This window comes from Somniosus microcephalus, chromosome 6 (genome assembly GCF_052327205.1).
Source record: "Somniosus microcephalus isolate GS21.2 chromosome 6, FLI_Smic_1.0, whole genome shotgun sequence".
In the NCBI taxonomy this organism is placed as follows: Eukaryota; Metazoa; Chordata; class Chondrichthyes; order Squaliformes; family Somniosidae; genus Somniosus; species Somniosus microcephalus.
The window spans coordinates 51,602,272-52,178,987 of NC_140992.1; the positions used below are offsets into that span (position 1 = coordinate 51,602,272).

The 576,716-nt window shown below is 44.7% G+C and overlaps 3 protein-coding genes across 7 annotated transcripts; all 3 read left to right on the plus strand.

Annotated features, from left to right (window-relative positions):
* The first annotated feature begins 6,692 nt into the window (after positions 1–6,692).
* On the plus strand, positions 6,693–39,482 carry LOC147115719 (protein phosphatase inhibitor 2-like). Its single transcript, XM_085990210.1, has 6 exons — positions 6,693–6,930; positions 9,008–9,115; positions 12,328–12,417; positions 15,801–15,898; positions 34,367–34,525; positions 36,424–39,482. Exons 1-6 carry the CDS (start codon positions 6,824–6,826, stop codon positions 36,465–36,467), a joined length of 606 nt encoding a protein of 201 aa, XP_085846336.1. The 5' UTR covers positions 6,693–6,823; the 3' UTR covers positions 36,468–39,482.
* Positions 39,483–67,356: 27,874 nt separating this feature from the next.
* On the plus strand, positions 67,357–213,514 carry LOC147115720 (arf-GAP with coiled-coil, ANK repeat and PH domain-containing protein 2-like). Of its 5 annotated transcripts, XM_085990211.1 has the most exons (25): positions 67,357–67,546; positions 106,330–106,387; positions 110,500–110,619; positions 112,032–112,085; positions 126,516–126,574; positions 129,096–129,279; positions 153,256–153,300; positions 158,740–158,835; positions 162,895–162,969; positions 184,314–184,426; positions 188,624–188,644; positions 190,919–190,970; positions 191,376–191,476; positions 192,186–192,297; positions 194,204–194,412; positions 194,846–194,915; positions 195,409–195,503; positions 196,105–196,283; positions 196,638–196,739; positions 197,562–197,657; positions 197,979–198,190; positions 199,196–199,305; positions 201,465–201,575; positions 204,953–205,011; positions 211,548–213,514. In XM_085990211.1, exons 1-25 carry the CDS (start codon positions 67,494–67,496, stop codon positions 211,646–211,648), a joined length of 2,487 nt encoding a protein of 828 aa, XP_085846337.1. In that variant the 5' UTR covers positions 67,357–67,493; the 3' UTR covers positions 211,649–213,514. The 5 variants fall into 5 exon arrangements, with proteins under 5 accessions (XP_085846337.1, XP_085846340.1, XP_085846339.1 ...); XM_085990214.1 differs by lacking the exon at positions 196,638–196,739; XM_085990213.1 differs by lacking the exon at positions 188,624–188,644.
* Positions 213,515–224,333: 10,819 nt separating this feature from the next.
* On the plus strand, positions 224,334–406,068 carry xxylt1 (xyloside xylosyltransferase 1). Its single transcript, XM_085990216.1, has 4 exons — positions 224,334–225,007; positions 273,737–273,884; positions 336,190–336,322; positions 404,670–406,068. Exons 1-4 carry the CDS (start codon positions 224,501–224,503, stop codon positions 405,064–405,066), a joined length of 1,185 nt encoding a protein of 394 aa, XP_085846342.1. The 5' UTR covers positions 224,334–224,500; the 3' UTR covers positions 405,067–406,068.
* The last annotated feature ends 170,648 nt before the right edge of the window (positions 406,069–576,716 follow it).

The window sequence follows — 576,716 nt, forward strand, 5'->3', positions numbered from 1 at the left end:
CCACTCTCTGGGTGAAGAAATTCCTCCTCATCTCTGTCCTAAATGGCCTACCCCTTATCCTTAGGCCGTGACCCCTGGTTCTGGACTCCCTGGCCATCGGGAACATCCTTCCTGCATCCAGTCTGTCCAGTCCTGTTAGAATTTTATAAGTTTCAATGAGATCCCCTCTCATTCTTCTAAACTCCAGCGAGTATAAGCCCAATCGACCCAATCTCTCCTCATACGTCATTCCTGCCATCCCAGGTATCAGTCTGGTGAATCTTCACTGCACTCCCTCCATGGCAAGAACATCCTTCCTCAGATAAGGCGACCAAAACTGCACACAATACTCAAGATGTGGTCTCACCAAGGCCCTGTACAACTGCAGCAAGACATCGTTGTTCCTGTACTCAAACCCTCTAGCTACGAAGGCCAACATACCATTTGCCTTCTTAACCACCTGCTGCACCTGCATGCTTACTTTCAGCGACTGGTGCACAAGGACACCCAGGTCTCGTTGCACTTCCCCTTCTCCCAATCTATTGCCATTCAGATAATAATCTGCCTTCCTGTTTTTGCCACCAAAGTGGATAACCTCGCATTTATCCACATTATACTGCATCTGCCATGCTTCTGCCCAATCATCCAACCTGTCCAAATTATATTGGCGTTTCTCGGCATCCTCCTCACAGCACACACGCCCACCCAGCTTTGTGTCGTCTGCAAACTTGGAGATATTACATCTAGTTCCCTTGTCTAGATCATTTATATATATTGTGAATAGCTGGGGTCCTCGGACCGATCCCTGCGGTACCCCACTAGTCACTGCCTGCCACTCGGAAAAAGAGCCGTTTATTCCAACTCTTTGCTTCCTGTCTGCCAACCAGTTCTTTATCCAAGTCAGTACCTTGCCACCAATCCCATGTGCCTTAACTTCACGCTAATCTCTTATGAGGGACCTTATCGAAAGCCTTCTGAAAGTCCAAATACACCACATCCACTGGTTCTCCCTTATCTATTCTACCAGTTACATCCTCAAAAAATTCCAATAGATTAGTCAAGCACGAATTTCCTTTTGTAAATCCATGTTGACTTTGTCCGATCCTGTCACTGTTTTCCAAGTGCTCTGCTATTACATCTTTTATAATGGACTCTAGCATTTTCCCCACTACCAATGTCAGGCTGATAATTCCCCGTTTTCTCTCTACCACCTTTTTTGAATAGTGGGGTAACATTAGCTACCCTCCAATCCATGGGAACTGTTCCAGAGTCTATCGAATTTTGGAAGATGCCTTTACTGCCTTTTAAAAAAAATTAACATTAAAAAGTCCCATTTGTGAATATTCAGCTCTTCAAGCTGAATTCCCTTCCGCACCTCAAAAAATGGGAAAAGTTCTTCAGCGCTAACATAAATGGCTTAACAAGCCAGGGAAGGGGCACCCAGGGTCTTGCACGCAGCACTCCAGCTTTGTGCAGGGGGGTCAACGCAAGAGAGATCCTCTGCCCACAGGGGCCAGGAAGCCCTCCAGAAAGAATGATGTGGGACTACATCATCGAGGTGGTCACTGCCAGCAGTGTCGCCCCCATCACCTGGCTGCAGTACCCAAAGAAGCTGCATGACCTCAGACCACTGGTCAAGGTCAGTGATGCATCTTCAAAAACCGTCTCCAACCAACTAAATTACTAACCTCACACACTTCTCAATGCATGACTCCGCCCCACCTCCCCCCATCACTCACCTACCAACAATCTGTACCAATCACAAGGCACATCTCCCATTCCTAGCCTCACCTTACTCTCTTGGAGGAGACGGTGCAGCCATTCTTGGCAAGGGCATAGCTGAGTCTTTGGCCAGCGGTGGGACAGAAAGGATACAAGATGTTGGTATCCTCATATGTTAACCTCCTTCTCACATGCACCTCTTGCTTTCCCACTTTCCCCTCACCACAACTCCACCCTTGTGCCTTCCTCATTTCACACACCCAAGAAATGCAGCATGCCCAGCCAGTGGTTGACCAGTAAGAGGGAGAGGAGAGTGAAGAAGAAGAAACACCGTCACTGAATTTCGCACTCCCAGCCACCAGCTCAAGTGCCCCTGCCGAAAGTCAGCAGTCTTCCACCAGCCATGCTGCAGCCACTGAGGTAGCACTGCATGACATCAGTAGGATAGGCAAAGGCACACACAAGACAGGCACTAAGAGAATGCATAAAGATTTCTTGATGTCATTTTGGATGGATAGATGTATAACGTTGGATTGGAAAGTTTGCTTTGTGCTGGCTTTTATTTCAGCACTGTGGCCAAGAGGACGCTGTGATGGTCAGTAACAGAGGGAAGGGAAGGTGTGGGATAAATGTTGAAAGGGGAATCGGGCTTGTGTTCACTGGTACTGCAAGTGGATGATTCCATCCCAGATATCCCGACCAGAAAGGGCTGTCTGAGTTGTATCCTTCCTTCTGCTTCCTCCTCTTCTGTTTCTTCTTCTTCTGCATCTTCCTTTTCTGTTTCTTCCTCTTCTGCGTCTTCCTTTTCCCTCTGCGAGCGGATGCTGTAAATCTGAAATTACAGCATAAAATGTTGGAAATACTCAGCAGGTCAGGCAGCATCTCGACCTGAGACGTGAACTCTGTTTCTCTCTCCACTGATGTTGCCTGACCTGCTGAGTATTTGCAGCATTTTCTGTCTTCTCAGAGGCCTTCATTTACCATCCGAGGCCTTGAAAGCATCCAGAAGCACTCCCTACACACTTAAAAAACTTTTAACATGTATTGCAGCAAGCCACTACTTCAATAAAAATCAAAAAAATCCGGTCCAAAAGCTTAAATGCAAACTTACCTGAAAGATGTGTGTGTCTCTTTAAGAGGTGCTGAAAGCGCCTCTGAGAGTCTTCTGAATGCTGATGTAAGCCCCCAAAGTGCAGACCAAGTGATATACAAGGTCGATGTCACCGGCTTGTTGCAAGAAAGACAGACCCAATAATTGAAGTCAAAACGGTTTATTCAGGCCTGGGGAGAACTTCTTGCGTCCCTACGCAAGACCAAAACTCCAACGAGCCTCTCAAAGTCCACACAGTTATACAAAAATTAAGGCCCTGCCCTAGGGGCCGGGGTAAGCTTATCAGCATATACAGAGTTATAGCTAAATTGCAATTATAAAACCGTGACATTTCTTCTTCCTGCCGCCCCCAAATCCCACATTCCAGTTATCAATTGGTCCCATCACGTCCTGTGACTATGGGCCTCATTTTAATTGCTTTACAACCATCTAATTGCCCATAGCCAGGTGGTGTTGCTCGTTACATGTTTCCTTAAGATAACAGTCCTCATTAAGGCATGCAAAGCACAGATTTTGGCCTCGTCTCGGGTTACTCCTGCAAAGCAAGCACATCCTAATTAGTCCCACTATACTTTGAGGAATGCAACCCTGTTGTAATTTATAACAAACGACTTCTTCCTGTGTTATCTTGTATATATGCTGCCTCGCCTAGCTGACCAGACATCCTCTCTAATCTTTCCACGAGTTGCTCTGCAGTTTAATCTCTCAGCAGTTGAAGTCACCTAATCATGTTTTTAAAACTTAGCTGGGTAAATGCAATATACAGACCTCTATATCGTTTAACTCAGAGTATGAATTAACTCATTACCTCCACCTTGTACACTGGTGTTGCAATTGAATCCTGGTTGTCTTGCCCTGTTATGTCCAATTTTAATATCTTACTTCAATGCTCTATTTTCATGGCAAGCTTGTGACCCAGCGCTGACCTCAGCACTAAGGTTCAAGTTCGCCGAGGTGACATTAAGTCCGCGTTGCATGCCAACTGACATCACCTCTCCCTAATTGAAATTTGCAGGGCCGTTGCTCTTACTAGCAGCGCTGCAGGGCCTCGGAGAATGGTGGACGGCCCTCTTTTCACTATGTTTTGCCAGTAATGGGTGGCGTAAAGCCCCCCAAATTTTAGCCCAAGGTTTTTACACCTGGGATTTGCTTTAACTTTATTTGAATGATGGTAGTTTTGGGTTAGTTTCTGCATTTTTTCCTAATTCCCCTTCTTTGTCTGCTTGGTTTGATGCATCTCCAGCCAAAAAGGTGGGCACATGTTGTACCGCCCATGCCTCTATCAAAGGCCACTGCAGCCAGCGGCCAAGAACTGCTCAGATCTTACTTTCCTTCTGATTTTCCTTCATGCTTGCTAGGAAATGCCAGTCTTCACCAGGCACCTTACCACTTATCTTGGTTCAGATTGGGAACTGAATGGAATATAGTAAGTCTCCATCCATCTCCAGTCTCTGACAACGAGTGGTAATGCCAGACACATACGGGAGATTGAGATCTTTCACTCTCCTGCCTAAAGATCACAGGTCCTTTCTCATTAAAGAGTCAGAGAAAACAAGAGACATCTGTGGTTCAGTTGATAGCACACTCGGCTCTGAGTCAGAAGGTTGTGGGTTCAAGACACATAAAGCTAGGTTGACACTCCAGTGCAGTGCTGAGGGAGTGCTGCACTGTTGGAGGTGCTGTCTTTTGGATGAGACGTTAAACCGAGACCCCGTCTGCTCTCTCAGGTGGACGTAAAAGATCCAATGACACTATTTTGAAGAAGAGCAGGGGAGTTATCCCTGTTGTTCTGGCCAATACTTATCCCTCAATCAACATAACAAAAACAGATTATCTGGTCATTATCACATTGCTGTTTGTGGGAGCTTGCTGTGTGCAAATTGGCTGTTGCAATTACAACACTTCAAAAGTACTGCTTTGAGATGTCCGGTGGTCGTGAAAGGTGCTATATAAATGCAAGTCTTTCTTTCTATCTATAGTGATGATGAAAGGCCCTACAGTTTAAATAGAAGAGGCAGAGAGAAAGGTGACAAGGCAGAGATGCTGAGGGAGAGTCCCAGAGTGTGAGGTCACGTGGTTGAAAGAGCGGCCACCAACAACAACAACTTTTAATATAGTAAAATGCCCCAAGGCACAGGAGCAAATTATTAGGAGAAACTTGACATTGAGCCACTTAAGTAGAAATTAGGACAGGTGACCAAAAACTTGGTCAAAGAGGTAGGTTTTAAGGAGCATCTTAAAGGAGGAGAGGCAAGAGAAGCACAGAGGTTTAGGGAGGGAATTTCAGTGCTTATGGCTTAGGTAACTGAAGGCATGGTCGCCAATAGTCGAACGAAGAAAATTGGGGATGCACAAGAAGCCAGAATCAGAGGAGTGCAGAGATCTTGCAGCATTGTAGGGGTGGAGGAGGTTATAGAGATAACGAGGAGCAAGGCCATGGAGGGAATTGAATTTTAAAATCGCGTTGTTGCCGGACCGGGAGCCAATGTAGGTCAGCGAGCACAGGGGTGATGTGTGAACAGGACTTGGTGCGAGTTAGGATATGGGCAGCAGAGTTTTGGATGAGCTCAAGTTTAAGGAGGATGCAAGGTGGGAGACTGGCCAGGAGAGCATTGGATTAGTCGCATCTAGAGGTAACAAAGGCATGGATGAGGGTTTCAGCAGCAGATGAGCTGAGGCAGGGAGGGAGATGATGATGTTACAGTGGTGGAAGTAGGTCTTGGTGATGAAGAGGATATGGGATTGGAAGCTGAACTCAGGGTCAAATAGGATGCCAACGCTGCAAACAGACTGGTCCAGCCTCAGACAGTGGCCAGGAAAAAGGTAAATGAGGAGGAGCAGGCTGGTGTTGGAGGAGCAGAGGGTGTATGCAGAGGCATGCTGTGAGGAAAAGTATGAAGGCAGGGAGAGGTGAGGCCATAAAGGGATTTGGTGAGGATGACCATCTTAAAGTCGGTGGGGTAGATTTTGATTTTTGGTTCGGGGAGGAGCAGGATGGGGAACTAGGAGCTATGAATGCTCGGGAGGGGAAAAGTGAGAACAAAGACAGCGGGACAGATTACCTCAATATTGGGTACCATGAGTTCGTCACATTAGATGCCCAAGATGAGTATTGGAGAGGGAGGTCAGAGTAGGCAGTTTGTGGTAAAAAGAGTTTGCAGTTGTTTTTCCTTTGCAGGATTATCTTGGTATAGTAGGCAGATTTTACCAATGGGAAAGAGAGCGACATTACAACTTGAGGTGGTTAAGGCGTATCTGGCGGTGTTCATCCAGTCGAGTCTTGTGTCATCTGCATCCAAACATGTGGCCTATGTATCTGAGGGCATGGTTGGTGGCTGTTGTACAAGGTGGAGAGGTTGGGGACTGGGACTTTCAAGAAATCAATAATGTCAATGTTGCAGCCAAAACAGTTAAGGAGCAGATTGAGACAGATGTTAACTTGAAACTTGAAAGAAGGGGTACTTGAAGTTTTGAGCTGGTACCTGTGAGGTTTCTGGGGTAGCTTTTTCCAACACCAAAAAAGGTGTGAAGGGATTATTACCAGTAGGGAAAAGAAGCAAGTGGTTGGAGAGAACCATGGAAGATAGAGACCTCGGAGGCGTGCGATGAATGAGCAATTCGTGCCCCAACCTGTACAAAGTTTCCTAACTAGCAATGGCCTCCCTTCCCGCCAAGTTCAGCACCCTCCCCCCGGGAGACGTGGCCAGGCTCTCAGCACGTGCCGTGCCTCACTTCCGGTGTCTCACAATGCACGTGACCACCTCCCTCCCCGCGGATCCCGGGAGACCCTGTCTGACCCGTCACTGGGCGCGGCGGGGCACGTCATGGCCCGCTCTCGCGAGATTTGCCGCGACTGCCCAGGGTGGCCGGCGGAGGCTGCGCGGTGGGTGGGGGGCGGGGCAAGGGGAGACTGACTGATCGTTGTTGAAGGAACAACTTCTCGCAGCCGCTGCCCGCACTCGACGGCCGCAGCCTGCCCGCCCCTTCCGCGCTCCCGGGCACCGCTCCGCCATGGCAGCTCCTGCACCCATCAAAGGGATTTTAAAAAACAGTAAACCGGCGCGATCTCCGCAGACCTCGGCGCTGGATCTGTCTGTCGAGGAAGAGGAGGAGTACAAGTAAGTTAGTGCGTGCTGGGCCTGGCCGAGTGAGCCGTGTTCGGTGCCAGTACTCCCTCCGCACTCACTATATACTTAACGAGCCCAGGCTTTCGGCGATTCCACTGCCACCGCAGCCCAAACACCACCCACCCCAAACCGGGGGATAGAGTTACTGACGAGGGCCGGTTTGTCAATAACTCTTTGCCGCCCCCTCCCCCCGGGCCGCTTTATACAGGATAGGGTTACTGATCAACCGGCCGTTTGGGCTCTTGTGTTTTAGTCGGCCGGCGATCGATTCGAGCAGACCCTAGCAGTTACTGCCCACTGTCTTCCTGCCCATCCCGCTTTCTCAGCTTTGACCTTGCCCCACGGTCTTTTTCCCAGCTCTGGCGTTTTCCATCACTTTCTAAACCGTACAGTGCACATTCCGACTCGTCATATTCTTCTCTACTCAGCACTCCCTGTTATTGCTACACAGGCTGCTGCTTCTTGTCACTTTGTCACGTAGCCAGTTTTGCACAACATTCCACAGAAGCACCCATTTAAGATTTTGTAGGTAAACCTGAAGTAAATTTAAGAGTATATCACCACTGCAAAAAATGAAACTCTTGCAAACCTTTTTTGTATCATCGCTATTCACTTCTGGTATGTTTTTGTCACGCAACTATATGACACTATGGCCATCGTTTTCTGGCACCTAACTGCAAATTACTTTTGATTGACTTGTATCGTAATATCACACTAAATCTTTGTGTGGATTTCAAGTACAGTGTCAGTCGTGGCTAGCACTCTTGCCTCTTGAGTCAGAAGGTCATGGGTTCAAGCCCTACTCCAGAGACTTGAGCAGAGGTTGGCACTTCAGTGCAGTACTGAGGAAGGGCTGCACTTGTGGCAGTGCCATCTTTTGGATGACATATTAAACTGAGGCCCCATCTCTTCTGTCGGGTGGATGTAAAAGGTCCCATGATACTATTCAAAGAAGAGCAGGGGCGTCCTGGTCAACCCTTATCCCTCAACCAACATTCTGGTCATTTATCTCATTGCTGTTTGTTGGACTTTACTGTGTGTACATTGGCGGCTGAATACTACAGTGACTGCCCTTTTATCTATATATAAAAAGTAAGTTATTGGTTGTGAAATGCTTTGGAATGTCCTGAGATCATGAAAGGTAAATAGTAGTTTGTTATTTCTTATCTTTCAATGGCATAGTCACAGCTGTCAGAACAAAAGACCCCAAATTGAAAATCAATAATGTAAAAACAACTATAAAAAATTAAGAATCCTGATTACTTCCCCCTCCCACTCTTAAGATAGTAATTGAGGTGTTCAGGTGACTGCTGTAAACTGCTTGAGGCTTAAAAGTTGGATTATGGCAGTTGTTTTGGGTGATGTAGAGGAGTCATCAGTGCTTTACTGCAGGTTCCCACTTTATCAGGCAAGTGGAGCTTTTCAAAGTTCCTCTTACAGTGGCTGATTGCAGCTTTGGTTTCACAGAATGTGAGCCTGTCGTTCAGTGGTCTGACACCACTTGTCACAAACTGTCAGATAAAGGGATGTTAGATTGCTGGTTTGCATGTCTGTATATGTAATTTATTGTCCTATGGCTTGATATGAAATGAAGTTTAACATCTCAATAGTTTGGATGACCTATCTATTGCAGAGACCTGTTTGTTTTCAAATTGAACAGCTATCTCTATCTCTTGCCATTGATGTTTTAATTTGAAGTTGGTCCCAGGACTCAATTTTCTGTGACTTGTGTGAAGAAGTACTTGTAGGTTTTTTTCCAATTTCTTTATGACCCCTTAATGGCAAAATAACATCATAGCTTCAGCTGATTTTAACTACACAAGTACTTATTTAAAATCAATTTTACATTTGAAAATATGTAGTGTGTGTTTTTGAGGGTGAATAGGCTTTTGGGAAAGACACACTTCTGTCAATAGCAACATAAGAGTATTTAAAAAGTAGCTGAATAACGGAATGTGACATGGAAAGGTGTCTTTGCCCGTGGCTAATTTTTCCTGCCTAAGATTTGAGGTGTATACTGGTGGCCTGGCGGATTTTAATCACACACTTGAACATGCATGTTTTGCAGTAAAAAGTCACAAAAATGGGATGAAATGAACATTCTTGCCACTTATCATCCAGAAGGAAAGGACTATGGGCTAATGAAAATCGATGAGCCCAGTACACCATACAACAGGTAAATAAACAAATTATTTATCTTAGTGTCTAATGAACTTACAACATGTCCCCATGCTTACCCAAGTGACTCAAAAGGTTAGAAAATATTGTAATTTAAAACTTGTATTTTTATTTCCTTGTGCGATGAGGTGCTGGATTACTGAGTATTGCAATTTGTTGAGATTTGTTTATATTTTTGAAGATCAGGCAGGCTAGACAAATGCCTTAAAGGTCCAACACAGCCAAAATGTTTTATACACTTAAAAATAGAACACAATGTGAATTTAACCAGGAACCGTTGTATTACATCGGTTTTATTTTTGGCATTAGGCAGCTTTGCTGATAATTGATTCAAATTTAAAGTAAGAACTTCAATGTTGTAGAATTATGAAAGGTAAGGACAGAACCTCACTGGAGAAGACAAAAGCTCTGATACAGCTCTGGTCCAACTGTATTTAAAGTGTAAGGATGGTGGTACATATTAGTAGGTAGTCATTCAATTGTTGTTGGGACATTACAGCCCAGTCTAATCTTTCCTCACTTGACTTTCACATAAGTACATACAGACTTCCAGCAGCGGGTCACTGGCTGATTCTGTTTACTTTTCCTTACCCAAGGATGCTTAGATAGTTGCACTCCTGCCTGTGTGCTGGGCTGAGATCAGCTAGTTGAACACAAGTCAATGTGATTCATTTACTCACCAAATAAACTCACTGAGCCATTGGATGAGCCTGGTTCTCATTCATTTCAACTGGAAAAGAAAGTACTGACACAAACCATAGTGCTGCCACATCCTTTTTTGCACTCAATATATTTTGTTTATATATGACGTGTTACTTTTCTGTAAATGCCATCATGGTCTTCAAAAGAAACAGAAAAGGCAGCTTTTATTTTTTTTAAATCACTATTATAATGGGAATCTCATTGAGTCTTGGAAATGAGCTTGATGCTCTCCATATAATAAAGTGTAATTTCTGTACTTGGACATAAACAAAATATGGTGTTTTAAAAGATCGTGTTCTGATTGTCTGATTCCTCCTGCCACATTTGATGGAGGACAGCTCACCTGATGGAGAGCATCATATGAGGGACAATTTCCCCATCAACATATTTATGACAAGAGTTATTGCTAATGTGGGAGCGTGAAATAATTTTCAAAACCTTCAGTGGGTGAAAGAAACATTTGAATGATAAACAGGTATTGTCATCGTACCTTTGATGACCTCTGTAGCCACACGTCCTTAGCACAATATAAGTGGAAGTACTAAATCTTTAAGTTTTCTTTGTTCTCGCATCTATAATACAGTTCTCTTGTATTGCTAACAAGCAGTAAGGTTGCACAGTGTTACATAGAAACATAGAAGATAGGAGCAGGAGTAGGCCATTCGGCCCCTCGAGCCTGCTCCGCCATTCAATGAGATCATGGCTGATCATCCAAATTCAGTACCCTGTCCCTGCCTTCTCCCCATATCCCTTTAGCCTTAAGAAATATATCCAACTCCTTCTTGAATATATTTACTGAACTGGCCTTCACCGCCCTCTGTGGCAGAGAATTCCACAGGTTCACCACTCTCTGGGTGAAGAAATTCCTCCTCATCTCAGTCCTAAATGGCCTACCCCTTATCTTTAGACTGTGTCCCCTGGTTCTGGACTCCTCTGCCATCGGGAACATCCTTCCTGCATCTAGTCTGTCTAGTCCTGTTAGAATTTTATAAGTTTCAATGAAATCCCCTCTCATTCTTCTAAACTCCAGCGAGTATAAGCCCAATCAACCCAATCTCTCCTCATACGTCATTCCTGCCAGGTATCAGTCTGGTGAATCTTCGCTGCACTCCCTCCATGGCAAGAACATCCTTCCTCAGATAAGGCGATCAAAACTGCACACAATACTCAAGGTGTGGTCTCACCAAGGCCCTGTACAACTGCAGCAAGACATCCTTGTTCCTGTACTCATACAACATACCATTTGCCTTCTTAACTGCCTGCTGCACCTGCATGCTTACCTTCAGCGACTGGTGCACAAGGACACCCAGGTCTCGTTGCACTTCCCCTTCTCCCAACCTATTGCCGTTCAGATAATCTGCCTTCCGGTTTTTGCCACCAAAGTGGATAACCTCGCATCGTGTTCTGTGCATAATGCTTCAAAGTATATTGTTTTGCATATGGAGCAGAAGAGTATTGCACAATTAGAGTAAAATATTTCCACAATCTTTGAATAAGAATTATGGAACTACAGGTCGCCCAACAGCTGAATTTCGCAGGAGGTGTTAGCGTCACCGCGCACAGGGCTTGGGGCTTTGCCCAGGGACGCTAACGGGAGGCACAAAGCAACCCGATTTTTTCCCCCCTTTACTTTTACATCTGGGCAGATAGCAATTTCTGACAGTGGTTTAAAAGAATTGTGAAAACCTAAAAGATGTTTTGATGCACGCAAGTTTATTTTGTCAAGTATTAAATTACAGTGATCAAAATAAGTGAGGAGAGTCTTGAGTATTTTTGCTACAGTTTTCTTTTAATTTTCCCATTAGCACCTCTTCATATTTAAAAATCAAAGTTACAAAGAATTATGATTCAACCCCTGTATATAAATAGCCTATTCATATTGTACTGGAGGAATATCAAATAGACACAGTGTCCCTTTAAGAAGTTGTCCTGCCCTTTGCTAGGCGTGCCACACCCTTGGATATACTTAAAATCTTTGATCTTGCTGATGTAGCTCTTAATGCTTTTTCTCGTGGTAGCAACATAGAAGGGAAAAATCATGTCCAAAGGATACTTGTGGAAGTACATGAAGGGGATAATTGATGTAATCACAGAACCCATAAATTCATTAATAGAATGTTTATTTGGCACCTGCATTTGGGTCCCCAATTAAATTGCATTTGTGTACTGCATTCATTAAAGTGGATTTGTGCTGTGTAAGTACTAAGTGAATCCTAAGTTGTATGGTGGTCAAAGCTCTGTCCAATGGAGGTGGGATGCTGTACGTTCTCGCCACTGATGAAGGCTTTTGTGTTCATGGTTTACCTCCATTAGCACAGGATTAGAAAAGATACCTGGGAACTGATGTATAGTACTTTGAATTTGAATAGGCTACAGAAAAGATGTGCATTGTAATGGAATGAAATGGAATGCAAAAATGTTTTTAATATTACAAGTTTTAAGTGGTTAGGTCCAGTCATTGGGAACAAAATATAATGTTTAATTTTTAATGATTCCTTTGTTGCACAGGATGGTAGGAGATGATGATGATGATGATGACGCTGCAATGAGTGACTCTGAATCAAACATAAATATTACTGCAGAAATACTAGCGCAAAAGTGAGTACATATCTGCTCAAACTTTGAACTTCCTTGCAGTTATATTGGTGACATATTTATATTTTTATGATATTGAAAATGGCTCTCTTTGGTTTCAGTGAAGTTTGTTGTCCTCCTGTGGTTTTGTATATTTCAGATTCAAGATGTGAACTAGCCAAAAGAGGAAGGGAACAGGTTGAGGGGGGGGGGGGGGGAATGGGGGGGGGGGAATGGTGGGGGTGAAAGAGATTTATGAGTAAGGTATTGCACAGGAATTCTTCAGTAAGTATCCCTCTGGAGTTTTATACCTTGTATATGTAACAGTAACTCCAATGATTTAAAACTAATGGGCTGGGATTGATGTAATAACAATTTTTCACATTTTGATATTACATTACTTTATGGCAAGTTTGTATTGTGCAGAACTAGATCAGATCAAAGTGGTACTGTGTCTGCTTTTGGTGCTCTCGCATTGACCTTGTTTCCATTTCAGGCTGTATTCCAGAGCACTGGTGGCAACACAAAGAATTGCAGCTGTTTAAAAGATGTGATGGTGACTTTTAATTTTTGGTTCCTGGGCTTTTCTATGATTTTGGGAGATTTGAGCAACTGGGGAGGAGGTCCATGGAAAAATTATATGAAGAACATCCGGTGCAAATATTACAATAAAAACAGAAAATGCTTAAAGGCAGGTTAATGTTTTTGGGTGTAGACTCATTGTCATAACTGGTTTATCTCCGATTTACAGTTTATTTCTTAATGCACAATCTGCAATGCTGGCCTGTTCCAAGTGGGTTGAACGTTTACCCTACCTGTGGCATCCTACTTTCAGCACTGATGACGCTGTGCAGAGAAAAAAACATCTCGAGGCCTCATTTATATTACTTCGGTGTTGCTGAAGTTGGAGTTCCCACCAGCAAGAGGGCTGTAATATAAATGCAGCATTACACTTGTCCAGACTAACTGCTCTTGCCCAGTATTTAGCCTGGATGTTAAACTCTACTGGTCCTCCTGAACATTTATTGGCGTTACTACATGTTGCTTTCTCGTGTAAGCTAGCATCTAATGCAAACTTGTTCCTATTTATAATGCTCTCTAGATCATTACTGGTGTTGGGGTGTACAGGACTGTGTGATACCGCAATATAGATGATAACTAGGTTGCTGCTACTCTTTGTTGCCCCATTTGACAGTATTGGGAAAAGACAAAGAACCAGCAGGGGTCATCACCAGCACCCCATCTGCCAATGCTGTCCCTCCTGCAGACTTAACCCACTATTGCTGAAGATGGGTTGACTGGGCAATGATCAGGGTATGGGTCTTCCCTGAAATGTACTACTGTGTAAACTGTTGTTGCAAATCCAGGTGTTAAATTGTTCAAGGAATTTCCAAGTTATATCCTACATCCAAGATAGTATTTGATGGCCTAGGATGCAAAAGGATCAGAAAAGACAAACAGTAGCCACATGGAAAGGTACAGAGCTGGGTTTTAGCCAGAGGTTGCATATACTTGGGAAGTGTTTATTAGACAAAGGCATAACACCAGTGATAATTGACACACTATTGGCTTCCAGAAAAATATCTACCAATCAGGCTTATAACCTAAAGTGGGAAAAGTTTTTATACAGTGGAGTGTTGGTTCTCTCTGCTATTGTATACAATTTATTCTCAAGTACAGGAAACTTTGTTATATCCGGCACCGACGGGACCGAGCTGTTGCCGATCTATCAAAACTGCTGGACATACAAAGTTAATGTTGAAGCATACGGAGATTTTCATCTCCGTATCTGACAACAAACACTGTTGCTTAGCAACAGCTTCAAACAGTCGGCCCGTACCTTGGAAGCGTCTCTGTAGCTTAGCAACAGCTTCAGAGAGACTTTCCAAAGCCTGACTGTTGGGGGAAAAAAAAGCCACGAGAGGAAAAAAAAGCCACGAGAAGAAAAACAACCTAACAGAACGGCTCCTGATTTCTGCCGGTAGATCGAGGTTTCCGGACATACAACCTCCGGATAAACCAAAGTCTCCTGTATATGCAACCTATGGTTAAAACCCAGCTCTGTAGCTTTCCATGTGGCTACTGTGTGTCTTTTCTGATCCCTTTGCATCAGGTTTGTGAGAATATCCTCTAATCTCTAGGTTTATGAAGATGGACTGGAAACTGAATCCAGATAGACCACCTCTTGTGCCAAAATTATCTTAACTTGACCTGATAAATTGATGTACGTTTCTTTTGAGTCTTGTAGAACTTGTGATTTGAAATGTTTGTTGTGGAAGAATATGCTTTTGGGTGGTTCTGGTTTTCACCCTTAGGGTTATTGGAATCTAGGCACTGCTCATGGATCAGCCTTGCTTGATATGGCATGCTGACTTGTTGTATTTTGAACACACCTGCCAAGTTTTGTGTTCCACTTCCATTTCCACCTGGATGTTGTTATCTTCTGCTTTTATCAACCTCTTTAAATGTGTGTAGATGCCCATAAGGCTCATGTATACTAAATTCACAGTGTCAAATACCTTTTGTCAGTCCCTTTATGCAATTCCAAGGTTCCATGATGAACCTATCTCCAAACCACAGGTTGTCGAATGGCATGTGAATATGTTCTTCACTCATTCTTCTTGCTTCATTGCAGGAAATCCTTATTCTGCTCTACAGCTACTCTTAATAGTTATGCAATAAGCAGGTGTCCATTGATATCTTATGCAAAGCAATTAGCGTACTCCAGATGCTACTGTTTGGATTTAGCAGCTGTAGATGATGCCTTATTTGGCAGCTGTAGTCTCTTCCCTGCAAGAGCCTCCCTCCTTATCCCAAGGTGCTTATTGATCGGATCTTGTAGGGACTTCATTTAATAACATCACTTTGTACTTGAGTTAAAATGAATTGACACAACGGGCAGAGCATGTCCTTTTTATACTGTTCAGAAGTAGGTTGATCACACGAACATGCATCAGACCAGACATTTCTTGGGGTGCATTCACAGTCGCACTGTAGCACAGGTGTGAAAAAGTTTGGCTTTGCACTGACCCTGCAATTACAGTGTAAATAGTGCCTCAATTCAGTATTGATGTCCGACCTGTCATCGGAAGGAAGCTGCGTGAGACTCTCTGGAGATTGAAGTCCCAGCCTGTTTCACGTTGGAGTCAAATTGCACCTTGGCAGAAAGTTTATACTCCAAGTTTAGCGTCGGTGTGAAGATTCCACTTCACAACGACACTAAACTTGTGTTACAGAAAAATAGTTCTCTCAAACAGAAGAGAAAAGGCACCTGTGCAAAATTGCTTGGATGTTTACCTAAACCTTAATGCGCATTTTGGTAGTCATAAAGCATATGAACAGTTATGCTTCCAGAGCAATGAATGTGAAATTACAGGATGTCTCCAAACTTTTTTTTACTCTTTTAGGCTGACAGCAGCTGAGGGAATTAATCCTAAAATCTTTCAGCCAAAGGAGGAAAGTAGTGAAGAAGAGGAAGAGGAAGAATTAACTCCAGAAGAACAAGGCAAGCCAATTATATTTACAGTATTTAGAGCATATGTTAAACTTCTGAAAATTGTTCATTTTTGAATGCCTGTTCGTTATTGTACTTTTAAGACTACTTCCAGTTTTATAGTTACATAATTGAACCCCATTTATGGTACTGAAACTTCACATATTTTTCATACTTGCAATAAAGGGGGGGGGGGACAAATATTTTGTAGCACAGTTGTACATTAATTGTGTTTAATTATGGTGGAACATATTTCCCAGTATCCTCTTAGAATTGTTTCTTTAAAGGTTCATTGAAAGTGAAGGTGGTTTTCCTTGTTCTTGGTTTGTAAATGTTTTGAAATTGCACCAGTGAGTGTTTAAGAAATTGAGTGTTAATGGAGTATATTTAGTTTACATTTTATGCTCGTCTTTTGTAAACTGGCCTCAATTCTGACAAAATTGGATGAATTTGTTTTAAATGGAAGGCTATCTTTAAAGTGCATTAGTATGTTGAACTTATTTTATTATTCATGATGCTACTATTGCACTAGCACTATAGTATTGATCTCAGGCCTTTAGACCCTGGTCTGGACATTCTTAAATCACCCCATCTGAGGGAGTAGAACTGGAAGAATGGTGGGTCATCAAAGATAGCAAAAAAAGAAAGTTTAAAATTTCCAGTGTGGCAGATACTGGATGTGGCCTGATGATGTCCATGTATTATACAAAGCTATAGGTCTTGCCAGGAAGTACCCTATCAGACTCCACTATTACACCCTAAACCATGTACAGTGATCCCCAGTAGGACAGCGGATATAGTGGGTTATAAGATTTCAATAATGCAACATTGATCAGGAAAAGTCACTACGTTATACATATCAGACACCGGCTCATTGGGATTAAAATTAAGAGATGATTCTCTTATAGTGCAGTAGATCAAAATAGCCAAGGCTTCTTTTGATGGAACAAACCAATGGCTTGCAATTTATGGATGGTAAATGAAACCTTGTTTGTGGTAATTGTTTTGTCTTTGTTAACCGTAACCTAAATGATCTTGGCTCTTGTAGCGTAGATCACTCTCACGGATGAGTCGCAATTCCCCAGATCTTTCAGTCGCTATCTTTTCTGTGAGGTCTAGTAAGTTCAAAAGGAGAAGAGCACAACAGATCTCATTTAAAATATGAAACCTGTATTATGCAAATAAATAAGCAAATAATCTAAGTGTACATCTAAATAGTAATATATTTAAAGTAGAATGTCTTTTATCTAACTCATTGACAAAATTAAAATATTGTTACTCTTAAGATTTAAACTAATCCTTTTATACCTGACTTTTAAATGCACATATTTCTCCTCTCTTTAACCACTTTCAAACTGTTGGTTCTCTCAAACTCCTGTGGTTCAATTTCTGAGATTTTTAGACTTATTTTTCCTCATAAGATTTTCCATTACTATCTATTGACAAGAATTGTTCCTTTTTTGTCACAGAAAGGAGTTACCAGGAGTTAATGGTTTTTGAGTAACTAGCCAACTAAATTGAACAAGGAACAGTCAGTCAAATATAAACTGAACCAATCATGAAGTCTGTATAAAATTGAAAATCATGTGTTGGATTCCTTTCAAGCCTGTTACCTGGCAGACTCTTAACGTTGTAACATTGCATCTGGATAGAATTAAAAAGGAAAATAAACCTTGCATTTGTACAACTTTTTTCACGACCTCCGAATGTCTTAAAGTGCTTTACAGCCAATTAAGTACTTTTGGTGTGTCGTCACTGTTGTAATGTAGGGAAATGCAACAACCAATTTGTCCCACAAACAGCAATGAGATAAATAATCAGATAATCTTTTGCTTGTGTTGGTTGAGGGATCAATATTGACCATGGCATCAGGAAGAACTCCCCTGCTCTTTGAACAGTGCCATGGGATCTTTTATGTCCACTTGAGAGGGCAGTTGGGGCCTCTGTTTAATGTCTCATCTAAAAGACATGATGACACTTCAATGCAGTACTGAAGGAGTACAAGTCTCTGGACTGAGACTTAAACCCACATTCTTTTGACTTAGAGAAGAGTGCTATCACTGAGCCAGGGCTGAGGATGGTACAAGACTCCGTCATTAGCTCGCAGTTGAACTCTCTAAGCACAATGAGTTTTAAAGAAACAGCCACTTAACCAAATACTAGACAAAAATTTATCTGGACCACACTCCCACCATAATTCCAGCTGAAGTCTGGTGGATGGAGTCGCAAAATAGGCCGCGACTCATAGGTCTGGGTCCCTGCCTTCTCCAGTAGTTTTTGGGCAGGGGCTGTGACTCTCAGCGAATGTGGGGTATAAGCCTGCGTTGTGGCCTGAACCCCCAAAGGTGTGTAATTATTTTTTTAAATGTTAGGTTACAAAGAACCAATAAGACACGAGCAGCTATTTTCAGGGCAGGGAGGGAGCAGCCTTCTCTGGCAGGCAGATAGCCGAGATGCATCCCCAGTGGTGTGGACACCTGTTGCCATTATTTAGATCAAGTAACCTCCCCCCGATCCTGCACACATTGGTACAGTCAGTGCCAGAGGTCACTGGTGAGTAGATCCCAGGAACTGCATCAGGATCAAAGGTTGGCAGGTTTTTGAGCACTTTTTGTCATGGTGACAGAAACTCAATTATATGCTTAATCATCTCTCAAAAACTCAAGCTAATATTTTTATATCTTCAAAGCATGGATCAATATCATGTAACTCATTCCAAACCCATCTTGAGTGAAAGAGCACTCTTGGAGAAGGGCAGAAGAGAGCATATAGATCAATCAAAATGGATCAATCTCATTTGTGGGGATTTGATTCCAGTGCTGGATTTAGCAGTCAAGGTTCACTCCATCCACTAATGGTACTGTTACTTTTGCTAAATATTGTACTACAGGAAACTTTGTGCTATCCGGAGGTGAGCTATCCGGCAATCTGGAGCCACCGGCAAAAATCAGCAGCCGTTTTTTATTCTTTTTGTTTGTTTTTTTTTTGCTTTGTTTGAACAGCCAAGCTGTGCAAGGTCTGTAGCTATAGCAACAGCTTCAGCTACAGAGCTTGCAGGCCACACCCGAGTGTTTAGAAGCTACAGTGTTGGGATCTACTCAACAGTGTTTGTTGTCAAATACGGAGATAAGAATCTCCATATCTCTCAACATTAACTCTGGAGAGTACGGCAGCTTTGAGGCAACGGCAGCAGCTCGGTCCCGTGGGTGCCGGATAGCACAAAGTTTCCTGTAGTAAAGGTTTAAGTGCATGGATGGGAAGTCCAATCACAGCAGAAATTTTGAATTCCTGACTCACGTTTACTCAAAGAAGGCTGTTGCGGCACTGGAATATGTATCTAGGGTTTTTATATTTGGATTGAGCGCAGCAGCAGATGAAGCTTTAATTTGGGATTTATGTTTGGAAGTTTATAATTTTGTCAGGAAAATATAATAGCTCACCTGTGCCTCAGTCATAGTACTTTTAATGTGTTAAGAATATGATGGAACTCTCTTGCATGTTAATAGGTCATTTGTTACGTTTTTTAGGATTAAAGAAAAAAATTCTTAAATAAGTATTTATCTAAATTTGATTACAATTGACAAGACTGTTTTCAGATGTTGTCAGAACTGCAGACAAATTAGTTTAACAATTATCATTTAGTCTACATGTAACGTGACTGTTCTTCCCAATAGCGCATCTTAAGTAAAATTTCCATAATATTTTTGATAAACTGGTTTCTTATACATGTGCAAAGAAATTTGAGATAACTAAGTTGGCAGGGGGGGTGGGCACCACAATGTAGCATTAGAAAGGTGAAACAAAGGGCACAAAGGATTGGGAGAGACAGATAGCACTATAGTAAGAATTAGGTGGAGTCAGACTAAGAGGGAACACAGGATGGTCTAAGGTAGATTGACTGTGTATGTATGTGAACCCACGAAGCATAGTAAACAAGGTTGGTGAGCTGCAGGCACAAGTAGCCACATGGGAATATGATGTCGTGGCAATAACAAAGACCTGGCTCAAAAAAGTGCAGGATTGGGTATTAAATATTCCTGGATATAAGGTGTTCAGGAAAGATGGGAGGTGGTGTGGCAGTATTGGTTAAGGAGAATGTTACAGTGGTGGAGAGAGAGGCTGTCCTGGAGGGGTCAAGGACAGAATCTATATGGTTAGAGTTAAAAATAATAGAGGTGCCATTACACTACTAGGTGTATTCTATAGGCCACCAACTAGTGGGAAAAATATGGAAGAGCAAATTTGCAGAGAAATTAGAGAGATGCAAGAACTATAGAGTAGTGATAATGGGTGACTTCAACTATCCTAATATAGACTGGGATCGTAATAGTGTTAAGGGCAGAGAGGGGGAAGAATATCTGAAGTGTGTGTGTTCAGGAGAACTTTCTTGATTTATGTTTCCAGCCCAACGAGGAAGGAGGCATTGCTGGATCTGGTTCTAGGGAATGAGGTGGGTCAAGTGGAGCAAGTGTCAGTAGGCGAACATTTAGGGAACAGTGATCATAGTATAAGGTTTAGATTAGCTATGGAAAAGGACAAAGAGCAATCTAGAATAAAAATACTTAATTGGAGGAAAGCCAATTTCAGTAGGATTAGAACGGATTTGGCTCTGGTAAATTGGAATCAACGATTGGCAGGCAAAACTGTAGTGGAACAAATCAAATCAAATCAACTTTTATTGTCATTGTTAGTGCACAAGTGCAGTACAATGAAATGTAGGCTTGCGGCTCCCCAGAGTGTACATTTTAGATTAAGACATTTAAACATTCAACATACATTTGGCTTGTAGTATATTAACATAACATAACCATAATAAAGTGCATTGGCAGATGTGCAGGCTTTAGAGTTTGTTTGTGGAGTTCAGTAGGATGACAGCCCTGGGAAAGAAGCTGTTCCTAAATCTGGTCGTACGGGTGCGAATGCATCTGTAGCGTCTCCCAGATGGCAGGAGGGCGAACAGACTGTGGCTGGGGTGGGTAGGGTCTTTGATGATGGACCGTGACCTCCGTAAACAGCGTTTCTGCTATATGTGCTCTATGGTCGGTAGCCGGGTGCCGGTAATGCGTTGGGCAGTTTTGACTACCCGCTGCAGGGCTTTCCGGTCATAGTAGCTACAGCTGCCATACCATACTGTGATACAGTTTGTCAGGATGCTCTCTATTGTGCAGCGGTAAAAGTTAGAGAGGATCAGGGGTGACAGGTTACATCCCTTCAGCCTCCTTAGGAAATATAGGCGCTGCTGGGCCGCCTTCACCAGAGAGGAGGTATTGAGGGACCAGAAGAGGTCTTCCGTGACGTGAACTCTGAGGAACTTAAAGCTGTCCACCCTTTCCACCACAGCCCCATTGATGTGGATGGGGGTGTGACTTCCGCCTTTAGACTTCCTGAAGTCCACAATGATTTCTTTGGTTTTCTTGATGTTAAGGGCCAGGTTGTTATCGGCGCACCACTTCACGAGATGCTGGACCTCCTCCCTGTAAGCTGACTCATCGTTGTTGGTGATCTGGCCTACTACCGTGGTATCATCCGCCAACTTGATGGTGTTGGAACCATGAATAGCCACACAGTCGTGGGTGAAGAGGGAGTAGAGGAGGGGGCTCAGCACACATCCTTGTGGGGCCCCCGTGTTCAGGGTCGGGGGGGGGGGGGGAGGTGTGGTTACCTAATTTGACAGACTGGGGTCTGTTTGTTAGGAAGTCCAGGGTCCAGTTGCAGAGGGAAGTGTTCAGGCCAAGAGTTTGGAGTTTGGTGGCCAGCTTGTTGGGGACGATAGTGTTGAATGCTGAGCTGTAGTCTATGAACAGCATTCTGATGTAGGTCTCCTTACCATCTAAGTGATTCAGTGCCGAGTGTAGAGCCGTTGTGATTGCATCCTCCGTTGATCTGTTTGCACGATAGGCAAACTGGTGTTGGTCAAGAGAGGCGGGAACACTGGCTTTGATGTGAGCCAGGACCAGTCTCTTGAAACACTTCATTATGATGGGTGTGAGTGTGACAGGTCGATAGTCGTTCAGGCACGTCACAGCCGTTTGTTTTGGCACAGGAATAATGGTAGCGGTCTTGAAGCATGTCGGGACTACTGCCTGGGCCAATGACAGATTGAAGATGGCGGTGAAGACATCAGCCAGCAGCACATTCCTTGAGTACCCGTCCAGGGATGCTATCCGGTCCAGCAGCCTTTCGTGTGTTCACTCTGCGTAGAACACCCCTTACGTCGGAGGTCGACAGAGTGAGCACCTGGTCTTCCGGGGGTGGCAAGGCTTTGGTAGCCGGCTCCCTGTTGTCCCTGCCGAAGCGAGCGTAGAAGTTGTTAAGTTCCTCCGGAAGGGAGGCATCGCTAACTGGGGGGCTGGTGTTTTTGCCCTTTTGGTCAGTGATCGACTGGATGCCTTGCCACATGCGCGGGGGTCCGAGTTGTTGTGGAAATGATCCTCTATCCGCAGTGTCTGTTTCCTTTTGGCGGTCCTGATACCCTTTTTTAGGTTGGTCCTAGCTGTACTGTAAGCCGCCGCGTCGCCAGATTTAAATGCTGCGTCGCGTGCTTTCAACAGTGAGCGGACCTCTCCATTCATCCAGGGTTTCTGGTTGGGGTATGTCCTGATATTTTTATGGGTCGTGACAACCTCGACGCAGCTGTTAATGTAGAATAGCACTGTGGATGCGTATTCCTCGATGTCATTATGGGCAAACATGCCCCAATCAGTGCATTCGAAGCAATCTTGAAGTTCCGATACTGCACCCTCTGGCCATACTTTCACTGCTCTCACTGATGTTCTCCCTCTTTTGATGAGTGGTTTGTATGCCGGGGCTAGAAACAGGGAGAGGTGGTCAGACTTCCCAAGGTGGGGGCAGGGAATGGCCTTATAAGCGTCTACAATGCTCGTGTAGACTTGATCCAGCGTGTTCTCCCCTCTTGTGGGGCAGGAAACATTCTGGTGGAATTTCGGTAGTACAGTTTTTAGGTTTATGTGGTTGAAGTCCCCCGCAACGATAAAAGCTCCGCCTGGGTGCGCAGTTTGTTGTTCGCTGATGGCCCTGTAGAGGTCCTTCAGTGCTAGTTTGGCATTAGCGTGTAGTGGGATGTAGACCGCAGTGATGATAACAGCCGTGAATTCCCGAGGCAGGTAGAAGGGTCTGCACCTTACCATGAGGAATTCCAAATCAGCCGAGCAGGATCTATCGATTATGTCCGTGTTAGTGCACCAGGCATTGTTAGTGTAAATGCACAAACCGCCTCCCTTGCTCTTAGCGGAGTCTGCAGTTCTGTCGGCGCGGAAGACCGTGCGTCCTTCTAGTTGGATGGTGGTGTCAGGGATGCCGTTGTTCAACCAGGTCTCTCTGAAGATCATGGCGCAGCATTCCTTTGTCCTTTTCTGTGAGGAGAGATCAAGTTTGATCTCATCCATTTTGTTTTCTAGTGACCTGACGTTGGCCAGAAAAATACTTGGGAGGGAGGGTTTGTGTGGGGCCCTCTTCAGCCTGTTTTGGATACTGGCCCTCTTACCCCGCTTCTGCTTGCGTTCCCTGCGCGGTCTGCGCTGACTTCCGGCTGCCTTTAAAGAGGAAATCGTTTGGGTACAGTCGAGGTACATTCCCACGAGGGGGAAAGGTAGGGCAACTAAAGTCAGAGCTCCTTGGATGACGAACGAGATCGAGAGTAAGATGAAGCAGAAAAAGGGGGTGTATGGCAGATGTCAGGTCAAGACTATATCTGAGAATCAGGCTAAATATAGAGGCCTAGAAATTCAGTGCCCTTAGCACCGATTTTGCGGCGCTAGAGGGCCTAGCGCTGCAATTGGCGCCGGTTCCTAAATTGCCTGGGGCCCTTCCGCGGCGGTAGACCGGTAGCGCTGCGCCGGCACCGATGACGTCATCGGTGTGCGCAGCGTCCCGGTTGCCGTGGTAACCCGGCCCCAAGCCGAAATTCAGTTGCGGCCGCCTCGCCAGTGGCAGCCGCAACTAAGACTCCGGCAAACGAGTGTTGCCGGAGTCTGCGCCGGCGCTTTAAGGAGGCGCGGCGGCCGGCCGCTTTCCCGCCGGCCGCCTGCCCGCAGCTCCCTCCCCGGACTTCTCCCCCCCCCCCCCCGGAACAGATGCAAGCCCGGCACTTGTCCGAGGTGCCGGGCTCAGTTTTGAAGAGATTTGCGCGGGCCGCGGCCGGGTGCAGGCAGCTCCTCCTTAACGGAAGGAGGAGGCCTGCACTTCCCGAGCCTGCCGCACCGCAGCGGGCGCCGCAATGCGGCGCGTTGCGCCAGTTTTCAGGCGCTAAAACCCTTCAGTAGCGCCGGCAGCCGTTTGGGCGCGGCGCTACTGAATTTTTGGCGCACGCAAAGGGACTTAGCGCCGGCGCTAACTTCCGGCGCTAAGGCCCTGGCGCAGCGCAAACTCAATTTCTAGGCCAGAAAGTTCAGAGAAGTATAAAAGAAACTAAGAGGGGCAAAGAGAGGGTATGAGAATAGAATGGCAGCTAACATAAAAGGTAATCCAAAAGTCTTCTATAGGGATACAAATAGTAAACGGGTAGTAAGAGGCGGGATGGGGCAGATTAGGGACCAAAAAGGAGACCTATGCATGGAGGCAGAGGGCATGGCTGAGGTACTAAATGAGTACCTTGTCTATGGCAGCATCTTCTTCCTTGGTGAAGACTGATGCATAGTGAAGGAGGAGGTAGAGGAGATACTGGATGGGATAACAATTGATAAAGACGAGGTACTAGAAAAGGCTGGCTGTACTTAAAGTAGATAAGTTACCAGGACCGGATGGGATGCACCCTAGGACGCTGAGGGAAGTGAAGGAAGAAATCGCAGAGGTACTGGCTATAATCTTCCAATCCTCCTTAGATACAGGGGTGTACCAGAGGACTGGAGAATTGCAAATGTTACACCATTGTTCAAAAAAGGGTGTAAAGATAAACCCAGCAACTATAGGCCAGTCAGTTTAACCTCAGTAATGGGGAAGCTTTTAGAAACAATAATCAGGGACTAAATTAACAGTCACTCGGACAAGTGTGGATTAATTAAGGAAAGCCAGCACAGGTTTGTTAAAGGCAAATCATGTTTAACCAACTTGATCGAGTTTTTTGATGAGGTAACAGAAGGTTGATGAGGGCAATGCGGTTGATGTGGTGTACATGAATTTCCAAAAGGTGTTCAACAAAGTGCCACATAATAGACTTGCCAGCAAAGTTGAAGCCCATGGAATAAAAGGGACGGTGGCAGCATGGATACGAAATTGGCTAAGTTACAGGAAACGGAGAGTAGTGGTGAACGGTTGTTTTTCGGACTGGAGGAAGGTACACAGTGGTGTTCCCCAGGGATCAGTACTAGGACCACTGCTTTTCTTGTTGATATATATTAATGACTTGGATGTGGGTTTACAATGCAGAAAAATGCGAAGTGATACATTTTGGTAGAAAGAATGAGGAGAGGAAATACAAACCAAAGAGTACAATCCTAAAGAGGGTGCATGAACAGAGAGACCTCTGGGTATATGTGCACAAATCGTTGAAGGTAGCAAGGAAGGTTGAGAAAGCAGTTAAAAAAGCTTATGGGATCCTGGGCTTCATGAGTAGAGGTATAGAGTACAAAAGCGTGGAAATTATGATCAACCCGTATAAAACACTGGTTCGGCCTCAACTGGAGTATTGTGTCCAATTCTGGGCACCGCACTTTAGGAAAGATGTGAAGGCCTTAGAGAGGGTGCAGAAAAGATTTACGAGAATGATTCCAGGGATGAGAGACTTCTGTTGCGTGGAGAAGCTGGGGTTGTACTCCTTGGAGCAGAGAAGATTGAGAGGAGGTTTGATAAAGGTGTTCAAAATCATGAGTAGATAGAAACTGTTCCCATTGGCAGAGGGGTCGAGAACCAGAGGACACAGATTTAAGGTGATTGGCAAAAGAACCAAAGGCGACATAAGAAAAAACTTTTATGCAGCGAGTGGATAGGATCTGGAATGCACTGCTTGAAAGGGCGGTGGAGGCAGACTCGATCACGGCTTTCAAAAGGGAGTTGGATAAGTACCTGAATTTGCAGGGCTGCGAGGAAAGAGCGGGGGCGGGGGAGTGGGACTAGCTGAGGTGCTCTTGCAAAGAGCCAGCACGGGCTCGAATGGCCGCATTCTATGATTCTATACTCAAGTTAGATCATTTGTTTGCATCTATAGTATTGGCTTTAGACTGCAGTGCTCTGTGTATAAAATCAGAAAGAAAATTATGTCGTTATATATAATCCATATTTAATTTAAAGTACAGTACTAACATCAATTCTGTACTTTAAAATGGCATCAGCTAATTATGATGTTGTAATCACGGTTTGCTGGATGTTTTTTTTTTAAAAAGGGTGAAATAATTAGGTGCTATGGAAGGAAATTACATTCACTAAAACACTGGCTTCCCCATAGCATTTTAAGAATGTTTCCTTTCATTCAGCAGCTGATGATTATGAAGAATAGACTTTTACAGCATAATTTCTTCGTATCTGTCAACAGAATGGCATTTAATGAGCAAATGTGTTCTTGAGAGATTACCATTGTGTCTCTCGGCCTGTGGTTGCATCAAGAATGATGGCGTTTGGCATCGTTTCATTTCTCTGCTGTTTGAAAGCTAGTTTCCCTTGTAAATCAGAGCTGCTAGACTCAAAACACATTTCTTTTGAAAATTGACCAACATAAGTGAATTTGGTTGAATTTCTAAATTTTTAACTTGTGTTATCATCACTCTTTTTCTATTTTCCACATTATTTCCTCCTAAGGGAGTGGGTAAACTGCCTGTGAACATGTGCAACTCACTGACTCACCATCTTGCCTTCCTTTTCCTAATGGTTTCTTATGTACACTTCTCTAAAATTTATGACTAGATTAAACATGAACTGATGAAATAGAAAGTAATTTTAAAATTCATTTGGTCAGCATACAGAATTTTTCACATTTACGATTAACACTTACATTTATTTTCTGAAATCTACATTTGATGCTGGATTGTTAGATGACAGGAAATATCAAGGGAAGGCATATTACTCCATTAACAGGATAACTGTAACATAGTGGAATGATGTGTAGTTGCCAGGGAAATGCTGCCATAAACTGTAACCGTCACTGAAGTTTTATGGTAACTTACTGTTGGAAATGAGATTTAGCATTAAGTATTGTGTGGGAGAGATTGAAGAATTGGAGAATTATTTTAATGTTATAATACCAATAAGCTGTAACTGCATAAAATTGAACCACCACTGCCCCCCCCCCCCCCCGTAGTGTAACCAGTACTTGTTCAGAAAAGTGTCAGCTTTTAGTTATTAGTATGTATTTATTCTGTAGATGTGGAGATTATTGCTTTACCTGATGCTGTTTTGATTTTTCTCCGTTCTAAGCCAACCTTTCACGCTTGTATTGAACTCGGCCCCCTCCTGTTTCTCATCTGCATGCTGCCGCTTGGCAACATAATCCGGAAACAAGATGACAGTTTCCACATGTACACTGACGACACCCAGCTCTACCAAACCACCACCACCTCTTGACACCTCCACTGCCTCTGATTTGTCACACTGCATGTCCAACATCCAATATTGAATGAGCAGAAATTTCATCCAATTAAATATTGGGAAGACTGAAGCCATTGTCTTCGGTCCCCGCCACAAACTCCGTTCCCTAGCCACCGACTCCATCCCTCATCCTAGCCACTTTGAGGCTGAATCAGACTGTTAATGACAGTGGCATCCTATTTGACTCTGAGCTGAGCTTCTGATCCCATCTCGTCTCCATCACCAAGACTGCCTACTTCCACCTCCGTAACATAAGAACATAAGAAATAGGAGCAAGAGTAGGCCAATCGGCCCCTCGAGCCTGCTCCACCATTCAATAAGATCATGGCTGATCTGATCCTAACCTCAAATCTTCTATCACTCTGCATCCACCCGAACCCATGTGATCTCCCGGGAGAGGCGAAAAACCAGATAAAGACCCAATGGCCAATTTGGGAGAAAAAAATCTGGGAAATTCCTCTCCGACCCATCTAGGCGATCGAAATTCTTCCAGGAGATCACTCTGTCCCTATATTTTCTACAGTACTTCTGTAAAGGCGATCTCCACCCCGCCTCAGCTCATCTGCTGAAACCCTCATCGATGCCTTTGTTACCTGTAGGCTCTGTGATGAAATATGTCATTCATCAGACTCTGTATTTAACTACATATATTGTATTGCCTGCTCCTGTGTTTGTATTGCCTACTCCTGTGTTTTACCTTGTATTGTATATAGTACACCGCCCCCTTTCTCCCCATTGGGCGTGTCGGCTCCGCCCATACCTGGCCCTACTTAAGACAAGCCCAGGCTTGTCTTGCAGCAGAACAGCAGAAAGCTAGGTGAAGACACAGGCATCTTTCTTTGCTAATAAAAGCCTTGTTTTATCCAGTTAACTTTGAGCCTTGAAGTTATTGAGGCGCATCAATTTTATTAGCAAACTTTCAACGATGGATCAACTTTTGAAACCGGAACGCTTGGATTTGGACCCGCATGCTTCGGATGCATCGGCACGATTTGGACACTGGTTCCAGTGCTTGGAATTTTTTATGGCCAACTCCGAAGCCGTCACAGCCTCTAAAGCCACCGGAGATGTGAAACTCGGGATCCTGCAGAATCGGGTAAGCCACCGGGTTTTTCCACTCATCCAAGACGCCGCCACCTACCTGGATGCCTGCAACATTCTAAAGGCCCACTATCAGCGGCCTACCAACGAGGTGTACGCCAGGCATCTGCTTGCTACCTGCACACAGCGACCCGGAGAGTTGCTAGAGGACTTTCTAGTCACCCTAAAAGTGCTTGGCAAAGACTGCAAATGCAAAGACGTGAAAGCCATGGTATACACAGACGAGCTTATTCGGGATGCCTTTATCGCAGGCCTTAGCTCTAATTACATCCGGCAGAGACTGCTAGAGAAAACGGGCCTAGATCTGACACAGGCTGTGGACACAGCGCGATCGCTGGATGTGGCTCAGAAGAACTCTGACTCCTACTCTTCAGGCTGCGTGGCCCACGCCGCCTCGTACGCACCAAGGGCGTCGCCATGTTGGAAGACATCTTCCCCGCCCGGTAGCCCAACACCGTCGGGGCCCTGCTCTCCCCCCCCAGAAGCCCTACGACCGCCGCGACGCATCGGGGCCCCAAATGCTACTTCTGCGGGCAGCCGAAGCACACCAGGAACCTGTGCCTGGCGAAAGGCACCACCTGCTGTAAGTGCGGTAAGAAGGGGCACTTTGGGAAGGTGTGCAGAGGGAACCCCGCAGGCAAACCCGTGCGCGCCGTGGGAGCGGCCATCTGGGACGCCATCTTGTCCGACCTCGTGGGGTCCGCCATCTCGCGAGCAGACATCGTGGACGCCATCTTACCCGGCCTCGTGTGGCCCACCATCTTGTCCCGATCAGGGCCCTACAGTGGCGTCGATCACAGTGGACCAGTCCAGACCGCACCCACTATCCAAATCGATGGTGGATATCGAGGTAAACGGGTGCAAGGTTAAATGTTTAATTGACAGCGGGAGCACGGAGAGCTTCATTCACCCTGGTCTGGCACAACGACTCTCTCTAACTATAGTCCCTACTCAGGGCACGATCTCTATGGCCGACAAAACCCAGATATCGACTATTGCGGGTTACTGCGCGGTACGATTGTTAAAGGCACTGTAATAATTTTAAACTGTTAATTATGAAGGATTTATGTGTGAGCGTGATCTTGGGCCTGGATTTTCAGTGCCACCACCAAAGCATCACGCTCAATTTCGGTGGGACCCAGCCGCCCCTCACAGTGTGCGGTCTGGCTACCCTGAAGGTAAAGCCGCCTTCGCTATTCGCGAACCTTACCCCTAACTGCCAGCCAATAGCGACCAAAAGCAGGAGGTACAGCTGGGAGGACAGGCGGTTTATCGCGACCGAGGTAGACAGGCTCCTGAGGGAGCGCATTATTGAACGCAGCAACAGCCCGTGGCGCGCCCAAGTGGTGGTGGTGAGGGGTAGCGAGAAGAAGCGGATGGTGATTGACTATAGTCAAACAGTCAACATCTATACCCAACTAGACGCCTACCCGCTACCCCGCATATCCGAGATGGTGAACGAAATCGCCCAATACCGGGTGTTCTCCACTATCGACCTCAAGTCAGCGTACCACCAGCTCCCTATCAGACCAGAGGACCGTTCGTACACTGCCTTCGAGGCAAACGGACGCCTCTACCAGTTCCTCAGAGTCCCCTTTGGGGTGACGAATGGGGTCTCGGTCTTTCAGAGGGAGATGGACCGCATGGTCGATGACCACCACTTGCAGGCAACCTTCCCCTATCTCGACGACGTCACCATCTGCGGCCACAACCAACAGGACCACGACTCAAACCTCGCGAGGTTTCTGAAAACCGCACAAAAACTAAACCTCACTTACAACGAGGACAAGTGCGTTTTCAACACCACGCACCTCTGCATACTAGGCAGCGTGGTGGAGAATGGGGAAATCGGACCAGACCCCGACCGATTGCGCCCCCTACGGGAGCTGCCCCTGCCCAACACTCCCAAAGCCCTGAAAAGGTGCCTGGGGTTATTCTCGTATTATGCCCAATGGGTCCCTAACTACTCCGATAAATCCCGCCCCATCTTGAAAGCATCCTCTTTCCCGCTCTCTGCTGAGGCCCATGCTGCCTTCAAAAGCATTAAGCAGGATATTGAGCGGGCCACGCTACAGGCAGTGGACGAGAACACTCCCTTTCAAGTGGAAAGTGATGCGTCTGACTTTGCCTTGGCGGCCACCCTCAACCAGGCGGGGCGGCCCGTAGCTTTCTTCTCGAGGACCCTCCAGGGGCCCGAGATCAGACACTCCTCCGTGGAAAAGGAGGCCCAAGCCATCGCGGAGGCAGTGCGCCACTGGCGGCACTACCTAGCCGGCAAACGCTTCACCCTACTTACCGACCAGCGGTCGGTAGCGTTTATGTTCAATAATAAACAGAGGGGGAAGATTAAAAATGATAAAATTCTTAGGTGGCGGATCGAGCTCTCCACCTTCGAGTACGACATCATATACCGGCCGGGGGCCCTTAACGAATCCCCCGACGCCCTCTCACGAGGGATGTGTGCCAACGCCACCGGGGATCGGCTACAGACCCTCCACAACGACCTCTGCCACCCAGGGGTCACACGGCTGTTCCACTTCATAAAGTCCCGCAACTTACCCTACTCGATTGAGGAAGTCCGGTCTCTGACCAGGAACTGCCGCACTTGCGCTGAGTGCAAGCCTCGGTTCTACCGCCCTGATAGAGCCCACCTAATCAAAGCTACACGGCCCTTTGAGCGGCTTAGCTTAGATTTCAAGGGCCCCCTCCCGTCCGTCGACCGCAGTGTTTACTTCCTGAACATTGTGGACGAATACTCCCATTTCCCATTCGCCTTCCCCTGCCCAGACATGACCAGCGCCATGGTCATTAAATGTCTCAACAGCCTGTTCTGCCTGTTCGGAATGCCAAGCTATATCCACACGTATAGGGGGGGGCGTCCTTCATGAGTGAAGAGCTACGCCAGTACATGCTGTCCAAGGGGATTGCCACGAGCCGTACCACCAGCTACAACCCCCGGGGTAACGGTCAGGTGGAGCGAGAGAACGGGACAGTATGGAGGGCAGTCACTCTAACTCTAAGGACCAAGGGCCTCCCTATCTCCCACTGGCAGGATGTCCTCCCAGATGTGCTCCACTCAATACGGTCACTATTGTGTACCGCCACTAATGCCACGCCTCATGAGCTAATGTTTGTGTTTCCCCGGAAATCCACCTCCGGTGTATCCATACCGTCATGGCTCTCCACCCCAGGTCCTGTACTTTTGCGGAAGCATGTGAGGGGCCACAAGACGGACCCTCTCGTGGAGCCAGTGCACCTGCTCCACGCCAACCCACAATATGCGTATGTCCGGCACGCCGACGGACGGGAGGACACTGTGTCCATAAAAGACCTCGCCCCAGCCGGTAACAACAGCAACAACGACAACGACTACAGCAACAACAACCACAACAACTATTACCCACCCACTCCACCCACTATTCTTTCATCACCCCCGGAAGAACACCAGCCAACGGTACCCCCACCACCTACTCCTTCAACAACCCCGGTGGCACCCCCGGCAGAGACCCAGGAGGTCACCTGGGACACCCGCGGCACCGCAACCGTTACGTCGGTCACAGAGGACTATCACACCCCCGGACAGACTAAATCTGTAGAAGGGGTGAATGTGATGAAATATGTCATTCATCAGACTCTGTATTTAACTACATATATTGTATTGCCTGCTCCTGTGTTTTACCTTGTATTGTATATAGTGCACCGCCCCCTTTCTCCCCATTGGGTGTGTCGGCTCCGCCCATACCTGGCCCTACTTAAGACAAGCCCAGGCTTGTCTTGCAGCAGAACAGCAGAATGCTAGGTGAAGACACAGGCATCTTTCTTTGCTAATAAAAGCCTTGTTTTATCCAGTTAACTTTGAGCCTTGAAGTTATTGAGGCGCATCAGGCTCGACGGTTCCAACGCTCTTCTGGCCAGCCTCCCATCTTGCACCCTCCGTATACTTGAGCTCATCCAAAACGCTGCTGCCTGAAACCTAACTCGCACCAAGTCCCGTTCACCCATCACTCCTGTGCTCACTGACCTACATTGGCTCCCGGTCCAGCAACGCCTCAATTAAAAAATTCTTATCCTTGTGTTCAAATCCCTCTATGGCCTCGCCCCTCCCTATCTCTGTAACCTTCTCCAGCCCTCCGAGATCTCTCCGCTCCTCCAGTTCTGGCTTCTTGCGCATCCCTGATTTTTAATCGCTCCACCACTGGCAGCCATGCCTTCAGCTGCCTAAGCCCTAAGCTCTGGAATTCCCTCCCTAAACCTCTCCATCTCTCTACCCCGCCCTCCTCCTTTAAGACGCTCCTTAAAACCTACCTCCTTGACCAAACTTTCTGTCCTAATATCTCCTTATGTGGCTCAGTGTCAAATTTTGTTCGATAACGCTCCCGCATTGGGACGTTTTACTGTGTTAAAGGCACTATATGTGTGATGATGTTTGTGTGTGACACTGGTCATAATTTAAGATTATCAGATATGTAGTAAATTAGTTGCAGTTGCTAAGTAATTTTCTGGGTTTTTTTTTAACCCCCCCCCCCCCCCCCCAACAACCCCTTATCCTACTCCCATTTGTCCAGGTGAGAATTAGTCACATCAGTCACATGGTCACATGCCGTTGTGGTCTCTCCATAGCCAATCAGTGGAGATATTGCATACCTTCAGGTTGTTTTTCAATGTGTCTTGGTACAATTTATACACTGTATTTCTGACCGCTGTTTGAACATTGTATAAATTTCTAATTCACACTTGAATGTATTCCATATGTGAATTTTTGTTTATCTTTACCAATGCCTGAAAGAGCTCTGTACTAAGTTGTCTTGTCATATGTCTGTGTCCCTGTAAATGTCATGGTTGTGTTATTTATAAATGATTTGCTGGTCAAGGAAAAGCAAAATGAGTTGTCTTTACTTTGACTATTCTCAATAGCTTCTAACAGTTTTTAGTTATGTGAAATTTCTTTTTGTGGAATTTGTCGTGTGCATTCTGATGCCTACCTTTGGGACATTTCCCAGTAAATTCAATGCTATGAATGAACATGCAAGATGCTATAGAAGTCTGTGAACAAATTTCATGGCTCCATATTTACTTGCAGTTTGATTCAAACTACGTGATTCTGAGCATTTAAATCCATGTTTTTGTTAAAATTGTCGCAAGAATTTACTTATGAAGTGTTCTGATAAAGAATATACATGTCCTAACCTGTCATTTCTCTTTACAGATGCTAAGCAGCTGTGTATTTGCAGCATTTTAATAATTTTAGATTTCCATCATTGCCAGTTTTTCCATTGTGTTGTAAGTTGTGATAAAGTGAAATGTGAACGTCTGTGACAAGTGGCTATCTGTTTATGTCTGGGACAAATGCAGAACCAATGAGTAAGTCCAGATAAGACATACATATCCTTAGTTTATAGAGAGAAGCTGCTGTGAGGTTTAGATTTTATATTAAAGGATTGAAACTTTCCTGGTAAGTGCCGTGCTCCTTTGTCTAAATTTCTGCAAAGTTTGTGGTGAATTCAGTTTGAGACATTATTTTTGTATTTTTTGTTAGGGTGTAAAATCTTCAAGGGCCAGTGATAAAGCTAATAAGATTGCTTCTCTATAGACATGGACTTCATTTGAAAAAGCATCTTTAATGTTTGAACCCCTAATCTAGGTTTCACGGTGCACTATTCAATGACTGACAAGACAGAAAGTGCCTCTTTAGTTTCTCTTGCATTGCTTTTAAGCTAACTGTTCTAGAGCAGGTCTGATGGACTCCCTTTCTCTGGGGAAGTGTAACAATCTTTCATATTTCCTGAAAAAACATAGCTTCTTATAATGATACATAATTCTAAACCTTTCTTTTTTTCTTTGAAGAAAACAAGAAGCAGTTTGAGATGAAGAGAAAAATGCATTACAATGAAGGCATGAATATCAAATTAGCAAGACAGTTAATAGCCAAGGAACTCGACGATGCTGAAGATGATGATGATGAGATGAAAGGAGCTCGAGACCTAGAAGAGGACTTTGAAGATGGTAACCAGTAATACACTGCATTTTTACATGAAATACATTGTATTGGCTTTGGAACTAAAGTGATTTGGGACAAATCTGATTATAGCTCAGTTTGTAGAATTCACAATAGTTTCACAGATCAGAAACTGAAAATTTACTCTGATCCCTTCCAATCTTGAAACCTATGGCAAATGTAGGTTGTTGAAATGGTACAGTGATGTAAAGTCATTACATTGTGGCATTCCAAAAAAATCTGCCAATTTTCTAAAGCATCTCTGGACTGTATTTCAGCAACACTTAGTTAAACTTTTCCATTCACCTGCACAAAAAGAACACTGGTGCCGAGCATGTAAAGGATCAGGAATGCAAGCATTTTAATTAAAACATGTTCAGGGTTGTCATCTGGATTTTGGTGAATTATAATGCTGGAGTTCAACCCTAAGTTTCAAACCTTGTCTGTTTCTATATTGCATAATGGCTACATCATTGCCTCCTTTTCCCACCACTCTGCATTATTGCTTACTCTAACTTGGAAATAGTGCCAAATATTGGACTATAATTCCTAGATCTGACAATTCTGACATCAAGTTGTGGACACGCCAGAATTTCCTCCATCTAACATTGACAAGGCTGAAGCCATTGTACCCAGCTCCCTCCAGAAGTTCCACACTCAAGCCTCCTGATGCTCTCCTCTCTCGCTGATTGCTCCAGCTCAGTCACGTGGGATCAACTTTAGCTTCTGTTTGGCCCTGAACCCCATGTCCTAACCATCACCAAGACCACCTCTTTCCATCTCTGAAAATTCTTTGCTTTTACCCTTTTTATCTCTCCATCGCAGCTGAAACCCTGATCACCTTTCTCCCCTCCAGGCTCACCTTCTCTAATGCTGCCCTCACTTGAGGTTTGCAGATAATCCAACTTGTCTAAATATCTGTTGCCTGCATCCTATCCTTTATTTAGTTCTGTTTGACTTTTGGCACCAACCTTCATTGGTTCCCTGTTCCCAGTGTATTGAATTGAAATGCCTTATCCTCATTTGTAGTCTTGCTCCAGCTTATCTCTGCAACTGCCTCCAGCCCTCTATACCAGTGTATTCCCTCCAAACTGCTGAGTGGTTTCCTGGCCATACTCGCCTCCTCCTACTCCTTCAGCCATCTTGGCCCTACACTGCAACTTCATTCCTAAATATTTCTTATCTAACATTATCCCCACCTTCTTCTCAATCACTCTCTTCTACCCTCACCTTCTGCTACTGCTTAGTGTCTATTTATCTTCTGTTGTGTACCTTGGAATGTTTATTATGGTGTTGGTAATGATCTGGCATAAGTCCTAGAGTTAGGTTGCAAAACCTTGAATAAAAATAGTATGTTGTAAATGGGAATATAGAGGAAAAGGTTAATGAAATGATGCACCTCTGAACCCTCTGACCAGGTCTTTGCTTCATTGCTACCAACTACATAATTTATAAATGGTGTACAACATCCAAGCCAGTTGAAACAAGGTTAAATGGATTATTAGTTTTAGCTGACTCCCCAACCCATGAAACGCTAGCACAAACTGCTAGTTTGTATGTTATCATTATTCATTTGTCAGTCTCTTAGTGAAAATTGTGAAATCTAACTTTGAAAAAAATCTGTTTGGTTGCTTAACGGAAACCAATAAGGTATAGTTCTTAAATGCACAACCCCATAGAAATGAACAACAATAAGTAAAAAATGACCAATGTGTAAAAACAAGGGACAAACAGTTACCTAATAACTATTGGACAAAACAAGGTTTCCAAAATAAATTACTCTAGTTTAATTTATTGGTGGTTTAATCGTGGGTTAGGGCGAGTTGCTAAAACAGAAATATACTTAGTACTGTTTTTCAAAAATATTAATTTTTCTGACTTGGTTTTTTGTTTTCTTTCCCACCAGATACAGATGAGGAACTTTCAGAAAATGAAGATCCAGAATCATAGAACAAAGCCATTTTTAAAATCTGGCACAAAATATCCCTGCTAACAGCATTTGCCATCAATGGGTTTTAACTTATTGAAATGCTGAGGTGTTTCATTGACAATCCAACTTGCATTTAGAAAAGTGTAGTTCCATCTGTGCACTCAGAATTTTGCAGTCGGTGTATTTCTACAGTAGTGTAAATAAAATCCTCTTGAGAGGTGGGCAGGACGTGCCTGTCTGCCTGTGTTTTTGTGCTTGCACCGGGGGTTGGATCACTGAAAAAACACTTGTTTCCTGGAAACCGTAGTAGCACAGAATTCATTGACTAGTACATAACAGAACATTTTCTAGCCGCTCTCTATCCACTGATATGCTTGTGGTACTTTCATATCTGTGTGATACTGTGTGCATGGTGCTTAGTTCACATCGATACACTTGAGCAGTTCATTTTTTAACAGTAGTACTCTTTTTCATATGGTGTTTGGCATCAGGTAACCAGTTTTAGTTCACATTTTTATTTTTGAATTCGAGGAGTGTTTGACCTCCTGTGGAGCTTGACTTTGGAAAGTGCTCAAAATGGAAGTCCCGATAGGTGATTTGCTGACACATAATGCAACCTTTTGTCCTTGAAATAATTTAATATTGCTGATGGTGTAAGTTAACACAATTTATACCCGTGTTGATGTTAACAAATGTCACTTAAAGATACTGGAATCCTAAAAATTGAATCAAATACCAAGTGTAAAAATATCTTTAACAAGTGCCATCATTGACAAGAACTTACCTGTAGTTTATTTTGGGCAAGGGAAAAAATCTCAATAAAGTTGCATGAATCAGTATTTGGTGTATTGTACAGCTTTACATAGGGCAATGAAAGGGATAATGTCTTTTCATATTTTTGATTTAAGTGGTAGTATAGTTCTCAGTGAAGATGTACCTCCACAAATTCGGATTTAAGAAACTCATCGTAACTGGCTAGTGGATTTCAGTGGCACATGGCTATAAAGCCCATCACTACCAGGTTGAGAAGCAAGCCATTTCTATAATTGAAACAAGACTGTATATTTTTTTCATTCCATGGTCCAAAGACTAATTTTCTCTGGAATATTTTGTCTGGTCATAGATGGAACATATCATTGAAATTAATTTATTTTACAGACTCCCTGAACATTAGTAAATGTCTCGTAATGTTTAACAAATCGCAGTTGTCTTGCAATATTTCATCTAATTATTATATCTGTGTTTACTGTTTCTAATTCCAGCCAAGACAGCATTGGCTTCTATGGCCTTAACACAGTATTGTGCTAATTTCAGTATAAGAAAACTATACCCGTTGTGTGAATGGAGAGAAAATAAAAGGTGTACAGTCACTTTATTGTGTACATGCACTGAAGGTTTTATTGTCTGGTTTACTTGAAAGTGAAGGGGCTATTATTCCTTTCCACATTGCACTCCCTGCAGTTCAGTGTACATGATTAAAAAACATTTTTTTAAATGTGAAGTAGTACACTATTTCAATGTGTGTTATAATGCATAAAACATATTGTATGTAAAGCTTAATTCTGAATTTAATGTTGGGTCAACAGAAATAAATAGCCTGTTACTAAATGGTAGATTACCAAATTGGGAAGCGAATCTAACTTTGATTAATACTTAAATCTTAATTCTCAAGTCAAAATTGTGTGCCAAAATGTTGACTATCTAGGAAAACTATTTAAGGAAGTTTGGTTAGTAAATTACCATAAAAGGATATGATTTTGTTCAAATAGTTTACAAAAGGTCCCAAATTTTATCCCCATGCTGATTATTGTCCATATAGGAATAGTTCTGCCTTTTGATGACTACTATGATTTCATTGTAAAAGGTGGCAGTATCATCAGAAATAACATTTTTTTAACATTTAGTTTCCACATATGATTTTAATAGCAGACCATAAGATCAAGTTCCTTATGCAGATTTGATTTTGATAAGGCAGTATAACAGGAAATAACATTGCTTGATTGACAATGAGGATAAATTGTTGATGTATTTTGACCTTGGATATTTTAATGCACTATCTACACTTTTTATACAAAGTGTACTGCATTGATCCATTCAAAGACACGGTCATAAAAGTATCTCGGACAAGTTGGGGTAGATTTGAACTTTGTGCGATAGTATAACGGGTGATGGCGAATCGCCAGCCCATAAGTCAATGGAATAAACAATCGGGAGAGCTGTAAAACAGGCTGCAGTTCGCTATCGCCCATTTTATACTGTCACACAAAGTCAAGATCTACCCTAACTTGTCTGAAAAGGGTACATGTTGACATTTAATATTTTCCATCATACTTTTTATGATTGGAAAAACTATATAAAGTGTGTCTTCTACATTTGGTTGTTTAATTGAAGCATACATAGTTATAATTTACATTAAAAAAAATTCTTCTTGCTCCTCTTTAGCCTTCACTTTCTCTTTCCCCCCTCTAAAATACACTGATTCCTTCTATATGTATCCAAACTATTGCTTATTTTGTATTTTTATCTGACAGTATATTTGCACAACATTCTGTTCAAGACCATGGATCTTTCTTTCTGTTGTTAGCACGGTGGAATTTAGTACAGCCAAAATTCTAGTATGAAATGGCCTTATTAAAACAAACCATTGAAAAAAATGGAACTAGAATAAAAATAATTGGAGAACTAGCTTAAATGTTAAACTAAGAAAGCGAACTCTGTATTAAGTCACCAATGAAATACATTGTCCCAAATTGTTTTGCAATTTTTATAGCAATCAAATAATGCAACTAGATTTCAGGCTTAGTACCCTTGGCTCTTAGGATCTATTGTCTATGTTTGAAAGAGGTTACTGATGGATATTGCATGGGGAGATCATTTATAATGATGGCTTCTTAGTTTTACTTAATGAAATTTAATCGTACGCTTGCAACAAAAGAGGCAATACCGCTGTGTAATTCTCCACAAGTACAACTTTTACTAATGTATTTGTGTTTGAATTGAATGTATTGAAATAAAGTTGCTGCTAATTTGTTAAATTATCTTACCTTTCACTACTCAAACATGGTTGAGTATTCAGCAATGAACAATAAATAGTTTTCTTCACTAGATAGTTTAAAATTAAATCAATACAACATTGACAACATACAGCGATTTTACTATGATCTGGGCCACTGGAACTACATAATTTTTCTATGCCTATAACTTGGCTTTGCATTCAACACTGGGGGAGCAGGATTGAGGTGAATGCAAATTCATTGAGTGCAATTTTGCTGACCGGGGTGGCTGGGGTCGGTGCCGTGGTCCTAGCCCGCTGCCTACTGCAACCAGCACACTCCAAGCGATTTTCTTTTGATTGGGCTTGTTAAGCCTGCCCTGCGAGGTTCCCAGCCAATTAATCGGAAGATGACTTCATTTAACATAAGAAATAGGAGCAGGAGTAGGCTATTTGGCCCTTCAAGCCTGTACTGCCATTTAATGAGATCATGGCTGATCTGATCTTGGGGTCAGCTCCATTTCCCTGCCCGCTCCCCATAACCCTTCACTCCCTATTGTTCAAAAATTAGTCTATCTCCACCTTTAAATATATTTGATGACGCGTCATCAGCCAGTTTCCTTAAAGGGGCCAAATTGATCTTGACAATTCTGTCGGTATTCTACAGTATTGAGGTGCTGCAAACACTTGGCGAGCACTGCACAAACGTGCACGGCTGCACCCAGGCTCTCCATGGCTCCCTCCATATGCTTATGGAGGAAGTCACAGCACGCAGGGAGGTTCTCTTCCCTTCCCATAGGCAGAAGAGATCAACGCAGCCTGGTTGCACATTGCACAGGAGGGCACAAACAGAGCTGTCAGGGGGACCAGGCTGCAGTGGCGCAAGCCTTTCAATGATTTGAGCAGATCACGAAACATTACTGCCAAGCCATACTCAACCTCATCCTGCTGTGCCACTCAACACATCCACATCACTGCCTTCCCTACCCTACTCCTGCAGATCTTTACTCACACCAACTCACCTTGCACCTCCAGCCATCCCTCTCTATCTACATTATCACTTCCCCATCTCACTAGCCATCCCTCACACTCACCTTCAACCTACTGCAAGCATACCAACTAACACACAAGGGTAGTGTGTTTTAGCCAATGTTCATGTGAAGTTTCTGTTCATGTGTTGTCAAACATTGAAATCTTTATTTTCAACACTTCACCTCATTGGACAGATCTGTGCTCAACTTTGGAAGTGTCTTGGTGAGTTCCAGTGAATGTTGTGACATGACTTCCCCCCCCCCCCCCCCACCAATTGTGATGAGTGTGAAAGGAATGGCTTGGACATTGTAGGGATGCTTTATGGTGCTGGTGTGGGGTGGTGTCAACCTGGTTCATCATGTGGCAGCCAGGGTGTACAGCGTCAAGTGAAGTAAATCTGGCCATGGTGATGCCATTGCTGGCCTCCCGGGCAGCGATGTGGTCAGGTGTTGATGCCCTGTGTCCTGTGCAGCATCAGGTGATTGCGGAGGAGGTAGATATTGTTGTTGGTGTGCCTGGTGATGTTGGTGCAGGGGCTGATCGTGAAGGGATTCAGAGGACTAAACGAGATTTTTTTCAAGGGCACCAATGTTGCTGGAATAGATGGCAGCTGAAGTTGAGATGACAGAAGCGATCTGTCAATGGTGAGAGAGCTTGCTGCAAGGAGGTGACAGTGGATAGAGAGTTTACTCCAAACACTTCCAAACTGCATACAGCTCAAAAGTGTCTTCCAAGTCCTGAAGGCTCAAGCTTCTGACATTCAAAAGTGAACAGCTGTGAAATGGTAGTTTCCATACCACATTTGCAGCTGTCACCTGTTCATGGCAATGGGGAGACATAGAGAACCCAATCTACTTACCTGACGTGATCTCTGAACGACGTGAACCTCGTTAAAAAAGTGGAAAAATAGAAATAGGCTGGAAAAATAGTAGTTAACAAACATTTAACTATCTTGAATGCCTCCCCCGCTGCTTGGTGTTGGGTCTGTTCTGAAATCGCAGACCCGACACTTTGGAAATTTACATGGATGTGGGTTCCCAACCTGCTGTCAATCATTTCAATTTTGACAGCGGACCCGCCTCCGAACCTGCACTCTGAGCACTGGCAAAATCAAGGCCAATGTCATTAATGAGCAGACCAAGGACCCTCTTGCACTACATCCTTGCTTAGACATATTGTTTCTTCATCTTTGTTGTATCCAAATCCTGGCATTCCCTCCTTGGTATCATCACCACAAGGACTAGCAAAAAAAAAAAAAAAAATTCCTCCCACCACCACCTTTTCCGAGAAGCTAGGAATGGGTGATAATGGGTGCAGCATTGCTACTGGTGCCCATATCCCGAGCACAAATGTTTTTAAAGGCCATTCATGCACCATGTTTGTGCTGGCTCTTTGCTCTCTCCATATCTGTAGTATCCTCTGCTTCAAATGTTTACACTTCAATTACAAGCTGAATTGGCTTCTGCCTCAACCACTTTCTGTGGCAAAGCATTCCATACTCTTAACACTGCACGAAGATTTTTTCCTAACCTCTGCTTGGTAATGATTTTAAATTGATAACCCCACATCCAAAAGAGACTGTCTTTCCCAATTCACACAATCCTTCACAATTTTAAACATCTCTACTAAATCTGGTGAATCTATACTGTATGTTCTCTGTGGCTTTAATGTTCTTTGTTTAATGAGGTACCCAAAAGTGCATATGGTACTTCCATCTGTGGCCTAACTGTTGCCGTGTACAAATTTATCATAAAATTGTTGTTCTTGTACTCTATGTCCCTATTTATAGAGCCTAGAAAGCTTTTGAACTTTTTATGGCTTTACCTGCATTTGCATTTTCAAGCAGTTTCTTTATTTGCATCCCTAGGTCTCTTTGTTCCTACACATACTTTGTCTTTCCTTTGAGTGTGTACTTTCATTCTTTTATTTCCTCCCTAAATGCATCAACTCACATTTCACCTTACATTGCATCTGCCACCTGTCTTCCCATTCTCCAAATGTGTCTACTTCCTTTTACAGTCCCCCTCACTGTTTTCCAACCCCCTTTAGTATTACCAGTACATTTTGGTACTGTATATGAAAAGAAAACCAAAAAAACTGAGTGAGGAGGAAACAGGAGTTGAGAGAAGGGTGTGTAAATGAAGTATGATGTTTACTTTGACAGTTTCCATTATAAATTACAGAGGAATTTATAATAGAAATTTATGACTCTAAAATGGGGATTGAATTATGTCTGTGTGCTCGTCCAATTAACTCTTGGTTTCTCACCCTGCTTTGTCAGAAGAGGACATTTGCTTTGAATCCTTGTGTGCCACATCATGAGAGATCAGTTAGTATTAAAAAAATATTTTGTGTGGTGCACAATTCCTGTCCACAAACCTTACTAATACTTAGCACGATTTTATGTCAACATTTAACACGGAAAATCGTATATAAACATTGTAATGGGAAAACCCTATTAAAAGATTTAAATATTTCCTAACTCTCTCATCATGTAGTTGCAGGCATCTGCCACTTTGTGACACTTGAGTTACTTGCAAGAGTCTCTTCCAGTTATGTCCATCTTGCCTTGTATCCAGATAAGTATTGAGGCTGGATTTTTCTCAGACAAACTGCTCATTTTTGGGCAGTATCAGAGCAATGCTGCAGGAAAAATGGGGCAAAGAAGCCCATTGACAACTCCCTATTCCTAAATTGGCACACAGTGATTTTCCTCCTCCCCTCCCACCTTGCTGCAAAATCTTATGCCTCATGTCCTGCTTCCCTCCGATAAAGAAGGAAAGACTTGTATTTACATAATGCCTTTCACGACCTCAGATGTCCCAAAGTGCTTTACAGCTGATTTGAAGTACATTTAAAGTGTAGTCACTGTTGTGATGTAGCAAATGTGGGAGAAGGCGATTGAGGAGAATTCTTGCGATGACTTTCCCTGTGGCAGACAGCAGGGAGACTCCTCTGTAATTACCGCAATCGGACTTGTCACCTTTCTTGAAGATGGTCACGATTACGGCATCTGAGATCCCCTGGTATGCTCTCCTCCTTCCAAATAAGAGAAATGAGTTCATGTATTCGTGCCAATAGTGCTTCTCCGCGGGGATTCCATCTGCTCTTGAGGCCTTGTTGTTCTTCAGTTGTCGGATGGCCTTTTCAACCTCATGCCGGATTGGAGTTGTGCTGAGGTGGTGGCGGGTAGTGAGTTGAGGACACTCGCATTGAAGACAGAGTCTCGGTTAAGGAGATCTTTGAAGTGCTCCTTCCAGCGGGCACTGATTGTGTCTCTGTCCTTGATGAGTACCTCTCTGTTCTTGGCCCGCAGTGGGGTGGGACCTTGGGTGCTTGGGCTGTAGGCGGTCTTGACTGCGCTAAAGAATCCACGCACACCGTGGTTGTTGGCTAGTTGCTGGATCTCCTGTGCTTTCTCCACCCACCATCTGTTCTTTAGGTCATGAGTTTTTTGTTGGACCTCGGCCTTCAGACGTCTGTAGAGCTGCTTTCTTGCTCTTGAGTTGTGTTGCTGTTTCCAGATCAGGAATGCCTTGCGCTTGCGGCTTATTAGCTCCTGGATCTCCTGGTCGTTCTCGTCGAACCAGTCTTGGTGTTTCCTGGTCGAGCGACCGAGCGTCTCTTCACAGGTGCTGATTATGGAGGCCTTGAGTGCAGACCAGGCGCTGCGGACACTCTGGGGGAAAAATTCAGTTGCTTGCACCTCCCGTTAGCGCCTTAAGAGGGCACCAATTGGGGCGCAAAGCAACTAGAGGCCGGGCGCGGCGATGTTTGTGCCGCTCGCGAAATTAACTAGACATTTTGCGGCGGCGCTAAACACTTCCGCCACGATCTCCTGCGCCGGCAGATTGTGACTTCATTCGAGTGCGCAACGCCCCGTTAGCGCCCCGGACCGGATATTGAGTGGCGCCCCCTGCCTTACCACCTGCCGCTAGCAACGATAGGTTGAGGGGAGCGTTATGCTGTCAGAAAGGGACTAGGGGAGTGCTATTTAAAGGCGACCGCTTCCTGCCTTTTTTTGTCGGTGACATTTTTGCACCACACATTCTGAGAGAGTGAGAGAGACTTCTGGAGAGATTCAATGCTGTGTGAAGGAGATTTGAGTGCTGAGCAGCACTTTGCAGGTTTATTTTGATTTGCCCTTCCTTGCTTCGCCAGCACTGAAGTAGTGCCTCACTCCTCGGCGTTTGTGCCTTAAGCTAGGTGTGAAGTGCCTGATTTAGTGCTCCAATCACCTCCAGGGGCGATAAAAGCCAAGTTTGCTGTCGGAGGCGATAATTAGCGCCAGGCGCTGAACTTTGCGAATGGCCGACAACGGCACCCCAAATGGGGCGATAACGAATTTTTCCCCCTCTGTGTCTCTGAATCACTGAGAGTCGTCAGGTTGGTGTTGAGGCGCAGGCTGAATAGAGCTTTCTTGTCGAAACGTCTGAGTTCCCGGGTAACGATAGAAGAGCTCCTCCAAGAGCCGCAATGTGGATTCTGCCCACTAAGGGGTACAATGGACATGATCTTCACCGTGCGTCAACTACAAGAGAAATGCAGGGAACAGCACCAACCGCTCTACAAGCCCTTCTTTGACCTCACAAAGGCCTTCGACACTGTCAACCGTGAGGGATTATGGAGTGTCCTCAAATTCGGCTGCCCTCAAAAGTTTGTCACCATCCTCTGCCTGCTTCACGACGACATGCAAGCCGTGATCCTGATCAACGGATCCACCACAGACCCAATTCACGTACGGACCCGGGTCAAGCAAGGCTGTGTCATCGCACCAACGCTCTTCTCGGTCTTCCTGACTGCAATGCTCCATCTCACCCTCAGTAAGCTCCCCGCTGGAGTGGAGCTAATCTACAGAACAAATGGGAAACTGTTCAACCACCGTCGCCTCCAGTTCAGATCCAAGGTCGTCCCATCCTCTGTCATCGAATTACAATATACAGACGACGCTTGTGTCTGTGCACACTCTGAGGCCGAACTCCAAACCATCGTCAACACCTTCACTGAAGCTGACGAGAGCATAGGCCTTACACTAAACATCCGTAAAACAAAGGTCCTCTACCAACCTGCCCCCGCCACACAGTACTGCCCCTTGATTATCAAAATCTACGACAAGGCCTTGGACAACGTGGACCATTTCCAATACCTCGGGAGTGTAGTGTATGTACCTTTAAGAGAGAACTACTTTTACAGCTCCTGTATATTGTAGTACCGGCAGTGACCACACCTGTATATAAGCCTTGAGCATGCCTCTGTACTGTTAGTTTTTAGACTACCCTCCTCCAGTAAACACCTGTTGATTGTTAATTTACAGCCTCCGTCTAGTTATTGGAAAACATCATACTTTAAGAATCAACGGATTCAACAGTGGCGACGAGGTCGATTCGAATCTACCTGCAACTCTGCATTTCCTTTCAAGGAAGCGCAGGAGACGCCATTGAGCCGCGGAGAAGAAGGGAGAGCACGGGAGAGGCCATTTTAGAAGCCGCAGCGGAGAAGAAGGGCGAGCGCGGGAAGAAAGGAAAGTGTGGGAGACGCCATTTTGTGCCAGCGGAGAAGAAGGGAGAGCGCGGGAGACGCCATTTTAGACAGTTTAATCACACCCAGGGATGTCGAAGAGTGGCAGTATCGCTGCGTTCGACAATGAAGTCGAAGATTGGGCGACATATGTGGAACGCATTGAGGTGTACTGCAAGGCGAATGAAGTGCCAGATGCTAGGAAAGCACTGGTTTTGTTAAATTCCATGGGTGCAAAAACTTATTGCTTACTGCGAAACCTAATAACCCCAGAGAAGCCAGTGGATAAGAATTTTGAAAGCATAGTGGAAATCCTACAGGATCACTTAAACCCCACACCGCTGCTGATAGCAGAAAGATTTAAGTTCCACAAAAGGAACCAGCATAAAGACGAAAGTAATGCTGAGTACTTAACGGAACTGCGCAAGCTATCGAAACACTGCCAGTTTGGATTGGGACTAGCAGATACGTTAAGGGACAAGTATGTGTGTGGGCTTCAAAGTGAAGGAACCCAGAAACGGCTTCTATCAGAAAAGGATCTTACGCTGGACAAGGCTTTCAGCATGCCAGTATCATACAAAGCAGCCGCACGGGGCGCTGCAGAGATACAACGGAGACCGCAACAATATGGCACCAATGAAATGTCATATGGAGCAGGGAAGTGTTATCGCTGCCGCAGAACAACACACGACCAGAAGGATTGTTGGTTCAAGGACCAAGTGTGCAGACAGTGTGGAAAAGCAGGACACATAGCAAGAGTCTGCAGGTCAGGGAAGAAAACCAGCAGCAAGAAATCTCCACAGGAGAAGTACAAAAAGGTACATAGGGTGATGGACAATAGTTCAAACGAACAGAAAAGTGATACAGACTCCGGAAGCAAGGAGCTGGGTTGTCTGAAACTACATAAGGTAACCAAAATGGAGGATCACCAGACTATCTGGGTCACGCTCAAGATAGATGGAGTCTAAGTGGAAATGGAATTGGACACAGGATCAGCCCGAACAGTCATAAACCAAAGGGACTACAAACGGCTATTCTCACATATACCCTTGAAAGCTACAGAGATTGTCCTGAAGACATACACGGGGCAAAAAGTCTACCCCAAAGGAAAAATAAGGGTGAACGTGATATACAAAGGCCAGGAAATACCCAAAATGGACCTATATGTATTGCCAGATGGAGGACCACCACTACTAGGACGTGAATGGATCCGGAAGATACAATTAGATTGGCATTCCATACAGGCACTGAAGGTTGAGGCCAAAAAGGATGACGACGTCACACCTGGACGACTGTCAAAAATGCTAACTGACGCACAAGAAGTGTTCCAGGAGGGACTCGGAACATTAAAAGGCATAACAGCGACGATTAAAATAGAGGAAAATGCAAGCCCAATGTTTTTTAAGGCCAGACCGGTGCCTTATGCGATCCGACCAGCCGTCGAAACAGAGCTGGAAGGGTTGGAACGTTCAGGAGTACTGTCCAAAGTGGACTGGAGCGAGTGGGCTACACCCATTGTTCCTGTAATGAAGAGGTCGTTGAATAATACGCCTGGGGAACCAAAGAAGGTCCGCATCTGTGGGGATTTTAAGGTGACAGTGAACCCAATCCTTCACACGGTACAATATCCACTTCCACGGATTGAGGATATTTTCGACTCGCTATCTGGAGGTAAACGCTTCACCAAGATTGATCTGGCCCAGGCGTACCTGCAAATGGAGGTGGAAGAAGCCTCGAAACAATACCTCACGATCAACACTCATAAAGGTCTCTACCAATGCAACCGTCTGGTGTTCGGGGTAGCATCGGCTCCGGCTATTTGGCAAAGGGCAATGGATCAAGTCCTGCAAGGGATTCCAGGGACCCAGTGTTATTTGGACGACATCCTGGTCACGGGCGAAAATGACAGTGATCACCTCGCCAACCTGGAGAAGGTGCTCACTAGATTAAAGGAATATGGGCTACGAGCTAATCGCCACAAATGCGAGTTTTTCCAGAAGCAGATCTCGTATTGTGGCCACGTTATTGATGAAGAGGGGTTACATAAGTCCCCTGAAAAGATTGAGGCAGTAGTCAAGGCTCCAGCACCGGAAAATGTGTCACAACTGAGGTTGTTCCTCGGGCTGGTGAACTACTACCATATGTTCTTACCAAATTTGTCTACAGTATTACACCCACTGAACACCCTACTGCAAACGGGGGTACCATGGAAGTGGAATGACGAATGTATACGAGCTTCCCAGAAGTGCAAAGAATTGATCACATCAAAAGAGGTGTTGGCCCATTTCAACCCAGCACTACCAATTCGGTTGGCGTGTGATGCATCACCCTATGGTATTGGAGCGGTGCTGTCGCACAAATTCCCAGACGGGTTGGAGAGGCCAGTAGCCTTTGTGTCTCGGTCACTAACCTCAGCCGAGCGCAACTACGCCCAGATTGACAGGGAGGCCCTCAGCCTAGTATGGGGAGTAAAAAAATTCAACCACTATCTGCATGGGCAGCAGTTCACCTTGCTGACTGACCACCAACCACTTGTTTCCATCTTTAATCCAAAGAAGAGCATTCCGGTGATGACTGCACAACGGCTACAAAGATGGTCCCTTTTTCTAGGGGCGAACCAATATGAAATAGAGTATAAGGGCACGAAACAGCATGGAAACGCTGATGGGCTATCACGCCTGCCACTGCCTACTGTGGAGGAAGCACCAGCAGTGGACCCTATCGAAATATTTTATTCGTCGATAATTGAACGATTGCCAGTAACTTACGCGGATATAGAGAAGGAGACCCACAATGATCCGACACTGTCTCGGGTATATGATTTGACGGTGAAGGGATGGCCAACACATGGCGACTCACTGTTGCCAGCATTCTCATCCAGAAGAGAACAGCTGTCAGTATGCCAGGGAACAGTGATGTGTGGATCCCGAGTGGTAATTCCACCCAAGTTAAGGGAGAGAGTGCTCAATGAGCTTCACGAAGGCCATCTGGGAGGGGTGAAAATGAAAAGCCTTGCCAGGGCTTGTGTGGTGGCCGGGGATCGATCAACAAATCGAGGACCTAACAAAGAGCTGCTCAGGATGCCAGAAGGTCCAAAATGCACCACCACATGCCCCTCTACACCCATGGGAGTGGCCCTCCTCTCCATGGCAATGGGTGCATATTGATTTTGCTGGTCCAGTCATGGACTCAATGGCCTAGAAATTCAGTATAGCCACTTTTGGGGCGGTAAAGTCGGGCGGCCGCTAAAGTTTGCGCCCGGCGCAAAGTCGCGCCCCGTTCGCCGATATTCAGTCGCATCGCCCCAAGAGGTTGCTGCTGTGCAAAAACAGGCGATGCACGACTATCTTTAGGCGCTAAGCCGGCGGTGCTGAGCGATACCCCCGAGGCCGGGCGCAGCGCAGGTGCGGCGAGTTCTTGATTGACGGCAGACACTTTGGCGCCGGTCATCTCTTAAAGGGGGAGGGTGGATTTGTTTGCCTGCCACGCCCTGCACACTGAAGCCCTCAACCTAGGCCTGACCACTTCAGCTTCACCTGTACAACGCCCAGGACTATGGAGAAGGCCAGGGAGAGAGCGCAGCGCTTCAGTGATGGTGACCTGAGGCTGCTGGTTGGCGCAGTGGAGCGCAGGCGCCATGTTTTGTACCCAGAAGGTGGCAAGAGGCTGCTGCCCAGCGCCTACTGGAAAGCCTGGAGGGAGGTGTCCAACAGGGTGTCTTCCAACAGCGTGGTTGCCAGGACTCCTGTACAATGCCGGAAGAAGTTCAACGACCTCACTCGGATTGTCAGGGTGAGTACCCTTTCCAGTGTCCTCCTCATCCTTGCATGTGCTCCTCACATTATGGGCAAAGGGACCTGAAAGCCCTAATGGCCAGCCCTCATCCAGCAGCTATGGGCCTGGCATGAAAATCAATTGCACATTCAGCACTTTACACACTGCCCAAGCTATTCGACCATGGGAGGCATTGCAGACAAGATCAGGGCTACACACTGTCCAAGCTATTCGACCATGGGAGGCATTGCAGACAAGATCAGAGCTACACACTGTCCAAGCTATTCGACCATGGGAGGCAGTGCAGACAAGATCAGGGCTACACACTGTACTTAGAGGCCGTCCTTTCTCTTGCAGGCCAAGGTTGCGCACAACCGGCGCAACCAAACTGAGACCGGGGGAGGCCGTCCTGACCTCAAAGAGCTCTCCGACCTCGACCAGCGTGTGGAGCGCATTATGGGAGGCCGGCTGATTGGCCCCGTCGCCACTGGAGATGCCGACCCTGTTCTGGGCACCAATGGTAAGGGCATCACCTTTTGGACCTCTCGTTCCACTTGTACATCAGATCAGCATCCTTTGCCACTGTCCGACCAATGCGGTGAATGGCACCACTCATGCCTCCCTCGCTGCCGCCCTGTCCTCACTCTAAAGCTACTCTTGTGCCTTCCTGCTTTCAGATGGTGAATCGCCAGGTGAGGAGGCGGGCCCTCAAGCTGCCACTGTCAGCCCTTCGGAAGACGAGGAGGAGGAAGAGGAAGCCGGCCCATCAGTGCCACCCTCAGCCGTGCCAGCCCATGGCGATGTAGGGGACACGCCTTCCCTGGAGGGGAGCCGGGGGGAAGGGTCGGAGGAGAGTGAAGCTCCGGGACCCAGCGGCCTGCAGCAACGCGGGAGGGGTGGGGAAGCTCGGCGGACTTCTCCCCAGAGGGTGATTGCGGCCTCCAGTCCTGCGACGGTCAGCGCAGAGGAGGTGCGCCTCCTAGAGGAAATGGCCGTCCAGGCTGAGCGCAGGCACACTGAGCTCATGGCTGCAGTGGGAAGGATGCCTGACTCCATAGAGTCACTGGCAAGGAGTGTCCAGGAATTCGTGCAGCACAGGCCAGGAGTCTGCAACAATTCAGTGCAGCACAGGCCAGGAGTCTGGAACAGTTCAATGCAGCACAGGCCAGGAGTCTGCAGGACATCAATGCAGCACAGGCCAGCAGTCTGCAGGACATCGCGGCAGCACAGGCCAGGAGTCTGCAGGACTTCGCGGCAGCACAGTCGGCTTCTAGCCAAGTGCTCAGTCGTGCCGTCCATTCACTGGTTGGTGTGATGCGGACACAGACCAGGGCCACACGGGCACTAACTGCTGCCACCCTCGCTGGATCAGCCAGGCATCGCAACAGCAGCCCAGCAGTCTGTCCTTCAGCTGTTTGCTGCGCATGCTGCAGTGCTGGCCCGTGCGAGTGCCAATGTGTCAGGCGACCAGCGAGCACCTGCGATCTGCCAGGTTGCCACCATTCCTGCAGCCGACACTGCCACTCCGCCATTGCAGCTGCCAGGAGCTGCTGGACACACTGCTGCCGCCCAGCCAGAGTTGGAGCAGTCAGCAGCCGGCCACTCCAAGGCCAGAGCTGGTGCAGGCCGACCCCCAAGGGCATCTGCCGTCTCGCCATCTGCCCCTCAGCAGCCTTCCCCCAGCCTTGCTGCAGCCGCTGGGGTCCCATTGAGGAGGAGCTGCAGGGCAGGAAGGGGCCACTCGCGGAAGCGAGGTGGATCACCCTCGCAGTAGAAAAAGTAGAAGGTGTGGCCATGTGTTTTTTTTATATATGAGGCCGAGAAGGTTTTTTGATATATGAAGGCCGAGACTGGTGTCTATCTTTTTTTGTGTAAGGCCGAGACTGGTGTCTTTCTTTATTTGTGTAAGGCCGAGACTGGTGTCCTTCTTTCTTTTTGTAAGGCCGAGACTGGTGTCCTTCTTTCTTTTTGTAAGGCCGAGACTGGTAGTTTTGTGTTTTTGGAGGGGGCTTCTCCACATGAGCATGTAATGTGGGAAGGGCAGAGGTGTTCAATAAATTTTTGTTGTTAAATTGCAGTGTGCATGGTTTTTTGGTTAAGTCCTGGTTGCCCTGCTCGGCTGAGGGCTTGTGGAGCGGCTACATTCATCTGCTGACATTGGCACAAGCCAGTCCCTGAGAGGGGGCCTAGAACCGACGTTCAATAAGCCGGCGACGGGCGGCCCTTGCACTTTGTGCCTCCCTCCTGTGCTGGTCCTCCTCCTCCTCCTCCTGCTCCTCCTCCTGAGGTGGTCCTCCAATCTGTGGTGGCAGTGGCTGAGTCCTGCAGATAGCCAGGTTGTGCAGCATGCAGCAAACGACCACGAAATGGGAGACTCGCTCCGGAGAATACTGCAGGACTCCACCGGAACGATCGAGACAGCGGAACCGTTGCTTCAGGACGCCGATTGTTTGTTCGATGATGTTCCTGGTCGCTTGATGGCTCTCGTTGTATCGCTCTTCAGCAGGGGTGCTGGGCGCACGGAGCGGGGTCATCAGCCAGGTACACAAAGGATAGCCTTTGTCCCCGATAAGCCATCCTCGTGGGCGAGGCTGTGCCTGGAACATGTCTGCCACAGAAGTCTGGCGCAGGATGAAGGCATCGTGGCTGCTGCCTGGAAAGCGGGCATTGACAGCTAGGATGAGCTGCCTGTGGTCACACACCAGCTGTACGTTCAGCAAATGGTAGCCCTTCCGGTTGCGGTAATCCTCGGCATTCTCCAGAGGTGCCCGCAAAGCCACATGCATGCAGTCAATGGCGCCCTGCACCATGGGGAAGCCTGCGAATGCTGCAAAGCCCATTGCACGCTGTTGCTGCTTGTCAAGGGCCATGGAGAAGGAGATGAACTGACGTCTCCTTTGGAAAAGGGCATTGGTCACCTGGCAGATGCAGCAATGCACGGCGAACTGGGAGATGTTGGCAATGTCCCCAGTAGCGGATTGGAAGGAGCCGGTGGCATAAAAGTTGAGAGCCACCGTCACCTTCACTGCCACCGACAGAGACGTCCTGCTCCTCAGCTGTGGCTGCAGATCAACGGCAAGCAGCTGGCAGATCTCTGTGACCACCTCCCTTCTGAATCGCAGCCTCCGAACACACTGCTCCTCAGACATCTGGAGATAGGAGAACTGCTGGCGGTGTACCCTGGGTGGGTAAGGCCTCCTTTGCCGATGCCTGTTGCCCCCTCTCCGTCTAACCAGGGCTGCCACTCTCTCACGGCGTCTGTGAGCCCTTTGGATGTAATTGAGAAAGCCAGCGTTGACACCCATTGCTGCCCCCATAATATGCTGGCAAACAATGAGATGTCAATGAAGGCAAAAACTTTTTGAAAGCTGTGGCCTGAAGCCTAGAAGTACCTGTCCGAGTGTTGGGCCAAAGCAGAAAGCTATCTACCTTGGTCTCTCTCCAAAGATCCGTTTCGCAAGAAGGTGTGCTGCAAAATGGCAGCCTTTTATATTGCAGGATGAGTGCCCTTTAATTTGCGCCCCCTGCCAGGAACGGCTTGCCAGAGCAGATTTACTCTGATAACGGACCACAGTTTGTGTCCGAAGTGTTTTGGAAATTTATGAGAAGGAATGGGGTAAGGCATTACACATCCGCCCCGTATCATCCAGCCACAAATGGATTGGCTGAGAGGTTCGTACAAACCTTTAAAAAGACGATAAGGGCCATGTGCGATGATGAAATTCCACTACAGCATAAGGTGGACAATTTCCTGTTAGCCTACAGAAATGCGACACATGCAGTTGCCAACCAGACCCCGGCCATGATGTTCTTTAACCGAAGGTTGAGATCTCGTCTGGATTTGCTCAGACCAAATGTGCGAAGGAATGTTGAGGATAAACAATTCCAGCACATTAATGAGAAGCCGACAAGGAGCTTCAATGTAGGACAACCAGTCTTGGCCCGCGACTACCGAACAGAGAAATGGCAACCCGGAACGCTATGCACATGGCAGGGGCCACTAATGTACACAGTGGATGTCGGGGAGAACATTGTGAGATGCCACGTCGACCAGATCCTAGCATCACAGGAACGAGTCAACCCATGTCTCGCGTACCTGGGGATGAACCCGACATACCGGTAGCATCTACCCCAGAAACAATAGCAGTGGAAACTGATGAACTAACCGACGAAAGGGAGCCAGAATTGCCTCCGCACCAAGAACAAGAACCTCAGGAAAGGCGCTATCCAGAAAGGATCAGGAAGCCGCCCCAAAGACTGAATCTATAAATGGACTATTTCAGTTTAATGTGCATGTTAAAGTGTTAACTGTTATTTGAATGTTATGGGTACTGTTAATCTAAAAGGGGAGGAATTGTAGTGTATGTACCTCTAAGAGAGAACTACTTTTACAGCTCCTGTATACTGTAGTACCGGCAGTGACCACACCTGTATATAAGCCTTGAGCATGCCTCTGTACTGTTAGTCTTTAGACTACCCTCCTCCAGTAAACACCTGTTGATTGTTAATTTACAGCCTCCGTCTAGTTATTGGAAAACATCATACTTTAAGAATCAATGGATTCTACAGGGAGCCGACTGTCAACAAGGGCAGACGTCGATGACGAAGTCCAACACCGTCTTCAGTGTGCCAGTGCAGCCTTTGGTCGCCTGAGGAAGAGAGTGTATGAAGACCAAGACCTCAAATCCGGCACCAAACTCATGGTCTACAGAGCAATAGTGATACCTGCCCTCCTGTATGCTTCAGAGACATGGACCATGTACAGCAGGCACCTCAAAGCACTAGAGAGGTACCACCAACGCTGCCTCCGCAAGATCCTGCAAATCCATTGGCAGGATAGGCGCACCAACGTCCATGTTCTTGTTCAGGCCAGCATCGAAGCTTTGACCACGCTTGATCAGCTCCGATGGATGGGCCACATCGTCCGCATGCCCAATATGAGACCCCAAAACAAGCGCTCTGCTCGGAGCTCTGACATGGCAAGAGAGCCCCAGGTGGGCAGAGGAAACACCAAGAACACTTTCAAAGCCTCCTTGAAAAAGTGCAACATCCCCACCAACACCTGGGAATCCCTGGCCCAAGACCGCACAAAGCGAAGGAGAAGCATCCGGGAAGGCACCGAACACCTCGAGTCTCTTCGCCGGGAGCAAGTGGAAGCCAAACGGAAGGAGCGCACGTCAACCCAAGCACCCCACCCACCTGCACCTTCAACCACCGTCTGCCCCACCTGTGACAGAGACTGTAGGTCCCACATTGGACTCATCAGCCACCTGAGAACTCATTTTTAGTGTGGAAGCAAGTCATCCTCGGTTCCGAGGGACTGCCTAAGAAGAAAAAGAAGTAGCAAATGTATATAGCCTGTGCCCTGTTCCCCACATTTTAGCCTCCAAAAAATAATTCTCTTGACTTGCATGCCTCCCATGTGTCTGTTCTCCTGCCTGCCTTCCTGGCTATGACTATTCCTCACTCTGCCTCCAAGGCATGATCAATGCAAATCTGCAGAATGATGGCAACATTAGATTGATAAAAGGTATGCTCCTGTTTCTCTGTTGATTCATTGGTGTGCCCTGTACCCACTGCAATATTAATTTCTTAATTTCCCCACTTCCCACTCTAAATATTTTGATTTAGTGGTGCTTAATATTCTCCAAATGTGTTAATTTACTGATGCCTGCTACTGTTACTGATTTGCTGCTGTTCACTGCTCCATTAATTTTTTTAATGCTTTTAACCCCCAAAATTGTTTTGAATACTTTGTGCATTCACATACATACCACTCAATTCTGATTTTTTTTGTGTCAATCTTATTCAATAATTCCTCTTCCTCTTGATCTATGTTTTTCTTATTTCTTTCCTGTTTTGAAAAATCTTTTCCTTTGTTCTGCTCATAGCCTCTTTTGCTTTGCTTTCCTTTCATTTTCCTTCTTGTTTTTCCCTCCTATTAATTAAAACCCTTCAATTGTTACTCTCCCAGCAACACTGTTGGTTTCAGCAGTGTGCAGGTGAACCTCACCTATTCTGCACAAGCCACTCCTGCCCCAAAACTGATCCCAAAGTCTCGGGAATCTGAACACCTTCCTCAAGCCATGTACTTACTTTGCTTACCTTACTATTCCTGTACTGACTATTACTTAGCATCAAGAGTAATCCGGAGATGACTTGCCTGAGGTCCTGCTTTTTATCTCCTAATACCTGAAACTCCCTTTACAGGACCTAAATTCTATTCTTTCCAATGCCATTGATTCAACATGAACCACAGCTTCTGCCTGTTCCCCTTTCCTCTCAAATATTTTGCATCTTCTCCATTATATATACCTTACCGTAGCACCTGGGAGGCATTATACCCTTTGGAACTCTAGGTTACGACTGTAAAATCTGCTTCCCCAAACTATAGAATCTCCTATTGTTCCATGGTGCTGTAGTTTTGATCGTGATTGCCCTCCCTCACATTGTGGTCATTGTCAGATATTCAGGACTCAATACTTGTTTATGAATTCCATACTTTTGGGGATCCCTGCATTGTTTCCTGTCTCCTCTTCCTAGTCCAATGGATGATCACCGATTTCCTTTCCCCACTAACTCGCTCTTTAATTTTCTCTTCTTTCAATTTATTAATGGTTGATGGTATTTGCTCTGGTTTGCATATTGGATCTTAATCATCATGTCAGGTTTGCTTCAGTTCCCTCCTAGGCTATTTTTTACTGCTTTTTGTATTTGTCAGGTACACAGAATTCCATATGTGCTAATTTTGTTTATTTGGAAGAAGATTACTTTCAAAATTGCCATGCTCCAGAAAGATTTAACATTTCATTTCAAATATAGCAACTTAGGAGGCTATTCAATTTTTTATATAGACCTAGATGATGGCCTAGAAATTTGTGTTCGCCACGAAAGTTGCTGGTGTTAATGGTCGCTGAAAATGGCTGCAACGCTAACGGGGCTAAATTTGTCTGGGGGTGGGGGTGGGGTGGGGGGCGCAGCGCTTAATTTCTGTGCAAAGGCGTCCTGGTGACATTACTGGAGGCATCCAACCTGAAGTTTCTGTCTAGGTGCGGCGTTCGAGTTTCGCACAGCCTTTGGAACCGAGGCTGTGGTGCTCGCAAGGAACTATGGGCAATGAAAAGGGCTGTGAATTAAAGGGGCCATGCACTCAGAACTAAAACAAATTAATATGCAGTGAAACAATGTAATTTTTAGCCCTTTCTGCCTTTCAAAAATGTTTAACATAAGAAATCACAAATGTGAATATTCAGCTCTTAAAGCTGAATTCCCCTCCTAAGCTCCAAAAATGGGAAATGAGCTTCAGCACTAACACAAATAGCTCAGTAAGCCAGGGACGGGGCACCCAGGGTCATGCATGCAGCACTCCAGCTTTGTGCAGGGATTCAACACTGCAAGGCAGGTCCTCTACACATAGAGGCCAGGAGGCTCTCCAGAATGAAGGATGTGGGACTACATCACCGAGGTGGTCACTGCCAGCAGTGTCATGTCCCACCACCTGGCTCCAGTGCCCAAAGAAGTTTCATGGCTCAGACCACTGGTCAAGGTCAGTGAATGAATCTTCAAAAGCTGTCTCCAACCAACTGCACCACTAGCCTCACACCCTGCTCAATTCATGACCCCCACCCCCAATCACTCACCTACCAACAGTCTGTACCTTGTCTTATGTTCATTAATAAATAGACATTCTTATTATGAACACAGCTAGCTTTTGCTAGTTACTTTATTGAGCACGTGGACTGGTACAGTATCTGTAGAGGCTTCCATCTTGACTGTTGCCTTGTGGGTAGCCTAGTGCCTCATGGGTAATGTAGTCTTAATATATATATACAGCTGGGTAGTGTAGTCTTATATACAGCTCTACGGCTCCACCTAGTGTCCACTATAGAATGACATGTTATTGATCATTACATCCCCCTTTCTTTGAGGTTTAACAAAATCAATATCAATCAACTTTCAAGAAAACAATAAAGATAATATCAGTAACACTTTTGTTAGTGCTCTATAAACATAAACATTTTCAAAACAGTCAACACATTTTCAAAGCTTTACATTGTACTCAAAGATTAAGTCTATCAGGCTCTTTTACTTCACGTGCGGATCTTCTCAACACGGGTAAGTCTGATGTGTCTTCATGAGATTGTTCTGGTGGTGAATGACACGATGCAGTTGCGGCATTGTCATCAATCTGGTCTTGAATAGTCTCTTGTGTTTTAGGAGGGAATGGCGGTTCCTCCTGAGAATCTGTCCTTCCTCAGTTCGAACAATGTATGACCTTGGTCCTACTTCCTCAAGAACTGTAGCTTTCCTGTTCCATGCATCTGGATCCTCAATCCTGACAACATCATCCCTTGTCAATGGTTTTAGAGTTTTGTATGACTTGTCATAGTATGATTTCTGTTTCAGCTTTAACAGTTGAAGTCTCTGTCTCAGTTCCTCACTTTGCTGTTCTTTTGCACAGCAGGGTAGCGTGGTGCGCAACTTGCGACCCATTAGTAGTTCAGCAGGTGAAGAACCACAGTCTAAAGGTGAGGCTCGGTAGCTCAGCAGGGCGAGATAAGGACCAGACTTGCTTTCTGTCGCTTTCTTCAGTAGCTGCTTGAGAACTTGAACACCTTTCTCTGCCTTACCATTTGATTGAGCATACAAAGGACTGGATGTGATGTGCTGAAAGTCATAATGTGCTGCAAACTGTTGCCACTCCTTACAGTTGAAGCATGGACCATTGTCGCTAACGACAATCCTGGGAATTCCATGTCTGGCGAAGATGGATTTCACATGCATTATGACACTGCTTGCTGTGGTGCTTGAGAGCAGCGCCATCTCAGGATAGTTAGAATAGTAGTCAATCACTATTAGATAGTCTTTACCATTTAAATGAAAAAGGTCCATACCAACCTTTTGCCATGCTGCTGTTGGTATGTCAGCTACTATCATTGGTTCCTTTGCTTGTTTGTTTTGGTGTTTCTGACATGTCTCACATTTGCCTATCATGTTCTCAATGTCCTTATTTATGCCAGGCCAATAAACAGTGTCTCTTGCTCTCCTTTTGCATTTTTCAATTCCGAGGTGTCCCTCATGAATCCTTTTGAGCATGTCTTGACGTAGAGCCTGTGGAATGACTATTCTGTTCTGTTTTAGTAATAGTCCACTTGCGACACTCAATTCTGACCTTATGTGAAAATATTTTGGACAGGAACCTTTTGGCCAACCATGATGAATGTTCTCTATTACTGTTTGTAATACTGTATCTTTTACTGTTTCTTCTGCTATTTGCTTTGATTTTGTGTCTGACACGGGCAGCGCAGCAGTGACCATACTCACATGAACATCCACGTCTTCTTCAGTAGAGCTCACATGACTCATTGTGGGTGCTCGGGATAGTGCATCTGCTAACACTATGTATTTGCCTGGTGTGTAGATCAGTTCAAGTCATATCTTTGCAGCTTCATCATGAGTCGTTGAATCCTTGGAGACATCTCATTCAGGTTCTTTTTTATGATGGCAACCAGAGGGCTGTGGTCTGTCTCAACTGTGAAGGTGGGAAGTCCATATATGTAGCCATGAAACTTTTCTAGTCCAACTACCAAGCCTAGACATTCCTTTTCAATCTGGGCGTATCGACACTCAGTATCAGTCATAGACCTGGAGGCATAGGCAACAGGCTTCCAATCTTCACCCTCTGCTTGTAGCAAGACTGCACCTAGGCCATCTTTTGATGCATCCGTTGACACTTTGATTCTTTCTTTTTGTTGGGTCAAAGAAGGTGAGTACAGGTGTGGTTGTCAGCACTGTTTTGAGGTTTATCCACTCTTGTTCATGTCTTTCTGTCCATGCGAACTCATTTGTTTTATGTAGCAGGTCTCGCAGACAGGCTGTCTTGGCTGACAAGTTAGGAATGAACTTTCCAATGAAGTTTATCATCCCCATGATGCGTAGCACTCCTTTTTTGTCAGTGGGTCGGGGCATTTTGAGTATGGCATTTACTTTTTCCATATCTGGCTCTATTCCTTTACCAGATAGATTATCTCCTAGGAAAGTGACTTCCTGGATGCCAAACTGACACTTGGCTTTGTTGAGCTTCAGTCCATTCCGGCGTATGCCCTGTAGCACGTTAGTCAGTCTCTCATTGTGTTCTTTCAGTGTGGAGCCCCAGATGATGATGTCATCAACATAGACCCGAACTCCTTCCAGACTTTCAATTATGTGTTCCATCGCTCTATGAAAGATTTCAGATGCAGATATTATCCCGAAAGGCATTCTGAGGAAACAATACCTGCCAAATGGTGTGTTGAAGGTACAGTATTTGGTGCTCTCTTCATCCAGTTTTAGTTGCCAAAATCCTTGTGAGGCATCGAGCTTTGTAAAGTATCTGGCACCTGACATTTCACTGGTGATTTCTTCTCGCTTGGGAATCTGGTAGTGTTCACGTTTTATGTTTGCATTTAAGTCCTTTGGATCCATGCATATTCTTAGATCATTGTTCTTTTTCTTTACACATACCATGGAGTTAACCCAGTCTGTTGGCTCTTCGACTTTCCTGATGACTCCTAGTGCGGTCATTCTGTCCAGTTCATTCTTGAGCCGGTCACGCAGGGGTGCTGGAACTCTTCGTGGAGCATGTACCACTGGCTGAGCATCCTGCTTTAGCTGGATCTTGTAAGTGAATGGTAGAACTCCAAATCCTTTGAACACATCCTGGAAATTATTCACTACAGAATCCACTGAGTCATCTGGTCTGCTTTTGGCACAGTTTATACGGTAGACTCTTTTGACCAGTTCTAAGTTCTCACAAGCTTTGTCACCCAGTAGTGAATCAAGCCTTTCAGCCACAACAGAAAACATGAGATGATGCACTTTGTCTTTGACTGTCACTTTAAGTCTGCATAAACCTAAGCTATATATTTTCTGTCCATTATAGTCCTTCAGTAGTACTGACTTTTTCTGTATTTTGGGCTTTTCTTTCATATTGTTAATGTCACTCATACTGATTAAGTTTGCTTTTGCCCCAGTGTCTAGTTTCAAGGTAACTAATGCTCCATTTACCTGCAGTGGGATCATCCATTTGTCCACTTTTACTGCATTGACTTTATGTTCAGCATTGTCCATTTCTGAGGGCTGCACATTTTCTGTATCCTTTTTGATATTGTCAAATATAGCGCCTATATTTCTTGAGGAGGCTGAAGGGATGTAATCTGTCACCCCCGATCCTCTCTAACTTCTACCGCTGCACTATAGAGAGCATCCTGACAAACTGTATCACGGTATGGTACGGCAGCTGTAGCTCCCATGACCGGAAAGCCCTGCAGCGGGTAGTCAAAACTGCCCAACGCATTACCGGCACCCGGCTACCGACCATAGAACATATATATCAGAAACGCTGCCTACGGAGGGCACGGTCCATCATCAAAGACCCTACCCACCCCAGCCACAGTCTGTTCGCCCTCCTACCATCTGGAAGACGCTACAGATGCATTCGCACCCGTACGACCAGATTTAGGAACAGCTTCTTTCCCAGGGCTGTCATCCTACTGAACTCCACAAATAAACACTAAAGCCTGCACATCTGCCGATGCACTTTATTATGATCATATTTATGCTAATATATATGTACAAATGTATGTTGAAATGTTTAAGTGTCCTAATCCAAATTGTACACTCTCGGGAGCCGCAAGCCTACATTTCGTTGTATTGCACTTGTGCACTAACAATGACAATAAAAGTTGATTTGATTTGATTTGATTTGATGACACCATTCCTACAAAAAATGTCTCACTTAAATCAGTGTCCTCAATCACATTAACTTATTGCCCTTTCGTCGTTTTTACTTTTGAAAAGCATTGTTTGGCAAAGTGATTCTTTCCATTACACTTTGTGCACATTTTTCCAAACGCTGGGCATTGTCTTAACTGGTGTTTGTAACCACAGCGTTTACAATAAAAGATTTCATCCTCCGATTGCTTTTCATTTCTGTTCTGCCCACGTTTCTTCCCCTTATAGGACACAGCACCGACAGCAGCATTATCACTTGTTACAATCGCATCATTATTGATTTCACTGAAAGTCTTCGCGTGCTTTCGAGCTAGCTCGCTGGCTTGGCATATTTTCACCGCATTTTCCAAATTTAGTTCGGTTTCTCTCAACAGACGTTCCCTGACACTTTTATCATGAATACCAAACACAATCTGGTCATGAATCATGGATGCTTTGAGCTCAGAGAAATTACATGTCTGTGCTTTCAGTTTCAGATCAGTTATAAAGCTATCAAAAGTCTAATTTTGCTTCTGTGTCCGAGAACGGAAGATGTATCTTTCATAGGTCTCATTCTTTTTGGGAGAGCAATGTGCATCAAATTTTTTTAGCACATCTTCTAATTTTGCTCTGTTCTCCTCTGGATTAAATACAAATGTATTAAATACCTCTATCGCCTGTGGGCCTGCAACCGTAAGCAGCAACGCTATTTTTCTTGCGTCTGGCTTCGTACCGAATCCGATGGCTGCAATGTAGAGTTCGAATTGTTGTTTAAAAATCCGCCAATTGTAGTCGACATTTCCCTTGAGATTCAAACGCTCTGGTGGCTTCAAATTCTCCATTTCGCTTTTCACAATTTTCAGCAGATCTTCACCACCATGGTACCATCTTATGTTCATTAATAAATAGACATTCTTATTATGAACACAGCTAGCTTTTGCTAGTTACTTTATTGAGCACATGTGGACTGGTACAGTATCTGTAGAGGCTTCCATCTTGACTGTTGCCTTGTGGGTAGCCTAGTGCCTCATGGGTAATGTAGTCTTAATATATATATACAGCTGGGTAGTGTAGTCTTATATACAGCTCTACACAGCTCTACGGCTCCACCTAGTGTCCACTATAGAATGACATGTTATTGATCAAATGTAAGAAGTCACACAACACCAGGTTATAGTCCAACAGCTTTATTTGAAATCACAAGCTTTCGGAGCGCTGCTCCTTCTTCAGGTGAACTCCGGCATCTCCACACCATGTTATTGATCATTACACCTTGGAGGAGATGGGCTGGCCATTCTTGGCAGGGGCATGGTTGATCCCTTGGCCAGCGGCGGGGCAGAAAGGATACAAGATGCTGGTATCCTCATACGTTATCCTCCTCCTGGCATGCACCTCATGCTTTCCTGCCCTCCCATCACCACAAATCAACCCTCATTTCACACACCCAAGAAATGTAGCCTGCCCAGCCAGTGCGCGATCAAAAAGAGGGAGAGGAGAGTGAAGAAGAACAAGAAGAAAATGATTGATTTGACACTCCCAGCCACCAGCTCCTCAAGGTCAACCAGCAAGGCCATTTGCAATGTCCCCCACTGAAAATCAGCAGCCTTTCTCCAGCCATGCTGCAGCCACTGAGGTAGCACTGCATGACATCAGTAGGATAGGCAAAGGCACACACAAGACAGTCGTTAAGAGAATGCATACAGATGATGAGTTGATTTTTTGATGTCATATTGGATGGATAGATATATAAAGTTGGATTGGAAAGTTTGCTTTGTGGTGGCTTTTATTTCAGCATCGTGCTCAAGAGGACACTGTGATGGTCAGTAACAGAGGGAAGGTAAGATGTGGGACCAATGTTGAAAGGGGGATTGTGGTCACTGGGACCGCAGACAGATGATTACATCCCGGATATCCTGGCCACAAAGAGGCTCTCTGGGTTACATCCTTCTGTCTGCTTCCTCCTCTTCTGCTTCCTCCTCTTCTGTGTCTTCCTCTTCCCTCTGCGAGCAGATGCTGTAATGTGAAATGACAGCATAAATGCTGGAAATATTCAGCTGGTCAGGCAGCATTTCGACCTGAGACATGAACTCTGTTTTTCTCTCTACAGATGTTGCCTGACCTGCTGAGTATTTGTAGCATTTTCTGTCTTCTCGAAGGCCTTCATTTACCATCTGAGCCCTTTCAAGCATCCAGCAGCACTCCCTAGACACTTAAAAAACTTTTAACATCTATTGCAGCAAGCCACTACTTCAATAAAATCAAAAAACCCAGTCCAAAAGCTTAAATACAAACCTACTTGAAAGATGTGTGTATCCCTTTAAGAGGTACCGACATTACTACTGTTAGCCTGCTTGCACACCAGGTTAGCCTGGCATGCTTGGGACCCAGCACTGAATTCCGCGCTAGGGTCAAAGTTCGCTTAGGTGACACTAAGTCTGCGTTGTACGCCGATTGACGTCGCCATGCTGCCATTTTTTTCAGCATGGTGCTGCCAGTTACCAGCAGTGCAAAGGTAAATACAAAAATGATGGCTGCCGCAGGACCCACCACCAGGTGGCAAAAAAGCGGTGGTTGGTGTTATAGCGCCATTTAATGGCAGTATGGAAATGGCGCTCAGTCCATGAATTTCTAGCCCATAGAGTTCAAAAAGATATCTTGGGGAAATATGAGTCTATTTTTAATGAAAGGAACCATAATCACATTGAAGGGGGATGGGCAAATAAACTCTGTTTTGTGCCGATGAAATGAACCCAACAATTGGAGAGGAACACAGTAAACACTGCAACACCAGAACACATTTGTTTCTACCAAAACGTTATCCATTTATTACTAACAGGTTTACAACAGTTATGTTTCTATTCCTGTTATACCAAATGGTAATACAGTAGTAGAGTAATAATTCATTGAATGTCTTTGCTTTGGACCTTTTATAGTGTTTGATTAACGTGTTTCTTTAACATCCATCATACAGAAAGAAGTCTGATCATTTTACACTATAGCAGGAGGCAAAAAGGAGATAATGGAAAGGTTAAGTAGATAAAGGCAGGATCAAAGCGAGGGCGGGGGTTTGAAAGCAGATAGTAAGGCAATGGGATATGGAGGAAGTGGGTGCAGGGTGGAGTTCCAGAGGGTAGAACATGGAGGCTAAAATAATAGGCAACGATGTAGCTAGGAGTCAGTAGCATACTGTTTAAAGAACAGTGTGTGTGCAGGAATGTATGTCTGGAGGAGATCATTGGGGTAAATTGGAACAAGTTCTGCAGGGAGTTGAAAGTAAAATCGAGGAGCTTAAAGTCCACTTAAAAGGGCATGGAGAGCCAGTAGAACTTGGCAAAGATAGTGGTTATGAGAGTGTGGGACATTGCAGAAGTGAGGACATGCACAATTGTGTTCTTAATTAGTTGTAGTTTGTGGAGGGTGGAAGCAGGAAGGCTGATTAGGGGAGTATTGGAGAAATTAAACCTTGAGGTAATGAAGGCATATGTTAGAAATTATTTAGCATAGGAGAAAGGTAGGGACGGAGCAAATAACGTTATTGAGATGGAATAAAAGCTTGATAGCAGAATGAATGTGGAGAAGGAAGCTCCACTCAACAGTGACTACACTTCAAAAGTACTTCATTGGCTGTAAGGTGCTTTGGGACGTCCTGAGGTTGTAAAAGATGCTATATAAATCCAAATCTTACTTTTCTTTCAATAATGAGCAGTAAGCCAAATTTCTGCACTGCAGACTTAGCCTGAGGCGGCAGCTGGGAAGGTTGGTGGAATTAAAGCTAAAAACACATAGGTTCTGGCAAAAGCTGAAGGGAAGAGCTTTGATTTTGCCAACATAAAGCTGGTTCACTGCAGTGCTACCTGGTGTGAGGAAATTTATTGGAAGACTGTAAAATCTGTTTTTTTTTGTTAGAACGACACAGATTAGGGGCAGTAAGATAGAAGTGGTTAAAATTATGGAATGATGGGTCAGGGTATATAGAAGCAGACTGTTTTCAGTATTTAACGGATCAAGAGCAAGGAGCCATAGAGATTTTAGAACTGAGTTCAGGCGAAACTTCTTTACACAGAGAGTTGTGAAACTGGAATTCACTTCCTGGGCTATTGGTTGAGGCAGAAACTATGTCAACATTCATAATTAGATTGGATAGGTGGATGCAGAAAAAGAGGTTGAAGGGAAATGGGAACAAGGTGAGTAAATATGATTACAACTATTTGATGGCATAGAGAGTAAATGTTGTGCCTAATGGCCTGTTTCTGTTTCTCCTGGCCGGCCTCCCTTATTCCACCCTCTGTAAATTTGAGCTCTGCTGCCTGTATCCTAACTCGCACCAAGTCCCATTCACCCATCACCCCTGTGCTCGCTGACCTACATTGGCTCTTGGTCCAGCAATGCCTCACATTAAAAAATTCTCATCCTTGTGTTCAAATCCCTCCATGGCCTAGCCCCGTGCTATCTCTGTAACCTCCTCCAGCCTCTGAGATGGGATTCAGGCTGTTTCTACTTGGCTGAACGAAGATGGGTCAAGTGGCCTTCCTCAACCGTAACTATCTGGTGATGTTGGATAGGCAATTGTACTGCAGCTGCATAGAATTTTGCAAGACGCACATGTTTGAAATAATGCAGGCATTGCAAGACCAACTTGTAACCCTGCCTGTGAAATGACTGCTTGACCATAAATCAGCAAAGTGGAAAGCCACTCTTTAGACCACAATACTTCTCCAGGTTTTCTCTTTGCTGCTACATACTATTTGTAATGCTGAATCTTGCAGTCATATGGAGCCACTCAAGGTAAGTTTGCCTCAAAGTTTGTTTTAAGAATCATTTTATCGTTGATCTGTACAGCTGGGTAAAGGTGGACAACAGCAACAAGCAACCGTAAATCTATTTGCTATGTTTGTTTTTTGTGGCTGCCACTGCAATTAAACTTTTTTGCATATTTAAGCAAATCTTTCAGTATTGGCAAGTGTTTCACTTTGCACTTTAAAGTGTCCAGAAGTTTCCTGGGCAGAAGACCGCAAACCTATTTGAAGTGCTGTATAAAGGCATTTCAGGCATATATATCCTAATATACAATAGCAAAATACTGCGGATGCTGGAAATCTGAAATGTAAAGATATTTAAGGTGATATAAAAACATATATCCTAACATCCTTTCAATTTTGTCTTCTTTCTGCACAAATAGAACGTACACTGGAAAGGCTTTTGTCACTTGTGAATGATTGGGTCGTTTTTACCTAATAATTCACAAATGACTAAAGCGAAAAGAATAAAGCGCCTCAGTTTACTGTGCCCTTGATCTATATGTACCTGTGCATCAAACTATCCTAAAGCAAAAGAAAATAAACTGGAGCCTGTAAATATCAAAGAAACTCTTGCAATGTAAAGATATTTAAGGCGATATAAAAGCAGACATGGCAATTTCCCAGCAGATGGCGATATCGTCACCTTTTACTGAATTTTGCTCCGAATTCTGTCACTTCTCCCAAGTTATAGGACCCCTTTTTGTTAATATTAAATCATCTGCACGAAGTTACATTTTCTCTTCCCATTATTTTGTTTTGGTTGTGAAGAGATGGGTGTTTCCTCTTGACGGATAAATCCCCGGCCGTTCGACTTTATTTCCAAATGTTAATCCTTTATCAAAACAAACCCGAATTAAACCAGGACTCTGGCTGGCTGGCCGCCCGCCCGCGATCTCTCCCCCACTGGACCGAGGGATCTCGTGCAACCGAACGTCGGATCGGCACAGGGCCCGCCTCCTCCCGCCAGCCCATTGGTCCCCCGGTGGGAGGAGCGGCGCTGATTGGTTAAGGCGGCTGTCAATCAGAGGGTTGGTGGTTGGGACGGGCGGGGCTGGAGGTGGCGAAGCGTCGGCAGCGGAGGAGCTTCCGAGCGTGTGGCAGCCGCGCCTTAAACACACACTGTATCATCGAAGCGGGACGACGGCGACAAGGCAAGGGGCTCAGTCCGGGAGAGACGCACCATGAAGTTGACGGTGGATTTCGAGGAGTGTCTGAAGGACTCCCCGCGCTTCAGGTAGGCCGTTGTCCCGGGCAGTTGTGTTTCCAGGGCTCGGAGAATTATCCTCGGTCTCTCCGGGCAGGAGCCTCCAGCCGCTCGGCGGCACCCTGCTTTCCATGCTCCTCCTGTCAGACCGGTTGTGTGTGGAGCTTTTTTTTAAAATATGGAGCTGGCGAGGAGGATAAATGGCTTTAATCTGCCTTTGTTTTCAGATTATTTGTTATGCATCACCTCCAACTTGAATTTCAGTAAACTGCAATAGAAGTTACTGTTGGCCAGCAATAATCTGCTGAACTATTATTGCAGACTCCGATTAAAAAAAAAGTTAGCCCTGAATTTTTTCCCATTTAGAGTTTTTTTTGCCGAGTTTAGCTTAAGTGTTTGTAGTGTAAATGCCACTGGGTCCCATCGTCTGTCTTTTTGAAGGATGATTCTGCAACAAATCGCATTATCCCTGATCTGAATTTTTATGCTAAACAGCTCTAATCTGGGATGAGCATCAGTCTGTACACGTGCCTTTTTAATACATTCATTGTGAGGAGTTTCAAATGGCAGAAATTATACATTAAAATGATTGTAAGTTTACTGTGTGAAGTTTTAAAAGCTGCGAGTACTATTAATATCACTGGCATTAGTATTAAGTTCCATTTTAAGATTATTTCTTCACTGGAATAATATTTGTCTTGAATTTACAGTAAATCTAAAACACAAATCCAGTGGCGATCTTCTAAATGTTAAGCAGTGAATGTAAAACACTTGTAGTTTTATTTAATACTCCTGTAGATAAATTGAAGTCTCTCAATACCATTCAGTATGAAGGTAATATTAGTCATGTGTTTCTGTTCAGATTTTGCCTGTTCTTTCACATCTGGGTACATGATGCTCAACTCTGACTTAACAAAAAATTAATGGGAGTTTGCTGTGAATTTGACTACTTGTGAAAGTGGGGAAAGAAAGACTTGCACTTATCATAGTTCTGAGCCTTTCACATAGTGAATTATTTTTGAAGTTGTTTCAACATGGAAACATGCCATTTGACCTAACCCATCTGTGTTGGCATTTACCCATCACACAGGCAAATAGTTCCAATCACATTCCCATCCTATTCCCACATCCCTACAACTACTTTTCCTTCAATCACATATCCAATCTAATTTTGAATGTTGACAAGCTGTCATGTAGGCAGATTTGGTAGCCATTTTTTGCACAGCAAGCTCTCAAAAAGCAATATGATGGCTGAGCTGTTAATCTATTTTTGGCAGTGTTGATTGAGGGTAATTATTGGCCAGAGCATTGGGAGTAACATACTGGGAGTACCCTAGATTTTGTACTCCACTTCGAGAGTGGGATTTGAACCTAATAATCTCCTGATTCTGCATGTCCGCCTCGCTCAGTTGGTAGCAAACCTTTTTTCAAACAGTGTCTGCATCAAGCACTTCCAGGCCAGTTGTACACTGGTCAGATACCTTAACCCCGACCTCTGGAAAACTTTGGAATTCCCCCAGTGGCAGTATACATTTTGCCACGTCTGACACCAGCCATCCTTAGATGGTCTGTCTGGCACCAAACTATAATCAATTTTCTGCTGTACGGCTATGTGCACTAGGGGCTGAAAATGTGCAAATGTTCTCCGTTTAGGTTGTATTTAAACTCTGGTTTTAGAGATGGAAGGGCACTGTTAACACTGGGTCGTCGAGCGTACACCGCTTGCCCCAGAACTCTCTGATTTGTTGAATCTTAGACAGTTTTCACATTTGAAACATAAGCACGTAAACCAACAGCTTGAAGTGTTATTACAGGGGAATAAGTCATCAAAGATTTCAGATGACATTGCTCACTGTCATCTGAACCCCATGATGGATTCCTGCTTTTTAATAGTCTATTTGTTAGATTCTGTTTTTTAAAGGATGCTGTGTGATTAGGAAATTATCAGCTTGTTGCAATGAAAAAATTAAGTATATGAAAATAATTTTTCATTCAGAGATTAGTCATAATGTATGATTAATAGGCGAGAAAAAGAAGTAGCTGTTAAATATCACTTCTGTTCTACATTACTTTCAAAGCTAATGGAGAAAATTAATTCCTTATTTTGACAGTTTGAGTTAACACAATTTATGAATGAGGAACTAAATGATGAGGATGTATCCTGTTTGGTAGTGAAACAGGAGTAAAATTATTTAGCTCCACAAGTGAGTCTGACTTGATAAGTTGCAAGCAACGACATTGAGCAAGTTACGGGAGTGTCATATTTAAATGCTGGTTGTAATATTTTCCTAATGATTTTAGCCCAGCATCATCAGTGAAAATTACTGTGCGGTTATAGAGTAACATAAGTAAGATTTCTTTTAAACTGGTCACTTTATCAAAGTACATGTGACTGTTCTATTGCACATTGCTGACCATGAATCACTGGAGGCAATTTGAGCATATGTCATGATTCCCAGAATGAGAGTCAGCAAATAACCCGAGGAGATTTTTATGTCATGGTGGGCAATGATCTATTCCATTTGTGAACACTTGGAATAGGTTTTCAGTTTGTGTGGTGGGATTGGATATACTGTACTTTTATTTATTATGTCCGAATGAAGTCTGGCTTAAACAAGAAAAACTTTCAGGATCTCGACCTCCCTTTTTCCCATGGAACACCGCATATTAAAAGCAATTAAGTGAAATCATTTTGTCTAGTTTTAATGCTGTTGTTTCCTCCTGTTTATAACAGTCTCTCAAACTGTAGCAAGGAATGCAAAAAAAAGTGAGGGATGTGACATTTTGCTAAATCAGTCAGAGCTCCTTTTTAGATCAATGTCCTGTTAGACAAGGTGGCACAGTGGCATTGAACGCTGCACTGATGTCACATAATCTGCGAGGAAATTGCAGATATTTTTTGAAGATTGTTTCAAAATACTTGTTTGGACCCTTGCAAGGGATTTAATGAATCCTGCAATTTTCCAGAATGCCTTTTTGTTTTAGTGCATGTTGTCACCTTGTTAGAGGTGTCCTAAAGCCGTTGTGTTAATTTACATAATGTAGCAAGCTTATTATCATGGGCGTGATATGTATAATTTATCCCCATATTGTACTGTACATGGCATTCTTAATTACCTCGTTGTGACACTTTTTATATTTACTTGATTGGAAGATACGTGTGTTTACATACTATGCTTTCTTGCATACCACTGCTTTTGTGATATTCCCAAGTTTAATTTTTTTGTAAGAAAATCCCAACTATTTTATTCAAGTAGTGCATTGGAGCAATTCACGCATTTTATTTGTTTGTGATATGCTAGTTCTCTGAAAGTAAAGACATTGCGTGAATGGCCAAATAAGCAATCCTAATTTAGTGCTGAATGAATTAGTGTAGATGCAAATATTGTTGAATTACAGTTCAAAAGTCACTGCAATTGTAAGAATAAAAATAAAATTCTTAATTAGCTGTTAGACATTTTATACATTTTTTTTTGCTAAAGCTGTTTCACTGTCCTGAACAAATTTCCTCAAAGATGCTTTGCAGGGTGAAGTGGTATTTGTGAGAAATTGATGCAATCTTAGAGTTGTTAAAATGAAAATTAGAAGCACAGGAACTTGTACGTTGACACAAAAGACCGTAAAACAATAATTTTATGTTTAAACTATGACTCCAAAAATTGGCTTAACACTGCTATTAAATATCAAAGATAGTCTGACTTGATTTTGATTTTTAATGTTATCCTCATGGCTGAAGATCACTCAAGATAGTTTATAATAAGCATTCAGCTTATTTTCATGAAATCTAGTTTTCTCAGACGTTTCATTCCACCTACACAAATCATAGAATGTATTGCACTTGCTCTTATAAATCTTGTTTCTCTAAGTTAGATTAGTTTGGATTTTCTGAGTACTGCAGTAACATCATAACTGGTAGACCCAAGTATGAATAGTGCGACATATAATGTAACTTTTAAATTCCACTTGGGAATGTAGGTTTGGATCATATTTTCTTGTTTAGCACTATTGGTTCTTCGGATCACAACCATTGTGGAACAATGTAGTTTCAAAGCTCCAGTTTTGGGAATCTTTTTGCGTCACAGTGACAACATTACTGTTGAAAAAATTTATGTCTCATTGATGCACTTGCGTAAAAGGGGAACTAAAAACTATATTTTCTTCCTACTGTGCATCTTCTGTTTCTTGCTGGGAGACAACTTGATTTGGTTGCTGGGATATGTAAAGGCTTATTCCCATTTTCCCTTCTCGCTGAGTGAAAGTTCATCGCCTCCCCCAACAGGATGGGATGGCCAAGATCAGCAACACTGAGAAGTTGTCATTGTGCCTCATTTCTCTGGGCAAGTACTTTTATCTCCAGTGGTGTAAAATAATTTGGTGAAAAGGTCTTCTAATAAAAGTATATTTAAAAATTAAGGGTCATTCATTCCTCATGAACTTTTGACTCTTCCCCTCCCAAAAGTGTGATTGTCATTTTTATATCTGTTGAACATTGAACTTACTGTCTCAAATAACTAAGAAAATACTTTTGTTATGTAAGGTAATTAATTTTTAGTAGAGTCTTCATCGTGCGTTATTAATAAATCAGTAGATGCATTGCGGTGATGGCTTTGTTCAGTTAAGTACTTGGCATTATAGTTTCAGCATTTGGAACAGCTTTTGGCAGAATATGATGGAAAGTTATAAGTAAGTTATCTGAACAGTTAATAGTTTGGAAAAGAATTTTGCCAAACATCTGTGAGTAATTTTACATTTTTACAGGCTGGCTGTAGTCACCGGATATCTGTAATAGAATTGCACAGTTCTTCTACAATCTTGTGGTGCTTGATCCATTTTGGACCTGCCAGATGTTCAGCATTATTTCTTTGCATATTGACAGTTGTATTTCTACTTGTGGCATTAATCACTGCACTTCCAAACTTTCAACTGCCTAGCTTTTGGTCATCCATTCACCATGATGCTACTGCAGCTGTTGACCTGCTAAACCACGCTCTCACATCTACGTTTGATGCACTTGCCCCCAGTGCAATCATTAATTCCCCTGGTATGACCTCCATCTTCACTCCCTCAAGTCCAAGGGGTGAAGACTTGAGTGTTTCTGGAGCACAACTGGTTTAGACTAGACATCCATCATCAGGACTCGCTGGATCAAATCAAGCACTGTCGCGCCCCACGCTCCTTTGCCAAAACTGCCCACTACTCCAAGGTCATCCTGGAGAGAAATAACTCCCAGCTTCTTTTCTCCACTACCAACCGTCTCCTTAGACCACTTTCCCCTGCGTCCGCCATCTTCATTTCCAGCAAGTGCAAGAAGCTCAGGGACTTCTTTGTCACTAAGATTAATGCCATTTGATCAGCTGCTTCTGCTGCTCCCCTCCTTTTCCTTACCCACAAAACCAAATTCCCCAGGCTCCCTCTTGCCCTAGTCCGAGCCCTGGACTCAGAGCTTTCTCTAGTTTCTCGCCCAACATCCCTCGCCCTCTTTGAGTTCATCTCGTCTGAGAGCCATCTCCTTCTCCCTTGACCTCATTCCCACAAAAATGTTAGCCGTCCATCTTTCCTTCATGATGCCATACTAGCTGACATTGTAAATGGTTCCTCTCTTCGGGTATAGTCTCCCTTGTATTCAAATCCACCGTTATCACCCCGTGTCAAAAAGCCCACCCTTGACTTCCTCTGCCCTTACAAACTACTGTCCCATCTCCAACCTCCCTTGACCGTGTTGTCACTTCCCAAATCTACGCCTATCTTTCTTGCAACTCCATGTTTGAATCTCTCCAACCTGGTTTCTGCACCTGCCACAGCACAGAAGCAGCCTAGCCAAAATCACAAATGACACCTTCTGTGATTATGACCATGGTACATTATCCCCTTGACCTCTTTATGGCCTTTGTCATCATCCTTCTCCAACGCCCCATCTTCCATTGTCCGGTTTAGTGGGATTGCTCTTGTTTGATTCCATTCTTGTCTAGCCAATTGTAGCTTCAGCATATCCAGCAATGGAATCTGTTCCTCCTCTTGCACTGTTACCTCCAGAGTATCCAAGGATCTATCCTTGGCCTCCTGCTTTTCCTCATGTACATGCTGCCTTTAAGCAAAATCATCCAGACACAAGTTCAGCTTGCACATGGAGACTGATGACACTCCACTCTACCCATTACCTCTCGACGACTCGACTGCCTCTGTGTTGTCAGTCCGGCATCCAGTCTTGGGTGAGTTGCAATTTGCTCTAGTTAAACATTGGGAAGATCACAGCCATTGGCCTCAATTTAAAATCAGATCATACAATACAATACAATACAATAGTGCATGTATGAAGTCCTGCTCACGCATTGCCCCTATCCTTGCTGATCTATACTGTCTCTTTGGTCTCACACTGCCTCAACTTAAAATTCTCATCCACGTTTTTAAATCTATTCATGGCCTTACCTGTCCTATTTTTGAAACCTCCTTTCCTACAAACCCACCCCCCACCTGGAACTTTACATTTCTCTGATTCTGGCCTCTTGTGCATCTACCCTTCCTTTGCCTCAACATTGGCAGCAGTGCCTTCAGCCTCTGAGGCCCCAGACCCTGGTATTCACTGCCTAAATTCTTCCACCATTCTACCTTTCTCATGTCCTTTTAGGATCTGTTAAAACTCTCCTCTTTGACCAACCTTTTAGTTACACTTCCTGTTCTCCTTTTTGGCTCACCATCCATTTTTTCTGATTAAGCCTTTGTGAAGCGGCATGGGCTATATAAACATGCTATATAAATACTTGTTGTCTTTGTTTCCTGTGAACTATTGTCTTCTGTTGCCCATTCGGTAACATGAGCTGAAATAAAATACTGATTGATTTTTTTTTAGTACATTAGTATTATCCACCCCTTTGAATTGTCATGCACCGCCTGTGTTCAGTGCACATTTTGGCCCCATTTTCACTGGAAGTTCATCCAGAGCTAAATTTTCTTTTGGTGTATATTGGATTGGAAAAAAAAAAGCCTCAATTTCTCAGTCGAGTTGCATTCTTGGTTTTAGCAGTCAAAGTTGGAGACAGTCGGCTGTCAACTACTAGCCAACAGCAAAACTCATGTACAGGTCAGCAGCAGAATATTAGTCTAAAACAGAAGTTTATTGATGAATCCACGTCAGAGATTTTCTCCTTCAATTGCTGAAACTCATCTGAGCAAAGCTTGAGGCTTGATGCAGGAATCAATTATTTTGAGTTACATAATAGGATATACGGCACCGAAACAGGCCATTCGGCCCAACCAGCCCATGCCGGCGTTTATGCTCCACTCGAGCCTCCTCCTGCCTTTCCTCATCTAAATCTATCAGCGTAACCCTCTATTCCCTTCTCCCTCATATGCTTGTCCAGCCTCCCCTTAAATGCATCGATACTATTTGATTCAACTACTCCTTGGTAGCGAGTTCCACATTCTCGCCACTCTCTGGGTAAAGAAGTTTCTTCTGAATTCACTATTGGATTTCTTGGTGACTATCTTATATTGATGGCCTCTAGTTATGCTCTTCCCCACAAGTGGAAACATTCTCTCTCTATCCACTCTATCAAAACCTTTCATAATTTTAATGACTTCTATTGGGTCACCCCTCAGCCTTTTTTCAAGAGAAAAGAGACCCAGCCTGTTCATCCTTTACTGATATGTATACCCTCGCATTTCTGGTATCATCCTTGTAATTCTTCTCTGCACCCTCTCCAGTGCCTCCATATCCTTTTTATAATCTGGCAACCAGAATTGTACGCAGTACTCCAAGTGTGGTCTAACCAAGGTTCGATACAGGTTTAGCATAACTTCCCTACTTTTCAATTCTATCCCTCTAGAAATAAACCCTAGTGCTTGGTTTGCTTTTTTTACGGCCTTGCTGACCTCTGGCACAACTTTTAGTGATTTGTGTATTTGTACTCTGAGATCCCCTTGTTCCTCTACCCCACCTAAACTCGTGACCTCCTTATTCTTCCTACCAAAATGTAATACCTGTAATGTTCGGTGTTGAACTTCATTTGCCAATTATTTGCCCATTCTGCAAGTTTATTGATGTCCTCCTCAGTATTGACTATTTCCCCCCCCCCCCCCCCCCCCCAAAATTTGGTATCATCTGCAAATTTAGAAATTGTGCTTTTGATTCCAAAGTCTAAATCGTTGATGTAAATTGTGAACAGCTATGGTCCCAGCACTGATCCTTGTGGAACACCACTACCCACCTTCTGCCACTGTGAATAGCTACCCTTTACCCGCACTCTCTGCTTTCTGTCTTGAAGCCAGCCAGCAATCCATTCTGCTACTTGTCCCCTGACTCCACATTCTCTGACCATATTCATTAGTCTATTATGGGGTACCTTATCGAAGACCTTTTGAAAATCTAGATAAATTACATCTACTGCATTACCATTGTCTACTCTCTCTGTTACCTCTTCAAAAAATTCAGTAAGGTTGGCCAAGCAAGATTTTCCATTTTGAAATCCATGCTTACTATTCATTATTATACTTTTCGTTTCTAGATGTTCTTCTGTTCTCTCCTTTAGTAGGGATTACATTATTTTTCCTACCACCGATGTTAAGCTGACTGGTCTATAATTCCCTGGACATGTTCTATCCCCATTCTTAAATATAGGTATTACGTTAGCTGTCCGCCAGTCCTCTGGCACTTCACCTTTTTCTAATGAATTATTAAATATGTGTGGTAATGTCTCTGCTATCTTTTCCCAAGATTCTTTTAAAATGTGTGAATGCAATCCATCCCGGACATGGGGTTTTTTCTTCTTTGAGTTTGATTAGTTTATTTAATATATCCCAGTTTAAAAATTTTTAAATGCACTTATCTCATCATCCAATGTCATGTCCACCTGTTCTACCTCCCTGGTAAGTACCGAAGCGAAATAATTTAATATTTCTGCCATCTCCCTATCGTTACCTGTGGTATTGTCCTGCCTATCCCTTAATGGCCCTATTCCCATCCCAACCTTCCTTTTTTTACTGATGTGCCTATAAAATATTTTACTTTTTTATGTTTCTTGATGATTTAATTTCATAGTTCCTCTTTGCCTTCTTAATTGTTTTTGACTTTTCTCGTAATCCCTTCGTATTCTCTCATCATGCACTCCTCTACTGTTTATGTACTTAATGTATTGCCTCTTTCCTTACCCTCTCCCTTATGTCTTTATTCATCCATGGAGTCTAATTAGTGTTTAATTTGTTCTTTTTGATGGAATATAGTTTTCCTGCACTCTGTTGAACACCATTTTTAAAAGTTTCCCATTGTTGTTCTACATTGTTGTTTGCCAATATTGTTGCCCATTTTATCTTCCCAAGTTCTATTCTCAGCCCCATAAAATCAGATTTTCTCCAATCTATTAACCTGGTTTTTGTCATACTTATGTCCTTCTCTATTATCATAAAGCATATTATATTATGGTCACTATTGCCTATATGTTCCCCTACTTTTACTTATCTGCTCTGGTTCATTCCCCAGTACTAGATCCAATAGCGAATCCTCCCTTGTTGGGCTTTTTACATACTGGATTAGAAAGGAGTCCTGTAGACATTGTTGGAACTCCATTCCCTTATCCCCTTTACCTATCTCTTCTGTCCAATTAATATCGGGATAGTTGAAATCCCCCATGATGATTATTCTATTTTTTTACTCATTTCTCAAATTTGTCTGTATATTTCTTCCTCAACCTCCCTTCCACTATTAGGTGGTCTGTAGACTACACCTATTAGTATGAATGATCCTTTATTATCTTTTATCTCTCCATATGGTTCTATTTTTGTCTTGCTGATATCTACATCCCTTTTTTCTACTGCCATTATGTTATCCCTAATAAGCACAGCTACTCCACCTCCCCTTTTCCCCCTCTATCTTTTCTAAATATGTTATATCCTGCAATGTTTAATTCCCAGTCCTGATTTTTCTGTAGCCACGTCTTTACAACATGTCTGGTTCCTCCCAATGCATGAGTGCCTCCAGCTCCCTTGTTTTGTTACGGACACTCTGTGCATTGCTGTACAGACAGTTTAATTCATTTTTAATAGGATTTCCTCTCACTTTATGTTTAAACATCTTTTCCGACGACTCTTCTGTAACTCGATTTGCTCCCGTGCCATCAATGTCATCCCTTACTTTATTCTTTACTATGCTCACTTTTTCTGTTTTGTTTATCTTTAGGCTGCTTACGTTGCTTGTAGATTCCTCCCCCCTCCTTACTAGTTTAAAGCCTTTGCCACCTCCCTATTTACCCTTTCTGCTAGGACACTGGTCCCATCCTGGTTCAGGTGGAGCCCGCCCCATCGGTACAGCTCCTTCCTGTCCCAGAACTGGTGCCAATGTCCCATGAAAAGGAACCCCTCTTTTTCACACCAGTCCTTTAGCCACGTGTTAATTCTCCTGATCTGTCTGCTTCTATGCCAATTTGCACGTGGCTCAGGCAATAATCCAGAGATTATTACTCTCGAGGTCCTGCTTTTTAATTTGGAGCCTAACTCCTTGAAACTCTTTCAGCAGGACCTTCTCCCTGTTCCTACCTATGTCGTTTGTTCCAACATGGACCACGACAACTGGATTTACCCCCTCCCTTTCCAAGTTCTTCTCCAGCTGCCATGAGATATCCCTTATCCTGGCACCGGGTAGGCAACACATCCTTCGGGATTCTTGTTCTTGGCTGCAGAGGACATTATCTACCCCCCTAATTATAAAGTCCCCTATTGCTACCACATTTCTATTCTGCTGTTCCCTCCCCTTGGACAGCCTTCTGAGCCACGGTGCCTTGGTCTGCATTGCGGCTGTCCTCCCTGCAGTCTTTCTCCTTGTCCTCACGGGTAGCGAGTACTTCGTACCTGTTGGACAGGACCAGTGTCTTCGGGACCTCCTTCTCAACCTCTCCTAAATCCCTGCTACCCCTCTCCCTAACAGTCACACCCTCCCATTCCCGAACCTGAGCTTTCCTCTGGGGTGTGACTGTATTCTGGATAAAACTGTCCAGAAATTCCTCCCCCTCCCTTATGTGTTGGAGGGTCTCCAACTCGTACTCCAGCTCAATGACTGAGTCGGAGAGATTCGAGATGGCGATATCTCCTGCAGACGTGTTTGCTCGGGACAGTCTCGTCGTCCACAAACTCCCACATACTGCAGTCCAGACACAATCTGCCCTGCCATATCTTAGACTAGCCTTATTTTATTTAGTTAATTTATATATTGGAGTAAGTGTTGCTATAATATGTATTTGTAGCTGGATATGTTGAGGCATCAAATAAGAATAAGAAATTGTGTTTTTTCTATTTTAGATAGGGCAAATGTGATTTTTAAAATGGGCTTCATATATTTAAAGGGAAGACTAAGGACAGATCAAGTAGCCGAAAACACGGTATTCATGAGACAGTATGGCCCATTAGTAGCAGCAGCAGAATGGTATACCACCACAATCTGTAACTTCATGGCCTGACGTATCCCTTACTACTGTATCATAATGAAGCTGGGAAACCAACCCTGGTTCAATACAGAGCATAGAAGGGTGTGCTCAGAACAGCACCAAGCAAACCTTGGAGTGAGGTAATAATCTAGTGAAGCTACTGCACAGGGCTACCTGCAGGCTAAACATTAGAAGCAGTGGGCTATATATAGACAGAGCTAAGTGGTCTCGCAACCAATGGATCAAAGCAAAGCTTTATTACATCCAGTCGAGAATGGTGGTGCATAACCAGTCAACTAATGGGCGATAGCGGGCCCATGAGCATTCCCATTCTCAGCCCATGGTGGTGCCTAGCATGCGAGTGCAAGAGAAAAGGCTAAAGTGTTTGCAAGCATCTTCAGACAAAAGTGTTGAGTGGAAAATTATACTTCGCCTCGTGCCAATTTGATTTTTTTCATCCTGCTCTCTTCTTTCCCCCCCCCCCCCCCCCCCCCCCCCCTTGGCACGCATATGGATACAGGTTTTGGCTAGTAAGCCTGCTTAAGGAAACTGCGTCTTTGCACAAGGCAAAAGTATTGGGGGGGAAAGCCTGAACTACTGTATAACAATGAGCATATAATGGGATTTGTCCCTGGGTACAGTTCTGATGTGTAGAAATAATGCAGGTGAGAAGAAAGCGTGTGAGTTTCTTGAATGATAGTATTGTTCTTGTGTATTTTTTCTTGTGATGATTACTGATTTAAACTATTGCTATTTTCCCTTTTGCTTTAAAATGTAATGCGTGTTAGCTTGGTTTGTTTGTCTGGGCAGTTTTTTTCACTGCCCTACTTGCGGGACGTTCAAACACATTCAAAAATCCTAACCAACTGCTGGCATAATGTAAGCTACTTTTACATTTGCCTTGGAAAGGTGCTTGTTGATTTTAAGAATAAATTAAGGTCCTTACAATTTGGGATGCCAGATTTGAATGTTGGGCAATTCTAAACAACTTGAATTTTTGTACTGTTAAATACAAAATTGAGCACTGTGGTGGGAAACAGATTAAAAACTCCATACATACAGGAAACTTTCGATTTACTAGCACCTAAATAACCAGAAATCTCGGTTTACTAGCACCTACATAACCAGAAATCTCGGTTAACTGGCAAAATTCAGGAGTAGGTTCAGGTAACTTTTATTACTTGCCTTCCTCCATTTGTTGCTGTGCAAGGGTGTGGCTGCAGCTGTTGCTAAGCTACAGAGACGCTTGCAACTTGTGGCCATTGTTCTGAAGCTAAGCAACAGGGTTTGTTGCTTTATACAGAACTCTCAGCTCCGTATCTTTTACTATAGCTTTCGGTTATCCGGAATTTTGGATGAACCGGCACCACGTCAGTCCCGTCCGTGCCGGATTTAAAAAAAAAAAAAAAAAATTCCTGTATGTCACTCTGTTCTGACAGGAAGAGTTGGTTCTCCCTTATTGATTTGTTGTGTGCACGCCTTTTGCATATTTATTGAGCGAGTGCTTTGGGAATTTTATACTCCTGAAGTAATGTTCTCTTGAGAATTATTCAACTGCATTTCAAAAAAGGCAGATCTCAAACATGCCCTTATTTTGTTTTTCTTTTTTGGCAGTTGTCAGCCATAGAAGATCTCCAATTATTTCCTTTTCTCAAATTCCAGCTGGTAGCATTTTGCAGCATTTTAATCCTAGATTTGGTCAGAAACATTTTGGTAGCTACAATCTTTGAACATTTTGATTTTGATTTTATATTGCTCACTGTAAGTAGGCCAGTGTGCTTAGCTAATCCACGTTGGCCAGTGATGAGGTTTCAAGCTCACTGGCGTGTAAAGTGCATTCTATCCATTGGGTGGAAATTCAAGTTTGATTCATTATTATTTGCATGGTGTGGTCCATCCACTGGAAAACTGTACTATCATTATTTTTAAACTTTACTTTCTAAAATAATTTTGTGTTGAAGATAAATTGTTGTACACAGACCAAGTGGTATAAGTAAGCCAGACTTTGTGGTGATGACCGCTAGCTCACTTGCATTGTTATACCTCTTCGCCCCTCCACTTCTCTCTCTCCTTTTAAAGGCCCTGCTTAAAACCTACCTCTTTGACCAAGCATTTGGTCACCTGTCCTAATTTGGCTCTGTCCATTTTTGTCTGATTTTATGCTCCTGTGAAGTGCATTAGGATTTTTTACTATGTTAAAAGTGCAAGTTGTTATTGGTCCCTTGTTCTCTGTTATGAGTGTCTGATTTTGTTCGTGCATGGGATGGTTCTGTTGTAGAAAACAAAAATTTTTAGTGAATTGCAGCATTGTGGCTGAAAGGCTGTTTTTAATCAACTTTATTGTGGTTTCTTCTCTGAAATTTATTTTGAAGAAAAAATAAGTCATTTCATATCCATATCCATGTTTTCCAGCATTCAGCTGTCTTTTTGCTGAACAGGATCCAGTTCCAGAAGTCTGTCATCGATTTGTGCTAAATTTGCAAATAAATTGCCACGTTTTTCTTAGATTTGCCAGTACTGTGTAATAGAATAAGTAAAACTACGTTATCAATTCTCTGGAATATGTAGACAGTTTCTGCTGCTTCATCACTGCAAAATTGTATGTATACTATCTTGGGCCTCCACTTCCAACCTCTCTCCTTGGTGGTAGATGCCCATATATAATTTGGATTTTTGACAGTTGAACCTGATCTGGTCCTTGTGGGATGTCCATATATGCACACCTCCAGCAAGGAACGCTGGCAGGAATCCTGTCTTGTTTTCTATTTCTTAATCCCAGGATGCTGGGGACAGTTGTGCTCCTAATTGTGCCGTGGCAGCTAAACTGACTCACTGCAGACCAAGATCGAACCCGAGATCCTCCTGGTTAGTAGGGCTGTGCTATTTATCATTGGATAATCTGGATGATTCATCTGGGGGCTTGCACATAATGCAGTATCAGTTCATAGAAGAAATTCTACAAGCACGCAATGTATAACTTCTCTGGGGTTAAAATTCCCCTTCACTTTCCTCTGACCCCCCTTCTCCCAATCCCACCCCCTGCCGCGTTTTTACTATCCCCTCTGACCTTCCACTCTCTGACCCTGAACGATCAGTCCTCAGCAAAGGCCTGAGCTTCATCCCCTTACGCCCCCACCTCAATGAATTTCGAGCTTGGCACGATGTTGAGCTCTTTTTCCGCCGCCTTCGTCTCCGTGCCCACTTCTCTGGCCAGGCGTCTTCCCCCCGCACAACTGACCCTTTCTCCCGCTTGCAGAATTCCCGTTCTACCTGGACCCCTCCCCCTGGCCTCTTACCCTCTCTAGATCTTTTCATCGCTAACTGCCGCCATGACATCGGCCGTCTCCATTTCTCTGCTCCCCTCACTCACTCCAACCTACCTCCCTCTGAACTTGCAGCACTCCATTCTCTTAGATCCAACCCTGACATTGTCATTAAACCCGCTGACAAGGGTGGTGCTGTTGTTGTTTGGCAAACTGACCTCTACCTAGCGGAAGCTGAACGCCAACTCTCCGACACCACCTCCTACCTCCACCTGGACCATGACCCCACTACCAAACATCAAACCACCGTTTCCAAGACTGTCACTGACCTCATCTCCTCTGGAGATCTTCCCCCTGCTGCCACCAACCTCATAGTTCCCCAACCCCGCACAGCCCGCTTCTACCTCCTTCCCAAGATCCACAAACAGGTCTGCCCTGGTAGACCCATCGTTTCAGCCTGTTCTTGCCCTACAGAACTTATCTCTTCCTATCTTGACTCTATCTTTTCTCCCCTTGTCCAGTCTCTTCCCACCTACATCCGCGACTCTTCGGACGCCCTCCGCCACTTTAACAGTTTCCAGTTTCCTGGCCCCAACCGCTTCCTTTTCACCATGGACGTACAATCCCTCTACACCTCCATCCCCCACCCGGATGGCCTGAGGGCGCTCCGCTTCTTCCTTGAACAGAGGCCCGACCAGTCCCCATCCACCACGACCCTCCTCCGCCTGGCTGAACTTGTTCTCACATTGAACAACTTCTCCTTTAACTCCACTCATTTCCTCCAAATCAAAGGTGTTGCCATGGGTACCCGCATGGGTCCTAGCTATGCCTGCCTTTTCGTGGGCTATGTGGAACAATCTTTGTTCCAGTCCTACTCGGGTCCCCTCCCTCACCTCTTTTTCCGATACATTGATGACTGTATCAGTGCCGTTTCCTGCTCTCGCCCCGAACTTGACAATTTCATTCACTTTGCCTCCAATTTCCACCCTTCCCTCACCTTCACATGGTCCATCTCGGACTCTTCCCTTCCCTTCCTCGACTTCTCCGTCTCCATCTCTGGGGATAGGTTACCGACCAATATTTACTACAAGCCCACTGACTCCCACAGCTACCTGGACTACACTTCCTCCCACCCCGCTTCCTGTAAGGACTCTATTCCATTCTCCCAGTTTCTCCGCCTCTGCCGTATCTGCTCCGACGACGCCACCTTCCACACCAGTGCTTCAGACATGTCTTCCTTTTTCCGCAACCGAGGATTCCCCTCTACTGTGGTTGACACTGCCCTCGACCGTGTCAGTTCTATCTCCCGCACTTCTGCCCTCACCCCTGCCCCTCCCTCCCGGAACCACGATAGGGTTCCCCTTGTCCTCACCTTTCACCCCACCAGCCTCCACATTCAACGGATCATCCTCCGGCATTTCCGCTACCTCCAAAGTGATCCCACCACCAAACGTATCTTCCCCTCCCCTTTCAGCATTCTGCAGGGACCGCTCCCTCCGAGACACCCTAGTCCACTCCTCTATCACCCCAAACAGCCCTTCCTCTTCGCCTGGCACCTTCCTGTGCAAGCGGAGGAGATGTAACACCTGCCCCTATACCTCCCCCCTTCCCACTGTCCAGGGCCCCAAACACCCCTTCCAGGTGAAACAGCGATTTACTTGTACTTCTCGCAATCTAGTATACTGTATTCGCTGCTCACGATGCGGTCTCCTCTACATTGGGGAGACCAAACGCAGATTGGGTGACCGCTTTGCGGAACACCTCCGTTCAGTCCGTAAGGGTGACCCCGAGCTTCCGGTCGCCTGTCATTTTAATTCACCGCTCCATTCCCACTCGGACCTCACCGTCCTTGGCCTCTTGTATTGTTCCACGGAAGCTCAACGTAAACTCGAGGAACAGCACCTCATCTTCTGATTAGGCAGTCTGCAGCCTTCCGGACTCGATATCGAGTTCAACAATTTCAGATCATAAGCTCGGCCCCCATTTCATTTTCTCTTGTAATTGTTCCACTCCTTCCCCCCCCGCCCCCTTTCCTTTTGTTTCTCTCTCACACCTGGCAGCTATCTTTTGCCCTGCCAGTACACTTTACACCTAATCCCAGCCTATTACCATCTCGTCTAGCTTCTAATCTCTTTTACTTCTTTTGTTTCTTTTATTCTTTTGTCCGATCGCAGCCCTGCCTCCGATCTAGTTTCTTTTCTTTCCAGTTTTGAAGAAGGGTCCAACCCGAAACGTCAACTCAAATTTCTCTCCACGGATGTTGCCTGACCTGCTGAGTTTTTCCAGCATTTTCTGTTTGTTATTTAAAATTAAGCAGCCTTTTTTTAAAAAAAAAACAAAAAAAAACACCAGAAATTCAGTCTGTGCTCCATCCACCTTTTACACATGCAAGTTGTTAGGCGGTTCAAGTTACATAAACCGGTTCCTACAGTGGGAGTGAGTTTCTGTTGGAATGTATCTGATGAACCACGCCTATTTCTGCTTTCATTTGTATGGGTTTGCTGTTCTTGGCCTGCTGAGCAAGTATTATTACAATCTTTTAAAGCTAAAATGGTCAGCAAACTGTTTCAGAAAGATTTCCTCTGTCTTGTCCTCTCTGTATAGAAGGGTATGGGAAAGGAGCAGAGAGTGGAATTGGAGTAGACAGCTCTGATAGGAAAGCATGCCAGAAGGTGTACCTGAAAATGAAGTGCCAACCTGATGACGTTACGACACAGGACTACAAGAATGCTATAGACAGAGCTGTGTAATCCTACCAATAACTGATCAGGTCAACAAAGCTCTGCTGTCCTGCCACATCCAGTCATGGTGGTGGACAATTGGGCAACTTATGGGAGGAGGGGTCTCCATGAACATCCTCAATGATGGTGGAGCCCAGCACGTGCAACAAACGTGCTGAAGCGTTCACAACTATCAACTAAATGACGAGTGCATAATATTTTTCGGCCTTCTCTTAAAGGTCCCCACAATCATAGATGCCAGTCTTCAGCCAATTCGATTCACTTCATGTGATATCAAGAAATGGGTGAGTGCACTGGACACAGCAAAGGCTATGGGCCCTGACAACATCCCGGCTGCAGAATCACAGAAACCCCACAGTGCAGATAGAGGCCATTTCGGCCCATCGAGCCTGCACCGACACATATCCCACCCGATCCCCGTAACCCCTACACCAACACATATCCCACCCTATCCCCGTAACCCCACGTATTTAATCCCCCTAACACTAAGGGTCAATTTATCATAGCCAATCAACCTAACCCGCACATCTTTGGACTGTGGGAGGAAACCGGAGCACCCGGAGTAAACCCACGCAAACACTGGGAGAATGTGCAAACTCCACACAGACAGTCGGCCGAGGCCGGATTCGAACCCGGGTCCCTGGCGCTGTGAGGCAACAGTGCTAACCACTATGCCACCGTGCTGAAGACTTGTGCTCCAGAACTAGCTGTCCCTCGAGCTAAGCTGTTCCAACATTACAACACTGGCATCTACATGACAATGTGTAGAGTTGCTCAGGTATGTCCTGTCCACAAAGCGCAGGACAAATGCTACCCAGCCAGTTACCATGCTATTTGATAAAGTGCCACATAATAGGCTTGCCAGCAAAGTTGAAGCCCATGGAATAAAAGGGACGGTGGCAGCATTTTACTAAATTGGCTAAGTGACAGGAAACAGTGAGTAGTGGTGAATGGTTGTTTATTGGACTGGAGGAAGGTATACAGTAATGTTCCCCAAGCATTGGTACTAGGACCACTGCTTCTCTTGATATATATTAATGACTTGGACTTGGGTGTACAAGGCACAATTTCAAAATTTGCATGTGACACAAAACGTGGAAGTATAGTGAACAGTGAGGACTTGTGATAGACTTCAAGAGGACATAAACAGGCTGGTTGAATGGGCGGACACGTGGCAGATGAAATTTAACGCAGAAAAGTGCGAAGTGATACATTTTGGTAGGAATAACGAGGAGAGGCAATATAAACTAAAGGGTACAATTCTAAAGGGGGTGCATGAACAGAGTGATCTGTGGGTACAAAAGCAAAATACTGCAGATGCTGGAAATAAGAACATAAAATAAGAAATAGGAGCAGGAGTAGGCCAATCGGCCCCTCGAGCCTGCTCCGCCATTCAATAAGATCATGGCTGATCTGATCCTAACCGCCAATCCACTATCACAGAACCATCTCCTGAATCTAACAGAATTAGACACACGAAATAGGAGCAGGATCAGGCTACACGGCCCCTGGGCCCGCTCCGCTACCCACAGGGCCATGACCGATCCAAACCTAGACTCATGTCCAAATTCCTGCCCGCTCCCCATAACCCTTAATTCCCTTTACTTCTAGGAAACTCTCTATTTCTGTTTTAAATTTATGTAATGATGTAGTTTCTACAGCTTTTTGGGGCAGCATATTCCATGGACCTACCACCCTCTGAGTGAAGTAGTTCCTCCTCATCTCAGTTTTGAAAGAGCAGCCCCTTATTCTAAGACTATGCCCCCTAGTTCTAGTTTCACCCATCATCGGGAACATCTTCCCCGCATCCCCCCGATCCAACCCCTTCACAATCTTATGTTTCAATAAGATCGCCCCTCATTCTTCTGAACTCCAATGAGTAGAGTCCCAATCTACTCAACCTCTCCTCATATGTCCATCCCCGGGATTAACCGAGTGAACCTTCTTTGTATTGACTCGAGAGCAAGTATGTCCTTAAGTATGGACACCAAAACTGTATGCAGTATTCCAGGTGCGGTCTCACCAATACCTTGTACAACTGAAACAATACCTCCCTATTTTTATATTCTATCCCCCTAGCAATGAAAGCCAACATTCCATTGGCCTTCTTAATCACTTGCTGCACCTGCATACTAACTTTTTGAGTTTCGTGCACCAGGACCCCCAGATCCCTTTGTACTTCAGTACTTTCCAGTTTCTTGCCATTAAGATAATAACTTGCTCTCCGATTTTTCCTGCCAAAGTGCATAACCTCACACTTTCCAGTATTGTATTCCATCTGCCAAATCTCTGCCCACTTACTTAGCGTGTCTATGTCCCCTTGCAGGTTTTTTTATGTCCTCCTCACTCACTACTTTCCCTCCCATCTTAGTATCATCTGCAAACTTTGATATGTTACACTCGGTCCCCTCCTCCAAATCGTTAATCTAGATTGTGAAGAGTTGGGGACCCAGCACTGACCCCTGCGGAACACCACTAGTTACTGATTGCCAGTCTGAGAATGATCCATTTATCCCAACTCTCTGCCATCTGTTAGATAGCCAATCCTCTATCCATGCCAGAATATTACCCCCCGTGATTTTTTATCTTAAGCAATAATCTTTTGTGTGGCACCTTGTCAAATGCCTTTTGGAAGTCTAAATACACTACGTCCACTGGTTCCCCTTTATCCACCCTATATGTTACTTCCTCAAAGAACTCCAGCAAATTTGTCAAACATGACTTCCCCTTCATAAAACCATGCTGACTTTTGTCCTATTAAATTATGATTATCCAAATGTCCTGTTACTGTCTCCTTAATAATGGACTCCAAAATTTTACCTACCACAGATGTTAGGCTAACCGGTCTATAGTTTCCAGCCTTCTGTCTACTGCCCTTTTTAAATAAGGGTGTTACATTAGCAGTTTTCCAGTCTGCCGGGACCTTTGCCGAGTCCAGGGAGTTTTGGAAAATTATTACCAATGCATCCACAATCCCTACCACCACTTCCCTCAAGACCCTAGGATGTAAGCCATCAGGTCCAGGTGAAATAAAAAGAGAAAATGCTGGAAATACTCAGCAGATCAGGCAGTATCTATGGAGAGCGAAACAGAGTTAACATTTCAGGACGATGACCCTTTGTCAGAACTGGGGATATATGTGCACAAATCATTGAAGGTGGCAGGGCAGGTTCTGGAAATCAGCTCCTGTGTCCATGTTTAGAGCAGGTCAGAGGTTGGGTATTCTGCAGTGAGTGGCTTGCCTTCTGACTCTGCAAAGCCTCCACACCACCTATGAGGCACAAGTCAGGAGTGTGATTGAATACTCTCCACTTGCCTGTATGGATGCAGCTGCAGCAACACAGAAAGAAGCTTAACACCGTCCAGGACAAAGCAGTTTTGTGATCGGTGCACCATCCACTAGCTTAAGCATGTATTCTGGAGTGTGTACTATTTATAGGATGCACTGAGCAAGTTGCCAAGACCTCTTGGCAGCATCTCCCAAACACACGACCTCCATAACCTAGAAGGACAAGGGCAGCAGTGCATGGCAGCACCATCACCTCCAAGTGAATTGCAACAGTTATACATTCCTTTCTAGTGCAAAAACACAAAAGGAAAAGTGGCCCAACCATGGCTAACAAAAGAAATTTAAGGATAGTATTAGATCCAAAGAGGAGTAATATAAAATTTCCAAAAAAAGTAGCAAGCCTGAGGATTGGGAGCAGTTTAAAGTAAAATAGAGTATCAGAGTAAACTTGCAAGGAACATAAAAGCAGATTGTAAAAGCTTCTACAAGTATGTAAAAAGAAAAAGATTAGTGAAGACAAATGTAGGTCCCTTAGTCAGAAACGGGAGAATTTATAATGGGGAACAAGGAAATGGCAGGGCAGTTAAACAAATACTTTGGTTCTATCTTCACGGAAGAGGACACCAATAACTTCCCAGAAATGCTAGGGAACCAAGGGTCTAGTGAGAAGGAGGAATTAAAGGAAATTAGTATTAGTAAAAAAAAAAAAAAAAAATAGTGCTGGAGAAATTAATGGGACTGAAAGCCGATAAATCCCCAGAGCCTGATGATCTGCATCCCAGAGTACTGAAAGCGGTAGCCGTGGCAATAGTGGATGCATTGGTTGTCATCTTCCAAAATTGTTTAGATTATGGAACAGTTCCTGCAGATTGGAGGGTGGCAAATGTAACCCCACTATTTAAAAAAGGAGGGAGAGAGAAAATCGGGAACTACAGACTGGTTAGCCTAACATCAGTAGCAGGGAAAATGCTAGAGTCTATTTTAAGGATGTGATAACAGGACACTTAGAAAATATCAACAGGATTAGACAAAGTCAACATGGATTTATGAAAGGGAAATCGTGTTTGACAAACCGACTGGAGTTTTTTGAGGATGTAACTGGTAGAATAGATAAGGGAGAACCAGTGGATGTGGTGTATTTGGATTTTCAGAAGGCCTTTGATAAAGTCCCACATAAGAGGCTAGTGTGCAAAATTACAGCACATGGGATTGGGGGTAATATACTGGCATGGATTGAAAATTGGTTAACAGACAGGAAACGGAGAGTAGGAATAAATGGGTCTTTTTCGGGGTGGCAGGCGGTGACTAGTGGGGTACCGCACGATTTCCCTTTCATAAATCCATGTTGACTTTGTCTAATCCTGTTGATATTTTCTAAGTGTCCTGTTATCACATCCTTTATAATAGACTCTAGCAGTTTCCCTGCTGCTGATGTTAGGCTAACTGGTCTGTAGTTCCCGGTTTTCTCTCCCTTTTTTAAATAGTGGGGTTACATTTGCCACCCTCCAATCTGCAGGAACTGTTCCATAATCTATAGAATTTTGGAAGATGACAACCAATGCATCCACTATTTCCATGGGCCCCAGCTATTCACAATATATATCAATGATTTGGATGAGGGAACCAAATGTCATATTTCCAAGTTTGCTGACGACACAAAACTTGGTGGGACTGAGTTATGAGGAGGATGCAAAGAGGCTTCAAGGTGATTTTAGACAAGTTGAGTGAGTGGGCAAATACATGGCAGATGCAGTATAATGTGGATAAATGTGAAGTTATCCACTTCGGTAGGAAAACCAGAAAGGTAGAGTATTATTTAAATGGTGATAGATTGGGAAATGTTGATGTACAAAGGGACCTGGGTGTCCTTATACACCAGTCACTGAAAGAAAACATGCAGGTGCAGCAAGCAGTTAGGAAGGCAAATGGTATGTTGGCCTTCATTGCAAGAGGATTTGAGTACAGGAGCAAGGATGTCTTGCTACAGTTATACAGGGCCTTGGTGAGACCACACCTGGACCTACTGTGTGCAGCTTTGGTCTCCTTACCTAAGAAAGGATATACTTTCCATAGAGGGAGTGCAGCGAAGGTTCACCAGACTGATTCTGGGATGGCAGGACTGTCATATGAGGAGAGATTGGCTCAACTAGGCCTGTATTCACTAGAGTTTAGATGAATGAGAGGGGATCTCATTGAAACGTATAAAATTCTGACCGGGCTAAACAGACTGGATGCAGGGAGGATGACTGGAGGGACTAGAACGAGGGATCACAGTCTCAGGATACGGGATACGACATTTAGGACTGAGATGAGGAGAAATTTCTTCACTCAGTGGGTGGTGAACCTGTGGAATTCTCTACCACAGAAGGCTGTGGAGGCCAAGTCACTGAATATATTTAAGAAAGAGATAGATAGATTTCTAGACACAAAAGGCATCAAGGGGTATGGGGAGAGAGCGGGAATATGGTATTGAGATGGAGGATCAGCCATGATATTGAATGGCGGAGCAGGCTCAAAGGGCCAAATGGCCTACTCTTAATTTTCTTTGTTTCCTGTCCAAGTCTCGCGCTATTCTGACTTGGACATATTATTGTTCCTTCATCGTAGCTGGGTCAAAATCCTGGAACTCCCTACCTAACAGCATTGTGGGAGTACCTTAACCACATGGATTGTAGTGGTTCAATAATAAGGCTCACCACCACCTTCTCAATGGAACTAGGAATGGGCAATAAGTGTTGCCCTTGCCAGTGACGCACACATAGAAACATAGAAGATAGGAGCAGGAGTAGGCCATTCGGCCCCTCGAGCCTGCTCCGCCATTCAATGAGATCATGGCTGATCATCCAAATTCAGTACCTTGTTCGTGCCTTCTCTCCATATCCCTTGATCCTTTTAGCCTTAAGAAATATATCCAACTCCTTCCTGAATATATTTAATGAATTGGCCTCTACTGCCTTCTTTGGTAGAGAATTCCACAGGTTCCCCACTCTCTGGGTGAAGAAATTCTTCCTCATCTCAGTCCTAAATGGCTTACCCCTTATCCTTAGACTGTGACCCCTGGTTCTGGACTCCCCGACCATCCTTCCTGCATCTAGTCTGTCTAGTCCTGTTAGAATTTTATAAGTTTCAGTGAGATCCCCTCTCATTCTTCTAAACACCAGCGAGTACAAGCCCAATCGACCCAATCTCTCCTCATATGTCATTCCTGCCATCCCAGGTGAATCTTCGCTGCACTCCTTCCATGGCAAGAACATCCTTCCTCAGATAAGGCGACCAAAACTGCACACAATATTCAAGATGAGGTCTCACCAAGGCCCTGTACAACTGCAGCAAGACATCCTTGTTCCTGTACTCAAACCCTCTTGCTACGAAGGCCAGCATATCATTTGCTTTCTTAACCGCCTGCTGCACCTGCATGCTTACCTTCAGCAACTGGTGCACAAGGACGCCCAGGTCTCGTTGCACTTCCCCTTCTCCCAATCTATTGCCATTCAGTTAATAATTTGCCGCCTTGTTTTTGACACCAAAGTGGATAACCTCGCATTTATCCATGTTATATTGCATCTGCCATGCTTCTGCCCAATCACCCAACCTGTCCAAATCATCCTGTAGTTTCTCGGCATCCTCCTCACAGCACACTCGCCCACCCAGCTTTGTGTCATCTGCAAACTTGGAGATATTACATTTAGTTCCCTCGTCTAGATCATTAATATATATTGTGAATAGCTGGGGTCCAAGGACCGATCCCTGCGGTACCCCACTAGTCACTGCCTGCCATTTGGAAAAAGAGCCGTTTATTCCAACTCTCTGCTTCCTGTCTGCCAACCAGTTCTCTATCCAAGTCAATACCTTGCCCCCAATCCCGTGTGCCTTAACTTTACACGCTAATCTCTTATGCGGGACCTTATCGAAAGCCTTTTGAAAGTTCAAATACACCACATCCACTGGTTCTCCCTTATCTATTTTACCAGTTACATCCTCAAAAAATTCCAGTAGATTAGTCAAGCACGATTTACCTTTTGTAAATCCATGTTGACTTTGTCTGATCCTGTCACTGTTTTCCACGTGCTCTGCTATTACATCTTTTATAATACACATCCCAGAAATGTATTTTATGAAAATTTTAACTTTACCAAAATTGTAAAAGCTGTTGCAGTTAGTGCGATTTTGTTGAAATAAAAACGGAGTAAGATGATCGCTGTAATGATGTATGGAATTATGCTGAAGTGCAAAAAATTAATAGGGCTAATCTTTTGCACAGTATCTTTCTGTGATCTGTCGTACCGTGTGCCAGCTTTATGAAAAATCTTTGACATAACCAGCACTAATTATGCACCTTTGCTCGTTTTATGAACCTTAAGTTGAACACTGCTGCTGACCTAGCAATCTGGAAAATGTAAATATCACATGTTACCCACAGGTAACTTATTTATTTTATCTGTCCTCTTGTGATCTATTTTTCATTAACCCCTCCACACATAACTCTCTGTACATAGTCCAAAGTGCCGCCTTATATGCACATTTTCACCATTGACCAAGAAATACCTTGCGCTGCACAAAATTTAAACAAACACACACCACTGCTGATCATCCATATACTAAACTATATCTCCCACGCCAGTATAGAAATGCACTTGTTCAAATCACTAATACTGCTAACTACCCAGACATGTATTTCCCAGGACTGATGCAAATACCTTGCATTGTTTGTTCCCCAAATAATTACAAATACTCTATCATCTGAATGCAAACACTGTATATGGCTCATATTTTTTAAAAAATGGCACTGCTCCATGCTTGTTGTATAGTTCCTCTATATTTTCTTTGCCGTATTCTCCGTTTTGTTTTCATTTGCTGTTTAAAATTTTAGTAAAACCAGTTACCCTACTTCCAATGTTGATTTGTCATTTGTGTTACAATGCACTTATAAAAAGATAGTGATGAGAATAAGTACACAGATAGACCACAGAGGCTGAGACAAACATGTGGAGATGTGGAGAATCAGATCAGGAATAGATGGGTGAAAATTTAACCAAAGCTTTAGCAGTTGGGACATTTTGCCTCTTTTTGTCCTGAAGGTATTTTTTTTGTGATTATGTTGATCAATTTCAAATTCAATTTTCTTTTACAATGTCTGCATGTGCACACTTTTCTACAGGAGCCATTGGATAGCACTCGTATTGGAATCACACAGAATCACAGAAACCCCACAGTGCAGATAGAGGCCATTTCGGCCCATCGAGCCTGCACCGACACATATCCCACCCGATCCCCGTAATCCCTACACCAACACATATCCCACCCATCCCGGAATCCTGGCTGAGTTGCCCTAGTCCAGGCGTGCAAAGGTCATTTGGAGCCACTTTTGCCCACCAGGGACCAACCTGGGACTTTGCTGTGTATGGCTCAGTTCCGCATTCGGCAGTGAACGTACTTGCTGAAACATTGGGAGAGCCATTGAATATTTCAGTTTTCATCAAAATGAGCGAAGTTTGTTTGAAGAGTAGCTGTAAGAATCTTATCATTTGTAACAATGCATATTTCCTTGTTGTTAGAATTCATTATTTCTTTCTAATTGACCTTTTTGAGTACTATTGTATTTACACAACAGGGAGGTCCACTTTTGAGTAAAGCGATGGTGAATTGTCACAACTATAAGAGTGTATTTCTTGAAGTAAGCAAAAATGATCTGCTAGCAGTATGTATTACATTGCATGTTGACAATTAGGTATCCAATGATTTTTGTAGGGAAATTGCTCTTTCTCATCTACATGTTGCCACTTGGCGACATCATCTGAAAACACAGCGTCAGTTTCCACATGTACGCTGACGACACCCAGCTCTACCTCACTACCTCTTTTCTCTTGACCCCTCCACGGTCTCTAAATTGTCAGACTGCTTGTCTGACAGTTGTGGATGAGCAAAAATATTTTCCAATTAAATATTGGGAAGACAGAAGCCATTGTTTTTGGTCTCCGCCACTGACTCCATCCCTCTCCCTAACATCTGTCTGAGGCTGAACCACACTGTTCGCAACCTTGGTGTCATATTTGACCCTGAAATGAGCTTCCGACCACATCCGCAGCATAACTAAGACCACCTACTTTCACCTCCATAACATCGCCCGTTCCACCCTTGCCTCAGCTCATCCGCTGCTGAAACCCTCATCCATGCCGTTGTTACCTCTAGACTTGACACTTCCCACGCACTCCTGGCTGGCTGGCGTCCCACATTCCACCCTACGTAAACTTGAGGTCATCCAAAACTCTGCAGCTTGTGTCCTAACTCGCACCAAGTCCCGTTCACCTATCACCCCTGTGCTCGCTGACCTACATTGGCTCCTGGTTAAGCAGTGCCTCGATTTTTCAAAATTCTCATCCTTGTTTTCAAATCTCTCCATGGCCTCGCCCCTTCCTGTCTCCGTAATCTCCTCCAGCCTCACAACCCCCGCCCCCCCCCCCCCCCCAAGAGATATCTGCACTCCTCTAATTCTGCCCTCTTGAGCATCCCTGATTGCTCAACCATTGGTGGCCGTGCCTTCTGTTGTCTGGGCCCTAAGTTCTGGAATTCCCTGCCTAAACCTGTCTGACTCTCCTACCTCTCTTTCCTCCTTTTTAAGATGATCCTTAAAACCTACCTCTTTGACCAAGCTTTTGGTCACCTGCCCTAATTTATCCTTATGTGGCTCGGTGTCAAATTTTTTGTCTTAAAATACTCCTCTGCAGCGCCTTGGGACGTTTTACTAAGTTAAAGACGCTATATAAATAGTTGTTTGTTTTTCATTGCGATAGATGTTCCCTGCATAGGTAAGTACAGTTTATAAATCAGCAGCAGTCAGATATCTTTTAATTTACAATGCACGCATTTTATTGGTTGTTACCTCTTAGGTCATTTTCAGATGTTTGCCAATCTTTGCATCACGTACAAGAACACTTGATCTGTATACAGCAATGAACTGAAAATCTGTTGGGTTTGAATAGTTCAAACACTTGACTGTTACAATGGCCCTGAATTTGCGGTCCGCAAATAAAATGCCCACATACCGGGGGGTACGGAGGCTCACGGTCCTGGAAGCCTCCAGGTACCCGCGAGTAGAGGCCCACATATCTCGGGCGCACGCGGTTCGCGAGCACCCCAGGGATCACGTGGGCCAGTCGAACGCATGAAAGAAGGGATTCCGTACGTTCAGAAACCCCATAAGCGTGAATAGGAATACCCCAAAAAATACATCTACACATCAAATAAATAAAAAAAATTACTTTAAAAATTAATTAAAATGCCATTTAATTAAGTATTTAAAACAAGAATTTAATTTTTTGAAAAATTTAAATTTTTTTAAAGGGGCTAAAAATAACTACCTTATTGCACAAAATGTATAAATGATTGAAAAAAAATTATTTTAATTAAAAAAAAAAACTCTTATGGTAAAAGCAGGTCTTCTGCCTGCTTTTACCAGGTGTAAGAATTTCACAGGCATTTGCTGGGCAGAAGTTGGCCTCTGCCTGCGGATGCCCTTTTTCCAGGGACTTGAAGGATCTGTCAAGAAAATTCTTGACATCGCAAGTTCCAGGTTTTCGTGTATGTGCTTCGCGTGCAGAAACCCGGAACTTGCGCGGCCCTTACGGGCGCGTACACACCTTGTATGCGCCTATAGGGGCTGCAAAATACGGCCCCATATGTCACTATTCTGAAGTTAAGGTTTATACAAGGTGTGGGTTAACTAGAGATACACTGATATCAAAATGTATCAATTGATTTGTATAATATGGAATTAAAACCAAGATTAATTGCAGCTGGAGAATCTGAGACATTTATATATGGATGTCAATTCAGACTTTATTGACAGTACAATTGCAGTATTGTTATGAAGTTGTTCCTCTTTGCACCAATACTAAGATGATGTAGTGTAAATCTGCAGTCAGAACCCTGACCTGAATTCCCAGTGAAGCTGAATGCGACGTCCTAATTCTGGATTTATATGACAATTTTCCTGTCCGTGTGAAGAGAAAGTGCTTTTCACTGACACTAGTTGTGTAAATGCAGACAGAGAAACCAGACATTTAAAATTCTTTTTATTCATTCTTTGGATGCGGGCATCGCTGGCAAGGCTGGAATTTATTGCCCAGCCGTAATTGCCTTGAGAAGGTGGTAGTGGGCTGCTTCCTTAAACCACGACAATCCGTGTGGTGAAGGTGCTCCCACAATGCTGTTGGGTAGGCGTTCCAGGATTTTGACCCAGCGACAATGAACAAACCGTGATATATGTCCAAGTCAGGATGGTGTGTGACTTGGACGGGAACATGGAGTTGATGGTGTTCACATGGACCTGCTGCCCTTGTGCTTCTAGGTGGTGGAGGTTGCTGGGAGGTGCTGCAGTGCATCCTGTAGTTAGCACACATTGTAGCCATGTTATACCGGTGGTGGAGAGACTGGATGTTTAGGCTAGTGGATGAAGTGCTGATCATCCTGCTTTGTTCTGGATGGTGTCAAGCTTCTAGTATGTTGTTGCAGCTGCACCCATCCAGGCAAGTGAAGAGTATTCCATCACGCGCCTGACTTGTACCTTTGTAGGTGGTTTCGAGGCTTTGGGAAGTCGATGCTTTATCTGAGGAATTGTGAATGGCGCTGAACACAGTGTAGTCATTAGTGAACAGTCCTACTTCAGATCTTCTGATGGAGGGAAGGTCATTTCTGAAGCTGCTGAAGGTAGTTGGGCCCAGGATACTGCCCTGAGGAACTCCTGCAGCGCTGTCTTGGGGCTGAGATGATTGGCCTCCAGCAACCAGAACCACCTTTCTTTGTCAGGAATGACTTCAGCCATTGGAGAGTTCCCCCCCCCCCCCCCCCCCCCGATTCCTATTGACCAGTTTTCCTAGGTGCCACACACTGTTGAATGCTACCTTGACGTCAAGGGTAGTCATTCTCACCTCGGGCCACCTCTAGAATTCAGCTTCAGACTGCTGTAATGCAGTGTGGAGTTGAGTGGTCACAGAATCATAGAAATTTACGGCACAGAAGGAGGCCATTCGACCCATCATACTATCCAGCCTAATCCCACTTTCTAGCGCTTGGTCCGTAGTCTTTTAGGTTATGACACTTCAGGTGCATATCCACGTACTTTTTAAATGTGATGAGGATTTCTGCCTCTACCACCCTTTCAGGCAGTGAATTCTAGATCCCCACCACCCTGTGGGTGAAAAAAGTTCTCCTCAACTCCCCTCTAAACCTTCTACCAATTACTTTAAATCTATGCCCTCTCTGCTAGGGGAAATAGGTCTTTCCTATCCACTCTAGGCCCCTCATAATTTTATACACCTCAATCAAGTCTCTCCTCAGCCTCCTCTGTTCCAAAGAAAAAAATCCCCAGCCTATTCAATCTTTCCTCATAGCTAACATTCTCCAGTCCTGGCAACATCCTTGTAAATCTCCTCTGTACCCTCTCTAGTGCAATCACATCTTTCCTGTAATGTGGTGACCAGAACTGTACACAGTACTCTACCTGTGACCTAAGTGTTTTATACAGTTCTACCATAACCTCCCCGCTCTTATATTCTATGCCTCAGCTAATAAAGGAAAATATCCCGTACGCCTTCTTAATCACCTTGTCTACCTGTCCTGCTACCTTCAGGGATGCACTCCAAGGTCCCTCTGTTCCTCTACACTTCAGTATCCTACCATATATTGTGTATTCCCTTGCCTTGTTAGCCCTCCCCAAATGCATTACCTCACACTTCTCCGAATTGAATTCCATTTGCCACGTTTCTACCCACCTGACCAGTTCATTGATATCTTCCTGCAGTCTCGGCTTTCTTCCTCACCATCAACCACACGGCCAATTTTTGTATCACCTGCAAACTTCCTAATCGTGCCCCCTACATTGAAATCTAAATCATTGATGCATACCACAAAAAGCAAGGGAACTAGTACTGAGCCCTGCGGAACCTCACTGGAAACAGCTTTCCAGTCACAAAAGCACCTGTCGACCATTACCCTTTGCTTCCTGCCACTGAGCCAATTTTGGATCCAACTTGCCACTTTCCCTTGGACCCAAACTGAGCATCAGTGGGCAGATTATTGGTGAATTGCTGCTTGTTAGCACTATTAACGACTCCTTCCAGGATGTTGTGGCTGATAGGGCGGTAATTAGCCGGGTTGGAATATCTTGCTTTTTGTGGCCATCACTTACCTGGGCAATTTTCTGCATTGCAAATAAGCTTTAGTTTTGGATTTTTGGGGGTCACCTGAAGCTTCTCATTGCCTGGTTAACTATGCTTGTTAATAGTTTTATGCATACTGTACTGGTCAGTGACTGCACAAGTGATGGGAGCGAAGGTCTTTGCATGATTTTGGATTGCCATTAGAACTGGTGATCTCCAGTTTGCAGAACTGTGCAGATGTTGGTTCGTCATATCATTTATTTTAAAACGATCTGTTCCTTTTAAACTTACCAAATGTATCTTTTAGTTTCTTCCAACTTTTTTCTTCCTTAAATGGGCATAACAAAATATTTGCCAAATCGGTGGTGACGTGATGTTGAAATATAGAATTGAATTGCAAAGCATCAAGTTGCTTATGTGTGACAACATTGTCAAGAAAGTGCTGGATGGCTGTTCCTCCTGAAACCAAGACTGTTCCATTTAACATTACTTTCAGAAGCTGAGTTCAATTCCCTCCTGTTCCTAAATTGATGTATGTATTTTTGTGGTGGCATGTTTTCTCCCCTGCTCCCTTTTGTCTTTGCCAACTGATAGCATAGAGCAATAAACATGCTGCCTCTTCAACTGAGAGGGAAGAGATGCAACCTGCCATCGGGTTTATATGCCACTGTGTATCAAACCACCAAGAGCTGTGTCTGTAACTCAGGTCAACTCTTTCCTCCCCACTCCCATTTCCCCAGGTGACTTGACAAAATCAGAAACTAATGGTGATTTGTAGTACATTTCTATTAATTCTATTTTTAAAATTTACCTAACTTAGTATCATTGCAACTTAAACTGCAATGCATTATTTCCTTTTGAGGAGAAAAAATATATCCTGGGAGCAGCTCACTTATTTGAGTCAAATTAATTGTGTTTTTTCTTTCTTCATGCATTCATAATTATGGTTTGCATTTTAAAGTGTTAAACCAACAAGTGAGAAACAGCAGAAACACACACAAGTGAAACCCGGCTTCTCTTTCATGGACATCTCTGTGGCCAGGAACATCTGATTGTGGGCTTATAGTAGGTTGCATGAGTTCAGCTCAGCAGTCTGTCAGGAGGCCAGCAGAGAGACTGAGCTAGGTCAGTGTGTCAGTGGTAGCCATTTACGAAGTGAGCTACTGTACTGTGTTTCAAGGATCAATTTTATGGTGAGAGTTAGTGCAGGAGAAGCACGTTTGGTATTTTGACAGATGATGGTTGTAATTATTGTGACTCTGCCATTTGTACTGAGTGCTATTAATTTACATTTTTAATGTTACATCAGTTTATCTGTTTATAACCTGAATCTCAGCCTGACTAAGTACATTTATCTGCCTACCAAAGACTAGATTATCACATGGTGACATGTGATATACTCATCTTAGCCAGAATACGTAGAATCGGTCATCTATTCAGTTCCTGGGTCTTGCTACGTTAATCTAGATAATGGGCAGATAAAAAATATCCTGGGTTGCAGGAATATGCTTATAAGTGCAGTCATTGACACACAACCCAATTAGTATATCTAGATTACCCAAACATTTACCAGGATTTTTGTTGGCAGTTGTTTTAATATTTACGGTGCTGCATTCTCCCCCCCGCCCCCCCCCCCCCCCCCCCCCCCCCCCCCCCAAAACAAGTTTTCCTATATGGGTAAGAGTTTGTTGAAATTATTAAAATTAAACTGATCCCTGAGATTCCTGTGGAGTTGGCCCTTGTCCAATTGGGCTGACTCAAATCCTAATGTATCTCTCACCAAGTCAGTTCATGGTTTTGAAAATCCGATCCAATACATTTTTGATTTTGCAGTACAGTGGTTTGCAGTGTGGTATAGTAGGAGTCTTTCGATCAAGCTATTGTCTTGGGACCAATGTTGACTTGCGTACCTTGGTTGGAAATCACAAGGAAATAGTTTAGTTCATATTTTTGTGACGCCTTGGCATTGATGCTTGATGACCCATAGTAATACAATAGGAAAATTGAATTTTATGCTGGCAAGTGTTCACGGTTAACTTTTGTAAAGGTGCTCATCGCAAAAAGCTTTGGGAGTTATATGAAAAATTGCCACTCAAAATATTTTTCAGAAGTACCAACCTTTGTCCTGAATGTATGTTTAAATGAATGATTTTCATTTATAGCTGTCAGTGATTGGGCTAATGAGTGACTATACTGTTGATTTTAAATGCCTATTGTACTTTATTCCTTGATGCTTCTCTCATAGTTGAACATTTGCTTTGCTCTATCTGTCAGGCATGTTCAGTTGTCCTATCCTAAAAATACGGTGATTTTTAATGTTTTGCTCACTTGGGAGAAAAAACAGATTGGCTTTGTTTGTCATTTAAAATCAACAGTTATTGGCCCTATCAATATAATGGCTATAAATGAAAATCATGCTTTTAAACATACATTCAGGACAAAAGTTGGTATTTCTGCATCAGTGATATGTGGCCTCGGTAAGGGTTGTGAAACTTATTTTGGATCGAATAATGCTTGTGTTGATGAGGCAGAACAATAATTGAACAACCTCAACTAAAATGCATAAGGTCTCCAAGGTTTGTTGTACTGTGAAATGTTTGGCATGTGTAACTGACAGTGGAAAAAGTTGTGGTAAATATCCAAACAAAATCTCCAGTATGAGAACTAGTTATTAAGGAAAGCTATGTGGTGGCCCTAGACAGCTGTAATAAGGACCCTGGGGGTCTCTTGGCGTTTTTTGGACATGAAGGCATTTGTTGTTCAAATAGAAGATTATATATTTAATTTGTGATAAATCATGCTCTATCCAGTGCATGACATTCTGCTGGTTGCTGTATATGACCCTTATTTAAAAGCTCATCAATACTGCTATTTTATCCCAGCTCTGACAAATCTATTCTTTGTTTTTGCAGGATACTGTTAAGTCATCAGCCACTAGCTGATGTCACCATCTAGTACGAGTCTCGGTCATCCCATTATATGAGAGTTCTCTGTGGTTTGGTATTTGCTGTAATTAGTATTCCAGTTACAGTTGAGAGGAAAAAAAAGAAATACCATCTGTCTCATCATGGGCCAAAATAGCATCTCCGCATTTTCTAACTGTCCCTATAGCAACATAAATATTCCTAACCTACAGAGATTTTTAACTGCCTGACGTCCTCAGCTTTGTGTTAATTTAGCAATGGTACCTAGCAGAACTAGATTTTATTTAGGCTGGGGATAGGGCTCGTGTTACAGATTCTTGTATCACTGAGGTTGGATAGCCATGTAAACAGTCCTCTTTAAAGTTTGCTACTGATAATTCAGTAAAATGTGTATTAAAAAAGTTATTTCCAGTTGATGTACAAAATCTATTCACAAGTCTAATATGACAAACTTCTAACTGCATGCTAAACAGTGGAAACAGCATGGTATATACAGAGCTGAGTGATCCGACAACCAATGGATCAGGTCAATGCTCTGCAGTCCTGCCACATCCAGTCGTGAAAGATGGTGCGCAAATAAGCAACTAACTGAGAGGGCTCTATGATCATCCCTATCTTCAGTCATGGCGGAGCCCAGCACAGGAGTGCAAAAGATGAGGCTGAAGCATTAGCAACCAGCTTCAGCGAGAAGTGCTAGGTGGGTGATCCTTGTTGGTGTCCTCCTGAGGTCCCCACCGTGACCGATGCTAGTCTTCAGCCAATTTGATTCTCTCCACGTGATAGCAAAAATGGCTGAGTGCTTTGGAACAGCAAAGGCTACGGGATCAGACAACACCCCAGCTATAGTGCAGAGGACCTATCCTCCAGAACTAGTTGTGCCTCTAGACAAGCTGTTCCAGTGCTACTGTTAGAACGGATTCTTTTACCCTCAGTCTGGTTCAGCAAACACTGAGTCGAATACAACTGGATGAATTCAAACGATTTATTATCCGCGGAGTCTTACTCTGAAATGTCGGCACCGACTCCTGCAAGAGTCTGACGAACCCAACAGAGCAAGCAATTTACCATACAGTGTGTTACATTATTATACTTGCATTTGAGAAGACATTAACACATCGTACATTCTGAGCCAATCCTGAGCTGTGCACGTATACATTTAATTTGATTTCCTGGCCTGGCAGTTTGAAATAAAGAAGTCACATTTAACTGGGTTACAGTTAAGTAAATATCCTGGTAATGTGCTCATGATCACCTAAACATTATGGTAATGCGTTTGCAATCATGGTAATGCGTTTTCTGATCGCCTATTGTCTTTATAACTTCTGCACTCTGCCTTACATTGTTTCTAACAGCAAGGTGTAACATTGTGGGCGCCAGCCATATTAGCAGCCAAAGATCAGTTTAGCCTTTTTATTTTACTTCTTGCTGCCTTCGCAGTTTCTGGTTTCTATTTCCTTGACCTTGGTATTCTCATTACAACACTGGCATCTACCCGACAATGCGGAAAATTGCCCAGGCATATGTTGTCCGCAAAAAGCAGGATAAATCCAATCTTGCCAATTACCGCCCCATCAGCCTACTCTCGATCACTAGCACAGTGATGGAGGAGTCGTTAAAGGTGCTATCTAATGGAATTTATTCACCAGTAACCTGTTCACTGCTGCTTAGTTTTAGATTCCGCCAGGACCACTCTGCTCCAAACCTCATTAAGCCTTGTTCCAAAAATGGACAAAAAAGCTGAATTCAGGGGATTGCCCTTGACATCAAGGCGACATTTGACCGAGTGTGGCGCTAAGGAGCCCTAGTAAGAATGAAGTCAGTGGGGGTCGGTGGGAAAAGCTCTCCAATGCCTGGAATCATATTTTGCACAAAGTAAGATGGTTGTTGGAGACCAATCGTCTCGGCCCCAGGACATCGCTGCAGGAGTTCCTTAGGCCTAACTATCTTCAGCTGCTTCATAAATGACCTTCCCTCCATAAGGTCAGAAGTGGGACTGTTTACTGATTTTTGCATAGTATTCAGCTCCAGTTGCAATTCCTTGGGCAATGAAACTGTCGATGCCCATATGCAACAAGACCTGGACAATATCCAGGCTTGGGCTGATAAGTGGCAAGTAACAGTCGCACCACACAAGTGCCATCTCCAGCAAGAGAGTCTGACCATCTCCCCATGACATTCAATGAAATTACCATTGCTGAATACCCCACCATCAACATCCTGGGGGCTGCCATTGACCAGAAATCCAACTTGACCAGCCACATAAATGCCATGGCTACTAGAGCAGGTCAGAGGCTGGGTATTCTGTGGCAAGTGATTCACTTCGTCCTGGCTCCCAAAGGCTCTCCACCATCTCCAAGGCACAAGTCAAGAGTGGGATGCAATACTCTCCACTTGTCTGGATGGATGCAACTGCAACAACACTGAAGAAACTCCACACCATCCAGGACCGCTTGATCGGCAGCCCAGCAACCTCCTTAAACATCCACTCTTTCCCCCCTCCGGTGCACTGTGATGGCAGTGTGTATCTGCTGGATGCACTGCAGCAACTTGCCAAAGCTTCTTTGACAGCACTTCTCAAACGTGTGACCTCTACCACGGAGAACAAGGGCAGCTGCTGCATGGGAGCACCATCACCTCCAAGTCTCGCAACAACCTGACTTGAACATATATCGCCTGTTCCTTCATCGTTACTGGGTCAAAATCATGGAATTCCCTATCTAACAACACTGTGGACTCACCACCACCTTCTCGAGCAACTAGGGATGGGCAATAAATGCTGGCCTTGCTTGTGACTCCCATATCCTGAGATTAAATTTTTTTAAAAACTTGAGGTAATATCCTAGGATGTCAGAAATATAACTGAAATGAGCTTCTAAGGAAGCCAGCAAGTATACAGGGCAAAAAGCAAAATACTGCGGATGCTGGAAATCTGAAATAAAAACAGGAAATGCTGGGAGTACTCGGCAGTTCTGCCACTTCTCTTCCAGGAATGCCCACCTTGAAGTTCTGCTCTTCTCTCTGACGGGATTTCCATAACCTATCGCCATTGCTTTCCTGTGTTGGTTTGTCTTTCTCTGGAGCGATGGGCTCTTCAATTGCTGCAGCTGATTGTGTGATATACGTATATAAAGAACAGGGGGCTTTTTTAAGGAAAAGGACATGCAACCACACACTTGCCCACGCATACACACACACACGTGCGCGACTTATATTTTTCACACCTGTGTCTAGTCTCTGACTGCTTTTTGAATTTGTTTTGGCTTTATATATCTTTGTAGTTCATGACACTCTTAACAATTGTAGCAGTTTGGTGTTCTGTTAATGGAGAGGCTCTTTCATATTTCTTATAAAAGGCACAATCAGTAATCACGATACACCAAATTATATTCTGCTTAATCCATTTTTTGTTCATCTATTTAGAGTTTATCATTGTGCTGAGATCAAGGAAGGGGGGAGGGGAAAAAAAATGACTCTAGCTCTATGCATCCTGAGATTCCAGTACAGCACATTATAACGATGTATCTATTTAATGAGATTCTTTGTGTTAGGATGCATTTACTTGTTTTTAGATGTTTTATCTATTCCTCATAATCATTCAGGTTCTTTTGAAATGTTGCGGTCAAACACTCATAGATTTATTGAGTATAGAGTACTTGCAATAGTACTTAAACATATAGGCCTGGAGTTTCCACTCTTTGCGCTGTTTTTCTTGGTGCAATTCGTCCGATATCAGCGTAACCGGTGCAAAAGATTGCGGAATTTCAAGAGCAAATTGTGTTCAGCGCAACTGTAGTTTCCACAATCTTTTGCGCTAGTTTTAAAACATCGCGCTAGAAGCAGGCCCCACCCACAAAGCTGGCCATGCCCTCGGTGAATTAATCACCATTGGGAGTTTCCGCTAATTGCGCTCGTTTGCAGGCCTTTGAGGGAGCTCCAAAAATTAAGCTGGATACTAATAGGTACGTTTTGAATGATTTTTTTTCTTAATTTACTAAGGAACTGGCTACTGTAGCCCAATCTAACTCTCAAATAGTTTTTATAAGTCATTTTCAGTCATTTTCAGTCATTTAAAGTTGGGTTACTCACAGGTGGTGGTGGTGGATTGATACTGATGTAAAATGCTTTTTTTTGTGATCAATCCATTTTCAGCTGAATTAATCAAATTTTACCAAGTTACCACTCTTAAATATATCAAGGAATATTTTTAAAAATTAAAACGCTGCCTGACTGCGCTGGTTCATTGTAGATTTTGCGTTCGGCATATGCAAATGTGTTTGAGTGGAATCTCGTGGTGGGGGGAACTACTTTGCAAAACTGGTGCAATTTTGGGCACAATTTGCGGCAGAATCGCCAAAGTGGAAACTTTACCCCATAGTTCCTGCAATGATGATGATTGGGGAATTGAACGCATTACAGTGCTGAGCTAAATATTCAGGTTGATCTAAATTCTCATTACAATAAATAGTATTGAATACCTTTTCTCTTACCCTTGCTACGTGGTAATCGGCATGTCTCTGCAGTACATGATTATACCAAAAGTTTTTTAAAACTCCATATCTATAACTGTCAACAAGCTAACCTCCACAAGCTCATTTGCTGTTGAGCTAACGAGATCAGTACACCACCTTTTATTTTTGTTATCTTATTGCATATTTCATTCCTTTTACATTTAATTGCTGTTCGATCATGTGACTCTCTTGGCCGTAAGCTTGTATTTGATTCTGCATCCCTCAGCACTGGCCAGTATAGTTATCTATCTGTGTGTGAATACGAAATAATGTACTGTACTGTGAGATGCATGTTCTTGTTTTGATATCATCTATAGGATAGAACTTGCAGTCATATTTACAGAAGCTTGTCACTTGTTGGCTGATAATGGCGTGCTATTTATGGAAGATGTGAAGTTCATGTTTGAGAACATCTGTCTATGGGAGTATGGTAGCAAGTTGTGGCAGCAGGAATCAAAATTGGTAAAAAGGGAAGGGCAATGCAAAAATACAACAGTTTAATTTAATGTTCTTTCCTTTACAGAGCTGCAGTAGAAGAAGTTGAAGGGGATTTTGCTGAATTGGAGTCGAAACTTGAGAAGGTGAGTACCATCACATTTACATTTAAGTGATAATATTTCAGTTTTTATGGGTCACCTGCCACCCACTTGGTACTTTGTTTGATTTGTGGTGCAAATGTTAGTGTAGTGGTACATGATTGAGGGAATATCAATGTATTAGCAGAAAACCGATGTTTCAGTTACATGCAAATTTCCTTGCAGAGAAAGGGCACTATGCTGGTCTTACGCCATAGTTACACCAAAAAGTTACAGGAAATAGTGTGCCAGAGACCACAGCAGAAAATGTTATTTCTCTAAAATAAACATGTTAAAATGTCAACAGACGCACACAAATTCAGAAATGTGTTTTTGAAAAGAGAACTTTAAAAATTACAGTACTCCAAATGTAGCATGCCCAGAGAATTTTATAAGATGTACGTATTCTGTGATGACTTATTAAATACATTCCAGTCTTTAATTGGCTGTTAGCTGCCTCACTGACTGCATAGTTGCAGTAGTTGCTAACTCCACACAACCCTTTTCCTTTTCCATCTTTGCTAACACAGCTTTCCTTGTAGGTCAGTGGATAAGTGTGTGGCTTGGTATGAAAAAATCAAGGCTATTCCAGCTTGCTATCCATTCTGCTACTTGCCCCCCTGACTCCACATGTTCTGACCGTAGTCATGAGTCTACTATGCGGTACCTTATCAAAGGCTTTTTGAAAATCCAAATATATTGCATCTACTGCATTACCCTTATCTACCCTTTCTGTTACTTCAAAGAATTCAATAAGATTAGCCAAGCATGACTTTCCCTTTTGAAACCTGAGTTGACTACACTATTATTTTTAGCTTCTAGATGTTTTTCTATTGCATCTTTTGATTAAGGATTCCATTCTCTTTCCTATCACCAACATTAAACTAATTGTTCTACAGTTCCCGGATCATGCATGCACTTAGAAGACTAGAAGCATTTAAAATGTGAACAAAATATTCTGCATCAGCAGGCTGCAGCACATAACAAACAATCACGTACTCAACTTGGAACAAAAAAAACCTTCCGAGACCAATGGCTAGAGAATCATCGGCACAATTAATGTGTGACTTGATGGTAAAAATAGAAGGCAAGACCGCAACAGGAAGAGAGATTTGCATGGCTCAACATCAAGGACTTGTTCAAGCTCAAAGGCCTCAGATTGCACAACTAGAAACATAGAAACATAGAAGAAAGATAGGAGCAGGAGTAGGCCACTCGGCCCTTCGAGCCTGCTCCGCCATTCAACGAGATCATGGTCGATCATCCAAACCCTAGCACCCGGTCCCTACACAGACAGCCATCCCACCCAACTAGTTTGGGATCAAGAGGTGTTTGCCTTTTAAGGCTGTCATTGCTGGATTGGGGATGGCACCTGACAAGAGCAGAAATATGAACTGTGGTTAAGGTGGTGATGAAGCTTTTTGATTTCTGTTGGTGATGGCCCTTAGTTCTTGTGGTGGCATAGATAGATTCTCCTTTTTGTGAAATACATTGATTGGGTGGTGCCCCTTGTGTTGATTGCAGTGTGTTAGTTTTTCGTACTGTGAAATAACGGTACAAGGGACAGTGGAACTAAAGATTAATACTACAGTGAAAATATGGCTTACTGAAATGCATGTCTAGTATTTATACTTGCTGCTAGTGCTGTCAATTAATCTGTAAATGGTAGAAAAGTGGCTTTAAAGTGCCATTATTCCTGTTGGAAACAAAGGTTACTTCATTTAGTGAAGAATGCTTCTTTATGATGCAGGACTACTGGACAAATCAGCAGCACACCTCCTGTTTGCTACATTGGAGATTTTAAAATATGTTTGCTGAGCTTATCTGTAATGCTTTGGCTTCACCTGATGACCGATTGGAGTGTATTCCAGGAATGATGAAGTGCCCCTCACCAATAACTGCTAAGGAGGAGGGGAAAGACATTTGATGGCTTTAAAACAGTTACCTGCCAACCATTCCAAATTTTCAAAATTAGAATTTGATGTGTAGAGATTGAAACTGACTCCTGCACCTCGGAGTGTGGGGTAGGTGTTTGGTAGTGCATATGCTTTATATGTATGAGATCCTGGGTACTATCCCTAGCATCTCCAAAACAAAATTGAGACACTAGGACTGTTTCCACTGGAGTAGAGAAGCTAAAGAGATTTGAAGTTTTTGAAATTATGAAGGGCTTTGATAGTGAATTGAGAGAGACCCATTTCTTCTGGATGGATAGTCAGTGATGAAGGGACATTCATCAAAATTGCCACTGAGAGAAGAGCGGTCAGGAGAAATTTGTTCACACAGCAGGTTGTTGGAACATCTAATGCTTTACCATAGGGAGCGGTTGAGATGGAGAGGGAAAATTGGATGAATATTTGATGAAAAGGAAGATGTAGCTCTATGGGGAGAGTGGGTCAGTGGGATTGGTTTTGGATTGTGTTAGCAAAGAGACAGTATAGACATGATTGGCTGAATGGCTCCCTTCGGTTCTGTGGTTCTGTATCCTTAATTATCCAGTGAGTGGGAAAAATTAATCTGGCCATAGACAGGGATACCAGCGTTTCATAAGCTCCAGAAGTTGCAAATCCGTACACATATACATGCAGCACTATATTGATAGCTTCACAGCTCCAGAATACTGCCAACATTCCTAACCTTTCTGGGGGAAAAAAAAATTTGGCTGCTCACCATTTTCTTCTTCTTGCTTCAGTTCCCCCTCCCCCTGCTTTCAATGTTTCAGTAAATAGTTCATGAAACTTTGAGTGTTTATCACTGTGAGATTGATTCTGGAAGACGTTCCTGGCATCCAGTTTTGCCACTAGCTTGAGGAACAATTTAACTTAACCGTTTCAAATGGACAGAAACGAGTATAGGAACAGGTGTAGGCCACTCGGTTCCCCGAGCCTGTTCTGCCATTCATTTAGGTCATGGCTGATCTGTATCTTAACTCCATCTACCCACCTTGGTTCCGTGTCCTTTAATACACTTGCCTAACAAAAATCTATCAATCTCAGTTTTGACATTTTCAATTGACTTAGCCTAACCTCAGCAGCATTTTGGGGGAAGAGAGTTCCAGATTTCCTTTGTGTGAAGTGTTTCCTGACATCATCCCTGAGTGGCCTAGCTCTAATTTTAAGGTTGTGCCCCTTTGTTCTGGACACTCCCACCAGAGGAAATAGTTTCTCTCTCTCTACCCTATCCACTACAGGAAACTCTTTGGTATCCGGCACTGACGGGACCGGGATGGTGCCGGTTGATTTAAAATTCCGGATGACAGAGTGAGTTATCTACCGAGGCTATTTTTAACAAACAAAAATTAACAAAATCAAGAGTGTGCAGTATACAATAATTGGGTACTTGCCTACAGAATGTTGTGTTAAATGGATGGTGGAAGATGCTTGATTAAGTACAGCACTGCCACTACCGGCAGCGCGGGAGAGTCAGACTCCTGTTATTGAGGTGTTCGGACTTCCGACAACACCCAGAAGCCGAGTAGTGGCAGTTTGGAGAACTACCCCCACTGACTAACTTGGCCACCGCGGGAGACTCGGACTCCGCAACATTTCCGGTTATTGAGGTGTTGTTTTCGGAGTATGAATTTTGCCGGTTAATAGAGAATTCCGGATATTTAGGTGCCGTTTAAACGAGAGTTTCCTGTACTTTAATCACCTCAATTAGATCATCCCTTAATCTTCTATACTCAATACAAGCCTACTCTATGCAACCTGTCCTCCTAATTTAACACTTTTAGCCCAGGCATTCTCGTAATCACTAAATGGTATACTAACAATAAAAACACCAGTCCTGAAGCAAGCTGAGTAATTCAAGGAACTAGAGTATGTACCTGAAATGGTAATCTGCTGTTTCTCTTTACAGATGTTGATAGATCTGCTGTTTAGTTACAACATTTTTTGCTTTTAATTGAGTTTGATGTAATTGGGTTCAGTAACCTAGACAGTGAGTCCTATTGTGATGACAACATAATTTGGATTTCTGATAAGTTTTTTGTGCCATTACTTATTGCTCAATATAAGCAATTGATTTTGAATATCTTTTCCACTATTGCAGATTTTAATTGAGTCACACATTTTTTATCATGGGGAGTATGTGAACACTGCACTTTATTCCTGTTTTAGGTTGTGAAGCTATGCATTGGAATGATAGATGCTGGAAAGAACTTCTGTAATGCCAACAAACAGTTTGTAAATGGAATTCGTGAGCTTGCCCAACAGTCCACCAAGGATGAAGTAATTGAAGTAAGAGCCTTGCTGTGAATAAATGACTATTTTCATAATAGCTGAGTTCCTTTTGGAAAATGGTCACAGACTGATGGTGTTTCTGTACCTAATTCAATTATAGTTGAGAAGTGCTGTACTGTAGGAAGTAATGGCACAATAACCGTACACAGAACAAATGTGACTAGAGTACACCATTCTATGTGGACTTTTCAATATCTAGAAACATACTGCTCTCTCTGCCAAATAGTTTTGGGCACATTAGCATTAATGGATCGCAAGTTTAATAGTTTGACTTGCCGTATACATTTAGTAATTTCCCTGGATTATTGTCAGAGTTTGAATCGCCCGCAATAAAAATTCAGTGATGAGAGTATGACTTGTATTGGATTTTGTTTGAACTGAAAGCCTAACTTTATTTTTGTACTGAATTGCAGTTTTCCATTTGAGATGAACGGAGATCATACCAAATTTACTGATTAAAAATTTGGCATTGATGTGAATATGGGCTTTGACACAATGGACTGCTGTTCTGCATGGGGTCTCCTCCATTGCCAAGCTCAGTTGGATTGCCTTTGCTTGGTTTCCCTTTTCACTTATCAGTGTAGCCAGTGCATTTCTTGAGATGGCTTCTCTTCCCATCTCTACACCGTCATCTCCGATGATCCATCCTTTGCTCTCTCCTATTCCTCATTTACATGCTGCCCCTTGACCGTATCTGCAGACAGTTCTACCTCTGCATCACCTCTTTCACCCCTTCCGTGTCTCTGTGCTGTCAGATTGCTTGTCCTGGACAAGGTGAAATTTTCTTCTGCAAAACATTGGTAAGATTAAGCCATCATCTTTGGTCCCCACTACAATCTCTGTACCCTTGCCACTCACTCTATCCCCCTACCCGGCTAATGTCAGAGGAATGAACTAGACTGTCCTTGACATCCAACTTGACCCTAAGCCTTTGTCCCCTCCAGACTTGACCTATTCCAATGATCTCCTGGTCAACTTCCTATCTTCCACTCTGTAAAATTTAGCTCACCCAAAACTCTGCTGCCCATATCCTATCTTGCACCAAGCCCCACTTGCCCATCACCCCCGATCTAAATTGGCTCCTGACCACCCGACATTACATTTTAAATTATTTTATTGTCTTGTGCCTTCTGCTGCCGAGACTTCGATTCTAAAATTCCCTCCATTAAACCCTTCTGCCTCTCCTTAAAACTCACACCTTTGACCAACCTTTTGATCACCCATCGTAATATTTCCTCCTTTGGCTCTGCATCCATTTTTCCCCCCTTATTCTTTTGTGGCTACTTTGGGATGTTTTTCAAAGTTAAAGGCACTACATAAATACAAGTAGGTACAGAATGTTGAATTACTTGTTTAAAGACTGTTCAAGATTGACACCCTTACTTGGTTTTATGTTTACTTCCATTTAGAGCAGTCTGATGAGGTTTTCAGAGAGCCTTCAGGAGATGGTTAATTTTCACACGGTAAGTCATAAATTCTGGCATTAATATCATGCAAATGTATCCCAATTGATGCACATTTTGTGTAAACTACAATTAATCAGTTTGACATTTTTAGTATTTCCTTAAAACTCTACATTGACTTTATTAGAAACCAGCAGTGTAATGTTTCATTCATATGGGGCAAGGGCAGGGGCAATACTGGTCGACATGAATTGCCCAAGGGCACATTGCTAAACCATGTCACCTCATAGTTGCCAAAGCCTTGATGTACGAGACCCAACACTAATACGCTAGAGATTAATCTGCTTATCCTGTAGTGTTTTCAATACCCAGTCAGATGACAATGACATCACTGGAACACCACCCCTGGTTAAAGATTTCTGACTGGAACCTAGTCTTGTGTTTGTTTTCTGCACCAAGGCTTGACTGGTGTGCAATCTGCTGTCATTTGCCAATGCTTTTCTGTAATTAACCTTTAGGCAGTGTGCATGAGCTGCCTATGTGACCTGTCTCGTGTCCTTGACTTTTGTGAGGAAGCAGCTGGCCTTCACTAGTCGTCTCCCTACTTGTCTTGGCATAGATTAGCAATTTATTATGAGGGAAATGGCATAAACACCTCACACTTTAAGATACCATCCCCCCATAACAGCCAAACCTTGCACATTTTAATTTTATTTTTCCCTTGAGGGAGTTGGGATAGCACAGTGGCTGGGATTTTCACATTGGCCGTAACTGGAAGCAGTTCTATTGTTGATGACGTTTGTAGCTTATGACTGGGTGGTTGTTGTAAATTGCGCCTTTGTGGTTTTGTCTCCTCCTCTTCTGCTTAACTGTGTTCCCCTTTCTGTGATTGTTTCACCATTGTTGTGAGAATAGTGGAATTTGGTCTATTATCCTGGCTGAGAAAAGACAGTTTCCTGAATTAGTATATCTGCAGTATGACTTCACCTGTGTATTGTAGGAAGTATTGTTTTAAAAGGGATAAGTGGATGCCATGTTGCAAAAGTCTGCCTGGTATATACTGGAATATTTTCATTCTCTTGCCTTTGAGTGAAGAATTAAATTTTCAGCTGACGGATGGTAACAGACAGTGACAGTTTATCGCCCAATTGTGTGAAAACCCTATCCAATAAATTTGCACTGCTAGAGATGTATCTTGTAAAATATGTTTGCGTTCCACTTTTATTTTATTTTTATTTTGTTTTTAATGGTTGATTTGTGTTTTAATTAGTAAGGTATAATACTACAAATGTTAAACCTACAAAAGTGTAAATTATTGTGAAGCGTGTTTTAACACATTTCAAGGTTTGTTGGTAATGTGCGGCTTAGATAAGGCTCTATGATATTGCTTGCACAATAACTGAATACGATTTGATTTTTCACACCATTGATATAACAATGGTCAGAATCAAGCACATTGTATTAAACACACATTGTTTATGCCATATAAAATACAGTAATAGCATTCCTACCTGTAACATAATTTTAACTTACATTTTGAGCTTTGCAATTCAGGTTGGATATTGTAGCAGAGTATTTTTTCTATATCTTGGTCAGCCTATTGTTTGACTTGCATGGAAATCTGTAACTGTGCTACGCACCAAGGTACTGAGAAACTATGGTGTGGAGATGCCGGTGGACTGGGGTGGACAAATGTAAGAAGTCACACAACACCAGGTTATAGTCCAACAGTTTTATTTGAAATCACAAGCTTTCGGAGCGCTGCTCCTTCATCAGGTGAAGTGAAGAGATGTATAAAGACACAGCTTATATAGTCAGAGAATAATGCTAGATGATTACAGGTAATCTTTCTAACTGCCATTTATCACACCTCGGCAGAGAGATAATCACAGCAATCAAAGGTGTGAATGGTGTCCAAACAGGTTAGTCAGGAAAACATTACATCAAAGAACAATGAGGTGGGGTCACAAGGGGTCAAATGTATGAAAAACAAACAATTTTTTTTTTGCTGGAAATCACAGCAGGCCCGGCCGCATCTGTGTAGAGAGAACAAGCCAACGACGACTCGAGTCTGGGTGACCCTACGTCAGGTGGGGTTACATGTAGCGTGACATGAACCCAAGATCCCGGTTGAGGCCGTCCTCATGAGTGCGGAACTTGGCTATCAGTTTCTGCTCTACGATTTTGCGTTGTCGTGTGTCTCGAAGGCCGCCTTGGAGAATGCTTACCCGAAGATCGGAGGCTGAATGTCCTTGACTGCTGAAGTGTTCCCCGACTGGGAGGGAACTCAGTAGAGCAGAAACCGATAACCAAGTTCCGCACTCATGAGGACGGCCTCAACCGGGATCTTGGGTTCATGTCACGCTACATGTAACCCCACCTGACGTAGGGTCACCCAGACTCGAGTCGTCGTTGGCTTGTTCTCTCTACACAGATGCAGCCGGACCTGCTGTGATTTCCAGCAAAAAAAAATTTGTTTTTTGTTTTTCATACAGACCCCAGCATCTGCAACATTTGACCCCTTGTGACCCCACCTCATTGTTCTTTGATGTAATGTTTTCCTGACTAACCTGTTTGGACACCATTCACACCTTTGATTGCTGTGATTATCTCTCTGCCGAGGTGTGATAAATGGCTGTTAGAAAGATTACCTATAATGATCTAGCATTATTCTCTGACTATATAAGCTGTGTCTTTATGCATCTCTTCACTTCACCTGACGAAGGAGCAGCGCTCCGAAAGCTTGTGATTTCAAATAAAACTGTTGGACTATAACCTGGTGTTGTGACTTCTTACATCTGAGAAACTAAACTGCAGTTTGCCTAATGCAGAGTGTGGCACATCTCCTAAGAAACGCATGCCACCTGGTTCTGAACTTCTATTACTAGACATGTCACCTTGGAGCTAATTTAGCCCCAAAGAAACCCTGTATTGGGAGCCCTACACGAGTGGCTTGTCAACAACACTATAAAATGTGAGTGTGCATTGCCAGCATCCTTTGATCACAACATGGACACCCACCATACACTATTGAATGGTGGTTTCATGAATTGGAGATATGAAGCTTCAGCAGCAATTGCTTGGCTCTTTGCAACCCAATAATTGGTTGACATGAAACATGGAGGCATGTTTTCGTATTCAGCTTCCAGGTAGCGCCTTACAACAAGTCATTCCAAATTTGAGTTTACTTGTTAACTGTTTGGCTCATATCTGCCTTCAGCATAGACCAAAACAGGGCACCTGGTGGTGCCTTGCTATTTAATGTTCCAGACATCCCAAGTTGAGTGCACCTGCTGGGTTTACTCATCACAAATCACTTAATCCATGCCCTTGTCTGAGCACTTTGTCAGAAAGGATTGCCCTCCGTGAGGCTGGCTTCCCTTGCAGGATGCCCAGCGATTGTGCAAGCAATATCACAGAGCCTTATCTAAGCCGCACATTACCAACAAACCTTGAAATGTGTTAAAACACGCTTAACAATAATTTACACTTTTGTAGGTTTAACATTTGTAGTATTTTGCAAATATATTTGCTAAACATACCTTACTAATTAAAACGCAAATCAACCATTAAAAACAAAATAAAAATAAAAGCGGAACGCAAACATTTTATTATACAAGATACAGGAAACTTTCGTTTAACCGGAGGTTAAATGACCGGAAAGCTCTATCTACTGGCAAAATTCAGGAGCCGTTTCCTATAAGTTTTTTTACTTCTCGTTGCTTTTTTTTTCCAGTCAGGCTCTGCAAGGTCTAGCTGAAGCTGTTGCTTAGCTACAGAGACGCTTTTAAGCTGCAGCCGACTGTTTTGAAGCTGTTGCTAAGCAACAAGGTTTGTTGAATCACACGGAGCTCAAAAGCTCCGTATGTTTTAACATTAGCGCTGGTTTCTACGGCAGTTTTGATGGTACGGCACCAGCTCGGTCCCGTTAGTGCCGGATACCAGAAAGTTTCCTGTACATCTCTAGCAGTGCAAATTTATTGGATAGGATTTTCACACAATTGGGCGATAAACTATCACTGTAGACTGGAACACTCCCTCCCTGCACTGCCTTTTCTCTTCGCCGCACATTCATCTCGCTGCTCAGTCTTGGATCTTGCTCATGGTTAGATGATACCCTTTTGTTGCATGGCTGGGAGTTCTGAACCACAAGAGAATTTTTGTATTGAAAATAGTACTTACATAATACAGTAAAATGTTAGAACCGCCTAATTTTGTTATTTTTCAGTTGATTGAATACTTGCCATTCTGGGTCTCCACTTGCATTGGGGTGCTAATCAGCTAGTTACAAGTGTATCAGAATGGCTTTAACTCCTAATTTGGCATCCATGATCAGTGGCAGCAGGAGCAGCTACCATCACTATATTGATGTATACTCAGCCTATTGTGATCTGTTGGGTCCACATCACTGTAGTCGTGCACTGTAGAACACCAATCTGAAATGGATATGCTTCACTCAACGTGAAAATAAATTCTGTACTTTTTTTATTTGTTTATGGGATGGGGGCGTCGCTGGCAAGGCCAGCATTTATTGCCCATCCCTAATTTCCCTTGAGAAGGTGGTGGTGAGCCGCCTTCTTGAACCGCTGCAGTCTGTGGTGAAGGTACTCCCACAGTGCTGTTAGGTAGGGAGTTCCAGGAATTTGACCCAGTGACTATGAAGGATCAACGATATACTTCTAAGTCAGGATGGCGTGTGACTTGGAGGGGAACTTGGAGGTGGTGCTGTTCCCATGCGCCTGCTGCCCTTGTCCTTCTAGGTGGAAGAGGTCACGGGTTTGGGAGGTGCTGTCGAAGAAGCCTTGGCGAGTTGCTGCAGTGCATCTTGTAGATGGTACACACTGCAGCCACGGTACGCCGGTGGCAGAGGGAGTGATTGTTTAAGGTGGTGGATGGGGTGCCAATCAAGCAGGCTGTTTTGTCCTGGATGGTGTCGAGCTTCTTGAGTGTTGTTGGAGCTACACTCATCCAGGCAAGTGGAGAGTATTCCATCACACTCCTTACTTCTAAACCGCACTACTCTGGTCACCCACCTGAGTGCAGTAACCAACAGATCCCAATAGGCTGAGTATACATCAATATAGTGATTGCAGCTGCTCCTGCTGGCATCTGATCACCGGATGAGTGCAGAAAGGTGACCTATCAATGTTATGTTCACGATAAATGTGTGATATTCTTTCCAAGCATAATGGAAATGTTATTATATCATGTCTAGGTGAGAGCCATTCATTACAACATCATGCTGAACTATTTTGTTTTGTTACCATGGAAGCCTGTTTTTATTCCATGACTCATCAGGGAAATTGTGTATAATGAGAGTAGAGGCATGGTCAGATAAGTAGCTTACTTTGTCATTTTATTATAGTAAGAAATAATGTATGAGAAACAATACAAACATAATGTAAAAGGAATTTAAAAATAACACTACTTCCTGCATTCCTGCTGGCCAGATCACTAAAAGGTATTAACAGTTTACAGTCTGATTGCTGTGTTGTGACCTCGCCACAACAAATTATTTTACTAGCAAGCCAAGCAGACATTTCATTTCAATATTGTTTTATAAACCACACTACTGCAGGCAGTATTTTTGTCACTTATAAAATTCACATCCATCCGTCATATTAGATTTTCAGCAAATCAGATTCCAGAGACCACTGTCCTCAATCTGTCTGACCAAGCTATTTGTAAAGCCAGAATTGCATTGCAAAAGACTTTTCTGTTTTGTCACACTGCATTAAAGCAAAATGCCCTGAGCTACGGCTGTCAAACACTACCCACTCAGAGAGGAAAACTTTTAATTGCAATGTTCCTTTAAATGTGATTTTTAGTTGAACGGATTATCCTATGTGGATAGGAATAAAAACGGAGGGATTGCCTGCAGAAAACAAAACTGCATTTTTAGCATGCTGATTTAGATATTTGGATCTCAAGTCTTGAACTCTTTTTTAAACGCTCAAGTGCATGCCATTCCTGTATTTCTTATTTTTCCACTTCCCAATATTATTGAGCCCATTGTATCTTGTAGAGAAATTATGATTTTGTTATGTTCTATACACAGTATTGAAAACCCTCTTGCGTTGAATAGAAGCTGCTTGGTACTAATTCTTCTCCCACCGTGCCCCCCCCCCCCCCCCCCCTCGGCCCCTAACCATGTAATATTTTTTATTAGCCCAGCCCAGTTATTAAATTAGGCATTTTCCCTTTTTAGGTATGTTTTTCTGCATCATAATTTATAAAAGCAGTATCAAAAATATTCTAAGAAACTGCGAGTTGCACCAAGCTACATTTATCCATAAGTAAAGTGACTCTTTGTTTTTCCGTTTCTGTAAACTTTCAAATATTTAAATCAGTGAATGCTTCCGCCAGGTAAGGGGAGTTCAAATCTAGACCATTGTGTTCAAAATATAAATGGTGCTCGTGTTAAGATTTCTGTGTTTAATGATCCCTACTTCCCAAAATGTTATTGTTATACATTGTTGATGGCTCTGATTTTGCGGTCAGCGGTGAACAAACAGTGCTAGCTGTTCATTACACTTAGACTTGCCCACAAACTTTCTATAGGCTTTTGCACTGGCAGTTGCGATAATTAGAAATAGAGGGAAAGAAAGATGGGATTAAGAGATAAAAGACAAAGAAAAAGTAACAAAATAATTATAGCAAACTCTTGTTTAAACGGCACCAAATCAACTGGAATTCTTTAATAACCGGCAAAATAGATAACCGGTAATCTTACCGAATCCATCCATTTTTCGTTTTTCTGAGTTTCCCGCGGTGGCCGAGTTAATCACTGATTGATTTTTATTTTTTTTTGTTAAAAATGGCCTACCCCTCTGTTATCCGGAATTTTTTTATCAACCGGCACCATCCCGGTGCTGGATACAAAAGAGTTTACTGTATTTAAATGTTTAATTTTTTTAAATCTCCAATAATAATTAAAATCTGAAGGAATGAGACTCCACACTTGTAAAATGTTAATTTTCAGTGCTCGAGAGATTGTTTGGCAGTAATTAAGACTTCTCACACTGTTAAACATTCACTTATGCTTGAATGGACATTTCTGGCTAGTTTAGTTGGTATCTATCACCTAAGTACAGCAACTTCACGCCCTTCCATGAATTTCAATGCCGAGTCTCTTGGCGAAATAGTGGTATAGTGACACTTCTGGAGGAGTCGGGCAGCTCTGACGGCAACTTCCTGGCTTCCGTGTTTAACTGTGCATGAGCAGTTGCTGGAAGTTGCTGTCCGATTTACTCTTTCATAACGGTGAGTGCTGATAGCCTCACTGTTATTTTTACTGCAAAATCTGGGCCCTTGTCCTGCTGCAATTGGTCTACTGTAGAGATATTGTGCTCAATGATTTAAAAGGACAGATTATGTTTTTAAGTTGATTGCAGCAGAGCTGATCAGTATGTATCTGATTTAGTTCCACACTGAATGTGATTTTTTGCTTTTTTTATGCAGGACTGAAAGCTTGAGCATTTGGGAGACACAGACTTGTATGAAATATGAGAGAAAATTGCTAGCTCGGTGATTAATGCCACTATCCGGCATTTTAGTTTCAGGATTTTTTTGGGGGGAACTTGTCAGTTCTAGTTCTTCAATTTTATCTCTATTAAGGAAGTTTGGACTCAATTAATTTCCACACGCAAGTGTTCAGTATTTGACACAGAATCCAAGTTGTATTTTTTTTTTTTAAAAACAGACAGAAAATAGTCTTTGGCTTCAAATTTCTTAAGAGCTATTACTGCATTCCTTATAACCTAATGGAAATTGTGGTTTCTCAAACAGAAATAACGTCATTGTTTTCATCCAGACAGTGTGTTTTTGAAAGTATAGGAATGCAAAATTAAGAGACGGGAGAGCACGAATACATAATGGCCCAGAATTTGCTGAAAAATGTGTGAACCACGCACGCCATTATTAATGTGCAAATTAGCCAGCAACCTGTCGCGAGGAAGAGATACCCTGTGAATTGCGAATCTCCGCATGTTGCTGGCCGATTTGCGCTGTTCTGCCGTAGCTTCGTGAAAATGGCATTTTGCCCTTGACCTCCCCATGATTTTCATGAAAGTTGCTGTATTTGCACATTAACTGACCATTAAACTCAGCTCAGAAAGTTACTTAGTCTAGTAATTAATAGCGTAACCTTTTAATGACGTGATAATTATTGACTGCCAATCAACCTCTCTTGCCCAGAAAGTGAACAATTAAAAGTGTGGAGTCTCATTCCTTCAGGTAGTGAATTGTTGGAAATTTTAAGAAATGTCAAATTTAAAGATTTTAATTTTTTTCTTTTCCTTTCTGTCTCTTGTCTCTCTCAATCCAATCTTTCTTTCCCTCTTATTTATCTTTCTGTACCTGATTTGACATTGAATTCACCCTCCTTCTCAGCCCTTCCTCTGTTTATTTCTCGATCCTTACATATCATTCATTAAGGAGATACTATTTGTCCCATTGTTCATCAGGTTCCTAGTTGCCCTCGCCGTGCTGTTAGCAGCTCACATTACCAGCAACTTTGTGGGCAAAAACCTTTTAAGCTGAAGGGTGTAGGAACAAAGTCTAACTAACAGGGCATGCCGTGATATGCCCTGTTCCAGCAATTTCTGGGCCAATAAACAGCTAGATAAACATCAGCATTGTATGTTTAGCAGCACATTACAAGTCATTGATTTTAATAATTCATATCAGTAACAACAATGAAAAAATAAGCTCTGAAATTGTGATGTGTTTATTGAATATAATGCAAAATATTTTATTCTGCCCAGCAATGTCTAAATTCATTACCTACGGAGCATCCAAACATTCAGAAATTGTTGAGGCTTGCAGCTGTTTAAAGCACTTCCTGCTTGTAATGTCTTTCAGTTTAAACTTGACAGTTAACCAGCAATACCATGATTACTACTACCAAGCCATTAGGAAGGCAAATTGTATGCTGGCCTTCATTACAAGAGGATTTGAGTACAGGAGTAAAGAAGTCTTACTCCAATTATATAGGGCCTTGGTCAGACCACACCTGGCGTACTTTGTACAATTTTGGTCTCTTTACCTAAGGAAGGATATACTTGCCATAGAGGGAGTGCAACGAAGGTTCATGAGATTGATTTCTGGGATGGCGGGACTGTCTTATGAGAAGCGATTGAGTAAACTAGGCCTGTATTCTCTTGAATTCAGAAGAATGAGAGGGGATCTCATTGAAGCATACAAAATTATTGCAGGGCTTGATGGGATGGGTGCTGGGAGAATGTTTCCCTTGGCTGGGGAGTCTAGAACCAGAGGCCACAGCCTCAAGATAAAGGGTAGGTCATTCAGGACTGAGATGAGAAGAAATTTCTTCAGAGGGTGGTGAATCTTTGGAATTCTCTATCCCAGAGGGCTGTGGAAGCTCCGTCATTGGGTATATTCAAAACAGAAGTCGATAGATTTCTGACTAGTAAGGGCATCAAGGGATATGGCGATAGGGCCGGCGAATGGAGTTGAGGCAGAAGATCAGCCATGATCTCATTGAATGGCGGAGCAGGCTCGAAGGGCCTACTCCTGCTCCTATTTCTTATGTTCTTAAAATACATAGTAAATATGTACTGTTAAAAATTTGGTTTATTTATCTTGACATAAATGCTACAACCAAAAATAAGAGAAGAATATTGAGAAGAAGGCTTGACTAATTGTGTTTATAGGCAGTCAACCAATACCCAGTTCCTTCCACAAGTCCCACCTTAACTAATACTAGACTTTGTATTGATGATGAAGTGCATACAGCCAGTGAATTTATAAAGAGGATGATCTGTTAGTTGAATTTCATCCAAAATATTTTGCCCTGCCCATAATAAGTTGGGCAGTGCAGTCTTCTGCATCAGCTCTAACATGAGGGCAATTTAGAGTGTTCGGGTGTTGTGGGAGGATATGGTTTTACTCTTACAAAGTGATTTGTTAGTCCTTCAATTTTATGGGGACCTTTGCACTTGTTGAATTTTAGCTTGAATGTCGCGAAGAAGTGCAAATAAAAGATGTGGGGCAATCCAAACAGTTTAAAAATACAGCTATCCATAAAATAATGCAGAGTTTAAGAATTTGGGGATCTACATTTGAAATGACCAGCTGGTGCTAATCAGTGTTTTTGTGGACCCGAGAACTAAACATAAAATCAGAGTAACACAGTGCAGATTCGTGGTATTCAAATATTAGATATCAAAGAATGTTTAATGTGAATAATTTTGGTTAATTAACAGTTTGCAAATTTCAGTGTTATAGTACACAATGCATGTGAACATGGAGCAATAGATGGCCTAAGGAAGTCATAATCATAACTTTTTTCTAGATCTTTGATCAAATATTTTTAGAGAGAATATTTTAATGAGTGACATTAGTTCAGTGATAAGTCTGCAAAATGAACAGGTTATGTCCAGGGAGACATGTAGAACTACAACCAGTTGGGACAACTAACTTCAAAACATAATATCAAACCCTTTAATGGCTGTGATCTGGAATTCCCCCAAGGATCTAACCTTGGCAGCCTCCTACATCATCCAAAAACACATCAGTTTCCACGTGTATGCTGACGACACCCAGCTCTACCTCACTACCACCTTTCTCGACCCCTCCACTGCCTCTGATTTGTCACGCCGCATGTCTGACATCCAGTATTGGATGAGCAGAATGGGAAGACCGAAGCCATTGTCTTTGGTCCTCGCTGCAAGCTCCATTCCCTAGCCACTGACGCCATCCTTCTGCCTGGCCACTGTCTTGAGGCTGAACGAGACTGTTCGCAACCTTTGTGTCGTTTTTGACCCCGAGATGAACTTCCGACCACACACCCTCTCCATCACCAAGACCACCTATTTCCACCTCTAACATTGCCTGTCTCTACCTCTGCTTCAGATCATCTGCTTTTAAAACCCTTATCCATGCGTTTGTTACCTCTAGACTGAACTATTCCAATGCACTTCTGGTTGGTCTCCCACTTTGCACCCTCTGTAAACTTGAGCTCATCCAAGACTCTGCTGCCCGTATCCTAACTCACACCAAGTCCTGTTCACCCATCACTCCCTGTCCTATATTGGCTCCCAGTCCAGCATCGTCTCAATTTAAAAATTCTCAGTTGTTTTCTAATCCCTCCATGGCCTCACCCTTCCCTATCTCTGTAACTTCCTCTAGCCCGACAACTGTCCGAGATCTCTGCGTTCCTCCAATTCTGACCTCTTGTGAATCCCCGATTTTCTTCGCTGCACTAGTGGCAGCCGTGCCTTCAGCTGCTTAGGCCCTAAGCTCCGCAACTCCCTCCCTAAACCTCTCTGCCTCGCTACCTTTCTCCTCCTTTAAGACGCTCCTTAAAACCTAGACCTGTCCCAATATTTCTTTGTGGTTCGTTGTCAATCGCTCCTGTGAAGTGCCTTGGGCTGTTTTACTATGTTAAAGACGCTATATAAATGCAAGTAGTTGTTGGTGTATAGGCAGGTGAATTGTGTGGTGTGGTACTGCACCATCTGGACAAGGAATTCCTGATATATGTTGACCTATCTGGGGTGGCACAGACATCAATAAAATTGGTGTGTCTGTCCCTGGGCTACAGGTTTTTCCCCTTGCTGATTGTCCATGATCCTGTTGTGTGCTGAATAAGCACTGATTTAGGCTCAACTGTAATTACTTCATGATTGATTAGCTTATTGATGATTACTGTCCAGGACTTGTGTGAAGAATGTCGTTGTCGGCGTAGTAATGCAGTACCCTGCCATTTGTGGAACTACATGTCAGCATGAGGAGGGATAAAGGGAGAAAGTTGGAGTAAGGGACCTAATCCTTTTGTGGGGAGGTGGGATAGATTCCCCCAATTTCTCATTTGGTAAAGATAGCTTGTAACTGACCCATACATTCCAGAAGGTCCCAGAATTGACATCCTGTACTCAGTCGGCAGTCTTAGCTGGGGTGGCAATAGTTAGCCCATGCACTAGAGAAGAAAATAGCAGGGTCCCTCTTCTGATTGCTAGCCAATGATGTTTGTTAGAAAGTCTGTGGAGGAAACTGAGCAATATCTGGCACCGACGGGACTGGTGTGATGCCGACCTATGAAAACTTCCGGACAGACCAGCGCTAATGTTGAAGGATACGGAGGTTTTCATCTCCGTATCTGACAACAAACACTGTTGCTTAGCAACAGTTTGTAAACAAGTCGGCCTGTACCTTGGAAGCGTCTCTGTAGCTTAGGAACAGCTTCAGAGAGGCTTTCCAGAGACTGACTGACTTCTTAAAAAATGCTAGGAGAAGAAAAAAAAAAAGAAAAAAAACCTAACAAAACGGCTGCTGATTTCTGCCGTTAGATCGAGGTTTCCAGACATACAACCTCCGGATAAACCAAAGTTTCCTGTATATAGATGTTAGATGAAGGCAGAATCAGTTTAGCTGTGAATACACTGCCCTCGTGGATGCTAATATTTGCCATCCAGACTTTAATGTGAAGAATGACCACTTGGATGAGATGCCTGAAGGGTAACCGTATCCCAGTATTTATCAGTTTTTTTTAGGGAAGAAATTGAAGGGGTTGGGCGGGGAAGAGAGGAATAAACCATGATGGAATTCCCTAGTTGCAATGATGTTTAGTGATTTACTGTTGAACTTGAATAACATTTCCTACATCCAGGATTTAAAAATGTGTGGCTTTTGGTTTAATTTCCATTTCTTTTGTAACCTACAGGGAGGGTGGTCAACCATTTGAGATGCACAGTTTAAAAAGCACTATAGAATGAAGCCATATTTTTTTCAGAAAACAAACTGGAAACCAGGGCCTTTTATGTGGCTGTGGCAAAAAATGTACTTTGAGCAATCAACAGAACCTCACTGTTTATAGATGTAATGTCCTGTGTTTGATAAATAATTTGATTTTAATCAGATTATTGCTAAACAAGAAATTCATATTTTGTTAAATATAGTACAGTAAACATTATTATTGAGGTTGACAGAAGTATGAATTGTACTTTATGTAAGGCTGAGAGGTACGTGGAAAATAATAATAATAATAATCAACTTTATTGTCATTGTTAGTGCACAAGTGCAGTACAACGAAATGTAGGCTTGCGGCTCCCGAGAGTGTACATTTAGATTAAGACATTTAAACATTCAACATTCATTTGGCTTGTAATACATTAACATAAACATAACCATAATAAAGTGCATTGACAGATGTGCAGGCTTTAGTGTTTATTTGTGGAGTTCAGTAGGATGACAGCCCTGGGAAAGAAGCTGTTCCTAAATCTGGTCGTTCGGGTGCGAATGCATCTGTAGCGTCTCCCAGATGGCAGGAGGGCGAACAGACTGTGGCTGGGGTGGGTAGGGTCTTTGATGATGGTCCGTGACCTCCGTAAACAGCGTTTCTGGTATATGTGCTCTATGGTCGGTAGCCGGGTGCCGGTAATGCGTTGGGCAGTTTTGACTACCCGCTGCAGGGCTTTCCGGTCATAGTAGCTACAGCTGCCATACCATACTGTGATACAGTTCGTCAGGATGCTCTCTATTGTGCAGTGGTAAAAGTTAGAGAGGATCAGGGGTGACAGGTTACATCCCTTCAGCCTCCTTAGGAAATATAGGTGCTGCTGGGCCGCCTTCACCAGAGAGGAGGTATTGAGGGACCAGGAGAGGTCTTCTGTGATGTGGGCTCCGAGGAACTTAAAGCTGTCCACCCTTTCCACCACAGCCCCGTGGATGGGGGTGTGACTTCTGCCTTTAGACTTCCTGAAGTCCACAATGATTTCTTTGGTTTTCTTGATGTTAAGGGCCAGGCTGTTATTGGCGCACCACTTCACGAGATGCTGGACCTCCTCCCTGTAGGCTGACTCATCGTTGTTGGTGATCTGGCCTACTACCGTGGTATCATCCGCAAACTTGATGATGGTGTTGGAACCATGAACAGCCACAGTCGTGGGTGAAGAGGGAGTAGAGGAGGGGGCTCAGCACACATCCTTATGGGGCCCCCGTGTTTAGGGTCCGGGGGGGGTGGGGAGGTGTGGTTACCTAATTTGACAGACTGGGGTCTGTTTGTTAGGAAGTCCAGGGTCCAGTTGCAGAGGGGAGTGTTCAGGCCAAGAGTGTGGAGTTTGGATTATAGTTCAAGTACAAACCAACATAAAGGATAAAATATCCTTTGTTGGTTTGTACTTCATCAATCCTGATGGATTATAGTTCATGGATAATTCTTTTCAAGAAAAATAGCCAAAAATTGGAGATAAAGTAATTGAATAGGACTGTTGCAAATACTGTTGCAATTTTAAAAATCATATAATTAGGGTTAAATACACTTAATGTATGAGAACAAACATTGATGTAATTCCTCTTCAGATTATATTTTTAGTAGCTGGAGAATAAAATGCTCTTGGAAGAGAAAATGCAGACCATGAATAGAAAATTGCACTGGAACATGCACAGAGTGTTTCCATTGATGAAAATAATTAAGGTATATTAACCCTTGCCTCTATTAATTGTAAAATATTTTATTTTCTATTTCAGATTCTGTTTGATCAAGCCCAAAGATCCATCAAGTTGCAACTTCAGACATTTGTTAAAGAGTAGGCACCTTTTTTGTTCTTATTTACATATCCTTTGATCAATAAGTGAGGTCAAATGAGTAGACACACAGCAGAATAGATGAAAAACGTTAAGTACAAAAATCTGATTGAAACTGGGAATGCTATGTACTATTTCTAAATCAGTAATGTCAATAGGGAAGAACCAAAATAAGTTTATTCTAATGGAATATATCACACACAATAATCACTGACTAGACAAGGGTACGTGCACAAAAGTTGATGCTGTGAACAGTGGTTTAGGTGAACTTGCTTATTTTCAGACATGGTGCAATAAATGTTAGTTAATGTTAAAATTGACAAATCATTACTTCACAAAACTGAATTTAGATGTGCAAATATTAAACCTAATGTCTATCTATATATATATATACTAGCTGGGGGAGCCCGGCTTTGCCAGGGCTGTTTTGGGCCGGGCGGTTTAAATCGAGTGCGAGGCTTTGTGGCCTCTCTGTGTCCCTCTGAATCTGCTGCCGGGCAACATTTTAAATCGAGTCCCAGGCTTTTGGGCCCTGTCTGTGTCCCTCTCTCAATCTGCTGCCGGGCAACATTTCTACCTTTTTTAATACCTTGAAAGATGAAAGTGAAAGTACTTATAAAACGTTTTTGGTAAATCTTATGTTATTTTTAAGAGATACTAACTTTTTCAAAGCTGGATGATCAAAGTAGTTTGAGCTGGAAGCTGAAGTAATGGCAGTGGAAACAATGGCTGCCAGATCCCTGAGATGAAAACGATTAGTCCCGCCCCCACACACACACACCGATTGGCCAACCATCAGGGGACTGTACTGTAGGATTGGTCAATCGTAACGGCACAGGATTGGTCGAACCTTGACGTCAGTCAATCAATGCTAAGTAGCAGATAATGAGTTTAATTTTGAAGGTTTTTTGCATAAGGCGCGAACAATTTTTGTCCGACCGAAAAGTAAATACGCTTACGACCGTCCCGGAACCGTAAGCTTTCTTTGGAGGTAACGCGCGCGTAGGTAAGCTCTAACTTTCGAGCGCATAGCCGGACAGACGCACACGTGAGGACAGACAGATCGATTCCTTTATATATATATATATATATATATATATATATATATATATATATATATAGATTTATTAATATATTTGGCTTATCTGGTTTACTGTACATACAATGGCCAATTTGAAAATAAGGATAGCTGCAAATAAAGGACACCTGATGCAAGTCCCTTGCATGTCCCGAATTTACGTGTTTCACTGTAGTCACAGAATCACAGAAATCACAGAAAACCCCACAGTGCAGATAGAGGCCATTTCAGCCCATCGAGCCTGCACCGACACATATCCCACCCGATCCCCGTAACCCCTACACCAACACATATCCCACCCTATCTCCGTAACCCCACACATTTTAATCCCCCTAACACTAAGGGTCAATTTATCATAGCCAATCAACCTAACCTGCACATCTTTGGACTGTGGGAGGAAACTGGAGCACCCGGAGGAAACCCACGCAAACACGGGGAGAATGTCTGTGTGGAGTTTGCACAGTCACCCGAGGCCGGATTCGAAGCCGGGTCCCTGGCGCTGTGAGGCAACAGTGCTAACCGCTATGCCACCGTGCTGCCTTTCCTATTCACCCCCTCAAACCCCTTCATAGTTTTATAGAGGTCTATTAAATCTCGTCATGGCCTTCTCTTCTCCAGTGGAAATAGTCCCAGCATTTCAAGTCTCTGCACATAACTAGAATTTCTCAGCCCTGGTGTCATCCTGGTGAATGTACCTTGTATACTGTCTATAGTTTTAATGTATTTTCCATGATGGGTAGAATCATCATGGGTGGCCAAAATTGCACAGAGTACGCTAATCAGTGCCTTGTACAAATTTACCGTCACCTCTTAACTCTCTTGTACTTTATCCCGCTATTGGCCTTTATTTAAAAAAAAAAAAAAAAAAAAAAATGATTTTATCGTCTTGCACTTGTATTTTCACTCAAATAGGTATTTGTAATCCAGGTGTCTCTTCCACACTGTTTCATTGAGTTTATATTCCCAGTCCTTGTTTTTCTCCCCCAATCTATTAGTTTGCATTTCTCTGCATTAATTTGATTTTTTTTTAATTTCAATTATCAGCTTTAAACTGGTAATTGAAAATTGGTTTCAATGTGCTTTATGCAGTTATAACTCATGACTTAATTCCTTAATGCATTTGAAGCCTTTTTTGATTCTAGTAAGAATTAAAAAAATTACATCTGAATGCCCCTAATTTTTTTGTTTAAGTAGGCAGATAGTTTGTACGTGTTCCAGTTGCAATGAAAAATATTTTAACACCATTACAACAGATTAGCTGGCCATTTATCTCATTGCTGTTTGTGGGACTTTGCTGTGTGAAAGTTGGCTGCTTTGTTTCCCTACATTACAACAATAACTACAGTTCAAAAGTACTTACAGTAATTGGTTTTGAAGCATCTTTGGATGCCCTGAGGTCATAAAGTGCTGTATAAATGAATGTTCTTTCTATTCATCTATTTCAGTGATCTTAGAAAATTTAAAGATGCGAAAAAACAGTTTGACAAGGTCAGTGAAGAGAAAGAAAATGCATTGGTGAAAAATGCTCAAGTTCAAAGAAATAAGCAGCATGAAATGGAAGAGGCTACCAACATCCTAACAGCAACACGTAAATGCTTTCGGCATATAGCACTGGACTACGTTTTGCAGGTAAAGCTTAACTCCTAATTTAGAGGATTTGACCTCTTGGAAGTATCTTATTTATTTTTCAATTATTCAAAAAAAAAAATGATTTATTGTTTAGTGAGACTGCAACAAAAAATACAACTTGGCACTGAAACTTAGTGAACTTATGCCATTTGCAACATTTCTTGTTCAAAGTAAAAATCAGTTGTGTTGCAAATACTGAAATGCAAATTGATATGTGGTATAACATCCCAGCTGAATATAATAATCAACTTTATTGTCATTGTTAGTGCACAAGTGCAGTACAACGAAATGTAAGCTTGCGGCTCCCGAGAGTGTACATTTTGATTGACATTTAACATACATTTGGCTTGAAACATAAACATCATAAAGTGCATTGACAGATGTGCAGGCTTTAGAGTTTATTGGCAGAGTTCAGTAGGATGACAGCCCTGGGAAAGAAGCTGTTCCTAAATCTGGTCGTGCGGGTGTGAATGCATCTGTAGCGTCTCCCAGATGGCAGGGGGGCGAACAAACTGTGGCTGGGGTGGGTAGGGTCTTTGATGATGGTCAGTGACCTCCGTAGACAGCGTTTCTGGTAGATGATCTCAATGGTTGGTAGCCGGGTACCGGTAATGCGTTGGGCAGTTTTGACTACCCGCTGCAGGGCTTTCCGGTCATGGGAGGTACAGCTACTATACCACACTGTGATACAGTTCGTCAGAATGCTCTCTATTGTGCAGCGGTAAAAGTTAGAGAGGATCCGGGGTGACAGGTTGCATCCCTTCAGCCTCCTTAGGAAATATAGGCGCTGCTGGGCCTTCTTCACCAGAGAGGAGGTATTGAGGGACCAGGAGAGGTCTTCCGTGATGTGGACTCCAAGGAACTTAAAGCTGTCCACCCTTTCCACCTCAGCCCCTTGGATGTGGATGGGGGTGTGTCTTCCGCCTTTGGACTTCCTGAAGTCCACAATGATTTCTTTGGTTTTCTTGATGTTAAGGGCCAGGTTGTTATCGGCGCACCACTTCACGAGATGCTGGACCTCCTCCCTGTAGGCTGACTCATCGTTGTTGGTGATCTGGCCTACTACTGTGGTATCATCCGCAAACTTGATGGTGTTGGAACCATGAACAGCCACAGTCGTGGGTGAAGAGGGAGTAGAGGAGGTGGCTCAGCACACATCCTTGGGGGGGAGGAGGTGTGGTTACCTAATTTGACAGACTGGGGTCTGTTTGTTAGGAAGTCCAGGGTCCAGTTGCAGAGGGAAGTGTTCAGGCCAAGAGTGTGGAGTTTGGTGGCCAGCTTGTTGGGGACGATGGTGTTGAATGCTGAGCTGTAGTCTATGAACAGCATTCTGATGTAGGTCTCTTTACCGTCTAAGTGTTTCAGTGCAGAATGAAGAGCAGTTGTGATTGCATCCTCCGTTGATCTGTTTGCGCGATAGGCAAACTGGTGTTGGTCAAGAGAGGCGGGAACACTGGCTTTGATGTGAGCCAGGACCAGTCTCTCGCAACACTTCATTATGATGGGTGTGAGTGCGACAGGTCGATAGTTGTTCAGACACATCACAGCCGTTTGCTTTGGCACAGGGATAATGGTGGTGGTCTTAAAGCATGTAGGGACTACTGCCTGGGCCAGTGACAGATTGAAGATGGCGGTGAAGACATCAGCCAGCTGATCACATTCCTTGAGTACCCGTCCAGGGATGCTGTCAGGTCCAGCAGCCTTACGTGTGTTCACTCCGCGTAGAGCACCCCTTACGTTGGAGGTGGACAGAGTGAGCACCTGGTCTTCCGGGGGTGGCAAGGCTTTGGTAGCCGGCTCCCTGTTCCTGTCAAAGCGAGCGTAGAATTGTTAAGCTCCTCCGGAAGGGAGGCATCGCTAACCGGGGGGGGGGGGCTGGTGTTTTTACTTTTATAGTCGGTGATAGACTGGATGCCTTGCCACATGCGCCGGGGGTCCGAGTTGTTGTGGAAATGATCCTCAATCCGCAGTGTCTGTTTTTTGGCAGTCCTGATACCCTTTTTTAGGTTGGTCCTAGCTGCACTGTAAGCCGCTGCGTTGCCAGATTTGAATGCTACGTCGCATGCTTTCAACAGAGAGCGGACCTCCCCGTTCATCCAGGGTTTCTGGTTGGGATATGTCCTGATATTTTTATGGGTCGTGACGACCTCGACGCAACTGTTGACGTAGAATAGCACTGTGGATGCGTATTCCTCCATGTCAGTATGGGCAAACATGCTCCAATCAGTGCGTTTGAAGCAATCCTGAAGCTCTGAGACTGCCCCCTCTGGCCATACTTTCACTGATCTTACTGATGTTTTCACTCTTTTGATGAGCGGTTTGTATGCTGGGGCTAGAAACAAGGAGGTGGTCAGACTTCCCAAGATGGGGGCAGGGAATGGCCTTCTAAGCATCTACAATGCTCGTGTAGACTTGGTCCAGTGTGTTCTCCCCTCTTGTGGGGCAGGAAACATTCTGGTGGAATTTCAGGAGTACAGATTTTAATATGGCCTGCTGTCTACCATACAGATTTCTCTGCTCACCAACACTGCTGCCTTGTTTTGTACCTTCTGGTATTTTTTTCCCAATTTCTTCAGGCAGTAAGCTAAAATATTAAGTAGATCACTAGCATTCACAAACTGTAACCCCCCCCCCCCCCCAAAAAACAATTTTCTAGCTGTAAATTAAATTGACCTATTTGAACCCACTTAAACTTGTACACAAATTGCCCTTGGCTGTTAACTTTGTCCTGACATGTTTTAAAGGCACACAATTGCCCCTGAGGTACTGCTGATGAAACATTATATTTTGGTCTACAAGGAGTTAATTTAATTCACATTGGGGGGGAAAAAAATGGTGTTGCTTCCATGCAACATCTTGTGTTGTGTGTCTCTGATTCTGTATTCACCCGCCCTCTGAAAAATGGCAATTATTCCACTTTAAAATTCTTTTCATTAAACAAATATTCTACATGTCTCTAATTATTGTGTGTATATATGTATTTAAAACAAGCTATGGTATTTTACTATAAAGCAGAAAACAAAAATAAATCAAGGAAATCACCAGTCAGCAATCCTGCTCCCCTAATCATAGGAATTGGACAGCAATGCACTGCTGTTATGCTCCTCAGTTGTGCCCTTGTCACTTTTTTTGCCCTAGGAAGATAAATAATGGCACTGGATAGCCATATGAAGAATACAAACTTCAGGAGTCATGCCTAAAGAAAAATAGCTGGTCAAGTTATATGAAGAATCAAGAGGCCGATATACCTAGGAATTTAAACTGCAGTTTCATTCATTTAAAAACTCAATCTTTTTTGAAGTTTTCAGACTGTCAAGTGGGAGTTCAAGCTAGACAGACTACAATGGGGTATAACGGAACCAGAAATTGCTATCCTCTGGTACCAGTTCCAAGCAATTAACTCACTGAAATTCCTGACTAATATTGAGCTGATTTTATCACCACCTGTAGCATAGTCTTTGACCCTTCAGTGCTAGATTTGATCCAGATCAACACCAAAACGCAACAAGAGGAGGCCTCTCCTGGCCATTAGCTCTCAGCTCTAATATGTGAGCTGGAATGTATTACAAAACAGGGCACAGAGGTTCAGGCAGTGTCTTAAACAACAGGAGGAATGTTCATACAATGTTATTGGAATTCCCCAAAAAGGTACTGCTTCGAAGCATATTCCTGCTTCTGTTTATAGCTTGATATAGTTTTAAGAATTTAGTATTTCAAAACAAAATCAGTTGCTGGTTCTGTTCCAAGTGAAAGGCAGGTTCCCATGTTTTTTCATTGTGCAGTGCTGCACTGATGTAATTTTTACTTCACAGTATATTACAACAAAATGGTACAGGAAACTTTGTGTTATCCGGAGGTTAAATGTCCGGCAAGCTCGAGCCACCGGCGAAAATCAGGAGCCGTTTTGTTAGCTTTTTTTTCCAACAGTCAGACTCTGCAAAGTCTCTCTCTGAAGCTGTTGCTAAGCGACAGAGACGCTTCCAAGGTACGGCCGACTGTTTGGAAGCTGTTGCTAAGCAACAGTGTTTGTTGTCAGATACGGAGATGAAAAGCTCCGTATGCTTCAACATTAACGCTGGTTTGTCCGGCAGTTTTGAGGGAACGGCAACAGCTCGGTGCCGGATAGCACAAAGTTTCCTGTACAGTATATACATTTAATACTGATTACCTAGTATTACATGACAAAATTTAGCCTTGTGATATAAGGTCATCTAATGGTATTACATTACTTAATTTCTTCATGTACTTCATCCCCGTTGCTTGTTCCTGTTGAAATGCCCTAAACAATGCTAATTCCAACTTTACTATTTGTAAAGTTGCGTAGAAATTAATGAAAAAGTTTGACTTTCTATCTTTTTTAAATGTACATTCTTAAAAATAAGTCTGATCTTTATATTTGCTTCCCCTTGCTCCATTATACATCTTTTTCATGTATTTAAAAAATCCTTTTGTTCACCAAGTCTTTAAATTAGAAAAAAAACAAAATACAAAGCAGTGTGGCATCATCATTCAGTATGTTTCCTGTTGTCCTTGCCATTGCATCCTTCCAATTGGACAGCACAATCTCCAAGACTGTCTGTCTATCATTTCCTTGCATAGCACAGTCCAAAATGCCTTTACCATCCATAGCTGTCCAATTCAAATTGATAAGTTTTTTTAAAAACGTAGTCGATGAACTCCTTCGGCATTTTATATTTTGACATTTATACACTCAGCCAATGCTACAGGTGAGTGTCTTGTTTGCAAACATTATTTGTGAACACCACCATAGAAAATTGACTTGTGCATCCAAAAGCTAATCCAGTCTATTAGAGAATGCAACAAATATTGTTGATTTGCGTCCGAAGGTGGCGTCCTAATTTAAGGTAATTGGGTCTCCTTTTTAACCCTATTATATGATCTTTTCCTACTTAATTCTTGGCATATACATTGATTTCCTTAATTTAATGGAATATTAAGCCCTTGCAAAAGCCACTGAAAATGATTCCATTTGTACACATATAAAATAACGCACAGGCAGACAGAGTAAAAAAAAAACTAACATTTTGCGGAGGAGTCAGAGCATTTATTGCTTCATTCTCAAGATTCATAATATATCACCTTTTGTACTGTAGCATTATAAATAAAATGACGTTTTAGTGATTAAAAAGTTGCTCTGATGTAGAAAATCTGTGTATATTACCCATCAGTGGTTCATCATTTGAAGATGCTGTTTTGTATCTAGCAGATTCGTCCCAAACTCTCGTTTAAACGGCACCTAATCAACCGGAATTCTTTAATAACCGTCAAAATAGATAGCCGGTAATCTTGCTGAATCAATCCATTTTTCGTTTTTCCCGAGGCCGAGTTAGTCACTTTTTTGTGTTAAAAATGGCCTACCTCTCTGTTACCCGGAATTTTTAATCAACCGGCACCATCCCGGTCCCGTCGGTGCCGGATATGAAAGAGTTTACTGTATTTTGTTGTATCAGCAGACTGCTCCAAAGATCAGTGATTTTTGTCTTGGATTAGTGATAATGCCCATGAAAATGATGGCTTTTATAGGAAATGTCGTTTTCTACATTGAGGTATTGACAAAATAAAAGCTCAGCTGATATTTGCAACTGACACCTGCCAGTATTTAGGATGCTATTCTTATGCTGCAGAGAGCTTATTAATGTATGTATGTGTTTTCTGAAAACTCTGGGGAGAATTTGGACACTGCTATACCTGTTTTCAATCACAGAACGGCCCAAAAAGCACCAATTTCTTAGTGCTGTCTCTTGTACTCCAAGGGTGTCTGAAAAAGAACTGACCTTGTATCGGGTCGGCCGATTTTTCTTTTCAGGTGCTCCTGGAAGCTGCCTAAAATAGGCGTTTGGCCCCTTGCATATGTAAATGAGTAACCTGTTATATACGTATGTAAACCCTGTTTTAGGTCCTCCTAAATTGTACCAGGATCTTTCAGCGACATTTAGGGCAAGCCTTGGGCTTCCCAGTTCAGTCGCACTGCTATTAGTGATGCGCCCAAAAATGGACCATAACTAATTTCTACTTCATTTCATTTTTTTGAAGCATACATTTTCATATGCCACTTTTTTTAATTGCACTATGATAACCATATTGTTGTCGTAGCGTATTTGGCTACATTGTGCTGATCTGTCTAACATACAGTCTACTATATGAAACTGACCTGATGAGAGCAGTGTTGTTTCATATAATGTTCTTAGAGGGATTAATTTAGCAACTATGCCTGTATTTTTAAGTTGATTAGAGTCATGGAGCTAATATTTCTTACAAGCTCTGAGATTTGTGAAAGAAATGTGTTTGGGGCCAAAGTGGCTCTTTTGAATTTCCCCCTTTGTGGTGTGCTCCCAGACCTCCAAGTAATGCTTTCAATTCAGTCAGCAGAAGGCACACAATGGAAATTTTCACACCCATCCTATGCAGCAGCAATTGACTTCTGTCTATGTTCATGTGTGGGAGTATGAATTTGGAGCAGAAAATTGCTCTATGGGAGATCATGGATGCGAACTTTGTCTTACCGTTATGGCAGCCTTCTGTCTGGAAAGTGCCAAACCGCTCAGTTACTTTGCCGTGCTGAACATTGAGTAGCTGAAGAGTCCAATTTTCAAGCAACAGTGTCCTTGCCACAGGTGGTGCAGGTGTAAATCACAGGGCCGGATGATCAAGCCCACTCCGTATCGACTCTTGGAACCTGATGCACTTTCCTCTTTGCTCTCTCCTCTCTCTCAACCACCTCTCTTCAGCCTCTGGCTCGCTGATGCAGCACAGCCCTCCAATGTGAGGGTGGGGGGGTGGTGGTGAAGAAGAAAGACCAATAAATACGAAGTTAAAATAGCATAGTGGGACAGCCTACTTTTTCTCTAATGTGCTGTGCCACATAGTTGAATGAGGGTTTGCTTCCAGTTTTCCCACAAAGCAAGTTTCTGATTTTTGGATACGGTTATAGAGAGAGAAAAATCTCGGTGTGTCACCCCAGCTAGAACACTTGTTATCATGAAGATGAATTTCAAAATTAATTTTCATTTTTCTTTCAAGGCAAAAGCTATGCACAATGTAGAAGTTTATCATGGGGATTATTGGTTACTAAACCTTGATTGACAAAAACTTGGGAGCAGATTGCTTACCTGCCTTCTGAGTGTGGTGTGGAAAGATTTGAAGAGGGGTAGGGGGAGGAGATCAAGTTGCCTGAAATTTGTTGGGGGTAGCCAACAGGGAAATAATTAATCAATCACTAATCTTGCAATAGACAACCAAAACAGGATAACCTCTCTACTGGTATTAATTTATAACCGTTACAAATTCTGTTTATAATATTCTGGCAAAACACTTGTGCTTTGCAAGAAAAGTTTCTCCATTTGAAACAGATGATGCATGTGGTAAGATAACTTGAGATTTGTTGCTTTTAAAAGCAGCTTTATTATCGCCATCTGGTGGTGGAATGTGTAACAGCAGAAACATTGCTCATTGAGTTTCCATAATTAGTCATGAAGTACTATTTGTTTATAAATGGGGGGGTGAACGTTTATTGAAGTGGTGGTACAAGCATGTTGGTTGCATTGAAAGTAGATACATTAAGCACAAAAGTGTTAACTTAGTCAGATGAAATAACCAACAGTCTTAACCAAATAAGCAAGCCTATTGTACACTGTAATAAAGTTAAAGGCAAATGGCTGGAACTTCCGCAGGGATTCTTCCAATCGTCTGCCATAACTTCAGTGGAAGGTCAATAGAAACCACGGAGAAATGTCATAAACATCTGTTCACACCGTTTTCTGCTGAAGAAACGGTGAATGATCGAGAGAATCGCTGCGGAAATTCTACCCCGAAGTGTCTAATTATAAAACATAGAAACATAGAAGATAGGAGCAGGAGTAGGCCATTCGGCCCCTCGAGCCTGCTCCGCCATTCACTGAGATCATGACTGATCGTCCAAATTCAGTACCTTGTCCCCGCCTTCTCCCTATACCGCTTCATCCCTTTAGCCTTAAGAAATATATCTAACTCCTTCTTGAATATATTTAATGAATTCGCCTCAACTGCTTTCTGTGGTAGAGAATTCCACAGGTTCACCACTCTGGGTGAAGAAATTCCTCCTCATCTCTGTCCTAAATGGCTTACTCCTTATCCTTAGACTGTGACCCCTGGTTCTGGACTCCCTGGCCATCGGGAACATCCTTCCTGCATCTAGTCTGTCTAGTCCTGTTAGAATTTTATAAGTTTCAATGAACTCCCCTCTCATTCTTCTAAACTCCAGCGAGTATAAGCCCAATCGACCCAATCTCTCCTCATACGTCATTCCTGCCATCCCAGGTATCAGTCTGGTGAATCTTCGCTGCACTCCCTCCATGGCTAGAACATCCTCAGATAAGGCGACCAAAACTGCACACAATACTCACGATGTGGTCTCACCAAGGCCCTGTACAACTGCAGCAAGACATCCTTGTTCCTGTACTCGAACCCTCTCGCTACGAAGGCCAACATACCATTTGCCTTCTTAACCGCCTGCTGCACCTGCATGCTTACCTTCAGCGACTGGTGCACAAGGACACCCAGATTTCGTTGCACTGCCCCTTCTCCCAATCTATTGCCGTTCAGATAATCTGCCTTCCTGTTTTTGCCACCAAAGTGGATAACTTCGCATTTATCCACATTATACTGCATCTGCCCAATCACCCAACCTGTCCAAATCATACTGGAGTTTCTCGGCATCCTCCTCACAGCACACACGCCCACCCAGCTTTGTGTTGACTGCAAACTTGGAGATATTACATCTAGTTCCCTTGTCTAGATCATTAATATATATTGTGAATAGCTGGGGTCCAAGGACCGATCCCTGCGGTACCCCACTAGTCACTGCCTGCCACTCGGAAAAAGACCCGTTTATTCCAACTCTTTGCTTCCTTTCTGTCTGCCAACCAGTTCTCTATCCAAGTCAGTACCTTACCCCCAATCCCATGTGCCTTAACTTTACACGCTAATCTCTTATGCGGGACCTTAACGAAAGCCTTCTGAAAGTCCAAATACACCACATCCACTGGTTCTCCCTTATCTATTTTACCAGTTACATCCTCAAAAAATTCCAGTAGATTAGTCAAGCACGATTTACCTTTTGTAAATCCATGTTGACTTTGTCCGATCCTGTCACTGTTTTCCAAGTGCTCTGCTATTACATCTTTTATAATGGACTCTAGCATTTTCCCCACTACCGATGTCAGGCTTACCGGTCTGTAATTCCCCGTTTTTTCTCTACCATCTTTTTTGAATAGTGGGGTAACATTAGCTGCCCTCCAGTCCATGGGAACTGTTCCATGGATTCTCAAATCAAAATTGTTCCAAGCTGTGTTGAAATGTTAGAGCTCCCATGACCTTGCTCATGGGTAGTCCAGGGCCTTGTATGTGGTTTCTGATCTTTATCCCTTGAACTCTGATTCCTGCTCTGAAGCAGTTGTTAGAAGCTAGGGGTGCCTAAAAATGTATATGGCTCCACGAATAATACTGTGTTTAAATGATTGTATGTTTCTGCTCGAGACAAGTAAGAGGATTGCATAAGTTTTGTTTTCCTGGAAAACTTGCATTCGAATTTGAGACAGTCTTTTTAATTAGATTGATTAGGTGAGGCATTAACATTCCACACGGGCCCACAGGATCACCCTGCCAGGCTAGCTGTCTGTTGTTTGTAGGTTTAGGGTTTTGACTTTGTTAATGTATCTTTAATTTGGCCAATGAAGGCCCAACCAGCTGTGGCTCAGTTGGTAGCACACTCTCCTCTGAGTCAGAAGGTTGTGGGTTCAAGTCCCACTCCAGGGACCTCAGCACATTAAGCTAGGCTGACACCTCCAGTACAGTGTTGAGGGAGTGCTGCACTGTCAGTCAGAGGTGCTGTCTTTCGGATGAGACGTTAAACAGAGGGCCTGTCTGCGCTCTCAGGCAAAGATCCCATGGCATTATTTTGAAGAAGAGCAGGGGAGTTATCTCCGGTGTCCTGGCCAATATTTATTCCTCAACCAACATAACAAAACAGATTATTTGGTCATTATCACATTGCTGTTTGTGGGAGCTTGCTGTGTGCAAATTGGTTGCTGTGTTTCTTACATTACAACAGTGACTCCACTTCAAAAGTACTTCATTGGCTGTAAAGCGATTTGAGACGTCCGGTGGTTGTGAAAGGTGCTATATAAATCCAAGTCTTCCTTTCCTATGTTTCTTCCATAATTACTAATAGCCATATTATAATCTCTACATGTAGATAGAATTTGGAGTTTGTTTAGCAGAACTGCTTGTGAAGGTAATTAAAGGTTAATTAGGAAAAGACATAGAATGAAAGGAGGCTAAGGTATCTGTTGAGTCTGTGTTTTCAAATGTAGTTATGCTGAATAACAGGACACAAACTACAGAAATAATTAAACAGGTCTTTAGTGATTGAGGGTCAGGGCTGAACTGGGATACACTTTGCTCCTCCGGGTTTATATACTGGTGTGGTCACCACCGGTACTACAATGTACAGGAGCCATCAAAAAGTAGTCCATCACCTTAAGGTATCCTCTTAAGGTGGTACAGGTTACATACACTACAGTATCCATCTTGGAATGGGCCATTTGCTAGATGAAAGAGCGATAGCGACTGGCTAAAGTGCGACAGCTCTGGTTTGGGCCTTCTGATTAAAAAGGGACAAGGTCAGACCTTGTACTTGCTGGGTCAAGGAGGATAGAGACAAGAGAGATAAAACACACATTCCAAAGGAAGAACCTTCAGAAAGATTAAACAATAAGACAAATTGGATGAAGCAATGAGACCCCCTTTTGGGGAGGGCTTTCATCCAAGAATTGAGACAAGAACTTGCGGTGCCATTGGGTGATGAGGTTTTAGAGAAACCTCCTATAGGTTAAATGGTCTTGCCAATAACTTGGCCTCAAGCCCACCTCTAAAAAGGGAATAAAAGTAACACCTTGAGTGCTTGCTCACAGACGGTGGAGGAGAGAACTAAGCAAAGGTTGGGCTGGTCAAGCGCTCTTTCGAGAGTGATCCCACGCTCACCAGTCAGACGAAAGGAAGAGAGGCCGCAAGTCAGAACTGTTCACGTACACCAGCTGTCTGTCCGATCGGGTCTGGTACCAGCTGCTTGTCACGGTCGTATGTTTTTGCTATATTACTAGAGTGTTAAAGTCTATCCTAAACTCCGATTAAACACAATTGGTTTGCACTCGATCCTGTTTACCAGAGATACGCGAATCTCTACACAGTACCCATTTTTCTAGAGTAGTACAGTATTCTGTAAGTGCTCCCTGTATTGGTTTCTAAAGTTTTAACCAGTAAAAAGGAAGAAAATGTAGATATTCAAATTGCCCAATGTTCATGAGAAATACTATAATCATGGACTCAAGTTATACTCCCATCTGTTGCCAAGCCTAAGCAGTGTGAGATGACCTCCTGCAGTAGATCTAACAAAGTGCTTTCTCGAGTCACATGACCTGATTCCAAAGTTATACTGACACTTTTGTGTCGGTGTACATTTGAAACCGCTTTGCATTGGTGCAAAAGTAGCAGTATCAGTGCAGCCTTGTATTTGTATTATTACTCGTGTGGCGGAACCACCAGAGGATTATGGAGAATTGTATATCATTCCTTTTACAGCAATGCAGTACAGCTGGGGGCTGCACCTTTAATGTATCTGTTAACTGTACTGGGGCTTCTTTCCTGTACTCTGCGTGATGACGTCATGCCGTCCGTCACGTGATCTCTCAACGGCGGGAAGAACGTGATGCCGTCATGACGTCGGAGCTCGGAACCTGCTGGCAGTTGAGCTTGGAACCTTCTAGCAGTTTCCAGAGAGGCTTTCAAGCAGACCAGACCTATTTGCATTGTATCCTACAGTTTCCTGTACAGCTTCGTTTGTTCATTAAATTTTATTGTTTTTGATTTTCTGAGCCGATCTCAATTCTTCGGCTAGGAACCCCAGTTCCTACATTGGTGACCCCGATTTCTTCGAACAGTTTTCGTTGAAGTTACATCATGGACACGAACGCCGTCACCCTCAAACTGCCGCAATTTTGGGAGCAACAACCGGCCGTGTGGTTTTTCCAGGCGGAAGCCCAATTTGCAATCTGGGGAGTAGCAGCGGATTCGACCCGTTATTATTACGTGGTCTCCGCCCTCGACAGTGCCACGGCCTCGGGGGTCGTCTGCCTCCTCGAGAGTCCACCGAACGATGGCAAGTACGAAGCTTTAAAAGCACGTTTACTGCAGATTTTCGGTCTGTCCAAGTTGGAGCGCGCTCGCAGACTTATCTCCATGCCCGGCCTCGGGGACTCAAAACCCTCAGGGCTCATGAGCCAAATGCTCACGCTTTTGGGCTCGGAATCGCAATGTTTTCTGTTCCGCGAGCTGTTTCTCTGTCAACTACCAGAGCCAGTACAGACGGCCTTGGCCAATTCCGCAATCACGGATTGTGCTGAGCTCACCGCGGAAGCGGATAAAATATTCACCGTCTCAACAATCTTGTGCAGCCACGAGGCGCCCACCCCCCACAAGAGCGAATCCCACGACGACTCCTGCAGGCTGGTGTGCATACCACGCTCGTTTTGGCGCAAAGGCCAGAAATTGCCGTCTGCCCTGCAGTTTATCACCAAAAAAAAACCTACCTCAAACCAGTGGTTTCTGAGATCATCAATAAGGCCTAAGGGACGCGCCGGAGTTGCGACGGCCGTCTGGTCCGCAGGGAAACTCCTATATATTACAGACTCCCTGTCAGGGCGACGTTTTCTCTGATACTGGCTCCCAGTGCAGTATCCTACCGGCGTCGAAGCTAGATCTTCAATCCGGCGGTCAAGGTTCCCCCCCCCCCCCCCGAGGCAGCCAATGTTCGGAAAGCATAGGGTCCAGTTGAGTTTTGGCAGCCAACGTTTTGTTTGGGAGTTCATCACAGCGAAAGTCTCACAGGCCATCCTGGGGGCAGATTTCTTCTGCGCAAATGGGTTTCTCGTCGACGTCCGACACTGCCGGCTAATCAGTGCCTCCACTTTTCACTCGGTCCCCTGCCACCGAAGCACCGCGATGTCTTGGGCAGTTGCCTGTGCAGTCCCATCTCCAAATGAGTTCTCTCGTCTTCTCAGTGAGTTCCTTGAGCTCACCAGGCCCACATTTTCTTCTTCAGTCGCGAGGCACGGTGTGGCGCAGTACATTACCACGACAAGATCCCCCGTTTATGCGAGAGCTCGAAGGCTGGAACCTGGTAAACTCGTGGCCGCCAAGGCGGAGTTCCATACAATGAAATGCCTGGATATTATTCGACGTTCGAATAGTCCTTGGTCCTCGCCATTACACATTGTTCCTAAGCCGGGCGGCGGATGGCGACCATGCGCGACTACAGACGCCTGAATGAGGCTACCACACCGGATCGGTACCCAATTCCTCACATTCAGGATTTTTCGGCCCATCTGGCAGGGAATTCCATCTTAGCCTCGGACGAGGTCTACTTTGGAAATCATCAAGTGCCCGTGCATCCTCGGGACGTCCCCAAAACTGCCGTCATCACACTTTTCGGGCTCTTTGAGTTCCTTCGTATGCCGTTTGGGCTGAAGAATGCAGCACAAGCCTTCCACCGTCTCATGGATTCCGTGTTGCGCGATCTGCTGTTCATCTTCGTCTACCTAGACGACATCCTTATTGCCAGTAACAGCACGAAAGAATACATTACGCACTTGCGTACCCTTTTTTCTCGTCTCAGCCAACATGGCCTTAATATCAACCTGGCCAAGTGCCAGTTTGGGTTCCACAGCATTGATTTCCTGGGACACAGAATCACCTCAGAAGGCACCGTCCCGCTGGCCACGAAGGTGGAAGCAGTCACCTCGTTCCCTCTTCCTCAGGCCGTCGGGGTCCTCCAGGAATTTCTGGGAATGGTCAGTTTTTATCATCGGTTTGTCCCCAAGGCGGCATTGTTGATGCAACCTTTGTACGAGGCTCTCGGAGGTAAATCGGGCAAAGACCTGATCGATTGGACACCCCAGATGGACCAGGCTTTCCTCGACACTAAGAACGCTTTGGCTGCTGCGACCATGTTGGCACATCCCCTTCCGGGCGCAACCATTGCCCTTGCCACCGACGCATCTGATTATGCCATCGGGGCAGTGTGGTAAACCACTGTTATTGTATCCTACTGTTATCGTTATTGCATATTGTTACCTCTGGTTGGCGCTGTGTACCAATGCATGCCTCAGCTGGCTCCGCCCACATGACCAGGTATAAAGGTGGGTGTTTCGGCAACCCACTTCCTTCTTGGAACCAGTTGGCCACGAGAGGCATGCTCTGTTCTTTAGTTAATAAAAACCTCTTCATTACTTTCCTAATTCATCGCCTTTTATGGAGTAATTGATAAGCGTATCAGGCAGTACAGGAGCAGTGGGTCGACGGCACATGGCAACCACTGGCTTTCTTCAGCCGCTAATTGCGGAAGAACGAACGCAAGTATAGTACTTTTGATAGGGAGTTGTTTGCATTGTTTCTGGCCATCCGCCATTTTCGCTTCCTACTGGAAGGACGCCCATTCACTGCTTTTGTAGACCACAAGCCACTTACTTTTGCGATGGCCAAGACAGCGGAACCATGGTCGGCACGGCAACAACGTCATCTTACGTACGTATCTGAATTTACAACCGACATACAACATGTCTCGGGCAAAGACAACCTGGTGGCGGGTTGTCTCTCCCGCGCCCAGCTCCACGCAATACACCTGGGAGTCGACTATATTGGTTTGGCAAAAGAACAGGAGGCAGACCCTGAAGTGCAGGCATACCGGACCGCACCTTCCAGCTTACAAGTGGCTGATGTCAGTTTCCAGGCCGCAGGGACCACACTCCTGTGTGACATCTCGATGGGCGTCCCACGTCCAATCGTTCCAGTCGAATGGCGCAGGAGAATTTTCGACACTATCCATGGGTTGTCACACCCTGGCATGAGATCGTCACAGCGACTCGTGGCAAAGAAATTCGTCTGGAAGGGCATGCATCTCGACGTCCGTGACTGGACCAATACCTGCGTGAGTTGCCAGAAGTCCAAGATACAACGCCATGTTAAGGCCCCAGTCGCCACTTTTCTGGTTCCGGAGCATCGATTCGACCATGTGCACGTGGACCTGGTTGGTCCTCTCGCGGGTACACTTACCTCCTCACCGTGGTAAACCGCTCCACCAGGTGGCCAGAGGCAATTCCTTTGGTTGCCACCACAGCGGCAGACGTCTCCAGAGCCTTCATCTCGTCGTGGGTAGCTCGGTTCGGGGTACCGGCTGACATCTCTGACCGGGGGCCTCAATTTACCTCTGAGCTTTGGAAAGCCGTAGCTCAAGGTTTGGGCACCAAGCTTCATCGCACCACCGCCTACCATCCACAGGCGAACGGTCTGTGTGAAAGATTCCACAGGTCCCTTAAAGCCGCACTGCGTGCTAGTCTCTGTGGGCCTAGTTGGGTGGACAGGCTCCCTTGGGTGCTGCTAGGTCTTCGCACGGCGCCTAAGGACGACCTGCATTCTTCTGCAGAGCTGGTTTACGGCCAACCACTGGGTGCCTGGCGATTTTCTTCCTCCGCACACGGAACCCTGGTCCCCAGCTCAGCAGCTCGTCAGCCACCAGGAAGCGGCTAGGAATTTCATCCCAGTGCCTACGTCGCATCGTGACCTGCAGCGCTCCCATGTCCCGGTGGATCTTAAGAGCGCAGAATACGCGTTCATTCGGCAGGATGCTCGCAAAAACCCACTCAAACCGCCTTACACCGGTCCGTTCCGCGTCATCTCGTCCGGTGACAAGTCCTTCGCAGTCGACGTCGGCGGTAAGCCTGACCACATCTCCATCGATCGGTTGAAACCGGCGCATCTGGATCTGAGCGAACCAGTCGTCACCGCTCAGCCGCCTCGTCATGGTCGTCCACCGCTGGTCCAGTACAGCCACAGTCATCCGCTGTGTCGCCAGTGCCCGCCTCACTGGGTCGACCACAGCCAGCCTCTTCTCCGCCTGCGGCGTCATCCCAACCACAGCCAACGGCCAGTTCGTCTTCTAGTGCTCCGTTCCAGCTGCCGGGGTATCGCAGTCGGTCGGACAGAATCGTCAGACCCCCTTCTTGCCTTACCTTCTCTGTTAAAAGCAATTGTGGTGGGGGGGGGGGGGGGGGGGTGCGCGCATGTGGCGGAACCACCAGAGGATTACAGACAATTGTATATAATTCCTTCTACAGCAATGTAATACAGCTGGGGGCTGCACCTTTTAATGTATCTGTTAACTGTACTAGGGCTTCTTTCCTGTACGCCACGTGATGATGTCATGCCGTCCGTCACGTGATCTCTCAACGGCAGGAAGAACGTGATGATGTCATGACGTCAGAGCTTGGAACCTTCTAGCAGTTTCCAGAGAGGCTTTCAAGCAGACCAGACCTATTTGCATTGTATCCTACAGTTTCCTGTACAGCTTCGTTTGTTCACTAAATGTTATTGTTTTTGATTTTCTGAGTCAATCTCAATTCTTCGGCTAGGAACCCCAGTTCCTACACTCGTTTATTACTTGCTATTCTTGCTGCTTAATGCTTTTGCTTTTGTTTTTCTTCCTACCCCCATGCAGAGTTTTCTCTATTCTCAGCAATGTATTTCTTTTTCCTACCATTGTGTTTTTTTTTCTTAAATATTTGACTTCTCCGAATTCTGTTTTTCCTCACTATCTACGATTTCTTCCTCTATCTTTTTGTTCTTTCTCTTTTCTGCACTGTCGTATTTTATTTTTGCTCTGTGACTTGACTTGTCATCTTCTACACTTTCAAGCAGACCGCCAAAAATGCTGATCTCGTCACTGAGCAGCAAAAATCAACAGTGAAGGCTGCAGAGTAGTTATGACCTGGGGAAATCACACATGCACAGTAGCTCCAAAGATGAGGAAAATGGAAATTGTATCAAGTCATCTTCCAATTTATTTTGTGAATGGGAATTTGAGCTAGTGAACTGCACTGTTTTTTGGCTCAACTTTCATACTCACTAAAACCTATCAGCACAGACACAGGAAAAAGTTTACACTTCCTACAGACATGATGGAGATACAACTTTTAAATCTACTCTATTGGGTCTCTCTCACTCTCTGGTTTCCCTCTCCTTCAGGCTGGCTTTGTGGCTCATACAGCAATAGTAGAAAGCAACATCCATGGAGGGACACTCCACTGCATTTTCCCTTCCTGTGACCCCCTCAATTCCATCACTCAGTGCCCTCCCCTCTGTCTTTCTCATGCTGCTTCCTACCCCTTCACTCCATATATCCTATTTCTTCCCCCCCCCCCCCCCCCAACAAGCTGGATCCCAGTACTAAAGAAAGAACAAATTTGCAGAACTAATTCTGCCCTCTTGAGTATCCCTGATTATAATCGCTCAACCAGCGGTGGCCATGCCTTCTGTTGCCTAGGCCCTAAGCTCTGGAATTCCCTGCCTAAACCTCTCCGTCTCTCTATCCCCCTCTCCTCCATTAAGATGCTCCTTAAAACCTACTTCTTTGACCAAGCTTTTGGTTATCTGCCCTAATTTCTCCTTGTGTGGCTCGGTGTCACATTTTTTTGTCTTAAAATACTCCCGTTCAGCGCCTTGGGACGTGTTACTTCGTTAAAGGCGCTATATAAATACGTTGTTGTATAATGCCTGATACTAATCTGGGAAAATGGCTTACTGTGCTATAAATAGACTGTAATGTAATAAGTGCTGTTAAAAACAAAAGAGGAACTAATTGACAATAGGGATGGGGGTGGGAGCAGGACATGACACAGGCTAGGCAGTGCTTCGACTGAGGCCCAGCCAAAGTAATAGGAAGCAGCGACGTGGCTGAAAGAGGGGCAGGTATGGCAGCTCAACATTTCTGGTTACAGGATTTTCAGATGGGATAGAGAGGGAGGTAAAAATGGAGGGGGTGGGGGGGTCGTCGTGGCATTGATTAAAGAAACTATTACAGCTGTGAGGAGGGATGATATGTTGGAGGGATCATCAAATGAGGCCATATGGGTCGAATTGAAAAACAAAAAAGGGGCGATCACACTGCTGGGAGTGTACTACAGACCCCCCAAACAGTGAGAGGGAGATAGCAGAGCAAATATGTAGACAAATTTCCGAGAAGAGCAAAAACTATAGGGCAGTAACGGGATTTCAACTACCCCAATATTAACTGGGATAAAATTAGTGTGAAGGGTATAGAGCGTGCGGAATTCCTAAATTGCATCCAGGAGAACTTTTTTAGCCAGTATGTAGCAAGCCCAACAAGGGAGGGGGTGGTTCTGGACTTAGTTTTATGGAATGAAGCTGGGCAGGTAGAAGGCGTATCAGTGGGGGAGCATTTTGGTGCTAGTGACCATAATTCAGTTAGATTTAAGGTAGTTATGGAAAAGGACAAGGATAGACCAGGAATAAAAATTCTAAATTGGGGGAAAAGCAAATTTTGCTAAGCTCAGAGAGCATTTAACCACAGTGGACTGGAAACAGCTACTTGAAGGTAAATCAGTGTCAGAGCAGTGGGAGGCATTCAAGGAGGAGATCCTGAAGGCTTTGTGTCTTAATGCGAGGAGCTTTCGTAATAAGGTGGATGAATTAGCTGCACTTACATCTATGATATAATTGGGATCACGGAGACATGGCTCCAGGGTGACCAAGGCTGGGAATTCAACATCCAGGGGTATTCAATATTCAGGAAGGACAGGCAAAAAGGAAAAGGAGGTGGGGTGGCATTGCTGGTTAAATAGGAGATTAACACAATAGTAAGGAAGGATATTCGCTCTGATGATGTGGAATCTGTATGGGTAGAGCTGAGAAATACCAAGAGCCAGAAAACATTAGTGGGAGTTGTATACAGACCCCCAAACAGTAATGCTGAGGTTGGGGATGGCATTAAACGGTAAATTTGAGACGTGTGCAATAAGGGCACAGCAGGTATCATGGGTGACTTTAATCTACATATAGATTGGGCTAACCAAATAAGTAACAATACTGTGGAGGAGGAATTACTAGTATGTATACGGGATGGTTTCCTGGACCAATATGTCGAGGAACCAACTAGAGATCAGGCCATCTTAGACTGGGTATTATGTAATGAGAGAGAATTAATTAGCAATGTTGTTGTGCGAGGCCCCTTGAGGAGCGATCATAATATGATTGAATTCTTCATTAAGATGGAGTGTGAAGTAGTTGACTCAGAGACTAGGGTCCTGAATTTAAATAAAGGAAACTACGATGGTATGAGGCACGAGTTGGCTAGGAAGGCTTGGGGAATGTTACTTAAAGGGTTGACTGTGGATAGGCAATGGCAAACATTTAAAGATCACATGGATGAACTACAGAATTTGTTTATCCCTGTTTGGCATAAATATAAAACAAACAAGGTGGCTCAACTGTGGCTAACAAGGGAAATTAGGGATAGCATAAGATCCAAGGAGAGGACATATAAATTGGCCAGAAAAAGCGGCAAACCTGAGGATTGGGATTCAGCAAAGGAGGACGAAGGGAATAATTAAGAGGGGGAAATAGAGTATGAGCATAAGCTTTCAGGGAACATAAAAACTGACTAAAAGCTTCTATAGATATGTGAAGAGAAAAAGATTGGTGAAGTCAAGCGTAGGCCCCTTGCAGTCAGAATCGGGGGAATTTATAATGGGGAACAAAGAAATGGCAGATCAATTAAATACATACTTTGGTTCTGTCTTCACAAAGGAGGACACAGATAACCTCCCAAAGATGTCAGAGAACATAGGGTCTAATGAGAGGGAGGAACTGAATGAAATCAGTATTTGTAGGGAAATGGTGTTGGGGAAATTGAAGGCTGATAAATCCCCAGGGCCTGATAATCTACATCCTAGGGTACTTAAGGAAGTGGCCCTAGAAATAGTAGATTCATTGCTGGTCATCTTCCAAAATTCTACAGACTCAAACAGTTCCCATGGATTGGAGGGTAGCTAATGTAACCCCACTATTTAAAAAAGGTGGTAGAGAGAAAACGGGGAATTATAGACCGGTAAGCCTGACATCGGTAGTGGGGAAAATGCTAGAGTCCATTATAAAAGATGTAATAGCAGAGCACTTGGAAAACAGTGACAGGATCGGACAAAGTCAACATGGATTTACAAAAGGTAAATCATGCTTGACTAATCTACTGGAAGTTTTTGAGAATGTGATTGGTAGAATAGATAAGGGAGAACCAGTGGATGTGGTGCATTTGGAATTTCAGAAGGCTTTCGATAAGGTCCCGCATAAGAGATTGGCGTGTGAAGTTAAAGCACATGGGATTGGGGGTAAGGTACTGACTTGAATAGAGAACTGGTTGGCAGACAGGAAGCAAAGAGTTGGAATAAACGGGTCTTTTTCCGAGTGGCAGGCAGTGACTAGTGGGGTACCGCAGGGATCGGTGCTAGCACCCCAGCTATTCACAATACAGGAAACTCTTTGGTATACGGGACCGGCGTGTTGCCGGTTGATCAAAAATTCCAGATGACGGAGAGGGTTATCTACCGAGGCTTTTTTTAACAAAGAAAAATTTAAAAAATCAAGAAATGTGCAGTATACAGTAATTGGGTACTCGCCTACAGAATGTTGTTAAATGGATGGTGGAAGATGCTTGATTAAGTACAGTACTGCCAGTTGAGGGTAATCCGTAACTCTTTAATTACTTAACAGTAACTTCTAAACTACAGTACAGTATACAGTACTGTCGTTGACTACACTTATTCCAAGTCAGCTGGTTCATCAGGAATACCCGTGCCAGCTGGGTCATCAGGATCATGCACTTTAACAGATTCTTCAGGCACTTCCACTGCTTCAACTCTTTTGGAAGCTTTCCTAAACATGTCCTGGATGTCTGCTTGCTTAGTGGACTCTTGCCTTTTCTGTAGAAAGGAGGAATGCAGAATATGGAGGTGCATAACTTCTTGGGCAGAGTAGCAAGGATGCCTTTCAGCAAATTTGAGGAATAAAGCAAATCCTTCTGCAGCTTTAGCCCAAGAAATCATCTTCTCTTCAGAAATCTCATCCTCTTCACTTTCCATCTCACTTTCCTTTTCTTTCTTTGGATTCAAAACATTCTCAATTATTTCATCATCACTTAGCATATGCACAACAGCAACTTCTCTATCTGCATCAACCCACTGCTCAATATCACTTTCACTGAGGTGACGTAGAGGGTTTGCTGGGCCTACATTTTTCACCATGCCAGCCATTTCCATTATTGTACTCTTGGGACGAACATTGAACCCATGAAATTCCTCCTCTGAAGAACCTTCAGCAAACACTACAGAAGGCCACAATTTGCGCCAGGCTTGTCTCGAAGTGTGACCTTTCACCAAGTTTCAGGAACATGCAGCATTAAAGATGGCATCTTTAAGATTGTATTCCTTCTGAAATGCGTGAATATTGTCATCTTGGCTTATCAGTTTACGTAGGAAGTCTTTCTTGCAATGACATTTCAGATTTTGGATAACGCCCTGATCCATGGGTTGTATGAGAGAAGTTACATTTGGTGGCAAATAAATGGTGAAAATATTTCCCGAAACCAACTTGGATTCATGCGGATGAGCTCTACAATTATCAAGCAATAAAATGCATTTGCTATCTTCAGGTTTCCCTATTCTACGGAAATGTTCCCTCACAGACTGAACCAAAATATGATGGAACCAATTTGAAAAGATTTCCTTATCCATCCAAACATTTCTTTGAGCTTTGTACTCAACAGGTAAGTGCCTCACATTTTTAAATGCGCGGGGATTTTTATACTTCCCAATGACGAGAAGTTTAACCCGGTGTGATCCAGCGTTAGCACGGTTACGCGATCTTTATTTTTCTTGTAACCTGAAGCATTAGCCTCACTAGCCCCAGCAAGCGTTGTTTCTGGCAAAAACCTCCAAAATAAGCCAGTTTCATCGGCATTTGTATATCTGCTGGCGACAAATCATGTTGCTGCACAATCCGATTGAAATAATCGCAGTATTCTTCTGCGGTGTCGTGATCAGCTGATTTCTTCTCCCCGGAAACAGAGTCGGCGTATCCCGTGCCATAACTTGAAGCATGTTAGCCATCCCTCAGAGAAAGCACACATGTCAGTGAGCTCCATCTTTACGTAGAAATCCTTCGCTTTCTCGATTAGCATGGGTCCGGAAAGTGGAACACCCTCTGAACGCTTAAGAGGAAACCACTCAGCACGGCATCCAGCTCTTCAAGCTTAGGCTTACGAAGCGTATGCCGTTTCTCTACGCTCTTGGATGTCTCCGAGCTTGAATAAAACTTGAGCAGCTTATCCTTCTGCGATTTGATGTCGTAGATTGTTGACGAACCGATTTTGAATTCATTCGTAATGTTGATACGCTTCTCTCCCCTTTTCTAGTCGTTGGCATATGTCGATTTTCTGTTTTAAAGTTAACACTACTCTTTTCCTTTTTGTTTGGACCAACTTTTGGGATTTCCATAATGCAATGCAATGACTACCAGCAGTGTGGGAGATGCACAGTACCCGTGTAAAATGGCGGATCAGAAGAGACTACCGGCAGCGCGGGAGAATCCGACTCCTGTTACAGGGGTTTTGAGGTGTTCCGACTTCCGACCGCGCCAAGAAGCCGAGTAGTGGCAGTTTGGAGAACTACCCCCACTGACTGACTAACTCGGCCACCGCGGGAGACTGACTCGGCAACATTGCTGGGTATTGAGGTGGTGTTTTCGGAGCGAGAATTTTGCCGGTTAAGAGAGAATTCCGGATATTTAGGTGCTGTTTAAACGAGAGTTTCCTGTATAAATGATCTAGACGAGGGAACTAGATGTAATATCTCCCAAGTTTGCAGATGACACAAAGCTGGGTGGGCGTGTGTGCTGTGAGGAGGCTGCAGAGAAACTCAGTATGATTTGGACAGGTTGGGTGATTGGGCAGATGCAGTATAATGTGGATAAATGTGAGGTTATCCACTTCGGTGGCAAAAACAGGAAGGCAGATTATTATCAACGGCAATCAATTGGGAAAAGGGGAAGTGCAACGAGACCTGGGTGTCCTTGTGCACCAGTCGTTGAAGGTAAGCATGCAGGTGCAGCAGGCGGTTAAGAACGCAAATGGTATGTTGGCCTTCGTAGCGAGAGGATTTGAGTACAGGAGCAAGGATGTCTTGCTGCAGTTGTACAGGGCCTTGGTGAGACCACACCTTGAGTATTGTGTGCAGTTTTGGTTGCCTTATCTGAGGAAGGATGTTCTTGCCATGGAGGGAGTGCAGCGAAGATTCACCAGACTGATACCTGGGATGGCAGGAATGATGTATGAGGAGAGATTGGGTCAATTAGGCTTATATTCGCTAGAGTTTAGAAGACTGAGCGGGGATCTCATTGAAACATATAAAATTCTAATGGGACTAGACAGACTGGATGCAAGAAGGATGGTCCCGATAGCGGGGGAGTCCAGAACCAGGGGTCACAGTCTAAGGATAAGGGGTAAGCCATTTAGGACTGATGAGGAATTTCTTTACCCAGAGAGTGGTGAACCTGTGGAATTCTCTACCACAGAAGGCAGTTGAGGCCAATTCATTAAATATATTCAAGGAGGAGTTGGATATATTTCTTAAGGCTAAAGGGATCAAGGGATATCGGGAGAAAGCAGGGACAGGGTACTGAATTTGGATGATCAGCCATGATCTCATTAAATGGCGGAGCAGGCTCGAGGGGCTGAATGATCTACTCCTGTTCCTATCTTCTAAGTTTCTATGAAATTCAGGTGTAGATCACATTTGGCCAGTTTAGTCTCAAATTGGATAATGAAGGAACTTTATTTCATATTTGGCATTCTTGTGTTTTAAATTTGAGTAAAACATTTTGAGCAACTAGTTTTAGAGTATTTCTTCCTGCTTGGGCTGCTTTATGTTACTAGCTATATGCCAACAAAGATGGCATAAACTACTAATGCATAAGATTTTAATACAATATTTGTACCAGGATATTTTTGTTCCTTACCAGATCAATGTCCTTCAATCGAAGAGAAGATCTGAGATTTTAAAATCGGTAAGCTTTTTTCCTCTTAAATGTGGTTTGATTGGTGATTAAATTTTTAATATTTTTAAACCTATTTAGATAGCCTCAGTTTTCACTTTCAAGTCCTGATTATTTAATATGCATGTTTTTGTAGCCATGATAAATTTATGTTCAGAACAATTTGTTTGATTTGTTTTGTACTTTAAAAAGAATTAAAATATAAGAATTTTTTTAAACTTGCAGGCTGACCTGTTAAAGGAGCCATGTTCAAAATTTATGGATTGTAGGTAATAGTTCTTGCATAATAATGAGACTAATGTCTGCAGTGGAATTTTAATCATTATCTCAGAGCTGATTTGTAAAATAACAATGTTCTTACATTTTTTGTAAACTAATTGTTTAAGTATACTTTCAATATAGTATAGAAGTTGTATTACGAAAACTGCAATTGCATTAAAAAAAAAAAAAAGTTTTCTGAAGACTTGCATTCCCCTAAACTCTTTGATTCACAGAAACCCCACAGTGCAGATAGAGGCCAATTCGGCCCATCGAGCCTGCACCGACACACATCCCACCCGATCCCCGTAACCCCTACACCAACACATACCCCACCCTATCCCCGTAACCCGCAAACACGGGGAGAATGTGCAAACTCCACACAGTCACCCGAGGCCGGATTCGAACCCGGGTCCCTGGCGCTGTGAGGCAACAGTGCTAACCACTATGCCACCGTGCTGTGGAATGGTCTGACTTCTCTGTGTAACATGGTATTACAGTCTGTTCTAAGATGTTACGGCCAGATAAATTTAAATCTGCCCCCACTGCTCTATTTACTCTTGTCGCAAGGGCATTAATGCTGTTCTGGTTCAGGTGAAGGCCATTGTTTCAATATAGCCTTCCCATCCTCAACAAGTCACGCTAATAATATGAACCCTTAACTCCTGCACCAGCCCTGCAGTCATTTGTTGATCTTCCTGATCTCCTTCCCCCTCACCACACACCCCTTGGACTCTTGACAGTGGATCAACAATCTCCATCACTCTCCGCATTTTCCTCCAGACTATCCGCTCACTTGCAAACAAAGCCCTTGCCATCCATGACCTTATTGTGGATAATTGCATTGATGACATAGCCTTGATTGGAAACTTTGCTTCCTGAGTGACAACACCTTGCCCTTTATTGGAGCCTCACTGATCGCTTATACTTTCCACCGACTGCCTCTACTTTCCACCCCTGCCCCACCCAAACTGCTGTGGTGTGGCCTTTATCACCAAATCTCACCTTGGTCTGTCCCCTACTCCTCTGGCACCTTCTCCTCCTTTGAGCACCACACCTTGGTCCACTCCTCTTGCCTTTCCATGTTCTCTACTGGCCAACCAAGACCCACCCTGAGTTTCTCACCTGAGAGAACCTCGCTGCTTTCTTCTTCCAGTGACTCCTCATCCTCTGATTTCAATCTCCATCTCAACTCACTTTGCCTTCTCTCCTTTGAGTCACTGTCCTCCCTTAACCTTTTTCTTGATATGAACTTCCTTGTATACTTCACCACTCGCCTCTTCTTTCTCCATTTTAACCTCCGTTCCTTCTGCGTCTGTCCTGGGGGAAAAAATCTGTTTCCCAAGTCACTTACAACTGCACTTTCAAACTCTCGCCTATCTTGATTTTGGGCCTCCGTTTTCCACAATACTTCTGCACCTCTGGATCTGCTCAATTAATCCCTCACCTCTGCCGTTGATGCCTTTGTCCCCAGTAAATCCCTTACGCTCTCCCATCCTGTTTGTACAGCCCCCGTCTTTGCTTCTTCAAGACCAAGGGTGCAGACTCGAACGTATCTGTTGCATAACTGGTTTAGCTATTCATTGCCATGTCTGGCTGGACCACATGACACACTGTCGGGCCTTGCTGTCCTTTAAGTCTTCTCACTACTCCAGGATTATCCTGTATTGCAAAGATAACCCCCGGCTTCTTTTCTCCACTACCAACCGTCTCCTTAAATAAGTGCAAGGTTCCTTAACCTGTCTAAGGCATGGACTTTATTACTAAGATTGAGACCATCCGTTCAACTGCTTCTGCTGCATCCTACCAAGTAAGGTCCCCTCACCCTAGCTTTGAACCCACATCTTTCTCTAGTTTCTCTTCTATCTCCCCTCATGCCTACTCCGGGTTTATCTTGTGCATGAGCCCTACCTTCTGCTCTCCTGAACCATTCCCAACTTCCCTTCTTAGCCCCGTGTTAACTGGCATTATTCTCTCTCCTGAGGTACTGTCCCGCTCCTTTTCTACCGTCATCACCCTTTTTAAAAAAACAAAAAAAAAAACACCCTTGACCCCTCTGTCCTTGCAGTCTACTGCCCCATCTACAAATTCCCTTTCTTTTCCAAAGTCCTTGAACATGTTGTCGCCTCCCAGATCTGTGCCCATCTTTTCTGTGACTCCATATCTGAATATCTGCAATAATGTTTCTGCCCCTGCCAAAGCACTGAAATGATCCTAATCAAAGTCGCAAATTTCTGTGAATGAGACCATGGCGCACTAATACTATCTCCTTCTTCTCGACCTCTATGCAGCCTTTGACATGGTCAACCACCTGATCCTCCAGCACCTCTTCTCCATTGTCCAACAGAGTGGGACTGCTTTTGTACCTATTCAGTTGTAGCCAGAAATTCTTCTGAAATGGCGCTTCCTCCTGCCCCAGCACCGTTGCCTCTGGCGTCCCCCAAGGAACGATCCTCTGCCACCCTCCTATTTTTCTACATACTTCCCCTCGGCGACATCATCCGCAAATATGTCGTCAGGTTCCACATGTACTCTGACAACACCCAGCTCTAACTCTCCACCACCTCTCTCGACTCCTCCACTGCCTCTGCATTGTCAGCCTGTATGTCCGACATATAGCCCTGACTGAGCCATTATCTCCTCCAGTTGAACAGTGGAAAGACTGAAGCCATTCTCTTCGGTCTCCCTCGCCCCACAAACCCCATTCCATCTCCACCAATTCCATATCCCTCCTTGTCCACCGTCTTAGGCTGAATAAGACTTTTTGCAACCTCGGCGTCCTATTTGCCGCTGAGCTGAGCTTCTGCCCTCCATATCATCAGCATCACAAAGAGCACCTCTAACATCGCCCATCTCTGGCCCTGCCTCAACCCATCAGGGCTGGTGAACCCCTCATTCATACTTTTGCTATCTCCAGGCTTGACTATTCCAGTGTTCTGAAGCTGGCCTCTCATCCTCCCACCCATGAACCTGAGCTCATCCAAAACTCATGCTACCCTTATTCCAACCCACCCCAAGAATCGCTCACCCATCATCAGCCCTGTCCTTGCTGACTTATATTGGCTCTTGGTCTCCGAACACCTCCAATTTAAAATTCTCTCTTTTTTTCTACATTAAAGGCACTATATAAATGAAAATTATTGATTTTATTTGCCTTAACCCGTCCAAGGCGTGGCACACAAGTGATTACCACCATTGAGATTTTTTTTACATCTAGTGCCTCACTCTTTAAACTCCCTCTGCAAGATTTCCGATGTACTTCTATGGTTCCAACATGAACCATGCTGCTCTCCTTCCCTTCCTATAAATGTGCGAGTCCCAGTCACAAAATGCAAAACAAGCTGTTCGCCTGACTATAGAATCTCCCACGACCACTTTTCTTGTAGTCTACCACCTTCTCACCCTGTAAAAAGCAGCCTTATTAAATGACTGCCACTGCACTGGATATCCCTGCCCCTGAATGTACAAGCTTCCTGTAACTGGCAAATTGCATGTCACAAATTCTGAATAATTAATTAGGTCTCGAACCTGGGTGAAGTCAGAATTGGAATGCACAAAGTTCCAGAACCATCTGCAACCATTGTGGCAAAATCTATTTAGTTAACTCTGAATGATTAAAATAAGCATTTAAAACCAAATATTACCTTGGATGAAAAAAATGTAAGTGTACACTTTTGCAGGAAAATACTCTGTTGGAGTGGAAATTATGGCTTGGTAAAGAATGTTAAAAATGCTGTCTATCGTAAGTTTTTAAAGATGTATTTTGTTTTTGTATTTTATTTTCATATGCCTACTGGTAATATTGTAACAGTTCTTTCTGGAATGTGAAAGATCAGTTAATTAGAATCACTCCAGACATGACTCAGTTGTGAAGATCTTGCACACAATTAAAACTCTTACTTGCCGAGGCTTCCAGCCATGCCCTGTCAGATGTAGGATTGACGGGGCGTAAAATACGTTCTGCTGCGACCCTGTCTCTCCTCAAATCAAATCAAAGAGTAATGAGGGAAACACAGCCACTGCTCTTCCTGTCATTTACGCTGTTCTACACTGGATGCTGGGTCTGCCCACCTCCCTTCCGATGGCATAGCGGCTGAGCAGAAAGCCCCGATCTCTGAGTGGTGTTCTTTGTGTGGGAACACTTCTTTAAATTGATGCTGCAATGACATGTGCGGCTGACATTTGTAGGGTGAAATATCAGTGTATTTTTCTTAGTAACTGTCAAAATATCAGTTTGTGGTCTTGTAATTATCAGTCATTCACTTTTTGAATAAAGATATCTAAAACTAAAAAGATCTGAGTGGCCATTTGTCCTACATTATATTCCATGGGGGGAAAAATTCAGTTGGTTAGCCCCTCCAGGGGAGCTAGGTACTTAGCACCCGAGCGCGGCGATTTTAGCGCCGCTCACGAAATTGACCAGTCGTTTTGCGGCGGCGCTAACCGCTGCCGCCACGATCTCCTGCGCCTGCAGATCATGACGTCAGTCAAGTGTGCAGTGCCCCGGACCGGATATTGAGTTGCGCCCCCTGCCTTCGTGCCTGCCGCTAGGAACAACAGGTAATGGGAAACGTTTTCAAGTCAGGAAGGGGCTGGGGGAGTGCTATTTAAAGGCGGGCACTTCCTGCCTTTTCTTGTCAGCAAAATGTTTGGTTTTAATGCTGTCCTAAGGAGTTGTGGCCTTCAGCACCACTTTTGTGGTTCCTAAGCACCAAGCTCTTTCCCTGGGCCTATCCATTAGTGCTTCCAACACAATTGCTTTCGAGGTCTCTCCAGGCCGAGATTCAAGGTTGCAATGAGCAGGGTGTGGCTGGTCAGCAAGATGGCCCCTCTTTTTAAGAACTGGACGGCACCAGTCTGGCTTCTGTGGTAATTGGCATCGCATGAGCTTCGGTAGCGTTCTGAGGTAGCGCCTCGCTCCCTAACGTTTGTGCCTTGAGAGGTGTGTAGCGCCTGATTTGGCGCTCAAATCACCTCCAGGGGCGATAGAGGCGAATTTTGCAGTCGGAGGCGATAATTAGCGCCAGGCACTAAACTTTGCGCCCAGCCGATATTAGCGCCCCAAAATGGGCGATACCAAATTTTTCTCCCTATAGATTGTACAATTTCTTCCCAAATTGTTGTAATTGTTTTGTCAGATGAAGTAAAAATGTGTTGACAATTAAGTTTTTTTTTTTGTCTCTTCACTTTCAGATGTTGTCCTTTATGTATGCCCATCTTACATTCTTTCATCAAGGATATGACCTCTTTATGGAACTGGAGCCTTATATGAAGGAGTTAGGAGCACAGGTGAGACTTCAAGACCAGTGCAATAAATTTAGGCATTCTTAGAAAGGTTGGGATTTTGAAAGAAAAATTCACAGTTAAGATATAAATTCTTCAGAGGGTGGCAATCGTGTACAATAGACTACCCAGGAGGCAGTGGAAACAGAATTTTATTAGAGGGTGATGACATTTTTGGCAGTAGGGTATTGGAAGCCAAGGGGGATAAGAAGTTTGATTTTTAGGACTGATGCAATGGATGGATGTGGTAATTTTCAGTTCTTTATAGTACTATAATCCTCAGGAAGGGTTTTCTGATTTAATATGTATTTAAAAAAACCTAAGTCAAGTCTGTCACAGTTGCTGAAAGATTAGGACCCAGTTTGCTGCAAGTCAAATTTGTAGTACATTTGGATTTTGAAATGAAATCATTGAACTTTGAAAATGCTTGTCTTTTCATTTAGAGATCCAGTTTAAGGTGAGGAACAGCAGTCCTGTGTTTCCATGCTTTTCGTTTGTGCTAAATTACCTGGATATTTTTCGGTATTTTATTTGAACTTTGGTTGATGCTACTTTCTTATCAGAGATACTGTCTAATATGTTTACTGTTTTTGAATAATAATTAAGATACTGCAATATTGAATCAAGCTTGCTTTTATATAGTGTCTTTAATGTAAATAATGTCACGAGGTGCTTCACAAGTAATGTAAGGAAAGCGTGTGCCAAGTGGTTGGGGGGGTGGGGGGGGGGGGCAGCGGAAAGAGATCGAAGACTTCAGAGATTAGTTTTGAGGAGGAGGATCAGGAGGTAAAGAGATTGTCTCTAAAACTAGGTGATGTGAACAATTAATGCCAGCAATCTACCCTATCTACCTAACAGCGCAGCAGTGAATGACCGACCGCAACTTCAGGATTTTTGCATTAGGCTGCGCATGCGCTAAATCCCGAAGTAGCAGTTCAAAGATGGAATGACAGTGAACGCTGCCAGTTTGCTGTCATCCGAACCGCAAATTCCAGGCCAACATAGAGCCCACTTCAAAGCTCAACACACTCTTTTTGAGAAAAAGATAACTTCAGTAACATATTAAAACCATCTTTGATACCTATTTTAAAATTGCTTGAAGTGCCTTCCTGTTTCAGTGCTCGTTATGCAAATGTTAACACACCAGAACAGTGTGTTTTCAACCTGTCTAGCCTTCATTGAATACATATTAACCCTCAGGTTTCCATGATTGTTCAATTGTTCAGCCTCAACTGGATGTAGGTAGATCATTAGAATAGTGAAGTACATTATTTGTTGATGTTCTAGCCTTATATAGCTTTATAAATGACGCACACTATGTATACAGAAGTAAATAGCTAAGATACCCACTTTTATGCAGTTTTCTCAAGTTATGATGGCATTATAGTCAGTTATTACAAATAATGGTAGAATCATGTAAAAACTACAATTAGTTTCCTTTTTTCTGTAGGTATTTTTGAAATTTGAGAATGTTGATAGTTTCTGAAACTATTGAGCTGTTGACTTGAGGAAAGATTACTCTTTAGCAATAAAAATTAAAATGTCAGTTGTTTGCATTTCCAGTATCCAATCATTCTAATTGATTTTTACTGAGTTTTTTTTTCAATGAGTATTGTAATTCCCATGTGGTACTGAGCAAAAGAGAAGTTAATCTGGTTTGCATTGACTGGTATCAGGTGTTTCATTCAGTAGTGATGTCACTGCTTGTAAGTGAAGTTGACAAAAAAATCCTACTGCAGTCCAGTATTTAAAGAGGTGATTATGCATTTTATAATGTGACTCAAAATGCTCTTGCTGCATGTCAGACTGGGACTAAAAAGTTGAAGAGCAAGTATGTTCTATAATCTGTGAATGAATAGCATTATTTTGAAGCTAGCTGTAAATGATCAGTTCTACTGTAAAGACCATTTAGTCCCTTATGTTAGGGTTGTACAAATGGTGGATTGGGTCCAAATCCTGACTTCCCGGTGTGCAAAATAAATTTGAAGGTTTCTATTTCCTTTCACACATACAAACTTTTCACATTGTATTTCGTTGCTTACTTGTACGTTTGCACTTTACAACTGCTGGGAAGCTGTTGGACTTGGTATTGTGCTTTGTTTCAGGATGAATCCATGATATAATATGCAATAACTGTTGACTGTTTTAGCCTAGTGTGTCCTAGTTAAACAGTTAAACAATCTGACTTGGGGCAGAGTGTTGAACATTTTGACTTGAGATTGTCAGTGAAGTTTTTGTGGTTTGTAATGATCTCCAATTTAGTTTCAGATTTGACGTGCCAGGCACTGAATTCCGAATGCTTATCCCTAATCACTGTTACAGGCCATGATCAGTGTACGTTATAGAAATGTAGAACTTGCATTTATGTAGTGTCTTTCATGTGCTCAGGACAGCCGAAAGGACATCATCGCCAATAAATTAATTTTTGAATGGTAATCACTTTTCCCATGTAAATAAACACGACTGCCAATTTGTCCATAACGAGGCCCCGCAAACTGCTATCAAGTAAATGCCCAGCTAATCTGTTTTGATGGTATTGAAGGGTTAAGTATTGGCCAGGACACTGCGGGAATGCTCATACTCTTAGAATAGTGTTTCTGGAATTATCTACTTCTGAAAAATGATAGTAACTTACAGTGTAGTATTTCTCATTAAAATAGTTTATTTCTGTTATGTGATGTTGCAATCTTTTTCTTTTGCATGTTCATGCAATATTCAAACTAAACTGCAAATGAGATTTGCAACACATTGAAGAAACAGCCAAATGACTCAAGTACCATTAAAATTGGATTGCAAATAATACAATATTTATTGGATTGGATTGTGTTATCTGACATGCCACTTTTCCCCAGCTTAATCTATATGTTGTAATTATTTAGTCTCTGCATAATAATTTTGGCAACAAAAAATTCTCCCTTCCCATTTTTTGCTTTCTCCTATGCCCTTGTAAGATGCACTTCTAATTTCCTCAATGACAGGGTAAACAGAAGACTAACTCACAGGTTTCTACTAGTGCTGCTCTGTTAACTACTGCAGGTGTATTGGATTTTCTTGGGTTAATATTTTATCTCCTGCATTCCGTATGATCTCAGATGGCTACGTTGAGATCAGAGCAAAGTGAGGACTTAGGAATTGCAGGAGAAAACTGTGATTTTATTTAATTTTTCTTGCTGGACAAATATAATTATAGTTGTCCAAAAATTTGGAGTAATATTTTAAGTTGAAAAGCTATATTTATATCTTTGTAGATTGCATTCTACATATAAAATTGATATACTTTTTCTGATTGTTTATTAGTTGAAGAATAATCTATGTACAAAATGTTAGACTGACCAGCAAAACCTTTTTCTTTGTTACTGCCTTTAGACCAGATATATGGTTGAAAAATCTTCTATTTGAACACTTGCTTCCACTGCTTCTGCCTAATTGATGCAGTACCACTAGGCATCAGTATCTCTGCCACTGGTTTACCCTGTCAGGCATTCATAGCTGCTAACGCAGGCAGCAATGATTGAGCATTGCAACCTTCGCCAGTGTGTAGATTATATGTACAATGATTCCTACTGGTCTGATGCCACAGTCAGATATTTATTTAAAACTATATAACCATTCTGAATTTAAGATACTATATGGAGCAGTGCCAGGTGTCTGTTCTCGTAATTACCAACTGGACCTCGGCACAAGCTATCAGAATGAATCGCTGAAAATTTCCAGCATAGGTGTGATGCTCCCTTAACATTACAGAGGACAAATTGTAAAATAGGGGTATTTAATTCCATTTATGATTGGATGATAAATTTATTTTCAATGTATAAATAGAACTGAACATATTGAATTGCTGGGATCTTGTCAATTTCATCAATTGTAAAAATAGTCTGAGACATCATAACCTAGTCTGTTAGAATGAACTTATTTTATATTTCTCCAAATCTGTCATTTATTATGTATGACTTCATTATTGTGAATTTCTAAAATGAATAGGAATATTTATAGTTGTCAAATTAAGAATCTTAATTTAGAAATTTAAGTTGGCAAAATATTTGATTTACTGTTCTGTTTCAACAGCTGGATCAATTAGTTGTGGATGCAGCTAAAGAGAAGAGAGATATGGAACAAAAGCACTCCACTATTCAACAGAAGGTACGTGGACAGATGTGATATCTTGCATAGTACAAACATCCCACGACATCTGGAAATTTTATATATAGTTCAAATGTTTTGCATTGTTCAGATGCTTACTTTCATTTATGGTTGTTAACTTTGCCCATAGATACTAATCTTCAATATTTTATAATATGTGCAGCCTATTGCATGGAAATTACAGTGATCACTCCACAGTTATCTATCCATGTGGGCACTAACTATAATGGCAGCTCCTGGCCCAAAAAGAGACCTTAAACAAAATAAACCATTAGCACGTGAGAATTACTGGATTTTTTTCTACTCCTCTGACACTTGTGAATTTAACCCTTTGGAATGGACAGTATCACTAAAAAATAGATTACAGTTTACATAATTGAAGGGTTTTTTCATTTAAAAAGAACATTTTTGGTTAGATGCATATCTCTCACTTTCTGAAAACAACTGTAGAGAAGTACAGAATTTTACAATATTCAAAATGTATTTTGGAAAGCTGATACTAAACTTAAATTCTAACATTTGGTCCATTTATTAAAACTAAAATGGCCAAGATATAAAATACTTACTACAAATCTTGAATATTGCCCTATTTATTTAGTATGAATAGAATATTTTTACCAGTATCAGGGGTTAAGTCTCTCACCATCATGACATTGCAAGGGCTGAAAATTCCACTAAGTTGGTTTGAAACCAGAAAGTTCTATAGCCCTGACATGATGGCCACCTTTATTTTGCTGCTGCATCATGTTTCTTCCCACTGTGTGGTGCTGTAATCCACTTTTATGTATTGAAATCAATTCCTTCTGCAGCCCTTGAATTTTGCATTTGCAGTATCATTTATCCAACCAGGCAGACCCTGAAGTCAGTTTTGAAAGATTTAATACCCTCTTGTGTGGGACTCTAGGATGTTCAGACTTAAGTTGTAAGGGAATATTACTTCGGCAGGTAGGTATTTACAATAGATGTGTACAAGCAGGTTGTTTTTCTACAAAGAAAGTGGATTTCAGCCACGCCAAGTCCCTGGAGTGTAACTTCCTTGACATTGGCATCTGTGTATTTCATCTGAAAATAGATCAATTGCAAACCAACTTTTTCTTCTCAAACTCCATTTCTGCTGAACTGGCTTGACCTCAGTCAGGATACAGACATTGTGCTAATGTTAGAGATGAAGCTGTGTGATGTAAACCGAGAACACTGCTGTCCACTTTCCTATTCACGCACCACATGAGTATGTACAGGACTTTATGTAAGAGTGCTTCAGAGTGTGATTTTTAAATAACCGTTTGCTAGAAAAGTGATTATGTGGGACATAATTATCTCCTGGTCTCCTCTTTCCCATCAGTAATGACCTTCTTTGAGTTCACCAGTTGAAGGGCGACATGGTGTAGCAGATATCACATTATTTGTTTATCTTGAGGATTTAGGTTCAAATCTAGCCCAGATTGATGAATGCTTCCTTTCCTTGTAAGATGCTACCTGAAAAGAGTTTGGGAATTTCACCAAGTTTCCAGTGGGTATGTGTCCATGGTGCACAATTTCCCTTAATTTGGCACAGTGGTACTAAATTAGCAGTCTCATTGGGAGAGGTTACGAAGATGGTTCTTGTGGGAAATGGAAGCACTTAATATTGGTGTAGTAGGTAGTGCTCTTGAGGCTAAAGCACATTGTTGGGCCGAGTAAAGGGAGCTGGCTGTGTTGTACTTAACATAGGAATGCTAGTTGCTGACATTGGGTGCCTTTGGAGGAACCGTTTTCCATCCCAGCACTGAAGTCCCTCATCGTGATGTGCATGAAATTTATTGAACTTCAGCTGAAAGGTACCAATTTTATCTTCCTCTTCTGTAGATAGAGAATGCATTTAGGCTTATTTTCCAACCATTACATTTAGGATGTTGGTGAAGAATGTTCTGTGTTGGTGTTTGGGGCTCAGTAATGCAGGGGTTTAGTGAGCTAGTGAGCTTGTCATCTTGTTCAAGAAGGTTGTGAAAGCTCTCAATGTACGTTGTGTTTGCATCGTCTGAGTTTTAAAAGAAACACAGCCAAGTCATCAAAAGCAGAACTAAATCCTACCATGAGGTTTCACTCATGATGGAGCAAACGCAGTGTGACTTGTGGCAGAACAAAAAATAGATTTTAAGGTCAGCATCCTTAATACAAGTAGGAAGAGGAAGATGGTCTAGTTTCACACGGAGGACACATAAAGGGGCAGTAGGCGGTGTTCTTTTTGTTTCTACCTCTCTTTCCTCCCCACCTCCTGGCAGCTGGGGAATTTAAATTCAGTTAATTAAATAAACCTGGAATAAAAAAGCTAGTATCAGTAACAGTGACCATGTAACTGCTGGATTGGCATAAAAACCCATCTGGTTCACTAATGTCCTTTTAAGGAAGGAAATCTGCCGTCTTTACCCGATCTGGCCTATGTGTGACTCCAGACCCGTGGTTGATTCTTAACTGCCCTCTGAAATGGTTTAAATCAAACATGGCCACAGTAAATAATAATTCTAATAGGTCTAAGAGCGTTATAAAAACAAGCCTGAAGGCTTTGTGTCTTAATGCGAGGAGCATTCGTAATAAGGTGGATGAACTAGCTGCGCAAATAGAGGTAAAGGAATATGATTTGATTGGGATTACGGCAACATGGCTCCAGGGTGGCCAAGGCTGGCAACTCAACATCCAGGGGTATTCAATATTCAGGAAAGATAGGCAAAAAGGAAAGGGAGGTGGGGTAGCATTACTGGTTAAAGAAGGGATTAACACAATTGTAAGGAAGGATATTAGCTCTGATGATGTGGAATCTGTATGGGTAGAACTGAGAAATACCAAGGGGCAGAAAACGTTAGTGGGAGTGGTATATAGACCTCCAAACAGTAATGCGGAGGTTGGGGTTGGCATTAAAAGGGAAATTAGAGAAGCGTGCAAAAAGGGCACAGCAGTCATCATGGGTAACTTTAATCTACATATAGATTGGGCTAACCAAATTAGTAACAAACTGTGGAGGAGGAATTCCTGGAGTGTTTACGGGATGGTTTCCTGGACCAATATGTCGAGGAACCAACCAGAGATCAGGCCATCTTAGACTGGGTATTATGTAACGAGAAAGGATTAATTAGCAATCTTGTTGTACGAGGCCCCTTGGGTCGGAGCGATCATAATATGATCGAATTCGTCATTTAAGATGAAGAATGAAGTAGTTGACTCAGAGACTAGGGTCCTGAATTTAAATAAAGGAAACTACGATGGTCTGAGGCGCGAATTGGGTAGGATTGATTGGGGAATGTCACTCAAAGGGTTAACGGTGGATAGGCAATGGCAAACATTCAAAGACTGCATGGATGAACTACAGAATTTGTTCATCCCAGTTTGGCATAAAAATAAAACAAAAAAGGTGACTCAACCGTGGCTAACGAGGGAAATTAGGGATAGCATAAGATCCAAGGAGAGGACATATAAATTGGCCAGAAAAAGCAGTAATCCAGAGGATTGGGAGCAGTTTAGGATTCAACAAAGGAGGACAAAGGGATTAATTAAGAAAGGGAAAATAGAATATGAGTAAGCTTGCAGGGAACATAAAAACTGTCTGTAAAAGCTTTTATGGATATGTGAAGGGAAAAAGATTGGTGAAGTCAAGTGTAGGTCCCTTGCAGTCAGAATCAGGGGAATTTATAATGGGGAACAAAGAAATGGCAGACCAATTAAATACATATTTTGGTTCTGTCTTCACAAAGGAGGACACAAATAACCTCCCAGAAATGTCAGGGAACATGGGGTCTGATGAAAGGGAGGAACTGAAAGAAATCAGTATTGTTAGGGAAATTGATGGGATTGAAGGCCGATAAATCCCCAGGGCCTGATAATCTACATCCTAGAGTACTTAAGGAAGTGGCCCTAGTGATGGAAGATGATCAGCAATGCATCTACTAACATTCGATGGAATCTGGAACAGTACCCATGGATTGGAGGGTAGCTAATGTTACCCTACTATTCAAAAAAGGTGGTAGAGAGAAAACGGGGAATTAGAGACCTGACATCGGTAGTAGGGAAAATGCTCGAGTCCATTATAAAAGATGTAATAGCAGAGCACTTGGAAAACAGTGACGGGATCGGACAAAGTCAACATAGATTTACAAAAGGTAAATCGTGCTTGACTAATATACTGGAATTTTTTGAGGATGTAACTAGTATAAAATAGATAAGGGAGAACCAGTGGATGTGGTGTATTTGGACTTTCAGAAGGCTTTCGATAAGGTCCCGCATAAGAGATTAGCGTGTAAAGTTAAGGCACATGGGATTGGTGGCAAGGTATTGACTTGGATAGAGAACTGGTTGACAGAAAGCAAAGAGTTGGAATAAACTGGTCTTTTTCCGAGTGGCAGGCAGTGACTAGTGGGGTACCGCAGGGATTGGTCCTTGGACCCCAGCTATTCACTATATATATTAATGATCTAGACAAGGGAACTAGATGTAATATCTCCAAATTTGCAGACGACACAAAGCTGGGTGGGCGTGTGCGCTGTGAGGAGCATGCCGAGAAACTACAGGATGATTTGTACAGGTTGGGTGATTGGGCAGAAGCATGGCAGATGCAATATAACGTGGATAAATGTGAGGTTATCCACTTTGGTGTCAAAAACAGGAAGGCAGATTATTATCTGAATGGCAATAGATTGGGAGAAGGGGAAGTGCAAGGAGACCTGGGTGTCCTTGTGCATCAGTCGCTGAAGGTAAGCATGCAGGTGCAGCAGGCGGTTAAGAAGGCAAATGGTATGTTGGCCTTCATAGCGAGAGGGTTTCAGTACAGGAACACAGATGTCTTGCTGCAGTTGTACAGGGCCTTGGTGAGACCTCATCTTGAGTATTGTGTGCAGTTTTGGTCGCCTTATCTGAGGAAGGATGTTCTTGCCATGGAAGGAGTTCAGCGAAGATTCACCAGGCTGATACCTGGGATGGCAGGAATGACGTATGAGGAGAGATTGGGTCGATTGGGCTTGTACTCGCTGGAGTTTAGAAGAATGAGAGGGGATCTCATTGAAATTTATAAAATTCTGACAGGACTGGACAGACTAGATGCAGGAAGGATGTTCCCGATGGTCGGGGAATCCAGAACCAGGGGTCACAGTCGAAGGGTAAGGGGTACGCCATTTACGACAGAAATGAGGAGGAATTTCTTCACCCAGAGAGTGGTGAACCTGTGGAATTCTCTACCACAGAAGGCAGTTAAGGCCAATTCATTAAATATATTCAAGAAGGAGTTGGATATATTTCTTAAGGCTAAAGGAATCAAGGGGCATGGGGAGAAAGCAGGGACCGGGTACAGGAAACTTTGTGCTATCTGGCACCGCCGGGACCGAGCTGTTGCCGTTCCCTCAAAACTGCCGGACACACCAGCGCTGATGTTGAAACATACGGAGATTTTCAGCTCCGTGTGAATCAACAAACCCTGTTGCTTAGCAACAGCTTCTAAACAGTCGGCAAGTGTCTCTAGCTGAAGCTGTTGCTTAGCTACAGACCTTGCAGAGCTTGACTGTTGAGAAAAAAGCAACGAAAAGGAAAAAAACCTAAACGGCTCCTGATTTTTGCCGGTGGCTCGAGCTTGCCGGACATTTAGCCTCCGGATAACACAAAGTTCCCTGTACTGAACTTGGATGATCAGCCATGATCGCATTGCATGGCGGAGCAGGCTCAAGGGGCCGAATGGCCTACTTCTGTTCCTATCTTCTATGTTTCTATGGCCTAGCAAGCCACTCTGTTGTATCAAACTGCTACAAAAAACAAGAATAAAATTAGGTGGACTACCCAGCACCGATCTAGGCATTGGATTCCGACAAGACAAAGGCACACCTAGCCCAGTCGACTTTGCAAAGTCCTCCTCACTAATATCTGGGGACTTGTACCAAAATTTGGAGAGCTGTCCCACAGACTAGTCAAGCAACAACCTGACAGTCATTCTCACAGAATCATACCTTTCAGCCAACGTCCCAGACTCTCATCACCATCCCTGAGTATGTCCTGTTCCACCGGCAGGACAGACCCACTAAAGGTGGCAGCACAGTGGTATACAGTCAGGAGAGAGTGGCCCTGGGGATCCTCAGTGTTGACTCTGGACCCCATGAAGTCTCATGGCATCAGGTCAAACAATGCCAAAGAAACCTGCTAATTACCACCTACCGCCCTCCCTCAGTTGATCAATCAGTACTCCTCCATGTTGTACACCACTTGGAAGAAACAATGAGGGCAGGAAGAAACAATGAGGGCAGCAAGGGCACAGAATGTACTCTGGGTGGGGGAATTCAATGTCCATCACCAAGAGTGGCTCGGTAGCACCACTACTGACTGAGCTGGCCGAGTCCTGAAGGACATAGCTGCCAGACTGGGCTTGCGGTAGGTGGTGAGAGAACCAACATGAGAGGAAAAACCTACTTGACCTCTTCCTCACCAATCTGCCTGTCACAGATGCAATCTACCTGTCGCAGATGCATCTGTCCATGACAGTATTTGTTGTAGTGACCACCGCACAGTCCTTGTGGAGACAAAGTCTCATCTTTACACTGAGGGCACCCTCATCGTCTTGTGTGACACTACCACCGTTCTAAATGGAATAGATTCAGAACAGATATAACAGCTCCAAACAGCAGTAGCAGAATTGTATTCCACCACAATCTGTAACCTCATGGCCCAGCATATCCCTCACTCTATCGTTGCAATAAAGTCAGGGGACCACCCTTAGTTCAATGATGAGTGTAGAAGAGCATGCTAGGAGCAGCACCAGGCGTACCTAAAAATAAGGTGCCAACCTAGTGAAGCTACAATGCAGGACTGCATTCATACTAAACAGCAGAAGCAGCATGCTGTAGACATGCCTAAGTGATCCCACAACCAATGGATCAGATCAAAGCTCTGCAGTTGTGAATGGACTAAGGGAGTGCTGTAACCATTCTATGAATGGTGGTGGACAATTAACAACAACTACTTGTATTTATATAGCGCCTTTTAATGTTGTAAAACGTGCCACAGCGCTGCACAGGAGTATTAGAAAACACAAAATTTGACACTGAGCCACAAGGATAAATTAGGGCAGGTGACCAAAAGCTTGGTCAAAGAGGTAGATTTTAAGGAGCGTCTTAAAGGCGGAAAGAGAGGTAGCGAGGCGTAGAGGTTTAGGCAGGGCATTCCAGAGCTTGGGGCCTAGGCAACACAAGGCACGGCCACCAATGGTTGAGCGATTATAATCGGGGATGCTCGAGGGCAGAATTAGAGGAGCGCAGATATTGCGGGGGGTGGGGCTGAAGGAGATTACAGAGATGGGGAGGGGTGAGGCCATAGAGGGATTTGAAAACAAGGATGAGAATTTTGAAATTGTGGCGTTGCTTAACGGTCAGCGAGCACAGGGGTGATGGGCGAATGGGACCTAGCTGCCCGTGTCCTAACTCGCACCAAGTTTTGGATGACCTCAAGTTTACGTAGGGTAGAATGTGGGAGGCCAGCCAGGAGTGCGTTGGAATAGTCAAGCCTAGAGGTAACAAAGGCATGGATGGGGGTTTCGGCAGCGGATGAGCTGAGGCAAGGGCGGAGACGGGCAATGTTACGGAGGTGGAAATTAAACAACTGGCAGGAGGAGGCGGCTCCATGAACATCCCCATCCTCAATGACGACAGAGTGCAAAAGACAAGGCTGAAGCGCTTGCAACCAACTTCAGCCAGAAATGATGAGTGGTTGATCCATTTTGGCCTACTCCTCAGGTCCCCACCATCACAGAAGCCAGTCTTCACCCAATTCGATTCATGCCATATGATATCAAGAAATGGCTGAGCGCGCTGGATATAGCGAAGGCTATGGGCCCTGACAACATCCCGGCTGCACTGCTCAAGACTTGTGCTCCAGAACTAGCTGCACCGCAGGCTAAGCTATTTCAGTACAGCCACAACCCTGGCAGCTACCTGCGAAAGCAGAAAATTGCTCAAGTATGTTCTGTCCACAAAAAGCAGAACAAATCCAATCCAGCAAATTACCGCCCCATCAGCCTACTCTCTCAGCAAAGTGATGAAAGAGGTTGTTGACGGTGCTTTCAAGCAGCACTTGCAAATAACCTGCTCAGCGATACTCAGTTTGGATTCTGCCAGCAGCACTCCATTCCAGACCTCATTACAGCCTTGGTCCACGTGGACAAAAGAGCTGAATTCCAGAGGTGAGGTGAGAGTGACTGCCCTTGACATCAAGGCAGCATTTAACTGAGTGTGGCATCAAGGAGCCTTAGTAAAAAGTCACACCTAGCACGAAGGAAGGTGGTTGTGGTTGTTGGAGGCCAATCATCTCAGCCCCAGGAGTGTGTCTCAGGGCAGTGTCCTGGGCCAAACCATCTTCAGTTACTTCATCAATGACCTTCACTCCATCACAAGGTCAGAAGTGGGGATATTCGCTGAACTGCTTGGATAATGAAGCAGCCAGTGCCTGCATGCAGCAAGACCTGAACAACATTCAGGCTTGGACTGATAAGTGGTAAGTAACATTCGTGCCACATAAGTGCCAGGCAATGACTATCTCCAACAAGAGAGAGTCTAACTGCCTCCCCTTGACCTTCAACTGGATTACATTAGTCGAATCCCCCACTATCAACATCCTAGAGGTTACCATTGACCAGAAACTTAACTGGGCCAGCCACGTAAAAATACTGTGGCTGCAAGAGCAGGAGTATTTGTAAACTGGCGAGCGACTCCCCAAAGCCTATCTACTATCGACAAGGCACAAGTCAGGAGTGTGATGGAATTCTCTCCACTTGCCTGGATGAGTGCTGCTCCAACAACACTCAAGAAGCTCAACACCATTCAGGACACAGCAGCCTGCTTGATCGACACCCCATCCACCTTATACATTCACTCCCTCCACCGGTGCACCGTGGGTGCAGTGTGTACTATCTACAAGATGCACTGCAGCAACTCGCCAAGGCTTCTTTGACTCCCAAACCTGCGACCTCTACCGCCTAGAAGGACAAGGGCAGCAGGCGCATGGAAGCACCACTACCTCCCAAGTTCTCCTCCAAGTCACACGCCATCCTGACTTGGAAATATATTGCCGTTCCTTCATTATTGCTGAGTCAAAATCCTTGAACTCCCTCCCTAGCAACACTGGGAGTACCTTCGCCACATGGACTGCAGCAGTTCAAGAAGGCGGCTCATCACCACCACCTTTTTGAGGGCAATGAGGGATGGGCAATAAATGCTGGCCTTGCCAGCGACGCCCACATCCTGTGAATTAATAAGGCGACCCCCCCCCCCCAAAAGTTATCCAGGCAACTTATCCATAGTGTGATAATTTATTGAATGAGAAGGGAATAAAAATCTATGGTTTAGAAAACCTTGAAAAAATGGCTTACCCCTGAGTTGCTTGCACTCTGTACCACTATCAAGTTTGAACCAGCAGCTTTAATTTATTTGGACCTCCTTGTGTTTTCTTCCCTTTCCCCTCCCCTCTTGAAGAGTGCTGACTCATGGGAATCAGCAGCCCTGTGGTAGTGTCCGTATAGTCATTCTTTATCAATGACTGTGACTATCGGCAGGCTTTGCAAATGTTTGGGAGAGATATGAGGCTTCGCAGTCAGTCCTGATCCTGACCTCATCAGCTTGGGTCCGTAGCAAGAATTGTCATAGGTTTTTCTGCCGAGCCCAGGAATTCCTACTCTAACACCACAACTTGTTCCTGCGACAGCCGAGATTAATTAACTCACCAGGGATAACACCTGAGAACTTTCTGGTTTGTATGGTGCAGGGACTACACCGTATAATACAATTACCCGTGTAACCATCACAGGAGTAGCCACCTTTGTTTTGTTATAAAATCATGGTCTAAGTACGAAGGTATTTTGCATAACATTTCTCTTTAGATTCTGAGCCTCAGACTTGTGTTATGAAATTATCTTGCCTTTTACAAAGTACATTTACATTTTTTTCTCTGTTACAATGATCAATTTTTGCTCACTTTGCACCTCTGCATTCTTACTTTTCATCCGATTACTACCCTGCCTTCAAGTTCCTTCTAATGGATATAATACGTATGTTTAAAATTATGTGCAATTTATGCAGTTCTCAACTAGTATTTTGTTGTCCATCCAACATGCCCATGTTCTGTAACCTTTTATTTGTGAAATAGTCAATAATGGGATTTCTTTCTTCCTTTTTTCTTAAATGCTGATCTTAGGCTGCCCTTCAGGTAAGTTAACGTACATTTATGTATTATACTAATGTGGTAGATCATCTAAGGACAACTGAAGTAGGAATACTATTAGTCCTACAAAGATGTTTCAGTATCTTTAGGTGTTTCATACACTCTTTCTAGTCTCTTCCCTTAGCCTGATCTAATCCATCTGGCCATTTGTAATCACTACTTTGTCTTCTATTCAGACTTGCTGTCCTGCATTATGAGCCATTGGTCTTGGACTCTAATTTCTCAATAACCAAGTATAAAAATATTTTCCTTTTGACAGCAACTATTTATGTTTGCAACTAGCAATCTGCAGAAGTTGGACAGTTTTGAAAGAAACTACCCCAAATTGTTGGTTTAGTTTGAATCTCATCTGGAGGGGCCACAATGACTGGTGTGAGAAATTGAAAAATGGCACACTGGGCTGAATAGAGAGGGTGCTTTACTCTGCATCTATGCATGATATACCTAACCTGGGACTATTTGCTGCTAATTTGGGAAAGTATTCCATTCCTCATCACTAAAATTCCTTATCTCGATGAGCACAAAATTACACAAGGAAATGTTTTAAATACGTATTTATACTAAAGAAAGTCTTTGTTTTTCCATTGACAAGCCAGAATTGTAATGTATTTGATGTCAAGTGGTTAAAATTGGCTAGGCTTGCTTAGAAGCATTAAGAAAGGAATGGGAAGTAAAATATTGTAAGTACTCAAATGTTTACTTTTTTTTACCTTTTTTGTAAAGTGTTCAATTCAGCATATCTTGGCAAGAAATAATGGCGAGAAACTGAAAATAGGAATTTATCTGGTTTTGAAAATTTTATTCAAATTAATGTCGAGGCCAGTACAGGATTTAAAAAGGTGCAGTGTTGCATCATGATGTTGAGTTAAAGTTGGAGTATTAGATCTAAGTAATGTCAGAACATTTTTGCAAGTGATCAGGTTTGCTACTATATATTATTGAAGTGTTCCTGGCAATACAGACGTAACACGAGAGATTGATGAGACCATTTTAATTAAATTTATCTGAATGCTTTAATATTTCATGTGATTGCATTGCATCTAGCAGAAGGCAAATTACATAATTTAGTTAACCTAAACATTCTAACTTACACTTGTGCTTTTCTTTTTGCGACATTTTAATAGCAAATGAGAAACCTCTTAATATTTTAATAGCAAATGAAAAAGCTTTACAATGCATGGGTTCATTTACAACTCACTGGGTGCACTGTCACATCAGCGGGCTGGCATCAGCTGACTTTCATTGTGAAAGAGTCGAAGCTGATAGAACACGATCTCGATTCTCCTATATTAGGACAAGCATCATGGACATCTTGTTTGTTTGATAAATAACTAGATATTTGTGCAGTGTGAATGAAAGGAAAAGTAATGCCTGGATTTCAAAGGAAGTGACTGGTTTTAAAGAATATGGTGCTAGTCAATATGAAGTACTTATTCTGAGCTTCTAGACTGCCAGTTTGTATTGGCAGTGGTAACTCTGGTGAAAGAAAAATTGCTGTGTTTCACTGGAATATTTGTCATTTGTAAGGGACAATTACAATGAGATTCTTCAGATTCCGTTACGTATTATATATGGTAAGTTTTTTTGTGAAATATGTGTTTTTATATAAAGGGTATTTTAAGCTAATGTTTCAAGTGGTCTGAGTTATGTTCTGTAAATCTACAGATAATTTCAGTTACTGCTTTCAGTAGCTTATTTGGGTTTGCTTTAGTGAATGCAGCTCCTCCATATAATGGTGGTATTTTGCAGCTATTAAATTTGATTCTCCATCTACTAATAGATGCACTATAACCTTTTTAGCTTATGAATTTTATTCCCCAAAGACTACAATATATTTTTTGGTATCTTAAATAGAATATTTATCCAAGGCCTTGGGAACTGCTGTCTAACTAGCTGTTGTGTAGAAGTGTCACCAGGTGCTTAATAGTTTTCTCCGCAGAATGGAAGAGATGACATGACTGTTCTAAAGTTGCATGTGATATAATCGGGTTCAATTTACATTAATAGACAGTGAGCCCTTCTGCAATGTCAATTGAGTAATGAGCAACATAATGCTACAATAATGCATAAAATGAATTCACATTAAGTTTAAAAAATGAATTGTGTTCTTCTCAAATGTATTATGCTACAGAAGGTTTGCTACTGCTTATTAACACCTATTTAGTTTAATTAATTGGTTTATTGTATTTAGGAATGTTATGCTTAAGTTATTTAATATAGTGTTTATTACTCAATTTAGTAAGTACCTTCTCTTCAGTCAGTTTTTATCACTGAAAGGGAAATTCACCAATTTTGTGTTTTTTTGCCAAGTGCATTTTCAGCCCTGGGTTATTGTAGGTCATTTTACATGGCCATAATACCAAATCTTTTAAAATAAAAATAGAAAATGCTAGAAACCCTCAACAGGTCAAGCAGCATCCTTGGAGAGAGAAACGGAGTTAATATTTCCTGTCGATAACCTTTCATGATACCAAATCTTGATCTATCATTTGAGACTACAGAAATTTAACACTCTGTATGCTCTGACACCAGATACAGTCTAATCTGTAAAGTTCTACCCAGAAATCCGTAAGAGGCTGTAGTTCACCCTGCCTGAATTCTTAATCTCCTGGATCTGACAGAGTTGGAAATAACGCATAGCAGATGCAATTGTAAATCTGCTTTTACACTCCAGTTTTTCCCAATTTTTTTTCCAGCAAAAGGAGACCAGTTAGTTCAAGGGATGTAAAATGATTACCCCAACCTTGCGCGTGAAGTCCATTCTTTCTTGACCTTGCCTGCTTTCTGGAGGAAATACTACATTATTTAGAACAGAGTATGCTAGCACTTTAGGCAGTGGGCGTTGGGCCAATGGTATGACTAACATCCCTAAAAGTTTTTAATGATTGATGAAATGCATTATGTTTTATGTTTTGAGTACCAAAGGATCTTGTGAAATAGTAAAAAATTCATGGTTAGGATTAAATGTGACTATAATATGCCTTTTGACTCTCTGATCCATATGCAAATGCCAAAAACTAGTAACAGTTTTAATTTTGGCTATTTTTTCCCGACAATATGGATTAATTGATGTTCCATGTGAGAGCAGGTTTATTTTACAGTAGTAACTGAATATTACAATATTCCTGGCTGAAAGTATTTTCCCCCCTCAATATTAAATTCCTATTTGACATTTTTAAGGACTATTTTTATGTGGAGATGAACTGTCAGTCCTTATTATATTTGACTCATTCATGCATCCCACTACCCGCACCCTCGATCTTGCGTCCCAGCTCCTAACACACCAACTTCTTCTCAGCCTCACGCTTGCTGGCATCAACAATCTGACTCATTCCTTTGTCAATATATACATTGCCCACCTCCTTCAACCCATCCACACAAAAAACAACTGTCTTTCTGTTCTCTATCTCCAACTTGAGTGTTGGATTGCATTTCTGCTTCACAACTTATCTCCCACTGCTCCTTGCTCAAGACCCTACAATTGGCTTCTGTGACACTGTGACTGCACTAAGGTTACAAAGGGCATCCTGCATGAATCTGACTGTAGCTTGTTGCACCTCTTCATCTTTCTCAACCTCCCCGCTGCCATTGAGACTGTTTATCACTCTCTAACCTCTTTCAAAGTGTACTGTAGCTCCCTCCATTGTCTCCTCTGCAGTTCACCTCCATGGCACTGCTCTCTCCTGAATATGGTCATACCTTTTTGGAATGAAGATATTGAGTCTCCTGCAGCAGTTTCTCCCCTTTCCTTGTCCTGCCATGGTTCCTGCCACGGTTCCTTCCAGGCCATTGTACATCATTTATATGCTACTCTTTTTGGCAATATGTGAAAGCGTGGGTCTGCTTCCACGTGTGACAATGACATCTAGCTTTACTTCTCAACCTTCTCCATCAATCCCATGGCTGTTAATACACTGCTCAACTACCTGTCTGAATTAAGATCTGGAGAAGCCAACGTTTTCTCCCAACTTATTCAGCAAAACTGAAGTCTTCCTCTATTTCCCACGAGCACCTAAACTCCTCAGCTACTCCCTCAGGCTCAGTCTGAAGATGCACAACACTTGCGTAATGCTTGATCTGAGCTCCGCTTCCCTTTCCTTCTGTACCATTACCAATGCTGCTTTATTCCATCTTTGCATCTTCAACCACCTCCACCTTCGCTGCTGAAATGCTAATATTCATCATGTCACATTCGCTAATGCTCTTCTAATTGGGCAGCCACCCTCCATAACCTGCAACTTGTTCAGACTCCCATAATTTGCATCTTCAGCACAAAGCCCTGCAATGCCAACATCCCCTATCCATGCCAACCTCCTCTTGCTCTCAGTAATACAGCAAATTGACTGCAAGGTCCACACTTGAAATCTGCCCATGCTATTGTCCCACCCTACTTCCACATTCTCTTCTAGCCACACGTACCCAAAAATACATGAATTGTGGTTTGACACGACTGCATTTATATAGGTTATAAATCTCCAAAAACTATGAATTATTTTCATTTAAATTCATGGCAATGTGATGTCCAGCCTATAATCTTTCAAAAAGTGTTCGATTTAACTGTTGCTCTTACACCAAATGTGGTGAATTCTTGTGCCTGAAAGAACCCAGAAATAAGGATTCCTATGTTATATGTTGCCACACCGTAATTCCATTCATGGATTTCATCGTGAGTCTGATTTAGGGTACACACCTAAAACTTCATAGCCCATCTTTTCACTTTACAGATGCTGATTGAACTGCTGTGTATTTACAGCATTTATTTTTCAGATTTCCAGCATTTGCAGTTTTCATAGTTTTTTTTATGGGATGTGGGCATTACTGGCAAGGCCAGCATTTATTGTCCATTCCTAGTTGCCCTTGAGGTGGTGGTGAGCCACTGCCTTGAACTGCTGCAGTCCGTGTGGTGAAGGTACTCCCACAGTGCTGTTAGGTAGGGAGTTCCAGGATTTTGACCTAGCGACTACAGAGGAACGGTGATATACTTCTAAATTAGGATGGTATGTGACTTGGAGGGGAACTTCTAGGTGGTGGTGTTCCCATGCGCCTGCTGCTCTTGTCCTTCTAGGTGGTAGAGGTCGCGGGTTTGGGAGGTGCTGCCGAAGAAGCCTTGGCGAGTTGCTGCAGTGCATCTTGTAGTTGGTACACACTGCAGCCACGGTACGCCGGTGGTGTAGGGAGTGAATGTTTCAGGTGGTGGATGGGGTGCCAATCAAGCGAGCTGCTTTGTCCTGAATGGTGTTGAGCTTGTGTTGTTGGAGCAGCACTCATCCAGGCAAATGGAGAGTATTACATCACGTAGAAACATAGAAGATAGGAGCAGGAGTAGGTCATTCGGCCCCTCGAGCCTGCTCCGCCATTCAATCACACACTCCTGACTTGTGCCTTGTAGATGGTGGAAAGGCTTTGGGGAGTCAGGAAGTGAGACACTCGCCGCAGAATATCTAGCCTCTGACCTGCTCTTGTTGCCACAGTATTTATGTGGCTGGTCCGGTTAAGTTTCTGGTCAATGGTGACCCCCAGGATGTTGATGGTAGGGGATTCGGCAATGGTAATGCCGTTGAATGTCAAGGGGCGTTGGTTAGACTTTCGCTTGTTAGAGATAGTCATTGCCTGGCACTTGTCTGGTACGAATGTTACCTACCACTTATCAGCCCAAGCCTGAACGTCATCCAGGTCTTGTTGCATGCGGGTATGGACTGCTTCATTACCTGAGGAGTTGTGAATGGCCCTGAACACTCTGCAATCATCAGCGAACATCCCCATTTCTAACCTTCCCTCCAACATAAGGTCATTGATGAAGCAGCTGAAGATGGTTGGGCCTAGGACACTGCCGTGAGGAACTCCTGCAGCGATGTCCTGGGGCTGTGATGATTGACCTTCAACCACCACAACCATCTTCCTTTGTGCTAGGTATGACTCCAGCCAGTGGAGAGTGCCCCCCCCCCCCCCAGTCCCATTGACTTCAGTTTTACTAAGGCTCCTTGATGCCACACTCGGTCAAATGCTGCCTTGATGTCAAGGGCAGTCGCTCTCGCCTCACCTTTGGAATTCAGCTCCTTTGTCCATGTTTGGACCAAGGCTGTAATGAGGTCGGGGGCCGAGTGGTCTTGGCGGAACCCAAACTGGGTATCCGTGATCAGGTTATTGGTGAGTAAGTGCTGCTTGATAGCACTGTCGAGGACACCTTCCATCACTTTACTGATGATTGAGAGTAGACTGATGGGGCGGTAATTGGCCTGATTGGATTTGTCCTGCTTTTTGTGGACAGAACATACCTGGGCAGTGTTCCACATCGTCGGCTAGATGCCAGTGTTGTAACTGTACTGGAACAGCTTGGCTAGAGGCGCGACTAGTTCTGGAGTACAAGTCTTCAGCACGATGGCTGGGATGTTGTCGGGGCCCACAGCCTTTGCTGTATCCAGTACGCTCAGCTGTTTCTTGATATCATGTGGAGTGAATCGAATTGGCTAAAGACTGGCTTCTATGATGGTGGGGACCACAGCAGGAGGCCAATATGGATCAACCACTTGGCACTTCTGGCTGAAGATGGTTGCAAATGCTTTAGCCTTGTCTTTTGCACTCACGTGCTGGGCTCCACCATCATTGAGGATGGGGATATTCATGGAGCCTCCTCCTCCCATTAGTTGTTTAATGCTCCACCACCATTCACGACTGGATGTGGCAGGACTGCAGAGCTTTGATCTGATCCGTTGATTGTGTGATCGCTTAGTTTTGTCTATAGCATGCTGCTTCTGCTTTTTAGCATGCATGTAATCCTGTGTTGCAGCTTCCCCAGGTTGGCACCTCACTTTTAGGTATGCCTGGTGCTGCTGCTGGCATGTTCTTCTACACTCCTTATTGAACCAGGATTGGTCCCCTGGTTTGATGGTAATGGTAGAGTGAGGGCTATGCCAGGCCATGAGGTTACAGATTGTGGTGGAATACAATTCTGCTGATGGCCCACAGCGCCTCATGGATGCCCAGTTTTGAGCTGCTAGATCTGTTTGGAGTCTATCCCATTTAGCATGGTGGTAGTGCCACACAACACGATGGAGGGTGTCCTTGGTGTGAAGATGGGACTTCGTCTCCACAATGCCTGTGCGGTGGTCACTGCTACCAATACTGTCATGAACAGATGCATCTGCGACAGGTAGATTGGTGAGGACGAGGTCAAGTAGGCTTTTCCCTCATGTTGGTTCTTTCACCACCTGTTGCAGGCTCAGACTGGCAGCTATGTCCTTCAGGACTCGGTCAGTAGTGGTGCTACCGAACCACTCTTGGTGATGGACATTGAAGTTCCCTACCCAGAGTACATTTTGTGCCCTTGCCACTCTCGGTGCTTCTTCCAAATGGTGTTCAACATGGAGGAGTACTGATTGATCAGCTGAGGGAGGGCAGTAGGTGGTAATCAGCAGGAGGTTTCCTTGCCCATGCTTGACCTGAAGCCATGAGACTTCATGGGGTCTGGAGTCAATGTTGAGGACTCCCAGGGTCACTCCTTCCCGACTGTATACCACTGTGCCGCCACCCCTGGTGGGTCTGTCCTGCTGGTGGGACAGGACCTACCCAGGGATGGTGATGGAGGAGTTTGGGACATTGGCTGAAAGTTATGATTCTGTGAGTATGACTATGTCAGGCTGTTGTTTAACTAGTCTGTGGGACAGCTCTCCCAATTTTGGCACAAGTCCCCAGATGTTGGTGAGGAGGACTTTGCAGGGTCGACTGGACTGGGTTTGCTGTGTCCATAGCCGGTGCTGAGGTCGATGCTGGGTGGTCCGTCCGGTTTCATTCTTATTATTGTGTTTCGTATCTGTTTGTTGCAACTGAGTGGCTTGCTAGGCCATTTCAGAGGGCAGTTAAGAATCAACCACATTGCTGTGGGTCTGGAGTTACATTTATTGTATGTTATTTTATTGTATGTTTGTGCACATCTCTCTCTCTCACATCTTTGTCACACTCTAGCTCTCCACCTTTTTTGGACTCTGTCTTCCCCTGCTCATCTATCGCTTTAGCACAGTGTCTTAGATTTAAATATATTGGCCTGAAATTTGCAGTCCTGAAGCACGCTCTGCACAATGATCTCTCAATCCCTGTGACGGGAACTTACGGTTTTCTGACCTTGAATTGATTTCAATGGAACTTAATGGGATCCCCTTGTTCGAACTGCTGTGATGGCAACAGGCTGCCTGAGCAGCCAATCAAAAGGCAGAATTCTCAGACAGCGAACAAAAGGAAGTTCTAACTTTTTAAAATAGTTAGAGCAAAAGAAAGATTGGAGTTCTCGCATAGGGGAAAAGGCAAGCCTGAAATAAAGATGCACAAACTTTAAAAAAAAAATGTAAACTTAATTTTTATTAAAATGGACAAATTTCACACTGCTCAAAATTATAATTAATTTTGCAGGCCCTTAACATTTGCTTAACAGTCTCCGCTTTGGGTCTAACTTTTAGTGGGGAATTTAACAGCATACATACTGCAGAAGTGCTGAAGTTTTCGTCCGTTTCAATGATTTATGAGATTTCGCTGCCGGCTGCGGGGGGTGGCGGCACAACACAGCCTGTTTCGGAGCTGCCATTGACAATTTGCCAGTTCACCGTCATTCTGACCACACATTCGGGGCCTGTTTCAGCTATAGAAATTTGATTGCCATTTAGTGATTTTCTGCACAACTGCTTCAAAAAGTGATTCTGGTTGCCTTGGTTCCTGGTGCAATGAAGTACACAGCATTTATGTTACAGGACCGGTTTCAAAATACAGACAGTAATACAAAAACTGGGCTTGCTATCTATAGACTTTCCTTGATACTCAGCGTGAATGCAGAAGAAATAGTAACAATTAACGACAGCAATGTGGCTTCAGTGGCCATGGGGGGAGAAAATACACATTGAACTCGTACTTGTGTCCTGTAGGGATGCACACTGCCTTTGTTGCTGGCAGCATCCGTGTAATAAAAATGCAGCACTGTTGTTGATAAAGCTAGTGGGCAGTTTATGATTTAATTTAATCTCCTCCAAATGGCAAGAAAAAGGAAGGATAGTTAAAGTAACTAAGGAGAATGTACACCATTAACCAATAAATGTATGACTGGACAAGGTGATTTAATTGAGAAATTTTGCGATATTTCATAGAAGGTGCATAATAGAAACATGACTACTGGGTTTATTTCTTAAGTTTAGAAAAAAAAATTTTGCAACTCAAGTCAGAAAGGAGTCTTCAAATAGAATGATATGGTTTTGCATAAAACAGATCAAAGAAGCAACTATAAAGTTATGATCCTGAAACCAATTTTCTTTTAATCAAAAAATTACTTTTTAGTTTTGAAAGTTAAATACTGCACATTGTCAAACTACTTTATGATATCATAAACCTTATGGGGATTCAAAAAGAATAAGTTCCATATCGGATACATTGGCCCCGATTTTCCCCCAGCCGTCGGGTGGGATTTCAGGCAGGCGGGGGCTGAAAATCCTGAATTTTGGGGGTCCCGACACTCCCGCCCAAAACCCCACCCCACAAGTTTCAGGGGTGGGGGGTACCCGCCGAAACCAGGCGGGAAGGGATTAGTGCCAATTAACTGCCTGTTAACAGTTAGTTAACAGGCAGTTTTTAGCCTAATCCCTATTTGAGGGGTTTCGTGTGGGTTTCCCGACTGCTCCAAACCACGCCAGGTTAGAGCAGGCAGGCCGTCGGGTTGGAGGGGTCGCGATGTTGGCGCTCAGGTGAGTGATGGGTGCATGAGTGTAAAGGTAAGTGTGTTTGGTGTGTCTAAAGTGTGTAAAGAACTTTTACTTACCTGTACTTGCCTTTACAGCCTTTCTTCCTGTAGCCGTCGGGAGCCCATCACTCAGCCGGAACTGAAAGCTGAACGTCTGCGATCTGTCAAAAGTGGCAGCCTTCAGCTTTGAGTGCTGGTAAGAGTTCTAACTGAGTCTGTGTGGAATGACTCATGCCAGAACTCAGACTGTCAGTGTTTGACAGCTTCAAACAGCTGTAAAACACTGATATTTCATCTGTCAAAAATTCTTGACAGATGAAATTTCAGTCTGTGACGTCACCTGTTGCCGGGTGGCCCTTAATTGGCCTGCTGAGCCCGCTGGGCGGGCTCAACAAGGTCAATGAAGGGAAAATCGCACGACTTGGCCGGACGTCTAAGTAGGCGGGTCAAAAACCCGAAAGGGGAAGTCCTGCCTTATTCCCGACAGGTTCGGGAAAATCTACCCCATTTTATTTTCAGAGTAGCAAAAATGAACTATATTTGGATTGTTTCCTAGTAATACGTGGTCATTGAAAATGCTTTATCTTCTAAGTTTTAATCGTGCATGTAGCAGATCATTTTGTTCTACATCCTATGCTCGTTATTCCACTGCTATCTGTGTTGTTCCACCTCTGCTATGCTTAACCTGTCTGCCACAAAGCAGTAAGAAAGGACAAAAAGTGTGATGTTATACTTTGTATGCTCTTTAACTTAAAATATTGTTGCTAATAGGGGAAAAAACATGGTGGACTAATACTTAGAGGAATGACCTGAAGAAGATGGCGAGGTCTTTTACTATGCCATTGGCAGTGTCAGTAGCTAGCCAGGTTAGGATGACTGACTGACTGAAACATTTATGTGAATGGCTGGCAGAGTTTTCCAAGACCAATTGGGGAAAGTGCTCTCTCTCATCAGCTTGAGGAGCAGTTACACTCTTGCTGCATAGTATGGGAGCTATGATGCCAGATGGAAGGAAACAAGGTAAAAAAATAAATTAAATGAAGCTAAACAAAGCAAGTACTTCACATGCAAGGCAGCAGTGCCCCCATTGTGCTTCACTAAAAACTATTATGCTTCAGTGACAACTCTGCCTAGCAAAAAGTGGAAGTCAGAGTGATTATAATTAGGCTCGTGGTGTTTGCTCTCTCATTAAGATGGTGATCCTTTAAGAACTTGGAAAAGCAAAATTTGCTGTTACGACAGAGATTATTGTGGTAACTAATATTTCACTCTGTTCCAGCAACACAATTTTACATGTTCATAGGATGGCCATGCTACAAACATTACTAATTTAAACTATCTTTCGTACATCATTTCTTTCCTGTCTGTCAAGTAATTGTTGCTTTTATATTTGGTTTAAAATCATATACTTTAGGACTTCTCCAGCGATGATCCCAAGATAGAATTTAACACCGACGCTGCCAATGGCATAGTCATGGAAGGATATTTATATAAACGAGCCAGCAATGCCTTCAAAACCTGGAACCGGTAAGATTAGACTTTGGTTTTAGATTGAAATACTCTTCTGCAGTTGCTATGCAATCACAGTACAGTAAAGGGCATGTGGCTAACATAAAATCGTTGATACAGTGTACACCTATGGTTTTGTGCTGATTATCATTTGTCAGTAGAAATGTGAGAATAATGTCACGAGAGTCCATTACATTAACTGATGAGAACATAAGAATTATATTTCACAACCAAATGAAATAGCTAGTTACCAGATTTTTTTCATCTTGCATGTAATGACGGAATACAATACAAAATTGTCAAACATCAGATTTGGCTGTCCAAAATGATACTCTAGTTTTCCTTAAACATTTCCAATTAAACCTTGTATGATTTGGAAAATTTAAACTACAAAAGCAGTTTATCGAACAAGCCAAGGCTTACAGTAGATCATTAGTGACTGATTTAAAGTTGGGAAATGCTGCAAAGCCACCTAGGCTCAAAGCGGTACACTCCAGTTAACCAAGCTTGATTACAACTGAAACTGCTTGGAAAATTATGCTAGCCAAAAGCAAGTAGACTCATTCTATTTGGCTTGAACTTGCTTGTATGCAGTTTGACCGTGTCACATTTAAGCGGGGTAACCTCTTTCTGAACATTCAGACTTCCAGCGTATCAGGAGCTTCTAGTGATGTTCATTAAGTGGCAGGTCTGAGTTTTCTGGGGGCTGGTTGTGTTCTCCAATTATTGCTGTTTCTCTTCTGAGAGGTGGCGGCAAGATATGTGCACGGCAGGGAGCCAGACTGTCTGTATTGTTTTCAGTACTCCTGTGATGATTCTCATAGCAGTGTCAAGTTGCACGTCAATGAGATTTGCATGTGCACTCCCTGCCCACGCTGGTGCGCAATATACTGAAAAAACACGAGCCAAGGTGTCTGTCTGCAAAGTGTGAGCATCTGTACCCCAACTTGTCCTGGCTAATTTGGAGATTAAGTTGATCCTAGTCTTTATCTTGACGACAGTTTTCGTCAGATGTTGACGTGAAACTACGATCCAGAGCCACTCCAAGTTAATTTGGGAAGTCATCGTGCCTGAGTTCAGTATGACCGAAGGGAGCATTCAGGCGCTTCTTCGCATGCCAGTTGCTCAAATGAAATGCAGAGACGAACACTTTCTGAGGATTCGGATGAAGCCGCCACAGTTATAATAGTCAGCAAGTATTTTTAAGTCGTCTGCAAGTGTGTGTTACGCTTGGGCAAGAGTTGCTTGGACGGCTATCACAAGGTCATCTGCATATCCAGATGTCCTCAACTGAGTTGGTGGGATGTCACTGATGTAAATACAAAAAAGTGATGATGCCAAGACTGACCCCTGTGGGAGCTCATTATTCAGTTGTTGAGGTCTGCTAATCGTGAGATACCGCTGAACTTGTGGTTAGTGAGCATGGCTGTTAGGCCAATGTTTGCTTGCAGCGTCGTATTCTAGATATTTTCAGCAGTAGACCGTCCCTCCCTACCACATCATATGCTCCAGACAAGTCCACAAAAGCCACTGCTGTTTTGTGCCCACACTAATAACCAGCTTCAATGTGGGTTGAGAGTACAATTACCTGGTCACAGGAGTTCTGTCCAGGTCTAAACCCACATTGCTCCTTTGGGTCGTAATCCCCGAAGAGTGGCATGAGTCTTTGGGTTAACATCCTTTCCAGGAATTTGCACAAAACACCCAGTAATGATATCGGCCAGTAATTTTTTGGAGCATCGGTTGGTTTGCGACTGCTGTTCTGAAAGGATCATTAGAAATATGTAAACAAAATTAATATTGTGAAGAACATTACAAAATGTAAAATCAAAAAAAAAAAAATGCTAGGAATACTCAGGTCAGGCAGCAGAACTGACGAAAGGTCATTGACCTGAAACGTTAACTCTGTTTCTTTTTCCACAGATGCTGCCTGACCGAGTGTTTCCAGCATTTTCTGCTTTTATTTTAAATTTCCAGCATCTGCAGAATTTTGCTTTTGTAATACACTGTAGTACAGAATGTGATGGTTACTACGGTTAACTATATAGGTCCAACCAATCTTGCATAAACAAGAACTCTGGGGCAGGGGAAACAGGGTGGTTGGAGAAACATTGGCCTGGATATTAACAGGGGACGGGTTACGAGGCGTGGGGGCGAAGTTTTGGACGGAAGGTCCAGGTTTCCCCACATGTTGTGGTGTTTTAACTGCCCGGAAGTCAGCCTGATTTGACTTGCAGGGCACAAGACCAGGTAGGTCCGATCCACGACCCCGGTGGGCAGGGAGATCCGATCTCCAACCTGGTCGGGGGGGGGCCCCGATCACTGACCCTGGGGGAAGGACTCCAGCTCCTCCTGGCCCACAAGCAGCGCTGTGATGGCACTTACCTCCTCACCGAAACTGTCCTTGCCTTGCTTCAGCTGCAAGCTTTCCCGAGGCCTGAGAAACGGCCTCCCACTGTCGAACCTAAATCAGAGGCCTCTAGCCTCTAACATTTAAATTGCCAGCCCGCCTCCTGGGAGCTGGTTGACTGCCCATCCCTTGTCCTGCCTCCGTAAAACCCGGAAGTAGGCGGGTTGGGGTTGGGGTTCAGAATTTTTAAATTTTCACTCCCCACCCATTTTGTGTGTCCTAAAATACCCCCCCCCCCCCCCGCCCCCAATTAAGTCTGCAATTTAATTTTCTTTTGTAGAGTAATATTTTTGTGCACAAAAGAACACCTATGAAGAAGTTTCAATTTTGTACTTACGAGCTTTTTGCCAGGTAATTCAAGTTTCTGAAAATCCGTGACAGACTATTTCCTTCAGCACTTAATTTAAAAAAAAAAAAAAAAAAATCAAATCCTGTACTTAAAATGTGCATGAACATTTTCCCAAGCCTGACCATTCACTTCCTGCCAAGACTTGCTGTTTGTAAGTCCCGCCTCTTCGTCCACCCCTGTGTAGTGATGGAAAACTACTGCTGACAAAATCCCCCAGATTGATCTGGAAAGGAGTCGATTGAGAGGTGGTCTGATAGAGGTAGACAAGATTGTTAAGGGTATAGGAAAATTAATCCGGAATCTTACTTCAAATTAAACTGCAGGAGTAGAACTAGGGGACACTGGTACAAAATAGAGAAGGGTATCTTTTGGGCAAATATCAGGAAATTTTTAAGTGTGATCAAAGTATCGAATAAACTTCCAGATAGAGTAGTGGAGGCAAAATCTCTTGAAGACTAAATAAACAACTGAATGCTACAATGAGGATACATTAGGATTCTTATCTTTGTTTTCAGATCCCTCCAGTGCCTCGCCCTTGCCTATCTCTGTTACCTCCTCCAGCCTTACAAACCTTTGAAATCTCTGTGCTCCTCCAATTCTGGCCTTATGCACATCCTTGATTTTCATAGCTTCAGCTGCCTAGTCCCTAAGCTCTGGAATTCCCCCTTAAACCTCACCACCTCTTAAGACGCTTCTTAAAACCTAGCCCTTTGATCAAGCCAGTCCTGATATCTCCTTGTGGCTTGGTGTAAAATGTTGTTTGATAACGCTCCTGTGAAGCGCCTTGGGACATTCTACTACATTAAAGGCGCAACATAAATGCAAGTTGCTGTTGTAGGATCCCTCTGGGTGGATGAATTCTGATGGGCCAAATGGTCTTCCCCGTCTGTGCAACAGGATCACATGATAATTACAATCATACCTGTATCATACATTTCTATAATTAGACAGAGCTTCATAAACTCCCCATACCAATACCCACAGCATCACTGAAGCATGCTGAGGAAAATTTGCGTTGTCCAAATTTTTCCCTGGGCAGAACAATGGGAGATTCACTAGTATGTAGTAAATTTGTAGTGACTGCATGCTTACTCATGAAATGTACAAACTATTTCAAGTCTTTATGCAGTGGGTTTCTGTCTCCTATGGTATATAACTTTTACTCCATGGTTATTGATCAGTGTACAGTACTGAAATCAAATGCATGTTTCTGTAATTTTATAGTCACCTCTTGAAAATGTGAAACTGTTGATTTGTATCAAACAGTACAAGACTACTCAATCTCCTCTGTTTTGTTGGGACCTTGCACAAAAAGGCTATGCTAGCTTATACTGCTTTACTTTTAGTATGCATTTAATCTTCCTGTGTTTTCAGATCATAGTGTTTCATTTTACTATTTTCATTTTTTCTGTTTTCTTTCTATGTCTTGATCCCACCCCATTTTGTCATGTGACAGGAAAAAGACCCCCCACATCAGGTACCAACCTGTCAGCTGGACATCTTATCTGCTCCCCATTCCTATCTCTGCATATTAGCTCTCACCTGTCTGCAAGTGTCCAAAGAACTTCGGGTAAACCTGGTTTAATCCACGGCCTATGAACTGGTCACTGTGCTGTCCTTTTTACAGCATGGGCACTGTGTTAGCTGCAAACCAGAGGCAGCATTCTTTGCTTGTTTTGCCTTTCGCAATATTAACAACTAATCATCCTTTCTACTAACCTGCTGCACTTCAAGTTCTGACTGTGTGGTAAACTGATGGTTTTAATAAAGAAAATGTTCAAGTTTTAAAATTCCATGCTACGGAAGTGTTCAACTAACGAACTTGGTTTATTTAGAAAAAAATCGTTTACTCACATTTGTTTTTAAAAAAAGACTTTTAATATCAGTTTTGTGAAAACTAGGTTTCTTTTTCAAATCTATTTTTCAAGTGTTTTTGTTCTTAAAGTGAAAATAAACATATGGTTTAAAATGATCACATTTCATTAGTCACTAGAAAATGTATTTCCATTTTATAATCAATTTATGGTGCAATGGAGTGGCAGGATGAAGATTTGCAGGGATATAATAGTATAGTGCGTATGGTATTAGACTAACAACCTAGCTTTTGAGCGTTCAAATCCCACCAAGACAGTTTGGGAAATTGAATTCAATAAATCTGGTGATTTGTGGGCTGATGCCAGAAAAAATTAGCTTGAAAGTTGGTGGATTGTTGTAAAATCTCAAGTGGTTTCTAATGTCTTTTCCTGCTCCTGCCTGGTCTGGCTGATATGATTGCAGACCACTCTATGTGGTTGATCCTTAAAACCAGCAAGCAATTAGAGATGGGCAATAAGTGTGACCTTGCCAGTATCACCTACATCCCAACAACATTTATAAAAAAAAAAGAAAAAAGTCCCCTTCATGGGATTCTAGTTTCAAAGTGTTGAGGCACTTCTCTAGAGGAAGGGAAAGTGGAGGGGTGATCACCCGAAGTAACGTTACGTACTACTTTATCGTCAACACAGGTGGACACATGTCGTTGGCCTTGGCTAGGGAATACTGTGTGTCAGAAAAAGGGGTGGGGAGCAGAAAGCAGGGCGGGGGAGAGAAAGAGGATCTCTCCCAGTAACTCAGTTGTGGAAGTATGTGTGTAGCTGAGAGACATGGACCAACGTTCCTGGTTTGCGCTGAGCTAGCTGATCAATTGGCATTGGCACCTCAGGCTAGGGAAAAAAGAAAATCAGCTAAGTTTCTGCTCCTGATCACTGTCCAGTGATCATGTTGAAAACTGCATATGTATGGGCATGGCCTGAGAACAGAATCGGGTTTGGCTGTGGTTCCCCCCTCCATGGTAAAATAGCACGAATAGTACTGTCGGCTCACACATGGCCACTTGAGTTAAGTGCTGGTGGAGATGGAGTCATTGGCCTAGAAATTCGGTGGCGTCCCGTTTGGGGCGCCAGTCTTGCCAGGGTGCCGGAAGTACCGCCCCGGAAGGAGTCGCGAGCGCCCGCCGGAAATTCAGTTTGAGCGCCCCAAACGGAAGCGTGGCGCTACTCGAGGCGCCCCGCATCCGTCTTGGGGCGCTTCAACTGAAAATCGCAGCGCAACGTGCCGCAGCACCACACGCTGCGGCACGGCGCGCTATGGTACTGCAGGCCTTCCTCCCCTTAAAGGGGAGGGGCCTGCTGCAGCGCGATCTGAGATTGCGAGTGCTGGCAAAAGAGCCCGGCACCGAGGAGAAGTGCTGGGCTCTTGGGAGACAGCTGGCACAACGCGGGGGGCGGGGGTGCTCAGGAGGCCAGGGACGGCTGCGCGAAGAGGTGCTGGCAGGCAGCCAGCAAAAAAAAATGGCCGCCCCGCACCTCAGCGCCTCTACCGCCGCAGGTAGGCCCCCCTGAACCGGTTGCAAATTGCGACCGGCATTACAGCGGGGGGCGCTACCAAATTTCACGATCGGGGCGCTGCGCACACCGATGACATCATCGGTGGCGCAGCGCTACCGGCTAACGCCGCCCTTAGCGCCCTGCTAAATTTCGCGGGAGGCGTGGCCAGTGGGGCTAAACCCACTAAGTGCCCTCTTTGGGCGCTAACTGGTGGCACAGCCCACCGAATTTCTAGGCCATTGCCTTCAGAAAAGGAGAAAATCGGCCTACAAGAAGCAGTGGAGCAGGACTGTTTTCAAAGCTGTCCATATATTGCAGTCATTAAATGTATATTTTGTTTTTGTAGTACTCTCCCATCTACAACCTACAAGTTTTTCTCTTTACAGGCGATGGTTTTCAATTCAGAACAACCAGCTTGTTTACCAAAAGAAGTTTAAGGTAAGCAAAAAGTGCATTGTGTATTGAACATAAAATGTTGAGCTATCAGCTGCCAATTATTTAGTAATAAATCTTAAGTTAATGATACCAAGGTTCAGAAACACGGTGTCACTAATACCACCCATACAAATCCTCACCAAAAAAAAATCAGTAAAATTGAAATCATCTTTATAAAGACGACTCTGTACCAGTGTATGACTGTAAAGTCATAGTCTAATACGTTTCATTTGGCTTTTGTAAACCTGTTGAGCGGTTACTGTTTTTGTTTCATGGCACCTGAACGCCATAATTAGATTTAATCCTTATATTTGCTCTCCAGTAGCAATGGTTCTATGATAACCAGTATTGTTTAAACATTGAACCATTTTAATATAGCTGAACAATTTTTTTTAAATTTCCTCACAGGATTGCCTCACTGTAGTAGTTGATGATTTACGACTTTGTACAGTCAAACCATGTGAGGATATTGAAAGGCGTTTCTGTTTTGAAGTAGTGTCTCCTACAAAGTAAGTGCCCACACATTTTGCCTACATTGTAAAGGACTATAATTATGATTCAGAATGTATTTTGTGTGTACCTCTGCATGCAGATTTATTTTGCAAGTTAAACTTTGATTTTAAGATCTGAAAATAGCCCTCTTGTGGGAACAAAAGGAAATAACACACAGACAGCTGGTGTTTTCAGGCTGCATATGATTTTGCTGCATGGTCATAAATTTTTATTGATGTTCAGTACCAGTTTTTGCATAGTGCTAAACACTTTTTTAAGTCTGTAGTCACCAGTACTTTGTCATGTTGCCCATTATTTTCAAAGATGCAGTCTTAGTGCCAACATGGCAGAATAGTAAATAAAGTAAAATAAAAACAGAAAATGCTGGAAATACCCAGCAGGTCAGGCAGCATCTGTGGAGAGAGAAACAGTTAATGTTTCAGTCGATGACCCTTCGTCAGAACTGGTCAATAAAGTAGTTGGGTTTCATCTTTTTTTGTACTTACTAATGTTTGATATACAAAATTGATGAAATATAAAGTTGTACTCGTGATTCTCATCGTTATCAATTGCTTCCAAGTTCAGCATGAAGAATTTTAACTTTTTTCATACATGATATATTTTCAGTAATGGTAGTACTTGGATAATAGCCAAGACATCTAAATCTTGCTATTTGTTTCCAGTGGCTCCATAAATGTTAAATCTCTGCATGTTTTCATCTTACAGGAGCTGTATGCTGCAAGCAGATTCTGAAAAAATCCGACAAGTCTGGATCAAAGCTGTTCAAGCTAGCATAGCTACAGCATACAAAGAGAAAGGAGAAGAGAGCTATGCAGATGTGCGTATGCAGTATATTTTCACTTCTTAAACCTCCATAGACTGCAGCGAGTTCAAGGAGAAAGCCTGCCACCGTCTTGGGATGGGCAATAAATGCAGCCTTGCCAGCATCTTCCATATCCTAAGAGCAAATTTTTTTTAAATTGACAAGTGGCCCTCTTAATACTTTTACCTGGTGGGAGATTTGCAGGCTTGAGCCGAGCCATGCAATCATATATCTAATACTGACGTCTCAATGTAATGTTAGAGGATGCTGTGCAGTTAGAGGCACCATGTTTGAATAGCACCTTTCTAGATCCATTGAGTAACTAGGAAGCCATTCAGCCCATTGTGCTTGTGGCAGTGTTAGCTCGTCAACCGAAGCTATACACTAATCCTATTTGCCTGACCTTGGTCTAATTCTTTTTATGTTTTTCCTTTTCAAATACTTACTAAATCCCCTTTTAACTATTGCTATCTCTGCCTCAATAGCCATTTGTGGTAAAGAATCACATTTTAATAACCTTTGGTGTGAAAGAATATTCTAATTAACTTCTCCCTTCATTTTTCGGGATAATTCCGAGATTATACCCCATTTTTCGTGCTAATTCCGAGATTATACCCCATTGTTCCGATTGCAAAGAACTGAAGAGAATGGAACCATAATTTCATCAGTTTTCCCTCCTACATAACTACCTTATTTTAGAACCAAAATTCAAAAGCAATTCTGTGGTCACATTGGCATGGTTTTACCACAAGCTGTGATTGTAGTTTTTGTTGCAATAAAACTATATCTATGTTGTTACTAAATAATGGAGCCTTCAAAGTCCATCACATTTTAAAGTGCATTCTACCAAATATTTAAATGTGATAATGGAAGAAGTTTTGCATCTATCAGTGTATCTACTTTTTTCTAGTGTTTCTGACTTTGTAAAATGCTGGTTGCAGTCGATATGAAAGAAAAGCGCAATCTTTTGCTGTGCTGTCATAAAATGAGCATTTATTGTTACACTATTTACTAGTCAAGCTCCTGTGAGTTAGGAATTTGAAGATTACTAACTTCTGCATGTCAATATTATTTTATTCACAAATGTCTCAAATTTGAATGCAAATTATAGTGGATTAAGCATCATTTGTTATGAAAGAGATAGAGAGCGTGACTGTTAATGTTTTTAGTTACTGTCATTTTATGAAGACAAATGTTTCTTCATAAGTGAATCATTCCAGGTATAGTCATTTTTAGTTTGTTTTGGCAGACTTGGTCTTGCAATTACTACTACAATAACTTGCACTTGTGCTTTAACATGGTGAAACATCCAAAATAACCAAGGACACTGAGCAGGAGGGTGAGGAGAGATGACATAGGAACAAGAGTAGGCTGTTCAGTCCTTGTAGCCTGCTTCACCATTCAATTAAATCATGGCTGATCTGTACCTCCAACGCCATTTACCTGCCTTTGATCCATACTCCTTGATACCCTTACCTAATAAAAATCTGTCAGTCTCGGTCTTGAAAATTTCAGTCGACCCAGCACCCACGGCCTTTTGGGGGAGAGAATTCCAGATTTCCACTACCCTTTGTGTGGAAAAAGTGCTTGCTACTTTCACTCGTGAATGGTTCTAATTTTAAGAGGTGGAGACATGACGACTGAAGGCCCTGCCATTGATTGAGTGGAGGGTTGGGAATGCTCAGAAGGCCAGTTTGGTGAGATGGTAGAAGAGCAACAGAGTGCTGTGGAGGCAGGCATGGCAAGAAGAGGCAGAGAAGCTACTATGGTTCAAAAATATATATGTTTCTGTGTGATGCCACTTCTACCACATTCAGGTTAGATAAGTGACCGTTTGCCGTTTAAAATCCATGCTGTTATGAGATTACATGGAACTTCTTTTGAAAGAAAGAAAAAATAGTAAACTTGTTTGCTTCTCCAGAAATTAGATAGAAGATCTTCCCCTTCTACCAGCAGCCTGGACTCTGGGAGTGAATTGAAGGAGCGACCAGTGAAAGGAGAAAGCGCACTTCAGCGCGTGGAGTGCATTGCTGGCAATACGAATTGCTGTGACTGCGGCCAGGCAGACCCACGTTGGGCAAGCATTAACCTTGGAATCACACTATGCATTGAATGTTCAGGAATTCACAGGTATTAACATGAAAAAGATTATAAGTTATGCTAGATTGAAAAATATTTGTGTGTATTCACCTATTTGATACTAATTGGGCTCAGTATTCAGTACTGTTGCTGCTTTTCACTGAAGCTGGATGAACAGCTTACAGGTAACTTGAAATCTTTGCTATGATTCTAATTTTGGTAGGGTGCTGGGCTCTCAATTGGAGGACAAAATACATTCAAAACTTGAGACTTGATTCTGCTCAATTGGGGAGGTTTGCAAAAGAAGATGACTAAATATGAAAAAACTACAAGAACAGAAAGATTAGCTGGACTATTACTGATTGACCACAAGCATAATTTATTGCTGCATTGTTGAGCTTCAGTACCTTGCAGAAGTTTATCTAGTGATGAATGCCTGCATTATTTGTGTTGTACCCTGTATTAGTTTATTTTCTGTGTTTAGAAGTCTAGGTGTCCATTTTTCTAAGGTGCGTTCTCTTACTCTGGATTCATGGGAACCTGAGCTCTTAAAAGTGAGTTTAGCCTCTTTATATATATTTTTTAAATCGCACTTTGTATGATGGTGTTCTATTACAATTTCATTTAATGGATTAGTTTTGCCAATGAAGAGATATATATCTCATCACTAAAACCATATTTGTGTAAATTAATGTAGAGCGAATAGTATTACACATCAAAACAGTCAAATTTTCCATAATTTCTGCCCTTGCAACATCCAAAATATTTAATTTAGACCCCCCCACTTTAGAACAATTGCAGTTGAGGTGGTGAGGTCTGATTATAATAGTATAATGATGACATTAGTTTTAAGTGGATCTTGCAGTATAGAAATTAATTTTAGAAGAGATACAGTTCCCTTGGCATGTTGGAAGATTTGAATCAGCAAATAAGAATTTAATCATGCTGCTAGAACAACAATTTTACTATGGGGGGGCTACCAATGTATTTTGTATTCCTTAAAAGTGAAGCTTAAGCTGAAATCTGTATTCTCATTTTGTTTGGCAGCTTATGTGTGCATTGGGAAATAGCGTTATAAATAGAATATATGAGGCACAGGTGGAAGAAATGCATTTTAAAAAGCCAAATGCAGGAGACTCGAGGTAAATAATGAAACTTATTTCTAAGTCGATTTCTATTGGACAAAACTTTTGGCGAAGGTTCAAAAGTGTCAGCTTGGCTCAATAGATTTTAAACCGTGGTTCAATCTGCCTGTTCTGATGGATGTTAAAGATCTAACTGGTCATTCATTTCATTTCAGGCAGTTTTGCACACGGCATACTCAGTCATTGTATTCAAAGTCATTCATTTTATGTGAAGCACAGCAAGATATTTCTGAGGGATGTGATGAGATGCTCTATATAAATGCAAGACTTTCTTCCAATGTTGATGTAGATTATTGTTCAAAAATATATAATTTAACTGCTACTCGGAGTAAACATAATTTACTAGGATAACGGGTAGTTTTAGATGTAGATTAAATTATATGATTTTTATAATTATAATGTAAAATGGATGTTAATTTTCAGATGCAAAACTTGTAAAATATCAAATAGAAACTAGCATCTGATAAGGTACTAATAAATTATTAGATTGTGCCTTGCATTTCACACAGCATATAATCACACTCTAACTTGTTGCTTTTAAAATGTGAGAAATTCCGAGCTTTCTAACTTTCAAATGTATTTCATGCACTACTGTTAGGCTCGAGAAGGAAACTTGGATCAAAGCTAAGTATGTTGAGAAGAAGTTTATAAAACCCCATAGATTTTCTTCATCAAAAGAAAGACCAAAGATGTTATCACTGCCCAATCAACTTGAGGGCGTACGTGAAAAATCATCCAAATCTCTTTCTGTACCAGGGAGCACTTCCAAAATTCCAGGTAATACCCTATCTGTGATGTAGCATGTGGAAATAGAACAAGAACTACCAATGAGTGATTGAAAAAATAAATCATTATTAATTGAATTGTGTATAAAACAAAGATGCAAAACATAGTTCTGCCATCCATTAATTTTTTTAGACCAGTGGCCAACAACCATGTCTTTTTCACCTGCAGTAAAGAATTCATAAATATATTAAGTCTACCAAAGTCAGTAATTCACTTCAAACTATTACTAACTAACAATCTATCTTTCAATGTTCTTGTATTTTTCTTTGAATTTCTCAAAAACAATTTCCTCTGTTTTCCTCTGTTTCAATGGCTGCTTTGCTTTGCTAACATGCATGTAACCAGCTGCTGTTAGTAACACTGAGCCACGTCGGGAGTCTCTCTTCTGCCCAGATGAGCTAGACTCGCTATTCTCCTACTTTGACACCTCTTCAAAATCTAATAGTAGTAAGTACTGCACATATGGAGCTTCTCGGTGCCTGTGCTACTAAATTCATCCACTGCTTGATTCCACTTTATAGGTGCATATGTGTGTTTCTTTTGTGCTTTTGACCTCCCAAAGCATTTTAAAACATTATTTGTTCAAGTCGCATTTTCCATCATGCATTTGATTTTCCCCTTTGTATTTGTAGTCAGTGTATTTCATTGTTAACCATATTGGATATTGCAGTAAGAGTAGAAACGTGAACTGATGCATTTTGTAGCAGTATCTGTGAAATGTTGGGATGTTTGATTTTAAATTCTGGTGTGTTCTCATTTGTGATTTTGTTTTTCATCAGTGTAAACCTTATCAATATGAAGGAGCATTCTATGTTTGTGCATTCATTTTTACATTAGTAAAATATTGTAGCACCAAAAAGGTAGTGTCAGTTTCTTTTGTGTTTATAGATCCCCAGGGAACGCAGGAACAAAATTAAATAAAGTTAAACTTAGTTTTATTTAAAAGCATTCAGAATACAGTACTTGTGTTCTGTTCTATTCTGATTGTATGTTTGTTATGATAACATTGGGCTGTTAGGTAAATGAATAACAATTTGCATTGAATATGGTTTAAAGCCTACTTTCTGTAGACTGATTAAACGCTCCTTTGTTATATCAAATAAGTCTATTAATCAAGAATATGACTGCTTGATGCTAAATATTCCACCACCTTTTTGTTCAGAAAGTATTAATCATATTCATAGAAATCTTGTTATATCAACTAAAACTGGAAAAATTATAATAGGTTTGACATGAGGCAATCTTGTTTAACTTGTCTGTTTCTTTAAGGAGTAAAAAATTCAGACAGTGGTGTGCCGAATAGCTCTGAGGGCAGCAAGGATGTGGTAATGTCGGTGACCTCCAATAGCAGCTTACCTGAACCAGGTTGGTAAGATTGGCCAAGGTGAATAATAGTCGCAAAAATTAATAAGTTTACATATAGATGTATATCCATCTTGTGTTCTCCTACACTTTACATGCATATTCTACTAACCATAATGCAATTCATTCTAACCTGAACTTTGGTCATCAAATCTACAATCTGTCTCTGATCTGAGTATTTTGAGTAGAATCAGAAATGTGTGTCGAATGCTATAATATATTTAGAATACTGTGTTACTAGCTCCAAGATTAAGTATCTGTAACTGTATAACCTTTGATCACAGTCAATGAAAGTTATGCTAAAGTTGTTTTTTGCTTCCTTAGAAATTTTGGAAGCATCTATTATAGAGGGAGGCAGTAGGGAGTCATCTGTCTTCCATGAAGAGAAAATTATTCCTGCAGGATTACAGTTATATAACGCTGCACATGTTCGAAGTCTTCCAGATATGGCAGAAGCATTAGCCCATGGAGCTGATTTGAACTGGGTTCATGCGGAAGATAATAAAGCAACTCCTCTTATTCAGGCTGTGCTGGGGGTAGGTTCGCTGTTAGCTTCCCCCCCCCCCCCCCCCCTTCCCCATTTAGGGAACAGGAAATACTGTGGTTTAGTTAGAATCTGAGAGCAGAAAATCAAAGTGCAAGAGATAAAGTAACTTCGATTCCAACCAGAAGGTCACAGGTCAAGCTCATCCATCCACCTCAGTCTACTTTTCAACTTGGCTTTTTGGTGGAGCAACTCACTTTCAAATGTTCACTTCAGGCAGGGAATACTGACATTTCCCTTTCTCCAATTAAATAATATTTCGGGCCAGTTGACCATGGAAAAATATTGGTGGAAACATCTGCAGCCTTGATTATTTTGCTTTCCTAAATGAAGGTGATTTGGCAGTAGCAAAAAAATTAGGGAAGAAAAAAATGAATTGACCAAATAGGAGGGACCAAAAAATTATAGGAATGTTAGGACTTGTGTATCATTACCCATAATGTAACCAGCAATGTATTACACTGGTTGGGAATGATGTGCTGAACCCCAAAAGTGAAGCTTGGTTATCAACATCCTCTGATCCCTGAGATTTATTACTGCCTGGTTACACACTCTTGTTACACACATTTAAGTGTACCTCTTCATAAGGTGTACTGTTTAATTTTTTAAAATAATTTCTAAATAACCATGTTCCAAGTCAATGGCATGCTCTCATGATTGTATCACTTGCTTCACAGTGATAGTTCTATTTCAAGGCATGGCACAGGGAAATAAAATTTGTGTATGTCATAATAAAATAAACCACATGGCTATAATTTACTTTTGTCGCAAACCTTTATTTTTCCTTTTTCTTCATCTCACTTTAATGCTTTTTCTCCCCTTTTTTTCTCGCTGCTTCTGTTTTCCTCCTTCCACTGTCCTGTTCTGGGTATTTTTCCTTCACCTACATGTGTTCTTCATTCTTTCCTTCTCTTCTGTGTACTGTTTATTAATTAATGTTTTAGTTCACTTTTACCTGTGCTAAGTTTGGATCTTGAAGTTGTATTTTTTATCACAGGGCTCTTTGGTTGCCTGCGAATTTCTGCTGCAGAATGGAGCAGATGTAAACCACAGAGACTGTCATGGCAGAGGGCCACTACATCATGCCACCATCTTGGGGCATACTGGGTAAGAAACTGGTTTACCTTCACTAGTGTATGATATGTTTGTTTCTCTCTCTCTCTAATATACTGCAATAAACTGGTTGGTGCTTTAAGGCCCCTTTTATGTTTTCTTGCAGAAACATGCCTCAGGATTATTAAATACTTTAAGAGCCTTCAAAAAAATATATAATTCAGGGACAATTCTGGGTAAAACTTAATGGGCAAATCTGTAAGTGTATATATCCTAACTTAACTTTTATAATTATTGGAAGTTTAATAGATCAACCTCCCTTTCAGTTTTCAAAGGACATTGTTACTGAACTGGTGGGGAAAATGACACAAGACCTGACCACTGCATTAAAAGTAATTTTAGAAAGATCAAGCAAATGAGTGAGTGCCAAAACAGTGAATTCTGGACCCCTACTGTTCACACTGTTGATGAGCAGTATGAAGGATGGTACTTGTGCAATATTAAAATCTTATGATACCAGAAAAATGAATATATAAAAACACGAGGCATCAAAATAAATGGGCACAGGCTAAAGAATTGCTTTACTTGTGGGTAAATGGAAGATTATGCACACAAACAAGAAGGATGATGAAGGGGTTCAATTTTTAAATGGCCCTCATTAATTGCCTCACGTTACAGGGTGGGGCCATTAATAATTTAGAGAGAGATTCACCAAGCCTAATTGATATCACCAAAGCTGTAGAGTCTGTAAAATTATACCAAAGGTACAATGCATTACGCTGAATGGGCCCTCAAGCTGCAATAAGTCAGTGTAGTATGCATGGCCAGAAGAGTATGGAGATTAGCCTCAGTGGGAGTTCAGCTTTGCTGTGCTGTTGGATAAGAATTTATTTTCTATAATTAATAATTGTCTGAAGTGAGTAAGAAGGTTCTAATTTTTGTGAAATTTTATGAGTTCAGACAAACACATGGTGGGTGACTTGGCAATGGTGTCACTGTTGAAGATCAGGTGGTGAGGCTTTTCTTGTTGGAGATGCTCATTACCTGAAGCTTTTGTGGCGCGAAGGTTACCTGCTACTTGTCAGCCGCATCTGGATGTTGTCCAGGTCCTTGGCTGGCTTGGGCTACTTTATTCGCAGAGGAGTTGTGAATGGAGCTGAACACTGTAAAATCACCTAACCTTACGATGGAGGGTAGGTCACTGGTGAAGCAGCTGAAGGTGGTTGGGTCATGGACACTTCCCTGAGAAACTCCTGCAGTGATGTTCTTGGGCTGTGATGATTGGCCTTTAACTCAACCACAACCATCTTTGTGTTCAGTATAGCTCCAGCCACTGGAAGATTTTTCTGTTGACCCCTATTGACCTCAGTTTTGCTAGGGCTCCTTGGTGCTGTTTTCAGTCAAAAGCTGCCTTGATGTCTTATGGTTATGGAGAATGAGCGGCCTTTACAAATTTCCCTGGGCATGCCAATAGCTACACCTGTTAAGCCAAAAATGTCCATTTACTCCTACTCTGCTTTTTATCCTTCAGCCACCTTCTTTCCAGCTGAGTAATTTCCTTAGAATTTGATTAATGACCTGCCCTGTGTTGACTAGCCCATATCTAAGTGCTTAATAATGTTATCCCTTATGGCTGCTAGCAGTTTATAGTTACCTGTAACATTCATCACCCTCCAGTCCTTTGATAATTTTCTAAAAATGCTTTGGAAATAATTTATGGTAATGAAGTAAAATGCTTTGTAGAACATGACAGTACATGAACTGGTAGGACCATGGAAATATGTTAAGGAAAGCAACCAGTAAAGGATGAACGAAGTAAAATAATACAGTTGTGTAGATGCTTTGGAACCTTGCTTGATTTATTTGGGGGGTGGGTGGGTGCAGAAAGAAACTTTGTAGAACATTTTCTCTCTGTTAAAAGGGTTGGTGGAGTTGATAATTTAGAGCCTCTAGATATTCCCTACCCTATGAAAAGGCACCTGTCCTCCACTGTGTACCTCTCCAAAATGGCACTGCTGAAATAAGGAGCAGGGAGATAACATCTGCACTTCACCATTATCCTTGTTGTATCCTTGTGCTGCTTTGATTTGAAAAAATTGAATAATAAAGTAAAATATGTATTGTTCCAGTGTGAAATGCTCTTCAGTTCTGTTTAGAAAATTCAGTGCCTTTAATTTGTAACAAAACTATTGTACTTTGCTTCTTTACCTTAGGCAAGTGTGTTTATTTCTGAAGCGAGGAGCTGATCAAGGTGCATTAGATGAAGCAAGGAAGGACCCACTCACCATTGCTGTAGAGGCTGCAAATGCAGATATAGTTACATTGTGCGTATCACTATATTTATAGTGTTTATTCTTTATACACGGTTTTCATTCTGTTTGTTTTGGAATGAGGAACATGGGAACAAGAGTAAGCCATTCAGTCTCTTGAGCCTGTTCCGCCATTCATTGAGATCATGGCTGATCTGTGCCCTAACTCCATTTACCCGCCTTGGCTCGATATCCCTTAATATCCTTGGCTGGCAAAAATCTATCAATCTCCGAATTAAACTTATTAATTGAGCTAGCATGTACTGCTTTTTGTGGGAGAGTGTTCCACACTTCTACCACCCTTTGCATGGCGAAGTGTTTCCTAACTTCTCCCCTGAATGGTCTGGCTCTGATTTTAAGGTTATAATTCCTTGTCCTAGACTCCCCCACCAGCAGAAAATGTTTCTCTCTATCTACCCTATCAGTTCCTTTCAAAATCCAAAAACCGCAATCAAATCACCCTTTAACCTTCTATATATTAGGCCTAATTTACATAATCTCGCCTCATAATTTAACCCTTGGAGCCTTGGTAACATTCTGGTGAAATTCTTGCAGATTGTAGAGGCAAAGTCCAAGGATGTACTTTTTGTTCATGCTACTACTGTTTCATATGTAGAGTAAAATAATAAATTCATCAGAATCTTCTTGGATGTTTTACTAAAATACATCAATTGTCTTATCAGTATGGAGACTTCAAGTTGGATCTTCCTCCCTGATTGGCCATTCTGGGGATATTGCTGACTTTGCATTATTTAGGAACTATAGGAAACCAGGAGCACTATAACTTCATACTGGTCAGAAAACTGCTATGAAGCCACATGTTTTCTCAGCCAATAATGTGGTTTCACAGGGCTCCAGATTGTCCCTTTGACAGGTTAAAGGCTGTTTGCAATTGAGCCACTTGTAGAGATGGAGATCAAACTCCAGGCTCTGCATGCTGGAAAAAAAATCAAACCGGATTCCTGTGAGATTCTGTAGATCAAAAGTGCTCTGCTTAGACTCCCCTTTAACTAGTCTCTGGGGAAAAAAAAAATATTAGCTTGGTAATACTGCAGAACCAGAAAAACTTGTAAACGATATTTGTGATATATGTCTTGTAACAACTTAATCTTTCAACGCAGCACCTCCCTTTTTAATTCAAGATTTGATCAGACAATTGAAACTTTTATTTTGACCATAGAATTCAACATGTAGATTTAAACCAGAGGTGGCCAATTTATGTTGTGAGCCACATGTGGCTCCTTGTGGCTAAAGTGTGCTTCTTTGCTTAGCCACAGCCACTGATATACTGGCAAAGGAGAAAACCAGAAGGAACACTGCCACTTTTGTCAAAATCACAAACCATCAGTTCAAATCTGCATTAGAAGACAAGCCAGATCCACTGCTGGATTACCACTAGATCATTCGCAATAATGGACTTCAGACACTAAATTTTTTCAGTAGAATAGGGAACCATCACCGTACCCAGCAGATCCTGAGAATTGCATACAAAGCATTTTACTTGATAATCTCCATGATGTGCTTTGGGTTGCTTTTCTAAGTTAAAGCTACTATTTAAATGCAAGTTGTTGATCTACAAAGTACTGATTGAAGAGTGACCTGAGTGTGAGACTGGAAGACATACAGAATCTCAGGTACTCAATAAACTCAGCTGGAATCTTTCTCTGGTGGCTCTTGATTCCCTGCACTGAAGAACAGTGATTTCAGAGAACAAGTTACTACATCTTCTAAATTTCAAGTCAATATTGAGCACTGAACAGAAATGACTTTGAAATGTCCATCATCTTCAAGTTGGATTATTTAACCTACCAGAATAAGTGATGGCTGAGGTTCTGTTGTAGACGTCAGAGCTGGGCTGTAGTCCTCAATGGATTATCTGTGCCTTCTCTCTCTTTCCTCTTGTAGGATCATTCACAAGATACAGGTAGAGGAAATTTCACACCTTCAACATGATCTCTGGAAGTTTAACTCACAATGCTAGGTTGTGTTGCTAAATTATATTTGCTTTTTTGATTCCTGCCTCATACTGTTTAGACATGATGAGCGCCAAAACAGCATCAAGACAACTAACGCCCATGGGTCTCTTCAGATTCCCTCTTCACAGCTTCTGTTCCACACTTGTAGCATGAATGCCTCCAATTTATCTTATCTGTATTGAATTCCCATTTGCAACTGATCAGCTCAGGTACAAACCCTGTGTCAAGCTCTGTGTGTAAGGCCTTCGCCCACAGTCTAATTTAGCTTGGATTTTGTGAATTTAACTGCCTTGCATTGAGACTGCATTTTTAAAGGAATTTTTCATACAATATTTTATCATATCTGGTACTTTACAAAAGGCATTTTGAAAGTCTAGGTACACTCCTCATATAGCGAGCCCACCCCCCCCCGCCGCCTTTCCTGTCAATTTGGGATGCCATTTCAAAAAAAGTCCAAGATTGGTCAGCAAATCTTTATCTTTTCAGGCACCATCAGCTGTCACTTTTTATGTGATTTTCATACAGGTATTCTTCCATTTTGTTTCTGATTACTTGTTATTGTCAATTAAGGTTCTGTTGCCCTTTAAATTGGCAATTACATTTGCCTGTTACTATCCTGTCTAAACCTCCCTTGTGTTTATTGATTTCCTCAAAATGACTCAGTGCCTCATAAATCGGCTCCCTTGCCACTAATTGCCTTGGGGCATAGTTCATCCATCGCAGAGATTTATTTGTAAATTGGGTCTTGAAAGTACCAGACTTTCCAAGCAGAGTTTCCTGCTCTCTTTGAAACACTCCTCGCTTCTGAGAAACCTTCAACCCTGATGGTTTGAAATATGAATTGAACAGATTTGCCCTCTGGTGGAGAAAGAGTAGATGTAAACCACTGGGATGAAACATTTCAGCTGTTGTAGCTGAAAACTTTTTTCGGTAGTTTCTTATTTTTTGAAAGAAGTTTGACATTCACGTTCAAAGTCTCCCCCACCCTCAATCTACCCTTCTTTCTCATATCCTACTGTTAGGCCCTGTTAGATGGGGTTTTTATAAGCTAATATTGCTTGTCATTTGAGGTCTCCGTTGCTTTCTCTGGTTAAAGAAGTGAAGATATAATCCAGAATGAGATCTTCCATATAATAGTGGGGGAGAAATCATCTGACAAATGACGAGTCATAAAAAGATAATGACCATACCTACAGTAGATAGTTGAGCAATTGTTCTCATTTATCGTAGTATGTTAAATGTCATCAAAATTGGAGAATTTTTTTGTTGTACAGGTATACGTATTTCCAAAAGGTACATTTTATTGTCACCAAACAAAATACCAGAAATAATTTTGAGGTGCTATTGATGTTTGGTCCTATCTCATCTCATTTCACTACACTGCTCAGCAAGTTAATGTACTTTTTGTTTTCACAGATTACGTCTAGCAAAGATGAATGATGAGATGCGAGAATCTGAAGGCCTTGGACAGTCAGGTCAATATTCCAATAACAGTCATACAGAGATGCAATATAAAAAATGCATGCAGGAATTTATTAGCTTGCAACTAGAAGATTCTTGAGCCTTGTTAAAATTAAAGGGTTATATTAACATCTACTGTGAGGGGCCGGGGGAAGGAATGGGAGCCTCATGACCTTGTCATTTGGCAGGTGATGCCGTACTTAAATTGATGTATTTCACCCAATTGTAGGACCAATATTTTGACCAGCTAAATCTCAAGAAATGGAGTATCTCTTAATCAGAAAAAAGTAGATACCAAAGTTATTTGGCAAATATAAGCAATGCACCCCAAAAGTTTAAAACATTCAGTATTTACTTAAGAGCTGGGTTCCTTTAGTTATATTTTCCAGAAGATTTTGATCTTCGACATTGCATAGCTTGAACTTTTAGTAAAAATTAGGTGATACTTAATAAAGTATTGAAATTGAGAGATAGTGAATGTTATTGCTCTGTTGAGTCAGAAATTGACTTTAAAAGGTAAAAATAGGACATTAAAGGAAATTATTTATGGAGTGATGAGTTCAGTTTTTCCCCCTAGTTTTCTCTCTCCCCAACCCCCACAAAAAAAGGCTCTGACTCTTGCTTAGTGTGGTTAAATGGGCACCAACAGCCCTCTGATACCTCACCCAAATCACCATACTTTCTGTGCGAGTCCAGACAGAAAAGTAATCAACCATGGAGTGCCTCACAGCCAATTCCAATCCTGTCCTTATCTGATGTCCGTACACTTGCACTTCCCAGGAGGAGTCACTGGATAACAATCAGGAGCAGGAACTCTGGCTGATTTTTTTTATGCCCAGGTACCTGGAAGGCAATATTAGCACTCCCCTAACTCAACATGGAGTGGGGATCAAAGCTGAGACCTTATGATCGGAATGTTTTGGTACCACATCAGTTGGTGCATTTACCCAGTTGGCCATCGGAGGTGCATCAGTTTCTAGAGGTTTTTTTTCCTGTTATATGAAAGTTGTTTTCTTCTTGCACTTTACCCCCAACATGTCATTCTTGATTGAAAAAGTTGTAAAATTTGTGTTCCTGGATCATTACCTATGATGCTGTTGAACTAGTTACTGGGAAACGCTGAACAGCAGCATGAGTTCACTTGCCCTAGAATTTTCCTCAGGGAATGGTCTTTTGATTTGATATTCCCTTGGAATGCCATGGCTGAAGTCACTGGGAAGAATTCATGGTCTACCATGGTGCCACAATGCACAAACATAACATATTATGGCACTTGGCTGCCTGGTGTGGATATAGTTTAATTATTGGACAACACTAAGAAATTCTTGCCATTGAACTTTAAAAAAAAATATATAAACATCAGTGTTTAGTTTTAATTATATTCCTATAAAGAACTGCAGTGTAACTAGAAAATATTGCAATTTCAGTCTGTTTTTCTGTGGTGTTACTTTCATTTGTCAGGAAAGGACAGTAAGATGTGAACATTTTAAGTATTATAGATGGTGTTTTCAGTTCTTTGGGTTTTTTTTTATTAAGTTAATTCAGATGCTTGGCCTGTTCAAAAATAAACCAATATTTTTCTCTGAATTTCAGCAAGTTTTTATGAAGTCATTTCACTTTGTGCAGATAATTTTGTTTAGTTTTACTTTTTATCAATTTAGCATTTATAAAGGGTTCCCAGCATTGAAATGTGACCCATACAGAATTAGGTACAGTAGTGACATTTTAAATTCATTTGGAGACATCAACAATAACAGGGAAATCATAAAATGGGGAAATTATTGCAGAAGTATAAAAGGTATTTATAGTAGGTGAGGAGCTATGTTGGGAAGTTATTAGAAAACATTGTATTGTTATTTGAGATTCTGTAACTAGCAGTAACAATTCTGTAGCTATAGACCATATCTTGTTGATAGTTATAACTTTACTATGGTAATTACTCAGAGTTCTGTAGTCTACTAGTAAAAGACCACAAGATAAATAATTATGCACTGTTGAAAGCCAAAGCCATATGCAACATTCTGTGCTGCTTTTATATTTAGGTTTTAGTTATCAATCACAAAAGCCAAATTGGTGCTAGTAAATACATCTGATTGTTTCCTATCATTGCTTTTATTCTTGTCTGTACTGTATGTGTCTTTTTGAATGTATATTGTGTGCCTTTTTGTGTTCTTAATCTGGGATGCTAATTGCAGTATTACTGTATTTGTGTATGTACTTTCTGCACTTTAAATGCAGCATTACTGTAAAAAGAAATGCAGTTACTGATGTAAGATTTTTAAATCTTAAGTATGAAGACTGCAAGTTCATTGCCACTAAATGTTAAGTATGCTTTAAAAAATAACAGCTGATAGGATTGACCTGCATTAACATTCCATAGTTTCTGCTACTTTAGCAATCTGTAAAACATGATCCATCTCTTGAGGTAATGAGTTAATTAAAACTCTTGCAGTTGTAATAGTATTTTCAGAAATTAATTGTTCCCTCAAAACTCATCCCATAACTTCTAATATGACTATATTAGCTTCACAAAAGGTTTCCAATTATTTATGCTGAGTGTGAGCTCACTAAATGCATTTAAACTGCCCGTAAGTATCATTCCATCTTTTTGGTTTACAGGCTGATTCTCTTAAAATAAGCCTTAACTTCAGATACTTTTTTGAAATATTTTTTCTAACGTATGTAGGTCATCTTTAGTGGCATGTTAACCTGTTCTTTTACTGAATGGCATAACGTTTCAGTACTTGCCTGTAAATTACTTAAACTCTGCAGGTTATTGCTGCATCTTAATATAAAGTTGTCAGATATTTAAAACAACTTTGTCAAATTTGCAAATGTTAACGTATAGTCAGATCTACATGTGATGGAATACAGTTTTACGCCCTAGGTCCAAATGGACAAAAAATATATTTATTTGTGTTCAAACTTGCAGGTAATTTTTGATTGTATTTAAATGTAAGCAACAAATTAGAACTTGCAAATGATGAATTGTTACGATTTTGCTTCCACCAGGGTTGTATATGGATCTGATTGTGCATGAAATTCTTGCCTAACTATATATTCCTGGTTAAAAGCAGAACTCCCAATTTGTTCTTAACTTAGTCGGCGCTAATGCCATCATTCTGGTTATAAAGCATGTCTTGTTTTCACTAAACCTTAGTATTTCCCTTATCTACTGATTTATATCACTGCTTTTAAGATAAAATAATTTCGGATTGACTGACTGCAAAAGAGACTTGTTTAGTTCAAAAAAATTAAAATGAACCCAATAATGCTACTGTTTTTCAGTTTTCACTTTCAAATGGAAGAATTAATTGAAATGCTGGCATAATTGGCAACAAAATGAAACACGGCACTGTTACATTACTATGTGTAGAGTGCAAGTGCTCCTAAGTCCTTATTTGTGACTATCATTGGTCTCTTTCTAAACTAAATATCCAACCTACTTCAGTAAACTATGCTTAAGATTTTGAGTTCTGAAGAAATTATTTTTTTAAACTTTTTAAAATCAGTTTCATAGCATTACAGTTAGATTAGTATGATAGGAACATGAGATTAATTGAATTACATCAATATATGGCAGTGATTTTAATTATTTTGAAAATGTTAAATTAAGATAAATTTAATTGATTAATGAACCGTTTATAATAATGTATACCATCAACTAGAATATGCATGTGGTCTGAAAAATGCTGTTACAATTTTGGTTAGGTTTGCAGAAATGGGGTTGGTCTTTGTTTATTTAAGGTATCTTGTTTATTCACTTTTGCCAATTGGTTCTCCTCTTCCCACTCTTCTTGACTGTTTCCAAACTCAACACACACCATCTACGATTGAGGGGACAAGCTGCTCCCAGCCCCCCCTCGGTGCCTTTCAGAAGTTAGCTCCTACAGGATGTGTAGCAATAGCATCAGGGGGTGTCTCCTTTGCATTTTCCTTCTGTTTGTGGGTTTGCACTGGTCTCTATTTGGTGCTTGTCCAAAGCAATGCTGATAAGATTCAGAATTTGGTAGTTTAGGAAATTGTGGTCACACAAATACAAAGTACCATTAAGTGGTGAGATGAAGCTTTGATGCTCTGCTGAGCTTTCAAACCTCTGCTGTATTACTGTGGCGTGTCAGTGAGTAGTGTTTCCCCACAGGGAGAAAAAATAAAAGGGAGAGTATTTCCTGGGTTGTTGATTCATGTGTAGCTTGAGTGATTCAGAGCAACATTGGTGGAGGCCTGGCAGCAGGGTAACCATGGACTGCAAAGGCAAAGAGGAGGGAAATGTTTTTGGGGGTGGAGGTAAAATTAGAGGGTAAATAACTTCCCCAAAACGTGCACACATATCTTAAGTGTGGAATAAGTGGTGAACTAAAGAATTTGGGAAGATTTGAACCAAGTGTTTAAAGGTTGAAGCTATCATTGCATTCTTTCTTATAAGCTGTCTCTTGATTCTTGCACTCTTGATTTCAATTTTGCTGCTCTGAGGTTCATGCAGGTACAGTAGTATTACCTTGTGTGGTGTATATATTTCTTTTTCTCCCAGTATTGTAAGCTATTTACTGGTCATTGCCAGAAATTCTTGTATATGTCTTTTTTTATATCAGTATTTTAAAATTAGCCTCCTTTTATGCTGTTTCCAAACGTTTTTATCTAAATCTGTTGACACCCAACATCTTTTTTGAATTCTCCACAAATTAATTATTTTAAGTCAGTGAGAGATGGCAAATTATGCTCAATAAACATTGTTATAGTGCTAGCTAAGTTATATTGAAAAATCCCATTAGCCTTTGATATTTTGACACTTTCAGCATTGTGTGTATGTTTCTATATTTCCCCTTTGTTGTTGATAGTGAGATATTCTATGGAGGATGATGAATTACTAGGTAATTTACCATCCCATGAAGTGCCATGTCCTAGCTCTAATTCAAAAATTAAAAACTCTGTAAATACAAAAAATACTGACTATCTGATGCAGGGTTGTCATACACAAATTTGGACTCGAGATTCAATTCGGGAGCAAATAATTAAGTTTAATTCTTGAGGTTTGATGTCATCTGAGCTTCTTGATTGGATTCTGTCCTGTAGTCCACTACATTGCCCTCTGTAGAGTGGATCAAAGTATACTGCTGTATTTGAAAAGTTATCCTCCTACCTCAGACTATAGCTGTTTGACATGCCTTGCCAATACTTTGCAAAACATTTCACAAAGAAAATATCAGCAGCAGCTTTTATAGCATCTTTAATGTTTTACATTGTTGAAGATATGCTGGCAATGTTTGGATAAGTAGGAGGGAAACTACATGAAGTCAGTCCCATCGAGGTGGACTATACAGGAGAGATGATGTCATAAAATGGAGCGTTTGATCGAGTTGAATATTGCAGAAAGGTCAAGGGTTAATGTATCAGTGTCACAAATGGCAGTGTTGGTTTTCACCAGGGCCGTCTCCATGCTATGGGCAGCGTGGGAGTCAAACTAAAGGGACATGAACAGAGACAGTTATGTGGAAAGACTGGAGAAGCTGGGGTTGTTCTCCTTCAATCAGAGAAAGTTAAGGAGAGATTTAATAGAGGTGCTCACAATGATGAGTGGTTTTGATAGAGTAAATAAGGAGAAACTGTTTCTAATAGCAGGTGGGTCGGTAACCAGAGGACACAGATTTAAGATAATTGGCAAAAGAACCAGAAGGGAGATGAGATTTATTTTATGCAGCAAGTTATGATTTGGAATGCACTATCTGAAAGGATGATGCAAGCAGATTCATTCATAACTTTCAAAAGGAAATTGGATACATACTTGAAAAAGAAAAATTTTCAGGACGATGTACAAGGAGTGGCAGAGTGGGACTAATTGAATAGCTCTTTCAAAGATCTAGCACAGGCACGATGGCCTCCTCCTGCGCTGTAAGATTCTATGATTAGCAATACAGGAAACTTTGGTTTATCCGGAGGTTGAATGTCCGGAAACCTCGATCCACCGGCAGAAATCAGGAGCCGTTTTGTTAGGTTTTTTTTCTTCTCGTGGCTTTTTTTTTCAACAGTCAGGCTCTGCAAAGTCTCTCTGAAGCTGTTGCTAAGCTACAGAGACGCTTCCAAGGTTACGGGCCGACTGTTTAGAAGCTGTTGCTAAGCAACAGTGTTTGTTGCCAGATACGGAGCTGAAAACCTCCGTATGCTTCAACATTAGCGCTGGTTTGTCCGGCAGTTTTGATAGATCGGCAACAGCTCAGTGCCGGATATCACAAAGTTTCCTGTATTTGTGTTCTGGATTAATTACTTCAACCACAAAAGCATTCAGTAGATGTTCAGGATAAATTGACACAATAATTATACAAAGAACGTGCATGTTTATAATAATAAATAAAGGAAGAAGCAGATTTTATAATTCTATGAATCACAATTTATTTTGTTTTTAATTTTGTGGAGTTTACAAAACCTATTGTATAGCGTGTACTGTAGATCTTAGTTGGTTGTACAAATTAAAATAATATTTTTGAAATACAAATTTATTGTATCAAATTATTTGCTTCAGTGACTCAACAACTTTTTAATTTTTTTATTGCAGGTGATGCGACCTACCAGGATATTTTCAGAGACTTTTCCAACATGGCCTCTCATAACCCTGAAATATTAAACCGATTCCAGCGGCGATCAGAGACTGATTAATTTTTACTGCATTCCTCACCTTGAGAGCTGCAATCATTCTTTTGGTGCAATCATCTTGAAGCATATTCATCAGTTCATTTCATTATATATACCAAAAATAAATTGAAGTTTTGAGTTTTAAAGAAAACAATTATAAATGAAGGAGCTTTTGCTTATATATCTACAAGCAGCTGCAGTGATTTATTCTACTCTGGAGTACAGTGTCTATGCAAATACCCAACCTTTGCGTTTTCTATTTTGTTTCAATGTTGAGTTGAAGCTAAAATCTTCTGAGGTGTTTTCACCACTGGGAGATGTGCAAATAGAATGGGTGTTCAAGTTGAACAGAAGTTCTGAAATTTTGTGTGCCCAAATTATCGGAATAATAATTCCACTTCTATACTCAGCCCATGATTTTCCATCCATTAAGCTGAATGGTCAGAAAGTCATGAACACCAAGTATTTTTACCCCATTATCTTTAAAAATTGCTCTAAAACTATCATAGATACTGTGATGATTCAGCTGCAATGTGTACATCTCTGAAAAGGGACACACTGGTAATATACAAGTGCTGTTGGGAGCAATAAATTCATATTAGGACTGTGCCCATTTTAAATTGGTTTCCTTTTACAGAATAGAAAATGCCGTTTGTCTATTGTTTCAGGAAATATTTTATCACATTTTTAAAACTTTGTACATTCTTTATCTCATTCAAGAAACTTTAATTTGTAGTTTTTTATATATCTTGTTTTTAAATACTTTGCCTTCTACCCACAGTTGGTTACAATAAATAGCTACTGATTTGGTGTACCATGTACATAACTTATATCTAATTTTATTTACACCTAAACATAAAATCCAGTGTATTAAGATAAACTGCTCATAGGAATTGGGATTACTGGATGACTAGCTGCATATTGCACCATTGAATTGAATTAATTTACGTAGTGAACAGTATATCGTCAGCAACAGACCAGTTTTTTTTTTTAGTTCATATCTTCCGGATGGAAAACAAATCGATTGTCTAAATTTCTGTACAATACCCCTGATGAATATAAACAAATGTTGCCTACTTCATTGCCAACAATCAAACCATCTTGAGTACATGGAAATGCAAATAAGTTAATATTCTTAATTGATTTTGTTTACCAAAGTTTAAAGAGCTAGATGATGGCAGCTTTTTAAATATATTGCCATCTATCAGTGCTACTACAAAAGTAACACCTGGTGTATCCCATGTTTTTATGCTATAAAAAGCTAATGATAAGTAGAACTTTTTGAAATTAAAATAAAACATGCAGAATAAGGCTTCCTGGAAAATCACATTTTTAATCCTTTTTTTTCCTGCAGAAGTAATATAAATATATCAATAGATGTTCCTGTGAAATTTCAGAATATGTTCAGAGATGGATAAAACTCAAACTTTTTTGGTGATGCAGTTTTCTATTTTGTTTTAGCTGTTGTTTTGTTTTAGTACATTTGTACAAAAGAATTTAAGTATATCATTAAAACCTCAAGGAAAATGTATTGAAAACATATGAACTACATTATAAGCTTCAAAGCAGTTGAGCATTGTAACATGTACATTACTTGTGTTTCAGTTTAATGTTTGATGTGACCTTTTGTGATGCCAGTAAGCATTTGAAACTGCTTTTTGGCCAGTAAGCATTAGCGTGTGGAGTTATTGTGGATTTGGCACATAATCAGATCCGTTCGATCCAAAGCTGCACAATACTTCCCCGTAGTTTTGAAACTGAAATAAATGTATTCATTCTCATTTGTTAATGGAATTGCATCTCGTAGTATATTTATTGTATATATCAACTTTTCTGTATTGAGTATTTTTGTTCACATTGTAGAATCGTTATATAAAAAGTTCCCCACAAGCTTGTACTACTTTACATTCCATGAACGGAAACTAAATATGCATTTAATATTTAAAACTGCAGTAGGTCTTTTGTATTACAGAGGCTGCATTACATTTTTGAGGTTTAACTTACAATTTTCTAGAATTTTTGAAGTAGGTCCAGGCTGATATTGTCCAGAATCCCAACATTTTCTTTTGTCTGGCGAGCATTAATAACGTGGAATGGAAGGAAAAGTGGGGGAAGTAAGGCATTATAGGAAAGTTAATGTATGCTGTGGGTTGTACTTATTTCTTTTAAGCCAGTTTTTGCATGCACCCTGGGGGGGAAAAAAGGTTTCTGCAAACCATAATGTCCACAGTAACTAACTACAAGCATGATGGTTCAGCCAATTCTTTGTGGTTGTCATTGCACCTTTCTGACCGTCAGTTTACATCTTGGTGGGAATCACCATTTACATCTGCAGATATGGGTATCATAAGTTCTTAGCTGCGATGTGTTCCTGTGTTTCACAAATAGAGGATTCCTCTAACTGTTGGAAAAAGTGAGTGTGATCTCAAGTGTGAGCACCTACAATTAGTATGTTTTGGATCAATATAAGAACTGCAGTGGAAAATAGTTTTTTAAACTTGTACTTTCCTGCCATATACAACAGACTAAGGAGCAGTCCACAAAGCTGGCAATGAGTTACAGTAAGCTACAATGCTGGAGTGTCGGCCTGTTCATTGGAGGCCCAAGTTCAAATCTCAGCCTTGATTTACGATTCCAGTTCAGATTTTGTATAGGTACAAGTTTGACTATTTTGACAAAAGAAAATAGTCAGGGGAGGTGTCCATTCCCATGTAACTCAAATGCCTATCAGTCAGCTTGACTGAGGAGCAGCATTGTCTGTTTGCATAAAGATGCTTGCCCTATTTTCTCAACTTTGGAGGATAGCATGATGTAAAGAGAAATAAGCGATGGGTTAGATTTTCCATTCATTCATAATCCAAATCTATCCATAAATACTCAATAGCAAATCATGTAAATACTATTGCATTTTGACAAACTGGTAAATAAATGTACCAATAAGGTTTTGTGTAGCCAGCCTTTGCTGCTGTTTAAATAGAGAATGGTTTCCTGTACATAGTATTGGAAAGAATGTAATGAAAATAGTGTGAATGTATGCGGAACCAAGCTAACCATAAGATAAATCAAAGTACACAACACATTGGTACTCTTGTTTATAAAAAAAAAAAAAAACAAAGTATGGAAAAAATAATTTCCCCCATATTATTGAATTAATGGCCTGGATTTTGCGGTACGCCATCTTAGTACAGTACCTTTGAAATCCACCGCAAGTTCAGGATTTAAGCGCATGCTCTAAATCCTGAACTTGCTGTCTGGCAGTGTACAATTTGAAAGGCCATCCGCTCCGCATCTGAACCTAATTTCTGCCGCAGAGTTGGGCTATTTGCCCACCAACTGCCCAGCAAATGGCCCAGAAATTTGGGTCGGAGGCTTCCCGCGGGTGCAAGCCTCCGACCTGCACTTACCTTGCGTGCCGGCTGTTGAGCTGTGGGCCCGCATGGGATTCCGATCCTGGGCCTGCTCCAACTGTCGGCGCGCAGTGCTTGCATATCCCAGGAGCACAGTTAGTTCAATGCGTCCCATGGGATCACGTGGGCCATGGAGAGCCAATGGTAGCAGGGAAATGACCATTCATAAAATTGACAGGAAGAGCTGTCAAAACCATAAATACTATAAGCCCCAAAAATCACTAAAATTTCAAATTTTTTTTTTTTATATCACTTAAAATAACTAAATTATATAAAATAATTATTTTAATCAATTTAAATTTTTGAAAAAATTATATTTTCTAACGGGGCTAAAAATAAACTTACCTTTCTTTAAAGTATTTAAAAATAATAAACCTGTGGAAATTTTTTTTAAATTTTAATTAATTCACCACTTACCTTGTTAAAAGCAGGCCTTGCACCTGCTTTTTATATGTGTAACTCCTGGCGACTTACCCTCCCGGAATAACCTGGGGAAAAAAAACGTAAGTTCAATGCGCACGCGCTGCCTCTCCGGCGCACGCATTCCACCTCTGAACCCCTTCTTTCAAGGGAACGGAAGTTCCGGTTTCCCGCGCATGCGCAGTGCATGCACGAAACCGGCACTTCCATTGGACCTACGGGTGAGTACCCCGTGCGTACTCGCCCGTGGAGACCCGAATTTCTGGGCCATTATGTTTGGAAATTTTATGGCTGGTGGAAACGGGCACAGGGTCTGTTTCCACAGCGTAAGGAGATAACTGAGATGAGAAAAATGCATTTTTTAATTAAATGCTTTAGAAGCTTTAATGAGAAGCAATCCTAGTATATGTTAAAGCTGTAGGTTTTTAAAAAAAAATCATAAATACTGTGCAGAAAGTTGATTAGAAGTGTAAATTACGAGTAATAAATTGGATTCCCACAATAAAAGCTAAATCTGATAGTATTTTAAACGCTTTACTAATGAGTATTATAGTAATTTTAATGAATGAATGATTCTGTTTTATGATTGGAGGAGCAGGCCCACGTGATTCCAGGTACGCCTCTGCACAGGCTGCGTCCCTGGGATCCGTGGACCATTACGCTGCCCTCCGACACGCTTATGTGGGAGGAAAAAGGCATGATATCAGTAAGCAATGATGATCAAATTTTACAAGTGGAATAAAAAAGAAAGACTTGCATTTATACAGCGCTTTTCACAACCCCCGGACATCTCAAAGCGCTTTGCAGCTAATGAAGTACTTTTTGAAGTGTAGTCACTGTTGTAATGGAAATGTGGCAGCCAATTTGTGCACAGCAAGGTCCCACAAACCACAATTGAGATAATAAATTGATCTGTTTTATTTATGTTGGTTGAGGGACAAATGTTTCCAGGACACCAGCGAGAACTTCCCTGCTCTTTGAAATAGTGCCATGGGATCTTTTATGTCCACCTGAAGGGGCAGACGGAGTCTCAGCTATCATCTCATCCGAAGGATGGCACCTCCAACAGTGCAGCGCTCCCTCAGTACTGCACTGGAGTGTCAGCCTAGATTTTGTGTTCGTCCCTAGAGTGGGAACTAATAGAAAATTAATAAGCTGATTATGATGTGCACAAATAATGCAAGTTGGGAAACAACAAGCTGTGATTGTGCTAAGGGTGGCTGTGGTGTGTCCCTTTGTAACTCAAGAGGATAAGTGCTGTGGCCAAAGGATTATCTTCATTTTCCTCCATGAGTGCAATCTGGTTATATTGTAAATGCAATTACTGCCTCAATCCCAACATATGTGAGAACTGTGACAGATCAGACTTTCAAGGAGCTATCTTGGGGTATTCTAGAAGGTATGCAGGATACATGTGCTGTTGCTAATACATCCCAAAGGAGGAAGTTGCAGCATGTAAATGGGGAAGAAACATTATCAGAAAAGATGTATACAGCTCCTTGCTGGGAGCAGTGTATTGAATGAGTCTACTTGTGTGGAGAGAGACAACAGCACCCTGACTTCAAAATATAAGCATACTAAGCAACATAACTACCATAAGGCAACTGTACTCCCATAATCTGATTAGCTGCAGAGAGATATCTGTAGAAACTGGCAAACAAAGTCCATAAATCAAAAGATACAAGTCAATGTTGCATGTTGAGTTTCTTTTGTACCAATTATGTGCATTTCCTATTGTTTGTAACACTTTGGTGTCACACTAACTGCAAATTTCTGTATCATACCAAATATTCCCCACCTCAATTGAAATTTCTTCCACTTGATTGACTGATATGCAAATTAATTAATTATGATTGAAACATTAATTGTAAGTCAGTTATAAGTTTAAAAAGATGAGCCCATCAAATCGCAAAACACTTAATTTCTTTTGCCTTTTCCACTAAAATTTATCCACTATGTTGAAGGCCTCCACCTCTTCCAAAAAGCTTGTGTGGACTTGAGGATTTTTGCTTTGAGCTGTGCAGTTATTAGCTGAATTTAGATTGTGCAGTCTAAGCATCTTGATACCATGTTTAGGCAGGCCAGTAAATGAGCAGCCTGCCCACCTGAAACGGGTGTAGTGCTTAAGTATGCAAATCAAGGTCCTATGCCAGTTGTGACTAATTGGTTAGCTCTTTCAAAGAGCCAGTACATGTACAATAGGTTGAATGGCCTCTGCTGTGTGATGTAAAATTCAGGTACAAATGGCTGGAGCATGCACTATATACACTTACCTAGTTGTACTAGAAATTGAGCAGCTGAACAAATGGACCTTAAAGGGACTGCTGGAGAATGCTAACAAAATGAGGCCCAAGAAATTTGAGTTATTTTCTTGGGCCCACAAAAAAACTCTCGCCCATTCAAGGCCCTTTCAGTTATCACCTCCCAATTTCTTGCCCTCCTTGACAGGTTCAGGCTTCAGGCAGGCCTGGAGCTGGAGCTGTGTTGACTTTTGGGGGCAAGTAAAATTTCTCCCCCATTGCCAAGAACTAGCCAAGCTGTCCAGTACAGCTATAACACTGGCATCTACCCTACAATGTGGAAAATTGTCCAGGTATGTCCTGTCCATAAACTGCAGGATAAATCCAATCTGGTCAATTACCACCCCATCAGCCTACTTTCAATCATGATGGACAGTGTTGTTGACAGTGCTATGAAGTGGCAATTGCTCACCAATAACCTGCTCACCAATGCTCAATTTGGGTTCTGACGACTACTCAGCTACAGACCTCTATAGCCTTGGTCCAAACAAGGACAAAAGAGCTGAATTCCTGAGGTGAGATGTGAGAGACTGCCCTTGACATCAAGGCAGCATTTGACTGAATGTGGCATCAAGGAGCCCTAGTAAAATTGAAGTCAATGGGAATTGTCTTCAGTGGCTGGAGTCATAACTAACACAAAGGAAGATAGTTGTGGTTGTTGTTGGCTAACCACCTCAGGCCCAGAACATTGCTGCAGGAGTTCCTCAGAGCGGTGCCTAGGTCCCACCATCTTCAGCTACTTCATCAATGACCCTGCTTCCATCACAACGTCAGAAGTGGGGATGTTTGCTGATTATTGCACAGTGTTCAGTTTCATTTGCAATTCCTCCAATAATGAAGCATGCAGGAAAACCTGGACAACATTCAGGTTTGAGCTGATACGTGGCAAGTAAGTTTCATGCCACACAAGTGCCAGTCAATGACCATATCCAACAAGAGTGTGTGTAATTACCTCCCCTTGACCGTCAATGGGATTCCCCCACAATCAACAGTGACCAGAAACTTAACTGGACCAGCCACATAAATACTGTGGTTACAAAAGCAAGTCAGAGGCTAGGTATTCTGCAGTGAGTGTCTCCCCTCCTAATTCCCCAAAGCCTTTCCACCATCTACAAGGCACAAGTCAGGAGTGTGATTGGAATACTCTCCACTTGCCTGGATGAGTGCAGCTCTAACAACACTCAAGAAGCTCAACAACATCCAGCACAAAGCAGCCTGCATGATTGGCACCCCATCCATCACCTTAAACATTCACTCCTTCCACCACTGGTGCACCACGGCTGCAGCCTGTACCATCTACAAGATGCACTGCAGCAATTTGCCAAGGCTTCTTTGACAGCATCTCCCAAATCTCTACCACCTAGAAGGACAAAGGTAGCAGGTACATGGGAACATCACGGACTGCAGCGGTTCAAGAAGGTGGCTCACCACCACCTTCTCGAGCAATTCGGGATGGGCAATAAATGCTGGTCTTGCCAGCCACGTCCCGTGAATGAATTTTTTAAAAAGACAAATAGTATCTTAATTTAAGCTCTCTTCAAAATTAGGAACAAATTGGTTGAATTTTGAAAACTCTAATCATGAGTTTTTGCTGACAGCAATGTTCATATTTTCTTATAGCTGTGAAAGAGAGGCACATCTAGGAACTGAACAGAAAATATCAGATTCAGTGTTTGCATAAATCATTCAGAATGTTATAAACAAGTGCTGCCAGCTATGGGATCTCTCCCATCCCCCCCCCCCCCCCCCCCAAACAACAGACAGCCCCACATCCTATCTCTTCCTTCATTGCTGACAGACACTAGGAATCCACCAGATAACCAAGACTCACTTTTATGCCCAAGTTACATACACCACACCTCTGGTTTGCTTTCCACAGTTCTACCAAAACCAGATTCCCAATTCAGTGCCGCCAGATCGAAGGATAATACCTCCACGATACACCCCCCCCCCCCCCCAAACCCCCCACACACACACAATAATGCATGGCATTATGGAATTTAATCCCCAAAACATCAGTAAAAAAAAATAGTATTTCAAATATATATTTATATATATATATTGACTGTCAGTCACTGTAAATGAGTGGTCCTGATGTTATCCTATCAAGACCTACAGTATATTGTTGTAAAGCAGCAATTCCTCTGATTCAATGCAAGACCATGGAGATCTATTGTATCATTAAAAATCTTACAGCTGTGTCCACTTTCTGTCTGCAAAACGTTACTTTTGTCTTTGTCACATTTGTGCCAACTTTAAAATAGTAAACCTCAATGTCAACTTGCTCCTGTCATTAAATTAATTATCGGTTCTGACCACTAGATGGTGTTGTACTATTGGCCAAAATGCTTTTTGATTTTTATTGTTTTGCATCAGTAACTGAAATTCTAATGCCCAAAATAAGGGTTTAAATAAAAAAATTTAAATACTTATATTGCCATAACATGATTAAATTTATCCATTGGATTGTCTTATGTGCCTGCATTAAAGTTTTTACTTGAGGGCCTCAGCCTATTCTCAAAAGCTTGGGCTTGGTCTTGATATTTTTGCACAGAGCTGTGACACCAGTAGCTGAATGTAGGTCTTGCATATGCAGTATGCATGGTTTCCCTGGATGCATCAATAGCATTTAAGTTAGTCAAATTATAGAACGCTTCTCAGTTTCTAACAAAATTAATTTGGTTGTTTTTCAAAATTATTTGAAGAAAATCATTTCAAAAATTATGTGCAGGTAAAGTTTATATAAGGGTTTATTTTAAACAGGCGTGTGTGGGAGAAAAAAAATAAATGTAATGATTACACATCTGTTGTAGCCTTTTGTTTCGTATTTCCCAACTTATTGTGACCTTGACATGTTTGTCAAACCCAGGGTTCCCAACCCCAGTGCAGTGAAACCCAAAGACCACATCCTCAATATTGCTAAATTCAGGACCTCCCCCACTGAGTTCTGCCAAACCTCAGTTGTGCTTCTGGCTCCTTTTGAAGTAGCTTTATGGATTTCTGCCACATTTCTCAGTCGGTTGTCCACCAAATGCATGGGACAGGTTACATTTTCTTGCACAGTTGAGTTGATCACCCTCTCTCGGGATCAAAGGTCTCAATTTGAGAGAGGCTTCCAATTGGTAGAATTCCCCGAAGTTCAAGCAGTCAATGATAGAACCCACACAGGCTCCCACCTCTCTTGAGTGTCCTACATCAAAAGAAAAAGGTTCCATTCCATTAATGTACAGTTAGTATGTGTGATCATGGTCATTGAATCATGCATGCAAGTGCCATTTTCTGGGGAGCTGCCATGATTCCTTCATATTAAAACAATCCACAGCACCTGCACTCCTGAAAAAGCAAAGGCAAGTGGCCTGATGGATCCATGGAGCTAAAGGCTACCTTCTTCAGTCTTGACTAATGATAACATTGATGATCCCCAGGACTCCAGTAGTGCACAGGTTCAGTCAGGTCCATTCTGCCACAAGGGTGAAAAATTTAACATGATTGGAATGTTTCAGTTGTCTCAGTAGGTCTGGTCAGTACTTCAGTTCAGTCCTGTAAGAGTGGTTAGGATAGTGATCTTTTGGTGCATGCTGTTGCTACATGACGTGGGTGAAAAGGGTTCTAATATGGAATGCCAATTCCAGTAAAATGAAACAGCACACAAATGTAGACAGAAGATTCAATTCTCTATCTCAATCATTCTGGAGAGGCAGATTTCACCTGAATTCTCTGAATCTGGAAAACATCCATGCATGGTACTGCCTGTTACAAACTTGTTAAAACTTTATTAAACAATAGGGGACCGCAGGAAATGAAAAATGAATAGAAACTTGCTTACTTTCGTACGTAGGAGAGTAGATATTGAGATGATTGAAGGTTGACAAGCTTCACCCATATCAATAGGACCATTGTATCAGGCACACTGTAGCTCAGAAATGTAAAGTTGCATGTGAACCAGGCATGATTAGGTTATGCTGAGCATGCCATAAAAGGATATTTTGATAAGAAACTTGTAAGCAACTAAGGTATATAAATCAGCAGATCATATGGAGTATTTAAATTCGACCCGGGGAGATTGAACTCAAGAATTGTAATTCGAAAGATATTGTTTCGCCAGCTAAGTTTGCTAGGTTGGAAGTACTTAACTTTGTTTAAGGAATTATACTTTCAATAAATGAACTTTGTGAGTGTATTGTCTTACCATAATTGATCAATCTTGCTTAATTAAGTTAAGTAGTTTACCCTATTTCATTTTGTGCTTCACAATTTTGCACTGCAAAAGTGTTGCCCCTGCCTGATGCAGAAGAGGAAGAAAATGGAAGGCAAGAGGAAGAAAATGGAAGGCAACAGGAAGAAGGTGAACAACAGAAGCGAAAGTAGGATACCGAGAACTGAAGCATTATCTAGAAATATTCACAGTACTCTCACAGTCAATAACTTCTCCTAAGAACCAATGGTCCTTCCTGCAGAAACGTTCCATGCAACCTTGTTTCTCTGCAGGTCCCTGACCATCCACCATGCTCGCTATCATCTGGGTAAACATCCAAACAAACATTCGCATTCCTCATATCGCAATATACCCGCCTCTACTGTATGAAAAACTGAGGAAACATCAGCTTGGGCATAAAATATTTTTACTTTTAGTAGTTCGTCTAACTTTATCTAACTGGATGGTCCTCCTATGAGATATCTGAGAGGTTGGAGCCTGCAAGATGATTGGCTAATGACTTCTACATAAGGCGGTTGGGACTGTGGTGGTCTTCCTCTCCTGCTGCGTATGTTCTGAGAAGGACCAGTTGCAAGCTACATCTCTACTGTTGTTGCTTGGGCAGCCTGGCCCTACTATCTTACTGATACATGCAGACAACTTTGAGGCCTGACTGAAGGGTTTTCTTGACCTGCTATCATGAGAGACAGCAGGATCATGTGAGCACATTCCTGCAGGCCGTTGTTACTGGATACTCGCTCTGCAAAGCCATTGATCAGTGAATGGCACAGACTGAATGATACCAATGAGTGGAGCGCCTGACATTGCCAAGACTCCACAGAAGTAATGCGATGGAAAAGGCAGCACGCTGTGTAAGTTTCTGGTCTTCTCTTCCTAGGCAGTCCCTCGGAACCGAGGATGACTTGCTTCCACACTAAAAATGAGTTATCAGGTGACTGATGAGTCCAATGCGGGACCTACAGTCTCTGTCACAGGTGGGGCAGATGGTGGTTGAAGGGGCGGGTGGGTGGGGTGCTTGGGTTGACGTGTGCTCTTTCTGCTGTTTGCGCTTGGCTTCCGTTTGCTCCCGGCGAAGAGACTCGAGGTGTTTGGCGCCTTCCCGGATGCTTCTTCTCCGCTTTGTGCAGTCTTGGGCCAGGGATTCCCAGATGTCGGTGCAGATGTTGCATTTTTTTAAGGAGGCTTTGAGGGTGTCCTTGAAGCATTTCCTCTGCCTACCTGGGGCTCTCTTGCCGTGTTGGAGCTCCGAGTAGAGCGCTTGTTTTGGGAGTCTCGTATCGGGCATGCAGACGATGTGGCCCGTCCATCGGAGCTGATCGAGCATGGTCAGAGCTTCGATGCTGGAGATGTTGGCCTGAGCGAGAACACTGATGCTGGTGCACCTATCCCGCCAATGGATTTGCAGGATCTTGCGGAGGCAGCGTTGGTGGTACCTCTCCAGTGCTTTGAGGTATCTGCTGTACATGGTCCATTTCCCTGAAGCATACAGGAGGGCGGGTATCACTACTGCTCTGTAGACCATGAGCTTAGTGCTGGGTTTGAGGTCCTGGTCTTCAAACACTCTCTTCCTCAGGCGACCGAAGGCTGCAAGTTTCTGGTGAGCAGGTGCTGTCAACCAGAGGATTGCAGAGTGCCAGAAGAGGATATTTTGTTCCTGAAGCTGGAATGGGGTGTGGCCAAATACAGAGAGGTCAGGGTGTGAATGGGAGGGGAAGTTAAAGTGACGAGGCACAGGGGAGGAAAAAAAGACTTGCATTTATATAGCACCTTTCATGACCTCAGGTGTCCCAAAGCGCTTTACAGCCAATTAAGTACCTTTGAGTGTAGTCACTGTTGCAATGTAGGAAATGCGGCAGCCAATTTGCACACAGCAAAGTCCCACAAACAGCAATGTGATAATGACCAGATAATCTTTTTTTGTTATGTTGATTTGAAGGATAAATATTGGCCAGGACACTTCTTCAAAATAGTGCCATGGGATCTTTTACATCCACCTCAGTTTAACGTCTCATCTGAAAGACGGCACCTCTGACAGTGCAGCACTCCCTCAAGCACTGCACTGGAGTGTCAGCCTAGATTTTTGTGCTGAGTCTCTGGAATGGGACTATGAACCCAGGAACATCTGACTGAGAGGCTTGGGTGCGACCAACTGAGCCACGGCTGTGTATTTGAAAATAAATCTTGTGTAATTGTCCTTTCGGACGGTTTTTGAATTGTGGCCTTTTCTGAAGCTTCAGGTTGGCATGTATGAGATCTGTCAATTTCCCTTCGCATCTCTGCCGTTTCCTCGTCGCATAATTAAGCTCCTTGTCAATTTCCTGAAATATGTCGTTTCTTTGCATTGGTTGCTGCAATTCTCAATGAAGTCGCATCACGTCCGGTACGAGGCTGGATTGGTCGTTAACCCTGAAGCCGATTGGCCTGTTCCTTCACCTATCGGCTTCGCCATGGCGCTTTGCTGCGATAGAAAGTGGAAATCGACACAAAGTTGCCCCCAGGCCGCGACAATTGGTATCGGCACGGTCTGAAAACAATGGGACTGTGGAGAATGATTGTACAGACTAAGGCGAAGTTCACCCCATTCCGCTCCTATCAGTTTGTCCTGTTATTTGCAGCTGCATTGGCAGTTTTTGCCTTTTACTACTTTGGATCCAACCACGAAAATTTTTCCAGCACCACCAGGAGAATGAAAGAAAACCAGGCAGGGAAGAGCGGACCGGGCGATGCTCCACTGGCAGTGAATCGCAGTGGGAAAAAACCGGCAGAATCTCAAGAAAGTGCTGCAGCCGTCAACGGCGAATCCGAGAATTCGCCGGGGAAAGAGACGATGCAATTGCATGCTCTTATGATGTTTACCAAAGTAGACAGAAACTACGGTCTCCAAGAAAAATTTACGGTTGCCATCAAGTCGATGGTAAAACACGCAATGTTTAAAGATGACGAGGTGCTCCATCTGCATTTTGTTGCTGATGTAGCCAGCAAAAAAATAGGAGAACCGCTCCTGCAGCAGCTGCTGCAAGCTGCTACCTTCAATTACCAGGTACCTTTCCAAGTTGTCTGCATTTTATGGGACCGGTTCTCTTGCTCTATCTAATGATGTCATCGACAATAACAATACTTTACGCTCTGAGTATTTTGTTTTGAATCGAGTTTGGTTAGATTCAACAGCCGATAAACCCCTGCGAGACGGTGCTTGGGTTTGAACATTTGATTAGGCTTCCTTAGTGACAGTGATATGTAAAATTGTGTTTAATGAGGTTTATAATGCAAGACTGAAGTTGAATCCACTTACGTTACACCCTTTCGTCGTTGCAAAGGGGCCTGTCCACATATACCCCATACAAAGCTGTGCTTGCTTGAATATGTGCTGGCAGGACCAGATGGTTTTCATCCCAGGGTTTTAAAGGAAGTCCTGGTTAGACCACACCTGGAGTACTGTGTTCAGTTCTGGGCACCACACCTAAGGAAGGATATATTGGCCTTGGAGGGAGTAATGATACCTGGACTCCAAGGGTTAAATTATGAGGAGAAATTACACAAACTAGGGTTGTATTCCCTGGAATTTAGAAGATTCAGGGGTGATTTAATCAAAGTTTTCAAGATACCAATGGGAACTGATAGGGGAGATAGAGAGAAACTATTTCCGCTGGTTGGGGAATCTAGGACTAGGAAACATAGCCTAAAAATTAGAGCCAGGCCTTTCGGGAGTGAAGTTAGGAAACACTTCTATATGCAAAGGTGGGAGAGGTTTGGAACTCTCTTCCACAAACAACAGTTGATGCTGGGTCAATTGTTAATTTAAAATCTGAGATTGCTAGATTTTTCTTAACCAGAGGTATTGAGGGATATGTGGCAAAGGCGGGTATATGGAGTTAGGTCACAAATCAGCCATGATCTCATTGAATGGCGGAACATGCGCGAGGGGCTCAATGGCCTCCTCCTGTTCCTATGTTCCTATATCCATAGGATATCCCTATATGTTCATCTGCATGGAATATTTCAAGCTTTATATTGCACATCTCCCCCATTCTTTTTGTATTTAATGGTAAGGGATGCAACGGTGAACAAGTTATGTCTCTGACTCTACAGTAATGAATGCATCAATGTTGGTTCATTTTTAAAATTTGCATGTAACTCTAAGATTTTCAAATCTTCATTTTCTAAAGTGAAATACAAGTTATCTTGCTAACTTTTCTTCACCTTGTTACCATGAGTGCTCCTGAAATGCTCATACGAGATCATCCGGGTTTGTCTGCTCCTGTTAGGTTTAAAGAAAAAATAGAAATATATATGCATATAATAATATAGTGTATTCAGAGGTTCTAATACCGGGACTTTCAAATTCTGTGCCTTATTACAACAACAAAAACAACAACTTGCATTTGTGTAGTGCCTTTACCATAGCAAAACATCCCAAGGTGCTTCACAGGAGCATTATCAAACAAAATTTGACACTGAGCCGCATAAGGAGATATTGGGACGGGTGACCAAAAGCTTGGTGAGAGAGGCAGGTTTTAAGGAGCATCTGAAAGGAGGAGAGATACGGCAGAGCAGCATAGGGAGGGAATTTCAGAGCCTAGGGCCCAGGCAGCCGAAGGCACGGCCGCCAATGGTGGAGCGATTTAAAATCGTGGATGTGCAAGTGGCCAGAATTGGATGAGTCTCCCATTTATGTGGAATATGACATAATATGTGTACGATAAGATAGCCTACCAGCTTAAATCCCTCTATCACTAGTTTTCATCTGCCTGAGCATTTCATACCCATGTTTCAGGTCCTTTATATTCTAATATTACAGCACCTGAACAGACTTCAAGTTTAAAGGTGTAATGTTGTCCTGATGAGAGGGTGGAAAGATGACCGTAGTTTAGAGGGAACCAAGCAGTGCAAATACAGTGGCATCAATGTAGTAAAACCAAAAATGATGAGCAGGAATGAAGTCTGTCATCATTTTTACAGTGAAGTTGTCTTTCACGTTTCCATGTGGAAGTTTCCCACTTTGTATTCAGATGGTAACTACATTCCTTTTGAATAATTACAAGTGAATGAACACCAAGAATTTTTTGTGGTGTATTTATTTTTTGGTGAGAAACTGAGGTGATAGGCCAAGGCCCTCAGTGCTGCATACCACCAAGATTAGAGAGAGAAAAAGATGAGGTAAATCAGGAAGGAGTGGCAAAGTGACGTGAAGTTTGTGTTTAACATCCTAAAGACTAGCATGAAAGAAGGAGTGAGCAAGGTAGGAGTCCCACAGTTTTGAGGCTTGGGAAAGAATGAATTAGAATAGTGGGATTGCTGGATGGAGGAAGAGCTTGTGGGACAGTATATTTGACACAATGAGAAGGCTCGGAGAAATTGCTACCGTATTGGGTTCTTATGGGATCGTTTCACAGCATTTGGTGTAAGTGGACCTTGCTCCCCACAATCCAGAGAATGTACCTTTTTACACTTAGAGTTCCATAGCCTAGAGTAAAATCAGAAAATGCTGGAAATACTCAGGTCAGGCAGCATCTGTGGAGAGAGAAACAGAGTTAACGGTTCAGGTCGATGACCCTTCGTCAGAACTGAGAGATATAACTGGTTTTAAGCAAGTGCAGGGGCAGGGAAAGGGGGGAGGGGAGGAAAGAACAAAAAGGGAAGGCCTGTGATCGGGTGCTTATCACAGTTATATCTCTTTTTCCAGTTCTGACGAAAGGTCATCAATCTGAAACGTGAACTCTGTTTCTCTCTCCACAGATGCTGCCTGACCTGCTGAGTATTTCCAGCATTTTCTGTTTTTATTTCTGATTTCCAGCATTCGCAGCATTTTGCTTTTGTATCCATAACCTAGAGGCTTAGCAATTAACCTATTGTCTATATTTCAGGTTTAAAATTGTCAAGTGTTTTTTATTTGGTACATGTACAGATTTGAGGAAATCAAGTTAAAGATGTGTTGATGAGAAAATAGATTTGAAAATACAATGCTAAAATGTTGCATAAAAACCTTTCTAAGGCAAGAGTCTTAAAATATTTACAAAGTTCATGTCTTAATATGAACCGACATGCAGTACATAAAAATGTGGATCCAGAGAATGTTTCCACTTGTGGGGAAGAGCATAACTAGCTCCAGAGTTTTATGTACTGTATGTTGTTTCATATTAAGACATGAACTTTGTAAATATTTTAAGACTCTTTCCTTAGAAAGGTTTTTATGCAACATTTTAGCTTTGTATTTTCAATATAAGATAGTCACCAAGAAATCCAATAGGCAATTCAGAAGAAACTTCTTTACCCAGAGAGTGGTGAGAATGTGGAACTCGCTACCACAGGGAGTGGTTGAGGCAAATAGTATAGATGCATTTAAGGGGCGGTTAGATAAGCATATGAGGGAGAAGGGAGTAGAGGGTTATACTGATAGATTTAGATGAGGAAAGACGGGGGGGGGGGGGGGGGGGGAGGTTCGAATGGAGCATAAACCCCTGCATGGCCTGATTCTGTGCCATATATCCTATGTAAATTTGCACCCTTATGCATGGGTGAATGCAGTAGTGTGCACAGGACTAATAATTACCCTTTGACTATGTGAGAAGTCCACCACACCCTCCTGTCTATTCTGAGAGGTGGTAAATACCATGGTGCTACATCATTAGTCAATTTAAAATTGATGATTAGATTTATTTACAAGTAAGATCTTTTGGAAGGTACACCAAGAACTGACAGTAGTACAAATGTTTAAAATAGTAAAGAATTAACCAGTCCACAAGGGGTTAAAATATTTTTAGATCATTTTTCTATGCCGTTTGATAATCTGAAAGACTTTTGTAGGAAATAGTTTCGGTAGATGTCCCGATGTACATGGTGTCCAGCTGTCAATTTAAACTCCACTGAAACTGAACTAAATTTGAACAGCTGAAGCTTAACCTTTATGTCCAAAGAATCCATTCATACCACAGGTGGTAATGTTCAGATTTTAACAAAGTTTCTCTCGAGGATATCCCTGGTACGAGAGAGAATGATTTCATCTACTTTCCCCAATCTACAAATATTAACATTTCAAAGAATTGCCCAATCACGAAACAAAAATGACCTAATTGTTTACTGATTGCAGACATGGCACTAAAAAGGAAGCCATCCTACTCTTATTGAAATTGTGTATGAATCAGCATGGTTTTGTGTATTGTCTCACATTTTTTCTCTTCATCATCTTTCAGGAGGGACTTGGGTGCCCACTTTTTTTGACCTTCTAGTGACCTCAATGACCTCTGGGGTATAGTACATATTTATGTGCAATAGGACAGTATGTATTCAGAATCGGATGCTATTTGTAAGAATAAAAAATTATATACATTTTCATAGCACCTTATCATGGCCTGAAGATGTTCTAAAGTACTTTGCAGCCAGTGAATTACTCTTGAAGTGCAATTACTGTTGTTATGTGGGTAAATGCAGCAGTTAATTTGCACACACTGAGGTACCACAAAAAGCACCTGAGCCAAGCTGGCACATATATACACACACATATATCTATCTCTCTCTATCTATATCTGCATATGTACTTGAAATTCCATGTACAGACCAACTATTTTTCTTTTATAGGTGGGATGAATAAGCCCTTATTGCTCTTTTGATTTTAGATTGCTGTGTCCAATGCTGAAGATTTAATTCCCTTTTTTATCCCCATCAGTTTGGTCCTATTCTTTTCATGGACATAGCAAATGAGCTGTACTGTCAGCAGGGCCAAGTGGGTAGGAGCAGGACAGTGAGCTAGAACTGAACAGAAAGCAATGCAACAGGGGCTATAATTGAATGGATGGAGCTTTCCCACCCAGGAATAGTGAGACCTGTTGTAGGACGCTTAAAAGCTAATTTGCAGTAAAGCAAAACTTACATTCTTAATTGTAGAGTTGGGAATGGATTTTGTTGCATTCTTTGATTCTTTTTTCTACAAAAAGTTTGTGGAATTATTTCTGGAAGTGGCACTAAAGTATCATTTTAATGCATCTATAGGAATAGTTTTCAGAGAGAGTGAAAAACACTGTGTTCAGTCAGAAGGCAAGCGGGGGTAAATGATATCTGCTTACTGAGTGATTTTCCACATTTTGTTTGTGTGAATATCTTTTTTTTTTACTATTGGTTTCTAACAGTTTCGCAAAACACATCCGAGAGCATGGGAAGGGCGTGTGCTTATAATGTATTATGCATTGCATGCTACAATGGTCCAGTCATTACCATAGCCTCTGACTCACCATGAGAAACACTACAGAAGATCCGCAGTTCCATAAAATATATTGAAATAAAGAATAGATTTGCCTTCCAAAGCTAGGCTTTATTAACTTTAAAATCTGCAGCACATCTTCCCACATCCAGTCCCAACCAAAGCTGGAAAAGAACTGAATTTAAGGTGGCCACAACACATCATGTGATCATCAACTACCAATGAGATTACAACATATATCCCAAGGCAGTTAACAAACAACCAATCACAATACTTTTACTAAACAAGGAATAATCACCACATTCACCCCTCCTTTTAAAATATACTCCAACCTAAATAACCTTTACAATTTATAATTAATTATTTACAACTAAAACTATGCACAAGAATAAAACTGTTCACATGACACAATACTAAGTGAACAACAACAAATAGTAACATTGCACATAAGTATTAAGTATCTCTCAACTAAAACAATATACTATAATATTTCAACAATTTAAAAACATTACTATCAATTTAAAAGTCCATTTTCAATCGGTCGACCGGATATCTTGTTCGTGTCGACCTTCTTAACCTTGGTGAAATTCCTTGCCCTCCCACACCAGAAGGCACAGAAGTATCTTCAGCAGGAAGGCTATCCATATCCCGATTTTCAACGGTTTCCAGATTAGAAATCCCATCAGAAGGTAAACTGGGACGGTCATAAACATCTATCAAGGGCTGATTAATAGAAGTATAATTATCTGCAATCGGATTGGAAATATTCGTAGTATCTGTAACAGCATCCACATTACCTGAATCATGACTATTGTTAATATCCTCAGAAGAGGGCTGGCCCCCACAAGGAGCCAAGTCTTTAATTGAAACAGTACTTTCTTTCCCATCTTGGAATCAAATATGAGCATATTGGGAATTTGCCTCCAACAGCTCCACCTCCTCCACCAAAGGATCATATTTTGACAATCTAACATGGCGTCGAAGCAGCACAGGTCCCTGCATAGTAAGCCATGAAGGTACCGAATATCCCGTAGTAGATCTCCGCGGATAGTTAAAGAGCCTTTCATGGGGGGTCACATTAGTAGCCGTTGAAAGCAATGATCTAATGGAATGCAGGGCATCAGGCAGTACCATTTCCCACTGTGTATTCTTAAGGTTCCGGGATGTCAAAGCCAACATAACTGCCTTCCAGATCACCCCATTGTATCGTTCGCACTGTCCATTACCCTGGGGATTATACGGGGTAGTTCTACTAGTAGAAATTCCCCGACTCTGAAGGTATTCCTTCAACTGGGAAGACATAAAAGAACTTCCCTGATCCGAATGGATATACGCAGGCATCCCAAAGATGACAAAAAGTTGAGTCAGACATTTAATAACTGTAGCAGCTGATACATCTGCACAAGGAAAAGCAAAAGGGAACCTTGAAAACTCATCCACAACAGTAAATATATATCGGTTTTGAGTAGTTGAAGGAAGAGGCCCCTTAAAATCGACGCTCAAACGTTCAAAAGGAGAAGTAGCCTTTATAAGATGAGCTCGTTGAGGCTTAAAGAAATTCGGTTTACACCGAGCACAGATAGAACATGAAGAAGTCATCCGCTTGACGTCTTCAACTGAAAAAGGCAAGTTCTTACTGCGTACAAAGTGTATCATCCTCGTAACCCCAGGATGACATAAGGCATTGTGAAGATTAATAAGCGTATCTCTGTGAATCACAGAACAATAAGCCCTCGACAGTGCATCAGCAGCAACATTATCTTTCCCCGGACGATAAACTATGTCAAAATGGTAACATGCCAACTCAATCCTCCATCTCATTTTATCATTTTTGATCTTTCCAAAATGTTTAACATCAAACATAAAGGACACAGATTTTTGATCAGTTACCAACGTGAAATGTCGCCCCGATAAATAATGTCTCCATTTACGCAATGCTTCTACTATTGCGTATGCCTCTTTCTCTATTGAAGAATGTCTTTTTTCACTATTGTTCAAAGTACATGAGAAAAAGGCCACAGGTCTTCCATTTTGGTTCAGAGTAGCCCCAATTGCAAAATCCAAAGCATCCGTCTCGATCACAAAGGGAACCTGCTCATCAATAGAATGCACAACTGCTCCTAAAATATCCTTTTTTAAATTCTCAAAACATGTCCTGGCCTCCCATGATAGAGGATATGTCGTAACCCGAATAAGAGGCCGGATCTTCCGTGAAAAATTTGCAATCCAATTAGAATAATAAGAAAACAGTCCAACAACTCGTTGCAAGGCCTTAGAATTAGTAGGACAAGGTAAATCAATCAATGGTCGCAGACGTTCTGGATCTGGTTTAATCTTGTTCCCCGAGATAATATACCCCAATAGATTTACCTCAGTAGTCGAAAAGATACATTTCTCTTTGTTAAAAGTTAAACCAACTTTTTCCGCAGCTTGAAGGAATCTTTTTAAATTAGAATCATGCTCCACCCTTGATTTGCCACACACTGTGATGTCATCTAAGTATGAAAAGGTGTCAGAGAGGGAGTTATCACTTATAAAAGCATCCATTGCCCGTTGAAAACAAGCAACACCATTAGTAACACCAAATGGTATTCGGCAAAACTGATACAGCTTTCCACCAGCCTCAAAGGCCGTATATGGTTGATCCTTCTTAACAATAGGAATCTGATAAGCACTCTTTAAATCAATAGTGCTAAAAACTTTATACTGAGATACTTTGTTGATAAGCTCATCAATCTTAGGCAAAGGGTACGCATCTAATTGAGTATACCTATTAATAGTTTGGGAGTAGTCTATCACCATTCGTTTCTTGTGTCTCTCGTTAGTCGTGACAACTACCTGTGCTCGCCAAGGCGAACAACTAGGTTCAATGATTCCTTCCAATAAGAGACGTTGAACTTCAGAATTAATAAATTCTCTATCCTGACTACTATATCTTCTTGACTTGGTAGCAATTGGCTTACAATCCAACATCAAATTGGAAAAAAGTGAAAATGGAGAAATAGATAGAGGTTAATCCACAAATAGATAAAGGTGGCTTAGTCCCTCCAAATGAAAGACTAAGAGACTCGTGTAACTGAAGCACATCATGTCCAATCAAAATATCCGCACAGAGATTAGGCAAAACAGATAGGCGTATATCAGTATACGTATTACCTAGAAGAATCATTTTCACAAAGCAACAACCAGCTATTTGTGAAGTAAGGGTCGTCTGAGCCATACACACCTGATACGTAACAGGCGAAATTTTCAAATGCTTCTCCTTCGCAAACTGAAGACTTATAAAACTCAGTACTGCCCGTATCTATAAGGGCCTTCACTTCCAACCCATTAACTTGAGCCGTAACTATAGCTTTGTTTAGGCCATGAGCAAATGCAGCAGAAATTGATGCAATAAACACCCTATCTAAAGGCTGAATAGTCACAGAGGAGGTAGTGGAGGAGGGCCCTCCCACACCAGGAGAGGAGGAGGTAATTGAACCTGATGATTTGCACACGCGTGCATAATGACCTCTCTTGCCGCATTTACTACACACAGCCTCCCGAGCAGGACACTTCAGACGAGGGTGCCGGATATTCCCACAAAAATAACACTTCTGAATCCTAGAGGCAACAGCCGCCGAAGTAGAAACTGTTTCAGAATCTAGTAAACCACTCCCATTAAATCCACATAATTCCTTTTCATCCGAAACTGCCGAAACCATAGTCGCAGGCCGATTAAAAAGAGCATAAGAATCCGAACTTCTCTGAGCCACATCCAATGTAGAAGCTTGCTCAAAAGCACTCTTAAGATCCAAAGTCTTATTTTCTAACAACTGCTGACAAATTGATCTAGACAGTAATCCATTAATAAAAGCATCCCGTACCGATTCTTCCTTATGTTCTTCAGCTGTCACGGCCTTATAATTACAGTTAACACGAAGGCACCGAAGTGCTTGTAAATAAGTATCCAAAGATTCTCCCACCTGCTGCCTACGGGCAGATAGAAGGTGACGTGCAAATACCTCATTCTTTGGTTTAACAAAAATCTTTTCCAATGTAGAAATAGCCACTTCATAAGTTTTACAGTCCAAAATATATTTATATACATCCGGAGCAATGTAGTTGATCAGCATATTCAGCTTATTTAGAGACTCTTGATCCAACACACCCAAAAAGTTTTTAAATGTACAATACCAATGTTTCCATTTATCATCCACTCCAGCAGAATTGGGGTCAGCCTTGAATTGTTCTGGTTGAAGATATCGCTCCATTCTAACATAAAGTTAATAAATTGAAATAAAGAATAGATTTGCCTTCCAAAGCTAGGCTTTATTAACTTTAAAATCTGCAGCACATCTTCCAACATCCAGTCCCAACCAAAGCTGGAAAAGAACTGAATTTAAGGTGGCCACAACACATCATGTGATCATCAACTACCAATGAGATTACAACATATATCCCAAGGCAGTTAACAAACAACCAATCACAATACTTTTACTAAACAAGGAATAATCACCACATATATGCTTAGTGTTTTTTGTATGTATTTTTCTTGCATATATCAAATACAGTAAGGGTAGACCCTATGTCTTTTTTGTGTTTCAATTTCTCCTACTTTCAGGGCTGCTGTTGTCAGCATTGGGTCTGACTCCAACTATCCATTGTAGCTCAGTCATATTCCTTGTAATGTTTTATGCAAGTTGACACCCATGTCCATGATTAGTAATACAGTTACTTGCATTTATATAATGCCTTATATATAATCCAAACATCTCCCAAGCACTATACACGATAACTGAAGTACAGTGACTGTTATATGTTATGAGGCACCAACCATCTGTCTCTCAAATAGCAATAAGATGAATAACTAGTTGAATCTGTTTGTGGTAGTCTTGGTTGAGTGAGGAATGTTGACCAGGACTGTAAATATACCTAAAACAAAATACGGGTACCCATTTGCAGAGTCTGCAAAATCTGGGCAGTGACACTCTCATGTGGTTGCTTTTCTGCCTACAGTGACTGGTCTGCTGCTGTAGTGTATGCAGTAGGGTGATAGTGATAACAGACCTTCGGGTATCTTAATGGAATGGTACATAACAAAGTGTCTGACCCCCGAGAGGTCCCATGTGAATGCCTGGAAAGACCCTGTAAAAGCTGACGGTAGTGGCGATCTTCAGTGCTGTTAGTATTTGGGTGCAGGTGGCAGGCTCTTCCTGCAAGATTTCATAGACCAGGCAATATACATAATCACCGCCTCCTTGGTGGGCCTGAACTACCTCATGTATTGCTACTTCGCTGATTCTAGCCAGTCAACTCAGTTGCTGTTGTGAATTGTGTCCTTTTGCGCCCTCTGTGCTCCTGCATTTCCCCATTCGTATTCTCCTGCTCCGTTGTGATATACCGAAAATACGAATTAGGAGCAGGAGTAGGCCACTCGGCCCCTCGAGCCTGCTCCGCCATTCAATAAGATCATGGCTGATCTGATTACTCCACATTCCTGCCTACCCCAAATAACCTTTCACCCCCTTGCTTATCAAGAATCTATCTACCTTTGCCTTAAAAATATTCAAAGAGTCTGCTTCCACCGCCCTCTGAGGAAGCGAGTTCCAAAGACTCACGACCCTCTGTGAGAAAATTTCTCCTCATCTCTGTTTTAAATGGGCGACCCCTTATTTTTAAACAGTGACCCCTAGTTCTAGATCCTCCCACAAGAGGAAACATCCTCTCCACATCCACCTTGTCCAGACCCCTCAGGATCTTGTATGTTTCAATTAAGTCACCTCTTACTCTTCTAAACTCCAGCGGTTACAAGCCTAGCCTGTCCAACCTTTCCGCATAAGACAACCCGTCTATTCCAGGCATTAGTCTAGTAAACCTTCTCTGAACTGCTTCCAATGCATTTACATCCTTTCTTAAATAAGGAGACCAATACTGTACACACTACTCCAGATGTGGTCTCACCAATGCCCTGTATAACTGAAGTATAACCTCCCTACCTTCTAAAGGCTGCTACCCTGTGCTCTTGGACAGAAAGCTATTCACTTTTTTTTACTGCTCTGGTGATACTTTGAAATGTTCCCCTTCACTAAGCCCATCAATGCCACATATGAACTGGAGTAAAATACTAATTTTTTTGATGTGACCGTACAGCTGCAGAATGCTGCCTGAATTCCTCATCGATGACGCTTAAGTTAAATTGGCTTCTCCTTCCAATTTTTTGCTAGCCTTTTTTTCTACCTTTTTTGAGGGATAAGAATGTTCATAACATCAATAAACATGGACAATTCATCTCTGCACTTTCTCCCACGATTCCACCATCCTTTTACTATTGCGATAGCAAAATACTGCGGATGCTGGAAATCCAAAATAACAGCAGAAAACGCTGGAAAAACTCCGCAGGCCAGGGCAGCATCCGTGGAGAGAGAAACAGAGTCAAAGTTTTGGGTCGATGACCTTTCGTCAGAACTGTTGTCTACTTTTTCACTTATGATTATCAAACATGGGAATGCCAACCCCTCAGTGATTGTGTCAGTTTATTATGTCAGTTAATGTTTGCTTTAAGACATCTGAATGGAACCAAAAAATTGCTTGTTGCCTTGCTGGAAGTGCACATTTGAACAGCATTGGTCACAAATGTAAATTTGAGTTTGTACTATTATTGAGGCATTTTGTTTATACCAAGTATATCCTTGTGGAAGAGCTAAAAGGATCTGCAAGTGAAGGCAACTCAGTAAGAGAAGAGTGCTACCTAATAGATTGATGTGCTGAGCTGCTTCAAATGGCCACTCTTTTTGGTTCAAAAATGTGTCTGTATCCAGATTCCTATCCATTCTGCTTCATTACAACACAAACCTTGCAATTGATATTGCTATGCTGGCACAATCTGCTAAGTAGCTAGTTCCAATGAAGGCACAGGCTCCTACTGCTAATACCTGGAACATCCTATAACATACCTGCAGCTTGTTGGCAGTGTCCTCGTGCTGTTAGGTTAGCAGTTCACAAATAGACCCAATCTTTTTCCAAATACCAATGGACTTTCTGTATCAGAATTTCAGCATTTTCTAATTTTATTTGAATTGCAGCTTTTGCAGTATTTTGTTCCTTTTATCTCTTCGTGCTGCTGGTGAGTTTTTTTCCTCCTTTGCTATTTTTCCCCTCCCAGTCTGGACTGAGTGTGCGGCAATACACAGGCAAGTACTTGGCATAGACTCATCTCTTGGGGGTAAAGTGACTCAAGTCTTCTAAGAGACTAATTCATTGACTCTGATGTTGTGAAGTGAAAATGCTTCCAGGGGACCCTCCCCTAAGGCTGAGCTCACACAACACATTCACTTTGTGATTTACTAACCTAATGGTAAGAGATGGAGCGATTTGTGGAGCAGCCCTGATAATATGAACATTTTTAAGAAGCCAATGTTAATTAAAATGTTAAACTTATAGATGTAATCACAGAATCACAGAATCTACAGTGCAGATAGAGGCCATTTCGGCCCATCGAGCCTGCACCGACACATATCCCACCCTATCCCTGTAACCCCATGTATTTAATCCCCTAACACTAAGGGTCAATTTATCATAGCCAAATCAACCTAACCTGCACATCTTTGGACTGTGGGAGGAAACCGGAGCACCCGGAGGAAACCCACGCAGACACGGGGAGAATGTGCAAACTCCACACAGACAGTCACCCGAGGCCAGATTTGAACCCGGGTCCCTGGCGCTGTGAGGCAACAGTGCTAACCACTATGCCACCGTAATCTACAGATAAATATTTTAATAGCATTTCCATAGAATTGGCTTCTTTCAAAAGAATTTTCTGCTTTCTCTTGCACTGATTCAGTTGACTCGAGTGTTTCTCAGACTTTCGTGCATCCGAAGAAAATATATATTGGTTTCCAGGGGGAAAAGTAGAGCAGATGGAAAAAGATTGCACTGATAGTATGATGGTTTTTTAAAATTATAATTGTGTTCAAAGGTTCATAATTCTTACATTTAAGAAGTTAATTTCACCAGCTCTATCTATTCTAAATGATGACTGTTGGAGTCCCAGCACAACAATCATGACACGTTCATCTCAAAATTCCTGTTGTGCAGTAGGTGAGGGAAGTCTGGAGAAACTTGGGCTTTTCCACATTGTATTGAGGTGACTGAGGGAGGAGCTCATGGAGGTACCATAGGAGATAGTAAATGGCATGGAAATAGTAAATCTGGAATACGGTTTGAAATTAAACTCAGGTAGTGGAACAGTCGGGAAGGAGTGGCCCTGGGAATCCTCAACATTGACTCCGGACTCCATGAAGTCATCATGGCATCAGGTCAAGCATGGGCAAGGAAACCTCCTGCTGATTACCACCTACCACCCCCCCTTAGCTGATGAATCAGTCCCGCTCCATATTAAACACTTGGAAGAAGCACTGAGAGTAGCAAGGGCACAGAATATACTTTGGGTGGGGTACTTCAATGTCCATCACCAAGAGTGGCTCGGTAGCACTACGACTGACCGAGCTGGCCGAGTCCTAAAGGACATAGCTGCCAGTCTGGGCCTGCGACAGGTGGTGAGAGAGCCAACATGAGGGAAAAACCTAATTGACCTCGTCCTCACCAATCTACCTGTCGCAGATGCATCTGTCCATGACAACATTAGTAGCAGTGACCACCGCACAGTCATTGTGTAGACAAAGTCCCATCTTCATACTGAGGACACCCTCCATCATGTTGTGTGGCACTACCACTGTGCTAAATGGGATAGATTCAGAACAGATCTAGCAGCTCAAAACTGGGCATCCATGAGGTGCTGTGGGCCATCAGCAGCAGCAGAATTGTACTCCATCACAATCTGTAACCTCATGGCCTGGCATATCCCTCACTCTACCATTTCCATCAAGCCAGGGGACCAACCCTGGTTCAATAAGGAGTGCAGAAGAGCATGCCAGGAGCAGCACCAGGCATAGCTAAAAATGAGGTGCCAACCTGTGGAAGCTGCAACACAGGACTACATGCATGCTAAAAAGCGGAAGCAGCATGATATAGACCGAGCTAAGCGATCCCACAATCAACAGATCAGATCAAAGCTCTGCAGTGCTGCCACATCCAGTCTTCAATGGTGGTGGACCATTAATCAACAAATGGGAGGAGAAGGCTCCATGAATATCCCCATCCTCAATGATGGTGGAGCCCAGCACGTGAGTGCAAAAGACAAAGCTGAAGCGTTTGCAACCATCTTCAGCCAGAAGTGCCGAGTGGATGATCCATATCGGCTTCCTCCCGAGGTCCCCATCACCACAGAAGCCAGTCTTCAGCCAATTCGATTCCCTCCACGTGATATCAAGAAACAGCTGAGCACACTGGATACAGCAAAGACTGTGGGCCCGACAACATTCTGGCTGTCGTGCTGAAGACTGTGCTCCAGAACTAGCCACGCCTCTAGACAAGCTGTTCCACTACAGCTACAACACTGGCATCTATTCGACAATGTGGAAAACTGCCCAGGTGTTGTCCTGTCCACAAAAAGCAGGACAAATCCAATTCGGACAATTACCACCCGTTGGTCTACTCTCAATCATCAGCAAAGTGATGGAAGGTGTAGTCGATAGTGCTATCAAGCAGCACTTACTCACCAATAACCTGCTCACTGATGCCCAGTTTGGGTTCCGCCAGGACCACTTGGCTCCAGATCTCATTACAGCCTTGGTCCAAGCATGGACAAAAGAGCTGAATTCCAGAGGTGAGGTGAGAGTGACTGCCCTTGGCATCAAGGCAGCATTTGACTGAGTGTGGGCATCAAGGAGCCCTAGTAAAACTGAAGTCAATGGGAATCGGTGGGGGGGGGGGGGTGGGGGGAAACTCTACACTGGCTGGAGTCATACCTAGCACAAATGAAGATGGTTGTGGTGGTTGGAGGTTAATCATCACAGCCCCAGGACATTGCTGCAGGAGTTCCTCAGGGCAGTGTCCTAGACCCAACCATCTTGCAGAGATTCACGTATCTCTGGTAAACAGGATCGAGTGCAAATCAATATGGTGGGTATATTCTGTTTAATCAGAGTTTGGGACGGAATATAACACACCGGTAATACAGCAAAAACATACGACCGTGACAAGCAGCTTGTGCCGGACCCAATCAAACAGATGGCTGGCATGCATGAACAGTTTTCTGGCTTCTGCTCTCTGTCTCTCTCTGTCTCTGTCTCTCTCTGTCTCTGTCTGTCTCTCTCTGTCTGTCTCTCTCTCTCTCTCTGTCTCTCTCTGTCTCTCTCTGTCTCTTCTCTGTCTCTCTCTCTCTGTCTCTCTCTGTCTCTCTCTGTCTGTCTCTCTCTCTGTCTGTCTCTCTCTGTCTGTCTCTCTGTCTGTCTCTCTGTCTGTCTCTCTGTCTCTGTCTCTCTCTCTGTCTCTCTCTCTGTCTCTCTCTCTGCCTCTCTCTCGCCTTCGATGGTGAGCATGGGATCACTCTCAAGAGTGTTCGACCAGCCCAACTTCTCTTTTTAACTTCTGTTCAGGTCTCCCTTCCACAGTCTGTGTGCAAGCCCTTGGGGTGTCACTTTTTATTCTCTTTTTAGGGGTGGGCCTGAGGCCAAGTTATTGACGAGACCATTTAACCTATAGAGGTTCCTCCAAAACTTCATCAACCAATGACAGCTCAAGTTCTTTGTCTTGGTTCTTGGATGAAAACCCTCCCCAAAAGAGGGTCTCATTACTTCATCCTTGTTTTTACATTTTGAAGGTTCCTCCATTGGAATCCATCTTATCTCTTTTTACTCTCTCCCTCCTTAACCCAGCAAGTACAAGGCTCCAGTCAGAGCTATTGCATATTAACCAGTCGCTATCTCACCATTCTGACCTTCACAAGTAAGGTCTATGATTTTCTCCCTTTTTCTGCTGTTAACTTTTCTCTGACTATTATGGTTTCGCGCTGCTTTCAGTGTTCAATAGCTGTTGCTTTATACTTTTTTCCCCCCTTTTCAAAAATACATAGCAACTGGCAGCTGCTTGGGCTATCTCACCTTCATCTAACAAATGGCCCATTCTAAGATGGATACCTTAGCCTCCTCAAATTCCTTTCATTCTACAGGAAACTGTGTTATCCGGAGGCTAAGTGTCTGGCAAGCTTGAGCCACCGGCAAAAATCAGGAGCCGTTTTGTTAGATTTTTTTCCTTCTCGTGGCTTTTTTTTCCAACAGTCAGGCTCTGGAAAGTCTCTCTGAAGCTGTTGCCAAGCTACAGAGACGCTTCCAAGGTACGGGCCGACTGTTTAGAAGCTGTTGCTGAGCAACAGTGTTTGTTGTCAGATATGGGGCTCAGAAGCTTCCGTATGCTTCAACATTAACGCTGGTGTGTCCGGCAGTTTTGAGGGAACGGCAACAGCTCGGTCCCGTCGGTGCCGGATAGCACAAAGTTTCCTGTATGTCTTTTCCTAATTAACTTTTAATTATCTTCACAAGCAGTACTGCTAAACAAAACTCCAGCTTCTATCTGTGGAGATTATAATATGGTTATTAGTAATAATGGAAGAAACATAGGTTGGGCCTTTACTGGCCAAATTAAAGATACATTAACAAAGTCAAAACCCTAACTTACAAGCAACAGATAACTAGCCTGGCAGGGCCATCCTATGGGCCCCCGTGTGGAATGTTTATGTTTCACCTAATCTAACTGATTAAAAAGACTGTCTCAAATTCTAATGCAAGCTTTCCAGGAAAACAAAACTTTTCATTTAAAAACATTATTACTGTATTCATGCAGCCATATACATTTTTAAGCACCCCTAGTTTCTAACAATCTTCAGCTGCTTTATCAATGATCTTCCCTCCATCATAAGGTCAGAAGTGGGGATGTTTGCTGATGACTGCACAGTGTTCAGTGCCATTCACAATTCCTCAGATAACTAAGCAGTCCGTGCCCACATGCAGCAAGACCTGGACGACATTCAGGTTTGGGCTGATAAGTGGCAGGTAACATTCATGCCACACAAGTGCCAGGCAATGACTATCTCCAACAAGCGAGCGTCTAACCACCGCCCCTTGACATTCAGCGGCATTACCATTGCTGAATCTCCCACCATCAACATCCTGGGTGTCACCATTGACCAGAAACTTAACTGGACCAGCCACATAAATACTGTAACAACAAGAGCAGGTGAGAGGCTGGGTATTCTGCGGCGAGTGTCTCGCCTCCTGACTCCCCAAAGCCTTTTCACTATCTACAAGGCACAAGTCAGGAGTGTGATGGAACACTCTCCACTTGCCTGGATGAGTACAGCTCCAACAACACTCAAGAAGCTTGACACCATCCAAGACAAAGCAGCCCACTTGATTGGCACTCCATCCACCACCTTAAACATTCACTCCCTCCACCACCGGCGTACCGTGGCTGCATTGTGTACCATCTACAAGATGCACTGCAGCAACTCGCCAAGGCTTCTTCGGCAGCACCTCCCAAACCCATGACCTCTCCCACCTAGAAGGACAAGGGCAGCAGGCGCATGGGAACATCACCACCTCCAAGTTCCCCTCCAATTCACACCCCATCCTGACTTGGAAGTATATCGCCGTTCCTTCATTGTCGTTGGGTCAAAATCCTGGAATCCCTCCCCAACAGCACTGTGGGAGTACCTTCACCACACGGACTGCAGCGGTTCAAGATGGCGGCTCACCACCATCTTCTCAAGGGCAACTAGAGATGGGCAATAAATGCTGGCCTCGCCAGCGACGCCCACAGCCCATAAATGAATATAACAAGGGGACATATGCTCAATAGGCAAAATTAGGGATGATGTTAGAAAGTTCTTCACAAAGAATGATAAACATTTAGAATGGACTTCCAGATAAGGTAGTGAAGACTAAAACCCTGAAATCATACAAGAAACTTCTGGATTCTGTGATCGAGGTGGAGTGGGAACTGCAGGTTCTGCCTGGCTAGATGAGTTAAAACGAGCCAAATGGTATGTCTCATCTGAATCTGTGTTGCATTCACAAAGAGACCTTGGTTGTCTACAACCTGCCAAGCAAAAGGGAAATTCTACCTCCAAACCGCAAACATTGTTACTGGGTAGCCTAGCTTTGCAGAATCATGGCTGGAGTATATGGACTCCAAGGGTTAAATTATGAGGAGAGATTACACAAATTAGGGTTGTATTCCCTGGAATTTAGAAGGTTAAGGGCTGGTGATCGAAGTTTTCAAGATATTAAGGGGAACTGATAGGCTAAATAAAGAGAAACAATTTCCATTGGCTGGGGAGTCTAGGACCAGGGGGCATTGTCTAAAAATTAGAGCCAGGCCTTTCAGGAGTGAAGTTAGCAAACACTTCTACACACAAAGGGTGGTAGAAGTTTTGGAACACTCTTCTGCAAACGGCAGTTGATGCTAGATCAATTGCTAATTTTAAATCTGAGATGGATAGATTTATATTAACCAGAGATATTGAGGGATATGGGGCAAAGGCGGGTACATGGAGTTAGGTCACAGATCAGCCATGATCTCATTGAACAGCAGAACAAGCTCGAGGGACTAAATGGCCTACTCCTATGTCTCAACAAACCCATGAGTATGGCTTTTGAACACCCGAAGTACATTTTGTGCACATTTCAAGTTGGTGAATGAATTCTGCTGTATTGCAGCATTTTGTTGCAGTAATATTCCAAAGAACATTGGGCTGTATTTTGCTTTTGAAATAATGGTGAGGCCATCAGTGCTCACTGTATCTCAGACAGCGACCACACATGCGCAGATAAATGCGGAAATCAGTAAGTTGCTGTCCGAGTAGCCCTGCTCCTCCCAGAAGCTTCACTATAACAGTTGCTTGCCCAGAGACTCAGCATTGAAATACATAGAAACATAGAAGATAGGAGCAGGAGTAGGCCATTCGGCCCCTCGAGCCTGTTCCGCCATTTAATGAGATCATGGCTGATCATCCAAATTCAGTACCCTGTCCCTGCTTTCTCCCCATATCTCTTGATCCCTTTAGCCTTAAGAAATATATCTAACTCCTTCTTGAATATATTTAATAAATTGGCCTCAACTGCCTTGTGTGGTAGAGAATTCCACAGGTTCACCACTCTCTGGGTGAAGAAATTCCTCCTCATCTCAGTCCTAAATGGCTTACCCCTTATCCTTAGACTGTGACCCCTGGTTCTGGACTCCCCCGCCATCGGGAACATCCTTCCTGCATCTAGTCTGTCTAGTCCTGTTAGAATTTTATAAGTTTCAATGAGATTCATGGAATGGCATGAAGTTGCTGTACTTACGTGATAAATACCCATTAAACCCACCAGAAAAAGTTGGGGCTTGTCCATTCCAGTGTAAATACATTTTTAAACGGCATGATAAGTCATAATTACTGTCAAACAACCTCTCTGGCACTGGAAATGAACTTTTACAAGTGTGGAGTCTCATTTCTTCAAATTTTAATTATTGGAGATTTAAAAAAATTTAAATTAAATTTTTTAAAAACTTTTTCTTTCCATCTCAATCTCTTAATCCTATCTTTCTTTCCCTCTCTTTATTTTGCTTTCTGTATCTGATTTGACATTTGAATTAAATATTCTTAACTGACACTTCCTGGTTCATTAACAATTCTTCAATCTGATTGGTTAAGGAGGTACACAGTTGCTTTCCCTGTTCACACAGGTCCCAGATCCCCTGTCGAGGGCGCTGCACCGAAATGACTCTCTAATCGCAGTAAATTCCAGGGCAAAATCCCATAAAAAGTCTGTGGGCAAGTGTAAGTGTAATGAACGGCTGGCGCCGTCTATTCACCGCTGAGAGCAAAATCCAGCCCAGTGTACAGAATAAAGAACTACCTGGTCTGTATTGCATTGTTTTATACAGGTAGACTATCCTTTATCCGAACTTCCGAAAACCGAAACCCTCTAAAAACCGAAAGTTTTTTCGTTCAGCGTAAGTCGTGCGCACGACATGACCAGAGTGGCGCACGACTTACGCTGAGCAGGGCTGAGGGTCACTGAGTTCCCTCCTGGGTAGGAGATTGCAGGCCGAGCCGGGCAGTGTGAAGGAGGTGTACCGGGAGAGTGAACCCAACAATACAGTGGCCCGTCCGATAGCTGCAGCGGCCTGTCCGATATTCTTTTCTTCCCCCCCCCTCCGACCCCCGACCCCCACCCTTTTGGATAAGGGATAGTGTATCCTTTATCCGCACTTCCGAAAACCGAAATCCTCTGAAAACCGAAAGTTTTTTCGTTCAGCGTAAGTCGTGCGCACGACCCCGACCCCCCACCCCTGACAAATTTCCCAGTCTTATAAAATACCTTCTGAAATCCGAAATTTTCCAAAAACCGAAACACGGCTGGTCCCGAGGTTTTCGGATAAAGGATAGTCTACCTGTATATACTGACCCATTGCTTACTACTTGAAGTGTAGTTTAATGGATCTGTCTCATAAATCACCTCGGGTTTAGCATATAATATATCTTCACAAATTGGTGGTGGCTCCATGTACTGGGTATTAAGAAAATATTGCTAGTCATGGCAGTCTAATTAAGGCATTTACTCACTATTTAATTGTGTATCCAATGGTTAAATACTTGTTCCCTACAGTTATACAGGGCTTACTTACAGTTATACAGGGCCTTGGTGAGACCACACCTGGAGTACTGTGTGCAGTTTTGGCCTCCTTACCTAAGAAAGGATATACTTGCCATAGAGGGAGTGCAGCGAAGGTTCACCAGACTGATACCTGGGATGGCAGGACTGTCGTATGAGGAGAGATTGGGCCGACTAGGCCTGTATTCACTAGAGTTTAGAAGAATGAGAGGGGATCTCATTGAAATGTATAAAATTCTGACGGGGCTAGACAGACTTGATGCAGGGAGGATGTTTCCCCTGGCTGGGGGCTCTAGAACGAGGGGTCACAGTCTCAGGATATGGGGTAGGACATTTAGGATTGAGATGAGGAGAAATTTCTTCATTCAGCGGGTGGTGAACCTGTGGAATTCTCTACCACAGAAGGCGGTGGAGGCCAAGTCACTGAATATATTTAAGGAGATACTGTAAATAGATTTCTAGACACAAAAGGCATCAAAGGGTATGGGACTGAAAATGAACTTTTAAAAGTGTGGAGTTTCATTTCTTCAAATTTTAATTATTGGAGATTTAAAAAAAAATTAAATTAAATTTTTAAAAAACTTTTTCTTTCCATCGCAATCGCTTAATCCTATCTTTCTTTCCCTCTCTTTATTTTGCTTTCTGTATCTGATTTGACATTTGAATTAAATATTCTTAACTGACACTTCCTGGTTCATTAACAATTCTTCAATCTGATTGGTTAAGGAGGTACACAATTGCTTTCCCTGTTCACACAGGTCCCAGATCCCCTGTCGAGGGCGCTGCACCGAAATGACTCTCTAATCGCAGTAAATTCCAGGGCAAAATCCCATAAAAAGTCTGTGGGCAAGTGTAAGTGTAATGAACGGCTGGCGCCGTCTATTCACCGCTGAGAGCAAAATCCAGCCCAGTGTACAGAATAAAGAACTACCTGGTCTTGAGATAGAGGATCAGCCATGATCGTGTTGAATGGCGGAGCAGGCTCGAAGGGCCGAATGGCCTACTCCTGCTTCTATTTCTCTGTTTCTATATACACCTTTGCAATGAGCTTAGCAGGTGGATTGTTGGTCATGTGCGAGTGGATGCTTCCTTTTAGCTGACTATTTATCTGCTCTGTTTCCTGGCAGTCACTTTTACTGCACTTAGATTTGTTACGTGACCTGTTATAACAGTGTGTTTTTTCTAAGGGAGCTTGAAATGCCTCACCTGATTCCAACCCTTATGTGGAGTTTTGAACTTTGTTTCTCCTAATGTACATAGCGTCACATGAACTCGGTTGTCCACTTTACTTGTCCTTTTGGTGATTTTGTGCATGTCACACAGAATCACAGAAACCCCACAGTGCAGATCGATGCCATTTCGGCCCATCGAGCCTGCACCGACACATATCCCACCCGATCCCTGTAACCCCTACACCAACACATATCCCACCCTATCCCCGTAACCCCACGTATTTAATCCCCCTAACACTAAGGGTCAATTTATCATAGCCAATCAACCTAACTCGCACATCTTGTGTTCTGTGTACAAACATGTACAAATAATGGAGAAGGTTCAAAGTCCAAAGCACCAACTCATAGAACAAGTGAATTGTTGAGGCTATGTACAAGCTTGTGATGAAGAAAATGGCAATTAATTATTCTCTTATTCCACATATTGATGAATTTTGTACATACGTGGTTGCCGTAACCTGCTTATTGTGTGTGGGTAAGGAATTTTTCATTACCTTTTAATTATCTTTGGAAACACAATACCTGTATAACAAACAATTCAGTTTATCTTGAAATAAGACTTTTATGCAGTGTAGTTTCGTGGCTCTGTTCACGAAGTTGCATGTCCTTGTTTTGCTGTCCATGAGGTGTCGCTTTCAAACTGTAGGTGTTGATCTGTCATTTGAATCGAGCTATTGGTTTGCATGACAGCGAGGAAGTTGAGGAAAGATAGCTTTTGGCTTCCTTCATTTTGTATATAAACTGAATTTTTATTTATTTACCAAAAGCATGACTAGGCTCATTTCTGCAATGGAATGGAGTGGTGGAAAAAATGAAAGCTGCTGTGGAATGTAGATAACCTGGCAGACTAGAATGCGTAAAGAAATTGCATCTTGACTTCAGCTCTGGGGATGTTCTTATGGTTTTGTTGAAGTTTTACTTGGTTCCGTTCCAGTTTGTTGGGGCAAGTGGACTTAAGGGGCAACAGCTCTGACCTATTCTTAGAGGAGAATTGAAAAATAACCATTGGTCTGTCTGCAGAACACCTCTGATACTTTTCAGAATCTAAGATGGTTTTATTTGGGTTTCCCAAACACAGACCATCGACTGTATTGTTTGCTTCCTACATAATCACTCTATATTGAATATTGCAGTCCTGTTGTTAATCTGGACACTTGATGGTGCTGTTGTATAGAGGGAAGATATGATATCAAAGCAAACGACTGATTTGCCAGCTTGCTGAATAATAATTGTGACAAATGGAGACCTGGAACGGTAAAAATTGTGGTGTGTTGTAATTGGATGGTTAACCTCTTTTTTTCAGTTGTTCAGACAAAATTAAACCTTTTTATTTGGGAAATTATTTTTTAAAATTCAGTAAGGCCTTAAAGACAATAAATGGGCAATCATGTTGGTAATTTGAAATGAGTTTAATTTCTATCCTTCTTTCGCCGCTATCTCTTTTCTCCCACACATTTCAAAGTGGACAGCGCCTCTTGCATTGACTGCAAGCTTCATTTAAGTTTTGTTCTAAATAGCAAAATAATTGTTTTTCAGTTATTTTGAGAATTCATATGCTGCTGGAAATGTCAGTAAATTCTTATTGTACATAATTCTCAAGAATAGAGTATTTGAGCTGAGCCTTTTTCCCTGTTTTTGTTCCATTTACGCAATCCGAGTTTCAGAATGTTGACTTATTTGTGTCTAAATGTTGGAGACTGGATCATTTCAGAATGTACAGTGCCATTGCTGGCATTTCCGGCCTTTCTTTGAGCAGTGGGAGATCTTTCTAATGCCTTTATCTACAGCTTATAGTCAAATTCATAAGGACAAAGAACATAGGAACAAGAATGAAAAAAGGCCATTCAGCTTTCATATCCTCTTGCAGAACCTGCACTGAGCATTCTTCAGCTTCCCTCCTAACTCAACACTATATCCTCGTACTCGCTAATTAAAGGGTTCAATTAACAAACCATTTGAATTTTAGTTTGTGCAGAATTCAAAGTACAGTAAATGCTTTTTTTATGTTGGCTTGGATGAGAATAATACTTGATAAAATTTCAACGAGCCAAGCTACATTGTACAAAATCCCTATTACAAATATAACACTTTAACTACAAAATCCTAGTCCCAGAATAAAATGTTCCCCTGTTATTCATCACTCGTGCACTAAATGCAGTCTATCCCGAGTGAGATTTCACAGATAAAGCAGGACCTTCCTGAAGTCTAATCCATTTGTATGAAAATGTTCTTGTTTAGATGGAAGTAAAACTTGGCAAATAGAACTGTAGATCAGCAATGGGAAATATTTAAACAGTTGATGGAAAAAGTACAAACTAAATATACAGTATATGCCAGTAAAGAAAAAATGGAGCGTCTTCAAGGATCCGTGGGATGATTAAGTCAGAGGTAGGCGTAAAATTCAATTAGAAATAGTATTGAAGAAGTTACTCAAACTTGAGGTAGATAAATGACCAAGACCTGATGGTTTAGGTCTGTAGATCCTAAGAAAAGCTAGGGAAGAAATAGTGGAAAGTCTGTCTATAATTTCCTAAAATTATGCCAGAAGACTGGAAATTGACAATAGTGACATCCCTCTTCACAAAAAGGAGACCGGGATGCACCAGGAAAATATAGGGCCGTTAGTCTTTGTTCAGTTGTTGGCAAGCTACTGGAATCTACAACACAGGATGAAATGACAGGAATCCCGCCCCAACTGCGGTTTTGCCATACGCGGATTTCAAGTATACATGGTTTCCTCTCTGCGACAACTTTTGCCAACCACGGCAGTGAATTTTGCGTATATGCGGTTTTTAATTTAGGATTAAGGTAAATAACATGATTTTATTGCTTTTATATTTTTTATTGTGTTATTTGAACATTTATAATGTATTTGCCAACCGCGGTTTTACTTACCACGGGAGTTTTCAGGGACGTATCCCCTGCGGTTGGGGAGTGTGGTAAACCACTGTCGTTCACGGTGTTCACTATTGTTGTTGTTGTCGTTCACTCTTGTTTCACTGTTATACCTGACTATGCCTCAGCTGACTCCGCCCTTGGCTACCTGGTATAAGGATGGCTGCACGGCAGCTCTCTGCCATTCGGTCGTCCACTAGAGGCATAGTCCTGATCTGTTTGTAGTTGCATTCAGTAGTTAATAAAAGCCTGTTGTTCTGAACGCTACTCGGCCTTTTATTAGAATCGATAGCGCATCAATTTTATTAACTACTGACAAAAAAAATAAAAATAACGATGCTGCAGATACTTAAGATCAAGTGCCTGGAACTCGACCCGCAAGAACCGGACTCGCCTGCTAAGTTCTCACACTGGTTGAACTGTTTTGAGTCTTTTCTGGCTGCATCCGGCAAGACCGTCGCCACCGACGCCGACAAGCTCAGGGTGCTGAATTCGAAAGTAAACCACCGAGCTTTTGCCCTTATCCGGGACGCTACGAGCTACCAGGGGGCTATCGACATTTTAAAGGAACAATATGCACGCCCGGTCAACTATGTTTACGCAAGACATCTCCTGGGGTCCCGCAAACAACAGCCCGGGGAACCCACAGAAGCATACATACGGGCGCTGAAGGAACTCGGCCGAGCCTGCGAATGCAAGCAAGTATCAGCCATGGAACATACGGAGGAGCTCATCCGGGACGCCCTCGTTGCGGGCCTCGGGTCCACTCACACACGGCAGCGACTGCTGGAAAGTAGCGAGCTCGACCTGAAGAAGGCGATTTCACTCACCCTTTCGTTGGACGTAGCCCATCGGAACATGGAGGCCTACTCCCCGGACCACGCGGCCGCCTCGTGGATGTCGTGGCTGCCGCCATCTTGGGACGTGGCGCCGCCCCGGGCCCCAGCCCCAACTGCTGCAGCGATGTCCCGCCCGAGCCAGAAATGTTATTTCTGTGGCCAAATCAAACACCCCAGGGCGCGCTGCCCGGCGAAAAACGCTGTCTGCTCTGCCTGCGGTAAGAAGGGACACTACGCTGGCATCTGCAGAAGTCAGAAGACCCCTACCTTCAGCAGCGCTGCTTGCGATTCGTGGGAGCGGCCATCTTGCCTTCCTCCAGCCTCGTGGGGATCGGGATCGTCATGGGCGCCGCCATTTTGTCCTTCTTCTCCGACGCCGCCATTTTGTCCGCCATTTTGCCAACGGGCCCCCAACTCTCCCACCGCCTCACCGGGGTTTTACAGCGACGCTCCCGACTCCACAGCGGCCTCCATTACGCTGGATCAATCCAGACCCCATCAGCTAGCCAGGTCCACGATGGACATCCAGGTAAATGGCCGCGCCACAACTTGCCTTTTTGATTCCGGGAGCACGGAGAGCTTCATACACCCTGATACGGTACGGCATTATTCCCTCTCAGTCCTGCCAGCGCGCCATCGGATCTCCATGGCCTCAAAATCTCACTCGGCAGACGTCGGCGGCTACTGCGTAGTGACCCTTTCGGTAAGGGGCTCCGTTTATAAAAATGTAAAGCTCTTCGTCCTGCCACATCTCTGCGCTGCCGTTCTGCTGGGGTTGGACTTTCATTGTCACTTTAAGAGTGTCACCTTGACATACGGTGGACCTTTTCCCCCACTCACTGTCTGCAACCAGCAGTTTTTAAATTGCCCACCGCGCCCCACCTGTCGTCTCTCTACCCTCAAAATCACCCCCCCCCCCCCCCCCCCGTTCGCTAACCTCACCCGCGACTGCAAGCCTATCGCCACAAAGAGCAGGCGATACAGCACCGGGGACAGATCCTTTATAAGATCTGAGGTGACGCGGCTCCTGAAGGAGGGGATTATTGAGGATAGTACCAGCCCCTGGCGAGCTCAGGTGGTAGTCGTTAAGACCGGCAACAAGCAGCGCCTGGTCATCGACTACAGCCAGACAATCAACAAGTACACCCAGTTGGACGCATACCCTCTCCCCCGCATAGCCGACATGGTTAATAAGATAGCGCAATATCGCGTTTTCTCGACCATTGACCTCAAGGCAGCATACCACCAAATCCCTATCCACCCTGAGGACCGCCAGTACACAGCTTTCGAGGCAAACGGCCGTCTTTTTCACTTCCTCAGGGTTCCTTTCGGCGTCACCAATGGTGTCTCCGTCTTCCAGAGGGAGATGGACCGGATGGTCGACGAGAATGCGTTACAGGCCACGTTTCCCTACCTGGACAACGTGACCATCTGCGGCCATGACCTGCAGGACCATGACGCCAACCTTGATAAGTTCCTTCGTACGGCCCAACTCCTAAACCTCACGTACAACAAGGAAAAGTGCATATTCCGCACAACCCGCCTCGCTATCCTTGGCTGCGTGGTGGAACACGGAGTCATCGGTCCTGACCCTGACCGGATGCGCCCCCTGATGGATCTTCCCCTGGCCCCACTGTCTCAAGGCCCTCAAAAGGTGCCTGGGCTTCTTTTCCTATTACGCCCAGTGGGTCCCTCATTATGCGGACAAAGCCCGTCCACTTATCAAGTCCACTTCCTTTCCCCTGACGGCGGAGGCCCGCTCAGCCTTTCACCGTATAAAAGATGACATTGCCAAGGCCACCATGCACTCGGTGGACGAGTCCATCCCCTTCCAGGTGGAGAGCGATGCATCCGACTTTGCCCTGGCCGCTACCCTTAACCAGGCGGGATGACCCGTGGCCTTCTTTTCACGAACCCTCCAGGGCTCCGAACTCAGACACTCCTCTGTGGAAAAGGAGGCCCAGGCCGTTGTGGAGGCGGTGCGCCACTGGCGGCACTACCTGGCTGGAAAACGATTTACCCTGCTTACTGACCAGCGTTCAGTCGCTTTCATGTTCAATAATAAGCAGAGGGGCAAAATCAAAAATGACAAGATTTTGAGGTGGAGAATTGAACTTTCCACCTACAATTACGACATCTTGTACCGGCCCGGGAAACTCAACGAACCCTCAGATGCTCTATCGCGAGGCACATGCGCCAACGCGCAGATCGATAGACTACGGGGCCTCCACAACGACCTCTGCCACCCGGGGGTCACCAGGTTCTTCCGCTTCATCAAGGCCCGCAACCTGCCTTACTCCATCGAGGAGGCCAAGACCATGACCAGGAGCTGCCCAGTCTGTGCAGAGTGCAAGCCGCGCTTCTATATGCCTGACAGAGCAAACCTGATCAAGGCCACCCGTCCCTTTGAGCGCCTGAGTGTCGACTTTAAAGGGCCCCTCCCCTCCTCTGACCGTAATGTGTACTTCCTCAACATAGTTGATGAGTACTCCCGTTTCCCTTTCGCCATCCCCTGCCCGGACATGACCACCGCTACGGTCATTAAATGCCTGCACAACCTCTTTGCTTTGTTCGGTTTTCCCAGCTATATTCATAGCGACCGGGGCTCGTCCTTCATGAGCGACGAACTCCGTCAGTACCTGCTCATGTGAGGTATTGCCTCAAGCCGGACCACCAGCTACAACCCCCGGGGGAACGGACAGGTTGAAAGAGAGAACGCGATGGTCTGGAAGGCAGCCCTCCTAGCCTTAAAATCTAGGGGCCTTCCGACCTCCCGTTGGCAGGATGTCCTACCTGATGCGCTCCACTCCATCCGGTCACTGCTGTGTACTGCCACCAACGCCACCCCCCATGAGCGAATGTTCGTTTTTCCCCGGAGGTCCACATCCGGTACCTCACTACCACACTGGCTGACGTGCCCAGGGCCCGTCCTGCTGAGGAAGCATGTAAGGTTCCACAAAACGGCTCCCCTGGTAGAGAAGGTTCACCTCCTCCATGCCAACCCCCAGTACGCCTACGTGGCATACTCGGACGGGCGGGAGGATACAGTCTCCATTAGAGATCTGGCACACTCGGGGTCCACTGACCCGTCACCATTGCCCTCCACCACGACCCCAAATTCAGTAGACCCAATTCTCACCCCTGTCCATTCCACCCCAGTAGACGGCATGCCGCGACCCCAGGACCCGCCGGAGTCCACTCGCCCACCCAACACCAAAGGGGACGATACGCCGGTGCTCGATCCCGTTCAAGACGCGTCGTTGGAAGCTGTACCATCTCAACCGTCGCCACGAAGATCTCGACGGCAAACGAGGCCGCCCGACAGACTCACCTACTCGAACTTCTGATACACTTCACCCCGCCGGACTTAATTTTAAACGAGGGGTGAATGTGGTAAACCACTGTCGTTCACGGTGTTCACTATTGTTGTTGTTGTCGTTCACTCTTGTTTCACTGTTATACCTGACTATGCCTCAGCTGACTCCGCCCTTGGCTACCTGGTATAAGGACGGCTGCACGGCAGCTCTCTGCCATTCGGTCGTCCACTAGAGGCATAGTCCTGATCTGTTTGTAGTTGCATTCAGTAGTTAATAAAAGCCTGTTGTTCTGAACTCTACTCAGCCTTTTATTAGAATCGATAGCGCATCAGGGAGGGATTACTGTACTAAGCACTTTGACTCTTACTTCTCCATCAGCATGGATTTCTAAAAGACAGGTCATGCTTGACCATTCTTACAGAATTCTTTAAGAAATAACAGAGGAGATGGATAAAGGAAATGTAGTTGATGTGGTTTATATGGGTTTTCAAAAAGTACTTCATAAGATGCTGCATAGAGATAATGACACCACAGAATTAAAGGAAATAAGACCAAATGGATAGAAAGATGGTTGGAGGATAGAAAACAAAGAGAAAGTTTCTTGGAATTGGAAAATATGGTGAGTAGTATTTTATTAAGGTCTGGAATTGGTGAAACAGAATTGAAATTTGCTGATGACAGCAAATTGGGGTCAATGCCAAACTGTGACAAGGATGGTGGAAGTCTACAGGACTGCATAAATAGATCAGTGGGATGAGCCGAGAGGTGACAAATGCAGTTTGCTCTCATTACATTACAGCATGGCAGCCAAAGTCTGGGCTAAATGCACCACAAAAATACATTCTCTGCCCACTGATGGAGCACTACATATTCCTCCATGACGCCTGAGGTGTCAAGGCCCACCTGAATAGATTGTTCTTCCCTACCAACACTGGAGGCTGCTGTGACGTTGCTTTTGGTGGTGTCAGCTACCACTGTTATTGACCAATGGTAAGCTGAGCACTCAACCCACCTATACAGGTCCATGATTTCCTGATTGCCGGCATGCATGAATCTTCCTCCACTATAAGCCAGAATATGAGACTATGGATCACTCTTTCAGAGAGTCAGCGCAAGCGTGTTGTGTCGAATGGTGTTGACTTCTATGGTCTGGAAAGTCCTGAGGCCCTGCTCTGCCGATATAAATGCAGAGGAGTGGAACCTTCACCTGCCCTTGCCCAAAGCCAGAGAGTTCGTCCCAAATCGCAGGGTTGGGGTCATTTGCATAGCCAAGGCCTGCAAAAGTGCATCATTGGTAGAGATCTCCGCTCTAACCGATCGCCCTTAGAAGGTGGAGAGGAGTCACCTTGAGGGCTCAAATGGGCTGAAGAAAAATATTTTTTTAAATATCTTTGGTTTCCTCTGAAACCACAGTAACTTGTAAAGATTTGGGACCTATCTGAATCATCAAAATGGAGATAATGCAAGCGGGGCAGTAGTAAAATGGTGACAGCAACTGCTGACTTAAAAATTACAGCAATTCTTGGAACATGTAGTTTCCATACAATGTTGTGTAAAATGCAGGGATTGCAATATTTAATTAAAAAAACTTCTGATTGACTGAAGAATACCAAAGTAAAGCAAACCCTGACCGCAACCAGCAGAAATAATGAGGGCGATTTTAACCCTACTCGCCAAGCGGAGCTGCCAGGATCTCGTCTGCAATTTTAACCTGAAAAAGGAAGAATTTACATTTATATAGTGCCTTTTATTACCTCGGGATGTTCCAAGTGATTTACAGCCAATTAAGTACTTTTGTAGTGTTGTGACTTTTGGGCAAGGATACCCAACCAAAGCTGACCGGGTCCTCCTTTACATATGCCTGTCGGGTCCTGATTACATCATTGGGACCCGACTGCAATTTAACTCGGGCCTGAGTGGGAAATCTAATGCGGCTTTCCCACCGGGCCAACCCAGGACAGAAGAGGATCATTCCCACGAGAGGCCGAAAAAGCGGTGATTTCCTTTTGTTTGTGGGCCATGAGGAGCAGGAATGTTCTCCCGGCCTCAAGGAAAGCGGGGGAGTTTCACCCCCCTTTCCCGAAGTGCCCCGGGACCCGATCCCAGCACCTACTTTGTGTAGGCAGACGACTTCTGGACCACACCGTTTTGTGGTGCTTCCCTCCGAAGTTTGTGATCACAAAGTTTTCAGCCTCCTAAACTGGGGCAGTTTAATAGATTCAAGTTCAGCTGTCTTGAGAATGGCAGAATTCTTTAAGAAATTAGAAGCCAAACTAAGAAGTTGATTTTTTAGGAGGAAAAGCAAAGCGGCTGAATTCTCAAGTAACTAGAGTATAAAACAGTTATGTTTTCATTGTACAATAATGGGGGAAAATGCTGTTCCCAATGATCAAAGACTGTGTGCAGTTTCACTTTGCCAGTGATCACTGATCCTCTTTACTGCTGAAATTGACTCCGTTTTCCAGCTCCCAAGTCTGAAATACTGTGGGCATGTTCTTAAATCCACAGACTGCATTCAAATGATCAAGCTCGTTATTCTCAAATGTTGGTTTCTTGAAAATGACAATGAAGTTTTCTGTCTGCTCTTTCTCTGAGCACTCCTCTGTGGGCACTTTGTATCTAATGGGCTAAATTTGAGCCACGTCTAATTTCTTGCTTGTAATACTTTTATAATGGCAGTTGGTTTGACATCCAGCTTTCCTAATCTTTGCACAATCTCCTTAATTTATGGGACGGCATTTTTTCCTCTTTATTCATACTCGGGATGTGGCAAGGCAGCCATTTATTGCCCATCCCTAAATTAAAGTTTCCAGCCCTCAGAAAATTAAAAAATTTTTACACCTTTTTGGAGCCTGCTGTAATTCTGCCTTTCCAGCCCAAAATAATTTCTCTTGGCAGGGATACAGATATTTAAGCATGAAAATAAAAGTAGTTTTACAGGCATCAACTGCACACAATCCACTTCCTTTCGATGGGAATCTAACTTTTAATGCATCAGGATAAGTTGTGAATTGAAACCTTTTACAGGACAAACCTACAATATCCCAATGAGTAGTTCCACATTCATCAGTCAAAACAGGCTCACCAACCTGTTCTGTCCCTTACCTGGAACCCATGGCAGCCCAGAGGCATTTGACCGTTGGATTGCCTGCACTGAGAGGGTGCTGATTTAACGGTCTTAAATTATTTATTTTTAAGTACTTTCAGCAGGGATAAGGATGAGACAGTATCATCAAAAAAACCTCTGATGAAGAATCATACCGAAATATGAACCTGTTTTCCTTTTTTATAGGTGTTGATCAACCCACTTGTGTGTTTCAAACATTTTCTGCTGAAATACGCTGTGGGCAATAGTAGTGGATGAATGCTTAAAGTCTTTGTACCACAGTCCGATATTGGCTATTTAATGGAGGCATTAACCCATAACCGGGGTTCAGTCACACCTTACAGTCCCACCCTCTAACTGATCTGATTTGGTTCACCTGATAGTCTCTGATTCCAGAGCTCATTTTTCTTGTGAAATGCTGACAAGCTAACCCACAAGTTGAAATGCTGACTGTCCGCTTAAAATGCTGAAGGTTGGTATGTATGTATCTATTTCTGAACCCCCGAGTAACTGTTGGCACTGTCAGTGGATGAATGCTTAATGTGTTTGTTCTGGACTTATTACATGCAGATAGCACCCTCTAGTGGTAGTTAGTGTACAGCAGTGTTAGTATACTGAAATAGGTCATTTGACCTTGTTCCTGTTTGAACCCGGAAGTAGTATTCCAGAAAGAACCTACTGAGTAATGGAGAATCTTCCATGAGGGATTCTCAATCCTGTGTAATCTCATTGTATATGCTGGGCAGGACGCAATGTCTGTGAGTATCTTTGTTTGTTAACATGATAGCAACTTTGTCAGTGTAGTATTTGACAATACTTTTGTAGTGTATGTGCCTTTAAGAGCCCCATGTGTACTGTAAAGCCGGTAATGGCCACTCGGGCTATATAAGCCTGTATATTGTGTTGTATCAGTTAGTTCCCCTCCAGACTTTGTTTAGTAAACACCTATGAAACCAACTCCTGTCTTCAGTTCTCTATCAACACACAGACACAACAGTGGCGACGAATTGGAAACGGACTTACCTGCAATTCGGCAGCACCTCAAGGACATCGATTCCTCTGGCGTCCAAAGTTGAAGAAAAATCAAGAAAAAGAAAAAAAGCTGTGGTTTCACCAGCTAGCCAAGCTGGTGGCAGGTACTGCAATAATCCTTCCTGGGCATCGGGCTGGGGCTCCAGCGGCTGGCTCTACAGCTGGGCCAAGCAGTGAAAGCGGAGGCAAGCAGTAACAGACGGGGAGGGAGCACTCTGGAGACGGCCGGCGCTGCAAGCAGGTCGGCGTTCAGACCTAGAGAGAGAGTCCGGCGGAAACGAGTCTCCAACTGTAAATAAATAAATAAAAAGAACGGAAACCGCGGGAAACAGGGTTGTCATCGGCAGCAGCGGCGGGGAAGCGCCATATCTTTTCTGCAGAAAAGAAAGAAAAGTGCAGGAAGCGCCATTTTATTTCTAGGATGCCTAAGTCTGGCAATATTGATGCTTTTGATAACGAGATAGAGGATTGGACCACATATGTGGAAAGAGTGGAGGTATATTGCACCGCAAATGGAATAGAAGATGAAAAAAAAGCTTCAGTACTGCTAAATCTAATGGGCGCAAAGACATACGGGCTGTTACGAAATTTAATCACTCCAGCCAAACCAAAGGACAAGAATTTTAAAGAAATTGTTGATACCCTACAGGAGCACTTAAACCCAACACCGCTGCTGATAGCGGAACGATTCAAATTCTTCAAGAGAAATCAACACAAGAATGAAAGTAACGCTGATTACCTCGCCGAATTAAGAAAGCTATCAAAACACTGCCAATTCGGGGCAGGACTAGCAGATTATCTTCGAGACAAATTCGTCTGCGGTCTCTTAAGTGAAGGAACACAGAAAAGGCTGCTTTCTGAAAAAGATTTAACACTAGACAAGGCTTTCAGTATGGCTGTATCATACAAAGCAGCCGCAAGAGGAGCTGCAGAGATACAACAAAAGACACAGGACTTCGGCACCCATGAAATGACACAGGGTTTCGAGAGATGTTATCGCTGCGGCAGATCCACTCATGACCAGAGGGACTGCTGGTTCAAGGACAAAGCATGCAGGCAATGCGGAAAGATTGGACACATTGCATGGGTATGCCGATCTGGACAAAAAAAATCCACAGACAGGGAAAAAAAAAATCAATAAAGAAAAGTACAGAAAGGTACAAATGATGACGGACAGTAGCTCCGAAGACCAGAAGAGCGATAGCGACTCCGAAAACAAGAGACTAAGCTGTCTCAAATTACATAATGTAATTGCCAAAGATGATTACCAGACCATTTGGGTTACCCTCACGATAGCAGGGTCCCCAGTTAAAATGGAGCTAGATACAGGATCAGCTCTGACCGTCATAAATCGATGGGATTACGAGCGGCTATTTCCGCATATACCTTTAAAAGACACATCCATTATCTTGAAAACATATACGGGGCAGAAAGTATACCCCAAAGGAAAAATAAGGGTGCCTGTTGTATACAACGGCAAGGAAATACAGAAGTTGTATTTATACATTCTACAAGATGGTGGTCCACCGCTGTTGGGACGTGAATGGATCAGGAAAATACGTTTAGACTGGCACTCCATTCAGGCACTGACGGTGACCAGTAAGAAAAAAAACGATGATGACGTCATACCTGAACGATTAAAAGACATCTTGGCCAACGCCAAAGAAGTGTTTCAAGAGAAACTAGGAACCTTGAAAGGCATCACCGCCTCAATAAAAGTGGAAGATGCAGCAATTCCCAAGTTTTTTAAGGCAAGACCGGTGCCATACGCAATTCGTCCAGCAGTCGAGGCAGAGCTGGAGAATTTGGAAAAGGCAGGCGTATTATCCAAAATAGATTGGAGCGAGTGGGCAACACCCATCGTTCCAGTCATGAAGAAAGCATTGAATAATGATAAATCTGAAGAACAGAGAAATATTCGCATCTGTGGAGACTTCAAGGTGACTGTAAACCCGGTCCTTCACACGGTACAGTATCCTCTTCCGAGGATAGAAGATATTTTCGCCTCACTATCCGGAGGGAAACGTTTCACCAAAATTGACTTGGCACAGGCATATCTACAGATGGAAGTTGAAGAGGCCTCAAAAAAAATCTCACGATAAATACACACAAAGGTCTGTACCAGTACAATCGACTGGTTTTCGGAGTAGCATCCGCTCCAACTATCTGGCAAAGAGCTATGGAGCAAGTCCTCCAAGGGATTCCGGGGACTCAATGCTACCTAGATGACATCCTTGTAACAGGAGAAAACGACAACGAGCACCTTGCCAATTTGGAGCAGGTGCTCACTAGGCTGAGAGAACGGGGCCTACGAGCAAATCGCCCCAAGTGCGAATTTTTCCAAAATCAAATATCATATTGTGGCCACATAATTAATAAGGAAGGGTTGCATAAGTCACCTGAAAAAATTGAAGCGGTCATAAAAGCCCCAGCACCTGAAAATGTTTCACAATTAAGGTCGTTCCTGGGATTAATAAATTACTATCATAAATTTTTACCGAACTTATCAACTCTTCTACACCCTCTTAATGAACTGCTACAAACAGGAGTAATTTGGAAATGGAGCGAAGACTGTAAACGTGCCTTCCATAAATGCAAAGACTTAATCACGTCCAAAGAAGTTTTGGCTCATTACAACCCATCACTGCCAATCAGACTGGCGTGCGATGCATCCCCTTACGGCATAGGAGCAGTATTATCGCATAAATTCCCTGATGGCTCGGAACGGCCGATAGCTTTTGCGTCATGCTCATTGAACTCAGCTGAGCGTAACTATGCCCAAATCGACAGGGAAGCACTCAGCCTGGTATGGGGAGTGAAGAAATTCAACCATTACCTACACGGACAAAAATTTACCTTGTTGACTGACCTTCAACCCTAAAAAGGGTGTTCCCATTATGACAGCGCAAAGGCTACAGAGGTGGTCCCTTTTTCTAGGGGCACACCAATACAACATAGAATACAAAGGATCAAAACAGCATGGGAATGCTGACGGGTTATCGCACCTACCGTTGCCAACGGTAGAAGAAGCACCTACCGTAGACCCAGTGGAGATTTTCCACTCTACCATAGTCGAATGTCTACCAGTGACAAATTCTGCCATTGAAAGGGAAACTAGAAATGACCCAACTCTCTCTCAAGTCTACGATTTAACAGTGAAGGGATGGCCAGCACATGGCGAACCACTGTTGCCAGCATTCTCGCAAAGAAGAGAACAGCTGTCAGTGTGCCGAGGAACCTTGATGTGTGGATCCAGAGTGGTGATTCCACCCAAACTCCAGGATAAAGTTCTAAAGGAGCTTCACGAGGGGCATCTGGGTGGAGTGAAAATGAAGAACCTAGCCAGGGCATTTGTATGGTGGCCAGGTAGCGATAGAGACATCGAAGAAATGACCAAGAGCTGCCTAGGATGCCAGAAGGTCCAAAACACCTCTACATCCATGGGAGTGGCCCTCATCTTCCTGGCAAAGGGTACACATCGACTTTGCTGGTCCATTTATGGACTCAATGTTCTTAATCGCGGTTGATGCACACTCCAAGTGGCCGGAGGTAATAAAGATGTCCTCCACCACCACGGAAAAAACCATCACAGTATTAAGGACCATATTTGCCAGGAATGGGCTGCCGGAACAGATCTGTTCTGATAATGGACCGCAATTTGTGTCCGAAGAATTCAGGAAGTTCTTTAAAAAAACAATGGGGTTAAGCACTACACGTCCGCCCCATACCATCCCGCCACCAGTGGATTGGCTGAAAGGTTTGTCCAGACCTTCAAGAAGGCCATAAAGGCCATGGGTAATGAAGACATAAAACTTCAGCACAAGGTGGATAACTTCTTGTTCGCATACAGGAATGCAACACATATGGTTACAAACCAAACTCCCGCCATGATGTTCTTCAATAGAAGCCTAAGATGCCGGCTGGATTTGATCAAGCCCAACATCAGAAGGGACATGGAGAACCGGCAATTTCAAGGCATGAGTGAAAGGCCAACTAGAACCTTCCAGATAGGTCAACAAGTTTTGGCCCGGGACTACCGTACCGAGAAATGGCAGCCTGGAACTATCTGCACACGACTAGGACCACTGATGTACACCGTGGACATCGGAGAAAGCATAATAAGGCGCCATGCTGACCAAATCATAGAGTCATCCGAAAAAGAACCTACTACACCACCGAGGCATTATTTGGACCGAGTCAGGAAGCCGCCAGAGAGACTGACTTATAATTAATTAACTGCAGCAATGTGTAGATTATTTTTCTTGTAACATGTAATTAATAATTACTTAAAATATTATGTACTGGTTGGCTAAAAGGGGAGGAATTGTAGTGTATGTGCCTTTAAGAGCCCCAGGTGTACTGTAATGCCGGTAATGGCCACTCGGGCTATATAAGCCTGTATATTGTGTTGTATCAGTTAGTTCCCCTCCAGACTTTGTTTAGTAAACACCTATGAAACCAACTCCTGTCTTCAGTGTCTCTATCAACACACAGACACAACAACTTTGTTTATAAGAAGTTATTAGCTGTTAGCTACAGAAGTCTCGCTCAAGTGCCATTTAGTTATACAATTAGTCTATTCTATTGTTATAAATATGTCTATATCTTTTATGTAACATCTAATGTATAGTACTCAGTTCTATGTACAAAACATACTTTGTCTTTGTTTACAGTTTCACAAATTTGTTCAAGTAAAGCTTCAAAACAGCAAACCCGCTTGTCGAGGAATTATTTGAATGAGTGTTTAGCTGGCTGGATAACTAGATAGGAGCATGTCTAGCGAGACCAGTACAGTGTTCATATGACATTCATTGCTGTGCTGTTTTAGCGGAGGTGTTTACCTATTAAAAATACATGCCTGCATTTAAATAGCAGACGAGGTACTGCCACATGAATACATCGTGCATTCATCTGCCAGTATTGCCAATAATCATTTTTAAGCTTTAGTTTCTCCTGATCCTATTCAGGGCTAGAGTCCATTGTACTTACCGTGGTCTACCTCTACTGCAGTTCCTTTCCCCCTAAACATGCCCCTTTCCCTCCAATGAACACAAATATACAGATTCTTTAGTTAAAAGTAAAAGCTAAAAGAAATGGGTTAAAGTCCTCCATTGTAATAGCAGACACAGGAATGTCAAACAGTCACATTTAAGTGTTCATCTGATACTTTTTGTTTCCCTTTTTTAGCCTCCTCTCTTCAATTTTGAAGCAAAATACTTCAGGGAAAATGCTAGAATCTATTATTAAGGACGTGGTAACAGGGCACTTAGAAAATAATAATAGGATTGAGTAGAGTCTACACGGATTTATGAAAGGGAGAACAGGTTTGAAGAATCTATTAAGAGTTTTTTGAGATTGTAACTAGCGGGGTAGATAAATGGGAACCAGTGGACGTGGTGTATTTTCAGAAAGGCATTCAATAAGGTGCCACACAAGAGGTTATTAAACAAAATTAGGGCTCATGGGATTGGGGGTAATATATTAGCATGGATTGAGGATTGGTTAACGGACAGAAAACAGAGAGTAGGAATAAACGCGTCATTTTCGGGTTGGCAGGCTGTAACTAGTGGGATACCACAAGGATCAGTGCTTGGGCCTCAGCTATTCACAATCTACATCAATGATTTGGATGAGGGGAGCAAATGTAATATATCCAAGTTTGCTGATGATACAAAGCTAGGTGGGAATGCAAGTTGTGAGGAGGATGCAAAGAGGCTTCAAGGGGATATAGACAGGCTAAGTGAGCGGGCAAGAACATGGCAAATGGAATATAATGTGGAGAAATGTGAAGTTATCCACTTTGGTAGAAAAAATAGAAAAGCAGAATAGTTTTTAAATGGTGATAGATTGGGAAATGTTGGTGTTCAGAGGGACCTGGTTGTCCTTGTAAACGAATCACTGAAAGTTAACATGCAGGTACAGCAATCAATTCGGAAAGCAAATGGTATGCTGGCCTTTATTACAAGAGGATTTGAGTATAAGAGTAAAGACGTCCTACTGCAATTATATAGGGCCCTGGTGAGACCACACCTGGAGTATTGTATACAGTTTTGGTCTACTTGCCTAAGGAAGGATATACTTGCCATAGAGGGAGTGCAACAAAGGTTCACCAGACTGGTTCCTGGGATGGAGAGATTGAGTAGACTAGGCCTATATTCTCTAGAGTTTAGAGGAATGAGAGGTGATCTCATTGAAACATACAAAATTCTTACAGGGCTTGACAGGGTAGATGCAGGGAGGATGTTTCCCCTGGCTGCGGAGTCTAGAACTGTAGTGTATGTACCTTTTTAAGGGGAGAACTACTTTTTACAGCTCTTGTATACTGTAAGTACCGGCAGTGACCACACCTGCATATAACCCTGAGTAGGGATCTGTACTATTAGTTTTAGAGCAACCCTCACCCAGTAAACACCTGTTGATTGTTTCTCTGCAGTCTCTGTCTATTTGTTGAAGGACACCATACATCAAGATTCACGGATTTAACAAGAACCAGGGGTCACAGTCTCAGAATAAGGGGCCGAGGGGTCGGACATTTAGGACTGAGATGAGAAATTTCTTCAGTCAGAAGGTTGTGAATCTTTGGAATTTTCTACCCCAGAGGGCTGTGGAGGCTCAGTCGTTGTGTATATTCAAGACAGAGATCGATAGATTTTTGGATATTAAGGCAATCAAGGGATATGGGATAGTGCAGTAAAGTGGAGATGAGGTAGAAGATCAGCCATAATCTTACTGAATGGCGGACAGGCTCGAGGGGCTGAATGGCTTACTCCTGCTCCTATTTCTTATGTTCTAATGGTATGAATTTCCAGTGCACTGTGTCATATTAAATATCAGATAAACATCATGGCACTTTATAGCATTGCACCAGAAGTCTTGGAACATAAGATTTTAATAATTGCTTGAAATTTCATGCATGTTGGTGTCTAACATTCAGGTAATAATGGCCAAACAAACAGTTAACTAAATTATCAACCTATTCTATTAACCCAAAATTTGATACTAACGAGATTGGAAAAAAATGTGTTTTTTATTGTGAAGGGGTTCTGAACAGGTAAATAATTTTTTGCTGTGGGTCATTCCCATGTTTTTAGGCCATGCTGTCTACAGGAAGGTTCATTTTAGGGACAGTTCGATCCCATCTACTGCCATCTGCATTGCAGGTATAATGAGCATTCTGTGATGTAAATCACCGGCTGCACTTCAGTTAGCACAGAGGAATTACGCTTTTTCTTAATAACTTAAAAATGCGTTTTTTACATTCAGTAGTCAACATTTCACACCTCACTCATTAGAAGTAATAGCCTGTCAAAAGGGGGTGAAGCACCATAATTAGATTACATCATCAATGTTCTGAAAGTTCTGCTATGAATATAAAATGCTTCTTTACACTTTGTAATTGTCATTTTGTTACTTTGGTAGTTATTAGTACATGTTACTAAAGCCACTAGAGTAATCTTTTAATTAATGTTAGGATTTGCATGTACTGTACTTGCATATTGAGCATTAATCATATACTGTAACATTCCACATATTGGTAGTCGAACAGACTATTTGAACAAATTATTATATTTATTTTACTATAATATTTAAATGGTATGGGCTTACTTGATGCCAAATTCCAAAATAAAAATGTACAGTAAATATGTTTACAGTATATAATGTATGATCTACATAATACAATATTTCTTCAGTTCGGGCATTAGTTTTCTAGTTGCTACTATCACTTTCTCCCTCCAATCATGTCCTGTTTATAGTTCAGCTCTGCAGGCAGTTTAGTCAACACTACGAATTCAATAAATATTCTTAAAATACACATTTTGATAAGCCTTGTATAAGTTATTATAGCATAGATGCATTTAAGGGGAAGGTAGATGAGCACAGGAGGGAGAAAGGAATAGAAGGATATGCTGATAGGATTAGATGAAGAGGGGTGGGAGGAAGCTTTGTGGAGCATAAACGCTTTTGGGTCAATTGGCCTGTTTCTACGCTGTAAATTATATGTAATTCTATTATCATCAACTGTATACTTTAGCCTATAATGCTCTTTTAAACCTGTCAATAAGATTGTACAGGTACATTGCAATCATGACACACTGCAGTCATTAAATTAAACTGAAGTATGCAAAAACCTGGTTTGCAGGAAGATTCAGAGGGAGTTGAATTTTATGCTCTCCAATTTACCTAGCTGACTGCAGTCTAAGATTTCCAATCTGTTACACTTTTATTGATTTATTCATGTAATTCCTCTAATTTCCTAATGTATTTAGCCACACAAAACTAGTAATCACAACAGATGAATGGCTAAAAGTTGATTTATAATGAATTTGGATCACATCTATATTAAATGGAAAGTATTTAGTGGTGAATTGCCCCCCAAATTAGTCAGTGTTGCAAAAGCTAATGTGCTGGATTTTGCCGTCAGTGGTGTTCATGCCAGTGAGGTTGTTTGGCAGTAATTAAGACTTGCCACGCTGTTAAAAGGGCACTTGCATTGGAATGGACAAGCCCTAACATTTTCTGGTGAGTTTAGTGCGTATATTATTTTTTATTCGTTCATGGGACGTGGGCGTCACTGGCAAGGCCAGCATTTATTGCCCATCCCTAATTGCCCTCGAGAAGGTGGTGGTGGTGAGCTGCATTCTTGAACCGCTGCAGTCCGTGTGGTGAAGGTACTCCCAAATTGCTGTTCGGAAGAGAATTCCAGGATTTTGACCCAGCGACGATGAAGGAATAGTGATATATTTCCAAGTCAAGATGGTGTGTGACTTGGAGGGGAACTTGGAGGTGTTGGTGTCCCCATGCGCCTGCTGCCCTTGTCCTTCTAGGTGGTAGAGGTCGCATGTTTGGGAGGTGCTGTCGAAGAAACCTTGACTAGTTGCTGCAGTGCATCTTGTCGACGGTACACACTGCAGCCATGGTGCGCCAGTGGTGGAGGGAGTGATGTTTAAGGTGGTGGATGGGGAGCCAATCAAGCGGGCTGCTTTGTCTTGGATGGTGTTGAGCTTCTTGAGTGTTGTTGGAGCTGCACTCATCCAGGCAAGTGTAGAGTATTCCACCACACTCCTGAATTGGGCCTTGTAGATGGTGGAAAGGCTTTGGGGAGTCAGGAGGTGAGACACTTGCCACCGAATACCTAGCCTCTGACCTGCTCTTGTAGCCACAGTATTTATGTGGCTGGTCCAGTTAAGTTTCTGGTCAATGGTGACCCCCAGGATGTTGATTGTGGGGGATTTGACAATGGTAATGCCGTTGAATGTCATGCAAGTACAGCAACTTCACGTTGTTCCACGTGTTTCAATGGTGAGTCTCTCGGCGAGATACCGGTATAGCGCAGTTTCTGGAAGCGCAGGGCAACCTGGACAGCAACTTCTTGATTTATGGATTTAACTGCGCGTGTGCAGTCACTGGAAGTTGCTGTCCGATTTGCATGTTAACAACAGTGAGCGCTGTTAGCCTCAATGTTATTTTTACCTCAAAATCCGGCCCATTGACTTTCTTTCAGCTGATCCTCAGTAATGTGTTGGACTGCTGGTTTCAGAAGAGTTTTATTCCAGTGATGTTTGTAAATGGGCATTGCTTTCCTTAACCCACATTTGTTTTTGATGTCACTGGAGTGGAATGTCACGTCGTCACAAAATGTTGTACTGGACTATGTCTAACCCACCGCTAAACATCATCATGAGTACGTGAAAGAAGCCAGTGAGTATGCAGATATTTGTCTATATAACACTAAGGTATTATAGGGAAATTTGGCAGGTTAGACTGCTCTTTTAATGCTTAATTTTAAATATATGACTGAGCTGCTGCCCTGCGGCACATTGTAAATATTGCAGTATTGTCCATGTTGTCTGTGCTGCTTTGGATGAATGTTTGGGACAACAGAGTGCATTCTGCCAATTCAGATTTTACTGGTTGAAGATTTGCTCGTAAGCAGGGCTATTTGCTGTCCTTGTAAAAATAGAATTGGATTATAAAATGTTTCTACTACCTAACTGCGTGTTGGCTCATGGGCGGGCTGCTGCAGAAGCACTTCCGCTTGTACCTGTATTGAGAAGAGAGTGCTTCAGTAGTTGGCACAATGTTAAATACTGATCTACTCAGCCTGCCGGCAGCCAACGATCGACTGAGTGTGTTTGTTCCTGGCAAATGCACGTGGCCTCTGGAGGGAGCAGCACCACCTTGCTCACATTGATCATTAGTTGCCAACAGCAGAGGGCAAACTGACAATATAAACACAGCATTAGTTGCAAGATGGAGTGTTGCAGGACACAAAAAGTAAGTAGAGTGATCCTCACAGCATGTTCAGTGGAATGAATATTTTTGAATAGTTATTGTTATATCCGTGTATCTTAATGTTGTGTCCTTCAATAATCAGACAAAGACTGCAGGGAACGATCAACAGGTGTTTACTGAATGAGGGTTCAAACTGCAACTGACTGTACAGATCACTACTCAGGGTTTATATACAGGTGTGGTCACTGCCGGTACTACAGGAGCTGTAAAAAGTAGTTCTCCCCCTTAAATGTACATACATTACAATTCCTCCCCTTTTAGATTAACAGTACCATAACACTCATTTAACAATTAAATATCAACTAATTACAATTAACACTTTTAACATGCAACATTAACTGAAAATAGTCTCTTTATAAATTCAGTCTTTGGGGAGGCTTCCTGATTCTTTCTGGATAATGCCTTTCCCGAGTGTCTCGCACTTGGTGCGGAGGTGATTCTAACACCCTGTCGTCAGTTGATTCATCAGCTTCCAATGCTATTGTTTCTGAGGTAGATGCGACCTGTACGTTGGGTTCCTCACCAGGTACGTATGGCCGAGACATGGGGTTGACTCGTTCCTGTGACTCTAGGATCTGGTCAGCATGGCGTCTCACAATGTTCTCCCCAACATCCACTGTGCACATTAGTGGCCCCTGCCATGTGCATATCGTTCCTGGTTGCCATTTCTCTGTTCGGTAGTCGCGGGCCAAGACTGGTTGCCCTACATTGAAGCTCCTTGTTGGCTTCTCATTGATGTGCTGGAATTGCTTACTCTCAACATCTCTTCGTACATTTGGTCTGAGCAAATCCAGACAAGATCTCAACCTTCGGTTAAAGAACATCATGGCTGGGGCCTGGTTGGTGACTGCATGTGTCGCATTTTTGTAGGCTAACAGGAAATTGTCCACCTTATGCTGCAGTGGAATGTTGTCATCGCACATGGCCTTTACTGCTTTTTTAAAGGTTTGTACGAACCTCTCAGCCAATCCATTTGTGGCTGGATGATACGGGGCGGATGTGTAATGCCTTACCCCATTCCTTTTCATAAATCTTTGAAACTTTTCGGACACAAACTGTGGTCCGTTATCAGAGCAAATCTGCTCTGGCAAGCCGTTCCTGGCAAAAATGGTCCGTAGGACTGCAATAGTTTTCTCCGTGGTGGTGGAGGACATTTTGATCACCTCAGGCCATTTCGAGTGCGCATCCACGGCTATTAAAAACATTCAGTCCATGAATGGACCAGCAAAATCAATATGCACCCGTTGCCATGGAGATGAGGGCCACTCCCATGGGTGTAGAGGGGCATGTGGTGGTGCATTTTGGACCTTCTGGCATCCTGAGCAGCTCTTTGTCAGGTCCTCGATTTGCTGATCGATCCCCGGCCACCACACATAATCCCTAGCAAGGCTTTTCATTTTCACCCCTCCCAGATGACCTTCGTCAAGCTCATTGAGCACTCTCTCCCTTAACTTGGGTGGAATTACCACTCGGGATCCACACATCAAGGTCCCCTGGCATACTGACAGCTGTTCTCTTCTGGATGAGAATGCTGGCAACAGTGAGTCGCCATGTGCTGGCCACCCCTTCACCATCAAATCATATACCCGAGACAGTGTCGGGTCATTTCGGGTCTCCTTCTCTATACCAGCAAGCATTCAATTATAGTCGAATGAAATATTTCGACAGGATCCACTGCTGGTGCTTCCTCCGCAGTAGGCAGTGGCAGGCGTGATAGCCCATCGGCGTTTCCATGCTGTTTTGTGCCCTTATACTCGATTTCATATTGGTGCGCCCCTAGAAAAAGGGACCATCTTTGTAGCCGTTGCGCAGTCATCACCGGAACGCCCTTCTTTGGATTAAAGATGGAGACAAGTGGTTGGTGGTCAGTCAGCAAGGTGAACTTCTGCCCGTGCAGATAGTGATTGAACTTTTTCACTCCCCACACTAGGCTGAGGGCCTCCCTGTCAATCTGGGCGTAGTTACGCTCGGCTGAGGTTAGTGACCGAGACGCAAAGGCTACTGGCCTCTCCGAGCCGTCCGGGAATTTGTGCGACAGCACCGCTCCAATGCCATAGAGTGATGCATCACACGCCAACCGAATTGGTAGTGCTGGGTTGAAATGAGCCAACACCTCTTTTGATGTGATCAATGCTTTGCTCTTCTGGAAAGCTCGTTTACATTCGTCACTCCACTTCCATGGTACCCCCGTTTGCAGTAGGGTGTTCAGTGGGTGTAGTACGGTAGACAAATTCGGCAAGAACTTATGGTAGTAGTTCACCAGCCCGAGGAACGACCTCAGTTGTGACACATTTTCCGGTGCTGGAGCCTTGACTACTGCCTCAATCTTTTGAGGGGACTTATGTAACCCCTCTTTATCAATAACGTGGCCACAATATGAGATCTGCTTCTGGAAAAACTCGCATTTGTGGCGATTAGCTCGGAGCCCATATTCCTTCAATCTAGTGAGCACCTGCTCCAGGTTGGCGAGGTGATCAGTCATTTTCGCCCGTGACCAGGATGTCGTCCAAATAACACTGGGTCCCTGGAATCCCTTGCAGGACTTGTTCCATTGCCCTTTGCCAAATAGCCGGAGCTGATGCTACCCCGAACACCAGCCGGTTGTATTGGTAGAGACCTTTATGAGTGTTGATCGTGAGGTACTGTTTTGAGGCTTCTTCTACCTCCATTTGCAGGTACGCCTGGGCCAGATCAATCTTAGTGAAGCATTTCCCTCCAGATAGCGAGGCGAAAATATCTTCAATCCGCGGAAGCGGATATTGTACAGTGTGAAGGACTGGGTTCACTGTCACCTAAAAGTCCCCACAGATGCGAACCTTCTTTGGTTCCCCAGGCGTATTACTCAATGACCTCTTCATTACAGGAACGATGGGTGTAGCCCACTCGCTCCAGTCTACTTTGGACAGTACTCCTGAACGTTCCAAACCTTCCAGCTCTGCTTCGACGGCTGGGCGGATCGCATTAGGTACCGGTCTGGCCTTAAACTTTGGGCTTGCATTTTCCTCCATTTTGATCGTTGCTGTTATGCCTTTTAGTGTTCCGAGTCCCTGCTGGAACACTTCTTGTGCGTCAGTTAGCATTTTTGACAGTCGTCCAGGTGTGACGTCGTCATCCTTTTTGGCATCTACAGTCAGTGCTTGTATGGAATGCCAATCTAGCTGTATCTTCCGGATCCATTCACGTCCTAGTAGTGGTGGTCTTCCATCTGGCAATACATATAGGTCCATTTTTGGTGTTTCCTTGCCGTTCTATATAACGTTCACCCTTATTTTTCCTTTGGGGTAGACTTTTTGCCTCGTGTACGTCTTCAAGACAATCTTTGTATCTCTCAAGCGTATATGCGAGAATAGCTGCTTGTAGTCCCTTCGGTTTATGACTGTTAGGGCTGATCCTGTGTCCAATTCCATTTTCACTTGGACTCCAGCTATCTTGAGCGTGACCCAGATAGTTTGGTGATCCTCTGTTTTGATCACATTATGTAGTTTCAGACAACCCAGCTCCTTGCTTCGGGAGTCTGTATCACTCTTCTGTTCGTCTGAACTACTCTCCGTCACCTTATGTACCTTCTTGTACTTCTCCTGTGGAGATTTCTTGCTGCTGGTTTTCTTTCCCAACCTGCAGACTCTTGCTATATGTCCTACTTTTCCACACTGTCTGCACACTTTGTCCTTGAACCAGCAATCATTATGGTCGTGTGTTGTTCTGCCGCAGCGATAGCACTTCACTGTTCCGTATGACATTTCATTTGTGCCATATTCTCGCGGTCTCCATTGTATCTCTGCAGCGCCCCGTGCTGCTGCTTCGTGTGATACTGCAATGCTGAAAGCCTTGTCCAGCGTAAGATCCTTTTCTGATAGAAGCCGTTTCTGGGTTCCTTCACTTTGAAGCCCACACACAAACTTGTCCCTTAAAGTATCTGCTAGTCCCGTTCCAAACTGGCAGTGTTTCGATAGCTTGCGCAGTTCCGTTAAATACTCAGCATTACTTTCATCTTTATGCTGGTTTCTTTTGTGAAACTTAAATCTTTCTGCTATCAGCAGCGGTGTGGGGTTTAAGTGGTCCTGTAGGATTGACACTATGTTTTCAAAATCCTTTTCTACTGGCTTCTCTGGGGTTACTAGGTTTCGTAGTAAGCCATACGTTTTTGCACCCATTGAATTCAACAATACCTGCGCTTTCTTGTCATCTGGCACTTCATTCGCCTTGCAGTATACTTCTATGCGTTCGACATATGTCGTCCAATCTTCGACTTCATTGTTGAACGCTGTGATACTGCCACTCTTCGGCATTTTTGGGTGTGGTTAGACTGGCTTAAAATGGCGTCTCCCGCGCTTTCCTTTCTTCCCCGCTGCGGCTTAAAATGGCGTCTCCCGTGCTTTCCTTTCTTCCCCGCTGCGGCTTAAAATGGCGTCTCCCGCGCTGCTGCCAACGCCGCTCTCAGTGGTCCTCGTGGCAAATGGCGACGCCCTGTGGGTTTCGTGCGCTGCTCCTGCGCTGCTGCCAACGCCGCTCTCTGCCGTCCTCGTGGCAATGGCAGCGCCTCGCATTTTCCTGCGCGCCTCTCTCCCCCGTTGACGCTGCTCGGCCCTTGAACACCAGCTGCGCTCTGCGCTCTCTCGTCTCTCTCCCCGTTGACGTTGCTCAGTCCTGAACACCGGCTGCGCCCTGTGCGCTCTGCCCTCTCTCTCTCTCTCTCTCTCTCTCTCCCCCATCGACGCTGCTCGGCCTTTTTCTGTGCCGCTCGGTCGGCTCTAGCCGCCGCTGTCCGGGAAGGGTCTGCGCAGTACCTGTTGCCAGCCCGTTTCGCTGGACCACCGTGACTGGAAAGCCAAGCCTGGCTCTCGACAGCCTCCCCTGCGATGCTCAAATCTCCGCTGGATGACTGGGCGGTTGCCCGTGATTGACGCCCGTGCTTCTGGACTCGACCTCCTTCCACTGTTCTCCAGGAGCGAATCCCTGGGAGGTGATGCAGAGTTGCAGGTAGGTTCAAATCTGCATCGTCGCCAATGTTATATCCGTGTATCTTAATGTTGTGTCCTTCAATAATCAGACAAAGACTGCAGGGAACGATCAACAGGTGTTTACTGAATGAGGGTTCAAACTGCAACTGACTGTACAGATCACTACTCAGGGTTTATCTACAGGTGTGGTCACTGCCGGTACTACAGGATACAGGAGCTGTAAAAAGTAGTTCTCCCCCTTAAAGGTACATACATTACAGTTATGGTAAAGGTGTAGTTCGCTATTACTCTGGCATTGCTCTTCCATTTATGTGCAAGATGAAATGTGGGCTCTTTGTAACCAGGTGTATGCTCTCCTTGGCAGGTTATATTCCATGATGTGGATGCCCTGACTCGGAAGTTGTTCCCTGTTGTTGAAGCAATGCAGAAACATTTTAGTTCTGGATCAGGTGCTTACTACAGTGACTCCATTTTCTTCTTGTCAGTCGCCATGCACAGAATCATGCCTGCAGGTAAACTTTTTGTTTGTTGTTTGTGCAGTGAGTGCACTGAAATAACTTGGAGGAACTTGGAATCTTTGACTGTTAAGTGTGCTTGTTCTATCATACAATCCATGTAAAATATCCTCAATCTGTGATTTCAATTTAGTCAAATTCTAAATATTTTAACACGCTTCTGTCCCTGCATGTCATCGAGAAATATATTGAAAGGAATTAGTTGTCACTCATACAGCACCACGGTTTGTAAAACCCTCATTCAAACTGTCCATCTAAACTAGTTATTCCTTGATATTTGCTCACATTCTTTTTGAAAATTCAGAATTCACTGAGCAGCAGCCTGGACATGATGGTGCTTCAGCATCCTATTCGGCTCGGTGACCCCAGGCTGTGAGTTTGCTAGCTTGCGTAGGGACAAACTAGCTGAAGAGAAGTTCCTTCCCAAGCATATTACTTTAATTTTTGTGGGGTCTACGTGCCTTCCAATTTTTGTAAATACATGATAGATTGCTATAGAGGGCTACATTATCATAGAACCATAGAGCACTGAAAGAGGCCATTTGGCCCATCGACTCTGCCGGCTCTTTGAAGGAACTATCCAATTAGTCTCACTCCCCTGCTCTTTTGCCATAGTCCTGCAAATTTCCTTTTGAAAGTTACTATTGAATCTTCTTTCACTGCCCTTTCAGCTAGTGCATTCCTGATCGTAAAATCTTGCTGCATTTAAAAAAAAAATTCTTAAATTCCCCCCTGGATTTTTTTGCCAATTATCTTAAATCTATGTCCTCTGATTATCGACCCCCTACCAGTAGGAACAGTTTCTCGCTATCTACGATATCAAAACCCCTCATAATTTTGACACCTCTATTAAATCTCCCCTTAACCTTCTTTGTTCTAAGGAGAACAATCCCAACTTCTCATAGAGTCATAGAGTTATACAGCACAGAAAGAGGCCCTTCGGCCCATCATGTCTGCGCCGTCCATCAATCCCTGTCCAGTCTAATCCCATTTTCCAGCATTTGGTCCATAGCCTTGTATGCAGTGGCATTTCAAGTGCTCATCCAAATGCTTCTTCAATGTTGTGAGGGTTCCTGCCTCTACCACCCTTTCAGGCAGTGAGTTCCAGATTCCAACCACCCTCTGGGTGAAAAAGTTCCTCCTCAAATCCTCTCTAAATCTCCTGCCCCTTACCCTGAATCTATGCCCCCTTGTTATTGACCCCCCTACTAAGGGGAAAAGTTCCTCTTTATCTACCCTATCTATGCCCCTCATCATTTTGTACACCTCAATCAGGTCCCCCCTCAGCCTTCTTTGCTCCAAGGAAAACAACCCCAGCCTGTTTAGTCTTTCTTCATAGCTGAGGCGCTCCATCCCAGGTAACATCCTGGTGAATCTTCTCTGCACCCTCTCCAAAGCAATCACATCCTTCCTATAGTGAGGCGACCAGAACTGCACACAGTACTCCAGCTGTGGCCTCACCAGCGTTTTGTACAGCTCCATCATAACCTCCCTGCTCTTATATTCTATGCCTCGGCTAATGAAGGCAAGTATCCCATATGCCTTTTTAACCACCTTATCTACCTGTTCCGCTGCCTTCAGGGATCTATGTACATGTACACCAAGATCCCTCTGACCCTCTGTACTTCCTAGGGTCCTACCACTCATTGTGTATTCCCTTGCCTTATTTGTCCGTCCAAAATGCATCACCTCGCACTTCTCAGGGTTAAATTCCATTTGCCACTTTTCCGCCCATCTGACCAACCCGTTTATATCGTCCTGTAGCCTGAGGCTTTCCTCCTCGCAATTTACCACCCCACCAATTTTTGTGTCATCCGCGAACTTACTGATCATACCTTTAACATTCCCATCCAAATCATTTATGTAGATCACAAACAGCAAGGGACCCAGCACCGATCCCTGAGGTACCCCACTGGACACAGGCTTCCAGTCACAAAAGCAACCTTCGACCATCACCCTCTGCCTCCTGCCACTCAGCCAGTTTAGGATCCAACGCACCAAGGCACCCTGGATCCCATGGGCTCTTACCTTCTTGACCAGTCTCCTATGCGGGACTTTGTCAAAAGCTTTGCTGAAGTCCATGTAAACCACATCCACAGCATTTCCCTCATCCACACACCTAGTCACCCCCTCAAAAAATTCAATCAGATTTGTCAGACATGATTTACCCTTGACAAAGCCATGCTGACTATCCCCGATTAATCCTTGCCTCTCCAAGTGGAGACTAATTTTGTCCCTCAGAATTTTTTCCAATAATTTCCCTACCACAAATGTTCGGCTCACTGGCCTGTAATTCCCTGGTTTATCCCTGCTACCCTTCTTGTATAATGGTACTACGTTAGCTGTTCTCCAGTCCTCTGGTACATCCCCTGTGGCCAGAGAGGTTCTGAAAATTTGTGTCAGAGCCCCTGCAATCTCCTCCTTTGCCTCATACAACAGCCTGGGATACATCTCGTCCGGGCCTGGGGATTTATCCACTTTTTGGCCTGCTAAAACCGCTAGTACCTCCTCCCTCTCGATGCTAATATGTTCAAGTATGTCACAGTCCCCTTGCCCGATTTCTATGTCTACATCGTCTTTCTCCATAGTGAACACAGATGCAAAAAATTCATTTAAAACCCCGCCTACATCATCTGGCTCTACACACAGATTGCCACTTTGGTCCCTAATGGGCCCTACCCTTTCCCTGGTTATCCTCTTGCCCTTAATATACTTATAAAACATCTTAGGATTTTCCTTTATTTTGCTCGCCAGTGTTATTTCATGGCCCCTCCTCGCCCTCCTAATTTCTTTTTTAAGTATGCCCCTGCACTTTTTATACTCCTCTAGGGCTTCCTCCGTCTTTAGTCTTTTGTAACTGCCAAAAGCCCCCCTTTTTTTCCTAATGCATTTTTGTATGTCCCTTGTCATCCAAGGTTCCCTTTGCTTGTTGGTCCCACCCTTGACCTTTACAGGAACATGTTGGCGTTGTACTCTCTCTATTTCCCTTCTGAAAGTCTCCCACTGTTTTGATGTGGATTTTCCTATAAGTAGCTGCTCCCAGTCCACTTTGGCCAGATCCTGCCTTATCATATTAAAATCGGCCTTCCCCCAATTTAGAACCCTTATTTCCGGGCCGTCTTTGTCTTTTTCCATGACCACCTTAAATCTCACCGAATTATGGTCACTGTCGCCAAAATGCTCTCCTACTGACACTTCCACCACTTGCCCAGCTACATTCCCTAGAATTAGGTCCAGTACCGCCTCCTCTCTTGTAGGACTTTCTACATGTTGGCTCAAAAAGCTCTCCTGGATGCACTTTAAGAATTCTGCACCCTCTAAGCCTTTCACACTCTGACTATCCCAATTAATATTGGGGAAGTTGAAATCCCCCACTATTATTACCCTATTATTTTTGCACTTCTCTGAGATTTGCCTACATATCTGTTCCTCTATCTCCCCCTGACTGTTTGGGGGCCTATAGTACACTCCCAGCAAAGTGCTTGCCCCCTTTTTGTTTTTAAGTGCTACCCATATGGCCTCATTAGAGGAACCCGCTAATATATCATCCCTCCTTACAGCAGTAATTGACTCAATTAATATTGCAACACCCCCTCCCCTTTTACACCCCCCTCTGTCTCGCCTGAAGATTCTATACCCCGGAATATTGAGCTGCCAGTCCTGACCCTCCCTCAACCATGTCTCCGTGATAGCAACAATATCGTACTCCCATGTGTTCAACAACAACTTCAGTTCATCCACCTTGTTTGCAAGACTCCTTGCATTAAAATAAATGCCTTCCAGCCTTGCCATATTCCCTTTTGCCTTCACATATTTGCTCTGTCTTCCCAGCTGACTTGTTTTTTCCTCCGTATTTGGCTGTAAATCACCCCCTACTATAGCTCCACTCTGTATCCCATCCCCCTGCCAAGTTAGTTTAAACCCCCCCCAGCAGTGCTAGCAAACCTCCCCGCAAGGATATTGGTCCCCCTCTGGTTCAGGTGTAAACCATCCGACTTGTACAAGTCCCACCTTTCCCAGAAGCCGACCCAGTGATCCAGGAAACTAAAGCCCTCCCTCCTGCACCATCCCTTTAGCCACGCATTCATCTGTTCTATCTTCCTATTCCTATACTCACTAGCACGTGGCACCGGGAGTAATCCAGAGATTACAACCTTTGAGGTCCTGCTCTTTAATCTTCCACCTAGCTCCCTAAATTCTTGCTGCAGGACCTCATCCCTCTTTTTACCTATGTCGTTGGTACCAATGTGGACCACGACCTCTGGCTGTTCACCCTCCCCCTCCAGAATGCCCTGCAGCCGCTCAGTGACATCCTTGACCCTGGCACCAGGGAGGCAACAAACCATCCTGGATTCACGTCTACGGCCACAGAAATGCCTATCTGTTCCCCTTACTATAGAATCCCCTACCACTATTGCTCTCCCACTCTTTTTCCTCCCTTCCTGGGCAGCAGGAGCACCCCCAGTGCCAGGAAGTTGGCTGCTGCTGCCTTCCCCTGGTGAGTCATCCCCCTCAACAGTATCCAAATCGGTATACCTGTTTGAGAGGGGAATGGTCACAGGGGTCTCCTGCACTACCTGCCTGCTTCTATTGCTCCGCCTGGTGGTCACCCATTTCCTTTCTTCCTGTGCAGCCCTTACCTGCGGTGTGACCAACTCACTAAACGTGTTATCCATGTCCCTCTCAGCATCGTGAATGCTCCACAACCCATCCACCCGCAGCTCCAGCGCCTCAATGCGGTCTGCTAGTAGCCGCAGCTGGATGCATTTCCGGCACACGTGGTCATCAGGGGCACCGGTAGTGTCCCTGAATTCCCACATAGAGCAAGAGGAGCATAACACAGGGCTGGGCTCTCCTGGCATGACTTACCCTTTAATTAATTTAAATTAATTCACTATCACCAATTAAAGATATCTCTAAGGCGCTTGTATAGTCTACCAACAGTCCCTGCTACACCAGAAAAGACCCTAGTAACTATAAACTACAGAGTTAAAGTTTAAAAAAGAGAAAAACTCACCAACCAATCACTTACCTGCTCCCTGGTGACGTCACACTCTGATTACTTTTTACCTCTCTCCCCGCTGCTGAGTTGGTAAGCCTCGGTGCTCGCGCCGGTTTTTATACCGGGCTCCTCCTCGCCTCACTGCTCCCTGGAACTGGTCGGGCCTCACTGCTTGCGCCGGTTTTTACACCGGGCTCCTCCTCGCCTCACTGCTCCCTGGAACTGGTCTCTATAGTCTCTCTACATAACTGAAGTCCCTTATCCCTGGTATGATTCTGGTAAATCTCCTCTGCACCCTCTCCAAGGCCTTGATATGCTTCCTAAAGTGTGATGCCCAGATTTGGACACAATACTCTATCTAAGGCTTAACCAGTGATTTATAAAGATTCGCCATAGTTTCCTTGCTTTTGTACTCTTTGCCTCTATTTATAAAACACTTTTATAAATGCTTTAACAGCCTTATCAACTTGTCCTGCTACAATTTTCGGTATAGAATTATTAGCATGCTTTACTCCCTTTCCAAAGTAAGTACCAAAATATTAATTAGAAAACAATTCTTGATAGTATTCATATTTTAATTATATTCCCAATCACACTTCACTCAAGTGGAGACTTGCCATTGTCTCTCATGAGAGTCAGCAACTTCTCTCTCTAAAGATTTGAGGTAAGATAGGCTAAAGGCTGAGTGTACAAATTACAGTGCATCGTGTGGCAAGATCTTGGGTTCAAGGCCTTGGCTGTGAGGAGTTAGCTAATCTCAGCCAGGCAGCAGTGAGCGACTCTGATGCATTCCTCCTTTATCCAGTGTTCATTGCTGTATGAGATTGTGTTTGGATGCAATGTAAGGAGAGGAGTGGATACTCTCCTCTCAAATGGCCAAAGAGCCTGTTGCCCTCGTTATCGATGCTCACTCATGAAGATTAACTGCTTGGGTAGTTACACCACAACTGAAGAAGGATTGGGGTGGAGGAAAGTTAATGGAATAAGGAATTAAAGAATTGCACTGATTAGACTGGGAATTCTGAATTTGTTGTGGCCTGGATAATGACCCAATGGTTTTTTGCGTGTCCCTATCATTGGATTAACCAAAGAGTGGCACTGACTTGTTGTCTAGAAAGAAAGACTTGCATTTCTATAGCGCCTTTCACGACCACCGGACGTCTCAAAGTGACAATAACCAGATAATCCGTTTTCATGATGTTGATTGAGGGATAAATACTGGCCAGGACACTGGGGATAACTCCCCCTGCTCTTCTTCGAAATAGTGCCATGGGATCTTTTACGTCCACCTGAGTGAGCAGACGTCTCCTCAGTTTAATGTCTCATCCAAAAGACGGCACCTCCGACAGTGCAGTGCTCCTTCAGTACTGAGGGTACTGCACTGGAGTGTCAGCCCAGATTTTTGTGCTCAAGTCCCTGGAGTGGAGCTTGAACCCACAACCTTCTGACTCAGAGGCGAGAATGCTACCCACTGAGCCACAGCTGACAATTACTACTCTCATTTCAGGGACCACTCAGTTTTCTCCCTGACTGCTGCATTGAAGAGGAATGAAGCGTGTCCTTTGTGGCAGTTTTGTCGCAAAAAAAAACTGAGGTGCTCAAAGTTACTGTAAATCTCTCAACACATTAAATTGGAATTTATTTCCTGACCATCTACACATCCATCAGTAATATTTACATTTGCGGTGTTCAATAAAACATTCTGTAACCGTGATGTTATAAAGAAACCAATTAATTGTTTGCTGTCTGGGAAGGTATGTCTTGCTCATCTGGACTGTTCTCTGGGCTGGTTGTAGACAGTATTCCTCTGCCTATTATAATTGATTTGTCTCTGTGTGATTTATGATGTTGGTTTAGGATATTTCAGTTTGTTCTTCTTGACTGCATCAGCCACTTTTAGATTCAGCAACTGCTGAGTCTCTTTTTATTTAGGTTTCAAAACATAGGTATTTTAAAAATAGTTTTAATTTTTGCTTTGTGTAAAGAAAAATTTAAAAAAATAATAAAGTTCTTGCCCTCTCCTTTTTCCAATTTCTCAATGTCGTGTCTCCTAGCAGAAAAGCCATTGCTTTGGCACTGTCTCATTGTTTGAAGTAAAGATCGACATCCCTCATGGTCCTGAAAGCCCATTTTGATAGTGTTTGAAAAGTTCAGGTGGCTGTGTTAAGAATGTGATTTGGTAGCAGACCAGCTCTTTCTGGCTGGAAGATGCGTTGTGGCATGTCCTGTCACTGTTGAAAATAAGAATTTCTCTTAATGGGAAGGGGAAGTAAGTGCTCTTTCCTTTCCTCCTCTGCCCCCCCCCCCTTTGCCAACTACCGTTACCAGCACTGCAAGTGTCCTAGAAAAAAACTGAAAGCAGCTTCTGTCCTTCCCCAAAACAATATTGAAAGAAATATAATCTTCTTGCTATGTTTGTTTTATTGCCAAATGCTAATGCTGGTATCAACAGGTTAAAGTATCTTGAATGCAAAATACTGCGGATGTTGGAAATCTGCAATATAAATAGAAAATGCTGGAAATACTCCAAGTCAGGCAGCATCGGTGGCGAGAGATACAGAGTTAACCTTTCAGGTTGGTGACGTTTCATCAGATCTGGAAAATGTTACAGATCTAACGGCTTTTAAGCAAGTACAGAGGCAGGGAAAGTGGGGGGAGGGGACGAAAGAACAAAAGGGAAGGTCTGTGATAGGGTGGAAGGCAGGAGTAATTTAAATAATAAAAGGGATGATGGTTCAAGGCATAAGGGGGTGGTAATAGGACAAGCAAAGAAACAAAAGATGGGTCTGGAGGAGTTGTAAATAGCAACAGCAGAATCATTACCAGCATCTGCTGTCCAAAAAACTGGGAGCAGTGGTTATGATCTGAAATTCATAGAATAATAGAAATTTACAGCACAGAAGGAGGCCATTTGGCCCATTGTGCCTGCACCGGCTGAAAAAGAGCTATCCACCCGAATCCCACTTTCCAGCTTTTGGTCTGTCGTCTTGCAGTTTACAGCACTTCAAGTGCATATCCAAGTACTTTTTAAATGTGATGAGGGTTTCTTCCTCTACCACCCTTTCAGGTAGTGAGTTCCAGACCCCCACCACCCTCTGGGTGAAAAAAGTTCTCCTCAACTCTCCTCTAATCCTTCTACCATTTACTTTAAAGCTATGCCCCCTGGTTATTGACATCTCTGCTAAGGGAAATAGGTGCTTCCTATCCACTCTATCTAGGCCCCTCATAATTTTATACACCTCAATTAATCGCCCCTCAGCCTCCTCCTCTGTTCCAAAGAATGCAACCCCAGCCTATCCAATCTTTCCTCATAGCTAACATTCTCCAGTCCTGGCAACATCCTCGTAAATCTCCTCTGTACCCTCTCTAGTGCAATCACATCTTTCCTGTAATGTGGTGACCAGAGCTGCACGCAGTACTCTAGCTGTGACCTAAATGGTGTTTTATACAGTTCTAGCATAACCTCTCTGCTCTTGTATTCTGTGCCTTGGTTAATAAAGGAAAGTATCCTGTATGCCGCCTTAACCACTTTTTCTACCTGTCCTGTTAACTTCAGGTACCTGTGGACATGCATTCCAAGGTCCCCCTGTTCCTCTACATTTCTCAGTATCAGAAATTGTTGAAGTCGATGTTTGGGCTGGAAGGTTGTAAAGTGCCCAATAGAAAGATGAGGTGCTGTTCCTTGAGCTTCATTGGAACAGTGTAGGAAGCCAAGAACAGAGAGGTCAGAATGTGAATGGGCCGGAGAATTAAAATGGCAAGCGATCAGAAGTTCAGGTTCATGCTTGTGGACTGAACAGAGGTTTCAGCAATTTGTGTTTAGTCTTCATAATGTAGAGGAGACCATATCCTGAGCAGCAAATACAGTATACTAAATACACCTGGAAGGAGTGTTTGGGATCCTGGATGGTGGGAAGGGAGGAGGTGAAAGGGCAGGTGTTGCATCTCCTGTGCTTGCTTGGGATGGAGCCATGGGAAGAGGAGCGGGTATTAATGGAAGGTGCGCCTTGGTCCTGACCTCCTGAGTATTTCCAGCATTTTCTGTTTATATTTATGGTTAAAGTAAATGACTTGCTTTAATTACTGTGCTTGATACAATATGTCATCCAGTGCTGTGGGCTCTAGTGGCTCCACTGATTCATATTAAATGCGCATCATGATTCAATAGCTATTTGCACTACAGTATAGTGCTAATTATAACATTTCAGCACAAAAAAATACTGATTCTTTTCTTCCATTCCTCCCCCCTCCCTCCCCCCCTCTCTTCCCCCCCTCTCTTCCCCCCCTCTCTTCCTCCCCCCTCTCCCCACTCCCCTCTTTCCCCCCCCACTAGATTGGGGTGATCCAACACTTGTATATGGTGCCCTGAAAATTGCTAATGTTTGGAATCAGGTGGGAGGGGATAGTGGGAACGTGAGGGGAAGGGGGAACAAGAAAGAGAGTTTCAGCTGTTCAAGTACAATCAAAACTAGCACGTTGCTCAGGTTTGGAGCCCTTTTGAGCTCATTTAATGACCTTTTGTGCCAATGCTTCCTGTGATATCCGAGTGGTAAGGTAAGAAACTGAGAGAAGCGAGATATTAGGAACAAAACCCAACTGTTTAATTACACGGTGTAGCAGAGAAACATCTCTTACAGGCTGCAAGTAAAGCACACAATTCTTACTGCACGATGGCAAGATGGAGGATTCACCTCTGAGTCATACCCATAATGCAATGCCACATTACCATATAAATTGGTGTACCAGGACATTGAATACATGACCCATTACCTTAAAAACTGGTGAATGTGAACCCTTAATATTTGGCTCCATCTGGTGGATAACTTAAGCATTACATCCCAGATTACTATACTTCCCAACTCCAGTACTTCTCTTCCAAAGACATGTGAGACAAGTTTCATGTATTATCTTTAAAGGTGGCCTGTTGGCAGGTTATTTTATTGTGGGAGTGTGACAATGGAGCTCGATATTATTCGCACCCAGTCCCTGTACTGCCGGAGTTACTGCACTCGATGTCTGAGCCATCGTTTTTCTCAGTGAATCAATAGCATAGGTTCGGCTAAGGTAAAATAACGACTCTATTTTACATTAAATCATTGAATTGTTCAATTCATCATCGCCATCAGTAAAGTAACAGTGAAAATAAAAGCATATCAATGGATTTAAGCATTGATTCATCTGCCTCTCCAAGATTTATGGATTTGGATCATTAAAATCCCAGCCACCAGGATATTCTCCCCCTCCATTCCTGTCTTTCATCTGTTCCCCTTTGACTCCCCCTCTCATCGATGATGGGAACGAAAATCAGCCAGGTTGTAAAGCAGGCTGCCAATTTGTTATTGCTGTTTTGTGCCACCACTAGGCACGATGTAGCCCTCTGGCCATAACATTGACGTGAACAAGTTCAGACCTTAACTTCAGCTCCCATTTTCTCTCTGGCAGTAGGCGCTAGCAATGCGGGATGGGGTGCCAGCATTTCTGGGGATGGGGGAGGGAGTTGGTGCTTGCGGTGGGGAACACGCCTGGTGGGCGGATCTGCACCCTTGCAGTTGACCTGCTTTATTTCTTCCACCAGACTCTGGAGCAACTGGAGTTTGCTCTGCCTCGCCAATTTTTCATGCTTCTCTGTTAAATTATCTGTCTTTTGTTGAATTAATTTCTCTCATTATGCATCCTTTTTTCTCTTGCTAATATCACATGTCATTTAACCATCTTCTGTTCTCCACCCCAGCACATCACAGGCCATTCTTTCTTTTCCTGTGGTGTTTTTTTCCCCTTCCCCCTTCCCTTTCTCTTGTTCTGTTCCTTTTTAAGTGTTGCTCATCTGTAATATCTTCCAGTCCTGAAGAAGGGTCTTTGATCTGAAATGTCAACGGGCTGACTTCTATTTCTCACAGATGCTGCATGGCCTGCTGAGTATTTCTAGGTTAATAGTGCCTTTCGCAGAGGCCTGGCAGCAGGCAGCTTGATCTTTGTCTTGGCTGGACAATGGTACATTGAAACACAATGCAGACCACTGTGTTTACTGCTGAATGTAGTATCAGATGACCTTGGATCATTGCATCATGCACTGAAAGAAAGAGAGGAAATAAAGACAGGATAGAGACAAATAATTAACTGAGGATGCACTGTCCTAAAATATTTAAGTAAACATCCAAGTAGATATTTTAATCAAAATACCATTGGAACAAAAAAATCTTTCAATTTTTTAAAAAGCTGTGTGCTTCATTGGAGGCTTAACTAAAGCCTATAAACTAACATAAGAACATAAGAAATAGGAGCTGGAGTAGGCCATTTGGCCCTTTGAGCCTGCTCTGCCATTCAAGATTATGGCTGATCTTGTACCTCAACTCCACCTTCCCGCACTATCCCCATATCCCTCAATTCCTTTAGTTCCCCAAAATTTATCGACCTCTGTCTTGAGTATACTCAATGAAGGAGCATCCACAGCTCTCTCGGGTAGTGAATTCCAAAGATTCACAACCCTTTGAGTGAAGAAATTTCTCCTCATCTCAGTCCTAAATGGCTGACCCCTTATTCTGAGACTGTAACCCCGTGTTCTAGATTCCCCAGCCAGGGGAAGCATTTTCTCAGCATTAACCCTGTCAAGCCCCTTCAGAATTTTATATGTTTCAATGAGATCACCTCTCATTCTTCTAAACACTAGGGAATATAGGCCTAGTCTACTCAATCTCTCTTCATAGGGCAATCCCCTCATCCCAGGAACCAGTCTGGTGAGCCTTTGTTGCACTCCCTCTAAGGCAAGTATGTCTTTCCTTAGGTAAAGAGACCAGAACGGTACACAGTACTCCAGGTATGTCCTCACCAATGCCCTGTATAATTGTAGTAAGAATTCTTTACTCTTATACTCTAATCCCTTTGTAACAAAAGCTAACATACCATTTACTTTCCTAATTGCTTGCTGTTCCTGCATGTTAACTTTCTGTGATTCATATACAAGGACACCCAGGTTCTTCTGAATGCAAACATTTCCCAGTCTCTCACCATTCAAAAAATATTCTGCTTTTTGTTTTTCCTACCAAAGTGGATAACTTCACACTTCCCCACATTGTATTCCATTTGGCATGTTCTTGCCCACTCGGTCAACCTGTCTATATCTCTCTGCAGCCTCTTTGTGTTCTCCTCGCAGCTTACTTTCCCATCTAACTTACTATCATCAGCTAACTTGGATACGTTATACTCAGTCCCTTCATCTAAGTCATTAAAATAGATTGTAAATAGCTGAGGCCCAAGCACTGATCCTTGCGGTACCCCACTAGTTACAGCCTGCCAACCCGAAAAAGTCCCGTTTATTCCTACTGTCTGTTTTCTGTCCATTAGCCAATCCTCAATCCATGCTAATATATTACCCCCAATCCCATGAGTCCTAATTTTGTGTAATAACCTTTTGTCTGGCACCTTATCGAATGCGTTTTGAAAATCCAAATACAGTACATCCACTGGTTCCCCCCTATCCATCCTACTAGTTATATCTTCAAAAAACTCGTAACAGATTTGTTAAACACGATTTCCCTTTCATAAAACCATGTTGACTCTGCCTAATCATATTACGATTTTCTAAGTGCCCTGCTACCACGTCCCTGATACAGGAAACTTTGGTTTATCCGGAGGTTATATGTCCGGAATACTCGATCTAATGGCAAAAATCAGGAGCCGTTTTCTATAAGTTTTTTTAGTTCTCGTTGCTTTTTTTTTCCCCAGTCAGGCACTGCAAGGTCTGTAGCTATAGCAACAGCTTTAGCTAGAGATGCTTGCAGCTACAGCCGACTGTTTTGAAGCTGTTGCTAAGCAACAGGGTTTGTTGATTCACACGGAGCTTTTCAGTTCCGTATGTTTCAACATTAACGCTGGTATGTCCGGCACTTTTGATGGTACGGCACCAGCTCGGTCCCGTCAGTGCCGGATATCAGAAAGTTTCCTGTAATAGATTCTAGCATTTTGCCTACTACTGATGTCAGGCTAACTGGCCTATAGTTCACCGTTTTTTCTTTTCCTCCCTTTTTAAATAGCGAGGTTATGTTTGCTACCTTCCAATCCTTGGGGACTGTTCTAGAATCTAGGGAATTCTGGAAGATTAATACCAGTGCATCTACTATCTCTGCAGCTACCTCTTAAACTAGCATGCAAGTTGTCCGGTCCAGGGGATTTGTCGCCACTTAGTCCCATTAATTTCTCCAGTACTGTGTCTTTAATTATACTGATTTCTTTAAGTTCCTCATTCTCCCTAGACCCTTGGTTTCCCATTATTTCTGGAATGTTTTTTGTGTCTTCTACTGTGAAGACAGATACAAAGTGACGTAATAAAACTCACTACGCACTTGGTTTGAGTATAAAGCAAGGCTTTAATCAACTTCTTTCAAAACATAGAAACATAGAAGATAGGAGCAGGAGTAGGCCATTCGGCCCCTCGAGCCTGCTCCGCCATTCAATGAGATCATGGCTGATCATCCAAGTTCAGTACCCGGTCCCTGCTTTCAATTCAATTCAATTCAATTCAATTCAATTTTATTTGTCATATATGCAACAGACGTGTGTACTGCACAATGAAATGTTGATTTTTACGAGTCCTCCCAACATATCCCTTAACCCCTTTAGCCTTAAGAAATATATCCAACTCCTTCTTGAATATATTTAATGTATTGGCCTATACTGCCTTCTGTGGTAGAGAATTCCACAGGTTCACCACTCGCTGGGTGAAGAAATTCCTCCACATTTCTGTCCTAAAAGACTTACCCCTTATCCTTAGACTGTGACCCCTGGTTCTGGACTCCCTGACCATCAGGAACATCCTCCCTGCATCTAGTCTGTCCAGTCCTGCCAGAATTTTATAAGTTTCAATGAGATCCCCTCTCATTCTTCTAAACTCCAGGGAGTACAAGCCCAATCTCTCCTCATACGTCATTCCTGCCATCCCAGGTATCAGTCTGGTGAATCTTCGCTGAACTCCTTCCATGGCAAGAATATCCTTCCTCAGATAAGGCGACCAAAACTGCACACAATACTCAAGATGAGGTCTCACCAAGGCCCTGTACAACTGCAGCAAGACATCCTTGTTCCTGTACTCAAACCCTCTCGCTATGAAGGCCAACATACCATTTGCCTTCTTAACCGCCTGCTGCACCTGCATGCTTACCTTCAGCGACTGGTGCACAAGGACACCCAGGTCTCATTGCACTTCCCCTTCTCCCAATCTATTGCCATTCAGATAATCTGCCTTCCTGTTTTTGCCACCAAAGTGGATAACCTCACATTTATCCACGTTATATTGCATCTGCCATGCTTCTGCCCAATCACCCAACCTGTCCAAATCATCCTGTAGTTTCTCGGCATCCTCATCACAGCACACACGACCACCCAGCTTTGTGTCGTCTGCAAATTTGGAGATATTACATCTAGTTCCCTTGTCTAGATCATTAATATATATTGTGAATAGCTGGGGTCCAAGGACCGATCCCTGCGGTACCCCACTAGTCACTGCCTGCCACTTGGAAAAAGAGCCGTTTATTCCAACTCTTTGCTTTCTATCTGCCAACCAGTTCTCTATCCAAGTCAATACCTTGCCCCCAATCCCATGTGCCTTAACTTTACACGCTAATCTCTTATGTGGGACCTTATCGAAAGCCTTCTGAAAGTCCAAATACACCACATCCACTGGTTCTCCCTTATCTATTTTATACTAGTTACATCCTCAAAAAATTCCAGTAGATTAGTCAAGCACGATCTACCTTTTGTAAATCCATGTTGACTTTGTCCGATCCTGTCACTGTTTTCCAAGTGCTCTGCTATTACATCTTTTATAATGGACTCTAGCATTTTCCCCACTACCGATGTCAGGCTTACCGGTCTGTAATTCCCCGTTTTCTCTCTACCACCTTTTTTGAATAGTGGGGTAACATTAGCTACCCTCCAATCCATGGGTACTGTTCCAGATTCCATTGAATGTTGGAAGATGATCAGCAATGCATCTACTATTTCTAGGGCCACTTCCTTAAGTACCCTAGGATGTAGATTATCAGGCCTGGGGATTTATTGGCCTTCAATCCCATCAATTTCCCTAACACCATTTCCCTACAAATACTGATTTCTTTCAGTTCCTCCCTTTCATCAGACCCTATGTTCCCCGACATCTCTGGGAGGTTATTTGTGTCCTCCTTTGTGAAGACAGAACCAAAATATGTATTTAATTGGTCTGCCATTTCTTTGTTCCCCATTATAAATTCCCCTGATTCTGACTGCAAGGGACCTACGCTTGACTTCACCAATCTTTTTCTCTTCACATATCTATAAAAGCTTTTACAGTCAGTTTTTATGTTCCCTGCAAGCTTACACTCATATTCTATTTTCCCTTTCTTAATTAATCCCTTTGTCCTCCTTTGTTGAATCCTAAACTGCTCCCAATCCTCTGGATTACTGCTTTTTCTGGCCAATTTATATGTCGTCTCCTTGGATCTTATGCTATCCCTAATTTCCCTTGTTAGCCACAGTTGAGTCACCTTTTTTGTTTTATTTTTATGCCAAACCTGGATGAACAAATTCTGTAGCTCATCCATGCGGTCTTTGAATGTTTGCCATTGCCTATCCACCGTTAACCCTTTGAGTGACATTCCCCAATCAATCCTACCCAACTCGCGCCTCAGACCATCGTAGTTGCATTTATTTAAATTCAGGTCCCTAGTCTCTGAGTCAACTACTTCATTCTCCATCTTAAATGAAGAATTCGACCATATTATGATCGCTCCGACCCAAGGGGCCTCATACAACAAGATTGCTAATTAATCCTTTCTCGTTACATAATGCCCAGTCTAAGATGGCCTGATCTCTGGTTGCTTCCTCGACATATTGGTCCAGAAAACCATCCCGTAAACACTCCAGGAATTCCTCCTGCACAGTATTGTTACTAATTTGGTTAGCCCAATCTATATGTAGATTAAAGTCACCCATGATGACTGCTGTGCCCTTATTGCACGCTTCTCTAATTTCCCTTTTAATGCCAACCCCAACCTCCGCATTACTGTTTGGAGGTCTATATACCACTCCCACTAACGTTTTCTGCCCCTTGGTATTTCTCAGTTCTACCCATACAGATTCCACATCATCAGAGCTAATATCCTTCCTTACAATTGTGTTAATCCCTTCTTTAACCAGCAATGCTACCCTACCTCCCTTTCCTTTTTGCCTATCTTTCCTGAATATTGAATACTCCTGGATGTTGAGTTCCCAGCCTTGGCTACCCTGGAGCCATAATCCCAATCAAATCATATTTGTTTACCTCTATTTGCGCAGCTAATTCATCCACCTTATTACGAATGCTCCTCGCATTAAGACACAAAGCCTTCAGGCTTGTTTTTTTTAATGCTCTTAGACCTATTAGAATTATTATTTACTGTGGCCATGTTTGATTTAAACCATTGAATTCTCTGACTGCCACTTTTGTTTTTCTCCTTCCTATCTTTTGCTTTTATCCTTGTTTCCCTTTCCTCTGTCCCCCTGCTCAGGTTCCCAACCCCCTGCCATTTTAGTTTAAACCCTCCCCCAGAGCACTAGCAAACACTCCCCCTAGGACATCGGTCCCGGCCCTGCCCAGGTGCAAACCGTCCGGTTTGAACTGGTCCCACCTCCTCCAGAACCGGTTCCAATGTCCCAGGAATTTTAATCCCTCCCCCTGGCACCATTCCTCTAGCCACGTATTCATCTGAAATATCCTTCTATTTCTACTCTGACTTGCACGTGGCACTGGTAGCAATCCTGAGATTACTACCTTTTGAGGTCCTGTTTTTTAATTTACCTCCTAACTCCCTATATTCAGCTTTTAGGACCTCATCCCGTTTTTTACCTATATCGTTGGTACAGGAAACTTTGCGATATCCGGCACCGACGGGACCGAGCTGCTGCCAATCTATCAATACTTCCGGATGCTAGAAGAAAAAAAACCTAACCAAAATGGCTGCTGATTTCTGCCATTAGATCGAGGTTTCCGGACATACAACCTCCAGATAAACCAAAGTTTCCTGTACCTATATGCACCACGACAACTGGCTGTTCACCCTCCCCTTCCAAGATGTTCTGCAGCCGCTTGAGACATCCTTGATCCTTGCACCAGGGAGGCAACACACCATCCTGGAGTCTCGTTTGCGGCCGCAGAAACGCCTATCTAGTCCCCTTACAATAGAATCCCCTATTACTATAGCTCTACCCCTCTTTTTCCTCCCATCCTGTGCAGCAGAGCCACCCCTGGTGCCAGGAAGTTGGCTGCTGCTGCCGCCTTCCTCTGATAAGCCATCCCCCCCAACAGTACTCAAAGTGGTGTATCTGTTTGAGTGGGGGCTGTCCACAGGGGACCCCTGCACTACCTGCCTGTGCCTAGTACTCTGTCTGTTGGTCACCCATTCCCTATCTTCCTGTCCAACCTTTGCCTGCGGTGTGACCAACTGATCAAACGTGATATCCACGATGTCCTCAGCCTCGCGAATGGTCCAGTATGTATCCAATCGCAGCTCCAGCACCGCAATGCGGTCTGCCAGTAGCTGCAGCTGGACACACTTCCTGCACACTTAGTTGTCAGAGACACAGGAAGTGTCCCTGAGTTCCCACATAGCGCAGGAGGAGCATACCACGGCACTGGGCTGTCCTGCCATGACTTACCCTTTAATTAATTGCAATTAAATTAAATCAAATCAATCCCACCAATTACATGATAGTTAAATGGTATATTTAAGGGCCCTAGTTCAGAAACAGTCCCTGCTACACCACAGAGACTTTAGAAACTATAAACCACAGAGTTAAAGTTTAAAAAAGAGAGAAATACTCACCAACCAATCACTTACCTGCTATCTGGTGACGTCACACTTCGATTACTTTTTACTTCTCTCCTTCCTTCTGAGTTCGGAGATTGGAGATTAGTAAGCCTACCTGGTCTCTGGGGGCCTTTTAAAGCCTCGCCGCTCGCGTTTCCCGCCGCTGCCGCTGTGAGGCCTACCTGGTCTCTGGGGGCCTTTTAAAGCCTCGCTGCTTGTGTTTCCCGCCGCTGCCGCTGTGAGGCCTACCTGGTCTCTGGGGGCCTTTTAAAGCCTCGCCGCTCATGCTTCCCGCTGCTGCCGCTGTGAGGCCTACCTGGTCTCTGGGGGCCTTTTAAAGCCTCGCCGCTTGCGATTCCCGCCGCTGCCGCTGTGAGGCCTACCTGGTCTCTGGGGGCCTTTTAAAGCCTCACTGCTCGTGCTTCCCGCCGCTGCCGCTGTGAGGCCTACCTGGTCTCTGGGGGCCTTTTAAAGCCTCACCGCTCGTGCTTCCAGCTGCTGCCACTGTGAGGCCTACCTGGTCTCTGGGGGCCTTTTAAAGCCTCGCCGCTCGTGCTTCCCGCCGCTGCCGCTGTGAGGCCTACCTGGTCTCTGGGGGCCTTTTAAAGCCTCGCCGCTCGCGTTTCCCGCTGCTGCCGCTGTGCATGGAGGTCTAGTTACCTTTCACTAGTTCCTGTTTACAAAATGTCCTGGGCAAGCTGGACCCACGCCCGAGTATTTATATTCCTTGGACGGCGCCACCAGCTGGCCGTCCAGTGTTATTTCTTGAGTCTTTCTTCATGGATCATAAGATTCATAACACAAAGTATTTGTTTAATGTCTCTGCCATTTGCTTATTGTTCATTATAATTTCTCCTGTCTCTGCCTCTAATTGGCCCATGTTTACTTTCACTAATCTCTTCCTATTTACATACCTATAGAAAAGTTTGCAATCTGTTTTTATGTCTCTTGCTAATTTACTCTCATTCTTTTTTCTTTGTCCTCCTTTGCTGAATTCTAAAATCCACCCAATCCTCAGGCTTACTACTCTTTTTGGCATTATAAGCCTCTTCCTTTGATCTAATACTGTCTTTAACTTCTCTTGTTAGTCACGGTTGGACCACTTTTCCTGTGGGATTTTTGTGCCTTAAAGGAACGAAAGGCATAATTGGAATGCATAGCCTAGCTGTAGAACTTTCTGCAGAACATCTGCAATGAATCCGCACAATTGGAGAGCGTTTTAGAACGTAATAAAAAAAACATTTGCTTTAAAACATATTCCTTGATATATTTAAGTGGTAACTTGGTGCAGTTTGATTAATACAGCTGAAAATGGGTTTATCACAAAAATAAGCCTTTTAATCAAAGTATCTAGTCCACCACCTGTGAGTAACCCGATTTTTAATAACTCAAAATGACTTTAAAATAATCTATACCGAACCATTTGCTAGTTATATTGATGTACAGAAGTCAGTTTCTTAGTAAATTAAGAAACAATTATACTCAAAAGCTTTCAAAACGTGCCTATTGGTGTCCTTGCGCCCAAAAGAACCAGCTTAATTTTTTTGAGCCTCCTCAAGGGCCTGTAAATGAGTGCAATTAGCGAAAACTTGCAATGGTGATTAATTCATCTGCGGGGCGGGGGGGTGGAGTGGTACATGGCCAGTTTTGTGGACGGGGCTGGCTTCTGGCACGATGTTTTTAAACTCGTGTAAAGGATTGCGGAGACTCGAGTTGCGCTGAACATAATTTGCGTATCAAATTCTGCAATCTTTTGCGCTTGTTTGGCCAATTTCAACTGAATTGTGCCAAAAAAAACCAGCGCAACTGAGCAGAAACTCCAAGCCCCTGTATATTTTTGTAAAAACGTTAGCTTCTGTGGTACTGCATGGTAATTCCATGCTGCCTTACTCCACAATTTCAAGACTTGCTTTCAAAGTATTTATCCTGCAACATTGAAGAAAAATTGTAGCAATAAAATAGCTGAGAACTATTAAGTTTATAAAAATGTTTGGACAGTGTCTAGGTATCAAGAGTATTTTTTTAAATGTTGTATGTAGTTTTATTAAAAATTAGAGAGAGGTTTCTGTCAAATACACCTGCAACAGTCTCTGGTTATTTTTGTTCCCTGGATTATTCCCCAAGGATTTGTTCAACCTATATACCTGCATCCCTGTTGTAATGTCATTGTCTGGTTTTTTTTCACACGTGTCATGAATGTAAATAGCATATCTACCCTGATATTGAAAGAAGTTTTGCATTTTTTCTTTTTTTGGAAAACCTAAGCAGCCTCATTCACTGAAATTTCAGTTAAAATGAACTGGCTTTTATTCAATTAGTATAATAACTGTTAGTTCTACTAAATCAAATCTGTCTGGTTATCCATGGCAGAAGCTCTGTTCCTTCCCACCCCATCCTCCCTTGGTGACAGAAAAAACCGACTTATATTTATGTAGACCCAGATATTCTGATTGCAGGCCTCCCACGGCCGGAGGCCTGCGATCTGGAAAAATCTGCGCCCTTACCTGAGTGCTCCCGGGAGGCGCACAATTCCGGTGCTGGGTCTCTCCAAACTGCAATTGTGCAGGGCCCACATATCCCAGAGGCGCATGTAGTTCACAGTGTCCCTGGGTTCATGTGGGCCATGGGGAGCCAATCACAGAAGGGAATCTCCCTTCATACATTTGACAGAAAGACCTGTCAAATATATGAATGGAGATCACCCCCAAAACATAGGCCCAGAAATTCGGGGCGGATGCTTCCAGTGAGTGCAAGCCCCCGACCTGCACTTACCTAGCGCGCCGGCCGTTGTGCTGTGGACCCGCGTGGGATTCCGATGCTGGGCCTCCTTCAACTGCTGGCACGCAGTGCTTGCGTATCCCAGGGGCAAAGTTAGTTGGAAGCGTCCCCTGTGATCACGTGGGCCATGGAGAGCCAATGGTAGCAGGGAAATGCCCACTCATAAAATTGACAAGAGGAGCTGTCAAATCTATAAATACAAAAAGCCCCTAAAATTAACTAAAACTTCAAATAATTTTTTTTTCAAATCACATTTTTAAAATAACTATAAATTACATAAAATAACTTTTAAACAATAATTTAAATTTTTGAAAAAATTAATTACATTTTATAACGGGGCTAAAAATAAACTTACCTTTCTTTAAAGTATTTAAAAATAATAAACCTGTGGAAAAAATGTTTTAATTTTAATTAATTCACCACTTACCTTGTTAAAAGCAGGCCTTGCACCTGCTTTTTAAAAGTGTAACTGCTGGAGACTTACCCTCCCGGAGAAACCTGCAAAAAAAAAAAAAAAACATAAGTTCCACGTGCACGCGCTGCCTCTCCAGCGTACGCGTTTGACCTCTGAACCCCTTCCTTTAAGGGAACGGAAGTTCCGGTTTCCCGCGCATACGCAGTGCATGCACGAAACCGGCACTTTCGTTGGGCCTACGGGTGAGTACCCAGTGTGTACTCACGAGTGGAGACCCGAATTTCTGGGCCATAGTAAAACTTTACATTTTTTTAAAAAGTCACTTTTTTAAAATGACTTGAAATTACAATAAATTAACTATTTTAAACAAAAATTTTAATTTTTGAAAAAAGAATTCGTTTTTTACGGGGCTAAAAATAAACTTACCTTTTTTAAAGTATTTTTAAATGATAAATCAGTTTAAAAAATGTTTTTTTTAATACTTTTTTTCAACTCTTATCCTGGCGTAAGAATTGTAAGGGTTTTCTGTGGGTGGAGGGTCTCCAAAAAGCGGAACTGTCCGCCCACAGAGGCCCTTCTCCAGGACAGCCAGAGGATCTGTCGAGAGCATTCTTGACAGATCGGAAATGCCGGTTTCCAGCGCAGGCGCTTGGCATGCCTGAAACCGGCATCCCCGATGTCCCTACCGGTGAGTACACAGCACATACCCACCCGTAGGGATCGGAATATCTGGCCCATACATCCCTCAAATATCTCAAACCACTTTGCAGAGAATTAATTGAAGTGCAAATAATGTTATGTGGGTAAACACAGCAGCCACTTTACGCACACAGAGCAAGATCCTTTAAAGGGAATAAGTTGAATGACTCCTCTATAATGGGTTAAAGTTGAATCGAACCATTTCGTGGTCAGAGATGGTTTGCTGTAAATGCACCAGGTGCGCATCGGGAGGCGTTTGAATAAAGTTTGAAACCGGCTGCAATCTCTTGAGGTTTGTTAGTCAAATAGGCTACATGCCTTTACATAGTGTCAGAACTGGGACAGAATGGAAGATTTAAAGCACCTGGATCAGAAGAATTTGAAAGGCAATCCATAGAAGCAGAGAAAATGGAAAGAACATTTTGATTTGTTTCCAAAAGCAATGACCTGAAGAGAAAAAAAAATAACTGTTTACATATGGTGAGAAGAGGATAAATGGAAACTGAAGTGAATGGACAAGTTTGAGGAGTATTTCATCCTTCAGATGAACATTGCACACCAAGTCCCATTCATTCTTCATCCCTGTGCTTGTTTACCCACATTGACATCCAGTGCACAAATGCCTCGATTTTAAAATTCTCATCCTTGTGTTCAAATCCCTCCCTGGCCTCGCCCTTCCCTATTTCTGGAATCTCCTCCAGCCCCACAACCCTCCAAGATCTCTGCACGCCTCCATTTCTGCAGTTTTCCAGTTCCTCCAATCAATAATGGTCTCGATATTGGATAGATAGTTGGAGTTGAGGTTGGTGGCACAGAGCTAAAGCTGTCATTGGTATGAATGTGGAAGCTGGCCCCATGTTTTTAAGTGCCTTTTGTTATTGTGGAGCAACCAGGAGAGTGATAGTACCATCCATGTTCGTGGCGTCAACTTCTGTGGGGAAATGTGAGAAGTGACATTAATAATCAATAAGAGTATAATAGATTGCAAACCCCGGACAACAAATTAGGTGCACCAATGAACACAAAACACAAGATACAGCTCCCTGTGCCTGTACCTGAAAACCATGCTTTTGCACTCATTACAAACTGCAATTTTTAATTTTATAATTTTAATAGTACTTATTTTATTTCCAGTATGAGAGAATAAATCTCTCTTGACAGGTTCAAAACGTAATATGCAGACATTGCTGATGGTGATAATAACAGATGAACATGTAATGAGTTTGTTTGAGTGCTGTTGGAGTTTTGCTAAGTGGGAGAAAAATCATTTAAGTGTATTTTGTGAATTTTAGTGTGTTAAGAAGTCAATTATTTGAAGTAAGTTTAATTTTTTAAGGGTTTTTTAAACTCTTGGGCAGTTTAAACAGGAAGTAGAATCCGGGTATAAAAGGGGAGGGGCTAGTGCGGTGCACGGAGTGCTTTGTGCATTGAGTGCTGTTGGAGTTTTGCTAAGTGGGAGAAAAATCATTTAAGTGTATTTTGTGAATTTTAGTGTGTTAAGAAGTCAATTATTTGAAGTAAGTTTAATTTTTTAAGGGTTTTTTAAACTCTTGGGCAGTTTAAACAGGAAGTAGAATCCGGGTATAAAAGGGGAGGGGCTAGTATGGTGCACGGAGTGCTTTGTGCATTGAGTGCTGTTGGAGTTTTGCTAAGTGGGAGAGTTCGGATAAGTGGGAGGTGAGGGTGTGTTTTTTGCTCTGTTTTGTTCCCCACTCCCAGGCTTAGACATCACTGCGGAGGCGGAGCAGCGAGACGAGTCAACCAAACAGGCTCCACAGACAGTATTCAAGGAGGAGGTTGGTGATCAGCTGGTTGGTTGGTTTTCTTCCTTTTCTCTTTCATACCTTTAAGTTGGTAAGTCCTATTGAATAGTGGTGTGATATTATCATATATATCCAGGCAGGGTCTTCATAACTAATAATAAGAAATTAAATTAATTATATAGAATGGAGCAGGTGATGTGTTACTGTTGCGAGATGTGGGAGCCGTTGAACCCCATTGAGGCTAACGGTGATTACATCTGCGACAAGTGTTTGCTGCTAGAGGAACTCAAGTTCCATGTTATGGAGCTTGAGACCGAGCTTCGGACACTGCGACACATCAGGGAGGGGGAGAAGTTCCTGGACTCTATGTTTCAGGAGATGGTCACACCTATGAAGTTAATTACTGCAGATGTAGTCCGTGGTCAGGGACAGGACGGTTTGACTACGAGTGAGGAAGGTACAGGGATCCAGGATGTAGTGTTGAAGGAGACGCAGCCCTTGTTCTTGTCCAGCAGGATCGAGGTTCTTACTCCCTGTGAGGGCGGAAGCGGGGACTGCAGGGAGGATGAGCAACCTGGCCACAGCACCGTGGTACAGGGGGCCATTCAAGTGGAGGGAGTAAAAAGAAATGTTGTAGTGGTAGGGGATAGTATCATTAGGGGGATAGATAGGGTTCTCTGCAGTCAAGAGCGGGAGTCCCGAAGGCTGTATTGCCTGCCTGGTGCCAGGGTTAAGGACATCTCTTCTGGGCTGGAAAGAAACTTGCAGTGGGAGGGGGAGGATCCAGTTGTCATGGTCCATGTTGGTACAAACGACGTAGATAGGACAAGGAAGACGGTTCTGTTAAAGGAGTATGAGCAGCTAGGGGTCAAATTAAAAAACAGAACCTCAAGGGTAATAATCTCTGGGTTATTACCTGAGCCACGAGCGAATTTGGCTAGGATAAATAAAATTAAAGAGTTAAATGCGTGGCTCAAAGACTGGTGTGGGAGAAATGGGTTTTGCTTCTTGGGACACTGGCACCAGTACTGGGACAGGAGGGAGCTGTTCTGTTGGGACGGACTCCACTTGGCCAGTGCTGGGACTAGAGTCCTGGCGAATCATATAACTAGGGCTGTAGAGAGGGCTTTAAACTAATTAGTGGGGGGGAGGTTTCTAGAGAGCAAATCATAGAAATGACAACAGAGAAGGTCATAGACTTAGGTAGCAGTGGGGGAATTAAAAAACAGAATGTGTCAGGAAGGGACAGAAGGTATGGAGTAAAAAGTAAAGTACTAAAAAGGGAAAAAACAGGAACTAAGTGTTACAAAACATATTTGAAAGTTCTTTATCTGAATGCACGTAGCATTCGTAACAAAATGAATGAGTTAACGGCACAAATAATGACATATGGGTATGATCTTGTGGCCATTACAGAAACATGGCTGCAGGGTGACCATGACTGTTAAATAACCTGGTATGTTTAATTCCCAATCAGGAAGGACAGGCAGGAAGGGAGAGGAGGTGGGGTGGCTATGTTAATAAAGGAAGGAATCACTATAATACAGAGAAATGATACTGGGTCAAAGGAGCAGGATAGTGAAACAGTTTGGGTGGAGGTAAGGAATAATAAGGGGAAAAAAACACTAGTGGGTGTAGTCTATAGGCCTCCGAACAGTTGCAACTCTGTTGGACGGAGTATTAATCAGGAAATAGTTGAGGCTTGTAATAAGGGAACAGCTATAATTATGGGGGATTTTAATTATCATATTAACTGGACAAATCAAATTGGGCAGAGCAGCCTTGAGGAAGAGTTCATTGAGTGTATTAGGGATGGGTTTCTTGAGCAGTATGTAACTGAACCGACCAGGGGGCAAGCAACCTTAGATTTGGTCCTGTGTAATGAGACAGGATTAATTAAAAATGTCCTAGTAAAGGATCCCCTTGGAATGAGTGACCATAACATGGTTGAGTTCCATATTCAATTAGAGGGTGAGAAGGTTGGATCTCAAACAAGCGTGCTGAGCTTGAATAAAGGAGACTATGAAGGTATGAGAGCGGAATTAATTAGAGTGGACTGGGAAAATAGATTAAAGGGTAAGACGGTACATGACCAGTGGTGTACATTTAAGGAGTTATTTTACAACTTCCAAGAAAAATATATTCCACTGAGGAAACAAGGGTGTAAAAGAAAAGATAGCCATCCGTGGCTAAGTAAAGTAATTAAGGATAGTATCCGACTAAAAACAAGGGCATATAAGGTAGCCAAATCTAGTGGGAGGATGGAAGATTGGGAAGTCTTTAAAAGACAGCAAAAAATAACAAAAAGATTGATTAAGAAAGGGAAGATAGATTATGAAAGTAAATTAGCAAAAAATATAAAAACAGACAGTAAAAGTTTCTATAGTTATATAAAAAGAAAAAGGGTGGCTAAAGTAAATGTTGGTCCCTTAGAGGATGAGACCAGGAAATTAATGGTGGGAAACATGGAGATGGCAAAAACACTGAACAATTATTTTGTATCAGTCTTTACAGTAGAGGACACTAAGAATATCCCAACACTGGACAAACAGGGGGCTCTAGGGGGGGAGGAACTAAATACAATTAAAATCACTAAGGAAGTGGTACTTGGTAAAATAATGGGACTCAGGGTCTTGAGGGAAGTGGCGGTAGGGATTGTGGATGCATTGGTAATAATTTTCCAAAACTCACTGGACTCAGCAAAGGTCCCGGCAGATTGGAAAACTGCTAATGTAACACCATTATTTAAAAAGGGTAGTAGGCAGAAGGCTGGAAACTATAGACCTGTTAGCCTAACATCTGTGGTTGGTAAAATGTTAGAGTCCATTATTAAGGAGACAGTAACGGGACATTTGGATAAACATAATTTAATAGGGCAAACTCAGCATGGTTTCATGAAGGGGAAGTCATGTTTAACAAATTTGCTTGAGTTTTTTGAGGAAGTAACATACAGGGTGGATAAAGGGGAACCAGTGGACGTAGTGTATTTAGACTTCCAAAAGGCATTTGACAAGGTGCCACACAAAAGATTATTGCTCAAGATAAAAAATCACGGGATTGGGGGTAATATTCTGGCATGGGTGGAGGATTGGCTCTCTAACAGAAAGCAGAGAGTTGGGATAAATGGTTCGTTCTCAGATTGGCAACCAGTAACTAGTGGTGTTCCGCAGGGGTCAGTGCTGGGTCCCCAACTCTTTACAATCTACATTAACGATTTGGAGGAGGGGACCGAGTGTAACATATCAAAGTTTGCAGATGATACAAAGATGGGACGGAAAGTAGTGAGTGAGGAGGACATAAAAAACCTGCAAAGGGACATAGACAGGCTAAGTAAGTGGGCAGAGATTTGGCAGATGGAATACAATACTGGAAAGTGTGAGGTTATGCACTTTGGCAGGAAAAATCATAGAGCAAGTTATTATCTTAATGGCAAGAAACTGGAAAGTACTGTAGTACAAAGGGATCTGGGGGTCCTGGTGCACGAAACTCAAAAAGTTAGTATGCAGGTGCAGCAAGTGATCAAGAAGGCCAATGGAATGTTGGCTTTTATTGCTAGGGGGTTGGAATATAAAAACAGGGAGGTATTGCTGCAGTTGTACAAGGTATTGGTGAGGCCGCACCTGGAATACTGCATACAGTTTTGGTGTCCATACTTAAGAAAAGACATACTTGCTCTCGAGTCAGTACAAAGAAGGTTCACTCGGTTAATCCCGGGGATGAGGGGGTGGTCATATGAGGAGAGGTTGAGTAGATTGGGACTCTACTCATTGGAGTTCAGAAGAATGAGAGGCGATCTTATTGAAACATATAAGATTGTGAAGGGGCTTGATCGGGTGGATGCGGTGAGGATGTTCCCAATGATGGGTGAAACTAGAACTAGGGGGCATAATCTTAAAATAAGGGGCTGCTCATTCAAAACTGAGATGAGGAGAAACTTCTTCACTCAGAGGGTGGTAGGTTTGTGGAATTTGCTGCCCCAGAAAGCTGTGGAAGCTACATCATTAAATAAATTTAAAACAGAAATAGATAGTTTCCTAGAAGTAAAGGGTTACGGGGAGCGGGCAGGAAATTGGACATGAGTCTGGGTTCGGAATGGTCATGGCCCTGTGGGTAGTGGAGTGGGCCCAGGGGCCGTGTAGCCTTGTTCTGCTCCTACTGTGTTCTAATTCTGTTAGATTTCAGGAGATGGTTTTATTCCTGTTCCTGGCTGGGGTGGAGATCGCCTTTACAGAAGGTAAGTACTGTAGAAAATATAGGGACAGAGTGATCTCCTGGAAGAATTTCGATCGCCTAGATGGGTCGGAGAGGAATTTCCCAGATTTTTTTCTCCCAAATTGGCCATTGGGTCGTTATCTGGTTTTTCGCCTCTCCCGGGAGATCACATGGGTTCGGGTGGATGCAGAGTGATAGAAGATTTGAGGTTAGGGTCAGATCAGCCATGATCTTATTGAATGGTGGAGCAGGTTCGAGGGGCCGATTGGCCTACTCCTGCTCCTATTTCTTATGTTCTTATTTTAACAGTGGGTATTAATCCATTTAATTTAACTTTGCCCTGTAAAGTTGTTTCCAAGTCCCTTCCACTCACTCTTTTTATTTCCGTCATTAAAATATCTGTAACCTTTCAGAGAAAAATTATTTTTCTCATGAAAGGCACAATTACTGGAAAATGCATCAAATAAAATGTTAAAACATTGAGATCGGGATAAAGCTTGTCCCCAGATCCCCGAACAACACATCACTTGCTTTCAGCACTCTCACACACCTCACTAATTTCTAAATGAATTATTGCTACAGACTGTACTTTTGCAATAAAATGTTGGGTATACTTGCAGCTTAAACGATGACAAACCTGTTTCCCAACTGCCTGCATGTGTTAAAGCATATATCCAGGGCTGTTCTTGTGTAATCAGTGGTTTGGGGCTCTGTCAGGTTCTTTTTAAACTGTGAGTCAGCTCTTGTTGGATTTCTCGGTTGGCATGTATGTTATTTAGCTTTCAGGTATATTTTGCATAAACATGGAAAATTTAGTAGCAGAACAAAGATGCAATGATGTCATACATTTTTCTGTATAATTTGTCAATAATGGGCCTTTAATGTCTTAACTTATTTACTCTGAGTAGTGAGAATATGGAACCTGCTACCACATGGAGTGGTTGAGGCGAATAGCATAGATGTGTGGCGGAGCCACTAAGGGACTCTGATCAAATGTATATAATTCCCTTTAACAATATGTTAGCTACAGCCTGAGTCTGTATCTTTGTATATACTGTTTGCATGTACAGAGCGTGGTCCCTTTAAGAGCGCGGGCAAATGCGATGACATCACGCCATTCATCATGTGATCCCCACCGGCGGGAAAAACGTGATGATGTCATGGCGCCAGCCATGGGACCGCCCAAGCAGTCCTCGTGGAGCCTCCGAACTGACTCGACCTGTATTCGTAGTTCTCTTGCAACTGTTTGTTAAACTCAATTAGTTTTACATTAAACATCGTTTGTTTGATCGCCTGAGTCGACCTCAGTCTCTTGATAGGAACTAGACATTCCTGCAGATGCATATAAGGGGAAGTTAGATAAGTACATGAAGGAGAAAGGAATAGAAGGATACGTTGATGGGGTTAGATGAAGTAAGGTGGGATGAGGCTCGTGTGGAGCATAGACAGACCTGTTGAGCGAATGTAATTCTATGTAATGTACATTAAAAAAATTAAGAGTAAAATCTTTAAAAAAGAATTGAAACTGCTTTTTATAAAGAAAGCACTTCTTTGTTAATTCAAAACAAATTTGTTCTAGAGCAGGTAAATAATTTAATACTGTATGTAAAGCACCATTTACTACCATTTTTATGGCACAATTCTAACACTGATGGTAATTTACAGTGTCCATTAATTGAACTAGAAGATCAATTTTAAAGGTTTAACCTCAGATTGTATTTGTACATCATTAAAATGTGTGTTTTTTTTGCTCCCTCTCAGCTGGTTGATTTGAAGATTACACAGTTTTTATTGGTGATATTTAACATTTTTGTTGGAAGAGAAAGGAAGACTGATAGTGAAAGAATGCAAAAGATTCCATTGCGAGCTTTCATGTTAACTGGGTCAAGTGTCAATAATGCCCAAGTGAAGAGAATTGCAGAAGCTTAATGGTGTGTGGCTAATATAAACTGTGTCCACAAAGTAGATAGGATGTTTGGTATGTACCTAATGGTCACTGTGCTCTGCTCCTGAATTTGTTTTGATTGCCTTAGGGGGTTGGATTTTCAGAATAGGTGTAAGGTTTAAAAAAATCTGCTTTTTGCCTTTCCCAGGAGAATACATGGCTGCTTCTGGGGGTCATGATGTTTAGTTGCATCATGACTGTTTGGGACAGGCTTGATGAACCAGCTGGCCTTTTCCTGAATGCCGATATTAAACATTCGAAGATACCAAAAGGCAGTCACCAAAAATAGTAATCTATAGTAATTTATAGCTTCTTGCACTACAAGTGGTTACAGCAGTGGTTTATGAATGGTATGTATGGCTACTAGAAATAGCTTATCCTGATGTTTATCACAATGAGGACCTGATGTTGCCCAAAGATTCAATGACACAGCTACACTCTCAATCAAAATTAATCCCTGTCCCAACCAATCTTCATGGAAATCAATGAAAACAAAAAAGAAGCAACAATAAATGGAATACAGAATGTTGACTTGATGGATAATAAAAATTGAATTACTCATGCAACTGATAATTTACATTACTCACACTTGCAGTTCTCTTGAGTTCTGGAACTTTGTGTCATTTGCCCCCCCCCCCTAATTTATTGCTCATGGTTCTGTACCTTTTTGTGAATTGCATTCTGATATTTTTGTCAGTGTAGCACAATCAGTACTGTTGGGATGACACAATATCCCAGTGTGGAAAGATCCCCCAAAACGTAAATCGGTGATTTTTTTCTCCATTCCTTTGTTTTGGATAATGAAATCTATTTGAAAGTTTATCTTGTGTTCTCTTCTTTCATCAACACCATTCCTTTACTCAAAGGGCAGCAGATGGCCTGTTGCTAAGAGGTACATAAAACCATCACTGATTGGCTGTTCAATACCTTCTTTTGTTCTCTTTCTTCTCTGGAGTCCTTTTATGTCCCTCGCCCTTGGCAGCGATTAGAAATGTGCCACGTAAAGAACTGAGGTGCAGAGAGAGTTTAATGAAGCTGCAACTATCATTGGAATGATCTTGAAAACATTTCTCGACAAAATTCCTATTACGTGTTTAATAAAATCCACAACTTTTCAAGTTTTTTCCTCCCAATACTTTCCTTTTTTCCCTTTATCTCTTGATGGTGATGACTCTTAATAGTGATGACTCTTGCTTGAATATCATTCTATGGGGCCTGCAGTTCTCTGATACCTCAGCCAAAATGTAATTTTTCATTTATGAGCCCAGGTGGTAAGTGCTTTCAGGTTACTCAACTACAGGTTGAGGCTAGGAAATCATCTCCGCCTCACTTGATTTAAAAAAAACTAAATGCATATCTTTTTTACATGTTTATCATAATGGGCTAGGTCTTGGCTAGAAAAATAATGGTGAAGCACGCCGTTATTAATGTGCAAATTGGCCAGCAAGTTCAGTGGATTAAGAGACGCCGGGAGTTGCGAACCTCCAGAACTTGCTGGTTGATTTGCGCCGCTCTGCTGTTTGCTTCGTACAAAGAGCATCTCGCCCTTAGCCTCCCCGTTATTTTTAAGAGCTTGCTGTATTTGCACATTAATTGCCCATTAAACTTGCCACAGAAAAAGAAGTCTGTAAATTAAGAGCGCAAGTATCATTTTAACAATGTGATGATTGTTAATACAATGCCAATCAACCCCTCTGGTCCAGAATGGGAACAATATAAAGTGTTCCGTCTCAATCCTGGAAGTAGTCAATTGTTAGAGATTAAAAAAATGTCATTTTAAATGTTTTAATTTTTTTCTTACTTTTCCTTTTGTCTAATTTTCTCCCTCGTTTAATCCAATCTTTCTTTTCCTATTTATTTGTTTTTCTGTACCTGATTTGACTCCAATTCACCCTATTTCCTTACCTGTCATTCCTCTGTTTATTTCTCAATCTTTAAATTGCTTAAGGAAACATGATGTTGTTCCCACCGTTTGCTGAGGTCCCAGATGCCCCATTGCCCTCGCTGTGCCGTTATCAGCTCACACTTCCAGCAAGTTACGGTGCAGAACATTTTTGAGCTGAAGTGTGCAGAAAAACGTTTAATTAACGGCATGCCATGAGATGCCCTGCTCCAGTAAGATATGACTCAATGTAGTTTATTTTAAAACTGCAAAAAACGCTGGCTGCCATATTGGCAAAATAAAAACACACTTCAGCATGTCTAACGATATAGGGCACTTTCTGCTGTAACAGGAGCTGACACAAATGTAATTGTAAATATTTGGCAAGCCAAACCTGTGCTTTGCGGTCAGGAATAAAGAACAGGAAGAAGACATTTATGACCACGGGAAGCACTGCTGTAACTCAATTCTAGTAAAATGCCTGGATAAAACGGATAAATGACTTAGAAGCAGTTTAATGGAAAACAAACAACTGAATGACGTCAAGGCTACATAACCTACTTGTTCTTTATGCTTGTGGCGTACACAAATGATGTCATTTGCTGGCTTATTTTCCAGCTTGTTAGTTCAATTATATAAATATTATGATTATCACACGATGGATCAAGACCTGGCAATTCTTCATCTCGCAGCTCTTAAAATAACCAATTGTCTACTGAGTTGCACTCATTGAAGAGATACTAGCAACGTGCTTGCAGTACTAAATATTTATAAGTGAAATTTAATCCAGAAAAATATATGGGCCTAGAAATTGAGTGGGCTTAGCGCCCAATTAGTGGCGCTAGAGGGCCTTGCGCCGGACTTATAGCCGTTTTGCAAATTGACTTGGGCCTTACCATCGGCGTTAGCCGGTAGCGCTGCGCCGGCACCAATGACGTCATCGGTGTGCGCAGTGTCCCGGTTGCCGTGGTAACCCGGCCCCAAGCCCAAATTCAGTTGCGCCCGCCTCGCCCGTGGCAGGCGCAACTAACGAATGTGAAAAGTGTTCTTACACGCCTTTGCGCCGGCGCATAAAGGTGGAGCGGCGGCCGGCCGCGTTCCCGGCGGCCGCCTGCCCGCACCTCCCTTCCCGGACTCCTGCATCACCCCCCCCGCGGCCCTGATGAGTGTGTGCTGCGAGCCCGGCACTTCCCCGAGGTGCCGGGCTCAGATGTCGGGGGAATCCGCCGGACAGTTGTCGGCTGCAGGCAGCTCCTCCTTAACAGAAGGAGGAGGCCTGCAGTTCCCCAGCCTGCCGCACCGCATCGGGTGCCGCAGCGGGGGATTAGCGCCGGGAAACCCAATTCAACGCCCGTTTTCAGGCGCTAAAACCCTCCTTTAGCGCCCGCCGCCGTCTGGGGCCGGCGCAACCGAATTTTTGTCGGGCGCTGCCGCATTAACGCTGGCGCAAAATTTCTGGCGCTACAGCCCTGGCGAGCCCACAACCCAATTTCTAGGCCATGGGGTTTTTGTTTCCATTTTGAAGAATTCCTTCTGAACTCAAATTACAAGCTAATAAATAGAATAGCAACAAATTCCTGATTGAGATATAGAGGATCAACTAGTTGGAACATGTAGTGTTGAACTAGTGATCTGAACAGAAATAAAGACTGAAATTGTAATCTTATAAATGGAGTGGTACTCCCTTCAGTTCTGTTCAAGTCCAGTCCTGCACACCCATACAAAGAGTTTGCATAATGCCAAAAACTGTACCACTGAATGGTGGGACATGATTGAGCCAATAATTCCTTATGCAATGAACTCAAATTTGGATGGTGATTTGCCGTAGGTTGCTTTTGTACACCTCCTCATGTATCATTACAGACTGATGATGACAAAGAGCAACCTCAATCCATTGAGAGACCGAATAAACAAAAATTGGATGGGGATCACTGATTTACCAAACCAACAAGTACCAATTAAAGAGGAGGGTAAATATAGGGATGTGGAGATATATTTGATGTAATTGTCAGGGAAACTAGGTTGTTGTATTCATGCTATTATTATGGGTGCTGGAATCTGTATAGTACATAGTGCAGTCAGCAGACTCAAATTATATCACCAGTTGTGGCTCACGAAGCTCTGCACTACAGTCGGGTAACTAATTCCATACGGAGTTTGGCCGCTTCAGGTGCGTGGCAAGCTCTGGGGGCGCACTTTAGTTATCCTCCGAGAGAGTGGCTAGGAATGTCGTAGTGTGCTGCACCCTGAATAACTTTGTCATGACTGAACGTTTACATCTTGTCACACCGGGAGAGGAGCCAATAAAACCAGAAGATCCTATGCTGCGGGAGCCGGAGCAAAGGGACGTGGCACGTGCCCAGGAGGCATGCATCTGACAGGGCAGGGCTGTCAGATCACTGCTTGTGGGGCAGTCTTTCACCCTAGGAGACCCCCCCTCCGCCACAGAGATTGCAAGCAGAAGAGGACTCGTCTCCAAGTTCAAATAAGTTTCCTTACAAAAATATTAATGTGCAAATTGTAAACGACAAATAGAACATTTATATAATATAGTTAAACTTCTGTTATAATTTTAAAGCATGTTAAAGTATCAAAACACAACATCTTTAAATAATGTAATTGTTTAATTAAAATTTGAAACTCTTTAAAAATCTGGAAAGAACATTTGGAAAAATATAACTAAGTGCAAACATTTTATATAATGGGCCGGATTTTGCGACCCCTACGGGTGCGTACGCGCCCGTAGGGGCTGCGCAAGTGCCGGTTTCAGGCATGCGAAGTGCACGCGCTGAAAACCGGCACTTGCGATCAGTCAAGAATTCTCGGGAAAAGGACCTCTGCGGTTGGAGAGTTGCACTTTTTGCACAAGTTCCACCCGCTGAAAGCCTGTCAAATTTTTACACCTGGTAAAAGCAGGCATAAGGCCTGCTTTTACGAGCTTAAGAGTTTTAAAAAATAGAAAAATGAAATTTGATAACTCATTTATAATTTTAAAATACTCTTCAAAAAGGTAAGTTTATTTCTAGCCCCATAAAAACATTTTGTTTAAAATATTTAATTAATTGGCATTTTAATTAATTTTAAATGTAATTTAAAAAAATATATATATTTTATGTGTTGGTGTATTTTTTAGGTGACCCCATTCATACTTTTGACAGTTATGTATGTGCGGACCTGTCAAAAGTATGAATGTGGATTCCCTTCTTCCATTGGTTAGGCCAGCCCATGTGATCCCAGGAGCACCTACGAACCGCTTGCGCCCCTGGGATCCGTGGGGCTCTGCCCGTGCGGACCTGGAGAGGTTTCAGGAGCGCAAGCCGCCATTCTTCCCGGGCCACCAGGTCAATTCGTAGACATTTTGCAGGTCGGAGGCGTCCGCCCATGGGAAGCTTCCAATCACAAATGTTGGCCCAGTACAGGTAGACTACCCTTTATCCGGACTTCCGAAAACCGAAACCCTCTAAAAACCGAAGGTTTTTTCGGTCAGCGTAAGTCGTGCGCACGACATGACCAGAGTGGCGCACGACTTACAGGCCTAGCTGGATAAGGGATAGTGTAGCATTTTTCCACACTCCTGAAAACCGAAATCGCTCAGCGTAAGTGTACCAGCCTTTATCCGCACATCCGAAACCAGAAAACCTCTGAAAGCCGAAAGTGGCGCAAAGCATAACCCGACGCTGCCGGATAAGGGATAGTGTATCCTTTATCCGCACTCCCGAAAACCGAATTGTTTTCGCGCACCTTCCGAAATCCGAAATTTTCCTAAAACCGAAACACGGCTGGTCCCGAGGTTTTCGGATAAAGGATAGTCTACCTGTATTTGTAAAAATGAGTCCAAACAGTGTTATAATTTTTCAACTTTGTGCAAATTTCTTATAACATTATAAAGCGTTAATAAACAATACCCTGAAATTCCTTCCCTAAATCTTTCCACTTTTCCACTCCCCTCTCCCCTTTTAAAACCCATCTTTTCAACTAGGCTTTCGGTCACCATATGCACCCCCCCTCACTTCCTAATCTTTTCCTCCATTACTTGGCATCCTTTTCTCTGCCTATTTCCATGTGTAAAGTGTTGTGTTTTTTACATTAAAGGTACTGTACTATATAAATGCAAGTATTCATTTGTAACCTCTATGCTGAATTCTAATTTTATAAATCACATTGATGTATATACATAGGGGTCTAAATTCGGTTGATTTGCGCCTCTTGTTAGCACCCTAAGAGGTCGCTAATGGGGCACAAATCAACTAGCATCTGGGTGCGGTGCCGCTAATGTCTCCCACAAAATTCAGCAGGAGGTTAGCGGCGGTGCTAACCGTTAGCGCTGCCGGCGATGACTTCATCGCCATGCGCAGTGCCCCGCTCGTGCCCCGGCTGTAATATTGGGTGACGTCCCCTGACTTGCTGCCGGACGCCATGTCCGCCAGGGTCAAGGGGCCTATCTGTGGCTGGGGCGGCGCTAGTTAAAGGGTCGGTGGCGGGCGGCCATTTTTGTTGCTGAGCACCTGCCCCCGTTGCCGTCCCTGGCCCCCGTGAAGCTCCCCCGCGGGGTGCCAGCTGCTCTCTGTGAGCCTGGCACTCCTCTTGAGTGCCGGGCTCTTTTGCTGGCACTCCCGATCCCTGGTGGCCAACCCGGGCGTTGGGATGCGCTGCGCCAGGCCCCTCCCCCTTTAATAAGGGGAGGAAGGACTGCAGTATCGCGACACGTAGCACAGCGATATTCACTCGCAGCGCCCCAAGAGGGACGTGGGGTGCTTCCACTAGCGCCCCTCCTCCCCCTCGGCGCTACCTGGGAAAATCGGCCGTGGGGGCGCTACTCAATTTTTACCCCTAGTTCTTTTCTTACAACACCATCTATAGGAGCTAATTGATCTGACTAGCCTGTTAAATGTTCATGACTAACTTTTCTTTGATTTGAGCGGTCCAGCCTAAATAAAAGCCCAGGGAACAAGTGCCAGGGCTTCATGAATCTGAATAACTTGGTTAAATTCAGTAGGAGATTTCTGTATTATACATAACTGAACAAATCTCACAGTATATTTTCATTTGAATTGTGTGACTTGGCTCTTCCCTCAAGCCAATAACCTTGGAGATAACCAAACAAAGATTTTCCAATTGTATCCAGTAAGGTTGCAGATAGGATTCTGAATGCAGTTGATTTTTTAAAACTCCTTATGCGTTAGCTGAATTAAAGGCATTGCTGCCAATCTAAAACTAGACAAGCATACTTAATTTTTGTCACGGTATCATTCTGTGACGATTAACTGGGCCTGTTGGTGTTTTTCCTGCCGAGAAGAACTCCTTTATTCTGCCAGGCCCTGTGGTGGAGCAAGACTGAAAACTTCCCTATTGAGGGGAATTGAGCTTGAATAAAGGTTAAGATTAGGCTTTGCACTTGAAGCCCTGTGAACAGGAGTCCACTGCTGAACTACTAGAGGTGCCAGGTGAAATAAATAGCATGTTTTTAATATCCTTAAAAATCAAAGATTAGGTTTACAATAATCTGCAGTTATGCACAATTATCTTGCTCTAGAAATGAAATGGGCACGTACCTCATGATGGCCTGCAGCTAACGTCATGTCCCATTATTTCCAGTCATTGAGCTGATGCTCACTGTGGACATAAAGATGTTTTTTGACCCAAATCTGTCAACACAATATAGATAAGTTTCATTTTCCTGCACAGATGCTGTGAGTCAGTCGGTTTGATTATTGTACAACGTCTGTCTGCTGAGTATTTTGAACTATAAGTAACTGAAACAAAAAAGCTTTTACCATTTCAGTTACAAACAAGTGTTCAAACAATCTACCATAATCATCAATTTTTAGATAAGTCATCTTTTAGAAAGCAGCCTTTTCCCTCAGCTGAAATTTAGAGAAATTTGTACAGATAAACAATCACTGGTGATCTCCGAGGTTGGAAATGTTGTAGCAAGTTTTAAAAAATTCACTAATTGAAAGCAATGGATTGCATTTAGTGCATAGCTTTTTTTTTGGGGGGGGGGGTGGGGCAGGGAATTTGTGCATATCAAGCTGATGTATGACAGTGATAACATTTTACATTTTGGTATCTAGGGAACGATTTTAACCCAGCCCGCCCAGCAGAAACTGGGCAGTTAAAATCACCCAAGTTGTTTTCCTGCCAGAAAGCCATCAGGAGCTCACATTGTGAATTTGAACTTGCTGTACTGAGTAGGCAGCAAGGACACCTGCCCCAAAGCTGTTGGGGTCCTTCTGTACATATGTGTGTTGGGTCCCGATGATGTCATCAGGACCCAACTGCAATTTTAACCGGCCTTCACGTGAAGCCAGTGGGAGGAGGGGCTGGGCTCAGAAGAGTCCCAAACAAGTAAGTTTTATTTTTTTACTTTCCTTGTTGGGGCAGGAGGAGCTGGAGTGCCCTGCGAGATGGCCCGGGAGGCCAATCCCACCACCTACCTTGTATCAGCAGGAAGTCGTCCGGCGGGATTTAAATGAGGCCTGGGAGTTAAAATAGCCCGAGAGTTAAAATGATCCAGGCCTCTTTTTCTGGAGCAGCGGGTGAGCTCCTCCTGGCACTGTAATGTCCGTGTGTAATTGAGACACGGACTGCAGAAGTTGGTTATAACAGGTGTTTACTGAAGGGAGACAAAACTGGAACTACTATACAAAGTTACTACACAGGCTTATATACAGGGGTGGTCACTACTGGTACTGCAGTATACAGGGGCTGCAGAATATAGTTCCTTCTTCAAGGTACATACACTACAATTCCTCCCCTTTTAGCTAAACAGTGCATAACATTCGAGTAATAATTAAATAACATATTTACAATTACAGTTGCTATATACATTAGCTGAAGTTAATCAATTATAAATTCAGTCTTTGAGGAGGCTTCCTGATTCTGTCCGGATAACGCCTCTTTGGGGTATCAGGTTCTTCTGGCAAAGTTGATTCGGGATCAACGTCGTTGTTTGGTTCGTCTGCTTGCAATATCACCGATTCTGAGGTAGATGCAATTGGTACTTCGATTTCATCACCAGGTGTATAGGATCGTGGTGTAGATTTGACGTTTTCCAGTGACTCTAGAATCTGGTCAGCATGGCGTCTTACAATGCTCTCTCCAACGTCCACGATATACATTAGAGGTCCTTGCCGTGTGCAGATCGTTCCTGGCTGCCATTTCTCTGCGGTAGTCCCGGGCCAAAACTGGTTGACCTATCTTGAAACTCCTGGTTGGCCTTTAATTCATATTCTGAAACTGCCTGTTCTCCACATCTCTTCTGATGTTTGGCTTAACCAAATCCAAGCGGCATCTTAGTCTTCGATTGAAGAACATCATGGCTGGAGTTTGGTTGGTAACCGCATGTGTCGCATTCCGGTAGGCAAACAAGAAGTTATCCACCTTGTGTTGTAGGGGTATGTCTTCATTACACATTGCCTTGATAGCCTTCTTGAATGTTTGAACGAACCTCTCAGCCAATCCATTGGTGGCTGGATGATATGGGGCGGATGTGTAATGCTTAACGCCATTGTTCTTTAAGAACCTCCGGAACTCTTCAGACACAAACTGTGGTCCATTGTCGGAGCAAATCTGTTCAGGCAGCCCATTTCTGGTGAATATGGTTCGTAAGACTGTGATAGTTTTTTCTGTGGTAGTTGAGGACATTTTTATTACCTCTGGCCACTTTGAATGTGCATCCACCGCAATTAAAAACATCAAGTCCATAAATGGACCAGCAAAATCAATGGCCCAGAAATTCCAGAACGGGGCTTGCAGCGCGTGCAAGCCCCGTATTTACACTTACCCCGCGCTACTGACGATCAGCTCCAGGGACGCCTGGACTTGGTGAATGAAAAAGAAGAATCCCGGGCAGCGTATGATGTCACGCCGCCCAGGAGTGCAGCCAGCGCGAAGCCAGGAGCGTGCAGTGTAAGTGAGACACGCCCCTTGAGGTCTCAGTTTCACTGGACACGCCCCCAATGTTTCTGTCAAGCTGCTAAGGATTTTTACATGCAAAGCAGCAGTTTAAATAGGTTTTTGGAAGTTTTTTGAAGATTTTGGTAACTTTTATAAACTTTTTAAAATGTTTACATTATTTTGAGTAATCTGAAGTAGTTTTAAAGAGAATTAAAGCAATTTAAAGACTTTTAAAAGCCCTAAAAGAATTTTTTTAATTCCATTTATTTATTTAGCAATGTCGTCGTCATACGTGTCTTCACACTGTTCCCTTTGGGGAACTGTATGAAGTGGTGGAAGGATTTATGGCCATGATTAACGCTCATTCCGTGACCGTAACCATCTTTGAACCAGCCATTAGGGCGGTTAGTCCTATGGCGGGAGGGTTTTACGGGCTCCCACAAGCTATACAAGGAGGGGGGGCCACCCACACCCACGGACGCAAATATCCCACTGGATGTCAACCCAGAATTTAGAGCCGGAGCTCCGACTCCACTTGCCGGGACTGTCTGGAGCGGGGTTCGAAACCCTACCCTGATCTGGCCCAGCGGCGGGGATCCTACCGCTATGACAAAGGCCCAATCCGATTAGCAACGTGAAATGGCAGCATAGGGCTCCAGTCACGGGGAGGGAAAAGGCGCAGGAAACGTATGGGTGTCACCTTTTGTGCGGAGTGGACCTTTTGCGTAGCAGTAAGCATCCCCGCCGCTGGGCCAGAAGGAGTAGGGTTTTGAACCCCACTCCAGACAGTCCCGGCAAGTGGAGTCGGAGTTCCAACTTTAAATTCTGGGTGGACATCCAGCGGGATACTTGCGTCCGTGGGTGTTGGTGGCCCCCCCCCCTCAGATGGGTTGTGGGAGCCCGTAAAACCCTCCCGCCATAGGACTAACCACCCTAATGGCTGGTTCAAAGATGGTTACGGTCACGGAATGAGCGTTAATCACGGCCATAAACCCTTCCACCACTTCATACAGTTCCCCAAAGGGAACAGTGTGAGGATACGTACGATGATGACCTCTTGCGCAATGCACCTCCTTGGACCCTCAGTCGCAGATGCGAGGGGGCAAGTCGTGCAATTGTTAAATTTTTCATTTTATTGACATGTAAAATGTTGGCCCAGTAATTCCCTTCCAACTGCGCGAGTGCGGTCGGGGTACTTACGCATCTGGCCGGATGAAATGCCGGTTTTCAGCATGCACAGTGCTTTTGGGGAAAACCGGCATTTCCTGTCCTCTGAACGAAGGGGTTCAGAGGCAGAACGCGTGCGACTGCACAGGCAGCGTGTGCGCAGTATAATTCGCCTCTTTCATTACTGCTTTCAGTGAGGTCAAGTCCTTACAACTTACACATGAAAAAAGCATGGGTACAGTTGCTCCAGAGGCTGTGGAGGAAGATATTTCTTATCGTGGAGCTTCTGAAAGTATGTATGTCTGTATATATTCCTTTGCGTGTTATGTATATATTCCTTTGCTTATGTGTATGAATGTATTATTTAGTTATGACTTTCGGAGAAAGTAACTTATTTGAAAATCATAATTAAAAACATACATTCATACACATTAGTAAAGGAATATAAAACATACATACATATACGTAAATGAATATATGTGGACATACATACATAACTCATTCTCACATTCCATTCACACAGCCACAATTGCTCCTTCTACCTACCGTTCTGAAAACCCTTTTTAAAAAAATAAAAAAAAAATTTTAACTTTAAAACTTACTTAAAATTTCTTAAAATAACTTCCCTCCCTTTCCCAAACAAAAATATTGCATTTCAGAAGCTCCACGATAAAATGTTTCTTCCTCCGCAGCCAATGAACCACTTTACACTTGCTTTTTTCAAGTGTAACTTCTGAGGACTTACCCTCACGGATTTCATGAATGAAATCTACGAAATTCACTGCGCAAGCGCTGCCTGTGCAGTCGCACGCGCTCGAGGTCTGGAAATGCCGGCGTTCCCCGCATGCGCTGTTCATGCTGAACGCCGGCATTTCCAACGGCCAGATGCGTGAGTACCCCGAGCGCACTCACGCCTTTGGCCGCGAATTTCTGGCCCAATGTGTACTCTTTGCCATGGAGATGAGGGCCACTCCCATGGATGTAGAGGGGCTTGTGGTGGGGCATTTTGGACCTTCTGGCATCCTGTACAGCTCTTGGTCATCTCTTCGATTTCTCTATCGATTCCCGGCCACCACACAAACGCTCTGGCTAAGTTCTTCATTTTTACCCCTCCCAGATGACCCTCATGAAGCTCATTGAGCACTCTATCCTTCAATTCGGGTGGAATTACTACTCTGGATCCACACATCAAGGTTCCTCGGCACACTGACAGCTGTTCTCTTCTCGGCGAGAATGCTGGCAACAGTGGTTCGCCATGTGCTGGCCATCCCTTCACCGTTCAATCATAGACCCTGGCGAGTGTCGGGTCATTTCGTGTTTCCTTTTCTATGTTTGCATTCGTCACAGGTAGACATTCGACTATGGTCGAGTGGAATATCTCCACAGGATCCACTGCAGGTGCTTCTTCCACTGTCTGCAACGGTAGGCGTGACAATCTATCAGCATTCCCATGCTGTTTAGTTCCTTTGTACTCGATGTCATATTGGTGTGCCCCTAGGAAAATGGACCACCTCTGTAGCCGTTGTGCTGTCATTATCGGGACGCCCTTCTGAGGGTTGAAAATGGAGACAAGAGGTTGATGATCAGTTAGTAGAGTAAATTTCTGTCCGTGCAGGTAGTGATTGAACTTCTTCACCCCCCACACCAGGCTGAGGGCCTCTCTGTCAATCTGGGCGTAGTTACGCTCGGCTGCAGTTAACGAGCGTGACGCAAAAGCTATCGGCCTCTCTGAACCATCAAGGGATTTATGTGACAGTACCGCTCCAACGCCGTAGGGAGACGCATCACACGCCAGTCTTATCGGTAGTGATGGGTTGTAGTGAGCCAATACTTCTCTTGAAGTGATCAGGCCTTTACACTTCTGAAAGGCCCGCTTACATTCATCGCTCCATTTCCATGCTACTCCAGTTTGTAGCAAGGCGTTCAGTGGGTGCAGAATTGTGGACAAATTCGGCAAAAACTTATGGTAGTAATTCACCAATCCGAGGCATGACCTCAGTTGCGACACATTTTTAGGCGCTGGAGCCTTAGCTACCGCTTCAATTTTGTCAGGGGACTTCTGTAACCCCTCTTCATCAATCACGTGGCCACAATACGATATTTGTTTATTAAAAAACTCGCACTTGGGGCGATTGGCTCGTAGCCCATGTTCTCGTATTCTAGTGAGCACCTGCTCTAGGTTGGCAAGGTGTTCACTGTCATTTTCACTGTCACTAGGATGTCGTCCAAGTAACACTGAGTCCCCGGAATCCCTTGCAGGACTTGTTCCATCGCTCTTTGCCATATATCCGGAGCTGATGCTACTCCGAATACCAGTCGATTATACTGGTAAAGACCTTTGTGAGTGTTTATCGTGAGATATTTCCTAGAGGATTCTTCAACCTCCATCTGCAAATATGCTTGCGCTAGGTCAATTTTTGTAAAATGTTTCTCTCCAGATAGTGAGGCGAAAATATCTTCTATCCTCGGAAGAGGATACTGTACTGTGTGAAGGACTGGGTTCACCGTCACCTTGAAGTCCCCACAGATGCGAACCTTCCTTGGCTCCTCAGACTTATTGTTTAACGTTTTCTTCATGACAGGAACGATGGGTGTCGCCCACTCGCTCCAGTCTACCTTAGATAGCACGCCTGCATTCTCCAGCTCTGCCTCGACGGCTGGGCGAATTGCATACGGTACTGGTCTTGCTTTGAAAAACTTGGGAATTGCAATCTCTTCTATTTTTATCGAGGCGGTTACGCCTTTAAGAGTTCCCAGTCCTTGTTGAAATGCCTCTTTAGCGTTAGCTAAGATTTTTGACAATCGTCCAGGTGTGACGTCGTCATCCTTTTTACCAGCCACAGTCAGTGCCTGAATGGAGTGCTAGTCTAAACTTATCTTTCTGATCCATTCACGTCCCAATAACGGTGGTCCACCACCTTGCAGTATGTACAGATACAATTTCTGTATTTCCTTGTCGTTGTATTCGACAGGCACCCTTATTTTCCCTCTGGGGTATACTTTCTGCCCCGTATATGTCTTCAAGACAATGGATGTGTCTTTCAAGGCTATGTGTGAGAATAGCCGCTCGTAGTCTCGTCGATTCATGACGGTCAGGGCTGATCCTGTATCCAATTCCATTTTGACTTGGGACCCTGCTATCATGAGGGTGACCCAAATGGTTCGGTGATCCTCTTTTGCGATTACGTTGTGTAGTTTGAGACAGCTTAGTCTCTTGTTCCCGGATTCACTATCGCTCTTCTGGTCTTCGGAACTACTGTCCGTCATCTTTTGTACTTTCCTGTACTGTTCCTTAGTAGTCTTTTTGTTGTCGTTAGTCTTCTTCCCGGACCTGCAAACTCGTGCAATGTGTCCCATCTTTCCGCATTGCCTGCATGTTTTGCCCTTGGACCAGCAGTCCTTCTGGTCATGGGTTGTTCTGCCGCAGCGATAACATTTTTCAAATGCCCGTGTCATTTCATGGGTGCCGTATTCCTGTGGCTTTTGCTGTATTTCCGCAGCTCCCCTTGCTGCTGCTTCGTACAATACTGCCACGCTGAAAGCCTTATCTTCCGTCAGCTCTTTCTCCGAGAGTAACCTCTTCTGGGTTCCTTCACTCAGGAGTCCACAGACAAATTTGTCCCGTAGGGTATCTGCCAGTCCTGCTCCGAACTGGCAGTGCTTTGATAGCTTGCGTAGTTCCGTAAGGTAATCAGCATTGCTCTCATCTTTATGCTGATTTCTCTTGTGGAATTTAAATCTTTCTGCTATCAGCAGCGGTGTAGGATTTAGGTGTTCCTGTAGGATATCAACAATTTCGTTAAAACTCTTCGCCATCGGTTTGACTGGAGTGATCAGGTTCCGCAATCGGCCGTACGTTCTTGCACCCATTAAGTTTAGTAGTACCGATGCCTTTTTCTCATCGGCTACTTCATTTGCCTTGCAATATACTTCGACTCTTTCCACATACGTGGTCCAGTCTTCTATTGCATTATCGAAGGCAGTGATATTGCCAGTCTTCGGCATCTTGGAGATCTAAGATGGCACCTCCCGCGCTTTGCCTTCTTCCCCGCTGGATTAAGATGGCGCCTCCTGCGCTTTCTGCCTTTTCCGCTACTGCCATCGCTGTTGCTGGCGTTTTTATGCCTTGATGGCGACGCCCTATGGTCTTCGCGCGCTTCCCCCCTGCGCTGCTGCCAAACTGCAGCTCCTCGCGGCTTTCTGCGCTTCTAATTTCTTTTAATTTTAATTACTGTTCCCGTCATCAGAGCAGACCCTATGGGACACTTCCCTCCCTCTTCTCGGGTCTGTACGCTGCCCGGCTTCGTAGCACCGGCCGCGTCCTGTGTGCTCTACCCTCTCTCTCCTCTTCCCGACAACGCTGCTCGGCCCCGTTGAAAAGCCACCCGATCGAGCTCTAGCCCGCCGCAGCCCAGGAAGGATCAGTGTACTACCTGCCACCAGCCCGATTAGCTGGAACACCATAGACTGGATAACCAAGCCCAGCTCTCGACAGCCTCTCCTGCAAATCTTCGAATTCGATAAATCAGAGGGCGGTTGCCCACGGTCGACGCCCGTTTCTTCTGTTTGTTTTTTTTTGGATTTCTTCCTTCTGGCTTCGACCTCTAATAACTTTGCTTCAGGGATGGATCCCCGTGAGGTGGTGCAGAACTGTAGGGAAGTTCGGATCTGTTCGTCGTCAATGTAATGTCCGTGTGTAATTGAGACACGGACTGCAGAAGTTGGTTATAACAGGTGTTTACTGAATGGAGACAAAACTGGAACTACTATACAAAGTTACTACACAGGCTTATATACAGGGGTGGTCACTACTGGTACTGCAGTACACAGATCTTAAGGACTGGACTTCATTAACATTCTGTAGCTCCATCTCCTGCCCGGCAGCCAGCCAAATGGTCAGCCTGGCCGGTGGGCGGGAGGAAACATTGGCAGCAGGAGGTCGCAGCCAGGAATCTTTGGGGACGGTCTCTGGCAATTGGGGGGGGGTGGTGGGTAGAAGCGCGTGATTGCGCGCCTCTACCCTAGCCTACCTAATCAGGAAGGCTTGGGGAGGAGGGGTTTGCGCGGGGGTGGAGGCGCGTGATCGGGAGGGCTGGGGGGGTGGGTGGCGCGGAGGTAGAGGCGCGTGATCAGGAGGGCTGGGGGGGTGGCTGGCGCGGGGGTAGAGGCGCGTGATCGGGAGGGCTGGGGGGAGGTTGGCAGTTGGGGGTGGAGGGCGGGAGGGGGTGGTGAGATTGTCGAGCGGGGCTGGGGGTGGATGAAGATTTTCTTCAGGGACCTGGGGGGTGGGGGTGGGTAGGGATGGCTGGGGAGCACTCCCGCTCCTCCTGACCCACAAGGAATGCTGAAACGAGCACTTGCCCTGTAGAGCTAGCAATTCCCACTTCAATTTCACTGCCGGGTTTCCCGACTCTTGGGAAACCTGCACAGCAGCAGCAGTGAATTTTAAATCGGGCTCCCAATTGCACTGTGGGTGACTGATTTCAATATGTCAATTAAGCATTCCACCTCTCCTCAGTGGGAGACTTGGACGCCCCAATAGCCACTGCTGTAAAAAAGGTGGCGTGCGCACAGGTTCAGGTCGCTTTTGAACTCCCCCGCCCGTCGTGGGGGTTAATAAAAATTGAGTGCATTAGTAAAGGAAATTATGCGAGAGGCATATAGAAACGAGTCACAGAGAGACATTGAAGACATAGAAAAGAGAAGAGACCAGAGGGGAGGAGAATCTTAGAATGAGACAGAAACAATGGGAAATAGAGAGTTGGACAGTTTTAACAGAAATCACACACACAAAAAATGTGTCATACTTAGCACATAATGGCCTAGGAGTGCATTATTGGATGGGGCGGGGCCCCTTATGGGATGTGACCGAGTAGCCAGAAAGAGCTACTAGAATAAATGTAATGGATATGTCTACTTTCAGATAAAATATCACCGAGGTTGGGGGTGAATTTTCTTTTTAAGTAGATTTTATATCTTTTAAGTATTGGTAACTGTCAATGTTGTTTAAATGTCAACTCTCTCTCCTGAGAGTTCCCGCCTACAACATAGAGGTGGCACTCGAGGCCAGCAGTGCTGGGAGTGTGCATGTTGGAGTAACAGAGCCCGTACATTGTATTAGCAACTGGACTCGGTAAAGAGGGGCAGAGGGCGACTCAGTAACATTGCTTTGTGCCAATAAGTGCTGACACTGACTCGATGTGAAATGTTGTCATTTGGCAGTATGACAACCATAGAAGAATACATCACAGAAGGGACCTATGGTGTCTGTGTTGACTCTGCGAGAGCAATCTAAAACTGATCACACCACCCTGCTCTCAGTTCTCGGCTGCCTTTATTTGTAACAGGAATATTGCAGCTATCCGGAGGACAACATTGCTAGGTGGGATGGAGAAGTTAATTTTCTGCTAGGTAGGATCCCTCTCCATATGTATGAGCTCAGTAAACTCCCTGGTGTAAACAAATGCAAGGATCTAAAGCTACCTCAGCTGCAGTTGCTGATGCAAATGTTTACATTGTGCCAGTGGCCAAAATGTAATTTTCTCTATTTGTGCCAAGCTTAATATTTAGCCTTTTGTCTTTTAATTCCTACATTTGCATGTTAATGAAGTCCCTGCAGTATTCTTTTAGCTCTATTGTACCAGACTGGGTACTGTCAGTGGATTTAGTCTGATTACAATTCTTGAATCCTGTTAGATTGCATTCCAGCCATATTAGTTACTTCTAACAAGGGATAAGCTAAATGGTTAGCTATTTTAAGCATTATGTTGTTGTATATAATACATCTGACACAGTGAATTCTACAGCAGTGCATATGAAATGTTTAATCCAGTATAAACAAGATAAGCTGTCCTAAAGAGAGGCCTGAACCTGAAACATTAACCTTTATGTTCGCCATAGCTTTCCAGCTGTCCTGAGTATTTCCAATGTTTTCTGTTTTTGCTTCAGATTTCCAGCAGCTGCAGTATTTTGCTTTTCTTAAACAAATACATTTGGTTGTGATTTTGAGAGCACAATTAAGTTCACAATTCCTCAGAGGAGCATGTTACATGTCCTGCCATACAATTTAGAGAATGTTTGCCTTTGTATATTTGAATAAAATGCTATTGTGGTTAAAAAAAAAAAGTTCTATTTCCAGTGTTGCACTTCTCTCTTTCTCTCTCTCTCTCTCTCTCTCTCACATACATTTCATTACAGTACTACATACATTGGGTGAAGCTTGATGGCTCAACCAGACAGCAGTGACAGTCACAGGACTGCCTCATCCATATCTCCTTACTGAGTGAGTTTTTGTGACCTGCCCTCTCAGGTGGACGTAAACGATCCCACGGCACTATTTGAAGAGCAGGGGAGCTCTCCCCAGTGTCCTGGCCAGTATTTATCCCTCAACCAACATCACTAAAAAAAACAGATTATGGTCATTATCCTATTGTTGCTTGCTGTGTGCAAATTGACTGCCACATTTCCTACAATACAACAGTGACTACACTTCTAAAGTACTTCTTTGGCTGTAAAGCGCTTTGGGACCCCCTGAGGTTATGAAATGCACTTATATAAATGCAAGTCCTTTCTTTCTTTATTAGTCCCTTCCCATCCCGTGATCTGCCTGCCTGGCATTAGACCTTTGACTAAATCATGAAAAATCAAACTGCCCAAACTGGCCAAGCCTCCGGACAGGTTAAAAAAAGGAGAGGAGAAGGGAAGAAATATATGTTAAAAAGTTTTATGAACCAAATCCTGTATGTACCATTCCATGATGCCCAGAACATTTGTTAAAGGAATGACAGCATGGGTGATCCAAGTGAGGATCATCCCACCTCGGCTGGAAATTTGAGGAGAGGCTTTGGCGAATGGTGGTTTGGTCGATCGTGTAGCGAGGTCGAGAAGAATAGTGCACCATGGTCACAGTCACAGAGGATGTCATTTGTGACTTTGTTTGCGGCTGTTTCAGGAAACCTGATAGAAGAGATTCAAACATGAATTTTCAGAAAAGATGAGCACGGATTTGGGAGGTGACAACACGTACAAGGACTTTGGAGAAGAAAGGGAGGTTGGAGATGGGGCGGTAATTTGCAAAGATAGAGAAGTCGGGGTGTGGGGTGGCGGGGATGGTTTGAGGAGGATAGTGATGAAAGCAGTTTTAAAGAGGTGAAGAACAGTACCTGAGGAGAGGACACTCAAATCAACTTGCAGCATGTTATATAATATTACGATCCACTCCTTTAAAAATGTTTTCCTTTGTTCTTATTGTGGTGTATGTAACCTGTTCCACCTTAAGAGAACTACCTTAAGAGATGTACTACTTTCTCTTGGCTGCTGTATACTGTAATACCGGTGGTGACCACACCGGTATATAAACGTCGTGTAGGGATTTGCTGGGCAGTTCAACCCTGACCTCCGAATAGTAAAGACCTGTTAAAAGTTATTCTTGTGGTCTGTGTCCAGTGATTTATAATAAGCATAACTGGGACACACAGACTTAACACTTATCATCCACACTAGATGGCTTTGAACGTAGTGCTCTTATTCAAGTTAAGTCATTTGAACTAATTCCCAGGATAGAAAACTGGGACTCCAGGAACTCCTATTCAACACTTGACCTTTCTGAAGGGTAATTTTCCATCGAGTTTAGGAAGGGATGTCGTCTGATCATTTATGCAATGAATACAGTGGCATTCTATTACACTCTACTGATATTTGAAGGCCTTTTTTGCACTAAATAATCTGAATTATCCAGTAACTTGAATTAAGTCATGTAAATAACATGGGAAAATGTGAATTGAGTGCTAACGATCTAAATTATCAGATAATTTGAACTAAGTGACTTTGAAATAAAAGTAGACTAAGTTAGCTCTTAATTATTCAACTTTGTTCACCCATCACCCCTGTGCTCGCTGACCTACATTGGCTCCTGGTTCAAAACGCCTCGATTTCAAAATTCTCATCCTTGTTTTCAAATCCCTCCATGGCCTCGCCACTCCCTATCTCTGTGATCTCCTCCATCCCCACACTTTCCCCCCCCCCCCCCCCCGAGATATCTGCACTCCTCTAATTCTACCCTCTTGAGCATCCCTGATTATAATCACTTAACCATTGGCAGCCGTACCTTCTGTTGCCTAGGCCCTAAGCTCTCTGCCTCTCTACCTCCCTTTCCTCCTTTAAGACGCTCCTTAAATTCTACCTAATTTCTCCTTATATGGCTTGGTGTCAAATTTTTTGTCTTGTAATACGCCTTGGGACGTTTTACTACGTTAAAGGCGCTATATAAATACAAATTGTTGCCTGAGATGCTCTTTCCCAAGCCAGTAAATCTTTGCCTATCACTGTTTTCCATTTTGAATAGAAAGCAACTCTGACTCCAGTGTGGTAGGTGATCATTTTATTCAGTTGCTTTCTTGAATGTCAATTGAAGTTGTATGAAAATATTTCGGTTTAAACTACTTGAGACATAGATAGTCTGGGTAATCTAGTATGGTCATATTTTCTTATCATCATGCTTTACATTAAAGAAAACGGCTGTTTTTTAAAAATAATTTGTATTGAAGTACAATTTCCAACACACCGTTACAAATTTGTTTGAATTACATCTTGTTCCACTTGTTTCTGATCTCCCAGCTCGATAGAATGAAAATGTGGTGGGCGAATTCAACAGTGCTCAGAGCTGCAGAGTCTGTCCTTTATGACATTCCCTGGTGCTTGGGCAGAAATTCAATTCACAGCTGCCCATTTTTCTGGCGTCTGGTGACTCTGCTTCACTGGGGAGGCTGTGACTGAGCAATGTCACCTGTCGCAGCACCAACTGCAGCCCAGCATGCAGGCCACACATTTCATTGCCTGTGAGCCTGGAGGTCACTGTGGCCCCGAATTTCTGTGCCTCTGGGTCATTCCAGGCTGCAGCGGGTGACGTGAGCAACATTAGTCACGTAATCAAGCAGATGACAGATAAGAACATAAGAAATAGGAGCAGGAGTAGGCCATTCGGCCCTTCGAGCCTGCTCCGCCATTCAATGAGATCATGGCTGATCTTCTGCCTCAACTCCATTCACCGGCCCTATCGCCATATCCCTTGATGCCTTTACCAGTCAGAAATCTATCGACTTCTGTTTTGAATATACCCAATGACGCTCCTCACTAAGCAAATTGAATTTATCATTTCCTCCATGGAGCCAGCAAAGCAGGAAGACAGAGCTCTAGGCTTCGGCAGGATAGCAGGCTTTCCTCGGGTGCTGGGCATGGGAAGTGGAAGGTTGCTTGAACATCCATTGAGTGGGCAACCCCGAGAAGCTCTGGCCTTCGGAGGCCCAGCTGCAGACTGCAGCACCTCGGCGGCAGCCAGGACAGACTGGCCCAACTGGCTGTTGCCACCAACACGGGCACTGGTTGAGAGGCTGGTGGGGGAGCAGGTGTGCTGTCATCCTGAGAGAGCATGGCATGTGCCTCTCCCATGGCACCACTCCCACACACAGGCGGCTGAGCCTCAGCACTCCCACTGATCTGTGCGAGAACAGAGTGCAGGAGTGATGTGATGGTTTGGAAGCCCCTATTCGCGCTTTCCTTTATTCCTTGCAAGTTGGAGGAGATGTTGGAACCCAGCACCACAATGACAGTTGTCTGAGCTTCCATTGATGCTGTCACCAAAGGCTCTATAATGGAGGGCCCTGCTGCAGTGGGCATAGAAGTGACCACACACTCCATGGTTGACTGCATTGTTTTCATGACCTGCGTGATGACCTCACACAAGTTGGAGGTGGACTCCATACTGTTCGACCTTGTTCGCAGGCTCGCGGGCAGGCAGGCTGGCTAATGAACTGAAAAGTTGGTGGTGAACAGCCATCAGACTTCTTCTATAGACTGGGACCTTGGAATCAACATCTGTGCCCTTTGCGGCAGGGCTAGGATGCAGTCTTGCCCTCTGGTGAGCTGGTTCCCGGGCGGTCCTATCCTGCTGCCCTTGTGCCTGTGCACTTGTACTCTGTAAATCTTCCAGTACAGACCCCTCTAACTGACCCTTTTAACTACACAAGCTGCCAATTTCTGAGCTGATGCCTGCAAGGTTGAGGTCGATTGATGCTGTATCTTCAGAAGGTCTGTCCTCCTCTTCCTCTCCTGCAACTGAGCCCGGTATTTGTGTTTGACCTGGAAAGAAAAAAGAGGGACAGGTTAGTGGCAGGGGTTAGCAGAGACAGATGGGTGGCATCTCAAAGCAGCATTAATTTGTTATGGCGTGTGTGAGGGAGAGAGTTCAGTAAGAAGAGCAAAGGAGGATAAGATGGCCAAATGCCCTGCGGAGCGTATCCTCCAGTCTTGCCAGTTGCGATGCTCCTGATGCCCCCTCTGCCAACTACTTCCAGTGCAACCTCTTCCAATGGGTGCAGGATTTGTTGGGATGGTGGCCTCGTCTTCTCCTGGTATTGGATGCCAGCCTGTCCTGCAAGAAGAAAGGGAGTGTGTTAGTGTGTAGCCTGTTGAAAGGTTGTGAAGATGTGGGTGTCAGGGTTGAATAATGTGGATGGTGTGTGAAAGATGCTATAGGTGCGGGGATGTGAGGGGAGTAATTGTAGGGACAATAGCAGGTGCAGAGTGTGCAAGTACTAGCAGAAAGCGGTTCAGTGAAGTGTCCTACTGTGATTGGAGGAGAGTGATGGGAAGTGGGGAGGGAAGGCTTGTGAATGTTGGGGCTACAGGTGGCGCAGGGATAAGCAAAGAGTAAGAGAGGTAGGAGTCTTACATTGACAGCTCCAGGTCCTGAGTGCAATGGTCCTCATATTAACCTGCTCTGCCACTATTGACCACCGCTGCGGGGCTATTTGATTTTGCATGCTTCTCCTGTCGGCTGGGCAGAGCAGCTCCCTCCTCATTGTCACCTCCACAAGGAGCTCCAGGTCGTTATCTGAAAATCAGGGCACACTTGTAGTATTTTTCTAGCCGCCATCTTCAATTAACAGCAGTGATTGAAAACAGCCAAGTTCACCTCCCATTAAGAGGTGGCATCTTTTAAGCACCATCCACACCATTTCTGGGGATAGGCTATCGACCAATATCCAATCTAAGCCCACTGACTCTCACAGCTACCTTGACTACACCTCTTCCCACCCCGCTTCCCGTAAGGACTCCCAGTTTCTCCATCTCCATCGCATCTGTCCTAACGATGCCACCTTCCATACCGGTGCTTCTGATATATGTCTTCTTTTTCCTCAACCGAGGATTCCCCTCTGCCGTGGTTGACGGGGCCCTCTACCGTGTCCTTCCAATTTTCCGCACTTCTGCTCTCACCCCTTCATCTCCCTCCCGGAACCACGATAGGGTTCCCCTTGTCCTCACCTTTCACCTCACCAGCCTTCACATTCAACAGATCATCCTCCATCATTTCCGCCACCTCCAGTGTGATCCCACCACCAAACACATCTTCCCGTCCCCTCCCCTTTCAGCATTCCGAAGGGGCCGTTCCCTCCACAACACACTGGTTCACACCCCCAACACCACCTCCCCTTCCCATGGCACCTTCCCCACAAGCGCAGGAGATGCAACACCTGCCCTTTCACCTCCTCCCTTCCCACTGTCCAGGGCCCCAAACACTCCTTCCAGGTGAAACAGTGATTTATTTACTTGTACTTCTTTCAATTTAGTGTACTGCTTTCAATTTAGTATACTGTATTTGCTGCTCACGGTGCGGTCTCCTCTACATTGGGGAGACCAAACACAGATTGGGTGATCGCTTTGTGGAACACTTCCGTTCAGTCCGCAAGCGTGACCCCGAGCTTCCGATCGTCTGTCATTTTAATTCTCCGCCCCACTCCCACTCTGACCTCAGCCTCCTACACAGTTCCAATGAAGCTCAACGTAAACTCGAGGAATCGCACCTCATCTTTCGATTAGGCATTTTACAGCCTTCCGGACACAACATTGAGTTCAACAATTTCAGATCATAACCACTGCCCCCATTTTTTCAGACAGCAGCTGTTGATGATTCTGCTATTCCCATTTACACCTCCTCTAGACCCATCTTTTGTTCCTTTACTTGTCCCATTACCACCCCCTTTTGCCTTGCACAATCATCCCTTTTGTCATTTAATCTCTCCTGCCTCCCACCCTATCACAGAGCTTCCCTTTTGTTGATTTGTCCCCTCCCCCCTTTCCCTGCCTCTGTAATTGCTTAAAACCGGTTACATCTCTAACTAACTTTTTCCAGTTCTGATGAAATGTCATCGACCTGTTTCTCTCTCCACAGATGTTGCCTGACCTGCTGAGTATTTCCAGCATTTTCTGTTTTTATTTCCCATTTAAGAGGTGCAGGCTGCCTTTAAATGGCATCACTGCCACTCGATGTCCTGCCCCCCACCTAATTGGCGAGCAGCCAGTAAACAGCATGAGTAGTGCTAGGAGTTCATCAATCATAATTAAATGAGGCACGAGCACCAATTTCACTTGTGCCTCTCGCCGAGGTCGTCGGGCATGCATAGCGGTTGTTACGCCCAATTTGCGCCCGCTTTCGGCACAAGTTGAATTTCTCCCCCACTGTCGCCATTCGTCCGTGCTGTGCCTTCCTTGTAGCAGATGGATTGGAATCATTAAACCATTCATTTTTGATATTTTTCTCCTCTCCCACCTATTAAATTGTATGTAATTGTAGTATTGGTGATTAAAATAACTTTGATAAATGTGAACCTATTTTCCAGGCAGCTTCTGATTTCAGTGGGTTAGACTTAGTCATTTTAGAGGTTAGCACCCTGCCTGAAAGTTGCCTTGATTAAGGCAAGGTTGAGGCTTTCCCACTGAGGCCTTTTGAATATCTAGAGGCCACTGGTCAAATCAAACATGCTCAATAAAAGGCTATCTTTGAATGCATGCAGACCACTTACAATAGTTTTTCAGTTATAACGTGCACCATTTTACAATTGGAAAATACTCATGTATTATATGGGCACCATCTGTGACCTTTACACCCTTCGAGCATGGTTGCCCCATTGGGAATATGGATCGTTGAATTAGCCATCACACTGTACGATGCTTTTTAACATAGAAATTACATTTCCACTGTTGTGTGGCACATGCAAGGAAAAAATCTAATAGTTTTGTTGAGTATTTACCTTTTTGTAGGAAGGTGTTTTTTTAACTTTAATTGGTCTTGGTGGAATTCAAGATTAAATAGCTGTAAGAAACAAAATTCACTAGTCAAAGTTGCAAGTCATTACACCTGTTATTGCAGAAATGTGGGCCGCGATTTTGTCAATGGATGCGGGTTGGGAGCGGGTCAGGTGGTTTCTGGCATCCAGTCCCGCCCTCAACTGCATCCGGCCCACGGATGTGATTTTACGTTGATTGGCCTTGTTAAGCCCACCCTGCGGGCTTGCTGGCCAATTAAGAGGAAGCTGGTCAAATGACGCGTCATCTTCTGGTTTTCTTAAAGGGACCACACACAACTTTTTTTTGACCGCTCATTTCTCAGTGTTTGACAGCATTAAGATGCTGCAAACACTGACAATCACTGTACAAAGGTGAGCTCTTGCACCCAGGCTCTCAAATGGCTCCCTCCATAAGCTGGAACAGATGGCAGCTGCAGGTGAGGTGACAGAAGCGATCTGTCACTGGTGAGAGAGGCTCTCCCAATGTGGTGGTACTAGTTTCAAAACTTGTTACCTAAAGACATGTGTAAGTGCATTAAAAATGCATTTCCTAACATTTCCCCTCCAAGCCACACACCATCCTGACTTGGACCTGTATCGCCGTTCCTTCACTGTCGCTGGGCCAAAATCCTGGAACTCCCTTCCTAACAGCATTGTGGGTGTACCTACACCATATGGACTGCAGCGGTTCAAGAAGGCGGCTCACCACCATCTTCTCAAGGGCAATTAGGGATGGGCACTAAATGCAGGCCTAGCCAGCGATGCCCACATCCCATCAATGAATTAAAAAAAAAAAAAATGTCCTTACCTCTGAGATTCACCAGTGCACCATTGGATCCTTCACACCACTTCTGCAGCTGTCATCAATGCAGAAACATTACAGCAGACTCAACACACCACACTTACATGGCGTGGTGTCCGGATGTCAGGAAGCCCGAGGCAGAAGCGGCAAAATTTAAAAATAGCCTGCCAACTACTCTCAACTATCTGTTAATAGGCAGGTAATTGGCTTTAATCCTCTTCCCGCCGCTAGGTGTCGGGTCCATGCACAAATCGGAGACCCGATACTTGGGGAAAATTGTTTGGAGGCGGGTTGACGGCGGGATTGGACCCCGCCGTCTATCAAAATGATTTCAACCTTTGACCTGCCTCCAAATCCGCCCCCTCAGTGCCGATAAAATCACGGCCGTTGTCCATCACATAAACTGCACAGTGCTTGGCCAGTCCAAGGAAGTAAGCAAATTAAGTGTATGCTGCTGTTGCCGTAACATCTGAGCATGTGATTGATTTGCTTCATTCAGCAGTTGAATATGTGCTCCATCTTGCTCTGTAAAAACAGTTAGTGCAGCCCACAGTAATATAAAGCAGGCTCCCTGCTGAAATATTCCCAGCACACGGGGGTAGGATGTATGGGCGTGTGAAGACAGTGGGAGAGAAAATAAATGCAAAAATCTAAAATTAATTAAAGTGAATGCAGATGGCAATGATTAACAATTGGTTTCATTTTTTAAATATGAACTTGGTTGAATTTATATTCTAATATAACATGCTGCACTGGAGTTTCTGTTTGTCATTTGTGATTCCAGATGAGTGTTTAATGAAACGATTGAATTGCTTCCAATAAACATCACAGTCAGAGTCCCTCGAGGTGAAATTCAATATAGTCATGCACTTCACACACTAATTCAGCATTCATTTTCTGCTCTCAATATTTTGTGCAAGGTGTCTTAGGCATTACATCATTTTTGATTGATTTCTACTGTATTCTAATAATTTATCTCCTATAGATTGTGTGTTTTGAATTCATAGCACTTTACCAAAGAAAAATTTATAACTTTTCATATATCTGCAGTTTGACATTTACAAAACGCATTAAAGGCTGCAAAAGCAAGATTCTGCGGATGCTGGATATCTGAAATAAAAACAGAAAATGCTGGAAATACTCAGCAGGTCAGGCAGCATCTGTGGCGAGAGAAACAGAGTTAACGTTTCAGGTTGATAACCCTGTTATAACGTGCACCATTTTACAATTGGAAAATAGACTTGAAACTCACATGTATATTATATGGGCCCAATCTGTGTCCTTTACACCCACTGAAATCTGACGAAAGGTCACGACCTGAAAGGTTAACTCTGTTTCTCTCTCCACAGATGCTGCCTGACCAGCTGAGTTTTTTTTTGTTTTTATTAAAGGCTACAATATTTTATTACATTACAAAGCAGAATATTTTAAAATAAGATTAAATGAAAACAAATGTTGGCCGCGCTGCATGCATGTCTGGTGCCTAATGTGTTTCAGGATTTGCAAGTACCTTCCAATTGGCATGGCATTTTGTAAAATGAATCTAAAACTGATGTCTGAGTGTTGTGATGTGTAGAAGCAAGTTGGAATCGGGTCTAAAGATCAAAGATGTAGTTAAAGTTATTATAATTAGAGGTTATTCCGGTCTTTGTACTTAATTTGAACTCCAATCAATCAAAGACCATAAAATTAGATTATATTTTAATGGAGTAAAGTGTCCTGATTCTACTACTTATGTTTACTATTAATCTTTTATTGAAGCTTTTAAAAGATGAGTCTATCTCACGATCTATACAACTATCTATTTATCTTACTAAAAATCTAGTGTAGAGCGCACGCATCATTGAAACTTGCTATGTAAGCATTTCCGATTGGGAATTGCAATGCTAAAATTCTGAAATTTACCTGTAACTATTAACTGAGGCTGTAATGGTAATTGTAATGTTAAATTACATAGAATGTACAGCACAGAAATAGACCTTTTGATCCTATTGGACTATACTGATGTTAAACTTCACATAAGCCTCCTCCCTCTCTAATTACCTCTTCCCGCCCTGCCCTTGTATCCATCTGTACCCTTCTCCCACTTGTATGCATCAAGCCTCCCTTTAAATGCATTAATGACATCTGCTTCAACCACTCCAAGTGAAACTGAGTTCTGCATTCTCACTACACTGTGTGCAAATAAATTCCGCCTAAATTATTTTTTGATCTGTTAGTGGAAACTGTAATGGAAACAGTTCCTCCACATCCACCCTACCAACCCCTTCATAATTTTAAAGACCACTATCTGCTCTCTTCTTAGTCTCTTTTTCGGAGAAAAGAGCCCCAGTCTGCTCACTCTTTCCTGATAGTTACATCCTCTCAATTCTGGTAACATCCCTGTAAATCTTTTCTGTACTTTCTCTAGTGCTTTAATATTATTTTTGTAGTATGACGACCAGAACTGCACATAGTACCCTGCGGTCTAACCAAGGTTGAATATAAATTTAACATTACCTCGCTTTTGTATTCTCTTCCTCTAGAAAGGAATCACAGTGTTTTGTTTGCACTCTTTATGGCCTTATCAACGTGTGTTGCTACTTTTAATGACATAAGAACATAAGAAATAAGAGCATGAGTAGGCCATACGGCCCCTCGAGCCTGCTCCGCCATTCAATAAGATCATGGCTGATCATTGACCTCAACTCCACTTTCCCGCCCGATCTCCGTATCCCTTGATTCCCCTAGAGTCCAAAAATCTATCTATCTCAGCCTTGAATATACTCAAAGACTCAGCATTCACAGCCCTCTGGGGCAGAGAATTCCAAAGATTCACAACCCTCTGAGTGAAGAAATTCCTCCTCATTTCGGTCTTAAATGGCCTACCCCTTATCCTGAGACTATGTCCCCTAATTCTAGATACTCCAGCCAAGGGAAACAACCTCTCAGCATCTACCCTGTCAATCCCCTTCAGAATCTTGTATGTTTCAATGAGATCACCTCTCATTCTTCTAAAATCCAGAAAGTATAGGCCCATTCTACACAATCTCTCATCCCAGAAATCAATCTAGTGAACCTTTGTTGCACCGCCTCCAAGGCAAGTATATCCTTCCTTAGATAAGGAGACCAAAACTGTGCACAGTACTCCAGGTGTGGTCTCACCAAGGCCCTGTGCAATTGTAGCAAGACTTCCTTACTCTTATACTCCAACCCCCTTGCAATAAAAGCCAACATGCCATTTGCCACCTTTATTGCTTGCTGTACCTGCATGCTAGCTTTCTGTGTTTCTTGTACGAGGACACCCAAATCTCTCTGAACACCAACATTTGAAAGTTTCTCACCATTTAAAAAATACTCTGTTTTTCTATTCTTCCTACCAAAGCGAATAACCTCACATTTCCCCACATTATACTCCATCTGCCACCGTACTGCCCACTCACTTAGTCTATTATATTCCTTTGCAGACTCTTTTTGTTCTCCTCACAGCTTACTGTCCCACCTAGCTTTGTATCATCAGCAAACTTGGATACATTACATTCTGTCCCTTCATCTAGATCATTAATGTAGATTGTAAATAGCTGAGGCCCCAACACTGATCTTTGCGGCACCCCACTAGTTACAGCCTGCCAACCTGAAAAAGATCCATTTATCCCTACTCTCTGCTTTCTGTCCGTTAACCAATCCTCTATCCATGCTACTGTATTCCCCCCCCCCAACCGAGCCGTAATCTTGTGTAATAACCTTTTATGTGACACCTTATCGAATGCCTTTTGGAAATCCAAATATACTACATCCACTGCTTCCCCTTTATCTACCCTGCTAGTTACATCCTCAAAAACTCTAATAAATTTGTCAAACATGATTTCCATTTCATAAAACCATGTTGACTCTGCCTAATCATGTTATGATTTTCTAAGTGACTTGATGCCACTTCCTTAACAATGGATTCCAGCATTTTCCTGATGACTGATGTCAGGCTAACTGGCCTGTAGTTCCCTGTTTTTTCTCTCCCTCCTTCCTTGAATAGCAGTGTTACATCTGCAACCTTCCAATCCGCTGGGACCATTCCAGAATCTGGGGAATTTTGGAAGATTAAAACCAATGCATCCACTCTCTTCAGCCACCTCTTTTAGAACCCTAGGATGTAGGCCACCAGGTCCAGGGGATTTATCGGCCTTTAGTCCCATTAGTTTCTCCAGTACTTTTTCTCTACTTATATTAATTATGTTAAGTTCCTCACCCTCATTAGACCCTTGTTTCCCCACCATTTTTGGTCTGCTTTTTGTGTCTTCTACAGTGAAGACAGATACAAAATATTTGTTTAACATTTCTGCCATTTCCTTATTGCCCATAATAATTTCTCCTGTCTCAGCCTCTAAGGGACCAACGTTTACCTTTGCTATTCTTTTTCTTTTTACATACTTGTAGAAACTCTTACAATCTGCTTTTATATTTCTTGCCAGTTTTCTCTCATTCTATTTTTTCCTTTTTTATCAATTTTTTGGTCAACCTTTGCTGGTTTCTGAAACTCTCCCAATCCTCAGACTTATTATTGGCCCAGAAATTTGGGTTGGGGGCTTCCCGCGGGTGCAAGCCCCCGACCTGCACTTACCTTGCGCGCCGGCCGTTGAGCTGTGGGCCCCCATGGAATTCCGATCCTGGGCCTGCTCCAGCTGCCGGCGCGCAGTGCTTGCGTATCCCAGGGGCGCAGTTAGTTCGATGCGTCCCCTGGGACCACGTGGGCCATGGAGAGCCAATCGGAGCAGGGAATGCACCATTCATAAGTCTGACAGGAAGTGCTGTCAAACTTAGAAATACTACGGGCCCCAAAACATCACTAAATCTTCAAATACATTTTTAAAAAACATCACATTTTTTAAATAAACTATAAATTAAATGAAATAACTTTTAAACAATTAATTTTTTTCAAAAATTTTATTTTATTTTCTAATGGGGCTAAAAATAAACTTAACTTGCTTTAAAGTATTTAAAAATAATAAGCCTGTGGAAAAAATGTTTTAATTTTAATTAATTCACCACTTACCTTGTAAAAAGCAGACCTTACGCCTGCTTTTTACACGTCTAACTTCTGGAGACTTACCCTCCCGGGAAAACCTGTATATAAAAAAAAAAGCAAAAAAAACCCCGAAGTTTGATGCGCACGCGCAGCCTCTCCCGTGCACGCATTCGCCCTCTGAACCCCTGCTTTCAGGGGAACGGAAGTCCGGTTTCCCGCGCACTTCCATTGGGCTTATGGGTGAGTACTCCATGCGCACTCACCTGTGGAGACCCAAATTTCTGATTATTCTTTGCAACGTTATAAGCTTCTTCTTTCAATCTAATGCTTTAGTTAGCCACGGTTGGATCACTTTTCCCGTGGAGTTTTTGTTTCTCAATGGAATGTATTTTTGTTGAGAATTATGAAATATTTCTTTAAATGCTAGCCACTGCTTATCTACCGCCATCCTTTTTAATCTACCTTAGCCAACTCGCCCCTCATACCTATGTAATTGGCTTTCTTCATGTTTAAGACTCTAGTTTTGGACTTGGGCAAGTCACTCTCAAAATTAACATGAAATTCTATCATATTATGATCGCTCTGCTCCAGAGGATCCTTTACTATGAGATTGTTAATTAACCCTGTCTCATTACACAATACAAGATCTAAAATAGCCTGTTCCCTTGTTGGTTCCATGACACATTGTTCTAGGAAACTGTCCCGAAAGCATTCCATTAACTCATCCTCCAGACTACCTTTGCCAATTTGATTTGTCCAGTCTATATGAAGATTAAAGTCCCCCAGGATTATTGCATTACCTTTGTTGCAAGCTCCTAGTATTTTTTGATTAATATTCTGTCCAATGGTATAGCTACTGTTAGGGGGCCTATATACTACTACTACCAGTGTTTTCTGCCCCTTGTTATTTCTTATCTCCACCCATATTGATTTTACTTCCTGATCTTCCGAGCCGAGATCCTTTATCGCTACTGTCCTTATGTCATCCTTTATTATCAGGGCTACCCCCCTCCTTTTCCATTCTGCCTGTCTTTTCGAAACGTCAAGTACCCTGGAACATTTAGTTCCCAACCTTGGCCACCTTGCAACCATGTCTCTGTAATGGCTATTAGATCAAACCCATTTATCTCTATTTGTGCCACTAGTTTGTCTATCTTGTTACGAATGCTTCGTGCATTCAGATAAAGAGCCTTTAATTTAAATGTTTTACCATTATTCACTGCTTTGACCTTATTCTCTGCTGCACTGCTACCATTAAACTCTCTGTTTCGTTCGCCGCTGACCGCAAAATCTGGGCCCTTGTCTTAATAATCATACATACTGCACCTCATTCTAAGTTAACTGCTAATATACAAAATATGATAGTTCATGAGCATTATATTGTATTCAAGCTATCAGTTGGTTTTACCAGTTTTGGTGAGGATTTAGCTTCACAAAACATGGGAATTGGGCATATCTTGTGACAGACTCAGATTTTTAATCTTGAGCCAAACGGGAAGTGAGTTGACACACTCGGATTTTATCTTTGATCAGTTATGTATTTACTGTTAGAGAAAACCGCTGAGAAAGTGAACGGCACATTCTAAAATGTGATACTATAAAGCTTACTGTAATTCTCGCTAAATCCTCAGTGTTTTTCTTCCATCAGTGTTGGTTTTTTGGCTGTGTATGTAATTGACTAATTTGAACGTTTTTTGTCAGAGACCTCTTGGTGCCTTTTGAATGAACATAGGATATAATACATCCTGTCTATTCCCAGTGACCTATGTGTGACCTGATTTTTCCTCCTTTTGTTTTGCAGAAATGACACGTATTGTGCAGTTGGACCTGGATCTGAAGTACATGTCTAACATCAGGGGCCTGTTTGGGGAGTTTGAGAAGTTCCAGCCAGGAGCTGTGATAGGGATCGCCAGAGAAATGCAGCCTGTTTACAGGTATTGAAATTGCTGCAATATCCTTAAAAGCCTGACCAGAAGCTAAAATGAAGACTGTAGACCCAAGAACTGATTGCTCTGGATGATTTATGGGATGGTCCTGACTACCATTTGCAGTTTTATCTCTGCTGACTTCAGACTGAATTCCAAATCTGACTTAAGTACTTTATATTCTGAGAGATGTAATTTAGCCACAAGGAACCATGATTAGGGCTGTCATTTTATATATTTTTTCCCAAAGTAGTTTTTGCAACATTTTCATTTTGCTGACATTTGATGGTTTGCATTTTAATAGCTCAATATATTCTTTTGTATATATCTGAACAAAAAGTTATCCAATTATAAAACAAAATTATAGCGTGAAAATAGTTATTGAAAATTAAGTATAAAAATTGTAGTTATTCAGTTATGAATAATGGGTTATTTAAAAAAAACTATATATTTTTTAAACATAGGAAACACCTATAGTTGCTTATATCTTTGTTAGATAATAAAGTCTGCAGAAAAAGATTGGATTAATAATTTGTGAATTAAATGAAGACCTCAGCTCTATTTAAATATATAGGTGGAAGAGGCACTGTGACGTTGGAAAAAGCTTAGAACAAATCTGTTACCACAGCAACAACATTGATGTAATAATAATAGAGATGGCAGAAATGTGAATACATTGCAATGGTTTTGAAGGGCTTTAGTTAAATGTTGATTTATGTTGAGAAATTCTGGTTAAAATAAACTTAGTCCTCAAGCAGTCTTTACAGAAGAAAATGAGGGAAACCCACATCATTTATAAGTAGCAGGATAATGGGGGAAGAGTGTAAATTTTCCTGAATGTATTCAGATTTCAATGGGGTTCTTGGAGCCAAGCAATTTGCATGATGCGTTATAGTGAGTGCCCCTTAATATTTCCATAAAATGTATCATGAAGAAGAGCTAATTTTCTATGCTATTTTTAACAGAAGTACTGCCTCATAAATGAGGCTGATGATATTTTCATGTTTCAGAATGTTATCAACCAGATGGAAGGGCAGACCTTTGAGAGTTGTAGAAGCAGAGGGCACAGAGCTGAATGCATAGCATTTTCTCTGTATCTTTCATGTTGGTCCGACTGGCAGTAGACTAATCTGGGTTTATTGGAATAGTCCCCAAACACACTGGATGTTTTCTATCTTTGGTACTTCATTTTGAAAAGATTTAACTTGCCTTTCAAGTAGTACGAGTTTCTTTTAGAGACTGCTATCTCTAGCATTTCGCTGCTCCAGTCTGGTGGGATGTGCAGAGCTAGTTTGCCCAGTTACTAAATTACAGGTTTTCACATCACTCTGAAACTGGGTATAATCAGCAATATATACTCAGTGTATTTAATTTTCAGATTCTGCCTTTAACAAAAAAAAGCAAAATAATCCAGCACAGCGTCTAAGTATAGTTGGATTTGAAAACCACGTTCTGTACTTGATTTCGCTGTATTAAAATAGTTGGTTTCAAATTTAATTTAAAAAATAAAATTATCAGCTTCTCTGGAAGAATGGTGACTGTGCAATACTGTACCTATGATGTAAGAACAAGGACATGCAAGCAATTTCTTTGCATTCAGCAATCCGAAAGCCCCAAATTCCTCAACATTAACTCTTTCTTCTACATCAGCCGATAAGGCTCCATGATCGTATCAATAGCACAAGTTTTTGAAATGTTTAATAAACAGCATGAATCTTCAAATTTGTACAACATGTTCTTAAATTTTACCACTGAAAGATATGTATATAAATATATATAAATATATATATATATATATATATATAAAAACTCAGTGGCATCGAATACATATATATATAAAAACTCAGTGGCATCGAATACAGTGAAATCAAGTACAGAACTTGAGTTTCAAATCCAGCTATCCTTGCTGTTTTTCTAAGACAGAACCTGGAAATTATTTTTTTTAATCTATATATGTTTGTTGTACACTCCCAGGGGCCTGTTAAGATTCTTTCAGAATTGTTACTGAATTGAAGTAGCTTCCACAAGATAGTGCTCGATATTTAAAGCCTGGAATGTTCCAGCAGTGAAAGTAACATTAAGCAATGTGTGAAGGTTGTCGGATGACTTGAAGCAAAGAACAAAATGGTTCACCTTCAGTAGTAAAACCAATGTTTTCCAACGTGCAGATTATGACTAAGAATTGTCCCAAATTGTTCAATTTCTCGCAGCGTGACAGAATCATCGGCCTCGATATTGGCTCCCTCACGACCAGCAGGAGCAGGGTTAAAAAGTGAAATCCACGTAACCCAACCCCTAGGTGCCGTGCACATGCCCATAGCCATTTTTATGGCGACGGATATTGAGGCATCAAGTGTCCCACCATGGAAGATTTATTAACATATTTAAATCAGGCTCAACAGTGCAATTGGGTGCCCGATCTGAGATTAACTGGTGCTGCATGGCTTTCCCGGGGGTCTGGAAACTCGCCTGTGAAAAGGAGACGAGAGCAGCTGGCTCCCCAAGGTATGTGGCTCTTTCAGTACTCCTTGTGGGCCAGGAGGAGCAGGTGTGCTCCCCCAAGGCCACAGGGTCACTCAAGGAAGCCTTCAGCCTCCCCTAGACCCAATCTCCACCCCTCCCGATTACTGACCGGAACTTCCTTACCAATATTAATCTCTGCCCACCTCCCCGATTTCCAACCTTCCACGCCCACCCCGATCTTTTCTCCCCCCATTGCCGGGGACCGTCCCCACGGGTTCCCATCTGCGGCCTCCTGCTGCCCGCTGGCCAGGCTGTTCATTAGCTGGGAGCCGGAGCTATGATATATTCGTGATCTTGACAGCAGAACCTTCACGTCCCCGGCCTTGCTGGGTTCTTTGGCCGTTTTCGGCCTCCCTTGCGCCCTCCCCGCCTCCCTGTTAATATCGGGGCCATAGAATTTTACAACATAGAAGGGGGCTATCTAATTAGTCCCACTCCCCTGCTCTTTCCCTATAGCCTTGCACAATTTTCCTGTCAAAGTATTTATCTAATTCCCTTTTGAAAGTTATTACTAAATCTGCTTCCACCACCCTTTCAGGCAGTGCTTTCCAGATCATCATAAATCGCTGCGTAAAAATAATTCTCATCATTTCCCTTCATCTTGATGTTGATAATGATGGTGGCAAGAGGGAGGGAAAGTGGAGATAAAAGAAGCTAAAGTTAATCTTTGTTTAGATTAAAAGCCCACACTTTCTGGGGGGTGATGGTGGGTTACTGGAAAAGGATTCTAATATGAAAACACAATCTTTTATACTCCTACGTATGTTAAAAATTAGAAATGCCCATTAGTATATGTAATAAGTAACACAGCCAGGCTGACATAAGTCCATAGTAATAAACAGCTGAACTCTGTGGCAGAAATTGCCAAAAACAAAATATCAGCTATTCTGGAAGAAAGGTGACTTTGTGATACTGGGCTTATGATGAAATATAAAGTACAAAATCTGCAGTGTAGTGTATAAAGGAGCTTTGAAAAGGTAGCCTGAAGAAATTGTACGTGGTTGGGATGGTGAGTGACTGAGTCAGGTGAAAGAAAACTGAATGAAATACAGACAAGAGAAACCAATGAGCTGTGATGCCTAATTCCTCAAGGTGACTTTAATGGGGATAGTAGGATGGTTACTGGAGTGAAACATTAAATGCTGAGCTAAAAAACGGCTTCGTCACCATGATTAGCGTAATCTCCCTTTACTCTCCCACTGCCTCACCATGGTTACCTGCATTGCTTTCAACATAACTTTATCAGGCCAAACCAAATACCATTCACATTTTGTTTGATCATTAAGAAAATAATTATTTGTGAAACACCCATAAAAGTTTGAGTGAAGTATGAATTATTTGAAGAAAGATGCTATCAAAGATATTGGTAGATTTTGGCTACAGTTAAGAAAGGTAGATGAACTTTATGCTGTTTTTGATTTAGTGCACTACTTTAGTTGGTAGATAAATATTTTAAGGCTACTTTTTGCTCTGCACCTAAAGTTTCAGCTAACTTCAGTGTGTAAAACATATCAAACACAAGACACTTTTCTTTGAGTTATACACATGACTGTCCTGTCCTGCTAATTGCCTGCAGATCACTGAAATCTTTCTACGTTTAGTTTGAATGCATTAAGCTGTTCTTTATTCATTATCTTAGAAATTCTTCTCCTTCACTACATAGCATGTTCCAACGAAGGCTTGTCATGATTCAGTCAGCAACTGCATACTATTGTTAAACTTCATTTCAGAAATGTAAATTTTTTTTGTAGATTGTCAAATGTTACATCTCAAAGATACAGTTACAAGCTGGCTTGATGGTCTTCATGAAGTTGTCAGCAACCTCCCTCTCTTCTCCCCACTCAACTGTCACCAATGGAAGGAATCAAGTAGTCAGAGTTGAATAGAAAGAAGCTTTTATTCAGAGATAATTACTTCAAAAGTAACTGCTCACCACCTACGTCAATCCTGGTACCACACTCTGATCATTAAATACAAGTATACAAATAGCAAAGGTACTGTTTCTATGATATGCCACCATATGCCAGTTTCATGAGGTAATGTAAACTGGGATAAGCCTCTGTAAAAGGCCTGAAATCAAACATCCTCTAACTCATATTTTCACTGATTTTTTTAAAGGTAGAGAAAAGTCTACGGGGAGTACTTTTAGTACGTAGTCCTACCCACATATATTTAACAACAAAAAAGAAAAATATCTCCTGCTTGCTAAGGGATATTTTCAGCTCAATGAATTGCTTTCCCTGACATGGAGGCCACATTCCACGAACAATTGGTGTCACCACAACAGGGCAGACCTCCGGGTATCCTGGATTGGCTCCATACCCAAATGCAGAGTTGCTGCTTCAGACTAAATCAAATTGGGAAACGTTATTTGGGGAAGTACCCCCAAATGGTACTAACATTTCCCACCTCGGGTGCCTCCAGGTCATGTGAGGTATAGACTTTCACATTGGTGTGTGGAGCTGCTCAAAGACAAATGGGCAGCCCCTGTAATTTGCTTCATCTCAGTGGGTCTGGGTGAGAAGGAATGATCCAAAAAGGTGGATTCCCACCTGAAAAAAGATGATTGATTAAATTCAAGAAACTTCTCCTTTACTCATACTTATTTAGCAACAAAATAGATAAATAACTGTTTCTCCCTCCACTCAGGTCCAGTTTGCTCCTCTTCTCTGACTCCAGCGGTATGGTTCAACCGTGTCGGCCACTCTCTAGTACCTCAGCCATTTTTCATCTATAAGGATAGATGATTAATATTGGCAGGATGTTCAGCAAGCGTAGGGGCATGTTCTTTCCAGCATGTTCTTTCATCCCCTCCCCCCTTTCCCAGCCCCTACACTTGCTTAAAAATTTGTTCCATTTCCTGCCTTTTTCCAGTTCTGAGAAAAGGTCATCGACCTGAAAAGTTAACTCTGTTTCTCTCTTCACAGATGCTGCCTGACTTGCTGAGTATCTCCAGCATTTTCTGTTTTTATTTCAGATTTCCAGCATCTGCAGTATTTTCTTTTTGTATTTGAGTCATTGGGGGAGCTGTTTTCTCATGGTCGTTGTACCCAAAGCATTCAACAGAGGGAGCAGTTACATCACAGAATGCACATAAAATTTCCACAGTTTTCTACCATGCTCTTTCAGATGATTGTCTACAAGTATATGATCCAATTATTCATCCTGGACTTTCAACTTGCTGGCTCTCTGCGGAAATACAAATTCCTTTTTGAAAATGTGTTAATATATATAAAGAACATTAATGCAAAATTACTTCTTTTTCAGGCACTATACATGTTTCTTGCTACTGTTTTCTTCACACCAACTAGCTCCTTGTTTATCGCCAAGCATTTCTTAAATGAGTGCTGCCTAGAGGGTTGCTTCTCTATGAAAAGTCTTCCAATGTTTGCTTCGGGTCAATCTGACTGCAACGAAACAGCCTTCTGTTTTTATAGATTATTTGGCCTCATACCGTTAACGGTCCACTCTCCAAAACTGAGCCTCAAGATCTGTCTGTTTGCTGGGCACTGCAGCTGCTTCCTTGTGTGCCGGAAACTTCGTTTTTGTTTTACTTTTTTTTTTCTCTTTGTGGAAAATACCACTACAACACTTAAAACAGTTGTACTTGCAGTAGCGATAAAACCTAACCTGTGGGTTTGTGCTACACTGTGTGAAACATTACATTCATGCAGCATGTTCAATAAAAGCAAGATTATATTTTGCCTTTCCCGAAGGTGCTGACTCTTTCTGGAGTATGATTCCACCGTGCTGGCAATTCTCCAGTACTTAGCCCAAGTAGCATTTGTGAGCCTTCGGCAAAGAGTATCAGGAGGCTAATTGTCAGTGGAAGGCATCGCAGCCACAGAATGAAACAGAGCTGATGGAGCAGGTGGAAAGAGAAACTTGATGCCATATGGAGTGGGAAGGGGATTTAAACATACATATTAATATGGAATCAGCAGAGGCAAAGATTCAAAAAGGGGATGATGAATCTGGACCAGTAGCATCTTGAGGCATTTGAACCCAAGGATAAATTAGTTTGGGAAAAAATAAAATGGGCCACAGTAGGCACAGAAGAAAACCATGGAGGAAAGAAACAAGACCATTCAGCCCATCAATCTCCGTCCTTTCACAATACCATGTGCAAAGTATTCTATCTTGTACTTTGCTCAACTCGCTCAATTGCTTGAGGAATGGGTCTGAGTCCCTTCCCCCCCCCCCCCAAGCGAAATTGAGAATTCCAGAACATTTATCCAACAACATTTCCCACATTCTTCACCCCTGATCATTCATATTTCTTGCAATAACAGTTTCTTGCGTCCAGCAGTGCAAGAACCCCAGTATTCTGCAAAGTTTAGAATCCTCTCTCCTTGTACTTTACCCTTCTAACCTTCAATTCTCTTTCTAGCCAAATGTGTATCCAGCTCTTTTTAACTACTATAGCTGGGAACCCACTCCAAATATTCATTGTGGGGAAAAAGAATCCTTCTAATCTCGTGTATTGTTAGAAGTATGCGAAAGGAAGGAAAATGTAGGGTAGCATTTATTGTTCAAAGTTTTGTAGTAGAAATTTTTTTTTTTAATTGTCAATTTTAATGCTGATTTGGGGTCCACAAGTAAGTCTCCTTCCTTGCTAATTAACTTCGGTGACATCCAGTGACCGTCCCTTTGCCTCAGATCAGCTCCATTGCATATGGTGGTAGGTGCCATTGTAAACCAGCCTAAGGGCCACTGTGGACCTGTCTATATCTGGGGAAAAATCACATAATATGCTTGGCAATTTTAATTCCCAAGCTGTAGCATGCATTCCTGGGATCGGCTGTTAGGAAGTCATAATCCCCACTGTTTGCAATAGAGCCAATCTGCAATATTTGCAAATGATGCCAAAATAGGAGGGAGAGCAGAATTGGATCAGACAGCTTAGAAATCATAGTGAGTTGGGCAGAACATTGAAATTTAATGTGGATGTGTAAAATGCTGCAAATAGTTAAGAAAAATGAGTGACACATGTACTCCGTAAATGGTGTTAAAATGATGATGTTGAAACATAGGAGGCTTAGTATCATCATGTCCAATCAGTGCAGAGCAGCAATCAACAAAGGCAGTAGTATGCAAGTCGCAATCAAACTGTATAATACTGGAGTCAGACTGTGCCTTGAGTATGGTGTTCAGCTATGGGTAGAGCGGGTGTGGCATATGCAGGCAGCCTCCTGCCTGTTTTGGGCTTGAGTGCTCGGCACCATTTACAGGCCCACCTGAAAATTGCATCAGGTAGGCTGGGGCGTACAAAGGGTAGCCGCCGTTTCCCTGTCATTTCAACTGCTAGACACCTCGTAACTAAGAACCAGGCAGTTGAAAATTGTCCACTTTGTGTATTGCTGGTTAAAATACTACCAGCTTCTTCTGAATTGATTTCCATTAACATCTGAAGCTAATATTGGCCAGACTCCTGCCGTTAATTCTATTCTCGTAATACATTAACATTTTGATGAAAATTAACCCAGCTGTTAGATATGATATATCCAAATATATAACTGGATGTACATTGATTAGTTTCATACTTTTAATTATCCACTCAGTCGCAGTTAGGTTATCCTTTTACATAGTACAGTTAGGGAACGTAAGGTTTCAAAACTGTTGCAAATTGCTTTGAAGCAGTGAATCCATATGTACACTTGTAATAACATTCCTTTCATCTCAAACATATTTTATATTTGGAGTTGGATTATTTGCACTGTTATTCTTGTTCAGTGATGTCTTGTTTGTACTTCACAATTACATTTTTTCAAAAGCTTATGGGCTGGATTTTGATGTAGGAGGCGGGAACTACAACTTTTGGGGTTGTAGTCCTGCCTCCATCGAGTTGTGGCCAACCCACGCGATTTTTACTTGATTGACCTTGTTGAGCCCGCCCAGCGGGCTCAGCAGGCCGATTAAGGGCCACCTGGCAACAGGTGACGTCACGGATTGACATTTCATCAGTCAAGAGCTTTTGACAGATGAAATATCAGCGTTTGACAGCTCTTTGAAGCTGTCAAACACTGACAATCTGTACATTAAGTTAATTCCTTCCTGTCAGGCTGATTTAGAGATCTCTGCAGAACAGCAAGCTAAATGCTGCAACTTTTGACAGCTCGCGGCCATTCTGCTTTCTGTGCCAGTGAGATGAGGGACTCCCGAGACCTGAAGGAAGGAAGGCTGTAAAGGTAAGTAAAACTTATTTAAACACTTTACACACACCAAACACACTTACCTCTGCACTCATGCACCCATCACTCACCTGAACACCGGACATCTCGAACCCTTCAGCCCGACGGTCCGCCTCGCTAACTTGGTGTGGTTTGGCGCCATCGGGAATCCCACATTTCAGGGATAAAAATAGGGATTAGGCTAAAAACTGCCTGTTAACTACCTGTTAACAGGCAGTTAATTGGCACTAATCCCCTTCCCGCCTCGGGGAGGTGGGTCCCAGCACAGGTCGGGTATCCGCCTCCTTTGAAACTGGCCTGGAGGCGGGTTGGGGGCGGGATGGGTTCGTGCCCCCCGATTTTGCGATTTTTGACCCCCCACACCCCCTCCACAGCCCAATGAAAATTGAGCCCATATGTCTCAAAAAAATGACTGAGTAGTTGATACACTAATCTTATTTATGTCAGCACAAAGGTTTGAATCAATGGTATCTGAATGAAGTTTTTTCAATTCCTTACCTATTTATGCATTGAAAGGTCAGTTTCATCCAGTGGCACAGCCACAATTGGCAGAACCTATCTTCTTCTCCAGCCCCACAACCCTCCAAGATATCTGCGCTCCTCTAATTCTGCCCTCCTTGAGGAACCCTGATTATAATTGCTCAACCATTGATGGCCGTGCCTTCTGTTGCCTGGGCCCTAAGTTCTGAAATTCCCTGCCTAAACCTCTCCGCCTCACTACCTCTCTTTCCTCCTTTAAGACACTCCTTAAAACCTAGATCTTTGACCAAGCTTTTGGTCACCTGCCCTAATTTATCCTTGTGGATCGGTGTCAAATTTTTTGTCTTAAAATACTCCTGTGCAGCGCCTTGGTACATTTTACTACGTTAAAGGTGTTATACAAATACACGTTGTTGTTGTTGTTGTGTGAGCAGCCAAGATTGTTGTATCCGTTGAGGCCAGGTTTAGATTTGAAATACAAAAGCAAAATACTGCGGATGCTGGAAATCTGAAATAAAAACAGAAAATGTTGGAAATGCTCAGCAGGTCAGGCAACATCTGTGGAGAGAGAAACAGAGTTAATGTTTCAGGTCAATGACCTTTCATCTCTAACTTTTTCCAGTTCTGATGAAACAGGTTTTAAGCAAGTACAGAGGCAGGGAAGAGAGGAGGGAGGAATTAACAAAAGGGAAGGTCTGTGATGAGGTGGAAGGTAGTAGTGATTAAATGACAAGAGGGATGATGGTGCAAGGCAAGCACCCCCTCCCCTTCCCACGGTACATTCCTGTGCAAGCGTAGGGGATGCAACACCTGCCTATTTTCTGTTTTCAGATTTGAAATCCTTGGTTCTGCAAAAAGCACTCTGCTATTTCAGCTACCCTGAAACCATTACACAGGCTGAATGGAATGCTTCAAGAAAGCAACGGGCAGTAAACCCAGAGTCATTAATACTTCTTTATAAATTTAGAATTTCTAAATTGATTTGCTTAATTCCTTCATCTAAACTAGGATCTTTTTTCAAATCAACTGTGTCAGTGTAATCGAGGCTTTCATTATCACAGCAGGGCACCTTACCAGAAGAGCACTCCCAACATCTGTGGTCGGGTAACCAGGCTGCCAAGAGTGTCTGCACTTGACATCTGGCCAAACCTTGATCTGCAAGAAAAGAACACAAGCTTCAGAATTCGAGCCTCATGGGGATCTTTCCTGTATTCTTTACATTGTTTTTGTCTACTACGTATCTACAACTGTAATTGTGTTTTATTACTATTGTGCCCAGTCCTCAGCAAATATAAAATAAGCATTCTGAGCTATAACAATCATACTAATGTTCATGTCCGCAGTTTGTATGCATTTCGGTCCATATGGAAAGGTGTTGTTTGTCACCATAATCTGTTTCAGTAAAATAGTGTATTTCAGTAAATGTGCTCTTTCCATCTCCAAAACGGCTGTGTCCACCCCCTCCTCAAAAAACCCATCCTTGACCCCATTGTTCTTGCAAGCTACTAACCCATCTCCAATCTCCTTTTTCCTCTGAAGTCTTTGAACATGTTGGGCCCATCTTTCCCGCAACTCCATGTTTAAATCTCTCCAATCAGATTTATGTCTCTGCCACAGTACTGAAATGGTCTTAATCAAAGTTACAACAACAACAGCTTGTATTTATATAGCTCCTTTAATGTAGTAAAATGTCCCAAGGCGCTTCACAGGAGTGTTATCAAACAAAATTTGACACTGAGCCACATAAGGATAAATTAGGGCAGATGACCAAAAGCTTGGTCAAAGAGGTAGGTTTTAAGGAGCATCTTAAAGGAGGAAAGAGAGGTTTAGGGAGGGAATTCCAGAGCTTAGGGCCTTGGCCGCGGAAGGCACAGCCACCAATGGTTGAGCAATTAAAATCGGGGATGCTCAAGAGGGCAGAATTAGAGGAGCGCAGATATCTCGGGGGGGGGGTGGTGGGTGGGACTGGAGGGGATTACAGAGATAGGGAGGGGTGAGGCCATGGGGGTGATATGAAATTTTTTAAAATCGAGGCGTTGCTTAACCGGGAACCAATGTAGGTCAGTGAGCACAGGATGATAGGTGAACGGGACTTGGTGCGAGTTAGGACGCAGGCAGCAGAGTTTTGGATGACTTCAAGTTTATGTAGGGAGGCCAGCCAGGATTGTGTTGGAGTAGTCAAGTCTAGAGGTAACAAAGGCATGCATGAGGGTTTCAGCAGCAGATGAGCTGAGGCAAGGGCGGAGTCGGGCAATGTTACAGAGGTGGAAATAGGCGGCCTTAGTTATGGCGCAGATATGTGGTTGGAAGCTCATTTCAGGGTCAAATATGACACCAAGGTTGTGAACAGTCTGGTTCAGCCTCAGACAGATGTTAGGGAGAGGGATGGAGTCGGTGGCTAGGGAACAGAGTTTGTGGGAGGGACCGAAGACAATGGCTTCGGTCTTCCCAATATTTAGTTGGCACCTTCTGTGACTGTGACCATGGTCCACTATCCCTCCTCCTCCTTTTCAACTTCTCTGCAGCATTGCAGGTAACCACATTATCTTCTTTCAATGTTTCTCCTCAATTGTTCAACTGAGTTGTCCAATCGCACTCCTGGCTGGCCTCCCACATTCCACCCTAGGTAAACTTGAGGTCATCCAAAACTCCTTCAGCCCCCCCCCCCCCCCCGAGATATCTGCGCTCCTCTAATTCTGCTCGCTTGAGCATCCCTGATTATAATGGCTCAACTTTTGGTGGCCGTGCCTTCTGTTGCCTAGGCCCTAAGCTCTGGAATTCCCTGCCTAAACCTGTCTGCCTCTCTACTTCTCTTTCTGCCTTTTAAGACGCTCCTTAAAACCTACCTCTTTGACCAAGCTTTTGGTCATCTGCCCTAATTTATCCTTATGTGGATCGGTATCAAATTTTTTGTCTTAAGATATTCTTGTGCCGTGTCTTGGGACGTTTTACGATGTTAAAGGCACTATATGAATACAAGATGTTGTTGCTGTTGAGTGTAACTGCCCTCCCTTGGTTAAAAATCTTTTTTTTTTGTTCGTTCCTGGGATCTGGGCATCGCTGGCAAGGCCAGCATTTATTGCCCATCCCTAGTTGCCCTTGAGAAGGTGGTGGTGAGCTGCCTTCTTGAACCGCTGCAGTCTGTGTGGTGAAGGTACTCCCACAGTGCTGTTAGGGAGGGAGTTCCAGGATGTTGACCCAGCGACGATGAAGGAATGTCAGGATGGTGTGTGACTTGGAGGGGAACTTGGAGGTGGTGGTGTTCCCATGCGCCTGCTGCCCTTGTCCTTCTAGGTGGTAGAGGTCGCGGGGTTTGGGAGGTGCTGCCGAAGAAGCCTTGGCGAATTATGTGAGAAACAGAATTCTGACAATATTTCATCTGGTCCTAGCTGTAGGGTCAATTACACTTTCCCAGATAGCTTGAGTGTTGTTTGGATTTAACCCCTTGTGAGCTGAATTTAACTTAATAGTCACATCTTAATATAAAATTACCCGAAATTCCTCCGAACCAAAACGTCAAAACTCCCAAAACATGACGGTGCTACTTAGCAAACTTCTTTACAGCTTCCCTATTGGGATTCATTAATTGATCTTGGACCTGGGATAATATAATCATTTGTAGATTAAAGGAAGGACTTTTAAAAACAGGCATTTTGTTGCTTACGTAGAAATTGAGGGGCTTTGTCAAATTGTTCTGAGACCCAGCCAAACCAATCTTCAATAACATAGACAGCAGGGACTTGAGGTGGCAAAAAGAAAAAAATATGAAACCTTCAGATGGGCACCTACTGTTCTGAGCTATTGTGACATTTTTTACCATTCCCCACACCACCCATCCTTGTAGAACCTTTGAGTGAAATTGCCATTGCATTCAGTTCATCTGTTGATGTAAAAAATTAATCAGAACTGAAATATGGCGTTTTGAGGCTTTTCAAAAAGATAATGAAATTTAGACTACAAGAAAGGGCCGTTTTTAGAAAATAATGAAATAGCTGCAGAAAGTATTTTGAGGTTGTTAATAGTATTTGTAATGCTGATAGTACAAACGCAAAATACTAGAAGCAATCTCCCATGTTTTAAAAATAAAACTTGGATCCGTCATTTTCTTTCTTGTAAATTCTCCTTCACTGTCAGCATCTTCCACAGCACCGCTGCTGAGAGGCTGGATCTGCGACCTATTCCCAGAATGCTGGCCATGTTCTCTAAAGCTGGCCACTAGAGATTGTCAGGCAAGACTCTCTTCAGATTTTCCTTTCTGCTCTGCGTGGAAATGTTGCTGCCTCCACTCAATGCCACTCAGATTGGTAGATGAGTGGGCCAGGGATTGAAGCTGTGCTTGTTTTTCACTCTCTGGCTTTGAGTGTTTGTGCTATATTGTTGTTTGTGCCAGAGAGATTGATTGTGCCAACCAAAAACATATAAATGAGTAAGTTTGAAGGTATAATTTGTACTAAAGTGGCAGGAAAGTCCCTGGCAGTAGTCTTAAGGAACTGATGGATCCTGAAGGTAGCTTCTTCAATCTGTTATACTTGTACATATCATGTCTATCCCTCAATGTCAGATGGTTTTAACAGATTTCTTTTGGATCTCCGAGCACCTTTATGATGCACACTTTTTCAAAGAGCAAATGGCTTCAAAGCAAGTGACAGCTGGCTGTGCCTAAGTTCTCATCTCTGCCCAGATCCAATATTTCTGGACAGCCAATCACAGCTGATAAATATGTGCAAGACCTGAAAAGGGAAAGATGTTGTTGCCAAGTTTAAATATTTATTCAGACAACTATTTTTTACTTGTACCTGTGCAATTAGTGAGCAGTGGGAGTTGTGTGGACTGCTTATAAAAGTTGTAACTGATGTGATTTTTATTTTTCTACAAAATTTTTCAATTTTTTTCCCCTTCCTCTCTAAGGTGTTGACTCCAGTCATCGGGTACTGCACTCAAATAGCCATTATTTGTGCATAAAACTTGACAGCGAGTGTCAGCAGGCTATTGCACCGGAGAGGTGCTGCAGCTCAGCCTGGTCTGGTTCTTTGCTCAATGCCTATACAAATGCACTTGCCAGTGGAAGGAGTGGGGTCACAGGATACCTATTAGGGGCACTGAGACTCATTATACAGCGCCAATTACTGCCCAGCTCCAATCAGCTAGCTCAGAATAGACTGCGAATCAAACCTGGGACCTTCTTGCCTGGGCTTCATGCTGCACTGTGGGATGCTTTTAACCTGTGTTCGATCAAGCACTTCCAGGTCAGGTATAGCATAACTCGTTGCTCTGCCCTAGCATAGTACCTCAGCCCCAAGCTCAGAAGAGCACACCTTACTGCACCAGTGAGGCATTTTTTTTCCATTTCCCACACCACCCACTCTTAGGGTTGCCAACTTTCATTGGACATATTCCTGGAGATTTGATCATGTGACATCTGATCACATGCCCTCAGTTTGCAAATGACCTGCACGCACTGGCGTCATCAGCCTCACAAACCAAGGAATGCTGTACATGTGCATTCAAGGGCAATGCTGAAAGTGATGGGCCTGAGAGAACAGTGCGCTTTTTTTTGTCTGGCGAGCTCTTTCCCTCTTGAGTGGGTGGGCTGGCTAGCTGTCTCATAGTGCTGGTGATACCCAGTGTGTCTGGTCTTACTGATTTCTGCTGAGTCTCTTTACAGAAAATATCACCTGCATAAAAAAAATCAATTAGCTGTGCATTAGTTTTTGGTTTAAAAGCATAACCTTGTGTTATAACTTACCATTTTCTGTACATCCTGACCTGTCAGTATTATTTGAACCCAGATCCAAGAGATAGAAGGCAGTGTTTAGCCTAATGAGCTCCCCCAAACTTCACTTTCTTAAAGGCACAGTCCGATAACCATAGGGGGTGATTTTCTGACTTCGGAGGAGGCGGGGAAGGTGGGAAAATCAGATTCAAAGAGGTCGGGTTCGGAACCTGCCTCCGTGGGATTTTGTCGGTTCCGGTTTTGGAAGTTGGGAAGCGCTCCCACCTCCAGCTGGCCATTGCGCTATTTAACATCCTTAAATGCTCGTTAAGGGCCTCTCTAAGCCTATTTTAAAAGGCCCTCGTGATTTTTCCAGCTTTTCGGTGTGATCCACACACCTCCTAAATCACGCCAGGTAAACCCTGATGGGTTGACTCGTGGGTGGCCTCCTCACTGCTGCAGGTCTAACAAGACATCGTTTATTGCAGCAAGGATTACTTGCAGGTGCCAGACCTTGGCTTTAAAAGGTCTCTGAGCACTTTTAGAAGGCCTTCTGAAGTCAGAGGTGCTGCAGCTTGACTCCATCAACTGTGGGACCTCCTTGGAAGAGCCTCTTGCAATGAGTGCTTCCCCAAAGGAGGCATCTACAAGCAGCATGGGACACAGAACCAGGGGTCACAGTCTAAGGATAAGGGGTAAGCCATTTAGGACAGAAATGAGGAGGAATTTCTTCACCCAGAGAGTGGTGAACCTGTGGAATTCTCTACCACAGAAGGCAGTAGAGGCCAATTCATTAAATATATTCAAGAAGGAGTTGGATATATTTCTTAAGGCTAAAGGGATTAAGGGATATGGGGAGAAAGCAGGGACAGGGTACTGAATTTGGATGATCAGCCATGATCACATCGAATGGCGGAGCAGGCTCGAGGGGCCGAATGGCCTACTCCTGCGCCTATCTTCTATGTTTCTATGAACTATTTGTTTTCTTTCTGCATGGACCTCCGATGAGGAGGAGGAGAAGAAGAATCTGGAGGAGGAGGTCAGAGCCCGGGATGCAAGGGATGAACTTATGGCCAGATTTGCATAGGTTGCCCAAGTTGGCACATGTCCTTTGCTCCATCCTAGGACCTCATTGACAATGGACTCTCTGGCCGCTTTACACTCAGCCCACCAACCTGACAACGCAAGTGTGGCGGTGCCCGCAATGTGGAGCTGCCTAAGGCGAAAGAACAGATGGCAAAATTCCAACATTTTGGCTTCAAATCATTTCAGTGCTTTCCAACAGGGATGGCATTTCATCAATACACAGATACAGTCTCCCAATTTGCACACAGATCTGGAGTTTATATCCCTTGCCAGCTGTACCCACACAGCCTTGGTTTCTTTGGCTGGCCTCTTTCTCTGAGATGAGTGGAAGAGCACCTCCATGCTAGCTGTCACCCCCTCCAACAACATTTGCAGCGCCTCATCTGAGAGCCTCGGGTAGGCCCTTGCCTTGGAATTGGACATAGTGGTTTCTCAAAAGATGTTGGATGTGGTGCAGGAAACACAGAAATGCTGTGGAATGAGCCAAGGGAGCAAGAAGTCATAAAATCAGACTGAAAAAGTGCTGTCAGCAGAGGCGAGTTTCAGTCCCAAAACACTAATTGAGCAAGGGCATCCCACGCCTCTGAAATCAAGTGGTCAATCATGAGAAAATCGCAAATTTGAAACCTATCGGTGGAGGCGAGTGGCGTAGTGGTTATGTCACTAGACTAGTAAGTCAGAGGCTCAGTCAAATGCTCTGAGGATATGGGTTCAAATCCCACCACGGCAGCTGGTGGAATTTAAATTCAATTAAATTTAATTCTGGAGTTAAATGTTAGTCTTAGTAATGGCGACCATGATACCATTGTTGATTGTTGCAAAAGCCCATCTGGTTCACTAATGTCCTTTTTAGGGAAGGAAATCTGCCGTCCTTACCTGGTCTGGCCTACATGTGACTCCAGACCCACAGCAATGTGGTTGACTCTTAATGCCCTCTGAAATGGCCTAGCAAGCCACTCCGTTGTAAACAACCGCTACGAAAAACAATAAGAAAACCGGACGGACCACCCGGCATCGACCTCGGCACCAGAAACGACAACGGCAAACCCAGCCCTGTCGACCCTGCAAAGTCTTCCTTACCAACATCTGGGGGCTTGTGCCAAAATTGGGAGAGCTGTCCCACAGACTAGTCAAGCAACAGCCTGACACAGTCATAATTATCGAATCATGCCTTACAACCAATGTCCCAGACACCACCATCACCATCCCTGGGTATGTCCTGTCCCACCGGCAGGACAGACCCACCAGAGGTGGTGGCACCGTGGTATACAGTCGGGAGGGAGTAGCTCTGGGAGTCCTCAACATTGACTCAGGACCCCATGAGGTCTCATGGCATCAAGTCAAACATGGGCAAGGAACCCTCCTGCTAATTACCACCTACCGCCCTCCCTCAGCTGATGAATCAGTACTCCTTCATGTTGAACACCAATTGGAAGAAGCATTGAGAGTAGCAAGGGCACAAAATGTCCTCTGGGTGGGGGACTTCAATGTCCATCACCAAGAGTGGCTCGGTAGCACCACAACTGACCGAGCCGGCCGAGTCCTAAAGGACATAGCTGCCAGACTGGGTCTGCGACAGGTGGTGAGTGAACCAACAAGAGGGAAAAACCTACTTGATCTCGTCCTCACCAATCTACCTGTTGCAGATGCATCTGTCCATGACAGCATTGGTGGAAGTGACCACCGCACAGTCTTTGTGGAGACGAAGTCCCGTCTTCATGTTGAAGATACCCTGCACTGTGTTGTGTGGCACTACCACCGTGCTAAATGGGACAGATTTCGAACAGATCTGGCAACTCAAAACTGGGCATCCATGAGGCGCTGTGGGCCATCAGCAGCAGCAGAATTGTATTCAACCACAATCTGTAACCTCATGGCCCGGCATATCCCTCACTCTACCATTACCATCAAGCCGGGAGATCAACCCTGGTTCAACGAAGAGTGCAGGAGAGCATGCCGGGAACAGCACCAGGCATACCGAAAAATGAGGTGTCAACCTGGTGAGGCTACAACACAGGACTACTTGCATGCCAAACAACGGAAGCAACATGCGATAGACAGAGCTAAGCGATCTCACAACCATCGGATCAAATCAAAGCTCTGCAGTCCTGCCACATCCAGTCGTGAGTGGTGGTGGACAATTTAAACAGTTAACAGGAGGAGGAGGCTCCAAAAATATCCCCATCCTCAATGATGGTGGAGCCCAGCACGTGAGTGCAAAAGAAAAGGCTGAAGCATTTGCAACTATCTTCAGCCAGAAGTGCCGAGTGGATGATCCATCTTGGCCTCCTCCTGAGGTCCCCAGCATCACAGATGCCAGTCTTCAGCCCATTCAATTCACTCCACGTGATGTCAAGAAACGGCTGAAGACACTGGATACTGCAAAGGCTTTGGGCCCTGACAATATTCCGGCAATAGTACTGAAGACTTGTGCTCCAGAACTAGCTGCGCCCCTAGCCAAGCTGTTCCAGTACAGCTACAACACTGGCATCTACCCGGCAATGTGGAAAATTGCCCGAGTATGTCCTGTCTACAAAAAGCAGGACAAATCCGACCCGGCCAATTACCGTCCCATCAGTCTACTCTCAATCATCAGCAAAGTGATGGAAGGTGTCATCGACAGTGCTATCAAGCGGCACTTACTCAGCAATAACCTGCTAACTGACGCCCAGTTTGGGTTCTGCCAGGGCCACTCCGCTCCTGACCTCATTACAGCCTTGGTCCAAACATGGACAAAAGAGCTGAACTCAAGAGGTGAGGTGAGAGTGACTGCCCTTGACATCAAGGCAGCATTTGATCGAGTGTGGCATCAAGGAGCCCTAGCAAAACTGAAGTCAATGGGAATCAAGGGGAAAACTCTCCATTGGTTGGAATCATACCTAGCACAAAGGAAGTTGGCTGTGGTTGTTGGAGGTCATGCATTTCAATCACATGACATCACTGCAGGAGTTCCTCAGGGCAGTGTCCTAGGCCCAACCATCTTCAGCTGTTTCATCAATGACCTTCCCTCCATCATAAGGTCAGAAGTGGGGATGTTCGCTGATGATTGCACACTGTTCAGCACCATTCGAGACTCGTCAGATACTGACGCAGTCCGTGTCCATATGCAGCAAGACCTGGACAACATTCAGACTTGGGCTGACAAGTGGCAAGTAACATTCGCACCACACAAGTGCCAGGCAATGACCATCTCCAACAAGCGAGACTCTAACCATCTCCCCTTGACATTCAATGGCATTACCATCGCTGAATCCCCCACTATCAACATCCTGGGGGTTACCATTGATCAGAAACTGAACTGGACCAGCCATATAAATACTGTGGCTACAAGAGCAGGCCAGAGGCTGGGAATTCTGCGGCGAGTGTCTCACCTCCTGACTCCCCAAAGCCTTTCCGCCATCTACAAGGCACAAGTCAGGAGTGTGATGGAATACTCTCCACTTGCCTGGATGAGTGCAGCTCCAACAACACTCAAGAAGCTCGACACCATTCAGGATAAAGCAGCCAGCTTGATTGGCACTCCATCCACCACCTTCAACATTCACTCCCTCCACCACCGGCGCACTGTGGCTGCAGTGTGTACCATCTACAAGATGCACTGCAGCAACTCGCCAAAGCTCCTTCAACAGCACCTTCCAAACCCGCGACCTCTACCACTTAGAAGGACAAGGGCAGCAGACGCATGGGAACATCACCACCTACAAGTTCCCCTCCAAGCCACACACCATCCTGACTTGGACCTGTATCGCCGTTCCTTCACTGTCGCTGGGCCAAAATCCTGGAACTCCCTTCCTAACAGCATTGTGGGTGTACCTACACCATATGGACTGCAGCGGTTCAAGAAGGCGGCTCACCACCATCTTCTCAAGGGCAATTAGGGATGGGCACTAAATGCAGGCCTAGCCAGCGACGCCCACATCCCATCAATGAATTTTAAAAAAATCATCCAAACTGAAACCCGCCTCCATCTTACCTTCAGTGGGAAAATCTCCCCCATAGTGTTGGTAAATCCATTGCGCTGTGTGATACTGAGCAACACAGAACAAGAAGGCCCCAGGTTCAATCCCTTGTCTGTGCTGAGGAAGCTGACCTCAATTTGGGTATGGGGACACTACAGTTGACCTCAGCTGTCTGGGGTAAAGTGCAGAAAAATCAAGCTGGTTTCCTACTTCCTATCCAGAAACCTTGCAGTAACGTGCATGTGTATGGACTTTGGATTCAGCTGTGGCGGTCTTCATGTTTGAATGAAATGCTAGCACTCACTGTCTTGTCCACATGGGAGAAGTACTAGGAGCCTGGTTGCACATGCACCTGCAAGAGTCACTAGCCCCGAAGTTCCTGGGCTCCTGAAGGGTAGAAAAGAAGATTTCTCCTGGTGCAGGAACTTGTGGTGCAACCTGCTCACGTGGGGATTCCTCCCCATTTCCACTGACTCTTTAACTTTGGGTGTATTGGGGTGGGGTTCGGTCAGGTGGATCTTCAGCTCTCACATCAAGTGGGCATGACTGGGGGAGGTCCTAGACTCCGGAAACTCCACCTTTATAAGGCGGCAGGGGTATTTAATCCTTTACTGGAGAAATTTAAGCTTCTGCAAGCTTGTTTAATTGGGAACAGATTCAAAATGAAGATTTCTGCTTGACCCTTGCTGGGTAACCCTGCTTGGAGAGTTGAATACGAAATCCTGTTGAAATAAGGCTTAGTTTAGAAAAATATTGTACAATTAGAATGCTGATAATGACTAGGCATTTTATTTTTTATAGGACCATGTGGTGATCTTGTACAACAAGAGCAACTTGAGTTATGCAAAACATGACATATTAGGAATGTATTTTGTACAAGTATTTGTATGTTTTGGATAGGGGATTTTATTAAAGCTTTTGCAAGTTTAGGGTTATTATCGCATCATTTAAATCTAGAAATGGGTAAAAAAAAGACTTGCTTTTATATAGCACCTTTCACAATCTCAGGATGTCCCAAAGCACTTTACACCAATGCAGTATTTTGAGTATAGTCACTGTTATAATGTAGGAAACGCAACAACCAATTTGTGCACAGCAATTCCCACAAATAGCCTTGCTCTTCTTCGAATGCCGTGGGATCATTCGCGTCCACCTTAGAGGACAGACAGGGCCTCGATTTTAAAGTCTCAGTGGAAAAATGACACCTTCAACGGTGCAGCACTCCCTCAGCCCTGCACTAAAGTGCCAACCTAGATTATATGCTCAGGCCTCGAGTGGACTTGAACCCACAACATTCTGATTCAGAGGCACGAGCGCTCCACTGAGCTAAGGCTGACACCTTGAAATGGGCATTTTGAAGGCTACAACAGGAATGAAAGGCTATGCAAATTATGTGATTTGAAAGTGAATATTATTTTATGCTTAAAGTACCTCTCATACATATACTCACTTGTGTTACATTGGTTACTTTTTAAACGTGGAGCTTGTTTTCAGAAGATGTGATCACAAAATGATTGTAACTGCAGTATATATTCTTTTGTGCGTAGATAGATATGTGCAGTGTCCAGGTGTTTGAAATCCTACTGGATTGGATGTTTTGCACAACATCGCTGATTATTGTGGGCCACAGGCTTTTGAAGCCCTCATCCCCACCATGTTAGTCGTGGTCTTCCACCGCCACTTTTTCCCCCTGGAAATGTGTTTTTGATGGGAACCAACTTACTCTCCTCCCACTAAAAATTCCATACCCTTGCCAATGATCCCATCTCCTCCCGCCCCCTCCCGGGCTGCTGACTCATGTTGAACCAGATGGTGTGCAATCTTGGTTTCCTCCTTGACCCTGAGCTATTTCAAAACCCATATCCTATCCACCATCAGGACTGTTTACTTCCATCTCCACAACATCGCCTGCCGGCACTGTTCCTTCACCCATACCAATACCGAAACCCTTATCTACATTTTGATCACCTCCAGATTTGACTTCTTCAATGCTGTCTTTGCCTGTCTCCCGAGCTCCACGTTACACTGAGTCCTAACTCATTTAAAAATCTGTCACATGCATCCTGTCCCACGCTAAGTCCTTCTTGTCCATCACCACCATCTTCATCAGCTCTCATAGTAAGGAGTAAGGAAGTCTTGCTACAATTGTACAGGGCCTTGGTGAGACCACACCTGGAGTACTGTGCACAGTTTTGGTCTCCTTATCTAAGGAAGGATATACTTGCCTTGGCGGTGGTGCAACGAAGGTTCACTAGATTGATTCCTGGGATGAGAGGGCTGTCCGATGATGAGAGATTGTGTAGAATGGGCCTATATTCTCTGGAGTTTAGAAGAATGAGAGGTGATCTCATTGAGACATACAAGATTCTGAAGGGGATTTGTTGTGTCTGTGTATAATAAGACACAGACTGCAGGAGAATGGTACAACAGGTGTTTACTCAACGTGGCTCACACTGGAACTGATCTGTACAGATTACTACTCGGTGCTATCTACAGGTGTGGTCACTGCCGGTACTGCAGTATACATGAGCTGTAAAAGATAGTTCCCCCCTTAAAGGTATATACATTACAATTCCTCCCCTTTTAGATTAACTACCATAACACTCATTTAACAATTAAATATCAAACTAATTACAATTAACACTTTTAACATGCAACATTAGCTGAAAATAGTCTATTTATATATTCAGTCTTTGGGGAGGCTTCCTGATCCTTTCTGGATAGCGCCTTTCCCGAGTGTCTTGCTCTTGGTACGGAGGCGATTCTGGCCCCTTGTCGTCGGTTGGTTCATCAGCTTCCGATGCTACTGTTTCTGGGGTAGATGCGACCTGTACGTCGGGTTCATCACCAGGTACGTATGGGCGAGGCATGGGGTTGACTTGTTCCTGTGACACTAGGATCTGGTCAGCATGGCGTCTCACGATGCTCTCCCCAAAGTCCACTGTGTACATTAGTGGGCCCTGCCTTGTGCATATCGTTCCTGGCTGCCATTTTTCTGTTCGGTAGTCGCGGGCCAAGACTGGTTGCCCTACATTGAAGCTCCTTGTTGGCTTCTCGTGGATGTGCTGGAATTGCTTACTCTCAACATCTCTTCGTACGTTTGGTCTGAGCAAATCCAGGCGAGATCTTAACCTTCGGTTAAAGAACATCATGGCTGGGGCCTGGTTGGTGACTGCATGTGTCGCATTCCGGTAGGCGAACAGGAAATTGTCCACCTTGTGCTGCAGTGGAATGTTGTCATTGTACATAGCCTTTATTGCCTTCTTAAAGGTTTGTACGAACCTCTCAGCCAATCCATTTGTGGCTGGATGATACGGGACGGATGTGTAATGCCTTACCCCATTCTTTTTCAAGAACCTCCGGAACTCTTCGGACACAAACTGTGGTCCGTTGTCGGAGCAAATCTGTTCTGGCAAGCCATTCCTGGCAAAAATGGTCCATAGGACTGCAATAGTTTTCTCCGTGGTGGTGGAGGACATTTTGATGACCTCAGGCCATTTCGAGTGCGCATCCACGGCTATTAAAAACATTGAGTCCATGAATGGACCAGCAAAATCAATATGCACCCATTGCCATGGAGATGAGGGCCACTCCCATGGGTGTAGAGGGGCCTGTGGTGGTGCATTTTGGACTTTCTGGCATCCTGAGCAGCTCTTGGTCAGGTCCTCGATTTGTTTATCGATTCCCGGCCACCACACATAAGCCCTGGCTAGGCTTTTCATTTTTACCCCTCCCAGATGACCCTCATGAAGCTCATTGAGCACTCTATCCCTTAACTTGGGTGGAATTACCACTCGGGATCCACACATCAAGGTCCCCCGGCACACTGACAGCTGTTCTCCCCTTGTCAAGAATGCTGGCAACAGTGAGTCGCCATGTGCTGGCCATCCCTTCACCGTCAAATCATATACCCAAGACAGTGTCGGGTCATTTCGGGTTTCCTTTTCGATACAAGCGTTAGTTACCGGTAGGTATTCAACTATAGTCGAATGGAATATTTCGACAGGATCCACTGCTGGTGCTTCCTCCGCAGTAGGCAGTGGCAGGCGTGATAGCCCATCAGCATTTCCATGCTGTTTCGTGCCCTTGTATTCAATCTCATAGTGGTGCGCCCCTAGAAAAAGTGACCATCTTTGTAGTCGTTGCGCAGTCATCACCGGAACGCCCTTCTTCGGATTAAAAATGGAGACAAGAGGCTGGTGATCAGTCAGCAAGGTGAATTTCTGCCCGTGCAGATAGTGATTGAACTTTTTCACTCCCCACACTAGGCTGAGGGCCTCCCTGTCAATCTGGGCGTAGTTACACTCGGCTGAGGTTAGTGACCGTGACGCAAAGGCTATTGGCCTCTCTGAGCCGTCCAAGAATTTGTGCGACAGCGCCGCTCCAATGCCGTAGGGTGACGCATCACATGCCAACCGAATTGGTAATGCTGGGTTGTAATGGGCCAATACCTCTTTCGATGTGATTAGTGTTTTGCTCTTCTGGAAAGCTCGTCTACATTCGTCACTCCACTTCCATGGCACCCCAGTTTGCAGTAGGGTGTTCAGTGGGTGTAGTATTGTAGACAAATTTGGCAAGAACTTATGGTAGTAGTTTACCAGCCCGAGGAACGACCTCAGTTGTGACACATTTCCCGGTGCTGGAGCCGTGACTACTGCCTCAATCTTCTCTGGGTACTTATGTAACCCCTCTTTATCGATAACGTGGCCAGAATACGAGATCTGTTTTCTAAAAAACTCACATTTGGGGTGGTTAGCTCGGAGCCCATATTCCTGCAATCTAGTGAGCACCTGCTCCAGGTTGGCAAGGTGATCACTGTCATTTTTGCCCGTGACCAGGATGTCGTCCAAATAACACTGGGTCCCTGGGATCCCTTGCAGGACTTGTTCCATTGCCCTCTGCCAAATAGCCGGAGCTGATGCTACCCCGAATACCAGCCGGTTGTATTGGTAGAGACCTTTATGGGTGTTGATTGTGAGGTATTTTTTTGATGCTTCTTCTACCTCCATTTGCAGATACGCCTGGGCCAGATCAATCTTAGTGAAGCGTTTCCCTCCAGATAGCGAGGCGAAAATATCTTCAATCCGCGGAAGTGGATATTGTACGGTGTGAAGGACTGGGTTCACTGTTACCTTAAAGTCCCCACAGATGCGAACCTTCCTTGGTTCCCCGGGCGTGCTGCTGAACAACTTTTTCATCACAGGGACGATGGGTGTAGCCCACTCGCTCCAGTCTACCTTGGACAGTACACCTGAACGTTCCAGACTCTCCAGCTCTGCTTCGACGGCTGGGCGGGTCGCATAAGGTACCGGTCTGGCCTTAAAAAATTTTGGGCTTGCGTTTTCTTCAATTTTAATCGTCGCTGTCATGCCTTTTAGTGTTCCGAGTCCTTGTTGGAACACTTCTTTCGCGTCAGTTAGGATCTTTGACAGTCGCCCAGGTGTGACGTCGTCATCCTTTTTGTCAGCCACAGTCAGTGCCTGTATGGAATGCCAATCCAGTTGTATTTTCCGAATCCATTCACGTCCCAGTAATGGTGGTCCTCCATCTTGCAATACATGCAGGTCTAGTTTTGGTGTTTCCTTACCGTTATATATAACGGTCACCCTTATTTTTCCTTTGGGGTAGACTTTTTGCCCCGTGAACATCTTCAAAATAATTTTTGTGTCTCTCAAGGGTATGTGTGAGAATAGCCGCTCGTAGTCCCGTCGGTTTATGACTGTTAGGGCTGATCCTGTGTCCAATTCCATCTTTACCTGGACTCCTGCTATCTTGAGAGTGACCCAAATGGTTCGGTGATCCTCCGTTGTGATCACATTATGTAGTTTCAGACAACTCAGTTCCCTGCTTTCGGAGTCATTTTCACTCTTTTGTTTGTCTGAACTATTCTCCGTCATCTTATGTACCTTCTTGTACTTTCCTTTGGTAGGTTTCTTATTGCTGGTTTTCTTTCCCGACCTGCAGACTCGTGCTATGTGTCCTACTTTTCCACACTGTCTGCACACTTTGTCTTTGAACCAGCAATCGTTCTGGTCATGTGTTGTTCTGCCGCAGCGATAGCACTTCTCTGTTCTATATGACATTTCGTTTGTGCCATATTCTTGCGGTCTCTGTTGTATCTCTGCAGCGCCCCGCGCTGCTGCTTCATATGATACCGCAATGCTGAAAGCCTTTTCCAGCATAAGGTCCTTTTCAGATAAAAGCCGTTTCTGGGTTCCTTCACTTTGAAGCCCACACACAAACTTGTCCCTTAAGGTATCTGCCGGTCCCGCTCCAAACTGGCAGTGTTTCGTTAGTTTGCGCAGTTCTGTTAAATAATCAGCATTGCTTTCATCCTTATGCTGGTTCCGTTTGTGAAACTTGAATCTTTCTGCTATCAGCAGCGGTGTGGGGTTTAAATGTTCCTGTAGTATCGTTACTATGTCTTCAAAACTCTTTTCCATTGGCTTCGTTGGGGTTACTAGATTTCGTAATAAACCATACCTCTTTGCACCCATTAAATTTAACAATGCCGACGCTTTCTTGTCATCTGACACCTCATTTGCCTTGCAGCACACCTCTATTCGCTCGACATATGTAGTCCAATCTTCGACTTCATTGTCAAACGCGGTGATACTGCCACTCTTCGGCATTTTGGGTGTGGTTTAAAATGGCATCTCCCGCGCTTTCCTTCCTCCCCCGCTGCTGCCAACGCCACTCCCGGCGGTTCTCGTGGCAATGGCGGCGCCCTGTAGGTTTCACGCGCTTCTCCTGCGCTGCTGCCAACGCCGCTCTCGGCGGTCCTCGTGGCAATGGCGGCGCCTCGCGGGTTTCTGCACGTCTCTCTCTCCCTCTCTTCGACGCTGCTCGGCCCCTGAACACCGGCTGCGCCCTGTGCACTCTGCCCCCTCTCTGTCTCCCCCGTCGACGCTGCTCGGCCCTTTGCTGTGCCGCTCGGTCGGGCTCTAGCCCGCCGCTGTCCGGGAAGGGTCTGCGCACTACCTGTTGCCAGCCCGTTTCGCTGGACAACCTCGACTGGAAAGCCAAGCCTGGCTCTCGACAGCCTCCCCCGCAATTCTCGAGTCTCTGCTGGATGACTGGGCGGTTGCCCGTGGTCGACGCCCGAGTCTCTGGCCTTGACCTCCAATCCACTGATCTCCAGGAACGTATCTCCGGGAGGTGATGCAGAGTTGCAGGTAGGTTTGAACTTGCCTTGTCGCCAATGTTGTGTCTGTGTATAATAAGACACAGACTGCAGGAGAACGGTACAACAGGTGTTTACTCAACGTGGCTCACACTGGAACTGATCTGTACAGATTACTACTCGGTGCTATATACAGGTGTGGTCACTGCCGGTACTGCAGTATACATGAGCTGTAAAAGATAGTTCCCCCCTTACAGGTATATACATTACAGGATTGACAGGGTAGATGTCGAGAGGTTGTTTCCCCTGGCTGGTGTGCCTAGAACTAGGGGGCATAGTCTCAGGATAAGGGGTAGGCCATTTAAAACTGAGATGAGGAGGAATTTCTTCACTCAGAGGGTTGTGAATCTTTGGAATTCTCTGCCCCAGAGGGCTGTGAATGCTGAGTCTTTGAGTATATTCAAGGCTGAGATAAATAGATTTTTGGACACTAGGGGAATCGAGGGATACGGAGGTGGGGTGGGAAAGTGGAGTTCAGGTCGATGATCAGCCATGATCTTATTGAATGGTGGAGCAGGCTCGAGGGGTTGTATGGCCTACTCCTGCTCCTATTTCTTATGTTCTCATTGATTCCTCCAACGGATTGGCTTCAAAATCTTTAACTTCAATTGTAAATCCCTCCATATCTCACCCCACCCTAGTTTTACAGCTTCCTCTAGCTCTACATATCAGGCTGTGCTTTTTGGTTCTTTGCCTTCTCTGCATTTTTGCCTCCTCCCACTTCTTCTACCTCACCATTGGTGGCAGGGCCCTCAGTTACCTCAGCACTACAATATGGAAATGTCTCCCTAAATACTTCTGCCTTGCTACTTCTCTCCCTACTTTGGTCATCTCTTCTACAATTAATTGCTCAGCATCTATTTCTTTTCTGTAAAGCACCTTGGGAAGGTTTCTTTGCTAAAGGTACTATATAAACATGAGTTATTGTTGGCATTGAGTCACCTATTGTTTGCTGTTGTGTATTGGGATGGGAAAAACACTTAAGAAACAATGCTTTTTCAATTATCCTAGTACAGTTATTGTTCAGTGGTGCCCAATTCAGTAATGTAAAGTGTTAGCTTGTTTATTGCACCAACCTTCAAGTGGTTAACACTGTGTGGATTCTCATAAATAAATGATAAGAGACAGTACATGACAGTTAAGTGGAAGGATTACTGACGTTTGCGCAGTTCACATGAACCCCTTACCTATGTATTTGCTGTTGAGTTCATTTATTTTGTCAGTCATTTAAGTAATTTATTTTAATTGGCACAACAATTTTCCCTACCTAAGAGGCAATGCTTATCGTAAATGTAGTAAGACAATGACGCCAAACAGTTACTCAATGTAACCCCCACTGGACCCTGTCATTAATGATGAGATAAAACTTCCTGTCTGCTGCTTGCCTTCAGTGTTTGCAGCAAATGAGAACAATGGAAATTTTTCACAAACATTTCAGTGGTCCCAGTGATGATTTCAGAAAACATGTTCAAATACTGCTGTGAATAGTTTCAGTTATAAATACACTGTTACTGCAGAAGGGAGATTCACAGATGCGTAAACATGTGCCTGAGGCAGTTAGTGGACGTCCTTGTGGATTATTTACTGAAACTTTTTTTCTTTATTTTTATCCCTTTTGAATGCATGGAAGTACAGACAGCCAGATGTTTCCTAGGTTTCTGGGCCTGTTTATCAGTAATCTTACATTTATGACTCACCTGCACTTTGTAGCATGGTAAGAATTAATGTTGGAGAACATTCAGCCTAACTAGGGTATAATGTATGAACTCGTTGTAACTCATCCTGCTCTCCAAGCAGCAAATGTAATCCCGACTATTTGAATACATCTCCTGTTAGATAGCCATCCATCATTTCTAAGTTTTCACATGGGGGTTAGTGACTTTTTACATAATTCTATTTTGCTACTTTTTAAATGACTTTTTTAAAGAAAAATTTGTAAGCAAAATTGAATTTTTGCACTCTTATGAAAAGATGACTGTTTTCACATTCTTTGCGTACACAGAGGGAACAAATGAACAATACTATGATTCAAAAAGTTTTTCAGCGGGGACAATTCTCTTACTACATTCATAATAAAGACGGGCATAAATTGGATTATACATTATTGGTTACTGAATTTTAAAGGTTATCCACTTTTAAATATTCTAACTGGTATTTAGCCTATTTTAATATCTCACTTGTTAAATCAGTAACTTGAGGATTTCTGGTTAGGTGGGTTTGTTTTCAGTGTTTTTTTATCTGTTTACTGTAATTCATGTTAAATGTGCTTCAAAACACTTTCTGAACGATGAAGTGTTAAATTTGTGTATGTTTTTGGATAAAGGGCAAATGGAAAATCTCTCATTGTTGCAATAAATTTGTGCAGCTGCGGGCCAGCTATGCTGCACTGACTTCAAACTTTTTTAAGCCAAGTACTTAATCGCTGTTCCAATTTTATTTTCTGCATCATGAAAATCATAATGATTGTATTATCAGCTGGAGGGTCAGTGCGTGACCTTCTGCTGAAGTCCAAGGCCACTGTATCGAAGCTGCAGAAGACTTAAAAAAAAAAAAAAATCACAGCAAAATAATTTGACTCATAGGTCAGAGGGCCCTTGGCTCGGAATATAAACAAGATGTTTCCAAACCATGAAGAATAAACCTTTGTTTCTTGTTCTGCTGAGGCCTCTGACCTGTAAGTTACCTTATTTTATTAAACATTTTAAAATTGCTCCAACGTCAGGTCAGGTCAGTGACCTTCTGCAGCAGATTGCCTGTGGGAAGGTGGACACGCTGATTCAATATGATGTGTGACCAACTTCCAGCCTTATTGCAAGGTTTCTATGATGGAGTAGGTCACAGAATATGTCATTGCATCAGCTCTTAATGATGGATTAAGCTTTGCCGCTGACCACAATTAAGGGCCAATATATGTGTACTAGCAGGTCTTCTGTGGCATTGTTCATGTCAGTCAGAGGTTGTATTGTTGCCAGGGATGGGGAAGGGCACACAACTCAAGTGGGGAAAAAAAATTAGAAAAAGTTTGTGGGAGATTTCCCAAGTGAAATAAATGTTTTTTGATTAGTTCCTTACCTACCACAGAACATTAACAAATCTATGCATGTTAAATGGGGTAGCAACTCTTTTATGCCCATCTGTTTTTAACGTAGAATGTACAGCACAGAAACAGGCCATTCGTCCCATGCCAGTGTTTGTACTCCACATGATCCTCCTCCCACCCCTCTTCATCTAACCCTATCAACATGTCCTTCTATTTCTTTCTCCCTCATGTGGTTATCTAGATTCCCCTTAAATGCAAAACGCTTTCGAACTCCCTATTGGATTTATTAGTGATTATCCTATATTTATGGACCCTAGTTTTGGTTTTCCCACAAGTGGAAACTTCTTCTCTACATCTACCGTATCAAACACTTTCATAATCTTACAGACCTCGATCAGATCACCCCCTCAGCCTTCTCTTTTTTTTAGAGAAAAGAGCCCCAGCCGATTCAATCTTTCCTGATAGATATAACCTCTCCGTTCTGGTATCATCCCTGTAACTCCCTTTTGCACCTTCCCTAGTGCCTCTATATCCTTTTTATAATATGGAGACCAGAAAAGTGCACAGTAGTCCAAATGTGGTCTAACCAAGTTTCCACAACTTGGTTAGACCATAACGTCTCTGCTTTTCAATTCTATTCCTCGAGAAATGAACCCCAGTACTTTGGGTGAGTTTTTTTTTGTAATAGCAAAGGCTAAGAAATATATGTAACTTCAGTTTCATCTTTTCTTCTTTAACAAATATCCTTCAAGAGCATATATTTAAGCAGAACCAGTGAGGTATTTTAAACTCAGGACTTTGTTCAAATCCTGTCCAAATTGAATAATAGTACAGTCTTTCCATATGTTGTTACCTGCTTATGAACAACCATGTTTTTTGAGCTCTCAGTACAAACTAATAAAAGGCAGCTGCTTGTAACCTTTTAGAATTGTGATGAAATATGTCATTCATCAGACTCTGTATTTAACTACATATATTGTATTGCCTGCTCCTGTGTTTTACCTTGTATTGTATATAGTGCACCGCCCCCTTTCTCCCCATTGGGTGTGTCGGCTCCGCCCATACCTGGCCCTACTTAAGACAAGCCCAGGCTTGTCTTGCAGCAGAACACTAGGTGAAGCTAGGTGAAGACACAGGCATCTTTCTTTGCTAATAAAAGCCTCGTTTTATCCAGTTAACTTTGAGCCTTGAAGTTATTGAGGCGCATCAATTTTATTAGCAAACTTTCAACGATGGATCAACTTTTGAAACCAGAACGCTTGGATTTGGACCCGCATGCTTCGGATGCATCGGCACGGTTTGGACACTGGTTCCAGTGCTTGGAATTTTTTATGGCCAACTCCGAAGCCGTCACAGCCTCTAAAGCCACCGGAGATGTGAAACTCGGGATCCTGCAGAATCGGGTAAGCCACCGGGTTTTTCCACTCATCCAAGACGCCGCCACCTACCTGGATGCCTGCAACATTCTAAAGGCCCACTATCAGCGGCCTACCAATGAGGTGTACGCCAGATATCTGCTTGCTACCTGCACACAGCGACCCGGAGAGTCGCTAGAGGACTTTCTAGTCACCCTAAAAGTGCTTGGCAAAGACTGCAAATGCAAAGACGTGAAAGCCACGGTATACACAGACGAGCTTATTCGGGATGCCTTTATCGCAGGCCTTGGCTCTAATTACATCCGGCAGAGACTGCTAGAGAAAACGGGCCTAGATCTGACACAGGCTGTGGACACAGCGCGATCGCTGGATGTGGCTCAGAAGAACTCTGACTCCTACTCTTCAGGCCGCGCGGCCCACGCCACCTCTGCTTCCCCGCCCGGTAGCCCAACACCGTCGGGGCCCTGCTCTCCCCCCCAGAAGCCCTACGACCGCCACGACGCATCGGGGCCCCAAATGCTACTTCTGCGGGCAGCCGAAGCACACCAGGAACCGGTGCCCGGCGAAAGGCACCACCTGCTGTAAGTGCGGTAAGAAGGGGCACTTTGGGAAGGTGTGCAGAGGGAACCCCGCAGGCAAACCCGCCACCGCCGCGTGCGCGCCGTGGGAGCGGCCATCTTGGACGCCATCTTGTCCGACCTCGTGGGGTCCGCCATCTCGCGAGCAGACATCGTGGACGCCATCTTACCCGGCCTCGTGTGGCCCACCATCTTGTCCCGATCAGGGCCCTACAGTGGCGTCGATCACAGTGGACCAGTCCAGACCGCACCCACTATCCAAATCGATGGTGGACATCGAGGTAAACGGGTGCAAGGTTAAATGTTTAATTGACAGCAGGAGCACGGAGAGCTTCATTCACCCTGGTCTGGTACAACGACTCTCCCAAACTATGGTCTCTACTCGGCACGATCTCTATGGCCGACAAAACCCAGATATCGACTATTGCGGGTTACTGCGCGGTACGATTGTCCGTTAAAGGCACTGTATATAATAATTTTAAACGGTTAATTATGAAGGATTTATGTGTGAGCGTGATCTTGGGCCTGGATTTTCAGTGCCACCACCAAAGCATCACGCTCAATTTCGGTGGGACCCAGCCACCCCTCACAGTGTGCGGTCTGGCTACCCTGAAGGTAAAGCCGCCTTCACTATTCGCGAACCTTACCCCTAACTGCCGGCCAATAGCGACCAAAAGCAGGAGGTACAGCTGGGAGGACAGGCGGTTTATCGCGACCGAGGTAGACAGGCTCCTGAGGGAGCGCATTATTGAACGCAGCAACAGCCCGTGGCGCGCCCAAGTGGTGGTGGTGAGGGGTAGCGAGAAGAAGCGGATGGTGATTGACTATAGTCAAACAGTCAACATCTATACCCAACTAGACGCCTACCCGCTACCACGCATATCCGAGATGGTGAACCAAATCGCCCAATACTGGGTGTTCTCCACTATCGACCTCAAGTCAGCATACCACCAGCTCCCTATCAGACCAGAGGACCGTTCGTACACCGCCTTCGAGGCAAACGGACGCCTCTACCAGTTCCTCAGAGTCCCCTTTGGGGTGACGAATGGGGTCTCGGTCTTTCAAAGGGAGATGGACCGCATGGTCGATGACCACCACTTGCAGGCAACCTTCCCCTATCTCGACAACGTCACCATCTGCGGCCACAACCAACAGGACCACGACTCAAACCTCGCGAGGTTTCTGAAAACCGCACAAAAACTCAACCTCACTTACAACGAGGACAAGTGCGTTTTCAATACCACGCGCCTCTGCATACTAGGCAGCATGGTGGAGAATGGGGAAATCGGACCAGACCCCGACCGATTGCGCCCCCTACGGGAGCTGCCCCTGCCCAACACTCCCAAAGCCCTGAAAAGGTGCCTGGGGTTATTCTCGTATTATGCCCAATGGGTCCCTAACTACTCCGATAAAGCCCGCCCCCTCTTGAAAGCATCCTCTTTCCCGCTCTCTGCTGAGGCCCATGCTGCCTTCAAAAGCATTAAGCAGGATATTGAGCGGGCCACGCTACAGGCAGTGGACGAGAACACTCCCTTTCAAGTGGAAAGTGATGCATCTGACTTTGCCTTGGCGGCCACCCTCAACCAGGCGGGGCGGCCCGTAGCTTTCTTCTCGAGGACCCTCCAGGGGCCCGAGATCAGACACTCCTCCGTGGAAAAGGAGGCCCAAGCCATCGTGGAGGCAGTGCGCCACTGGCGGCACTACCTAGCCGGCAAACGCTTCACCCTACTTACCGACCAGCAGTCGGTAGCGTTTATGTTCAATAATAAACAGAGGGGGAAGATTAAAAATGATAAGATTCTTAGGTGGCGGATCGAGCTCTCCACCTTCGAGTACGACATCATTATACCGGCCGGGGGCCCTTAACGAATCCCCCGACGCCCTCTCATGCGGGATGTGTGCCAACGCCACCGGGGATCGGCTACAGACCCTCCACAACGGCCTCTGCCACCCAGGGGTCACACGGCTGTTCCACTTCATAAAGTCCCGCAACTTACCCTACTTGATTGAGGAAGTTCGGCCTCTGACCAGGAACTGCCGCACCTGCGCTGAGTGCAAGCCTCGGTTCTACCGCCCTGATAGAGCCCACCTAATCAAAGCTACACGGCCCTTTGAGTGGCTTAGCTTAGATTTCAAGGGCCCCCTCCCGTCCGTCGACCGCAATGTATACTTCCTGAACATTGTGGACGATTACTCCCGTTTCCCATTCGCCTTCCCCTGCCCAGACATGACCAGCGCCACGGTCATTAAATGCCTCAACAGCCTGTTCTGCCCGTTCGGTATGCCAAGCTATATCCACACGGATAGGGGGGCGTCCTTCATGAGTGAAGAGCTACGCCAGTACATGCTGTCGAAGGGGATTGCCACGAGCCGTACCACCAGCTACAACCCCTGGGGTAACGGTCAGGTGGAGCGAGAGAACGGGACAGTATGGAGGGCAGTCACCCTAACTCTAAGGACCAAGGGCCTCCCTATCTCCCGCTGGCAGGAAGTCCTCCCAGATGTGCTCCACTCAATACGGTCACTATTGTGTACCGCCACTAATGCCACGCCTCATGAGCTAATGTTTGTGTTTCCCCGGAAATCCACCTCGGGCGTATCCATACCGTCATGGCTCTCCACCCCAGGTCCGGTACTTTTGCGGAAGCATGTGAGGGGCCACAAGACGGACCCCCTCGTGGAGCCAGTGCACCTGCTCCACACCAACCCACAATATGCATATGTCCGGCACGCCGACGGACGGGAGGACACTGTGTCCATAAAAGACCTCGCCCCAACCGGTAACAACAGCAACAACGACAATGACTACAGCAACAACGACAACAACCACAACAACTATTACCCACCCACTCCACCCACTATTCTTTCATCACCCCCGGAAGAACACCAGCCAACGGTACCCCCACCACCTACTCCTTCAACAACCCCGGTGGCACCCCCGGCAGAGACCCAGGAGGTCACCCGGGACACCCAGCCGGCACCTGCGGCACTGCAACCGTTACGTCGGTCACAGAGGACTATCACACCCCCGAACAGACTAAATCTGTAGAAGGGGTGAATGTGATGAAATATGTCATTCATCAGACTCTGTATTTAACTACATATATTGTATTGCCTGCTCCTGTGTTTGTATTGCCTGCTCCTGTGTTTTACCTTGTATTGTATATAGTGCACCGCCCCCTTTCTCCCCATTGGGTGTGTCGGCTCCGCCCATACCTGGCCCTACTTAAGACAAGCCCAGGCTTGCCTTGCAGCAGAACACTAGGTGAAGCTAGTTGAAGACACAGGCATCTTTCTTTGCTAATAAAAGCCTTGTTTTATCCAGTTAACTTTGAGCCTTGAAGTTATTGAGGCGCATCAAGAATACAACATATAAAGATTCTACTTTGAAAAATTAGCAGTGTTTAAGCCAATAAAATCTCAAACTTTCAGAGAATGAGGGCATACAGCCTTTTGCATCAACTCGGAAACCTATTGATGCATGCTAGGAAATCCTGCAAGCTGCATATGGTCAATGAGTAGATTGTACACTGGGAAATTCTGTAAATTGAAGATGCTCAGGTCATAGTTATACAGCACTGAAAGAGGCCCATCGTGTCTGCGCCGGCCATCAAGCCCTATCTATTCTAATCCCATTTTCCAGCATTTGGTCCGTAGCCTTGTATGCTGTGGTGTTTCAAGTGCTCACCTAAATGCTTCTTGAAGGTATGGTTGGAAAATCTCCAATTGTTCTGGGGAAAAATATCCAGTCAAAGCCCATTGGGAAGCGTATTGGGACGTTTTTGTATGTTAAAGGTACTATATAAATCCCTTCCTCTAATCATCTCTTTGCAATTGAAAGGGCCGTTCCTTCCCACCAGCCAAATTCCCCCAATTTACAGTGGCGCTCTCTCCCACTATGGACTGTAGCGATTTAAGAAGATGGCCTGCCATTACTTGCTATGGGCAACTAGGGACGGGTAATAAATGCCGGCCTTGCCAGCGATGCCCACATCCTGAGAATTAGTAATAAAAAGCACACACAATGCATCTGTAATTTAATTTGTGATCAGGGAGACTAGGGAAATGCCTCGGTAAGAAAGCATATTTGCCTTGGAAGGTAAAGTTAAAACTCAGTTGATTACACATTCCTTGTTGCTTGTTCCTATGATTTCTTTCCAGGACTTTGAGATTTCCACTGTTCACAGTGCACCTGCAGGGTTAACACCATCAGTGCTCAGTATCTACAGTCGAAAACACTATGACCTGTTTAGAATAATAAACACAAATGTCAAACTCCATTCTTATAAGTAAATGTTTATGAATTTCAACTAGAATTGCACAATTGCCAGGAAATGGTGTTGGTGTCTAATTAAAACATTAGTGACAACCTGCCTAGTTATTGTTTGGGAATAAAACCCTGTTCAACATCAAGCTGCGCTTGAATGTACTTTGATCTGAGTGATCTTTAGAATAACAGTGTAGATTCCTCAGGTTAATTGACTGGAAGTGGGCTTCTATGGGGTGGGATTGGTCTTGGAATGTGACCATATGAGTTATTGTGGATTTCTGTGTCGTTTTGCACATTCTTACTTGGCATGTCAGTTCTGTTCAGTTTCTGTAAGTATTCAATTTTAATCAGTGGTGTTCTCAGTATTTCTGAGAACAGAATTTGCGCTTCTACTTGTTGAATTACTGTGCTGAATTTACGTGTGTGCAGCTGTTGAGCTTAAGTTATACAAGCACCCTTTAGCAAACCATCAATCAATTGTAATAGTGGTGGGTGAATTCTTTAAGCACAAAATGTAACAAACAGCGTAACAGCAAAAAGCAACCTGAAATTTCTGAAATAGGTAATTCTCCATGCTCATGATTGTCACTTGGAAACATTTACCAATGCTTGAATTTGTGACTTAAAAACTACATAAAAATGAATTTTTAGCTTCTGGATACCTCTGGGTTCCCTCTTTGTGTCTCTGCTGCTTCCTGTTGCCATGCATCCTTCAGCTTGGAGGATAATCTAGTGCAGATATTTCCATTGCTGGTTTACAGGAGACTAGGGAAAATGTCTCAGTCAGGAAGCATATTTGCTTTGAAAAAGTGGGTTGGGGCTCACCTGCCAATTCTGTACCCCTCTCATGAGTTTTGATTATCTGGCAGCTCCGCTGAGTAACTTTGCCCATTAAGATTAGTTGAATAGGAACAACAAAGCAATCTCTGGAAAGAAGTCCAGCGCACTACCTTTGAGGTACCAGGCAGTCTAGTGGTACTTTCAATAATGAAAGGACCATTTGTAAATTATAGAGAGCTATAAAGTGTTGGGGGATGTCGGATGAAATTCTGGGATTTGGAGAGGTGAAGAGAAGACAAGGTAGACATAACCCATGCTAAAGGAATGTGGAGGGGACGTGCTCCTCTCCCCTTTCCCAGTGGTGGTGCACACGTCAATTCCAGATCTTGGAAGAGATTCAGTTTTTTACTTTGTAAGGTTTGGGTTACAGGAAATTCTTTTAAACGAAAATGCTTTTGTTTCCTAACCTCTGTCCTCATCAGATTAAATTAATGACACTTCGTCACTGACTCCACAACCAGAGGAAATAGTCTTTTCCTATTCATCCCATCAAAACGCTTAATTTTGAAAATCTCTAATAAATCTCTGTTTAGCCTTCTCTGCTACAGTGGAAATAGTCCCATTATCTCAAGTCTCTCTTCATAACTATAGATTCTCATCCTGGTGAATTTTGATTTATGCTCTCTGACTTTAATGTCCTTTCTAAAGTGAGATGCCCAGAAGTGCACAGTGTACTGTAATTGTGGCTTAACCATTACTTTGTAGAAATTTATCATTACCTCTTTGTTCTTGTATTCTATGCCTCTATTTATAATGCCCGTTTATAATACTTAAAATGCTATTGGCCTTTTTTATGATTTTATCTACTGCCTCTTGCACTCTCAATTAATGATGTACTTGTACTCCTAGCTCTCCCTCTTCCTCCACACCATTCAACATTTTACCATGGAGTGTCCTCATTATTGGTGCTTTTGTCAATAGTAAAACTGCACCACTCAAAAACCCAGTGCCTTTTCAACCAATTGCTCTGCAACATCCTTTGACATTTCCACTCTTGGCTGGATTGTGTTGCATGATAAACTGATGTAAATAAAGACATAGACAATTTCAACCATGACCTCCACGCACTAATTCACAAAAGCACCATCGGACAAGAGCTTTGAGGCCTTTGCGCTCATGTCTGCCATAAGAAACCTAGCTAAGACGGTGCGCTCATATCGCTCTTTGCGCACTGGAAAATACAGCGCTACAGTGAGAGTCAATTTTCTCCCAAATTATGTCCTGTATTTTGGTCTCCTAGTGTCAAAACAATTTATATTTTAATGGTGCACAAAAAATCTGGTCCATGTGTTGGATCTATTTTCTTTTTCTCTGAGTCCCTGCCTGCTATTTCAACTGATAAGATTGCTAAAAAGTAACAGTCTGATATTCAGGAGCTTTGGTGGTGTGGAAACATGCTGCTCTTTGCCAATGCTGAGAGATTTAGCAATGAACAGTGAAAAACATGGCCATTCACACTTTCTACTTTGAACTACTCAGTTATTGCATTGAACCATTCTTGACTCAGTGTTGTCAACACTTGCAGTTTATGTGTGTGTCCTCTAATTGTTAGAGTTTTTTATTAACACTCAATTTACATGAGAAAATTAAATGTAGAAAACGCTTCTAAATCTTCTGTGTGACTCACGAGCTGTTAAACAAAATACTTCTGAAAATCATGAATGTTGGCAACATCATGTGCACTGTTCACATACAAATTCAAAGCGCCCATAGAAAAATTGGCTGGCTGTCTGCTCTTCCCACACGTTTAATCGACAAAATAAAAAGGTTCATCAGTAAAAAAAAATAGTTGTATTTACATGGTGCCACTAAACGAATCAACCAATTTTGTGGAACTGATTTGTCTCCAGTGTTTTAAGACTTTGCTAAGACACCGGATGCTGACAGTCTACAACTAGTTGATCTGCTGAATTGTTTCGGCAAATCTTTTTTAAAAAATTGGCGCAAAAACTAGTTGTCATAACATCAACCCCATGTAAATAACTTACAGTATATTTTGTGGGTTCCCCATCTCCTTCAAAATGACCAGATTGACTTGTATTTGACTGTCCTTCAGATCAGTCTTTGGGGCCTGCAAATATTTCCTTTGTGTTTGAAAAAGAAATTGCAGAACCTTAGAATTAAAAGCACTATTAAGGTCTCCATTGTTGTGATGTCTTAACAACTTGGATGCAGCTAAGTTTTTGTGAAAGGTAATCCACAATATAGCCATTGTCTAGGTCCAGGTGATTACTCTCATTAAAGCTGCTTTAAAAAATATATGTATATATACATACAGTAACAACTTCAATTTGTACAGCTGAGTAAAACACCCCAAGACACTTCATAAGATAGGGAGGGGAGGGGAAGAGGGAAGAATTGGTCATTAAGTAGAAATTAGTAAAAGAGTTATGATGTTATGAATGCAAAAAGAAGTAATTGAATTGTATGGTAGAAGAGGGGCTTGTTTTAATATAGCACCTTATCATGTTCTCAAGTGGTTCCAAAGCACTTCACATTCAGTAAATTTCTTTTGAAGTGTAATTGCTGTTGTTATGTAGGTAGAAGGCGAGGATGCATTTTTGAAGTGATTCAGTACTCCGAGCCAATTATCTGGTTTTCATTACTGACACTTTTAAAGATTTCATCAAAATTAATCACTAAGAAATATACCAGGTGCGAATACAACGGGTGCAGAAGGTGGTTTTGAATAATCTTTTTCTGTTTGCTTAATAAAAATACATTCTCTTTTGCTGCTTTCTATGGATGTCACCCCTGTCACCCCTGATCCTCTCTAACTTCTACCGCTGCACTATAGAGAGCATCCTGACAAACCGTATCACGGTATGGTATGGCAGCTGTAGCTCCCATGACCGGAAAGCCCTGCAGCGGGTAGTCAAAACTGCCCAACGCATTACCGGCACCCGGCTACCGACCATAGAGCATATATATCAGAAACGCTGCCTACGGAGGGCACGGTCCATCATCAAAGACCCTACCCACCCCAGCCACAGTCTGTTCGCCCTCCTACCATCTGGAAGACGCTACAGATGCATTCGCACCCGTACAACCAGATTTAGGAACAGCTTCTTTCCCAGGTCTGTCATCCTACTGAACTCCACAAATAAACACTAAAGCCTGCACATCTGCCAATGCACTTTATTATGGTCATATTTATGCTAATATACTGCAAGCCAAATGTATAAATGTATGTTGAATGTTTAAGTGTCCTAATCCAAATTGTACACTCTCGGGAGCCGCAAGCCTACATTTCGTTGTACTGCACTTGTGCACTAACAATGACAATAAAAGTTGATTTGATTTGATTTGATTTTGATGAATATATATGCCTTGGAGGCTTCTACTGGGGCTTGATTTAGGGCAGGATCCAGTTCCACAGGGTCTCCACCTCTTTCTTTCCACAATAAGACCGGTGGGCGGATGCTTCTTGTGCCCGCACCCTCCTTCCGTCCTGCCATCAGAAGAGGAGACTGGACTGGCAGTATGGCATCACCCATCAGAAATCCTGCCAGTTCTGGCTTATTTGACTTCCATGGGAAATGCACCTGAATGATGCAGGTAAACTGGTGACCTCAAGGCCGAAGGGAGACTCCCTAGTGCCAGTTTTATAGTGGCAATCAATTGCAGTAAGTTCAAGAGTTCTACGTTTTTTTTAAACATTCCACCTGTCTTTGGCAGGAATGGTCGCCTTGCAACAGAGCAACAAGGTGCTGCTCCGATATTCTTGGACTCCATGGAGCAGATGGTGCGGGTATCGGCCACAGTATCCTTTATGCAAACGACTCCCTGCTGGGAGTCAGGACAAGGTGAAGGCCGGGGCAAGCTAGCTGCTGCAAGACCTGGCCTGCCGCAGTTCCAGCTGTGGAGCAGGCCTTCAGGAGTTTCAGGCCCATATTCTTTTTTTTCCCCTTTTCAATGTATTTTTTCCCATCATACCACCCCTCCACGCTGCACATAAATATACACATGCGAGTGCACACACGGGCATTGTGCAATATTCTTGACTGACAGGCCAAGCGGCCAACCTCCTCACAGGGCTTTGCCAATTCTGCTAGCTGTGAGGAGGGATGTGAGAGCGCTTTTGAGATTCAATCACTAATTTTCCTCTGATACGAAAATGAAAAGACCAGCGGGTCCATCAAGCCTGTCCCATACTCATGACGGCTGGAGCATCATGACTAGACACTTCCTACCCCCTCCCCCACTGCCGGCCCCCAGCCATGTAATCTGCTGTGAGATGGAAAAAACCTAGAAAAATCCCAAAGCCAAAGCAATCAGAACCAGTCCAGGAGATCACATTGACCATCTCCTTTCCTGTGGGAGTAGTGCTCCATTCCCCACTCATTTCAACAACTCCCAACACACACCACCCACCCAGATGACATCTGGATCTTGCTCGGTTGGAAATTGAACCAGAACTCAATTAAAATTGAAAGTTACAGTGATACTGAGAAATATTAAATTTAAATAAGCGTACCTGAAGGAGTTGGTCGGGAACAAGGCTGACATTACCACTAATGCCAACTGTTATGCTGACTCACTGAGCTGCACTTGCTGTTCTAAGCTTCTTTCCAATTTTTCTTCTTCAAAATATGACACAAATTAAGGTCCACATCTTTAGAGTTTGAAAATTTTAACTGCTTCTCTTATTTATTACCCTTTCCTCAACGATTTATTTAATTATAAAAAGGGAGGACAACCTGACACAGGAATATAGTAAAAAAGCTCCTCCTCCTCCTCTTGTGACTCCTGAGCTTGACTCTCTGGCACAATTGCTGGTGGTAACAGCTGGTCTCATGATCGCCAGATTGTGGAGCATGTGGCAAATCACCACGAACCTGTAATGTCCGTGTGTAATTGAGACACGGACTGCAGAAGTTGGTTATAACAGGTGTTTACTGAATGGAGACAAAACTGGAACTACTATACAAAGTTACTACACAGGCTTATATACAGGGGTGGTCACTACTGGTACTGCAGTATACAGGGGCTGCAGAATATAGTTCCTTCTTCAAGGTACATACACTACAATTCCTCCCCTTTTAGCTAAACAGTACATAGCATTCGATTAATAATTAAATAACATATTTACAATTACAGTTGCTATATACATTAGCTGAAGTTAATCAATTATAAATTCAGTCTTTGAGGAGGCTTCCTGATTCTGTCCAGATAACGCCTCTTTGGGGTATCAGGTGCTCCTGGCAAAGTTGATTCGGGATCAACGTCGTTGTTTGGTTCGTCTGCTTCCAATATCACCGATTCTGAGGTAGATGCAATTGGTACTTCGGTTTCATCACCAGGTGTATAGGATCGTGGTGTAGATTTGACGTTTTCCAGTGACTCTAGAATCTGGTCAGCATGGCGCCTTACAATGCTCTCTCCAACGTCCACGGTATACATTAGAGGTCCTTGCCATGTGCAGATCGTTCCTGGCTGCCATTTCTCTGTGCGGTAGTCCCGGGCCAAAACTGGTTGACCTACCTTGAAACTCCTGGTTGGCCTTTAATTCATATTCTGAAACTGCCTGTTCTCCACATCTCTTCTGATGTTTGGCTTAACCAAATCCAAGCGGCATCTTAGTCTTCGATTGAAGAACATCATGGCTGGAGTTTGGTTGGTAACCACATGTGTCGCATTCCGGTAGGCAAACAAGAAGTTATCCACCTTGTGTTGTAGGGGTATGTCTTCATTACACATTGCCTTGATAGCCTTCTTGAATGTTTGAACGAACCTCTCAGCCAATCCATTGGTGGCTGGATGATATGGGGCGGATGTATAATGCTTAACACCATTGTTCTTTAAGAACCTCCGGAACTCTTCAGACACAAACTGTGGTCCATTGTCGGAGCAAATCTGTTCAGGCAGCCCATTTCTGGTGAATATGGTTCGTAAGACTGTGATAGTTTTTTCTGTGGTGGTTGAGGACATTTTTATTACCTCTGGCCACTTTGTGCATCCACCGCAATTAAAAACATCAAGTCCATAAATGGACCAGCAAAATCAATGTGTACCCTTTGCCATGGAGATGAGGGCCACTCCCATGGATGTAGAGGGGCTTGTGGTGGGGCGTTTTGGACCTTCTGGCATCCTGTACAGCTCTTGGTCATCTCTTCGATTTCTCTATCGATTCCCGGCCACCACACAAACGCTCTGGCTAAATTCTTCATTTTTACCCCTCCCAGATGACCCTCATGAAGCTCATTGAGCACTCTATCCTTCAATTTGGGTGGAATTACTACTCTGGATCCACACATCAAGGTTCCTCGGCACACTGACAGCTGTTCTCTTCTCGGCGAGAATGCTGGCAACAGTGGTTCGCCATGTGCTGGCCATCCCTTCACCGTTAAATCATAGACCCTGGAGAGTGTCGGGTCATTTCGTGTTTCCTTTTCTATGTTTGCATTCGTCACAGGTAGACATTCGACTATGGTCGAGTGGACTATCTCCACAGGATCCATGCAGGTGCTTCTTCCACCGTCGGCAACGGTAGGCGCGACAATCCATCAGCATTCCCATGCTGTTTAGTTCCTTTGTACTCTATGTCGTATTGGTGTGCCCCTAGGAAAAGGGACCACCTCTGTAGCCGTTGTGCTGTCATTATCGGGACGCCCTTCTGAGGGTTGAAAATGGAGACAAGAGGTTGATGATCAGTTAGTAGAGTAAATTTCTGTCCGTGCAGGTAGTGATTGAACTTCTTCACCCCCCACACCAGGCTGAGGGCCTCTCTGTCAATCTGGGCGTAGTTACGCTCGGCTGAAGTTAACGAGCGTGACGCAAAAGCTATCGACCTCTCTGAACCATCAAGGGATTTATGTGACAGTACCGCTCCAACGCCGTAGGGAGACGCATCACACGCCAGTCTTATCGGTAGTGATGGGTTGTAGTGAGCCAATACTTCTCTTGAAGTGATTAGGTCCTTACTCTTCTGAAAGGCCTGCTTACATTCATCGCTCCATTTCCATGCTACTCCAGTTTGTAGCAGGGCGTTCAGTGGGTGCAGAATTGTGGACAAATTCGGCAAAAACTTATGGTAGTAATTCACCAATCCGAGGCATGACCTCAGTTGTGACACATTTTCAGGCGCTGGAGCCTTAACTACCGCTTCAATTTTGTCAGGGGACTTATGTAACCCCTCTTCATCAATCACGTGGCCACAATACGATATTTGTTTATTAAAAAACTCGCACTTGGGGCGATTGGCTCGTAGCCCATGTTCTTAGTCTAGTGAGCACCTGCTCTAGGTTGGCAAGGTGTTCACTGTCATTTTCACTGTCCCTAGGATGTCGTCCAAGTAACACTGAGTCCCCGGAATCCCTTGCAGGACTTGTTCCATCGCTCTTTGCCATATAGCCGGAGCTGATGCTACTCCGAATACCAGTCGATTATACTGGTAAAGACCTTTGTGAGTGTTTATCGTGAGATATTTCCTAGAGGATTCTTCAACCTCCATCTGCAAATATGCTTGCGCTAGGTCAATATTTGTAAAACGTTTCCCTCCAGATAGTGAGGCGAAAATATCTTCTATCCTCGGAAGAGGATACTGTACTGTGTGAAGGACTGGGTTCACAGTCACCTTGAAGTCCCCACAGATGCGAACCTTCCTTGGCTCCTCAGACTTATTGTTTAACGTTTTCTTCATGACAGGAACGATGGGTGTCGCCCACTCGCTCCAGTCTACCTTAGATAACACACTTGCATTCTCCAGATTCTCCAGCTCTGCCTCGACGGCTGGGCGAATTGCATACGGTACCGGTCTTGCTTTGAAAAACTTGGGAATTGCATTCTCTCCTATTTTTATCGAGGCGGTTACGCCTTTAAGAGTTCCCAGTCCTTGTTGAAATACCTTTTTAGCGTTAGCTAAGATTTTTGACAATCGTCCAGGTGTGACGTCGTCATCCTTTTTACCAGCCACAGTCAGTGCCTGAATGGAGTGCCAGTCTAAACTTATCTTTCTGATCCATTCACGTCCCAATAATGGTGGTCCACCATCTTGCAGTATGTACAGATACAATTTCTGTATTTCCTTGCCGTTGTATTCGACAGGCACCCTTATTTTCCCTCTGGGGTATACTTTCTGCCCCGTATATGTCTTCAAGACAATGAATGTGTCTTTCAAGGGTATGTGTGAGAATAGCCGCTCGTAGTCTCGTCGATTCATGACGGTCAGGGCTGATCCCGTATCCAATTCCATTTTGACTTAGGACCCTGCTATCGTGAGGGTGACCCAAATGGTTCGGTGATCCTCTTTTGCGATTACGTTGTGTAGTTTGAGACAGCTTAGTCTCTTGTTCCCGGATTCACTATCGCTCTTCTGGTCTTCGGAACTACTGTCCGTCATCTTTTGTACTTTCCTGTACTGTTCCTTAGTAGTCTTTTTGTTGTCGTTAGTCTTCTTCCTGGACCTGCAAACTCGTGCAATGTGTCCCATCTTTCCGCATTGCCTGCATGTTTTGTCCTTGGACCAGCAGTCCTTCTGGTCATGGGTTGTTCTGCCGCAGCGACAACATTTTTCAAATCCCCGTGTCATTTCATGGGTGCCATATTCCTGTGGCTTTTGCTGTATTTCCGCAGCTCCCCTTGCTGCTGCTTCGTACGATACTGCCACGCTGAAAGCCTTATCTAGCGTCAGCTCCTTCTCCGAGAGTAACCTCTTCTGGGTTCCTTAAGTCAGGAGTCCACAGACAAATTTGTCCTGTAGGGTATCTGCCAGTCCTGCTCCGAACTGGCAGTGCTTTGATAGCTTGCGTAGTTCTGTAAGGTAATCAGCATTGCTCTCATCTTTATGCTGATTTCTCTTGTGGAATTTAAATCTTTCTGCTATCGGCAGCGGTGTAGGATTTAGGTGTTCCTGTAGGATATCAACAATTTCGTTAAAACTCTTCTCCATCGGTTTGACTGGAGTGATCAGGTTCCGCAATAGGCCGTACGTTCTTGCACCCATTAAGTTTAGTAGTACTGATGCCTTTTTCTCATCAGCTACTTCATTTGCCTTGCAATATACTTCGACTCTTTCCACATACGTGGTCCAGTCTTCTATTGCATTATCGAAGGCAGTGATATTGCCAGTCTTCGGCATCTTGGAGATTTAAGATGGCGCCTCCCGCGCTTTGCCTTCTTCCCCGATTGAACAAAATGGCGCCTGCCGCGCTTTGCCTTCTTCCCCGCTGGATTAAGATGGCGCCTCCCGCGCTTTCTGCCTTTTCCGCTGCTGCCAGCGCTGTTGCTGGCGTTTTTATGCCTTGATGGCGACGCCCTATGGTCTTCGCGCGCTTCCCCCCGCGCTGCTGCCAACGCCGCTCTCCGCGGTCCCCGTGGCAAACTGCAGCTCCTCGCGGCTTTCTGCGCTTCTAATTTCTTTTTCTTTTATTTTAATTACTGTTCCCGTCGTCAGAGCAGACCCTATGGGACATTTCCCTCCCTCTTCTCGGGTCTGTACGCTGCCCGGCTTCGTAGCACCGGCCGCGCCCTGTGTGCTCCACCCTCTCTCTCTCCTCTTCCCGACAACGCTGCTCGGCCCCGTTGAAAAGCCACCCGATCGAGCCCTAGCCCGCCGCAGCCCAGGAAGGATCAGTGTACTACCTGCCACCAGCCCGATTAGCTGGAACACCATAGACTGGATAACCAAGCCCAGCTCTCGACAGCCTCCCCTGCAAATCTTCGAATTCGATGAATCAGAGGGCGGTTGCCCACGGTCGATGCCCGTTTCTTCTGTTTGTTTTTTTTTTCTTTTTGGATTTCTTCCTTCTGGCTTCGACCTCTAATAACTTCGCTTCAGGGATGGATCCCCGTGAGGTGGTGCAGAACTGTAGGTAAGTTCAGATCTGTTCGTCGCCGATGTAATGTCCGTGTGTAATTGAGACACGGACTGCAGAAGTTGGTTATAACAGGTGTTTACTGAATGGAGACAAAACTGGAACTACTATACAAAGTTACTACACAGGCTTATATACAGGGGTGGTCACTACTGGTACTGCAGTATACAGGGGCTGCAGAATATAGTTCCTTCTTCAAGGTACATGCACTACAGAACCCGGACACTTTCTCGGCTGAGTACTGCAGGGCACCTCCTGACATGCATCTAAACCACTGTTTCAGGACCCCCAATAGTCAGATATTCCTGGTGGCTGAGTGGCACTCATTGTATGAGTGCTCAGCTGGTGTCTGGGAGTTTCTCAGGGGAGTCATGAGCCATGGCATCAGAGGGTGTCCCTTGTCACCTAGTAGCCAGCCATGCACATTGAATGGGGCTCAAAGATCTGTGGGACAGATGACTGACTCATTATAAATGCATTGTGGCAGCTCTCTGGATAGCAGGCAGTCCCCTGCATGATGAGCTGCCGGTGGCTGCAGCCAAGCTTTACACTGAGGGAATGGAATCCCTTCCTATTCCTGAAAATCTCTAGATTTAAATGAGGGGCTCGCATGGCCACATGTGTATAGGCAATGGCTCCCTGGACCATGAGGAATCCGGCAAACCTGTCAAATCCCAGAGCTCTCTGCTTCTGCTCTTCTCTGGCAATGGGGAATGATATAGAGTCATTCCTATGTTTAGAGCCGCAGAGACCTCCCTTATACAGAAGTGCACAGAGGATTGTGAGATGTGACTTGTATCATCTGTGGCAGCCTGGAAGTGCTACTGTGACCTTGACTGCCACAGGCAATGCTGTCCTGGCTGTGCTGCGATGTCGGCGTCTTTGTTCCACGAGGCCACAGATCTCTAATGTCCTCCTTGGTAAAGCACAGCCTCCTCATGCACTGGTCTTAGTTCATGTGAATGTAGGTGTAGTGCTCTCTGAAGACCCTGGGTGGATAGGGCCTCCTGCTGAGATCCCTCCTTGCCCTCCTGTCCATCTCTCCTGTAGCAGCTAGTGCTGTTCTGCCTGCTCTCATCTCCTCCAATTCCTCATGCAGAGCAGGGGGTACCCTAGCCAGATGCCCATGACCAAGCACTCCCTTTTTCCTGGTGACTGCTATCAGGTATAACAACAGAAAATACTGGAAAAACTCAGCAGGCCAGGCAACATCCGTGGAGAGAAATTAGAGTTGACGTTTCAGGTCGAAACCCTTTTTCAAAACTGGAAAGGAAATAAAATAGATCGAAGCCAGGGCTGCGATAGAACAAAAGAAGTAAAAGAGACATTAAGAGGTATTCAAAACCAGACGAGATGCTAATAGGACAGTGGAGACAAAAGACGGCTCAGATTAGGTGTGAAGTGTACTGGCAGGATAAGAGACAGCTGCCATGTGGGAGAGATAAGAGAGAAAAAAAAAGGAAAGGTGGGGGGGAAGGGAAGACCCAAAACAAAGGGGTGGAAAAAAATATAAGTAAAAATGTAATAGGGGCCGAGGTTATGATCTGAAATTGTTGAACTTGATATTGAGTCCGGAAGGCTGTAAAGTGCCTAATCGGAAGATGAGGTGCTGTTCCTCGAGTTTACGTTGAGCTTCCGTGGAACAATGCAAGAGGCCAAGGACGGTGAGGTCCGAGTGGGAATGGAGCGGTGAATTAAAATGACAGGCGACCGGAAGCTCGGGGTCACCCTTACGGACTGAACGGAGGTGTTCCGCAAAGCGGTCACCCAATCTGCGTTTGGTCTCCCCAATGTAGAGGAGACCGCATCGTGAGCAGTGAATACAGTATACTAGATTGCAAGAAGTACAAGTAAATCGCTGTTTCACCTGGAAGGAGTGTTTAGGGCCCTGGACAGTGGGAAGCGGGGAGGTATAGGGGCAGGTGTTACATCTCCTGCGCTTGCACGGGAAGGTGCCAGGCGAAGGGGAAGGGCAGTTGGGGGTGATAGAGGAGTGGACTAGGGTGTCTTGGAGGGAGCGGTCCCTATGGAATGCTGAAAGGGGAGGGGAGGGGAGGGGAAGATGCGTTTGGTGGTGGGATCACTTTGGAGGTAACGGAAATGACGGAGGATGATCCGTTGAATGTGGAGGCTGGTGGGGTGAAAGGTGAGGACAAGGGGAACCCCAACTGCTTCCTTTTCACCATGGACGTACAATCCCTCTACACCTCCATCCCCCACCAGGATGGCCTGAGGGCGCTCCGCTTCTTCCTTGAACCGAGGCCCTTCCAGTCCCCATCCACCACCACCCTCCTCCGCCTGGCTGAACTTGTTCTCACATTGAACAACTTCTCCTTTAACTCCACTCATTTCCTCCAAATCAAAGGTGTTGCTATGGGTACCCGCATGGGTCCTAGCTATGCCTGCCTTTTCATGGGATATGTGGAACATTCTTTGTTCTAGTCCTACTCAGGTCCCCTCCCTCACCTCTTTTTCCGATACATTGATGACTGTATCGGTGCCATTTCCTGCTCTCGCCCCGAACTAGACAATTTCATTCACATTGCCTCCAATTTCCACCCTTCCCTCACCTTCACATGGTCCATCTCTGACTCTTCCCTTCCCTTCCTCGACTTCTCCGTCTCCATCTCTGGGGATAGGTTATTGACCAATATTCACTACAAGCCCACTGAATCCCACAGCTACCTGGACTACACTTCCTCCCACCCCGCCTCCTGTAAGGACTCTATTCCATTCTCCCAGTTTCTCCGTCTCCGCCGTATCTGCTCCGACGATGCCACCTTCCACACCAGTGCTTCCGACATGTCTTCCTTTTTCCGCAACCGAGGATTCCCCTCTACCATGGTTGACACGGCCCTCGACCGTGTCCGTTCTATCTCCCGCACTTCTGCCCTCACCCCTGCCCCTCCCTCCCGGAACCACGATAGGGTTCCCCTTGTCCTCACCTTTCACCCCACCAGCCTCCACATTCAACGGGTCATCCTCTGCCATTTCCGCTACCTCCAGATTGATCCCACCACCAAACGCATCTTCCCCTCCCCTTTCAGCATTCCGTAGGGACTGCTCCCTCAGAGACACCCTAGTCCACTCCTCTATCACCCCCAACAGCCCTTCCCCTTCGCCTGGCACCTTCCCGTGCAAGCGGAGGAGATGTAACACCTGCCCCTATACCTCCCCCCTTCCCACTGTCCAGGGCCCCAAACACCCCTTCCAGGTGAAACAGCGATTTACTTGTACTTCTTGCAATCTAGTATACTGTATTCGCTGCTCACGATGCGGTCTCCTCTACATTGGGGAGACCAAATGCAGATTGGGTGACCGCTTTGCGGAGCACCTCCGTTCAGTCCGTAAGGGTGACACCCGAGCTTCCGGTCGCCTGTCATTTTAATTCACCGCTCCATTCCCACTCGGACCTCACCGTCCTTGGCCTCTTGCATTGTTCCACGGAAGCTCAACGTAAACTCGAACAGCACCTCATCTTCGGATTAGGCACTTTGCAGCCTTCCGGACTCAATATCGAAATCTTGGCCCCCATTACATTTTTACTTATATTTTTTTCCACCCCTTTGTTTTGGGTCTTCCCTTCTCCCCCACCTTTTTTTTTCTCTTCTCTCTCCCACATGGCAGCTGTCTCTTATCCTGCCAGTACACTTCACACCTAATCTGAGCCGTCTTTTGTCTCCACTGTCCTATTCGCATCTCGTCTGGTTTTGAATACCTCTTAATGTCTCTTTTACTTCTTTTGTTCTATCGCAGCCCTGACTTCGATCTATTTTATTTCCTTTAGGGTTGCAAAATTCTGGGAATTTTTAAAAGAGGAAACTTTCCATGGGAATTTTCGGGAATTTATGGGAATTTTGAGTTTTTTTGCACACTGATGGTTTTTGTCTCTGACCCTTATATTATCTTTGTCATCAAAATAGACATACTGTTCCATACAAATAAAAACAGGCTTTCAAAACTTTATTTAGGTTATAATTTTGAACTTTATTGAACCCCCACAAAAAAGACCCATCTAAAATAAAATAAAAAGAGCGTCAGCTTATTTAGCCTGTAATTTGTCCTTATTTTGTCCCTTTGAGTCTTCTGAGTCTTCTACTCCTCATTGCTCCTCCTGATTCTCTGACTCTGGCTCTGATGTGTCCATTTCCTCCTCAGTGTCAGTGTCTAGCTGTGTGGTGGACACTTCTGTATCTGGCTCAATAAGTTGTAGGTTCGCCCGGATAGCCACCAGTTTCTCCACTCTCTTGTTAGTCAGCCTGTTGCGCACCTTTGTATGCGTATTCCCAAAAAGTGACCAGTTTCGTTCAGAGGCCGCTGATGAAGGTGTGATTTGGAGTATCACCGATGCAATAGGTGACAGGGCCTCAGATGCACAAAGTCCCTTCCACCAGGTATGTGCACTGATATGCTTGCATGATTCCCATATCCCATCCCCATTCCAAAGACCTTGCTTGGTAGAGAACTTTGCCAGACTTCCCAGAACTTTGCCCACATCCAGATTGAGATGGTGTGAGAGGGTAGAAATCACACTGTAAGCGCTGTTGATCTGTTCTCCAGAAAGTATTGGTCTCCCAACATGCTTTGGGTCCAGCATGTATGCTGCAGCATGAATCAGCTTGACACAAAATTCTTGACGCGTCTGTATGAATTGAACAATTGCCTTCTCCTCTGCTTTGAGCAGCAGGGATGTGGGTAGGGCAATGCTGATTTGTTCTTTTAAATCTGTTCTTTGAGAACATCTGACAAGACAGCGTCATCTCCTTCAATCTGAGCAATTGCAGATGCTACTGGTGAGAGTAGTTTAAGGCTGCTAATCACTCTCTCCCAAAACACATCATCCAGCAGTATTTTCTTGATGGTGGTTTCCATATCCCCAGACTGGGATATTGCCATTTCTTGCAGCGACTCCTTACCCTCCAGAAGGCTGTTGTACATTATGACAACACCACCCCATCTAGTGTTGTTGGGCAGCTTCAGTGTGGTGTTCTTGTTCTTTGTCATTTGCTTGGAGTTGTAGGTTGCTGCAACTACCTGTTTTCCCCTGACATACTTAACAACTTGCTTGGCTCGCTTGTACAGTGCTTCCATGGTTCTCAAACCCATGATGTCCTTGAGGAGCAGGTTAAGCCCATGAGCTGCGCACCCAATAGACGTAATATGAGTGAAGTTGTTGCATTTGGATAAATGCTGCTGCATCTTTGTGGCATTCTTTACATATGGCTTTCTACAGTGTTTGCACATGTACACAGTCTTTCCATCTTTAATACCTGGGGTAAAATGCTTCCACACATCCGACGGTAAATGTGGCATTGTTCTATGCAGAGAAATAAAGGGCATTCATCTCTGCGTCGAACTGCGGTCGATCAGCACGATTGCAACAGGGTGAGTACATTTTTGCTGATGCTCCATGTGATGGAAGCATGACCTGTACACACACGACGCTACATCACCAATAGTGTATTATTTTGTATATTTTAAATTGAAGGACAACAGAGTTCAACAAGTAACTGGTTTATTTGGTATAAAGTCTGATTTACTTACTGCATCATCACAACATCAGCAGAAAACAAAATGACTTCCCTCAGGACCCCTAACCTGGATCTTAAAAAAACTATAGCAGTCTTACAGATGCCTGCAGGCCAATCACAATTCGATATGCAAATATTACAAAGAGGGAGCTAATCGCTCATCCACACATCCAACCAATCAGGACACATTTGTTCACAGTCACACACAAAACTTGTAATTATTAAAACAAGCCAAGTAAGAAGATAAACATATATTGATTAAGAAATTCCTTAATAATTAAGATTCCATCTCTGTTAGTAATTTTAAGAGAGGACCTGTGGGAAAAAAAAAAGAAAGAAATACAAAAAAAACAATATTATGCTAGCATGTGCTTTTTTGGGCAAAATTCCCAAGCTAAACTTCCCGTGGAAAATTTCCGGAAATTTACCGGAAACCTTCCACCCCTTTGCAACCCTAATTTCCTTTCCAGTTTTGAAAAAGGGTTTCGACCCGAAACGTCAACTCTAATTTCTCTCCACGGATGTTGCCTGGCCTGCTGAGTTTTTCCAGCATTTTCTGTTGTTATTTCGGATTTCCAGCATCTGCAGTATTTTGCTATCGGACTGCTATCAGCTGTCCAGTAAGGTAGAGTAGCGCAGCACTCACACTTTTTACATGAAGTCCTGAGAGAATATCCAGGAAAAATGTTGATAGGGTGTTGGTGAAGTCTTGACAAAGTGTCACAGCAAGTCTCTCGATGTATCTCAAAGTCCTCTTCAAACACAATGTAGTCAGTCGATCTCAATCAGCAAGTGAACATTGAAAACTGAGTGTGCCTTTAAGTAACACTGGAAATCCTCAGCAACAACTTGTTTGCTCCTGTTCAGCTGGTCGCTGTTTGGAGAGGTCATTAAATGAAGCATTGCCCATCAAAATGATGTGCAGCCTCTTTAATGAGCGCTAGCAGGTAATTTCATTGTCAATCAGTCTCTTAACGATCCTCCGGGCAGCCATTCCTAGCGCGTACTTCATCTCCTTTACCAAGATGGCGTATTGCGCTGAAAGCAGACTAAACTGGCATTACAGTTTAAGATCCCATCTTGGACACCTCAGAGGCTCTTTAGCGCCTAACGTATTTGGCCAAAATCACTCCCCCGATGTCAGCATTGAGCATACCCAAATGCAGAGCTAACAATATATTTTATATGAGCTATTTTGCATTGAAGGGATGCTGGTAGCAATTTTAAATCAGAAATTAAAGTAAGAACTAACCAGTTGATAGTTTTAAAAACTGATTCACAGAATTCAGTCAGCTTGTTTTAATAGAATAATCTGCCACATGTCTATATTCATTTACATGGTCTAACCACTTCTGAAATTCAAATTAAAATATGACAGTGACGCACGACTCTTCCAATTTGTCTCTGTCCACATAAAATGTTCATCAAATATTTTTTCATGGAGCTGGTGTCCTTTAGGGAAATATTCACTTATCACATATTCATGGAAGTGGGATTAACTGAACTGAAGTGTGCTGTGGTTCCAAATATTCTTACGGTGCTTTATAACATTTAGTATTAGAAATTCCAGAATATTTTATTTTGTAAATGTATCTGGCCTTTTCGCATTGAGGTCTGGGGAAGGTGGAATCATTTGAAAATTCTAGGAGAGATTCACTAGCCCTGGTGTTCATGTTCTTTTGACATGAAGAATCTGATTTTGGTGTAATTAAAATGCATACTAGAACTGATGTCACAGTAAAGCTACAGTATAAGGACAACTAATCCCTTTAATCTATCAAACTGAAAATGTTCCAGAAAACAGACTGGCCCGTGATGAGGCCGAAGAGCCAATTTGATGAGGTTCCGCAGGCAGTGGATGCATTTTGTGATTTAAAAATAAAACCCAACATTATTTGAATCTATGCTGATGGCTAGTCCCAGCCTCATTTCAGCACCACATTTTATTTAACTAGCTCATTTGCTGGATCTTGTGGCTTTCTTGCTGTCTTCTAACCAGCAATGATGCTTTCCATTTGAAATGAATGCAGCAGCGTGTGAATATAGGCTTCGTAATGATGATTGTCGCGTTTAAAGTTTTGGTTGGCAAATTCTTCTTTATATATTCTATTGTTTTATCTACATTTTTATTGCTGCATTAATTGTTTGGGTCTGACTTTTTGCATTGCAAGACTTTTAATTCCAAATAGTTTCTTTGGAGGCGGAACAGTATTCTGAGGGGACAGGAAAGGCAGCTGCAACAATAGTTAATGTATGTTAGGTATGCACCCATCCTTGCACCAGGATCTAAATTTGCTCACCCAGCCAATCAACATAATTGCCAATGAGGAAGGCCATTTAACCCATTTTAATTCATTCATTGAGAAAGATCCTAAAGCTCACCATTGCAGAATCGATACTTATATTTACTGCATTTTTGTTGTACAGATAATTTTCAAGTTTATTCCTGATAATCGATTGCATTATTTTACATGGAACTGAAGTCTGATTAATGCATCTGCAGTTGCCTGTGTCTGTTTTGGGCACCACATTAGCTTGTTTCTAATATACTGGTACTTCCTCAGTGCCCATTGACTCCTTCATAAAGATTTTCAGTGCCTCACAAATCTCTTCCCTAATCTCTCTCAGTACTCTGGGATATATACCATCTATCACTGGGGATTTATTTGTTTTCAGCAGCCCTTTTAGAATTTCCATCTCATTTTATATTGAAGTCATTAATTAAACTTTGGGGAGGGCATGTTGCTCAAGTCTTCTCTCATGAATACTTGGAGGAAGTTATCATTCAGAGTACAGTATTTATTATGTGTTTGTCTCAGTTTTAAGTCTTTACATCTTTTATCACTTTCACCTCATCTCTGCCTACCCTCTTACTATTGCATGCCCTTCAAGTATTAGCTTGAATTTTTTTCTCATTTGAAATGTCTAATCGGAGCATTTAATTCTGCAGCCTGTGATTAGATGAACATTTATCGGTCCGGTGTCCCTGACATGTAGAGTTACACCACTTCCTTTTCTGCCCACTCTGTCTTTTCCGAACACCCCACCACCGACATCGGCCGCACCAGACCCACGGCCTATCCCTTGTACCCCATAATAGATTAAAGGGATCAGTTATCCCCGCTGCTGGCTCCAGCCACCCTGCAAAATGAATTTTACGCTGATTAGGCTTATTAAGCCTGCCCAGCGTGTTTGCCAGCCAATTAAAGGAAGCGGGTTTGATGACGTCACTTGATGATGCATCATCTTCAACCTTTTAAAATGAAGTTCGAGACCTGGAACGTCAGGACCCTCATGGACAACCCCAACAGCGACAGACTGGAACGCCGTACTGCTATCGTTGCCCGGGAGCTCAGACGTTTCGACAGACATTGTTGCCCTAAGCGAGACCCGGTGGGCAGAGGAAGGCTAGCTCAAGGAGCAAGGCAGTGGTTACACCTTCTAATGGAAAGGCAAACCTGAAGAAGAACGCCGCCTCCATGAGGTGGGCTTCGCCATAAAAAATGAGCTAGTTGAACACCTCTGAGGCTCCCCTTGTGGAATAAACAAACACCTCATGACTCTACGGCTCACCCAAGCCCGGAACCAGTGCGCTACGGTCATCAGTGCGTACGCCCCAACACTGGAAGCCACAGAGGAGACCAAAGAGGAATTCTACTCCAGCCTCAAACAATCCCTGTCCCGAGTCCCAACAGGCAACAAGCGATCCTCCTTGGCGGCTTTAACACCATAGTTGGAAAGGACACAGACCTCTGGGGAGGTGTGATTGGCAGAGAGGGGGTAGGGAAAGCCAACTCCAATGGTACCCTCCTGATGAAATGCTTAGAACATGGCCTTGTCATAGCCAACGCCTTGTTCCGTCAGAGAGACAAGTACAAGGTTTCATGGTAGCACCCTCGCTCCAAGCACTGGCATCTGCTGGACTACGTCATCGTCCGAGCGAGGGACCACAAGGACGTCCGCATCACCCTCGCCATGACAGGAGCTGATGACTGCTGGACAGACCACCGCCTAATCCGCTCTGTCATCGCCATCAATGTAGCCCCAAAACAGCGGCGGCAACAGAAGCAAGCTGCAGGAAAATCAACGCTGGAGCACTCCTGCTTCACAACCAACCTGACGACTCCCAGTGATTCAGAGAGACAGAGTGTCCACAGCGCTTGGTCTGCACTCAAGGCCTCCATAATCAGCACCTGTGAAGAGACGCTCGGTCACTCGACCAGGAAACACCAAGACTGGTTTGACGAGAATGACCAGGAGATCCAGGAGCTAATAAGCCGCAAGCACAAGGCATTCCTGATCTGGAAACAGCAACACAACTCGAGAGCAAGAAAGCAGCTCTACAGACGCCTGAAGGCTGAGGTCCAACAAAAACCTCGCGACCTAAAGAACAGATGGTGGGTGGAGAAAGTGCAGGAGATCCAGCAGCTAGCCGACAACCACGACGTGCGTGGATTCTTTAGCGCAATCAAGACCACCTACGGCCCAAGCACCCAAGGTCCTACCCCACTGCGGGCCAAGAACGGAGAGGTACTCACCAAGGACAGCGAGGCAGTCCATGCCCGCTAGGAGGAACACTTCGAAGAGCTCCTTAACAGAGACTCTGTCTTCGACGCGAGTGTCCTCAACTCCATCCCGCAGCATACTACCCACCACCACCTCAGCACAACCCCAGCCCGGCATGAGGTTGAAAAGGCCATCTGACAACTGAAGAACAACAAGGCCTCAGGAGCAGATGGAATCTCCGCCAAAGAGCTAAAACATGGCAGAGAATCATTATTGGCACGAATACATGAACTCATTTTTCTTATTTGGAAGAAGGAGAGCATGCCAGGGGATCTCAGAGATGCCGTAATCATGACCATCTTCAAGAAAGGTGAAAAGTCCGATTGCGGTAATTACAGAGGAGTCTCCCTGCCACAGGGAAAGTCATCGCAAGAATCCTCCTCAATCGCCTTCTTCCAGTGGCTGATGAGCTCCTCCCAGAGTCGCAATGCGGATTCCGCCCACTAAGGGGCACAATGGACATGATCTTTACTGCGCATCAACTACAAGAGAAATGCAGGGAACAGCAGCAACCGCTGTACATGGCCTTCTTTGACCTCACAAAGGCCTTCAACACTGTCAACCATGAGGGATTATAGAGTGTCCTCCTCAAATTCGGCTGCCTCAAAAGTTTGTCATCATCCTCCACCTGCTTCACACCGACATGCAAGCCGGATCCACCACAGACCCAATTCACGTATGGACCGGGGTCAAGCAAGGCTGTGTCATCGCACCAACGCTCTTCTCGATCTTCCTGGCTGCAATGCTCCATCTCACCCTCAGTAAGCTCCCCACTGGAGTGGAGCTAATCTACAGAACAAACGGGAAACTGTTCAACCTCCATCACCTCCAGTCCAGATCCAAGGTCGTCCCATCCTCTGTCATCGAATTACAGTATGCAGACGACACTTGCGTCTGCGCACACTCTTGAGGTCCAACTCCAAACCATCATCAACATCTTCACCGAAGCGTATGAGAGCATAGGCCTTACACTAAACATCCGTAAGACAAAGGTCCTCTACCAGCCTGCCCCCGCCACACAGTACTGTTCCCCGATTATCAAAATCCATGACGAGCCCTTGGACAAAGTGGACCACTTTTCATACCTCGGGAGCCTACTGTCAACAAGGGCAGATGTCGACGATGAAGTCCAACACCGCCTTCAGTGTGCCAGTGCAACCTTTGGTCGCCCGAGGAAGAGAGTGTTTGAAGACCAGGACCTCAAACCCAGCACCAAGCTCATGGTCTACAGAGCAGTGGCGATACCCACCCTCCTGTATGCTTCAGAGACATGGACCATGTGCAGCAGGCACCTCAAAGCACTGGAGAGGTACCACCAACGCTGCCTCCGCAAGATCCTGCAAATCCATTGGCAGGATAGGCACACCAACATCAGTGTTCTCGCTCAGGCCAAATCCCCAGCATTGAAGCTTTGGCCATGCTCGATCAGCTCCGATGGACGGGCCACATCGTCCGCAAGCCTGATACGAGACTCCCAAAACAAGCGCTCTACTCGGAGCTCCGACACAACAAGAGAGCCCCAGGTGGGCAGAGGAAACGCTTCAAGGACACCCTCAAAGCCTCCTTGAAAAAGTGCAACATCCCCAGTGACACCTGGGAATCCCTGGCCCAAGACTGCACAAAGTGGAGAAGAAGCATCCGGGAAGGCACCGAACACCGCGAGTCTCTTCGCTGGGAGCAAGCACAAACAGCAGAAGGAGCGCACGTTAACCCAAGCACCTCACCCACCCGCCCCTTCAACCACCGTCTGCTCCACCTGTGAGAAACTGTAGGTCCCGCATTGGACTCATCAGTCACCTGAGAACTCATTTTTAGTGTGGAAGCAAGTCATCCTCAGTTCTGAGGGACTGCCTAAGAAGAACTGCCTAAGAAGAAGAAGATCAACCGGTTTCCTTAAAGGGACCATGCATAAATTGATTTTGACAGTTGTGCTGTTAGTGTTCTACAGCACTTGAGGTGCTGCAGCACAGTGCGAGCACAGCACAGAGGTGCAGGGTTGCACCCAGGCTCTCCCATGATTTCCTCCACATGGAGTCACAGCACACAGGGAGGTTCTGTTCCCTCCCCAGGAGATCAATACAGCCTGGTTGCACATTGCACAGGAGCACACAAGCAGGGATATCGTCAGGAGGAGCAGGCTGCAGTGGCACAAACCTTTTATTGATCTCCGTAGATCACAAAACGTTACTGCAAAGCCACACCCAACCTCATCCTGCTGTGCCACTCATCACATCCCCATCACTCTGCCTTCTCTACCCTACTCCTGCACATTCTTTACACACACCAACTTACCTTGCACCTCCATCCATTCCTCTCTAGCTAGATTATCACTTCCCCATCTCCTAGTCCAATCATACCAACTAAAAATACACAAGGGTAGGCACTTAGGTGTTTTAGCCAATGTTCATGTGAAGTTTCTGTTAATGTGGTGTCAAACATTAAAATCTTTGTTTTCAACACTTTGCGTTTTTGGACAGATTTGTGTGCACCTTTGGTAGTAGCTTAGTGAGTTGCAGTGAATGGTGAGACATAATGTTACCCTCTGCAATGCCAGTGAGTGTGAAAGGAATGGCTTGGGAATTGTAGGGATGCTTTTTGGTGTGGGGTGGTGCCAGCCTGGCATATATGTGGCAGGCAGGGTGTACAGCATCAAGTGAACTAAATCTGGCTATGGTGGGGCCATCCCTGGCGTCCTGGGCAGCAATGTGGTCAGGTGCTGATGCCCTGTGTCCTGTGCAGCACCAGCTGATTGCAGAGAAGGTTGGTGTTGCTGTTGGTGCTGCTGGTGTGCCTGGTGCTGCTGGTGTTGGGACAGATCGTGGTGGGATTCTGAGGACCAAGTGAGGTTTTTTTCAAGGGCACCGATGCTGATGGAATAGATGGCAGGTGAGGTTGAGATGACAGAAGCGAGCTGTCAATGGTGAGAGAGGTTGTTCCAATGAGGTGACACTGGATAGAGAATTTGCTCCAAACACTTGCAAGCAGCATAAAGCTCAATCTACCTTCCAAATGTAGTAAGCAACAGCTTCTAACCTTGGAAAGTGAACACGTATGAAATGGGAGCTTTTATAGACCACTTGCAGCTGTCAAGTAAAGAAATCATCACATGCTGACACACACCCGACCTCCTTACCGGATGTGATCCTCGAGCAGCGGGGAAGCCGTTGGCGAACTCTCAAAATCTAAAGGTAAGCCTAAAATAGTTTTTAAGTGCCTGTTCACAAGCTCTTAATTATCTAAATTGTCTCCCCTGCCGCTTGATGTCGGGTCTGTTCAGCGATGACAGACCCGACATATGGGAGACTCGCGAGGAGACAGGTTGACCGTGGGTTCCCTACCCACTGTCAAGAAAAAAATGCCCCACCCGATCCACCACCAAATGCACTCACTGACCCCCCAAAAAATCCCCCCTCCCCCCCCCCCCCAGTGTATGGCATCCATGTATTGTACTGATCTGAGTGTTGTCCTGCTCTATACTAATTATTCCAATGAGGTAAGCCTTCACAATTGTGCAAGGTCATCTCAGTGTGCTATGACCAGTTTGGGCCAGGCATCTAGCCATTCCCAGCACCGAATTTCCCAGTCTCACAAAATTAGGGCTTGTGTATAAAACTGTTTGTTTGATTTGAGGCAGCAACTTATTACAGCTGCTATCATGGAAGTTTTCATTTTCCAAATTCTCACATCTGCCAATGTGAACCTCTGGCAGTTTCCTGTTGCATTGCTATTTCTGTACCCGCACCATTAATGTGAGAACTCCTGTCATGACATACGGGAAGTTACAATATGTCCGTAGGGTCCGATTTGTTCATAGGCTGTAAGATTTAACATTCTTCTGTTTTGTGTTCTGTGATTGTACTTGCAACCACTCTCTCTTGCTTCTCATTAGCACCTGTGCCTTGCACAGACTTCAGCTAGGGATGTGAAATGTTCTGTTATGATGAAACAGTAAAATGTTTCAATGTAAAATATGTTATGGTACGAGTTTCACTCAATAGGAGTGCAGACTGGGGAATCAGACGCACAGACCTCTTTGTCTGATTTGCGTTCCTGTCTAGTGAGGTGCCGCACAGTGTTGAGCCTCACTGTTTTGTGCAGCCTCTTCAGCCATGGTCGACAAAAGAGGTGAGAGATAACATAGAACTAAAGGAAAGAGCATACAAAAGTGCAAAGAATAGTGTAGATCCAGGGGATTGGGATAAATATAAAGAACAGCAAAAGAAGACCAAAAAGATAATAAGAACTGCAAAAAGGGACTACTAAAAGAAAGTTGCGAGGGATTGCAAGATTAACACACAATTTTTTCAATTATATTAGAAGGAAAAGGGTGGTCAAGGGTAATGTGGGACCTTTAAAAATGGATGCAGGTAATATTGCAAATGAAAATAAGGAAATGGCAGACTTGTTGAATAATTACTTTGTGTTGGTCTTTACAGTAGAGGAAGAGGATAATATACCTGACAGTCCAGGGAAACTAATAATGAATCAAGGACTGGAACTCACTAAAGTTAATGTAAGCAAGAAAACAATATTAGAAAAAAATAATGGCAATAAAGACAATAACTTATATTTATATAATGCCTTTAACGTAGTAAAACATCCCAAGGCGCTTCACGGGAGTATTGTAAGGCAAAAAAATTGACACCGAGCCACATAAGGATAAATTAGGGCAGGTGACCAAAAGCTTGGTCAAAGAGGTAGGTTTTAAGGAACGTCTTGAAGGAGGAAAGAGAGGTAGCAAGGCTTAGGCAGGGAATTCCAGAGCTTAGGGCCTAGGCAACAGAAGGCATGGCCACCAATGGTTGTGCGATTATAATTAAGGATGCTCAAGAGGGCAGAATTAGAGGAGTGCAGATATCTCGGGGGCAGGGGGTGAGGGTGGTTGTGGGGCTGGAGGAGATTTCAGAGATGGGGAGGGGCGAGGTCATGGAGGGATTTGAGAATTTTGAAACTGAAAGACTGCCTATTCCCCAGGACTTGATAGTTTCCACCCCAGGGTTTTAAAGTTAGTAGGTAAGGAAATTGCAGATGCTTTAGCCATAATTTTACAAAGCTCTCTCGATTCAGGAATTGTCCCTTTTTAGATTGCAAATTATTTAAGAAAAGTGACCGAGAAAAAGCAGGAAATTATAGACCTATTAGTCTAACACTTGTTATTGGAATCTATAATTAAGAACAGAGTGACTGAGCACTTAGATAAATTTGAGCTGATTAGAGAGAGCCAACATGGATTTGTAAAGGGTCAGTCATGTCTAACGAATCTAATTGAAATTTTTGAGGAAGTAACTAAAGTAGCAGATGGGAATGGCTATGGATGCAGTTTATATGGACTTACAGAAGGCATTCGATAAGGGTCCACAAGAGATTGTTAGCTAAAATTAAAGCTCATGGAATTGAAGGCAAATTATTGACCTGGTTAGAAAATTGGTTTGGCGATAGAAGACGGAGTATATCTGCATGTAATGTGTCTCAACTTTGGTGTGTATGGATTTCTCAGTAGCTTGAATTGGAGTCTGTTAAAACATGCTGATGGGATTCCGCATGTCAGACACTCAGCTGACCAAAACAGGCAAGCATGTTTTGCACAAGTAATGGATTTAGAAATTTCTCAAAGCACAAGACTTATTTTCCATAGGGGTTCTGGAGGTAACCCCTCCACCCCCCATCCCCCCAACCTCCCCTCCTCCAAGAAATTTTGATTTTTGGCACTGGCACCGTTTCCAGCATTTTGAAGTCTACTCTCTATGTTAATCTGGCCAATTTGCTGACAGTATGGAAAATGTGTTGTGACCAAATTTAAAAACATCAAATAGAATTAAAACAGAACTGAGTCCAGGCATCAGAAAAATGCTAAATTAAACCCATGATACATTTGTTCATTTTTTGTTATATTCGTTTGAATGAGTGGTAATGAAATGATAATTAAAGATGGTTGTTAAGTCCCAGTCCAATGTATTCTAACCACACCATTGCCACCAGACTCTGATAACAAGTTAGATGCCCATGCATAAATTCAAGCAAGTATATTTGGCAGAATGGTTTTGTCGCTAGCTGTATATCAGATAGCCTCATTTGAAGATTAAAAATGTAATGTTAAAATAAATTCCCATGGCAATTGCAGCTTAAAGGATTCTCAAGTTGTTTACATCCCAACAATGGACCTTGCATCATGTGTGTTCATTCTAATCAGAAGAATTTCAACATGATTTGTAAAAATGTTCTCATTGTAGAATATGTGCAGACATCAATACAATAAATGGTCTTGGAAATGAAAACATCAAGGATTGCGCTACATAATTATATTCAGTTATTTCAAGCAATTCAGTTTCTTCACAACTTATTATTTACCTCCTACTGCCTCCTGACTGCAATTAGATATCATTATGTGGCATTTATGTGATTTCACTGCAAAAGCTGCTGCTGGTGAAAGGCAGGAAGCTTAAAACATGATCGTTTACTGGGTCTTCATTTGGCTACAAACTGATGCATATTGTTCCTTCAGATCATCAACACATGAGCAGACATGATTTCTGAATTCACTCATTTTTTGTCATACTTCCTTTGGGTTAAAATTGACAGTTATATCACTTGCCTCTTTTAAAATTGATCAGTTTGGTTCTGCGTGACCTCTTTCCCTTTTCACTATGAGCCGCAACTCCTCCTGTCCTGCTGAGCGTGGAAGCTGTGTGATTTCAAGTTGCACCAGGTGCATTTCAAGTTGAACAACAGTAACTCATGGGGCATCTGCACAGAGCACACAAACCCAGCTTTGCATTGAGTTTTAAGGCCCTCCCTCCACCAAATGCAAAGTGGACCCAGCGTCCAAACATGGATGATTGGCATGTACGCCCACACTTCACATGTCAAGTCAGCAGCTATTCTTACTCGAAGCCTCACTGCCAGCTTGCACCCTTCAACCAGAAACATATTTCCCGTACCTGGCTCCACTGGCCATACACCCTGGCCTCCCTCTCAGTCCAAGTGCAACACCAGGAAATCCACTAGTAATAAATATGGTCTGTTAAAGTTTCTGTAAGTATTATTATTCACAAATAATTTATATTACTTAATACAGGAAACTCTCTTTTTATCCGGCACCGACAGGACCGGCATGGTGCCAGCTGATCAAAAAGTCCAGATTACAGAGAGGTACACTTACTAAGGTACGAGAGCCCCGTACACGGCCACAGATCCAGGCGTCCCTGTTTCATGGCAACAGGTGCAGGAACCCTGGTTACACTGCCACAGATCCAGGAACCCCGGTTACACGGCCACTAATATGAAGTAAAACTTACCTGAACCTACTCCTGAATTTTGCCGGTTAAGAGAGATTTCCGGTTATTTTAGGTGCCGGTAAAAAGAGCGTTTCCTGTACCACGTAAAGACATATAGTCAACCAGGTACCAACGATTACATTTTGATCTTTTTATTTGTTCTCGGGATGTGCAAGATGCTGGTAAAGTAGTATTTATTGCACATCCCTCATTTCCCTGAAAGGGTAGTGATGAGCCTTCTCTTTGAACCACTTCAGCCCTTATGCTGATGGTGCTGCCATGATGGTGTTTCCAGGATATTGACCCAGCAATGATGAAGGAATGGCAGTAGAGCTCCAAGTTAGGATGGTGTGTGAATTGAAGGGAATCTTAGCGCTGATGATGTTCCCGCCACATTGCTGATCTTGTCCTTCTTGTTGGTGGAGGTCATGGGAGGGAAGTCGTCTTGAACTAAGCCTGATGAGCTGCTGCAGTGCATTCTGTAGATCATAGACAGGAAATTAAAGAAAGAAAGAAAAACTTGCATTTAGATAGCGCCTTTCACGACCACCGGACGTCTCAAAGCGCTTTACAGCCAATGAAGTACTTTTTGAAGTGTTGTCACTGTTGTAATGTGGGAAAGTGGCAGCCAATTTGCACACAGCAAGCTCCCACAAACAGCAATGTGATAATGACTAGCTAATCTGTTTTTTTGTTATGTTGGTTGAGGGATAAATATTGGCCAGGACACCGGGGATAACTCCCCTGCTCTTCTTCAAAATAGTGCCATGGGATCTTTTACGTCCACCTGAGAGAACAGACGGGGCCTCGGTTTAACGTCTCATCTGAAAGACGGCACCTCCGACAGTATAGCACTCCCTCAGCACTGTACTGGAGTGTCAGCCTAGCTTTATGTGCTCAAGTCCCTGGAGTGGGACTTGAACCCACACCTTCTGACTCAGAGGCGAGTGTGCTACCCACTATTTCTCTCTCTCTTGGGCAGTCCCTCGGAACCGAGGATGACTTATTTTAAAGGGTGGAAGATGCCTGTGTGTGAATTATTTTAATGTGGGGTGGCCGTTGCCCACCAGCTACCACATGGGCTTGACAGAGCAAGGTCTTGGTCCAATGGCAAGGGGATCAAGATGATTGGAGATCAGGCTCTGCTACATTGGCCTAGCACACACAAACATACTCCTACTGTCCTCCTCCCTCCTTCCCACAGGTCCTCTCTGCCTGGGTTTCATAGGCTGCAGTGTGGTCCTCCCGACCCCACTGCTGATCCACGCTGCGCCACTCCTGGGCCTCGACCTCGCTGCTGGGCTCGTCCTCGCTGCTGGACTTGTCCTCGCTCCTGGGCCTGTCCTCGCTCCTGGGCCCCGTCCTCTCCCCTGGGCCTTGCCCTAAGGGGCTAATTTAATGTTATGAGTACACTGGCAGCGCCCACTTCCTCCCAACATTAAGAACCGTGGAAAATATTGGGGTAAGTAACTTACACCATTAATTAGGCCACTCCATATTTTTCTGGGAATTGTGCACGGCTTTGCCGTTACTCTCGTCAAAAACAGTTAGAAGGTAATTATCATAGTTCTGCCCCTCCATTAAAATCAATGGCGATTGCGATGTTCCTGTATTTAAACCAGTTTTCCCACTGCTGCCACTTAGAATGAAAAATGATGGCACTGGACACCCAGCAATGGTGTGATTTATGGACGTTAAATACATTCTCTGATTGCATTTAAATGATGGGCTAATGTATTTCCTGATTATGACTTGTTGAAAGGCAGGTTCTTAAACCATTGCATTGTCATGTCAATAAAAATGTATTAACAACAATTTTAAATATTTTTAAAATTATGTTTCTTTTTGAGCATTGATCATTACTGTGAATAATAATATTGTTTTGAAACAGCGGCAGAAACACTTGCACAAATTAACGACTGGAGGGTGCGGCAAATGCTGTTACAAAGAATATCCATCCCTAATATCAAAGAATATCAGTTTCCTACATTACAACAGTGACTACGCTTCAAAAGTACTTCATTGGCTGTAAAGCGCTTTGAGGCGTCTGGTGGTCATGAAAGGCGCTATAGAAATGCAAGTTGTCTTCTAAAGTCAAGCGGGCTTTCTTTCAGAGGCCAGTGTCGGGAGGAGCAGAGAGCGGCGGTACAGTGAGTACTTAAACTCACTTTCGCAGGCTTTCTTTCAGAGGCTTACCAATCTCTCAGGCGTTCCGGAGCCACGTCACGATTCAAAAAGTGACGCGGGCAAGAGGAAGCAGCTGATTGGGTGAGTACGGCTAGGTGAGTATTTATACTACTCTATAGTTTGACAGTTAAGATTAATAGTTTATAAAATTTAGATGGTCTTAATTTATGTGGTTATAGTTTCTAAGGTCTCTGTTGTGAATCGGGGAGTGCTAGCAACCAAGGGCCCTTGAGTATACCATTTAATTGTAGTGTAATTAGTGGTATTAATTTGATTTAATTTAATTTAAATTAATTAAAGGGTAAGTCATGGCAGGAGTGGGAAATCAGGGACACTTCCTGTGTCCCTGACGACCATGTGTGCGGGAAGTGTATCCAGCTGCAGCTACTGACAGACTGCATTGCGGTGCTGGAGCTGTGAATGGATACATACTGGAGCATTTGCGATGCTGAGGACATCGTAGATAGCATGTTTAGTGAGTGTGCACCAGTCGCTGAAGGTAAGCATGCAGGTGCAGTAGGTGGTTAAGAAGGCAAATGGTATGCTGGCCTTCATAGCGAGAGGATTTGAGTACAGGAGCAAGGATGTCTTGCTGCAGTTGTACAGGGCCTTGGTGAGACCACACCTTGAGTATTGTGTGCAGTTTTGGTCGCCTTATCTGAGGAAGGATGTTCTTACCATGGAGGGAGTGCAGCGAAGATTCACCAGACTGATACCTGGGATGGCAGGAATGAAGTATGAAGAGAGATTGGTTTGATTAGGCTTTTATTCGCTAGAGTTTAGAAGAATGAGAGGGGATCTTATTAAAACTTATAAAATTCGAACAGGACTAGACAGACTAGATGCAGGAAGGCTGTTCCCAATGGCGGGGGAGTGCAGAACCAGGGGTCACAGTCTAAGGATAAGGGGTAAGCCATTTAGGACTGAGATGAGGAGGAATTTCTTCACCCAGAGAGTGGTGAACCTGTGGAATTCTCTACCACAGAAGGCAGTTGAGGCCAACTTATATTAAATATATTCAAGAAGGAGTTAGATATATTTCTCAAGGCTAAAGGGATCAAGGGATATGGGGAGAAGGCAGGGACAGGGTATTGAGTTTGGATGATCAGCAATGATCTCATTGAATGGCGGAGCAGGCTCGAGGGGCCGAATGGCCTACTCCTGCTCCTATCTTCTCTGTTTCTATGAAGGGCTCTTAGATGACGCTGGCCCCAGCTCTTCCCTCATTTTTAAATTAAAATATTCTGTATCTGTATGTAATGCCAGTTTTATGGACCTGTTAATCTAATAAAATTTGCTTCACTTTTGCTGCACATTAGAAAAGGCCTCTAATTAATTTTAACCCTAACCTGCTTCAGGGCAAGGTTTTTTTTCTCAATCATTAATCGTGACAATGGGAGATTCCCGTCGCTATTTCTCGCAGCCAATCCCTGCCCCCAATGACGGTAAAACAGTTTGCAGTAATTTTATTCATAAAAGCACTGGGGAAGGGGCCACTTCAGATTTGTTGGCATGTTTGCTGCAGCTAATTAGAAATGCAGAAAAATAAGGAGTAAGTTATCAACGCCGAGATCAGCGGCCAGAGGGTGCAATTTACGGTGTATGTCGCCGGTCTCTCTGTTGCAGGAAAATCTGTGCCCATATTTATATCAAAGGTTCTTCTTGATGCTCTTACATACTGAGTGGCCACATAAACATGAGATGTGTTGATGCTTCGCCTAACTTTTGTTTCTTTTTTAAAAAGGCACACCTTTTGGCAGTATCGCCGAGAAAACCCCAAAGCTAAAGTTGGCGATCCTCCGCCAGACGGTCTTCCCGGCTTCAATAGTGGAGTCATGCTGCTAAATTTAGAAGCTATGCGTCAGTCAGAACTCTACAATCAGCTTCTGAACATAGAGAATGTACGGAAACTTGCAGAAAAGTATCATTTTAAGGGTCACCTGGGCGACCAAGATTTCTTCACGTTGATTGGAATGGAGCACATAGGACTCTTTCACATTCTGGATTGTACAAGCAACAGACAGCTCTGTACCTGGTGGCGGGATCATGGTTATGCCGATGTCTTTGATCAGTACTTCAAATGTGATGGGAAAGTGAACATTTACCATGGAAACTGTAATACTCCAATCCCGGATGACTAAATGAGTGAAATATTTGAAAGTGTTTGCCGATGCCTTACAATGCACAACATTTTCTATAGCTTGGAAAATTTGTTTATACTACTTGAAATATTTTTCATTCATTTTACCCATTTTAAAACTTCTGTTTTTATCCCCTTCCATTTGTTGTGTTTCCTCTTTCTGATCAGGTTCAAGACCTCTTGTCATTTTGCGAGTGACAGTCACTGAAATAATAAACCCATGGGGAAAACACATTAGTGAAATCGAATACATCCGAGAAAGCCTGAATTCTCAAATAGTATCGCATTACACTTATTGTTATATTCCAGGAATGGGCACTTGTACATATTTGCCCTTTATGCAAATCGATAGTTTCTTTGTGATTGTCCACTGTTGATCTTTTCCCACGCCTAGTGGGGAAGCTGTGCGTTCTCTTTGAAGGTCCAGCTTGCTGCAGGAGGATTCACTGGTGCCAAGCCACTTTTTCCCCACTCTGTGCTGCCTGTGCAAATATATTTTAAACATCTGTATATTAATGACTGATTTGTATCAAATTGTATTTGTTTTTTAAATCATTGTATATCGTGCACAGAGCAAGTTTCTTTCTTTTGGTTGCTTGTTTTGAACCTTGTACCGTGCTAAATTAATTCAAAATAAAACACCTGAACTGAAGCCTTCTATCCTTCACCTTGTAGAAGGGTGGATTCTGCCCAAAGTTTTCTCTGAATTCATCTGAACAGTAGTATTATGGTGTAAAAGCTAGAACAAGGAACGACAGACATGTCACTAAGTACACTGCCACCTCTTCCTTTATAACAGAGGGTTATATGTTAATCCACACAAACACACTTCCTCTGTAATCTATGTATGTTCATTTTCATTTTTAAAGTTTCATTTGCTACATTTTAATAGATTTGGTATAATTTGAATCATTTTGTAAGTTTACATTCTAGATGAATAATATATTTGTCTTGTTACTCTTTCTTATTAAAATTAAGCTCAATTTGGGATGAATTATCCATAGTACATAGCATCCATTCATTATTATTTTATGTCTTATAAGTTGTACTTGACAATTTATGAATGAAATAGTTTGATTATACCATGATGACAATAACTGTACGTACTAAAGAAAAAGGTCTCCTTTTAGGAATTGTTTTTATCCACCTCTTTCTGCAATATTCATGTAGCTTTAAAACTCGATTTCCCAAACAGATTTGTCTTTCAAAAAAGCTTAGAAAAAGGATAATGGAAAATTACCGTTGTACGTGAAGTTACCATTATCTGGTGAATTGAGCTAAAGCCTCTGCTCATCAGTAATGTATACCTCAATGAGCAGTGTTGGTGCTGATTCACTGTACAGCTTGGAGGCTGGATTGTTTAATCGGAGTACATTCTTGATGGAGATGAATGTTGTTCTGATACTTTCTACCTAAAATTGGTGCAAGAAAATGTTGACATATGTAATTATTTTGTAACATTTTTTCAAGTTCCTAAATTTACAAGAGTTTCCTGGCGTGGGTGATGCAGGAGTGGATGATGCAGGGTGCTGTGCAGCCATGTACAGGAAACTCTCTTTTTACCGGCACCTAAATAACCAGAAATCTCTCTTAACCGGTAAAATTCAGGAGTAGGTTCAGGTAAGTTTTACTTCATATTAGTGGCCGTGTAACCAAGGTTCCTGGATCTGTGGCCGTGTAACCAGGGTTCTGCACCTGTTGCCATGCAACAGGGACGCCTGGATCTGTGGCCATGTACGGGGCTCTCGTACCTTAGTAAGTATACCTCTCTGTAATCCGGACTTTTTGATCAACCGGCACCACGCCGGTCCCATCAGTGCCAGATAAAAAAGAGTTTCCTGTATTGGGCTCAGCCGCCACTGCCTCTTGGACACCTGGAGAAACCAAAGAATGAAAAGGTATCATGCAAGAGACTATTGAAGAAGATTACGTGGTATGAAATTGGAGGGGAGAGTAGTAAATTGTATTAAAAACTGGGTTGGAGGGAGGAAACTGAGAGTATGAGTTGAGGGCAGTTTATAAAGAATGGTTAGATGTGGGCTATGGTGCCCCACAGGGTTCTGTTCTGGCACTGCTATTTATTGTGTACATCAATGATTTGGATACAGGGCTAGAGAGAGTGGTGTCCAAATTTGAAGATGATACTAAAATAGGAGCTATAGTAGATAATTCTGAGGATCAAAGGAAGCTGCAGGAGGGTGTTGAGAGTAGCAAAAGTAAGCGTTGGTCCCTTAGATCTGAGCGTGGAGAAATTTTAATAGGGAGTATGGCAATGACAGAGACTTTAAACAAATATTTTGTATCTGTCTTCACAGTAGAAGACACAAAAAGTATACCAAAAACAGTGAGGAACTAGGGCTAATAATAGTGAGGAACTTAAAGTAATTAATATCAGTAGAGGAAAAAGTACTTGAGAAACTAATGGGATTAAAAACTGACAAATCCCCTGGACCTGATGGCCGACATCCTGTAGTTCAAAAAGAGGTGGCTGCAGAGATAGTAGATGCATTGGTTATGATCTTCCAAAATTCCTTCGATTCTAGAATGGTCCCAGCGGATTGGAAGGTAGCAAATGCAACCCCGCTATTCAAGAAAGGATGGAGAGAGAAAACTGGGAACTATAGGCCAGTTAGCCTGACATCAGTTGTCAGGAAAATGGAATCCATTATTAAGGAAGTGGTAACAGGGCAGAGTCAACATGACTTTAAGAAAGGGAAATTTAGTAGAGTTTTTTGAGGATTATAACTGGCAGGATAGATAAAAGGGAACCAGTGGATGTAGTATATTTGGACTTCCAAAAGGAATTCAGTAAGGTGCCACATAAAAGGTTGCTATGCAAGATAAGGGCTCATGGAGTTGGGGGTAATATATTAGCATGGATGGAGGATTGGTTAACGGACAGAAAACAGAGTAGGGATAACCGGGCCATTTTCCAGTTGGCAGGCTGTAACTAGTAGGGTGCCACAAGAATCAGTGCTTGAGTCTCAGATATTTACAATCTATATCAATGACTTGGATGAAGGGACCGAGTGCAATGTATTCAAGTTTCCTGATGATAAAGCTAGGTGGGAAAGTAAGCTGTGAGGAGGACACAAAGAGCCTGCAAAAGGATATAGACAGGCTGAGTGTGTGAGCAATAAGGTGGCAGATGGCGTATAATGTGGGGAAATGTGAGGTTATTCACTTTGGTAGGAAGAATTCAAAAACAGAATATTTTTTAATTGGTGAGAAACTTTCAAATGTTGATGTTCAGAGAGATTTAGGTGTCCTCATACAGGAAACACAGAAAGCTAGCATGCAGGTACAGCAAGCAATTAGAAAGGCAAATGGCATGTTGGTCTTTATTGCAAGGGGGTTGAAGTACAAGAATAAGAAAGTCTTATTACAATTGTACAGAGCATTGGTGAGACCACACCGGGAGTACTGGGCACTGCAGTTTTGGTCTCCTTATCTGAGGAAGGACATACTTGCTTTAGAGGTGGTGCAACAAAGGTTCACTAGATTGATCTCTGGGATGAGAGGGTTGTCCTATGAGGAGAAATTGAGTAAATTGAGCCTGTACTCTCTGGAGTTTAGAAGAATGAGAGATGGTAGAAACATAGAAGATAGGAGCAGGAGTAGGCCATTCGGCCCCTCAAGCCTGCTTCGCCATTCAATGTGATCATGGCTGATGATCCAAATTCAGTAGCCTGTCCCTGTCTTCTCCCCATATCCCTTGATCCCCTTAGCCTTAAAAAATATATCTAACTCCTTCTTGAATATATTTAATGAATTGGCCTCAACTGCCTTCTGTGGTAGAGAATTCCACAGGTTCAGCACTCTCTGGGTGAAGAAATTCCTCCTCATCTCAGTCCTAAATGGCTTACCCCTATCCTTGGACTGTGACCCCTGGTTCTGGACTCTTCTGCCATCGGGAACAGCCTTCCTGCATCTAGTCTGTCTAATCCTGTTAGAATTTTATAATTTTCAATGAAATCCCCTCTCATTCTTCTAACCTCTAGCGAATATAAGCCTAATCGACCCAAATTCTCTTCATACGGCATTCCTGCCATCCCAGGTATCAGTCTGCTGAATTTTTGCTGCACTCCCTCCATGGCAAGAACATCCTTCCTCAGATAAGGTGACCAAAACTGCACACAATACTCAAGGTGTGGTCTCACCAAGGCCCTGTACAACTGCAGCAAGACATCCTTGCTCCTGTACTCGAATCCTCTTGCTATGAAGGCCAACATACCATTTGCCTTCTTAACCGCCTGCTGCACCTGCATGCTTACCTTCAGAGACTGGTGCACAAGGACACCCAGGTCTCGTTGCACGTCCCCTTTTCCCAATCTATTGCCATTCAGACAATAATCTGTCTTCCTGTTTTTGCCACCAAAGTGGATAACCTCGCATTTATCCACATTATATTGCATCTGGCATGCATCTGCCCAATCACCCAACCTGTCCAAATCATACTGGAGTTTCTCTGCATCCTCCTCACGGCACACACGCCCACCCAGCTTTGTGCCATCTGCAAACTTGGAGATAGTACATCTAGTTCCCTCGTCTAGATCATTAATATATATTGTGAATAGCTGGGATCCTAGCACCGATCCCTGCGGTACCCCACTAATCACTGCCTTCCACTCGGAAAAAGACCCATTTATTCCAACTCTTTGCTTCCTGTCTGCCAACCAGTTCTCTATCCAAGTCAGTACCTTGCCCCAAATCCCATGTTCTTTAACTTTGCACGCTAGTCTCTTGTGCGGGACCTTATCGAAAGCCTTCTGAAAGTCCAAATACACCACATCCACTGGTTCTCCCTTATCTATTCTACCAGTTACATCCTCAAAAAATTCCAGTAGATTAGTCAAGCATGATTTACCTTCTTTAAATCCATGTTTACTTTGTCCAATCCTGTCACTGTTTTCCAAGTGCTCTGCTGTTACATCCTTTATAATGGACTCTAGCATTTTCCCCACTACCGATGTCAGGCTTACCAGTCTATAATTCCCTGTTTTTTCTCTACCACCTTTTTTAAATAGTGGGGTTACATTAGCTACCCTCCAATCCATGGGAACTGTTCCAGAGTCTATAGAATTTTGGAAGATGACCAGCAATGCATCTACTATTTCTAGGGCCACTTCCTTAAGTACCCTAGGATGTAGATTATCAGGCACTGGGGATTTATCGGCCTTCAATTTCCCCAACACCATTTCCCTACAAATACTGATTTCATTCAGTTCCTCCCTCTCATTAGACCCTATGTTCTCTGACATCTTTGGGAGGTTATTTGTGTCCTCCTTTGTGAAGACAGAACCAAAGTATGTATTTAATTGATCTGCCATTTCTTTGTTCCCCATTATAAATTCCCCTGATTCTGACTGCAAGGGACCTACGCTTGACTTCACCAATCTTTTTCTCTTCACATATCTATAGAAGCTTTTACAGTCAGTTTTTATGTTCCCTGCATGCTTACTCTCATAATCTATTTTCCCCTTCTTAATTAATTCTTTTGTCCTCCTTTGCTGAATCCTAAACTGCTCCCAATCCTCAGGTTTGCTGCTTTTTCTGGACAATTTATATGTCCTCTCCTTGGATCTTATGCTATCCCTAATTTCCTTTGTTAGCCAATGTTGAGTCACCTTTTTTGTTTTATTTTTATGTCAAACAGAGATGAACAAATTCTGTAGTTCATCCATGCGATTTTTAAATGTTTGCCATGCCGTCAACCCTTTAAGTAACATTCCCCAATCTATCCTAGCCAATTCGTGCCTCATACCATCATAGTTTCCTTTATTTAAATTCAGTACCCAAGTCTCTGAATCAACTACTTCACTCTCCATCTTAATGAAGAATTCTAAGATATTATGATTGCTCCTCCCCAAGGGTCCTCGCACAACAACATTGCTAATTAAACCTTTCTCATTACATAATACCCAGTCTAAGATGGCCTGATCTCTAGTTGGTTCCTCAACATATTGGTCCAGGAAACCATCCCGTATGCACTCTAGGAATTCCTCTTCCACAGTATTGTTACTAATTTGGTTAGACCAATCTATGTGTAAATTAAAGTCACCCATGATAACTGCTGTGCCCTTATTGCACGCATCTCTAATTTCCCATTTAATGCCATCCCCAACCTCAGCATTACTATTTGGGGGTCTGTATACAACTCCCACTAATGTTTTCTGCCCCTTGATATTTCTCAGCTCTACCCATACAGATTCCACAGCATCAGAGCTAATATCCTTCCTTACTATTGTGTTAATCTCCTCTTTAACCAGCAATGCTACCCCACTGCCTTTTCCTTTTTGCCTGTCCTTCCTGAATATTGAATACCCCTGGATGTTGAATTCCCAGCCTTGGTCACCCTGGAGCCATGTTTCTGTAATCCCAATTATATCACATCTGTTTACATCTATTTGCGCAGCTAATTCATCCACCTTATTATGAATGCTCCTCACATTAAGACACAAAGCCTTCAGGCTTGTTTTTTTAACACTCTTAGACCTTTTAGAATTATTGTTTACTGTGGCCATGTTTGATTTACACCCTTGGGCCTAGAAATTCAGTGGGCCTTGCGCCCACTTAGCGCCTAAAGAGGTCTTTTGCGCCGGCGGGGTGGTAGCGCGGAAATTGAGTGCAGCGGTATTGGCGGTAGCCGTTAGCGCTGCGCCAGGACCGATGACGTCATCGGTGTGCGCGGTGGCCCGTAACGCGCCGATCCCCATATTTATTTGCACCCACCTCCTCCGAAGCAGGCGCAAACAGTGAACAGAAAACGGGGCCGTCCTGCTGCCATAGTGGGGCGCTTTAAAGCTGAAGGTGCGGCCGGCCGCTTTTTCGGCGGCCGCCTGCCCGCACCTCCTTCCCCAGCCTCGTCCACCCCCCCCCCCCCCGCGGCATTGCCGGCTGGTTTCCGTGGAGCCCGGCACTTCTCCGTTGTGCCGGGCTCTTTTGCCGGCACTCGCGATCGGGGCTCCGGCCGTTGCAGGCACCTCCCCCTTAAGAGAAGGAGGAGGCCTGCAGTACCGCAGCCTGCCGCACCGCATCGGGTGGCGCTGCGGCAACTAGCACGCCGATATTCAGTTGCAGCGCCCCAAACGGAGGCGGGCACACCCTGGTATAGCGCCCGCTTCTGAATTGGGGCGCAGAAGACGAATATACGGCATGCGCTAATGCCTCCCCGCCCAGCGCTAACTTTTGGGCGCGAGCGAGCTGCCCGCGCCCAAGTGAATTTCTAGGCCTTGATTTCTCTGACTTCCACTTTTGCTTTTCTCCTTCCTGTCTTTTGCTTCTATCCTTGTTTCCCTTTCCTCTGTCTCCCTGCACAGGTTCCCAACCCCCTGCCATTTTAGTTTAAACCCTCCCCAACAGCACTAGCAAACACTCCCCCAGGATATCGGTCCCAGTCCTGCCCAGGTGCAAACCATCCAGTTTGTACTGGTCCCACCTCCCCCAGAACCGGTTCCAATGTCCCATGAATTTGAATCCCTCCCCCTTGCACCATTCTTCTAGCCACGTATTCATCTGAAATATCCTTCTATTTCTACTCTGACTAGCTCGTGGCACTGGTAGCAATCCTGAGATTACTACCTTTGAGGTCCTATTTTTTAATTTACCTCTTAACTCCCTATATTCAGCTTTTAGGAACTTATCCCGTGTTTTTTACCTATATCGTTGGTAGCTATATGCACCAGGACAATTGGCTGTTCACCCTCCCCCTCCAGAATGCCTTGCAGATGCTCCGAGACATCCTTGACCCTTGCACTAGGGAGGCAACATACCATCCTGGAGTCTCGTTTGCAGCCTCAGAAATGCCTATCTATTCCCCTTACAATAGAATCCCCTATCACTATAGCTCTCCCGTTCTTTTTCCTCCCGTCCCATGCAACAGAACCACCCATGTTGCCAGGAAGTTGGTTGCTGCTGTCTTCCCCTGATAAGCCATCCTCCCCAGCAATATCCAAAGTGATATATCTGTTTGAGAGTGGGATGGCCACAGGGGACCCCTGCACTACCTGCCTGTGCCTACTACTCTGCCTGGTGGTCACCCATTCCCTTCCTGCCTGTGCAGCCTTTACCTGCAGTGTGACCAACTGATTAAAAGTGATATCCACGACGTCCTCAGCAGCGCGAATGCTCCAGTATGTATCCATTCGCAGCTCCAGCGCTGCAATGCGGTCTGCCAATAGCTGCAGCTGGATACACTTCCCACACACATGGTCGTCAGGGACACACAGGAAGTGTCCCTGATTTCCCACATAGTGCAGGGGGAGCATGCCATGGGGTCGAGCTTTGCTGCCATGACTTACCCTTTAATTAATTAAAATTAAATCAATACCACCAATTATACTACAATTAAATGATATACTCAAGGACCCTTGTGTCCTAGCACTCCCCGCTACACAACAGAGACCTTAGAAACTATAACCACAAAATTAAGACCTTCTAAACTTTATAAACTATGAACCTTAACTGTCAAACTATACAGTAGTATAAGTACTCACCCAATCAGCTGCTTCCTCCTGCCCGCGTCACGTTTTGAATCATGACATGGCTCTGGAACGCCGCCGCCGGTCTGCGAGATTGTTAGGCCCGCGAAAGTGAGTTTAAATACTCCACTGAACCTCCGCTCTCACCGCTCCCGATAATGGCCTCTGTAAAAAAGCCTGCGTTCATGATCTCATTGAAACATTTAAGATTCTGAGGGGGATTGACAGGGTAGATGGCGAGAGGTGGTTTCCCCTGGCTAGAGAGTCTGGAACTAGAGGGCATAGTCTCAGTTTAGGGGGTCGGCCATTTAAGACTGAGATGAGGAGGAATTTCTTCACTCGGAGGGTTGTGAATCTTTGGATTCTCTACCCCAAAAGACTCTAGATGCTGAGTGGTTGAGTATATTCAAGGCAGAAATAGATAGAATTTTGGACTCTGGGGGAATTATGGGATATGGGGATTAGGTGGGAAGTGCAGTTGAGGTCGAAGATATGCTCAAGGGGCCGTATGGCCTACTTCTGCTCCTATTTCTTCTATTCACACGACAACCTGGTGCTGCAATGCACTGCCTCTCATCTGCTTACACTTCCTTTTTTTTACAAGATGGCTCCTGGGCTGGCAGCTCCCTAGGGAGCTCCTTTGCCGTCTGTTGCCATTCTTTGCTCTTTCTCCCCCAGTCTCCTCTCTTCTGCTGTTTAAGTTCCCCTGGCTCTAATAGTGGGTGCATTTTATCCCTAACTGCAAGTTCAAGCTGCAAGGTTAAAGTTACCTGAGCCCACTGCCCACCTCCCGACCATGCCTGTTCTTTGTTCTCATCAGTGAGCATTGGCTCTTCACTTAAACTTAGCTTCCAAATTCCCAGGCACCTCTGCCGTCAAGACTACGCTTCTCCACTGGATTAGTGATTGCATACTAACCTTTATTCATCTGCCCTTTTTATCTACAATCTTCGGATGACTTAGGATCGGTAGCTGCACAGACAGAGAGCGACGACCCTCCTGAAGATGCACTGTCACTCACTCTTACCTTTCCTACCAACAACCCTGGTGGTACAGATGCACAGGGCCATTCACAGAGTGCAAGTGAGCAAGGGCAGCTTCAAGTGGAAAGGACAACCCAGGAAATGGCACTCCAGAGGGCAAGCTTGGATTCTAGCTCTGTAGGGTCTGCTACTCTGCAGTCAACTACAGAGTATGTGGTCACCTCAATGGATGCTGCAGCTGGACCTGCTTTGCAGGAGTTTATGGCACCAGTAGTAGCAACTCTCGGAGATCTCCTCTGCCGTTGACAGACTGGGCGACTGAATAACTAGATGCTTGAATTAGATCACGGATCTCCTACAGTCGGTTCTCCCACAGATCAGTAGGAGTGCTGAGCAGTGGACCGGTAGCTGGGGCAGTCGTGCAATAAGAATGGAATATGGTGCCCTCCTTCAGGATGACAGCATCTCTGTGCCATCACCACCCTCTCAACTAATGCCCACTCTGGTGCCAGAAAGCCAGTAGGGCCAGACTGGCCGCACAGCTGCTAAGTTGCTGCAGTTTGCAGCCGCGCCCTCTCGGACTCGGGTTCCTAGAGGTCGCCAGCCGTATGCATCCCAAGAGCTCGCTTCTGAGCCACAATAGTCTTCCACTTCCTGTGCTGAAGCCACTGGGGGAGCACCTCATAGGAGCACTAGAGTATGTAAGAGAGCACTTAAGGCAGGCACTGTGGTTCCACACCTGGGTGATAATTAGTTTGATGGTATTTGTGTAAGCCAGTAAAATGATAAACCCTATTGAAGAAATTGTGTGCAGTGTTTAGTTATAGGAGCTGGTGACCTAAAAAGGTGACTCAACCGTGGATAACGAGGGAAATTAGGGACAGCATAAAATCAAAAAAAAGGGCATATCAACTGGCAAAAAAAAGCACCAGACCGGAAGATTGGGGGCAGTACAAGATACAGCAAAAGAGGACAAAGGGATTAATCAGGAAGGGGAAAATAGAATGCGAAAGTAAACTTGCAGCAAACATAAAGACAGACTGCAAAAGCTTTTATCGGTATATCAGGAGGAAAAGACTGGTAAAATTCCAAGTCGGTCCCTTGCAGTCCGATTCGGGAGAATATATAATGGAGAATAAGGAAATGGCAGACCAATTAAACTCATACTTTGGTTCTGTATTCACAAAGGAGGACACAAATAACCTCCCAGGAATATCGGCAAACATAGGGACTAATGAGAGGGAGGAGCTGACAGAAATTAGTATCTCTAGGGATATGGTGCTGGGTAAGTTGAGGGGACTGAAGGCCGACAAATCCCCGGGGCCTGATAAACTACATCCTAGGGTACTTAAGGAGGTGGCCCTGGAGATAGCAGATGCTCTAAGGATCATCTTCCGGAACTCCATTGACTCGGGAACAGTACCCGTGGATTGGAGGGTAGCTAATGTTACCCCAATATTTAAAAAGGGGGGTAGAGAGAAAGCAGGGAATTATAGACCAGTAAGCCTTACATCGGTTGTGGGCAGAATGCTAGAGTCCATTATTAAGGATAAAATAGCGGAGCACTTGACAAATGGGGAAAGGATCGGACAGAGTCAACATGGATTTACAAAGGGTAAATCGTGTTTGACTAATCTGCTGGAATTTTTTGAGGAAGTAACTGGTAAAATAGATGGGGGAGAGCCAGTGGATGTGGTGTACCTTGACTTCCAGAAAGCCTTCGATAAGGTTCCACACAAAAGATTATCATGCAAAATTAAGGCTCATGGGATTGGGGGCAAAGTATTAACGTGGATAGAGAACTGGCTGGCGGATAGAAAACAGAGAGTTGGAATAAACGGCTCGTTTTCGGAGTGGCAGGCAGTGACCAGCGGGGTGCCGCAAGGATCTGTCCTGGGACCCCAGCTGTTCACAATATATATAAATGATCTGGATCAGGGAATTGGATGCAATATTTCCAAATTCGCTGACGACGCTAAACTAGGAGGAGGGGTGGGCTCTGATGAGGATGTCAGGAGGCTACAGTGCGATTTGGACAGGTTGGGGGAATGGGCAGATACGTGGCAGATGCACTATAATGTGGATAAATGCGAGGTTATCCACTTTGGGGGTAAAAACAGGAGGGTAGATTATTATCTAAACGGCAATAGATTGGGAGATGGGGAAGTGCAGAGGGACCTGGGTGTTCTTGTGCACCAGTCACTGAAGGAGAGCATGCAGGTGCAACAGGCGATTAAGAAGGCAAATGGTATGTTGGCCTTCATATCAAGGGGGTTCGAGTATAGGAATAGGAATACCTTACTACAGCTGTACAAGGTGCTGGTGAGACCGCATCTGGAGTATTGTGTACAGTTTTGGTCGCCCCATCTGCGGAAGGATGTTCTTGCCATGGAAAGAGTGCAACGGCGATTCACCAGGCTGATACCTGGAATGGCGGGAATGACCTACGAAGAGAGATTAAATAGTTTGGGCTTGTACTCACTGGAGTTTAGAAGATTGAGAGGGGATCTCATCGAAACATATAAAATTATGGCAGGCCTGGACAGGCTGAATTCAGAGAGAATGTTTCCAATGGCCGGGGAGCACAGAACCAGGGGCCACAGTCTAAAAATAGCGGGCAAATCATTTAAAACAGAGATGAGGAAGAATTTCTTCACTCAAAGAGTGGTGAGCCTGTGGAATTCCCTGCCACAGAGGGCTGCGAAGGCTAATTCAATAAATATTTTCAAGAGAGAATTGGATATATTTCTGAAGGCTAAGGGGATTAAGGGTTACGGAGAAAAGGCGGGGACGGGGTACTGAACTGGTAAGATCAGCTATGATCTCAGACGAAGATCAGCCATGATCTCATTGAATGGCGGAGCAGGCTCGAAGGGCCGAATGGCCTACTCCTGTTCCTATCTCTATGTTTCTATGTTTCTATGACCCTGCACTGTTAGTTGACATGCATATCAATGTTGGTTTCTGAGAGATGTTGGACATAACTGTTAGTGCAAGGGGGCAGGGATTGTTCAGCTGAAGTGCTCTTGAATGAGCTACTAACAGAACTCTAGCTGCATTCCTGCTCCTCCTGAGCCCACAAAAATCCTCCCAGCCTTGAATACATTTAACGGCCTATTCTGTAGGCGCCCCCAACCATCCCTTTAAGGATGACTGTGTGGTTAGGCCACTCACCACCTAGTACAAATGGATGAAGGTGCACCTCGCATGCTCCGCCTACTTGTACCTGAAAATTGCAAACAGGGTCTTGGAACAACAACAAAAACTTGCCTTAAGAGAAGGAGGAGGCCTGCAGTACCGCAGCCTGCCGCACCGCATCGGGTGGCGCTGCGGCAACTAGCGCGCCGATATTCAGTTGCAGCGCCCCAAACGGAGGCGGGCACACCCTGGTATAGCGCCCGCTTCTGAATTGGGGCGCAGAAGACGAATATACGGCATGCGCTAATGCCTCCCCGCCCAGCGCTAACTTTTGGGCGCGAGCGAGCTGCCCGCGCCCAAGTGAATTTCTAGGCCTTGATTTCTCTGACTTCCACTTTTGCTTTTCTCCTTCCTGTCTTTTGCTTCTATCCTTGTTTCCCTTTCCTCTGTCTCCCTGCACAGGTTCCCAACCCCCTGCCATTTTAGTTTAAACCCTCCCCAACAGCACTAGCAAACACTCCCCCAGGATATCGGTCCCAGTCCTGCCCAGGTGCAAACCATCCAGTTTGTACTGGTCCCACCTCCCCCAGAACCGGTTCCAATGTCCCATGAATTTGAATCCCTCCCCCTTGCACCATTCTTCTAGCCACGTATTCATCTGAAATATCCTTCTATTTCTACTCTGACTAGCTCGTGGCACTGGTAGCAATCCTGAGATTACTACCTTTGAGGTCCTATTTTTTAATTTACCTCTTAACTCCCTATATTCAGCTTTTAGGAACTTATCCCGTGTTTTTTACCTATATCGTTGGTAGCTATATGCACCAGGACAATTGGCTGTTCACCCTCCCCCTCCAGAATGCCTTGCAGATGCTCCGAGACATCCTTGACCCTTGCACTAGGGAGGCAACATACCATCCTGGAGTCTCGTTTGCAGCCTCAGAAATGCCTATCTATTCCCCTTACAATAGAATCCCCTATCACTATAGCTCTCCCGTTCTTTTTCCTCCCGTCCCATGCAACAGAACCACCCATGTTGCCAGGAAGTTGGTTGCTGCTGTCTTCCCCTGATAAGCCATCCTCCCCAGCAATATCCAAAGTGATATATCTGTTTGAGAGTGGGATGGCCACAGGGGACCCCTGCACTACCTGCCTGTGCCTACTACTCTGCCTGGTGGTCACCCATTCCCTTCCTGCCTGTGCAGCCTTTACCTGCAGTGTGACCAACTGATTAAAAGTGATATCCACGACGTCCTCAGCAGCGCGAATGCTCCAGTATGTATCCATTCGCAGCTCCAGCGCTGCAATGCGGTCTGCCAATAGCTGCAGCTGGATACACTTCCCACACACATGGTCGTCAGGGACACACAGGAAGTGTCCCTGATTTCCCACATAGTGCAGGGGGAGCATGCCATGGGGTCGAGCTTTGCTGCCATGACTTACCCTTTAATTAATTAAAATTAAATCAATACCACCAATTATACTACAATTAAATGATATACTCAAGGACCCTTGTGTCCTAGCACTCCCCGCTACACAACAGAGACCTTAGAAACTATAACCACAAAATTAAGACCTTCTAAACTTTATAAACTATGAACCTTAACTGTCAAACTATACAGTAGTATAAGTACTCACCCAATCAGCTGCTTCCTCCTGCCCGCGTCACGTTTTGAATCATGACATGGCTCTGGAACGCCGCCGCCGGTCTGCGAGATTGTTAGGCCCGCGAAAGTGAGTTTAAATACTCCACTGAACCTCCGCTCTCACCGCTCCCGATAATGGCCTCTGTAAAAAAGCCTGCGTTCATGATCTCATTGAAACATTTAAGATTCTGAGGGGGATTGACAGGGTAGATGGCGAGAGGTGGTTTCCCCTGGCTAGAGAGTCTGGAACTAGAGGGCATAGTCTCAGTTTAGGGGGTCGGCCATTTAAGACTGAGATGAGGAGGAATTTCTTCACTCGGAGGGTTGTGAATCTTTGGATTCTCTACCCCAAAAGACTCTAGATGCTGAGTGGTTGAGTATATTCAAGGCAGAAATAGATAGAATTTTGGACTCTGGGGGAATTATGGGATATGGGGATTAGGTGGGAAGTGCAGTTGAGGTCGAAGATATGCTCAAGGGGCCGTATGGCCTACTTCTGCTCCTATTTCTTCTATTCACACGACAACCTGGTGCTGCAATGCACTGCCTCTCATCTGCTTACACTTCCTTTTTTTTACAAGATGGCTCCTGGGCTGGCAGCTCCCTAGGGAGCTCCTTTGCCGTCTGTTGCCATTCTTTGCTCTTTCTCCCCCAGTCTCCTCTCTTCTGCTGTTTAAGTTCCCCTGGCTCTAATAGTGGGTGCATTTTATCCCTAACTGCAAGTTCAAGCTGCAAGGTTAAAGTTACCTGAGCCCACTGCCCACCTCCCGACCATGCCTGTTCTTTGTTCTCATCAGTGAGCATTGGCTCTTCACTTAAACTTAGCTTCCAAATTCCCAGGCACCTCTGCCGTCAAGACTACGCTTCTCCACTGGACTAGTGATTGCATACTAACCTTTATTCATCTGCCCTTTTTATCTACAATCTTCGGATGACTTAGGATCGGTAGCTGCACAGACAGAGAGCGACGACCCTCCTGAAGATGCACTGTCACTCACTCTTACCTTTCCTACCAACAACCCTGGTGGTACAGATGCACAGGGCCATTCACAGAGTGCAAGTGAGCAAGGGCAGCTTCAAGTGGAAAGGACAACCCAGGAAATGGCACTCCAGAGGGCAAGCTTGGATTCTAGCTCTGTAGGGTCTGCTACTCTGCAGTCAACTACAGAGTATGTGGTCACCTCAATGGATGCTGCAGCTGGACCTGCTTTGCAGGAGTTTATGGCACCAGTAGTAGCAACTCTCGGAGATCTCCTCTGCCGTTGACAGACTGGGCGACTGAATAACTAGATGCTTGAATTAGATCACGGATCTCCTACAGTCGGTTCTCCCACAGATCAGTAGGAGTGCTGAGCAGTGGACCGGTAGCTGGGGCAGTCGTGCAATAAGAATGGAATATGGTGCCCTCCTTCAGGATGACAGCATCTCTGTGCCATCACCACCCTCTCAACTAATGCCCACTCTGGTGCCAGAAAGCCAGTAGGGCCAGACTGGCCGCACAGCTGCTAAGTTGCTGCAGTTTGCAGCCGCGCCCTCTCGGACTCGGGTTCCTAGAGGTCGCCAGCCGTATGCATCCCAAGAGCTCGCTTCTGAGCCACAATAGTCTTCCACTTCCTGTGCTGAAGCCACTGGGGGAGCACCTCATAGGAGCACTAGAGTATGTAAGAGAGCACTTAAGGCAGGCACTGTGGTTCCACACCTGGGTGATAATTAGTTTGATGGTATTTGTGTAAGCCAGTAAAATGATAAACCCTATTGAAGAAATTGTGTGCAGTGTTTAGTTATAGGAGCTGGTGACCTAAAAAGGTGACTCAACCGTGGATAACGAGGGAAATTAGGGACAGCATAAAATCAAAAAAAAGGGCATATCAACTGGCAAAAAAAAGCACCAGACCGGAAGATTGGGGGCAGTACAAGATACAGCAAAAGAGGACAAAGGGATTAATCAGGAAGGGGAAAATAGAATGCGAAAGTAAACTTGCAGCAAACATAAAGACAGACTGCAAAAGCTTTTATCGGTATATCAGGAGGAAAAGACTGGTAAAATTCCAAGTCGGTCCCTTGCAGTCCGATTCGGGAGAATATATAATGGAGAATAAGGAAATGGCAGACCAATTAAACTCATACTTTGGTTCTGTATTCACAAAGGAGGACACAAATAACCTCCCAGGAATATCGGCAAACATAGGGACTAATGAGAGGGAGGAGCTGACAGAAATTAGTATCTCTAGGGATATGGTGCTGGGTAAGTTGAGGGGACTGAAGGCCGACAAATCCCCGGGGCCTGATAAACTACATCCTAGGGTACTTAAGGAGGTGGCCCTGGAGATAGCAGATGCTCTAAGGATCATCTTCCGGAACTCCATTGACTCGGGAACAGTACCCGTGGATTGGAGGGTAGCTAATGTTACCCCAATATTTAAAAAGGGGGGTAGAGAGAAAGCAGGGAATTATAGACCAGTAAGCCTTACATCGGTTGTGGGCAGAATGCTAGAGTCCATTATTAAGGATAAAATAGCGGAGCACTTGACAAATGGGGAAAGGATCGGACAGAGTCAACATGGATTTACAAAGGGTAAATCGTGTTTGACTAATCTGCTGGAATTTTTTGAGGAAGTAACTGGTAAAATAGATGGGGGAGAGCCAGTGGATGTGGTGTACCTTGACTTCCAGAAAGCCTTCGATAAGGTTCCACACAAAAGATTATCATGCAAAATTAAGGCTCATGGGATTGGGGGCAAAGTATTAACGTGGATAGAGAACTGGCTGGCGGATAGAAAACAGAGAGTTGGAATAAACGGCTCGTTTTCGGAGTGGCAGGCAGTGACCAGCGGGGTGCCGCAAGGATCTGTCCTGGGACCCCAGCTGTTCACAATATATATAAATGATCTGGATCAGGGAATTGGATGCAATATTTCCAAATTCGCTGACGACACTAAACTAGGAGGAGGGGTGGGCTCTGATGAGGATGTCAGGAGGCTACAGTGCGATTTGGACAGGTTGGGGGAATGGGCAGATACGTGGCAGATGCACTATAATGTGGATAAATGCGAGGTTATCCACTTTGGGGGTAAAAACAGGAGGGTAGATTATTATCTAAACGGCAATAGATTGGGAGATGGGGAAGTGCAGAGGGACCTGGGTGTTCTTGTGCACCAGTCACTGAAGGAGAGCATGCAGGTGCAACAGGCGATTAAGAAGGCAAATGGTATGTTGGCCTTCATATCAAGGGGGTTCGAGTATAGGAATAGGAATACCTTACTACAGCTGTACAAGGTGCTGGTGAGACCGCATCTGGAGTATTGTGTACAGTTTTGGTCGCCCCATCTGCGGAAGGATGTTCTTGCCATGGAAAGAGTGCAACGGCGATTCACCAGGCTGATACCTGGAATGGCGGGAATGACCTACGAAGAGAGATTAAATAGTTTGGGCTTGTACTCACTGGAGTTTAGAAGATTGAGAGGGGATCTCATCGAAACATATAAAATTATGGCAGGCCTGGACAGGCTGAATTCAGAGAGAATGTTTCCAATGGCCGGGGAGCACAGAACCAGGGGCCACAGTCTAAAAATAGCGGGCAAATCATTTAAAACAGAGATGAGGAAGAATTTCTTCACTCAAAGAGTGGTGAGCCTGTGGAATTCCCTGCCACAGAGGGCTGCGAAGGCTAATTCAATAAATATTTTCAAGAGAGAATTGGATATATTTCTGAAGGCTAAGGGGATTAAGGGTTACGGAGAAAAGGCGGGGACGGGGTACTGAACTGGTAAGATCAGCTATGATCTCAGACGAAGATCAGCCATGATCTCATTGAATGGCGGAGCAGGCTCGAAGGGCCGAATGGCCTACTCCTGTTCCTATCTCTATGTTTCTATGTTTCTATGACCCTGCACTGTTAGTTGACATGCATATCAATGTTGGTTTCTGAGAGATGTTGGACATAACTGTTAGTGCAAGGGGGCAGGGATTGTTCAGCTGAAGTGCTCTTGAATGAGCTACTAACAGAACTCTAGCTGCATTCCTGCTCCTCCTGAGCCCACAAAAATCCTCCCAGCCTTGAATACATTTAACGGCCTATTCTGTAGGCGCCCCCAACCATCCCTTTAAGGATGACTGTGTGGTTAGGCCACTCACCACCTAGTACAAATGGATGAAGGTGCACCTCGCATGCTCCGCCTACTTGTACCTGAAAATTGCAAACAGGGTCTTGGAACAACAACAAAAACTTGCCTTAAGAGAAGGAGGAGGCCTGCAGTACCGCAGCCTGCCGCACCGCATCGGGTGGCGCTGCGGCAACTAGCGCGCCGATATTCAGTTGCAGCGCCCCAAACGGAGGCGGGCACACCCTGGTATAGCGCCCGCTTCTGAATTGGGGCGCAGAAGACGAATATACGGCATGCGCTAATGCCTCCCCGCCCAGCGCTAACTTTTGGGCGCGAGCGAGCTGCCCGCGCCCAAGTGAATTTCTAGGCCTTGATTTCTCTGACTTCCACTTTTGCTTTTCTCCTTCCTGTCTTTTGCTTCTATCCTTGTTTCCCTTTCCTCTGTCTCCCTGCACAGGTTCCCAACCCCCTGCCATTTTAGTTTAAACCCTCCCCAACAGCACTAGCAAACACTCCCCCAGGATATCGGTCCCAGTCCTGCCCAGGTGCAAACCATCCAGTTTGTACTGGTCCCACCTCCCCCAGAACCGGTTCCAATGTCCCATGAATTTGAATCCCTCCCCCTTGCACCATTCTTCTAGCCACGTATTCATCTGAAATATCCTTCTATTTCTACTCTGACTAGCTCGTGGCACTGGTAGCAATCCTGAGATTACTACCTTTGAGGTCCTATTTTTTAATTTACCTCTTAACTCCCTATATTCAGCTTTTAGGAACTTATCCCGTGTTTTTTACCTATATCGTTGGTAGCTATATGCACCAGGACAATTGGCTGTTCACCCTCCCCCTCCAGAATGCCTTGCAGATGCTCCGAGACATCCTTGACCCTTGCACTAGGGAGGCAACATACCATCCTGGAGTCTCGTTTGCAGCCTCAGAAATGCCTATCTATTCCCCTTACAATAGAATCCCCTATCACTATAGCTCTCCCGTTCTTTTTCCTCCCGTCCCATGCAACAGAACCACCCATGTTGCCAGGAAGTTGGTTGCTGCTGTCTTCCCCTGATAAGCCATCCTCCCCAGCAATATCCAAAGTGATATATCTGTTTGAGAGTGGGATGGCCACAGGGGACCCCTGCACTACCTGCCTGTGCCTACTACTCTGCCTGGTGGTCACCCATTCCCTTCCTGCCTGTGCAGCCTTTACCTGCAGTGTGACCAACTGATTAAAAGTGATATCCACGACGTCCTCAGCAGCGCGAATGCTCCAGTATGTATCCATTCGCAGCTCCAGCGCTGCAATGCGGTCTGCCAATAGCTGCAGCTGGATACACTTCCCACACACATGGTCGTCAGGGACACACAGGAAGTGTCCCTGATTTCCCACATAGTGCAGGGGGAGCATGCCATGGGGTCGAGCTTTGCTGCCATGACTTACCCTTTAATTAATTAAAATTAAATCAATACCACCAATTATACTACAATTAAATGATATACTCAAGGACCCTTGTGTCCTAGCACTCCCCGCTACACAACAGAGACCTTAGAAACTATAACCACAAAATTAAGACCTTCTAAACTTTATAAACTATGAACCTTAACTGTCAAACTATACAGTAGTATAAGTACTCACCCAATCAGCTGCTTCCTCCTGCCCGCGTCACGTTTTGAATCATGACATGGCTCTGGAACGCCGCCGCCGGTCTGCGAGATTGTTAGGCCCGCGAAAGTGAGTTTAAATACTCCACTGAACCTCCGCTCTCACCGCTCCCGATAATGGCCTCTGTAAAAAAGCCTGCGTTCATGATCTCATTGAAACATTTAAGATTCTGAGGGGGATTGACAGGGTAGATGGCGAGAGGTGGTTTCCCCTGGCTAGAGAGTCTGGAACTAGAGGGCATAGTCTCAGTTTAGGGGGTCGGCCATTTAAGACTGAGATGAGGAGGAATTTCTTCACTCGGAGGGTTGTGAATCTTTGGATTCTCTACCCCAAAAGACTCTAGATGCTGAGTGGTTGAGTATATTCAAGGCAGAAATAGATAGAATTTTGGACTCTGGGGGAATTATGGGATATGGGGATTAGGTGGGAAGTGCAGTTGAGGTCGAAGATATGCTCAAGGGGCCGTATGGCCTACTTCTGCTCCTATTTCTTCTATTCACACGACAACCTGGTGCTGCAATGCACTGCCTCTCATCTGCTTACACTTCCTTTTTTTTACAAGATGGCTCCTGGGCTGGCAGCTCCCTAGGGAGCTCCTTTGCCGTCTGTTGCCATTCTTTGCTCTTTCTCCCCCAGTCTCCTCTCTTCTGCTGTTTAAGTTCCCCTGGCTCTAATAGTGGGTGCATTTTATCCCTAACTGCAAGTTCAAGCTGCAAGGTTAAAGTTACCTGAGCCCACTGCCCACCTCCCGACCATGCCTGTTCTTTGTTCTCATCAGTGAGCATTGGCTCTTCACTTAAACTTAGCTTCCAAATTCCCAGGCACCTCTGCCGTCAAGACTACGCTTCTCCACTGGACTAGTGATTGCATACTAACCTTTATTCATCTGCCCTTTTTATCTACAATCTTCGGATGACTTAGGATCGGTAGCTGCACAGACAGAGAGCGACGACCCTCCTGAAGATGCACTGTCACTCACTCTTACCTTTCCTACCAACAACCCTGGTGGTACAGATGCACAGGGCCATTCACAGAGTGCAAGTGAGCAAGGGCAGCTTCAAGTGGAAAGGACAACCCAGGAAATGGCACTCCAGAGGGCAAGCTTGGATTCTAGCTCTGTAGGGTCTGCTACTCTGCAGTCAACTACAGAGTATGTGGTCACCTCAATGGATGCTGCAGCTGGACCTGCTTTGCAGGAGTTTATGGCACCAGTAGTAGCAACTCTCGGAGATCTCCTCTGCCGTTGACAGACTGGGCGACTGAATAACTAGATGCTTGAATTAGATCACGGATCTCCTACAGTCGGTTCTCCCACAGATCAGTAGGAGTGCTGAGCAGTGGACCGGTAGCTGGGGCAGTCGTGCAATAAGAATGGAATATGGTGCCCTCCTTCAGGATGACAGCATCTCTGTGCCATCACCACCCTCTCAACTAATGCCCACTCTGGTGCCAGAAAGCCAGTAGGGCCAGACTGGCCGCACAGCTGCTAAGTTGCTGCAGTTTGCAGCCGCGCCCTCTCGGACTCGGGTTCCTAGAGGTCGCCAGCCGTATGCATCCCAAGAGCTCGCTTCTGAGCCACAATAGTCTTCCACTTCCTGTGCTGAAGCCACTGGGGGAGCACCTCATAGGAGCACTAGAGTATGTAAGAGAGCACTTAAGGCAGGCACTGTGGTTCCACACCTGGGTGATAATTAGTTTGATGGTATTTGTGTAAGCCAGTAAAATGATAAACCCTATTGAAGAAATTGTGTGCAGTGTTTAGTTATAGGAGCTGGTGACCTAAAAAGGTGACTCAACCGTGGATAACGAGGGAAATTAGGGACAGCATAAAATCAAAAAAAAGGGCATATCAACTGGCAAAAAAAAGCACCAGACCGGAAGATTGGGGGCAGTACAAGATACAGCAAAAGAGGACAAAGGGATTAATCAGGAAGGGGAAAATAGAATGCGAAAGTAAACTTGCAGCAAACATAAAGACAGACTGCAAAAGCTTTTATCGGTATATCAGGAGGAAAAGACTGGTAAAATTCCAAGTCGGTCCCTTGCAGTCCGATTCGGGAGAATATATAATGGAGAATAAGGAAATGGCAGACCAATTAAACTCATACTTTGGTTCTGTATTCACAAAGGAGGACACAAATAACCTCCCAGGAATATCGGCAAACATAGGGACTAATGAGAGGGAGGAGCTGACAGAAATTAGTATCTCTAGGGATATGGTGCTGGGTAAGTTGAGGGGACTGAAGGCCGACAAATCCCCGGGGCCTGATAAACTACATCCTAGGGTACTTAAGGAGGTGGCCCTGGAGATAGCAGATGCTCTAAGGATCATCTTCCGGAACTCCATTGACTCGGGAACAGTACCCGTGGATTGGAGGGTAGCTAATGTTACCCCAATATTTAAAAAGGGGGGTAGAGAGAAAGCAGGGAATTATAGACCAGTAAGCCTTACATCGGTTGTGGGCAGAATGCTAGAGTCCATTATTAAGGATAAAATAGCGGAGCACTTGACAAATGGGGAAAGGATCGGACAGAGTCAACATGGATTTACAAAGGGTAAATCGTGTTTGACTAATCTGCTGGAATTTTTTGAGGAAGTAACTGGTAAAATAGATGGGGGAGAGCCAGTGGATGTGGTGTACCTTGACTTCCAGAAAGCCTTCGATAAGGTTCCACACAAAAGATTATCATGCAAAATTAAGGCTCATGGGATTGGGGGCAAAGTATTAACGTGGATAGAGAACTGGCTGGCGGATAGAAAACAGAGAGTTGGAATAAACGGCTCGTTTTCGGAGTGGCAGGCAGTGACCAGCGGGGTGCCGCAAGGATCTGTCCTGGGACCCCAGCTGTTCACAATATATATAAATGATCTGGATCAGGGAATTGGATGCAATATTTCCAAATTCGCTGACGACACTAAACTAGGAGGAGGGGTGGGCTCTGATGAGGATGTCAGGAGGCTACAGTGCGATTTGGACAGGTTGGGGGAATGGGCAGATACGTGGCAGATGCACTATAATGTGGATAAATGCGAGGTTATCCACTTTGGGGGTAAAAACAGGAGGGTAGATTATTATCTAAACGGCAATAGATTGGGAGATGGGGAAGTGCAGAGGGACCTGGGTGTTCTTGTGCACCAGTCACTGAAGGAGAGCATGCAGGTGCAACAGGCGATTAAGAAGGCAAATGGTATGTTGGCCTTCATATCAAGGGGGTTCGAGTATAGGAATAGGAATACCTTACTACAGCTGTACAAGGTGCTGGTGAGACCGCATCTGGAGTATTGTGTACAGTTTTGGTCGCCCCATCTGCGGAAGGATGTTCTTGCCATGGAAAGAGTGCAACGGCGATTCACCAGGCTGATACCTGGAATGGCGGGAATGACCTACGAAGAGAGATTAAATAGTTTGGGCTTGTACTCACTGGAGTTTAGAAGATTGAGAGGGGATCTCATCGAAACATATAAAATTATGGCAGGCCTGGACAGGCTGAATTCAGAGAGAATGTTTCCAATGGCCGGGGAGCACAGAACCAGGGGCCACAGTCTAAAAATAGCGGGCAAATCATTTAAAACAGAGATGAGGAAGAATTTCTTCACTCAAAGAGTGGTGAGCCTGTGGAATTCCCTGCCACAGAGGGCTGCGAAGGCTAATTCAATAAATATTTTCAAGAGAGAATTGGATATATTTCTGAAGGCTAAGGGGATTAAGGGTTACGGAGAAAAGGCGGGGACGGGGTACTGAACTGGTAAGATCAGCTATGATCTCAGACGAAGATCAGCCATGATCTCATTGAATGGCGGAGCAGGCTCGAAGGGCCGAATGGCCTACTCCTGTTCCTATCTCTATGTTTCTATGTTTCTATGACCCTGCACTGTTAGTTGACATGCATATCAATGTTGGTTTCTGAGAGATGTTGGACATAACTGTTAGTGCAAGGGGGCAGGGATTGTTCAGCTGAAGTGCTCTTGAATGAGCTACTAACAGAACTCTAGCTGCATTCCTGCTCCTCCTGAGCCCACAAAAATCCTCCCAGCCTTGAATACATTTAACGGCCTATTCTGTAGGCGCCCCCAACCATCCCTTTAAGGATGACTGTGTGGTTAGGCCACTCACCACCTAGTACAAATGGATGAAGGTGCACCTCGCATGCTCCGCCTACTTGTACCTGAAAATTGCAAACAGGGTCTTGGAACAACAACAAAAACTTGCATTTATATAGCGCCTTTAACGTAGTAAAATATCCCACAGTGCTTCACACGAGCGTTATCAAACAAAATTTGGCACCAAGACACATGAGAGATTAGGACTTGTAAAGAGGTAGGTTTTAAGGAGTGTCTTAAAGGAGGAGAGTGAGCTGGAGAGGCAGAGAGGTTTCAGGAGGGAATTCCAGAGCTTAGGGCCTATGCAGCTGAAGGCACAGCCGCCAATGATGGAACGATTAAAATCAGGGATGCACAAGAGGCCAGAATTGGAGGAACACAGATCTCGGAGGGTTTTAGGGCTGGAGGAGGTTACAGAGATAGGGAGGGGTGAGGCCCTGGAGGGATTTGAAAACAAGGATGAGAATTTTAAAATCAAGGAGTTCCCTATTTGCATATGTAAGCAGCTTCCGCCTGTTATGGACGGGCATGCTGTGTGCCCATTTACAGGCCCATCCGAAAATTGGATGGCTCAAATACCCTCCCACTCAATTTTCCACTTTTTGCCACCCGTTTTGCAGGTGAGAAATGGTGGGCAGCAGTTGAAAATCACCCCTAGTTTATTTCAAGAACTGGTGTATGGTGCTGAAAAATTTAGTGAATGGGCCAGTATTACAGTTCAAAGAGGTTTCTGTTGGTCCTGGGCCTGTTGATGTGGAAAGTGACTCTTCTCAGCCTGTGACTGCAGGGTGATTTCCTGTTTTCCTTTTTATGTTGATTGTGCCAACTTCTTTATAGAAGCATAGGAACAGGAGTAGGCCATTTAGCTCCTCGAGCCTATTTTGCCATTCAATGAGATCGTGGCTGATCTGTGACCTAACTCCATATACGCACAAAACCTTTGGTCGAATATTGTACATCTGCTGTCAAAACAACATATTGAGATGATGGTAGAGAAATCTTGCTTTGTATAAGGAATAATTTATAACAAGTACATTTTGTCCCGCAAGCAGCAGTCATACTAAAGTGTTATTGAATGTGAGAGAGTGTTTTTCTTGTTAAAGGACTGTGATTCAAATGTTTTCTCCATTATGCTCAACAAAAACTGATCTTGGTTTGTAGATAAGGTTATGGTAACTTAATGGGTCAGTGTAAAATGCATTTCCATACCCAGTATTGGGTGTAAAATCCGTTAGAACTATTTTACATTTCTGTTTAAAAAGTCATTTGCTGAACTATAAAGCTTTGATGTGACTGAAAATGAACAGGAAGTGCTAAGTTGCACTCTCTTAGATAATCATAATTAGCACAAAATAGCAAATCTTTCATCTAATATTGAAGCGAGTAATAGTCATCTTTTCTTTCCATCCACATTGCTTTCAAGTCTTCTCTAACATAATTTCCCTGGAGGATGAATAAGCAGTTTCTTCCTATGCCTTTTTCAGCACCACGCTAACTACTAGAAAGTGCACAGGAATGGCTTGCATTCAACTTGTATTTTTCTCCTCCTGTTTTCCAGTTCTTTTATAATGGGAGTGAATGGGAAGTGCTTTGATATGCTGATATGTATCTGGCATTGATTATGTTGCATCCTGCAAATCATGATTGAACAGTTCTAATCTTGTTGAAATGAACATTTTTCTGTTACTTCATTACCATGAAAAACCAGAGATCTTTGCGCAGTCATTTTATGGCTCATTGTCGGGTTGGGAGCACCTGCTGTGGAATGATACTTCTGGGAGCTCATATGCCCACAGTGCTTGATTTTCCTACAGTTTAACATTGGTGGTAGGAAAAATAAGGGAATCCCTACTAAAAGAGAAATCTGGAAGCCAAAAATATAATGATTAGTCAGCATGGATTGCAAAAGGAAAAGTCTTGCTTGACAAACTCATTGAATTGTTTTGAAGAGGTAACAGAGAGAGTAGACAAGGGTAATGCAGTAGGTGTAATTTATCTAGATTTTCAAAAGGCCTTCAATAAGGTATTACATAATAGACTAATGAATAAGGTCAGAGAATGCGGAGTCAGGGGACAAGTAGCAGATTGGATAGCTAGCTGGCTTCAAGACAGAAAGCAGAGTGTGGGGGTAAAGGGTAGCGATTCACAGTGGCAGAAGGTGTTCCACAAGGATCAGTGCTGTGACTGCTGTTGTTCACAATTTATATTAACGATTTAGACTTTGGATTCAAAAACACAATTTGTAAATTTGCAGATGACACCAAATTAGTCAATACTGAGGAGGAATGCAGAAAATTACAGGAGGACATTAATAAACTTGCAGAATGGGCATATAATTGGCAAATGAATTTCAACACATAAATGTGAGGTATTACATTTTGATAGGAAGAATACAGAGATCACTTATTACTTGAAGGGTACGAGTCTGGGTGGGGTAGAGGAACAAAGAGATCTCGGAGTACAAATACACAATTCGCTAAAAGTAGCAACACAGGTTAACAAGGCCATAAAAAAGCAAACCAAGCACTAGGGTTTATTTCTAGAGGGATAGAATTGAAAAGTAGTAAAGTTAAGCTAAACCTGTATCGAACCTTGGTTAGACCACACTTGGAGTACTGTGTACAGTTCTGGTCACCATATTATAGAAAGGATATAGAGGCACTGGAGAGGGTGCAGAGAAAATTTACAAGGATGATACCAGAAATGCGAGGGTATACGTATCAGGAAAGGATGAACAGGCTGGGTCTCTTTTCTCTTGAAAAAAGATAGCTGAGGGGTGACCTAATAGAGGTCTTTAAAATTATGAAAAATGTTGATAGAGCAGATACAGAGAGAATGTTTCCACTTGTGGGGAAGAGCATAACTAGAGGCCATCAATATAAGATAGTCACCAAGAAATCCAATAGGGAATTCAGAAGAAACTTCTTTACCTAGAGGGTGGTGAGAATGTGGAACTCGCTACCACAGGGAGTAGTTGCGGCAAAAAGTATAGATGCATTTAAGGGGAGGCTAGATAAGCATATGAGGGAGAAGGGAATAGAGGGTTATGCTGAAAGAATTACATGAGGAAAGATGGGAGGAGGCTCGAGTGGAGCATAAATGCCGGCATGGATTGGTTGGGCCGAATGGCCTGTTTCTGTGCTGTATATCCTATGTAATACATGCCTGCAATTTCCCAACTACACTGTCTGCGAGTGCCATTCCACCACGAAAGTGCTCAACTGTGGAATCGGCCCTCAAGATTGAGACTATCCGTTCAGCTGCCTCTGCCACTTCCCTCCTTTACCCTAGCCCACTGGGCCAAACTTCCTCTAAGATTCCCCCCTGCCCTAGCCCTGAACTCACATCTTTCTCCAGTTTTTCTCCAATCTCCCCTCATGACCTTTCTGCGCTCATCTTGTCCATGAGACCCACCTCCTGCTCCCTCGACCCTATTCCCACCAAACTTCCTTTTCTGGCTCCCCTGTTAGCTGATATTGTTAACGTAGCTCTCTCCTCGGGTACTATCTGTTGAATCCGTGATTCTTAAAGTATGATGTTTTCCAATAACTAGACAGAGGCTGTAAATTAACAATCAACAGGTGTTTACTGGAGGAGGGTAGTCTAAAGACTAACAGTACAGAGGCATGCTCAAAGCTTATATACAGGTGTGGTCACTGCCGGTACTACAGTATACAGGAGCTGTAAAAGTAGTTCTCTCAAAGGTACATACACTACAATTCCTCCCCTTTTAGATTAACAGTACCCATAACATTCAAATAACAGTTAACACTTTAACATGCACATTAAACTGAAATAGTCCATTTATAGATTCAGTCTTTGGGGCGGCTTCCTGATCCTTTCTGGATAGCGCCTTTCCTGAGGTTCTTGTTCTTGGTGCGGAGGCGATTCTGGCCCCCTTTCGTCGATTAGTTCATCAGCTTCCGCTGTTACTGTTTCTGAGGTAGATGCTACCGGTATGTCGGGTTCATCCCCAGGTACGCGAGACATGGGGTTCACTCGTTCCTGTGACGCTAGGATCTGGTCGACGTGGCATCTCACAATGTTCTCCCTGACATCCACTGTGTACATTAGTGGCCCCTGCCGTGTGCATATCGTTCCGGGTTGCCATTTCTCTGTTCGGTAGTCGCGGGCCAAGGCTGGTTGTCCTACATTGAAGCTCCTTGTCGGCTTCTCATTGATGTGCTGGAATTGCTTATCCTCAACATTCCTTCGCACATTTGGTCTGAGCAAATCCAGACGAGATCTCAACCTTCGGTTAAATAACATCATGGCCAGGGTCTGGTTGGTAACTGCATGTGTCGCATTTCTGTAGGCTAACAGGAAATTGTCCACCTTATGCTGTAGTGGAATGTCATCGTCGCACATGGCCCTTACTGCCTTTTTAAAGGTTTGTACGAACCTCTCAGCCAATCCATTTGTGGCTGGATGATATGGGGCGGATGTGTAATGCCTTACCTCATTCCTTCTCATAAATTTCCGAAACTCTTCGAACACAAACTGTGGTCTGTTATCAGAGCAAATCTGCTCTGGCAAGCCGTTCCTGGCAAATATGGTCCGTAGGACTGCAATCGTTTTCTCTGTAGTGGTGGAGGACATTTTGATCACCTCAGGCCATTTCGAGTGTGCATCCACTGCTATTAAAAACATTGAGTCCATGAATGGACCAGCAAAATCAATATGCACCCATTGCCATGGCGAGGAGGGCCACTCCCATGGGTGTAGGGGGGGCATGTGGTGGTGCATTTTGGACCTTCTGGCATCCTGAGCAGCTCTTTGTTCGGTCCTCGATTTGTTGATCAATCCCCGGCCACCACACATAAGCCCTAGCAAGGCTTTTCATTTTCACCCCTCCCAGATGGCCTTCGTGAAGCTCATTGAGCACTCTCTCCCTTAACTTGGGTGGAATTACCACTCGGGATCCACACATCAGTCCCCTGGCATACTGACAGCTGTTCTCTTCTGGATGAGAATGCTGGCAACAGTGAGTCGCCATGTGTTGGCCATCCCTTCACCGTCAAATCATATACCCGAGACAGTGTCGGATCATTTCGGGTCTCCTTCTCTATATCCGCGTTAGTTACTGGCAAGCGTTCAATTATCGACGAATAAAATATTTCGATAGGGTCCACTGCCGGTGCTTCCTCCACAGTAGGCAGTGGCAGGCGTGATAGCCCATCAGCGTTTCCATGCTGTTTCGTGCCCTTAAACACTATTTCATATTGGTTCGCCCCTAGAAAAAGGGACCATCTTTGTAGCCGTTGTGCAGTCATCACCGGAACGCCCTTCTTTGGATTAAAGATGGAGACAACTGGTTGGTGGTCAGTCAGCAAGGTGAACTGCTGCCCATGCAGAAAGTGGTTGAATTTTTTTACTCCCCATACTAGGCTGAGGGCCTCCCTGTCAATCTGGGCGTAGTTGCGCTCGGCTGAGGTTAGTGACTGAGACGCAAAGGCTACTGGCCTCTCCAACCCGTCTGGGAATTTGTGCGATAGCACCGCTCCAATACCATAGAGTGATGCATCACACGCCAACCGAATTGGTAGTGCTGGGTTGAAATGGGCCAACACCTCTTTTGATGTGATCAATTCTTTGCACTTCTGGAAAGCTCGTTTACATTCGTCATTCCACTTCCATGGTACCCCCGTTTGCTGTAGGGTGTTCAGCGGGTGTAATACTGTAGACAAATTTGGTAAGAACTTATGGTAGTAGTTCGCCAGCCCGAGGAACGACCTCAGTTGTGACACATTTTCCGGTGCTGGAGCCTTGACTGCTGCCTCAATCTTTTCAGGGGACTTATGTAACCCCTCTTCATCAATAACGTCGCCACAATACGAGATCTGCTTCTGAAAAAACTCGCACTTGTGGCGATTAGCTTGTAGCCCATATTCCTTTAATCTAGTGAGCACCTTCTCCAGGTTGGCGAGGTGATCACTGTCATTTTCGCCCGTGACCAGGATGTCATCCAAATGACACTGGGTCCCTGGAATCCCTTGCAGGACTTGATCCATTGCCCTTTGCCAAATAGCCGGAGCCGATGCTACCCCGAACACCAGCCGGTTGTATTGGTAGAGACCTTTATGAGTGTTGATCGTGAGGTATTGTTTTGAGGCTTCTTCTACCTCCATTTGCAGGTACGCCTGGGCCAGATCTATCTTAGTGAAGCGTTTACCTCCAGATAGCGAGGCGAAAATATCTTCAATCCGTGGAAGCGGATATTGTACCGTGTGAAGGACTGGGTTCACTGTCATCTTAAAATCCCCACAGATGCGGACCTTCTTTGGTTCCCCAGGCGTATTACTCAACGACCTCTTCATTACAGGAACGATTGGTGTAGCCCACTCGCTCCAGTCCACTTTGGACAGTACTCCTGAACGTTCCAAACCTTCCAGCTCTGCTTCGACAGCTGGTCGGATCGCATAAGGCACCGGTCTGGCCTTAAAAAACTTTAGGCTTGCATTTTGCTCTATTTTAATCATCGCTGTTATGCCTTTTAGTGTTCCGAGTCCCTCCTGGAACACTTCTTGTATGTCAGTTAGCATTTTTGACAGTCGTCCAGGTGTGACGTCGTCATCCTTTTGGCCTCAACCTTCAGTGCCTGTATGGAATGCCAATCTAATTGTATCTTCCGGATCCATTCACGTCCTAGTAGTGGTGGTCCTCCATCTGGCAATACATATAGGTCCATTTTTGGTATTTCCTGGCCTTTGTACATCACGTTCACCCTTATTTTTCCTTTGGGGTAGACCTTTTGCCCCGTGTACGTCTTCAAGACAATCTCTGTAGCTTTCAAGGGTATATGTGAGAATAGCCGCTTGTAGTCCCTTTTGTTTATGACTGTTAGGGCTGATCCTGTGTCCAATTCCATTTTCACTTGGACTCCGTCTATCTTGAGTGTGACCCAGATAGTCTGGTGATCCTCCATTTTGATTACCTTATGTAGTTTCAGACAACCCAGCTCCTTGCTTCCGGAGTCTGTATCACTTTTCTGTTTGTCTGAACTACTGTCCATCACCTTATGTACCTTTTTGTACTTCTCCTGTGGAGATTTCTTGCTGCTGGTTTTCTTCCCTGACCTGCAGACTCTTGCTATGTGTCCTGCTTTTCCACACTGTCTGCACACTTGGTCCTTGAACCAACAATCCTTCTGGTCGTGTGTTGTTCTGCTGCAGCGATAACACTTCCCTGCTCCATATGACATTTCATTGGTGCCATATTCTTGCGGTCTCCGTTGTATCTCTGCAGCGCCCCGTGCGGCTGCTTCGTGTGACACTGTCATGCTGAAAGCCTTGTCCAGCATGAGATCCTTTTCTGATAGAAGCCGTTTCTGGGTTCCTTCACTTTGAAGCCCAGACACAAACTTATCCGTTAACGCATCTGCTAGTCCCAATCCAAACTGGCAGTGTTTCGATAGCTTGCGCAGTTCCGTTAAGTACTCAACATTACTTTTGTCTTTATGCTGGTTCCTTTTGTAGAACTTAAATCTTTCTGCTATCAGCAGCGGTGTGGGGTTTAAGTGGTCCTGTAGGATTTCCACTATGCTTTCGAAATCCTTATCCACTGGCTTCTCTGGGGTTATTAGGTTTCGCAGTAAGCCATAAGTTTTTGCACCCATGGAATTCAACAAAACCAGTGCTTTCCTCGCATCTGGCACTTCATTCGCCTTGCAGTACACCTCAATGCGTTCCACATATGTCACCCAATCTTTGACTTCATTGTCGAACGCAGTGACACTGCCACTCTTCGGCATCCCTGGGTTTGGTTAAACTGCCTAAAATGGCGTTTCCCGCGCTCTCCCTTCTTCTCCGCTGGCTCAAAATGGCGTCTCCCGTGCTTTCCTTTCTTCCCACGCTCGCCCTTCTTCTCCGCTGCGGCTTCTAAAATGGCATCTCCCGCACTCTCCCTTCTTCTCCGCGGCTCAATGGCGTCTCCCGCGCTTCCTTTCTTTCCCTGCGGACGCCGCTCAGCCCTTGAGCCCTGGCTGCGCTCTGCGCGTTCTCCTGTGCACCTCTCTCGTTGCCGCCGCTCGGTCCTGAACCCCGGCTGTGCTTTACCCTCTCTCTCTTATGTTTTCCGTCGACGCCGCTCGGTCTTCCACCCCCGGCTGCGCCCTATGCGCTTCACCCTCTCTCTTACCCCGTTGATGCTGCTCGGCCTTTTCTGTGCCGTCGGTCGGCTCCAGCCGCCGCTGTCCGGGAAGGGTCTGCGCTGTACCTGTTGCCAGTCTGTTGCTGGATCGTCGTGGCTGGAGAACCAAGCCCAGCTCTCAACAGCCTCCCCTGCGATGTTCACTCCCTGCCGGATGACTGGGCGGTTGCTCATGGTCGACGCCTGTGCTTCCGGCCTCGACTTTCTTCCACCGTCCTCCCGGAGCGAATCCTTGAAAGGAAATGCAGAGTTGCAGGTAGATTCGAATCGACCTCGTCGCCACTGTTGAATCCGTGATTCTTAAAGTATGATGTTTTCCAATAACTAGACGGAGGCTGTAAATTAACAATCAACAGGTGTTTACTGGAGGAGGGTCGTCTAAAGACTAACAGTACAGAGGCATGCTCAAGGCTTATATACAGGTGTGGTCACTGCTGGTACTACAGTGTACAGGAGCTGTAAAAGTAGTTCTCTCAAAGGTACATACACTACACTATCCCCCTCTCACTCAAATCTGCCATCATCACCCTTCTACTCAAAAAACAACCCTTGACCCCTCCGTCCTTGCAAACTACCGCCCCATCTCCAACCTCTCTTTTCTCTCCAAAGTTCTTGAACGTGTTGTCGGCTCCCAAATCCCTGCCCATCTTTCCTGCAATTCCATGTTTGAATCCCTCCAATCAGGTTTCCGCCCTTGCCACAGTACCGAAACGGCTGTCCTCAAAGTTACAAATGACACCCTTTGTGACTGTGACAAAGGTAAACTACCCCTCCTCTTCCTTCTTGACTTGTTTGCAGCCTTTGACACGGTTGACCACTCCAGCCTTCTCCAACGCCTCCACCGTCATCCAGCTGGGTGGGACTGCACTCGCCTGGTTCCATTCTTACCTATCTAACAGTAACCAGAGAATCACCTGCAACGGCTTCTCTTCCCGCTCCCACATTGTTACCTCTGGTGTCCCCCAAGGATCTAACCTTGGCCCCCTCCTATTTCTCATCTGCATGGCAACATCATCCGAAAACTCTTAGGCAGTCCCTCGGAACCGAGGATGACTTGCTTCCACATTAAAAATGAGTCGCAGGTGACTGATGAGTCCAATGCGGGACCTACAGTCTCTGTCACAGGTGGGGCAGAGGGTGGTTGAAGGGGCGGGTGGGTGGAGTGCTTGTGTTGATGTGCGCTGCCTGCGCTTGGCTTCTGCTTGCTCCCGGACAAGAGACTCGAGGTGTTCGGCGCCTTCCCGGATGCTTCTCCTCCACTTTGTGCGGTCTTGGGCCAGGGATTCCCAGGTGTCGATGGGGATGTTACACTTTTTCAAGGAGGCTTTGAGGGTGTCCTTGAAGCGTTTCCTCTGCCCACCTGGGGCTCTCTTGCCGTGCCGGAGCTCCGAGTAGAGCACTTGTTTTGGGAGTCTCGTATCGGGCATGCAGACAATGTGACCCGTCCATAGTGTCAGTTTCCACATGTACCGTAGGGATCGGTGCTCGGACCCCAGCTATTCACAGTATATATTAATGATCTAGACGAGGGAACTAGATGTAATGGCCCAGAAATTCGTGTCAGGGACTTTCCGCGGGTGCAAGCCCCCGACCTACACTTACATTGCGCGCTGACAGTTGAGGCCTGGGCCTGCGTGGATTTCCTGTCTGTGGCCCGGTCCAGCTCCCGGTGCGCTGTGCTTGCGTGATCCAGCGGCGTACTTAGTGCGATGCGTCGGCTGGGATCACGTGAGCACTGGGCAACCAATCGGAGGAGGGAAAAGTCCATTCATGAGTTTGACATAAGACCTGTCAAACTCATGAAAACTCCGGACGCCCAAAACAGTACATAACCTTAAAATAATTTTTTTTTTAACATCACACTATTTAAATCAACTATAAATAACATTAAATAACCATTTTAAACAATAATTTAAATTTTTGAAAAAAATAATTTTGTAAAAAATCGGAGCTAAAAATACACTTACCTTACTGTAAAGTATTTAAAAATAATAAACCTGTGGAAAAAATGTTCTAATTTTAATTAATAGACCACTTACCTTTTAAAATGAAGTCCTTACATCTGCTTTTTTAATGTGTAAAAAGTGGAGGCCTTCACGCACGGGCAAACCTGTCAAAAAAAAGGAAGTTCAACGCGCACGCGCTGCCTCATACGTCGCACGCGTTTCACCTCTTAACCCCTGCTTTCAGGGGACCGGAAGTGCCATTTTCCCGCGCATGCGCTGTGCATGCAACAAACCGGCACTTCCATCGGGTCCACGCGTGAGTTTCCCGTGCGTACTCACGCGTTGGGACCCGAATTACTGGGCCATTATCTCTAAGTTTGCAGACGACACAAAGTGGGTGGGCGTGTGTGCTGTGAGGAGGATGCCGAGAAACTCCAGTATGATTTGGACAGGTTGGGTGATTGGACAGATGCATGGCAGATGCAATATAATGTGGATAAATGCAAGGTTATCCACTTTGGTGGCAAAAACAGGAAGGCAGATTGTTATCTGAACGGCAATAGATTGGGAAAAGGGGAAGTGCAATGAGACCTGGGTGTCCTTGTGCATCAGTCGCTGAAGGTAAGCATGCAGGTGCAGCAGACGGTTAAGAAGGCAAATGGTATGTTGGCCTTCATAGCGAGAAGATTCGAGTACAGGAGCAAGTATGGCTTGCTGCAGTTGTACAGGGCCTTGGCGAAACCACACCTTGAGTATTGTGTGCAGTTTTGGTCGCCTTATCTGAGGAAGGATGTTCTTGCCATGGAGGGAGTGCCGCGAAGATTCAGCAGACTGATACCTGGGATGGCAGGAATGACGTATGAAGAGAGATTGGGTCAATAAGGCTTATATTCGCTAGAGTTTAGAAGAATGAGAGGGGATCTCATTGAAACTTATAAAATTCTAACAGGACTAGACAGACTAAATGCAGGAAGGATGTTCCTGATGGCAGGAGTGTCCAGAACCAGGGGTCACAGTCTAAGGATAAGGGTTAAGCCGTTTAGGACTGAGATGAGGAGGAATTTCTTCACCCATAGAGTGGTGAACCTATGGAATTCTCTACCACAAAAGGCAGTTGAGGCCAATTCATTAAATATATTCAAGAAGGAGTTAGATATATTTCATAAGGCTAAATTAAACCGAGGCTGATTTAAACCAAGCTCCGAGAGTGGGAGAGGCAGACCTGCGAGAGGAGAGAGAGAAGTAAAAAGTAATCGAAGTGAGACGTCACCAGAAAGCAGGTAAGTGATTGGTTGGTGAGTATTTCTCGCTTTCTCGCTTTTTTCCGAACTTAAATTTTGTGGTTTATAGTTTCTAAGGTCTCTGTTGTGTAGCGGGGACTGCTGGTAAACAAGGGCCCTTGAGTATATCATTTAATTATAGTGTAATTGGTGGGATTGATTTGATTTAATTTAATTTGAATTAATTAAAGTGTAAGTCATGGCAGTACAGCTCAGCACCGTGGTATGCTCCTCCTGCACTTTGTGGGAAATCAGGGATACTTCCTGTGTCCCTGACGACCATGTGTACGGGAAGTGTATCCAGCTGCAGCTACTGGCAGACCACATTGTGGAACTGGAGCTGCGATTGGATACATACTGGAGCATTCGCGATGCTGAGGACATCGTGGATAGCACGTTTAATGAGTTGGTCACACCGCAGGTAAAGGCTGCACAGGCAGGAAGGGAATGGGTGACCTCCAGGCAGAGTAGTAGGTGCAGGCAGGTAGTGCAGGCATCCCCTGTGACCATCCCCCTCTCAAACAGATATACCACTTTGGATATTGTTGGGGAGGATGGCTTATCGGGGGAAGGCGGCAGCAGCAGCCAACTTCCTGGCACCATGGATGGTTCTGCTGCACAGGACGGGAGGAAAATGAAGGGTAGAGCTATAGTAATAGGGGATTCTATTGTCAGGGGAATAGATGGGCATTTCTGCGGCCGCAAACGAGACTCCAGGATGGTATGTTGCCTCCCTGGTGCAAGGGTCAAGGATGTCTCAGAGCGGCTACAGGGCATTTTGGAAGGGGAGGGTGAACAGCCAGTTGTCGTGGTGCATATAGGTACCAACGATATAGGTAAAAAATGGGATGAGGTCCTAAAAGCTGAATATAGGGAGTTAGGAGGTAAATTTAAAAATAGGACCTCAAAGGTAGTAATCTCAGGATTGCTACCAGTGCCACATGCTAATCAGAGTAGAAATAGAAGTATATTTCAGATGAATATGTGGCTAGAGGAATGGTGCAAGGGGGAGGGATTCAAATTCCTGGTATATTGGAACCGGTTCTGGGGGAGGTGGGACCAGTACAAACCGGACGGTTTGCACCTGGGCAGGACCGGGACCAATGTCCTAGGGGGAGTGTTTGCTAGTGCTCTGGGGGAGGGTTTAAACTAAAATGGCAGGGCTTTGGGAACCTGAGCAGGGAGACAGAGGAAAGGGAAACAAGGATAGAAGCAAAAGACAGGAAGGAGAAAAGCAAAGGTGGCAATCAGAGAAATCAAGGGTTTAAATCAAACATGGCCACAGGAAATAATAATTCTAAAAGGTCTAAGAGTGTTAAAAAAACAAGCCTGAAGGCTTTGTGTCTTAATGCGATGAGCCTTTGTAATAAGGTGGATGAATGAGCTGCACAAATAGAGGTAAACGGATATGATATGATTGGGATTATGGAAACATGGCTCCAGGGTGACCAAGGCTGGGAACTCAACATCCAGGGGTATTCAATATTCAGGAAAGACAGGAAAAAGGAAAAGGAGGTGGGGTAGCATTGCTGGTTAAAGACGGGATTAACACAATTGTAAGGAAGGATATTAGGTCTGATGATGTGGAATCTGTATGGGTAGAACTGAGAAATACCAAGGGGCAGAAAACGTTAGTGGGAGTGGTATACAGACCCCCAAACAATAATGCGGAGGTTGGGGATGGCATTAAACGGGAAATTAGAGATGCGTGCAATAAGGGTACAGCAGTTATCATGGGTGACTTTAATCTACATATAGATTGGGCTAACAAAATCAGTAACAATACTGTGGAGGAGGAATTCCTGGAGTGTATACGGGATGGTTTCCTGGACCAATATGTCAAGGAACCAACTAGAGACCAGGCCATCTTAGACTGGGTATTATGTAATGAGAAAGGATTAATTAGCAATGTTGTTGTGCGAGGCCCCTTGGGGCGGAACGATCATAACATGATAGAATTCTTCATTAAGATGGAGAGTGAAGTAGTTGACTCAGAGACTAGGGTCGTGAATTTAAATAAAGGAAACTACGAAGGTATGAGGCATGAGTTGGGTAGGATTGATTAGGGAATGTTTCTCAAAGGGTTGACAATGGATAGGAAATTGCAAACATTCAAAGATCACATGGATGAACTACAGAATTTGTTCATCCCTGTTTGGCATAAAAATAAAACAAAACGGTGACTCATCCGTGGCTAACGAGGGAAATTAGGGATAGCATAAGATCCGAGAGGACATATAAATTGGCCAGAAAAAGCAGTAAACCTGAGGATTGGGAGCAGTTTAGGATTCAGCAAAGGAGGACAAAGGGATTAATTAAGAGGGGAAAAATAGAGTATGAGAGTAAGCTTGCAGGGAACATAAACTGACTGTAAAAGCTTTTATAGATATGTGAAGAGAAAAAGATTGGTGAAGTCAAGCGTAGGTCCCTTGCAGTCAGAATCAGGGGAATTTATAATGGGGAACAAAGAAATGGCAGACCAATTAAATACATACTTTGGTTCTGTCTTCACAAAGGAGGACACAAATAACCTCCCAGAGATGTCGGGAAACATAGAATCTAATGAGAGGGAGGAACTGAATGAAATCAGTATTTGTAGGGAAATGATGTTAGGGAAATTGATGGGATTGAAGGCCGATAAATCCCCAGGGCCTGATAATCTACATCCTAGGGTATTTAAGGAAGTGGCCCTCGAAATAGTAGATGCATTGCTGGTCATCTTCCAAAATTCTATAGACTCTGGAACAGTTCCCATGGATTGGAGGGTAGCTAATGTTACCCCACTGTTCAAAAAAGGTGGTAGAGAGAAAACTGGGAATTAGTCCGGTGAGCCTGACATCGGTAGTGGGGAAACTGCTAGAGTCCATTATAAAAGATGTAATAGCAGAGCACTTGGAAAACAGTGACAGGATCGGACAAAGTCAACATGGATTTACAAAAGGTAAATCGTGCTTGACTAATCTACTGGAATTTTTTGAGGATGTAACTGGTAGAATAGATAAGGGAGAACCAGTGGATGTGGTGTATTTGGACTTTCAGAAGGCTTTCAATAAGGTCCCGCATAAGAGATTAGCGTGTAAAGATAAGGCACATGGGATTGGGAGCAAGGTATTGACTTGGATAGAGACCAGTTTGGCAGACAGGAAACAAAGAGTTGGAATAAACGGGTCTTTTTCCGAGAGGCAGGCAGTGACTTGTGGGGTACCGCAGGGATTGGTCCTAGGACCCCAACTATTCACAATATATATTAATGATCTGGACGAGGGAACTAGATGTAATATCTCCAAGTTTGCAGACGACACAAAGCTGGGTGGGCGTGTGTGCTGTGAGGAGGATGCCGAGAAACTCCAGTATGATTTGGACAGGTTGGGTGATTGGGCAGATGCATGACAAATGCAGTAAAATGTGAATAAATGGAAGTTTATGCACTTTGGTGGCAAGCACAGGAAGGCTGATTATTATCTGAATGGCAATAGATTGGGAGAAGGGGAAGTGCAACGAGACCTGGGTGTCCTTGTGCACCAGCTGCTGAAGGTAAGCATGCAGGTGCAGCAGGCGGTTAAGAAGGCAAATGGTATGTTGGCCTTCGTAGCGAGAGGGTTTGAGTACAGGAACAAGGATGTCTTGCTGCAGTTGTATTGTGCCTTGGTGAGACCACACTTTGAGTATTGTGTGCAGTTTTGGTTGCCTTATCTGAGGAAGAATGTTCTTGCCATGGAGGGAGTGCAGCAAAGATTCACCAGACTGATACCTGGGATGGCAGGAATGATGTATGAGGAGAGATTGGGTCGATTGGGCTCATACTCGCTGGAGTTTAGAAGAATGAGAGGGGATCTCATTGAAACTTATAAAATTCTAACAGGACTAGACAGACTAGATGCAGGAAGGATGTTCCCGATGGCGGGGGAGTGCAGAACCAGGGGTCAAAGTCTAAAGATATGGGGTAAGCCATTTAGGACAGAGATGAGAGGAATTTCTTCACCCAGAGAGTGGTGAACCTGTGGCATTCTCTACCAAAGAAGGCAGTCGAGGCCAATTCATTAAATATATTCAAGAAGGAGTTAGATATATTTCTTAAGGCTAAAGGGATCAAGGGATATGGGGAGAAAGCAGGGACAGGGTACAGAATTTGGATGATCAGCCATGATCTCACTGAATAGCGGAGCAGGCTCGAGGGGCCGAATGGCCTACTCCTGCTCCTATCTTCTATGTTTCTATGTTTCTCTGTTCCTAAAGGGATCAAGGGATATGGGGAGAAAGCAGGGACAGGGTACAGAATTTGGATGATCAGCCATAACCTCATTAAATGACAGAGCAGGCTCGAGTGGCCGAATGGCCTACTCCTGCTCCTATCTTCTATGTTTCTATGTACAATGATGACACCCAGCTCTACCTCTTCTCTCGACCCCTCCATGGTGTCTAAATTGTCAGACTGCTTGTCCGACATACGGTTCTGGATGAGCAAAAATTTTCTCCAATTAAATATTTGGAAGACCGAAGCCATTGTTTTCGGTCCCCGCCACAAACTCCATTCCCTAGCTACTGATTCCATCCCTCTCCCTAACATCTGTCTGAGGCTGAACCACACTGTTCGCAACCTTGGTGTCATATTTGACCCTGAAATGTGCTTCCGACCACATATCCGCAGCATAACAAAGACCACCTACTTCCACCTCCGTAACATTGCCCATCTCCACCCTTGCCTCGGCTCATCCGCTGCGGAAACCCTCATTCATGCCTTTAGAGTCATCGGCCTAGAAATTGGGTATAGCCCCGCCAGCACGTTTGCGCCGAAAATTTTGCGCCCGCCGTGGAGCCAGTTGTGCCCGCCCCATATTCACTTTCAGCGCCCCAAAGTGGAACCGGGCGCTGGTACAGGGTGTGTCCGCCCCGCTTGGGGCGCTGAAAGTGAATTTCAGCGCTCCCGGTCCCGCTGCGCCACCCGATGCGGTGCGGCAGGCTGCTGTACTGCAGGCCTCCCCCTTCTCTTAAGGGGGAGGTGCCTGCAACGGCCGGAGCCCCGATTGCAAGTGCCGGCAAAAGAGCCCGGCACAACGGAGAAGTGCCGGGCTCCACGGAAACCAGCCGGCAATGCCGCGGGGGGTGGGTGGAGGAGGCCGGGGAAGGAGGTGCGGGCAGGCGGCCGCCGAAAAAGCGGCCGCCCCGCACCTCCACCTTAACTTGCGCCGCTAAGGCTGCAGTAAGGACCCGGTCTCCCGATGTTGTTAGCGCCCGCCACGGAAGAGGCGGCCGCTACTGAAGATGGGGATCGGCGTGGTTTCGGGCGGTACCGGGGCACTGCGCACACCGATGACGTCATCGGTGCCGGCGCAGCGCTACCGGCTAACGCCGATGTTAGGGCCCACCTAATTTCGGGCGCGACGCAACTTCCGGCGCAACCCACTCTTTCGCCCCTAATTGGGCGCAAACGCAACTGAATTTCTAGGCCATAGAGTCATAGAGTTATACAGCACGGATAGAGGCCCTTCAGCCCATCGTGTCCACGCCGGCCATCACGCCCTGTCTAATCTAATCCCATATTCCAGCATTTGGTCCGTAGCCTTGTATGCTATGGCATTTCAAGTGCTCATCCAAATGCTTCTTGAATGTTGTGAGGGTTCCAGCCTCCACAACCCTTTCGGGCAGTGAGTTCCAGACTCCAACCACCCTCTGGGTGAAAAAGTTCTTTCTCAAATCCCCTCTAAACCTCCCGCCCTTTACCTTGAATCTATGCCCCCTAGTTATTGACCCTTCTACTAAGGGAAAAAGCTCCTTAGTATCCATCCTATCTATGCCCCTCATAATTTTGTACACCTCAATCATGTCCCCCCTCAGCCTCCTCTGCTCCAAGGAAAACAAACCCAATCTGCCCAGTCTCTCTTCATAGCTGAAGCGTTCCAGCCCTGGTAGCATCTTGGTGAATCTCCTCTGCACCCTCTCCAAAGCTATCACATCCTTCCTGTAGTGTGGCGACCAGAACTGCACACAGTATTCCAGCTGTGGCCTAACCAGTGTTTTATACAGCTCCATCATAACCTCCTTGCTCTTATATTCTATGCCTCGGCTAATGAAGGCAAGTATCCCATATGCCTTTTTTACCACCTTATCCACCTGTTCCGCCGCCTTCAGAGATCTGTGTACTTGCACACCCAGATCCCTCTGACCCTCCGTCTTGCCTAGGGTCTTACCATTCATTGTGTATTCCCTTGCCTTGTTAGTCCCCCCAAAGTGCATCACCTCGCACTTTTCCGGGTTAAATTCCATTTGCCACTGTTCCGCCCATCTGACCAACCCATCGATATCGTCCTGCAGACTGAGACTACCCTCCTCGCTACTTACCACCCTACCAATTTTTGTATCATCCGCGAACTTACTGATCATACCTTTTACATTCATATCCAAGTCATTAATATAGACCACAAACAGCCAGGGACCCAGCACCGATCCCTGTGGTACCCCACTGGCCACAGGCTTCCAGTCACAAAAACAACCTTCGACCATCGCCCTCTGCCTTCTGTCACTAAGCCAGTTTTTTATCCAACGTGCCAAGGCACCCTGGATTCCATGGGCTCTTACCTTCTTGACCAGTCTCCTGTGCGGGACTTTATCGAAGGCCTTACTGAAATCCATGTATACCACATCCACTGCGTTGCCCTCATCCACACACCTAGTCACCCCCTCAAAAAATTCAATCAAATTAGTCAGACATGATCTTCCCTTGACAAAGCCATGTTGACTATCCCTGATTAATCCTTGCCTCTCCAAGTGGAGACTGATTTTGTCCCTCAGAATTTTTTCCAATAATTTTCCCACCACTGATGTTAGGCTCACTGGCCTGTAGTTCCCCGGTTTTTCCCTACTCCCCTTCTTGAATAATGGAACTACATTAGCGGTTCTCCAGTCCTCTGGCACATCCCCTGTGGCCAGAGAGGTTCTGAATATGTGTGTTAGAGTCCCCGCAATCTCTTCCTTTGCCTCACACAGCAGCCTGGGATACATTTAGTCCGGGCCTGGGGATTTATCCATTTTTAGGCCTGCTAAAACCGCCAATACCTCCTCCCTCTCGATGTTAATGTGTTCGAGCATATCACAGTCCCCCCGCCCTATTTCTATGTCTACATCGTCCCTCTCCATAGTGAAAACAGATGCAAAAAATTCATTTAGAACCCCTCCTACATCTTCCGGCTCCACACACAGATTGCCACTTTTGTCCCTAATGGGCCCTATTTTTTCCCTAGTTATCCTCTTACCCTTAATATACTTATAAAACATCTTAGGATTTTCCTTTATTTTGCTCGCCAGTGTTATTTCATGGCCCCTCCTTGATCTCCTAATTTCTTTTTTAAGTATCCCCCTGCACTTTTTGTACTCCTCTAGGGCTTCGTCCGTCTTTAGCCTTTTGTATCTGCCAAAAGCCCTCCTTTTTTTTCTAATCCATTCTCGTATATCCCCTGACATCCAAGGTTCCCTGTGGTTCTTGGAACCACCCTTGACCTTTACGGGAACATGTTGCCATTGTATGATCTCAATCTCCCTTCTGAAAGCCTCCCATTGCTCCGATGCGGATTTTCCTACAAGTAGCTGATCCCAGTCCATTTTGGCCAGATCCTGCCTTATCCTATTAAAATCGGCCTTCCCCCAATTTAGAACCTTTATTTCCGGCCCATCCCTGTCCTTTTCCATGACCACCTTAAATCTCACCATATTATGGTCACTATCACCAAAGTGCTCACCTACTAGCACTTCTTCCACTTGGCTGGCCACATTCCCTAGAATTAGGTCCAGTACCGCCCCCTCTCTTGTAGGACCTTCTACATGCTGGCTCAAAAAGCTCTCCTGGATGCACTTTAAGAATTCTACACCCTCTGTGCCTTTCACACTCTGACTATCCCAGTTAATATTGGGGAAGTTGAAATCCCCCATTATTATTACCCTATTATTTGCACATTTCTCTGAGATTTGCCTACATAGCTGTTCCTCTATCTCCCCCTGACTGTTTGGAGGCCTACAGTACACTCCCAGCAAAGTGCTTGCCCCCTTCTTGTTTTTAAGCTCCACCCATATGGCCTCATTTGAGGAACCTGCTAATATGTCATCCCTCCTTACTGCAGTAATTGACTCCTTAATTAATATTGCTACACCCCCTCCTCTTATACCCCCCCCTCTGTCTCGCCTGAAGATTCTGTACCCCGGAATATTGAGCTGCCAGTCTTGCCCCTCCCTCAACCATGTCTCCGTGATAGCAACAATATCATACTCCCATGTGTTTATCAACACCTTCAGTTCATCCACCTTATTTGCAAGACTCCTTGCATTAAAATAGATGCCATCCAGCCTTGCCCTTGTATATTTGCCCTGTCTACCAAACTGACTTGTTTTTTTCTCTATAATTGGCAGCACATCACCCCCTATTTCAGCTCCCCTCTGTATCCCATCCCCCTGCCAAGTTAGTTTAAACCCCCCCCAACAGTGCTAGCAAACCTCCCCGCAAGGATATTTGTCCCGCTCTGGTTCAGGTGCAACCCGTCCGACTTGTACAAGTCCCACCTTCCCCAGAAGCAGGCCCAGTGATCCAGGAAAGTAAAACCCTCCCCCCTACACCAACTCTTTAGCCATGCATTCATCTGCTCTATCCTCCTATTCCTATACTCACTAGCACGTGGCACTGGGAGTAATCCAGAGATTACAACCTTTGAGGTCCTGCTCTTTAATCTGTTACCTAGCTCCCTAAATTCTTGATGCAGGACCTCATCCCCCTTCCTACCTATGTCGTTGGTCCCAATGTGGACCACGACCTCTGCCTGCTCACCCTCTCCCTTAAGAATGCCCTGTAGCCGCACAGTGACATCCATGACCCTGGCCCCAGGGAGGCAACAAACCATCCTGGAGTCACGTTTGCGGCCACAGAAACGCCTATCTGTTCCCCTTACGATAGAATCCCCTACCACTATTGCTCTCCCACTCTTTTTCCTCCCTTTCTGAGCAGCAGAAGCGTCCCTGGTGCCAGGAAGCTGGCTGCTGCTGCCTTCCCCTGGTGAGTCATCCCCCTCAACAGTATCCAACTTGGTATACCTGTTTGAAAGGGGGATGTCCGCAGGGGGCCCCTGCACTTCCTGCCTGCCTCTGTTGCTCCGCCTGATGGTCACCCCCTGTGCAGCCCTACCCTGAGGCGTGAACAACTCGCTAAACGTGCTATCCACGACCCTCTCAGCATCGCGCATGCTCCAAAACTCATCCACCCGCAGCTCGAGCACCACAATGCGGTCTACAAGTAGCTGCAGCTGGATGCATTTCCCGCACACATGGTCGCCAGGGACACTGGCAGCGTCCCTGACTTCCCACATAGAGCAAGAGGAGCAGAACACGGGTTTGAGCTCTCCTGCCATGACTTACTCCTTTAATTAATCTAAAAATTTATTCAATACCCCAGCTACAGGTATACTCTAGGGCGCTTTATTTACCAACTGTCCTCACTACAACACAGAGCCCCTAGAAATTTAACACCACAGAATTCAAGCTTGTAATGAAAAGAGAGAAATACTCACCAACCAATCACTTACCTGCTCCCTGGTGACGTCACACACCGATTACTTTTGACCTCTCTGCAACTTCTGAGCTCGCAGACTGGAGTTTGGTATGCCTCTCCTGGCCCCGCTGCTGCCTTTTGTACCTCGCCGCCGAGTCTCCCACAGGTCCCGCCTCTCGCTGCCTGCCGCCGCTGCTCTGAGGCCTCTCCTGGCCCCGCTGCCGCCTTTTGTACCTCGCCGCCGAGTCTCCCACAGGTCCCGCCTCTCGCTGCCTGCCGCCGCTGCTCTGAGGCCTCTCCTGGCCCCGCTGCCGCCTTTTGTACCTCGCCGCCGAGTCTCCCACAGGTCCCGCCTCTTGCTGCCTGCCGCCGCTGCTCTGAGGCCTCTCCTGGCCCCGCTGCCTCCTTTTGTACCTCGCCGCCGAGTCTCCCACAGGTCCCGCCTCTCGCTGCCTGCCGCCGCTGCTTTGTTACCTCTAGACTTGACACTTCCAATGCATTCCTGGCTGGCCTCCCACATTCCACGCTACGTAAACTTGAGGTCATCCAAAACGCAGCTGCCATTGTCCTAACTCGCACCAAGTCCTGTTCGCCCATCACCCCTGTGCTCACTGACCTACATTGGTTCCCGGTTAAGCAGCGCTTCGATTTCAAAATTCTCATCCTTGTTTTCAAATCCCTCCATGGCCTCGCCTCTTCCTATCTCTGTAATCTCCTCCAGCCCCACAACCCCCGCGATATCTGCGCTCCTCTAATTCTGCCCTCTTGAGCATCCCTGATTATAATCGCTCAACCTTTGGTGACCGTGCTTTCTGTTGCCTAGGCCCTAAGCTCTGGAATTCCCTGCCTAAACCTATCTGCCTCGCTACCTCTCTTTCCTCCTTTAAGATGTTCCTTAAAACCTACCTCTTTGACCAAGCTTTTGGTCACCTGCCCTAATTTATCCTTATGTGGCTCGGTGTCAAATTTTTTGTCTTAAAATACTCCTGTGCAGCCCCTTGGAACGTTTTACTACGTTAAAGGCGCTATATAAATACAAGTTGTTGTTGTTGTTTTATTAAATGATTAACCTATTTTTTCTCACTTTACATTTAGTAGTGCTAATTAGAGTAGGCTAGCCAACTTTATATGACTTATAGTGGCTGATTTTTCTGTCCCTTTGTGCCTGGGTGGCAGACAGGTAGAGCACACCTGAAGTACGCTCTGTCTGCAATGACATGAGCCTGCCTGTACTTCTGGGTTCAAGTTATTATCTTACCCCCAATGTGTGCCTGACGCAGACTCAGCCCCTGGTAGAACCTTGTGCCCAAATATTGGGGCATATAAATGTTGGCACTGCTGAAAATCCAAGAGGCCTACAGGCCACAGGCTTTGGGGCATTCTGCCTGCTGTCCAAAAACAGCAGCCAAAAAGCCTCCATGCCCCAAGCTTCATGGGAAGGTTGCACTTACCTTTTTGGTTTCTCTTGCCTTAGTCCCTGTCTCCTCACATCCTCTGATCTAAAGAAGGCCAACAACTTGTGGCATGACTGTGTCCAGGCGCCCTTTGGGCAAACTGACATGAATCTTGTCATTCATGTGGAAATGACTTATGAAATAATACTGAGCGGCCTGCTGGTGGCACTGTCCAGGGAGAGTATAAATACTCGGGCATGGGCCCAGCTTGCTCAGGACATTCTTTAACAGGAACTAGTGAAGGACACAACTAGATCTCCATGTTGAAAAACAGTTGATTAAAGCCTTGTTTAATACTCAGACCAAGTGCCTAGTAGTTTTCTTCCATCACAAACCATGAGAAAAATGATGCAGGAGAGCTGGGAATGTCCTCTCCAACATAAGAACCATGGTGGGCTGTTGTTCCCCAAGCACAATGGACAGAAAATTTGGCCTTATAATCTACAAGGCCTCTGGCATGGATATGCCAGTGTAGCGTAGTAAAGGATATCAGGCAGGAGAAGATCCATTGGTTAAACTAGCCTGTCCAACCAAGGAAACTTTGTTCTTTCCTGTGGCATATGATTTGTAAAATCAGGAAATTAGGAACTACAATTAGGAACTAAAACTCCATTTAGATGCCAAGAAATTACCTACAGTAATATAGTAATGTATTTCAGGTAGGAGAAGATTACTTGCAATAGGTGTGGATATTTGGGCAGCTAATCTGATTGCCACCCAAATGCTGGCATGCTACTTGGCTCACTTGTAAAGTAGGAGCACTGCTGCCAGTAAATGAATTATTGAATAAAATGGTACTTTTAATCAATTATCCATTTTAGCAAAGCAAAATTGAAATACAGGACCTAAAGGGATCTGTTTTCCTCTTTAGCAAAGGGGCTTGGTTGGACAGAAGCCTTTATTGCAAAATTGGGCACAAGGTACTTATGATTTTCCATTCATTATAAATTGAATGATAAATTGTGCTAAAATTACTCATAATTTTACAAATAGTGATTCAGACCTGTCAAACTCTTAAGCCCTAGTGGAATGTATTCCAATAAACATCCTTGTAATTTACAAAGCTGAAAAACATTTCTCTATTTTCTATAGCCAGATTGTAAACTTGGTTATGTTTCTGTAACTAAATATTAATAAATTGCAAAAAATTATTGGGCCAGATTTTGCATAGATAATAATATCCTATTTCGTGTGTCTAATTCTGTTAGATTCAGGAGATGGTTCTGTGATAGTAGATTGGCAGTTAGGATCAGATCAGCCATGATCTTATTGAATGGCGGAGCAGGCTCAAGGGGCCGATTGGCCTACTCCTGCTCCTATTTCTTATGTTCTTATGTTCTTATAATGGTGAGGTTAACAGCGCTCACTGTTGTAATGGAGTAAATTGGTCAGCAATTTCTGGCATCTACGCATGCGCAGATAAACGTGGACGTCCAGGAATACAGACAGGGGAGTTTTCCCAGCCCTGGTGAGGTGGGTATGGAGGCGGGACTGCTGGGAAAATGGCAGAAACTGGGAACGGGTACCGACCCCGCTTCTATGCCATCTTCCTGGGAGGCAGGTCCCCGAGTCTCGCAGGGATCCGTCTCCTCGAGGTGGGAAGGGGATTAGAGCCAATTAATAGAGGCAGTTTTGAGGCTTTTCCCCACTTTGCACCTGCAATTACGGGCTTCCCGACGGTTGCGAACCTCACCAGGGTCAGCGAGGCGAGCAGTGGGTCTGTGCGGGTGAGAGGTGTCAAAATGTCAGCTGTGGAGGTGAGTGATGGGTGCAAGTGTAGACAGGTAAGTATAAGAGGTGAGTGTAAAGTGTTGGAAAAAGTTTCCTTACTTTTGCTTCTTTCTGCAGGCTTCAACCTTTGAGGATCTGGAGGTGCCTCATCTCAACGGCAGAGATGACAGAATGTCTGCTGCATTCTCAGATGCAGCAGCCATCTGCTTTCTGCTGAGGAGAGAGGTCTTGGTGAGCCTGTGTGCAAGGTCTCACTTTAGAACAGAGATTGTCAGTGTTTGACAGCTTTTCTAAGCTGTCAAACGCTGACAATTCATCTGTCAAAAATTTTTCGACAGATGAAGCGTCATACGCTGACATTACCTGTCACCAGCTTTCCCTTAATTGGCTGGTAACAAGGCCAATCAACGGAAAATAGCGTGGGTTGGTCTGACGTCGCTGGGGGCAGGACTGAAACCCGGAAACCAGAAGTCCCGCCTCCAGCATGTCTCCATTGAGAAAATCCAGCCCAGAGTGTGCCGTATCAGTCCTCGCCGATAGACTAGGCACTGATATCAATGCAATGGCGTGAAGTTGAGCATCTTGCACACTAGTTCCCCGCTAAAGATGCCAGAAAAAGTTAGGGCTGCTGCATTCAGGAGTAAGTGAATTTTTAACGGTGTGATAATTAGTGCCAAATAACCTATCTGGCCCTGAAAATTTATTTTTGCAAGTATGGAGTCTCATTCCATCAGAAGTTAATTCGCCTTGGCGATTTAAAAAAATTTTTTTTTTTTACTTTTATGTCGGTCTCTTTTATCTCTCTTAATTCCATCTGTCTTTCCCAATCTTTATTTCGCTTTCTGTACATGATTTAAATCTAATTTATAATTCCTGTTTTATACTTCCTAGTTTAGACTCTGTGTGGCTCAGTGAGGATTCTTCAATCTGCTTGGATGAAGAGCCTCGCTGTTCCTTGCCCTGCCCATGGATGCCACAGATGACCTATAGAGGGCGCTGTGCTGGTTCAGTTGCCTGATGACAGCAAGTCGCCGCTCAAAAGCCCAAGAAAACTTCCTTCGCCGCTGACCGCGAAATCCAAGCCTTTATCTTACCTGATCAATCTGGTATGGTTACTTATTTCTTATGGAGGTATGTGCCAAATGTAAGAGTGGAATAATGGATTTCTCTTTTGTGCTCCAGTGCTTTGATTAAATTATTCCTCAGTTCCCTGGCTGAAAAAAACCTTTGACCTTTGTCAGTAGTCTGCTGTAGCTCATTTGTCTCGGTCAAAGCACACATTTTGTAGTGAAATTCAACACAAAACAGGTAATGGATTAGCTGCCTGTTATACTCACTGCTCAATTTTCCTTTCCATTGACGTCAAGTTGAATTTCACCCCCTTAATCTTTTGGATCATTTATAACAATGCTTTAATGAATGGTTCTGTTGCAAATATTTTACAGATCACTTCAGTTTAACAGTGTCTCAAGACATTTAAATAATTTCATAATTTAGAGTTGCATTCTACAACTATACAAGTAGATCAATGTGTTGCATTATATTTCTTTCTAAAATGTCATCAACCAAATCTAAAAGCTTTATCCGCTATCACCCAATAGTCAACCCTATAATCTATCATCTCAAGTATTCAGATCACAAGTAATTGAGTCAAGAGTAACCATGCTTGGAATCTGGTTAATTGTCAAATACAGATGGAACAACATTATTGACATTCCATATTCAGAATACAATTTTTAAAAAATTTGTCATGGGATGTGGGTGTCGCTAATTGCCCTTGAGAAGATGGTGGTGAGCCACCGCCTTGAACCACTGCAGTCTGTGTGGTGAAGGTACTCCCATAGTGCTGTTAGGGACTGATGTCCAGGATTTTGACCCAGCGACAATGAAGGAATGGCGATATACTTCCAAGTCAGGATAGTGTGTGACTTGGAGGGGAACTTGGAGATGATGCTGCTCCCATGCACCTGATGCTCTTGTCCTTCTAGGTGATAGAGGTTGCGGGTTTGGGAGGTGTTAGCGAAGAATCCTTGGTGAGTTGCTGCAGTGCCTCTTGTAGATGGTACATGTTGAATCCGTGATTCTTAAAGTATGATGTTTTCCAATAACTAGACGGAGGCTGTAAATTAACAATCAACAGGTGTTTACTGGAGGAGGGTAGTCTAAAGACTAACAGTACAGAGGCATGCTCAAGGCTTATATACAGGTGTGGTCACTGCCGGTACTACAGTATACAGGAGCTGTAAAAGTAGTTCTCTCTTAAAGGTACATACACTACAGTACACACTGCAGCCATGGTGAGACGGTGGTGGATGGAGTGAGTGTTTAAGGTTGTGGATGGGGTGCCAATAAAGCAGGCTGCTTTGTCTTCGATGGTGTTGAGCCTCTTGAGTGTTGTTGGAGCTGCACTCATCCACGTAAGTGTGTATTCCATCACACTCCTGACTTGTGCCTTGTAGATGGTAAAAGGCTTTGGGGAGTCAGGAGGTGAGTCACTCACTGCAGAACACCCAACCTCTGATCTGCTCTTGTAGCCACATTATTTTATGATTTATGTGTGCAAAGTACAGTCAATACTTTGTGGTACTTTCAGAAACCAGCAATGATGTCAAACTATTGTTCTCTTTCCAGTTCCTGATTCCCTATTTTAGTAACCATAAGTACTGATATATTCTTCTGAGCAATGCATCTGCAACTTGTTATGTACATTGCACTATGGTTGACTAAACTGCATATATGCCAACTGTCAGCTTTTTAAGTTTTTTCATTTTCTGCTACTTCCGACTCCACAAAAAAGCCATTTCAGGAAGTTTTGGGGCCTCGTTTTGAGCAGCCTAAAGAGGTAGCAATCATAAATTGAGTATCTTACCATTCCGTGCAGTTCCTACATAGATCAGTGAGAACTTGGCTACTGAGCTGTAATCACTCCAGAATGAGACAGATAATGTACCACTGGTCTACAAATCCTGTGTTGTGTACAGTTGCTTTTAAAGTTATCAGCTCTCCTTTAAGCAACATTTCTGTGATCAGAGGGAGGCAGCTTGTGAGATTTGGAGGTGTTTAAACCTCATTAAAAATGCCATCCCTTCACTTGCTAGATTTTTGGAAAATATGCATATTGGGATTTCAACAAACACCATTGAGTTACAATAAACACCATTCCAATAAAACAAACACCATTCCAATACAATGAACTCCATTCAATATGGGTACGGTAGCATAGTGGTAATGTTACCGGTCTAATAATCCAAAGGCCTTGGACTAATGATCCAGAGGCATGAGTTCAAACGGGATTAAATTCAATTAAATAATTCTGGAATAAAAAGCCAGCATGGTGACCATGAAATTACCGATTGTCGTAAAAACCCATCTGGTTCACTAATGTCCTTTAGGGAAGGAAATCTGCCGTCCTTACCCGGTCTGGCCTTTATGTGACTCCAGACCCACAGCAGTGTGGTTGACTCTTAACTGTCCTCTGAAATGGCCTAGCAAGCCACTCAGTTGTATCCAAGAAGGCGTCTCACCACCACCTTCTCGAGGGCAATTATGGATGGGCAACGAATATTGGCCTTGCTGGCGATGTCCACACCCTGTGAATGATTAAAAAAAATACCATTCCAATACAACAAACACTATATGGTTTTTTAAAGTTACAGTTGCAAGTTTTCTGAGTTAACCTTTTTGAATTTTTGATTCAAGCGCACCAAACAAATAGTGGCCTAGAAATTCAGTTGCTTGCGCCACCAGTTTGCGCCCAAAGAGGCCACTCAGAGGATTTAGCGCCACTGGCCACAACCACCGCGATATTTAGCGGGGCGCTAATGGTGGCGTTAGCCTGTAGCGCTGCGCCGCCACCGATGACGTCATCGGTGTGCGCAGCGCCCCGCTACCGCCCCGAATGCCATATTAGGTCGCGCCCGCCTCTTCCGCGCCGGCCGCAAATAGCGGCTGGTACACAGGGGCCAACCTGTGGCGGTAGTGGCGCTAGTTAAGGTGGAGGTGCGGCCGGCTGCTTTTTCGGCGGCCGCCTGCCCGCACCTCCGTCCCCGGCCTCCTACACTCCCCCCGCCACGGCATTGCCGGCTGTTTCCCGACAGCCCGGCACTTCTCCTTGGTGCCGGGCTCATTTGCCGGCACTCGCGAGCGGGGATCGTGCTGTTGCAGGCACCTCCCCCTTAACAGTGGGAGGAAGGCCTGCAGTACCGCAGCATGCCGTGCCGCAGCGGGTGGCGCTGCGGCACTTTGCGCGCCGATATTCAGTTTCAGCGCCCCAAGCGGGGCCCGGGACGCCTCGATTAGCGGCCCGCTTCCATTTGGGGCACAGAAACCGAATATCCCGATGGCGCAAGTGGCTCCGCGCGCAGCGGTAATTCCGGCGCCCAGGCGAGCTTGGCGCCCCAAACTGAATTTTTAGCCCAGTGCGTTTATCTGTGGGTTAACCAGGAATCTGTCACCTACTGGCTTTTCTAACGCGAGAATAAGCAAGTACTTCAAACTGCTTTCTGTTTTCTATCATCCCACGCTCTGAATGATCTGCTAATTCAATTTTACATAATAAATGAGCAGTGGGTATTCTTTACACTTAAGAGGATTTTTAACTCACATTTATTTAATGTTTTCTGTTGATTTCAAGTAATTTATACATTTTAAAACTGTACAATCGTCAAATTATTAATATGTGGGAGACTACAGTCTCCCACTTAAAGAAATAGGCAACACAGCGAGCTACAAGAAATAGGTCTTTACTCTAACTCTCACAATACAGTACTGAATTCGTAAAGCCCGCGAGCCTGTGATGACTCACGGATTGGTCACCTGCTGGAACCTGATTGGTTTTCCTTCTCTCAGCAGCAGGCAAGTCTGAACATGCCTTGTTCCTCTCAGCTTGCAACTGTCTTGCGGGGGGAGGGGAATACAGCAGTTAAAAGGGGATTATACAGGTTTATCTACATACACACAGTGTTTCCCCAATGTGGCAACACCACATACGCCTCCCCAGAATCCTCGTTAACTGTAAAAGTCAGTCTCTGCAGAGGTTTGACCAAACGGCCGTAGCGGCTGTAGTAGCCATCTGGCGTGTGAGGAGGGCTGTCTGGGAGGTCAGCCGGTTGGTTCGTCGGCTGGTCCGACGGCTGGTCTGCCGGTGGGCTGGCTGGACGGGCTGCCGGCGAAGGTGGGGCGGCGGCCGGGAAGTAAGGTTCTGGCGTGTCTTGGTCCTCTTGTGGGGCCGCCGCCAACGCGGGAGGTCTGCCCCGCCGTGGGGGAAGAGCCGGACGAACCGGGAAGCTGAGGTCCAGGTGCGCCGGTTTGAGGCGGTCTACTGAAATAAGGTCCGGCTTCCCGCCAACGTCGATAAGAAAAGCTTTGTCCCCCGTCTCCAATACTGAGAAGGGGCCGGTGTATGGTGCCTGCAGCAGGCCTCTGTGCGCGTCCCGGCGCACGAGGACGAACTCCGCATGTCGTAAGTCCCGAGGCACGTAGAACGGCTGCGGGCCGTGTTGCGAAGTGGGCACTGGACGGAATTGCTGGGCCACGTCCTGGTGCAGGGAAAGCTGTCTGGCAGCCGACCACGGCTCCGTTGTCAGGGGGAGGAAGTCACCTGGTACTCTGAGCGGTTGGCCGTAGACCATCTCGGCCGCGGAGGCGCGGAGGTCCTCTTTGGGCGCGGTGCGCAATCCCAGGAGGACCCAGGGTAGTTTGTCGATCCAGCTGGTGTCAGCCAGGCTGGCGCGGAGGGAGGCTTTCAAGGAACGATGAAAGCGCTCGCAGAGCCCGTTGGCCTGCGGGTGGTAGGCTGTTGTCCTGTGCAACTTGGTGCCGAGGCCGGCGGTGATGGCATTCCACAAGTGGGAGGTGAACTGGGGGCCTCTGTCCGAGGATATGTCGGTCGGCACGCCGAACCGGGCCACCCATGTCAAGACGAATGCTCGCGCGACGTCGGTCGTGGTGGTGGAGGCGAGGGGAACCGCCTCGGGCCATCTGGTGGTGCGGTCGACGATCGTGAGCAGGTGTGTGAAACCGTGCGATGGCGGCAAGGGGCCTACCAGATCGATGTGGACGTGGTCGAAATGCCTCTCGGGCACTGGGAAACACTCCAATGGCGCCTTGGTGTGCTGCTGGACCTTAGCGCGCTGACATGCCACGCATGTGTTGGTCCAGTCTCTCACATCCTTGTGGAGTCCAGGCCAGACGAACTTGGCGGACATGAGTTTCTGAGACGCACGCATCCCTGGATGTGAGAGGCCGTGGATGATGTCGAAAACTCGCTTGCGCCAGGCGGATGGGACGACCGGCCTAGGCGAAGGGACTGAGACGTCACACAGGAGGGTTGTGCCGGCTGCGTGGCAGTGGATGTCGGCCAGAGTGAGGCTGGTGGTTGACGTCCTGAGGGCCTGGATCTCCGCGTCGGCGGCCTGGTCTCTCGCCATGCTGGCGTAGTCGACGCCCAGGTGCACTGCGTGGAGCGAGGGTCTTGAGAGGCAGTCAGCCACCAAATTGTCCTTGCTGGCAACGTGGCGGATGTCCGTGGTGAACTCCGAGATGAAGTTGAGTTGGCGCTGTTGGCGCGCGGACCAGGGTTCGGTTACCTTGGCCATGGCGAAAGTGAGCAGCTTGTGGTCCACGAATGCGGTGAACGGCCGGCCTTCCAGGAGGAAACGGAAGTGCCGGATTGCCAGGAACAGGGCCAGGAGCTCTCTGTCGAACGTGCTGTAGGCCTGCTCGTTCTTGCGCAGCTGTCGGTTGAAAAATGCCAGTGGCTGCCACGCGCCTTCGACCCACTGTTGCTGGACCGCGCCGACGGCGTAATCCGAGGCGTCCGTGGTGAGGGCGGTCTTGGCGCCCGGGATGGGGTGGGCCAGTAGTGTGGCGTTGGCCAAGGCGCTTTTGGTCTGGTGGAAGGCTGTCGCCATCTCGCTGGACCAGGTGAGTTGCTCTTTGCCCGTTTTGCCCCTGGTGGCTTCGTAGAGGGGGCGCATGAGTGAGGCGGCCTTGGGCACGAAACGGTGATAGAAATTGACCATCCCCAAAAATTCCTGCAGCGCCTTGACCGAGGTGGGCTGGGGAAAGTCCGCCACCGCCTGCACCTTGGAAGGTAGGGGAATGGCTCCCCTTGGCGAGATTCTGTGGCCGAGAAAGTCAATTTGGGCTGCTCCGAACTGGCATTTGGCCGGGTTGACGATTAGCCCGTGTTGGCTGAGGCGCTGGAAAAGAGAGCGCAAATGCGCGATGTGCTCGGCCTTGCTGGTGCTGGCCACGAGGATATCGTCCAGATAGACGAACAGGAAGCTCAGGCCCCGTAGGACGGAATCCATGAGCCGTTGGAAGGCCTGTGCGGCGTTCTTGAGCCCGAAGGGCATGCGCAGGAACTCAAACAGTCCGAAGGGGGTGATGACCGCCATCTTCTGGACGTCTGCGTGGTGGACGGGGACCTGATGGTAGCCGCGAATCAGGTCGACCTTGGAAAAGACGGACTTTCCTGCTAGGTGTGCCGAAAAGTCTTGGATGTGCGGAATGGGGTATCTATCGGGCGTGGTGGCATCGTTGAACCGTCTGTAGTCGCCGCAGGGGCGCCAGCCACTGCCCGGCTTGGGCACAATGTGGAGGGGGGACGACCAGGGGCTGTTCGAGCGGCGGATGATGCCCAGTTTCTCCATCGTGGCGAATTCTTCCTTGGCCACCGCCATCTTGGCTGGGTCCAGGCGTCTGGCTTGGGCGAACACTGGTGGTCCCGTAGTGGCGATGTGGTGCTTGACACCATGCTTGGCTGCCGCGGCTGAGAAGGTCAGTTGTGTGAGCCTCGGGAAATCTGCGAGTAGGCGGGCGTAGTCGTCATCCGCCGGGGCAGAGCAGGACCCGACGAGGGCCGGCTGTTGCTCTGCTGGCAGGCCAGTGAAGCGAAAGTTGCTGCGTCGATCAGGCGCCTGTCGCGGACGTCGACCAGGAGTCCGTGGGCACAAAGAAAATCGGCGCCCAGCAAGGGATGTGCCACCGAGGCCGTCACGAAATCCCACGTAAATCACTGGCCATTGAAACAAACCTCGGCCCGTCGCTTTCCAAAAGTAGCGATGGCTGCGCCATTTGCCGCCACGAGGGGTGGGCCGCTGCAGCCTGCCTGGATGTCAAGCTGGGAGGCAGGAATTATGCTGCATTGGGCTCCGGTGTCGCAAAGGAATCTGCGCCCTGAAAGGGAGTCGGTTATGTACAGCAGTTTACCTGCGGTGCCGATGGCCATCGTGGCGGCGGGGGTGCGGTTGAGCGGGCCTAGACGGCGGCGCAGGGCTGGCGCATTGGGCCGGGTGGCCATCTTGGTTTGATCGAAAGAGCAGGATGCTCTGCTGCGTTGGGCCTTGTGGCCGAAACGCGCGCGGTAGTAGCATAGTTCTGCGGCCTGGCGTGGCGGCGCGCACTCGGTGGTGTCGGGGGGCCTTGCGGCTGCACAGCCGAGTTGGGCGACGGCGAAGACTTTGTCCGCGGCGGCTGCCAGTTGTACGCAGTCCGTGATCGGGGACCCCACGAGGGCAGTCTGTACCTGCTGAGGAAGCAGGCTGAGGAAAAGGGCCCGAAACAAGAAGCACTGCGGTTCAGAGCCCAGGAGCGCAAGCATCCGGCTCATCAACTGGGTCGGGGTAGAGTCGCCGAGGCCTGGTAGTGAAAGAAGCCTACGGGCCCTCTCCTCCCCGGACAGGCCGTAAGCCTGCAGCAAGCGGCCCTTAATGGTTGAGTACTTGCCGGTCTGTGGTGGGTTCCCCAGCAGGTCGAGAACTTCGGCGGCGGTGGAGCTTGCTAGTGCTGAGACTACGTGGAGGTACCTTTCTTCACCGTCTTGAACCCTGCGAAGGTTGAATTGGGCCTCCGTGTGCGCGAACCAAGCTGGTGCTTGGTGTTCCCAGAAGGTGGGGAGCTTCAAGGACGCGGCGCCGGCCGACATCGGGCTGCTGCTGGTTGCCGTCGGGTCGTTGCTGGCCTCTGTAGGGCTACGTGAGTCGGGGGCTTCGGCCGCTGACATTCGGGGTCACCAATGTGGGAGACTACAGTCTCCCGCGTAAAGAAATAGGCAACACAGCGAGCTACAAGAAATAGATCTTTATTCTAACTCTCACAATACAGTACTGAATTCGTAAAGCCCGCGAGCCTGTGATGACTCACGGATTGGTCACCTGCTGGAACCTGATTGGTTTTCCTTCTCTCAGCAGCAGGCAAGTCTGAACATGCCTTGTTCCTCCCAGCTTGCAACTGTCTTGCGGGGGGAGGGGAATACAGCAGTTAAAAGGTTTATCTACATACACACAGTGTTTCCCCAATGTGGCAACGCCACAAATACTTCATTTTGAGTGCACTGATTTATTTTCTTCTTGAATTCATCTAAGAACATAAGAAATAGGAGCTGAAGTAGGCCATATGGCCCTTCGAGCCTGCTTCACAATTCAACAAGATCATGGGTGATCTTCTACCTCAACTCCACCTTCCCGCACTATCCCCATATCCCTTAATTCCCTCTGTTCCCAAAAATGTATCGACCTCTGTCTTGAATATACTCAATGACTGAGTATCCACAGCTCTCTGGGGTAGAGAATTCCAAAGATTCGCGACCCTTTGAGTGAAGAAATTTCTTCTCATCTCAGTTCTAAATAGCCGACCCCTTATTCTGTGACTGTGACCCCGTGTTCTAGATTCCCCAGACAGGTGAAACATTTTCCCAGCATTAACCCTGCCAAGCCTCAAGAATTTTATATGTTTCAATTAGATCACCTCTCATTCTTCTAAACTCTAAGGGATATATGCCTAGTCTACTCAATCTCTCCTCATAGGGCAATCCCCTCATCCCCTGAACCAGTCTAGTGAACCTTTGTTACACTCCCTCTAAGACAAGTATGTCTTTCGTTAGGTAAAGAGACCAGAACTGTACACAGTACTCCAGGTGTGACCTCACCAATGCCCTGTATAATTGTAGTAAGACTTCTTTACTGTTATACTCTAATCCCTTTGTAGCAAAAGCTAACATACCATTTGCTTTCCTAATTGCTTGCTGTACCTGCATGTTAACTTTCTGTGATTCATGTACAAGGACACCCAGGTCCCTTCTGAGTGCAAACATTTCCCAGTCTCTCACCATTCAAAAAATATTCTGCTTTTTTGTTTTTCCTACCAAAGTGGATAACTTCACACTTCCCCACATTGTATTCCATTTGCCATGTGCTTGCCCACTCAGTCAACCTGTCTATATCTCTCTGCACCCTCTTTGCATCCTCCTCATAGCTTACTTTCCCACCTAACTTTATCATCAGCAAACTTGGATACGTTACACTCAGTCCCTTCATCTAAGTCATTAATATAGATTGTAAATAGCTGAGGCCCAAGCACTGATCCTTGCGGTACCTCACTAGTTACAGCCTGCCAACCTGAAAAAGTCCCGTTTATTCCTACTCTCTGTTTTCTGTCCATTAATCAATCCTCAATCCATGCTAATATATTACCCCCGATACCATGAGTCCTAATTTTGTGTAATAATCTCTTGAGTGGCACCTTATCAAAAGCTTTTTGAAAATTCAAATACACTACATCCACTGGTTCCCCCTTATCCACCCTACTAGTTACATATGAGAAGAAATATTTATTACTTCTCTTATGTTGATAGTCTCCCAGTTCTCAATGCAATATTTTCTGTAGAAAAAAGTATGGGACCCTGTGAATGTGCAGTGGGTTTACTGCCAGTAAGAAACAGTTAACTATCTTTATGGCCCTACTGCTGTTAGCGCTACTGGCAAGTAAAACATTGTTGTGAATTTGCGTAGGTCTTTGCTCTGAGGCAGCATTTACACTATAACTGATTGGAAGTACTGTTGTTCACTTCTCTCTGATGGTAACAGGTTGTAGTGTGAATCCAACAACAACTTGCATTTATATAGCACCTTTAATGTAGAGAAACATCCGCGGGCGCTTCACAGAGGCAAAATCAAATGCACACCGAATCAAAGAAGGAGCTAATAGGAGTGGTGACCACAGACTTCATCAAAGAGGTGGGGTTTAGTGTGGGTCTTCATCATTCCTTCACCAACGCTGGGTCAAAATCCTGGAACTCCACACGTAACAGCACTGTGGGAGTATCTTCACCCCACGGACTGCAGCGGTTCAAGAAGGCGGCTCACCACCACCTTCTCAAGGGCAATTAGGGATGGGCGAAAAATGTCGGCCTTGCCAGTGACGCCCACATCTCGTGAATGAATAAATTTTAAAAAGGAGGAGAGGGAGGTAAAGCTCCACAGGGATGTCAGATATTTTTCTACCATGCTGACAAATTCCAGTAAATTAAATTAAGACACTGAAACCAAAACAGGCAGGATTTGGATTGCACGCACATGTTCAGACAGAAAGCCACTTTCAGATCTACTTAACATAATACAATAGGGATAAACTTTTACTGTCTGTTGAGAACATACTCAGCCACATTCCAGTCAGGCTAGTACAAACTGTTCTGTACTTACACTAAGGAAGAGGCTAATGTATATCTTGTTTGTTGTATGACTTCACAGACCTGTATAACACAGTTACTCTCCTTGTTAAGGTGTAACCCTTCAAGTACTGGAAGCTGTCAAAAGGTACACTTTTTTTCTTGTAACAGCTGCAAAAATCTATTTTGTGCGCACTTCCATTGCTCGCTATTTTGTATTTAAAATCTCAAACTGTACAAAAGCAGAGCACATTTTATATTTCAAGTTGTTTTGCATGCTAAAAAAATTGCAATTTGGTTAGGTTTGATTTTGGTCCAGTCATGTTACTGCTCTTATCACAGGGTTTAGACAAAAGATGGCCAAGCGGCAAATCATGTACACCATCAAATCCTTGGAGTTACCCAAGTTCTGTAAGCCTTCACAAGCCTACTGTGTACTGCAGCGATTCACTCTATCTCTTGTACCTGTTAACTATTTGTAAGCTATTTATTTTAGAAAGTATCCTCTACATAATTTTATCCATATAAGCCTTACTGTCACATAAACTTGCCTGGATAAGTGCAGCTCCAACAACACTCAAGAAGCTCGACACCATCCAAGATAAAGCAGCCCGCTTGATTGGCACCCCATCCACCACCTTAAACATTCACTCCCTCCACCACCGGCGCACCATGGCTGCAGTGTGTACCATCTATAAGATGCACTGCAGCAACTCGCCAAGGCTTCTTCGGCAGCACCTCCCAAACCCATGACCTCTACCACCTAGAAGGACAAGGGCAGCAGGTGCATGGGAACACCATCACCTCCAAGTTCCCCTCCAAGTCACACACCATCCTGACTTAGAAGTATATCGCCGATCCTTCATCGTCGCTGGGTCAAATCCTGGAACTCCCTCCCTAACAGCACTGTGGGAGTACTTTCACCACACAGACTGCAGTGGTTCAAGAAGGCGGCTCACCACCACCTTCTCGAGGGCAATTAGAGAGGGGCAATAAATGCTGGCCTTGCCAATGCCGCCCACATCCCATGTACAAAAAGTAAAAAAAATTAATGCCATTAATAGTCATTGGGGGTTAAACAGGCACAGGGATCACGATGCGCAACTAACCCGCGCATGTTCATTGCAATGCAGGCAGGACGCCAACTTTGTGCTGCCTGCTCATTTCCATGATTTCCTCGTGCGGCCCGTGCTCCCAACACTGTTCATTGGCTGCACGCATCAGCCAGGGGCCCAATATCATGAGTGCCTAGCACTAACTTAAAGCTAACCTGCACCTCTTAAAGAGGAGGTGCATTGCGGCTGGTGGTGGTGCGGAGATCATTCTGAATATTGTGCTGTGGAAGAATCAACAATGGCTGACCATTGGAGAGAGCGAGCACCAAGGTTTTCTGACACTGCACTGGAGGTCTTTGTGGAAGAGGTAGAAAGAAGAAGAGATGTCCTGTATCCTCAGGGGGGCTGGAGTCCCTCCCGACAGGTGCTCAGAAGGCAGTGGCAAGAGATAGCGGCAGAGGTCAATACCAGGAGTGTAGCCCCAAGGACCTGGATGCGATGCAAGAAGAAGTTTAATGATCTCACATGAGTTGTCAAGGTCAGTGAGTGCACCTTCAAATGCTATATCCTACCAACTGCACCACAAGCCTCATCCACTGCTCAATTCACTATACCCCCATCACTCACCTACCAACAATCTCCATCAATCAGGACTCATACCTAACATTCATATGCTTTATCTCACCCTCACACACTTAGCATTGTTGCCAGCCTCGCACCCACATCTCACAGTTTGCACACACTGGCAGCTATTCAAACATGACAACCACATCACCCAAACATATTACATGGCACTCACTTCCCTCTTTCTTGCAGGAGAAGGTGGTGCACAACCGGAAGCAGCAGCAACTAACCAGAAGGGGAGAGGTGCGCCTGCATGTTTTAACCTCCATGGAGGAGACTGTGCTGGCCTTTATGGGAAGGGCCATTGCTGAGGCCATGCCACCAGCGGGGCTGTAGCCATTGAAGATGAGGATACCTAATCCTCCTTCTCCCATCCAACTTCTCCCTCATCCCTCAATCTATTCTGACGTACAGGCTGCAGATAGTGTAAGCACGCACTTCTCACTTTCTCCTCTCTCCTCACCACAACCCAACCCTTGTCCCTTTTACATTTCAGATATTCAAGAACTGGAACCTGCCCAGGCAGTGGAGGAAGAGCAAGAAGAAAGTGAAGATGAAGGGATACCGTCATTTGATTTCACAGTCGCAGCCAACAGCTCAGATACTGACACTGCGTAATTTAGAGGCTAGCATAGAGGCAGGATCTGCACGTGGTGAGACACTGGGCAGAAGTGCCCTGGAGCCAGGCTGGGAGAAAGGATAGCGCAGATTCCAGCTCGCTGGAAGGCAAGGTCACACACTAGTTCTGCTGCAGAGGACTCAGATGAGGACTTCGATGGGCCAGGCTACAGTTGAAGGCTGATGGGTGTACACAACATAATGCTTGGTGCATTGTAAAGCCTGCGTTCAATGTCAAGGAGCATGGAGGAGTCCAGCACCAACTTGGCACAGGGCTTTGTGCAGAGCTTGGATCCCATCCTTTGCAACATGGAATGGGTGGTCACCTACATTAACGCACCTGTGGAACTAACCATGATGTAGCGCCTGATGGCCGATGTCTCTGCTTGCATTGCGGCACAAGCAGCATTCTCCAAACGTCTGAGTGCTGCAGTGGAAGCTCAGACTGCTGCCATCATGGCTCTGGATACTAGTGTGCAAAGGGGCTTCCAGGGCATCACAGCACTCCAGCAATTTGTTCTTGAACAGAATACTAGGACTCCTGAGGTGCCGCCCTGGGAGAGTGGCAGTGGCTCCATGTGAGTCCTCCCTCACGATGACAGCATTTGTGGTCCCACCCCTGCCACTCCACCAGTGCCCTTGCTGTTGCCTGTCAGCCAGCCAGCCCAGAGTGCTGCAGCCCAGGCCGAGATGTGCTGTCTGCAGCCGAGCCTTCCAGACCCAGAGCTACACGAGGTCACCCTCCAAGGTCATCTGCAGTCTTCTCCACTGAAAGTCAGCAGTCTTCCACTAACCATGCTGTAGCCATTGGGGAAGCACCTCATGGGAGCACTAGGACAAGCAAAGGCACATGGAAGAGGCACTAAGGGAATGCAGAAGGGTGATTAGTTTATTTTTGTATGCACTATGGTATGATTTAATTTATAAATTTGGATTGGAATGTGTATTTTGCATTAGCTTTTATTTTTGCATTGTGACCAAGAGGACGATGTGATGGTCAGTGACAGAGGGAAGGTAAGGAGTGTGGGACTGTGGGTGAATGGGGAATTGGGGTTGAGGCTACTGGTATTGCTCATAAATTATTTGTTCATGTAGAACCCGGGCAGAGAGGGGCTGTCTAGGTCGCTGCCTCCCTGCCTCCCTTCCTCTTCCTCCTCTTCCGTCTCCTCCTCCTCTGCCTCCTCCTCCTTGTGTTCCTGCTCCTCAGCTTCTCACCTGACAGGAGGTGGCAAGCGCTGTTCCCTCATGATGGCAAGGTTCTTTAGCATATCACAACAAATCTTGAGACCTGCTCAGCTGATTACTGCAGGGCTCCTTCAGAGTGGTCCAGGCAGTGGAAGCATTGCTTGAGGATGCCAATGATCTGCTCTATAAGGTTCTTTGTAGCAGTGTGGTTCTCGTTGTATGCCTGCTGTGCACATGTGCGTGGGTTGCTGTGGTGGTTGAAATACAGCTGGCACAGAGGACTGCAGCAGAATGAACAAATCGTGACTGCTGGCAAGATACCAGGCATTGGCCTGCATGATGCGCTGCCTATGGTCACACACCAGTTGCACGTTGAGGGAGTAGATTCCCTTTCGGTTCAGGTAAATGGCCGAGTTCACATGGGGCGCACGCAAAGCAATGTGTGTGCAGTCAATGGCACCCTTCACCATGAGAAAGCCTGTAATCCTTGCAAACCCTCGTGCTCGCTCCGCCTGCTTGTCTCTGGCAAGAGGGAATGAGATAAAGTTGTCTCTCTTTGCATAGAGAGCCTCAGTGACCTCCCTTATGCAGCAGTGCACTGCAAACTGTGAAATGTTGCTAATATCTCCAGCAGCAGTCTGTAAGGAGCCAGATGCATAAAAGTTAATCGCCATGGTCACCTTCACAGTCACAGGCAATGCGGTCCTCGCCCTGCTCTGAGGTTGGAGTTGAGGCTGCAGCATTTGGCAGATTTCAGTTATGACCTCTTTAGTGAAGCAAAGACATCTCAATCATTGGTTGTCACTGAAGTTCAGATAAGAGAATTGCTCCGTAAACACCCTCTGCGGATATGGCCTCCTGCTGAGAGCCCTTCTCTCCCTCCTTCCTCTTCTACTAGCTTGTCCTGCACTGCGTGGCCTCTGCTCATTCTCCCAGTCATGCTCAATGCCAAGAGGAAGCCCTATGAGGCCACCCATGTCTGGAAGCACCTGGTTTGTGCACAAGCCTTTAAATCACCAAAAAAGTACTTCAGCACCAGCCAGACCATTCACTGTAGACTACTGAAACTTTTAATATGTATGCAAAAGCACCCAAAATGCGTAGAATTGCAGCAACAGCCAGAATAAATAATCCAGCAACTAACCTGTAAGTAGTTGATGATCCCTTTAAATAGCTCTGGTGGAAGGTCTTTCATGCCGTTTAACGTCGTGTTCAGTTGTGCAAGGTTACGAGAGGGCGTAGGCTGGAGTGTGGAACTCCAAAATGGCAGCACTGGTGTCAAATCAGCGTTACATGCTAATTGATCTGCCTGCTCTGTATGCTGCCGGTGGTCGTTAGACGCATGCATTTATGAAGATAGCATTCGCTGCACTTCCCGTCAGACGTGCGCGCGTGCATTGTGGATGCTATTTTCATAGATTAAGAGGCCACGCAGAATCCAATTTCACCTCCATTGTATTGCAGTCAATTCAGTTGATTTGTGAGGAAACCCATCTTAAAGGAAAATCCTCAGATAGTCTCCATGAAGCTACAATCGTAGATTCACCTTAATACTTAGTAGTTCTTGCGTTAACTCGATCTTCTTGCATGGATTTCTGTGGTACATTGAAATTGATTTCCAGATTCTCAGTAATATATAGTTTAAGGTACTGTTTTGCAATATCTAAAAGTCAGATATTATGACAGTGCATCTTACTTTCCAGCAATGTATATCTGGCCTCTTAACTGCAAGAGCCAATGCCTTTGAGAAAGGAAGGAGGGAGAGTAAACTGGAGGGAAAACAATTGAAAGAAGCAAAAGTTCTGAATGGGTGCTGTTTTCAAACCCAAATGATGAGCAATATTTATCAGTAACATACAAGTATTTAAAAATATTTTGGTACTATTAGCCTCCTATCCCTCATTCAATATAGAAAACCTGTGTGGTTAAAATTGATTCCACCTAAAAGATCGAGAAAATTTGACTAAAAGCTTGGTGATATTTTATAATGTTTTAGAAATTAGTTAATAGGCAGGATTAAATATAACAGACACACATATAGTAGGCCTCTGTAATCCTATATCTAGTTTTAGATGCAGAGTTACATAAAAGAAAAGAAAGACTTGCATTTTTATAGAACCTTTCATGACCTCAGGACATCCCAAAGCATTTTACAGCCAATGAAGTACTTTTGAAGTGTAGTCACTGTTGTAATGTAGGAAACGCGGCAGCCAATTGCACGCAGCAAGCTCCCACAAACAGCAATGTGAAAATGACCAGATAATCTGTTTTTATTATGTTGATTGAGGGACAAATATTGGTTAGGACACCGGGGATAATTCTTCGAAATAGTGCCATGGGATCTTTTACGTCCACCTGAGAGAGTCCACCTCGGTTTAACATCTCATCCGAAAGACAGCACCTCCACCAGTACAGCACTTCCTCAGCACGGCACTGGAGTGTCAGCCTAGATTTTGTGCTCAAGTCTCTGGAGTGGGACTTGAACCCACAACCTTCTGACTCAGAGGCAAAAGTTCTACCCACTGAGCCACAGCTGACACATGATCTGAAGGGTAGAATGAGAAAATAATATTGGATCATTGAACCTGTGCTTTCGAATGGATATATAAATTGCATTATTATGGACCCTACCAAATCTGAAGGAGAATATCAGTTCATTCTCTAATGATATGTTTCAGTGACAGTGTCCCTAGCTGCTGATCAGACCGTAGCTTGGAGTACTTTGTCTTGCTTGACAAAAAGGATCAAGGTAACAGCTCACAATGGTAAAATTGAGAGAAAAATATAAGTAGGGATGAAAATAAACAATATAACTTGCAAATTATTCCATTAGAATCATGTGGTGAAAATTGACCATTGAACCTCATGCAAATAATCCAGGCACCATTGCATTGTTTAAGGGAAAAGTGGATAAATATTTGAACTAGCAGCAGATCCAGACCTATCGAAAGAGTGCAGGGCTGTGTAGTTAGCTCTGGATTGCAGTGGCAAAGAGCTGTGCTGTAAATTTCTTGGTTCCATACTGTATTTTCAGAAGAGCGAATGAACCTATTAAACCAAAGTCCTGTCTGCCTGATTCAGGGGCTTGGATGGATGTTAAAGATCCCAGGGGCCTATTCAAAAGAAAATACATTCTTCCAGTGGCCAACATTCCTTCTTCAATCAACACCACTACAAAAGCAGTTTAACTGGTCATTCATCTCATTTGGTGTTTGTGGGATGTTGCAAGTGCAGAATGGCTTTATCACAATAGCCACTATATTCCAAAGTGAAAGTAATTCATTGTATAAAGCATCTTGAGACATTCTGATGTGACAAGCACTATGAAAGCATTATTATCAAGTCTTTGATTTTCTTTTAACATTCAATTTTGTAGCTATTATTGAGCACTTGCAAGTTTATTGGGAAAGATGTGTTTGTGCCAGACTGTGGAACCAGGATTTGTACATTTGTAGCATATCAGCCCTGAGTTAGATGACATAATTACATTGCAGAACCATGTATTGTAATATTCCCCAGGGCCCTGGTGCTCTGAAAAGTACCCTGTTTATGTTATGTGGTAGATTTAATCTGCCCATTGGATTTTCGCTAGTGGCTTGGAAGGTAAAACCATGAAATCTGCTTCGCTGGATTACATGAGCTGGCTGCCTGGCTGTACAGGTGGATTGAGTCTCAGAAAGTGTGACTTTGTGAATTAACTGGGCAATAACATGCAAATGCAATTGATCTTCCATGGCATAGGACAAAAGATTCTTTTTAAACTCTCTCTTCCTATAGCTATGCCTCTGCTTTTCCCTTTCTCTCCCCCTGTATACCTCTGACACACTTTTGTAATCATCATCCAACTCTGATGCGTCTTCTCACCCTTTCTATTTCCCTTTTTCTGCAAGTCTCTCCTTTCCACTGCCTCGTTTTCATCCATCCCACTTGCTCTTTAAGCCTCTCACAAATGTTACTTTACTGATTTACTGGATTTGTATTAGAATATTTTATAGCACTCAAGAGCAGGGCAACTAATGTATACTGGCTCAGGGAGGGTAGGGCTTGGAGAGAAGTGACTTTGTGGGGGTTGCTGCAACAGATGCAGGTGAGAGAGAGATGGGGAAATAAAAACAGGTTGGGAGGAACATAGGAATGGGAGTGGGCCATTCAGCCCCTCAAGCCTATTCTGCCATTCAATTAGATCATGGCTGATCTGCATCTTAACTCCATCTACCCGCCTTGATTCCATAACCCTTAATACCCTTGCCTAGCAAAAATGAAGGAATGAGTGGTAGGGGAAAAGGCAGGGCTTGGCCAGGGATGTACTTGTACTCGGGACTTGATGGTCTTCTTGTTGCTTTCCCATCAAATTCAGTGGAGGCTTCTTGAATTATTAAATGGGGAATATTCTGCGGCGAGTGTCTCACCTCCTGACTCCCCAAAGCCTTTCCACCATCTACAAGGCACAAGTAAGAGTGTGATGGAATACTCTCCACTTGCCTGGATAAGTGCAGCTCCAACAACACTCAAGAAGCTCGACACCATCCAGGACAAAACAGCCCACTTGATTGGCACCCCATCCAACACCTTAAACATTCACTCCCTCCACCACTGGCGTACCGTGGCTGCAGTGTGTACCATCTACAAGATGCACTGCAGCAACTCGCCAAGGCTTCTTCAGCATCACCTCCCAAACCCGTGACCTCTTCCACCTAGAAGGACAAGGGCAGCAGACACATGGGAACATCACCACCTCCAAGTTTCCGTCCAAGTCACACACCATCCTGACTTGGAAGTATATCGCCGTTCCTTCATCGTCGCTGGGTCAAAATCCTGGAACTCCCTACCGAACAGCACTGTGGGAGTACCTTCACCACACGGCCTGCAGCGGTTCAAGAAGGCGGCTCACCACTACCTTCTCAAGGGCAATTAGGGATGGGCAATAAATGCTGGCCTTGCCAGCGATGCCCACATCCCACGAATGAATAAATAAAAAGTACACGAGATTTGAGACATGACAGGAGTAGCCATTAGGGTGTGTAAAAAAACAAAAGTCATAAGCACCATACACATTATCGAATACAATAGTCTATTCTATGAATGAAAGAACTTCAATTATATATTTAGAATGTATGATCTTATTTATTATGTGGATGTACTTCAAAAACATTTTAGAATGTGTCCTATGATGTTTGTTGTCAACGATACAAAGAAGATACATGTTTAACTGAATTAGCTATAAATGTAAAGTTGAAACAAAGTTAATTCAGGAACCTTACAGCACAAGGAAAAATGGTAAACATCACACAGTATTTCATTTTTTTTTAAATGACACATAATTTTATTCAAGTATCATAAAATTATCGCCATTTTTTTGTCTTTTTATTAGGGCCAGGAAAGATTGCTCTCCTTTATGTTTTTACTAGCTGGAGTGCCCGGCGGTGCCGAGGCTTTTTCGAGGGCATGTTGTTGTTGGAAGAGAGAGAGAGAGAGCGACTGGGGGGGGGGGGCGGAGGAGAGAGAGAGAGAGCGACTGGGGGGAAGAGAGAGAGCGACTGGGGGGAAGAGGAGGGGAGGGGGACGGGGGGAGGGGAGGGGGAGGGGAGGGAGGGGAGGGGGACGGGGGACGGGGGAGGGGGGGAGGGGAGGGGGAGGGGGGAGGGGGGAGGGGAGGGGGGAGGGGGGAGGGGGAGGGGAGGGGGGGAGGGGAGGGGAGGGGGAGGAGGGGGGAGGAGGGGAGGGGAGGGGGGGAGTGGGGAGGGGAAGGGAGGGCGGGGGGGAGGGGAGGGGAGGGGAGGGAGGGCGGGGGAGAAGGGAGGGGGGAAGGGAGGGGGAGGGCGGGGGGGGAAAGGGGGGGAAAGGGAGGGCGGGGGGGAGAAGTGGGGGAGGGAGGGGAGGGAGGGCGGGGGGCCCCCCCGAGGGTCGCGGCCCCCCCCGAGGGTCGCGCCCCCCCCGAGGGTCACGCCCCACCCCCGCCCGAGGATCGCGCCCCCCCCCCCCAGGTGAAGACCGCCGATTGCGCGCGCAGCAGGAGCTGAGACGCGGCGTCTCTGGCTCGGCTGGTGGGCCCGGTTGCCAGGGTAACCGTGACGCTGACCAAGCCCCGCTCCCGGGCCGAGCCAGAGAGAGAGAGACGCCGCGTCTCAGCTGCTCCTGCTGCGCGCGCAGCCCCCCCCCGAGGGTCGCGGCCCCCCCCCCCCGAGGGTCGCGGCCCCCCCCCCCCGCCGCCCGAGGTGAAGACCGCCGATTGCGGCTGTGCGAGACGGCCGGCCGGGGTTGCCAGGGTAACGCTTGACGCTCAGCAAGCCCCGCTCCCCGGCCGACCCAGAGAGAGATGCCGCGTCTCAGCTCCTGCTGCGCGCGCACCCTAGCGGCGCTGGGCTGAGGCTCGGCCCTCCAGCCTTCGAGTGGGGCCGGGAGGTGCCTAGCTCGGGCGTGGGTGCGGAGGAGACGCCGAGGCTTCTAGGCCTACCTGGAAAAACGGGGAAAGGTAGGAAAATTAATGAGATTAGATAAGTTAATTACTTTCTAAATCATTTTTTTTAAAAACAATATGTGTTTTAAAAGCAACTTTTTTTTTTAAGACGCAGAAAGCGGGAAAAAGAAAGGAAAAGTTTGGAATCAAGATGGCGGCGACTCACCTCGGTTCAGAACGATAAAGCCCGGCCACACACGCACCGATTGGCCCGGCGGCACACGCCAGCAACCCGGCGTACGATTGGTCGAGCTCGAGGTCACTCTGTCGCTAATGAGCTGATAATGAGATGCTAATGAGCGGAACGTTGAAGGTTTTTGGGATACCGCGGGCGCAATTTTAGCCCGGCCGAAACGTAAATACGCTTAAAACCGTCTCAGAAGCGTAAGCTTTCTTTGGAGGTAACGCGCGTGTAGGTACGCCCTGTAACTTTCGAGCGCATACCCGCAAGACGCACACGCGATGACAGACAGAATGACAGAATGACAGAATGACAGACAGAATGACAGAATGACAGACAGAAGTACCGATTTATATATATAGATTAAATTATATTAATTGTATGTAATAAAATTAGGTAAAGCTAAAAAGAAAGATTATACTGAGAGTAGTTTGAACAGAGCCTAAGCAGACAAATCTGGTATCCTGAAACTTAAAAATAATTCAAATCAAACCAACCTGAGTTGCAGAACGACATTTTTGGCCAGATCTAATCAGTTTTTAATGTGATTTTTTCTTTAACAATGCTAGGAATGTCTATATTGTATTTCTGCATTTCTAAATGAATGGAGGAAGCTGCTGTATGGCCCAATCGTGCTGAACTTTTTTGATCTCTGATTTTCACAGCTGCTGTGTGCATCAAGGCACGTACTCTTCTCACATTAGTGAGAGGATAACACAGGAACAACAATCAAGTGCAGTCTGTTACACTTTTATTTGCTGCTGAAGTGCACTTTCCATGCACGCAGAGTAAAACTGAATTTGGCCACTGTTTAAATGTGTTAAATCTTTCACCTGGTTTCTTCAGATTGTTTAGATCACAATTATAACTGCAGTTAAGTGAATACAAATTGCACCTTCCTCTAAGATTAGTTCCATTATTAGATTAAATAAGTCAATGATGTGACATATAACCTGACACTAAATTTTTTCTCCCAGCTATTTGTCACAGTCAGATCTTTAAATCATATCATATTCATCCAGCTCTACTCACCCACACATTTGGTCACTCTGTTGCCTAAAAGACAATGGAAATAATATAGATCTCACAAAGGGGTACACATAATTAAAGTACCAATCATTACCTAGCCATTTTCTATATCCATTAATGCTTATTCCTGATCAAAGGGTAGATTTTTTGATGGCAGGACTGGATGGGTGCAAGCACAGTTCATATTTACATTGTATTGAGCGAACCTCTTGTGATATTTGGAGATCCTCTCATTTAAACTCACCAAGGCTTCTTCGAAAGCACCTCCCAAATCTCTACCAGCAGACGCATGGGAACACCATCACCTCCAAGTTCTCCTCCAAGTCACACACCATCCTGACTTGGAATTATATCGCCGATCCTTCATCGTCGCTGGGTCAGAATCCTGGAACTCCCTCCCTAACAGCACTGTGGGAGCACCTTCATCACACGGACTGCAGCGGTTCAAGAAGGTGGCTCACCACCACCTTCTCAAGAGCAATTAGGGATGGGCAATAAATGCTGGCCTTGCCAGCGACGCCCACATTCCAGGAACAAATAAAAAAAATATTATTCAAGGCTCTCTGTATAGATTGGACCTTGAGCAGGGAGCTTGCTGGCAGTGGGGGGCAGTATAACCAGCATAGCAGCAGTTCTTAAACAGGTGCTGCTGCTTCTATTTTAAAGGGAGACTGTATTGATTTTGGCACCACACTATATTTTGCTGCCAATTCATTTGTGAATTCTTGAAATGGGTGAGACAAAGCCCGGAAAAATAAATAGAATGCTCCCACCCTTCTTCAGATTATGTTTTTAGAGGCTGCAGCAAAGAAGGGGTGCACTCTTTTGGGCAGATAGGCACCTGCCTGAAAGGACTGGACCGGAGGAGGTAGCTGACTGTGTTAATGCCATCTCACACCTCCAGAGGTCTGTTGCCCAGATAAAGAAAAACATTTTCCACTTTGAGGAAGTTTGCCAAGTTAAGAGAGCCTCGTATTTACCCGCATCACGTGCATGGGCATGGCATACCTGGAACAAAGACTTGTACCTCAACCATCTGCTCCTTGAATGTGGATGCATGCTACCAACGTTCTCCCAAAGGTGCACGGCCGCCCACCAATCGGGAGATCTTGTGCAGGCCGCTCACCAGCTGCTGCCGCTGGAAAAGTTACCGCGCAGCAAATTTAAAGGGGCCGCACACCAAAAAAAAAAGTAGAGGGAACATTGATGCCTACCACTGTGAACTTTTTAGCCCTTTTCACACAATTGCATGTCAGACCATACTGATGCAAGCCTTGTGGCTGCCAAGGAAACCTTCAACTGATGCTACTCAATCAGAAAAGTCAGGCCCACTAATATAACTTCCAGCTACAGCTCAGCATTCCATGGCGATGTCATTGCTCTTCAGAGTTTCAACATTTATCAATTTGTATCTATTTACAGGAAAGGCAGTCCATAAGGACCAGTGAGAGACTTCTGAATGTTAAAAGCTTAAGCTGGTTGGACCCTGAAGATGGCCCTGAGTGCTTAGAGGAGGTTGGGGTAGATACTTCAAGAGGGCTTTGCCAATCTCCAGCTTCATACTAATCAGTGCTGATTATTCCTCCATCCCAATTCACTCGCACATTCAGTCACTCTGTCATACACAAACATTTCACATACTACAGCAGCACGACACACAGTATATGGATAAGTCTGGGGAATCTACAGAAAGTCGTGCCGAGGTAATGTAAGAGGTAATTCTGTGATATCGTCCTCCGATCAGGAAGCCTCACCCGCTGGGAGTGCGGCTCCCTGCTGCCATTATAGAACTGTGCAATTATTAGAGTAATGTACTGATATATAAAATAACAACAGAAAATGCTGGAAACACTCAGCAGGTCAGGCAGCATCCATGGAGAGAGAAACGGAGTTAACGTTTCAGGCCTGTGATTCTTCGAATGGTCATCGACCTGAAACATTAACTCTGTTTCTCTCTCCACGGATGCTGCCTGACCTGCTGAGTGTTTCCAGCATTTTATGTTGTTATTTCAGATTTCCAGCATCTGCAGTATGTTGCTATTGTACTGATATGTAAAGTTGGGTCAGGGTTTTGCCATCTGGTGGCCAGAAAGAAACAGCAGTTTGGGGAGGAAGTACAAGTTTGATCTGGAAGTGTCAATGTGTGCACTAGTAGAAAAGCTTGTGCCGTAGTAAAAGCCTTTACATTCAGAGGTGATTACTTGTGTTTCTGATTTGAAGTAGCCCATTCAATACCTCTGATACTACAATAGTGACAAGTACAAAAACACTGGAATCCTGGGGATTTATTATTTTCAGACAGTCAGGCCACAGAAAAGAAAGACTTGCATTTATATAGCGCCTTTCACGACCTCAGGGCGTCCCAAAGCACTTTACAGCCAATTAAGTACTTTTTGAAGTGTAGTCACTGTTGTAATGTAGAAAATGCGGCAGCCAATTAGCACACAACGAGGTCCCACAAACAGCAATGTGATAATGACCAGGTAATCTGTTTATAGTGATGTTGATTGAGGGATAAATATTGGCCAGCACACCGGGGATAACTCCCCTGTTCTTCTTCGAAATAGTACATGGGGATCTTTTACGTCCACCTGAGGGGCACTCTAGGTTTAACGTCTTATCCAAAAGAGAGCACCTCCGCCAGTGCAGCACTCCCTCAATACTGCACCGGAGTGTCAGCCTAGATTTTTGTGCTTAAGTCTCTGGAATGGGACTTGAACCCACAACCTTCTGACTCAGAGGTAAAATGTTGCACATCAGGAAGAGTACTGAGTGTGATGCAGGTGAAGTGGATTTGAAATTGTATTTGGAATGGCTTGATAACTGGATGGTTGCAAATAACATCAATGAAAGAGAATGTTAATATTTTCTTATTGGTTATTGGCCCCCAGGTTTATGGCCCAATAAAAAAAAACCTTGATGTTTGCCCGAGGAAAAAACTTGTGAACAACTGCCTCAGATTTGGTGACACGATACAGGTGGAATAGTTCAGATTTCACAAATGTAACCAAAGGAAAACGGCCTTCACGTATATTGTTGCTAAATAGATAACCACTTGTTGCGAGTTTTACACTTGTTAAGATTCGTTTTTGCTAGATTGTTTTTGTTTGTGAATCTATTCAAAAGAAGCTCCTATCAGAAAAAGATTTGACTTTTCAGGTCCTTTTTGTGAAATAGCCCAAGCAAAGGAAATAGCAAACAACAATGCACAGCAACAGGCAGGAAACGTAAGTTCACCAGCTGTTAGTGTTAATAAAATAAATTGCTGCTCCAGGAAAGAAATGGGTTCAGTAATATCCTCAGATACAATTTCCATTAATGTTCATTTGGACTGGGCCAGTATTTTCGAAGTTTCTCAAAGTGGTTGGAAGTGGGTATTGGTGTCCCACAGGGTTCTGTTCTGGGACTGATTCTGTTCGCTGTGTACATCAATGCTTTGGATACAGGGCTAGGGGGAGTGGTATCCAAATTTACAGATGATACTAAAACAAGAGGCAAAGTAAATAATTTTGAGGACCAAAGGAAGCTGTAAGGGGATATTGATAAAATGGGGCATTTAACAAAGTTGCAAACGGAATTTAATGCCAGTAAATGTGAGGTGGGATATTTTGGTATAAAGAAAACATTCTTTGAAAGGCAGAAAGCTGGGCAATGTGCATGAGGAAAATAATTTGGGGGTTTAGGTTCAAAAGGCATTATAAGCAACACCTCAAGTGGAATAGACCATAAGACAGCTAACGGAATATTGGCTTTTATGGCATGAGGTATAGAACATAAGAATTAAGATGTAATGGTGAATCTATATAAAACCTTAGTAAGATCACAGTTGAAGTACTGTGTGCAGTTCTGGTCTCTGTTATAGGAAGGATGTTGAGGCAGTAGAGAGAGTACAGTACAGATTCACTAGGATGCTAGTATGATAAAATACAAATATAAAGATAGACGTGGAAACATTGGGGCTGTTTTCCTTAGAATAGAGAAAGAAAGAACAAACTTGCATTCATATGACAACCTCAGGATGTCATAGAGTCAACAGCACAGAAGGAGGCCATTTGGTCCATCGAGTCCATGCCGGCTCTCTGTAGAGCAATCCAGTCAGTCCCATTCCCCCGCTCTATCCCTGTAGCCCTGCAAGTTTATTTCTCTCAAGTGCCTATCCAGTCTCCCCTTGAAAACATTGAGGGGGAGAAATTCGGTATCGCCCCATTTGGGGCGCAATTATTGGCTGGGCGCAAAGTTTAGCGCCTGCTGCTAATTATCACCTCTGACTGCAAACTTGGCTTTTATCGTCCCTGGAGGTGATTGGAGCACTAAATCAGGCACTGCACAGCTGTCTTAAGGTGCTAAGACTGAGGAGCGAGGCGCTAACTCCGAGCGTGGCGCAGTGCAGATGATGTCAGTTAGCGATGGAACACAGACACACTGGTGCCGGCCAGTTCTTAAAGGGGAAGGTTGATCTTGCTCTCAGCCACACCCTGCTCATTGGAGCCTTGAATCTCGGCCTGGAGAGACCTGTGACTACATTTTCCAGCAAAGGACTATGGAGAGGGTGAGAGAACGAGCTCAGCGTTTCAGCGAGCGGGCCTTGGAGGCTCTGGTTGGCGCGGTGGAGTGCAGAAGATCTATACTCTACCCTGAGAGTGGCAGGAGGCCTTTGCCGCGTGACTACAGAAGAGTGTGGAGGGAGGTGGCTCAGCACGTCTCCTCCAGGAGCATGGTGCCCAGGACCCATACTCAATGTCGCAAAAAGTTCAACGACCTCACTCGGGTCGTCAGGGTGAGTGGCTTTCTTTCAATACCTCTCCATCCCTCCATCTCAATCTCACTTTATGGCCAGAGGGTCTTAAAACCCCAATGCCCAACACTCATCCAACACCTATGGCCCTCTCATAAAACACACACGCACATTCCACACCTTGCATACAGTAAGGGCTATTCACCTATGGGAGGCACCTCAGGCAAGACCATGGCTGCATACAGTAAGGGCTATTCAACTATGGGAGGCACATCAGGCAAGACCATAGCTCTATATTTACTCAGACACCATCCTTTTTCTTGCAGGCCAAGCTATCTCATAACAGGAGACAGCAGCAACAGGCGGGTGGAGGGCGGCCTCAGCTGCAACCCTTCTGCGATCTTGAGGCACGAGTCCACAGGATTGTGGCAAGCCAGGTGATGGGTCCCGTCACCCCTGGAGAGGTCAACCCCATTCGGGACAGCAATGGTAAGGTCATCAGCTTTCTCTCCTCTCTCACTCCACTTGTCCCTCATAACACCAGCCTTTGGCACTTTCAATCCAACTTACCAAATCGCTCCACTCCTTCCTCCCTTACTGCCCCCCTGTCCTCGCGCTAAAGGCACTCTTGTACCTCCCTGCTTTCAGCGGGCTGCAGCAACGTGATGTGGCTAGGGAAGCTCAGGGGCCTTCTCCCCGGAGGGAGAGTAGGCCAGCGAGTCCTGCTGCACTGGACGCAGAGGAGGAGCAGCTCATCGCTGAAATGAACACCCAAGTGGTGGACATGCACACTCAGCTCATGGGTGCAGTGAGAAGGGTGCCCGAATGCATTGATGCACTGGCAAGGAGTGTGGAGCACTATGTTGTAGCACAGGCGGGTGCCATGCAAATGCTTAGTGTTGCAATTCAGTCACCGGCTGCCGTGATCCAATCTCAGACTGGTCTCATGCAGACTCAGATTGAGGCCACACAAGCACTGACTGCTGCCATTGTCGCTGGTTCGGATACATTTCCCCAGGGCTCTCACCACGCTGCAGCAGGCCAGCAATCTGTGCTCCAGCAGATTGCTCTGTGTTAAGTCTGTGTGTTATAGTGAGAATTACTACACAGACTACAAGAGTAAATTCAACAGGTCTTTACTGGTTGGAGGTCAGACTATACTGAATACAATATTATTACACTGTGCTTATATACCGGTGTGGTCACCACCGGTATTACGTATACAGCAGCCAAAGAAAGTAGTATCTTTCTTAAGGTGGACCAGGCTTAAGTTCTCTTAAGGTGGAACAGGTTACATACACCACAATCCTCCCTTTTTAGCTTAACAGTCATATCCCCAAATAAACATAACATATATACATATATAACTTCAGGTATAACAGTTCAAAGGTTCAGTCTCTCAGGAGGCTTTCTGATTCAGCTTGGATAACGCCTTTCAGTGGTCTCTGATTCTTGTTGTTGAGGTGCCTCCTCTAGTTGGTTGCCAATGTATTGGGTGTCATCATCATCAAATACATTCTCGGCCGAGGTAGATGCTTCAGGTTCATGAACGTCTTCCACAGCTGTCTCTGTCACAACCATGGGTTCGACCCTTGCTCTCGACTCTACCAGTTGATCCGCATGACGCCTTATCACATTATGACCAATATCTACGGTGTACATCAGAGGTCCTTGTCTGGCCCGGATTGTTCCAGACTGCCATTTGTCGTTTCCATAGCCCCTTGCCATCACTGGTTGTCCTACGTCGAAAGTTCGAGTGGTCTTGCTGTTAATATGCCGAAACTGTTTGTTTTCCACTTCCCTCCGCACATTTGGTTTTAACAAGTCCAACTTGGACCGCAACCTCCTGTTATAAAACATCATAGCAGGACTTTGGTTAGTCACGGCATGATCGGCGTTTCTATATGACATCAGGAACTTATCGACCTTGTGTTGCAGCAGAATCTGATCATCATTCATGGCCTTAATAGCCTTTTTGAATGTCTGGACAAATCTTTCAGCCAACCCGTTTGTCGCCGGATGATATGGGGCAGAGGTATAATGTTTAACTCCATTCTTCTTTAAGAATTGTTGGAATTCTTCCGATACAAACTGTGGTCCGTTGTCCGAACAGATCTGTTCTGGCAATCCGTTCCTTGCGAATATTGTTCTTAACACCGCAATTGTCTTTTCTGAAGTAGTGGTATTCATCTTGATGACTTCTGGCCATTTGGAATGTGCGTCCACCGCGATTAGGAACATGGAGTCCATGAATGGACCAGCAAAGTCAATGTGTACGTGTTGCCATGGGGCTGAAGGCCATTCCCATGGGTGTAGCGGTGCTACTGGAGGTGCATTTTGCACTTTTTGACACCCAGCGCAGCTTTTCGTTAACTCCTCAATCTGTTGGTCAATACCCGGCCACCATACGTAAGCCCTAGCAAGACTTTTCATTTTAACTCCCCCCAGATGACCTTCATGTAGTTCTTTTATAACTCTTTCCCTTAACTTGGGAGGAATAATCACTCTTGTCCCGTACATCAAAGTACCATGGCAGACGGACAGCTGGTCTCGCCTTGCCGAGAATGCCGGTAACAGAGGATCACCCCGTGTTGGCCATCCTTTCACTGTCACCTCGTAGACTCTGGACAGTGTCGGGTCGTTCCTGGTTTCTCTTTCAATACTTGCGTTGGTGACAGGTAAACACTCGATAATGGTCGAATGAAATAACTCAACAGGGTCAACTTCCGTCGTGTCTTCATCTTCAGGTAGTGGCAGGCGTGACAGGCCATCAGCATTGCCATGCTGTTTCGTACCTTTGAATTCTATCTGATATTGATGTGCCCCTAAGAAAAGAGACCATCTCTGGAGACGCTGTGCTGTCATCACCGAAACACCCTTCTTAGGGTTAAAAATGGACACCAACGGTTGATGGTCCGTCAGAAGTGTGAATTTTTGGCCCTGTAGGTAATGATTAAACTTCTTCACTCCCCATACAAGGCTAAGGGCCTCCCTATCGATCTGCGCATAGTTGCGCTCAGCGGAGGTCAATGATCTGGATGCAAACGCGACTGGCCTTTCTGTGCCATTTGGCAATTTATGTGAGAGTACTGCCCCAATACCATATGGAGAAGCATCACAAGCCAACCGAATAGGCAGTGTTGGGTTGAAGTGAGCCAACACTTCCTCTGAGGTGATCAATTCTTTGCTTTTGCGAAATGCCTTCTTACAGTTTTCGCCCCAGTCCCATGGTACCCCTTTCTGTAAAAGAGCGTTCAACGGATGCAGCACCGTGGATAGATTTGGCAGAAATTTATGGTAGTAGTTAATTAATCCTAGAAACGACCTCAACTGAGAGACATTCTCCGGAGCGGGAGCCTTTACAACTGCCGCTATCTTGTCAGGAGACTTATGAAGCCCCTCCCGGTCAATGACATGACCACAGTACGAGATCCGCTTCTGGAAGAACTCACATTTCTGCCGATTTACTCTAAGTCCATACTCTTTCAGTCTGTTGAGCACCAGTTCCAAGTTAGCGAGATGCTGTTCATCACCATCACCTGTGATCAGAATGTCGTCCAGGTAACATTGTGTGCCTGGAATTCCCTGTAATACCTGCTCCGTGGCCCTCTGCCAAATTGCTGGAGCCGATGCCACACCAAAAACCAGCCTATTGTACCGGTACAACCCTCGATGCGTGTTGATCGTGAGGTATTGGCGTGACTCTTCTTCAACCTCCATCTGCAAGTACGCCTGCGCCAGGTCTATCTTGGTGAAGTGTTTCCCGCCAGACAGTGAAGCGAAAATATCCTCAATCCGTGGAAGCGGATACTGCACCGTGTGAAGCACCGGATTAACGGTGATCTTGAAATCTCCACAGATGCGAACCTTCCCTGGATCTCCTGGCTTATTGTTCGCAGGACGTTTCATAACGGGAACAATGGGCGTAGCCCACTCACTCCAATCTACTTTAGACAGTACCCCTGAACGTTCTAGTGTTTCCAGCTCCGCTTCAACCGCAGGTCGTATTGCATAGGGTACCGGTCTGGCTTTAAAAAATTTTGGTTGTGCATGTTCATCAATCTTGATGTTTGCCGTAATTCCTCTCAGTGTTCCCAGTCCCGGCTGGAACACCTCTTTAGCCTCATCCAATATTCTGGACAATCGTTTAGGTTTGACAGCTGTTTCCCCGGAATCTACCATTAGTGCTTTCAAGGAGTGCCAGTCCATATTCATTTTCCTAATCCACTCCCGTCCTAGTAGTGGTGGACCTCCTTCAGGTGGCACATATAAGTCCATTACTTGGCTTCCTTCGCCTTTGTGGACCACTTCTACCTCTATTTTTCCAATGGGGTACACTCTTTGCCCCGTGTACGTTTTCAATATAATCTCCGTATCCTGTAAGGGAATATGTTGGAATAACCTTCTGTAATCTTTCTTATTCATGACCGTCAATGCCGATCCAGTGTCCAATTCCATTTTTACTTGGACTCCTGCTATCTTAAGAGTGACCCAAATTGTCTGGAGGTCTGTATCCTTACCAACATTGTGTATTCTTAAGCTATCCAGTTCATTACTGCTAGCGTCTGAATCTGACTTCTGTTCAGTCAAACTGTTCTTTGTCACCTTGTGTACCTTTGCATATTTTCCTTGCGGTGACTTTTTATTGCTGGTCTTCTTTCTTGACCGGCATACTTTAGCTATGTGGCCAAGCCTGCCACACGTTCTGCATTCTTGGTTTTTAAACCAACACTGGTTCTGATCGTGCGTTGTCTTTCCACAACGATAACATTTGACAGAACTCAAACCCAATTTGTTTGTACCGAGTTCCGGTGGCCGTAGCTGCATTACTGCCGTGCCTCTTGCTGCGGCCTCGTGTGCTGCTGCCATAGTGACCGCCTTCTCGAGAGACAGCTCATTCTCCTCGAGCAGTCGCCTTTGTGTATCCTGTTTAAATAAACCACACACAAATCTATCTCGAAGTGCCTCTGTCAGTCCCGTTCCAAACTGACAATATTTTGCTAGCTTACGTAATTCCATCAAATATTCAGCATTGCTTTCATTTTGCAGCTGTCTTCTATCGTAAAATTTAAATCGTTCCGCTAGCATCAGCGGCGTGGGGCTAAGATGATTTTTTAGGACAGTAACAATCTGTTCGAACGTCTTATCCGCCGGTTCATCTGGTGATAACAGGTGTTTCAATTGCCCGTATGTCTTCGCACCCATTAAGTTTAGTAATGTTAGTGCTTTATCTGTCTCAGGAATTTTATTTGCCTTACAATAGTTTTGTATGCGTTCTACATACATAGCCCAGTCTTCTATATCACTGTCGAAGGCATTAATGTTCCCATGTTTAGGCATCGTAGCAATTTATCGGATTTTTAATGTTATCTAAGATGGCAGCTTCCCGCTCTTGCCGTCGTCCTCCGCCCACAAAATGGCGGTTTTCCCGCGCTTGGCGGTCTTCACCCGTCCCCCGACGCTGTCTCCGCTTCACCGCGGCTCTCGCGCCTTCAGTTTCCCCAGACGCTGCGCCTTTTAGCCCGAATGCGGCCCTTATCTCCGGTCGCGATCGATGTCCCGCGCTGTGCCTCTCACTCGAAAGCGGCCCGGCCCTTATCTCTGGTCGCGATCGACCTCACCGCCCTTATTCCTCCGTTTTCCCAGCCCCGTCTGTACAGCCAACGCGGTTGACTTTCTGTCGCGTCGCTGCCCGGCTTACCCACCACGAGGTAGTAGAAGAAGCTGACAGTCGCTGATGGAGGCTTCGAGGTCAGGATGTCTTCTGCACTCCGGTTGCTCGATGCCTGCCGCTCGACGTGTCTCCCAGTAGGTGATGAGGGTGGAAACCTCTCTTCGACGTCCTGTCTGTGGACGAAGTCGCCGTGGAAATTACTGCAGCAGGGTAAGAATCGGACTCGTCGCCACTGTTAAGTCTGTGTGTTATAGTGAGAATTACTACACAGACCACAAGAGTAAATTCAACAGGTCTTTACTGGTTGGAGGTCGGACTATACTGAATACAATATTATTACACTGTGCTTATATACCGGTGTGGTCACCACCGGTATTACGTATACAGCAGCCAAAGAAAGTAGTACCTTTCTTAAGGTGGACCAGGCTTAAGTTCTCTTAAGGTGGAACAGGTTACATACACCACACTCTGGATGCTGAGGTGCTGCCCCATGGGAGTGCCAGTGTGTTGGTCGAGCAGGGAGTTGCTGTCCTCTCTCAAGATGACAGCATACCTGCTGCCACCACTGTCACTTCCCCATTGCACTTGCCACCGCCTGTAGCCCAGACTGCTGCCGCCCATGCAGAGTTGGTGCAGTCTGCAGCCAGGCCCTCCAGGCCCAGATCTGGTCGAGGCCGTCCTTCAAGGGCATCTGTAGTCTCAGGTTCTGACAATCAGCAGCCTTCCACCAGCCTTGCTGCAGCCACTGGGGTCCCATTACGGAGGAGCAGTAGGGTGGGAAGGGGGAAAGTGCGCAAGGGAAGGAGATCATGGGGGACTTTGATCTACATATTGACTGGGCAAATCAAATTACCACTAATGGTGTGGAGGACAAATTCTTGGAATGCATGCGAGATGGTTTCCTGGATCAGTATGTGGAGGAACCAACCAGGGAACAGGCTATTCTGGATCTGGTACTGTGTAATGAGAAAGGGCTAATCAATAATCTTGTTGTAAAGGGGTCTTTAGGGACAAGTGACCATAATATGATTGAATTTTATATTAAGTTTGAGAGTGATGTAGTCCAATCTGAAACTAAGGTCTTCAATCTAAACAGAGGAAACTACAAGGGTATGAGGGTCAAGTTGGCCATGGTAGATTGGGAGACCACACTAAAAGGTATGAAGGTGGACATACAATGGCTAACATTCAAGGAAATAATGCATAATTTGCAACCAACATATATTCCTCTAGGGCATAAAAACCCAAAAGGAAAAGTGATCCAACCATGGCTAACAAAAGAAATGAAAGCTAGTATTAAGTCAAAGGAGGAAGCTTATAAAGTTGCCAGAAAAAGCGGTCAGCCTTGTTGTGTATGTACCTTTAAGAGAATAACTGGTCTCAGGCTGCAGTACCGGCAGTGACCACCCCTGTATAAAAGGCGCTAGTGAGCCTCTGTTGTTTTCAGTTTCACTATTGACTTCCATCAGTAAAGACTTGTTTTGTTCAACTCCTGCTGTCTGTGTCTCAATCATTCATGGACGTAATACTGGCGACGAGCAGATACGAACCTACCTAGAGTCTGCACCACCTCCTGGGATCCATTCCTACAGCGAAGTGAGCAGAGGTCGAGGCCAGAAAGAAAAGAAAGTAAGAGGCAGTAGAAACGGGTGTCGACCGTGGGCATCCGCCCCTGTGTTTGCGGAGTTGAAGATTGCTGGAGAAGCTGTCGGAAGCGGGGCCTGGTTCCTGTCGACGGTGCTTCAGCTAATCGGGCTGGTGGCAGGTAGTGCACTGATCCTTCCTGGGCTGCGGCGGTCGCGAACTCGAGCGGGTGGTTTGCAACGGGGCCGAGCAGCGTTGTTGGGAAGAAGAGAGAGAGCGGGTGGAGCACACAGGGTGCGGCCGGTGCTACGAAGCCGGACTGCGTATAGACCCGCGAAGAGGGAGGCAAGAGTCCCACAGGGTTGTTCCACGACGGGAAAATAATAAAAAAAGAAATATTAAACGCGCAAGAAACCGCGAGGAGCTGCAGGTTGCAATGGGAACCGCAGAAAGCAGCGCTAACAACAGTGGGGAAGAAGGCAAAGCGCGGGAGGCGCCATTTTGTTAAATCGGGGAAGAAGGCAAAGCGCGGGAGGCGCCATTTTAGATTTGCAAGATGCCGAAGACTGGCTGTATCACTGCTTTTGATAATACAATAGAGGACTGGACCACGTATGTGGAAAGAGTCGAGGTATATTTCGAGGCAAACGAAATAGCGGAGGAGAAAAAGGCATCGATATTGCTAAACTTAATGGGCGCTAGAACGTACGGCCTATTGCGGGACCTGATTACTCCAGCCAAACCGAAGGCAAAGAGTTTTAATGAAATTGTTGCTGTCCTACAGGAACACCTAAACCCTGCACCGCTGTTGATAGCAGAAAGATTTAAATTCCACAGGAGAACTCAGCATAAAGATGAGAGCAATGCTGAGTACCTTACGGAACTACGCAAGCTATCAAAGCACTGCCAGTTCAGAGCAGGACTGGCAGATACCCTACGGGACTAATTTGTCTGTGGACTCCTGAGTGAAGGAACACAGAAGAAGTTACTCTCAGAGAAAGAGCTGACGCTAGATAAGGCTTTCAGCGTGGCAGTATCGTATGAAGCAGCAGCCAGGGGAGCTGCAGAAATTCAACAAAAACCACAGGAATACGGCACCCACGAAATGACACGGGGATTTGCAAAATGTTATCGCTGTGGCAGAACTAACCATGACCAGAAGGACTGCTGGTCCAAAGACAAAATATGCAGGCAATGCGGGAAAATGGGACACATTGCACGAGTTTGCAGGTCTGGGAAGAAGACCAGCGACAACAAAAAGGCTACTAAAGAACCGTACAAGAAAGTACAAAAGATGACGGACAGTAGTTCCGAAGACCAGATGAGCGATAGTGAATCCGGGAACAGGAGACTAAGCTGTCTCAAACTTCACAATGTAATCGCAAAAGAGGATCACCGAACCATTTGGGTCACCCTCACGATAGCAGGGTCCCAAGTTAAAATGGAATTGGATACAGGATCAGCGCTAACCGTCATGAATCGACGAGACTACGAGCGGCTATTTTCACACATACCCTTGAGAGAGACATCCATCGTCTTGACGACATATACGGGGCAAAAAGTATACCCCAGAGGAAAAATAAGGGTGCCTGTCGAATACAACGGCAAGAAAATACGGAAATTGTATCTCTACATACTGCCAAATGGTGGACCACCGTTATTGGGACGGGAATGGATCAGGAAGATAAACTTAGATTGGCACTCCATTCATGCAATGATGGTGGACGGTAAAAAAGATGAAGACGTCACTCCTGGACGATTGTCAACAATCTTAGCTAACGCCAAAGAGGTATTTCAACAAGAACTGGGCACGCTTAAAGGCGTAACCGTCTTGATAAAAATAGAAGAGAATGCAGTTCCCAAGTTTTTCAAAGCAAGACCGGTACCATATGCAATTCGCCCAGCCGTCGAGGCAGAGCTGGAGAATCTGGAGAAGGCAGGCGTGTTGTCTAAGGTCGACTGGAGCAATTGGGCGACACCCATCGCTCCTGTCATGAAGAAAACGTTAAGCAATAAGTCTGGGGAGCCAAGGAAGATTCGCATCTGTGGGGATTTCAAGGTGACGGTGAACCCAGTCCTTCACACAGTACAATATCCTCTTCCAAGGATAGAAGACATCTTCGCCTCACTGTCTGGAGGGAAGCGTTTTACAAAAATTGACCTAGCACAAGCATATTTGCAGATGGAGGTTGAAGAGTCCTCTAGGAAGTATCTCACGATAAACACTCACAAAGGACTTTACCAGTATCATCGATTGGTATTCGGAGTAGCATCGGCTCCGGCGATATGGCAAAGAGCGATGGAACAAGTCCTGCAAGGGATTCCGGGGACTCAGTGTTACTTGGATGACATCCTTGTGACAGGTGAAGATGACAGTGAACACCTTAACAACCTAGAACAGGTGCTCACTAGACTACGGGAACATGGGCTGCGAGCCAACCGCCCCAAGTACGAATTTTTTAAGAAACAGATATCGTATTGTGGCCACGTGATTGATGAAGAGGGGTTACATAAGTCCCCTGACAAAATTGAAGCGGTTGTTAAGGCCCCAGCGCCTGAAAATGTGTCGCAACTGAGGTCATTCCTCGGATTGGTGAATTACTACCATAAGTTTTTGCCGAATTTGTCGACAATTCTGCACCCACTGAATGCCCTGCTACGTACGGGGGTAGCATGGAAATGGAGCGATGATTGTAAGCGGGCCTTTCAGAAGAGTAAGGACTTAATCACGTCAAGGGAAGTATTGGCTCACTACAACCCAGCACTGCCGATCAGACTGGCGTGTGATGCATCTCCCTACGGCATTGGGGCGGTACTGTCACATAAATTCCTTGATGGTTTAGAGAGGCCGATAGCTTTTGCGTCACGCTCGTTAACTTCTGCCGAGCGTAACTACGCCCAGATTGACAGAGAGGCCCTCAGCCTAGTGTGGGGGGTGAAGAAGTTCAATCACTACCTGCACGGTCAAAAATTTACTCTACTAACCGATCATCAACCTCTTGTCTCCATTTTCAACCCTCAGAAGGGCGTACCGATAATGACAGCACAATGGCTGCAGAGGTCGTCCCTTTTCCTAGGGGCACACCAATATGACATCGAGTACAAAGGAACTAAACAGCATGGAAATGCTGATGGATTGTCACGCCTACCATTGCCGACGGTGGAAGAAGAAGACCTTGCAGTGGATCCAATGGAGTTATTCCACTCGACCATAGCCGAATGTCTCCCTGTGACGAATGCAAACATAGAAAAGGAAACACGGAATGACCCGACACTATCACGGGTCTATGATTTAACGGTGAAGGGATGGCCAGCACATGGCGAACCACTGCTGCCAGCATTCTCGCCGAGAAGAGAACAGCTGTCAGTGTGCAGAGGAACCTTGATGTGTGGATCCAGAGTAGTAATTCCACCTAAGTTGACGGAGAGAGTGCTCAATGAGCTTCATGAGGGTCATCTGGGTGGGGTAAAAATGAAGAACTTAGCCAGAGCGTTTGTGTGGTGGCCGGGAATCGATAGAGAAATCGAAGAGATGACCAAGAGCTGTGCAGGATGCCAGAAGGTCCAAAACGCCCCACCACAAGCTCCTCTGCATCCATGGGAGTGGCCCTCATCTCCATGGCAAAGGGTGCACATTGATTTTGCTGGTCCCTTCATGGACTTGATGTTTTTAATTGCGGTGGATGCACATTCAAAGTGGCCAGAGGTAATAAAAATGTCCTCAACCATCACGGAAAAAACTATCACGGTTTTACGAACCATATTCACCAGGAATGGGCTGCCTGAACAGATTTGCTCTGACAATGGACCACAGTTTGTGTCTGAAGAGTTCCGGAGGTTCTTAAAGAACAATGGTGTTAAGCATTACACATCTGCCCCATATCATCCAGCCACTAATGGATTGGCCGAGAGGTTTGTCCAAACATTCAAGAAGGCTATCAAGGCAATGTGTAATGAAGATATACCCCTACAACACAAGGTGGACAACTTCTTGTTTGCCTACCGGAATGCGACACATGCGATTATTAACCAAACTCCAGCCATGATGTTCTTCAATCGAAGACTACGATGCCGCTTGGATTTGGTTAAGCCAAACGTCCGAAGAGATGTGGAAAACAGGCAGTTTCAGAATATGAATGAAAGGCCGACCAGGAGTTTTAAGATAGGTCAACCAGTTTTGGCCCGGGACTACCGCACTGAGAAATGGCAGCCAGGAACGATTTGTACACGACAAGGACCTCTCATGTATACCGTGGACATTGGGGAGAGCATTGTAAGATGCCATGCTGACCAGATTCTAGAGTCACTGGAAAACGTCAACTCCACACCACGATCTGATACACCTGGTAATGAAATCGACGTTCCAATTGCAGCTACCGCAGAACCGGTAATATTGGAAGCAGAGGAACCAAACAACGACATTGATCCCGACTCAACATTGCCAGAAGAACCTGATACCCCAAAGAGGCGTTATCCAGACAGAATCAGGAAGCCTCCTCAAAGACTGAACTTATAATTGCTTAAACTTAACCAATGTATCTAGCAACCGTAATTGTGATTGTAATTAGTTATCATTTAGTTGTTAAATGAATGTTATGTACTGTTTATCTAAAAGGGGAGGAATTGTTGTGTATGTACCTTTAAGAGAATAACTGGTCTCAGACTGCAGTACTGGCAGTGACCACCCCTGTATAAAAGGCGCTAGTGAGCCTCTGTTGTTTTCAGTTTCACTATTGACTTCCATCAGTAAAGACTTGTTTTGTTCAACTCCTGCTGTCCGTGTCTCAATCATTCATGGACGTAATAAGCCTGAGGATTGGGATCTTTTTAGAAATCAGCAAAGGGAGACCAATAAATTGATAAAGAAAGGGAAAATGGAATATGAGCACAAACTAGCGAAATATATAAAAGCGGATTGTAAAAGCTCCTATAGGCATGTGAAAAGGAAAAGACTGGCGAAGGTAAATGTAGGTCCTTTACAGTCAGAGACGGGAGAATTTATAATGGGGAATGAGGAAATGGCAGTGAAATTAAATAAATACTTTGTTTCTGTCTTCACGGAGGAAGACACAAAAAACCTCCCAGAAATACAAGAAAACCAAGGGTGTGGTGAGAATGAGGAACTTAAAGAAATTATTATTAGTAAAATAACAGTACTAGCAAAATTAATGGGACTAAAAGTCAATAAATCCCAAGGACCGGGTGACCTACATCCTAGGGTTTTGAAAGAGGTAGCATTTGGGATAGTGGATGCATTGGTTGTCTTCGTCCAAAATTCTATAGATTCTGGAACGGTTCCTGCAGATTGGAAGATAGCAAATGTAACCCCGCTCTTTAAGAAAGGAGGGAGAGAGAAAACGGGGAACTACAGACCTGTTAGCCCCACAACAGTAGTTGGGAAAATGCTGGAATCTATTATAAAGGATGCAATAACTGGGCACTTAGAAACTAATAGTAAGATTGGGCAGAGTCAACATGGATTTATGAAAGGGAAATCCTGTTTGACAAACCTATTGGAGTTCTTTGAGGATGTAACTAGTGGAGTAGACAAAGGGGAACCGGTAGATGTGGTGTATTTGGATTTTCAGAAGGCCTTCGATAAGGTCACACACAAGAGGTTTGTGAACAAAATTAGGGCACATGGAATTGGGGGTAATATACTAGCATGGATTGAGAATTGGTTAACAGATGCAAAACAAAGAGTAGGGATAAACGGGTCTTTTTCAGGATGGCAGGCTGTGACTAGTGGGGTACCGCAAGGATCGGTGCTTGGGCCCCAGCTATTCACAATCTATATCAATGATTTGGATGAGGGGACTAAATGTAACATTTCTAAATTTTCTGAGGACACAAAGCTAGGTGGCAGTGTCAGTTGCGAAGAGGATGTGAAGAGGCTTCAAGGGGATCTCGACAGGCTCAGTGAGTGGGCGAGAACATGGCAGATGGAATATAATGTGGATAAATGTGAAGTTATCCACTTTGGTAGAAAAAACAAAGGCAGAGTATTTCCTCAATGGTGAAAGATTGGGGAATGCAGATGCTCAAAGGGACCTGGGTGTCCTTGTACATGGGTCACTGAAAGTGAATGTGCAGGTGCAGCAAGCCATTAGGAAGGCAAATGGTATGCTGGCCTTCATTACAAGAGGATTTGAGTACAGGAGTAAAGAAGTCTTACTCCAATTATATAGGGCCTTGGTGAGACCACACCTGGAGTACTGTGTACAATTTTGGTCTCCTTACCTAAGGAAGGATATACTTGCCACAGAGGGAGTGCAACGAAGATTCATGAGATTGATTCATGGGATGGCGGGACTGTCGTATGAAAAGAGATTGAGTATACTAGGCCTGTATTCTCTTGAATTCAGAAGAATGAGAGGGGATCCCATTGAAGCATACAAAATTATTACAGGGCTTGATAAAGTGGATGCTGGGAGAATGTTTCCCTTGGCTGGGGAGTCTAGAACCAGGGGCCACAGCCTCAGGATAAAAGGTAGGCCATTCAGGGCTGAGATGAGAAGAAATTTCTTCACACAGAGGGTGGTGAATCTTTGGAATTCTCTACCCCAGAGGGCTGTGCAGGCTCAGTCATTGGGTATATTCAAAACAGAAGTCGATAGATTTCTGACTAGTAAGGGCATCAAGGGATATGGCGATAGTGCCAGTGAATGGAGTTGAGGCAGAAGATTAGCCATGATCTCATTGAATGGCGGAGCAGGCTCGAAGGGCCGAATGGCCTACTCCTGCTCCTATTTCTTATGTTCTTGTCACCCTTGAAGGGCAAAAAGTAGGAGGTGTGACAAAATGTTGGGAATTTTTTTATTAAAGGCCGAGGTTCATGTTCAAACTTTTGTTTAGTGTTTTGGACATTATCTCCAGGTTGTGAGAACCAGTTATGTTAATTAATGATTTTTTGTGTTTGTTTCTATTAGTTTGTCATGAAGAACTGACACACACACAGTTTGTAAAATAAAAAAGTTTTTGTATTCAAAATGTACAGGTCTGGCCTTTGTAATCATTGCTGCCTTGACTGGCTTTGGGGTTGCGGGTTGCTTTCATTCATGTTATTCTCCATGCCAGAAGCCATTTCCTCAGTAGGGGCCTAGAAGCAGCTTGTTATCAGTCGTTGATGGACGGCCCTTGCAGTTTCAACATTGTGGGCCTCCCTCCCGCCTTGGTGCTGCTGCTGATCATCCTCCCCCTCTTCCTCCTCCTCTTCCTCCTCTTCTGGTGGTGCTCCAAGGGCTGGTCGCATTGGTTGGGTCCTGAGGATTGCCAGGTTATGAAGAATGCACCACACAACTTTGAAGAGGGAGACTCGCTCAGGCGAGTACTGCAGGGCTCCTCCTGAGTGGTCCAGACAGCAGAACCATTGCTTGAGCACACCGATCGTCTGCTCAATGATGTTCCTGGTGGTGAGGTGGCTCTCATTGTACCGCAGCTCGGTAGGGGTGTTGGGGTTACGGAGCGGTGTCATCAGCCAGGTGCAGAGTGGATAACCCTTATCCCCTAGGAGCCAACCACTTGGCTGATGCAGTGTCTGGAAAAGTTCTGGCACACCAGTCTGGCGCAGGATGAATGCATGGTGGCTGCTGCCAGGATAACGGGCATTGACAGCGAGTGTCAGCTGTCTGTGGTCACAGACCAACTGGATGTTTAAGGAGTGGAACCTCTTGCGGTTTCGGAAAACCTCTGCATTCTCATGTGGTGCCCGCAATGCCACATGCATGCAGTCAATGGCGCCCTGCACCATGGGGAAGCCCGCTATCCTCGCAAAGCCCAATGCGCATTCATGCTGTTTGGCCCGGGTCATTGGGAAAGAGATGTACTGGTGTCTCCTTTTATAGAGGGCATTTGTGACCTGGCGGATACAGCAATGGACTGTGAATTGGAAGATATTGGTGATGTCCCTAGTAGCTGCTTGAAAGGAGCCGGTGGCTTAAATATTCAGAGCCACTGTGACCTTCACTACCACCGACAGAGACGTCCTGGTCCTCAGTTGAGGCTGTATATCTGGCTGCAGCAGGTGGCAGAGCTCAGTGACCACCTCCTTGCTGAAGCGCAGCTTGCGCAAACACTGCTCCTCAGACAAATTAATGTAGAAGAATTGTTCCCGGAATACCCTGGGAGGGCAACGTCTCCTGTGCAGAGGCCTGCTGGCCCTCTTCCATCTGGCCATGATTGCCACTCTCTCTCTGCGTCTCTCTTGCCTCCGATTCTGCAGGTGCAGGACGACGCCCCGAATCAGTGCAGCCCCCAAGTCTCTTGGCAATCGAAGTAATGGAGGTCAAATCAAAAGGTACCTGCAAAGTGATGCTCAGTAGCCAAAACTACTTCACACAGCGTTGACTCTATGCAGAAGTCTCTCTATCTCTCTCTCAGAATCTCTCTCTCAGAATCTCTCTCTCTCTGTCAGAATGAGTGGCACAAAAATGTCTACCACAGATAAAGCCAGGAAGAGGGCACCTTTAAATAGCGCCCCCCCCCCCACCCAGCCCCTCACCGACTGGGAAGCGTTCCAATCTCCCTGTCGTTGCTTGCGCCAGGCGGAAAGGAGTGGGGCGCCACCAGGGCGTCGCACGCTCGACTGACGTCACGATCTGCGGGTGCAGGAGATCGGGGCGGTAAACTTTTGCGCTGCCGCAAAAACTCTAGTCAATTTCACGAGCGGCGCAAACATCGCCGCACCCGGGCGCAAGTTGCTTTGCACCCCATTACTAACGGGAGGTGCAAACCAACTGAATTTTTCCCACTGAGTATCTCCGCTTCCACCACTTCCGTCAGCAGTGAGTTCCAGGTCCTCACCACTCGCTGCATAAAAAAGTTTTTCCTCACATCCTGTAATGAAATCTGTATTCATTCTTGCCTGTATTCGTTTTGCACTCATGTATATTACCCTCCCCCACACGGTGTATAGTTTCACTTCCTCTTTCCTGACTAACCTGGAAGGTTCCAGGTCTTGGCTCTTGGCTCCGCCCCTGACTTCTCTTACATAAAGATCCCAGGATCTGTATGACTCATTCCTGCGTGCCAGTCAGTGTGTTGAGATGTTAGCTCTGATCTTAGTGATTAAAAGCCAACTTGTTAAAGTCTATAACTTCTAGTTTTGTGGTTATTGAATTTTAATCACTAAAGAATACTAGGATGGATCGACTCCTAAAACCAGAGCGTCTGGACTTGGATCCACATTCTGCTGAAGCATCAAATCAATTTGGACACTGGCTCAAATGCTTCGAACTCTTCGCGAGGGCCTCAACCGCTAGCGAGGTAGATAAACTGAGTCTACTGACTACTCGCGTTAATCATCGGATTTATTCGTTCATCCGGGACGCCACCTCTTACACGGAGGTCATCACTATCCTGAAGGCCCAATACCAGAGGCCAGTAAACGAAGTGTACGCCAGACATCTGCTGGCTACACGCAGGCAGCGACCTGAGGAATCAATGGACGATTTCTTACAGGGCCTAAAGGACTTGGTCCGGGACTGTAACTGCAAGGCCGTGACGGCCAACGTGTACCCTGACGAATTGGTCCGCGATTCCTTCATCACGGGCCTCAAATCAAATTATATCCGGCAGAGACTGCTGGAGAAGGAGGTCCTGGACTTAAAAAAGGCAGTGGCCACTGCGCGATCGCTGGACGTGGCCCAGAAAAACTCTGACTCTTATTCGTCCGGCCATGCGGCCCTCACCGCCTCGTGCGCACCGAACGGGCCGCCATCTTGGAATCAGCCATCTTCCCCATCCAGGTCTCAGACCAGCTCTACACCGCCGGAGTCCCCACACAGCCCGAAATGCTACTTCTGCGGCCAGGCCAAGCACCCCAGACAACGATGCCCAGCGAAGGACGCTACATGCTTCAAATGTAAGAAAAAGGGGCATTTTAGCAAAGTCTGCAGGGGGAATCCGATTTCCAACTCCGTCACCTCCTCGTGCGTGCCGTGCGGGCCGCCATCTTGGGATCCACCATCTTTTCCCGACTCAACGGCCGCCCAGGGCCCAACAGTGGCTTCGATCACGGTGGATCAATCCAGGCCACACCCGTTGACAAAATCCATGATGGACATACAGGTAAACGGGAATTTAACGAAATGTTTAATTGACTGTGGGAGTACCGAGAGTTTTATCCACCCTAGCCTGGTACGGCAGCACTCATTAACGGTAACCCCTACACGGAGCAGAATTGCTATGGCTGCTAAGCCCCACACTTCGGACATTTTGGGCTACTGTGTGGTAACACTGACTGTAAAAGGCACGGACTACAAGGATTTTAAACTCCTCGTGATGCCAGAACTCTGTGTTAATGTAATCTTGGGCCTGGACTTCCAGTGCCACCACGAAAGTGTCACGCTAGCATATGGCGGGTCCCAGTTGCCACTCACAGTCTGTGGCCTATCAACCTTAAAAATCAGCCTGCCCTCTTTATTCGCTAATCTCGCTCCGAACTGTAGGCCCATAGCGACCAAAAGTAGACGGTACAGTCTGGAAGACAGACACTTTATCAAGGCGGAAGTGGACAGACTCCTGCGGGAAGGCATTATTGAATGCAGTACCAGTCCGTGGCGTGCCCAAGTAGTCATAGTTAAAAATAACGAAAAGAAACGGATGGTAATTGACTACAGCCAGACTGTTAATATTTATACCCAGCTGGACGCCTACCCTTTACCCCGCATATCAGAAATGGTCAACCAGATCGTGCAATACCGAGTCTTCTCGGCTATCGACCTCAAATCCGCGTATCACCAGCTCCCCATTAGAACGGAGGACCGCCCATACACCGCCTTTGAGGCGAACGGACGCCTCTACCATTTTCTCAGAGTGCCCTTCGGGGTAACAAATGGGGTCTCGGTCTTCCAATGTGAGATGGACCGCATGGTTGACGAGAATAAACTACAAGCTACCTACCCCTATCTGGACAATGTCACTATCTGCGGGCACAACCAGCAAGACCACGATCTAAATCTTGCGAGATTTTTAAAAACTGCCCTAAAGCTGAATCTAACCTACAACGAAGACAAATGTGTCTTCAACACAACCCGTCTCTGTATCCTCGGCTGTGTGGTGGAAGATGGGGTAATTGGACCGGACCCTGACCGATTATGCCCCCTAAAGGAACTGCCCCTGCCACACAATCCCAAAGCTTTAAAAAGGTGCCTGGGATTTTTTTCGTATTATGCCCAATGGGTGCCCAATTACTCTGATAAGGCCCGACCCCTCATTAAATCGACGTCCTTCCCACTATCAGCTGAAGCTCGGGAGGCTTTCACCAGTATCAAACAGGACATTGAAAGGGCTGCACTGTGTGCAGTGGACGAAAGCATTCCCTTTCAAGTCGAAAGCGATGCGTCAGACTTTGCTTTAGCTGCGACCCTCAATCAGGCTGGGAGACCTGTGGCCTTCTTCTCCCGAACCCTTCAGGGACCTGAAATCAGGCACTCTTCTGTCGAGAAGGAGGCACAGGCTATAGTGGAGGCAGTGCGGCACTGGAGACACTACCTAGCCGGCAAACGTTTCACCCTGCTCACCGACCAGCGGTCAGTGGCTTTCATGTTTAATAACAAACAAAGGGGGAAAATCAAGAATGACAAAATACTCAGGTGGAGGATCGAACTATCCACGTTCGACTATGATATTATGTACAGGCCGGGAGCCCTTAATGAACCCCCAAATGCCCTATCGCGGGGAATGTGTGCCAGCATTCATACGGACAACTTACAGGGTCTCCACAACGACCTCTGTCACCCAGGGGTCACCCGACTATACCATTTTATAAAGTCCCGCAATCTGCCCCACTCCATCGAGGAGGTCAGGGCAATGACCAGAGCCTGCCGCATCTGTGCGGAATGCAAGCCTCGTTTCTACAGGCCTGACCGTGCACACCTTATCAAAGCCACACGGCCATTCGAGCGCCTAAGTCTGGACTTCAAGGGACCCCTTCCCTCTGCCGACCGTAACGTATACTTCCTCAATATCATCGATGAATATTCCCGCTTCCCCTTCGCCATTCCCTGCCCAGACATGACCAGTGCCACGGTCATCAAGTGTCTCCGTAATCTATTCTGCATGTTTGGCATGCCGAACTACATACACAGCGATAGGGGGACGTCATTTATGAGTGACGAACTGCGCCAGTTCTTGCTCTCGAAGGGGATAGCCACTAGCAGAACCACTAGCTACAACCCCCGGGGTAATGGGCAAGTGGAAAGGGAGAATGCTACTGTTTGGAAGGCTGTCACGTTAGCCTTAAAGTCAAAAGGCCTTCCGACCTCCCGCTGGCAGGAAGTCCTCCCAGACGTGCTCCACTCCATAAGGTCTCTGTTATGTACAGCCACTAACGCTACCCCTCACGAAAAGATGTTCATTTTCCCCTGGAAATCGACCTCGGGCATATCTCTACCCGTGTGGCTGACGTCTCCGGGGACAGTATTATTGCGGAAGCACGTGAGAGGCCATAAAATGGACCCCCTTGTGGAAAAGGTACAGCTCCTCCATGCAAACCCTCAGTACGCCTATATCGAATACTCTGATGGGCGAGAGGACACTGTTTCCATAAAAGACCTCGCTCCCTCGGGGAGCGGAGAGAACGATGAGAGACTACCCGAGGAAGACCTACACCAAAAAGAGACAGGACGCCCAGAGGTATCAATACCTAACTTTAACCTGGAGGACACTGCAGATAACCTGGAAGACACTGCGGAGGCCCGGACAGCGGAGGAACCAGAATCCACTCCCCTAGAGGCACCCCAACCGGCTTTGCGCCGATCACTGAGAACCACAAAACCTCCTGACAGACTCACTTATACCAACTTTTAAGAAACATCACCCCGATGGACTAAATCTAAAGAAGGGGTGAATGTAATGAAATCTGTATTCGTTCTTGCCTGTATTCGTTTTGCACTCATGTATATTACCCTCCCCCACACGGTGTATAGTTTCACTTCCTCTTTCCTGACTAACCTGGAAGGTTCCAGGTCTTGGCTCTTGGCTCCGCCCCTAACTTCTCTTACATAAAGATCCCAGGATCTGTATGACTCATTCCTGTGAGCCAGTCAGTGTGTTGAGATGTTAGCTCTGATCTTAGTGATTAAAAGCCAACTTGTTAAAGTCTATAACTTCTAGTTTTGTGGTTATTGAAGGCACATCACATCCCCCCTGTATCTCTTGCCCAAAACCTTAAATCTGTGTTCCCTAGTCCTTGTACCATCAACTAGTGGGAACAGCCTTTCCCTATCTAGCTTATCCAAACCCATCATCATCTTGTACACCTTTATCAAAACACCCCTCAAATCACCTGCAATGGCTTCTCTTCCCGCTCCCGCACCGTTAACTGATGTCCCCAAGGATCTGTCCTTTGCCCCCTCCTATTTCTCATCTGCATGCTGCCGCTCAGTTCCACATGTACACTGACGACACCCGGCTCTGCCTCACCACCACCTCTCTTGACCCCTCCACTGTCTCTGATTTATCACACTGTTTGTCCAACATCCAGTACTGGATGAGCAGAAATCTCCTCCAACTAAATATTGGGAAGACCGAAGCCATCGTCTTCAGGCTCTACCACAAACTCCCTTCCCTAGCCACCGACTCCAACCCTCTCCCTGGAAACTGTCTGAGGCTGAGCCAGACTATTCGCAACCTTGATACGGACTAGCCTAATCAGTAAAAATAATGAGGAGGAGGAATTCCTTGAGTGTTTGAGGGATGGTTATCTGGATCAATATGTCGAGGAACCAACTCGGGAACAGGCTATATTGGACTGGGTACTGTGCAATGAGAAGGGACTAATCAGTAATCTTGTTGTACGGGGACCCTTGGGTCAGAGCGATCATAACATGATCGATTTCTCACTCGAAATGGAGAGCGAAGAAATTGACTCAGAGACTAAGGTCCTGAATTTAAACAAGGGGAATTATGATGCCATGAGACGGGAACTGAGTAGGTCTGAGTGGACAACGTTCCTGGGAGGACTGGAGGTAGATAAACAATGGCAAACATTTAAAGATAGAATGACAAAATTGCAAAAATTGTTTATACCAATCTGGCATAAAAGGAAATCTAAAAAGGTGACTCAACCGTGGATAACAGGGGAAATTAGAGACAGCATAAAATCCAAAGATAGGGCGTATAAAATAGCCAAAAAAAGCGCCAGAGCGGAAGATTGGGAACAGTTTAAGATAGAGCAAAGGAGGGCAAAGGGCATAATCAAGAGGGGCAAAATAGCTTACGAAAACAAGCTGGCGGAAAATATAAAAACTAACTCCAAAAGCTTTTATAAGTATATCAAAAGGAAAAGACTGGTGAAAACCAAAGTTGGTCCATTGCAGTCAGATACGGGGGAATATATAATGGGAAATAAGGAAATGGCAGATCAACTAAATGCATACTTTGGGTCAGTCTTTACGAAGGAAGACACAAAAAACCTCCCTGGGATATCGGGAAAAATAGGGACATTGGCAAAGGAGGAACTGACGCAAATCAATATCTCTAAGGATATGGTGTTAAGGAAGCTAAAGGGATTGAAGGTGGACAAATCCCCAGGGCCTGATAACATGCATCCTAGGGTACTGAAGGAGGTGGCCCTAGAGATAGCGGATGCACTAAGGATGATTTTTCAGAATTCATTAGACTCGGGAACAGTGCCGATGGATTGGAGGGTAGCTAACGTTACCCCACTATTCAAAAAGGGGGGTAGGGAAAAAGCAGGTAATTACAGACCTGTAAGCCTTACATCAGTTGTGGGCAAAATGCTGGAGTCCATCATTAAGGATGAAATAGCGGAGCACTTAGCAAATGGGGACAGGATAGGACAGAGTCAACATGGATTTACAAAGGGTAAATCGTGCTTGACTAATCTATTGGAATTTTTTGAGGGAGTAACTGGTAGAATAGATGGGGGAGAGCCAGTAGATGTGGTGTACCTGGACTTCCAAAAGGCCTTCGATAAGGTCCCACATAAAAGATTAGCATGGAAAATTGAGGCTCATGGGATAAAGGGGAAAGTTTTGGCGTGGATAGGGAACTGGCTGTCAGATAGAAAACAGAGAGTTGGAATAAACGGCTCATTTTCTGAATGGCAGGCAGTAACAAGTGGGGTACCACAGGGATCTGTCCTGGGCCCCCAGCTGTTCACAATTTACATTAATGACCTGGATCAGGGAGTCGGATGCAGCATTTCCAAATTTGCAGACGACACTAAACTAGGAGGGGGGGGTGGGCTCAGAGGAAGAGACCAGGAAGCTCCAGAGCGATTTGGACAGACTGGGCGATTGGGCGGATAAATGGCAGATGCACTATAATGTGGACAAGTGCGAAGTTATCCACCTTGGGTGCAGGAACGGGAGGGCAAATTATTATTTAAATGGCAATAGATTGGGAGAGGGGGAAGTACAGAGAGACCTGGGTGTTCTTGTACACCAGTCACTGAAGGCGAGCATGCAGGTGCAACAGGCGGTCAAGAAGGCAAACGGTATGCTGGCCTTCATAGCAAAAGGGTTAGAATACAGGAACAGGGATACCTTGCTGCAGCTGTACAGGGCACTGGTGAGACCACACCTCGAGTACTGTGTACAGTTTTGGTCGCCTCATCTGAGGAAGGATGTTCTTGCCATGGAGGGGGTGCAGCGGCGATTCACCAGGCTGATACCAGGAATGGCGGGAATGACCTATGAGGAGAGACTATGTAGTTTAGGGATGTACACACTGGAGTTTAGAAGATTGAGAGGGGACCTCATAGAAGTGTATAAAATTCTGACAGGTCTAGACAGACTGGATGCAGAAGGAATGTTTCCCTTGGCGGGTGAGAACAGAACTAGAGGACATAATTTAAGGATAAGGGCTAAACCATTTAGGACAGAGATGAGGGGGAATTTCTTCACTCAGAGAGTGGTGAACCTGTGGAACTCATTGCCACAGAGGGCAGTGTACGCCAGCTCATTAAATATATTTAAGAGGGAATTAGATATATTTCTACGGGCAAAAGGGGTTAAGGGTTACGGAGAGAAGGCGGGGACGGGATACTGAATTAAAGGATCAGCCATGATCTCATCGAATGGCGGAGCAGGCACGAAGGGCCGAATGGCCTACTCCTGCTCCTATCTTCTATGTATCTATGTATCTATGTATTTGACCTCGAAATGAGCTTCCGACCACACATCCGTTCCATCACCAAGACTGTCTACTTCCACCTCTGTAACATCGCCCACTCATACGAACATACGAACGTACAAATTAGGAGCAGGTGTAGGCCACTCGGCCCTTCGAGCCTGCTCCGCCATTCAATAATATCATGGCTGATCCGATTACTCTACATTCCTGCCTACCCCCGATAACTTTTCACCCCCTTGCTTACCAAGAATCTATCTACCTCTGCCTTAAAAATATTCAAAGACTCTGCTTCCACCACCCTCTGAGGAAGAGAGTTCCAAAGACTCACGACCCTCTGTGAGAAAAAATTTCTCCTCATCTCTGTCTTAAATGGGCGACCCCTTATTTTTAAACAGTGACCCCTAGTTCTAGATTCTCCCACAAACACTCATCCATGCCTTTGTGACCTCCAGGCTTGACCATTCCAATACTCTCCTGGCCACACTCCCATCTTCCACCCTACATAAACTTAATCTCGTCCAAAATTCTGCTGCCCATATCCTAATTCGCACCAAGTCACGTTCACCCATCACCTCTGTGCTCGCTGACCTCAGTTGGCTCCTGGTTGAGCAATGCCTCGATTTTAAAATTCTCATCCTTGTTTTCAGATCCCTCCATGGCCTCGCACTTTCCTAGCTCTGTAACCTCCTGCAGCCCTACATCCCTCCGAGATCTCTGCGGTCCTCCAATTCTGGCCTCTTGCTTATCCGCGATTTTATTCGCTCCACCATTGGTCGCCGTGCCTTCAGTTGCCTAGGCCCTAAGCTTTGGAATTCCTTCCCTAAACCTCTCCACCTCTCTACCTTTGTCTCCTTGTTTAAGACGCTCCCAAAAACCTACCTCTTTGACCAAGCTTTTGGTCCTCTGTCCTAATACCTCCTATGTGGCTCGGTGTCAAGTTTTGTTTGATAATACTCCTGTGAAGCACCTTGGGATGTTTTACTACTTTAAAAGCGCTATATAAATCCAAGTTGTTGTTGGTGTTGTTGGAATTACAAAATGACAGTGAACTTAAGTGATGAGGATGATCCTTATCCGTTACCCAATACTGAGGACCTGTTTGCAAATTAACTGGAGCCATCTCATTTACTAAACTAGAACTGTTGGAAGGCTTGCCAATACCTGGAGTGAGATGCTAACTCCAATAATATTTAGTCATCAATACTCACTGGGGTGAACCAACAAAATTCAAATATTTCCTGGCCCAAATATTACAAGACCTTGACCTTGTCGTGTGTTTTTACAACAGTCTGAAAAGGAGGCTCTTACCATTATATTTGGAGTGAAAAGTATTTTAGTCACCAATCTCGTCCAATCACAAACCATTAATTGTTATTTTGGGACTCAAGTCAGCTATTACCCTCCTAGCACCTTGGAGGATGCAATGCTAGACATTATTGGCAGCCTCCTCCTAAGCCTGCACTGGGAAGTGGGCACAACCTCACCCACTCCTCTGTTTCCCTTGTACTCTGTGAATCATCCAGTGCCATATCCTCAGTACCACTATCTAATTCCCCTGGGTGAAAGTCTCTGAGCTGCTGCCTGGGAGAGAGGAAGCAAGTTCTGCAAGAGTTATGTTGGAGGGGGTTGGGGCAGAGAAGACGGGACAGATTAAAGCAGCCACAATTGATGGGTTGATACTCATTCTTCATTTCATTATCATGACAAGGGAGAAAAATTTATCCAGCTGCTTCTCTTCCTCATCATCATCACCTACCTCCTCCAGTGGTGAATCTGCAGGAAAGGAGGAGAGAAGCTAAGAATGGGTAAGCATTACTCCCTCAGGACTAAGGTGACAGAGAAAGGAGGTGGAAGGTCATGTCTATGTGGTGCTTCAGAGGGATGCCAGTGTAGATGTTGCCAACCTTGCCATCTTCCGTAGTAAGAACCGAGTGAGTGCCCACAAGTTGCATGGCCTGGTTCTTGATGGGATTCAGGGGGTTAAAGTTGAGGATTCCCCCTCTGCTGGCCTGCCTTTGGTCAGAGGCTCGGTATTCTGCAGTGAGTGACTCACCTCCTAACTCCTCAAAGCCACCACCTATAAGGCACAAGTCAGGAGTGTGATGGAATAACTTTTCACTTACCTAGATGAGTGCAGCTCTAACAACACAAGAAGCTCGATACCATCCAGGACAAAGCAGCCCAGTTAATCGGCAACCCATTCACCACCTTAAATATTCACTCTCTCCACTACCGGCGCACCGTATCTGCACCGTACCATCTACAAGATGCACTGCAGCAACTCGCCAAGGCTTCTTCAACAGCACCTCCCAAACCTGCGACCTCTACTACCTAAAAGGACAAGGCAGCAAGCGCACCACCACCTCCAAGTTCCCTTCCAAGTCACACACCACTCTGACTTGGAAATATATCACCGTTCCTTCATCGTCGCTGGGTCAAAATCCTGGAACTCCCTACATAGCAGCACTGTGGGAGTACCTTCACCGCACGGACTGCAGCGGTTCAAGAAAGTGGCTCACCACCACCTTCTCGAGGGCAACTAGGGATGGGCAATAAGCAGACCCAGGAAACCCACATGTAACTTCCTCTGCAAGCCACTGGTAGGTGCAATTTTTTTAATAAGGGGCAACAGCGGTGTGATTTATTGTAAACAAATTCTAGGCCAAAATTTTATAATTTTATAACAAAGTTATGGGAGATCAACTAATTTATCTATTTAAATATTTTGAGTCTTTGTCCATCACACTTCCTACACCACACCTTGGCACCACACTGTGTATCTCATGAAAATTTCTGTATTACTCCAACACTTAATTGATTAAAATGTCATATTTATAAAATGGTATAAATCACAACCGACCAGGTTGGAAATGCACTGATCATAAAAGTAGAATTCAGCTATTTGGAACAAATAATTTTCTGGAACAATTTTCCATTTGTACTAAAGCCTTTGCCTGTGCTTATAATTTTCAGCACGTGTTCAATTATAAAGATCAAATTGGAAATGATTTTGTTCAATATGATTCAATGAATTTAACAGCTTTTAGGAATACCAATGAGATTAGAGTCAATTAAATCTAATTAGAATAATTATTTTGGTGATAAGATCAACTGATTCATGTGTAGAGTTTTTTTCCCCTCGGCAAGCTGTGCACAGCATTTCTTGCTCTGACTTAAAATATCTGGCAGAACACTGCTTCCCTTGTGAAGTTTAACTCCACCCCCATAGCTCCAATTTAGTGGCAACGGAAAAATTGAGTTTGCCGTTGCCCTTAGCACGGGTGCACCAATGCTAGCAGTAGGTAAGGCGGCCCTATTTGAATTTTTGTATATCAGCGACTCCCTTTAATTTCCACAGGCTCCCCTGTGCATGGAAAATACATACAGGAAACCAGTCTTGTCCCATGATTGGATGTTGAAGGGCTATTGCTTACTATTATAAGGGAGATTATCCTGGTTGTAAAAGGAATACATAAGAACATAAGAATTTGAAGCCTGGGTAGGCCATAGGGACCCTCAAGCCTGATCTGCCATTCAATAAGATCATGGCTGATCTTCGACCTCAAACTCTACTTTCCCGCCCAATCTCCATATCCCTTGAATGTTGTTGTGATGAAGAGGTGTGTGTATTATTAAATTTGAAAATATGTACAATGAGGGAAGTGGGGCGATTGCCTCTTTTTTAGTCAAGGCTTTGGTGATCCTGCTGCAGGAGGTGTATGGAAGGAGGGTGCCCCTCAATGGATCTGAAGGCCACCATCCATGATGTATGGGTGGAGTTTGCAGAGTGCAGTTTTCTACATGCATCAGACCTGGGAGCAAATCAAGCTATGCACTATCTATAGAATGCACTGCAGCATCTCACCAAGGTTGCTTTAACATTGAGAAGGACAAGAGCAGCAATGTCATGGGAGTATCATCACCTGCAAGTTCCCCTCCACATTGCATACCACCCTGGAATTCCCTACCGAGCACCATCAACACTAGAACTGCAGTGGTTCAAGGAGAAGGCCTATTATGATCTTCTCAAGGCAACTAGGAATGAGTGATAAATGTGGCCTTGGCAGTGTTGACCAAATCCCAAGGACAAATAAAAAGTAAGTAATTCAGTGGCATTGGGAAAAGTACCAAGATAACTATACCCTATCTTTGTATATATGCTTATTATAGGGCCGCAAAAAGCATGGAACACATTAAATTGCTGGGTAACTCACCCTAAGAAGACTAAGCTTGAAGACAGATGAGCCCATTACTCTTTACAGTCTACCAATCAAACTTTGTTTGAGAAGCCTTTCCAATCATTTACATTTCCTCTCTTCATTGTAAACTAGAGATGTGTTGGCAGGTAGTGCTGAGCGAGGTGGGGAGGTGTACTCACCCTTACTGCTCTCGTGAGGCCTCTTTCTACATTGAACCCAGGCCCTGAGGTTATGGTGCTGGCACTGACCCTCTCAGCCACCCCTGTCCAGGCCTGCTTGACAGTGGCCTTGGAACAGTACTACACTCCTGGCTCTCACTTCCTCCATTAGGACCCCCAGGGATGCATCAAGAAAGCAGGGCGCAGACTTTTTGACTCTCCTTCAGCCAACAAGTCTTCCAGACTCGCCTTAAGAGGCGCATCCCCACTTTAAATAGAGTCAAGGAATGCACTGGAAATAGCACGGGTTACGTGGGTGGGCTGCCCTAATCTGCAGATGAGCAGGAGGGCAGCCCGTGCTTTAAGTGTTAAAGATGCTCGGGAATTTAAATGGCCTGGGGCTGGGTCTCACGCTGACATCATGTGGGCTTGCCGCCCACCCCAGCCCCACACATGTGATACCCGCCCCGAGTTAAAGTCAGCCCTAACATTACTATTAATACATTTAGTTGCAGTTTTTAAATAAAATTACACCTGCACATTAGAAATTATTTGCAAATAGATTGAAAATTTGTTTAAAGAGGGATTCTCATCTTCAACCATTTAGAAAAAGGATTATGAATAACTTCCAAATAAATTTGTTTCTCCGTCTGTTTCTGATCAAATAACAGCAAATGCAGATCTGTTGGGAAAAACTGAACCTGATGGGCTGTGCAATGTGAGTGAGCTGAACTAATATGCATGCTTGAAATTACATGAGCCTTTTCCACAGTTAATTGTATCAATTGATATTACTGTAATTCAATTACAGTATGTTTTATTTGGTTCAGTAACTTCACCTAGCCTGTTCCCTTATGATATTATCAGTAACACTGATCCCAATCATTCTGATCTTTTTTTCCAAGGATGTGGAACAATGTGAAAGCAAGACTCCTTTAAAGCAGATGCATTTGGGTGGTGTCTGCACAGTTCTGCTTACCAGGTAAAAGTTTAGTAAACCCAGTTCTTAATTAACTTAATCCATTGTCCTGGGCTTTCTTTGCACGGATTGCTGCCTCATTACCCCACTATTCTTTGCTGCTTCATTATTCATGTACTGCTCTCTTAATACCAACATTTTTACAACTCATTCAGTGTTCTCCATTTTCTTTGTCTACTTTATTATATTCCTAACCTTTTTACTATTCCTTTGTTCTTTTCTGCTAGCACTCCTATGTTGTAAATCTGATTTATCTACAACTATTATCTTCTTCATTGCCACTGTGTCCTGGTTTATTGCATTGTTCCTTTATAAATATTACAATATTTGTATTGTTTGAGTATCCATGTTAGTCTCTGTGCTGCCACCTTGTTTCTTCAGCCACAAATGATTACTGTTATTCACATGACCTCTTGCACATTGCAACTATATCTAGGTCACAACACACATGCTCATTAGTTTACTTATTTATGCAGACGTCTTGGCCAACTCCTGAATATTAATGCTGAGTATTAGCTTTTATGGCATGAACATGTTTTATGACAGATAACGTCTGCAATCAACTTTCTAATGCTGAATATGGTATTGGTTATTTTTGTAAACTAAGTTATTGGCAAATTGGATGTACAATCTTCCAACCTTTCCTAGCTTGTGCTGACTCATTTCCTAAAAAGCACATTTGGTGCTGAATTCTGTCAGTCTTGCAGCCCATTTACACACCCCTTAAGCTTCAGCACAGATCGCTGCAGAACCCCCTTCTAAGAAATAGAACAGCAATCCATATCAGCCATCTCAAAATTCAGTAGCAGCTTCTTTGCAGTTGATAGTTGGGTACATTTGCATGCAGTTACGGTACAGAACAATTTAACCCTTAAATATCTGAGACAAATTACTTCTGTTTCCTCCAAACTCTGAGCTTCCTTACACATGCCTGACAGCAATATGCTTCTCATTAAAAGAACACAATAAAAACAACTGCAATTTTATTTTTCTGTATCACAGTCCTTCCTCCTCATTGTCACTGCGTCAACACTAATTACATGCAGCAAACCCTTTCTACGTGGTTGTCCAGGACAACCAGACAAAAACTTCCTATAGCAATGATCAGAATTTAAAAAAAATATACAATTTTTGTTTAATATCACAGAAAGGGGTGTCAGTAGTGAAAAAGGAATACTTTTACAATTATGTTAGTAGTAGAATGAAGGTCAAAGCACAGGTGGAATTTTGAATGTTAAATTGGGTAATTAAGCATGAGCTGGATATAATCAATATATTGAATGGATTCTTCACATTCCAGTCACATGAGGTAAGTGATCCATATAAGTGAATGCCCAGATGGAATATCCTCCAATCCTCAAGAAATAAATGGAAGAAATTAGTGAATTGTTGGTTGATATATTTCAGAGCTCCAGAAATACTGGAGTGGTGCCTGAGCATTGGGGGATAGCAACTGTCATTCCAATGTTGAAAAAAGGAATAAGAAGAAAATCCAGTCCAAAAACAGCAGCCAAAAAAGGACAGCACCTCTGATGCCCACCTTGCTGGTCCTGGGAAAAAGATGCACTTACATTTGTTCAGCCTCCATAGATGTGTGACGTAGGCAACAAAATCACAGTGGGATGGTCATGTCCAAAACCATGCTGGTGATCATGGATTAGGCTAGAACTTTCATGCCATATAGGAGGCTTAGGCACCCAAAACTATGCCAGTGTAATCAATTTCTCTCAAATTTGCAAATTAAGGTTTTACAATAAAAAGGCCAAGTTATTTTATTTGTTTCTCCCTGTTATTGATGCTGAGCCCCAATGCCATATTCAGGTGTATATTTTTCATGTTTCCTTTAAAGTATAATGAGTATTTTTCCCAACAAGATAATTGTACGTAATCTCATAACCTGAACACCTAATAGTATATTACATAATCAGTTTCTGTGATGTGAGCTGGCAATAATAAGCTCAGTGCACAGTAACTATATAACGCAATCTGCCTTCTTTTCTGGGGAGCAGTATTCAATTCATTTCAAATGGTCTGAATTAAAAGGTTGAAAAGAAAACATGTACATGATTAGCATGGAGGAACCTTTCCAGACCACAAGGCAATTGATTGCTCAAGAGGAAGATCCTTCTATCAGAGTCTCATGGAAAATGCATGATAAGGACATCTTAGATCCCAAGTAAAATAGATACCACCAATCAGTAATGAAAACCACAAGCCTGCAGCTGTGATGCTAACAGAGGCACTGCAATCTCCACAGCACAAGAAAAATGGAAAACCACCAACCCACATTCATGGAGCCAACTAAAAGGAGCTGTAATGTTAAAGTCAAAACTCAGGTTTGTTCAAACTCCAGACTTTATAGGAACAACCCTTATTCTACTTGCATATTTCAACTTTGTATTTAAATGTATTTCAGCAAGCACAAGGTTATATAACGATAATTGGGGATTAATCTGTTTCAGCAAGTTACTGATATTATGGATATTGGAAGGTTAGTATTAAACTACAGGAATTAAGCTAAGCCTTTACAATGCACTGGCCAGGCCACACTAAAAACCTTTGTTCAGTTTTGGTCACCAGTTCACAAAAATTATAAACTTTATTTAGAAAAGAGCAATAGTACAGTTCCCAAGTGTAAAGGGGATGATGTAGAAGGAAAACAATAGAGAGGCTTAAGCTTTTCAGCTTGGAAGGAAGCCAACTAATTGAAGAGTGTAAAAAAACAAATGGTTTAGGTAAGGTAAACCCACATTATTACTTCAAAGGATACCAAGAACATAGGATCAGAGAACGTAAAGGGAAAATAATGAAAAGTTAATTTAGAACAGGTATCAGAAAAAACATGTTTACTCAAGGACCAATGAATAGAAAGAAGCAACTTGCATTTATATAGCACCTTTCACAAGTTCAGGATTTGCCAAAGCGCTTCACAGCCAATGAAGTACTTTTGAAGTGTAGTCACCAATGTTCCCTATAAGCTGCGTGGCCATGCAGTCGCATGACTGTGCAGCTGTTTTCTGGTCCCACGCAGCCCAGGACTGGCTTTTACAATGTTAAGTTTCGCACAAAACTGTGAATGGGCCGCGCACCCAAAAATCAAGGGGAACATTGGTAGTCACTGTTGTAATATAGGAAACACAACAGCCAATTTGCACACACCAACATCCTACAAACAGCAATTAGATAAATGACTAGATAATCTGTTTTGATAGTGTTGGTTGAGGGATAAATGTTGACCAGGATACCAGGAAAACTGCCCTGCTCTTCGAATAGTGTCATGGGATCTTTTATGTCTGCTTGAAAGGGCAGACAGAGCCTCAGTTTTACATCTCATCTGAAAGATGGCACCTCCGACAGCACAACACTACCTGACTACTACTGTGTCAGCCTTGATTTTGTGCTCAAGTCCTAGGAGTGGTACTTGAACCAAGAATCTTCTGACTTAGAGGTGAGAGGCCTATCACAGAGCCAATGTTGACACCTAAATATTTGAAATATTCTACCAAATAATGTTATTGAGGCATAAATTTGGGCTTACTCAAAATATTATTAGATACCATGATTGGAGAGTTAGACGATGATCTTATCACATTCCTGACTTTTCTTACGTTCATAAAACCAAAGGGACACCAAAAGGAAATAAAAACAGATAATGCTGGAAATACACAGCAAGTCCATCAGCATCTGAAAAAAAAAGACAGGTTAGCATTTCAGGCAGACATTTTTCTGTTTGGGTATTTTTACCTTTACCATTAACCTACATTTTCCCTGTTCAGATATTAACAAGTGAAAGGATTCGCAAATTTCATGTCTCCCCATAAGATTTACTTCTGGCTTATTGGAGAAACCCTGGCTGGACTGAGTTTAAAATCCAGGGCTCCAGGGCCCAAGATGGCTACGGTCAACCTCATGGCCAAGGCCTGCAAAGTTCAGGTTTGGACTGACAAAGAAGGAATGTTCCAGAAATTAGAAGGCAGACAGGCCTTCTGCATTTATGTATGAGAAGCAAACAGTGGCATTCGGGCCTCTGATTAAAACCCATCAAGGCTGTTTGCACAGATAATCAACGGGTAATAGCTGCATTCAGACCTTCGTTAGCTGACTTCAACACTGTTTGAAAACGATCAACGGGGCATTCAAACTGGAATGGCCCCATCACAAGACCAGTTAGACAAAGGGAAACACTTATGGGACGTTTAAAAACCGATTAACCGGCCATCCAGGTCGACGGGCCCAGATCGGTTTCCTTTGTATAGACTTCAACACGTCCAGGTCAGACAAAGAAACAATCTGATCTGGCGAGTGATAAGGGCTCCCAGAAAGGGGTATAAGTAGTCCCTTGGGAAGCCATCTCCCTCTCTCTCTCGCCTGGACTCGGGTGCCCTGCCTTACCATCAAGAAGATCGACGACGAAGAGCCCGTCCAAGGGAAACAGGATACCCGCAGTTACATTTTAAATCACTGGGGTATCTCTGCTCTGGGCGGTGAAAACCCTAAAGACATCGGCAGGCAACGGGGCATGGAGCAGGTGTTCTAACATCCGAGACTGGTGAGCATAAACTTTCTGGCCCATCGCAAGACAACTTAGATAGGTATAAAGGGTGGGAGTTAAAGGGATTGCTAAAATTGGCATTTTAGTCATTTTCCCTCGATGTGTCTGTTTCTCCTCCCCCGCTAAGTGTAATTGTGTTACATACATAGTGACTTTCTCTGTATAGTGTTTATTTTTCCCTATTTTCAATAAACATTGGTTTTCTTTGCACCAAACCACTGGTCTCGTTTTGTTTATATCGCTGCTCGTAATAAGTCCGGTGGTCAGAACCAGAGGGGAAGCGATTTGAACTGCATGGGGCTGGAGCAGCTCAGATACGCCTGACTGGCCAGAGACAACCCCCAAACCAAAACCCCCTACACAAGCATGCTGGACATTTCTAGCATTTTCTGTTTTTATTCCAGATTCCTCGCCTTTGCACATTTTCCCTCTTTTGAAATGAAGCCATGCATGCCTTCCTACATTCTAATATGTTAGATAGAGATGTTTTGAGATTAGGGTGCAGCTACATTAACACAATATACTGTCTGATTTAGCATCTGGGTTAGGAAGTCATGGACTCGAGGCCTACTCCACAATTTGAGCATATCATCTCGGTTGAATACCAAAAAAAATACTCCAAACAGATTAACTAATCATTCATCTCATTTGTTGATTGTGGTACCTGCTATGTGCAAATTGGTTGTTGCCTTCCTCCCTCTCTCCTCTCCGTCCTGTCCTTCCCCCCCTTACCAAACAGCTGTGTATGCTATTTCTCCTGAGGGCCTCAATGGTCTCCCACTGAAGTTACAGCAGGTGACCTTTATGTCTCTTTCTGAAAAGCACACAAAAAAGGATGTATTTCAATAGTAATTTAAATCTCTACATCCCTACTGTTTAAATGTAATTTATGTTGGAATTATGTGATCCAGTCTGGCTACCCGCTGATCATTGTCTGCCATGACATTGAGCTGGCAAAAATAAAATGAAAATGGGTCTGCAGTAGGCATTCTCTCAGTTTTGGCATCACCAGTCACTCCTGTAAGTAGACCGCACATTCCCTAAATCTGGAGTGCACCTTTACTGCCAACATCTAGTTATACAATAGCATGACCTGAGGATTATTATACAGATCCCCTTCTTACATGTACTGGATACTATAATCTTGCAAATGTATCCACATGTATTTTTTTCTTTATGGAATGCAGACTGAAAAGCACTTTAGTGAGATGAGAAACAACTATAAACCAACAAATTGGTTTATTTTACATACAATACATGCATGAACAGAATACAGTTTTCCAGTGAGATACATCTATTTCCTACCACTCCTGATGCCATAAAAGAAAGAAAAGTGCACAATTCTGCCACCATTCTGGTCAACATTCACTTGCAAGCTAGCTATCCCTAAGCTATTCCTCTGTTAAATGTTGTATTTTTTTGCACCTAGTCCTGGAGCCTCTCAGTGTCTCTGAATGACTCACACTGACCCTCCAGGGAGGACAGAGAGCAAAGCAACGACAAGCTGCCAATCAAAGTTACCACCTCTGCTTCCACGACTTGTGCATATATGTTGACATGGGATGAGTACATGGTTCAGCTCTGCTGCTGTCTCTCTCTTCCCCCAAAAATCAGAATGGCCGTCAAAGCAGTGGTAAATTGGCAGGACTCATTTCTCATTTCTCTTATCTGGAAGGAGGAGAGCATGCCAGGGGATCTCAGAGAAGCCGTAATTGTGACCATCTTCAAGAAAGATGACATGTCCGATTGCGGTAATTACAGAGGAGTTTCCCTGCTGTCTGCCACAGGGAAAGTCATCGCAAGAATCCTCCTCAATTGCCTTCTCCCAGTGGCCGAAGAGCTCCTCCCACAGTCGCAATGCGGATTCTGCCCATTAAGGGGTACAATGGACATGATCTTCACCATACGTCAATTACAAGAGAAATGCAGGGAACAGCACCAACCACTGCACATGGCCGCCTTTGATCTCACAAAGGCCTTCGACGCTGTCAACCGTGAGGGATTATGGAGTGCCTCCTCAAATTCGGCTGCCCTCAAAAGTTTGTCACCATCCTCCGCCTGCTTCACGACGACATGCAAGCCATGATCCTGACCAATGGTTCCACCACAGACCCAATTCACGTATGAACCGGGGTCAAGCAAGGCTGTGTCATCGCACCAACGCTCTTCTAGATCTTCCTTGCTGCAATGCTCCATCTCACCCTCAGTAAGCTCCCCGCTGGAGTGGAGCTAATTTACAGAACAAACAGGAAACCATTCAAACTCTGTCGCCTCCAGTCCAGAACCAAGGTCGTCCCATCCTCTGTCGTCGAATTACAGTATGCAGACGACGCTTGTGTCTGCGCACACTCGGATGTTGAACTCCAAACCATCGTCAACACCTTCTCCGAAGCGTACGAGAGCATGGGCCTTACACTAAACATCCATAAGACAAAGGTCCTCTACCAACCTGCCCCCGCCACACAATACTGCCCCCCGATTATTAAAATCCACGACAAGGCCTTGGACAACATGGACCACTTTCCATAGCTCGGGAGCCTACTGTCAACAAGGGCAGACGTTGATGACGAAGTCCAACACCACCTTCAGTGTGCCAGTGCAGCCTTCGGTCACCTGAGGAAGAGAGTGTTTGAAGACCAGGATCTCAAACCCAGCACTAAACTCATGGTCTACAGAGCAGCAGTGATACCCGCCCTGCTGTATGCCTCAGAGACATGGACCATGTACAGCAGGCACCTCAATGCTGCCTCCGCAAGATCCTGTAAATTCATTGGCAGGATAGGCACACCAACGTCAGTGTTCTCACTCAGGCCAACATCCCCAGCATCGAAGCTTTGACCACGCTCGATCAGCTCCGATGGATGGGTCACATCGTCTGCATGCCCGATACGAGACTCCCAAAACAAGCGCTCTACTCGGAGCTCCGGCACGGCAAGAGAGCCCCAGGTGGGCAGAGGAAACGCTTCAAAGACACCCTCAAAGCCTCCTTGAAAAAGTGCAACATCCCCATTGACACCTGGGAATCCCTGGCCCAAAACTGTGCTAAGTGGAGGAGAAGCATCCGAGAAGGCGCCGAACACCTCAAGTCTCTTCACTGGGAGCAAGCAGAAGCCAAGCGCAAGGAGTGTACGTCAACCCAAGCACCCCACCCACCCGCCCCTTCAACCACTATCTGCCCCATCTGTGACAGAGACTGTAGGTCCCGCATTGGACTCATCAGTCACCTGAGAACTCATTTTAATGTGGAAGCAAGTCATCCTCAGATCCGAGGGACTGCCTAAGAAGAAGACATGGTTCAGCTCTGCTGCTGTCTCTCTCTTCCCCAAAAAATCGGAATGGACTTCAAAGCAGTGGTAAATTGGCAGGACCAGCAACCATTCCATTTTGTTTCCACTACAGCCCCATTTTTTTTTTAGCACAAACAGGACGGCAGCGAGACAAAAATCACCCTCTATGTCTTTAGAAGAAAATAAATCGAGTGAAAACTGACTGAGCGATACACAATCTGAAGCATATTCCAACGTACTAACACACTTTGCTTTAAGATAATTCGAGCTTTAGTCTCATGGGTTATTCATCTTTTCAACTCCTGTCGCTCTTTTATATTACCCCGTAATTCCCTGCAGGCTGTGTGCTATCCTATATTCAACATAAAGTAATCATCACAACAAAATGACAACCAGAACACAGTCTGTATAAAAAAACATCTGAAGAATTACAGTTGGCTAGGGAAAGAATTAGACGAATAATATTTGCTGCTTCAATTGGTTTTACTGTTGAAAAGTAGGACAGCAGCTTACAAGTTTCCCGATCTACAGTAATTAAAATCCTGTTGTGAAGTAACTTCCGTCAAGCTGTGTACTAGCTTACATTTCTTTCTATTGATTTTAGACTGCTATAAGCACATTAAGCAAAATGATTAATACTTATTAGCTTCTATCTCTTGGTGCATTCGGATTCAGATGTTTTATTTAACTTCTCCTTGTGTTGCAGACTCGTTTTTCACAAGCCGGTTTAAATCCCCTGGAGGAGCTGCTTCTAACATCTCTCCACCACACTTCTTCATGGTTCAAAGATATTAAATCTTTTTGAATTTACTGATCTGATAGTGGTGCATTCCAGTATGCCTGCTGAGGCACTTGAACAGTATAATTTTGTTCTTTAACCCGATGAATATTGAAGAGGATTTTTAACAGCTGATTATGTATTGTAGCGAGATCCCATTTTTGTTTAGAGAATGCTGTTCTTTTAGCACTATTATTGGCTTGCTAAAAAACAATTCTTGTCTCAGTTATTTTAACAATACATGAAAAGGTCAATTATCCCTCATAATGGAGGGGGCCCCCCTCTCCCAATGGATAATAGAAATTGGGAGACAGATGAGAGTCCCCAACTGGCATTACACTTCTGATAGTTTTGCCTTTCCTTGCCCACTGCCGCAGTGTGTTGCGTTTGCAAAGATAATCCAGAGGCCGTATGCAGAGCTCAATTCATGTTGCTTTTAATGGCTGATTCAAAACCGCTCTCACAGGCAAAAGCAATCGAATACCTATATTCAATGTCAGACACAATACAACGATAACAGCACTATCAAACTCCATGAGCTCAGGCCAAGGCAATTGAGTACCTATCACCAATGTCAGACATAACATTTCCTCCCCCCTCACAGAATTTCAAACATGAAATGTAGTGACAAAGTCCTGTAGGTGGCCAGGGCGAGAACGTGTACGAACAGGCCAAGGTGCGGACTGGTGAAGAGCAGGCCGAAGTGGGGACTGGTGAGGAGCAGGCTGAGGCACAATATCTGCTTGAGGGTTGGCTGGCTGAGCCACATGTGCATCCCGCCACTCTGGGGGTAAGGCTTGGGGATTAGGTCCGTATAATCCCGCATCGGGGGTGCTGGCACCTTCCGAAGGCGGCTGGCATGCCACCGAGAGCCGTCAGTGAGGCAGAAAGTGGCTGGTCCAAGTTGGCGGCTGATTTGGAGAGGGGAGGACCAGAATGAGGCCATCTTATTGTTGCGGTGAGGCCTGCGGACGCTGACCCAATTGGAGACTGAGATGTTGGGCGCCTTGGCCCTCTTCGACTGGTCTGCTGCCTGCTTGGGGTTGACTTTAAACCCCTTTCTCTCCAGTCATTGTGGGAAGGCAGAGGTGGGCGAGGGGGCTGCAGCACCACTGATGGCTGCTATCTTTCCCTGATTGGCCCTGAGGAAAGATTTTATCGCCTCCATGACGGACTCGACTGTATCGGGAGGAGTTTCTGTCTCTGCCTTCTGCGTTGGGGCTGCGGGGGTCCTGGCTTTATCGTCTCTCCCAGGCTTTTTACAATCCCTGCACCAGTGGCCCTCCTCCCCGCACCTGTAATAAGTGACCTTGTTCTGGGAGGGATGGCTCCCCTCCTGGCGCCATTCTTTCTTGTACTGGGCCCCAGGTTTAACCCCGTGGACCTTACCCTCTTGCTGGGGGGTCCCACTAGTCCTACCGTTCCTATATGCTACCGTGAGCTGCCAGATTAGAGTCTCTTTGGTTGCTAGGGGGTCTCGGTGGTCAAACCAAGTATCAGCCTTTGCTTTTTATCTGGGGCAGGCAATTGGACACCAGGCAACGAAGCCATTGGGTCCGCTGCTGCTGGTTCAGTTGTGCCCTATTTTGTCCCCCTGTACACGTGCTGTTGTAGACTGGCCACAGCCTGTCTGCAAATGCCTGTGGGGTCTCCCCTTCTGCAGTGTTTTCCCTATGCGATCGAAAGGATTGCCGTCATTCGCACCCATGGCTTCCAGTAATTCCTCCTTTAGGTCCTCAAAACCCTTCTGCCCTCTCTTAGCCTCATCTGAAAGGGTCTGATAGAGCTTACTATCTACAGAGAAAAGCAACATTTTTGCTTTCTCTTCGTCATCACAGCCGTTAACACAGGCTGCCTGTTCTATCCCTTGGAAGTGCATTGAGGGGGTCTCCCTTTTCGGAGAGCAGGGGAATATGTTTTACCAGGCCTCTGAGCTGTTGGGTATCATAGGGTACCAGATAGGTATGCTGAACAGCCCCTGGGTCATTATCGTTCACGGGTGGACCGTACCTCCGTTGTCGGAGGGGGTACACTGGTCCTGGTCCCTGCCTGCCTAGCGGGACCTGCTGGCATTCTCCTACCACCCCATTGTCCATCCCTTCTTGCTGCCAGAGCTCCTCAAAACTCGGAGCTGTGGGCTGCGGTCTTGGGATCTCTTATTCCCTGGCCAGTTCTTCCCTGGGTGTTGCCTGTGGGGCGGTTTGGTTTGGGCGGCTGGTACTGTCCGACGGACTTCCCTTCAGACTTACGAGACATATGATCCCTTTAGTCCTTAATAACTCCATACCCAAACTCTCTATCTTTCTGTTACATGGGGTATGATCTGCCCCACTAAACCTTTGGCCGCAGGCCAGCTTATAAGCTGCCTTTACCTCCCTAACCATTTCCTCCTGCTCTGTTACTTCTGAGGTGAGGCAGGCATTCTCTTCCCGCAGTCTCATCTCGTTACTCTTAGCTTCTATAATTTGGCACTTTAGGAACTCTATCTTGTGCCTCGCGTGGCTTTTGCCCTCGCTAGCTTCTTGGGTGAGGTGTGCGTTTTCCTCCTGTAGCCTCATCTCACTGTCCCTAGCCTCTGTGACTTCCTGCACAAGGCGCTCTATCTCTGCCTGGCATTTCGTGACCTCTAGTGTGAGGCGTGCATTTTCTTCCTGCACCCTCATCCCACTATCTCTGGCCTCATTCACCTCTCTTATGAGGCGTTCTACCTCCGCCTGGCATTTTTCAAACTCTGACTCCTGATTCTTGGCCTCTGTAACCTCCTCCCGCACCCTCATCTCACCCTTCTTAACCCAGCCACCTATACCATAATAGGTCAGCTTACACGCTGCCGCTAACTTCTGCAGGGCTACCCACAGACTGAAAGCAAGAAAAGCAATAGCTGATGCTTTCTCCAGATCCAGACCACTTATCGTATCAAAAACTGCCTCCAGTCCTGCCGCGGTCGCCAATTTGTAGGGGGCATCTTTTACCTGGTTTATGGTCATTTACCTTCCTTTACCTGGTTTACGGTAAGTTACCTGGTCAGGCAGCCTTTTGTTTCACCAATCAGCAGTTTCAAATGGCTAAACCCACCCTTCCAGTTCTGACTGGAAGAACTTATAATTAATGATATATTAAAAACGGACAAATGATCTGGATGTAAGAAAGTCAAACTTTATTAACTAAATAAACTACACCACACGATCAATGTAATCATGGTAAAATTGCTTAGATGGGGAGGAAAAACGGGCATAACGAGGGATAACGACTAAAATCACAATTTTAACAAAATCCCACTTTACTCCCCACTTCTATGCCTATCCTAAGTTGCCTTGTGGAAGGTCAGAAAAATATATGCTCACCACTTGCAATGCTAGCTCCGTGCCCTATGAGATCTTCACTGTCCCGAAGTAAAGAAAACACCCCAGTGTTTTAAAAGGAAACTGCTGGTGTTTTTACTTCTTCAGACAGACTTCCACGCTGTAGAGAGAGAGAGAGATGCTTCTCAGAAGCTATCTTTATATACCCCAACTTTGGGGTCGAGATGTTCCCGCCCAAATCCAAGTTCATCTGAGCTAAAACGAAAGGGATCCAACTGCCCTATTGTCTGGGATGGGTTTCGAATAAAGCTTGGGTTGGTTTGAATGTGTCTTCATTCTGGGGCCGAAATGTTCCCGCCCACATCCGGAGTTTTCTGGGCTAACGAAAGGGATACAACTGCCCCATTGTCTAGTAATGGGTGATTCAAACCCATTCATTCTTAAACTGTTCCTTCCTCAGTTTGAGTGTGTTTTTCAAATGTCTCTGTTGAGCCTTCGAACCATCTCCATTCACCCTGATGGGTTTTGAATGGGGCTGTATTACTATGTAAACAGAAACCCATTCATTGTGGTCAGTCGAAACCGCAGCCTAAGTGGATAATCCTTTGTGTCAACATTCAGCAGTTTCTGTAAACAAACATCTTGTCTCTGGAGGGAGGGGAAACTCCCCCTTTTGACTGACAGAATTTGAATGCCACTGCTTCACAGACACAAAAAGCTGCTTCCTTTGTCCTTGGCCACACATTCCAATGACCATTTTATCCCTGGGCAATTTACCAACCTCAAGAGTGCAATTTTAAAATAAAATATGCTGTCTTAAAGTGTGCGAATTTTCCCAAAAGGTTCCTCGATTCCGGTGTTGTCCACGTGCCGCCCAGCTCAACGCAGCCCCCCTGCGATTCTGGGTATGTCTTAAAACATTGTCCAACCCAGAGGCAATTTAAAATCACACAAAGTCTTCATCCACGATGTGGATTAATATTTCCCGATCTTCGGGGACTGAGGGGATTTTGCGAACCCCTACAGGTTGCAGGGGTGGAGGAGCTTGGTGGCCAGTCTTGCCACTTACAAGGCAGGCTGCACAGTCCTTGACCAGGGCCTCGATTTCCCTGTCGATACCCGGCCACCACACTAGGTCTCGGCATCGTTGTTTGCGCTTCACTATGCCCAAGTGGCCCTCGTGCGCCATGGATAAAACACGTGCATGAAGGGCACTTGGGACCACAGTGCAGAGCCCACATGCAACACAGGAGTCATTCCAGCAGGAGAGCTCCTCTTTAACTCTGGAGTAGGCAAACAGTTCCTCAGGCACCTTGCGAGGCCAGCCATCTCTGATGAAGGTGCACAGCTGGGAGAGGGCCGGATCCTGTTCAGAGGCCTCTTTGAGCTCCTGGAGACTGTGGTTTGGAGAGGCATGTGCAGCATCTGGACGATATCCTGTTCCACATGTTCAGATCCGACGAGTGGGGCTGGGGCAGAGACAGTGCGGGAGAGCAGATCTGCAACAACATTGTCATGTCCTGGTGTGAACTGGAGACTGAAATTGTATTGGCGGAGGCGATCAGACCAGCGGTGTAGATGCAGTGGTCTGTGGCCCGTGCCGGATGTTGACAGCAGGGCAGTGAGAGCCTGGTGATCGGTTCGCAGGGTGAAGGCACGGCCATACGTGTACAGGTGCCACCGCTCATATGCCCAGACGCACGCCAGCGCCTCACGCTCGCCTACTGTTCAGTGGGGCTAAGGGCTCGGGAGGCAAAAGCGATTGGTTTCTCCACTCCATTCTGTATCTGCGATAACACCGCCCCCACAGCTGCAGCGGACGCGTCGCAGGTGACGAGGGTGGGGCTGGCGACGTCAAAGTGAGCCAACACTGGAGGCGACGTGAGCTGCGATTTGAGGAGGTGAACAGCTTCCGTACAGGCTTGTGACCACTCCTAGGGCTCATTCTTTCACAGGAGCTGGTGCAGTGGGGCTGTGGTGGCTGAGTACTGGGGCAAAAACTTCAGGTAGTACCCAGTCATGCCAAGGAAGGAGGCAACCTGTGCTGCAGAGCTGGGTTCTGGGATGCTGTGAATGGCATCCACGTTTGACTGGAGTGGGGATATACTGTCAGCCGACAACCGAAACCCCACAAATTCGATCTCTGAAACAGCAAAGACACACTTTTCGCCATTCAGTGTGAGCTTGTGTTTTGCTAGAGCCGTGAAAACTCTATGAAGGCGTTCGTTGTGAGTGGAGGTCGAGGGCCCATGCACGACAATGTCATCCAGGTAGATGGCCACCCCAGGAATGCCCGCGAGCACAGAGGACATCACCTTTTGGAAGCAGCTGGGTGCAGAGCTAAGTCCAAATGGCATCCTGGTGTACCGAAAGACACCAGCATGTGTCACAAAAGCAGTGAGGTCCCTGCTGCTGGGGTGGAGGGGAACCTGTAGATAGCCCTGTCGAAGGTCCAGTTTCAAGCACAGGATGGAACCATAGAACTGCGCTGTGAGTTCTTCTGACGTGGGCAGTGGATATTTGTCAGGGATTACGGCCTTATTCACTGCTCGAAGATTGACACAGATGCGTAGACCACCTGACTTTTTCGTTGTGACCACCAGGTTGGAGACCCATGGGGAAGCATCAACTGGTTCGATGATGCCAGCTTCCAGTAGCTGCTTTAGTTCAGCTGTGACCCCGTCACGGAGAGCGAGCGGGATGCGGCGCAGTGGCTGAATAACAGGGGTAACGGTGGAGTCAACCATGGGCTGATGGGTGAAGGCAGTCAGGCAGCCCAGACCCTCGAAGAGTGCTGGCCATGTTTGGCGCCACGGTGAGGCGACGTGCAGAATCGCAGACCCGCCGGCGTCCAAGAGAGAAAAACCCAGGTCAGTGAAAAGATCCAGTGCCATCAGGTTAGCTCCTTGGCGTGCCACATGAAAACAAAAATCTGGCAAAACTTTTGTTCCATAGCGTACAGTGAGGTTGACTGAGCCCACTAGTCCAATTTTCGAATTACCATACCCGCAAAGGGCAGTGGAGGGCGCAGAGAGTGGCAGAGAGCTGAAGAAGTGTTTGAATGTGTCCACATTCAGCAGTGAGACGCTGGCACCAGTATCCAACAACAGAGGGATGCACACATCATTCAGGTTAATTGTGCATGACTTGAAAGCCACTACTGGCCCAGAACTCACGTTGTGAGTTATAGGCCAACTGCTTGAGGACTGAGAGTGTTAATTTGTAGCAACAGGGGCAGAGCGGCAGACATTGGCAAAGTGATTTTGTTTTCCACAATTGCGACAGGCTTTGCCGCGCGTGGGGCAATTCTGCGCTCTGGTAGCATGTGAACGAGATCCGCAGTTTCCACACTGTTGCCGCCGTAGCACGCGTTGCTGCCGTCGCACGAGCATTACAGTTTTAGAGCTGTCGGGGCCGAGGGCGCTGTCACTGGGTGTGTGTGCTAGTTTCGCTGCACATTCGGCTGCAGACTCCACTTGAAAGGCAATGTTGACTGCCTGTGACAACGACAGATCGTCGGACTCGAGTAACAGTCTTTCACGCACTCTCACGTTGTTGGTGTGCTCTATTAGTTGATCACGCACCATCTCGTCTTGTAGTGCACCGAACTTGCACGAGCTAGCTAACCCCCTCAAATTGACCATGTATTGATGCACCAACTCGCCGGGGAGTTGGTGATGCTGTCTAAAAATGAATCGCCGCAGGAGGGCACTTTGTGGGGCAGAGAAGTGTGTGCTTAACAGAGCCACAGCCACATCATACGTTTGAATTGAGTCTGCTGCGCATAATGTCCCAAGAACACGCTGGCCCTCCGCTCCCAAGCAATGGGATAACAATGCCTTTTTCCGTGCTGTACTCACATTTTCTAGTCCAAGAGCAATGAGGTAAGTTTCAAAGGACTGTAGCCAGTGAACCCATGGGATCGGGGGCTCACCGGGTAGTGCAAGGAAGGGAGGAGGTGGTGGAAGAGAGATTTCAGCCATCCTCGTCGCCAAATGTTGCGTTTGCAAAGATAATCCAGAGGCCGTATGCAGAGCTCAATTCATGTTGCTTTTAATGGCTGATCCGAAACCACTCTCACAGGCAAAAGCAATCGAATACCTATATCCAATGTCAGACACAATACAACGATAACAGTACTATCAAACTCCATGTGCTCAGGCCAAGGCAATCGAGTACCTATCACCAATGTCAGACATAACACAGTGTTCTCAAGCAGGAGCTACCTCCATTACTGCTGCTGCAAAATCAGATGTTGCACAACTGATAAATCATCCGATCTGCAAGGTGATAACTTTTCCCATCCACCTGCCTACGACTCCAGCCATTGAGCCGGTCACAGACCCGGGAAAGGCGGCTAAAATTAACCCCCAGTGCGAACCAGCGGCCCGAGTTACTACTGAAAGAACGCACTCGTCTCCAGCATGAACTCTGCAGGCCTGACCTCAGCAGAGTTACCAACTTCAAAATCAAGACTGAGTCTCCCTGTGTGTTCTCACCAGCTGTGCTCAGCACTGTGGAGACTGTCAATGGGATCACTGGAGGTGAATCTTTAGCTCTCAACTATGGCCCTGGGGGCCTTTGTCTGCCATTAGGAATGTACCAGATTTGGTGAATCTGGTAGCTGTGTGTGAGAGCTGAGAGGCAGTAGATCAGCTGGTTGATCAGATGTGCTGTGCCAGCTTTGCTTGCTTGCAGGAGCTGTGAGTTATGAAATAAGAAAAACAATGGTGGCACCACTGGCACTCATTGATCTCTCCTTAACTGCAAAGCGCCTTGTGAATAATTGCGAATGCAGGTAAGAGGAGGATGGGTAATCAACATTCCAAAGATGGAAAGAACAAAAATGTAAGAAAAAAGATCCTTTCATTTGTAAATGTTTTATGATAGGAAATGTGAATGTGAATTGAAAGCTATGAATGAAATTGCTCATGCCATTATAATACAGGTTTAAAAACCTTTCCCCTCCTCTGGTTCCCTGGTTATTGGGTGCTTTCCAGTACCTCGCTCAAATGGCCATTATTCATATATGAGCATTGACATTGAATGTCAGCAGACCATTGGAGAACAAGGAGCATCATAGCTGAGCTCAATCCTACCCTCATCCAATGTCCCAGTCACTTTCAGCAGGCTTGTTGGAGACTGATCATGATTGGATGATGTCATCCATCCTAAATACTTTCATTTCCATTCTAGGAACCGCCAATCTAAGATTGGGAAGGCAGTTCATAAGGCAGAACTGCTGGAGATCTAGATCCTCCTACAGATATCCAACCACCAGGATGTATAAGCCCAGAAGTTCTTTCCTTAATACATCCATGGAGCTATGTATCAGAGGCCTCTGTGTTCTGTGGGATGCACGCAGAGGTTCCTTACAGGATGTTTTGCATTGTTAAGAAGCCCTCTCTAATATTGTCACAAAGGATGGCATTGGCCTCTGCCACCCATCCCTTCCAACTACCACACATTTTCCAAGAGGCTTTGCAGCACCTTTATGTGAGTTTGGTGCTCTGCTAATATTTGTGTCTTCATGGCTGGACCCCTGAGATCTCTCATTTCCAGCATCCGCAGTATTTTGCTGTTGTATTAGTATTTGGTTCACTGCCACCTCTCTTCTAGGAATGCCCACCTTGAAGAAGTTCTGCTCTTCTCTTCGATGGGATTTCCGTTTGTCTCTTCAAGCTTGTTCATCTTCATTGCTTTCAGTTTCCCTTCTCGTGTTTGATCAGGTATCTGCCAAGACTCGGTTTCACAGCCACATCTCTTTCCTCAGCAACTGTCTCCGGTTCCAACTTATTCCACGTAGATTCCAACTAAACTTCCACCCTTCGTGTTTTGGATCCACCCAGGATTACAAATATCTCCAAGATATTCATCGTTCCTCGAACTACTGCTCTCGCCGCATCCTGAGATCCACGCTCAATGCCATGTGGCGCCACATGAACACTCTCGACCTCTCTCTTCAGCAACACCGGCGCACTCTATCTCAAAGCTGTCCGGGTCCACAGTTCCATTTCATCCTTCGACTCATCCGACACTTCAACAAAAAACTTTTTTTCTTCCTTTCTGAAGTCAAGGATCGCAAGCTTCATCAACTCTTGAACACCAACGCCCCTCCGGAACGTTCTTCCCCTTCACTTTCCTCTGAACCCCCTTCTCCCAATCTCACCCCCTGCCTTGTTTTCACTGTCCCTTCTGACCTTCCCCTCTCTGACCCCGAATGATCAGTCCTCAGCAAAGGCCTGAGCTTCATCCCCTTACGCCCCCACCTCAATGAATTTCGAGTTCAGCACGATGCTGAGCTCTTTTTCCACCGCCTTCGCCTCCGTGCCCATTTCTTTGGCCAGGAGTCTTCCCCCCGCACGGCTGACCCTTTCTCCCGCTTTCGGATTTCTTGTTCTACCTGGACCCCTCCCTCTGGCCTCTTACCCTCTCTAGATCTTTTCATTGCAAATTGCCGCCGTGACAGTGGCCGTCCCCATTTCTCTGCTCCCCTCACTCACTCCAACCTACCTCCCTCTGAACTTGCAGCACTCCATTCTCTCCGATCCAATCCCAACATTGTCATTAAACCTGCTGACAAGGGTGGTGCTGTTGTTGTTTGACGAACCGACCTCTACCGTGCGGAGGCTGAATGCCAACTCTCTGACACCTCCTCCTACCTCCACCTAGACCATGACCCCACTACCGAACATCAAGCCACCGTTTCTAAGACTGTCACTGACCTCATCTCCTCTGGAGATCTTCCCCCCACGGCCACCAACCTCATAGTTCCCCAACCCCGCACAGCCCGCTTCTACCTCCTTCCCAAGATCCACAAACAGGACTGCTCTGGTAGACGCATCGTTTCAGCCTGTTCTTGCCCCACAGAACTTATCTCTTTCTATTTCGACTCTATTTTTTCTCCCCTTGTCCAGCCTCTTCCCACCTACATCCATGACTCTTCTGACGCCCTCCGCCACTTTAACAGTTTCCAGTTTCCCAGCCCCAACCGCCTCCTTTTCACTATGGACATACAATCCCTCTACACCTACATCCCCCACCAGGATGGCCTGAGGGCACTCCGCTTCTTCCTTGAACAGAGGCCCAACCAGTCCCCATCCACCACCACCCTCCTCCGCCTCACATTGGACAACTCCTTTGACTCCACTCATTTCCTCCAAATCAAAGGTGTTGCTATGGGTACCCGCATGGGTCCTAGCTATGCCTGCCTTTTTGTGGGATATGTGGAACACTCTTTGTTCCAGTCCTACTCGGGTCCCCTCCCTCACCTCTTTTTCTGGTACATTGACTGTATAGGTGCCGTCTCCTGCTCTTGCCCTGAACTAGAAAATTTCATTAACTTTGCTTCCAATTTCCACCCTTCCCTTACCTTCACATGGTCCATCTCCGACTCTTCCCTTCCCTTCCTCGACTTCTCTGTTTCCATCTCTGGGGATAGGTTATTGACAAACATTCATTACAAGCCCACTGACTCCCACAGCTACCTGGACTACACTTCCTCCCACCCCGCCTCCTGTAAGGACTCTATTCCATTCTCTCAGTTTCTCCGTCTCCGCCGCATCTGCTCCGACGATGCCACCTTCCATACCAGTGCTTCCAATATGTCTTCCTTTTTCTTCAACCGAGGATTCCCCTCTACAATGGTTGACACGGCCATCGACTGTGTCCGTTCTATCTCCCGCACTTCTGCCCTCACCCCTGCCCCTCCCTCCGGAACCACGATAGAGTTCCCCTTGTCCTCACCTTTCACCCCACCAGCTTCCACATTCAACGGATCATCCTCCGCCATTTCCGCCACCTCCAGCGTGATCCCACCACCAAACGTATCTTCGCCTCACCTCCCCTTTCAGCATTACATAGGGACCGCTCCCTCCGGCACACCCTGGTCCACTCTTCTACCACCCGCAGCACCCCTTCCCCTTCCCCCGGCACCTTCCCGTGCAAGCGCAGGAGATGCAACACATGTCCTTATACCTCCCCCCTTCCCACTGTCCAGGGCCCCAAACACCCCTTCCAGGTGAAACAGCGATTTCCTTGTAATTCTTGCAATTTAGTATACTGTATTCGCTGCTCACGATGTGGTCTCCTTTACATTGGGGAGACCAAACATAGATTGGGTGACTGCTTTGCAGAACACCTCCGTTCAGTCCATAAGGAGGACCCCGAGCTTCCGGTCGCCTGTCACTTTAATTCACCGCCCCATTTCCACTCAGACCTCACCGTCCTCGGCCTCTTGCATTGTTCCACAGAAGCTCAGCGTAAGCTCAAGGAACAGCACCTCATCTTTCGATTAGGCACTTTACAGCCTTCTGGACTCAACATAGAGTTGAACAATTTCAGATCATAACCTCGGCCCCTATCACATATATATATTTTCTTTTTTTATCCACACTTTTTGTTTGGCATTTTTTTCTTCCCTCCCACATGGCAGCTGACCTTCATTATGCCAGAACTATTCACACTTCATCTAGAGCCATCCTTTTACCTTAACCTGTCCCATTCCTTAATTGCCTTGAATACCTCTTAATGTCTCTCAATCTCTCCTGCTTTCTATCCTATCACTGACCTTCCCTTTTGTTCTTTCATCCCCTCCCCCTTTTCCCAGCCCCCTAAACTTGCTTTCCATGTCCTTTTACATGCGGTTACAAAGATGGTCCCTGTTTCTAGGGGCGAATCAATATGAAATAGAATATAAAGGCACGAAACAGCATGGGAACGCTGATGGGCTATCGCGCCTGCCACTGCCTACTGTGGAGGAAGCACCAGCAGTGGACCCTATCGAGATATTTTATTCGTCAATAATTGAACGATTGCCAGCAACAAACGCGGATATAGAGAAGGAGACCCGCAATGATCCGACGCTGTCTCGGGTATATGAATTGACGGTGAGGGGATGGCCAACTCATGGTGACTCACTGTTGCCAGCATTCTCATCCAGAAGAGAACAGCTGTCAGTATGCCAGGGGACAGTGATGTGTGGATCCAGAGTGGTGATTCCACCCAAGTTAAGGGAGAGAGTGCTAAATGAGCTACATGAAGGTCATCTGGGGGGAGTGAAAATGAAAAGCCTTGCTAGGGCTTATGTGTGGTGACCGGGAATCGATCAACAAATCGAAGACCTAACTAAGAGCTGCTTAGGATGCCAGAAGGTCCAAAATGCACCACCACATGCCCCTCTACACCCATGGGAGTGGCCCTCCTCTCCATGGCAACGGGTGCATATTGATTTCGCTGGTCCATTCATGGACTCAATGTTCTTAATAGCAGTGGATGCTCATTCAAAGTGGCCTGAGGTGATAAAAATGTCTTCAACCACTACAGAGAAAACGATTGCAGTCCTACGGACCATATTTGCCAGAAATGGTTTGCCAGAGCAGATTTGCTCTGATAATGGACCACAGTTTGTGTCCGACGAGTTCCAAAAATGTATGAGAAGGAATGGGGTAAGGCATTACACATCCGCCCCGTATCATCCAGCCACATATGGATTGGCTGAGAGGTTCGTACAAACCTTTAAGAAGACGATAAAGGCCATGTGCGACGATGAAATTCCACTACAGCATAAGATGGACAATTTCTTATTAGCCTACCGAAACGCGATGATGCGCTATCAATTACTCATAAAAGACTGAGAGTTAGAAGAGTAACTAAAGGCTTTTATTAACAACAGAATGGAGGTCTGCCTCGAGTGGTCGACCGGTCCAGGATACAAAGGGCTGGGGAGCAGTCACCTTTATACTAGGACCTGTGGGAGGAGTCAGCCGAGGCATGTCCAGGCATGTACACAGTGGAATACAAACAGGACAAACAGGAATACAAACAGTGGTTTACCACACGCGACACATGCAGTTACCAACCAGACCCCGGCCATAATGTTCTTTAACCGAAGGTTGAGATCTCGTCTGGACTTGCTCAGACCAAATGTGCGAAGAAATGTTGAGGACAAACAATTCCAGCACATCAATGAGAAGCCGACAAGGAGCTTCAATGTAGGGCAACCAGTCTTGGCCCGTGGCTATCGAACAGAGAAATGGCAACCCGGAACGATATGTACAAGACAGGGGCCATTAATGTACACAGTGGATGTCGGGGAAAACATTGTGAGACGCCACGTCGATCAGATCTTAGCGTCACAGGAACGTGTCAACCCCATGTCTCGAGTACCTGGGGATGAACCCGACATACCGGTAGCATCTACCTCAGACCCAGTAGCAGTGGAACCCGGTGAACTACCCGATGAAAAGGGGTCAGAATCGCCTCTGCACCAAGAACAAGAACCTCCGGAAAGGCGCTATCCTGAAAGGGTCAGGAAGCCACCCCAAAGACTGAATCTATAAATGGACTTTTGTTGTTTAATGTACATGTTGAAATGTTAATTGTTATTTGAATATTAGGGGTACTACTAATCTAAAAGGGGAGGAATTGTAGTGTATGTGCCTTTAGGTCAGAACTACTTTTACAGCTCCTGTATACTGTAGTACCGGCAGTGACCACACCTGTATATAAGCTTTGCGCATGCCTCTGTACCCCCAGTCTTGAGACTACCCTCCTCCAGTAAAGACCTGTTTATTGTTAATGTACAGCATCCGTGTGATTATTTAATAACAGCATATCCACTGAACCACGGATCCAACAGTTAGCATTTGATCTACACAAACCAACTGGGTGTGCAGGCCCTCCCATATCTCCTTCCTCTATTTACTCTGCTGAGTGGGTTCCCAATATCTCCATTGCCTCCTCCTCCTTCTGGGTTGTTCTGCTGTTCCTCCTTCTGTGACTTTACACTCACAAGAATTATGTGCCAATTTTTCTTGCATGAGAACAGAAAGCTTATTACTTTCAGGCACAGACTAATTTATATGACAGCTAGTGGAGAACTATAATTCCTCTTTTAGAGTTCTTTATACAAATTGATAATCTAAAGCTTAAGTTTGCATCTCAAGATTCTACAGCTATATAATTTACTTATTCCACATGAAAGAGTCTCAATAGTGCATTTAATTCCCATGCTCATACCCTTATTTACGTTACTGCACTTTTAAGATAAATATCTGTCTATAGTCTGTAAAGGGTCAAGAAATAGGTGAATGGCAGCTTGCTGTCATCATGCTTACCTTTGCTGATCTTGTGAGGTCATTAAAGTTCTTCCTGCATTAGAGAGGGGTCCTAGGGCCAGGAAGTTGCTACTCACAACCAGTGCCACTATTTCCACATGGTTCTGGCTGCTGTATTACCACATCTTCCCCCCCCCCACCCCATGCCCACAATTGTATCCTTCCTGTGCCTTATTTCAATAAGAAGGTGATTAATATCACTTTCTGAGAAGTTAGCAACTACCCTTTTAGTAGTTCTCACCTTGCTGCAGTTGGTTCTGCTTTAAGTGCAGCACAGCTTTAAATACTGCAGATTCACCCTTTAGAACTACTTCCAAAAAAGATTCTGGGGCCCCAGGCACAGCACATCAGTTGTTGGCAGAAACCATGCCTCAGCTACATTAAAATTAACTGATCCCACAATTTCTGTCGGGCTCAGCCTCTGGGGCATTTAGTGGGTGTCAGATCAGGGGAATCAGAATTCCGGGGGCTTGGAGTCTTCATGCTAAATATAGAAAATTAGCACTTCTGGACTTGTATTGGCTGTCTTACATTGCCCCATTCTCTTGCCTTACTTATCCTTCACTATGACACTAAGCAGGTTGAGGCATTCTGCCCTTATGTTCCCTCCATATCTGGTTATAGGAATGAGCCAACTGTTGTGTATGTAATATGTGTGCTACTTTGAACCTATGGACAGGACTGCACTACTTGTTGGGCGTAGTGATACGCAGTACCACTCCTGGCCATAGGGGTATAAATAGTACTGTGGGTACTGATCCCCCTCAGTTCCCGCCTGTGGGCATGAAGTAAAGACCTATGTATAGTCCCTACCTCCAACCAGTAAAGACCTGTTTGAGTTATACGTTTAAGTCTTTGTGTTAATTGTTCAATACAATACACATACTTAACACTGGCGACAAGTCGGTTCGAACCCTGCGGCAGTTATTCCACAGCGGCTTCGTCCAAAGACAGGACGTTGAAGAGAGGTTCCAATCCTCAACACCCCACTGAAAACTGAAGGGCAGCAGAAATCCTGACAGCTTCCAGCGACTGGAAGCGACAGGCATTAGGACCCTGAAGCCTCCATAACCTCGTGGGTAAGCCAGAGCCCGGGAGGGCGCGAGCGGGTAAGCCAGAGCCCGGGAGGGAGCGAGCAAGAGCCGCCGAGCGGGTAAGCCAGAGCCTGGGAGGGAGCGAGCAAGAGCCGCCGAGTGGGTGAGCCAGAGGCCGGGAGCCGCTTCAAGCGGGAGGCGCTTAGCGGGCCAGCGATCGCACCGGTGATAAGGGCTGAGAACCGTTTCGGGCGGGCGGCGCACCAGCGATCGCACAGGAGATAAGAGCCGCAGTCGGGCTGAAAGTCAGCGACGAGAAGCGCGGGAAAACCGCCATTGAAGTGGGCGGGGAGAGCGAGAAGCGCGGGAAAGCCGCCATTTTTCACGGGAAAACCGCTGGGGAAGAAGGCAGAAGCGGGAAAACCGCCATTTTGTGGGCGGAGGACGACGGCAAGAGCGGGAAGCCGCCATCTTGGATAACAGTTAAAAAAAAATCTGAGAAATTGCAAATCTGATAAAGTACTACAATGCCTAAACACGGGAATATTAGCAACTTTGATAGTGACATCGAAGATTGGGCCATATATGTTGAACGAGTTAAAAATTATTGTAAGGCCAATAAAATTCGTGAGGCTGATAAAGCACTAACATTATTAAATTTAATGGGTGCGAAGACATACGGGCAATTGAAACACCTGTTATCACCAGATGAACCGGCGGATAAGACGTTCGATGAGATTGTTACTGTCCTGAAAGATCATCTAAACCCCACGCCGCTGATGCTAGCGGAACGATTTAAATTTTATGACAGAAGGCAGCTACAGCATGAAAGCAATGCTGATTATTTGCTGGAATTGCGTAAATTAGCGAAATATTGCCAGTTTGGAACGGGACTGACAGAGGCACTTCGAGACAAATTTGTGTGTGGTTTATTTAAACAGGATACACAAAAGCGACTGCTCGAGGAGAATGAGCTGACGCTTGAGAAGGCGGTCACTATGGCAGCAGCACACGAAGCCGCAGCGAGAGGCACGGCAGTAATGCAGCTACGGTCACCGGAGCTCAGTGCACACAAATTGGGTGTGAGTTCTGGCAAATGTTATCGTTGTGGAAAGACAACGCATGATCAGAACCAGTGTTGGTTTAAAAACCAAGAATGTAGAACTTGTGGTAGGCTTGGACATATAGCTAGAGTATGCAGGTCAGGGAAGAAGACCAGCAACAAGAAGTCACCACAAGGAAAATATGCAAAGGTACACAAGGTGACCGAACAGGAGTCCGATTCAGACGCTAGCAGTAATGAACTGGCTAGCTTAAGCTGTAATGAACTGGCTAGCTTAAGAGTACTCAACGCTGGTAAGGGTGCAGACCTCCAGACAATTTGGGTCACTCTTCAGATAGAAGGAGTCCAAGTAAAACTGGAATTGGACACTGGATCGGCATTGACGGTCATAAATAAGAAAGATTACGGAAAGTTATTCCAACATATTCCCCTACAGGATACGGGGATTATATTGAAAACATACACGGGGCAAAGAGTGTACCCCATCGGGAAAATAGAGGTTGCAGTGGTCCACAAGGGTGAAGACAGTCAAATAATGGACTTATATGTGATATCTGAAGGAGGTCCTCCACTACTAGGACGGGAGTGGATTAGGAAAATGAATATGGACTGGCATTTCCTACAAACAATAACGAGTGAGAACTCGGTGAAGATAGTCGGCCCAGACTCTGGAACGGATGATGGTAAGCCCAACTCAGGTGCAAAAGACAAAGTTTCAGCACAGAATTCCACTGAGCAACAACAACATAGTTTAACTGTGGATTCTGAGTCTGGCAAGTCTACTGATGTGCCCATTTCTGAGGGACACCGGGCTCGAACTCAACTCCATTTCAAACTACAACAGCAATTAGAACAAATGCTTCGCCGTTTTGAGCAAGAGTTGAATGCAACGAAAGAGTTCTTTGATATAGAGTTGGAGAATCTGGAAAGACAACAGAAGCAGCTGATGGAGAAAATGGAGCAGGAGCACACAAAACGTCTGATGTCAGAGGAGTTAACGGTCAGCCAACTCCTGCATATGCTGAAGGACAGGACTCTGAAATGGGAAAAACTTGAACATGAACTTCAATATTCAAACGAAAGGGGTTCGGAGCTCTCAAAGGTTATTGGAAGAGCTGAGGTGGCAACACAGACTGAGATGACTGCAACAGAGCAGCCCTTGGATGCCAAAAGTACGCTGACTCACGTCAACGTAGAACAACAGACCGCTGAAACAGCTGCTCCGGTACAGGGATTGCATAGTCCGATCAATCAATCTCCAAAGGAAGTTGAAGTATTAAAATCACAAATGAGGTCACTAGTAAACGACTTGCTGAAAGCCCAGAAAAAGCTGGATGCAGAGGTACACATGAAGAAGTCTCTCCAGGAAAGATGTCTGGATTTGGAACAAGAGCTGGCTAACGTCCAGCTGGGTATGGAGGAAATAGACGACCCTCTCACTGGTCTAGCTCAGGACGACACCGAATATTACGATGTCCTGTCCTGCCCAGCTTGTAACTTCGACTCCCAAAGTGCAGAAATCATGGAGGAGCACCAAAAGTCTACGGAACATCGGGAGAAGCTGGCTCTACGACGGAAACAGGAGGAAGAGAAGGAGGAACTGCGCATGCAGCTGGCAGCTGTGGCAGCTGACAATGGAGCCCAGAGAGTCTCCAAGAAGCAGAAAAGGAAAAGTAAAAACAGAAGATGACCCATCTGAACCATTATCACCTCTACCAGATCACACACGTGGTCCCTCCGAACGGAGCCAATTCAGTTCGGAAGTTCAAACTGTTAAATCCATGGAAGGACTATTGAATGAGTCACTCCAGCAACGTGAACCGACTACACCACAGAGATTGAATCTGTGAACTGTTTTCCGCAGAGACTGAATCTGTGATCTGTTTTGACATGAAGTTATCTATGTATCTATGTTATTCTGTTATGTAAACCTGAAGTTATATATGTATATATGTTATTACGTTATGTTAAATGGGGAGATGACTGTAAAGCTAGGAAGGGAGGAATGTTGTGTATGTAATATGTGTGCTACTTTGAACCTATGGACAGGACTGCACTACTTGTTGGGCGTAGTGATACGCAGTACCACTCCTGGCCATAGGGGTATAAATAGTACTGTGGGTACTGATCCCCCTCAGTTCCCGCCTGTGGGCATGAAGTAAAGACCTATGTATAGTCCCTACCTCCAACCAGTAAAGACCTGTTTGAGTTATACGTTTAAGTCTTTGTGTTAATTGTTCAATACAATACACATACTTAACACCAACCACAATCAGTAAATGCAGGGAGAGAATGTGGGTGTCTGGAATCTGACATAGAATGATAGTGGCTGGGAGTTTCTGAATTGTTTAATAGTGATCTGGTATCTCTAACCTTTGAAAGTTGAATGCACTTTCATGGAATGCATTTTGATCTGAATTTTTCAATGTCAATGTGTATGTGCAGGTGCCAGATAATAATGAGTTTCTTTGTATCTGAGTCTCCTGTGAAGACTGCTCATTTATATAATTATTGGGCAATTGTGTGTGGGTAGAACAATGCTCGTTAACACTATATAAAAACAAATCCTCTGAAGAATGTGGGTATTAGGATATAGATAATCTGATTAAAATTTTGATGGCATTTAGGGATATATATTCTAAAACTCAAGGCATTTTGTATTGTGTCTATATTTGGTAAACTTCCCATACAAAAAAAGGGGCTGCTAAGGTCAGTTGAGAGGTACAATCGTGCAAGTTCTTTAACTGTTTGTTGTTTTTCACTGTATGATGTACTAATTGAAGTCAGGGACTGATTGCCTGTTTTCCTGTGTGAAAGACCCAGAGCTTTGAGGTTGTCTTGGTGAAGGACAGAGAAAAATGGAAATGAGACCGATACTTGGGCACAGGGAGCAAGACATTCAGAAAAAGAGTGAGAGAAACACACACACGCACACATTCCAGGTCCTGTGCAATATTCTGAAGGTCCATAATCTCTGCAGAAAACAGTTCTCAAAAAGCACTGATTTTAACCAAGGTCGATGAAGGAATTGCAAACTGATGATCTGCAATGGGAGGGGGGGGGGGGTCTGGTTATGACAACAAATCAGATCTTGTGATGTGAGCTGAACTTGACAAGAATGTCAAGTTTAATTTTTTTCTTATATTTCGCACTAGCCATTGCTCTTGTGTATTCCCTTGCAAAGTGAATCAGGGGTTTAACACAACACAAGTGGCGCAACAGGACACAGTAGGGAGCAGCAGCACCATTAGGTACCCTCTTCCATTCCTGAAATCATTAGGAATTATGTTAGGCAGTTTAAAAAATAATTTGTAAAATTTTTAAAGATGTACTAAAGAAGTGTCATATCCATAAATCCTAATAAACCACAGCACTTTCAGTACAGAGATGAAATAGGGGTTGGGACCTTTGTTTCATGCTACCTTTGCTATCCTGCTGGTCAAAATGTCCTTTAATATAAACAGGTAGTTTTTTATTAGCAGGAAGGGATAGCCACAAATGTACAGATCTACTGTCAAAAAGAGTAATATGCTATAAATTAGTTAGTTCAGTCCTTGTTTAATGCAGAATAACTTCATGGAGCTTGCCTTTTACATATGGGAGCTCACATCATTATATAATCATCTGTGGCCCATTCATTGGCTTTGAGTACCCTAGACATTTACAACACAGAAGGAAACCATTCAGCTCATTATGTCTGTGCTGACTCCTTGCTAAAGCATTCCAAAACAAATTGCATTTCTCCACTTTTTCTCCATAGCCCTGTTTTTTCCTCTGTTTCAAATATTGGTTCAGTTTTCCCTTAAGAGATGCAATGGTCTCTGCCTCAAATACTCCATATGGCAAAGCATTCCATGCTTTAGCAACCTGCTGCGTAAAGAGATTTCTCCTAACCCCTTTCCTTATTCTCGGAGGGACAATTTTAAATTGATAACCCTCATCACTGACACCTGAACCAGAGGAAATAGTCTTTTTATATTCACTCTATTAAAACCCTTCATAATTTTAAAATCCCCCATTAAATCTCTGTGCTCTAGTGAACATAGTCCTAGTATCTCAAGTGTCACCTCGTAACTATAATTTTCTCTCCCTGGCATCATCCTGGCGAATCTATGCTCGTCCAGAACTGGATAATGTGAACTTGCTGCAGTTGAGTAGATGACAAAAGGTCATTGACCTGAAAAGTGAACTCTGTTTCTCTCTCCATAGATGCTGCCTGATCTGCTGAGTATTTCCAGCATTTTTTGATAATATTTCAGATTTCCAGCATCTGCAGTATTTTTCCTACTGCACAATATGAAGTTATAATACAATGGGTGGTACTACCAGTAGTAGAAGCACTTCACTCTCGACTAAAGGGACATCAGTTTGAGTGCCTGGGCTGCATGATAATCTGACTCTGGTACTGTGGGAGAGTAAAGGAAGGAATTAGAGATGTCATGCCAAAGTTCTTCTGGTGACTCCCAGAGAGTTGGCATCTGCTGACACCTGCATCCATGCAGCATTGGTCTCAGTGGGAGGCCTCTTCCTCCCTGACCTAGGGAAGAGGACAGTTTCTGGTTCTGTTGTTAGATGAAGCATTCTGCAGAAGTGAGACGTTTCATCTCAGGAAGATGGGAGGCACCTTATTTTGCTAAATCTTGCCCCCCACAGGTCAAAACCTGGTGGTATTAACAATGGCCTGTGAAAAGGCCAGAGTCCAAGTGACATAATTGAATGGAAAACCAGGTACTATGGCAACAAGAGCAGGTCAGAGACTGGGGCCCCGATTTTCGGCTTGTGTGGGAAATGGTCAGGTTTCCCCGAATGTGGGGTTTCTGACACACATAAAAAAGTGTCAGCCAGCTCCACGCAATTTTCCCTCAATTGGCCAATTAATTCCCAGCATGTGGGAAGCCTTGTTAATTGTCCAATTCGAGTCAGAAATCCCCACAGTATGATGTCATCATTCGTGGTGCTTTCAAGGTCCATAGCAAGCACTGCATCCTCTGAATGCTTCCAAACGAACCATACAGGATGGCAGAGGAGCCTGCAGCAGCTGTGGCCAGTGCCAGACCCCGAGCTGCCTTCAAACTCGACGAGGCTTCACTGCAGGCATTATTGGATGGGGTTAGGGCCCACAGGGAGGTCCTCTTCCCTAGGTCAGGGAGGAAGAGGCCTCCCACTGAGACCAATGCTGCATGGATGCAGGTGTCAGCAGATGCCAACTCGCTGGGAGTCACCAGAAGAACCTTGGCATGACATCTCTAATTCCTTCCTTTACTCTCCCACAGTACCATCCAGAGCCCCCGTCCTCACTGTGGAGGAGGAAGAGGCTGTGCAGCCAGACTCCTCAGAGGAAGCTCCAACCTCTGAGGGCACAGCGTCAGCAGAAGTAAGCGCACCCAGCACCAGCGCAGACACTCACACCTCGGGGGGACCTGCGGGACATAGAGTAGTGTTGTCACCTGGTGTTTCACAGCTCACAAGTGAGCCTCAGCAGATTCTGGAGACAGGGACAGCAGTGGAGAGTCCTCGTCGGAAGGCGCAGGACTCTGCCAGCTCAGCTCAGCTGCGCTGCATGTTGACCCTCTGCCTCTGGGTCCATCCGCAAGAGAAGAGGTGATGGATCTCCATACACAGATGCAGGAGTCTCTGGCAGGTTTTGTCTCCAGGGTCGCTGCGAGTGTGGAGCGAATGGAGGAGTCCATAGCGACCATGAGCAGAGCCTTTGTGGAGTCATTGGCGCATGAACGCATCACCATGGAAAGGTTGGCAACCTCCATGGAGGAGATAACTCGCCAGGGTACGGAAAACATGGTGAGTGCTCATAAGAGAATGACATCTCTTGAGGAGCGTTGGCCATCTGTTGAACAGAGAAACCAGATCTTCATGGAAGTCCTTCTGAGTAGGACTGCCAGTGCAGAAACGGGTCCCCATGGCCCCCTAAAGCGCAGCAAGGTGCTCTCAAGCCACTTCCAAGCGCTGGCCCGTTCTAGCCTGTGCAGCTTCAGGTGAGTGAGCAGCAGCCTGGTGCTCCTGGTGCTCATCCTGCTGTTCGTGGTTCTGCTGCTGCCGCCTCTGCTGCTGGAGATCCTGTAATGGCAAGAAGGGAAGGAAAAAAGGCGTCCCATGCTTCTCGTAGGTGCCTCCGCTGAGGAAGCGCTGAGTGAGGGTGGCGAGAGGGGCTTCCCAGGAGATCGCATTGGAGAAGTGTGTGAGGCTCCAACCTTCCACAGCTGTGCCTAAGCCTTGAAGAAGTAGCCCCAAACCTGCAACAACAAGGTCCTTCAACATACAAGTGCTGTCCCTTTAAATCGCAGCTTTCCCTGACCTGCAGCTGACAGCAAGCAAGCTGGCAAGCTTCACGCCAGGTCTCATCAGCGGGGTTCTCCGCAGGCGTGTTTGATGTGGGGAAAGCCCCAAAGTTGCAACGGCCCCGGAAAATCTTCTTCAACAAGGTAATTATTGGTCATTAGTGTGCCGACGGCCAGTCCCGCCAGCGGCGGCTGGGACTGAAACGGGTCGCGGGAAAACGGCGGTCCGAAAGTCGGACGGGGCGGGGAATCAGGCGGGGGGGGTGGCCCCGACCCGCTTTTTCGGTGATTTTCGGCCCCCGGCCGCCTGAAAAGCCACCCGACAGCAGCCAGAAAATTGACCCCTGGGTATTCTGCAGCAAGTGACTCACCTCCTGACTTTCCACCATCTACAAGGCACAAGTCAGGAGTGTGATGGAATAATCTCCACTTGTCTGGATGAGTGCAGCTCTAACAACTCTTAAGAAGCTCGACACCATCCAGGACAAAGCAGGCTGCTTGATTGGCACCCCATCCACCACCTTAAACATTCACTCCCTCCACCACCGGCACACCGTGGCTGCACCATCTACAAGCAGCAAGTCGCCAAGGCTTGTTCGACAGCACCTCCCAAACTTACCACCTAGAAGGACAAGGGCAGCAGGTGCGTGGGAACAACACCACCTCCAAGTCACACACCATCCTGACTTGGAAATACATTGCCATTCCTTCATCGTCATTGGGTCAAAATCCTGGAACTCCCTACCTATCAGCACTGTGCGAGTACCTTCACCACATGGACTGCAATGGTTTAAGAAGGTGGCTCACCACCACCTTCTCAAGGGCAATTAGGGATGGGCAATAAATGCTGGCCTTGCCAGCGACACCCACTTCCCGAAAATGAAAAAAAATGGACCCATTTTTATATTGTGTTCCTTCCTATTAAATTAATATTTGCTTTAAGAATTCCTAGAAATGTTTTGCCTATTTTTGCCCCATTACAGTTATCTTCTGTGTAAATGTGATGCATAAAGTCACAAGATAAATATGGACAAGGAAGGTCATTTGGGCTATCTGAGCTACAGTTCCCCAATACAGTATCCAACTATCTCTTAAATGACTCCAAGGTTTTTCACTCTACTACCCGACCAAGAACTCTATTCCATGTGATGATTATTCATTGTGTCAAGAGTTTCAGTCCTAAATTTTCTTTTTACTAGTTTGAACCTATGGTTCCTGTCCTAATATCAAGGATTACCATGAGTAATGTTCCATATTTACTTACTTTATACTATTTAATTATTTTTATGCCTCTATAACGTCCCTTCTCAGTTACATCTTTTGTGGCTAAAGAGCCAGAATTTCTTTTCATAACTCAGTTGTCTGTCACTTGTGGCTCCTCTCTGCACTGCCTCTTGGGCTTGAACATTTTCTTTGTGTTTTGATGATTAAAAACTGGAGACAATATTTAAGGTGCTCTCTGATTAGAACACTGCACAGTTTCAGCACGACATTCGTTGATTTATACATTACTGGTTTAGTGTAATTTATTTTGGCATTCTCTCCATATATAGTTCAACATTCTATTTGCACTTCTATGATTTCTACCATCTACTCAACTGCAGCAAGTTCACATTTTGAAAAAATTGCAAAATATAAGTTTGGTAGAAATTGTGCAACAGAAAATTCCCACTGTTTTAAGGAATCATCTGGTGAGTTTTCCAGCATTGTCTGTTGTTATTTTGGATTTCCAGCATCTGCAGTATTTTGCAATCATCTGGGGGTGGTGGGGTGGTGGGGGAGGGGTGAAAATTGCTCAGCAGGAATCGACTATGCTATTATACTCATATCAGGCTACCTTTAGAATTGTTGTAGGTAATTTCCTGGCAGTGTTTCCAAATGAAGACATTTGTCTGGCATGGTTCCATTTGATTTGGAAATCAGTGCAAAATATTGTCTCCACCAGCTTTAATAGATGACTTTATATGGAGATAATTTTTTGAACAGTGAATGTAGATGTCATATAAAGCTGTGTTTAATCACCAGTGGAAGCTAATATTTACAACAGTGGAATGATTTCTTGAGCCAATGCAGAGCAAAGCACTATCGTTGCTATGGTAAGACCCGATTTCTTGATAGCACCTCTCTGAGTAGCAGGATTTCCATTATCCACAATACTAAAATCATCAGGGAACTCTTGTGGATGCTTTTGTACAGTGCATGGCGTGAAGTGATACATCAAAGGCTTTGTGAAACCTATCATGAATTTTCTTGAGATAGCTGAACATACTCATGTAAATGAAGGAAATACATTTATTTCTGAGCATATCCAATATTGGAAAGTTCAGATACAATGGTCTCGATTTTCATTGAGCCGTGGAGGCAGGCTTGGAGGCGTGCGGGGAGTTAAAATCGCAAAAACTGGCGGGTGGGACCCCCCCCCCCATCTGGTTCCCGACTCCGAGCAATTTTAACTCAGACGTGTCTGATGGTTCCGACTCCGTCCCACATCCAACAGGCGGGGCTGGTCGTTAAGGCCCTTAACAACCACTAAATGGCCTCTATAATCCTATTTTGAAAGGCCCTTGTGAATTTAACCCTTTTCCCACTTGAAACACGCCTGGTGGGAAACACGATGGTGAAACCTGGTGGGAGCACTATTGGATTGCTGACTATCAACTGCAGGTCAACCATTAAAGAGGAGATTTGATCAGCCATGATTTGCAGGTGGCAGGACTTAGTGGTCTCAGGTCTGGGGCAACTTTTAGAAGGCTTAACCACACCTGTGGAAGGTTGGAGCCTCACACCCATCTCCAGTGTGACCTCCTGGAAAACCCCTCTCGCCACCTTCACTCAGCGCTTCCTCAACGGAGGCAAATACCAGAAGCATGGGAGCCATTTATTTCCTCCCCATCTGGGCATTAGAGGAGCTTGAGCACCAGCCGCGGCAGCAGCAGAACCAGGAACAACAGCAGCACCAACAACAGCAGCAGCAGCAGGAATGCCAGGCTGCTGCTCACCCACCTGAAGCTGCACAGGCCAGAAGGGGCCAGCGCCTGGAAGCCTGTTGGCGCAGGAGATACCCCCCAAACAGGGTCTACAGATGCAGGGTCAGCTACCTCGACATGTCTGAGCAGCAGTGCCAAAGACAGCTCCGACTTTTGCGAGAGGTAGTGACTGACATCTGCGCAATGCTACAGCAAGACCTGCTGCCCAGAGGACCAGGTGGACAACCCTTACCAGTGGCCATCAAAGTCACCACCGCAATCAACTTTTTTGCCTCAGGCTCATTCCAGGGATCAGCAGCAGGCATCAGCGGCATCTCCCAGGCGGCCGCACACACCTGCATCACGCAGGTAACCGATGCCCTCTTTGCCCTCGCGCACAATCACATCCATTTCACCAAGGATCGAGCAAGTGTCACAGCGCGAGCGATTGGATTAGCTAATCTGGCGGGCTTTCCAAGGGTGCAAGGTGTCGTTGACTGCACACATGTGGCCCTTAGGGCACCCCATCGCAATCCAGGTACTTTTGTCAACCGCAAGGGCTTCCACTCCCTCAACGTACAGCTGATGTGTGACCACAAGAAGGAAATTTTGCATGTGTGTGCCATGTACCCTGGCAGTTGCCATAACTCCTTCATACTGCGCCAGTCTAGTGTGCCTCCACTATTCAGTCCGCCAGACCAACTTAACAGATGGCTACTTGGAGACAAGGGCTATCCCCTGAGGACGTGGCTAATGACGCCGTTGAGGAGGCCAGCCAATGAAGCTGAGGAGCGTTACAACTCCAGCCACATTTCCACCAGATCCATTATCGAGCAAACCGTCGGTTTGCTGAAGATGCGCTTCAGATGCCTGGATAGATCAGGTAACGCCCTACAGTACTCAGCAGCCAGGGTCTCCAGAATCATCGTGGTTTGCTGCGCACTTCACAACATGGCACAGCGCCGTGGCTTGCAGATTCCTGATGACCAAGTGACTCCTCACATGAAAAATGGAGATGATGGAGGAGGAGGAGGAGGAGGAGGAGGAGGAGGAGATGATGGAGGAGGAGGAGGAGATGATGGAGGAGGAGGAGGAGATGATGGAGGAGGAGGAGGAGATGATGATGGAGGAGGAGGTGGAGGAGGAGGAGGAGGAGATGATGGAGGAGGAGGAGGAGATGATGGAGGAGGAGGAGGAGATGATGGAGGAGGAGGAGGAGGAGATGTTGGAGGAGGAGGAGATGATGGAGGAGGAGGAGGAGGAGATGATGGAGGAGGAGGAGGAGAAGATGATGGAGGAGGAGGAGGAGGAGATGGAGGAGGAGGAGGAGATGATGGAGGAGGAGGAGGAGATGATGGAGGAGGAGGAGAAAGAGGAGATGATGGAGGAGGAGGAGATGATGGAGGAGGAGGAGGAGGAGGAGGAGAAGATGATGGAGGAGGCGGAGGAGGAGATGGAGGAGGAGGAGGAGATGATGGAGGAGGAGGAGGAGATGATGGAGGAGGAGGAGAAAGAGGAGATGATGGAGGAGGAGGAGATGATGGAGGAGGCGGAGGAGGAGATGGAGGAGGAGGAGGAGATGATGGAGGAGGAGGAGGAGATGATGGAGGAGGAGGAGAAAGAGGAGATGATGGAGGAGGAGGAGATGATGGAGGAGGAGGAGGAGATAATGGAGGAGGAGGAGGAGAAGATGATGGAGGAGGCGGAGGAGGAGATGGAGGAGGAGGAGGAGATGATGGAGGAGGAGGAGGAGATGATGGAGGAGGAGGAGAAAGAGGAGATGATGGAGGAGGAGGAGATGATGGAGGAGGAGGAGGAGGAGGAGATAATGGAGGAGGAGGAGGAGAAGGACGAGCACCATCAACCAGCGGCAGCATTACGTGAGAACATTGCTGCCCGGGATGCAAGGAACGCACTCATCCTGGCTAGATTTGCTTAGCCTAGTCAATCAAACACTTTTGCCTCACTGCTTCTTACCAGAGCTTTGACAATGGCCAAGAACCAGACCACTCTGACCACCATACTGACAGTTGCAAGTATTCCTAAGGCCTCAATGTGGAAGTCCCAATAGCAAAATGACAGACGCCACAACTGCAACATTTGCCATCAGAATTTTTATGTTCAATAACAACGTGATGGCATTTTTACAATAAACACAAAATTGCACCCAAGTGACTACCCTTGTGACTATTTGTGCAGAATTTTCCTCTTACGTGTGCTCCTACGTGCTGCTTCCCCTGTGGCTTCAGCAGATGTGGAGGCCCCTTGCTCACTTTCCTGCTGCTCCTGTCTCGACACCTTTGGCGGGCGTACTCTGGGGTTGCGAGCCTGTGAGGGCTCATCAACAGTCTGCTGCTCCTGCGGCTGTGCAGGGGTTAAGACATCTATCTCACTTGCTCAATTGGGTGTGGACTCCAGTGGGGCTCTGACCGAGGGCTCTGCAGTGGCATGGAAGTGCGAGCGCTTGGAGAGCAGCCCCCACTTCCTTGAGGTCTGCCACCAACCTCCCTCTCATGGGTCAGGTCCCCCTCAGCGCCTGCAAGTGGCTGGAGAGAACCTTGCTGCACATCAGGGGGGCCATGGGGACCCGTATCTGCAATGGCAGTCCTACTCAGAAGGACTGATGTGCCTTCATTAACTCAAAGACAAGGAATTTAAAGGATTCAACTAAGGCTTTTAATCACTAAGAACATAGCAGCATTACAGGTCTTCCCACATCGGGCGTCTGGTAGGAATGACTCATACAGCTCCTGAGACCTTTATATGGCAAAAGACAGGGGCGTAGCCAATACACACAATAGGAACAAAAGGGGGCGGTTCACACAATACAAGCAGGTGAAACACACAGGTAAAACACATAGGCTGATGAAGGCATATATTTCATCACATTCACCCCTTCTACAGATTTAGTCTGTCCGTCGCAACAGTACCTCGGGTTCCGACCGGGGGTCCGTGGTGCCCTCCTGGGCATACCCATGTGCTGGGGTTGTTGCAGGTACTGCTGGGGGTGGTGAGGATACCTCTGGGGATGGTGGAGGTTCTTATGGGGGTGGTGGTGATGGGTCGTCGTCGTCGCTTCCTGCCGAGGCGAGGTTCTTTATGGACACGGTGTCTTCACGCCCGTCGGCGTGCTTGACGTATGCGTACTGTGGGTTTGCGTGGAGTAGGTGTACTGCCTCCACGAGGGGATCCGTTTTGTGGCCCCTCACATGTTTCCGTAACAGGACTGTCCCTGGGGCGGAGAGCCACGAGGGTAGGGATACTCCTGAGGTTGATTTGCGGGGAAAAACAAACATCTTCTCGTGAGGAGTGGCGTTAGTAGCAGTACACAGTAGCGACCTTATCGAGTGGAGTACGTCTGGGAGGACCTCTTGCCAGCGGGAGGTGGGGAGGCCTTTAGACCGCCTTCCACACTGTCGCGTTCTCCCTCTCCACTTGCCCATTACCCCGGGGGTTATAACTAGTGGTCCGACTCATGGCTATCCCCTTTGACAGCAGGTATTGGCGCAGTTCATCGCTCATGAACGACGCCTCCCTGTCAGTGTGGATGTAGTTGGGCATGCCGAACTTGCAAAACAGGTTGCCGAGGCACTTGATGACTGTGGCACTGGTCATATCTGGGCAGGGGTAGGCGAATGGGAAGTGGGAGTACTCGTCCACAATGTTGAGGAAGTACACATTGCGGTCGGTGGAGGGGAGGGGAGTGGAGTTTCCTATTTTAACAGGAATCTCCCTTTGTGTGAAAACATTAGGCAGGTCTATGAAGTCCTTCTCTTCAAGTCCACACACTTCTAAGTCTGACAGGATATAACTTTGCATTGACTTCTCATGACCCATGGTGCGTAATAGGATTTCTGTTCTTCTGCCTCTAACGTTCAGCTGTCGCATGAGTGATTCTGTGCAGAACGTTGCTGAATTACCTGGATCCATGAAGGCGTAAGTCTCCACAAACTTCTCACTCCTCTTAGACTTGATCTTTACAGGTACGATGGCAAGAATACAATCACTGTCACCGGCCCCAGTGAATCCACAAGTCTCTGGTTCTAGCGACACCAGAGCACTTGAAACAACCTTCTCGTCGGTATTGTTTTCTTCACTCTTCTTAGAGACTTGTTCTTCTTTATGGATATGCAGCAGACTGGGATGTTTCCGAGTGCACTCTCTGCATGTTGTTCTTTGCTTACAGTTTCTACTCAGGTGCCCCTGAGAGAGACATCCAAAACATAGGCCATTGTACTTCAGAAATTCGATTCTGTCCTTATGTGGCTGTGCTTTGATGTCACTGCAGAAATCCAATGTATGATTCTTCTGGCAGAATAAACATGGCTTCTGAAAGGCATTAGCAGGCGTCACTGTGCTGCTCTTTTTGGGAGATGAGTTCTGAGACCTTTCTTCCCCAGCCTGAGTGACGATAGTTGCAAAGCTGCTTCCCCTGGAACCACCTTTCCTGAGAGTCTTTGATTCAGCAGGCTTGGCTTTCACTCTTCCATCGGTAGTCGGGCTGACATCCTGGATGTTTCCAAACAATGGGTCCCTAGCAATTTTAGCCTGTTTGTCTATGAAATTCACTAAGTCTGCAAACCTGGCTCTACTTTTCCGTCTCTCCATTATCTCAAAGGCTGTTCTTCTCCATTGTTCTCTCATCCTGTAAGGAAGCTTAGAGATGATGATTCTCATAGTCGTAGGATTGTCCATCTCTTCCATGAATTCAACATCCTCCATGGTGTTGCGACATCCTATGAGAAAAAGAACATATGTGTTCAATGCCTCCCCGTCCTCCGATCTGATCTGTGGCCACTTGGTAGCCTTTTCAATATATGCAGTGGCTATCTTCAGCTCGTTACCATAGTGCTCCTGCAGCAACTTCCTGGCTTCTATATATCCCCGGTCCGGTCTCATGTGTTCACAGCTTCTGACCAGGATTCATCACAAGGACTTCCATGAAGGCCTGGTTTCTCTGTTCAATAGATGCTCATCGCTCCTCAAGAGATGTCATTCTATTCTGAACAATGACCATGTTTCCCATACCCTGGTGACTAAGCTCCTCCATGGCCGTAGCCATCCTCTCCTCTACCGTTGCCATCCTTTCCTCTATGGTAGCCAGCCTTACTACAGAGGTAGCAATCCTTTCCATGGAGGTAGCCATCCTTTCCGTGGTGATGCGTTCATGCGCCAATGACTTCACAAAGGCTCTGCTCATGTTCGCTATGGACTCCTCCATTCGCTCCATACTCGCAGCGACCCTAGAGACAAAACCTGCCAGAGACTCCTGCATCTGTGCCTGGAGTTCCATCACCTCTGATCTTATGGATGGACCCAGAGGCAGAGGTTCAACATGCTGCTGAGCCAAGCTGGCAGAGTCCTGCGCCCTCCGACTAGGACTCTCCAACGCTGTCCCTGTCTCCACAATCTGCTGATGCTCATTTGTGAGCTGTGATACACCAGGTGACAACACTGCTCTATGTCCCGAAAGTCCCACTGAGGTGTGAGTGTCTGCGCTAGTGCTGGGTGCGCTGAATTCTGCTGACGCTGCGCCCTCAGAGGTTGCAGCTTCTTCTGAGGAGTCTGGCTGCTCAGCCTCTTCTTCCTGGCTTGGGGGGACGGATGCTTGTGATGGTCCTGTGGGAGAGTAAAGGAAAGAGTCAGAGATGTGGTGCAAAGACTACATGCACATAGCTTTTTGTAGATGCTCATATGTCCCTCTGTTACAGCTTCACAATCATTATCAGCGACTCATGCAATGTCAAAGAGAGAGATGGGAAACTTTTCTGTCACCAGCTTGCTGTGTTACACCTGTCTGTCCACCCCCCCCATGCGAATCATCCTCTATTCCCATAATTTCCAGGACGGCCTCCTCCCAGGGGGTCAGGTGAGCTATTGAGGCTGTCCCTCCTCCTGTCCTGGCTCGCTCTCTTTTGTTGTGAGCTCTCTTTTCCTGCAATGAGGGAGACAAGTGGAGGTTGAGTGAGAATGAAGGAGTGAGTGTAGAGATTGCATAGCATAGATACTTAGAAGGAAACAAAGATGGAGTGAGGTTGCAAGACCAAGGGCCCTCCCTGTGTGTTGTCAGTTGTGTTCAAAGCATCAGAGTGATAGAGAGTGTGAGGGCTGCATGGTTGAATAGTTATGTGAATGTGAGCATAGAGAGAGAGGGAATGGGTAAGGGTGCATGGATGTCAGTGTCAAGTGGGATGTGGAGGAAGAGATTGCTAAAGCTGAGTGCTGGTGAGGAAAGGCAATGGGGATCAGATTGAGGGTGATGGGAAATTCATACTCACTTTTCCAGTGCGCTGAAGGTCATGAAATCTTTTCCTGCACTGTATCCAGGTGTTGACCTCCTCAGCCACCTGCATCCACACTGCCTTGGTCTGAGTGGGAGGCCTCTTCCTCCCTGATGAAGGGAAGAGCACCTCCCTGTTGGCCCTAGCCCCATCCACTAATGCCTGCAGTGCCATCTCATCAAAGCGAGGAGCTGATCTGGCCCTCCCTCTTGTCATATTTGCTGCAGCTCCCTCACACTGCACAGTCAAGAAGCTTGGCAGTCTGCAGAAGAAGCAAGGCTTGCTGTGGACCTTAAATGCAGCAGCAATGATGACATCATCAGAGAGGACTTTCAGTTATGAAAAACCCATTTGCAAAGGCTTCCCACACGTTGGAAATCAATTGGCCAATTGAGTTAAAATTGCATCAATCTCCCACATCCATTTAGATTCGTGTGGGAAACACGAAATTCGGATAACACGACACCATCCTGCACCTGAGTTAAAATCCCCCCCAGTGGATCCCTTTTAACTTTGGATTGGTGCTATTTCTCTGATATTTCCTAACCCTGGGTGACGTTATTTTGGAAATGTTTCATTTATTTAATAAATCACCTGTCCGAGTGAATTGTGGGAATAATCTCTTAGAACCATAGAATCATAGACTGATTACAGAACAGAAGGAGACCGTTTGGCCCATCGAGCCCGTGCCAGCTCTCTGCTAGAGCACTTCAGCTAGTCCCACTCCCCCACCCTTTCCTCGTAGCCTTGAAATTTTTTTTCCTTCAGGTACTTATCTAATTCTCTTTTGAAAGCCACAATTGAACCTGCCTCCACCACACTTTCAGGCAGTGCATTTCAGATCCTAACCACACGCTGCGTAAATTTTTTTTCCTCATGTCGCCTTTGGTTCTTCTGCCAATCACTTTAAATCTGAGTCCTCTGGTTCTCAACCCATCCACCAGTGGGAACAGTTTCTATCTACTCTGTCTAGACCCCTCATGATTTTGAACACCTCTATCAAATCTCCTCTCAACCTTCTCTGCTTTAAGGAGAACAACCCCAGCTTCTCCAGTCTATCCACGTAACTGAAGTCCCTCATCCCTGGAATCATTCTTGTAAATCTATTCTGCACCCTCTCTAAGGCCTCACATTCCTCCTAAAGTGCGGTGCGCAGAATTGGACACAATACTCCAGTTGAGGCCAAACCAGTGTTTTATAAAGGTGTATCATAACTTCCTTGCTTTTGTACTCTATGCCTCTATTTATGAAGCCCTGAAGGGATATTTACTAGTCCTAGCCACTTTAGGGCTACCCCGGGTCAGGCGTATTTCTCAGACGTTCACTCTCAACTAAAGTTTGAGGTAGCCGAATCCTAAAGACGCTTAATTGGGTCTAAAGGTCCGGGCTATCTCTCCCTAAAGGAAAGGAACAAACCGAGAATGTTACCATCCTCCAGATAGCGCTTTTAATAAGTTTAGCTACACTGTAACGTCCCGGATATTATGAGAGTCCGGAAAACACCCTCAGAATTCTGCAACTCTTCACCAAAGAGTGTACGGAGATTGAGTTTGCGAGTTTTTGATACAGAAGACTTATGTGAGACAATTCTAAAAATATATAGAGATTTATTAAAAGAACCAACATGCAATTTACAGTTGATGAATCAGTCAATCGCAGCATTAACATTTCTAAAAAGAAAAAAAATACTATCTTTGTAACAGAGAATCTTACTTTTAAATATTAACTTTGCTACAGTATTACAGTTCTTAAAGTTCTCTATACAGGATATCCATCAATATCAAATGCCTTTGATCCCCGAGGTACAAAGAGTTGGAGACTACAGAGCTGCCTCTGAAGTCGAGAACCGCTTTGCCTGATTAAAGCGAGTCTGATATCCCATTTGTAAGTTCAATATTTATACCATTTTCCAGTGGTATTTCCTTTAAGGTTTTCTGCTGATGCAAGTTAATTATCACTATTCATCTTTCTGCCAAACTCTGCAATTCTTACTGCTACATCAGCCAGGATCTTGTCTCATCTCCAGGTGTTCTGGGTTGACCATATAAAATAAAAATGGTGTGAACGGCAGGTGTTCCTTATTTTATGTCATCTTTACGAGGGCAAATGTTCCTTATCTTATGTGCCATCTTTACGAAGTTTAAATTGGAATACCTTATCCAGGGTAAACCATTGTTTTGTTCCCAAAAGGTCAGCGTCGGAGCCATGCAACTTCTGTTTCAATAAAGTTATTTATTCTGGGTCAACAACTGTCTTATCTCAATAGCCAGAATGCTTTCAGAGCTATTTCATCGTTCGGTTTCGAAATTTCCAAACTCAGCTTGTCATGTTTTAATAAGGCCAGAGTTCTTTCATAAGATGGAGTATTTTTCTAAATAGGTTATACGGCTTATTCCTTCACAGCCCAGGATCCCATATGCTTTTTTAACCGCTTTCTCAACCTGTCCTACCATCTTCAATGGTTTGTGCACATATACCCCAGGTCTCTCTGTTGCACTCCCCGCATACTATTTGGAAGGGTTTGGTATAATGCCACATAGCTGTAATGTATGGTATGCTAAATCCAGCTAAGATGTTTAAATAATAACTTCCATCTACCTTGGAGATTATGGAAGTGTGTAAAAACCACCAGCGATATACCTATAGAAGGAATGGCTAATTATACTAGTACTAATTGAGTCAAAGGCAGAATTAAGAATGTAGTGAGTCAATGTTTGTGCTATGGAGGGACCAGGAGTTATGGTGAGGCAGGTAATTTGTAAAGGGTAGGTCATGCCTGACGAACCTGTTTAATTTTTTGTAGAGGTGATTAAAGTAGTGGACGGGGGATTGACTATGGATGTTATTTATATGGACTTTCACAAGGCATTTGATAAAGTACTTCAGAAGAGACTGTTAGCTAAAGTTGAAGCTCATGGCATTGAAGGCAAATTATTGACCTAGTTAGGAAAATTGGCTGAGCCGCAAGTGACAGAGAGTTAAGATAATGGGCAGGTATTCTAATTGGCAGGATGTGACTCGTGGTGCTCGATTTTGTTACTGGGGTCGTGTAATCCACTTTTCGTGTTAGCCACCCGATTCTAAATTGATGTGGGAGAATGAAGTGATTTTAACTTAAGTGGGCAATTGAGTTCCAGCGTGTGGGAACCCATGGCCCAATTAGTTTTTTCAGTCTGAAACACGCCTCCGATTACATCATCATTGCTGCTGCATTTAAGGTCTGCAACAACCTTGCTTCTTCTGCAGACTGCCAACCTTTTGGCCTTTTGATGCGCTATCAATTACTCATAAAAGACTGAGAGTTAGAAGAGTAACTAAAGGCTTTTATTAACAAAAGAATGGAGGTCTGCCTCGAGTGGTCGACCGGTCCAGAAATACAAAGGGCTGGGGAGCAGCCACCTTTATACTAGGACTTGTGGGAGGAGTCAGCCGAGGCATGTCCAGGCATGTACACAATGGAATGCAAACAGTATACAAACAGTGGTTTACCACATTCACCCCTTGTTTAAAATTGAGTCCGGCGGGGTGAAGTGTATTAAAAGTTAGTGTATTGGAGTCTCTCCGGAGGTCTTGTCTGCCGCTGTGATCGGCGTGGCGACGGCGGGGGTAGTGAAGCTTCCGGCATCAAGTCCCGCGTAGGCTGTGGCGCTGGCGTGTCGTCCTCGTAGATGTTGAGCGGGTCGCGGGACCCAGGCCTGCCGTCTGCTGGGGCTGGATATCGGATCGTGGGGGGGGGTGGTAGTGGGTAGTGGGTTACTGCAGCCCCCGAGGGTGCAAGGTCTCTTATGGAGACTGTGTCCTCCCGCCCGTCCGGGTACGCAATGTAAGCGTACTGGGGGTTGGCGTGGAGGAGGTCGACCCTCTCGACCAGGGGGTCCGTTTTATGGGTCCTCACGTGTCTTCTCAGTAGGACCGGCCCTGGGGACGTCAGCCATGGCGGTAGCGATGTCCCCGATGTGGACTTCCTTGGGAAGACAAACATTTTCTCATGAGGGGTGGCGTTAGTGGCAGTGCAGAGCAGTGACCGAATAGAGTGGAGCGCATCGGGTAGCACATCCTGCCAGCGGGAGGTTGGAAGGCCCCTAGACTTTAAGGCTAGCAGGGCGGCCTTCCAAACTGTCGCATTTTCTCTTTCCACCTGTCCGTTCCCCCGGGGGTTGTAACTAGTGGTCCTGCTTGTGGCAATACCCCTAGTTAGCAGGTACTGACGGAGTTCGTCGCTCATAAACGATGAGCCCCGGTCGCTATGGATATAGCTGGGGAAACCGAACAGGGTGAAGAGGTCATTTAGGCATTTAATGACCGTGGCACTGGTCATGTCCGGGCAGGGGATGGCGAACGGGAAACGGGAGTACTCATCAATAATATTGAGGAAGTACACGTTGCGGTCGGAGGAGGGGAGAGGCCCTTTAAAATCGACGCTCAGGCGCTCGAAGGGGCGAGTGGCTTTTATCAGGTGGGCCCTGTCTGGTTTATAAAAGTGCGGTTTGCACTCAGCGCAGACTTGGCAGTTCCCGGTCATGGTCCTGACCTCCTCAATGGAGTAAGGTAGGTTGCGGGCCTTGACGAAGTGGAAGAACCTGGTGACCCCCGGGTGGCAGAGGTCATTGTGGAGGGCCCACAGTCTATCGATCTGCGCGCTGGCGCAGGTGCCACGCGATAGAGCATCCGGGGGTTCGTTGAGCTTCCCGGGCCGGTACAAGATCTCGTAATTGTAGGTGGAAAGTTCGATTCTCCACCTCAAGATCTTGTCATTTTTGATTTTGCCCCTCTGCTTGTTGTTAAACATGAAAGCGACTGAACGCTGGTCAGTGAGCAGGGTAAATCGTTTTCCGGCCAGGTAGTGCCTCCAATGACGCACAGCCTCCACAATAGCCTGGGCCTCCTTCTCAACAGCGGAGTGTCTGGTCTCCGGGCCCTGGAGGGTTCGTGAAAAGAAGGCCATGGGTCTCCCCGCCTGATTGAGGGTAGCGGCCAGGGCAAAGTCGGACGCGTCGCTTTCCACCTGGAAGGGGATGGATTCGTCCACTGCGTGCATGGTGGCTTTGGCGATGTCCTCCTTGATACGGTGGAAGGCTAAGCGGGCCTCCGCCGTCAAGGGAAAAGAGGTGGACTTGATCAGCGGACGGGCCTTGTCCGCATAGTAGGGGACCCACTGGGCGTAATAGGAGAAAAACCCTAGGCACCACTTCAGGGCCTTGAGGCAGTGGGGCAGTGGGAGTTCCATAAGGGGACGCATCCGGTCGGGGTCGGGACCGATGACTCCATGTTCCACAACACAGCCAAGGATGGCGAGGCGGTTTGTGCGGAATATGCACTTCTCCTTGTTATATGTCAGGTTCAGGAGTTGGGCGGTGCGGAGGAATTTTTCGAGGTTTGCGTCATGGTCCTGCAAGTCACGGCCGCAGATGGTCACATTGTCCAGGTATGGGAAAGTGGCCTGCAACGCATTTTGATCTACCATCCGGTCCATCTCCCTTTGGAAGACGGAGACCCCGTTGGTGACGCCAAAGGGAACCCTAAGGAAGTGATAGAGGCGGCCGTTTGCCTCAAAGGCAGTATACTGGCGGTCCTCAGGGCAGATAGGGAGCTGGTGGTATGCTGATTTCAGGTCAATGGTCGAGAAGACGCGGTACTGCGCGATCTGATTGACCATATCAGCTATGCGGGGGAGTGGGTAAGCGTCCAGTAGGGTGTAGCGATTTATTGTCTGGCTGTAGTCGATGACCAGGCGCTGCTTCTTGCCGGTCTTAACGACCACAACCTGGGCTCGCCAGGGGCTGGTGCTGCCCTCAATAATCCCTTCCTTCAGGAGCCGCTCCACTTCGGTTTTAATGAAAACCCTGTCCCCGGCGCTGTATCGTCTGCTCTTTGTGGCGATGGGCTTACAGTCGGGGGTGAGGTTAGCAAACAGTGGGGGGGGGGTGACTCGGAGTGTGGAGAGGTTGCACCTGGTGCGCGGCGGGCAATTTGGAAGCTGCTGGCTGCGGACTGTGAGTGGGGGGAGGGGTCCACCGTACGCCATCGTAACACTTTTAAGGTGGCACTGAAAATCTAACCCCAGTAGAACGGCAGCGCAGAGGTCGGGCAGGACCAGAAGTTTAAAATTATCGTACACAGTCCCGTCTACTATGAGTGTCACCACGCAGTAGCCGCCAATGTCCGCTGACTGGGACTCGGAGGCCATAGAAATCCACTGGTGCGCAGGCAGGACTGGGAGAGAGCAACGCCGCACCGTGTCAGGGTGGATGAAGCTCTCCGTGCTCCCAGAGTCAAAAAGGCAGATTGTATCGTGACCATTTACCTTAATGTCCATTGTGGAACTGACCAGTTGGTGCGGTCTCGCTTGGTCCAGTGTAACGGATGCCAGCGTAGGGGTCGGTGTGTCGCTGCGGGTATCAGATGAGGCGGTGTCGGGGGCCTGCTGCGTCCCGGCTGTCGTCCAAGATGGCGGCGTCCATGATCCCCATGTGGCTGGAGGCGTCCAAAATGGCTGCTGTACCGGTGATTCGCACATGGCCGAGGAGGCCCAAGATAGCGGCCCGCATGGCCCACACGCGGCGCTGCTGGGGTTCGGGGTGGCTTTGGCCCTGCAGACGCTAGCGTAGTGTCCCTTCTTCCCGCAGCCCGAGCAGATCGCGTTTTTCGCCGGGCAGCGCGCTCTGGGGTGTTTTGCCTGGCCACAGAAGTAGCATTTCTGGCCTTGGGGCACTGCTGTCTGGCCTTGGGACACTGCTGCGGTAGTTGGGCCATTGCTGGGGTGTGGCTGGGGTGGCACGGCGCTATGAGGCGGTCCTACCATGTCCCAGGCTGTCGTTCCCCACGGCGTCCACGGTGCAGAGGAGTAGGCATCCATGCCCTGGTAGGCTGCATCCAATGATAGTGCGAGTTCAGAGGCCTTGTTGAGGTTGAGGTCACTCTGCTCCAACAGTCACTGTCGGGTGTAATTGGATCTGTGGCCCGCTACAAAAGCGTCCCGGATAAGTTCCTCTGTGTACACGGCGGCCTTTACATCCTTACACCCACAGGGCCGGCCAAGCACGGACAGTGCCTGAAGATATTCCACGGTCGATTCCCCAGGTTGTTGTTTACGACTCCCCAGAAGGTGCCTGGCGTACACTTTGTTCACTGGGCGCGTGTACTGGTCCTTGAGGAGCTTGATAGCATCCGCGTATGAGGTCGCGTCTTGGATGACCGAGTACACTCGGTGGTTCACTTTGGAGGTCAGGACATCCAGTTTGTCCTCTTCCGATTTGATTGCTTCGGAGGCGGTCAGGAATTTTTCGAAACACTTAAGCCAGTGAGTAAACTTGGTGGATGAGTCCGCCTCCCGATGATTTAAGTCCAGGCATGCTGGTGTGAGGATCTTTTCCATTATAAAAATTTTGTTAATAAAATTGATGCGCTATCAATTACTCATAAAAGACTGAGAGTTAGAAGAGTAACTAAAGGCTTTTATTAACAAAAGAATGGAGGTCTGCCTCGAGTGGTCGACCGGTCCAGAAATACAAAGGGCTGGGGAGCAGCCACCTTTATACTAGGACTTGTGGAAGGAGTCAGCCGAGGCATGTCCAGGCATGTACACAATGGAATGCAAACAGTATACAAACAGTGGTTTACCACACCTTTCATGTTAGAGGGACCTGGAGGAAGAATGACCAGCGAGAGACCTAGGTCTGCTCCCTGGTTTGATGACGTCGCCCTGCAAGCTTTAGTGGAGGGAGCAAGAGCCAATAAAGAGGTGCTCTTCCCTTCTTCAGGGAGGAAGAAGCCTCCCCAGCAGACCAAGGCTGTGTGGATTCAGGTGGCCCAGGAGGTCAACTCTTTGTCGATAACCCGCAGAACCTGGCTTCAGTGCAGGAAGAGGTTTCATGACCTTCTGCGCACTGGAAAAGTGAGTATGACTTTGCCATCACCCTCAATCTGCTCCCCATTTCGTCTCCTCACCAACACTCCGCTTCAGCAATCTCTTCCTCCATATCCCACTTGACACTGACATCCATGCACCCTTACCCATTCCCTCTCTCTCTATGGTCACATTCACATAACTATTCGAAAATGCAGCCCTCACACTCCCTATCACTGTGATGCTATGAAAACAACTTACAACACACAGAGAGAGCCCTTGGTCTTGCCACCTCACTCCATCTTTGTCTCCTTCTAAGCAACTATGCTATGGATTGTCTAAATTCACTCCTTCATTCTCACTCAAACTCCACTTGTCTCCCGCATTGCAGGAAAAGAGAGCTCACAATAAGAGGGAAAGAGTGAGGACAGGAGGAGGGCCACCCTCAGTAGCCCAGCTCACCCCCTGGGAGGATGCGGTCCTGGAGATCGTGGGAGTGGAGGACGATGCGCAAGTGGGGGACGGACAGACGGGTGCATCACAGCAAGCTGGTGACAGAATAGTTTTCCATCTCTCTCTCATTGACATTGCATGAGTCGCTGAAAATGATTCTGAAGCTCTAACAGATGGACTTATGATCATCTGCAATATGCAATGTGCATGTAACCTTGGCATCACATCTCTAACTCTTTCCTTTTACCCCCCCACAGGACCATCGACAGCACCCATCCCCACTAGCCAGGAGGAACAGCCTGAGCATCCAGACTCCTCAGAGGAAGCTGCAGCCTCTGAGGGCACAGCATCAGCAGAATTCAGCGCACCCAGCACCAGCGCAGACACTCACACCTCGATGGGACCATCGCGAGATAGAGTAGTGTTGTCACCTGGTGTATCACCGCTCACAAGTGAGCATCAGTAGATGGTGGAGAGTCCTAGTCGGAGGGCGCAGGACTCTGCCAGCTCGGCTCAGCTGCATGTCGACCCTCTGCCTCTGGGTCCATCCACAAGATCAGCGGTGCTGGAACTCCAGGAACAGATGCAGGAGTCTCTGTCAGGTTTTGTCTCCAGGGTCGCTGCGAATGTGGAGTGAATGGAGGAGTCCATTGCGAACATGAGCAGAGCCTTTGTGGAGTCATTGGTGCGTGAATGCATCACCATGGAAAGGATGGCAACCTCCATGGAGGTGATAAGTCGCCAGAATGCAGAAAACATGGTGAGTGTTCAGAATAGACTGACATCTTTGGAGGATCGATGGTCATCTATTGAACAGAGAAACCAGACCTTCATGGAAGTCCTTCAGAGTAGGACTGCCAGTGCAGATACGGGTCCCCATTGCTCCCCTGATGTGCAGCAAGGTGCTCTCAAGCCACTTGCAAGTGCTGAGGGGGGCCTTGACCCATGAGAGGGAAGTTGGTGGCAGACATCAAGGAAGTGGGGGCTCCTCTCCAAGCGCTCACACTTCCATGCCACTGCAGAGCCCTCGGTCAGAGCCCCACCAGAGTCCACACCCAACTGAGATCAACATCTCAACCTCTGCACAGCCGCAGGAGCAGCAGACTGTTGCTGAGCCCTCACAGGTTTGCAACCCCAGAGGACACCCGCCAAAGGTGTCGAGACAGGAGCAGCAAGAAAGTGAACAAGGGGCCTCCACATCTGCTGAAGCCACAGGGGGAAGCACCACGTAGGAGCACGTGTAAGAGAAAGATACTGCACAAATAGTCACAAGGGTAGTCACTTGGGTGAAATTTGATGGTTAATGTAAATTAAAAAATCTGATGGCTACTGCTGCAGTTGTGGTGTGTGTCATTTCACTAATGGGACTTCCACATTGAGGGCTTAGGATTACTTGGTATATGCCTCAGTTGAGGAAGCGCTCAGTGAATGTGGCGAGAGGGGTTTCCCAGGAGGTCACACTGGAGATGGGTGTCAGGCTCCAAACTTCCACAGCTGTGGTTATGCCTTCTAAAAGTTCCCCCAGACCTGAGACAACAAAGTCCTGCCACCTGCAAATAATGGCTGATCAAATATCCTATTTAATGGTGGAGCTGCAGCTAATAGTCAGCAATCCAATTGTGCTCCCACCAGGTTTCACCGTTGTGTTTCAGAGCAGGCGTGCTTCATGTCGGAAAAGGGTTAAAATCACCAAGGCCTTTCAAAATGGGATTATAGAGGCAATTTAATGCTTGTTAAGGGCCTTAAGGGCCTATCCCGCCTCTTGGAGATGGGATGGAGACGGGAGCAATAAACACGATTTCTTGAAAATTGCTTGGAGGCGGGATGGAGGCGAGGTTGGGCCCGCCCGCCACTTTTTGCAATTTTAACACCCCACATGCCTCCATTCCCGCCTCCACGGCCCTGTGAAATTCGAGCTCATGGTATCCCGCAAGGATCTGTATTGGGGCCTCAACTATTCATCATATTTATTAGCGACTTAGATGATGGGATAGGAAGCCACATATCCAAGTTTGCCAATGGCACAAAGATAGGCATCATTTTAAGCAGTGTAGATGGAAGCATAAAATTACAAAGAGACATTAATAGATTAGGTGAATGGGCAAAACTGCAGCAAATGGATTTCAATGTAGGCTAGTGTGAGGTCATCCACTTTGGACCTAAAAAGTTCAGACTCTGCATTGCTCATTAACGATTCTTCAATCTGATTGGTTAAGGAGATACACAGTTGCTTGGCCTGTTCACACAGGTCCCAGATTCCCTGTAGAGAGCGCCGTGCCATTTTGACTCTCAAATTACAGTAAGTTCCAGTGAAAAATCCCGTAGAAAGTCTGTGGCCAAGTGCAAGTGTAATGAATGGCCTGCGCCGTTCGTTCGCCGCTTAGAGCAAACTCCATGCCAATAACTATCAATTTTATTTAAAATGCTGCAAGCTCAAACATGGTCCAAAAATTATACAAATTAAACTAAGCTACCCCAGAAAGGACACCGATAATGCTTTGGAATTCAACCAAAAAATTTGATAAATATTCTCAGTAATTTTACAGATTGAAGGAGTTAAATGAATTGATATTCTAGTTTATTACATTTTAATTTCCCAATAAGTACCATGTAGTAATATCACATACCAATTAATGGACTCAAGTACTCTGATAGTCTTGTCAGTAAAGACACCACACTGTGTTCAGTAGTACTAAGCCATACAGCCCCAGGAGGTCCTGAATTTGCTTCCCAGTCTATGAACTTCTGATGTCTATCATGCCAGTAGTTCTGGTACGTCCTCTCAACTGGGTTGGGGGCAATTCAGACTAGGTTTATCGCTCCAGATCTATAATCAGTCACTCCAATTGGTAAGTGTGTCCAGGTGGATGGTGGGCAAGGACATCATCATGCAGGATGTGCTGGCCTTCAAAGTGGAATAGCCTGATAATACTCACTGTCTAGACTCACACATGAAGAATGGCCTTTTGAACGAGGTACAGAGAGATGCTAGTGATGGTGGAACCATATTCCCAGAAGGTGTCAATTGTTCAAGAGTGTAGTGGAGACAATTGCAACAAACTCAAAATGACAAACAACGCATTTAAATTAAAACTTCAATTTATAAGTGTTTGCTAGAAAACAGGAAGAAAAGGTAAATATGTTTTTTTATGTTTCCAAGGTAGGAAGCAGTAGATACTCATTAATGAAGTAATGTTGGGGTGGGCGGAAGTCCCAACTGGAGTCGCCGAGGGATTGATATTTGAACCTCTATTGTTTCTAATTGACATTAATGATTTTAATTGAGACTGGACAAAAATGAAGCATTTTTGTCTAAGATTTCGCATAATATTGGCTTCCTCAATTCTGTCGTAAGGGGTTAAAACCACTTTCACTCAGAAATTGTCCCAGCTTAATTTGACACAATTGTTACAGATTTTAGTCAGTTTGTCTATGCTTGGTGTCTGAGGAAGGTGGCTAAGCCAGTCAATTCAAACACAACAATAACAACAACTTGCATTTCTATAGCACCGTTAACGTAGAAAAAACGTTCCAAGGCGCTTCACAGGGGGGTAATCAGGCAAAAATCAGCGTCGAGCCAAAGAAGGAGATATTAGGAGTTAGGCCTATATGGAGTTAGGTCACAGATTAACCATGATCGCATTGAATGGCAGAACAGGTTGGAGGGGCTAAATGGCCTACTCCTGTTCCTATGTTCCTATAAGAGGGGTGACCAAAGCTTTGTCAAAGAGTTTTTTGAGATTCTTAAAGGAGGAAAGGGAGGTGGAGATATGGAGAGGTTTAGGAAGGAAATTCCAGAGCTTAGGGTCTCGACAGCTGAAAGCGCAGGCGCCAATGCTGGGGCAAAAAAATGCTCGATGCACAAGGCCAGAGGTGTAGGAACGCAGAGTTCTTGGAGGGTTGAAGAAGGTTACAGAGATTGGGAAGAGTGAGGCCATGAAGGGATTTAAACACAAGGACAAAACAAGCATCTTGTGGGATTTATTTAAATATGTATTTGATTGGCAGCTTTTAAAATAGATTAACAGACACATTTAAACTTGCTTGGTCTGATCACATTTTTTGAAAGTGTTCATCAACCTATCTTGCTGAATGACAGAGAATCTGTCTGAAGTTTTGAAGAGATAGAGGGCAGACCAGATAGTTTATGTAGATGGTTACAAAAAAAGGAAGTAACCACTACATAAGAATATTGTTTATATCATAGTTTAGCATAGCAATCACAAACATTTATTATTATCTGCTACTTGTGGAAATAGTTAATCTTACTAATTACTGTAAGCTACATAAAGAGAGATTTTTCTCTGCTGCAAACCTCTGGCATTTCCTTAGGTGCAGGGCAGAGGAAAAAGTGGCAGAGACCCATTACATCAAGTCTCCTCCTCCATTGCAGTGCTCTGGGGTTTCCTGGGCCTTCCCCACAAGCCAAAATTGGCCTGCACCTATATTGGGTGTGGGCCCAGCATTGCTATTTTAATGAGGTGGTAGTGGGTATTTACGGTCTCTTGTATCATTTTCCTTGACTCCACTTGTCAGGCACCCCAATGAAGAGAGGTTTTATTGGAGGAGATGAATCTGAGGAAAGTGGCAATGTTTGGAGCAGAGGTAAATCCTCCAAATAGGGGCAGTATACAGCAAGCATGGTAAGAGGTGACCAATCATGTGAATACTGCCTTCTTAGTGTATCATTCATGGGAGAAAATGAGAAGAAAAATGCAAAGGTGGGGAAGACTAATAGATGCTCATGGAAAAACAAGGAAATGGTTGTACTATGCATGAATCAGCCATAAACAGGGCATTTGACACTGGCAAATCACAGGGTACTTGCTGAGGAACAGCAGTATGTTATTACACTTGCTCCTCCCACTGAAGTGGCACTTAGACGGAACAGATTAAAAAGTAGACGTTGCACGTACTAAACAATCACCCAGGGCAAGCAGGAGAGGAGCAAACATTGATGCAGGAACACATATGTGGAGTAGATTGATGTAGGAAAGCAGAGCTCTCTGATTTGATTGTTGGTAAGATCATGACATCCCCAGAATAGTTTTGAAAGGAGGTCTCTGCGGTGAAGGGATGGTGTTCTAACCCACTGCATCACCTAGTTTCCCGAAATTATATAGCACATTAGAACAAACTGTAAGCCTAATAGACATTTAAGTGCTTATAAATTTGTTTCCTAGAATAATGTAGACTGCATAAACTAGACTCTGCCAGATTCACCATCTGAGAAAGATATTTTATGCTTCACAAAGCATTTTTGTTTTTAAAAAATAAAAAGACAGGAACAGCTGACAGGCAGATCTAGTTTCGCTATAGCATTTTCCTGAGACAGTGCACAGCTTTATTTTAACGCTAATTGCTGAATATTTTAAATATTGAATATTTAGAAATCAGGGGCCTTCATATTATACTTCAGCACCTTGTGCAAAATACAACTGCCTTTCTATCGCTGCATATAATTCATTGTTCTTTGCCGTAAAATTGATAATCTTTTGGTCAGAAGTCAATAATTGGTCACAGATTATAATTTAAAATGCATGATGATGTGAGCATTGCTCAGTAATTAAACACAGTATAACTTCTGTTCTCAGTTGCAATGTATTTGCATATTCTGTACATTAGTCTTTTGGGAATAACAGATTAGTAATTTACTCGCTATAAGAATGATAATCTTTATTAGCTTCCCACCAGCTTCATTGAGAGATGTTAACATTCAGCAAGCACAGTATGACTGAGGGATGATGGCATTCAGTAGGCACAGTAGGATTGAAGGATAATAACATTCAGTAGGCACAATATGCGTGAGGGATGATGACATTCAGTAAGCACAGTATGACTCAAGGATGATGGTGTTCAGTACACACAGTGGCCTTGAAATTCTGTCTGGGCTCTTCCAGTCTCCTGCTGTAATTTTGGAAGGAGACTGGTGGAACCCTCAGGGAAATGGTGTAAACATCTGCTTGTGTAATTTCTCTGAGGATTCTATCTGTCTCCCACCAAAGTCACAGCAGGAGACTGGCAGAACCACCATGGAATTCAAGGCCAGTATGACTGAGATTTGATGGCATACTGTGGGCATAGTATGAATGAGGAATGATAGCATTCAATAGAAACACTATGGCTAAAGGATGAAGGCATTCAGTAGCCAGTGTAACAATAACTGATGAGAAAAGTCTAGTAACCAGCATTCAAACTTTTATCAGTTAAAAGATATCAAAAAATGACACACATGCCCAGCATTGCCCATGTCTTGGATTCATTCTTTCCTGCAGTATGCCTCCAGGTAGCACATTTACCTCTCTGGAGATTTGATTTAAAACCAGAATGGTAGCTTTATGAAAGATAATACTGCTCTGATCCAAGCAGCTATTTTGGGACAAGCTGCCAAGATGCCATTCAGACGTGCTTGATTGAAATTAAAGGTCTTGCATAAGCATTTCAATTATTTTAGCACTTACAATATCACGAGCGGAACAAACAATCCTTTATGTTCAAGCATCAGACGATTACTATAAAATAAGAAAAAAACATATTAGGATGCTTATCAAAATTAGTATTGTGAAGGTAAGAAAAAAAAGTACATATAATTGGTAATTGTCTTGAATGATGTATTACCATAGCTTATATTTTTGCATAGCTCTGATGAGTGTAAAACTAACGAAAGCTGTTACAGTATATTGTTGAACTTCCTGTATGACTTTTTTTTATGAAAGAGCCATTTAAGAACACCATAACTATACAATAAAGTAAAGCTAAGTTAAAAATAAACATCAGTAGATGAGAGTTAGGAGCAGATAACCAAATGTGGAAGCCATCATTATAAACATTATTCATTGTTCATTGAACCAAAAAGCTCAAAATAAATTAGGAGACTTGTTTCACTGGCAACAATTTCCAACTTCAAGTAATGGCCCAGAAATTCGGGTCGGGGGCTTCCCACGGGTGCAAGCCCCCGACCTGCACTCACCTACCGCGCTGGCCGTTGTGCTGTGGGCCCGCGTGGGATTCCGATCCTGGGCCTCCTCCAACTGCCGGTGCGCAGTGCTTGCATATCCCAGGGGCGCAGTTAGTTCGATGCGTCCCCTGGGATCACGTGGGCCATGGAGAGCCAATGGTAGCAGGGAATGCTTCATTCATAAGTTTGACAGTCAAACTTATAAATACTATAAACCCCAAAACATCACTAAATCTTCAAATAAATTGTAAAAAACCATCACATTTTTAAAATAAACTATAAATTACATGAAATAACTATTTTAAACAATAATTTACATTTTTGAAAAAATTAATTACATTTTCTAATGGAGCTAAAAATAAACTTACCTTTCTTTAAAGTATTTAAAAATAATATACCTGTGGAAAAAATGTTTTAATTTTAATTAATTCACCACTTACCTTGTAAAAAGCAGGCCTTGCGCCTGCTTTTTAAAAGTGTAACTCCTGGAGACTTACCCTCCTGGGAAAACCTGTAAAAAAAACGTAAGTTCGATGCGCACGCGCTGCCTCTCCTGCGCATGCGTTCCACCTCTGAACCCCTTCTTTCAGGGGAACGGAAGTGCCGGTTTCCCGTGCATGTGCAGTGCATGCACAAAACCGGCACTTCCATTGGGCTTACGGGTAAGTACCCCGTGCGTACTCACCCGTGGAGACCCGAATTTCTGGGCCAATATATTTAAAGATGCATGAAGTACTTTTGATAGAATTACATAGAATCTACAGCACAGAAACAGGCCATTCGGCCCAACTGGTTTATTCCGCCATTTATGCTCCACGCAAGTCTCCTCCCACCCCTCTTCATCTAATCCTATCAGCACATCCTTCAAAAGGATGAATTTCCTTTTGAGGTAACCTTCATCACTTACAATGGTCTGAGGCAACACCCTCAACGAATTGTTTTCATTTGATGTCACCTTTGTGCACACATTGTACATGATTAAATTTAGAAAGAACTTTGTTAGTATAAACTCATTTTGTACAGTGGTATAAAACTAGTGCTTGTACCAAGGGGATATTAAACACTATAAGAATGCAAGTAAATATGCAGTGGATAAAGGCATTTCAACTAATTCCTTACAACAGACCATGTACAATTTGTATTGTCATGGGCTTTTTCAGCTTACTTCATCAACTGAGGAAGGTGAATAACCACAGATAAAACTTCCAAGATGATAAGTTTCTCAATGAACCTGAAAGTAATTAAGTACCAATGTAACATTGCAATCTACATTATTCAGCCCATACCAGTTACATTGCACAGATCACATTCCCAGAGAGTTCGATAAAGTGTTTACTCATCTCTGTCTGTAATCCTTTTAAGGCTATAACCTTCAGTCATGTTCTTAACCAAATATTTCCCCCCACTTTTTAAATGTGTCAATCAAAGCATTGTTAATTATACCCTAGCAGTACATGTTTCCACAGATCTATTTCTTTATAGGCAAAATGTTCTTTTCTGCTTGATGAGTATTCTATTGTCAGTCGGTGTCAGTGTTTATCCTCCACATGAACAAATATTCCTAATCAGATTTACCAATGTTGTTTTCGTATCACTTCAACTGCTTTTCCTTCATCCACCTATCCAGTCTAATCTTGAATGTTGACATGTTTTTGCCTCAACCACTAATCCTGGGGGGAATTCTACAGCCTCACAATTCTCTGTGTAAATAAGGTTCTAAATCTCATATTTAATCTTGAATCTACGGACCTTCATACTATACCCCTCAACTACTGGAAACATTCTGACCTAGAAATTGGAGTAGGCCGGAAACCTCCGGTGCCACCGTGGGCCACAGTTAACGGCTATCCGCAATAATAGTGCAGGCAGCACCGGTATTTTGGTGCAGCACTCTTTTTCCGGCGTTCGTCTCAGCACAAGGCCCAATGTTTCTCTCTCTTTGCATGCTGCCTGACCTGCTGAGTATTTTCAGCATTTTCTATCTTCTCAGAGGCCTTCCTTTACCATCCAAAGCACTCCCTGCACACTTTAAAAACTTTTAACATCTATTGCACCAAGCCACTACTTCAATAAATTAAGTCCAAAAGCTTAAATCCATAGTTACCTGGAGATGTGTGTGTCCCGTTAAGAAGCGCTGACAGCGTCTCTGCAGGGCTGCTTCACGCACACTTTTGTGAGCGTGCTTAGGACCTGGCGTTAAACAGAGCGAGAACATCCAAGTTTGCAGATGTGGCATCAAGTCAGGCGTTGTGTGCCGATTGACATCATGATCTGCTCATTTACATTTCGGGGCCAGCGCTGTCAGCGGCAGCGCCGTGGCCCTTACCAAAATGGCGGGTGCTGGAGGCAGCTGGAAGCGAGGCAGCTGCCATTTTTTTGCAGCAAACCAGTGTTAATGTTTGGTGCACGGGTATGGAATTTCAAGGCAAGAAAATGTGCCAAGTTACTCGAGGAAAATTACACAGCTGAAGCTTAATCTCATAGGTGCGAATGTTGTAGTAGTATTCTGTCACCACTTGCTTGCATCTGATATTTTTCTGTTGAGCGAGCTCAGATTCTTTGTAATATTCACCATAAAAGCAAGGCGCTGAATTAATTGATTGTCCTGTAAGTCAGTAACATCTTTCCCTTTCCGATCCAAGAACAGTTGGATCTCACCATACAATTCAAAAATGCTGTTCAACGCAGCTTCCCGATTTAGCCATCGAATTGCAGCCCATAGTGAATTTCACGTTCTTCCAACAGCTAACAAAACCACCAGTGATTGAGGCCTGTACCTCAAATAAAATTTCCAGTTTTAATAACGACATCCATAACATGATTAATTTTCAACATTTTAATACAGTAGTGTGGCGGTACCACTGAGTTAATCTAACTAACTGTATATAATTCTCTTTAACGATGTTCTAACACCAACCTAAACCTGTACCATTGTGTTGGGCATTACTGGGTTTTGTATATAGAGTTTGCATGTACGGGGCGTGGCCCCTTTAAGAGCGCGGGCAAACGCGACGACGTCACATCGCAAATCACGTGACTACCCAAGTGCGGGAAAACGCGGGCAAACATGATGACGTCACGTCGCAAATCACGTGACTACCCAAGCGCGGGAAAACGCGGGCAAACGCGATGACGTCACGTTGCAAATTACGTGACTACCCAAGCGCAGGAAAACGTGGGTAAACGCGATGACGTCACGTCACGTGATGATGTCACGTCACAATCCACGGGGCTGCACAGTCAGTCCTCGTGGCATTCCCGTTCGGTAAAGACCTGTACAATGGCTCTTCTGTGTCGATCTCTGCTGTTTTCTGGAATTCATCAAATCCTACATTAAAGACCTGTTTGATTGTTCTCCTGAGTCGACCTCAGTTATTAGTTAGGAATACATCAACTCCTACATTGGTGACCCGATTTTTGTGAACGTTTTTCACAAAAGAAGCACGTCATGGAAGCTAACGCCATTTCGCTACAGCTACCGCAATTCTGGGAGCAGCAGCTGCCCTCGTGCTTTATTCTGGTAGAAGCCCCGTTCGCTCTGAAGCACATCGATGCGGCGCAGGCCAGGCACGTTTCTGTGGTCTCCGCACTCGACAGCTCTACCACCTCTCGGATCATCAGCCTCCTCGACAGCCCCCATCGGAGCGCAAGTATGAAACCCTCAAAGCGCGGGTACTGCAGGTTTTCGGGCTCACAAGATCGGAGCGCTCCCCGCGGAGATGCCACGAGGACCCACCCCTCGCAACCCACGAGGACTCACCCCTCGCAACCCAGGAGGACTCACCCCTCGCAAACAACGAGGACTTACCCCTCGCAAACCATGAGGACTCACCCCTCGCAAACCACGAGGACTCACCCCTCACGAACTACGAGAACTCACCCCTCACAAAACACGAGGACTCACCCCTCACGAACCACGAGGACTCACCCCTCATGAACCACGAGGACTCACCCCTCACGAACCACGAGGACTCACCCCTCGCAAACCACGAGGACTCACCCCTTGCTTTTTCTACCACGCGCAGTTCGGCACGAAGGCGAAGCGTTGCCGCCTTCCTGGCAGTTTTCTCCCAAAAGAAGCCAACAACAACTCACACTGCGACCAACTAGGAACGGGTCTAATGGGCATCCCGCGGCCACGATGGCGATCGGCCACGTGGGACAATATCCCATGGCCACAATGGCGATTGACCACGCGGGAAAATTGCTGTTCCTCACTGATCATGGCCTCACCCTTGAACCGGCGGCTGATCAACGCAGCAACTGTTTCTACTCTTCCGTGTTACCGCAGTAACACTACAGCACGCACCGTTTGTGCGTTCCCGACTCCTGAAGAGTTCGCTCGCCTGCTCGGCGAGTTTCCCGACCTGACAAGACCCACGTTCATTTCCTCCTGGATCGCCCGTTTCGGCATTCCCGCAGTTATTCGTTCGACAGGGGACTTCCTACCATCATCGACAGAGCCATGGTCTGCATCTGCCCAGCCAACCAGTCACTAAGAGGTGGCCAGATGTTTCACACCGGCGCCCGCTTCGAACCACGGGCTGCAGAGGTCACACGTTTCCACGGTCCTTCACATGGCTGAATGTGTTTTCATTCGCCATGACGCATATAGGGATCCGCTCCAGACCCCATTTACCGCACCACGTTTCGGTCAACCACTTGGGGCCAGCACCTTTGGACCTCGCCCGCCACGTCGAGACAGCACAGCCGCCGAGACGGGGTCGGACACCCATCGTCGTTACGGCAGACCAAGTGCGACCGCCCGCCAACCCGCCAGCTGCCCAGCAGCCTCCGCCTTGAGACTACAGGAGTCGTTCGGACAGGCTCGTCAGACCACCTCACCGTTTGACTTTGTCCGTTAAAGCGAATTCTGGGGGGGCGCATGTGGTGGTACCACTGAGTTAATCTAACTAACTGTATATAATTCTCTTTAATGATGTTCTAACACCAGCCTAAACCTGTACCATTGTGTTGGGCATTACTGGGTTTTGTATATAGAGTTTGCATGTACGGGGCGTGGCCCCTTTAAGAGCGCGGGCAAACGCGATGATGTCACGTCGCAAATCACGTGACTACCCAAGCGCAGGAAAACGCGGGCAAACACGATGACGTCACGTCGCAAATCACGTGACTACCCAAGCGCGAGTAAACACGATGACGTCACGTCACGTGATGACGTCACGTCGCAATCCATGGGGCTGCACAGTCAGTCCTTGTGGCATCCCCGTTCGGTAAAGACCTGTACAATGGCTCTCCTGTGTCGATCTCTGCTGTTTTCTGGAATTCGTCAAATCCTACATTAAAGACCTGTTTGATTGTTCTCCTGAATCGACCTCAGTTATTAGTTAGGAATACATCAACTCCTACAGTAGCATCATTTACGTGGCGAGCATTAGTGAACATGAATTCCTGCTTTTTCCAACAACTGCTAATTCAAAAAAATTTATCTTCACTTAATCTTCCTGTATACTTCTCATACTTCTTAGCATGGTTTGCTTCATGGTGTCTTCGAATGTTATATTCTTTCACCACAGCTATATTCCTCAGAGTATAGAGATGCATCCATTATCCATCGATTCAAACAGTGTAGTAGATATGTGTGTGACAATCATAAAGGAATAATCATACTTGTCATTACAGGGAAAATCTTTGCTAGGATTATCCTAAATCGTTACATGGAACAAATAGCTGAGAAATTCTTGCCTGAAAGCCAACGTGGATTCTGAAAAGACAGAAGTACTATTGATAAGGCTTTTACTGACAGGCAACTTAACTTCAGGAACAGTGTCAAGAACAAAACTTGGACCTTTACTGTGCCTTTGTTGATCTCACAAAGACCTTCGATATAGTCAGCAGAGATGGTTTCTGGAAACTGCTGTCCAAAATTCACTATGGACTGCCATATCACATTGCAGATCTAGGGGTTAAGGGTAGCTGCTCAGACCGGCAAAAGGTGGAAACTGGTGTTCCTCAGGGATCGGTGCTGGGACCACTGCTGTTCACAATTTACATTCATGATTTGGACTTGGGAATCAGAAGTACATTTTAAAAATTTGTGGATGACACCAAATTGGGGGCTGTAATTAATACAAAGGAAGAATGCGACAAAATACAGGAAGACATTAATAAACCTGCACAATGGCTGTGTAATTAGAAAATGAATTTCAATGTAGATAAATGTGAGGTGGTGTATTTTAGTAGGAAGAATAAGGAGGATACATAATGCTTGGATAATAAGAGTCTGAATGGGGTAGACGAGCAAAGGGATCTAGGGGTACAGATACACAAATCGTTAAAAGTAACGATGTTAATAAGGCCATTTAAAAAAGCAAGCCAAGCACTGGATTCATTTCTAAAGGGATAGAATTGAAAAGCAGTGAAGTTACGTTAAACTTGTACTGAACCGTGCACAGTTCTGGTCTCCGTATTATAAAAAGGATATAGAGGCATTGAAGAAGGTGCAAAAAAGATTCACGAGGATGATACCAGAACTGAGAAGATATACTTATCAGGAAAGGCTGAACTGGCTGGGGCTCTTTTCAGAGGCGGCTGAGGGGTGATCTGATCGAGGTCTTTAAGATAAGGAAAGGGTTTGATAGGGTAGACGTATAGAAAATGAGGCCATCTGGGGAGTCCAAAACTAGAGGTCATAAATATAAGATAGTCACTAATAAATCCAATAGAGAATTCAGGAGAAACTTATTTACCCAAAGAGTGGTATGGCAGCTGTAGCTACTATGACCGGAAAGCCCTGCAGCGGGTAGTCAAAACTGCCCAATGCATTACCGGCACCCGGCTACCGACCATAGAGCACATATACCAGAAACGCTGTCTACGGAGGTCACGGTCCATCATCAAAGACCCTACCCACCCCAGCCACAGTCTGTTCACCCTCCTGCCATCTGGGAGACGCTACAGATGCATTCGCACCCGTACGACCAGATTTAGGAACAGCTTCTTTCCCAGGGCTGTCATCCTACTGAACTCCACAAACAAACTCTAAAGCCTGCACATCTGCCAATGCACTTTATTATGGTTATGTTATGTTAATATACTACAAGCCAAATGTATGTTGAATGTTTAAATGTCTTAATCCAAATGTACACTCTCGGGAGCCGCAAGCCTACATTTCGTTGTACTGCACTGTGCACTAACAATGACAATAAAAGTTGATTTGATTTGATTTGATTTGATTTGATTTGAATGTGGAACTCGCTACCACTAGGAGTGGTTGAGACAAATAGCCTGGACGCATTTAAGGGGAAGCTGGATAAGCACATGAGGGAGAAAGGAATATAAGGAAATGCTGATAGGGTTAGATGAAGAAGGGTGGGAGGAGGCGCTTGTGGAGCATAAACACCAGCATAGACCAGTTGAGCCGAATGGTCTGTTTCTGTGCTGCAGACTTGATATAACAAATGATGTGTCAGTTCCATGATGGCCAGTCATGGAAGATGATAAACTTTCTAACCCCTTCCCTGTCTCCAATGGAGTCTAACAGGGTTGTGTTCTAGATCCCACCTAGTTTAGAACCTTGTTTGGTTCTATGCTTACTTAAGCTTTCATTAACTTGGATAAAGCAATATATATTTGCTTCAGAACGGATGACAAATTGTACAATCTCCACTGTCTACAGTCCAAAACTAAGACCTCTGAAGAACTTGTTCAAGAGCTCTTGCTTCCAGATGAATGTGCCCTTGTTGCCCATACAGAAGAGGACTTCCAAGTCATTGTGGACCAATTCTCAGATGCTTGTAATAAATTTGGCCTAATTGTCAGTCTGAAGAAGACAAAATTATATACCAGCCTGCCCATGGAAACCTTATGTGCCATCCAATATTACCATTGAAGGGCACACACTGTAGTGGATAGGTTCACCTACCTAGGAAGCACCATGTCGCGTGATGCACTTCTAGATGATGAATGGAACCACATATTGTTTAAAGCCAGTAATACTTTTGGAAGGCTGCATGTGAGGTTATAGGATAAAAGGGGAATTAAACTGTTAACAAAACTTAAGGTCTACAAAGCATAGTTATAACATCCTTACTGCATGTGTGCGATAGCTGGATCACTTACAGTTGCCTCGTCAGAAAACGCAGTCGCTTCCATCTAGGTTTCCTCAGAAAGATCATGAAAATTCGATGGTGGCTGTAAGAGCCATAAAAGCTTAAGAAAATACTTTAAAATATTGGTTAAATAGCATAATACAGTTAATTTACCTGATTGACTTATTGTATTAAGAAACCCCCTATTTTCTGGCTCCAGTAGTATAGTCCGAGACACCCCCTTCATTCTTGCCACAATGGTACAGTCCCTAAGCCACACATGGTATGCAGCCATTTTACAGTTTAAACTCCACGTGGCTGAAGGAGGCAGAAGTTGTGAGGTTTGGAGCAATACAGTTTTTGACCGTATTCGTTTATACGTGTTTGCTTTGTAATTCCGTTTGTGAAGTGTTATAGTAAACAGTTTAAAAGACAAAGCTACGTTTGGGAACGTTTTATTTCGACACGCGTCTACTCATTGTTAACAGCCCCACAGCTCAGTGGCTGCCTGTTTGGAAACTAAGAAGCGCCACTACATTAGTCAAAAACTTGCTCCCTAAGAAGGAAAGGACGGAATCGTCGGCGAACGTATACATGAATGGTCACGGAGCCAGACGACAATATAAGAAAGCGAAGGTACAGTGACTGTTACTTGCTTTGTTCATTCTATTGAGAAGCTAAATAAGAGCTGCGGGTAAAATGGCTGAGGCCTTACGGAGCCAGGAGCTTCCCCCAGCCAGAAGGATTGCTGGCCAAAAGAGGGAAATAAAGCTCCCCCCAAAGGCAATGGAAGAGAAGTTACATAGAAGCATAGGTGCAAGGAAGGCTAAATTAGCTCAGATAACTGGAAAAATGAAGATAATTGATCGTCTCATGGAAGATAATGCTAATATTAAGAAAGCTGAAGACATAATGTATTACGATTTCTCCAAGCTGCATGAAGAATTTAATGTACTCAATGAAGATGTATTAGCATTTCTGTCTGAAGAAGAGGGAAACGCTGATCAGCACAACTGGTTTGATCTTAAATCAACCAGCATTAAGGAGTATATCAAGGCCACAGAACAGTGGATGTTAAAGATTCGTCAAGATGCTGATACAGCAGAGAAAGATAAAGTTGACGATGAAGTCGGACCAGACGATAGCATTTCAGAGACTTCCGCCAGACTGAGCAAAAATCGAAAAGAAGGTAGCTCTGTTTCTGGACGCAGGTCAGTCGCTTCTACCACAAGCTCGTCGCGACGCATGAGAGAGGAGGTTGAACGGGCGGCGTTGATGGCGCGCGCAGCATCTTTAGCGGAGAAGCAAGCTCTTGAACGGGAAGAGGCCCAACTGCAGGTCCAAGAGGCCCAACTGCAGGCCCAACAGGCCCAACAGGCCCAACTGCAGGCCCAAGTGCAGGCCCAACAGGCCGAACTGCAGGCCCAACAGGCCCAGGTGCAGGCAAAGAAAGAACAGCTGGAGATAAAAACAGCTATCGCGGTCTCAGATGCCAGGTTGAGTGCGTATGAAGATTATGAAGGCTCACGGGACGGCGGGAGTGAATACTGCCAGTCAATGTTGTCACATAGAGTTGGATCCAGGGCACCTTCAAGAGTTACAAGAGAGTCCGAAGGCAATCCCCTGGCATTACAGCGTGGAAGAGTGGCCTCTCCACTAACAGGAGCACGTGATGCTACCCCAGGCGTCAGACGGTCTAGACTAGACCCTGCTGATGACCACCAGAGGCCTGAAGACACAGGGAGAAGCCTATACCGAGTGATGCAACGTCAGAACGAAATTACAGAGATGCTTGTAAAACAACAGAATCTGTTTCGACTCCCTCAAAGAGACATACCAGTGTTCCAAGGCGACGCACTCAAGTATAAGCCCTTCATCAGATCCTTTGAACAAGCCATTGACTCCAAAACAGAGAGCAGCAGTGATAAGTTGTACTACCTGGGACAGTACACCAGTGGTAAACCACAAGACCTGGTCAGAAGCTGTGAACACATGAGACCGGACCGGGGATACATAGAAGCCAGGAAGTTGCTGCAGGAGCACTATGGTAACGAGCTGAAGATAGCCACTGCATATATTGAAAAGGCTACCAAGTGGCCACAGATAAGATCGGAGGACGGAGAGGCATTGAACGCATATGTTCTTTTCCTCATAGGATGTCGCAACACCATGGAGGATGTTGAATTCATGGAAGAGATGGACAATCCTACGACTATGAGAATCATCATCTCTAAGCTTCCTTACAGGATGAGAGAACAATGGAGAAGAACAGCCTTTGAGATAATGGAGAGACGGAAAAGTAGAGCCAGGTTTGCAGACTTAGTGAATTTCATAGACAAACAGGCTAAAATTGCTAGGGACCCATTGTTTGGAAACATCCAGGACGCCAGCCCGACCACCGATGAAAGAGTGAAAGCCAAGCCTGTTGAATCAAAGACTCTCAGGAAAGGTGGTTCCAGGGGAAGCAGCTTTGCAACTATCGTCACTCAGGCCGAGGAAGAAAGGCCCCAGAACTCATCTCCCAAAAAGAGCAGCACAGTGACGCCTGCTAATGCCTTTCAGAAGCCATGCTTATTCTGCCAGAAGAATCATACATTGGATTTCTGCAGCGACATCAAAGCACAGCCACATAAGGACAGAATCGAATTCCTGAAGTACAACGGCCTATGTTTTGGATGTCTCTCTCAGGGGCACCTGAGTAGAAACTGTAAGCAAAGAACAACATGCAGAGAGTGCACTCGGAAACATCCCAGTCTGCTGCATATCCATAAAGAAGAACAAGTCTCTAAGAAGAGTGAAGAAAACAATACCGACGAGAAGGTTGTTTCAAGTGCTCTGGTGTCGCTAGAACCAGAGACTTGTGGACTCACTGGGGCCGGTGACAGTGATTGTATTCTTGCCATCGTACCAGTAAAGATCAAGTCTAAGAGGAGCGAGAAGCTTGTGGAGACTTACGCCTTCATGGATCCAGGTAGTTCAGCAACGTTCTGCACAGAATCACTCATGCGACAGCTGAACGTTAGAGGCAGAAGAACAGAAATCCTATTACGCACCATGGGTCATGAGAAGTCAATGCAAAGTTATATCCTGTCAGACTTAGAAGTGTGTGGACTTGAAGAGAAGGACTTCATAGACCTGCCTAATGTTTTCACACAGAGGGAGATTCCTGTTAGAATAGGGAACTTAGCCCTGCAGAAGGATGTGGATAGATGGCCTTACCTAGAAAAGGTGCGTCTCCCATACATTGAAGCAGAAATTGGCCTATTAATTGGAACCAATGCCTACAAAACTATGGAGCCATGGCAGGTGATAAACAGCAAGGATGACGGACCCTACGCCGTCAGGACAGCCCTTGGATGGGTAGTCAATGGACCGGTAAGGAGAGATGATGGCAACAAGTCGAACAAGGAGGAACAACAAAATGTCACAGTTAATCGCATCT

What these genes read in the sequence shown, in the direction of transcription:
- xxylt1 (XM_085990216.1), top strand. Translation starts at nt 224,501, where the DNA reads ATGGGACTGTGGAGAATGATTGTACAGACTAAGGCGAAGTTCACCCCA. An exon ending in CTGCTACCTTCAATTACCAG is followed by an intron (nt 225,008 to 273,736) that starts GTACCTTTCCAA and finishes TCTCCTTGGCAG; the next exon opens with GTTATATTCCATGATGTGGA. An exon ending in GCACAGAATCATGCCTGCAG is followed by an intron (nt 273,885 to 336,189) that starts GTAAACTTTTTG and finishes TTTGTTTTGCAG; the next exon opens with AAATGACACGTATTGTGCAG.
- LOC147115720 (XM_085990211.1), top strand. Translation starts at nt 67,494, where the DNA reads ATGAAGTTGACGGTGGATTTCGAGGAGTGTCTGAAGGACTCCCCGCGC. An exon ending in TGGAGTCGAAACTTGAGAAG is followed by an intron (nt 106,388 to 110,499) that starts GTGAGTACCATC and finishes TTCCTGTTTTAG; the next exon opens with GTTGTGAAGCTATGCATTGG. An exon ending in GCCTTCAAAACCTGGAACCG is followed by an intron (nt 184,427 to 188,623) that starts GTAAGATTAGAC and finishes GTCATGTGACAG; the next exon opens with GAAAAAGACCCCCCACATCA.
- LOC147115719 (XM_085990210.1), top strand. Translation starts at nt 6,824, where the DNA reads ATGGCAGCTCCTGCACCCATCAAAGGGATTTTAAAAAACAGTAAACCG. An exon ending in CCCAGTACACCATACAACAG is followed by an intron (nt 9,116 to 12,327) that starts GTAAATAAACAA and finishes TTTGTTGCACAG; the next exon opens with GATGGTAGGAGATGATGATG. An exon ending in AGAAGAGGACTTTGAAGATG is followed by an intron (nt 34,526 to 36,423) that starts GTAACCAGTAAT and finishes CTTTCCCACCAG; the next exon opens with ATACAGATGAGGAACTTTCA.